Source organism: Schistocerca americana, chromosome 5 (assembly GCF_021461395.2).
Source record: "Schistocerca americana isolate TAMUIC-IGC-003095 chromosome 5, iqSchAmer2.1, whole genome shotgun sequence".
Lineage (NCBI taxonomy): Eukaryota > Metazoa > Arthropoda > Insecta > Orthoptera > Acrididae > Schistocerca > Schistocerca americana.
Window position 1 is genome coordinate 49,264,013 of NC_060123.1, and position 576,716 is coordinate 49,840,728.

General features: G+C 43.6%; 1 protein-coding gene, 3 non-coding genes and 2 pseudogenes across 4 annotated transcripts; 5 read left to right on the plus strand and 1 right to left on the minus strand.

Moving 5' to 3' along the window:
- Positions 1-29,132: 29,132 nt before the first annotated feature.
- LOC124616766 (basic salivary proline-rich protein 1-like) lies at positions 29,133-299,671 on the plus strand. Its single transcript, XM_047145152.1, has 5 exons — positions 29,133-29,196; positions 194,691-194,709; positions 232,153-232,301; positions 284,022-284,204; positions 299,207-299,671. Exons 3-5 carry the CDS (start codon positions 232,154-232,156, stop codon positions 299,335-299,337), a joined length of 462 nt encoding a protein of 153 aa, XP_047001108.1. The 5' UTR covers positions 29,133-29,196; positions 194,691-194,709; position 232,153; the 3' UTR covers positions 299,338-299,671.
- Positions 66,274-66,391, plus strand: LOC124617142 (annotated as a pseudogene).
- Positions 104,328-104,445, plus strand: LOC124617316 (annotated as a pseudogene).
- Positions 284,633-284,707, minus strand: Trnas-uga. The gene has a single exon. It is a non-coding gene; the product is annotated as a tRNA-Ser (tRNA).
- Trnaw-cca lies at positions 284,867-284,943 on the plus strand. The gene has a single exon. It is a non-coding gene; the product is annotated as a tRNA-Trp (tRNA).
- Trnas-uga lies at positions 285,167-285,241 on the plus strand. The gene has a single exon. It is a non-coding gene; the product is annotated as a tRNA-Ser (tRNA).
- Positions 299,672-576,716: the final 277,045 nt, after the last annotated feature.

Below are 576,716 nucleotides of genomic sequence, written 5' to 3' on the forward strand. Positions count from 1 at the left end.
AAGGGACTCAACTACGTGTAATTATATAATCCTCCTATTCCATTGCCCCTTTTAATTTCCTTTTTAGTTTCTGCTATGATCACTGCTTCCGTTATTAACTATTTAGTTAGTTTCGTATGTAGTTCTTGTCCTTTATCCTCCAGGCCTCTCACATGCCGTATTCCTATTTTGGCTCGATCTAGAATTCCCAGACGTTCGTCCTAAATTTATCGCCGTTTGCCAAATGATCTGCCCACCGTCTTCCTGCGAAGAATTCGAGTTTGTTGATTTTCTCCCGCAAAAGGTAACCAGCCTGTCGCACCGAGCGAGGTGGCGCAGTGGTTAGCACACTGGACTCGCATTCGGGAGGACGACGGTTCAATACCGTCTCCGGCCATCCTGATTTAGGTTTTCCGTGATTTCCCTAAATCGTTTCAGGCAAATGCCGGGATGGTTCCTTTGAAAGGGCACGGCCGATTTCCTTCCCACTCCTTCCCTAACCCGAGCTTGCGCTCCGTCTCTAATGACCTCGTTGTCGACGGGACGTTAAACACTAACCACCACCACCACCAGCCTGTCGCCGGATAATGTAATGGGTGCTGCCACCTCTCAGCCTTTAAATCTGCTGCCAATTATACTGCCCCTAACTGGACGGTTCTTCCTTCCGCCGGTCGCTATTCACCGTTGAGGGTATCAAACTGTTACCTTGGGCCGGGCTCTCCATATTAACGTCCCCTGGAAAAAGGGGAGTTCCAGCATTCTACATCGAAGGCCTTGCGCCCTTATCGGATACTGGGGATACCCCATCTTGCCTTTAGAAGTCCTCCATCCGGCATGTACGAGTCGCACCCGGAAGGGATTATGGTCTCCTCTGGGCTTTCTTGAAACCGACCGTTAATATCTTCTACAAGAATGAGGGCTAAAAAATAACTATTACGTAACATAAAAGCCATACCGACCAGCTTAGGGAAGAAAATGCATGCTTATATATATATATATATATATATATATATATATATATATATATATATATATATATATATACCGGGTGGTTATAATTAAACTTTCCCTGTTTAACACGTTATAACACGGAAACTAATTACGGTACGAGTATCAAACTTGGTAGCATTACTGTCAATGGCATTTGGAAGAGAAGTAATGCAGAATAAATTCAATTGAACACTTCTAATGTGCCGGTATGGTACATCATAACATTACATACCGGTATCATTACTGGTACGAAAAGGGGTCAATATGGCGGCCATCACTGTTCAGAAGAGTCTGAAAGCGATGGATTGCATTCTGCGTAGCAGAAGGAACCATATCCGTAGGTGTGCGGGATAGCTGTCTCGAAATGCTGAGCTTCAGATCAGTACATGTGTGAATATTCCCTAGTAAACCCTGTCCTTCAGGTAGCCCCACAACCAGAAACCACAGGCAGTGTGATCAGGTGATCGTACCGGTCTAATGTGTTTCGGAGAAGCAGGTGAGCTTCCCGAGCGATGTGTGGTGGGGTTCCATCGTGCATGAAAACTGTTGAGTTCAATGCGTTTTTCTCCTGTAGAGCGGGTAAGACATGCTGGCGAAGCATATCGCAGTAACGCTGGCCAGGCACACTTGAGGGCCAATCTGTTCAGAAATTAATGGGCCAATGATGAACGTAGCTGCGAAGCCACACCACACGGTGACATGTTCACCATACAGAGGAACTCCACGCACAGTGACTGGATGAAGGTCCCCACACTCAGCAGTTCTGTGTGCTCACGTCACCCGTCAGAGACAAATGAGCTTTGGCTGTTCATACGATGCTCCAGGGCCAGCCCGCATCAACTTCAATTCTTGCAAGAAAGTGGACAGCGAAGTCAACACGTCGTTGTGTGTCGTGTGGTGCAAGCTGCTGCACTACATGGATCTTGTACGGATACCGTTCGAGAATGGTTCGGAGCACCTTCCGTACAGTGGACCACGGGATGTTCAACTGTCGTGGCACAGCACGCGCACTGCCTGACGATCGAGTATTGCGCACAGCGTTGTCTGCCATAGCAACACCTATTTCATCAACCGCCTGCGGCGCTACCGGTGGTCAGCCTCTTCCCAGAGCGATGCCCAGTTCTCCAGTAGATTCAGACTTCTCGATCATGCCCCGCACAGCAGACGGAGAAAGAGGACCATTCAGTGACCCTATCATTCGGCGGTATTCTCGAAGTGCAGCTGCAGCATTACTGTTGTTTTGATTATAGAGCTTCATCAATAATGACCTGATCCTTTTGTCCAAGCTCATGCTGACGCGTCAGCAAGTGCATTGCGACTGGTCAGGTGTGTGAGACTATATATACAGGGTGAGTCACCTAACATTACCGCTGGATATATTTCGTAAACCACATCAAATACTGACGAATCGATTCCACAGACCGAACGTGAGGAGAGGGGCTAGTGTAACTGCTTAATACAAACCATTAAAAAATGCACGGAAGTATGTTTTTTAACACAAACCTACGTTTTCTTTAAATGGAACCCCGTTAGTTTTGTTAGCACATCTGAACATATAAACAAATACGTAATCAGTGCCGTTTGTTGCATTGTAAAATGCTAATTACATCCGGAGATATTGTAACCTAAAGTTGACGCTTGAGTACCACTCCTCCGCTGTTCGCCGGCGGTAGTGGTCGTGCGGTTCTAGGCGCTACAGTCTGGAGCCGGGCGACTGCTACGGTCGCAGGTTCGAATCCTGGCTCGGGCATGGATGTGTGTGATGCCCTTAGGTTAGTTAGGTTTAATTAGTTCTAAGTTCTAGGCGACTGATGACCTCAGAAGTTAACTCGCATAGTGCTCAGAGCCATCCTTCGCTGTTCGATCGTGTGTATCGGAGAGCACCGAATTACGTAGGGATCCAAAGGGAACGGTGATGGACCTTAGGTACGGAAGAGACTGGAACAGCACATTACGTCCACATGCTAACACCTTTTTATTGGTCTTTTCCACTGACGCACATGTACATTACCATGAGGGGTGAGGTACACGTACACACGTGGTTTCCGTTTTCAATTACGGAGTGGAATAGAGTGTGTCCCGACATATCAGGCCAATAGATGTTCAATGTGGTGGCCATCATTTGCTGCACACAATTGCAAGCTCTGGCGTAATGAATGTCGTACACGCCGCAGTACATCTGGTGTAATGTCGCCGCAGGCTGCCACAATACGTTGTTTCATATCCTCTGGGGTTGTAGGCACATCACGGTACACATTCTCCTTTAACGTACCCCACAGAAAGAAGCCCAGAGGTGTAAGATCGGGAGAACGGGCTGGTCAATTTATGCGTCCTCCACGTCCTATGAAACGCCCGTCGAACATCCTGTCAAGGGTCAGCCTAGTGTTAATTGCGGAATGTGCAGGTGCACCATCATGCTGATACCACATACGGCGACGCGTTTCCAGTGGGACATTTTCGAGCAACGTAAGCAGATCATTCTGTAGAAACGCGATGTATGTTGCAGCTGTTTGGGCCCCTGCAATGAAGTGAGGACCAATGAGGTGGTCGCCAATGATTCCGCACCATACATTTACAGTCCACGGTCGCTGTCGCTCTACCTGTCTGAGCCAGCGAGGATTGTCCACGGACCAGTAATGCATGTTCCGTAGATACACACGCCCCGTGGTTTGTGAAACCCGCTTCATCGGTAAACAGGTAGAACTGCAACGCATTCTCTGTTAATGCCCATTGACAGAATTGCCCTCGATGATTAAAGTCATCACCATGTAATTGCTGGCGTAGCGACACATGAAACGGGCGAAAGCGGTGATGATGCAGTATGCGCATGACACTACTTTGACTCAGTCCACCGGCTCTCGCAATGTGCCGTGTACTCATGTGGGGTTCATGGCAACAGCAGCTAACACACCAACTGCACCCGCTTCTCCTGTGACGGGCCTGTTACAGACCCGTTTGCGTGCTACGACCATACCTGTTGCATACAGTTGGCGGTAGATGTTTTGCAATGTGTGGCACGTTGGATGTTCTCTGTCCAGGTACCGTTCTGCATACACCCTGCAGACTTCGGCTGCATTTCGTCGACACTCGCCATAGATGAGTATCATCTCCGCCATTTCAGAGTTCGAATACACCATGGTCACAGTTCCTACAACACTACACTATCACAGACGTCTGGTAACACGGTGTACTACAGTTGGTCTGCGTGCGGAGACGAATGCAGAATAACAATAGCAGCAAGCGCTACGTGCGGACACTGCGACAGCTAGACCAAACCACAACAGTGCACTACAACCACACTCGTCAACACGGTCGTCATCGTAACCATGTCCCTGCAGATGCTGCTCGCCGACCGTGTCCCGTGTTTTGTTACAACACACAACTGAACGTCGGAGGTTTCAAGCATCAACTTTAGGTTACAATATCTCCCCATGTAATTAACAGTTTACAATGCAACAAACGGCACTGATTACGTATTTGCTTACACGTTCAGATGTGCTAACAAAACTAAAGTGGTTCCATTTAAAAAAAGGTAGGTTTGTGTTAAAAAACATACTTCCGTGCGTTTTTGTATGGTTGTATTAAACAATTACACTAGCCCCTCTCCTCACGTTCGGTCTGTGGAATCGGTTCGTCAGTATTTCATATGGTTTACGAAATATATACGTTAGGTGACTCACCCTATATATATATATATATATATATATATATATATATATATATATACTCCTGGAAATGGAAAAAAGAACACATTGACACCGGTGTGTCAGACCCACCATACTTGCTCCGGACACTGCGAGAGGGCTGTACAAGCAATGATCACACGCACGGCACAGCGGACACACCAGGAACCGCAGTGTTGGCCGTCGAATGGCGCTAGCTGCGCAGTATTTGTGCACCGCCGCCGTCAGTGTCAGCCAGTTTGCCGTGGCATACGGAGCTCCATCGCAGTCTTTAACACTGGTAGCATGCCGCGACAGCGTGGACGTGAACCGTATGTGCAGTTGACGGACTTTGAGCGAGGGCGTATAGTGGGCATGCGGGAGGCCGGGTGGACGTACCGCCGAATTGCTCAATACGTGGGGCGTGAGGTCTCCACAGTACATCGATGTTGTCGCCAGTGGTCGGCGGAAGGTGCACGTGCCCGTCGACCTGGGACCGGACCGCAGCGACGCACGGATGCACGCCAAGACCGTAGGATCCTACGCAGTGCCGTAGGGGACCGCACCGCCACTTCCCAGCAAATTAGGGACACTGTTGCTCCTGGGGTATCGGCGAGGACCATTCGCAACCGTCTCCATGAAGCTGGGCTACGGTCCCGCACACCGTTAGGCCGTCTTCCGCTCACGCCCCAACATCGTGCAGCCCGCCTCCAGTGGTGTCGCGACAGGCGTGAATGGAGGGACGAATGGAGACGTGTCGTCTTCAGCGATGAGAGTCGCTTCTGCCTTGGTGCCAGTGATGGTCGTATGCGTGTTTGGCGCCGTGCAGGTGAGCGCCACAATCAGGACTGCATACGACCGAGGCACACAGGGCCAACACCCGGCATCATGGTGTGGGGAGCGATCTCCTACACTGGCCGTACACCACTGGTGATCGTCGAGGGGACACTGAATAGTGCACGGTACATCCAAACCGTCATCGAACCCATCGTTCTACCATTCCTAGACCGGCAAGGGAACTTGCTGTTCCAACAGGACAATGCACGTCCGCATGTATCCCGTGCCACCCAACGTGCTCTAGAAGGTGTAAGTCAACTACCCTGGCCAGCAAGATCTCCGGATCTGTCCCCCATTGAGCATGTTTGGGACTGGATGAAGCGTCGTCTCACGCGGTCTGCACGTCCAGCACGAACGCTGGTCCAACTGAGGCGCCAGGTGGAAATGGCATGGCAAGCCGTTCCACAGGACTACATCCAACATCTCTACGATCGTCTCCATGGGAGAATAGCAGCCTGCATTGCTGCGAAAGGTGGATATACACTGTACTAGTGCCGACATTGTGCATGCTCTGTTGCCTGTGTCTATGTGCCTGAGGTTCTGTCAGTGTGATCATGTGATGTATCTGACCCCAGGAATGTGTCAATAAAGTTTCCCCTTCCTGGGACAATGAATTCATGGTGTTCTTATTTCAATTTCCAGGAGTGTATATATATATATATATATATATATACACTGAGGAATTCAGTCATTGGAGGATTATTATGATTATGATTATTTTATTTATTTTATTATTTATTTATTTATGAATTTATTTAATTTTATTATCTGTGACAGGAAAACATCAAAAACCTAGTTAATTTATTTATAATCATTATTTTGTCATCATCCTGTTAATTATTGTTGTTGGTAAGATTATTTCAAAGTCCTTCACCTAACTGGACACATGATTTGAATTAGTATTCTGAATTTATATAGAACCAAGCTCTTGATAGTTATGCTTTTTTGACACTATACATACTTGAAGAGTATGGTCACAAGTTACACTTTAAATTCACAATTAAGAGTATGCTTGCAGATGCGCCTGCAGTCTCGGTTGGTCTCATGGTTCTGTGCGCCGTAACTCTCGAAGTTCAAGGGCGCTTGGAAGAAAACTTATTCCACCGGAGAGAAACAGCAGATCCTGTTGGTAGTGATATGACAGGTTCGTAAAATATTGCTAACATGATTTAGGTGTTAATGTACGTTCCATGCATATCATCTATGAAATTAAGCATTCAATGACCTAACCGTGTAGGCATGTTTAGTACAGGGGTCACTTCAGCAACAAAATAACCCAAAGTCTCCGAAGATATCTCATATGCACATAAGCTAGTCGATGGAAAAAGGAAATAAATTTCATGTTTACCTTCTAGATCACTTGAACGACTTCTTCCAGTATAAACTCTTTACATTTAAGTAAAATGCTTTAAACGAAAACTATCCTAGTGGCGGCCAAAACTGGTTCTCTCTGCTCATGTTCCTAAGACGTCCGTACTAGTCAATGCCTACATCAGCAAGAGTCCTTCGTTCACCACTGCAATCACTCTCAGCGGCTTTTCCACAGAGTAACACAACAGTCAAATGTCAAAAACGTTACACATTTTCGCAGTCGTTAAAATACCCTTTGGTATTAAAACTTTTTGCCCCTTTCAGTATACGCGAAGTTCCGTCAGACTACTACGTAAACCTCGCATTGACGTGGGGAGAAGGTATGCAAACAGTACGCAACGAAATTCTGCAGCATATGTTTTTGGGTGCAACAAACTCTTTCGAAACGACTGGGTAATCGAATGGGGCCATATGCTGCACAAATGAACAGGATTATGGTTGGCATTGCTGTCACTATATTACCTTGCGACCGTTTTCATAGTGGAACGGTATTCGTTGTTCTTTGAATGGCGGTATTTTCTTTCTAAGGTGGCAAAATTTGTAAGATCGACACAGCACGCTACGTAATCATTGAAAGTGTAATAGTTATTCCAAACGCCTGCGCAGAGTAAAGGGCATTTTAAATACATGTATGCTTGTTCCGTGAACTGCAGCATGCGTATGCGTACGTACCTACACGGCGTGTATCGACCTCGAGGGACTTGTGCCGATTTTTCAGTCCTCCTCCGGAATGGATACGGGCAGAGACGGGATAAGATTGTCAACGACGAATCGGCAGACATGCAAGTGAGTATGGTATGGGCAGTATAAAACATGTTGAGGGAAAATTCAAGACTACAGAAGAAATGACTGAGTGAGAAGGAATGAAGATTGGGGTTTAACACCCCGTCGACAAAGAAGTCATTAGAGACAGAGATTCAATAAAGCATGAGAGAATGCTTTGACAGCTGGAAGAAAATCAGTGGACCCATATATTCGAGGAAACGGCCTGACAGTCGAAGGTAAGCATTCAAGAAAGAAAAGAAGATACAGTACTCATCTTACACAACGAAAAAAAGGAGTTCCTGTTGAACATGACAAAGCAATGAGAAATTTATTTATTTACTTGTTATTTTCTTTTAGTCTGTTATCTAGATGCAAAAACGAACCAAACGTCGTACATGAATTGACATGAATATAGCACATAATATTTGAACGTGCCTTCAAATATTATAGTGTTTAACGAGGTGAGGGTTTGAGAGTGAATAATCGACGACCAGGGCTGAATACAAGTGTTCCAGAAGTGTAGTGTACCGACTGGCTGCCGGTCACGTGACAACATCAGGGTCGCCTGACTCCACGTCACGTCTGCGTCACGCATGCGGCGAAAGAGTGTACGGCGGTGAGCGCCGGCGCGGGATCATCGTGCGCATGCGCAGTTCCCACAGATAAATAAGTCTCACGTCACGTACTAGTGATGTCATACGTACTCTGCGAAAAAGCTCTCACGTGAGAACGGCCATTATCTTCGCAATCGAACGGAGAGATCTAAATTACCAGTGGGAAATTGTAGCCTTTGGGTGTTGGTAGATGCAACTGCAGTGGATTAGCAAAGAAGCACCGAATAACTTAGTCGCTTAACAGAGCGCTCGCCTCTGTATCTTCTGTCTCAGGCGTCGGACTTCGTTCGTATCTCATCGCTTAGTAGGGGACTGATTTACGAAAGCGGCAGCAGGGAAGCTACTGACAATAAAAGAAGGGACCTGGAGAAACAAGTATCCAAAAATGAACAGATAAAGGAGAGGTAGCCCTGTCACAAGTTTACATAAATTATCACTCACAGAATGTAGCCGCTGTAGGACAAGTTGGAAGTAGACAAGCTGACACTACAGAACAATCTGCAGAACAAAAAGACCTGCCCCAGAGAGAGCACAGAAATGAAATAACAGTGCCGTTATTACAAAAGAAACTAACCATGGCTTATACTTAACGATGACAGTAACAGGGGTCGACCAAAACAGCTTACCATGCACATGTCGTAGCAGCCATGGCGGTAGTACAGGAGGAACCATTGTAATTGTGATGTGGTGAGTAACTCTTAAGCATCATGAGTCGTTCGCGGATGACTAAGCTAGACTGCTTGCAGGGTTATGGGAAATGCTAGCCACCAAATGGTGGTAACTGCCCTCCACTGAACCTCGCGATTTTGACATCTCTAGAAACTGCAACGGAATGGGCTGGGGAGGCGCTCACCAGGTTATTTGAAGACTCGGCCGATGAGCTACGTTGCACCTCCGTCCTTGTAGCCAACCTAAAAGGGTTGAGAGGTGGAACCTTCCTTGCTGTCCTGGCCGCCTGGAAGGGCTGAGATCCGGCCCTCAAGTTGGGTGACGTGAACAGGCGCGAATTCTCAGAACGCGGGAGAACTGTGCGTTTCTTCGCCACTGCCTAGCTTCCACGACGATTCGAAACAACTGCCAGAAGCCCAAGCTGGATTTCGCCATCGTGAGCATTTTCTATATTAATTAAATGGGGAATATTAAATTTCTCCAGGCCTCTCCAACCGCCGGTCCTCTATGTACGCAGTACCTCTGTAGTGTCTGTGGACTTGGGAAAATTAATTTAGTACTGTCAATTCAGTAATTAAGTTTGATGCACTGTTAATTACTTAATCGACTTGTCTGGGTCAGGTATCAATTTAGTCAATTTACTGGGAATTTTATCTGGATTTAGAATCCGTGACCAGAATTAAGGGACTAATTTTATTACTCTCTCTTCCTTTGTGGTGACGACTAGTTTGGACGGATACTGTGGCCTTTCCACATGCGGTTTGTGCTTGACAAAGTTACTGCGTTACAAAATGTTGAAAGAAATGCAAAGTACACCCCCTTCCAATTCTGCTTCTGGGTAGTCATGTTTAGACTCCAGTCGAATCTGCAATGCTGGTTTGACTGCCGAATTTCAGTATCTACAATCTGTATTCGGTTTCACATGAACACTATATCGCATTTGAGTGGCAATTGTGTTGTCAAACTGCTGTTTGCTTTTAAATGTCTTGGTTAGTGTGGACGAGTGATTCTCAGTAGAGTGAAAGAAAAGGATAAGTACTAGAATAACCGCCGAGTTATTTATCTTACTGATGAGAAGCACATTTATTTTTTATGAAGTAAGAGATAAATAAATGCTGATATATTTACCAGGTAGCATACTTGAAGTGGTAACTACTAACTTACACCCTGTGTAGTAGGCTGGGCTAATTTCTAAATTGATATACCCACTCTTGTTTATAGCGGAAAAGTCTCCTATACACAATCCATGGCTGGAGGCAAGATATTTACTTATTTCATAACAGGTTCAAGAATATGTCTTTGCTCGTGAGGAAGTTTTCTGTCGTACTCTCTCTTTGCTAAAATTTATTAATTGTATACCGATAAACTTACTTCACTGCACTGATGAAGTCAGAATATTCTATTTACAGATACCATCCGTGCCAAAATACTGACGTTTGGGAACACCGTCGTTTTATTAGGCTAGCGGAATAGGTTCTGGTCTTACGCCCAAGTATAACAGCGAAAACGTGTACCTGAAAGTTTATCAACGTTTTCCGAAAGCTGTGTTGGATGTAAGCATGGCAAGTGGTATTTCGTGGATTAGTTTTTTAGCTTTGCTCACAATAAATTCTGAAAGCCATGGTCAAGGTAGTCAGGTAGATGAAGGACTTCATTTCTGAAAAGTGTTTGACCCAGTTTCACCCAACGCTTATTAATGATAGTACGATTATATTGGGTAGCGAAAGAAAATTGTGAATGGGTTGAAGATGTATTAGAGATGAGGAAGTGGCGTTTAGTGTGAATGAGGAATCGCAGACATGTAGAAGTAACTTCAAGTGTGCCATAGGGGAGTGAGTTGAAACCCTCGATGCTCATGTATTTTAGTGACCTCAGACCGTCCACAGATGATGCATTTACGTACAGGGAAGTACTGTCTGAAAAAGTGCCCCATTAATATTCTCTGAGATGTTGATGTGACTCAGAAATGTTGCAAAGACTGGCAACTCGCTTCAAATGTTTAGAAATATAAAACTCCGCTCTGTGTGAACGGAAATGACGTAGTATCCTACATCAATGAGTCACAAGTAAAATCAGTTAACTCACTGACTTAACTTGGAAAACAAAACAACAGTCGTCATAGCCTCCTGTTGACCACACCTAGACTAAGTTTATCGTACGGTATCTCTCCATGTCGCTCTAGAAATACCGATAGTACACTTGTAGAGTAGTAAATGTGCCTTTAGTACATCGACGTCAGCCACAATTACTTCAGTAATTAATTACCCAACTACTTTGTGACTTCTGGTCTCCAGTGCTTCACGTTCTATGATTACTTGTAGTCTGATCTTACGAGTCTCTCTCTCTCTCTCTCTCTCTCTCTCTCTCTCTCTCAATTTTCGTCGTGTGCAGGTGTCTCTTGAAGTTCTCGTGACCAGTCGTTAAACCTATCAAGGGTTTAATCTTTTAAAGCCCAGAATTACAGAAATGCTCGTTAAACGTGGTTTGGCATCATTAACTTGCCATGACAACTCAATACCTCAAAATAAAAGTAAAGAATGATTAAATAGGCTCAGTCATACGCACATTGTAGACATTGATTTATGGCTAGGGTATTGGGAAAATGCAATGAGTCTACAATGGAGTTTCCTCACAGCACTCTTGCGACCTATGCTAGAAAACTACTCAGTTGTGTGGGGCCCATACCAGATATGATGTAAAAGGAAGGGCAGCACACGCGGTCGTAGCTTTGTCTCATGGGAGAGCATCAGGGAGGTGGTGAAGAAGCTGATTTATCAGATGTACGAAGATGACCACCAACTACCATGCGAAAGCCTACTTAAAAAGTCTGAGAAACCAGTATCACATGAGGATCCACAGATCGATATTATTACACGAGTAAACAGCTGCAGGTTGCCTAACTAACAGCTTCCAGGGGTAAGAAAAATTTTATTTTCAATGTTTCCTAATTGGCCGAATTTAAAAATTTAAAGTTCTGCCTTAATGTACTCTTTAAGAGATATAACATTATGGTAAAGGCTTAACACAGTAAAACAAGTATTATAGTAGAAACTGTGTATATGTCTTTGAGGCACCATAAGTCAGAGCGCACAATTTATGCAGGCTACGTATATCCATCCAGTATTCTAGAATCAGAGTGCTTATCAACTCCCAACAAAATTAACACTTAATTAGAAAAAATTAAGAATCATTTTAATGCTAATGCCGCCCTCAAAATGATGAAACAAAATTATGAAAGGAGAGCTACACTTTCACTGTGCACACAGTAAAACTTCAGCTTCAGGCATCACGTTTTAATTGATTACTTTTTTTGCTACTAGCTCTATTCGCAACACTTTTCGCAGACAGTATTCCCACATACCGCTGAATTTACCTGCAAAATTATTTCACTGTATGTCACATCGTTCAGACGAAATTGAGTTATAAATATTGAGATGCGCGGAAGACTAGCTTACGGTTAAAAATGAGCGCAAATTACCCAGTGTTTGATAATTAGAGAGCTTCGTGGGTCCCAACTAATTTTAAACATAATTTCAACGATTCTTTAAGTTTCTTCTCGCTTACATGCTTAACGTCAGATATTTGACATATTACCTCATATGTAAAGTTGTCAGACGTCTGCTGCTGTCTTACACGTGAGGGTTCGATTATTTAAAAAACCGGGCAGCTGGGTTTACTCCCTGTGTGTTGCCCCCTTGAGGATCATGAAGACAATACTAGACTGATTATAGAGTGCAATGAGCCGTTTGTGGAAGGAGTAGAAACCCTACACGATGGTCCAATGAAAAGCAACATCTGCCATGCACTTCACAGTGATGTGCAATGTTGATGAACTTCAGGTATTACGAAATAGTTGGGGAATACGAAATACCGTGATTTCTCATCCCTGGAGTAGTGCTCCTAATTGTCAGTCGCACGAGCTATTTCAAAATATTCTCGTGATGCTCTGCAGCGCGGCCAGTTCGTCTCCAAACAACACAGAATCATTATTTTCGTAGTCTGACAAATTTTTTGGAGGTAAGTTTTCAAAAATACAGAACAAGTATTGGAAATGTACACTAACGATCAAAACCATGCAATTTGTTAAGTGAAAGAGTAGCAGATCGTTACTTACTGCCCGATTCTTGGTTATGGATACAGTTGATTCTGTTGTTATGTGGTGAAGTCCAAAATGGTATGTCGGGTAATCCGGAACCCTAAAACCCCACCTTGAGTGTGCAGATCCCCAGAACGAAGATTAGATTTTCAGATTTGTGAGTTATGCAAATATCTGCGTTTTTAGAACCCTGTATTACATTCCCCGGCAATTCCGTATTAGCCTCCAAGTACATCTTCTTTTTAAAAGCTTTTTTCATTGGTAATTTTCTTAAAATTTATCGAGAGAAATATAAACATGTATTGCCAAATAGCTGAAGTTTCTAGTAAAGCGTATTTGAGAACTAAGAATGAGTTGACATGAAACTATATGATTCCAGAGACCTTTTCAAGTCTCAAACATCAATGACATACGTATATAGACAGATGTGACGAAGGAACATTTGTACCAAAGCAGGATTTCGAACCCAGGTCTCCAGCTCATTAGGCAGATGCACTGAGCACTACGCCACCCTGGCACGGTGGCTTTGTACAACTGCACGGACTACCCTAGCACACCTCCCTCCTCAATTTAAATTCCCATTCACAATGCAGTGGCCGGCTGCTGTGACCGAGAGGTTCTAGGCGCTTCAGTCCGGAACCCGGCTGCTGATACGGTTGGAGGTTCGAATCCTGCGTCGGGCATGACTGTGTGTGATGTCCTTAGGTTAGTTAGGTTTAAGTAGTTCTAAGTCTAGGGGACTGATGACCTCTGATGTTATGTCCCATAGTGCTATGAGCCATTTGAAACATTTTAATCACGATGCAGCCCAGTTGGTATTCCCCCTTAACTCTAACAGCATTGTAAAGGCTCTCCAGTTGTATTGGAACAGCGCCTCAGAGTCGAAAGAAAGAGAGATCCGGCCTGAAACCTAGGCATGAGTGAATTAATCGAATTAAACTGTAAGGTTCCAGAAATATTTCCAGCTCTCAAACGTCTGTTACGTATGTATGCAGACTAAAGTGACGAATGAAAATTTGTACCAAGGCTGGGATTCGAACGCGGGTCTCCGGCTCACTAGGCAGATGGGCCACTGTGCCAAGAAGTCGTGGTGATTAGCGCAATTTCCTACTCAGCATGAGACATGCGTTCGAATCTGTCCTTGATACAGATTTTCATTCTTCGTTTCAGTCTACTTTCATAAATACACTACTGGCCATTAAATGCACACCACGAAGGTGACGTGCTACAGACGCGAAATTTAACCGACAGGAAGAAGATGCTCTGATATGCAAATGATTAGCTTTTCAGAACATTCACACAAGGTTGATGCCGGTGGCGACACCTACAACGTGCTGACATGACGAAAGTTTCCAACCGATTTCACATACACAAATAGCAGTTGACCGGCGTTGACTGGTGAAACGTTGTTGCGACGACTCGTGTAAGGAGAAGAAATACGTACCATCACGTTTCCGACTTTGACAAAGGTCGTATTGTAGCCTGTCGCGATTGGCGTTTATCATATCGCGACATTGCTGCTCGCGTTGGTGGAGATCCAATGACTGTCAGTAGAATATGGAATCGGTGGGTTCAGGAGGGTAATACGGAACGCCGTGCTGGATCCCAACGGCCTCGTATCACCAGCAGTCGAGATCACAGGCATCTTATCTGCATTCCTGTAACGGACCGTGCAGCAACGTCTCGATCCCTGAGTCAACAGATGGGAACGTTTGCAAGACAACAACCATCTGCACGAACAGTTCGACGACGTTTGCAGCAGCATGGACTATCAGCTCGGAGACCTTGGCTGCGATTATCCTTGACGCTGCATCACAAACTGGAGCGCCGGCGATGGTGTACTCAACGACGAACCTCGGTGCACGAATGGCAAAACGTCGTTTTTTCGAATGAAAAAAATGGTTCAAATGGCTCTGAGCACTATGGGACTCAACTGCTGTGGTCATAAGTCCCCTAGAACTTAGAACTACTTACACCTAACTAACCTAAGGACATCACACACATCCATGCCCGAGGCAGGATTCGAACTTTCGACCGTAGCAGTCGCACGGTTCCGGACTGCGCGCCTAGAACCGCGAGACCACCGCGGCCGGCTTTTCGGATGACCCCAGATTCTGTTTACAGCATCATGATGGTCGCATCCGTGTTTGGCGACATCGTGGTGAACGCACATTGGAAGCGTGTATTCGTCACCGCCATACTGGCGTATCACCCGGTGCGATGGTATGGGGTGCCATTGGTTACACGTCTCGGTCCCCTCTTGTTCGCACTGACGGCACTTTGAACAGTGGACGTTACATTTCAGATGTGTTACGACCCGTGGCTCTACTCTTCATTCGATCCCTGCGAAACCCTACATTTCAGCAGGATAATCCACGACCGCGTGTTGCGGGTCCTGTACGGGCCATTCTGGATACAGAAAATGTTCGACTTCTCCCCTGGCCAACACATTCTCCAGATATCTCACCAACTGAAAACGTCTGGTCAATGGTGGCCGAGCAACTGGCTCGTCACAATACGCCAGTCACTACGCTTCTTCTACATCTACATCTACATCTACATCTACATACATACTCCGGAATCCACCATATGGTGCGAGGCGGAGGGTACCTCGTACCACATCTAGCATCTTCTCTCCCAGTTCCAAAGAGAACGAGGGAAAAATGACTGCCTATATGCCTCTGTACGAGCCCTAATGTCTCTTATCTTATCTTTGTGGTCTTTCCGCGAAATGTAAGTTGGCGGCAGTAAATTTGTGCTGCAGTCAGCCTCAAATGCTGGTTTTCCAAATTTCCTCAGTAGCGATTCACGAAAAGAACGCCTCCTTTCCTCTAGAGACTCCCACCCGAGTTCCTGAAGCATTTCCGTAATACTCACGTTGTAGGGAAGCAGCCTACTCACGCTGTTGTAAATTCACATCAGTTTCCATTATGTGCCAGCCAGTCTGCTGTAACTAGCTCTGACGTCATAAATGTTGCGCAATACCTTAAAAATCAAGCAAATGAACTAAAACTTTTCTAGTATGTCAGAAATAATACTAAATTAATGTGTGTTAAAAATCAGTTCGATAACTTCACCCATTTTCGAAATTTGGACGTTTTCTGGAAAAATCATTGGCGCAACAGAAAAGAGCTAGAGACTTCAAAATTTATATTTAGATTCATCTTTCATAATGATTTAATAAAAACAGTACTTTGGATTTCACAAATTAAGACTTTAGTGGAAATTCATGATTTTGTGGTTTTCATCTCAAAACTGAAGGAAGCAAGATAGATTAAGTAGGCTAGTAAATAAGGCTAGGATGTTTAGATTTAAATAGGTTGGAGGTCCGCTATGATTATGAAGATGTGTAAAGTTTCTTTTTAATACCTATAAAATTATAGCGATAGCGGATCTCAAAAGGGACAGTTCAGAGCTCATCTGCTGCGTGCAGGGTAATTAGATTAATTCTCTCGCTCAAAGTATTTAACTTAGCCACGTCAAAATTTTATTATCAATACTTACCTGCGTGCTGAATGCACGTTTAAATTAAGAGCTTCTTCGGCCATCAGCCATAGAAGCTATAAATTATTATGTAACTTGAAGTGGTGCGTTACTAGCCCAGTGGCTAGTCGGGAGAGCGGATTTAATCAGGCGTTCCCTCAGCCGTCCGCACCGCGGCTTTATATATAAGAACACTGCGCGAGGAAGAAAGGCCCCAGTTCTCTCCAGACGCTGAATGACACGCCATCTGTGTCGGTAGTCGCGTCGCATCAGTGTATCTGCTACAAACAGCCTCGGGTGCCGTATTAAGTTACTAGAGATATGCGGAACCATGAAAACATTTTATGTGAAGTGTTAATTCTGGAATGATTTTCATTATCTAGCTTCAGTTCGCGTATTGTCGTATTTTCACGTGCCGTCACGGGACAGTCATTCTACCAAATATTTAGCGTGGCGTTTGATGAAATATTTTCATCAAATTTTGGCGAGCATTCTTTTTAACATTTGATTCGGACATTTATAGTTGCATCAGCGCATTAGACTCTGAACTGTTCTGTTAGTTAGGTTGTAGGGATACTTGTGTTTTATATCAGTGAATTTCAGAATATACTCAACTATTTTGGAAAACCGTTTTTGATTAGAAATCCCGGACAATCTCCTAATTCCTCAGAGCTATAAGCTGCAGCTATAAGAACATTCTCAGGTAAAGTGGGCACTAGGATATCTATTTACTGGCTCCAAGTTTTATTAAATCACTTTCTGGGGGTCACGGAGTAAATAGAGAGCCAGTGTTGAGAACGGCAAAAGACAGCAATAACAACATTCTAAAAGCTAGAAACTGATTCAACACGCAAGCATATATCCAGCAATAGATTAATTGTTTTTTTTTTTTTTTTACAAATACATCCGCCGCCCCACATATGGTGCATCGGCCAGGAAATGTTACAACATTCAAACAAGGATATAACAGTAATTTATTATTACAAACTTATACATCCGCCGCCCCACATATGGTGCATCGGCCGGGAAAATCGACTAAGTGAAAGTGATTTTTAACTATTCGGATTCGCGAGTGAAATGCGACACGCAACTGAATATAGAACAGTGAATGTGTTACGTGTGCATGTGGACGACGCAATTGGATTAACAACGCATCTGGATTGACGGAGCTGGCACTGAGTCTAGCGGTGCTGCCGGCATCGCGAAAAGCCAGTCTCGCCGCATCACAGTCGTCCGCTGGAGCAGCCAGCGCAGAGCCTGCAATTGCGGGCCACGCAAACACACAACAGCCGTCGGAGAGCCGTCTGCAGTTCAACGGGCCACGTCGCATCAGGAATCCTGGTACACCGCGCCGGCAACGCCATACGTCGTGCAGAAGGAACTAAGTTAAGTGAAAAGCTGTTAAAAATTTTACTAACCTGCACTAAAAGACTGTTGGCGATGGAACCGCCAAAAGAAACTGAGTTTAAACTTAAATTAGAACCTATGTCTGTTGAGGGAACTGTAAATTCAGACAACGTTTCAAGTATAAACATGCATGAAGGTAGTAGTGTTAAAGTGAAAAATGAAGTATTGTCTCCTGACAATAGTGTGCGAAGGGGCAATGATTCAATAATAGAGCCCCTGTAGTAAAGCGGAAAGTAGAAATGGTAAATTTATTGGATGATAGTTTCTCTGATGAATTAAAAATGAAACAGTCATCAAAGATGGTAGAGTTTAAGAAGGAGAAGTTAGATATGACTAATCAATCAGAAGTTTCATTTAGTTTTGATGATTCTGGTATTGGAGCTAGTTTTTTGTCACCTGAGTGTGATAAAAAGCCAGCTAGTGAGCAACCCAAACATGCTGGGGCTGTTGATCTAAATGTTATATTACAAGCAATTGCTGCCAGTCAAACAAATTTTAATATGCGGTTTGAGGCAATGGACAATAAGTTAGAATCCAATAATGCTGAATTAAAGGCTGAAATAAGTGAACAGGTCAAAAGCAGTAATGCTGAAATGTCAGCCAGTAATGCTAGAATGAATGCTGAATTAAAGTCTGAAATTAGTGAACAGGTCAAAAGCAGTAATGCTGAATTAAAGTCTGAAATTGTGGCCAGCCAAACAAATTTTAATAAACGATTGGAGGTAATGGACGATACCTTCAAGGCTGGTTGCAATAAGTTGAAAGAGGATCTAGACAGTTTGAATTATAAAATTGATTGCAATCATGAGGATATTAAGAAAAAGGTTGCTCAACAGTTTTCTGAAATGTATAAAACAGTTAAATCCGAAGTTGCTGAGGTTCGCAAAGACTTCCAAATGGAAGATGCCAAGCTGGAGCACAAGTTAACAGAAAAGATCGAGGCGGAATCTGAACTGTGCTCAGATAGATTTAAAGACGTTAATATTAAAGTAAACATATGTCAAGCAGAAGTAGAAGCAATCAAAACTGACACTACTCATATTGTGCAAAGAGTAGATAATGTTGAAATGAAAGTAGAAAATATAAGTACTAACATTGCTAACATTGAGAGTAAAGTAGCTTCAGTAACTTCTGGTAATGGTAATATACAACAAGTTGTAGCTGCAAACGCCGCTTTTATCGGGTGTCGGCAGTTCTTGCGGTTCGATCCAGATAAAAATATCCACCCGCTAGATTTCTGGAACGATTTTGAAGATGTGATTCCACCAACTTGGTCTGAGCGAGAGAAAATCTCATTTATTAGAAGCCATTTAGCAGGTGACGCCATGCGTTGGTCAGCTGATGTTATGTTGAAATGTAAAACATTAGCGGAATTTAAAACAGCTTTTATTAATGAATATTGGTCTAGCAATAACCAAAATGAAGTGTTGAGAGAATTTTGGAGTGGAAAACGCTTCAATGCAGGCAAGGAATCTATTAAAGAGTTTGCTAGGTCATGGATTTCACGTTTGTCACATTTGGCGGAAAAGCTAAAACCAGAAATGATTATACTAGGTCTTGAAGCCAAACTGCCATGGTACTGGCAAACTAGAATTATATCAGCCCCTAGAGACAATCTGGATCGTTTCATTGAATATTTGGAACGTGTAGAACGTGTTGCTGCCAATGAGGAGCAAGCACGTAATAACCGTAATGCCAATAATAATAATAGTAATTTTAGGAACGAGCAAAATGGCAATGTAAACATCAGAACAGTAGGTGTTCACCATCCTAAGAGAGGTAGGAATTGGGGAAATAATTATCAGAACCAACAATGGCGTCCAAGGGATAATAATTTTGTTCCAAACAGAAATATGCATGTAAACAACAGTACGGAAAGTAAGGCTATGCCAGCTAACTATAATGAAAATAAAGGAAACAGCAGTAGGCCGAGGCAGGAAAACTAGTTCCCGTCTATGAGGACACTGGCGCTCACCAGGCGGTTACTTTTCCTAAGCCAGTAGTTACGGGAATTGGTAAGACAGATCAGAATACTCAAACTGAACATGTGGATGAAGAGTCGGTAGCACCTAAGGATACAACAGAAATATTAGATCACTCACAGTATTTGATAGATACCGTGTTAGAGACGCTTTCTAAGTGGGAAGAGAAAGAGAAGGCGCAGCAGTGTAACGATAGGGACGAGCTACAAAATACTGAATTGTCAGGTGAAGAAGCAGAAGAAATTCATGCTTATATTTACGATGAGGATGATGTGCTCTTATCTAAAGTGCCTGTGCAGGATGTTGATAATGTACTAATAGATTTAGGACAGGAGATAAGTGAGAATGTAGAGGGTAGGCTGTTTGGGGTCGATGAACCCAGTAGCTGTGACCAGTTGTCACTTGAGAAGGAAACCGACGATAATGGTGAAAGTGGTTTAGCTGTAACTAGTATTATGCCCGGTCTGGAGGCGCAGAATCGCTCAGACTACAGTAATTTGGGTCATGTTCAGCAAACTAAATGTAATGAAGTCGTGCGGTGTTTCGATTTAAAATTAATAGACCGACTGGAAAAGGCAGCTGAAAATGTAATTCAGGAAACCCCTACACACTGTGACCTAAATTTAATGAAGACAGATGTCGATCACTTTAGTTGGAGACAAATCCAAAAGGAACTACTAGATGAATGTGAGGAACCACCTGTACAACCTAGAATAAGCCACCCTATAATAATAGTGAATATGTTGGGTATCAATGTACGTTGTCTCTTAGACAGTGGAAGTGAGGTGAGTGCAATATCTCAGTCCTTCTTTGATGCATTACCTGGTAAAGATAAGCTTACAGTAATGAGGGTATCAGGACTAAGAATAATTGGTGCTACTGGCAAGGTGTCAAAAACGGTAAAGCAAGAAGCGTTACTACCCTTTAACATTAATGGTAATTTAATTGATCATCCATGTTTAATTGTAAATAATCTCAGTATTGAGGTTTTAATTGGCATAAATTTCTTGTCAAAATATCAGAGTGTTGTTGACTTTGAAGGAAGCCAGTTGAAAATGGTCTTGCCAATAACCGGAGTAATTATAGTACCTTTTAGTGATAAGCATGTAGTGACTGATGATGGAACTTGGGAGCTGCCTATACGAGTTCTGAAAAATAGGAGATATTGGGACGAAGGTGTTAATCTTAGTAACAGTAAGCTGAACACAGAAGAAGAAGAAGCAATTATGTTAGACAAGATAGAAGCTAAATTGCAGGAAATCTATAAGATTTCAGACAATACAAAGGAAGAACTGAGACAGGTTCTAAAAAGGCATCATAAAGTATTTTCAGATCGACGTGGCAGATTCATAGGTAGCCACTGAATGCTGTAGGGAGGAGGTTGTTCTGTAACCTCTACACAGTGTGGCAGCTGTGCAGTCCCAGCTGTGTGAGATCTTCTTTCCCTTTCAGGTCTCACTCATTCTTCCTCTTTCCTGTCCTCAAAAATTTCGACATCTTCTTTCATACATTAAATTTTCCGGTATGGTTATCAATACAGCATTAAGCTAATGAATGCTGTAGGGAGGAGGTTGTTCTTTAACCTCTACACAGTGTGGCAGCTGTGCAGTCCCAGCTGTGTGAGATCTTCTTTCCCTTTCAGGTCTCACTCATTCTTCATCTTTCCTATCCTCAAAAATTTCGACATTTTCTTTCCAAATACTAAATTTTCCGGTATAATTATCAATACAGCATTAAGCTAATGAATGCTGTAGGGAGGAGGTTGTTCTTTAACCTCTACACAGTGTGGCAGCTGTGCAGTCCCAGCTGTGTGAGATCTTCTTTCCCATTTCAGGTCTCACTCACTCTTCATCTTTCCTATCTACAAAATTTCGACATCTTCTTACAACACATAAAAATTTCTAACTCTTCTTTACAGCATTAAACTAATGAATGCTGTAGGGAGGAGGTTGTTCTGTAACCTCTACACAGTGTGGCAGCTGTGCAGTCCCAGCTGTGTGAGATCTTCTTTCCCATTTCAGGTCTCACTCACTCTTCATCTTTCCTATCTACAAAACTTCGACATCTTCTTACAACACATAAAAATTTCTAACTGTTCTTTACAGCATTAAACTAATGAATGCTGTAGGGAGGAGGTTGTTCTGTAACCTCTACACAGTGTGGCAGCTGTGCAGTCCCAGCTGTGTGAGATCTTCTTTCCCTTTCAGGTCTCACTCATTCTTCCTCTTTCCTGTCCACAAAAATTTCGACCTCTTCTTTCCAGACATGAAAATTTTCTGCCATGGCTATCAAGCCATGAGTTATGTAACCATTCTATCTACCGATTAGTGACAAAAGAAAATACCTAATGTGACAAACCTAATAGTGACAAACAATAGGGAAGTATGAAGTAATTAAGATACAATGTATTTGAGCAACAAGTATGTATAGTACCCTGGTAATATAGTAAGTACAAAGTGTTGTTTTATTGGAAATGGTCCACCAACAGTAATTTAAAAAGATATATGAATTCATGTACAAGCAGGATCTGAAGTGGTAGTGAAACCTAGTGTATGCATTAGAGCTAACTAAGAAATAGTAAAAGAGATTGCTTAGTGTTAGGAAAAATATGCAGATAAGTTGTAAGATTAAACTCACCTGGTGTAGCAAGGAAAAGCAGTGTAATGGAATTGGGCAGTGTTTGTGGTTGAGACGTGAAGGACACGTCCCTGAAGTATTTATAAGGTTGGAGCTGGCCATTATTTAGTGTAGTGTGTGACAGGATACACCTACACGTATTGAGGTTATGAGTTGGAGGCGTGAATGCGACCATAGGTACCCTTATGTTAGATGAGACAGAGCAGCTCATGGTGTCCTATAGGTTTAAGGAATTTAGCATTATGCTCGTCCATAATTATTTGATGCAGTTTAGTGGTAGGTCTGAGAGAGACTACCTGAGGTTTCAGCGTCCGATCGAGTGGAAATGGATTGCCACGTGAGCAAACTAATCAACTGCAATACACTATGAATATGAAAGAAATGTGCTATCCTATGCTTTAAATATTAATAGAGTGAGTGTTAAATAAGTACATACACTAGCAAAGTAAGTAAGTACATAATGACAGACGTGAAACATTATTTTAGCTCAGCATAAATACACTTCAAAGTAAGTAAGTACGTAATTTCAGATGTGGAACTGACAACAGCTGAGGACCAATAAGTGGATTTAGTAGTCAACTTAACGTAGTGTGTATTGAACACTCAAAACTGTACTATTACCAAAAGTTACTCACATGTACATGGAAGCTGAGAAAACAACCACTAATCATACTCATACTATCTCTAAGAATAAGGTAATCAAAGATGAGTCAGTTAAGTAAATAAGATGCATATTTGTCAGGAATGTACCGAGCATTGTTTCAGTGTTCCGGCCCAGAAATGATAAATTCAGATTAAATATGATTTATGATTATATGCCTTGAGCATAAAATTTTCTCTAGTAACTGACTAACGGCGTTTTGAGCCATTTGTTTACCGATTTTATGACAGTTAAGTAACCATGAGAGTAAAATTGAGAAAGGTTCTGTTAACTTTGTTCCAGCAACATACTGAAGGATAAAATGTATATATCCCCATTTCATTGTGACCCACCCTTAGATATTAAGTGAACAGAGTCTGAGGCACTCTTTTTGTTTGTTCTACAGGACAAACCAGATAATGGCAGCCTGGTAGCTGCGTGAAAGCGTGGAGTGACTTGGACACAACTCACAGTGACCCCTCCCCTTTCCCCCATGTAATTTAGAGAGAACGAGAAGGACGCACACCATAGCAACTTCCCCTCCTCTACCCTTGTGAATGGAAGTGTAGGACGCCAGCCAAAGCGGCTACAACCACGTGTGTAAAAATTATTTGTGAACTTTTCTTTCAGGTTTAGAAAAGACTGCTAAGAGATAATCATCTGTTTATGTGTCATGTTATTTTCTTTGAATTTGTGTATGGAAGAATGTATTTAATGGATCTAAGATTTTTATAATTTTTCAATTTCTATGTGTTTGTTTGTCTAAGGCAATATGTATGCCAAAATATTTCATGACTTTGCTTTAAAAATTTGAGTAATGACATTGTTTAAAAAGGCAGTGAACATGCCTACAATTTAAATAATTAATGTAGGTAATCAGTTTTCTTTAATGTTTCTACGGTTTATATTTCAATTTTGATGTTTCATAGGAAGTTAAACTGTACTCTTGCTTCCCTTTTTGTAATTAAATTTTTTTTCATTCATTAACATTCATAAACAAAAAATTTAAGTAGAGGGTGATGTAGGGAAGCAGCCTACTCACGCTGTTGTAAATTCACATCAGTTTCCATTATGTGCCAGCCAGTCTGCTGTAACTAGCTCTGACGTCATAAATGTTGCGCAATACCTTAAAAATCAAGCAAATGAACTAAAACTTTTCTAGTATGTCAGAAATAATACTAAATTAATGTGTGTTAAAAATCAGTTCGATAACTTCACCCATTTTCGAAATTTGGACGTTTTCTGGAAAAATCATTGGCGCAACAGAAATGAGCTAGAGACTTCAAAATTTATATTTAGATTCATCTTTCATAATGATTTAATAAAAACAGTACTTTGGATTTCACAAATTAAGACTTTAGTGGAAATTCATGATTTTGTGGTTTTCATCTCAAAACTGAAGGAAGCAAGATAGATTAAGTAGGCTAGTAAATAAGGCTAGGATGTTTAGATTTAAATAGGTTGGAGGTCCGCTATGACTATGAAGATGTGTAAAGTTTCTTTTTAATACCTATAAAATTATAGCGATAGCGGATCTCAAAAGGGACAGTTCAGAGCTCATCTGCTGCGTGCAGGGTAATTAGATTAATTCTCTCGCTCAAAGTATTTAACTTAGCTACGTCAAAATTTTATTATCAATACTTACCTGCGTGCTGAATGCACGTTTAAATTAAGAGCTTCTTCGGCCATCAGCCAAAGAAGCTATAAATTATTATGTAACTTGAAGTGGTGCGTTACTAGCCCAGTGGCTAGTCGGGAGAGCGGATTTAATCAGGCGTTCCCTCAGCCGTCCGCACCGCGGCTTTATATATAAGAACACTGCGCGAGGAAGAAAGGCCCCAGTTCTCTCCAGACGCTGAATGACACGCCATCTGTGTCGGTAGTCGCGTCGCATCAGTGTATCTGCCACAAACAGCCTCGGGTGCCGTATTAAGTTACTAGAGATATGCGGAACCATGAAAACATTTTATGTGAAGTGTTAATTCTGGAATGATTTTCATTATCTAGCTTCAGTTCGCGTATTGTCGTATTTTCACGTGCCGTCGCGGGACAGTCATTCTACCAAATATTTAGCGTGGCGTTTGATGAAATATTTTCATCAAATTTTGGCGAGCATTCTTTTTAACATTTGATTCGGACATTTATAGTTGCATCAGCGCATTAGACTCTGAACTGTTCTGTTAGTTAGGTTGTAGGGATACTTGTGTTTTATATCAGTGAATTTCAGAATATACTCAACTATTTTGGAAAACCGTTTTTGATTAGAAATCCCGGACAATCTCCTAGTTCCTCAGAGCTATAAGCTGCAGCTATAAGAACATTCTCAGGTAAAGTGGGCACTAGGATATCTATTTACTGGCTCCAAGTTTTATTAAATCACTTTCTGGGGGTCACGGAGTAAATAGAGAGCCAGTGTTGAGAACGGCAAAAGACAGCAATAACAACATTCTAAAAGCTAGAAACTGATTCAACACGCAAGCATATATCCAGCAATAGATTAATTGTTTTTTTTTTTTTTTTTTTACAAATACATCCGCCGCCCCACATATGGTGCATCGGCCGGGAAATGTTACAACATTCAAACAAGGATATAACAGTAATTTATTATTACAAACTTATGCATCCTCCGCCCCACAACGTGATGATCAAACCTATCAGTAACAAATCTAGCAGTCCGCCTCTGAATTGCTTCTATGTCCTCCTTCAATCCGACCTGATAGGGATCCCAAACACTCGAGCAGTACTCAAGAATAGGTCGTATTAGTGTTTTATAAGCGGTCTCCTTTGCAGATGAACCACATCTTCCCAAAATTCTACCAATGAACCGAAGACGACTATCCGCCTTCCCCACAACTGCCATTACATGCTTGTCCCATTTCATATCGCTCTAAAATGTACGCCCAAATATTTAATCGACGTGACTGTGTCAAGCGTTACACTACTAATGGAGTATTCAAACATTACAGGATTCTCTTTCCTATTCATCTGCATTAATTTACATTTATCAATATTTAGAGTTAGCTGCCATTCTGTACACCAGTCACAAATCCTGTCCAAGTCATCTTGTATCCTCCTACAGTCACTCAATGACGACACCTTCCAGTACACCACAGCATTATCAGCAAACAGCCGCACATTGCTATCCACCCTACCCAAAAGATCATTTATGTAGATAGAAAACAACAGCGGACCTACCACACTTCCCTGGGGCACTCCAGATGATACCCTCACGTCGGATGAACACTCACCATCGAGGACAACGTACTGGGTTCTATTACTTAAGAAGTCTTCGAGCCACTCACATGCTTGGTAAACAATCCCATATGCTCGTATCTTAGTTCCGAGTCTGCAGTGCAGTGCAGTCTTGATGAACTGTGGTATTGTGTTGAAGCTGCAGGGGAAGCTGTACCTGTACACGCCATCCGAGCTCTGTTTGACTCAATGGCTCTGAGCACTTGTAACGCCGGAAATGCGTATCCTCCTATTTCCATCTATTGTACTATAAATTTTTTTCTTTATTTTGTTACCTGACGATATGACATTTCTGTGTCTTTATATATTGTAATTGTTTTACTATATATATATATATATATATATATATATATATATATATATATATATATAGAAAACAACAGCGGACCTACCACACTGGGGCACTCCAGATGATACCCTCACCTCGGATGAACACTCACCATCGAGGACAACGTACTGCATATATATATATATATATATATATATATATATATATATATATATATATATATATGCATTTATGTCGATGTATAATTGGTTTGTTTTGTAAATATTATTTGTATTTTTACGCTGAGTCTGGCCTAGGGAAAACTATGCTATCGAACGACTACATCGATAGGTCGTGTGGAGAAGCAAAGTGTTTAGGATGTTTGGTAGTGTTAACTCTGCCGCGTGGAGTGCGGGCAGAGCAGAGTCTGGCTGGAGTAGGGCGGTGGAGCAGGTGTGTTGCGTGACGCTCCCGCGAGTTGCCGCGCTTTCGGGGTTGGGCAGCATGTAATTGCGCTCGACTTCCAATGATAGTTTCTGACAGGATGTCGCGGACGGAAAGCATTAGCTGGCGCACATCAAGAGCCCGTTTCGCTTGGTGACCGTGTCGAGAAGGAGGCGCGCCAACATCCAGCTTCTGCAACAGCGACGGCCGACAATGAGTGACTGTCGCCACCTCCTCGACCGACGACTTCAAACCTTCAATCAACCAACAAGGAAGACTGGAAGCAAGTAAAGTTTTAGAACTGTATGGCAGACCTCAGCTTTTAAAATTGTTGCATCACAAGATTACAGGAACTTAGTATGAACGTTTGTTGCTCATTGTCCCAATTGCATTACCAAGCAGGGTCCCTTCCTTTTCCGAAATGAACTCGAGTGTCGTTGAAATTCAGACGCCAGCATTAAAGTAATATCATTCCATTTCACTGCTTTAATTTCAAAGTTCAGTTAAGGTACTCATAGCTGGCTACAATATTTAGATTACACAAGCACAAATTAAGAGTGCGAGTTTTGTTATCATATTTTAGCTTACCTGTGACTGCAGCTCAGCTTGGTACGTACTAAATGTTACTATTGTTAATTGTCCAGAATCATTTAATTCAAGTTCAAAGTTAAATCTCTTATTTCTAAATTGCGTAGATTCAAGTAGCTTTTGAAATGATTGTTGAGGTAGCCCAAGACTAACCTTATTTTACTGAATTTCGTAGTGCTTCAGAAACAAATCCCACTATTAATTTCAGTCATTACATTAACTTTCAATTTTCCGGTTTTATTAATTCTTTTGCTAAATTAAATCAGAGTGTAGCGAAATTTATTACTTCTGACAAACTTTCAGTTTTCACACAACACGTGTCATCCTTCAGTTGCCACGCTTTTAGTGCTAATTATATATGCAATAACCTTTCTTTTTCAGTTATTATAGTAGTTGTCCATAGGACTGGCGACCGTAATTTTCCCCAAATCTCAAATATCTAATTACCGCTAGTTAACTGTTAACGTAACGACCGCACATTTACTTTCTTTATTAACTTTACCCTTTTTCAAAATTAATTTCCACCAGTTTCATTTGCATTTTTCCTTTCATTTAGATGTAACCCTTTACTCCCTCTTTACCGACAGATTAACTTCGGTGTCGATTGCTTTTCCCAAATTTCCATTAGGTACACGCGGTTTAATTTTTCACTGTCATTAAGGTCGATAAGTGAGGGGGAGGTTACACACTATGGGACTTAACGTCTGAGGTCATCAGTCCCCTAGAACTTAGAACTACTTAAACCTAACTAACCTAAGGACATCACACACATCCATGCCCGAGGCAGGATTCGAACCTGCGACCGTAGCGGTCGCGCGGTTCCAGACTGTAGCGCCCAGAGCCGCTCGGCCACTCCGGCCGGCTTGACTGAATGCCCAGCCGTATCAAGGCCGTTATTACGGCCAGAGGTGGTTGTTCTGGGTACTGATTTCTCGGGATCTATGCACCCAAATTGCGTGAAAATGTAATCACATGTCAGTTCTAGTATATTTATCCAATGAATACCCGTTTATCATCTGCAAGTCTTCTTGGTGTAGCAAATTTTAATGGCCAGTAGTGTATAATGCCCTAACTAGATAGGCAGGTAGATGAGTTGCAACTGCCTACGAGACGCAGCGCATGCCGCTGTAAGCCGACCCAGTCCGGAAGAGGTGCGCACCGCCCAGCCGTAGGAAGTGTGCAGCTGGCCGCGTAGCGCTCGCAAGGTCGCTGTCGTAAGTGGCCTAAGCAGGAGTTGCGGAACAGGTGTAGCGCCAGGGCGCCGACGTCACGTCACGTCACGTCACGTCACGTCACGTGCGCAGATACGGCCGCTGATAGGCTATCGCGCGGCGGGGCGGGTGGCGGCGGGGTCAGTCGCCATGGGAGGCCGCCGGGCGACGCCGCGCTACCACGCGCTCGCGGGCGCGTCGACGTCTGCGTCACCGGCGCTGACCTCTCCACCACCACTGCCGCTGCCGCCGCCGCTGCTGCTGCTGCTGCTGTTACTGCTCCCCGAGCCGTGCCGGGCCGGTGAGTACCTGCCAAGTGTCTCTTCCTTCTCATGTACCTCCTCAGGACTTCGGTTGTGTCACACGTCAGCGAGAGCAAGGTGCAGGAGAGGGTACTGTCAGGCAGTGTGAGAACATCAACACCAGTTTAATTTAGCACCGAGCCGCGGCGATCATTGTGTATGGTAGAAGACGCAAAGTTTCTCTTCCATCGTACTACGCCTTCAAGACTTCGTTTTTGCCTGTTTTCATGCAGCATGTAGTAAATCGTGGTATGAACAATTTTGACGCAAATGCTAGGGACAAGTATAGAGTGGCGCATCAAATGTGTTACCAATTGTTTCTTTCACAATTTACGACGCACATTAGATATTCCGCTGGGATCTCTACAGCAGTACCAGCAGAGCTTGGAAAAACAAATGAGTTACGAAATGACGTGTAATTCACGATACTGCCGCTAGGACACTAGTAAGGAGCAAGGGCTGACAATGGAAGACTGACGACGCAGCAACGATCGGCAGTTGTGTTACTTTTTCATGAAACGAAAAGCCTTGTTGTGACTCAGAGGCGTTTTCGACAACAGGTTAACACACGATGGGTCCCTTTCAACACAGGTTGTACGATAAATTTGTACAGGAAGGGACAGTATTGGAAGCGAAGCGACCTCGGCCTAAGCCTGTTTGTTCGCCGGAGAATATTGAAGCGGTACGAGTTGCTGTACAGATAAGTCCTGGGAAATCGTCTAGAAAGGCAGCAGTGCAACTGGGAATATCCAGACGCTCCGTTCAACGCATTCTTAAAAGTGACCTCCATATGTATCCATACAAGATGACCTGTGCACAGAAGCTCACTGAAGAACACAACCAGCAGAGACTACTGTTTGCTCAGTGGGCGGAGGATAGGGAAGAAACTCTCAACAACGCTTGCTTTTCAGACGAGGCGCATTTTCATTTAGACGGTGTGGTTAACAAACAAAATGTACGCTTTTGGGCCACTGAAAACCCACAAGTGCTTCATGAACGACGACATTATGCTCCGAGGATTACAGCGTGGGAAGCAATTTCCAGTCACGGACTTATTGGACCATTTTTCTTTGAAGAAACTGTGAACAGCGAGCGTTATTTGAGCATGTTTCGCAATAGCTTCATTCCACAGCTCCTTGCTACTGCCTTGTCCTTCAACACGCAGTGGTTCATGCAAGATGGAGCAACGCCACATACTGCAAACGCTGTCTTGGAGTTTTTACACAAGCATTTCGACATGTGCCGTAGGGTAATCGCTAACTTCAGTGTTCGTTTGAAGGAAGTTAGGAAACGAAATGGTGGACATATTGAGCATGTGCTGAGTTAGAACAAATTTCCATGGACGGCTCTTCATAGTAGTATATGTTCCTTTCAGATTGTATTGTCAATAAAGTTTATATTCAAAAACAAAATGGTAACACATTTCGTGCGCCACCCTGTAATTGAAAGGAAGACTCTTGCTACAACTGGGAACCTGACATTAGTATAAACAGATGGCGGTGATGAAACTGCGGTTTGCGCTTTAGTGTCACATAGTTAACGTAATAATAATGTAATAACTGCATGCCGCGTTTGGACGAGTGAAAGTCTGAGATTGCTCTCACCACGCTGAAGAAACAGTGCGAGAAAACTATATTTGAGAAACTGATCATAAACGGTCTGGTTTCTGTCAGCATCTTGCGACCAGTTTCAGTTACACAACCATTGACAAATCCAATTATCTACGCTGTGGTGGTGTAGTGTTGGCAGCATCTGCTAGGTGTCTGTTACTTACCTTACATAAGCCACTTGAACTTCAAAGAATGCATTACTTCGCTGTCGTTGCCATCTCTCCATGAAAATTTAGTTATACAATTGAAACAAGTCAACAGTTTTAAGGGCAGTATTGTTATTATCATTAACATTTTACTTTGTCGTAGCAGTTCGTAACACGATATTCTACACTATTATGTCGGGGATTTATTGAACCATGAGCCTGAACAGTAAAATGGTTCAAATGGCTCTGAGCATTATGGGACTTAACTTCTGAGGTCATCAGTCCCCTAGAACTTAGAACTGCTTAAACCTAACTAACCTAAGGACATCACACACATCCATGCCCGAGGCAGGATTCGAATATCCAACCGCGGTTCCAGACTCTAGCGCTTAGAACTGTTCGGCCACCACGGCCGGCTACTTTCCTACGTTAGCACAGTTTCCACAACTCTTCATGGCAGACTGACTATGGAAAGCAGACAGGATCAGAACGTACCAGCATAAAAAATTAAACACTTTCTTACACGACAGTTCAGAATGCTCTCTTGATTGTAATTCTTAGGTTCACCACCAGTGCGGTTGCTCGACGGGTACATAGAAAAAGGCGGACAAATCTCGTCGCCTCCATTTTCACCGGCGCTAAGTCAACTAGGCTCACATTTGCGATACTATTTGCAAACTTTGCTATCGAATTCCAGTAAACGTTGCGGAAATTTTTCATATCCGTATAGCAGAAAGCTACGGTAGCATACACAGTACTCCAGGGATACATCAGTGAGCGCTGTAAGGGGCAGTCAAAGGAATACGAGACAGATACAAAAAGTAAGTACATTGTCTATTACTTCAAAAGTATCGTCATAACTGCAACCACATTTATCCCACTGTGAGACAAGACGATCAAAGCCTTCTTGAAAAATTATTTGTGGTTGACTATGGACCCACGATTGTATCCAGGCTTGCAACCCTTCGGCCGAAGCAAATCGAGCCCTGAAGGAAGATACTGGTGGCCGAAGCAAATCGACGGCCACCGTTGTCTTTCTTCAGAGCTCCGTCTACATGCTGCCCACGTTGTTTTGTCTACGCTGCAGAAGATTCGTTGGGAAACTCTTACACATCCTCCATACAATTCCGATGTCTCCTCATGCTCGGGAGGACGACGGTTAAAACCCGCGTCCGACAAACCTGAAGTAGGTTTCCTGAGATTTCCCTTAGTTGCTTCAGGCAAATGCCGGGATGGTACCTTCGAAAGGGCAAGTCCGACTTCCTTCCCCATCATTTCCTAATACGATTGGACCTATGACCTAGCTGTCTGGTACCCTCCCCATATCAGCCAACCAATCCTCCCTTGCGATTTCCATATTTTTGGAGCCCTGAAGAAAGACACTGGTGGTCATCGACTTGCTTTGGACGCAGAGGTGCACGCCTGGGTACAGCCACGTTTCCGTAAGCAACAGTAAATATTTTCCTATGAAGGCCTTGACCATCTGATCCCACACTGGGATCAATGGGCTAACAATTATGGCGGTTATTTTTGAAAAATAGACAACTTACGTGCTTTTCCTCCATCTATTCCGTTTTTATTTGACTGCTCCTTATAGAATTGATGTGACTACGGTTCGAGTCATGTATAAATTGCATGTACAGCACTTTGGACATCTTACGCAAGAAAGAGGTATATATTGTACGCTGGTGCCTTCAGTTCCTACTTATTTCGCTTGATTAGTGTACTGTACGACGAAGAGTGCTACAGTACGGGCTGTAGTACACAAATGCGTCTTTTCCACACATATGCTCATATAAGATATGCTATCTAATAAAAGGCAACGCCTTGCAGCAGTGGATACACCGGTTCCCGTCAGATCACCAAAGTTAAGCGCTGTCGGACGTGGCCGGCTCTTGGATGGGTGACCATCCGGGCCGCCATGCGCTGTTGCCATTTTTTGGGGTGCACTCAGCCTCGTGATGCCAACTGAGGAGCTCCTCGACCGAATGGTAGCGGCTCCGGTCAAAGAAAATTAACGACCGGGAGTGCGGTGTGCTGACCACACACCCCTCCTATTCGCATACTCAGAGCTGAGGATGACGCGGCGATCGGATGGTCCCGATGGGCCACTTGTGGCCTGAAGTCGGAGTGTAATTATCTAATAAAACGTTACTGGACACATATTAATGGATATTTATATGCAATGTGTCTACCCTTTACCTCTATGATGGCTTGAAATCTGCCGGAGACATTTTCAGTCTGTGGAGGAATTCCAGCCCACTCTTTCCAAAGAGCTGAAACCGGAGGAGTTACACCCTGGATCTGGAGCGAAGTTGACATTCTGTCTCATCCCAGAGTTGTTCCATTGGGCTCACGTACTGACTCTGGACGGGCCAGTCCATTTCAAGAATGTTAGTGTCCACAAATCATTGCCTTACAGATGGTGCTTTATGAGGGGTGCATTGTCATGTTGATACAACCATTATCACCAAACTGTTCTAACGATGAACACGGTATACAGTGCATTTAGAGTTTTCTTAGGTGCAATGATGGGACCACAGCCCAACCATGGAGATCAGCCCTGTAATGTACAACCAAAGACCCGCTCCTCCATACTTGACTGGTGCCACTACAAACGATGGTAGGTAACTTTCTCTAGTCGTTCGCCAAACACAAATCCATCCGTCGGATTGACACAAGAGAGAGCGTGATTCATCACTCCAGAGCATTCGATTCCAGTCGTCCGACGTCCAATGGCGCCGCTCTTTACTCCACCATAAGCATTGCTTAGCGTCGGCTACACTATTTTTTATCGTATGAGGACCTTCTCGACCACTGTACCCCAATCCTTTTTGAATCCCTACAGACACTGAGCTAGCTGGATTCCTGTCAGAACCTCAGAACTCACGAGTGCGATTTTTTTTTTAATCACCTTCCACAGTGCTTGACAATACTTGTCCTTCAGTACATTGGGTGTGTGTGGTCTTGGTTTACCTGTGATTGTTCCTTTACGTTTCCACTTCACTGTCACATCGTCAACAGTCTAAGTGAGTAGCCAGAGAAGTGACATTTAGTTGTCAGTTCTACATCACGTAGCTGTGGGAGATGTGTCTCGGGACTTGGCCCTACCTTTTTGTTACGTCTTGCGTATAAGGAGTGGATGAAAAAATGTGATGGTCTTCGGAAGTTTTTCCTTCTTTCTAATGCGGAACAGATCAAAATCAAGCCGGCCAGCGGTTCTAGCCACTTCAGTCTAGGACCGCGCTGCTGCTACGGTCGCAGGTTCGAATCCTGCCTCGGGCATGGATGTGTGTGATGTCCTTAGGTTAGTTAGGTTTAAGTAGTTCTAAGTCTAGGAGACTGATGACCTCAGATGTTAACTCCCACAGTGCTTAGAGCCATTTGAACCATTTGAACAAAAATCATGATGTACGTGGCAGTGAAACAGGGAAGCTGCGTGTATCTGGTGTCCTACACTTTCATCCTCAATATCTTAGGTAATACTCAGATCAAAGGAACCAGTTAAATTCGTTAACTAACGCATTCAGAATAATATTTTTCATCTGTCATGAAAGCTGAAAATTTGTGCCTGACGGTGTTCACGAGAAGTAATTGCTTTAACCACGTAAACATCGTAGCATGCGTCCTTGGGACGTATGTAAGACATTAGATTCGCAGTGGCATGGATTGTTGTGTACAGCTTTCGTACATAACAGTAAGGAGAGATGGACTACAGACTGGGGCAGCAACTGTCGTCATAGGAAAGTTGGGCAGGAGAAGAATTAATCAGCGAACAAGTTAACACAGCATACATATTTACTTAACTTGCGCTTCTCCAAGCGAGCGAAGGCTACAAGTAATGCAGCAAGAAACAGAGCCCAGCCCTCACAACGTCAACTCGGATTAGCCTTGCTGCATTAAGCACGAAGGATCCTGTCGTAGTGACAAGACTCCAAGCGCAAGCGAGCTGTGTGGCTGCTGCCGGCCATCCTATATTGCTGTGGTGGAGGGCGTTCGTAGTCCAGGGCCGCTGGAGATATGGCTCAGTGGGCATGCACCACTGGGTCCATCAGATGCCGTGCGATTACTGCGGGCGTCAGATGGAAACTCACAATCCCGTTACCAACTTTGCAGTGCCGTGAGGAGATATTGATGCGTCGTGATACCACATGGATGACATTCCACATTCCGTTCCAGTCATTCACAAATTTCTGCGGTTTTCCCCTAAATCGATTAAGGAAAATGCTGCAATGATTCCTCTGAAGAGGATACTGCAGTTTACATGACCATTTGTCGCCAATCTGAACGTCTCCACCCTTATTGTTTGAGTACATGATCGGTGAACATACACTGGAAGAAACCACATTCATTAAATATTAGAACGTACGTGAACCAACTCCATAAAACAAATCGTAGGAAAGGCAGATGCCACTGTGCTGACGGTGAGATTAATTTGAAGACTCCTCAGGAAGTGTAGTCCACCGAAGGAAGAGTTAAATCATATCCCTCGTGTGCCCGAGACCTGAGTGTTGTTCAGCGGCCTGAGGATTTTGTCATGTAGGAATGATAAAGAGAACAGGGAAGATCCAAAGAAGAGCAGTGCGCATCGGCACAGGTTAGTTTAGTAAGTGACAAAATATCCTGAAGAGTTCAGCCTATATATTTACAATTGTCTGCTGACTTCCATACGCACTGGAACATTACATGCAAAAGTTCGATAACTACCTCACTCCTCCACGTAATATTTTAGTTAAATTTCGACTGCACAGAACATATTTTTCACAAAAGCATAATTTTGCTCGTAATTTTCTGATATATATTATGTCTACATCCGCATCTACGTGATTACTCCCCTATTCACAATAAAGTGCCTGGCAGAGGGTGACAGATACAATAAATACGACCCCTAGTGTGAAGAACTGCGAATCAATCTAATATACACGTCCCGTTGTCCATTGTTGTGTACACAGCAGATAATGATAGTTTTGACAAAAGCATAATTTTGCTTGTAATTTTCTGATATATATTATGTCTACATCCGCATCTACGTGATTACTCCGCTATTCACAATAAAGCGCCTGGCAGAGGGTGACAGATACAATAAGTACGACCCCTAGTGTGAAGAACTGCGAATCAATCTAATATACACGTCCCGTTGTCCATTGTTGTGTACACAGCAGATAATGATAACATTTATTGGAAGATTGAAAGACCCACAGTTTCGGTGACGTTGAAGGCTGTGTATTGGACTATTTCATTAAACTGATTCATCACAACAGATATGTGGTGATTTGTATAGGTCATATTGCACTATTTTTATTACATAATACATCAAAGATATTGCGGTGTTCCAGGCGATACAAGATGTGAAATTACCTCGGCACAGAGCATATTTTAATCTCCAATGCGTTATTTAATAGAGACACTACGAAGTAATAATTACATTATGACCATACCCCAAGGAAAATTAATGCAATACGTTTCTATATCTACGAAACTGAATGCACTACAACAGGAAATTATTTCTATAATTTTATACGTCAGTGTAAAAGCACTGATTTTATTCTTGAATGCCATCTGTACTGTGTCGTTTTCGTAAACCCAGTTCAATCAAATAATTATATGTAGTGAACCCTAAACAAAAATTTGAACACTGTCGCCGACCGTCACTAGAGCCGAAACCTCCATGGGCTCCTAGTGGGGAAAATGTGCCCCTGTGACATTTTTGTCGCTTTACAAAAGTTCTGTTTTCTCTAAACACTCTACGATTTTGTACAGGTACATTTTTACACCTTTATGTTTGATTTACGTCCTTTTGTTTGCCTTAGATTTACTCTCAATCCATATTCGGCGACCGGTTGACTGTTCTCTCAATTTAATTGTTATTCACCACAGTAATAGAATGTAATGTCATTATCGAATTGTATCACTGATATACAGCCATAGCGAATTTTAAACTTCCTTTCATTTCTTCCGTTGGTTCTTCGATATACACTTTGAAACGTACGTGACGAAGCGTGCATCTATGCCTTATTTGCTTTTAACAGAAAAATTTCTCTTTTGCCTGTCCATTCTTGTAGTATGTTCACGGTTCTCGTAAATGTTGCGTATTACCCGCCTTCTCCTATAGCCCTCACCTTTCTCATTATCGATTTCAATCTTTTTGAGCAATTTTACATTATCAAATGCTTTTTGTAAGTAGACAGTTTCTGTGAAAATATCCTGATATTTCTAAAGTCTTGTCTGCATCAATAATCATAAAGTGAGGACTGTCTGACTGAAGCCTTTACTTTTCGTAGCCCCGTACTGAAAGAGATCTCAGCTTCCTTTACTTTCTTTGGTTTTATTACACTATCCAATAGTTCCAACTTACGAAATATCGAGCTGTTTATGCAATAGTTGTCGCATTTATCTGCCCTACAGTTTACAGTTCTTCATTATTACTATAGTGTGGTGCAAGGCAAAGGAACATTTTTTATTATTTTATTTTGTAACATGCAGAAACATTGATGGACAAGCGTTCAGATAAATGGTTTAGAAGTTACTAGGCATTCTCAATTGAAAAATAATGTGAGGGTGACTTCAACAAGTCTATTACATCCTATGGGCATCAGGAGTGCTAACAATACGAACATGTTGCCAGCCTAAATATACTGAGACCACTCATCTTGTATACAACCATCCGATTCATGAGAGACCTCAGTAAGAAGTGATTTTTTCTCCAAAGTGGTTTAGTTTAAATGCAGCATTATTTACATCACCCATTAAGAGCTGAAAGGCATTTTGTGCGTCGTTAATGTTGAGTGAAGATTAGATTAAAAAATAAATAAATAGTGTAACTTTCAAAGGAAACCCTTACAGAATGCTAGTTCTTTTGATCTGGAATAACCATTTATATTAATTTGATTGGTCTGTGGTGGCAGGAAAAGACAAATTTCGTAGCACTCACAATTAAAAAGAAATAGCTTTACCCTAAATTGAAAACAATAAAACTAATTTCCAGATGCATTTGAAGCACATGCATTTCTAATCAAGAGCTTCATTCTGGTATTAAACTCTTGCAGTTATGTATGTTCATAAGGTAATAAATGTTTTAATGTTGTTATTTCATTTAATTCACTAGTAATCAAAGCATACCGTTTTGCTCGAATTCAGTTGTGAGTACTGAAGTATTTTCACTTTTTAGGGCATCTGCAATAGCGCAGTCACTCAGGTTATGTGTTCTATCCGAAATGATACGTTACGATCTGTGGAAACTAACACGTACCACATGTCAGGAAACAGTTCAATGAGGCAGCCCGCTACAGGTCGTTTTGTGTCACTACCATCTGTAACTGTGACCACCCGTCTTCTATGAAATTTATTTGAAGCTTACATAGAATCGAAAACTTGACTGATGACCACACGAATAAATATACTAACCGTGCCTGACATAAACTAAATCTGTTTCTGTCATAATTACTAGGTGAGTACAGAACGCTTTCTAAGTCCTTACATGTTCATTTTTATGTTTACATACGGTATTCGGAAAAACTGGAACCCTTAACTGGATCACGTTGTTGTCCATCTGTCTGTTTGGCTGTCCGACTATTAAAAACCCCCTTTTGCACAGGAATGGGTTAATGTATCAATTTGAAATTTATGTCACATGTTAATGTCTACGGTCCCTTGACGGTGGAAGAAATTGAAGCTTCTAAGTCAACGCGATCAACAGATATGGCCATTTACGATATTTTGATTCTTGCTAACACATTCATCAAAATCCGTAGAGTACTTCCCGTTGACCTAGAATCATGATATTTCGTAAGAAATAAGATTTCGTAGTGCAACTAACGGAAAAAATCCAAAACTTATTAAATTGTAATTATAACACTACAAAAAACATTTTTGGTCATTTGTCTGTCTGTCTGTCCGTTCGTAAGTTAAGACCCCTTTTTCTTAGGAACGTATCATATTGAAATTTATGTCACGTACTAAGGTCTATAGTTCGTTGGCAGTGTAACAAATATATGCTCTTAAGTCAGTGTAATCAGAAGATACAGACATTTATGCCGCAAATTTTCTTACTCGCAAACCCAATCAACAAAACCTATAATGCACTTTCCGATGACTTAGAATCATGAAAATTGGCAAAAAGCGAGGTTTCACAGTAAAAGTAAAAGAAAAGAATGTGAAGATTGTTAATTTATAATTATATCACACTAGAAAATATTCTGTGATCTGTTATCTGGCTGCCAGCCTCTCCTTTTTCTCAGGAACGGGTTGAAGTAACAAGTCGAAATTTGTTTCATATTCTGGGGTCCAAGGTCCCTTGGCGATGTCGAGAAGTTAACCACCTAAGTCAATACAATCAAACGAAACGGTCACTTATAAATTCTGATACTCGAAAACTCACTCATAAAGACCAAAACGGTAGTTCCCGATGCCCTGAAATCATGAACTTTGGTAAAAAGCAAGGTTTCAAAAAAATCCGATAAGTATTAATTTGTAATTATATCGCATGAAAAAATTCTTTTTGTCATTTGTTATCCGACTGTCTGTCTGTCCCCGTGATAAGGCAACTTTTTCCCAGGAATGGGTAGACGTATATCTTGCCACCATCAATATCAATGTGGGTCAGACCAGGATCGAATCCGGGCGGTGGATTAACGACCGTGGCTGGAGCAACGGCCGCATACACTGAGGCTTTTAGGCACTTTTCCACGCTCGTTTAGGCAAATGTTGGGCTGGTCCCCAGGCTGCCTCAGGAAATACGATGCACAAACTATTAAAATACGATCTCACTCCGAACACTTCCCTTCCTTAGGTAACTGACGCATGCGGCGATAGGAGCGGCATCAGCAAATTAAATAAATCGTTGACTACAGTGGGTCACGTACTACACGGGATTGTCACCAGGGAAAGTAGAAAAACAAGTTTCCTCTTATGTCAATAGAGGGCTCACTACCACTCCTACCGATTACGACTGCAGACCTTGGAAACTGCATTCTGGTGCGATGGCGTACTGTTTTCTAAGCGTGCTGTGCGAATTTCCCTCGGGGAAGTTTGGCGCTCCTCTCTACTCGCACAGTGTCCAAACGTTGGGCGTGGTGCGAGCGCTGGTGGTGGTGTTGGGGGGGGGGGGGGGGGGGGAAGTGCTGAGCTTTCCGACAGGGCCGAACCCCCAGTCGTAATTATACGCCATGAGGGCACAGCGGAAAAACGCAGAACACTGTACAGCAGGAAACTCTCGTGTGCGTTTCAGGGGTTCCTAGTACGCACGTTGACCGGTACTTCCGTCTGTAAAAGTCTAGACACAATGTACGTAACTCACAAGGGAACCTCCCCATCGCAAACCCCCCTTAGAATTAGTTATAAGTTAGCACAGTGGATAGCCTAGAAAAACTGAACACAGACCAATCGAGGAAACAGGAAGAAGTTGTGTGGACCTATGAAAAAAATAAGCAAAATATACAAACTGAGTAGTCCGTGTGCAAGATAGGCAACATCAAGGACAATATGAGCTCAGGAGCGCCGTGGTCCCGTGGTTAGTGTGAGCAGCTGCGGAACGAGACCTCCTTCGTTCAAATGTTCCCTCAAGTGAAAAGTTTAATTTCTTTATTTTCGCAAAGTTATGATCTGTCCTTTCGTTCATTGACGCCTCTGTTCAATGTAATAAGTTTAGTGTCTATGTTTTGCGACCGCACCGCAAAACCGTGGGATTAGTAGACGAAAGGCCGTGCGTCTCCAATGGGAACCGAAAACATTTGATCTCAAGGTCATAGGTCAACCGATTCCTCCACAGGAAAACACGTCCGATATATTCTATACGACACTGGTGACGGCATGTGCGTCACATGACAGGAATATGTTGTCGACCCACCTAACCTGTACACTTGGCGAATGGGTAAAAAGATTCTTCTACCTTGCTCGATTTAGGTTTTCTTGTGGATGTGATAATCACTCCCAAAAAAGTGATGAAAACATCAGAGTTTGTCACATAAACTGCAGCAAATGAATGCAACAGTTTCACAGTCGCACAGTTTTCCGTGTGGTCTGTCAAAACATATGTTTTTAACGTTTTCAAATTTTTCCGTGTGCAGACCGTCAAATCCTGCATATGTCCAAGCAAATCTGAACGTGTCCTGGAATTTGTGAGAGCGAAGTTGATTATGTGTGAGTGCCTGAACTTTGATAATTGTCTGAAAATAAAAAATTAAATCCTTCACTCGAAGGGAAGACTTGAACCAAGGACCTCTCGTGCCGCAGCTGCTCACGCTAACCTCGGGACCACGGCGCTCCTGACGTGGTACAATCCTTAATGTTGCCTATCTTGCGATGGACTACTTAGTTTGTACATTTTGCTTATTTTTTTCATAGTTCCACACAACTTCTTCCTGTTTCCTCGATTGATCTGTGTTCAGTTTTTCAAGGCCTATCCACTGTGCCAACTTATAACTAAATCTGAGGGGGGTGCGATGGGGAGGTTCCCTTGTCAGCTGCAAATACAAATTAAGATTTTCCAATACACATTGTAGAACTTAATTATTTAGTTCCTTTATAGCATGTTCTATAGATATTTAGCACGATATGTCTCTAAACAATTTACAACGAGTCAATTAACAAGTTGCACACACATGGTTTATTTCCCAGCGTGGCTACACGTCCGTCGTTTACAGATTGCTGAATAGCAGGAGGTACGAATTTAATATCGACGAACAAATTATCTCATTATTTCAGCATCATACTATTATTTCATTTTACTTATCTGATTTTTACCTTTCCTTTCCTCCCTTCCAGCCTGTAACATTTCTTTTTACATTGAAACAGTGTCTACAGGTTGTGTTTGATTTTTGTTCAGGAAAATGGCCACGGTGTGAAGCAAATGCTAGAGATTCATCTGTAGACTTTGTTCTACGACAGCAAAAATATATTGGATTTGATTAATAGTAGTAGAGAAAGCGGTAGTTGTGCCAAAATAATCACCTATTTAACCAGAGGTGTAGTTAGAGTTTAGAATACAGCGTAGCAACGCCTCGAAATAACAATGTTAATGCGTGAACATGAAAACTGAGGTACCGGTACCGATTTTTGATATTAATTATGCAAGGAGGCCAATGAAACTTACAAAATTCGAAAGGTTCTTGGTCATAAAAGTGCACAAAGAAAAAAATTGCGTATACGTAGCCATTAAGAGGGGTAAAGAAAGTAGGTGCTTTCGTATTCATAACTACGACAATACCTTTTCTGTCGCACATTAAAATCTCCAACACGTGAACATCGTAACACTGAAGTGTTACCAACTTCTGCCTTCTACTGATCAGATGCTATGGTAGAAATGACATCGAAAAGTAACAACGTGTGTTGAAATCGCATTCTAGGGACGTTCATGTTCTCAAGGTTCATTTGCAGTTAGTTATACACGCATAACGGGCAGATTCAACGCGATAACTACTAAGTTGATGATGTCAGCAATTGAAATCAAAATATTGTAGTAATGACGTCCGTAAATAACGTTATATATTTGCGTTGTTATTTTCTGTGAGAGTACCGTCGTGATCATTTGTCATAGTTACCAGGAAATTTGAAGTAAATATCTAATTCTTAATTTCTTCATTTTGAATAACTATGACTGCTGACTTCCCTTGTTATATGGAAACTATATTTGTTCTAGGCTATGCCTAGAAGGAGATTGCTAAAGAATCAGACTGAAAGAGAAAGAGCTACAGAGAGAAATTTTTTCCATGGATGGGGTAATAGAAATAATGTTGACATTGATAATAATAATTCTATTGTTCTTTTGAAAGATACGTTTAAAGGCTCTGAACATAATTGCTTTGATGAATGCAGAGTGCAGGGTTTTGTAATGCAAAACAATTCACACCTGAAGTTACTTTGTGTGATACAACAGCATTCACATTGTGTTGCCATAATGGAAAAGTTAATTTGGCGTTGTTGATACAAAGTTAATTTTTCAATGCAGTACACCAAAGACTCACTTGCAACGATCGAACAATTAAAGAGGACCCATTGAGTTATTTTAATGATATCCGTAGCTAGAATGCAACAGTTTCCATTGCCAGTTCTGAGGAAAACATTTCAGGCCGTTTTACATGGAGTACCTGTATACCACTTTAAGCTACAAAACATTTCTTATCATAGGTTACTTCCAATAAATTCTATGTATGGTCGTTCACCATGTTACGGGCAGTTACGTTTTTATGACACTGATAATGCTTGCCCTTCGCCCTTTCTTACTCTTTTCCTCATAGCGTTTAGGTAAGAAACCAAATTCCCCATGTGTCCAGGTAAAAATTAAGAATCTGCATATGAATAAATTCCAGTTAATTAAATAAAGAAGTTTGACTTTTACTTTATAAACTCAATTGGTCGAATTTCGACCACAGGTGATTCTAGTGTATATTAATCGTTCATGTTGTATGACGCCCATAAAACGAAAGACGACAATCTAATCTACATCAGACAAACGAAGAAAACGGCAGCAGTGATACAGTTGTTCTAAGGTAGCTTCGTATACGATAAATACCGTCATGAAACACCATACTCTCTCGCGAAAGTAAACGGAAAGACTGTTGTTGGTGACGTGAGAGATGTATACACCACAACCCAAGCTAAAAACTGCTTCACTGGGGAAAGAGAGGAAACACTTGGATTGCTATTCTTCGACGTCCTGCTTTACAAACAACACATTGATTAATATACAACTTGGACAGGAAAACTACAACTTCTAAGAGATAGCTGCATGAGGATTGCCAACACCGCACTGGAAAACCCAATCTCATAGTACTGGTAGGAACACCACATCTAATCAGTGACAAAGTCGTTGCAGAATATCAATTAAAGAAAAAATGGAGATTGGAAGGTGAAAAGATTATGAATCCTGTAGGAACTGAATAAAACAATGCTGACTTTAATGCAATTTCTTTACCAACCGATTCCAGTCCAGGACCATGTTCATGGTAGTCAAATAGGCAATTATTGGGATTCGAAACCCAAGCACAACAATTCTGAACGCGTTAACTATGTGAAATGCTGTTGTTGCCGGTTTAATGTTTTCATTTGTTGTGATTAGCGCCTGGATTACTCATGTTTCTTGTGTTGAAAATTGTTCTGTTTGACTTAAATTATGCACCTTGGATTTCGAAGAATATGTGATATGTAATATTCGTTTTGTTATTGCTTATTTGACTGCGGTGGACATGGTGCTGGACTTAAAACGGGCCGTAAATAAACTGCATTAAACTCAGCATCTGTGTTACGCTTTTCCTACACTATATACATGTTGATATCTGTCTTGACAAGAGGTTTAAATCTCATTTTGTCATGAGTACAAAAAAGAAAACAATGCTTCTCTCTCTGTACAGAACTGTTTGCATCCAAAAAACTGAGAAAGTTTTCTGTTACCGTAAAATTATACTGATCGCCGCACCACGGCAAAAAATAACGAGACAAATCTCGAAATAAATTCTATATTATGAACTTTCCAAGTGGCGCACCAGGAAGTTGAATGTCTGTAACACAGTCAACTAACATTAAATAAATAACAAAGACGTGGAAATGTGTCTTCCTCTTCGGAAGCAGACGGAACAAAGTCACTTCAGCGGCAGACTTATCTGCCAGACTTCTTCATTGCCCCCCTCCACCAACAGGAGCTGATTTTGCCAGCCGAGTGACTGTTCGAGATACGTTCAATTTAGCTGCTGACGCAAGTTGCTGGTGCGAAAACGGTTGATGCCTCTGCAGCCACTTCAGCTTCTATCTGCAGATTAACGTGTTCAGATTAGCCGCGAGAGTGAGATGGACCGTAGGGACGGTCAAATAATTTTTACTGTGTTTCAGTAATTTCCAAGCTTTATTCTGAAGACTTGCTTTTAGATTTTACGATTAATATTCTTTCAATTCCGGCCACAGATATAAATGTATACCCTTCTATAGTGCCATCTGCCACATAATATTAACATTTCAACAAACATCGTATGATCTTATGCGAGTGCAGGCTTTCTCAGCGAATTTCATATATGAAGTCTTCACGGGTTGTCAGCCGACTAGCATCCTCGTCTCGTAGCAACGTTTCGATGGAATGCGTCTCCATCATCTTCAGGCGAAGATGATGGAGACGGATTCCATCGAAACGTTGCTACGAGACGAGGATGCTACTCGGCTGACAACCCGTGAAGACTTCATATATCGTATGATTTGACTTGATGAATATTATTGTTTTATACTGAGACACAGTAATCAGATTCAGATCCCAGACTCTTTACCCAGATTTGCCAAGGTAATAGTTTCTCATGGTCAATGTGTGTCAAACGATTTAACGAGCAATTTAATGCAATAAATTGAATTAACTGTGGTTTTTCTTTAATTTCATAGTTAACGAATTACTTTCCATCATGTGGTAGGCCTTACGATTTATGTATGTCATATTAACGGGACCAAGTTACATAACTTAAAAGTTCAAAACACAGCATCCACTAGTACTAGAGCCACTAGATGCGCTATCCAGTGATAAACGTTTAAAAAGCTTTCTATGTGATTTGGCACCTGGAAGTATAGGGGCATGCAACAGAGTAATGAGAGCACAATAGCATTGAAGACACTTTTTTCAACGGCACTTAGACTTTTTTCCATGTTCACCCTTCCAATGGCTATGGCGCAATGTCAATGGCCTAAGATCTGAAGCAGAAGAAAGTAACATGCAAAAATAATGGGGAACTGGACACCAAAACAATTCAGTTTGTTTTTGCAACATACGTGACGTGCGTGACCGACGGCATTAGAGAGATGCTTCGACGTAACGTTTCAAGGCTTTTTCTTAAACCACCAAAACCAAAAGTTACTTTAAGGTCGCCAACCAGAATCGCTACAGACAATCGGGTGAACGAAATGAAGTACAAGAGTAAAAAAATAATTGTTGGGGGAGACAAGATGTGCAGTTAAAGAACTCTTAAAACAGCACTAACGACTTGTCCACCTCAAGCAACCCAATAAGTCAGCTGCCTCTGAAAGGAGTGCAAAGTGTGGTCAGCATACAGACTTTCCCATTTTGACCAAAGTATCGTACTCTTGTATACGAAAGGTCATGGAAGCAATCGGGATTCGGAAAAATTTCACTACGGAAGACAGCTTTTGGGTGCCAGTGCAATCACTATCTTACATCACAAGAAACCCCTTGAACGCGAAGTCGCAAGTTCAGTCTTTAGTAAGGCTCAGTTGAAAGTCTTGTGTTAACAATTATGCCAGGAAAGATGTTAATTGATAATGACTCATGTTTTGCACCAGGAGGGCAACCGGGGTAGGCAGAGATCAAGCTTCTATGGGATGTATGTATTATACTTCACATTCAAGAAATGTTCGAAACAAACCATTAACTTTCACCATGAATACCGAATGAAAAACGGCGTGGCACAGTGATCTCAAAGGTTTGCATCATGAAGATCTAAGGCGAACTCCTTGGGAGTTCAGCTATTCTTAAAGAATGTATACAGAATCAAATTGTTGTAACGAGGTGATGAGAACTGATGGAATGTGATGGCATACAGGCGATTGCGAAGCAGTCTGTCGTGGAGCTTAAAGTTAAACAGGCTATCCTTTAAGGAGAGGCTGCAGATAAGCGGTAATATGTTTATAGGCAGGGAAAACAAGCATCCATACTCTGAATTCGTCCAGTGGTTCCAGGCGGTATGAAATTGAAATATCACGTCCCTTTTTAGAAGGGACAGTTTGCTATAAAGGAGTATGATTTTTATACGCAGAACAGGAATCATGCAAATGCCACTTATTGTGACGAGCTATTGGCCAAAAGCAGTGCTCATACCAAAGTTATGGCTCTCTTCCCCCCTTTTTACCACTCTTGCTTACTGTGACATAAATATGCCCTACTGCGCTTGGAACATCACGCACGCGAGAAAGAAGAATCGTAGGGAACAGAGGACCTCCAACTTCTGGCAGCATAATAAATAACTTTCCTGCCAATTTATCATTCAGACTAACTGTCAGTATAATTGTTTACGAATGCGCTAGGGCATTGATGTTAGTTGAACTTGGTACAATTCTCTTGTTACCTCTTATTTTCAAGGTTCCTTTCACATGCAATCCCTCTTCAAATTCCGATTGGTCAGAGTTTCAAACAAATTCCCTACTAAATGATGGAATAAGTTTGTGTTTCTCATGTAAAATTTTCGGACCGATATCGCAGCTTCCTGTGCATCGTCTACTTGACGCTTATTTAAATTTCGTTATCTTACGTCTTCCAATTCCGTATCAATGTTTTAACTTACGCAACCATCCATTGATTTCCTTGAAATCACTGTAATCTTGAGCATCGTTGAAACGCGTAAACGCCAGTTATTGTAACAAGTGCGCCTTGTCCTCCATTCGATATTCGTAGTTTTCCTTATGCACTACACTATCAAATTGCTGCGGACTTATTCGAAATCTGTTCAAATATTTTTAACTATGATGGTCCAAGTACATAATTATATTTAGTTCCCGCTCCTTGGACAACGATTTTCCTTTACTACGTTTCACTGCAGACGGGATTTCAGGCTTCCCTACCGACGTGGATTGTGTACACACATCAAAAAATGTTTTGCATCACCTCGGTTCGGTGATTTACGGACCCTGTACAGAAAATTGGAATAGAGATCAACATAAACATCATTTCCGCCCTTTTTATTGCCCAGGAAAACCACGCAATGAATGTTGTGCCACCATACATCGAGACTTTGAGATGTGGTGGTCCAGACTGCTGTACACGCCGGTACCTCTAATACCCAGCAGCACGTCCTCTTGCATTGATGCATGCCTGTATTCGTTGTGGCATACTATCCACAAGTTCTTGCAGGCACTGTTGGTCCAGATTGTCCCACCCTTCAACGGCGATTCGGCGTGCATCCATCAGAGTGATTGGTGGGTCACGTCGTCCACAAACAGCCCCTTTCAATCTACCCCACGCATCTTAGATAGGGATCATGTCTGGAGAACATGCTGGCAGCTCTAGTAAAGGGATGTCGTTATCCTGAAGGAAGTCTTCACAAGATGTGCGACATGGGGGCGCGAATTGTTGTCCGTGAAGACGAATGCCTCGCCAATATGGTTGCACTATCGGTCGGAGGATGGCATTCAAGTATCCTACAGCCGTTACAGAGCCTTCCATGACCACTAGTGGCGTACGTCGGCCCCACATAATGCCACCCCAAAACAGCAGAAAAACTTCACCTTGCTGCACTCGCTGGACAGTGAGTAAGGCGTTCAGCCTGGCCGGGTTGCCTCCAAACACGTCTCCAACCATTGTCTGGTTGAAGGCATATGCGCACTCATCAGAGAAGAGAACATGATGCCAATCTTGAGCAGTCCATTCGGCATGTTGTTGGGTCCATCTCTACCGCGCTACATGGTGTCGTGGTTGCAGAGATCGACCTCGCCGTGGACTTCGAGAACATCGTGCAGCATATTGCGCACAATTTGAGTCGTAACACGACGTCCTGTGACTACATGAAAAGTATTATTCAACATTGTGGCATTGCTGTCAGGGCTCCTCCAAGCTATAGTCCGTAGTTAGCGGCCATCCACTGAAGTAATAGCGCTTGGGCGGCCTGAGGGAGGCATTTCGTCGACAGTTCCTGTCTCTCTGTATCTCCTCCACGTCCGAACAATATCGCTTTGCTTCACTCAGAGACGCCTGGACACTACTCTTGTTGAGAGCCCTTCCTGGCACAGTGTAACAATGCGGACGCTATTGAACCGTGATATTGACCGTCTAGGCATGTTTGAACTACAGACAACACGAGCCGTGTACCTCCTTCCTGCTGGAATGATTGGAACTGATCGGCTGTCGGCCCCCTCCACCTAATAGGTGGTGCTCATGCAAGGTTGTTTACATCTGTGGACGGCTTTACTGACATTTCTAAACAGTCAAAAGGACTGTGTCTGTGATATAATATCCTCAGTCAACATCTATCTCCAGGAGTTCTGGGAACCAGTGTGATGCAAAACGTTTTTTAGCGTATGTACTTGGCTCGACACCTATATTAATATCATTTTCACTTGTTCAGTATGTATCGTCACCATTGTACTCCTCATGTACATTGTCCAAGCAGTCGATCGTGTTCGACACCACACATCGCTGACTCATCTTGCCGAAACGCTTATACACCATCTGCCACTTCTTTCCTACTGTGCGAAATTCCTTGGGTTCCTTTCTGACGAAGCGTCAACTTCGGCAACTGTTATTGTAGATATTATGGAATGTTTGGTTTCTTTATCGTTGCAATTGCTCTACTTTGTATCAATACCACCAACACTGATGAACTGTTGTGTGTTCCTCGTTGACTAAGCAGTTCAACTACGCTCCATAGCCTCAAGCTGTCCTCACCATTGGATACCTTCAGTCCCGCCCCCAGCAGTCATTAGCAGCCAAAATTGTGGTTACATGGTAGTCAATATGTGGAGCGTAGAAAGCCGTGAACATCATTGCCCTCTTGCGACCTCGAATTGAAGGTATTCCTTGTCAGCGCTACGAGGACACCACGGGCGTATTATGCAGATGCATACTCAAACAAGGTATGCGCCCCTGCCTGCAACAAGTAGAAGGCTGAGATTTTCACTTTGCAGCGGAGCGTGCGCTGATATGAAACTTCCTGGCAGATTGAAACTGTGTGCCGGACCGAGACTCGAACTCGGGACCTTTGCCTTTCGCGGGCAGGAGCTCTACCAACTGAGCTAACCAAGCACGACTCACGCCCCGTCTTCAAAATGATTCAAATGGCTCTGAGCACTATGGGACTCAACTGCTGAGGTCATTAGTCCCCTAGAACTTAGAACTAGTTAAACCTAACTAACCTAAGGACATCACGAACATCCATGCCCGAGGCAGGATTCGAACCTGCGACCGTAGCGGTCTTGCGGTTCCAGACTGCAGCGCCTTTAACCGCACGGCCACTTCGGCCGGCCGCCCCGTCTTCACAGCTTTACTTCTGCCAGTAGAGCACTTGCCCGCGAAAGGCAAAAGTCCCGAGTTCGAGTCTCGGTCCGGCACACAGTTTAATCTTTCAGGAAGTTTCATATCAGAGCACACTCCGGTGCAGAGTGAAAATCTCATTCTGGAAACACCCCCCAGGCTGTGGCCAAGCCATGTCTCCACAATATCCATTCTTCCAGGACTGCTAGTTCTGCAAGGTTCGCAGGAGAGCTTCTGTAAAGTTTGGAGGGTAGGAGACGAGATACTGGCAGAAGTAAAGCTCTGAGGACCGGGCGTGAGTCGTGCTTCGGTAGCTCAGATGGTGGAGCACTTGCCCGCGAAAGGCAAAGGTCCCAACTTCGAGTCTCGGTCGGGCACACAGTTTTAATCTGCCAGGAAGTTTCAAGTAGAAGGCTTTCCAACCAAAAAGCGGTGTTGACAGCCAATAGCCAATAATCGCTATCTGCGGTGAAAAATGCGGGAAAATATCGATCTTCGATTAACGATAGAAAGTGTACACTCAGTTCCAGGAAGAGTTTAATGTTCAAATGAATGTGAATTCTTAAGGGATCAAACTGCTGAGGTCATCGGTCCCTAAACTTACACACTAATTGAATTAACTTAAACTAACTTATGCTAAGAACAACAGATACATCCACGCCCGAGGTTGGACTCGGACCTCCGACGGAAGGTGCCGCGCAATCCATCACATGACGCCTCAAACCGCGCGGCCACTCCGTGCGGCAGGAAGAGTGTATCAACAGGATGACTGAAACGCCGGCTCAGAAGATCCTTCAAGATTGTCGCGGTATCTATGCACAAGATCTCTTAACATAAACGAAAAGGGTTGTGAAACATTTTGTTCTTACTGAAGATACGAGTATTAATCTTCGATATTAGTCCTGTTGCTAGCGAATCATACTTAAATTCAAGGAATTTAACATATTTGTCTCCTGTGCTAAAACGTTACTGTGAAGAAACTCTAAGGTTTAACGTAACTGCTGCGACAATATCACTAGAGGTGAAGCACAACTTCGGATCAGGAAACCACGGGAAAGGAAACCGGTTGTACCCGAATCCATATGGAGGGTTCCGAAATTTGCATCTAATGTTTAGGGAAATCTCGGAAAATCGGTCTGGTCCGATGGACGGGGATTCGAACCACCATCGTGGCGAATGTGATTCTGTTGCATTAGCAGCTTTCCTCTTGTCTCTGTGCTTCCTTGAATCGATGAAGACTGCTGTCAGCGATTATAAAGAAGAGTTGTACGATTGTTTTCGCGGTGTGAAGAACTTTCCGAGATTCTTTCTCTAGGAGGAAAGAAATTGTTGAGTGCCACGTAGCGGATTTTCTGCCAGAGGCGCAGATACTTCTGAAGTCGTGTGAGAGGCTCTCCCCTTAAAGATGTGCCGCCAGCGTAAACAATCTGAGCAAGACTAAGCAGATGTGTATTTCGGTCGTACTCAGGGTCGCAACACTGCGACACGCGCGCCTGTTCTACGAATCTTACGGGTGCAGCGAAAGGATACGTTCTGTGGCAACAACGGATATTGCACTTGGTTTTTTACTTACAGGGTAAATTAACTTACTTACAAGGCAAATTAACCATAGTTATTAAATGAACTGACCATTAAGCGGATAACGGGCTTACGGGGAATGCAGTACCACAAACAAAAAAAAATTGTACTAAATACCCATATATTCTAAGCAATACACAGCACAGTCGCATACCAAATCCAAGAATTTAAACAGCAGAAAAGGATCAGGAAAAGTGCCTGTAATGTAATCACAAGGGATGGTGGCGACGTTCGGATCAAGGATTTACTTCATAATTTGACCACTTTTAGCAGTCCATTAGGACAACATAGCGTGCAAGGAGTAAGGCGTGTTACTTACGCCAATTCAAGATAATCGCAAAAGAAATTTTACGAATCAGTGATGTTCCGATGCGTTGCAACACTAAGCACGAGCTGGCGACGCTCGTGTGGTGAACACTGATGCTCCGTAATCGTTGGATCGAGTCCCGTTCATGTGTTTGTTTTTAATTTACATTTTTCAACACTAGTCGTGTTATGCCATACATATTATATGATGAAACTCTCATTAAATTTCCATTTTGGTTGCTCATTAACTTTTATTATCACATCACATATTATACACTCCTGGAAATGGAAAAAAGAACACATTGACACCGGTGTGTCAGACCCACCATACTTGCTCCGGACACTGCGAGAGGGCTGTACAAGCAATGATCACACGCACGGCACAGCGGACACACCAGGAACCGCTGTGTTGGCCGTCGAATGGCGCTAGCTGCGCAGCATTTGTGCACCACCGCCGTCAGTGTCAGCCAGTTTGCTGTGGCATACGGAGCTCCATCGCAGTCTTTAACACTGGTAGCATGCCGCGACAGCGTGGACGTGAACCGTATGTGCAGTTGACGGACTTTGAGCCAGGGCGTACAGTGGGCATGCGGGAGGCTGGGTGGACGTACCGCCGAATTGCTCAACACGTGGGGCGTGAGGTCTCCACAGTACATCGATGTTGTCGCCAGTGGTCGGCGGAAGGTGCACGTGCCCTTCGACCTGGGACCGGACCGCAGCGACGCACGGATGCACGCCAACACCGTAGGATCCTACGCAGTGCCGTAGGGGACCGCACCGCCACTTCCCAGAAAATTAGGGACACTGTTGCTCCTGGGGCATCGGCGAGGACCATTCGCAACCGTCTCCATGAAGCTGGGCTACGTCCCGCACACCGTTAGGCCGTCTTCCGCTCACGCCCCAACATCGTGTAGCCCGCCTCCAGTGGTGTCGCGACAGGCGTGAATGGAGGGACGAATGGAGACGTGTCGTCTTCAGCGATGAGAGTCGCTTCTGCCTTGGTGCCAATGATGGTCGTATGCGTGTTTGGCGCCGTGCAGGTGAGCGCCACAATCAGGACTGCATACGACCGAGGCACACAGGGCCAACACCCGGCATCATGGTGTGGGGAGCGATCTCCTACACTGGCCGTACACCACTGGTGATCGTCGAGGGGACACTGAATAGTGCACGGTACATCCAAACCGTCATCGAACCCATCGTTCTACCATTCCTAGACCGGCAAGGGAACTTGCTGTTCCAACAGGACAATGCACGTCCGCATGTATCCCGTGCCACCCAACGTGCTCTAGAAGGTGTAAGTCAACTACCCTGGCCAGCAAGATCTCCGGATCTGTCCCCCATTGAGCATGTTTGGGACTGGATGAAGCGTCGTCTCACGCGGTCTGCACGTCCAGCACGAACGCTGGTCCAACTGAGGCGCCAGGTGGAAATGGCATGGCAAGCCGTTCCACAGGACTACATCCAGCATCTCTACGATCGTCTCCATGGGAGAATAGCAGCCTGCATTGCTGCGAAAGGTGGATATACACTGTACTAGTGCCGACATTGTGCATGCTCTGTTGCCTGTGTCTATGTGCCTGTGGTTCTGTCAGTGTGATCATGTGATGTATCTGACCCCAGGAATGTGTCAATAAAGTTTCCCCTTCCTGGAACAATGAATTCACGGTGTTCTTATTTCAATTTCCAGGAGTGTATTTATAACTGTTGACAACTAAACGACCAAACTAATGAAGTTTTCCGGAAAATTTATGCACGTCATAATTTCTGGAATCCCTTATACCTGCAATCAGTTAAGGTACCGAGAACTGCTTTGCAGGTAGACAAATCGATTTGCAGACACAGCTTTCAAGGACGAGGGACAGTTTTGGAAAGCCCCAGCCAAACATCGATAAATAAAGGTGTAAATCACTTCTTTCAATAACACGATAAGTTACAATAAGCCAGAAAATTTTTCACGAAAAATATAAATCAAAAAGGCATCCTCTCCATCGAATTAATGCAATTCTAATGAATGCAGTTCTCCCACATGCAGAAGGAACCTTCAGAGAATCTAAGGCAAAAAAAGCTCATTGACATTTGGAAAGATTTATTTTTCCTTGATGCAAACGGTTGGATGCAAACCGTGCGTAACGTAACATTTTCGTCAATAACGGTGCCGAAAAATAGGCCATGTACGATTGACTGTATTTTAACAGCAACTTTACGAAAAACAATTTCTTGATCGTTGTCAATAAAATATGAACAAGTCTGAACTTGCTTGATAAAATTTTTTACTTGCTTGTAGAATTAAAAATCGCATAGTATTCGTTGCAATAATAAATATTAGTAAACAGCCAAATAACATTGGAAATTCAGTAAAAGGTCATGCAGGTACACTTGCCTTTTCATCATATTATTTTTCAAATGTAATTTGTACGAAATGACATTACTAGTGTTGAAAAAAATATAAATTAAATAAAAGAGCGGTGCTTGAACCAGTGATTCACCGATATCGGAGCTTGAACAGTAACAACAGGACCGCCGCCACATCGCAGGGTCGTAGCGCGTCGGTACATCACTGGCGACTGAAATTTCTCTTGCAATTTTCTCAGACTTGGCTAAGTAGTTCAAAATGGTTCAAACGGCTCTAAGCACTATGGGACTTAACATCTGAGGTCATAATTCCCCTAGACTTGGAACTAATGAAACCTTACTAACCTAAGGACACCACACACATCCATGACCGGTGCAAGATTCGAACCTGCGACCGTAGCAGTAGCGTGGTTCCGGACAGAAGGGTCTAGAACCGCTGGGCCACAGCGGCCGGCGGCTAAGTAGTACGCCTTGCAACTTGCACATTATGTTGTCCTAATCGACTATTAAGAGCGCACAAAGTGTGAAGTAAATCCGTGCTACGAATGTTGCTGCCTCCCCTTGTGAATATTAAATTATCCGTCTCAACTGAAGGAGGTAGACTATACGTAGAGTGACGAGAGTAACAGGTGATAGATGTCATAGCTCCAGTAATGGGAAACCAGGTGGTGAGTTATAGTGAAGTAAAACAATCTTTAAGAAAGCCTTGGTCCAGCTGGCCCAGCTGGTTGTACCTTCTAAGAGTCTTCCGCCGGGTTGCAGGTGGATATAGTCAACGGTTTTGAAGGCGGAAGAGGACCGCGCTGAGCCGGATCTCTGATCGCCATCAACGATCGGCTAGTTTACCTTTCCTATTTACTGTTGGTGATCTTTGTCAGAGAGGTTAATGAGTACAGGGGGAGAGTCTTTGGAGGGGTGTGCAGTAGAGTCGCGCTTTGGCTGGTAATGCGAACGGTCATGCAGCAAGCTCTCGATAGGCTTGACACGTGATAGCGTGTAGGTTGCACGGTGTGTGCTTTAAGCGGGAAGTAGTGGCCTGTATGAGGAAGTAAACACGCCCGGCCCTCCTGGAGAGGAACGAGTACACCGTACGCCGCTGCTTGTGGAGGTTTGAGTACGGGCTGTTGGCACGATGCAACGTGCTTGTTGCAACCCTTAAGGAAGTATGGAATGACGGCCGCCGTGTTTGTGAGACGCACAGGCAGAATTGATTACAGACTATCCATTCCGCTTTTGCTAGATCAGCGTTGGAATCAGCATCCTACTCTTACGTTGAGCATAGTTATTATTTGCTCCTGCAGAGCACTACGAAGGTGTGTGTCACCTCCTCAAGATTGTTCCTTTATCGCCTGCCGTTCTAGTTAGTCGTTACGCAATTTGAATAGCCTGACTCTGCTTATGGACCTGACCTCTGTGTCCGTTGAATCTTCCCCTCCCTATAGTAAGATATTTTATTCTCTGTTTCGTTAACAACTTCACGGAGAGAGTTTGCTGTGTACGATTTGTCTGGCGTGTTGGTTTCTCACGTATGTTTGTTTAAAATGGCGGCTGGGGTCGCGAACTTGTATTTCGGTAAGAAAATGTTTCCTTGAGGCGCCAACTTATTAACATGGGGCCAGCATAATTCAGTTCTCATTTCTGTTATTATTGTATTTGTCAGTAGCAGCTCCCTAATAGAGGGTAAGTCATCGAGTAGAGCAGAAGTGATATCTGGCGTTCCGCAAGGTATTGTCATAGGCCCTCTGCAGTTCCTGATTTGCATAAATGATCTAGGTGATACTTAGATTTCTTGCAGATGATGCTGTAATTTACCATCTACTAAAATCCTCAGACGATCAATTCCAATTACACAATGATCTAGAGAGAATTTCTGTATGGCGCGAAAAGTGGCAACTGGCACTAAACAAATAAAAGTGTGAGATCATCCATATGGGTACTAAAAGAAATCCAATAACATTTGGGTATACGGTAAATCGCACATATCTAAGGGTTGTCAATTCGACTAAATACCTAGGAATTATAGCTACGACACACTTCAATCGGAAAGACCACGTATATAATATTGTGGGGAAGGCGAAACAAAGACTGCGCTTTGTTGGCAGAACACTTAGAAGATGCGACAAACCCTCTAAAGAGACGGCCTACGTTACGCTTGTCCGTCCTCTGCTGGAATATTGATAAGCGGTGTGGGATCCTAAGATCCTAACCAGGTGGAATTTACGGAGGACATCGAAAAAGTGCAAAGAAGGACAGCTCGTTTCGTGTTATCGCGCAATAGGGGCGAGAGTGTCACTGATATGATACGCGAGCTGGGGTGGCAGTCACTGAAACAAAGGCGGTTTTCTTGGCGGCGAGATCTATTTACGAAATTTCAATCACCAACTTTCCCTTCCGAATGTGAAAATATTTTGTTGACACCCACCTACGTAGGGAGAAATGATGATCATAATAAAATAAGAGAAATCAGAGCTCTAACGGAAAGATTTAGGTGCTCCTTTTTCTCACGCGCCATTCGAGAATGGAATGGTAGAGAAGTAGTAAGAAAATGGTTCGAAGAACCCTCTGCCAGACACTTAAGTGTGAATTGCAGAGTAACCATGTAGATGTAGAGCTGAAGGTCGAATGTTTTAGTCTGTTGTAGACTTGTGGACATTCCCACACCAAACAGGTTGTTAGCGAGCTGTCTGCAGTGTGCCGGCCGGCTCATGTATGAGCCAGAGGTGAAGCAGCTTGCACTAATTTAGAGTTGAGAACCAAATCTTCAGTTATTTTACTGCCGATTGGTACACTACTGGCCATAAAATTGCTACACCAAGAAGAAATGCAGATGATAAACGGAAATTCATTGGACAAATATATTATACTAGAACTGACATGTGATTACATTTTTACGCAATTTGGGTGCATAGATCCTGAGAAATCAGTACCCAGAACAACTACCTCTGGCCGTAATAACGGCCTTGATACGCCTGGGCATTGAGTCAAACAGACCTTGGATGGCGTGTACAGGTACAGCTGCCCATGCCGCTTCAACACGATACCACAGTTCGTCAAGAGTAGTGACTGGCGTATTGTGACGAGCTAGTTGCTCGGCCACCATTGACCAGACGTTTTCAATTGGTAAGAGATCTGGAGAATGTGCTGGCCAGGGCAGCAGTTGAACATTTTCTGTATCCAGAAAGGCCCGCACAGGACGTGCAACATGCGGTCGTGCATTATCCTGCTGAAGTGTAGGGTTTCTCAGGGATTGAATGAAGGGTAGAGCCACGGGTCGTAACACATCTGAAATATAACGTCCACTGTTCTAAGTGCCGTCAATGCGAACAGGAGGTGACTGAGATGTGTAACCAATGGCACCCCATACCTTCACGCCGGCTGATACGCCAGTATGGCGATGACGAATACACGCATCCAATGTGCGTTCACCGCAATGTCGCCAACCTCGGATGCGACCATCATAATACTGTAAACAGAACCTGGATTCATCCGAAAAAATGACGTTTTACCATTCGTGCACCCAGCAGTGTATTTAAATGAGACTCAGAATTATTTAGTCCTACAGTGTAGTTGATTAGAAAATAAGGCCAAAAGCTGGTATTGTACGGAATGTTGCTCTGTATATCAAACTATAGTATTTGATTTTCGGAGCACGAATTTGGAATCTGATTCTGTCAAGGCGATGCATCTGGAAAGACATGTGCTCCATATGCAATGTTGAAACAATTTATATTGAGTGAATTGAAAACCTCTAAAAGGGTGTATTTTTTTCGTTTAAGAAGGAAACAGTGTTACATCGTCGCAATACCGGTAAGAAGGAGCACACAGGAAATGTAGCTTTCTACTCCACTTCAGGTCTTTGATAATTAGGGTTTGATAACCTCAGAGATGAGCGCCCGTAAGCTGCCGACACACACTGTTTGTTTATTTCAGAAGTATCGAATGCTGTTTACCTTGGAAGAAATATATCTTTCACAAACGAAAAGAAATTGGAAATACAGGAAGAAAGAGATCAGTTGAGTATGCGCAAAGGTATCCTGACTACGGTGTCCAAAAACAATAACAATTTGGTGCATATGCCTAAATTTGTTTTTTAAATGGGACTGGAATGATATGCAGAAGGTAATGGACAAGCCTTCAGCGAAAGGAGCGAACGAAAGAGTTTTTCTGACATCTGTTGCTCAGAATCCATTGCTCAGAATCCACATATTATTTACAGAGAAGTATCAGGGTATCTGGAACAAGACGAACGCTTTTCGCACTTATCGTACTAAGAGCTTCTTTCTGAAACCAAGTGTCAGTTCCCAAGCACATTAATATAGCTGTCACAAGTGACTATACGCCGTTTAGTGAGTACCTTCGTACAAATAATCTGTACAGAAACTGACTTACAAAAGCTTAAATGTTTCCTAAAAGTTCTGAGGTGAACTGCTTAGCTGAATTCATCTATATACCTGATAGCATACGTTCACTCAGTTAAAAAAACAGGTGCCGTTATCATTGTGAGAAAACTTCCCACGCCTTTACGTGAAAAAACCAGGTCTCGGTGATTCACGCCAGCCTCGGCCGCCTTACGTGCTATCGCGTCTCTATCACGCTTGCAGTTGTCATCTAAACAGAAGGAGAGTGTGACGATTTTACAATAGACTCTTTGTCAGTAACCACGAACTACGCTGTCTAGTCACGTTAGTTGGACCACCTGCCGAAAGCCTTTAGCAGTGCGAACCGCTGCGAGACGAGCAGCATCGGTTGAGGATCCATTGCGCGTAAAGTTCGATCGAAGTGGTCCCACATGTGCTCAATGGGGTTAAAATCCGGGAAGTTGTGTGGCCAGGAGAGTACGATACTCATACTGGTGTTCTTCGAACGACGCTGCGAGCTGCGTGAAACGTTGTTATGTTCTGTTGGTAGAAGGAAAAACAAACTGCGCTAGGGCTAGATATGGTCGCCAAGGATAGATACATACTTGTGTCGATCCGTTGCGCCTTTCAAAATGACGAGATCGTCCAGGGAATGCTACGAAAACAGTCCCCAGACCACAACTCTCCCTTCTGCGGCCTGGATACTTCCGACGGTTGTTGCAGGGTATTTGCTTTCGGACTTTTCACTCCGATGAAGCGTACAACGTGATTCATCTTAAGAGGCCACCTGTCACAACTCAGTGGACATCCAGTTGCGGCACTGATGCGTAAATTACAGCCTCCGTCGCCGATACACGGCAGCCAGCTTGGTGCATGAATCAGGCGCAGAGACCCATACACATCAACATCCGCTGAGCGGTCGTTGACGAGACTGTGCTGGTAGCCCCTCTGTTCATCTGGGCGGTCAATTGTTGAACAGTTGCACGTCTATTTACCCGTACTCATCTCTGCAGCTGTCATTCACCGCCGTCATCTATGGACCGTTGCGCAGCACAATTACCTCGGCGCCGGTTTTAGATAGCGCTATTCTGCCATCCGCGATATACTTAAACCATGGCGGCACGCCAGTAGTGTACAGCTTTCGCTGTTTCAGAAATGCTGCCACCCTTGGACCGAAAGTCAATGATAGTATCCTGTAAGGACGGTAGTGTTTTCCGCGTCCTCCGGACACACTTTATACACCCTCCACTGCTAGTACTGCCTCTTTCAGTCTACGGGTGGTTATTACACGTTGACTTAGAACACAGGAGATGGTCACATTAGACTGGACCGTGTATCTCAAAAGCGTGAGCCGAAGAAACGTCAGAACGCACTTTGTGATGGTCGCCAAAATATTTCTCATTCTTTACGTTTTCTTAGCTTGGTCACAGAGCCAAATCGAATGGAGCCGCTCGGGGTAGGCGCGTGGTCTAGGGCACCTTGACAAGGTTCGCGCGGCTTCCCCCGTCGGAGGTTCGAGTACTCCCCCGGCATGGGTGTGTCTGTTGTCATTAGCGCAAGTTCGTTTAACTCTGATTAAGTAGTGTGTAACCCTAGGGACCGATGACCTCAATAGTTTGGTCCCATAGGAACTTACCACCACCACCAAATAGCATGGACCGAATAACGGACTCAGGTTGTCATAAATGAAACTGCACAAAACTTTGCCCTTAATTAAACGATGAGTCACTATTCCATTCTTGGCATGTCATCCTCGGAAAGGTCATGGTGCCACGTAAGTTCTGATGAACGTTTGCGGTTGGAATCATACAGGTCCTATAGCACCACAGAGTACATTTATTGGTGATCCCGGAACACTTATAAAACTGCCTTATTCCCTTGCTTACTAACAGAAAGATTGTTTTTAGAATTAATGATTTCTGAAAATCAATTAAACACAAACGCGAATCCATGTCAGATTAACGTAATTGCAATCGTTTCCACAAAAAATGTGTTACAGTATTTTTATTTGACATGACTTCAGAGAGAAATCACTGATGAACCGGAAATTGTTTACTTTTTCTCGTACAGTGTTAAATTATTATTTTTCATATGAAAGTCCACGATTAATGGCCGGAACATTCATTTTATACGAGGGGGTTGGGGCAGGTGTTACGCAGCGCATATCACCGTGCAGTTTCATTTCCAATCGTATGTGCTCCTTCATTTACCACTTTGGTACGTGGTACATACTTCAACTGATTCATAGTCTCTTATTTTCTCTTTCTCTTGGCGAACACATTGATACCCCCACAAGCCCTGCAATGACATCAACTTTAAACTACTTTAAAAATGGCTCTGAGCGCTATTGGACTTAACAGCTATGGTCATCAGTCCCCTAGAACTTAATACTACTTAAATCTAACTAACCTAAGGACATCACACAACACCCAGTCATCACGAGGCAGAGAAAATCCCTGACCCCGTCGGAAATCGAACCCGGGCGTGGGAAGCGAGAACGCTACCGCACGACAACGAGCTGCGGACAAACTACTTTAAATTCATTCTATCTTCTTCATTAGGTTTGCTGAAGATTAGCATAGCACTGACTTCAGCCAAATCAGCAAAACGCTACACCATGCGGTGTCACCATTTCACTTTGTCTCTATCTGAGGTAACTGACTTCTGACCACTTAGGCGACACAGTAAGACACTGGTTACGTCAGCGGCACGTAGTTAGCAAGATGCCACGACTGAAAATAGAAGATGACTCGACAGTTATCTTCCAATCGAACACGTTATCGCGATCAGTGTGAAACCTGACTTTTAACTAATAGCTTGTGGCACATAAAATGTAATCTCAAACACAATTCAACAGTTAAAATTGACAAAAAATAAAGGTATCTCAACTGTATAATCACAAACAAAAAAGAAATCAGAGAGCGGAGAATACAAAAAGCATGAACTACAGCCATGAAAACAGGAAATGTGTTCCATTCAATACCGAGAACTTGAAATGGTCGTTAGATATCTGTAGCTACAAACAAACGTAATGGCTCCGCTATTCCACTACTGGTAATCTACGTAGCTGACCTAAAACAGGCGGTCTCGTACAGTAACTATTGGCAAACACCGGATTAATAACGGTCGATTAACAAAGGTCTTCCGCATAGAGTGACAGGGTAAAAATTATCGCTACTCGAACACCATTGATAGATGTCGCTTTGGAGTACAGCTGCACTCAAAAAGATCCCTAGGCCCTAACGCTAGACTGGAGAAAGTTCACGCAAGCGGCCAATAAATCGCCTCCACTAGTTCTTTGGAATTTACACATAAGTCTCTTTTTCTTTTTGTGGGGTCCTACAGCTGTCGCCGCATCCATGATCTCTGTCGGCAAACGCCTCGATATCATTCTTCCTCATCCTCTTCTATTCCTCTTCTCTCTAATGCTTCTTGGATATCCATTAACCACTCTTTCTGGGATCTTACTCTTCTCTCCTTCCAGTAGGTTGCCATTATAATACTCCATTGGCCACCTTTCTTCTTCCATTCTTCTGAAATGCACTAACCCTCATAGCTGATTCTCTTCCGTAATACTATAATGAGTCTACGTCCTTTTTGTTCTTTCGTCGTTTCTTACGTGGTCCATTTAGGAAACTCTTCATAAACTTCTCAGGTGATCCATTTCTGTAGCTCTAAGTCCCGTTTTATTTTCTGCGAATTCCCAGCACTCGCTTCTGTAGTTTGTTGTTGATTCCACGATGCATTTGTGTAAAAGAATTTTAATCTTCGAATCCATTTGTGAGCACCAAAGTACAGGATTTATTTTCTGGATAGCCACCCTTCCCCGCCTGATTCTATGGAGGAATCAGATGCAGAATGACACACAACGTCCCGTCATTCCTGCATCCAATCTTAAAGTTTCCATTCCTGGTTTTGTCGAGCGGACAGACCTCGGAGGCTGAGAAGGTGGTCTGCCCAGGGATCGACTATCCGATACACTCCCCGGTCCTCCATGGGGATGATTCGTCGGACCGACTCCCCAAAATTTCTAGTAAATATTTTCTCGGGCTCGAGATCTCAGTGAAAAACATTCTAAGAATAACGTGACTGGATCATCACGGCGACTGAAATAGCTACAGAAAAGGACTATCTTCTTGTAGAATTAGGGGACAGTTGGATTAAAATGGTTCAAATGGCTCTGAGCACTATGGGACGCAACTGCTGTGGTCATAAGTCCCCTAGAACTTAGAACTAATTAAACCTAACTAACCTAAGGACATCACACACATCCATGCCCGAGGCAGGATTCGAACCTGCGACCGTAGCAGCCCCGCGGTTCCGGACTGCGCGCCTAGAACCACTAGACCACCGCGGCCGGCAGTTGGATTACATGTTGCGGCGGAGGTGCTGTGGCTATACATTCGTGAGGAAATACCATGCGACAATGACTATGTTGTGCATGTCTTAAGCTAATGTGGAGGTAAATTTTTTTTCTGGATGACGGTTTTCAGCCATATTTTAACGTATCTCCGCTCAACATGTAACGTAGTTGTCCATATTTCCTTCTGAGGGATACGTTTTAAAAACATTGAAACTATGGTGAAGGGTTGTAATAAACCTCCCAATCTGCAACGGATTGGCTGTTTACTAATTTCACAAGAAAATTTCATGCTACAGTTGCTGATCCAGCCATGTTAAAAGTTTTAAACAAGGAAAAGGACTGTGTTTACAGTTCTCTAGGAAGGCAATACAGGGTAACAGTTCAATTTATGTAAATCAGGTCGCACCATGACAAGTGAAAACACTTCCAGTTTTCAAGAACACAAATCGAGTTTTTTGGCGGTTCAAATCTTCCGTCAAACACCATCTCAATGCTGGTCCGAGTTTCACAACCATTTGAAGGCCTCCGCCTACTAAACGCTTGAGCTCTCACTAAGCCGCAACACTAACCAACAAAAACCGGTGAAACCGAACATAATTCCTCACCCGCGCACGAGAACTATTTTGCAAATTATTTGAAGCTTCCAGTACTGCAAGAATAAGAATTTCGATAAGTGTGGAACAATATGGTCCTAGATCTGATACCAGTAACACTATCGAATAGCAGTCTGTTATCTTTAGCACCTCACTTCATAGTCTAATTCCACCAGTATCACCTACTGCGTCAACACTGCGTTACTCTTCTTTTACTTTCATCACTGTTCACCTTATAACTACTTTTCAAGACACTATCCATTCCATTCAATTGATCTTAAGGGTCCTTTCCCGTCTGCGATGTCACCATACCTCACACTTTTTATTCTTCTACCTGAACTTTAATGTTTTCTCCGTTTATCCATCTTTTCTTTATTACTTGCTCTGTGTACAACCTGAATAACATGGGGGATGAGCAACTGCCATATCTCATTCCGAACTTCTGTTTCCCTTTCATGACCTTCGACTCTTATAACTGGTGTCTTCTTTCTACATAATCTGTAGAAAACTTTTGGCTCAATGTATTGAACCCAGATACCTTCGGAGATTAAAATAGTTTACGTTCCTGTCAGAACTGTCAAATTTCTTCTCAAAACCTGCCAAAGCTATAAAAGTGGCTACAAGATATAAAAGATTCACGTTTTACAACCACGATATTTTCAGTCGACCGAGAACCATTATAGAGCAAAAAAATTTCACGCTGAAAGAAAGCTAAAATATTTTCCTTTTGTGGCTTTTAGCCTCAAGTCGATACAGCCACGTCTTAGTGTTTAAAAGTTTCATAGACTTTTATAGGGTAGGATTTGGTTTACTTTAAAGTTTCATGATTAGTTATATATTTGGTGAAGGAGTGTGCTGCCATATTAGCTGGTAAGGGTTGAAGACATGTTATTAACTGCCTTGTGAAATCAAGTTGTTGGTTTGCGTACAATTTACATTAAAAGATGTGACTGATATGTCCTACCGTTACTCCATCACATTCACACCTCGGATGTGCATTCGGGAAAGATGACTGCGCAATGATTCAAATGAAATGTCATATGAATTATGGAACTTACTACAATGTTATTTACCATAATTGCGTATGCCCAGGGCTTTGAGGGAATGGTTCTAATGGCTCTGAGCACTATGAGACTTAACTTCTGAGGTCATCAGTCCCCTAGAACTTAGAACTACTTAAACCTAACTAACCTAAGGACATCACACACATCCATGCCCGAGGCAGGATTCGAACCTGCGACCGTAGCGGTCGCGCGGTTCCAGACTGTAGCTCCTACAACCACGAGGCCACACCGGCCGGCTTTGAGGGAATGTTTGGCTGTATTTATCTATGATATTTCCCATTACTGTGTATCAATTACTGGTATTTGTCTTTCTATCGGCGCCTTATTCACCTGCGTATTGTAGTCCCCAGGTCTGATGTCGGTATTAAGATGTCTATAAATGTGTAATTTTGAGCAGGTCATCGACCTTTTCATTATCTATAATGTTAGCAAATGCCTTGAGCATCATAAATTTTACCTTCTTCGCAAGACTTTCGTTTTCCTTGGCTATTATCAGTGGATTAGTTTTCTTGCGAAGGCCGGGAGTAAGCTTCTGTAATCCTTCAAAACCAAAATATTTTCCGCAGTTGATGTACAACAGGCCTTCGGCAGAAAACTAGCAGTATCCCTCGGAAGAGGAGCGGCGCGTTTCGTCACAGGGTTATTTGGTAACCGTGATAGCGTTACGGAGATGTTTAGCAAACTCAAGTGGCAGACTCTGCAAGAGAGGCGCTCTGCATCGCGGTGTAGCTTGCTGTCCAGGTTTCGAGAGTGTGCGTTTCAGGATGAGGTATCGAATATATTGCTTCCCCCTACTTATACCTCCCGAGCAAATCACGAATGTAAAATTAGAGAGATTCGAGCGCGCACGGAAGCTTTCCGGCAGTCGTTCTTCCCGCGAACCGTACGCGACTGGGACAGGAAAGGGAGGTAATGACAGCGGCACGTAAAGTGCCCCCCGCCACACACCGCTGGGTGGTTTGCGGAGTATAAATGTAGATGTAGATGTAGAAGTGTCATCAGTTCCCTGTAAGCTGTGCTGAGACAGCGGAATGCACAACCAACTCTGCCGTTACCTGTGGTTTTGTTCCGTCAGCATGTATACCTCGAAATACTCCAGGAAATTATCAGCAATGCGTGTCATTACTAATTACTCTTCTCTGACGAATGGTTTTGTTCGAAAGTAGAAAAGGTCGTCTGTTGAAGTTATTTCGTTCTACTGGTGATCGGAATTAGCATAAGTTGGCGTACTCCGTAGATTTGGAAATATTGAATTTAAATCTTCTTTGACAATTCATTTCTCCACGGGACAGCCTTCCGAATTTCTGTATTTGTGGCTGGTCAGTCACCGAGGCGGCGCAGTGGTTAGCACACTGGACTCGCATTCGGGAGAACGACGGTTCAATCCCACGTCCGGCCATCCTGATTTAGGTTTTCCGTGATTTCCCTAGATCATTCCAGGAAAATACCGGAATGGTTCCTTTGAAAGGGCACGGCCGATTTCCGTACCCATCCTTCCCTAATCCGAGCTTGCGCTCCGTCTCTAATGACCTCGTTGTCGACGAGACATTAACCACTAATCTCCTCCTCCTCAGTCACATAAAGTCTTTTCGGGAGGAATATACCTGTCTTTAATTTCCATCGTAAGTCATTAGGCATTTCTGCAGCTTTCCCTGACAATGCATTTGTTGGCGTGGGACACACAGGTCCAAGGCAATCCCTGGAGCAGCTAAGCTGTTTTCTAGTTTCGAAATTTATTTCTTATTGCCTCTGCAGAACAAGCCAATAGCCTTGCCGCAGTGATAACACCGGTTCCCGTCAGATCACCGAAGTTAAGCACTGTCGAGCTGGGCTAGCACTTGGATGGGTGACCATCCGGTCTGCCGAGTGCTGTTCGTTAGCGGGACGCACTCAGCCCTTGGGAGGCAAACTGAGGAGCTACTTGACTGAAAAGTAGCGGCTCCGGTCACGTAAACTGACATACGGCTTGGAGAGAGGTGTGCTGCTCCATATCCGCATCCAGTGACGCCTGTGGCCTGAGGGTGACACGGCGGCCGGTCGGTACCGTTGGGACTGCCAAGGCCTGTTCGGACGAAAAGTTTTTTGCAGAACAACGTGCTACCATAACCAGTTTTTGGCCTTAACACACTCCTGTTCACGAACAACAGAATATTTTGACCTGCAGTCCAATATACTGTTGTAACCGAGCCCACTACGAATAGACAAGGCTGGGTCCTCTGTATGAGACATGCAACGTGCCCCGACCACGAGAAGCTTGAGGAGGTTATCATTCCTAAAGATCTGTCTCTTTACCGGGTAAAATCTCACAACGTGGGGCAGTCTTTGTGCAATCTATCGGCCTTCAGAATTAACAAGAGATGTCACGACAGTTAAAAGCTATAAGCCTTTATATGCCAGCCACGTTTCGAACTTGGGCCTAGCTGAACACACTACACCTCGTTTCTTCAAGAATGGCAGCAGAAGTGAACACAAACATATCATCAGCATAATGAATTATCTGAATAGCTTATAGCAGCTTGGTTCCCGCATTAAATAGTAGTGGGCCTAACACCGATTGACAAAAAGAAGGCTTACACGACCAGAATTAGGTTATTTTATATTGGTCTAAGCTTGTAAATACTTTGACATGTCCTATATCCTTGTAAAAATATATTTACGGATGAATAAAGCTAGTACTACTACTGCATGTCCTATATCCTTGCCGGCCGCGGTGGCCGAGCGGTTCTAGACGCTTCAGTCCGGAACCACGCAGGTTCGAATCCTGCCTCGGGGGTGGATGTGTGTGATGTCCTTAGGTTAGTTAGGTTTAAGTAGTTGTAAGTTTTAGGGGACTGATGACCTCAGATTTTAAGTCCCATAGTGCTCAGGGCCATTTGAACCTACACCCTCGTAAAAAAGATATTTACGGATTAATAAAGCTAGTACTACTACTGCTACTATTACTACTACTACTAGATGACACTGCTGCTGGTAAACCTTACGGGGTATAAGGCCGTGGTCTACGGAACTCTTCCGTTCCTAACGTTTCGTCCAGAACTGCGCTTGACATCTTCAGAGACGTTGCTTCTCTATTTATTCTTGCCGACTGTAGGTGGGGCGTCCGAGAGTGACGTATATACTGTAGAAGAAGGGGCGTTGCCGGATTTACACCTGATAAGCAGAGATGATCCTTGTTAAAGATAAAACTTAACGATCTATTGTCGTCTTGTCAAAGATAAAATACTGTTTAGCGATTTTGCAGAGCTACAGTCCATACGTCGCTAGGTTTCATGACCTCTTCTTTCGTATTAAAATTCCCCCTAAGTTTATAAATTTCAATGGCTTCCCTACATAGCGGTGGATAATAGTTCGTCGTCATAGATAAAATTTTTGTTTCAGAAAACTTCGTGACTTCCTGGCTGACGAGCACGCTCTGCTACATCCGATTTGTCTACTTTTCCTGTGGGCAAAGACTTTTGTGTTCTTTATTATTATTATTCGACCTTCAGTGAAATATGTGTCTAGAAAATATATTGTAAGTAACGTTCCACTGTTGTTGTTGTTGTGGTCTTCAGTCCTGAGACTGGTTTGATGCAGCTCTCCATGCTACTCCATCCTCTGCAAGCTTCTTCATCTCCCAGTACCTACTGCAACCTACATCCTTCTGAATCTGCTTAGTATATTCATCTCTTGGTCTCCCTCTACGATTTTTACCCTCCATGCTGTCCTCCAATGCAAAATTTGTGATCCCTTGATGCCTCAAAACATGTCCTACCAATCGATCCCTTCTTCAAGTCAAGTTGTGCCACAAACTTCTCTTCTCCCCAATCCTGTTCAATACCTCCTCATTAGTTACGTGATCTACCCACCTTATCTTCAGCATTCTTCTGTAGCACCACATTTCGAAAGCTTCTATTCTCTTCTTGTCCAAACTAGTTATCGTCCATGTTTCACTTCGATACATGGCTACACTCCATACAAATACTTTCAGAAACGACTTCCTGATACTTAAATCTGTACTCGATGTTAACAAATTTCTCTTCTTCAGAAACGATTACCTTGCCATTGCCAGTCTACATTTTATATCCTCTCTACTTCGACCACCATCAGTTATTTTACTCCCTAAATAGCAAAACTCCTTTACTACTTTAAGTGTCTCATTTCCTAATCTAATTCCGTCAGCATCACCCGATTTAATTTGACTACATTCCATTATCCTCGTTTTGCTTTTGTTGATGTTCATCTTATATCCTCCTTTCAAGACACTGTCCATTCCGTTCAACTGCTCTTCCAAGTCCTTTGCTGTCTCTGACAGAATTACAATGTCATCGGCGAACCTCAAAGTTTTTACTTCTTCTCCATGAATTTTAATACCTACTCCGAATTTTTCTTTTGTTTCCTTTACTGCTTGCTCAATATACAGATTGAATAACATCGGGGAGAGGCTACAACCCTGTCTCACTCCTTTCCCAACCACTGCTTCCCTTTAATGCCCCTCGACTCTTATAACTGCCATCTGATTTCTGTACAAATTGTAAATAGCCTTTCGCTCCCTGTATTTTATACCTGCCACCTTCAGAATTTGAAAGAGAGTATTCCAGTCAACATTGTCAAAAGCTTTCTCTAAGCCTACAAATGTTAGAAACGTAGGTTTGCCATTTCTTAATCTTTCTTCTAAGATAAGTCGTAAGGTTAGTATTGCCTCACGTGTTCCAACATTTCTACGGATTCCAAACTGATCTTCCCCGAGGTCCGCTTCTACCAGTTTTTCCATTCGCCTGTAAAGAATTCGCGTTAGTATTTTGCAGTCCGCAGCTCGTGGTCGTGCGGTAGCGTTCTCGCTTCCCGCGCCCGGGTTCCCGGGTTCGATTCCCGGCGGGGTCAGGGATTTTCTCTGCCTCGTGATTACTGACTGTTGTGTGACGTCCTTAGGTTAGTTAGGTTTAAGTAGTTCTAAGTTCTAGGGGACTGATGACCATAGACGTTAAGTCCCATAGTGCTCAGAGCCATTAGTATTTTGCAGCTGTGACTTATTAAACTGATAGTTCGGTAATTTTCACATCTGTCAACACCTGCTTTCTTTGGGATTGGAATTATTATATTCTTCTTGAAGTCTGAGGGTATTTCGTCTGTCTCATACATCTTGCTCACCAGACGGTAGAGTTTTGTCATGACTGGCTCCCCCAAGGCCATCAGTAGTTCTAATGGAATGTTGTCTATTCCCGGGGCCTTGTTTCGACTCAGGTCTTTCAGTGCTCTGTCAAACTCTTCACGCAGTATCTTGTCTCCCATTTCGTCTTCATCTACATGCTCTTCCATTTCCATAATATTGTCCTCAAGTACATCGCCCTTGTATAAACCCTCTATATACTCCTTCCACCTTTCTGCCTTCCCTTCTTTGGTTAGAACTGGGTTGCCATCTGAGCTCTTGATATTCATACGTTCTCTTCCCTCAAAAGGTCTCTTTAATTTTCCTGTAGGCAGTATCTATCATACCCCTAGTGAGACAAGCCTCTACATCCTTACATTTGTCCTCTAGCCACCCCTGTTTAGCCATTTTGCACTTCCTGTGGATCTCATTTTTGAGACGTTTGTATTCCATTTTGCCTGCTTCATTTACTGCATTTTTATATTTTCTCCTTTCATCAATTAAATTCAATATTTCTTCTGTTACCCAAGGATTTCTATTAGCCCTCGCCTTTTTACCTACTTGATCGTCTGCTGCCTTAACTACTTCATCTCTCAGTGCTACCCATTCTTCTTCTACTGTATTTATTTCCCCCATTCCTGTCAATTGTTCCCTTATGCTCTCCCTAAAACTCTCTACAACCTCTGGTTCTTTCAGTTTATCCAGGTCCCATCTCCTTAGATTCCCACTTTTTTGCAGTTTCTTCAGTTTCAATCTGCAGTTCATAACCAATAGATTGTGGTCAGAATCCATATCTGCCCCTGGAAATGTCTTACAATTAAAACGTGGTTCCTAAATCTCTGTCTTACCATTATATAATCTATCTGATACCTTTTAGAATCCAGGATTGTTCCAGGTATACAACCTTATGATTCTTGAACCAAGTGTTAGCTATGATTAAGTTATGCTCTGTGCAAAATTCTACAAGGAGGCTTCCTCTTTCATTTCTTCCCCCCAATCCATAGTCACCTACTATGTTTCCTTCTCTCCCTTTTCCTACTGACGAATTCCAGTCACCAATGACTATTAACTTTTCGTCTCCCTTCACTACCTGAATAATTTCTTTTATCTCGTCATACATTTCATCTATTTCTTCATCATCTGCAGAGCTAGTTGGCATATAAACTTGTATTACTGTAGTAGGCATGGGCTTTGTGTCTATCTTGGCCACAATAATGCGTTCACTATGCTGTTTGTAGTAGCTAACCCGCACTCCTATTTTTTTATTCATTATTAAACCTACTCCTGCATTACCCCTATTTGATTTTGTATTTATAACCCTGTACTCACCTGACCAAAAGTCTTGTTCCTCCTGCCACCGAACTTCACTAATTCCCACTGTATCTAACTTTAACCCATCCATTTCCCTTTTTAAATTTTCTAACCTACCTGCCCGATTAAGGGATCTGACATTCCACGCTCCGATCCGTAGAACGCCAGTTTTCTTTCTCCTGATAACGACGTCCTCTTGAGTAGTCCCCGCCCGGAGATCCGAATGGGGGACTATTTTACCTCCGTAATATTTTACCCAAGAGGACGCCATCATCATTTAATCATACAGTAAAGCTGCATGTCCTCGTTAAAAATTATGGCTGCAGTTTCCCCTTGCTTTCAGCCGTTCGCAGTACCAGCACAGCAAGGCCGTTTTGGTTAATGTTACAAGGCCAGATCAGTCAATCATCCAGACTGTTGCCCCTGCAACTACTGAAAAGGCTGCTGCCCCTCTTCGGGAACCACACGTTTGTCTGGCCTCTCAACAGATACCCCTCCGTTGTGGTTGCACCCTCGGTACGGCTATCTGTATCGTTGAGGCACGCATGCCTCCCCACCAACGGCAAGATCAATGGTTCATGGGGGGGGGGGGGGGGCGGGGGAACGTTCCACTATACTTCTTAAAACATTTATTGATCACTACGACAGCCGTTTCGGAAGACATCCATTTCAATTACGTCTGCATTGTCTTGACGTATATATAACATCCGGTGTGACTGTATCTGGTGACTGTTTTCGTTATGTTTTACATGAAACTTCAGTGCGAGTAGTTACTGGGCTGTCCACCGGTGAGGACCAGTCGGCGCACTCAGACGTGCTGGACGTCCGTTGGATCCCCATGGCCGGCCCACAACAGTGTTGCCCATCCACTGCAACTTCAAGCTATGTAACCAAAGCCGTCACAGCCTCGAGCTGAGAGCGAAAGGTACAGATCATCTTTAGTGGTCGCTTGAAGCGAACAATATGCAGAAAGGCTATCAAAATTGTTTCCGTAAGTATCATTTTAAATTGCATAATTTGACACCACTCCCTTTCGACATACAAAGAGCATTTGAGGAAAGACAGTTTGTTACAGACATGTTCAGAATATTGAAAGGGCATACTATAATTTTATAATTCCATTATTACGGCAAATAATGGTAGAGTTTTCGTTAGAAGAAATGCGTTATTAAATTTAAAAAATAAAACTGCACTCCCAAGATACGCCACTGTACGCCTTCCACAGGGATGGATGAAAATATTGCAGGGTATAAGACTGTGGTCCATGAAACCCTTCTGATTTTAACGTTTCATCCAAGCACTCCGATCCGTAAAGGATAAGCGCTCTCTTCTGTCAGCACGCGGCATGTGTAACATTCTGTGTGCGGGTGGTAAAGTTTATATTCGAACAACCAAGGGAAGTGTGAATACACAGCTAAAGGAACAATATAGCAAGAAAGGTTCCGGTGTGCTTAAAACATGTATTAATCATTGCGACAGCTGTTTCGGGAGATTTCCATTTTCAAGTACGTCTACGTTGTCCTGATGTATTTTATGCACTGAAGAGCCGAAGAAACTGGTACACCTAGCCCCCGCGAGCACGCAGAAGTGCCGCAACACGACGTGGCACGGACTGACTAATGTCTGAGGTAGTGTTGGAGGGAATTGACACCATGAACCCTGCAGTGCTGTCCATAAATCCGTAAGAGTACGAGGGAGTGTAGATTTCTTCTGAACAGCACGTCGTAAGCCATCCCAGATATTCTCAATAATATTCAAGTCTGGGGAGTTTGGTGGCTAGCGGAAATGTCTGAACTCAGAAGTGTGTTTCTGGAGCCACCCTGTAGCAATTATAGACGTGTGTTGAGTCGCATTGTCCTCCTGGAATCGCCAAGTCTGTCGGAATGCACAATTGACATGAATGGGTGGAGCTGACCAGATGGGATACTTACGTACGTCTCACCTGTCAGAGTCGTATGTAGACGTATCAGGGGTGCCATATCACTCCAACTGCACACGCCCCACACCATTACAGAGCCTGCACCAGCTTGAAGAGTCCCCCGCTAACATACAGGGTCCATGGATGCATGAGGTTGTCTCCATTCCCGTACACGGCCATCCGCTCGATACAGTTTGAAAGAGACTCGTCCGGCCAGGCAACATGTTTCCAGTCATAAATGTCGGTGTTGACGGACCCAGGCGAAGAGTAACCTTTGTGTCGTGCTGTCATCAGGGGTACACGAGTGCGCTTCGACTCCGTAAGCACATATCGATGACGTTTTGTTAATGTTTCTCACGCTGACACTTGTTGATGGCTCAGCAATTTACGGAAGGTTTGAACTTCTGTCACGTTGAGCGATTCCAGGAGGTTTAGCGATTCTCTTCAGTCGTCGCAGATCCAGTCCTTACAGGATCTTTTTCCTTCCACATCGATGTCTGAGATTTGTTTTACTGGATTCCTCACATTCACGGTACGCTCGTGAAATGGTCGTATGGGAAAATCCCCACTTTTTCGCTATCTCGGAGATCCTGTGTCCCATAGCTTGTGCGCGGACTATAACACCACGTTCAAACTCACTTAAATCTTGACAACCTGCCATTGTAGCAGCAGTAACCGATCAGACAACTGCGCCAGACACTTGTCTTACATAGGCGTTGCCGACCGCAGCGCCGTCTTCTGGCTGTTAACATGTCTCTACATTTGAATACTCATGCCTATACCAGTTTCTTTGGCGCTTCAGTGATAACATCTGGTGTGGGTATATCCGGCGACTGTTCTCGTTACATTTCGCATAAAATTCTAAAATATCGATTTCACGCCGATTTTGTGCTGTTTTACACAGGGTGATGTAATATTTTAATGCAATACTGTAGGTATTTCCAGTAATTTTTTTGACAGTTCAAACAACAGATGTTTTAATACCTACATGTAAATATAAAACATTATTTGATAGATCACGCCGTAGATCCTTTACATTTACATGTAAATAAAAAACATCTATGGTGTGAACTGTCAAAAAAATTCCGGGAATATCTGCAATATCGTATCAAGGCATTACGCCACACTGTATAAGACAGCACAGAATCGACGTGAAATCAAGAGACGCAGTGGGAGTAATCCACTAACTTACAGGCCCATATTAATAACGTCAGTTTGCAGCAGGTTTTGGGATATATACTGGTTCAAACATTATGAATTACCTCAGAGTGAACCTCTGTTGCACACACTCAATACATGTTTAGAAAACATCGTCCTTACGAAAAACAACTAGCTCCTCACTTACACGAAGTATTGAGTGCTACTGACAAGGGATTTCAAATTGACATCTTCAACTTTTATAGTCCTGTCTTCCTCAGTTGCGTGTAATATTACGGTATATTAATATACCGTAATTTCAAATTGATTCCGTATTTCTAGATTTCCACAAAACTTCTGACGCTGTACTTCACAAGTGGCTTGTAGTCAAATTGCGTCCTTATGGAATGTCGTCTCAGTTGTGTGTCTGGACCCGTGACTTACTGTCAGATAAGTCAAACTTCGCAGTAATTGACGGAAAATCATCGAGCAAAACAGAAGTATCTCTTGCGTTCCCCAAGCTATTGTTATAGATTATTTGCTGCTCCTTATCTATATCACCGATTAGCAGCACGTTATGTATTATCGGGGAAAAGGGGAGAACGTGTCACTGACGAGATACAGCATATATCATTTCAATTCAAATCCTCACGAAATTTGAGTCACCAACTTTTTCCTCCGACTGCGAGAATAATTCATTGACGCAGACCTGCATAGGGAGAAATGATCATCATAATAAAATTAAGGAAATCAGAGCTCGCACGGAAAGACTGAGGTGTTCGTTTTTCCCGCGCGCTGTTAGAGACTGGAATAATAGAGAATTATCGTGAAGGCAGTTCGATTAACCCTCTGCCAGGCACTTAAAGTGTGATTTGCAAAGTATCTATGTAGGTGTAGAAGTACTAATCGTTCCAAGATGTTCATAGGAACGACGAGAGTGCTATGAATATGAAGAAGGCGGCAGACGCTGTATCCTTTGCAAATTTCACAGTGGTATAATAATCTGTGTAGTCCAGTTTCCAGGATATTAGTAGACAAACCTTATTCAATTGTAAATTTCCAGCAGCGATTATTTTTCGGGTCAGATAAATTCCTTAAGTTAAGAAAATCTATAGTTCTTCTTTTGTAAACGGCAAGCACAAGAATTTTTATTTACCAAGGGAAATCGCCAAACAGCCATACGTTTTGAGAAGTTATTTTATTTTATTTTGGTAACCGGTTTCGGATTTCAATATGCAATCTTCAGGCCCCACACGCACTTCAGGTATAGACAATCAGATGTATCGATATTAGTTTACTGGAGCCATTCGTATCTGGATTCAGTGAGTAACAAACAGTCAATTATTATGACGTAGTATGTAGGAAACACTACATCTGACGTAGGCTTAAAAGGCGTTTCGAATGTTCTGTGACATGTACTTCACTTCGATGTAATCTTGTAGCAAACTCTATGAATTGGATGCTGCTGATCGTGAATTCCACTGCAAAATTTTAATTGTTATCCCGTGTTTCACCTATTTTTTGCACTTGCACGTTTTCACCTCCCGTTGATTTTACTTGCCCCTTTGTAGCCAATATTAAATTGAAGATACCCGCCACTAACCCGTGATCGTCTCTGGTTTGACTCTTAGCGACGTTTACCACGTGAGGTGAAGGTGTGCGCAAATTTTAAGTTATTGTCCGTTTTGGTCACTTAGTAGGTATGTAAGCTGATCGATGTGTACCCCAGTTTAATTCCCTATCGTGTCGTGCCGTGGAGTGAAATGGACTGCTCTTGGCTATGGCTGTTGGTTTTCGTTCACCTCTTGGTGCACGTTGTCCGTTATTCTGGAGGGACGGCCGGGGTGGCCGAGCGGTTCTAGGCGCTACAGTCTGGAACCGCGCGACCGCAGCGGCCGCAGGTTCGAATCCTGCCACGGTTATGGATGTGTCTCATGTCCTTAGGTTAGTTAGGCTTAAGTAGTTCTAAGTTCTAGGGGACTGATGACCTCAGAAGTTAAGTCCCATAGTGCTCAGAGCCATTTGAACCATATTCTAGAGAAAATACACCGTGTTATTTATTCGGCACTGCCCTTTGTTGCGAAAAACTATGGTTATTCTATCCTAATGAATAATTTGGTGCAGTGACATAGCTACATGAATTTTAACAAGTGGCTTTCTTGATCATATGTTTTCGAGGGCAGCTATTTCTCGTATTTGTTGCCTTCCATTAAATTCAAGGCCTCTCCTGTCTTTCAATAAATTGTATTATTGATGGGAGGCATATATGACGCTTGAATGAAACGTAATGCCTCCACCTTCGTTAATTGTGTTTGGGCGGGAATATTTCAATAAATCAAATGCAGAAATAATCCTTAGAATGTGATCTTTAATTACCAATATTCAATTTTCCACATAATCACCAACCAATTGGATACATTTCTGCCAACGATGAACAAGGTTTCCGAAGCCATCACGGAAGAAATTACAATGGAATGAACACCCTTAGCTGCTTACAGACGTTGACATACGTCAATGGCGACAGATTAAAATGTGTGCCCCGACCGGGACTCTAACCCGGGATCTCCTGCTTACATGGCAGACGTTCCATCCATCTGAGCCACGAACGACACAGAGGATAGCACGACTGCAGGGATTTATCTCTGGCATGCCTCCCGCGAAACCCACATTCTCAACGTATTGTCCCACATTACATTCGTAGTGCCCCCGCCCATTATACTCATTACTCGCGGCGCGTTACCGATTCCCGGGTTCGAGTCCCGTTCGGGGCACACATTTTCATCTGTCCCCGTTGACATATGTCAGCGCCTGTAAGCAGCTAAGGGTGTTCATTTCACTGTAATTTCATTCTAACGAGCTGCATGGTGACCGATGGTATATGTTCTTTCGGACATGTCCGAAAGAACAGATACCACCTTAGTATACATCACGGAAGAAGTCGACACTCTGTTTCCGCCACCACAGTCTCACAGTTCTCTCAACGTCTTCATCAGAAACATAATGATGTCCTACCGCAGATCGTCTCTCATTATCAGACTGACATTCCGTCAGTTATTACTAACTTTCATCCTTCTGACAGGAAATCGCGAATTCAGGAACACAACTGAGACGATACTCCGCGTGTTAAGTGGAGCCCATGAAGAAGTAACAGCTTCTAGTTACCTACATCCGCAGTCGGGCGCACCAGATTCAGTCGGGAGTCGCGCGTCGCAGAAGCGGCGTAAACACGACTGCGTCATTAGGCTAACGAGTAGCGATTTACAAACCGCGTCACGTGTTGCATCGCTGTTTGCCCGTCTGGCAGGGTGACCCATAAAATTTATGGCGGCTGCGTGCCTCGGCCGTGGCACACCTTGGCTCGCTGCAGAAGGCTATCGCCTCTGGTCCGTTTCTGTTGCGTAAACAAGCGGCGACAGCTGGAGGAGGCACAGCTGACGTCGACTCGTGTGTTTCCGCCGCACGGGGTCTCCATTGACACCAGCAGTAAACAACAGAACGCGCTCCGTGCGTAAATGGACCCGCACACGTTCCTGTTCACCTCTCATTCCGCTGTTTACGAAGGCAAGCGGTAGTTCAGGGTAATGGAGCAGATGAAGCAGACAAGAATGTTGTTGTTGTTGTGGTCTTCAGTCCTGAGACTGGTTTGATGCAGCTCTCCATGCTACTCTATCCTGCGCAAGCTTCTTCATCTTCCAGTACCTACTGCAACCTACATCCTTCTGAATCTGCTTAGTGTATTGATCTCTTGGTCTCCCTCTACGATTTTTACCCTCCACGCTGCCCTCCAATGCTAAATTTGTGATCCCTTGATGCCTCAAAACATGTCCTACCAACCAATCTCTTCTTCTAGTCAAGTTGTGCCACAAACTTCTCTTCTCCCCAATCCTATTCAATACCTCCTCATTAGTTACGTGATCTACCCACCTTATCTTCAGCATTCTTCTGTAGCACCACATTTCGAAAGTAGTAAAGGAGTTTTGCTATTTAGGGAGTAAAATAACTGATGATGGTCGAAGTAGAGAGGATATAAAATGTAGACTGGCAATGGCAAGGAAATCGTTTCTGAAGAAGAGAAATTTGTTAACATCGAGTATAGATTTAAGTGTCAGGAAGTCGTTTCTGAAAGTATTTGTATGGAGTGTAGCCATGTATGGCTACACAGCAGACAAGAGCAGACAAGAATGTGCTGCCGTTGTACGCCCAGTTACGACGCTGTTGAGGGACAGGCTCAAGCGTCTGTGGGAGGAGAAATAATTTAGGTTGGGTACCAAGAAGGTGTGACGGAGAAGCAAACCACACAGCCAAGACGTTCCTTCTTCCGGCGCCTGTGGCGGGAGGACGTACTACGAGGGTTGGAACTTAAATAGTGGCAACTATTTATTCACAGCCGATACGAAAGAGTTACATGTTTGCACCTGTTACGGTCCTTCAAAGTAGTCACCTGCGTTGTGTAGAACCTGTTGCCAGCGATGTGGAGGGGTTAGTATACCGTTAGCACAGACCTGTTGATGGTGCGAATGGAGCGGTCTAAAGTTATAGTAATTCTCGTGTACGACTGTGATGGTTTTATCCTAACGAATTACGTCTCTCCACGGCAGACCCTCAGTACACAGTATCTCTGTTCGTTTTTGGAGCATCACCTGCGACCAGTTTTGCGAAAGGACCAGCGACACTTCATGCGAAACCCATCCATCTTTCAGCACGACAATGCGCGGGCTGCTCTGTTTGGTCGGATGGGACTGGGAAGTACTGTACCATCCGCCATACTCCCCGGACTTAAGTCCTTGTGATTTTGATTTGATTCCAAAGATGAAGGAAAAACTTCGTGGCATTCGCTTCAGAACTGTTCCAGTGATTCGACAGGCAATAGACCGCTTCATTCGCGCCATCAACAGAACAAGTTCTGCTAACGGTATACTACGCCTTCTATATCGCTGGCAACAGGTTCTGCAACGCTGGTGACTACTTTGAAGGACAGTAACAGGTGCAAACATGTAACACTTTTCTATCCGTTGTGAATAAATAGTTGCCACTATTTTCTTAAGTTCCAACCTTCCTATTAAGGCGCGTGCGGATAGGACACTGATGCATGGTTTTCTACTCTGGTCGCAGTATCCGACAGTCTGCAGTGCTCTTTGAGTGCAGATATCTGTACACCACATCTTAGCCGAATGCATTTTATATCAAGATATCAGGGATGCAAATGAAATATCACCCGACCTGCCCCCTATTTTAGCAGACGACAAAGCGATTGCGCTCGCGTTTTAGGGTTTTGTGTGATGCCTGACCTAAATAGTTTGTTATGTAGAAGATTTCTAGAGTGACTGCAGCGTCTTTTATTTTCCTAGTTATCAATCAGGCAAGTTTCCCTGTTTAGTTGATATGTAGCTGAAGTCTGTGTATTTCAAACATAAACTGAGTTGAGACATGCGTCGTTTGTCGTTTGTGTGAAAGTGTGAGTGCGAATGAGAAAAAAGTGTAGCAGGATGGCTCCGAATTACATTTTAAATTTTGCCTCTGGTGCATACTTTACATTACAAAGAAACTAAACACATTGGTCTCCAGTTAGTTTAGTAAAGGCGCTGATTATCTCGCTGTTGAGCACCCTATACATACCACCACCACCACCACCACCACCACCACCATCACCAATGCCACCTGTACGTGTGACCTATAATAGTGAACCTCTGTGCTCCAGCCAACAAAACTGTGCAGGTGAATCCAGTTGAATAGTTGACTGGACAGGAATCGAATATCGATTCTTGGACACTGTGCGAGTTCTAACAATACTGACTTTAATACCTCGTAAAATGTGATTTTTGTGGTTCAAACAGTGAATAAAAACATCTTAGTAACAACTTTATGTTAGACCGTAAACATGACACAGGCACATTGCTAGCGCGTAAAACAGCGGAACAATAATTAGGATCTCGTTTCTTTACCACAAATTATACAGTTATCTCCATTATAAGAGTTCAATAGGTCAATATCGCCATCTGAACGTATCGGACATGTATCGAATTGGAAGCTTGGGAAAAGTTAAGCTGTTGCTTCAATGGCTTTTCTTTTTTACCAGGAATCAATCGTTCAGGCATTTAATTTTGTTGACCTGAATATTTTCCACCCGTTATCGTCTCTATCTCTTCTCTTATTCACCTTACTACTTTTTTTTATGAGCTGTTGTTTCTCTCACAAAGGTGCTATTAATTTTTTAAGTCCGAAAGATTTTTTTACCTTTTGAAAGTCGGAATTAAGAGTAGAAGTCAAGTTGGAGGGTAAGTAAATAATGCCATAGATCTGTCACATAGACCCAGACTGAAAAGTGGTTCTATTGAATCTAAATCAGTGGTCTAGCGATATATTTGCACGTTTGTGTAAGTACCGCAAACACCAGGTTCGCTTCGCCGCAATATAAATGGCAACAATTCCATGGCCACAAATCTGAGGGGTATCATGATGATAAGGCAACGTTCCCAACACATGAAAAAATTGAACTTCACCAATCGATATCTCACCTTTTGTCCAATTCATCATCTTATCACACATTGTTGTTGTTATTTCAAAAAACAATTCACGAATATCGCATGTGGCAGTCAAAGGTATTTACTGCACAAAAGCTACCGCTTAGGAGGTGGTGTCAAAAATTTAAACGCAGTGAGCTCCAAAACACACTTTTCATTATGGTCGCCTATATGAATTGCACAATAAAATGTTTAGGCTTGATACACCTTGCTAGCTATCAGAGACACATAACTTTCATCTGGTGTCATATTCAAGAAGTATGAAATTCGTTGTCTTTCTTCTGCATGTTACGTGACCTGTCCCTGCACTCCAGAACAAAAGACGTAGAGACACCTACCGACAGGCGTGTAGCTACCCGGATGGTAGAGTTGACGTGTCGTGTCGTGGATTTAGTGAAATAAACTTCTAATTGCTGGCTTTTATAGGTCCCCTACCTATGACTTCAGAGCATTTCTGCTCAAGCTAGAGGGGGTTCTTGATTCACTTTGTAGGAATTATCAGAATTAGTTTCATGTGGTGACTGCAATATAAATTTTGCGTATGATGGTGTAAGAAAAAGGGTGTTAGTAGATCTCCTAAATTCATATGATCTGATGCAGACAGTGTTTTTTCCAACTAGGGGGCAGGGGAACAGTAGCAGAGCCATAGACAATATTTTTAATCATTCTTCATTACTAGATGGGCATTCTGTTGTTAAAATGGTGAATGGCCTTTCAGGCCATGATACACAAATTTTAACACTAAAAGGCTTTTGTACTCAAACAAATGTCACATACAATTACAAACTATGAAGGAAAGTTAATCTAACAGCAATACAGAGTTCTTCAAACCTCGTCAAGGAACAAGAGTGGCAAAATGGTTATGGTGCCGATAGCATAGGTGACAAATATAATGCTTTCCTTAACACATTTCTCATGCTCTTTGAAAGTTGCTTCCCATTACAACGTTCTAAACGGGGTACTAGCAGTAATGGGCAGCCCACATGGTTGACTAGTGAGATATCAAATTGTTTGAATTAGTCACAATCAAGCTACAGTAGCCCATTACAAACAGTATTGTAAGGTCCTTAAAATGTTTTTAGGAAGGCAAAGAGTATTTGGTATACAAATAGAACATCTAATTTACAGGATAAAATTAAAACCATAGGGACAGCTGTGAAGGAAGTGTCTGGTTAGCAGCACAAGGTCGATTAGATAAAGTCAGTTAGTAGTAAAAATATTTCTGTTACTGATAATTCAGATTTATGTACAGTATTTAACAATCATTTTCTGAGCATTGCTGGTGAATTAAATAAAAATTTAGTTTCTTCATGGAATAGTATAATTTTCTTGGCAAATGCCTTTCCGAGATTGGTGTCTGAAATACTCCTCTGTGATACAGACAAGGGAGAGATTGAGTCAATAATTGAATCACTGAAGACTAAGGACTCTCATTGATACGATGGAGTGCTTTGCAGAATATTAAAGTACTGTGCTGCACATGTTAGCCCTGTATTTAGCCATATTTGTAATTTTTCCTTTATGAATGGTCAATTTCCTGCACAATTAAAGTACTCAGTAGTAAAGCCGCTTTATAAAAAGGGAGAAAGGGATAATGTACACAATTTTAGACTCGTTTCTGTGCTGCCAGTGTTTGCTAAAGTTATTGAAAAGGCTGTGTATGTAAGGATAATTGATTATTTTATATCACACGATTTGCTATCAAATGTCCAGTTCGACTTTAGAAGTCGTTTGACAACAGAAAATGTCATATTCTCTTTTCTCTGTGAGGTACTGGATGGGTTAAACAAAAGGTTTCGAACGCTAGGAATATTTTTTTTTTTTTCATTTAACTAAGGCGTTTGATTGTGTTGACCACAAAATATTGCTCCAGAAATTAGATCATTACGGAATACAGGGAGTAGTTCACAATTGGTTCACCTCTTACTTTAGCAACAGACAGCAAAAGGTCATTATTCACAATGTTGAGAATGGCTGTGATGTGGGGTCCGAGTGGGATACAGTTAAGTGGGGGGAGGGGGGGGGGGGTTGGAAAGTAAACACTTCACTCAAGCAAAGTCATACTTTACGAATAATGTATTGAGATAATATGCTTCATGATAGCCTGGGAAAGAGCTTCGTAACAACTGATTCACCCATACTTATATTACAAACGCGAAAGTAAGTCTGTTACGCTTTCACGACTAAACCGCTGAAACGATTTTGGTGAAATCTGATATGGAGATAACTTGAGCCCTGAGGAAGAACATAGGCTACTTGAGAAGGTCTGCAGTATAACATATTTATTTATTTCCAGAATTAATGCCAAATAGGGAACAATAATTACCCTTTAAAAAAGCTATTTATTCTTTGGCTTTTTAATTTCATAATATTTATGCAAATGCTTTTATTAGTTGATATGTTCTACGTAACACGATCCACTGTAATAAATACAATACTTATACAGTCCTCTCCATGTTTAACCCGTAGTTCCATAATAATATCAGTCTCGCATTAGAGTCGCTTAGCATCACGCGTCTCTTGTAGCTTCCGAGATGCTTGAAGACTCACAACTATGGCGTCATTCAAAGGCTATACGACAAACAGAGATACGTCGTACGTTTACACGTGGAAAGTAGGAGGCTTTTGGTGAGCTGCATTTAGTTATGGCCTATTAATTGACTATGTTAATCATAAATTAGCCATCTTAAGGGGATGGATAAGAAATGTAGGTAGAATAATCAACTGAAACAGAAAGAAGAAACTGCTGGTCTGGTGGAAAATTCTCACGTCCAGTTCTGGGTATATCAGACGAACTCTTTGAAACTATTTCTATACGAATGTAGTGAACCGAGGCATCCTTTAAACACGATCAGAAAATATAATACATGGTTTCAGATTCGAAATACAGTAAAACCACAGAAATACGTTCATTATGCACCTACATACCGGCACTGCCTATTTTTTTACATACGTCTCTACAACTCTATGTACACAAAACATTTATATTTAGCATCACTTATCTAACAAAGCTACTGATATGCGAGAGCAGCCGCGTGCAACAGCTAGTGTTTTAATATAGTACATTTTCAAAATGTTCTTGTGATTAGTAAGAGACCAGTGGCCAGGTTCTGAAACGTGGAATAGTGTGATGCTTTGAAATTAGTGAAGAAGCCGCTGTAATTTTCGTCCGAAAGTTGCCGTTAAACAAAGTGTGAATGCTAACGGGCATTAAACTAAGTTTCACGTTTTCTGTTATTTTTTCTGGGTTTAGGAAATTGTAATGCCAGCTAGTTACATTTACTGAGGATACTCATGTTATATGCAGATATTTTCTCGGATCAGCGCTTTCCAGTTTCAAGAGTTAACATCGTTAATCATTTACTTGTGTGCTAAATCATAAGCTCCTTGAAGACATACTTAAAATTTTAAAATTATTATGTGAATTTCGGCCTGTATGCCGAAGTAAATTACGTAAAAATGTACAACTGACAAAGCCTGTTTTTTGTTATTTTTGAAAAGATATCTCACATTGACGAAAGATGGCGATGTTCTGTCTGCTGCGGAGTGTACAAATGCCGCGTTGCATCAAAATGCACACACACCCGCTATCGCGATGATCTGCGCTCCTTTGCTAAGAGCGCATCATACGGAAGATATTTCTAGCGCCGGCAGCGAAAAAAAAAAAGAAGGGAAGCGACTTTCGTTATCAGTCGGTTGTTTATCAGCCTCGACCTTGCGGCTCAGCGTTGAGGTGTTTGGCTGAGGATCAAAAGGCTTTTGCGTTCGGTCTGTTGCCCCCCGGGAATAGCTAAATTAACCAACCGCTGGGAAAAAGAACCTGTTATTTCCAGCACTCACTTCTACTTATGATCTTACAGACGAGCAAAATACAAAGTTGAAGGAAAAAATCAGAGTAACAGTATACTGGATAGGAATGGTAAGGAAGCTCGCTTTTAGGTGCAGCTGGTACTCATTGAAATAGGATATAACTACTTATAATGTTATTTCTTTGCTCGGTTATTTGCCCTGTCCAGGTCTGTAGATTCAGACCATATTCTATACCGACCAGACAACTGTACCTGTCAGGGAAATGTACAAACACATTATAATTCAGGACCATACATGTTCTTGATGTATGTGACAATAATAACAAATCAGAAATAAATACTGCAGTAAAAATATCATATCCTAATAAAAAGTAAAAAGAGCAAATGAAGGTAATAAAACATACATGAAAATTTAGGTGACAAATGATGAGAGACTGCAGTTAGTAAGATAAAGGTATTCAGTACGCAGTACAAGATTTCAGCAGATATGTATTTATAGTTTCAGTGTACGTACGTGTGACACCAAAGAAGCGCAGCTGTATTCTTATACTCATCTTTTGACTCAGATGTTCTGTGGCAAAGTATGTTCATCCTGCGATACATGTGCATTTCCTTATCTACTAATTTTTCAGCTCTATATACAGATGGCATAGCAGTTATTGCCAGCTGTAGCTCGTTACCGAGTTCACATGTTTTACACATACATCCCAATTTTCCTAGCGTACATGTATTGCCTGACTCGTGTAAGACTTTGATACGAAATTAGCACTGACGCTTAATGACAGGTGATGGATCAAGTACAGTTTGACGTGGCTTCTGTATTTACGTTTCTCTTTTAAGATAGCTTCAGCCTTATGAAAAATTTGGTGACAGCGTTCACAATCTTTAGCAAGTTCTATTTATCTGGGCTGATGCTGGTCGTCTCGAGAGTGATAAAAGCCGGTCCTTTTAAGTAGAAATGTAAAGCTCCAAACTAACGTCACACTAGCACACACACTAATGGCAGTATAGTAGCGCGCTATGTAATAGAAAGCGTAGGTGGATTTTATATCTTCTCAAAAAAATTTGTCATGAATACTTGTCTGAGACGTGAATCACTGACAAGTTATGGCCACTAAGAACGTGACAACAGTGTTCTTCGAATGCGGGCAGAGCCATCTGCCGATCGTCGACGGAAGCTACCCTTTACAAGCACAGAAAGGCAGCTCATCACAAAATAAACTATGATATAGACACTAAGACAATAAAAGGCGCATCACGAAGGAATTATCGGAATTCAGCGGAAATCGGTAGATACAGTGTACCATGTACACACAAACAAGGGATTACCATTTCAGCAAAACAGGATGGATTCTTCAACAGAACGAGTTTCGAAAATTTATGGATGTGAATAACACGTTGGTCCGCCTCTGGCCCTTATGCAAGCACTTACTCGGTTTGGCTTTCAATAATAGTCGTTGGATACACAGTTATCCACAAACTGTCTGAGGGTGGATCCACGAGTAATATGTCGAGAATATATTTCACCATGGATCTACTGATGTTACATCCTGTGTAATGTCCAATGGTGGGTCCACTAACATTACACTGGGAGTGTTCAAGGTGGGTCCACATGCATTACGTCCAGGACGGATTCCAGATGGATCCACTTATGTTAACTCTGAGGTAGCATCCAAATGTGAAAACATCCAGTCGTAGGCGCGGGATAGGATCTATAGTGAGGGCCTCCATGGGAAACTGTCACACAAAATATCATAACTGAGCTATACAATGTCAACAGTCAGCCTCCACAGTAATCCATATTTGTGCACGTGTTATTGGTATGTCTTGACACTTTGATCTTTTGAAGAAGTCTAGTTCGTACAAACTCGGGATGGGTTCGAATTTTATATCACAGTTAGATGGTAAAAGTATCACACCACACCTGCTAATGTAAACAATAACATCATACGTATATTTGTGCATTTATATTCTGAATATGGAGAAATATAGAAAATGAGGGAAAAACTTAAGATATTGAAAAATGTTGAAAAACGTAGAAAATATGGAGAAAACGTAAAAAAGTCAAAAATGCTGTGAGATCTGGAAGCAATATGGTCAAACAGAAGCTCAGTATTATCTTATCTCTAAGGAGTCATCCATCCTATCTGACAGAGATTATATACAGTGCGATAATATAGAAGACATTTCTCAGGTGTACTGTATACTGTGTCTATTTACTAAGTTTCGCTCATACTCTGTTCTGCTGTTGGCTAACCCTTTCACGTGAGATATAAGATTACGTTCCAGGAAACCCACGTCTCACGTGCAAGTCATTGCCTTACTTGTGCATGAAGTTTCCCACCTGTGTCTGCTGATCTGCTGTGATTGGTGATAACGACTGCCCACAGCAGCTTGTAACTCGCAGAGTTCCCTACTAGCTCCAACAACATTTGCCCCATTGTCGCTACACAGGCTTCGGCGCAACAGGACGCTTCAGTAGTCTTCTTACCAGTTATCTACAAATTCACTGTGACGCCAGGTCCTCACACACACACACACACACACACACACACACACACACACACACACACGCACGCACGCATACGCACACACACACACACACACACACACACACACACAAACATACGCACGCATGCACCTACGGACACACACACGCACACACACACATGCGCGCGCACACACGCACACACACACACACACACACACACACACACACACACACACGCACACACACACACGAACTTGCACAAATAGGACAACACAGCACCTTCGCAATGAGTGTTGGCAGCCATCTAGAATGATTCTACGATCAACACGAATTCAGAAATGGATGATGTTTCAGATGAAGCAATTCAATCCCATTAAAGTTAAAATTGTTGATTATTACCTGGTACTAAGAAAATTTATTATAAAGCAAGAAGCTAATAAAGATAAGCTTACTCTCGTCAGCTTAGAGGCAACAGGGTCATAAGCGTGTGTGACATCGACAAACTTTAATGGCGATTCTCTCTAACGTAGCAAGGATTTCCACAAAAATGCGTATCGTAGCGGGCGCCCTTGCTGACGTATGAATATCTGTTAATCACTCCTGCTACAGTGACAGATAAGACGGCCAAATTTGCCGGGAAGTGTTGACTGAAATTTCTACTGGGCACTGTGAACCTAGCAGGAGAGCTTCTGTGAAGTTTGGAAAGTAGGGGACGACGTACTGGCTGAAGTAAAGTTGTGAAGACGTGTTTGGGTAGCTCAGATGGTGCCGGCTCGGTAGCTCAGCGTGTTCGGTCAGAGGACTACCTGCCCTCTGTAGTGAAAAAACTGAGTCAATAGATCAACAACAAACTTAAAAGAGTGTCTTACGACGTCCGCCCCGATCAGATAGATGCAACGAACGAAAACGAACAAAGTGAAATTAAAAAAAAAAAAAAAAAATGGTAGAGCACTTGCCCGCGGAAGGAAAAGGTCCCGAGTTCGAGTCTCGGTCTGGCACACCGTTTTAATCTGCCAGGAAGTTTCACATCGGCTAATGTATCAATATTTTACTCACTTAATGATATTATTACATAACTAACCAACCGCAGTTGCAGTACACTTGGAACACCTCCCTATAAGACTGACGAATGTAGGTAACTTGGATTCATAGGAACTAGTTTCAGTTCTCAACACAGCAAGAATAACAGTGAGAACAAACAATAAGAAAATCATACTCAGCTTCAGTGTATCAATTTGGTTAACATTTTGGCCACCCAGTGTAATGATCCACATAAGAATTAATAATATCTGGTAGCGAATCATGTGAATGGATAAAAATATGTCAACATTGCTGGGAATGTTCACGATACCTTGCTAAGAAGGGCAACAAAAAGGGGCGTAGAATGTTTTCGATGTATCACTGTGGTGCAAGAGAGCGCTGGGATACCAACGTGACTGTCGCCCACCTATGGCCCAACAACCAGGGATTATGGTCTGGGGCGCCATTTCTTTACGAAGCAGGACTACTCTTGTGGTCATTCGCGGCACCTTACAGCACAGTGGTATGTCGACGATATTCTATGCCCAGTTTCATGGGCTTACATTTCAGCAAGATAATGCCCATCTGCACATAGCGAGCCCGCATCTCGTGGTCGTGCGGTAGCGTTCTCGCTTCCCACGCCCGGGTTCCCGGGTTCGATTCCCGGCGGGGTCATGGATTTTCTCTGCCTCGTGATGGCTGGGTGTTGTGTGCTGTCCTTAGGTTAGTTAGGTTTAAGTAGTTCTAAGTTCTAGGGGACTTATGACCACAGCAGTTGAGTCCCATAGTGCTCAGGGCCATTTGAACCATTTTTTTGCACATAGCGAGAGTTCTCCATAGAATAGTTTCTACTGATTGTCTTCGCCCTTGCGAAACCCAACCTTGACCAGCAAGATCATCGGACCTCGCCCTCGTTGAGATCGTTTGGAGCATTATGAGTTGGGCCTTCCAACCGTCTCAAAATTTTCACACTCTAACACGCCAATTGGACAGAATTTGGCATGATATTCCTCAGGTGGATATCCAACAAATCTGTCAATCGATGCCAAGCTGAATAACTGCTTTCACAAAGGGCAGATGTGGACTAATGCGTTGCTGACTTGCTCAGTTTGTCAATCACTTTACCTTGAATAAGTCATCCAACTTTCTGAAATTCTAATCATTTGTTTGTCTGTACATGTACGTTTCACCTACCGATTTCCGTCCCATTCGGCTAATTCCTTCGTGGTGCGTCGTTTTCCTATCTTTCTCGAAGTTTATATTTATCGTCCACTTATCAAAATAACCTACCTGACAAATGATAAGCGAGCAACTATCAATAAGGTAGGAAACAATTTTTTTACGCGTTTTCTGTTCAATTTTATTCTTGGGGCAGTTAAGTTTTGAAACTCACCGAATCGGCTGTATAACAAACGGTAAATTTAAAAATGTTGGTATCTCTTACATGCATTTCTGCGAACGTTCCTGCTCACAAAGAGCGTTAATGCGAAGGATATGTTGCACAACATATCAGAATGAAAAGGAAAAGATTTCTAAGTAGGCCGTTTAGGTTTTTGTGTTGGTAACGCCACGTAGTGCTCTGTATGAAAATCACCGACTGTGCTGTGTGCAGTCTGTGGCTGGTTTGCATTGTTGGAATATTTGCTATTGTAGTGTTGGGCAGCTGGATGTGAACAACGCGTAGCGTTGCGCAGTTGGAGGTGAGCCGCCAAGAGTGGTGGATGTGGGGAGAGAGATGGCGGAGTTTTGAGACCGGATGATTTGGACGTGTGCCCATCAGAAAGAGTAAATTTGTAATACTGTATATCATGAACTGATATATATATATATATATATATATATATATATATATATATATATATATATATATATATATATACATATATGATGACTTTTGAATATTATTAAGGTAAATACATTGTTTGTTCACTATCAAAATCTTTCATTTGCTAACCATGCCTATCCGTAGTTAGTGCCTTCAGTAGTTAGAATCCTTTATTTAGCTGGCAGTGTTGGCGCTCGCTGTGTTGCAGTAGTTCGAGCAACGAAGATTTTTGTGAGGTAAGTGATTCATGAAAGGTATAGGCTATTGTTAGTCTGGGCCATTCTTTTGTTGGGATTATTCAAAGTCAGACTGCGATGCGCTAAAAAAATATTGTGTGTTAGTTTAGTGTTGATCAGAATAAATAAAGAGAGAAATGTCTGAGTACGTTCAGTTCTGCTCAGCTGTTTGAAAATCAAATAACGTAAGAGATTTTCCAGCAGTCATTTATAAAAATTTTCTAAGGGTATGTTTCAGATTTACTGCTCATGTAAACACTACATTCGTGCATACAATAGCTGATAGAGTTAACAGGATACAAAAACTAAAATTTTCTTGAACCGAAATTCTATAACGAACAACATTATGTGGCGCTGTCTTTAGGTTTGTGTGCATCGCATTATTGATGCGACATTACTTTGCAACTTGAGAGACCTGCACTTTCTGTGGTATAATTTTCCAGCGCTGGTAGTAAAACGGAATCAGAGCGCGGATGGAAGTTATGTGGGGTATCTGCCATAGCCGCAAGGGCTCTTTTGTTCACCATGAATGGCAAGCTGTGAATTCGGTCTGCCGCTGTTGTGCACATTAGCAAGCCCATCATTTCGCAACTTGTATAATTATACCTGCGCCGTTGTCCACTTCACGCGTTTACAGCCTCCGAAGTGTCGTAAGCCATCTCTATTGTCTCTTTTCCTATCCATTCGAAAAGGCGTTGGTGATAATCAGGAGCTAAGCGATGTTTATCTTGTTCATGGCAAGACCACACTAGCCAACCCAATCACAAATTTAACTAAAGGAATTTCACGTTTCCGGCAGCTCAAAATGCCATCTCTTACTCTAACAAAACCTTTCACATTTCAGATTAGAGCGTTTGAAATACAGCTGAGTTAGAGAGTAACACTTCGCTTGTTAAACACGTTTGTAACGTTTTCTGCCGAGAGAAATCGTGACAGAGACTCACGAAACAAAGACCTGTGCGTATTCGCAGCCTTATTAATCACCGAGATACAGACATTAAGCTAGACTTTATTTTTTTAATGGAAGTGTGTCATGATTGGTAGTCATACCGATCTTGGTCGTGAAAGTTAATGAAGGTTATCTTTCTGTAGACATTCATTTAGCAATGTGACAGTTTCTTCTCAACGATGAATAACTTGGTGAAAATTTACACAGAAGAAATCTGCGTTTTCACTTTTCAGGAAAGGTTGGACCTCGAAAATCACCTCTGCCTCATTCTGTAGATGTCATCACTTTGCCGTCTGATGGTTGGGTCTTCCCCTTTTATGGGCAATGGTGAATCCACATGTTTGCCCTGCATGCTTAGGTCATTTGTCTCAAGGCCATAACGATACACACGGCATTTGTCCATGGTGATTGTGCTGTTACGACACAGAACAGTAATGGATATGAAATTAGCGATTCTTATTAAGAATCATTCAAACTGCAACAGACAACATGAAATTAAACCCGGGACAGAGACTGAAGCAGGAAGCGTACCGGCATGTCTCAGGTTGGTCAGGCCATCGACACATTACGACACTATGTGAGTGAGAAATACGCACTCAGCAGAGAGAACACTGCAATGGAAAGCAAGCGGAGAGAGACAAGCATATTCGTTACCTTGTAAGACACCGCACAAAAGGGCTCTTACACAAACTGAGGACCTGGTACAGCAGTTAAAAGTGTGAGAATATTTGGCAGAACGAGGGGAACTCATGCACTCATTATTAACCAAGCCTCACGCCAAAGTGCTTTAATTGCTCCGGTTTTCCAGCTCTCATCAGTGGATCATTGGGATCGATGGCTTTCACAGTAATAGTACTCGATTCTATGACTACGACACTGTAATAAATATATGTCCTAGATGCTCCAGAACAGTGTATAAACTAGCCAAATATGATGATGGTATTCACCTGATAAACTACATGTTGCTTGCTACCTACCATCTACTGATGAAGAAACTGACTGTCTTCCAACAACGCCAAGCCACAGAGTCCTGCCAGCACCGAACTTCAAAAGTCAACAATAAGGCCTCTTGCGGATCCGCATTACCGTTAATCACCCAGGCATCACCGGGTGTTGAAACCTGTCAGGTTGGTAGGGAGGACATCAACTGAAGACACGACTAGTGACACCAGATACATTGCGGTGGGGCGTCAAGGGTCATCGTAGAATTTGGAGTGAGAACTGAGAACACTCCAAAAGCCGGCATCAGACCAAATTCTCACGCTGAGCATGGCCGGCACCTGCGAGCTGGCAACCTGCTACGGTGCCGAGGTTGTTAACACCACTGCCGGGGAATGCAGTTGTTGAGAGGACAAAACAGGTGTCAGATACAATCCAACACACAGCTGAGGGAAGCATCAGCCATTTCTGGTGCAGGAAAGCAACGAATTGTAAACACAGTCGATAAATGATTGCACTTTAATAATGCTTTACTAGCGTCAAGGGCGCTTCACAGATTCCAAGTGGCCATTCTGACCTCAAACATGGGTGGCTCTGCTAGCCCTCCCCCTCCCCCCACCCCGCCTTCTGAGCGTAGAAGGAAGATATTTTTACACAGCTGCAACATTTCTGCTGCTGCTTCGGTTCGGTGGGACGTCTGAACGGGTCTGAGCAGTCTTCGAACCCAATGGGCGGAGGCCTTTGTTATGTTCAGCATGTTTTGCCGGATATTGAGAACCAATCCATGACAGATTTTGACTTTTTCCACAATCGTCCAGATTGTGACACCAGGACTTCCAGTTCTCTTGGAAAATCTGGTTCCTCAGGAGAGATGGCCTTTCTGCGTCGCTCAAACTTTTGACCACACTGGATGCATCTGCGTCACCTAACCAGTGTTCCATATGATGGTATATTGATGTATACGTCCAGCAACTGTGAATGGATTGCTGCAACGATGTTCTCCTTCAGATACAGGAAACCAGTAACTGTTCTATATTCCACTAGTTTGAGGTGACAAAAAGTCAGGGGATATCTCCTAATAGCTTTACGGACATACTATCGCCTGGCACTCTGCAGCAGCTCGACGTGAGATGGACTCGTCAAGCCGATGGAAGTCCTCTGCAGAAACACTGACCGTTCCTGCCTCTACAGCACTCTGTAATCGGGACGGTATCGCCGATGCAGGATTTTGTGCACGAACTGACTTCTCGATTACGTCCCATAAATGTTCGATGAGGTTCATGTCGGGCGGTCTGGGTCGCCAAGTCATTCACTTCAACTGTCCAGAATGTTCTACACGCCAATCGCGAATACTGGCCCAGTGGCATGCCACATTGTTTTTTGGAAACATGAAGTCTGTGACTGGCTTCAAACTGCCTCCTAGTAGCCGAACATAACCATTTCAAGTCAAGGATCGGTTCGATTGGAGCAGACGACCGAGTCTATTCCATTTAAACACAGCCTGCGCCGTTATGGAGCCACAGTGTCTTGTTGACAACTTGGGTCTATGGTTTAGTAGGGTCTACGCCACACTCGAACCCTACCATCAGCTCTTATCAACTGATATCGGGACTCATCTCACCAAGCCATGGTCTCCCAATCGTCTAGGGTTCAACCGATGTGGTCACGAGTCCAGGAGAGGAGCTGCAGGCTATGTCGCGCTGTCAGCATAGACAATCGCGTTGGTCATCTGCTGCCATAGTCCTTTGCGCCAAATTTCGCCGACCTGTCGTAACGGATGCGTTCGTCGTGTGTTCCACACCGATTTCTGCGGTTATGTCATACAGTTTCGCTTGTCTACCAGCGCTGATAACTCTAAGCAAACGTCGCTGGTCTCGGTCTTTAAGAGAAGGCCGCCGGCCACTGCGTTGTCCGTGGTGAGAGGTAATGCCCAGCACACTCTTGACACTGTTGATATCGTTATACTGAAATCTCTAACGATTTCCGAAATGGAATATCCTAGGCGTCTAGCTCCACCTAACATTCCGCGTTCAGACTCTGTTAATACTCGTCGTGAAGCCACAATCACTTCGGAAGATTTTTCACATGAATTACTAGGATACAAATGACAGCTCCGCCAACGCACTACCCTCTTATACCTGATACCACCGGCATTTGTACACTGCTGGCCACCGTAAATGCAACACCAAGAAAGACAAGAGGTAGCACAACAAAATTTATTTTGTAGATAACATGTTGACCAAGTATCAAATGATTACGTTTACAGACATCCTGCCAGAATCAGTAGCCAGAGTAGCCGCCATTGTTGGAGATCACCGCTGCCACACGTCTCGGCATTGAGTCAAAGAGACGTTGGATGTGTTCCTGGGGTACAGCAGCCCAAGCAGCTTCCACACGTTGCCAAAGATCATCTGGTGTGGCAGCTGGGGATGTAATCTGGGTCACTCGTTGAGCAACCGTGGACCACATGTTTTCTATCGGCGAAAGACCCGGAGAGCGAGCCGGCCAGGGAAGCACTTCAATCTGGTTATTGACGAAGAACCTTTGGACAATGCGTGCCACGTGTGGTCGCGCATTATCCTGTTGAAATATGGCTGTGGCCGAACCCTGAAGGTAAGGAAGGACAACTGGCTCCAGCACCTCGGATATGTAGCGCCGGCTATTTAAAGTACCGGCAATGCGTACTAGAGGCGTGCGAGTGTAATATCCAATACCGCCCCATACCATAATACCCGGTGCAAGACCAGTGTGGCGGTGCACAATGCAGCTGTCCAGAATCCTCTCTCCACGGTGTCTCTACACTCGAATCCGACCATCGTGGCGCTGCAGACAGAAGCGTGCCTCGTCAGTAAAGACAACGTCATTCCATTCTGCCGTCCACATCCGTCTGTCATCACACCATTGGCGACGGAGACGTCTGTGGTTCTGCGTCAATGGTAGACGAAGCAATGGACGTCTTGCGGACAGACCACTCTGCTGTAAACGGCGTCGAATGGTACGCGCAGACACTGGATGATGCGTTACAGACGCAATGTGCTGTGCTATGGTTCGGGATGTCACTGAGCGATCCGTCACTGCCATGCGCACAATTTGCCTATCAGCACGTGCAGTGGTGCATCGAGGTGAATGCGATCGACCACGTCGGTCCGTCGTACCCTCCTGCATCCAACGGTCACATATCCGCATTACAGTTGTTTGGTTTCGTCCAACACGACTAGCGATTTCTCTGTATGATAATCCACAATCTCGGTAAGCCACTATCCTTCCTCTGTCGAACTCGGATACTTGATCAAACGATGTTCGCTGTTGTCTACGAGGCATAACTGATCGTCTTGTGAAACAACCACAAGGTAAACACACGTGCCGAACGTACACTCGTCGAAATCGCCAAGCCTTAAATGGCGCTATGAGGTGGCGCCACAGGCGCGCGTGATGTGCGTCTGCGCTGAAATTCTAATCAGTTGCATATCTCATCGCTGCAAACCCATGGTGTAAATTTCACTTGATTCGGATGCTTCCTTGAGGGTGTTGCATTTACGGTGGCCAGCAGTGTATATGTGCATATCGCTATCCCATGACTTATGCCACCTGAGTGTAAGTGAGTTGCATCATTTTGTTTCCATTCGTCTAGCGTCATACTGCGGCACTACTCTCGCCCGGGGATTTCAGTCAGTGCCACGACTGCAGGCACGCACCTACTACCAAACGCAAAATAAATTATGGAACTTTATTTTCTCCGGGTGATAATTAGAGCTACGCGGCTGCCCTATTACACAGGGTGGTCCATTGATAGTGACCGGGCCAAATATCTCACGAAATAAGCATCAAACGAAAAAACTACAAAGAACGAAACTCGTCTAGCTTGAAGGGGGAAACCAGATGGCGCTATGGTTGGCCCGCTAGATGGCGCTGCCATAGGTCAAACGGGTATCAACTGCGTTTTTTAAAATAGGAACCCCAATTTTTTATTACATATTCGTGTAGTACGTAAAGAAATATGACTGTTTTAGTTGGACCACTTTTTCCGCTTTGTGATAGATGGCGCTCTAATAGTCACAAACGTATAAGTACGTGGTGTCACGAAACATTCCGCCAGTGCGGACGGTATTTGCTTCGTGACACATTACCCGTGTTAAAATGGATAGTTTACCAATCGCGGAAAAGGTCCATATCGTGGTGATATATGGGTATTGTGATCAAAATGCCCAACGGGCGTGTGCTATGTGTGCTCCTCGGTATCCTGGACGACATCATCCAAGTGTCCGGACCGTTCGCCGGATAGTTACGTTATTTAAGGAAACAGGAAGTGTTCAGCCACATGCGAAACGTCGACCACGACCTGCAACAAATGATTATGCACAAGTAGGTGTTTTAGATGCTGTCGCGACTGATCCGCACATCAGTAGCAGACAAATTGCGCGAGAATCGAGAACCTCAGAAGCGTCGGTGTTTAGAACGCTACATCTACATCGATTGCACCCGTACCATATTTCTATGCACCAGGAATTGGATGGCGACGACTTTGAACGTCCTGTACAGCTCTGCCACTGGGCACAATAGAAATTACGGGACGATGAGAGATTTTTTGCACGCGTTCTATTTAGCGACGAAGCGTCATTCACCAACAACGGTAACGTAAACCGGCATAATATGCACCATTGGGCAAAGGAAAATCCACGATGGCAGCGACAAGTGGAACATCAGCGACCTTCGCGGGTTAATGTATGGTGAGGCATTATGGGAGGAAGTATAATTGGCCCCCACTTTATCGATGGCAATCTAAATGGTGCAATGTATGCTGATTTCCTACGTAATGTTCTACCGATGTTACTACAAGATGTTTCACTGCATGACAGAATGGCGATGTATTTCCGACATAATGGATGTCCGGCACAGCTCGCGTGCGATTGAAGCGGTATTGAATAGCATATTTCATGACAGGTGCATTGGTCGTCGAAGCACCATACCATGGCCCGCACGTCCACCGGATCTGACGTCCCCGGATTTCTTTCTGTGTGAAGGTTGAAGGATATTTGCTATCGTCATCCACCAACAGCGCCTGACAACATGCGCCACCGCATTGTCAATGCATGTGCGAACTTTACGGAACGCGAAATACTCGCTGTTGAGAGGAATGTCGTTACACGTATTGACAAATGCATTGAGGTTGACGGACATCATTTTAAGCATTTATTGCATTTATGTGGTATTTACAGGTAATCAAGCTGTAACAGCATGCTTTCTCAGAAATTATAAGTTCACAAAGGTACATGTATCACATTGGAACAACCAAAATAAATGTTGAAACCTACCTACGTTCTGTATTTTAATTTAAAAATCCTACCAGGTAGCAACTGTTCGTGTAAAATTGAGAGCCATATGTTTGTGGCTATCACAGCGCCATCTATCACAAAGCGAAAAAAGTGCTCCAGTGAAAACATTCATATTTCTTTACGTACTACACGAATATGTAATAAAAATGGGGGGGGGGGTTCCTATTTACAAAAAAAAACCGCAGTTGATATCCATTTTCCCTATGGCAGTGCCATCTAGCGGGCCAACCATAGCGCCATCTAGTTTCCCCCTTCAAGGTAGATAAGCTCCACTCCAAGTTTAAACGCAGCCAAAACCTCTCAGACAAACAGAAGCTAAACGATGTCAAAGTTAGCGTAAGGAGGGCTATGCGTGAAGCGTTCATTGAATTCGAAAGTAAAATTCTACGTACCGACTTGACAGAAAATACTAGGAAGTTATGGTCTTACGTTAAATCAGTAAGTGGCTCGAAACAGCATATCCAGACACTACGGGATGATGATGGCATTGAAACAGAGGATGACACGCGTAAAGCTGAAATACTAAACACCTTTTTCCAAAGCTGTTTCACAGAGGAAGACCGCACTGCAGTTCCTTCTCTAAATCCTCGCACAAACGAAAAAATGGCTGACATCGAAATAAGTGTCCAAGGAATAGAAAAGCAACTGGAATCACTCAACAGAGGAAAGTCCACTGGACCTGACGGGATACCAATTCGATTCTACACAGAGTACGCGAAAGAACTTGCCCCCCTTCTAACAGCCGTGTACCGCAAGTCTCTAGAGGAACGGAGAGTTCCAAATGATTGGAAAAGAGCACAGATAGTCCCAGTCTTCAAGAAGGGTCGTCGAGCAGATGCGCAAAACTATAGACCTATATCTCTTACGTCGATCTCTTGTAGAATTTTAGAACATGTTTCTTGCTCGCGTATCATGTCATTTCTGGAAACCCAGAATCTACTATGTAGGAATCAACATGGATTCCGGAAACAGCGATCGTGTGAGACCCAACTCGCCTTATTTGCTCATGAGACCCAGAAAATATTAGATACAGGCTCCCAGGTAGATGCTATTTTTCTTGACTTCCGGAAGGCGTTCGATACAGTTCCGCACTGTCGCCTGATAAACAAAGTAAGAGCCTACGGAATATCAGACCAGCTGTGTGGGTGGATTGAAGAGTTTTTAGCAAACAGAACACAGCATGTTGTTATCAATGGAGAGACGTCTACAGACGTTAAAGTAACCTCTGGCGTGCCACAGGGGAGTGTTATGGGACCATTGCTTTTCACAATATATATAAATGACTTAGTAGATAGTGTCGGAAGTTCCATGCGGCTTTTCGCGGATGATGCTGTAGTATACAGAGAAGTTGCAGCGTTAGAAAATTGTAGCGAAATGCAGGAAGATCTGCAGCTGATAGGCACTTGGTGCAGGGAGTGGCAACTGACCCTTAACATAGACAAATGTAATGTATTGCGAATACATAGAAAGAAGGATCCTTTATTGTATGATTATATGAGAGCGGAACAAACACTGGTAGCAGTTACTTCTGTAAAATATCTGGGAGTATGCGTGCGGAACGATTTGAAGTGGAATGATCATATAAAATTAATTGTTGGTAAGGCGGGTACCAGGTTGAGATTCATTGGGAGAGTGCTTAGAAAATGTAGTCCATCAACAAAGGAGGTGGCTTACATCAACACTCGTTCGACCTATACTTGAGTATTGCTCATCAGTGTGGGATCCGTACCAGATCGGTCTGACGGAGGAGATAGAGAAGATCCAAAGAAGAGCGGCGCGTTTCGTCACAGGGTTATTTGGTAACCGTGATAGCGTTACGGAGATGTTTAATAAACTCAAGTGGCAGACTCTGCAAGAGAGGCGCTCTGCATCGCGGTGTAGCTTGCTCGCCAGGTTTCGAGAGGGTGCGTTTCTGGATGAGGTACCGAATATATTGCTTCCCCCTACTTGTACCTCCCGAGGAGATCACGAATGTAAAATTAGAGAGATTAGAGCGCGCACGGAGGCTTTCAGACAGTCGTTCTTCCCGCGAACCATACGCGACTGGAACAGGAAAGGGAGGTAATGACAATGGCACGTAGAGTGCCCTCCGCCACACACCGTTGGGTGGCTTGCGGAGTATCAATGTAGATGTAGATGTAGATGTAAGTTTCGTTCTTTTTAGTTTTTTCGTTTGACGCTTATTTCGTCAGAAATATGGCCCGGTCACGATCAATGGACCACCCTGTATATTAACAGATTAGCAGATTTTTCAGGAAAAGTCAGTGGCCCAATTCGTGCGGATGTCTGTCGATAAATTGCAGAGTAAAAATACAACGAAATTGACGATTTTTGTGCTGCTGTTGAGGCTGTCTGGAAGGGGCGCCGCCAGAAACTTAATTCAGTCTCCCAGGGAACAGGTGTCACCGAGCTGAGACACAAAGTCTTACTTTCAGCGTAACACTTTACAACTGTCTAACATTTTTTGTACCAAAGGGAATCTCTCTTACCGAAACATTTCGTATAGCGGCAACACGCTTCACTCATGGTCGGTAAGGTCACAGTTCGAACCTCTGGCCGAGTTTCCAGATTTAAGTCTTCTGTAGCTTCCCAAAATCTCTTTAGGCCAGTGCCGGCCAATTTCATTCCCAATACTAGCCCAATCCCAGCCTGTTCTTCGCCTCTAATGACCTCACTGTCGACGGGGCGTTAAAACCTAATCTTGCTTCCTTCAATGAATCTCTCATATTCTCATTACCTCTGTGCAACATATAAGATAGTACTAGTAGAATTTTCGCCCTACCTTCATCGAATACAGAATATCTATTTGGAGTTTATTAAAGACATATTCGTCATCAGGCAGTCAGTTTCGATACTTATAAAAAAATAGATTAAAATTTTAATTTCTGACAAATTTTGATGAAGTTCTTTCGAAATAATTTTAAAAAAAGGTTCAAATGGCTCTGAGCACTATGGGACTCAACATCTGAGATCATCAGTACCCTAGAATTTAGAACTACTTAAACCTAACTAACCTAAGGACATCACACACATCCAAGACCGAGGCAGGATTCGAACCTGACTGAAGCGCCTAGAGCCGGTCGGACACACCAGCCGGCCTGAAATAATTCACTGATATTAAATTCCACATATGTTTCATATGCTATAGTTGGAATATTTTTTACAAATAACATCATTTCACTTTATAGAGATAGAGGGTGGCTTTCATCGCTGCAGATGCTGCACCAAACAGGTTCCTTATAACAGTTTTATAAAGCCTCAGTAGGCTGCTGTATGGTTACTTTTGACAGTGAATTTCCAGTTCCGTGTTCTGCGCGTTGCTCTGTAACTTTAACAAATCGTACTATGGGCAACCCTTGTATTGTAACTAATTTCCTAAGCATTTTGAAGCTTTCTAAAAATAATAATTACACCATTTTTAGTTTGAACCAATTGCAATTCAATTTTTTGTAATAGAACTGAAGACGTGTAGCTGGGCCGATACTGGTTATTTGGAAATAAAGAAATTTGATCTGGTGACAATTTGGACAATTTAATGCAGGAGTGTTTCACTACAAAAACGACACCTCATTTTTTTACCTCCAAAACATGTACTTTCAAGATACTGTTACACATTCGTGTGGGATACATCGATCCGTCACGATCGTTCGATTTCTGCTCCTGTGTCTACTTGAAAAGGAATTCAAACGATGGTGCAATACTTAAGAACTGATCCCAGTAGCATATTAAAATCAGATGCACTGCAGTTACCCAAAGTCCTTCCAGGAAATTCGCATCTTCCATTTACGTTACCGATTACAAATTTTACGTATTCGGCTCATTTCATATAACTAATTAGTGTTGTCCTCAAATATTTGAACGAGGTGCACCAGGTGTTCTGGCTAATCTTGTAATTTGACTCTTTCGTTATAGGCATTGTCTTCCATTTATCTACATTTTAAGACAGCTGCCATTCATTTCGTCAAGTGAATATTTTGTACTAATCTGTCTGCATTTCCTTACGATCAGCCAACGACGATACATTACTGTACACAACAGCATTATCAGTGAACAATGTGATATTGCTGCTGACACTGTCTGACAAATCATTTCTACATCTACATACATAACCAACAAACAACTAAACGGCGCACAACGGAGAGTAGCTTGTACCACTATTAGTCATTCCGTTTGCTGTTCCACTCGCGAACGGAGCGAGGAAAAACGACTGTCTACCTGCCTCCAGACGAGCATGAAACTCGCTTGTCTTCCCGGTCCCTACGCGACGTATACATTGGCGGCAATAGAATAGTTCTGCAGTGAGCCGCAAATGTTGGTTCTCTAAATTTATCAATTGTGTTTCAAGAAAAGAACTTAGTCTTCCCTCCAAAGCTGCCAATTTGCTCTCACGCAGCATTTCCTTAAGACTCACGTGTTGATCGAACCTACCGGTAATAAACCTGGCAACAAGTCTCTGAATCACTAAGATGTATTCCTTGAATCCGACGTGACGGGGACACCAAAACTCGAACATTACTTAAGAAATGGTCGTACCAGCGTTTCTACGAGATGTCCTTTACAAATGAGGTACACTTCCTAAGAATTTTTCCAGTAAACCGAAGCCTTCCTTATGTGACGGTACGTCACATAAATATTGACATTTTTAGCGGTTGTAAATCGTAGTTTACATATTTTATGAATATAATTAGTGTAAAAGATATAGTTAATGTTCTTAAAACAACTGATATGCAGTGATAGCATCGTTATTTAATGTCTATGAAAATAAAAAAGGATCAAAAGAGACGCGATTGTACGCCCGAGGAGGAAGGACGTATTTTGTGGTACACACACTGTTTTGTTTCGCTATACGGAAGGCAGCCATTGAGCGGCTACACATATTGTATGTGAATTATTTGTATTTATTGCTAAAATAAACTTGTTATTATTATTACAAAATGAATTTCTTTGTAATAGTTGTCACCTCAAATGCTCGCAGTGGATAACTATTTTTAATAAGCATTTTTGCAGTAATTTGCGCTGCGAGAAGCTCATCTTGCGATGCAGCCTCTGGTCGGCCATTACGCGCCGAAGTATTAATTTATTTTTCAGTGTTAACAGTAACTGTAAATGCGAGAGATTTCTTATAAGAACCTTTTTAAATTGCAACAGATAATTAATTTACGTTAAAGTTCATGTTTTTAAACTATCAAATTCCATGAGTTCAGTAAGATTTATCTTGGCCGCTCCACGGCAACAATCGAAATTCTCTCAGGCCTTGCTTTGCAGTCAATAAATAGAAACTAACAAAATTACATTCAATTCAGTTAACGGCAACTGTATTTTAGTCATCACGTTCAAAATCTAAAGTTGGTACATGAATAACTGAGGCCCTTTAAGAACCCGTTTCATATTTACTTATGCACGTAAGTAAAAGTGATAAGAAAAGACAATATCCCTGAGAGAAAGAAGCATGCTGATAAATTAAAAATAAAAATATATAAAATATATATATGTAATTTTTTTTGTATATGACGTAAAGAATGCCACCGACGTCACACTTACTTGGTGCTCTTTCCATTTCATACCACTTTGCGATATTAGACATAGATACTGAATCTACGCGGCTGTCTCAAGCAATACACCACTAACGCTGCATTCTAAGAGGATTCTTTTTCGGACTCGCCTGCCTTAACCATATTTTTCTACATTCAGAGCAAGCTGGCGTTCATCATCCAACTAGGAATTTTGTCTAAGTCATCTTGAATCCCCGTACAGTCACACAACTACGACGCCTTCCCGTACACCACAGAATCGTCAGCAAACAGTCGCAGACTGCTGGTCACCATTTTCCATGAGATCATTTACACACGAGAATATACGAGTAGCGTTCAATAAGTAATGCAAGACATATTTCTCCCTAAACCAGGTTACTTTTATTCAGGATTCCAATATACCATATTATTATTTTGGCTACAGATCCCTGTTTCTAACATGATCTCTTTTCAGGGCGTCAGCCTTACGCCACCTAACTGGGAGGGGGTGTTTGCCTCCGTGGTACCACTCTACTGGTAGACATCGAAGCCAACGTCTTTCTGCATCAACAACCTCCCCATAATTCACGTACTTTTTCCCGCAGAGTGCATCCCTCATTGAGCCAAAGAAATAGAAGTCAGAATGTGCTAGATACGTGCCACAGCGTGTATGAGGAAGGGCAGTCAAATGAAATTCTGTGAGCTCCTTTCGGGTGTGCAGACTTGCGTGAGGCCTTGTGTTGTCGTGGAGAAGGGGAAGTTCGTTCGCATGTTGCGACGAACACGCTGAAGTTGTTTCGTTAGTTTCCTGAGGACAGCACAATACACATTACAGTTGATAGCTGCACCATGGCGGAGGATATCCAACAAAATAACCTCGTTACAGTCACACAAGACCATCGCCATGATCTTACCTGCTGAGGGTGCCACTTTGAATTTTTTCTTTCGAGTAGAGGGTGTGTGGCGACACTACACAGATTGCCGTTACGTTTCCGGTTCGAAGTAATGAAGCCATGTTTCATCCCTTTTGACAATGTTCGACACAGAATGCTCACCATCAGCCTCGTAAAGCGCAAGAAATTCCGAACAGATGGTCCTTCGTTGCTCTTTATGGCTTTCTGTTGGGCGGCGAAGAATCTGCCTGGCACAAACCTTTGAGTACACCAATTGGTGAACGAGTGTGTCGGTACAACAAACAGAGACGTTTACTTGAGCAGCGAAGTAGTTGACTGTGATCCATCGATCACCTCCAATCAGAGTACACACGTTCCGACAGTGCAAGATTGACAGCTGTCTGTGCCACTTTTTTATCTCATTTTGTTCGTATTGTTCGTTCTATTTGTTCGGGGTGAACGTCCCATGACGCTTGTTCAAGTTCGTCGTCGTTCCATTAAATGTTCTTTTATTACAGAGGGCAGCTTACCCTCTGACCGAACACGCTGAGCTACTGTGCCGGCTGACTAGATTGGGCAGGTTTGCGTGACCCTGTTGCGATGATGACAGACGCCTCGGCCAACGACCCACCATGTTTTTGTTCACTGCCAGGTCTCCGAAGACGTTCTGGAAGCGTCTGTGAATACCTACGATGCTCTGGCTCTCTGCCAAATGAAGCTCAGTAACAGCTCTCTGCTTGGGACGCACCTCCTTTAGAAACGCTATTTTGAAACCTACGTATTGCTGATGCCGAGCCAACGGCTTTGCCGCAGTGGTACCACCGGTTCCCGTCAGAACACCGAAGTTAAGCGCAGTCGGGCTGGGCTAGCACTTGGATGGGTGACCAACCGGTCTGCCGAGCGCTATTGGCAAGCGAGTTGCATTCAGCCCTTGTGAGGTAAACTGAGGAACTAATTGATTGAGAAGTCGCGGCTCCGGTCTCGTAAATTGGCATACGGCCGGGAGAGTGGTGTGCTGACCACATGCCCCTCCATATCCGCATCCTGTGACGCCTGTGGGCTGAGGATGACACGGCGGCCGGTCAGTGCCATGGGTCCTTCTAAGGCCTGTTCAGACGGAGTAGAGTAATTAATGATGCCACCAAACGGAAGTTTATGAAATCCTAGAGTCGGAAGCGCGAATACTTTACGATGTCTCACAGCGAATTCCGCATTTTTAATCGAAACTTGCGGTGGAAAAAAAGTGTTGCATTACTTATTGAATGCCCTGCGAGGAGAATAAGAGAGGTCCTGGGGTACTCCAAACAGTAGTCTTGTGTCTGACGAACAACGTAGTGGTTTCTGTTAGTTAAGGAGTTTCCGAGCCACCACGTATCTGAGGACCTATTCCCTACGATCGGACATCTGCAGTGGGGCACTGTCTCGAATGCTTTCCGAGGATCTACGAATGCGTATTGAGAAAAATATAGGAGTTACTGCGTTTCCCTGGGACATGCCCAATGTCGTTTTCGTTTCTGTTGAATATAGATGGAGCAACCGGCTGCCCGCGTGTTGGATCCGGCAGGCGATTGGTTTCAATCCGAACCGCGAAAGAGATTGGTGGGAGAGAGACAGAAGCGCTCGTATTCCATTCCGCCCGGAACGCATTTTTGGAAATTTCCGCCGACGCTCTGCTTGCTCCGGGTCTGCAGGGCATGACCAGTGAAAGTTTTGGCTACTCCGCAATGGCATTTCGCCATTGGTGTAATAGAAGAACAAAGAGAATCGTGTGTCCAGTCTGAGCGCGAAGTTGCGGATCACGTGCTCACGTACATGGGGAGAGTGAGGGAAATCGCTTACCTCTTTGAAGGACTGCGGAGATAAGTATTGCTCACTGGCTACGTCTGTACTACACACTGTTAGAACGCAAACGTTGGTAGAAGGCGACAGTGGCACGAAAACCGTCTACTAGCGAAATTTGCCGATTTAAACAACTGCAGCAGGGGCCATAACCTGGTGAACAAACTATTTATTTCAATAAGTTTCCTTTAATTTACGTCTATGGTCACAAACGTTTTGTTAACAGATTACCGGTTTTGGTCTATAATGACCATCATCAGATCTGTCATTATAGACCGAAACCGGTAATCTGTTTACAAAAAGTTTGTGACCTTAGACGTAAATTAAAGGAAACTTAGGACTTTGTTTTTATAAAACAGATCTGATGATGGTGATTATAGACCGAAATCGGTAGTATGTTAGCAAAAAGTTTGTGACCATAAACGTAAATTAAAGGAAACTTGTTGTATACGCGAGTCACTGTTTTATTCGAAACAGTGTCTCAGCTTGTGGAACTATTTATTTGTTCACGTGTCTATGTATACAACATTCACTCCTTTTCAAATGGCTCTGAACACTATGGGACTTAACTTCTGAGGTCATCGGTCCCCTAGAGCTTAGAACTACTTAAACTTAACTAACCTAAGGACATTACACACATCCATGCCCGAGGCAGGATTCGAACCTGCGACCGTAGCGGTCGCGCGGTTCCAGACTGTAGCGCCTATAACCGCTCGGCCACCTCGGCCGGCTGATATTAACTCCTGTTGGCTCATCGCCGAGTTCTAAGCGTCCGATGTCGCCCTAGTACGCAATTTTTCTTTTTCATCTCAGTGGCATCAATTTTACGTTTTTTTCGGATGAACATAGAATTAATGTATCCCCATAACCGCGTGTTTTGAGACATAATTTGTTGGCGTGTCGTGTCGGGAAAGGGGTGCTATTCGTACAGATGCGTTACCACATTAATGTCACAGACACTATACTCTATAGTTTTGACATGTGCTAGGAGCGCTGCTGTCTCGTCACATGTCAGGGTGACCGACGGGTCACCAAATCTTCAGCATACCTTCTGTAGAACGTGCACCGTCCTGTATATAAAGTTCTTCCAGCCAGTTTGATATCTGTGGAGATACTACATTTATCGTATGTACGTCATTACCTGACGACGTGACACAGCATCTAACGCCTTTAGGAAATGTAGAATGACGGAATCTATTGTCATCTGCATTTACTATTTACAAAACGTCGCGGTAGAAAAAAACAAGCTATGATTGACACAGTTTCTGGAAATGAAGCGCTGGTGTATATTCCTGGGAACAGTGTTGTTTAAGGAAACACGATACTGCAACGTCAACACACAACTCGCTGCGTGGTTCTCCGCTGCCTCTGACGGCACCAGCTTACCGGCGGGCACAGACTATTTTTCTTGCTGTCCGCAGTAACAAGCTCCGGCCTCAATTCTCGCACAGTGGCGGAGGGAGGGCTTAACGCAGCGGTGATCCTTCCCACGTTGTGACATGACTGCGCTTGTTAAGTACTGTATGCACCACCTCTGAATTCGGGCCAGACGGCAAGCTACGTTGTATTGAGAAGTTTTACTCCACGGACCCAGCGGCAGGAAGGAAAGGAGTTTTCTATTCGTGTTGTCACAGACTTGTAGGATGAAAACTATACAGACCATAGAGTGTCCTAATTATGGGTTCTGGGGTCACGAAATGAATACTTTAGGTGTTACAATTTTTAATGCGTAATGGAAGCATATTTTATTCGTTGATTTTAAGAAGGCCTACGATTGGATACTTCGCAAGAGCCTGCTCAACTTTTTAAGGGAGTTTGGCATAGCAGAGAAACTCATCAATCTGATAAAGATCTGTCTGAACGAAACACGTGCAAAGGTGAAGGTGGGAAATCGCGTAACTGAGGAGTTTGAAATTGTGACAGGACTCAGGCAAGGAAATGGGTTGTCCCCTATCCTGTTCAACTTTGGCCTCGAGAAGATCGTACGCAAGACCTTCCAAGAGAACGAAGGGATTGAAATCGAAGGAAAGAAACTGGCATACTTAGCCTATGCAGACGACATCTGTTTACTCTCTAGGTCGGAAGAGGAGTTGGAGCAAATGACCAAAGCACTAAAGGAGGCTGCCAGCAAATTTGGGCTAAACATAAACGAAGCCAAGACAGAGTACCCCGTTATGACGCGTGGTCATTGCCAGACTGCTGATCATGCACAATCACTGCAGGTTGGAGACCATTCCTACAAGAGAGTGCAAGAATTCAAATATCTAGGGGAACTTTTCACTGAGAACTCATGTGAAGCAGAGATCAATACCAGAATACAAGCAGGAAACCGATCTTACCACAGCCTAGCACAACTGTTTCGGTCCAAATCTCTCTCCAGACAGTTCAATATTCGACTGTACAAAACCCTGATCCAGCCTGTTGTTCTATATGGCAGTGAGACATGGAGTATCCGGAAACAGGACTTCCATAAGCTCCTTGTTTTTGAGAGAAAAGTGCTTCGGAAGATCTTCGGTCTGGTTTTGGATGCAGATACAGGGGAATGGAGGATCAGATACAACCAAGAGCTTGAGGAACTATACCAGCAGCCCAACATAGCACCAACTGTCAAACCCAAAGGAACGCAGTGGGGCGGCCATGTGGCCCGGATGGAGGATCACAGATGGCATCGGAAGCTCCTGGATTTCACACCTACAGGAAAGAGACCGCCAGGGAGACCCAAGAAGCGTTGGAGGGATGGACTCCATGAAGATTTAAACCAAATGTCAATAGTTGTAGACGAATGGCGGATAGCAGCAATGGATAGAATACAGTGGAGGAGGAGACTTGTAGATGCGTGCGGTCCACTGGGCCTGATCACATAGTAGTAGTGGTAGTAGTAGTAGTAGTAGTAGTGGAAGCTCATATTTCATACCAGAGAACAGAGTACCTCATCAAAGTTAACGGCGGTACATTGAAAAACATTACACAGCTGTCTGTGATGTACCCAAGATGCGGTTTACCATTCATGAGTGGTTAATCTACGATGGAATATTTTTCGTTGCTTGAATTTCCCCTGTGTGAAATTAATACGAGGTCGGCGCACCAGTTTATGCTCCGAGACCAAGCGAATGTACAGAGAAGAGTTTCCCAAGAAGAAATAGATTGACGTGTATAAAAACGTACGTTAAACTGGTAGTTGAAGATACTCGATAAAGTAATGTTGTGACGTAGACTTTGAGTGGATGGTGTTTTGGATTATGTGTGAAAAGGATCGTTAGTGAACACCCGTATAATGTGCACTTGAAAGGAGCACTCGTACTAAGACTGTATAATGGTGGGCTACCAGTTACACCCCGATCTTTAAAAAATTGTGGCCTACAATACGACCAAATGATTTTGATTTCAAGATTCAGACCTGTCAGTGGGTAAAGCATAGTAGTAATGCAATGCTGAGTTTGCTACAGTTGCGTTTTCCACGGATGAGGTCTCTATCAGTCATGATGGTCTTCACAACTAACACAATATCCACGTCTAGAATGACCAAAAGCTGCATTCCACGCCCGTATCCGATCACAAACAATGATTGTTTTATCGACTTACGGGCTCGAAGTGTACGAGATCAATAGTAGTGTCTTATTTGCTGCCACCATGGGCGTCGGCAGAAATTTATCTAAGACTGGACAAGGTTCCAAATTGCTGCATTTTTAATGTAACTTATTCGGCGTTTTTGAGAACGAGTCATGCCTAAAACTAAAGTTCGAGAGGATATACAAATCCAGTGAATGCATTTTGAGAAAGGTAGATTACTTTGGCATCCTTAAGGCAAAAACATATTTCAGTAAGATATCCACCGTAAATCATCTCGGGCTCACACTCCCATCCCAGGTCCTCAATTATTTGCTGACTGTATTCCAGTCTCTGTCTTCCTCTACAGTTTTTACTCTCTACAGCTCTCTCTAGTACCGTGGAAGTTATTTCCTAGTGTCTTAATACATGCCCTATCATCTTGTCCCTTCGTCTTACCAGTGTTTTCAATATGTTCCTTTTAAAATTCTGCGGAGAACTCCTTCTTTCCTTATCTTATTAGCCCACTTTATTTTCAACATCCTTCTACAGCAGCAACTTTGAAACGGTACGATTCTCTTCTGCGCCTATTTTACTACATTACACGATCCACTAACACTGATTGGGTGATTAACTAATTTACGCAGGATGACCAGTGGTTCAAGCCCACAGTTGCCCGCACCGAACCTGGGTTTACTGTGCGATTTCTCTCGTTGTAACTCTAGTACTGCCAGCCGGTACCTTTAAAGACTGATTGGATGCCTTTTACTGTTTCGTCATGAGACACAGTTTCTTCAAGAATTAATAACTCGAATGTTTTGCGTCTTTTGGTCTGAAAATCAAACGTTGTGTGCTATTCAATTCCCCCCCGCCCCCCCCCCCCCCCCCACACACACACATACACCGCATAGTCTTCAATTAGGCACTACTTTCTCTATATACACTCCTGGAAATTGAAATAAGAACACCGTGAATTCATTGTCCCAGGAAGGGGAAACTTTAGTGACACATTCCTGGGGTCAGATACATCACATGATCACACTGACAGAACCACAGGCACATAGACACAGGCAACAGAGCATGCACAATGTCGGCACTAATACAGTGTATATCCACCTTTCGCAGCAATGCAGGCTGCTATTCTCCCATGGAGACGATCGTAGAGATGCTGGATGTAGTCCTGTGGAACGGCTTGCCATGCCATTTCCACCTGGCGCCTCAGTTGGACCAGCGTTCGTGCTGGACGTGCAGACCGCGTGAGACGACGCTTCATCCAGTCCCAAACATGCTCAATGGGGGACAGATCCGGAGATCTTGCTGGCCAGGGTAGTTGACTTACACCTTCTAGAGCACGTTGGGTGGCACGGGATACATGCGGACGTGCATTGTCCTGTTGGAACAGCAAGTTCCCTTGCCGGTCTAGGAATGGTAGAACGATGGGTTCGATGACGGTTTGGATGTACCGTGCACTATTCAGTGTCCCCTCGACGATCACCAGTGGTGTACGGCCAGTGTAGGAGATCGCTCCCCACACCATGATGCCGGGTGTTGGCCCTGTGTGCCTCGGTCGTATGCAGTCCTGATTGTGGCGCTCACCTGCACGGCGCCAAACACGCATACGACCATCATTGGCACCAAGGCAGAAGCGACTCTCATCGCTGAAGACGACACGTCTCCATTCGTCCCTCCATTCACGCCTGTCGCGACACCACTGGAGGCGGGCTGCACGATGTTAGGGCGTGAGCGGAAGACGGCCTAACGGTGTGCGGGACCGTAGCCCAGCTTCATGGAGACGGTTGCGAATGGTCCTCGCTTATACCCCAGGAGCAACAGTGTCCCCAATTTGCTGGGAAGTGGCGGTGCGGTCCCCTACGGCACTGCGTAGGATCCTACGGTCTTGGCGTCCATCCGTGCGTCGCTGCGGTCCGGTCCCAGGTCGACGGGCACGTGCACCTTCCGCCGACCACTGGCGACAACATCGATGTACTGTGGAGACCTCACGCCCCACGTGTTGGGCAATTCGGCGGTACGTCCACCCGGCCTCCCGCATGCCCACTATGCGCCCTCGCTCAAAGTCCGGCAACTGCACATACGGTTCACGTCCACGCTGTCGCGGCATGCTACCAGTGTTAAAGACTGCGATGGAGCTCCGTATGCCACGGCAAACTGGCTGACACTGACGGCGGCGGTGCACAAATGCTGCGCAGCTAGCGCCATTCGACGGCCAACACCGCGGTTCCTGGTGTGTCCGCTGTGCCGTGCGTGTGATCATTGCTTGTACAGCCCTCTCGCAGTGTCCGGAGCAAGTATGGTGGGTCTGACACACCGGTGTCAATGTGTTCTTTTTTCCATTTCCAGGAGTATATATATATATATATATATATATATATATATATATATATATATACAAATAGTAAAACAATTACAATATATAAAGACACAGAAATGCCATATCATGAGGCAACAAAACAAGGAAAAACAATTGTAGTACGATAGATGGAAATAGGAGGATATGCATTTCCGGCGTTACAAGTTGACTTACCAAGTCCTCTTTGCTTCCATGCCACTAAGCGTCGTCACTCTTATCCGTGCCAAAGAATAAGCAGGTGGCCCTAACGCTCTGGCTGTATAGTAATAGGCATCTCTGGTGCAGAGAAACATCTGAAAGAACTGAAAACAAAAAAGTTGCCATGTTCGGATGGAATTCCAGTTCGGTTTTGCGGAGAATGCTCTGCAGCTTCGCCCATCCTTTAGACTGCATTTATCGCGTATCACTTGCCCAGCGCAAAGTCCCAAGCGGTTGGAAAAAAAGCGTGTGGCTCCTGCTTATAAGAAGGGTAAAAGACGGACCCGCAAAGTTATGGGTCAACACACTTAATGTCAGTTTGCTGCAGAATTCTTGAACATATTCTTAGTTCGAATATAATACAGTTCCTTCAGATGGAAAAGCATCTGTCCACGAATCAGCGTGGTTTCAGAAAGCATTACTCATACGAAACTCAGCTTATCCTTTTCTCACATGATGTTCTGCGAACTTGGACGATGGGCAATAGGCAGATCCACATTCCTAGATTTCCGAAGAGCATTTGACAGCCCGCCGGTGTGGCCGAGCGGTTCTAGGCGCTTTGATCTAAGTAGTGAAGAGATAAAATAAATAATTCAAATAACAGAGAGCAAAATTTAAATATGATAGTAGGGAAGGGAAGAGAAGGAAAAATAGTAGTTTGCTCAAACCTGTGCAAGCGATTTCGACCAATTGAGCGATATGTGTATGTGTAATATGCTCGATGTCTACACGCAAACGGTATTTGTTTTTCGATGTATCAGTAGAGAGAGAAGGATCCAATTTGAACGAGAGAATGCATCGCCGGCCGTTGTGGCCGAGCGGCTCTGGGCGCTTCCGTCTGGAACCGCGCGACTGCTACGGTCGCAGGTTCGAATCCTGCCTCGGGCATGCATGTGTGTGATGTCCTTAGGTTAGTTAGGTTTAAGTAGTTCTAAGTTCTAGGGGACTGATGACCTCAGATGTTAAGTACCATAGCGCTCAGAGCCATTTGAACCATTTTTGAGCATTTGACATGGTGGCACACTGTAGACTACTAACGAAGGTACGAGCACACGGAATAGGTTCCCAGATACGCGAGTGACTCGATGACATCTTAAGTAACAGAACCCAGTCCGTTGTGTTCAACAGCGAGTGCCCCGGGGAATTGTAATAGGACCGCTATAATTCTCTATATACTTAAACGATCTGACGGGCAGGGTCAGCAGCAATCTCTGGCTATTTCCGGATGATGCTGTGGTGTCCGGAAGGTGTCGTCGTTGAGTGACAGTGGGAGGATACTGATGACAAAATTTCTAGTTGGTGCGATGAATGGTACCCAGCTCTAAATGTAGAAAAATGTGAGTTAAAGCAGGTGAGTGGGATAACAAACCCGTAATATTCGAATGAAGCAGTACTATGTTGCTGCTTGATACAGTCACGTCAATCAAATATCTAGACGTAACGTTTCAAAGAGTTGTGAAATGGATTTTAGCAGGGAAGACGGATAGTCGATTTCGGTTTATTTACAGTATTTTAGGAAAGTGTGATTCGTCTAAATGAGGCCGCATGTAGGATACTAGAGCGACCCATGCTTCGTCAGTGCTCTGAACTAGATCGGATTAAAGGAAGACGTCGAAGAAGTTCAGAATACATATTGCTAGATTTCTTACCAGTAGGTTCGAACAACTCGCAGCTATTATGGAGGTGCTTGGGAAACTCGAATGGGAATCTCTGGAGTTAATGCAATGTTCGGGGCACACTACTGAGAAAATTTGGAGAACCGGCATTTGAAGCTCGCAGCAGAACTGCCGTCAACGCACATTTTGCTAAGGAGCAGAAACATAAGATAAGAGAAATTTGGTATCGTACAGAAGCATATAGGGTGAGTCACCCAACATTACGGCTGGATATATTTCGTAAACCACATCAAATACTGACGAATCGATTCCACAGACCGAACGTGAGGAGAGGGGCTAGTGTAATTGGTTAATACAAACCATATAAAAATGCACGGAAGTATGTTTTTTTAACACAAACCTACGTTTTTTAAATGGAACCACGTTAGTTTTGTTAGCAGATCTGAACATATAAACAAATACGTAATCAGTGCCGTTTGTTGCATTGTAAAATGTTAATTACATCCGGAGATATTGTAACCTAAAGTTGACGCTTGAGTACCACTCCTCCGCTGTTCGATCGTGTGTATCGGAGAGCACCGAATTACGTAGGGATCCAAAGGGAACGGTGATGGACCTTAGGTACAGAAGAGACTGGAACAGCACATTACGTCCACATGCTAACACCTTTTTATTGGTCTTTTTCACTGACGGACATGTACATTACCATGAGGGGTGAGGTACACGTACACACGTGGTTTCCGTTTTCAATTACGGAGTGGAATACAGTGTGTCCCGACATGTCAGGCCAATAGATGTTCAATGTGGTGGCCATCATTTGCTGCACACAATTGCAATCTCTGGCGTAATGAATGTCGTACACGCCACAGTACATCTGGTGTAATGTCGCCGCAGGCTGCCACAACACGTTGTTTCATATCCTCTGGGGTTGTAGGCACATCACGGTACACACGGTACATGATGGCCACCACATTGAACATCTATTGGCCTGACATATCGGGACACACTCTATTCCACTCCGTAATTGAAAACGGAAACCACGTGTGTACGTGTACCTCACCCCTCATGGTAATGTACGTGTGCGTCAGTGAAAAAGACCAATAAAAAGGTGTTAGCATGTGGACGTAATGAGCTGTTCCAGTCTCTTCTGTACCTAAGGTCCATCACCGTTCCCATTGGATCCCTACGTAATTCGGTGCTCTCCGATACACACGATCGAACAGCGGAGGAGTGGTACTCAAGCGTCAACTTTAGGTTACAATATCTCCGGATGTAATTAACATTTTACAATGCAACAAACGGCACTGATTACGTATTTGTTTATATTTTCAGATGTGCTAACAAAACTAACGGGGTTCCATTAAAAAAAACGTAGGTTTATGTTAAAAAACATACTTCCTTGCATTTTTTTATGGTTTGTATTAAACAATTACACTAGCTCCTCTCCTCACGTTCGGTCTGTGGAATCTGTTCGTCAGTAGTTGATGAGGTTTACGAAATATGTCCAGCGGTAACGTTAGGTGACCTACCCTGTATATATAGTCGTTTTTCCCCTGCTCTAGTTGCAAGAGGAGTAAGGAAGAAAATTTCTACTGGTGGTACAGTGTACTCTCCCCATATACCGTACGGTGGCATGCAGAGTCTGAAGGCGGATGTAGATGTAGGTCTAACCCATAGGAGTAATGGAGGCACGTCCAGCATCGTCTCAATCCCAGCAGTTGGTTTGCTGCTAACTTCGTGTGATATTGGTAGGCTGGCCAATCTCTGTATCTTGCCAAGCTCCCTATTAGCCATCTTCTGTTGTACTTTATTCCACCATAATATAACCCCCTAACTTATCATAGGACTTATTACAGTTATGTAAATCCACTATTTGCCCCAGTTTCTACCACAGGTGCTTCTACTGCACGTAAGATCACCTTTCGTCTTTAGAGCATAAATTGGTTGCGTGTGCTATCCAAGATGGTTTCGCATCCAGGATTAACCCCAGATTCTTCATTTCTCCCATATTAGTAGAGTTTTGTACAAGAGCTCGAGCTTTCAGTATGTGTCCTGGATATGCTTCCTCATGAACGGTATTACAACAGTTTTATTGGGACTGACATTTATATCGTGTTTGCTGCATCGGTTTTGCACAAGTTCAGTGCTCATTGTGCTGTTGTTCTAACGGTGCTAGGAGGACCTCCTCGTTCCTTATCAGTCCACCTAGTTTTCCACATACTTCTATAGAACCAAACATCAAACACTTCGATTTTCTTGGCTCCATATTTTACAAGTCCGTTATTCACTGCCATACAGTGGTATCCACCAAACGTGCAATTTTGGTTCTCCCTCAGATTTGGGCGGAGCCAGCAGACTTCTCTTGTCCAATAATTCCCTCTTTGCCTTTACTAATATGCCTTTTATACCCTCCTAGCATCGACCGTCAAGCATTATTTTGCTTCCAAGGTAGCAGAATTCCTTCACCTCGTCTACTTCGTTATGTTAAGCTACTCGCTATTCTCATTTCCGTTACTTCTCATTACTTCCGTCATTCTTCGTTTTAAACTCAAACCATGTTCTACTTCCATTAGACTGTTCATTCACTTCAAGAGATCGGAATTTTCCTCATTTTCACGGAGTATAGCAACGCCGTCAGTGAATATTATTGTTGAGAACCCTGAACTCTGAATTTTAATCCCACTTAATTCTTTTATTTCCGTAATTGCTTCTTCGAAGGACAGCACTCGTCTCACACCCTTTTTAATCTGAGCACTTTGTTCTTTGTCTTTCAGTCTAATTGTTCCCTCTTGGTTCTTGTACATATTGTATATAACTGTCTTTTCTAGTAGCTTACTCTTATTTTTCTCAGAATTTCGAACATCTTGCACCAACACGTAGTAATACTGCATTATATGGTAAATTTTAGAACCAGAAAAATCTACTGAACTAATATTTTCCCTTTCTGTACTAATTTGGACAAGCTATAAATACACAACATTACACTATAATGATTACTACAAACTGCGTTTTGTCTATTGATCCGACTGAAATCGGGCATAGGTTACCCTAGAAATAGCACTTTTGAAACACACATACAATGTCAATTTTAAGAAGGGTAAAACAATGATAAATTTAGTTTTTTATATTGGCTTTAACTTTGCTGGTCAAATCAGTTCAGTACACTTCAGAATTTAAATGAATAGAAAATAAAAGGGGGGTTGGGGTGGGGGGGGGGGGGGGGGGGGACCCTGAAACTGTAATTGTCACTGTATTGAAATTCTTTGACTATTGAACTCATTAAGCACTCAAGGTTTCCAATATATGAATTACTACTCTTTTTGTCTTATTTCTTGCTTATTTAACTACCATTATTTTTGTCTCAAATTAATTATACTTCATTACTAAACCAATTTCAACATTATCTTCCAACTTTGTCAGACCTATGTTCTTTACTTGTATATTCATTAACAATAAAGTTTCTTAAACATCATTCTAGCATAGATAGGTCTGCAGGTAATTCTTATTAACATAAACTTTAAATCTTCATTTCGGGACACTCGGATTGCACAACATGTGGAAAGGACCCTGTCTAGGTTAGTGATGAGGATAATTAAATGATAGGACAATTCTGGTAAAAGTTAAGTTGTTATTGAACAGTCAGGAACAAAATTAACACTGGTCCACACGAATACAGTACTAAATGTTTCAACCCGTTCGTGTCGATGCGGCGTTGGCGGGCGGCGAGATGGCGAGGCGCACAGCACACATACAATCACAGCTATGGCTCTTGATGTATCGGCACTTTGCTTCTTCTTAGCGTCGCAATCCTTTTCCATTTAGTGCCTATGGAATATAGCCATGCTGTATAGTCGTCGGAAACGGCACATCCGAGGCTCAATGAAATCACGTCTTCCAGGAGAGGCTCCTCGATCCAGAACGTGTTTCTCAGACCGATGCCCAACTCCGACTACTACTGCTGAGCCCGTTATGCCGTGCCGCGCCCGCGTGCATTTTCCCGCGCTCGCCTGCCTCCACCTTTTACCGCTCCCCTACAGACGCACAACTACAACTTTAACATCTTACAATAGTTTCAACATGGGTTACACTTCAATTCTGTTATAGCATTGCTTGAAATTTGACATAAACATTAATATTCACATCGAAAGTTGCTTACAGTTTCTTTAACATAATGACACGAAAAGAAAAAGAAATGAAATCAAAACATTGCTTACACCAATTTATCGAAAATCAGAAGAAAAAATTATTATATGTACAGTTGTTGTTACAAGTCCTTCCAACGAACATTTCCTTTTCGATTTTTTCACATTTTACCTTTAGCCCTTGCACCTTAGCTTCCCCTAATTTCCTACGTATGGCATTGCTACGTGACTTATATTGCTGTATTCCCGTGTTTCCATGAACTTTTTTGTACTTCCTTCTTTCGTCGATTAACTGAAGTATGTCTTCTCTTACCCAAGATTTCTTGGAAGTTACTTGCCATCTGCCTACGTTTGTCTGTTCAACTTGAGTGATTGTCCTTTTGCCCTTTTTAGAGATGTCCAGTCCTCTTCAACTGAACTGCCTTCTGTGATGTTGATTGTCGCAGTATCTACATTAGAGAACGACCATTCCATCTCATCGTTCCCCACTACTTCAGTATCCTATTTCTTCCCGCAGTATTCTTCCGTACGATTCTCTTGCACTTCAGTTTACTTTTCAACATCGCTAAATTGTGGTTTGTCTCTGTCGGCTGCCTTGTACGCCTTACAGTCCAACATCTGATTTCGGAAACTATGTCTGGCCCTATTGTAATCCAGCTGGAATCTTTCCGTGTCTCTGGACCACTTCCAGGTATATCTTGTTACACCATTTCGTAACCGATTATCGATAATAGAAACAAAGTCGATCGCAACACCTAGCAACAAACTCTTTGAGAAAAATAGTAACTTTATATCACGTAAATTCCATTTATTATATATAACCCAAATCTATAGCAATAGCACTACATTGCTTATTACTGATCCAAAGATTTCTTTTTAGGAATCCAGTAAGAAATCGATATTTAGAATGTTAAAAGCTGCTTAATTCATCACCCCATACTCCGCTATCATGAAATCAGGATCTGTAGCAGTAGTATGGCAAAGTACTATCTGGATCACATTGTTTACATTTGTGATGTCACGTGACCAATACCAGTGGCGTTTCGATGAGGTCAAAAGCCGTACCCTTATGTGTGATGTCGTAGTTGTGGCATCACAAACCACACCCCTTTTTAGAAGAAATCGCCAGGATTAGAGGTAAATTTACAGTTTTAAAGATAGTGGTAAATTTCAAATTTGGCAGAGAATTTACTAATTAAAGATGGTGGTGAGCTATAAATTTATAAAAGAACTTATTTTTCTGAGCCAATACCATTGTGAACACACACACACACACACACACACACACACACTCTCTCTCTCTCTCTCCCTCTCTCTCTCTCTCTCGCGCGCGCGCGTGCACACACACCACACACGAAGGAACACACAAATGTTTATACCAATTACTGTAGCTTCTTCAGTAAATTTCATTACTTTTATCCTTTACTCTTTCAGTGATACGTGTAAGTGTGTATAGCACCATTTCATGACGGTTAGCTCGGGTGTTTCAGAATGAACAACGTTATAATGTATCACATTGATGGCAAACCTCCTGCTAAACTGCATGAAACTTTCAGATCAAATAAATAAAATTGATATATGTTTTTTGCACAAAGTAAATTAATCACCACATTTAATGTTTTTACACTTTCACATATACACAAAACCATCTTTATGGCCGAATGCTTACCGTCACTACCTTCGGAAGGACTCAGATTGGTTACCTGGTACTCCTCAGATATTAATGAGGTAGTGAGGTCTGGAACATGTAGACCGAGTGAAAGTCAAAAAGAAGCCACTTGAAACTATCAGAAACTGCCATTTCCACTGCAATGCTTTCATAAATGAATACATTAAGTCTACTTAGTTCAATAGCGGTTAAATTTTTTTGAAGATGGTACTCCTTCGAAAATTTGGATTTTTATTTAATGCATCTGCTCCATGTCGGCGTCCCCAGAAAGTCGATACTATTATTTCCAGCATCTTTCGCACATTCTGCAAGGTTTCTTCATACATGCATTTATTTATGAGTCTCGTGAAATTATTTACTATCTCGCTGCATGTACCCAGGAATTGTTGTGCATTATGCGCTAGATATGGCGTCATCCAGGGAGCTTACCTAAACGATAAAATTCTATAAATATTTTTAAAATTAATTTATAATGTAAACATTCTATCAGATCGTTTTCAGTAATAAATTTACTCATTTTCAAGAAACATGATTTCGGAAGCATGTGGCCGCATGCTGCACTGAACTTTAATATCTTATTTTTGTGCATACTTCGGATGGTGAAAAGTGAAAGTGACGAATTTTATTTCTGCTACCAAGTTTAGTAAGATGGGTATTTTTTGTATCATTTTGTCAATTAACCATCATTGCCTCCCAGCCCGTAATCTTTTCGACAGATAATTTGTGTGCCATTTCCATTCTCTGTAACAGAACCCATCATGCGTTCGGAGAGTGATGCTGGTTGTCTGTAGGGAAATATAAGCTGTCATCTGCATAATGTAAGTAGTATGAGTTTCTGACATGCAGGAAACCACTTTCAAGCAGGCTTTTTAAATTATCACACCTCATCAGACACTGGCTTCAAAAGGATAGTTATCAGCAGATAACACCAGCTATCAGCAGATATCTCAAGTAACATTGGGCTCCTACAGCGCGCTGTGCAATGACAGACCACTATCGCAGTAACAAGTCTCGTAAGATGTGCTGCCTATCGTATGTGTTCTGCGATGAAATTCAGAATTTTTTAATCGAATAAGCAATCGTCTCAATACCAAATACAAGCCACATTCGTTCTAGAAAAATTTTCGATCGAATAAGGAAATTATACAATGTGGAGCTGATACAGAATACCGCTGACAATGGATTGTGGAGATTTTAAGTGAGGAGTTACTGTGATACTAATTATGGACAATAAATATCATTTGTAAGTTCAATAACAGCGCATACATATTTCTCCATCAGATTTTTAAAATTCTTGCAGCTACACAAATTTCAGTTAACAAAATCCGCTCATTGACGATGGAAAGCTATGATGTGTAAGCAGGCCTAGATGTTAAATGGTAAAGGAGATGCAGCTCTCCAGCGTCGTTGGAACTGCTAGATTAGAACGTAACCAAAACGTACTAAATTATGGAATGCAGTGCACTAATGTAGTGATGAAACTTATTCCAAGTAGATAGTTATTCGATAATTCATGTTTCTCGATCCATAGCAAAAGAAGCTTACAAAGAGTGTCATAAGAAGAAGGGATTCAAGAATCATTTATTTCATTCCTCATCAATGTTTATGATGCCTGATGAAAACAAGGTGACTGTTGTTATTAAAAAAATGGTTCAAATGGCTCTGAGCACTATGGGACTCAACTGCTGAGTTCATTAGTCCCCTAGAACTTAGAACTATTTAAACCTAACTAACCTAAGGACATCACACACATCCATGCCCGAGGCAGGATTCGAACCTGCGACCGTAGCGGTCTCGCGGTTCCAGACTGCAGCGCCAGAACCCCGAGGCCACTTCGGCCGGCGTTGTTATTAAAAGTGTAACATGAAATATGTAACTGCTCCATAACAGCGATCGCATACAGCTGATCGGGACCTAAGCATTTGGCTCTCGACTTGGTGCAATATGCATCTTGGTTAGATATCAGCAAGTCTGAACTTGCTGACTATGCACCTTAAAAACCTCAACTTGTCCTGAGAAAAGAAAACATACGTTTTGTCGGGTCAGTAATATATAAAATGCTTTAAGATTGTATACATATTGACTTGTTGAATAAGTACATCTGAACATGTCGGCAGTTATTGTCTGAACAGGAAAATATGCTATTCTATCGAAGCGTCATGTACACTACTGGCCATTAAAATTGCTACACCAAGAAGAAATGCAAATCATAAACGGGTATTCATTGGACAAATACATTATACTAGAACTGACAAGTGATTACATTTTCACGCAGTTTGGGTGCATAGATCCTGAGAAATCAGTACACATAACAACCACCTCTGGCCGTAATAACGGCCTTGATACGCCTGGGCATTGAGTTAAATAGAGCGTGGATGGCGTGTACAGGTACAGCTGCCCATGCAGTTTCAACACGACACCACAGTTCATCAACAGTAGTGACTGGCGTATTGTGACGAGCCATTTGCTCGACCGCCATTGACCAGACGTTTTCAATTGGTGAGAGATCTTCAGAATGTTCTGGCCAGGGCAGCAGACGAACATTTTCTGTATCCAGAAAGGCCTGTACAGGACCTGCAACATGCGGTCGTGCATTGTCCTGCTGAAATGTAGGGTTCTCAAGGATCGAATGAAGGGTAGAGCCACGGGTCGTAACACATCTGAAATGTAACGTCCACTGATCAAAGTGCCGTCAGTACGAACAAGAGGTGACCGAGACGTGTAACCAGTGGCACCCCATACCATCACGCCGGGTGATACGCCAGTATGTCGAGGACGAATACACGCTTCCAATGTGCGTTCACTGCGATATCGCCAAACACGAATGCGACCATCATGATGCTGTAAACAGAACCGGGATTCATCCGAAAAAATGACGTTTTGGCATTCGTGCACCAGGGTTCGTCGTTGAATACACCATCGCATGCGATCCTGTCTGTGGTGCACCATCAAGGGTAACCGCAGCCATTGTCTCCGAGCTGATAGTCCATGCTGCTGCAAACGTCGTCGAACTGTTCGTACAGATGGTTGTTGTCTTGCAAACGTCCCCATCTGTTGACTCAGGGATCGAGACGTGGCTGCACGATCCGTTACAGCCATGCGGATAATATGCCTGTCAGCTCGACTACTAGTGATACGAGGCCGTTGGGATCCAGCACGGCGTTCCGTATTACCCTCCTGAACCCACCGATTCCATATTCCGCTAACAGTCATTGGATCTCGACCAACGCGAGCAGCAACGTCGCGATACGATAAACCGGAATCGCGATAGGCTACAATCCGACCTTTATCAAAGTCGGAAAGGTGATGGTGTGCGTTTCTCCTCCTTACACGAGGCATCACAACAGCGTTTCACCAGGCAACGCCGGTCAACTACTGTTTGTGAATGAAAAATCGGTGGGAAACTTTCCTCATGTCAGCACGTTGTAGGTGTCGCCAGTGAATGCTCTGAAAAGCTAATCATTTGCATACCACAGCATCTTCTTCCTGTCGATTAAATTTGGCGTCTGTAGCACGTCATTTTCGTGGTGTAGCAATTTTAATGGCCAGTAGTGTAATTTACACTGTGTGACAGCAGAAGATGTAGTTAATTCCCTAACATAGAGCCACTCACGTTACACACAGATCAAAATAGGCGAAACAGTTTCTGTTAATAGCTTAACCATTGATGATTACAGACAATATTTGGTGAATTCGCAAGTATGACTGTGGAGTACACGAGTCAGTTAAGAAACATGCTGTTTCTATTATTAAAGAACAGGAACATGTTTTATCTGCGCAGTAGTATATAACTTCCATGGTTGTATAAATATGGTGCCATTAGCACGTGAAAAACGATGGTGAGTAATTTTATTAGGAGTCTGAGTGAATTCCGTCCGAGACCGCAGATCTCTACGAATATTATAGCAAAATAAATTTCTATTTTTTCGTGAAATACTTTTTTGTGTGAGGTTTCTAACACTTTTCAAGCACAATGGACCTTCAAATTAAATACTGGTGCATTTACACTGTCTGTGTTACTTGTTAAAATACACACAGTTTGCGTATTGGCAATACTGCCAAAAACTTTTAGGTTCAGCAGCACTCGTCAACGACAAAAGTTTGCAAACACAATGGACCTTCAAATTAAATATTTCCACATCTAGATTGTCTATATGCTTTATTAACATCCATACCCAAATTATTTTTACAATTTTGTATTCCACGGGGAAAGCGGATCTTTTATTTTTTCAATGTTACCCACATTCTGTTCTTCTTGTAAACGTAACTGATACGTGCGTTCATAGTAGTAACACACTTACCGTTGGATAGAGGGTTTACCTCGCAGGTACACACCGATCAGCCAGAACATTGACTACCGGCCTACTATCGATAGAAAACCGTCCACGCGATAACGGCGTCACCTGACGAGGAATGACTGCTAGTCAGACACACGCACGGTGAATGTAGCATCAGTGAGGTTGCAGTGCATGGGGGCTTAATAATATATATAATGAATGCAAATACTTTTTTTTTATTTTCAGTCGCTGTCTGTCCGATTACGAAGTCTCGTAACCGGTTGGCCCTGACTAGTATTACTCCGCAATCTGACTCCATAGAATACAACAAAGAATGAAAGGAAATTTCCGTTAATACAGTTAATTAAGTCTCCAGCAACTATAAAACCTACGAAACAACAAAGCACAAGAGCAACTGTTCTGTGTGTGGAAGTGTGATTCAACGTACACATCTGGCACGGTTCTTCCTCAATAAGACAAGATATTTTAAATACCATTTATACTGAAGTAATAAAAAAAATAAACAAATACTATAATTACACATAGAAACCAGAAATACAGTCTAATACAAGAACACGAACCAGATGCTTTGTTGACTGAACCTGTGACCAAGAGGCATTATTGTCTAAGACATTGAAATAATAAAAAAAAGGAATTTTTTTTACCTTCATATATGTTGACGAAAAGCACACTCTGATCATTACAGCATCCCCAATCCAACAACATCTGGTGTCTAGCCCATCAAAACAATACTACAAATTCTGAACAAGCACTCTCCATGGGAACTTCTCAACAACGACTCACCACTGCTACATCTCAACAAGCACTGCCTACTGCTACTTCTCAATAAGCACTCTCCACCACAACTTCTCAACAAGCACTGCCAGTGGAGGCGGCTGAATTCTTTGGCGCAATATCTGGCGCTGTGGCTCAGTGTAGCCACCTTTCAGCAGTCCGTTTGTAGAATGGGGAAGGCGCGCGATCTATCTGAGTCCGACCGAGGCCAGGTTGTGATGACCCAGACGCTCGGCCCGAGCATTTCGGAAATCATAAGACTTGTCGGATGTTCGAGGAGTGCTGTGGCAAGTGTCTTCAACACGTGGCGATACCGAGGCAAAAGCATGTCCAGGCGACGTGAGACTGGGTGGCCATCCCTCATTACAGATGTCGGACGTCGTAGGCTGGCCAGACTGGTAAAACAGGACAGGTGGCGAACTTTGGCGAAACTATCATCAGACCTTATTGCTGGGTAGAGCACAAGCGTGTCTAAAAACACAGGGCACCATTCTGAGGATGGGCTTCCGCTGCCGACGATCCATCAATGTGGCATTGTTAACACGACGACATTGGCAAATACGACTGGAATTGGTACGTGCCATCGATACTGGACGTTGGCGCAGTGGCAGAGCGTTGCGCGGTCTGATGAATTCAAATACTTTCTTCATCATGACGACGGGAGGACGCAGATCCGTCGTCTTAAAGTGGAACAGCTCCTTGATGCTTGTACTGCAGGAGGAGACAAGCTGACGGCTGCTTCATTATGCTCCGGGAAATATTTATGTGTGCATCCATGGGCCCATTGGAGTTCGTGCAAGGCTCAATGACGACCAAGAGGTGTCGTACACCAGTTGTAGATCACGTGCACCCCTTCATGACGATAATGTTTCCCGACAGCAGTGGATTTTTCAAGAAGATAATCCGGCATGTCAGAAGGTAGGCGTGTGATACGGTGGTTCGAGAAACAAGGTGGCGAATTCCAATTGAAGTGCTAGTCCTCCAAACTCGGCAGGTCTGAAACCGATCGAACACATCTGGGATGTGACAGAACTTGGCAACAGCTGTAATCGCCCCCCTCTCCGGAATTTACGTGAATAAGGTGACTTGTGTGTGTAGATGTGGTGCCAACTACCTCCAGCAACCTACCAAGGCTTCATGGGATCCATGCTACCACAGGTTGACGCTTTTATCCGTGTCAAATGTGAACATACCGGCTTTACAAAAATGGTTCAAATGGCTCTGATCACTATGGGACTTAACATCTGATGTCATCAGTCCACTAGAACTTAGAACTGCTTAAACCTAACTAACCTAAGGACATCACACACATCCATGCCCGAGGCAGGATTCGAACCTGCGGCCGTAGCGGTCGCGCCGTTCCAGACTGAAGCGCCTAGAACCGCTCGGTCACAGCGGCCGGCACCGGCTTTGCAGGTAGGTGGTCATAATGTTCTACACGATCAGTGTACATCTGACAGCTGGCTCCTTGGTTTGGCCGGGGTCTTAAGTGGGAGCCTTCAGGGAGTCGGAAAGGGAGTTTGCAGAGGAAGGTGGTGGACAGCCGGTTCGCGAACGACACGGAGAAGGCAGCCGCGTGCTGATGGTGGAACGGCGGAATGTGTGAAGGTGCGGTAGAGAACCGAGCAGAACTATTTATATGCAGGCTTCAAGGTGAAAACCTAGCGACATAGTGCATTGCTTAGCATTAGGCTGGACGACGGTTCAAATCCGGATTCGACCATCCAGATTTGGGTTCGCGTGACGACACTAAATCGCTCTAGATGAATGCCTGGGTGATTCTTTCAAAGGGTACGGCTGATTTCCATTTCCATCCTTAAAATAATCGAAGCTTATACTTCATCTGTAATGGTCTCGTTGGTGAAGGGATATTAAACTGTAAGTTTCCTTGCCATCGTTTTTGAAGGGGGAAGCTAAACTAGGCATAATTGCTGTCAACATCTATTACCGTGAGTGACTGGAATAAATTTGTTTCCCAACAAGACACTTCGTCGACATTTGTCGCAGATGTTATCAGTGCTACACCGTACGAAGGTTCTCACAGCCGTACCACAACAAAGGTCAAAAATTAATTATGATTGTAGTGATGCTCACGCTACTAAATATTCCATTTTCGGGCAACAACAACGTTGTATTATGTGCAGGTGTCATTAGAGCACGGTTAATAAAGTCATTTCATGAAATAATGGATAAACTAGGCACTCATCTTTTCGTGTTTCCCACTCTGGTCTCGTTGTGAACTCATGGCTCAATCGTCGAAAATTTAGGTGGTGATGATTCCAAGCTCGGATGCAAAGAGGCCTAGGTGTTATTCTGCGACATTCAAAAGTTTTATAGATGTTTTTCTTAAACCATTCTTGAAGATTAAACTTTTGTAAGTTAGAACATTTGTGATGTAAAATAGTAATCAGCACTCCGAATTTAAGTTACACTTCTTTTTTATTACTTTTTTTGCAATATCACGTAACTCACAAAACATCCCTTCACAATATAAAACATACTTGAAAATATCTTCCTCACTGTTAAAGTTCACGTTTTACAAACTGACTACAATTTGTGTCTTTTCAACATGACGACCAAGACTTGACTCTCTAATAAGCGCTTACGCGCCCAAAAATCAGAGTTACTAGTACGACAAAGATCATAGTGATAAAAGAAAGAATACACATAAGATTAATATAATTGCAGTATAAACATATGGATGTATCAAAGGACCTCTACATTAATGAAGTCAAATCTGAATGTTGTATCAGAAATATGTTAACTACTTTACAGCAGCACAGTAGAATATTGCTGGTATCAAGAGGTTGAGGTGAGGTGCCGTAATGTTTACGTAGTTCAAGTACCATTACAAGGTGAATGGACGTATGACAACCTCCGAGATTTAATTGGTGAAGCTAAGCTTGAACCCGTATTTTGAATTGTCCCTAAAATTGAATCAGATCCGGTTAAGGTAGTCACAAAATAATACCTTGGTATGCGAAACTTAAGGATGAAAATATCTTTCGCATGATGTATACCTGCCAAGTAAACCAGATCGATGAAAGTGCGACCGTACATAGAAAGGACTGGTACACAATAGTACACAAGGTAACTGAAAGAAATACGCTATGGGACCAAAAAAACGACTCAATCAAAGACAGTAACTACAGTGAAGTTACCTCGATTTATGATGGCACCCTGGACATCACTAATGTTTGAGTGGGGGAGTCCCTCCACGCCCACACCGGCATTATGGCCAACACAAAAGGTCTACTGCCGTCTCTACATAAGGGTTAGATTTCAGTAAAGTGAGGTGTCGCAGGATGTGGGTACTGCTAGGTTTGCTTACGTCTGGTAAAGATTAACCATTAATACGCGCTCATCTGGAGATAGATTGGGTCGAAGATTAAACGAAGGGTAGCGGTTTGAAGGGCAGAGGGAAGAAAGTGTCAAGCCAAGAGCCAAGGAAAATTAAAACTCTACGATAGTTGGGTCGGGTTGTAAGAGCAGTAGCGGTTTTCTTGCTGCCTGCGACTAGCCATGCAATGGTAGGCTTTGTTAGTTTCTTTGACGTTGTGCGGCGGTGTTACTCGGCAGCTGTCGCTGGGTGCCGGTGTTGATTTCTCGGTCAGCGTACCTGTAAGAGTTAGGTTCATCATCGTTTTGTGTCGGATAGGTCATAGATCAGATTCACAGTATAGGGTAATGTTGGCGGTTTGTCAGTGTGCGAGCTTGTCGGTTTTCCTGCTGTAGCCTGTTTATCGGCTTTAACAGCAGCTGGTATATCCAGTCAACGTTGCTGATATGCAGGGACTCGCCGACATTCTCGCTACATCTACATCCATACTCCGCAAGCCACCTGACGGTGTGTGGCGGAGGGTACCCTGAGTAGGTGGTTATACCCTAGCTAGTACTTACTAAAGGCGGGACAAGGTTATTTATAGCGTGTGTGGTCAGCATGGACAGCAATGAATTCTCTGCAAAGTGCTCCCATGCTGGCCGCAACGTTGGTAAGTTCTTGTGGGCTGGATGGTCGCTGGTGGATATGGACGTCCTGCAGTACACCACACGTGTTCGAAGGAATTTAAGTAGTGGGAACCTGCAGCCCAGTCCTGTCGCCGAATATCATTTTGTTCGAGGAGCTCCTCCACTTGCGCTATTGGATGCGGTCTCGGATTTTCATAGATAAAAATGAAGTCAGACCCGAACACACCCCTGATAAGATCCATAAGGGCAAGAAATACAGTGTCACAATAATGTAGACTGTTGAGTGCACCATGTTCAAATATTTGGAGGTCAGTACGTTTGTGCAACATTACGGTATGTCCCCCCACATCAAAACACCTGGACCACCAAAACGATCATGTTCGACAATGTTGCAGGGTGCATCACATGTTCCCACCCCTGACGATATGAGGATACGTGCAATGTTGTCGAACATGATCGTTTTGGTGACCCGAGTGTTATGATATGAGGCGGCATAACATTGGTTCAGCGTACTGAGTTCCAAATTTTGAACACTTTACGCACACTGTCAACGTTACTGCGACACTGTATTCCTTCCTCGGGGGTGCATTCGGTCCTGACTTCATCTGTATAGATGACAAAGCGCGACCGCGTGGAAGAGCATATGCGGAGCAGCTCTTGGACCGAGAGAATATTCGGCGAGTGGGTCAGATTGCCTGGTTCGCAGACTTAAATCCCATCGAGCATGTCTGGGATGAGTTGTGAACACGTATTGAATCACGTCCACATGGGACAACGGCAATCGAGCAGTTATCAACGTGTCTGATGGAGCCATACCAGAAGAACTCCTTTCCAATTCTGGGCCAGCCTGCGCGCACATTGCAGAGCATGCATTTTTGTCTTTGGTGATTACACACTGTGATGATTAAAAACCGTGTCCAGACTTTTGTAATGTCCGGGTGACCATCGTAGGTCGAATGAATAGGGGAGAGACCGGTCGTGGTTTATAGTGACCGACGGGAGGTTTGTAATCAGTCTCGTGGTTATCTTACAGAATTGACGTTATAGTGACCGACGGGAGGTTTGTATTCAATTGTCATTCGGTTGTGGTAATGTATGGATAAGTGAGGAACGCTCAGTTTGTGTTGAAGTAGTGTATTTATCGAATTCCCACTCGATCATTGCAGTGCAACGTGCTTTACGTTTGCAATTTGCAATACCCTCACACGGACGTGTTCCTGGACGGCGATCAATTTTAAATTCGGTAAATGCACCCAGAACAGCAGGGGATGTGTCATCTGCACGAAAAGGAGCTGAGAGAAGCGTTACAACACCACAAAATGTCGAAGTAGTTAAAGCAGCAGTAGTGCAATCTCCGAAACGCTCAGCTCGGAAACACGCACTTGCTCTTGGCACTTCAATACCTTCTCTCCACCCGAATCTCCAAAATGAACTTAATTTTCACCCGTATAAAATGTGCGTGGTCCAGCAATTGTGTAACACGAAGAACATCTTGCGAAACATGCTTGCAACCATACCCCGTGACAGAAATGTGTTTCTCTTCTGCTGAGGCATATGTTCACATCAGTGGGTGTGTGAACAAACAGAATATGCGCTACTGGAGCGACACGAACCCCAGGCTAATTCACCAGAGACCCCTGCAGTCAGACTGCGTGAATGTCTGGTGCATCATAACATCAGTAGGCCCAGGAAAATAGTCGTACTGTAACTGTGAATTCGGACCGTTACTTAACTATGCTGCAAGAGTTTTTCCAGCCAGCTTTCGAGGCAATGCAATTATAGCATACCTGGTTCCAACAACATGGTACTACTGCTCACACAGTGGGTATCACCATGAATTTCTTGAGGTCAAACGCTTCTTCGAAGGCTTATCTCTCGGACGGAGGATCTCAACTTGTCCGTACTATCACCGGACTTGCCCCATGCGATTTTTTTCTTTGGTGTTACCTCACGTCAAAAGAGTATTGCAACCATCCCAACACCCTGGAAGAACTACAGAACAATACTGAGGCTAAAACTGCAAGAAGACCAGAAGACATGCTTGAAAGAGTGCTCGAGAATTTCAGAAAACGGCTGCAGTAGTGTGTGTATTGTGAAGGTAGACATTTGCCAGATATACGAGGATTATTCGGAAAGTAAGGAAAGATCGGTCGCGAAATGGAAAATACAGTGAAAATCTGATGAAGCTTTGCACAGATGCGTTGGGCACTGTGCCTAGCACACCAATCGATCACATCATGTCGCTCTTTTCCAATTCTGAGCTCACAGTGAGAACGTAAGGATGGCTAGAAATTAGCGTCTCCCGCCAAGTACGACGGCATGGCGAGAGATTCCTCCTGAAGCTATGCATTCCACATAACATAACTGTCATGCAGTTCGTTCTACTCAACAATTCTCGGTCGCACACTGCAGGGGCAATGAAGATGCTCCTGCAGCGTTTTCGATGGGAAGAGTTTGATAACTCACAATACAGCCCGTGATTGGCTAGCCCTGACGTTCATCTCTGCTCAAATGAACCGCTGGCTATGAAGACAATATTTTGACACTGACAACGAGCTGCAGTCCAGAGTAGAAAATTGTCGAAAAGCACTGGCGGCAGTCTTCTATAACGAGGGAATTGAAAAGTTGGTACTACGCTACGACGGACGTCTAAGTCTGAGCGGCGACAGCACAAAGAAGTAGCTGGAAATTGTAGCTAACCGTTGCAAAAAAAATAGCAGTTTTGATTTTCACTGTGGTTTCCATTTCGCGATCTATCGTTCCTTTCTTTCCGAATAGCCCTCGTACTGTTTAAACCATGTAAGTGGAATCTCCATTACTGTCCAGAATGAGAAAAATAAAAATGTAAGTTGCCTAGTGTGCATTATTTTTTTATTTCATTCCCAAATCAGCAATTTACCGCGCTCAATACTATATATACTATACTGTAGCAGTTCACTTTGCATATGGGCTAGGTTTCATCGAGCTGTGTTACTTGGCAGTTACACACCATGCGAAAGCTACTTTCCTCCTTAATTCTGCAAGTTTTGCACACCAGAGTATTATCGTGTTTTCGGCTATAACTGGGCTATCGTGTGGACTGCGTATGTAGATGGTGCGACTGAGTAGTAAATCTCATCTGTTGTACAGGCCACGTCAACAGACATGTCGACAGAATACGTGGATTGATCAGAGGTGTCCTATCACGCGACACCTGCGTGACATGATAATGGACCAGCGATAACATTCGACAGATAAAGCCTTCCTCTGCCACAATATTGAATCGGATGACAAAAGGCTCGTATCACGCGTTCGGCGTACGCGGACACCCACTGGTATTATTTCAGTCACATCACGAACCTTATTGTGAAGTGGGAAGCAGGAACGAGTGATGTGGCGATGTGATTGAGTAAGGCACGCGAACCGCGAGTGGCAGTAGCGGCGCTCGAACCCACCTGCAGACACACAGATCTGAGATCTCCTGGCGTTAGTTTATTTCTGCTGGATTCCACAGCATCTAAAATCCTTGTAGGGGCATTTATTATTTCCTCACGATCAGCTAGTTTCAACTTTGAAGACAAAAGCATATTACTGGCTGCAGTTCATTACTAGGATATTGGGGAACTGCTACTTTTATAAAAAAGACAACACATACCTAACACGTTGTGCGGCCCTTATTTGATACTGAGCAGTTATGTGGGGCCTACACGAGGTGCAGCTAACGGGCGATCTCGAGCGGCTATAGAGAATGGAGGTGCTAATCGTGACAGGTTCCTTTAGACGTCGGTTAAGTATAAGAAAAACATTAAACAATCTTAACTGACAGAAATTCTAACAAAAGACACTGTCCACATCGAGGCAAACTTATTGCCAGAATTCAAGAAGCGTCTATCAGGACAGAGACAATGAATGTCCTTTAAACTGCGTTCTGTGTATCCCGTGCGCTACCTATCTCGTAGAGTTCATGCAGATAAGATTAGGCAAGTAACATATCAGTCAGAGGCGTGCAAGAAGGCGTTCTTCCGTCTCTCACGCCACTGGGTTGTATGACAACTACGTCATCTTTCTTCCAGCAATTCCCATTCAAGCTCCTTGAGAATTTCTATTACAATATAGTATGGATTATACCGATCCTTGCAGGGACCGGGAAGAGACATGAAAAATTATTTGTTTATGTATTCGAATTACGCTTTGACAGACCACGATAAATCACTATTTCTATTCTTGCTAGATGCATTCTTCTTCCTCTTCGGCAAATTCGTTTCATATACTCACAGAACTGTTCTATGATATGAAGCTGCTTTATTTTTATTCCTTGGTCGTCCAAGAAGCTCACTTTCTGAATTTTGTTCCTAAATAAAATTCTGTTGTGTGTGTCCGTTATTATGACGTTTGCTTCTTTGTGGTCATTCAGTGTCTGTGTAAACCATTCTCGTTGTGCTTTCAGCTTCCTAATTTTGCTAAGAATTTGCTTCGTCAATCTGTTGTCATCCATTTCAACCAAACATCCGAAGAATGACATTCTTGTTTCTAGCATGATGCGCATTATATTTTCTACACGCTTGTGGTTTCCTCTGTTTGGCCATGGCCTGGTACTATCTGTTGTCCTTGAGCTTCTAACCAAACTTCCCTCTATTTTCATGATTTCATCTATGTCACCTTTACTGCACTCGTTTTAGTATTTCAGAACTATACACAGCCTCAGAAATCATTCGTGTATTCTGAAGTCTAATTTTGGCGTCCCATGACAAAGCCTTCTTGTTGTATATTTTGCTGGTGTTCTCGAAGACAATGTTAGTCAGCTTTGCACTTATAGAGATCAGAAAGGCTTAAATACGTGATACATCAAGACGTACCCCTTGCAAGCACGTGAGAATTATTACAAGGAATAGGTGTAGATATAAAAGTCTTTTTCTCTTTGTGACGTTTTCCTCATTCGATTTTGAAAAGCCTACACCAACCGAATAACCGAAGAGATATTGTCGCATTTGTATAAATTCGGGAGTTGAATGAATGTCTCAGTGAAACTTCACTTGGCAGTCGTTTCGACGCTTGTAAATCACTTCAAACTGACAAGCAGAACATTCAAAGTCACTGAAAATCTAGTACCGTTCTTCCTTATTAGGGGCTTACGAGTCTCATAACTCATATCATCAAACAAACTGCTGTCCTTATGGTAGATGCGTGATCGTAACATCAGACCAGGAGCAGAGACTTCCACATTAGTTACTCCGCAACTTTTTTAAACTGAAGTTGCCGAAGTTTAGCGATTCATGGATGCATGAGAACAGCCAACTCTTTTAGTGTAACTATTTACACTTCCATTCGGTGCATTTTCTATCATTTTTTCGCTAATACGGTTCCATGTCCTCTACAACAGAGCAGCCTTGTTTGGTTGCTTGGTTAATTTGGAGAAGGGAACGAAACAACGAGGTCATCGGTCCCATTGGATAAGAGAATATGGGGAAGGAAATCGGCCGTGCTCTTTCAAAGGAACCATGCCGGCATTTGCCTGAAGCAAGTCAGGGAAGTGACGGAAAACCTGAATCAGGATGGCTGGACGCGGGTTAGAACCGTCGTCCTCCTAAATGGGAGTCCACAGTCTGCTGCCCACTGAGCCACGTCGCTCGGTCCAGCCTTGTTTGCCAACCACAGGAAGTAAAAGGTTAATGAGGAGATCATCCACATTTGATTCACCTGCAATTCTGGGACAGTCATTAGGCGATCTTCTTGATAAGATCTGCATATCTATGACCATCACCGTCTGTATTGCATACACACACCTGTGTATGTTAGTCTGATGCCGGGAGAGGGATACAACCGCGCAGTGTATGCTGATAGTAAAAGTACATTGTAAAGTAGGCGACAGTTACGCGAAGACTATTACGAACTGCGTTCTGTTTACTAGTGCTTGTCTCTGGTGTTATTTACAACGTGTTTCGACTCATAAATGGTGACTTTTTAAACAGATCCGCTATACACAGAAGTCAATGCTGCGTTCTCTTAGGCATCAGAGGTGTGTCTGCAAGATAATTTATTAGAAAATTTTAACTTGGTAACTCATTAACCATGTTTGTATTTAAACAAGTGAAATGTTACTAGTTGACTGTGCACTTTTAAATTAATGAATTGTCATCCTGCAAACCAGTAATTTTCAAACAATGTAATTGTGAACTTATGGACACTATTTAGGCAATCGATTAAGAGGTAAGTATATTCAACTGTTCACAAACATCACAAATAGAGGGATTGCGTAAAGGGTTAGCGTAAAACACGCACACACGCACACACACACACACACACATACACACGCGCTCTCCCAGTGGCGTGACATCTGTCGCGCGAGACATATTGGAATAACGCTGTCTGACGTGCACTCAAATCTGCAGGGCATGTCACCAGCTTTTGCAAATCTTTCAAAATTGACATATTTCTCTCATATTAAAACCGATCTATCAGTTCTGTTGCCTCTGGCGTTCTGTACGTTGCAGTGTGCTGATTCCGGCCCAGATTTGTAGTAACATTTCTCAAAGCACTTGTGATATTTTACTCTGAAACTGGCATTGCTCCACTGTTTTTACATACATTTTATACGAACAGTTTTGATATTATTTTTGTATTAGCTTTAAGAGAGCTGACGATGGGGGAACACTCCTGTATTGAGATAACGACAGCTGCAGGAAATGATACGAAATCAGCATCTGATTAATGACATTTAAAACCAGTTAAGACTTTGAACACTTAAATAAGGCTGGTAATTGCCGCAAGCTGCTGCTTTCGTTTCAACGAAAAACTATCCGATAAGGTTAAAATTTCGTTGACATCGCTGTGTGCTGAAAGAGTCGCAAATCTCTGTCGACATTATTCATCATCGTCATTTACTGACCTCTGGACTCATTAATTTATTTTACATTCCCTTCATTTCTTTGTAGTTACGGTGCACATGATTCAGCTCCAGTTCTTCTGCGAAATTACTTCTCGGGTTTCTTTTCGTACATAAAAATTTTTTAAAGACGCTCGTACGTACCCAAAAATTATGACTTTATTGTTCAAAATTTTTTGACGTACTTTCTCTGTGCACTTACTAATTTTAATGCTGCTTAATTTGTCTTCCTTTCTGCCAGACTGGTTTTCAGTTCCCTACCTCCAACAACCATCTTTCCATTGCTTTTAGTCGTATTACATCGCATATTAACTGACTCCAGATGCAGTCACATAGTAATGTGAGTCAGATGCATATTCTGACAAAATCCTACATTTTTTGTTGGTTAATACTCTGTATTTTAAAAGCTGTTTTCTATCTCGAAATGCTCTTTTATTCAGAGATATTGTTTTTCTAATCTGTGCAAAGCGTTTGTTGTCAGTTGCAACGATCCAGCCTAAATAACAGAATTTGATCGATTGCTTAATTTTGTTCTTGTATTTCTTTCGTAATCACGATAATATTAGTTTAGCGAACATAATCTCCTGACTGACGCTATGGTAAAATATTTAAGAACTTATTTTATCCACGCTGGATCTTCTGAACTCCACGGACGTTAATGACAGTTGTTGACTGATGCAATCAGCCAGCAACACTTCTAAAATATTTTATTTTAGTGCCGTAACTGGTTTCAGGCTACCACGCTCATCTTCAATGTCTAATATTCTCAGTTACATAGACTTTTTTATCACAACAGTTCATCAGCCCCTACACTGCACAAGAATATTTGAATATTTACTACTACTGTATCTGTAATGCTCAACACTGGTATTGAGAATAGTATGAAGTGTGCCACAGTAATATGTTTACAATAGGTATGCTGTTTGCTATCAACTTGGAACATCACATGGTCCACAACAAAACAAATCACCATCTATTGAAATTTATATAAGCGAACAGAACTATTTCACATTACATCTAAATAAATTCAAGTACTTTAGCGTGGTTTTTACTATTGAAACGACATATAAAATATTGAAATATTCTTGTGCAGTCTGAGAGCAAAGGACATAATGTTGATCAAAACATCTATGCAACTGAAAATACTAATCATGTGAAGATGGGCATGGAAGCCCGAAACCGGTTATAGCACTAAAATAAAATATTCAAAAAGTATTTGTGGATGGTTGCGTCATTCACCAACTATTTAACAACTTATTCTCCATGTTCTGCTTGTTATTATCGGTGTCAACTACTACTGCTATGTCATCAGCAAACCAATGTTCGACACGACAGCCATACAGAATCATGAGAGTCAGATATCGGTATCAGTACCACGAATTTTGAAATAAAAGTCTGGTGAAAACGAACGAGGCGCACATCACTCTTGTTAAGAAAAAAAAAAAAAAGAAAAAAAAAAGGGGGGGGGGGGTAATGGTTCAGAATGCACAAAATTACGGACCATTATAGCCGACGTCCATTTCAGGAATCTAGAGCAAATTCAACACTCGAATATTGTGACGTTACCAGAAAAACTTTTGCCTTCCCTCAAAGAATCAGCACTAATTCAGAATAAATAACTCGTTTTAAACCCAGTTAGCATAACTCATTTACTCCATCTTGCAAACAATAGATGCAAGTGAACGACTCCGTCATTATAGATCAACGAAAGGCAGTCGACACTATACGACATCGTCGACTACCGAGATACGATAATACGGGGTATCTTTGTAAAGATGTGATTCATTTGCTTGTCTGAGTCCAAAAATAAAAACTCTAAGTCACAATATCATTTAAACCTACACTACTGGCCATTACAAATGCTACACCAAGAAGAAATGCAGATGATAAACGGGTATTCATTGGACAAATATATTATATTAGAACTGCCATGTGATTACATTTTCACGCAATTTGGGTGCATAGACCCTGAGAAATCAGTACCCACAACAACCACCTCTGGCCGTAATAACGGTCTTGATACGCCTGGACATTGAGTCAAACAGAGCTTGGATGGCGTGTACAGGTACAGCTGCCCATGCAGCTTCAACACGATACCACAGTTCATCAAGAGTAGTGACTGGCGTATTCTGACGAGCCAGTTACTCGGCCACCATTGACCACACGTTTTCAACTGGTGAGTGATCTGGAAAATGTGCTGGCCAGGGCAGCAGTCGAACATTTTCTGTATGCAGAAAGGCCCGTACAGGACCTGCAACACGCGGTCGTGCATTATCCTGCTGAAATGTAGGGTTTCGAAGGGATCGAATGAAGGGTAGAGCCACGGGTCGTAACACATCTGAAATGTAACGTCCACTGTTCAAAGTGCCGTCAATGCGAACAAGAGGTGACCGAGACGTGTAACCGGTGGCAGCCCATAACATCACGCCGGGTGATGCGCCAGTATGGCGATGACGAATACACGCTTCCAATGTGCGTGCACAGCGATGTCGCCAAACACGGATGCGACCATCATGATGCTGTAAACAGAACCTGGATTCATCCGAAAACATGACGTTTTGCCATTCTTGCACCCAGGTTCGTCGTTGAGTACACCATCGTAGGCGCTCCTGCCTGTGATGCAGCGTCAAGGGTAACCGCAGCCATGGTCTCCGAGCTGATAGTCCATGTTTCTGCAAACGCCGTGGAATTGTTCGTGTAGATTGTTGTTGTCTTGCGAACGTCCCTATCTGTTGACTCAGGGATCGAGACGTGGCTGCACGATTCGTTACAGCCATCAGATGCCTGTCATCTCGACTGCTAGTGATACGAGGCCGTTGGGATACAGCACGGCGTGCCGTATTACCCTCCTGAACCCACTGATTGCATATTCTGCTAACAATCGTTGGATCGCGACCAACGCGAGCAGTAATGTCGCTGTACGATAAACCGCAATCGTGATGGGCTATAATCCGACGTTTATCGAAGTCGGAAACGTGATGGTACGCATTTCTCCTCCTTACACGAGGTATCATAACAACGTTTCACCAGGCAACGCCGGTCAACTGCTGTTTGCGTATGAGAAATCGGTTGGAAACTTTCCTCATGTCAGCATGTTGTAGGTGTCGCCATCGGCGCCAACCTTGTGTCTGCTCTGAAACGGTGCTCGGAAAAGCTAATAATTTGCATATCACAGCATCTTGATCCTGTCGGTTAAATTTCGCATCTGTAGCACGTCATTTTCGTGGTGCAGCAATTTTAATGACCGAGAGGATTTCACACTTCGTTAGTCCAACATTCAGCAGCCAGAACGGCACGGTCTTTCCTTGTAAACGAGTATTCCACGTCACATGGTTTGCTCACCTTGTTGCAAGCCAACAAATTTTCATAATCCTGTCTTCCTCCACATTCACAAAATTCATCACTGATACCCCACATCTTACACCTTATTATCTCTGTTTTCACTCTGTTGCTGGTCTTCTAGTTCTCGTATTAGAGGCGGCAGCCTGATGGTAGCTTCTCCTTTGCTGTCCATAATCCTCCAAGAGTCATTATTCTCCACAGCTCAGTACGGCGAGCGTCTGCTGAAGTTGGAATTGGTGCTGTTGTAAGGGGAAAGCTTTCTTCGGATTTAAGCCGTGATGAATAAGCGTAAGTTAAGAAGAATGAATGCCTGGAGTCTGTTTCCTGTTCCTTCTTTTCATTTTCCGCTGCTACAGTCTTCATACAGTACATATGGAGGTGCTACTGCCACGACCTGAAAAGATCTTATTGACTGAGGGTGGTCTCAGGCACACTGTGACCATGCGGCCTGTGTTATGAAGGGCCACATCAACTTGCTTAGCATGTGTAGAGTTCCTCCATACTCGTACAGCGTACTTCGCAGCAGAGAAACACTGAGCAAGATAGTGGGCTGAGCGTATGACTCTGGGTTGCGCTCCTCACACCCTGTTTTTTTTTTTTTTTTTTTTTTTTCGGCCATTTGAGCATGAGATTGCTCCAGGTGCTTATTTTCTACCTGGTGTCTGTACAGTGTTGCCGGCAGGTTAAGGCACTCTCCAAATTTAAATCTACTGAGGGTTCAAACGGTGACTTAAATTGTGTCCTTTCCAGATGATGTTCAACTTTCTTCTTGTGTCCTTATTGCGTAGGTGGAACACACACAGTTGCCTTTTATCCGGACTGGGTATGAAGTGACCGTCGTCATAGTAGATAGCAAGTTTATCGATGTTGGCTTGGATTTTGCTCATTCAAATGCCGCTCCATGAACAGCGAGAGCTGTGTCGCCTGCGTAGATGAAGTACCCGTGTTCCAGCGTTGAGTAATGGCCATTGGTGTATATGTTACATAACACCGGAGCCAGCTCACATCCCTAGGAAACACCAGACATCTGCATTCTCCGTCAGTTCTTTTTGTCATGTGGAATAAAAAAATCGACTCTTCTGCAACAACCATTGACTAAACTGCGCCATTCGGCAGTCCTTAATTGTTGTGTACAGCTTCTTCTTTAGTTTCTTGTGATTCACAGAACCATAATCAGCTGCAAAATCGATATGGGTAGCTCCTGTAACCTGCTTTCTTTCATCTAATTCTACGTGAATATGAGTACTCTGTATTTCACAATTAAGTGCCTGGCAGAGGCCTAATCAAACCATCACGTTATTTCTCTACCGTTCCACTCGAACAGCGTGTGGCGCGGGTAAAACGAACTCTGAAATTTTTCTGTGCGAGATCTGATTTCCCTTATTTCATTGTGTCTGTCATTTCACCTTATGCAAGAGACACCAACAAAATATTTTCACATACTTGGGGGAAATTTCGTGATTGAAATTTCGTGAGAAGATCCCGCCGCAACGAAATCCGCCTGTTTTCATGATTACCACCATAGTTCGTATATGACATCCGTGGAATTCTCTACCCTATTTCTATTTCGCGATAATACAAAAGAAGCTACCCTTCTTTGAGCTTGTTCGATCTCCTCCGCCGACACTATGTGGTGCGAATTGCACACGACGCGAAAATAATCCAGAAGAGCGCGTAAATGCGTAGTGTAAGCAGTCTCTTTTAGGAGGCGTTTTCCAACTATTCTGCAAATAAACTGTAGTCTTTACTTTGCTTCGCGCACAATACCATCTGTGTGGTGAATGCAGTTTAAGTTATTCGTAATCGCCATCATTAAGCATTTAGCTGAATTTACAAAATTTAGATTTGTATGATTTATCATGTAACGGAAATTTAGCAGATATCTTTTAGAAGTCAACAAGATTACTTCACACTTTACCGTATTTAGAATCAACTGCCACTTTCCGCACCACGCGGATTTCTTGTCTAAATCATTTTTCAATCGGTCTTGATGTTCTGATGACTTCACAAGACGGTCAACGATTGCATCATCTGCAAAAAATCTAAAATGGCTGCTCAGATTGTCTGCTAAATCGTTTATGTAGATCAGGAACGGCAGAGGACCGACAACTCTTCCTTGGGAAACGTCAGATATTAGTTCTATTTTACTCGACGACTTTCCGTCAGTTACTGCGAGCTGAGACCTTTCTGACAGGAATTCAAGAATTCAGTCGCGCAACTGAGACGATACTCCATAGGTACTCAATTTTATTATGAGTCGCTTGCGAGGAACGGAGTCAAAAGTCTTGTGGATCTAAAAATATGTAACCAATTTGCAGTCCCCTGTCAATAGCACTCATTATTTCGTGAGAATAGGGAGCTAATTGTGTTTCATAATGTTCGAGCACAGTACATGTTCATACTATTCCTCGAGTAAAAACGATTGGTTCAAATGGCTCTGAGCACTATGGAACATCTGAGGTCATCAGTCCCCTAGACTTAGAACTACGTAAACCTAACTAACCTAAGTACATCACACACATCCATGCCCGAGGCAGGATTCAAACCTGCAACCGTTGCAGCAGCGCGGTTCCAGAGTGAAGCGCCTAGAACCTCTCGTCCACAGCGGCCGGCGAGCAAAACTGATTGGCACTCCTCACTAATACAACCCAGTACGTCATACAGGCGGATGAATGTTCTAGAGAAACGAAAATAACATCGCATGTATCCAGGGAAGCGTAATCGAACCTCTAAGGTTGGACAATAAACAGCAGCTCTGTCAGATACTGCTGTGTACAAGAAAATATCGTCGCTGTACGATGGTAAGAAATTGCTTAAGGACGTAGACAAAACTTCTGCTTTATGTAATGTATGGCATCTCTGCATAAACGCCAATAAGTGCTACATTATCTGTAGAGCCCGATAGTATCCTATTTCAACACTAACCTTGAACATCTTAGGCACGTCATAAAGTATAATAATTCAGAAGTAATACTAAGAAGTTTTATGGATTAACATCAGTATTAGGACAGGTGATTGTAAAACTCTGACTTGTTGGAAAGGTCCTAGTAAATTTCAGTGCATTTGTAAAGGAAATGGCATACAGGTCGCTAGTGTGACGAACTCCAGAGTATTGTGCTTATCAAATAGGAATGACAACAGGCATCGAAAGAAATCAGAAACATGCTACTAAGATCAGTATAACCGATACGAAAATGTAATTAAAGTTCTCAGGTAGCTTGAACGGAAATTTCTGGAACAAAGACGACCAGTTGTTGTGGAACACCGTAGCGTAAATTTAGAGATTCCTTATTTTGAGAAGATGGTGTGCCATTTGTGCTGCCACCATAGCATATTTCATGTTGGGATTATGAGAGTTAAGATAAGAAAGAGGAGGACACGTACAGATGCACATAAAGGGTGCCCCAGAAATGTTGCGACTCAGTTCTAAGGGTTGTAGGGGATGTCTTGAGGAAGAAATCGAGGATAGGAAGCCGTTTCCGGAAACGTCATTCAAAGACGCTGCAAAGCGTCGACGTTGTAGGCACTGGCGCCTGCAGATAGGCCACCCTTCCGGCAGCAAACGTGATTTTGTACGCAGAGGGACTGTAGGGCGGAACGTCTCGATCGTAGTGTTGTTTTGTTATTCAGTGTTCGCGACAGATTGCCACAATCGCCAGTGCAGTACAGGGAGCTGTTTGCTGCGTAGACTGGCCTTGTCTCGTATCAGTGCGATGCTCTGTTGCCTTGGTGGATAACGGTTTCGGATACGGGTTTCCAGCTGCAGTTTATTTTCCTCCCGTATACCGAAAAACATTGCAGATTTTAGAGGGTTACAGGAGAAAAATGCGCTGCCAATGGAAACTTACGTCCAGAACCGCCATCCACCAAGCCAACAGCACTTCGCTTTCGTAGCGGACAAAGCCTTTCTATGCAGCAGCTAGCTCTGCCTTGTCGACTGGGAATTGTTGCAATCTGTCGCGATCACTGAATAATAAACAACATTGTGAGACGGTCCGCACACGGTCCCACGCCATTCAGTCACGTCTGCTGCCGACGGGGTGGCCTACTATCAGGCGCTGGCAGCTACAGGGTGTTTCAAAAATGACCGGTATATTTGAAACGGCAATAAAAACGAAACGAGCAGCCGTAGAAATACACCGTTTGTTGCAATATGCTTGGGACAACAGTACATTTTCAGGCGGACAAACTTTCGAAATTACAGTAGTTACAATTTTCAACAACAGATGGCGCTGCAAGTGATGTGAAAGATATAGAAGACAACGCAGTCTGTGGGTGCGCCATTCTGTACGTCGTCTTTCTGCTGTAAGCGTGTGCTGTTCACAACGTGCAAGTGTGCTGTAGACAACATGGTTTATTCCTTATAACAGAGGATTTTTCTGGTGTTGGAATTCCACCGCCTAGAACACAGTGTTGTTGCAACAAGACGAAGTTTTCAACGGAGGTTTAATGTAACCAAAGGGCCGAAAAGCGATACAATAAAGGATCTGTTTGAAAAATTTCAACGGACTGGGAACGTGACGGATGAACGTGCTGGAAAGGTAGGGCGACCGCGTACGGCAACCACAGAGGGCAACGCGCAGCTAGTGCAGCAGGTGATCCGACAGCGGCCTCGGGTTTCCGTTCGCCATGTTGCAGCTGCGGTCCAAATGACGCCAACGTCCACATATCGTCTCATGCGCCAGAGTTTACACCTCTATCCATACAAAATTCAAATGCGGCAACCCCTCAGTGCCACTACCATTGCTGCACGAGAGACATTCGCTAACGATATAGTGCACAGGATTGATGACGGCGATATGCATGTGGGCAGCATTTGGTTTACTGATGAAGCTTATTTTTACCTGGACGGCTTCGTCAATAAACAGAACTGGCGCATATGGGGAACCGAAAAGCCCCATGTTGCAGTCCCATCGTCCCTGCATCCTCAAAAAGTACTGGTCTGGGCCGCCATTTCTTCCAAAAGAATCATTGGTCCATTTTTCAGATCCGAAACGATTACTGCATCACGCTATCTGGACATTCTTCGTGAATTTGTGGTAGTACAAACTGCCTTAGACGACACTGCGAACACCTCGTGGTTTATGCAAGATGGTGCCCGGCCACATAGCACGGCCGACGTCTTTAATTTCCTGAATGAATATTTCGATGATCGTGTGATTGCTTTGGGCTATCCGAAACATACAGGAGGCGGCGTGGATTGGCCTCCCTATTCGCCAGACATGAACCCCTGTGACTTCTTTCTGTGGGGACACTTGAAAGACCAGGTGTACCGCCAGAATCCAGAAACAATTGAACAGCTGAAGCAGTACATCTCATCTGCATGTGAAGCCATTCCGCCAGACACGTTGTCAAAGGTTTCGGGTAATTTCATTCAGAGACTACGCCATATTATTGCTACGCATGGTGGATATATGGAAAATATCGTACTATAGAGTTTCCCAGACCGCAGCGCCATCTGTTGTTGAAAATTGTAACTACTGTAATTTCGAAAGTTTGTCTGCCTGAAAATGTACTGTTGTCCCAAGCATATTGCAACAAACGGTGTATTTCTATCGCTGCTCGTTTAGTTTTTATTGCCGTTTCAAATATACCGGTCATTTTTGAAACACCCTGTATAACTACAACACTTGTTGGCTAATGTTTCCAAACATGGGCTCCTATCCTCGATTTGCTCCTCAGGACACCCTCGACAAGCTCTCGAAGTTTGTTGCAGTGTTTCTGAGACACTCTGTAGACACCAAGTGAAGAACACACTTTATGTTCCAAGATGTCTGGTTTCAACAGTCTTACGCTGCCATCATCTGATCTCATGGAACTTGTTACAAAGTTGTCATGATACGTTACATGAAGTCAAAGCGTATAATGTGACACAGCAATTTTATAACACGTTCCTTAAGGTCAGATTATGGCTGCGTAAGACTGCTGAAACCAGTCATCATGGAAGAATAAAAGTAAACTACGATAGTGGTGTACGAACTGTGTTCTTCATTTCAAGTCATGCATATCGCCCCACAACACAGCATGTGTGCCTTAAAATACCGCGTAGACAGCAATAGTGTAAGATGGTAGCCGATCTATTTCGACCATGAAAACTGCACAAGTTGGGCTGACTAAGGATCAGTGTTGGGGCCACTCCTGTTCCTTATTTATATAAATGATATGCCATCTAGTATTATGGGTAACTCTAAAGTATTTCTGTTAGCTGATGACACTAGCTTGTTAGTAAAGGATGTTGTGTGCAACACTGGCTCGGTTTCAAATAGTGCAGTACATGACCTCATCAGTTCATAGCTTGTAGAAGATAAACTAACGCTAAATCACAGTTAAGACTCAGTGTTTACAGTTTCTAACACAGATTTCAACAAAACCTGACATTTTAATTTCACAGAATGGGCATATGATTAGTGACACTGAACAGTTCAAATTTCTAGGTGTTCAGATATATAGTAAGCTGTCGTGGAAAGCCCATGTCCAGGATATTGTTCAAAGACTTAATACTGCCATTTTTGCTGTTCGAACGGTATCAGAAGTGAGTGATAGTTCCACACGAAAATTAGTCTACTTTGCTTATTTTCATTCTCTATTGTCGTATGGTATTATATTTTGGGGTAACTCTTCCCATTCTAAAAGGATATTTTTGGCTCAGAAACGGGCGGTTCGGGCAATAAGTGGTGTTAGTTCACGAATCTCTTGTCGATCTCTGTTCACGAGTCTGGCTATTTTGAGATTGGCTTCTCAATACGTATATTCCTTATTGTCGTTTCTTGTTACCAATATTAGTTTGTTCCCAAGAATAAGCAACTTTCACTCGGTTAAAATCGGCAGAAATCAAACCTGCATTTGGATCGGACTTACTTAACTCTTGTGCAAAAAGGTGTGCAGTATACTGCTGCATCCATTTTCAATAAGCTGCCACTCGAATTCAAAAATCTTTGCAGTAATCCACGCGCTTTCAAATCGAAACTGAAGAGTTTCCTCATGGGTCACTCCTTCTATTCTGCCGAGGAGTTCCTTGAAAAATTAAGCTGATTTTTATTGTATTGCTGATAGCGTTTACTTTCACTTATGGACTGACGTTTTTAAGGTTCATGAACATTTATTTTTATCTGTTATTACGTTTATGTTGTATTTCACCTACTAACACGTTCCATGGCCTTGGAGATTTGCTCCTCAATTTGGTCCTACGGAACTTGACGAGTAAATGAATAAACAAATAAATAAATAAGGGACAGACTGCTCCCCATGAACACAGATGCAAATATGAATCCTTCTTGCGACGGATTGAACGATGCGAATAGAATTCCCCTTCTAAATGAGTTCCGGATATCGGTTCTTATAAAAGTCATTAAGGATTTGATTGATTACAAGGGAGTTTCTGTAACTACTGGTTTAAGTCTAGGCCTAGTTTAACCCCAAATTATTACAGTTACCAATTAAAAGCATATATACATGCGTTAATGAGAAAACAATAATTACATGTTTAAGTCAGCAATAAATGACAAAGTGAAAGGAACTGTCAGTTATGACCATTGAAATGAACTTAAGTCAGAGCTAGGATTATTTGGTGAAGTCCACAAAGACAACTGTGATAGAGGTGATCGACATCACAGATCATTCTTGAAAAAGTGTAACTGCAGATGAGTGTGCACGGATTGGCCCGATCATGCCAGGAAGGTGTATGAAATCTGCATAAAAAAAAAACAAAGTCTCCTGGATGTGCCCTAATATCCCTGACCAGGTACCTAACCAAGATTAGAAGCAACAAACTAAAAAGCACCCAACTGCTTTTCTTCCTGGGAAGCCTGTGCTGCGAGACAATGTCACCATAGTTCACGAGTAAGAGAGTCGAGTTCTGCGTAGTGCGGTGCCTGCTGCCCGCTTATGATCACCAGCCACCATGCGACGAGCTGACTCTCAGAAAAGCATGTCCAGCTTTTACGGCATTCCGAAGTCAGAATGTCTGATTTTCCATGTCTCGAAGGTATCTGTGTCTGCTTCTGTGCCGCGCAGGATTAGGCGAGCGGTCTCGGCGCTGCAGTCATGGACTGTGCGGCTGGTCCCGGCGGAGCTTCGAGTCCTCCCTCGGGCATGGGTGCGTGTGTTTGTCCTTAGGATAATTTAGGTTAAGTAGTGTGTAAGCTTAGGGACTGATGACCTTAGCAGTTAAGTCTCATAAGATTTCACACACATTTGAACATTTTTTTCTGCTTCTGTGCCTCCAACCAAAGTGTCTTTTCTCTCAGTTCTGCACAAAACTTGCTGAAGAGAATATGCCACCTTTGAGAAGACTCCACCAGACGTTTGTCACGCAGATATTCCTTTAAAACAGCAGACCAACGCCGTACCTAGAAAATGTTTTATAAGTAATCGAATAACCTCCTTACGGCGTACTCATTTCGAGAAAGTCCCCTTCTCAAATATCTTTTTATGTCGCCCTAGGGGCTATTTTTCTGTATTTGAAATTTCTAGAAATCGGCATTCTGAACTCCCAGTTACAGAAAATTTTTTAAATCACCCAGTGAGCTACATTCTCGCCTTGTGTTTGTGACAGAAATTCTCACTCCGGAGGCCACACTTCCTGCCCCCACGACGGAAGGAAAAAGACTTGTAACAACAAAACCACCACTGAGATTCCCGTGATAAAGCAGAGGTGAGTATCTCGTGACCAGCTGAGCACACTCTGGTTTTCTAGGAACTGCATTATCAGTGAAAAACAGTGTGCCATCAAGCTATCTTGTAAAAACTATTTATCCTGCACTGGTTGAGCATGCGACACGGTTGTTTATACTGGCCCTTTCAAGCAGAATCTGGGAATGCACAGTGCCTGACTTGTAGTCTATGGAATGTTGGCTGTTCGTGCCCTGCCAATGCTAAATCGACAATGCAGGGGCCCCATAAATGTCTTAGTACCTGGATCGCTGCCCTGCTACAGGTGGCCTAGTCCTTAGAAGCTGGGCTGGACACCACTGGCCCCCCTGCCCCTGCAACGCTGAGGTTCATCCAAGGGTGCATCAGATTCACACAGCGCAACAAATACAGGACGTCCAGTTAAATACAGAGGTAAATTAAGACTTGCGTTAGTGGCTCTATCTTTGCAATCAGTGACATCATCCACATCATCAGCATCAGATATTCATCAGTCGTTAGAAACCTGATATGGATTACGATAAAATGAATCAATAGCTACGATATCGTATACGAGACGTGTCAGACCACCGTTTGACTGACGTATTTGAACTGTTAACTCGCTCAATACGTGGTGGATTAAAATTGATAATTGTGGTGCAATGTGTCTTCAGCCATGCGTTGTACAGCGGTTTGTGGAGAAATTTATGTTGGTGTAGATACTGTCAAACGCTTTTCCTACCCAAGTATTTTATTAAGCCCTAGTTTCTTCTCTGGTAGGATTCTGAGGGCTTTTACTATATTGGCAAGACGGGACACTTAATCTGCTGCCCATAATGTTCGATGGTCGACTTCAGTATATTGGGGGAACCTTAGGAACGTGTGGTTGGTCTGTAAGGAAGAACGCATGTAGTACACTAATGTGACTCATTGTTAAGTACTGTCCGAGTGTTTTGGATCTGCACCAGACATCGAAGCGATTCAGAGGCGAGCTGCTAGATATGTTACCAGTAGGTTCGAACAAAATGGTTCAAATGGCTCTGAGCACTATGGGACTTAACATCTGAGGTCATCAGTCCCCTCGAACTTAGAACTACTAAAAAATAACTAATCTAAGGACATCACACACATCCATACCCGAGGCAGGATTCGAACCTGCACCCGTAGCAGTCAGTAGGTTCTAACAGTTGGAGCAGTGGAAAGACCGGTTCCCGTCAGATGACCGAAGTTAAGTGCAGTCGGGTTGGCCTAGCACTTGGATGGGTGACCATCTGGTCTGCCGAGCGCTGTTGGCAAAGGGGTAGCACTCAGACCCTGTGAGGCAAACTGAGGAGGTACTTGATTAAGAAGTAGCGGCTCCGGTCTCGTAAACTGACATACAGCAGGGACAGCGGTGTGCTGCCACATGCCCCTCCATATCTACATCCAGTGACGCCTGTGGGGTGAGGATGACACGGTGGCCGGTCGGTAGCGCTGGCCCTCAAAGGCCTGTTCGGACGGAGTTTAAAGTTTTAGGTTCTAACAGGTTCAGACAGAGGAATATAGACAGTCGGTTCTCCCTCGCTCTATTTGCGAGTGGAACGGTAAAGGAAATGACTGGTGTCGGGGCTGTCGGGACATGACTTACAAGACATTAGAGAGCCACTTCCCAGCGGTTCTCGACAATAATAGCACCTGAAAATGCTACAGCATGGACATAGACGATGGTCTTGGTGAGACTCGGCTTCTGAGCATTTCTGCTGCTGATTCCAGGCATACAGATCTGGACACTGCTAAAAGATACGCCGCATCCATACCACTACCAAGGGATACTGAGAGCTAGCTTCTGTAAGCATTCAGCGGCCTGGCCAATGACTCACTCCACATCACTCCCGTCGATGTCCTGCAGCCATCGATGTGTAGTTTTAGCAGCAACGGTTACAACCCTGGTTACAACCCCGAGAGTTCCTTTACTTTTACTGAGTGTGTTATTAATTTATTTCATTGGTGTTATTGGAAAGAGATTAAGGGTGGGGGGGGGGGGGGGGGGAGGGGGGTAGGATGTCAAACGGGCCGACTTGGAGCAGGAGAGGAACCACAGGACATTTTAATTTCTATTGTCTATACTTTTTCAAATACATTCATAAAACTTTGTCAGCATGACCAAGAAGGATTGAGGACTCACACTCATAGCAGTGGAAGTTCAAAAACGTAGCAAAAACACCTTTTTTTTTTACATGTGAAATTTCATCATTTTTTCACTTACTACTGGCTGCATTTGTTTCTGTAGGTACACTTTTCTTGCTAAGTAAGAGAGATTCTTGGATGAATTTTGCACAGCATACAAGCAGTACTTACAGGTGTATGAAACAGTACTTACAGGTGTATGAAACTCTAGAATTTTCCAATCTATTAAAAACTGTGTTAAAAATTGAGATAATTAACTATAAAATTTTAGTTTTTTCTAAACAACAAGTTTAAAATGTAACAGTTCGTTCATTTTTTCATTAATTAAATAAATTCTAGAGTTTCCTACACATTTAACTATAGTTTGTATGCTGTGCAAAATTCATCGAAGAATCTCTCTTACTTAGGAAGAAAAGTGTACCTATAGCAACAAATGCAGCCAGTAGTAAGTCAAAAAATGATGAAATTTCACATGTAAAAAAATGTATTTTGTTACGTTTTTGAGCTTCCACTGCTATGAGTATTAATCCTGAATTCTTCCTTATCATGCTTTCAAAGTTTTATGAATTTATGACGGAGGGTCATTGGGATGGTTAACTCAGTCTTATGGAGCAGGAATGTAATGAGTAGAACTAAAAAATTAATATACAAATCCATATTAGAGAGTGTGGTTCTGTATGGAACGGAGACCTGGACAATTAACATGAAGCACATTAAAAAATTACAAGCTCTAGAGATGAACTTCTGGAGAAGATCGGCAAGAATCTCCAGGAAAGAAAACATAAGGAACACCGAAATAATAAGGAGAATGGAAATAAAAGAAAGAATATATGACGTAATGGATAGGAAGAAATTACATGGTACGGGCATGTACGACGAGTGGAGAAAACCAGAATACCAAAATTGACACTGGAGTGGGAACCGGAGGGGAGAAGAAGAAGACGACCTATGACCTCCTGGCTCCAAAATGTACAGCACACAATGAGGAGAATGGGCGCAGAGGAAGAGGACACACAAGATCGAAAGACCTGGAGGAATATTTTGAAAATATAGTTTAAGAGCCCGCATCTCGTGGTCGTGCGGTAGCGTTCTCGCTTCCCACGCCCGGGTTCCCGGGTTCGATTCCCGGCGGGGTCAGGGATTTTCTCTGCCTCGTGATGGCTGGGTGTCGTGTGCTGTCCTTAGGTTAGTTAGGTTTAAGTAGTTCTAAGTTCTAGGGGACTGATGACCATAGCTGTTAAGTCCCATAGTGCTCAGAGCCATTTGAACCATTTTTATAGTTTAAGAACGTTTATTGTTTGTATTGTAATTTCGAAGTAAATTATTATGTTGGAGGTAAGCCTCTGTAATGCCGAAAAGCTCAAAGTAATAAAAAAATAATTTGTAAAAGTATAGACAGTGGAAATTAAAATGTCCTGTGGTGCCCCTCCTGCTCCAAGTCGGCCCTTTTGACGTCCTATCCCCCTTAAGTACTTATAACAGAAATTTGTGCGGCATTTATAGCCGTGGTCCAATCCCCCTTAAGTACTTGTAACAGAAATTTGTACGGTATTTATAGCCGTGGTCCAATCCCCCTTAAGTACTTGTAACAGAAATTTGTACGGTATTTATAGCCGTGGTCCAATCCCCCGTAACCACTTGTAACAGAAATTTGTACGGTATTTACAACCGTGGTCCAATCCCCCTTAAGTGCTTGTAACAGAAATTTGTAAGGTATTTATAGCCGTGGTCCAAAACACTTTTGTTGACCAAAATAAATGTTTTTGGCAATCTATTGGATTGACACATAAATCCATACATTTAATAAACACAACAGATACACATAACAGAGACTTTAGTGATGAATAAAATATTCTTCTTCACCATTTGCAACAGTTTGCCAACGCTGGGGTAAATTTTCGATTACGCGAATGTGTAAATCATGTGGTTTTGTGGCGAAGACGACGTCGAACCATGTTCGGAGCGCATTTTCATCTGGAGAGGAAGTGCCTTTAAGGTTCCTCGATAGAGAGCGGAAAAGGTGAAAATCTGAGGGCGCAAGACCTGCAGAATGAGCGAAATGACTTCCCAGCCCAGCTCCGGAAATTTTTTTTTTTTTTTGGTCAGTCCAGCAGAATGCATGCAGGCATTATTGTGGAGTAGCATCACTTCATGCAGTCTTTGTTGTCGTCGTTCTTAGAGTGTGTCTGCAAAACGTCTTAGTTGTCGGAAATAAATGTCAGCAGTGTGGATTACAACTTGGGGAAGCAATTTGTACTACACCAACGGTAGCTGTTCCTCAAGATGCATAACATTATCTTTTGTGCATGCGCACAGACCTTTGTATGGGGAGTTGCTGCTTACAAGCTGATATTTTCATTCTTGAGCGTCTGACACTCCACTCCTTTTTTTTCTTTTGTCAGACATCAGCTCAAACGACTGTGAGTGCATAATTGTCTATAGAATAAATGACTGGGGTAAGGAGTGGACCCTTAATCAATAACAGAGCACAACAGAGTTTAAGCTGTACACAAATTGGCTTTAATGCAGAATTAATGTCAAGGAAATACACGAATTTACGTAGGTTGTAATGTAACAATGTTAGGACAGTTCTTAAGATAACACATTTCGTCCTGACTAATCGAAATAACTCTAAACACAACAATATCAAATTTCTTACCAGAAGTTTCTTTACAAAATTATTCTTACTCCTATGTCGTGAAATTGGCCAAGATTACGACAAATCATCCAATTCGGGTTCTAAGTTTGGTACTGTTTAGGATGATAATCAAGTCTACAGAGGATGCTTAGTTCATGTGACAAGCAGAGCAAACGATTACTCAAGTTTGCTCGAGTTCACAGTGGATGCAAGTTGGTGAACCAACTAGTTTAGGTCTCCAATTGGGGTATTTACCTTAGCTGTGATGATCTGTCGGCTGTATGTCTGGTCTCGTCCTCTGAAATACCTATAAAAGCTAATAAAAACCTTCGCTGATTTTATCAGCAGAAACTCTCCTACGTTTCTCGTTAGGCAAGAAAACATGCACTCGTCCCTAGTGTTGAAATATGGCGATATGCATACGCATGGCTAGAACAGCATGCATATTACAATGCCCTCTCAGTTCTCACAAGAACTACTAAGTTTGTGGCTGGTTCGTATCTCCGCTGTTGGAGCTCAACGATGCTACAGCTAATATCTAAATGAATGTCAGCTCCAGTGAACGCAGCGTTCACACAAAATTCCTCCTCTGCGTCGTACAGAGCTTTATGCGCCACATTCTGCATTTGACGCCAGTTCAGAGGAGAGTCCCTGAAATTTTCGATCTTGTCTCTCTCGTAGCAGAACTGTCCCGTGCCTGGGTCCCTTTGTGCTCCACATCACAGCTTTTTCCGACCAGTAGGACCATTCCTCTTATATTGTAGAAATTCTCTCTGCCAATCGCAAAAGGCCTACCATTAAACTGCGTCGAAATTTCGGCACTTTACTCCTTCGTAGTTCATGTCAGCCAATCGGACACTTTGTGCTCGCTCCAGACGCCTAAAAGTTACATACAGCATCATGAGCATACCATCCACAGTTCACTGGATCGACTACATCACTGGTTTGTTCGTGTCCATCTGGAAATTCCCCAACACAGTTTTCCAAAGCTTCTTTCCATACCACTCTGCTAGCCCGCTAATTGCCCTCGTGGATGAGTCACCTGGCCCGTTCGTTGTCTCTCACCACGGGTCGCTTTTAAGAGCTTTCTGTTGCACTCCACCTGTGACGCGCCCAGGACATGGCCCCTCGCATTTGCTTCCCAAACGAAACGTTTCCCCCAGCAGCTTGTTTCACCTCTTGCTCATTAACATGCGGGATATAGGTTCAGTGTGTTAGTACCGTCGATTGAGTGTCATCCCTTTGCATTGCATACTGTACATTTTTATATGCAAATCTGCTCATTTTTAGTATGTCAGGTGACATATTCACCTCCCCATTATGATGAATAAAAACGCTGATGTAAGGTGCGATATTGACCTCCATTTAATGTGCCACCTTACAAGCAGAGTGTGTGCTGATACGAAACTTCGTAACAAATTCAAACTGTATGCTGGACCAAGAGTTATAGATCTTTGCCTTTCATGGGCAAGTGCTCTACTACTTTTTTTCCGTTATTGTACATTGAATTTGGTCAGGGTGGACGCCACAGGCATGAGTTTAAGTTCATTGTTGATCCCTTTACTCAGTTTTTTTATTTTTTTTATATCAGAGGGCAGCAATCCCTGTGACCGGACAGTATGAGATACAGGGTCAGCAACCATTTGAGCTACCCAAGCAAGTTTCACGATCCTCCTCTACATGATCGCTTCCATCAGTACCTCGTCTCCTGCCTACCTGCCAGGACTGCTGGTACTGCAAGTTTCGCAGGAGAACTGCGAAGCTTGAAAGGTAGGAGATGAGGAGAGCTCGCGAGTTGTGCGTGGACAGCTAAGGTGATAGAGCACTGGCCCCTGAAAGTCTCGGTTCAGCACAAAACTATAATTTGCCGGGAAATTCCAGTTGCTACTTTTTTTGGGCTCAGCCACTCCTTTCTTTTCCTTGTGTTGGCATAAAAACACCATTTCCCGTCTACAGTAACTACTACCCGTTGATTTTTGTTTTGGCTTAGAGGATGCAGTACCGATACATCCGATTTTTCCGATTTTTGAACCTCCCCTACTGCATGCAAATGACTCACGATTATGCAGTTACCACAGTTCCTTACATTTGCCAGTTCCCTAGTACACTCACATGGATCACTGTGCATAAATGCGCTTAAATGGTCTTAATCGACCCACGAAGGTCTTCCTGAATGAAGAGAGTTTCTTTCTTTCTTTCACTGGTGCCACGTCCCACGCTGACGCAGGGTCGGCATTATTAGGAACGGATTTGTCAAGGTTAATGGAAGGGGGTGGCCGGATGGCCTTCCTGCCTCCACCCCGTACCTCCCGGGACGGAATTAGTGTACCCCAGCTGTCCTGTCTGCGTTTAGTGTAATTCATGGAATAGTGCGAAACGTGTTCAGATGTCTGCGAGTCGTGTAACTGAGGCGGAACGTGGGGACCAGCCCGGAATTAACCTAGCGGGATGTGGAAAACCGCCTAAAAACCACATCCAGGCTGGCCGGCACACCGACCGACGTCGGTAATCCGCCGGGCGGATTCGATCCGGTGCCGGTGCACCTAACCGAGTCTAGGAAGCAGCGCATTAGCGCTCTCGGCTAACCTGGCGGGTCTCCTGAATGTAGAGAGTCACTATTGTCAAAACTATCCTCCTTAAAAAAACAAAAACATTTTCTTCCCGTGCTCTGTGCATTGGCATTACCGCCAAGCACGGCGCAAATTTTGCTGGCGCCTCCGTCGCTGTCATCGCTCTATCGCCCTCAGACACAAGAATATGTCGTAAATGTTCAGGTTTCTCCACTCGGCACTCCATTTTCTACAGTCCACGGCTCCACTCACTATCTGTAAATGGCAAAATGACAATATGTAAACTCAATTAGCAACAGTGAACTACACTACTGGCCACTAAAATTGCTACACCAAGAAGAAATGCAGATGATAAACTGGTATTCATTGGACAAATATATTATACTAGAACTGACATGTGATTACATTTTCACGCATTTTGGGTGCACAGATCCTGATAAATCAATACCCAGAACAACCACCTCTGTCCGTAATAACGGCCTTGATACGTCTGGGCATTGAGTCAAACAGAGCTTGGATGGCGTGTACAGGTACAGCTGCCCATGCAGTTTCAGCACCACACCACAGTTCATCAAGAGTAGTGACTGGCGTATTCTGACGAGCCAATTACTCGGCCACCATTGACTAGACGTTTTCAATTGGTGAGAGATCTGGAGAATGTGCTGGCCAGGGCAGCAGTCGAACATTTTCTGTATCCAGAAAGGCCCGTACAGGACCTGCAACATGCAGTCGTGCATTATCCTGCTGAAATGTAGGGTTTCGCAGGGATCGAATGAACGGTAGAGCCACGGGTCGTAACACATCTGAAACGTAACGTTCACTGTTCAAAGTGCCGTCAATGCGAACAAGAGGTGACCGAGACGCGTAACCAGTGGCACCCCATACCATGACGCCAGGTGAAACGCCAGTATGGCGATGACGAATACACGCTTCCAATGCGCATTTACCGTGATGTCGCCAAACACGGATGCAACCATCACGATGCTGTAAACAGAACCTGGACTGCCGGCCGCGGTGGTCTCGCGGTTCTAGGCGCGCAGTCCCGAACCGTGGGACTGCTACGGTCGCAGGTTCGAATCCTGCCTCGGGCATGGATGTGTGTGATGTCCTTAGGTTAGTTAGGTTTAAGTAGTTCTAAGTTCTAGGGGACTGATGACCACAGCAGTTCAGTCCTATAGTGCTCAGAGCCATTTGAACCATTTTTGAACCTGGACTCACCCGAAATAATGACTTATGTCATTCGAGCACCCAGGTTCGTCGCTGAGTACACCATCGCAGGCGCTCCTGTCTGTGATGCAGCGTCAAGGGTAAGCACAGCCATGGCTGATAGTCCATGCTACTGCAAACGTCGTCAAACTGTTCGTGCAGATGGTTGTTGTCTTGCAAACGTCCCCATCTGTTGACTCAGGGATCGAGACGTGGCTACACGATCCGTTACAGCCATGCGGATAAGATGCCTGCCATCTCGACTGCTAGTGATACGAGGCCGTTGAGATCCATCACGGCATTGCGTACTACCCTCCTGAAACCATCGATTCCATATTCTGCAAACAGTCATTGGATCTCGACCAACGCGAGCAGTAATGTCGCGGTGCGATAAACCGCAGTCGCGATAGGCTACAACCGGACCTTTATCAAAGTCGGAAACGCGATGGTACGCATTTGTTCTCCTTACATGAGGCATCAGTACAACGTTAACAGGCAACGCGGGTCAACTGCTGTTTGTGTATGAGAAATCGTTTGGAAACTTTCCTCATGTCAGCACGTTGTAGGTGTCACCACTGGCGCCAACATTGTGTGAATGCTCTGAAAAGCTAATCATTTGCATATCACAGCATCTTCTTCCTGTCGATTAAATTTCGCGTCTGTAGCACGTCATCTTCGTGGTGTAGCAATTTTAACGGCCAGTAGTGCATAAATAAAGAATGACAATAGATCAATAAAGCATAGCAACCGGAATACTAACATGGTAAACAAAAACGCTGTGAACTTATGCGCCTATCTAGTAATTATATTCCTGCTGCTGGGGCTCCCTTCACTTAGCATGCAAAGGCCGCATTCAAATGGGAATAGAATTAAGAGATACCCAGTGGACGTCAACCAAAATCTAGTCACTGCTACAGGCTGTAATGGCTTACACTGTTATTGATAGCTTATTCTATAAACCCGTCCCAAGACACAGATCTCTGTGCGCTTGGAAACGCAGGAACTGCCGCAGACGGTGCTGAACAGACAGGTACAAAGGAGGCGCGACGCGGTGTGTGCCGACGGCATCTCGACCGACGCCGCTCTGTCGACCCGCTGGAGGGACTCGTATTTCCTCTGCCGAAATGCGACTGGGAATCGCAGCGCCGACGGCCAATTAAGCACGCAGGCAGAGCCGGCGGAAAGGTAATTACAGACAGTGCCGCCTTGGCCGCCCCAGGGAACCTACCCATTACCTGCGCAAACAGACCGAGCTCGGTCCTTACCATCTCACTGTTAAGTTACAGTTCATTCTCAGCGGTTTTTGGGAACTGATTGTTCCAATTGTCGGCTCCTCAAGGAGATCCGAAGAACAAGGAAAGACGTGAATTGTTTCATACAATCTGTTGCAAGCTTTAACTCCAGCTGGGTGTATTTCCAGCTTCTTAGCGGACGCCAGTTTAATTATAGGTAGCCGGATGTAATTTGGTTGAGGGAGGGCAATAGGGTAAGATCTGTGGCCGTGTGTCTAGTACCAATGTCACGTCCCTGTTTCGGTTTTAATACAATTTTTGATTATACAGAGGGGTCCAAAAAAAGTATCCACTGTTTAAAAGTCCATAAATTGCAAACTAATTGACGGAGTTGTCTCATTTTTGGTGAAAGTGTACCTTAAAGTCCAACTTAAAGATATCACTGTAGGTGTTCGAAATGGTCACCATTAACAGCCACACACAAACGATGCCGCGGAACTGCAGCACTAACTACTGACTGCAACGTGTTCAGTTGGCCATTTGCACATGAATGTACGATGGATTCTCGAAGTTCATCCAACGTGCGTGGATTTTGTCGATAAACGACGTCCTTTAGTGTTCCCCACAGGTGAAAGTCCAGAGGAGCTAGGTCTGGGGAACGTGGTGGATACTCCACAGCACCTCTACAGCCTATCCATCTTCCTTGTAGATTTTCGTCGAGATGCGCCCTAACACGATTTTGGTAGTGGGCTGGGGCATCATCCTGTTGAAAGTAAACTCTTCCGTCTCCATACAAGTCTCGGACGGCAGGTAAAATGGATGTCTGAAGCTTCTGAACGTACACCTCACCGGTAACTGTGCCGTCAAAGAAGAATGGCCCAATCAAGCTCCGGTAAGACAACCCACACCACACATTTACCCCTGGCAAATTCACGGCTTTGTCTACATGGACGTTCGGATTTTCGGCGGCTCAGTAGATGCAATTGTGGTGATTTACTGTACCATTGAGTTTGAACTGTGCCTCATCAGACCACACACTCATCCCTGCAAACTCTTCATCGTTGTGCACCATGTTGGCAAACCACTCGCAGTACTTCATTCTACTTTCTGCGTCGTCCTCGTTCATTGCGTGTAGCAATCGTGGCATGTAGCACTTCCACATTGCTGTCTTCAAAATTGGTCGAACACTTGAGCGACTCACTCCAGTTTCACGGGCACACTGTCTCACAGACTTTTGTGGTGAGCGAGTCAATTGTTGCAACACACGACGGGAGTTAGCTGGACTTGCTATTGTTACAGGTCGTCCAGATCGTTGTTTGTGTACATTTTGGACTGAAGAGTTTCTAGATAACAGAACGCAGCATGTCATTCTCAATGGAGAGAAGTCTTCCGAAGTAAGAGTGATTTCAGGTGTGCCGCAGGGGAGTGTCGTAGGGCCGTTGCTATTGACAATATACATAAATGACCTTGTGGATGTCATCGAAAGTTCACTGAGGCTTTTTGCTGATGATGCTGTGGTATATCGGGAGGTTGTAACAACGGAAAATTGTACTGAAATGCAGGAGGATCTGCAGCGAATTGACGCATGGTGCAGGGAATGGCAATTGAATCTCAATATCGACAAGTGTAATGTGCTGCGAATACATAGAAAGATAGATCCCTTATCATTTAGCTAGAAAATAGCAGGTCAGCAACTGGAAGCAGTTAATTCCATAAATTATCTGGGAGTACGCATTAGGAGTGATTTAAAATGGAATGATCATATAAAGTTGATCGTTGGTAAATCAGATGCCAGACTGAAATTGATTGGAAGAATCCTAAGGAAATGCAATCCGAAAACAAAGGAAGTATGTTACAGTACGCTTGTTCGCCCACTGCTTGAATACTGCTCAGCAGTGTGGGATCCGTACCAGATAGGGTTGATAGAAGAGATAGAGAAGATCCAACGGAGAGCAGCGCGCTTCGTTACAGGATCATTTAGTAACCACGAAAGCGTCACGGAGATGATAGATAAACTCCAGTGGAAGACTCTGCAGGAGAGACGCTCAGTAGCTCGGTACGGGCTTTCGTTGAAGTTTCGAGAACATACCTTCACCGAAGAGTCGAGCAGTATATTGCTCCCTCCTACGTATATATCGCGAAGAGACCATGAGGATAAAATCAGAGAGATTAGAGCCCACACAGAAGCATACCGACAATCCTTCTTTCCACGAACAATACGAGACTGGAATAGAAGGAAGAACCGATAGAGGTACTCAAGGTACCCTCCGCCACACACCATCAGGTGGCTTGCGGAGTATGGATGTAGATGTAGATGTGGATGTAACACATCCTTCGGCTTCAAATGTGTATCGAATGCGACGAATCGTTAAACGTGTCGGTGGCTATGTTTGATACTCATTTCGCCATTGCCGCTGAACCTCATTAATGTTTTCGTACTTAAACTACCACTTCAAAACTGACTTCCTTTCATCGAATGTAAGCCTTGCGCCAGCCATGTTTACTCGAGTAACTAGGTGCAACTAAGAACAAAACGTTGACTATCTGGCGACTGTCATCTGACAAAACAAAACAACGCAATGCAACGCTTGTGTGGCGATTGCCGGAACTACAAACTATTACATTACCAAAGATGAAACAACTCCGTCAATTAGTTTGCCAGTTATGGACATTTAAACAGTGGATACTTTTTTTGGACCCCTCTGTATTGCAGTGTCATAAATAGTAGAATGCATGATTAATTATTTATGCCTCATGTGTTCCATTGATCACTTTCGTGATTAAGGTTATGATGTAGGAAGTCTCAGCTAACCAAACACAGAACGCGTATTACAAAAGCGAAGAAAAATATTCTTATGTATAGTGTTCTCGTCTGACTGGATTTTGTTTTCCTTGTGTAGACTGTATCTGAACATTTAGCGACATCTCAGGTTTCCTTTATACACTACTGGCCATTAAAATTGCTACACCACGAAGAGTTGCTACAGAGTCGAAATTTAACCGACAGGAAGAAGATGCTGTGATATGAAAATGATTAGCTTTTCAGAGCATTCACACGAGGTTGGCGTCAGTGGCGACACCTACAACGTGCTGACACGAGAAAAGTTTCCAACCGATTTCTCATACACAAGCAGCAGTTGACCGGCGTTGCCTGGTGAAACGTTGTTGTGATGCCTCGAGTAAGGAGGAGAAATGCGTGCCATCACGTTTCCGACTTTGATAAAGGTCGGATTGTAGCCTATCGCGATGGCGGTTTATTGTATCGCGACATTGCTGCTCGCGTTGGTCGAGATCCAATGACTGTTAGCAGAATATGGAATCGGTGGGTTCAGGAGGGTAATACGGAACGCCGTGCTGGATCCCGACCTCGTATCACTAGCAGTCGAGATGACCGGCATCTTATCCGCATGGCTGTAACGGATCTTGCAACCACGTCTCGATCCCTGAGTTAACAGATGGGGACGTTTGCAAGACAACAACCATCTGCACTAACAGTTCGACGACGTTTGCAGCAGCATGGACTATCAGCTCGGAGACCATGGCTGCAGTTACCCTTGACGCTGCATCACAGACAGGAGCGCTTGCGATGGTGTACTCAACGACGAACCTGGGTGCACGAATGGCAAAACCTCATCTTTTCGGATGAATCCAGGTTCGGTTTACAGCATCATGATGGTCACATCCGTGTTTGGCGATATCGCGGTGAACGCACATTGGAAGCGTGTATTCGTCATCGCCATACTGGCGCATCACCCGGCGTGATGGTGTGGGGTGTCATTGGTTACACGTCTCGGTCACCTGTTGTTCGCATTGACGGCACTTTGAACAGTGGACGTTACATATCAGATGTGTTACGACCCGTGGCTCTACCCTTCATTCGATCCCTGCGAAACGCTACATTTCAGCAGGATAATGCACGATCGCATGTTGCAGGTCCCGTACGGGCCTTTCTGGATACATAAAATGTTCGACTGCTGCCCTGGCCAGCACATTCTCCAAACCTCTCACCAATTGAAAACGACTGGTCAATGGTGGCCGAGCAACTGGCTCGTCACAATACGCCAGTCACTACTCTTGATGAACTGTGGTGTCGTGTTGAAGCTACACTGGCAGCTGTACCTGTACACGCCATGCAAGCTCTGTTTGACTCAATGCCCAGGCGTATCAAGGCCGTTATTACAGCCAGAGGTGGTTGTTGTGGGTACTGATTTCTGAGGATCTATGCACCCAAATTGCGTGAAAATGTAATCACATGGCAGTTCTAGTATAATATATTTGTCCAATGAATACCCGTTTATCATCTGTATTTCTTCTTGATGTGGGAATTTTAATGGCCAGTAGTGTAGTATATATCAACTTACTCTGATCTGCTCTGGACTTCGTCGCAGCACTGTGTACCTTCCAGGCAATGTCTTCTTAACCTAAATTTATGACGCCAGTTCTACACTGCTACCTATTCAAATGAAAGTGTTTCAGTATCGGTAATATACTCTACCCATTGAATGTACCTAAATGAACCACTGGACTTGGAAGTACAATGCCATCTGAACCCTGAGAGATCTCCAATTTGGCTGTCCTGTACGTCGCAAAACGTTATTGCTTTGCTACCGTAATATTTCTCCGGGAAGGTCGGCGCTTTCCTAGCGCTGCGGCTTCTTCGTTCGTGGAACTTCGATAAAGGTGTCCCAGCAGGTATTTTTATCTCACCGTGGTCTCACCTCGACCGCCGTCCCGTATTAAAGCGGCGCGACGCACCCTTTTGCTTTATTAAAACTAGACATGATTGCCTTAATGGGAATTCCGCGATCTGTTAGACAAAGTTAAAAATATAATTAATAAGAGAGATACAGTAGCGATAGAAATATCTTAGTTTACAAAAAGAAATTTTGGAACATATTAAATGCCATCATACCATATATTGCAATTACAGAGTAACTTCTCCGTACAGAACAATTGGTTCACTGTCATAGGTAAAGTAAATTTTAATCTGTTAAAACCTTATATCGCAGTTTTTAAGAGTAACATGATTGGTAACTGTAAAAAGTGCCCTCTACCTATAACAATTGTGCATCTGTTACTATTTCACCGTATACAGGGTGTTACAAAAAGGTACGGCCAAACTTTCAGGAAACATTCCTCACACACAAATAAAGAAAAGATGTTATGTGGACATGTGTCCGGAAACGCTTACTTTCCATGTTAGAGCTCATTTTAGTCCACCTACGCTCAATGGAGCACGTTATCATGATTTCATACGGGCATACGGGATACTCTACCTGTGCTGCTAGAACATGGGCCTTTACAGGTACGACACAACATGTGGTTCATGCAAGATGGAGCTCCTGCACATTTCAGTCGAAGTGTTCGTACGCTTCTCAACAACAGATTCGGTGACCGATGGATTGGTAGAGTCGGACCAATTCCATGGCCTCCACGCTCTCCTGACCTCAACCCTCTTGACTTTCATTTATGGGGCATTTGAAAGCTCTTGTCTATGAAACCCCGGTACAAAATGTAGAGACTCTTCGTGCTCGCATTGTGGACGGCTGTGATGCAATACGCCATTCTCCAGGGCTGCATCAGCGCATCAGGGATTCCATGCGACGGAGGGTGGATGCATGTATCCTCGCTAACGGAGGACATTTTGAACATTTCCTGTAACAAAGTGTTTGAAGTCACGCTGGTAGGTTCTGTTGCTGCGCGTTTCCATTCTATGATTAATGTGATTTGAAGAGAAGTAATAAAATGAGCTCTAACATGGAAAGTAAGCGTGTCCGGACACACGTCCACAAAACATATTTTCTTTCTTTGTGTGTGAGGAATGTTTCCTGAAAGTTTGACCGTACCTTTTTGTAACACCCTGTATATTATCGGCGAATATTCTTTTTAATAAAATAATTTTTAAAGTAATAACATATGAATAATCATTTTTGGAGTGGACCATGAAACGAAAAAATTTACAACTGCTGTCGAAGATTGGCTCTCTGATAGTAAAGACATGGAAGTGCTTCGCCTCGGCGACAATGGAATGAGACGAAAAACCCTTGCGGAGCGTTTCCAGGATTTGTTTCTGTATAAACGACTGTTTTTTTGAATTCAAGAATTTTCTCTCTGGCACACAAGGAGGTGTTAAGAGAAGATATCCTTAATCTACATTTGGAAACACTTCTTCTATCAATTTATTTTGCATAGGTAGTGTGTCAAAGAGTTTCACTGCGCCACATTCCACCACTTCCTGTGCCAAATTTAGATTTATTACGGGTAATGCAGATAATTTTTCTTTCTAGTGTTGTCATTGTGTGTATCTCTGTTACTCTCAAACTCAAATGGATTGTTGATAACAAATCTGATAAGTAATGAATGTACTCTGAGGCTGCGAATGATATTTACAGCTGGTTCAAGAGAGTCCCGTAACAAGTACGTGTGTGAACCATACACGTAATCCTAATTACTTTCTTTTGTGGTATGATTACATTTTTCCTGAATGAGGAGTTACCGCAGAATATTATCCTGTAAGACATCAGTGAATCAAAATATGAAAAATATGGTGACGTACTGACGTATTTATCCAAAAATTTGGCAACTATTCTCATGGTAGAGATAGCCGAACCTAAATGTTTTAGTAGGTCAACCGCACACAGTTTAAACTCAGTAATACAATCACTGCTTCTCAGACATCAGTTTGAGCTAACAACACTTCAGTCCGCACTCACGCATGTCACTGCCCTTACAACACTACACCACTTAGGTTAGTACCATCCTGGAAATTTCTCTGTGAAAATTAATGAAATTTAGATGAAATCTCGCATAGGGTAATTACTTTTTCTCATCATTCATATCCTATTATTAATAATAAATACTTGAACCGCTTATTCCGAATGCAGACTTCCTTAATGACTTCTCCTTACTATCTTTTCGTCGGAATTCGATAATTAATGTTCTACCTCTTATCGCACTTCCACTTCTTGCCTTCCGTCGACATTTATCTCGCCTTAATATTCATTAGCTATTTAATACAGCTTTGCTCCAGTCGTGATTCTGCCTAACTCCCCTGACGAAGCGACGTACTGTCTCTCCATCCGATAGTCGGCGTCTAAATCTCTCTACTGTCTGTAAACGCACGCGTTCTCAAATCGAAGAACTCGCATTGTCGGGTTTGCAGTGTCTAACCAATATCCATCTCCCAAAGAACTTGACGCTGGTAGGTGTGTTACCCTTACACTGTCATCTTTATCAATTGCTACAGTTTCAAAACTCGATCGAATATTCAACTGGCGGTCACATCGAATCAAATTAGCCATTTTTTCGGTACTTGCCTCCATTTTTGATGTGGAAGCGCGTCCCGGGCGTGAGTCCTCTTCAGCGTCTTCTCAGGTTTCTTGGAAACGCTTGAATCAATTAAGATCTGGCGAAAGCGATAAACACTCTTCGCCCTCCAGTTCATTTACAAGAAAAAAAGGTTTCAGTAGCAGTTTTTTCAAGTTTCATCTGGAACTTCACGACAATTCGTTGATTTATTGTCACACTGTGTCTCCAAATTGATTTCTCGTCTTTTTTGTGTAAGTTGTTTCGAACAGGAAACATCGTCTGCGCAGCATCTTCCTTTACGGAAGCCTACTTGCTGTTCTAGGAAAAGTGATTCGGAAATGTTTGGAAGCCTTTCCAGTAATTACTTTGCCGTAGATTTTATAGTAGGGATTCACAAGACTGACTCCCGTGTAATTACTTGCGTTACTTCCGTCCCATTTTTTAAACATTGAAATAACTTTAGCACATATCCATTCTCCTGCTATTTCACCTGTATGCCAACACGTATTACATATATGGAGCATTCTGAATTCAGCTCTGAGTTAATTCCATCTAATCCTGGTACTTTTTTCTGTTTTGTTTCCTTGAATAGATAGTATGTATCGACTTTGAGAAGGAATTTGACCGCAGCCACAAAAAAAGTTCAGGTCAATAATGGAGAAAAGGGGATGCCAAGGTTTATACAAAAAAAAAAACACCGGAATGGAATAGATACTGTCAAAGAACTGACACCAAAAATAGAGATAAACCAAAGAGTAAGGCAAGACTGTAGTATGTCACCAATCAACATGTCTTCAGAAAGGGATTCTGACATTGCTCAGCCCCATGAACCATGGACCTTGCCGTTGGTGAGGAGGCTTGCGTCCCTCAGCGATATAGATAGCCGTACCGTGGGTGCAACCACAACGGAGGGGTATCTGTTGAGAGGTCAGACAAACGTGTGGTTCCTGAAGAGGGGCAACAGCCTATTGAGAATTTGCTGGGGCAACACTCTGGATGATTCACTGATCTGGCCTTGTAACACTAACCAAAACGGCCTTGCTATGCTAGTACTGCGAATGGCTAAAAGCAAGGGAAAACTACAGCCGTAATTTTTCCCGACCGCTTACGGCTTTACCGTATGGTTAAATGATGATGGCGTCCTCTTGGGTAATATATTCCGGAGGTAAAACAGTCCCCCATTTGGATCTCCAGGTGGGGACTACTCAGGAGGACGTTGTTATCAGGAGAAAGAAAACTGGCGTTCTACGGGTCGGAGCGTGGAATGTCAGATCCCTTAATCGGGCAGGTAGGTTAGGAAATTTAAAAAGGGAAATGGATAGGTCAAAGTTAGATACAGTGGGAATTAGTGAAGTTCGGTGGCAGGAGAAACAAGACTTCTGGTCAGGTGAATACTGGGTTATAAATACAAAATCAAATAGGGGTAAGGCAGGAGCAGGTTTAATAATGAATAAAAAAATGGGAATGCGGCTAAGCTACTACAAAGAGCGTAGTGAATGAATTATTGTGGCCAAGATAGATACGAAGCTCACGCCTACCACAGTAGTACAAGTTTATATGGCAACTAGCTCCGCAGATGACGAAGAGATTGATGAAATGTATGATGAGATAAAAGAAATTATTCAGATAGTGAAAGGAGATGAAAATTTAATAGTCACGGGTGACTGGAACTCGATAGTACGAAAAGGAAGAGAAGGAAACGTAGTAGATTAATATGGAATGTGGGTAAGAAGTGAAAGAGGAAGCCGCCTGGTGGAATTTTGCACAAAGCATAACTTAATCATAGCTAACACATGGTTCAGGAATCATAAAAGAAGTTTGTATACATGGAAGAATCCTGGAGATACTGGAAGGTTTCAGATAGATTATATAATGGTAAGACAGAGATTTAGGGAATATTGCAGCGGCAGATATGAATTCTGACCACACTGTATTGGTTATGAACTGTAGATTAAAACGGAAGAAACGGCAAAAAGGTGGTAATTTAAGGAGATGGGACCTGGATAAACTGACTAAAGCAGAGGTTGTACAGGGTTTCAGGGAGAGCGTAAGGGACCAGTTGACAGGAATGGCGCCGCACGCGATTAGCCAAGTGGTCTGAGGCGCTGCAGTCATGGCGGAGGTTCGAGTCCTCCCTCTGGCATGGGTCTGTGTGTTTGTCCATAGGCTAATTTAGGTTAAGTAGAGTGTAAGCTTAGGGACTGATGACCTTAGCAGTTAAGTCCCAAATGTTTTCACACACATTTGAACATTTAGACAACAATGGCGGAAAGAAATACAGTAGAAGAAGAATGGGTTGCTTTGAAAGATAAAATAATGAAGGCGGCAGACAATCAAGTAGGTAAAAAGACGAGGGGTAGTAGAAATGCTTGGGTTACAGAAGAGATATTCAATTTAATTCATGAAGGGAGAAAACACAAAAATGCAGTAAATGAAGCAGGCAAAAAGGAATACAAACGTCTCAAAAATAAGATAGACTGGAAGTCCAAAATTGCTAAGAAGGGATGGCTAGAGGACAAATGTAAGGATGTGGAGGCGTATATCACTAGGGGTATGATAGATACTGCCTACAGGAAATTTAAGACTCCTTTGGAGAAAAGAGAACCACTTGCATGAATATCAAGAGCTCAGATGGAAACCCAGTTCTAAGTAAAGAAGGGAAAGCAGAAAGGTGGAAGAAGTATATAGAGGGTCTATACAAGGGCAATGTTCTTGAGGACAATATTATGGAAATGGAAGAGGATGTAGATGAAGATGAAATGGGAGATACGATACTGCGTGAAGCATTTGACAGAGCACTGAAAGACCTAAGCCGAAACAAGGCCCCGGGAGTAGACAACATTCCAATAGAACTACCGATTGCCTTGGAAGAGCCAGTCCTGACAAAACTCTACCATCCGGTGAGCAAGATGTATGAGACAAGCGAAATATCCTCAGACTTCAAGAAGAATATAATAATTCCGATCTCAAAGGAAGCAGGTGTTGACAGATGTGGAAATTACCGAACTATCGGTTTAATAAGCCACGGCTGCAAAATACTAACACGAATTCTTTACAGACGAAAGGAAAAACTGGTAGAAGCCGACCTCGGGGAAGATCGATTTGGATTCCGTAGAAATGTTGGAACACGTGAGGCAATACTGACCTTACGACTTATCTTAGAAGAAAGATTAAGAAAAGGCAAGCCTACGTTTCTAGCATTTGTAGACTTAGAGAAAGCTTTTGACAATGTTGACTGGAATAGTCTATTTCAAATTCTGAGGGTGGCAGGGGTAAAATACAAGGAGCGAAAGGCTATTTACAATTTTTACGGAAACCAGATGGCAGTTATAAGAGTCGAGGGGCATGAAAGGGAAGCAGTGGTTGGGAAGGGAGTGAGAGAGGGTTGTAGCATATCCCCGATGTTATTGAATCTGTATATTGAACAAGCAGTAAAGGAAACAAACGAAAAATTTGGAGTAGGAATTAAAATCCATGGAGGCGAAGTAAAAACTTTGAGGCTCGCCGATGACATTGAAATTCTATCAGAGACAGCAAATGTACTGGAAGAGCAGCTGAACGGAATGGACAGTGTCTTGAAAGGAGGATATGAGATGAACATCAACAAAAGGAAAATGAGGATAATGGAATGAAGTCGAACTGAATCGGGTGATGCTGCGGGAATTAGATTAGGAAATGAGACGCTTAAAATAGTAAATGAGTTTTGCTATTTGGGGAGAAAAATATCTGATGATGGTCGAAGTAGAGAGGATATAAAATGTAGACTGGCAATGGCAAGGAAAGCGTTTCTGAAGAAGAGAAATTTGTTAACATCGAGTATAGATTTAAGTGTCAGGAAGTCGTATCTGAAAGTATTGGTGAAGATTAGATGGGTAGATCACTTAACTAATGAATAGAATTGGGGAGAAATTTGTGGCACAACTTGACTAGAAGAAGTGATCGGTTGGTAGGACATGTTCTGAGACCACGAGGGATCACCAATTTAGTATTGGAGGGCAGTGTGAAGGGTAAAAATCGTAGAGAGGGACCAAGAGATGAATACACTAAACAGATTCAGAAAGACGTAGGCTGCAGTAGGTACTGGGATATGAAGATGATTGCACAGGATAGAGTAGCGTGGAGAGGTGCATCAAACCAGTCTCTGGACTGAAGACCACAACAACAACACTGGAAAACAGTTAAATTCTGAAGATATCATGCCTAAAAAATTGGAGACGAAAGCTTGTCTACAGTTTTCACAGGAATCATGTTGTAATTAATAGAGTCAGGAAATAGCCCGTGAGTCCACTGGGTTTCCAGACTGGATTAATTTGAAACACAGAAAGAGTTAAGACGGTGGTTTTAATGCTTCAGGTTTTCTACGTGGTCTCTCATTAATTGAGTACAACGCACCTAATCTTCATACAACCATGTGAAATTTATACCAGCTTAATAATTTTCTTTTCTTTAACGTTTCGTATCCACACTGACGAAAAATGAAAATTGTTACACCATGAAGGAATTGTGCGACATAAACTAAAGTTGGTAGACGTGCTCCAACGTCTGAAAGGTGATGTATATTCATATTTCGCGCCAGAAGCATACGAGGATGCATATCAGGTTTACTTTAATTACCTTCCAGACTGGACATGGTGAGTTGATATTAGACAAGAAAGCCCTTAAGGCGACAGAGTCGCCATTATCAGCACCTCACTGAATCTGAATGAGGTCGTGTAATAGGGCTACGAGAAGCTGGTCATTCATTCTGCGATTCTGCAGAATGACTTACGCAAGAAGATCGGGCTCCGGGTGGCCACATGGCAGTGCCAAGAGGGAAGATCATCGTGTTTGACGTATGGCTCCAGCGCATCGTACTGCAACTGCAGCAGCACTATGAGCAGCAATTGGCAGCACAGTGGCACAAAGAACTGTTACGAATCGGTTACTTCAAGGACAGCTGCAAGCCACACGCCGCGCACGTGTACTGACCTCAAACCACCGCCATTTGTGACTTCAGTGGTGTCAAGTGGGAGCTCACTGGAGGGTATGTTGGAGGTCTGTTGTGTTGTCTGATGAAGGCTGCTTCTGCTTCAGTTCGATTGGTGGCCATATTTTGGTTAGAAGAGGCCAATTCATGACCTGCAACCAACCTATGTGCACGCTAGACACGCTGGACCTAGACCTGGATTAATGGTCTGGAGTGTGACTTTCTATCCCAGCCTGAGCACTCTCGTCGTTAATGCACTCGCCCTAACGGCTTGTTTGTATGACAGTCAGGTGACTGGGCTGTTGCATTGCCATTCATGAACAGCATTCCTAGGGATGTTTTCCAACAGGATAACGCTCGCACATACAACGCTGTTGTAGCCCAACCTGCTCTACAGAGTGTCGACATGTTGCCTTGGCCTGCTCGAACAGCATTCATAGGGCTATTTTCCAACAGGATAACGCTCACACATACACCGCTGTTGTAGCCCAACATGCTCTACAGAGTGTCGATATGTTGGGTTGGCCTTCTCGAACAGCATTCCTAGGGATGTATTCCAACAGGATAACGCTCGCACACTCACTGCTGATGTAGCCCAACATATTCTACAGTGTGTCGACATGTTGCATTGGCCTGCTCGAACAGCATTCCTAGATATGTTTTCCAACAGGATAACGCTCGCACATACACCGCTGCTGCAGCCCAAAATGCTCTACAGAGTGTCGACATGTTGCCTTGGCCTGCTCGAACAGCATTCCTAAGGATGTTTTCCAACAGGATAACGCTCGCACATACACCGCTGTTGTAGCCCAACATCCTCTACAGAGTGCTGACATGTTGCATTGGCCCATTTGAACAGCATTCCTAGGGATGTTTTCATACAGGACAACGCACGAATATACACTGCTGTTGTAGCCCAACATGCTCTACAGAGTGTGGACATTTGCCTTGGCCTGCTCGAGCAGCATACATAGCGATGTTTTCCAACAGGATAACGCTCGCACATATACCGCTGTTGTAGCCCAACATGCTCTACAGAGTGTCGACATGTTGCCTTGGCCTGCTCGAACAGCATTCCTAGGGATGTTTTCCAACAGGATAACGCTCGCACGTACACAGCTGATGTAGCCCAACACGAGCTACAGAGTGGCAACATGTGGCCTTGGCCTGCTCGAACAGCAATCCTAGAGACGTTTTCCAACAGGATAACGCTCACACATACACCGCTGTTGTAGCCCAACATGCTCTACAGAGTGTTGACATGTTGCCTTGGCCTGCTCGAACAGCATTCATACGGGTTTTCCAACAGGATAAAGCTTGCACATACACCGCTGTTGTAGCCCAACATGCTCTATAGTGTGTGGACATGTTGCATTGGCCTGCTCGAACAGCATTCATAGGGATGCTTTCCAACAGCATAACGCTCGCACATACACCGCTGTTGTAGCCCAACATGCTCTACAGAGTGTCGACATGTTGCCTTGGTCTGCTCGAACAGCATTCCTAGGGATGATTTCCAACAGGATAACGCTCGCACATACACTGTTGTTGTAGCCCTACATACCCTACAGAGTGTCAACATGTTGCCTTGGCCTGCTCGAACAGCATTCCTAGGGACGTTTTCGAACAGGATAACGCTCGCACATACACCGCTGTTGTAGCCGAACATGCTCTACAGAGTGTTGACATGTTGCCTTGGCCTCCTCGAACAGCATTCATACGGATGTTTTCCAACAGGATAACGCTCGCACATACACCACTGTTGTAGCCCAACATGCTCTACAGAGTGTGGACATGTTGCATTGGCCTGCTCGAACAGCATTCATAGGGATGCTTTCCAACAGGATAACGCTCGCATATACACCGCTTTTGTAGCCCAACGTGCTCTACAGAGTGTTGACACGTTGCATTGGCCTGCTCGAACAGTTTTGCTAGGAATGATTTCCAACAGGATAACGCTCGCACATACACTGCTGTTGTAGCCCAACATGCTCTACAGAGTGTGGACAAGTTGCTTTGGCCTGCTCGAACAGCATTCCTAGGGATGTTTTCCAACAGGATAACACTCGCATATACAATGCTGATGGAGCCCAACATGCTCTACAGAGTGTCGACATGTTGCCTTGGCCTGCTCGAACAGCATTCCTAGGGATGTTTTCCAACAGGATAACGCTCGCACATACACCGCTGTTGTAGCCCAACCTGCTCTACAGCGTGTGGACATGTTGCCTTGGCCTCCTCGAACAGCAATCCTAGGGATGTTTTCCAACAGGATAACGCTCGCACATACACCGCTGTTGTAGCCCAACATGCTCTACAGAGTGTGGACATGTTGCCTTGGCCTGTTCGAAGAGCATTCCTAGGGATGTTTTTCAACAGGATAACGCTCGCACATACACCGCTGTTGTAGCCCAACATGCTCTACAGAGTGTCGACATGTTGCCTTGGCCTGCTCGAACAGCATTCCTAGGGATATTTTCCAACAGGATAACGCTCGCACATACACCGTTGTAGCCCAACATGCTCTTCAGAGTGCCAACATGTTGCCTTGGCCTGCTCGAACAGCACTCATAGGGATGTTTTCCAACAGGATAATGCTCGCACATACACCGTTGTTGTAGCCCAACATGCTCCACAGAGTGTGGACATGTTGCCTTGGCCTGCTCGAACAGCATTCCTAGGGATGTTTTCCAACGGGATAACGCTCGCACGTACACAGCTGATGTAGCCAAACACGAGCTACAGAGTGGCAACATGTGGCCTTGTCCTGCTCGAACAGCATTCCTTGGGACGTTTTCCAACAGGATAACGCTCGCACATACACCGCTGTTGTAGCCCAACGTGCTCTACAGAGTGTTGACATGTTGCCTTGGCCTGCTCGAACAGCATACATACGGATAATTTCCAACAGGATAAAGCTTGCACATACACCGCTGTTGTAGCCCAACATGCTCTATAGTGTGTGGACATGTTGCATTAGCCTGCTCGAACAGCATTCATAGGGATGATTTCCAACAGGATAACGCTCACATCTAAACCGCTGTTGTAGCCCAACATGCTCTACAGAGTGTTGACATGTTGCCTTGCCCTGCTCGAACAGCATTCCTAGGGATGATTTCCAACAGGATAACGCTCGCACATTCACCGCTGTTGTAGCCCAACATGCTCTACAGAGTGTCGACATGTTGCCTTGGCCTGCTCGAACAGCATTCATAGGGATGTTTTCCAACAGGATAACGCTCATACATACACCGTTGTTGTAGCCCAACATGCCCTACAGAGTGTCAACATGTTGCCTTGGCCTGCTCGAACAGCATTCATAGGGATGTTTTCCAACAGGATAACGCCCTCACATACACCGCTGTTGTAGCCCAACATGCTCTACAGAGTGTGAACCTGTTGCCTTGGCCTGCTCGAACAGTATCCATAACGATGTTTTCCAACAGGTTAATGCTCGCACATACACCGCTGTTGTAGCCCAACTTGCTTTACAGAGTGTGGACATGTTGCCTTGGCCTGCTCGAACAGCATTCCTAGGGATGTTTTCCAACAGGATAACGCTCGCACATACACCGCTGTTGTAGCCCAACATGCTCTACAGAGTGTGGACATGTTGCATTGGCCTGCTCGAACAGCATTCATAGGGATGCTTTCCAACAGGATAACGCTCGCATATACACCGCTGTTGTAGCCCAACGTGCTCTACAGAGTGTTGACACGTTGCATTGGCCTGCTCGAACAGCTTTGCTGGGGATGATTTCCAACAGGATAACGCTCGCACATACACTGCTGTTGTAGCCCAACATGCTCTACAGAGTGTGGACAAGTTGCTTTGGCCTGCTCGAAGAGCATTCCTAGGGATGTTTTCCAACAGGATAACGCTCGCACATACAATGCTGATGTAGCCCAACCTGCTCTACAGAGTGTGGACATGTTGCCTTGGCCTGCTCGAACAGCATTCATAGCGATGTTTTCCAACAGGATAATGCTCGCACATACACCGCTGTTGTAGCCCTACTTGCTTTACAGAGTGTGGACATGTTGCCTTGGCCTGCTCGAACAGCATTCCTAGGGGTGTTTTCCAACAGGATAACGCTCGCACATACACCGCTGTTGTAGCCCAACATGCTCTACAGAGTGTCGACATGTTGCCTTGGCCTGCTCGAACAGCATTTCTAGGGATGTTTTCCAACAGGATAACGCTCGCACATACACCGTTGTTGTAGCCCAACACGCTCTACAGAGTGGCGACATGTTGCCTTGGCCTGCTCAAACAGCATTCCTAGGGACGTTTTCCAACAGGATAACGCTCGCACATACACCGCTGTTGTAGCCCAACATGCTCTACAGAGTGTCGACATGTTGCCTTGGCCTGCTCGAACAGCATTTCTAGGGATGTTTTCCAACAGGATAACGCTCGCACATACACCGCTGTTGTAGCCCAACGTGCTCTACAGAGTGTTGACATGTTGCCTTGGCCTGCTCGAACAGCATACATACGGATAATTTCCAACAGGATAAAGCTTGCACATACACCGCTGTTGTAGCCCAACATGCTCTATAGTGTGTGGACATGTTGCATTAGCCTGCTCGAACAGCATTCATAGGGATGATTTCCAACAGGATAACGCTCACATCTAAACCGCTGTTGTAGCCCAACATGCTCTACAGAGTGTTGACATGTTGCCTTGCCCTGCTCGAACAGCATTCCTAGGGATGATTTCCAACAGGATAACGCTCGCACATTCACCGCTGTTGTAGCCCAACATGCTCTACAGAGTGTCGACATGTTGCCTTGGCCTGCTCGAACAGCATTCATAGGGATGTTTTCCAACAGGATAACGCTCATACATACACCGTTGTTGTAGCCCAACATGCCCTACAGAGTGTCAACATGTTGCCTTGGCCTGCTCGAACAGCATTCCTAGGGATGTTTTCCAACAGGATAACGCTCGCACATACACCGCTGTTGTAGCCCAACATGCTCTACAGAGTGTGGACAAGTTGCTTTGGCCTGCTCGAACAGCATTCCTAGGGATGTTTTCCAACAGGATAACGCTCGCACATACAATGCTGATGTAGCCCAACATGCTCTACAGAGTCTCGACATGTTGCCTTGGCCTGCTCGAACAGCATTCCTAGGGATGTTTTCCAACAGGATAACGCACGCACATACACCGCTGTTGTAGCCCAACCTGCTCTACAGAGTGTGGACATGTTGCCTTGGCCTGCTCGAACAGCATTCATAGCGATGTTTTCCAACAGGATAATGCTCGCACATACACCGCTGTTGTAGCCCTACTTGCTTTACAGAGTGTGGACATGTTGCCTTGGCCTGCTCGAACAGCATTCCTAGGGGTGTTTTCCAACAGGATAACGCTCGCACATACACCGCTGTTGTAGCCCAACATGCTCTACAGAGTGTCGACATGTTGCCTTGGCCTGCTCGAACAGCATTTCTAGGGATGTTTTCCAACAGGATAACGCTCGCACATACACCGCTGTTGTAGCCCAACGTGCTCTACAGAGTGTTGACATGTTGCCTTGGCCTGCTCGAACAGCATACATACGGATAATTTCCAACAGGATAAAGCTTGCACATACACCGCTGTTGTAGCCCAACATGCTCTATAGTGTGTGGACATGTTGCATTAGCCTGCTCGAACAGCATTCATAGGGATGATTTCCAACAGGATAACGCTCACATCTAAACCGCTGTTGTAGCCCAACATGCTCTACAGAGTGTTGACATGTTGCCTTGCCCTGCTCGAACAGCATTCCTAGGGATGATTTCCAACAGGATAACGCTCGCACATTCACCGCTGTTGTAGCCCAACATGCTCTACAGAGTGTCGACATGTTGCCTTGGCCTGCTTGAACAGCATTCATAGGGATGTTTTCCAACAGGATAACGCTCATACATACACCGTTGTTGTAGCCCAACATGCCCTACAGAGTGTCAACATGTTGCCTTGGCCTGCTCGAACAGCATTCATAGGGATGTTTTCCAACAGGATAACGCCCTCACATACACCGCTGTTGTAGCCCAACATGCTCTACAGAGTGTGAACCTGTTGCCTTGGCCTGCTCGAACAGTATTCATAACGATGTTTTCCAACAGGTTAATGCTCGCACATACACCGCTGTTGTAGCCCAACTTGCTTTACAGAGTGTGGACATGTTGCCTTGGCCTGCTCGAACAGCATTCCTAGGGATGTTTTCCAACAGGATAACGCTCGCACATACACCGCTGTTGTAGCCCAACATGCTCTACAGAGTGTGGACATGTTGCATTGGCCTGCTCGAACAGCATTCATAGGGATGCTTTCCAACAGGATAACGCTCGCATATACACCGCTGTTGTAGCCCAACGTGCTCTACAGAGTGTTGACACGTTGCATTGGCCTGCTCGAACAGCTTTGCTGGGGATGATTTCCAACAGGATAACGCTCGCACATACACTGCTGTTGTAGCCCAACATGCTCTACAGAGTGTGGACAAGTTGCTTTGGCCTGCTCGAAGAGCATTCCTAGGGATGTTTTCCAACAGGATAACGCTCGCACATACAATGCTGATGTAGCCCAACATGCTCTACAGAGTGTCGACATGTTGCCTTGGCCTGCTCGAACAGCATTCCTAGGGATGTTTTCCAACAGGATAACGCTCGCACATACACCGCTGTTGTAGCCCAACCTGCTCTACAGAGTGTGGACATGTTGCCTTGGCCTCCTCGAACAGCATTCATAGGGATGTTTTCCAACAGGATAACGCTCGCACATACACCGCTGTTGTAGCCCAACATGCTCTACAGAGTGTGGACATGTTGCCTTGGCCTGTTCGAAGAGCAATCCTAGGGATGTTTTTCAACAGGATAACGCTCGCACATACACCGTTGTTGTAGCCCAACATGCTCTACAGAGTGTCAACATGTTGCCTTGGGCTGCTCGAACAGCATTCCTAGGGATGTTTTCCAACAGGATAACGCACGCACATACACCGCTGTTGTAGCCCAACCTGCTCTACAGAGTGTGGACATGTTGCCTTGGCCTGCTCGAACAGCATTCATAGCGATGTTTTCCAACAGGATAATGCTCGCACATACACCGCTGTTGTAGCCCTACTTGCTTTACAGAGTGTGGACATGTTGCCTTGGCCTGCTCGAACAGCATTCCTAGGGGTGTTTTCCAACAGGATAACGCTCGCACATACACCGCTGTTGTAGCCCAACATGCTCTACAGAGTGTCGACATGTTGCCTTGGCCTGCTCGAACAGCATTTCTAGGGATGTTTTCCAACAGGATAACGCTCGCACATACACCGTTGTTGTAGCCCAACACGCTCTACAGAGTGGCGACATGTTGCCTTGGCCTGCTCAAACAGCATTCCTAGGGACGTTTTCCAACAGGATAACGCTCGCACATACACCGCTGTTGTAGCCCAACATGCTCTACAGAGTGTTGACATGTTGCCTTGGCCTCCTCGAACAGCATTCATACGGATGTTTTCCAACAGGATAACGCTCGCACATACACCACTGTTGTAGCCCAACATGCTCTACAGAGTGTGGACATGTTGCATTGGCCGGCTCAAACAGCATTCATAGGGATGTTTTCCAACAGGATAACGCTCGCACATACAATGCTGATGTAGCCCAACATGCTCTACAGAGTGTCGACATGTTGCCTTGGCCTGCTCGAAGAGCAATCCTAGGGATGTTTTTCAACAGGATAACGCTCGCACATACACCGTTGTTGTAGCCCAACATGCTCTACAGAGTGTCAACATGTTGCCTTGGGCTGCTCGAACAGCACTCATAGGGATGTTTTCCAACAGGATAACGCTCTCACATACACCGCTGTTGTAGCCCAACATGCTCTACAGAGTGTGGACATGTTGCCTTGGCCTGCTCGAGCAGCATTCATAGGGATGTTTTCCAACAGGATAACGCTCGCACATACACCGCTGTTGTAGCCCAACATGCTCTACAGAGAGTCGACATGTTGCCTTGGCCTGCTCGAACAGCATTCCTAGGGATGTTTTCCAACAGGATAACGCTCGCACGTACACAGCTGATGTAGCCCAACACGAGCTACAGAGTGGCAACATATGGCCTTGTCCTGCTCGAACAGCATTCCTTGGGGCGTTTTCCAACAGGATAACGCTCGCACATACACCGCTGTTGTAGCCCAATGTGCTCTACAGAGTGATGACATGTTGCCTTGGCCTGCTCGAACAGCATTTATACGGATGTTTTCCAACAGGATAAAGCTTGCACGTACACCACTGTTGTAGCCCAACATGCTCTATAGTGTGTGGACATGTTGCATTGGCCTGCTCGAACAGCATTCATAGGGATGCTTTCCAACAGGATAACGCTCACATATAAGCCGCTGTTGCAGCCCAACATGCTCTACAGAGTGTTGACATGTTGCCTTGGCCTGCTCGAACAGCATTCCTAGGGATGATTTCCTACAGGATAACGCTCGCACATTCACCGCTGTTGTAGCCCAACATGCTCTACAGAGTGTCGACATGTTGCCTTGGCCTGCTCGAACAGCATTCCTAGGGATGTTTTCCAACAGGATAACGCTCACACATACACCGTTGTTGTAGCCCAACATGCCCTACAGAGTGTCAACATGTTGCCTTGGCCTGCTCGAACAGCATTCATAGGGATGTTTTCCAACAGGATAACGCCCTCACATACACCGCTGTTGTAGCCCAACATGCTCTACAGAGTGTGGACATGTTGCCTTGGCCTGTTCGAACAGCATTCCTAGGGATGTTTTCCAACAGGATAACGCTCGCACATACACCGCTGTTGTAGCCCAACATGCTCTACAGAGTGTGGACAAGTTGCTTTGGCCTGCTCGAACAGCATTCCTAGGGATGTTTTCCAACAGGATAACGCTCGCACATACAATGCTGATGTAGCCCAACATGCTCTACAGAGTCTCGACATGTTGCCTTGGCCTGCTCGAACAGCATTCCTAGGGATGTTTTCCAACAGGATAACGCACGCACATACACCGCTGTTGTAGCCCAACCTGCTCTACAGAGTGTGGACATGTTGCCTTGGCCTGCTCGAACAGCATTCATAGCGATGTTTTCCAACAGGATAATGCTCGCACATACACCGCTGTTGTAGCCCTACTTGCTTTACAGAGTGTGGACATGTTGCCTTGGCCTGCTCGAACAGCATTCCTAGGGGTGTTTTCCAACAGGATAACGCTCGCACATACACCGCTGTTGTAGCCCAACATGCTCTACAGAGTGTCGACATGTTGCCTTGGCCTGCTCGAACAGCATTTCTAGGGATGTTTTCCAACAGGATAACGCTCGCACATACACCGTTGTTGTAGCCCAACACGCTCTACAGAGTGGCGACATGTTGCCTTGGCCTGCTCAAACAGCATTCCTAGGGACGTTTTCCAACAGGATAACACTCGCACATACACCGCTGTTGTAGCCCAACATGCTCTACAGAGTGTTGACATGTTGCCTTGGCCTCCTCGAACAGCATTCATACGGATGTTTTCCAACAGGATAACGCTCGCACATACACCACTGTTGTAGCCCAACATGCTCTACAGAGTGTGGACATGTTGCATTGGCCGGCTCAAACAGCATTCATAGGGATGTTTTCCAACAGGATAACGCTCGCACATACAATGCTGATGTAGCCCAACATGCTCTACAGAGTGTCGACATGTTGCCTTGGCCTGCTCGAAGAGCAATCCTAGGGATGTTTTTCAACAGGATAACGCTCGCACATGCACCGTTGTTGTAGCCCAACATGCTCTACAGAGTGTCAACATGTTGCCTTGGGCTGCTCGAACAGCACTCATAGGGATGTTTTCCAACAGGATAACGCTCTCACATACACCGCTGTTGTAGCCCAACATGCTCTACAGAGTGTGGACATGTTGCCTTGGCCTGCTCGAGCAGCATTCATAGGGATGTTTTCCAACAGGATAACGCTCGCACATACACCGCTGTTGTAGCCCAACATGCTCTACAGAGTGTCGACATGTTGCCTTGGCCTGCTCGAACAGCATTCCTAGGGATGTTTTCTAACAGGATAACGCTCGCACGTACACAGCTGATGTAGCCCAACACGAGCTACAGAGTGGCAACATATGGCCTTGTCCTGCTCGAACAGCATTCCTTGGGGCGTTTTCCAACAGGATAACGCTCGCACATACACCGCTGTTGTAGCCCAATGTGCTCTACAGAGTGTTGACATGTTGCCTTGGCCTGCTCGAACAGCATTTATACGGATGTTTTCCAACGGGATAAAGCTTGCACGTACACCACTGTTGTAGCCCAACATGCTCTATAGTGTGTGGACATGTTGCATTGGCCTGCTCGAACAGCATTCATAGGGATGCTTTCCAACAGGATAACGCTCACATATAAGCCGCTGTTGCAGCCCAACATGCTCTACAGAGTGTTGACATGTTGCCTTGGCCTGCTCGAACAGCATTCCTAGGGATGATTTCCTACAGGATAACGCTCGCACATTCACCGCTGTTGTAGCCCAACATGCTCTACAGAGTGTCGACATGTTGCCTTGGCCTGCTCGAACAGCATTCCTAGGGATGTTTTCCAACAGGATAACGCTCACACATACACCGTTGTTGTAGCCCAACATGCCCTACAGAGTGTCAACATGTTGCCTTGGCCTGCTCGAACAGCATTCATAGGGATGTTTTCCAACAGGATAACGCCCTCACATACACTGCTGTTGTAGCCCAACATGCTCTACAGAGTGTGGACATGTTGCCTTGGCCTGTTCGAACAGCATTCCTAGGGATGTTTTCCAACAGGATAACGCTCGCACATACACCGCTGTTGTAGCCCAACATGCTCTACAGAGTGTGGACGAGTTGCTTTGGCCTGCTCGAACAGCATTCCTAGGGATGTTTTCCAACAGGATAACGCTCGCACATACAATGCTGATGTAGCCCAACATGCTCTACAGAGTCTCGACATGTTGCCTTGGCCTGCTCGAACAGCATTCCTAGGGATGTTTTCCAACTGGATAACGCACGCACATACACCGCTGTTGTAGCCCAACCTGCTCTACAGAGTGTGGACATGTTGCCTTGGCCTGCTCGAACAGCATTCATAGCGATGTTTTCCAACAGGATAATGCTCGCACATACACCGCTGTTGTAGCCCTACTTGCTTTACATTGTGTGGACATGTTGCCTTGGCCTGCTCGAACAGCATTCCTAGGGGTGTTTTCCAACAGGATAACGCTCGCACATACTCCGCTGTTGTAGCCCAACATGCTCTACAGAGTGTCGACATGTTGCCTTGGCCTGCTCGAACAGCATTTCTAGGGATGTTTTCCAACAGGATAACGCTCGCACATACACCGTTGTTGTAGCCCAACACGCTCTACAGAGTGGCGACATGTTGCCTTGGCCTGCTCAAACAGCATTCCTAGGGACGTTTTCCAACAGGATAACGCTCGCACATACACCGCTGTTGTAGCCCAACATGCTCTACAGAGTGTTGACATGTTGCCTTGGCCTCCTCGAACAGCATTCATACGGATGTTTTCCAACAGGATAACGCTCGCACATACACCACTGTTGTAGCCCAACATGCTCTACAGAGTGTGGACATGTTGCATTGGCCGGCTCAAACAGCATTCATAGGGATGTTTTCCAACAGGATAACGCTCGCACATACAATGCTGATGTAGCCCTACATGCTCTACAGAGTGTCGACATGTTGCCTTGGCCTGCTCGAACAGCATTCCTAGGGTTGTTTTCCAACAGGATAACGCTCGCACTTACACCGCTGTTGTAGCCCAACCTGCTCTACAGAGTGTGGACATGTTGCCTTGGCGTGCTCGTACAGCATTCATAGCGATGTTTTCCAACAGGATAACGCTCGCACACACACCGCTGTTGTAGCCCAACATGCTTTACAGAGTGTGGACATGTTGCCTTGGCCTGCTCGAACAGCATTCATAGGGATGTTTTCCAACAGGATAACACTCGCACATACACCGCTGTTGTAGCCCAACATGCTTTACAGAGAGTCTACATGTTGCATTGGCCTGCTCGAACAGCATTCATAGGGACGTTTTCCAACAGGATAACGCCCGCACATACACCGCTGTTGTAGCCCATCATGCTCTACAGAGTGTTGACATGTTGCATTGGCCTGCTCGAACAGCATTCCTAGGGATCTTTTCCAATAGGATAACGCTCGCATGTACACCGCTGATGTAGCCCAACATGCTCCACAGAGTGTCGACACGTTGCCTTGGCCTGCTCGAACAGCATTCCTAGGGAAGTTTTTCTACAGCATAACACTCGCACATACACCGCTGTTGTAGCCCAACATGCTTTACAGAGTGTGGACATGTTGCCTTGCCTGCTCGAACAGCATTCCTAGGGATGTTTTCCAACAGGATAACGCTCGCACATACACCGCTGTTGTAGCTCAACATGCTTTACAGAGTGTTGGCATGTTGCATTGGCCTGTTTGAACAGCATTCCTAGGGATTTTTTCCAACAGGATAACGCTCGCACATACACCGCTGTTGTAGCCCAACATGCTCTACAGAGTGTGGACATGTTGCCTTGGCCTGTTCGAAGAGCATTCCTAGGGAGTTTTTCCAACAGGATAACGCTCGCACATACACCGCTGTTGTAGCCCAACATGCTCTACAGAGTGTCGACATGTTGCCTTGGCCTGCTCGAACAGCATTCCTATGGGATGTTATCCAACAGGATAACGCTCGCACATACACCGCTGTTGTAGCCCAACATGCTCTACAGAGTGTTGGCATGTTGCATTGAGCTGTTTGAACAGCATTCCTAGGGATTTTTTCCAACTGGATAACGCTCGCACATACACCGCTGTTGTAGCCCAACATGCCCTTCAGAGTGTGGACATGTTGCCTTGGCCTGTTGGAAGAGCATTCCTAGGGATGTTTTCCAACAGGATAACGCTCGCACATACACCGCTGTTGTAGCCCAACATAATCTACAGAGTGTCGACATGTTGCCTTGGCCTTCTCGAACAGCATTCTTAGGGATGTTTTCCAACAGGATAACGCTCGTACATACACCGTTGTTGTAGCCCAACATGCTCTACAGAGTGTCAACATGTTGCCTTGGGCTGCTCGAACAGCACTCATAGGGATGTTTTCCAACAGGATAACGCTCTTACATACACCGCTGTTGTAGCCCAACATGCTCTACAGAGTGTGAACATGTTGCCTTGGCCTGCTCGAGCAGCATTCATAGGGATGTTTTCCAACAGGATAACGCTCGCACATACACCGCTGTTGTAGCCCAACATGCTCTACAGAGTGTCGACATGTTGCCTTGGCCTGCTCGAACAGCATTCCTAGGGATGTTTTCCAACAGGATAACGCTCGCACGTACACAGCTGATGTAGCCCAACACGAGCTACAGAGTGGCAACATATGGCCTTGTCCTGCTCGAACAGCATTCCTTGGGGCGTTTTCCAACAGGATAACGCTCGCACATACACCGCTGTTGTAGCCCAATGTGCTCTACAGAGTGTTGACATGTTGCCTTGGCCTGCTCGAACAGCTTTTATACGGATGTTTTCCAACAGGATAAAGCTTGCACGTACACCACTGTTGTAGCCCAACATGCTCTATAGTGTGTGGACATGTTGCATTGGCCTGCTCGAACAGCATTCATAGGGATGCTTTCCAACAGGATAACGCTCACATATAAGCCGCTGTTGCAGCCCAACATGCTCTACAGAGTGTTGACATGTTGCCTTGGCCTGCTCGAACAGCATTCCTAGGGATGATTTCCTACAGGATAACGCTCGCACATTCACCGCTGTTGTAGCCCAACATGCTCTACAGAGTGTCGACATGTTGCCTTGGCCTGCTCGAACAGCATTCCTAGGGATGTTTTCCAACAGGATAACGCTCACACATACACCGTTGTTGTAGCCCAACATGCCCTACAGAGTGTCAACATGTTGCCTTGGCCTGCTCGAACAGCATTCATAGGGATGTTTTCCAACAGGATAACGCCCTCACATACACCGCTGTTGTAGCCCAACATGCTCTACAGAGTGTGGACATGTTGCCTTGGCCTGTTCGAACAGCATTCCTAGGGATGTTTTCCAACAGGATAACGCTCGCACATACACCGCTGTTGTAGCCCAACATGCTCTACAGAGTGTGGACAAGTTGCTTTGGCCTGCTCGAACAGCATTCCTAGGGATGTTTTCCAACAGGATAACGCTCGCACATACAATGCTGATGTAGCCCAACATGCTCTACAGAGTCTCGACATGTTGCCTTGGCCTGCTCGAACAGCATTCCTAGGGATGTTTTCCATCAGGATAACGCACGCACATACACCGCTGTTGTAGCCCAACCTGCTCTACAGAGTGTGGACATGTTGCCTTGGCCTGCTCGAACAGCATTCATAGCGATGTTTTCCAACAGGATAATGCTCGCACATACACCGCTGTTGTAGCCCTACTTGCTTTACAGAGTGTGGACATGTTGCCTTGGCCTGCTCGAACAGCATTCCTAGGGGTGTTTTCCAACAGGATAACGCTCGCACATACACCGCTGTTGTAGCCCAACATGCTCTACAGAGTGTCGACATGTTGCCTTGGCCTGCTCGAACAGCATTTCTAGGGATGTTTTCCAACAGGATAACGCTCGCACATACACCGTTGTTGTAGCCCAACACGCTCTACAGAGTGGCGACATGTTGCCTTGGCCTGCTCAAACAGCATTCCTAGGGACGTTTTCCAACAGGATAACGCTCGCACATACACCGCTGTTGTAGCTTAACATGCTCTACAGAGTGTTGACATGTTGCCTTGGCCTCCTCGAACAGCATTCATACGGATGTTTTCCAACAGGATAACGCTCGCACATACACCACTGTTGTAGCCCAACATGCTCTACAGAGTGTGGACATGTTGCATTGGCCGGCTCAAACAGCATTCATAGGGATGTTTTCCAACAGGATAACGCTCGCACATACAATGCTGATGTAGCCCAACATGCTCTACAGAGTGTCGACATGTTGCCTTGGCCTGCTCGAACAGCATTCCTAGGGTTGTTTTCCAACAGGATAACGCTCGCACTTACACCGCTGTTGTAGCCCAACCTGCTCAACAGAGTGTGGACATGTTGCCTTGGCGTGCTCGTACAGCATTCATAGCAATGTTTTCCAACAGGATAACGCTCGCACACACACCGCTGTTGTAGCCCAACATGCTTTACAGAGTGTGGACATGTTGCCTTGGCCTGCTCGAACAGCATTCATAGGGATGTTTTCCAACAGGATAACACTCGCACATACACCGCTGTTGTAGCCCAACATGCTTTACAGAGAGTCTACATGTTGCATTGGCCTGCTCGAACAGCATTCATAGGGACGTTTTCCAACAGGATAACGCCCGCACATACACCGCTGTTGTAGCCCATCATGCTCTACAGAGTGTTGACATGTTGCATTGGCCAGCTCGAACAGCATTCCTAGGGATCTTTTCCAATAGGATAACGCTCGCACGTACACCGCTGATGTAGCCCAACATGCTCCACAGAGTGTCGACACGTTGCCTTGGCCTGCTCGAACAGCATTCCTAGGGAAGTTTTTCTACAGCATAACACTCGCACATACACCACTGTTGTAGCCCAACATGCTTTACAGAGTGTGGACGTGTTGCCTTGCCTGCTCGAACAGCATTCCTAGGGATGTTTTCCAACAGGATAACGCTCGCACATACACCGCTGTTGTAGCTCAACATGCTTTACAGAGTGTTGGCATGTTGCATTGGCCTGTTTGAACAGCATTCCTAGGGATTTTTTCCAACAGGATAACGCTCTCACATACACCGCTGTTGTAGCCCAACATGCTCTACAGAGTGTGGACATGTTGCCTTATCCTGTTCGAAGAGCATTCCTAGGGAGTTTTTCCAACAGGATAACGCTCGCACATACACCGCTGTTGTAGCCCAACATGCTCTACAGAGTGTCGACATGTTGCCTTGGCCTGCTCGAACAGCATTCCTAGGGATGTTTTCCAACAGGATAACGCTCACACATACACCGTTGTTGTAGCCCAACATGCCCTACAGAGTGTCAACATGTTGCCTTGGCCTGCTCGAACAGCATTCATAGGGATGTTTTCCAACAGGATAACGCCCTCACATACACCGCTGTTGTAGCCCAACATGCTCTACAGAGTGTGGACATGTTGCCTTGGCCTGTTCGAACAGCATTCCTAGGGACGTTTTCCAACAGGATAACGCTCGCACATACACCGCTGTTGTAGCCCAACATGCTCTACAGAGTGTGGACAAGTTGCTTTGGCCTGCTCGAACAGCATTCCTAGGGATGTTTTCCAACAGGATAACGCTCGCACATACAATGCTGATGTAGCCCAACATGCTCTACAGAGTCTCGACATGTTGCCTTGGCCTGCTCGAACAGCATTCCTAGGGATGTTTTCCAACAGGATAACGCACGCACATACACCGCTGTTGTAGCCCAACCTGCTCTACAGAGTGTGGACATGTTGCCTTGGCCTGCTCGAACAGCATTCATAGCGATGTTTTCCAACAGGATAATGCTCGCACATACACCGCTGTTGTAGCCCTACTTGCTTTACAGAGTGTGGACATGTTGCCTTGGCCTGCTCGAACAGCATTCCTAGGGGTGTTTTCCAACTGGATAACGCTCGCACATACACCGCTGTTGTAGCCCAACATGCTCTACAGAGTGTCGACATGTTGCCTTGGCCTGCTCGAACAGCATTTCTAGGGATGTTTTCCAACAGGATAACGCTCGCACATACACCGTTGTTGTAGCCCAACACGCTCTACAGAGTGGCGACATGTTGCCTTGGCCTGCTCAAACAGCATTCCTAGGGACGTTTTCCAACAGGATAACGCTCGCACATACACCGCTGTTGTAGCCCAACATGCTCTACAGAGTGTTGACATGTTGCCTTGGCCTCCTCGAACAGCATTCATACGGATGTTTTCCAACAGGATAACGCTCGCACATACACCACTGTTGTAGCCCAACATGCTCTACAGAGTGTGGACATGTTGCATTGGCCGGCTCAAACAGCATTCATAGGGATGTTTTCCAACAGGATAACGCTCGCACATACAATGCTGATGTAGCCCAACATGCTCTACAGAGTGTCGACATGTTGCCTTGGCCTGCTCGAACAGCATTCCTAGGGTTGTTTTCCAACAGGATAACGCTCGCACTTACACCGCTGTTGTAGCCCAACCTGCTCTACAGAGTGTGGACATGTTGCCTTGGCGTGCTCGTACAGCATTCATAGCGATGTTTTCCAACAGGATAACGCTCGCACACACACCGCTGTTGTAGCCCAACATGCTTTACAGAGTGTGGACATGTTGCCTTGGCCTGCTCGAACAGCATTCATAGGGATGTTTTCCAACAGGATAACACTCGCACATACACCGCTGTTGTAGCCCAACATGCTTTACAGAGAGTCTACATGTTGCATTGGCCTGCTCGAACAGCATTCATAGGGACGTTTTCCAACAGGATAACGCCCGCACATACACCGCTGTTGTAGCCCATCATGCTCTACAGAGTGTTGACATGTTGCATTGGCCTGCTCGAACAGCATTCCTAGGGATCTTTTCCAATAGGATAACGCTCGCACGTACACCGCTGATGTAGCCCAACATGCTCCACAGAGTGTCGACACGTTGCCTTGGCCTGCTCGAACAGCATTCCTAGGGAAGTTTTTCTACAGCATAACACTCGCACATACACCGCTGTTGTAGCCCAACATGCTTTACAGAGTGTGGACATGTTGCCTTGCCTGCTCGAACAGCATTCCTAGGGATGTTTTCCAACAGGATAACGCTCGCACATACACCGCTGTTGTAGCTCAACATGCTTTACAGAGTGTTGGCATGTTGCATTGGCCTGTTTGAACAGCATTCCTACGGATTTTTTCCAACAGGATAACGCTCGCACATACACCGCTGTTGTAGCCCAACATGCTCTACAGAGTGTGGACATGTTGCCTTGGCCTGTTCGAAGAGCATTCCTAGGGAGTTTTTCCAACAGGATAACGCTCGCACATACACCGCTGTTGTAGCCCAACATGCTCTACAGAGTGTCGACATGTTGCCTTGGCCTGCTCGAACAGCATTCCTATGGGATGTTATCCAACAGGATAACGCTCGCACATACACCGCTGTTGTAGCCCAACATGCTCTACAGAGTGTTGGCATGTTGCATTGAGCTGTTTGAACAGCATTCCTAGGGATTTTTTCCAACTGGATAACGCTCGCACATACACCGCTGTTGTAGCCCAACATGCCCTTCAGAGTGTGGACATGTTGCCTTGGCCTGTTGGAAGAGCATTCCTAGGGATGTTTTCCAACAGGATAACGCTCGCACATACACCGCTGTTGTAGCCCAACATAATCTACAGAGTGTCGACATGTTGCCTTGGCCTTCTCGAACAGCATTCTTAGGGATGTTTTCCAACAGGATAACGCTCGTACATACACCGTTGTTGTAGCCCAACATGCTCTACAGAGTGTCAACATGTTGCCTTGGCCTGCTCGAACAGCACTCATAGGGATGTTTTCCAACAGGATAACGCTCTCACACACACCGCTGTTGTAGCCCAACATGCTCTACAGTGTGTGGACATGTTGCCTTGGCCTGCTCGAACAGCATTCCTAGGGATGTTTTCCAACAGGATAACGCTCGCTCATACACTGCTGATGTAGCCCAACACGCTCTACAGAGTGGCGACATGTTGCCTTGGCCTGCTCAAACAGCATTCCTAGGGACGTTTTCCAACAGGATAACGCTCGCACATACACCGCTGTTGTAGCCCAACATGCTCTACAGAGTGTTGACATGTTGCCTTGGCTTCCTCGAACAGCATTGATACGGATCTTTTCCAACATGATACCGCACGCACATACACCACTGTTGTAGCCCAACATGCTCTACAGAGTGTGGACATGTTGCCTTGGCCTGCTCAAACAGCATTCATAGGAATGTTTTCCAACAGGATAACACTCGCACATACACCGCTGTTGTAGCCCAACATGCTCTACAGAGTGTCGACATGTTGAACTGGCCTGCTCGAACAGCATTCATAGGGATGCTTTCCAACAGGATAACGCTCGCATATACACCGCTATTGTAGCCCAACATGCTCTACAGAGTGTTGACATGTTGCATTGGCCTGCTCGAACAGCATTCCTAGGGGTGTTTTCCAATAGGATAACGCTCGCACATACAGCGCTGTTGTAGCCCAACATGCGCCACAGAGTGTCAACACGTTGCCTTGGCCTGCTCGAACAGCATTCCTAGGGAAGTTTTTCTACAGCATAACACTCGCACATACACCGCTGTTGTAGCCCAACATCCTCTACAGAGTGTGTACAAGTTGCCTTGGCCTGCTCCAACAGCATTCATAGGATGTTTTCCAACAGGATAACGCTTGCAAATACACCGCTGTTGTAGCTCAACATGCTCTACAGGGTGTCGACATGTTGCCTTGGCCTGCTCGAACAGCATTCCTAGGGATGTTTTCCAACAGGATAACGCTCTCACATACACCACTGTTGTAGCCCAACATGCTCTACAGAGTGTCGACATGTTGCATTGGCCTGCTCGAACAGCATTCGTAGGGATGCTTTCTAACAGGATAACGCCCGCATATATACCGCTGTTGTAGCCTAACATGCTCTACTGAGTGTTGACATGTTGCATTGGCCTGCTCTAACAGCAATCCTAGGGGTGTTTTCCAACAGGATAACGCTCGCACATACACCACTGTTGTAGCCCTACATGCTCTACAGAGAGTGGACATGTTGCCTTGATCTGCTCGAACAGCATTCCTACGGATGTTTTCCAACAGGATAACGCTCGCACATACACCGCTGTTGTAGCCGAACATGCTCTACAGAGGTGGACATGTTGCCTTGGCCTGCTCGAACAGCATTCCTACGGATGTTTTCCAACAGGATAACGTTCGCACATACACCGCTGTTGTAGCCCAACATGCTTTACAGAGTGTGGTCATGTTGCCTTGGCCTGCTCGAACAGCATTCCTAGGGATGTTTTCCAACAGGATAACGCTCGCACATACACCGCTGTTGTAGCCCAACATGCTCTACAGAGTGTTGGCATCTTGCATTGGCCTGTTCGAATAGCATTCCTAGGGATGTTTTCCAACAGGATAACGCTCGCACATACACCGCTGTTGTAGCCCAACAGGCTCTACAGAGTGTCGACATGTTGCCTTGGCCTGCTCGAACAGCATTCCTAGGGATGTTTTCCAACAGGATAACGCTCGCACATACACCACTGTTGTAGCCCAACATGCTCTACAGAGTGTTGGCATGTTGCTTTGGCCTGTTTGAACAGCATTCCTAGGGATTTTTTCCAACAGGATAACGCTCGCTCATACACCGCTGTTGAAGACAACATGGTCTACAGAGTGTGGACATGTTGCCTTGGCCTGTTCGAAGAGCATTCCTAGGGATGTTTTCCAACAGGATAACGCTCGCACATACACCGCTGTTGTAGCCCAACATGATCTACAGAGTGTCGACACGTTGCCTTGGCCTGCTCGAACAGCATTCCTAGGGATGTTTTCCAACAGGATAACGATCGCACATACACCGTTGTTGTAGCCCAACATGCTCTACAGAGTGTCAACATGTTGCCTTGGCCTGCTCGAACAGCACTCATAAGGATGTTTTCCAACAGGATAACGCTCTCACATACACCGCTGTTGTAGCCCAACATGCTCTACAGAGTGTGGACATGTTGCCTTGGCCTGCTCGAACAGCATTCCTAGGGATGTTTTCCAACAGGATAAGGCTCGCTCATACACTGCTGATGTAGCCCAACACGCTCTACAGAGTGGCGACATCTTGCCTTGGCCTGCTCAAACAGCATTCCTAGTTACGTTTTCCAACAGGATAACGCTCGCACATACACCGCTGTTGTAGCCCAACACGCTCTACAGAGTGTTGACATGTTGCCTTGGCCTCCTCGAACAGCATTCATACGGATGTTTTCCAACAGGATAACGCTCGCACATACACCACTGTTGTAGCCCAACATGCTCTACAGAGTGTGGCCATGTTGCATTGGCCGGCTCAAACAGCATTCATAGGGATGTTTTCCGACAGTATAACGCTCGCACATACAATGCTGATGTAGCCCAACATGCTCTACAGAGTGTTGACATGTTGCCTTGGCCTGCTCGAACAGCATTCCGAGGGCTGTTTTCCAACAGGATAACGCTCGCACTTACACTGCTGTTGTAGCCCAACCTGCTCTACAGAGTGTGGACATGTTGCATTGGCCTGCTCGAACAGCATTCCTAATGATGTTTTCCAACAGGATAACGCTCGCACATACACCGCTGTTGTAGCCCAACATGCTCTACAGAGTGTCGACATGTTGCTGTTCGAGTAGCATTCCTAGGGAAGTTTTTCTACAGGATAACACTCGCACATACACCTCTGTTGTAGCCCAACATCCTCTACAGAATGTGGACAAGTTGCCTTGGCCTGCTCCAACAGCATTCATAGGGATGTTTTCCAACAGGATAACGCTCGCACATACACCGCTGTTGTAGCCCAACATGCTCTACAGGGTGTCGACATGTTGCCTTAACCTGCTCGAACAGCATTCCTAGGGATGTTTTCCAACAGGATAACGCTCGCACATACACCGCTGTTGTAGCCCAACATGCTCTTCAGAGTGTCGACATGTTGCATTGGCCTGCTCGAACAGCATTCATAGGGATGCTTTCCAACAGGATAACGCCCGCATATATACCGCTGTTGTAGCCTAACATGCTCTTCAGAGGGTTACATGTTGCATTGGCCTGCTCTAACAGCATTCCTAGGGATGTTTTCCAACAGGATAACGCTCGCACATACACCACTGTTGTAGCCCAACATGCTCCACAGAGTGTGGACATGTTGCCTTGGCCTGCTCGAACAGCATTCCTAGGGATGTTTTCCAACAGGATAACGCTCGCACATACACCGCTGTTGTAGCCCAACATTCTCTACAGAGTGTGGACATGTTGCCTTGGCCTGCTCGAACAGCATTCCTACGGATGTTTTCCAACAGGATAACGCTCGCACATACACCGCTGTTGTAGCCCAACATGCTCTACAGTGTGTCGACATGTTGCCTTGGCCTGCTCGAACAGCATTCCTAGGTATGTTTTCCAACAGGATAACGCTCGCACATACACCGCTGTTGTAGCCCAACATGCTCTACAGAGTGTCGACATGTTGCATTGGCCTGCTCGAACAGCATTCCTAGGGATGTTTTCCAACAGGATAACGCTCGCACGTACACCGCTGTTGTAGCCCAACATGCTCTACAGAGTGTCGACATGTTGCCTTGGTCTCCTCGAACACCGGATCTGTTCCAAACCGAAAACAAATGGGACGTCTTTCGGGCGACAACATCAGCCTTATCTACGACCATCGTTGACCGTCCCTGTAATGACCGCCGAAGTGCAACACGCATGGACCAGCATCCCAGAAACTCACATTCGGCACATATACAACAAATAAAAGTACGTTTGCACGTTTGCATTAAACATTCTGGCGGTTACACCGGTTATTAATGTACCAGCATTTCACATTTGTAGCCAGCTTGTGAGGTCGAGCGGTTCTAAGCGCTTCAGTCCGGAACCGCGCAACCGCTATGGTCGCAGGTTCGAATCCTGCCTCGGCCATGGAAGTGTCTGATGTCCTTAGGTTAGTTAGGTTTAAGTAGTTCTAAGTTCTAGGGGACTGATGACCTCATATGTAAAGCCCCATAGTGCTCAGAGTCGTTCTTGAACCAAACCGGAGTCTTAAGGGGGTGTAGAGCCAAAGTTCAAGCATGATACAGAAAGGGAAATTGAGATTTGCAATGCATGTCACGAAGAACGACAACACGTTGACCATGCAGATACGGAATGCAACAAGCATCGCTGTGAACAACAAAACAAGCAAACGTGAACGCTTCGCGTTATGGCTCAGAAGGGCCAGTCGGGACCGGCCGATTCTGCACTTCGTTATTTTGCAGTTCGTTCTTCTTAATAGCACCAAGTGCCGATATAATGATGATTTTTTCCAATTATTTTCCGTAAAAGTATTCTCCGCTTTTTACATTACAGTCAAGTCGCAGCAGGAGTCCAACAGTCCTAGTTTTCATACGGCTGTCAAGGTGTACGGGACAAACTTTCCACATACTTCTCGCTTCTTCGGAACATTCTGGAGGAGGTATTGAGCACCTGATTTAGAGAAATTTCTCCACGGCGATTTGTTACAAAACTACGTTGACACGTCCACCACCTAACACTTCCTGCCCACAACTGACGGGGACGGGTCGAATGCACATTTATTGTTTACGAATCGTAGTTGAAGCTGCCCCCGTAGTAACACTGCTGAAGATCCTTGTACGTCAGGAAAAAAAATTAGTCTCGGACCTTTTTGGGACAGAGGGTGCGCACAAGTTCCTGTCAGAAGTGAAAGGACCAACTGGGAAACGAACCTCAGACCTCTGAATTTGTCCTTTGGTACTACCAAGCAACACAAAAGGTTTCAAACAATTCAAATACACTGACGGGAAAAAATCCAAACACCAAGAAGGAGTTGTGCACGGTCAACAAAGGTTGGTAAGCGTCTTTCTACATCTGAAAAGTGACGTCTATTCAGGTTTCGCGCCAGTCGCATACGACCTGGACTAGTAGCGCTAGTATGAGGATGCAAATTACCTCGTAGATTTGTTTTATGCACGCGCTGTAAAGGTCGTCGGTGTTAGTTACCTTTGAGATTGAACGTGGTGAGTTGATGTTAGTCAAGAATGCCTTCAAGTCGAACACACCTTTATAAAAACCTCTCTGAGTTTGAACGAGGTCGTTTAATAACGCAACGAGAAGCTGTCTGTTCTTCTGCGATATTGCTGAAAGCCTTGGCAGGAATGTAGCCGCTGAAAATGGTTCCTGACAGCGGTTCTGACAGGTCAGGCAACCCACGTAGCTCTACCGAGAGGGAAGATCCTAGTGTTCGGCGTATGGCTGTGGTGCATCGTAGTGTGTCTGCAGCTGCAGTTTGAGCAGCGGTTGGAACTACAGTGCCACAATAAACAGTTACAAATCGGTCACTTCAAGGACAGCTCCGAGCCAGATGTGGTGGAGCGTGCATATTCCACTGAACTCAAACCACCGCCGCTTGTGAGTTGAACGGCGTCAAGAGAGCTTATTGGAGGGCGGAGTGAAGATCTGTTATGTATTCTGATGAAAGGCCGTTCTGTCCATGTGCTACTGGAAGTGTATTTTGGTTATAAGAGACCAGGTGAGAGTCTGAAACCAACATGTCTGCGTGCTTGATACACTGGGCTTATGAGTTATGGTCTGGGGTGCGATTTCGTGTGACAGGAAGAGCGCTCTCGCGATTGTCCCACGCACCCGGACTGCAAATCTGTATGTCAGTCTATTGATTCGACCTGTTCTGCTGTCATACATGACCAGTGTTACAGCGGCTGTTTTCCAACAGGGTAACGCTCGCCCACATACCAGTGTTGTAACCCAACATGTTCTATCGAGAATGTCGACATGTTGTCTAGGCCTGCTCGATCACCAGACCTGTCTCCAGTCGAGCACGTCTGGAACACCTTCGGATAAGTCCAGCTTCATCCACAAACATCGTCAACCGTCCCTGTATTGACCGAAAAAAATGCAACAGGGATGGAACTCCATCACACAAACTGTCATCCGGCATCTCTCCGACGTAATGCATGCACCTATTCATGCTTGCATTAGATGTTCTGGCAGTTACACCGGTTACTAATATGCCAGAATTTCACATAGGAATGATTTTTCTCGCGCTTACATTAATCTGTGATCTTTCAAGGTTAATCAATTAAATATGCTACCTCGACGGGAGTAGCAACGGAATTTCATTAATCTAGATTAATTGTTTCTTGGTGTTTGGAATTCTTTCCGTCAGTGTAATAACAATATAATTGCTGTAATTATATGTCTATTAGCCCGCCCGGTTAGCCGTGCGGTCTAACGCACGGCTTTTCGGATTTGGAAGGAGCGCTTGGTCCCCGGCGCGAATCCGCTCGGCGGACTTGTGTCTGGGTCCGGTGAGCCGGCCAGTCTGTGGATGGTTTTTAGGTGGTTTTCCATCTGCCTCGTCGAATGCGGGCCGTTTCCCCTTATTCCGCCTCAGCTACACTATGTCTGCGACTGCTACGCAAATAAGTTCTCCACGTACGCGTACACCACCATTACTCTACCATGCAAATAGAGGGGTTCCACCTATGTGTTGTGAGACGTTCCGGGTGGGGGGGAGGGTGGGGGGGGGTGTCCGCCGAGGGCCGAACCGCATAATAACCCTGAAAGGGTGATTCGGTGTGGGGCGGCGGAGGGGTGGAGTGGACTGCGGTAGTCGTCGTGGGGTTGTGGACCACTGCGGATGAGGCGGGGACGGAGCCTCTCCGTCGTTTCTAGGCCCCCAATAAACATATAGTACAATACAATACAATATTATGTAGCTAGAACTCCTGTGCAAATATAGCATACGCTGTTTCGAGATGTAAACTTAAATATTTTCTCTGCAGTCCGCTGATGACACACCAACTGTTACTGTAATAACCTTTTATAATTTTGTGCGATGCTATCGAGAATTATTGACTTTGCAAAGATCTCACGTTAGACTGAAATTTCTTAGCTATAGAAATGCGAGCACCAGATTTCAGAAACTCTTCCATTTCTTTGTTCCAGATGACAATGGTGTTAATGGGTGAGTACTCAGTGGAATGCGGCGCAAAAAATATACAGCTGCTTGCAAGCGATAGCATGACTCTAGAAGCCCGGTAATCTTGTACTGCAGCTTATGGCTTCTATTTAATTATTGGTAAGTCATACACTTGGAAATACGTTTACTGATTAAACAGAATGAACTCTTTTCTTTCCTAATGCGTGTCTCATACTGATTCAGGCTTGTGTGTCGTTGTTGTGGTTTTTCCTTTCAATCTGTTTTGTGTTGTCTCATTGTCTTATTCTCACCATTACGCCATAGTTCCCTTCGGAACAAGGGACCGATGACCTCGTAATCTGGTCCCTTCCTCCCTCTTTTAAACCAACCAACCAAAATTAAAAGCGGATCCAGACTGAGACAGAGCACGTCTGGTAACTGGTTGGTTCTCCGTGTTCATCCTGATGTCACATTTCAGATACACAGTTTTCTTGACTTTTAATCTTAAACCGCAATCGCTTAAGTGATTTTTCCAGCGCATGGCCAAACTCTATAGATATTGCTGGGTTTATTCAGCGATAAATATGAGAGGAATGAGCTCAGATTGCTGGTTCACATCACTATTGATTAGAAACGGAGGTGAATTCCCAGCACCTTAGTGAGACCCACTCTTAGGATACAATACACAGTTTCTTACTGTCTGGTGCCAATGTGTTTCATTCTGCCCACACCTACAATCATCGATAGTACATAATACTGTGAATAACCGACTGCATTCAATTTCTACAATGTTTTCCATTTATTGCCAGCTGATTAAAATTAGCTGTTGCTGGACATAACACTGGACTCTACTCGTACCAAGGAGACGTTTATGGCATGTTCTGTCCAACAGTTCCATCATTCCATTTTCCTGGAATATGTACGTATTTTTGTTTATAATAAAATATTTAGCATACATCTAGGACGTTGTATATAGAGGTTTTAAACAGTTCTGGTAATTTCCGCACTGCTATGAGGCCGTAATAATTTAAGTTTCTACTCGTGGAGTTTATCACAGCTTGCGCTTTTGTTCCTTTGTCATCGCTGGTTTATGACTGCCTTTTGAAACTTTGTTTTCCAACATCACATCACTTGGAACTGAACATCTGTTTTGTTGTTTTCTTTTGGTGTTGGCAACTGCCGAACGTTATTGCCAGCTACAGGTGTGTGTGTTTGTGTGTGTGTATGTGAAATGGTATTTGTTTTGCTGCGATTAGTTGAAAATGTATCATTTTTTTATTTTTATAATTTTTATTTTGTTTCTTAATGGTGTGTGTGAGTTTGTGTGTGTGTGTGTGTGTGTGTGTGTGTGTGTGTGTGTGTGTGTGAGAGAGAGAGAGAGAGAGAGAGAGAGAGAGAGAGAGAGAGAGAGAATGACTTTCGGGATGTGGTAGTTTTCCTGCATTTGTATTTGTCATGGTTGTTTAAAATGATTTTTTTCATGTTTTGTCGTGGATGTTGATCTACATGTTGTGCTTTTGTTCCTTTGCTAATATTACTGCATCACAGGAAAGCAAAACGTGCCATAGCTGTCTGTAATCCATATATACAGCACCCTAATGTAAATTAAATAGTTTAAACAAAAATATATACCTACTGGAGGTCACTGAAGATGTCTTGCAAAGGATAAAGGCCAAACGCGTATGGCACACAACCTGTATTTTATTCACTTGTAATTCCATGGTCCCAAAATAAAAATTATCAACACATCGTAGTGTCATGCGCAACGGAGGACGACAAGACTACAGAGATTGAAAATGCTATTATGAAGACACAGTATGACTTCAGAAAGAGGGTACTGTAGTAAATGAAATATCTTAATCGAAGCTGTATATCAAAACACTTGGTTTCAAACACCTGCCTTTCCACATGAGGTCATTCTTAAAGGTTATTTTTTTCTCTCACACGCTTTCTTTTAAAATCAGCTTCATATTGGGGTGACGCGACCTGCTACTATTTTCTCTCCTGGTGACAACACGTCCATCCCAGTGTAACACTCATACCCAACGTCCACAATTGTTTGTCGGACGTAATGCCGTTTTTCTCTTTATCTACAGTATTATAGCTCTTTGTGATCCTCGATTTTTGATTAGACGCTTGCAATAATGCCTCCTTCTCATATGTTACTACTTATAAAACCCTGTTGATTTCTGTATTGAGTACGTGTGCCCTTTTTATATTTACCCCTGCACCCGCCACCCATCCACCGATAACGAACACCTGCAGTGTATCTTTTCACTTTGTTGACGTAATGGTATTGGTTTATATGCACCTACCCCTCATCATTAGCCTCATTCTTTGATGACACATTATGTGTGTCTTATATTTGGAGCACAACCCAGCTCTGTCTTCTGCTGATACAAGGGCACATATTTAAAGTATAAATTTCAATTACGTACTTGATATGAAGTTGGTTGGAGTCGTTCCCGCCGTACGTTGTTCTAATTGAGCTGTTATTTTAAACCGTTTCCCACTAAGTATTGTGGCTTCATTTAGGTTTTTTCCCTTGTTGTTATATACCCACATTAATTATGGGCACCTATCGAATTTTAATGGCACTTCGTCATCCACATGATAACAATATGTTTTTATATCTGGTAATTTTTTAGTGCCTACTTTATTTCTACTTAATTACGATTATAATTTCGCTGTTATTTTAAATACCTCTTATACATCCAGTTTGCATTCTTTCAGTAAAGCCTTTCGTAGGTCACCTACATGGTTTTTCTTCATTCTAACGTCTTTCTCCTGCCACAAAACATCACGTTCGTTATCAAGTTAATGCAGGATCTTCTCACAGTGACATTATCAACCCATTTCTTTGTTCTTGCGTTTTCCCTACAGATCGGTTATTTTAATCCGTCTCCTACTTGATTTCACAGTCGGTTCTACTTAAGGTGATGTTTTCATTTGGATATAGCATATTCTCAATAATAATATACATCCTATGACAATCCATCACTCTAAAGGCTAACTAAATCCTGTCCAGTTTAGTTGCCATCCCGTATTTCTTTTTCTACATAACTTGACAAGGACCCCGTACCTTCCGTACCAATGGGAAGTCCTTGCAGCGGTGTGACAGCTTTTTCTTACTGACTGTTCACTTGTTTTCGCCCTATGCACGTGTACCAACTTGTATTTTTACTATACAGTTCGGCATATTTTCTACATAACATGATCTGTCCCTATTTTCTCTTCAGCCTAACAAATAATTCATTTTGATGTTAGAAACAAAACTTATGCACAATCCTGTTTTTAACTATCTTACGTTGATGTCAATTATTGTCATCAGGTTACCATCTATTAGGAAAGTGGGTGCACTCAACAACTGTTATGTAATTTATAAATGATAGAGCTCAGCAATCATTTGTCCATTTTCTTTGTAGGTTTTATTAGGCAAATCCAGATTTTGGCTAATGCCTAGCCATTATCAACGCACTATTTTTTAAATCTCGATGCACGTTAGTTTCCTGTTGTTCGGGTGTCAGTCACAGTTCTCTGAATACTACTGTAACAAATCTGGATTTGCGTAATAAGATCTTCAAAAAAATAGGACGACTGATTATTGTACTCTATCATTTAACAATTATTGTCATTTTCTAAGATAACTTTGCACATATTTTTCATAAACCGTGACTACTTTTTACATCATCCTTATTACTTCTTCTTTATGATTTTATTATATTTTATTTCTTACTAATGTGGTTCACATTTTGGCCTTTGAATATGTAGGTTTGCTACATCCCGTTACAGTGACACCTTTGTGTTCGACAGCCGTCTTTAGACTTCATGTACTCACGCCTTATACCCGTTTTTCATATTATCTGTAATTCATAATAATTTATTTGCATCTATTTGATGTAACCTTTCATTGTGTAATTGAACTTAATTTACACTCTGTAGTTTTAAGTACTAATATATTTGGTAACCATGTAGTGGCCTGAAGAAGGCGTTACTGTGGCGCTGAAACTAGTAGCCTACTCAAAGTTTTCAAAAATAACGACTGATGACATACACTTCTACGACATAGCGTCATGAGCTAAAGATCGGAAGAAGCTACCTCAGCTGAAGGTGGGCGGTGTGTTGCAGAAACTAGTAGACACACATAGTAATAAATCGAGTAATTCGAAGTAAAACTTTACTATTTTGAGAACCTTACATTCAGTTACCAACTGTATTTACCAAATCGAATAGAACGATACACTCCGCTCATGTTTTGAGCCAATCGAAACCTGTGACCAAACTACTTGCTTAGTGGAGTTACTTCATCCAATCTGAACAATGAAGTGTCCAACAGGCCACAAGCAGTTACACTGCTTCGTGGGTGACAAGAATCTCCGACAAGGTAGTAAAGAGTATAACGCAGTGATCAGAAGACACCGTTGGTCAATGACAGTGCCCACATTTTCTTACCGGAGAGGAGATTCTTCCCGCCCGAAAAGCACCTTAGATACGGGTGGCTGGTTGGACACATTTATTATTACTCTCTTTGTTGTGTCTAGACAAGACAGCCTAGACACAATGAGGAAGCCGAAAGGCACGCCCTTAAACTCACGCAGGCTGGCGTGAGGTCTGAAACAGGATACGTAATGAATGCTACAAAGAAAAGTACGTAGCTTCTGGAATACTTAACTTTAATCCACAATTGTAGAACATCGCTCTTGATGATACAGAAGTAATATAGCAATATAACAAAGGATAATGGCGCCGTGCTAGGTCGTAGCAAATGACTTAGCTGAAGGCTATGCTAACTATCTTCTCGGCAAATGAGAGAGTCTTCGTCAGTGTCTGTTGCTAGCTACGTCGGCTGTACAACTGGGGCGAGTGCCAGGACGTCTCTCTAGACCTGCCGTGTGGTGGCGCTCGGTCTGCTATCACTGACAGTGGCGACACGCGGGTCCGACGTATACTAACGGACCGCGGCCGATTTAAAGGCTACCACCTAGCAAGTGTGGTGTCTGGCAGTGACACCACACTCTTCACATAACAGCTTTTGGAAATGGGAGAAATTTGTCTTTCAGATGGTGGCAAATTTGTTTTTTTTTTTTTCGATTTTTCAGCCATTTTCACGTCCAGGTCCCCTTAAAGCAAATGGAGCACTGTGTTTCATTGCTACCGCACTTTGTAAAATAGTTCCGAACTAGGGATGGTACCATTCTGCAGTACAGCTGATGTGCGGGGACATAGCGAGAGGGTACGATACAGACGAGAGGGAACGATACAGACCAAGTGGGACAAGTACTGCACTGTACCTAAATATGTACCGTCTAGTAGGCCACGACACACAGCAACAGGTACATTATTTCGAAGGAGAGACACTCTCCAGCCTCAATCGGGTATTGATATAATTCGATGGTGGAAGCTGAAAATTTTTGCCGGAGCGGGACTCGAACGCGTTGTCTGCCGCTTAACGCGAGCGGTTGCCTTAAGCGGCTCGGCCATCCGGGCACGTTTTGCATCCCACCCAAATTCTCAACTTGTCAGACGCTAGCAGCGTCCACTCTCCGTCCACCTACTTGCTTCCAGAGGGTTCTGCGTTCCCGCAAGAGGCTCCGACTCTGCTGTGCATCCGCACTGAAGTTACCAAGGCACTCATGCTGACAGATACACTGTACATGCGTGTGATATCAGTTGTGTGGGACGTGTTAAGCGGGAGATACGGGTTCGAGACCAAGTCTGCAGCAAATTTTCAGCTTTCATCATTAAATTATTTCGATGCTTGATTGCTTCTTGTGTCTGTCACTCCTTCGAAATTTGATATTTACAGCCCATGTATCTGACAACAGTGCGGCGTCTACTCTGTCAGACATGGCAGGCACGACACATTTTGTAGGTACATTATTGTCTCTGCAATGCTGTGCCCATTCTTATGTCGTGTTTGTTGCTGGTTTCAAACTGTAGATGTTCTTGTGAAAATAGCGCTGGTCACTTTTTGCAGTTTCTCAGAAATGGAAATTTTACGAAAAAATAGTATTTGTTTTTAAAATAGTTTTATTTGGAAACCAAAAATCTCAGCACTGCCGCTGTGGTAAATGCTAAGCGTGTATTTCAACCAGTTATTAGTAGAAAAATGAAAGAATCCTGTTATAACCAAGACTAAACACATACCGAAAAAATCGCTTGTTCAGGACTAAAAAAACCGGTATCGGATTTACCCGGTTGATAATTCGTATCCCTAGCGCACAGACCCATTGTAGCACTTATTGGTGACCAATTGGAAACGAGAAAGTGAATTAAATTACCTTTTTGCATGATACTTACAACTCCACTTTAGTCAATATATCTGTCCCAAGGGAATCAGTAACTGTGTCGATATTTATTCTTCATTCTCCAAGTGAGACTCAAGAATGATGAGAGGTGTTTTAAATATCACTTGCAACTCCATTCCCCTCGCCGTTCTGTGTGCCACCCATTGTGCCCTCAAACAGGTCTCAGAAGACGAGTAATCAAGCCGGCATGCTATCCATTCAGCCGCGGTCAGAAAGCAGGAGCAGAGAGAATACTAGCGACGCTCACACATGAAGCAAATTGGTATACACGAGCCACCAACTACATGCGTTTTGGTTCGAACTGATACGGCTTGAAAACCTTAAGATTTTATTCAGCCATATTGCCGCATAAGACTTAGAGGATCGAAGCTAGTTTTCACGCATTTCAATGTTTATGACCTACACGTGTTACAATAATTCAGGGTGACTCAGAAAAACGGGAACATTTCCACAATCCAATAAAACTAGAAGTGATGAAGGAAAGAAATTGCATTCATGGTAATTGAAAGCTTACAACTTTGCCATTTACGAAACATAGATGGCATTTATCATTTTTTGAAAAAAATTACATCCTTTAGATGGCGTCTTCCTGTACGAATACATTCGTGAAATTTGCTGTTGAGATTCCTCATTGACCGCTGAAACATCTCAGCTCACATACCGTGAATTACATCCCGAATTCTCTGATTCAACTCATCCAGGGTTCTTGGTCGAGTCGTGTAGACTTTTCTCTTGAGGTAGCCCCACAAAAAAAAATCGCTAACGGATAAATCTGGCGATCTAGGGACCCAGGGAATGTTAGCGACTCGTGAGATCACACGCCTGCCAAACAATTCTCGCACGTATGCCACTGATTTCCGTGCAGTGTCTGATGTCGCTCCGTCCTGTTGAAGCCAGGCTTCTTGAACGTTTGGAAATTTGTTCAATGCAGGTGCAACGAAAGTTCGTAACATCTCCACGTAACGATCGTCATTGGCAGTTATTGTGTTTCGCTGTTCATTTGCGACAAAATACAGCCCGATAATCTCATGTTATGAGACACCACACTGTACTGTCACTTTACTAGCTTGTGAAGTGCGCTCATGAACGTCATTAGGATTTGTGTGTGCCCAGTAACGGTAGTTCTGTATATTCCCATAACCTGTGATATGGAAATGTGCCTCTTCTGACATCCACAACTTGTTTAGAAATTCATCGTCATTGTTTATTTTTCTTATCGTTTGTTGGCAGAATCCTAATCGTAAACGGTAATCGTTGTCCTTCAATTGTTGCACCATCTCTAATGTGTACGGATGAAATTTTAAATCAAGATGAAGAATTCTGCGAACACTCTCCCGGGACATTCCAACCACTGCTGCTTGCTTACGAATTGAACCCCGTGGGCTCCACAAGTCAGATTCGCGTACATAAACGCACTCTTCTAGGTCATTCTGTTTCTTCTTGAGGGTAGATCCAGTCTCTTCAAAGTTATTAATCCAACATTTTATCGCGTTTCTCGACGGAATGGCATCATGACGTCCCTCTGCGCCGCTACCAAGCTATCATTGTTTTTATAAAACATTTTTATGGCTAACGCACGCTGTTGTCCATTCCACTGATCTATGATTACTGAAATGGCCGACTGTTTACTCGCTAAATGTCAGGAACCCGCAATGCCGCCACCTGCCCATGGCTGCCACTACTCATTCGAAACATTCCCGTTATTTTGTGTCAACCTGTATAATTTTTCAAGTACTTTCACTGGTATACAGTATGTGTATATTGTCTGCAAAATGTGTTGCGAATGGTGTTAGTATTAAAGAAAAAATAAATACATGTAGGAGAGCGTCAGCAAAGCTTTGAGGTACTGGAGGAGAGGAGGTACTGGCAAAGCTGAAGGATTGAGAGTTTTGCCTGCGTAGCTCAGCAAATAGGAGCACTTGCTCGCCAAAGGCACACTGCCTTCAGCGTCATAGAAATTTAAAAATAGCCCAGCGAGAGACTCCCTCTAAAAAGGTTCTGTTGTGAACTCAGAAATACGAGAGCCAACTGATCTCTGGTAAGTTTTAGGTATCTGAGAAACCAATTTTGCATCAGTGAAAGGCTGAAATTGATGCACTGTAAACTTCCCTGCGCGTCAACATATTTGCTCGATCTTTGTTATTTACCAAGCATGTCGCTAAGTACCACAGTAATTACAACACAAAGAAGCTGACGTGAACTTATCTGGTGTTCCAGAAGGTTGTGTCATTACACCCTTTGTTGTTCTTGATTTACATAAATTACTTGGGAGACAATTTGGAAATCCCTCTCCTAGATAGACTGAAGATTTTGTCGCCGTTTACTGTCAAGATGGAGCTATGAAAGGTCAAAATTAATTACAAAACGATTTAGTCAAGCTATCTGAATTGAGCGAAATAAAATTGACCGTGAACAATAAATAATGAGATCTTCAACATTACGTTGAATTTCTGTTAGATGCTAATCGTTACAAATTAAGAGGTTACCGATTCCACCTAATATCTAAGGTTTACAATTACAGGTAACTTAAATTCAAATTAGAATTACAGGTAACTTAAATTCAAACACACACATAGGAAACATTTTAGGGAAATCGAGTGGGGATCGTGTTTCATTTGCAGAACACTCAGAAAGTTTAGCAAATCCACTAAAGTAGCTGCTTGCTCTACACTCAATCGCTCTCATCTTGATTATTTCTGCACTGTTAGGTCTTCTTACTAGATATGTTTGATAGAAATAATCGAAACACTCAAAAGAGGCAGGCGGATTTTTACCAATAGGTAACAGGGGAGAGAGTGTCAGTGACATGGTATGTGAAATGGAGTGGAAATTATTACAACAAAGTTGTCTTTCATTCCGAATTTTTCCTCCGAATGTCAAACTATTCTGTTGTCTCCCAGAGGTGAATGATCATCGTCGTAAATATGAGACAACAGGTATCCCATTAAGCTTTTTAGGTTCTCATTTTTCTGATGCGCTTTTCAAATCTAGAACATTAGAGATATAGCCTTAAAGTGGTATATAGTACCCTTTGTGAAATGCAGTTTTAGAGTAAATATAGGTGTACTTGGGACAAGATACTGAATACAACAGAATATCATGCCCGTAAGTTTTTTTTTTTAATATAAACTCTCATTTATTTAACTGGGCTAAATGATTAATATCAAAATGCTAAGCTACTACAATTCCCTCATTTGTCCTTTTAAGTGTGGAACCAGATATGAAATTATACCATTGGGCTGTCAGCTGTCAATCTGCGATACAGGAGGCCGTTGTCAACGTCACTCACGTCATCTCAGATCTAAAACAAGAATTTCGTGCTCTGATTTTCTTGAGACTTCAAACTGGAAAACTGTACGGAATGTTACCTTATGTTGTAAGGCTACACTGCAGACTAGCAATCTCTGAAAAAACTTCCCTACGCCTACATTTGTATTATAGGTTAACATAGTTTTCATTTTCAGAAAACGTTTTCTCGCTCTTTTTACCCTGTACCTAATATTCCCTTCCGCACCACCATACCGAAACTGTCAGGCAAACTACTCGTGTCCCGGATGGTGTAAGTGAAAAGAACTTGCTCCTGTTTGCGAGCCAGATAAATATTAATAGACGTCGGAATCTATACATCCCGATCAAGTCTGAGACCATGGGAAGCACTGAATAGGTCATCGATTTCTATGGATACTGAGGAAAGGTGGTAGGAATAGCAACAGTAACAATAAAAAGATTTCGAAAATATAAGAACAGAGGCGTATTCTGAATTCTGTACAGGACACGGTACTGTTTAACGAGGTCAGCCTCTACTGATACAAACACAGTCACAAAACGACACAAAGACTGACTAGTGAACTAGAGCTACACACACATACACACGGACGCACGCACGCACACACACACACACACACACACACACACAACTGGGAACACATCAGAGAGAGAACACTAAACCAAGATAACCAGGTTACTTCTCTTTCTTTCTGCGTTTTCTCTATAGCATCGCCGTCTCTCTCATCCAAGTTTACACATCCTTCTATCTTACCATTCCTCTTCTTGCATGGCTCTGTCCAGCATCGCACGCCTCATTCCATCATTCCAATGTAGCCGGTGTCTTCCCCTTTTTCTGTGCCGTGAAGGTCCCCAGAGCCACATTTCAGAAGGCCAACTTTCCTCTGACATTCTTCTAAGATGATCATATCATGATAGCCGTTTATTTTCAATTGTGTCTACAATGCACTTTGTAATTCCAATCTGTTAGCGTAATACTTCATTTCTTATCTTCTCTCTTCTCCTTACTTCACAACTTCACCTCCAAAACTCTATTTCCATTGCCTTTAATTACTTCTCACTGACCCTGGAGACCTAACACAGTTCAGCACCATAAAGAGCCATGCCCTCAACTATAGTTTCATATATTCTCCTTTTAAAGATTCTTCAAGAAGTTTCATTCCAAACAACGGAGTGTAACTGCTTAATTGACACCTTTCCCTTTCCTATTCAATGCTTTACTTCCTACTTGCTTCTATCTTTTTATCCGAAGTGATTGAACCTAAATATTTATATGACCGACTACACTCTACTATGGATCCATCATCCAAAACAAAATTCCTTCCTATACGACCGACATTGTAGTCTTTGTAAAGTTATCTTTCATGCGTTGTTTACACAACAAAAAAAGGTGTGTGGCGGGAGGGCGGGGGGGGGGGGGGGTGATGAGACTTCGATGAACCTTACCGCATGTCTAGCCCTGCTGCTTTGCCGTTGTATCGCGAAATACCCATGGTCACCAAACGACCGATACACGGCGGTCGAAACCGAGTGACATCACTAACCTGTGTCCAAAGTGATGAACGGTTGAACTTAACTGAAGCATAGCAGTGAGCGCCCATAGCGAAGACGCGACTGTAGGCAAGACGGCAGCTGCTGGTCCTTCCAAGAAGATTTCGCCGAATCGGCTGTTGCGGCTGCGAGCTCGGGTTTTGCTAGCAGGCCGGCGCTGCAAACTACAAAAAATACCCCTGCTGCCAACCTTCGGGGAGAGCCAAGAGCTAGTTCTCGCCAGCTGGGCCGTAGAACTGACCGCTTACTTTTTTCTCCAGAAGTTGCCCTCCCTGTCGCCACTACAACCGCCAGAATGGCGGACTTTTCTGCGTCCTTTGCGCTTCTCACTACGAAGAAGACGTTTCGTTCAAAAATAAATTTTTTCCTTGGGCGCCACGAACTTAAAGTAATTTTTAAGGTAAAGTGCCCATAATCATACAATGTAGGCTTTCACGGCCAGTGGTGTCACGACTGAGAGGCCGTGGTCGATGTATAAAATTTCCGGCAGTAGCCGGACGACCTCAGAAGATGTCTCCCGCAGATGGAGACGAAACGTTAGGTGGAAATTTTATACATCGACCACGGCCTCTCAGCCCGGAAGTTTTAACTAAAGTGCCCTTATTTAGGGTGGTTGCCTTATTCCGGATGGATAGAAATCTTCCTTGCTTGGTGATGCACACTGTAATCTCTCCGACAACCAGTAGCGAAGGGCATTTTCATATGTCAATGCGAGTTTGTTGCTGCCGATGTTAACGTTTCGTTCTCCACAGTTATTTTCGCATTGTGGTGAAGATAAACATTTTCTAGAAGATTCAGTTGGAAGCCATTCCTCAAACCAAATAAGACGTACGTTCAAAGTGTTGCATGTGAGACAGCAGTCTGAGGAATGCTCCTTCATATCTAATTGCTAGAACGTGTCGTCCACCGTTCACTTATGGGTTAGGTAGTATCTAAAAAAAAGAAAGAGATGGTCCTTAATAGCGGGTAGTAACAGGTTGCTTTTTCTCGGGTACCTAAAATTTGGTGCCATTTATACGAACAGATGTTTTGATTTTTTTTAATGATTGCCCCAAGAAAGTGACATTTATGGGAACCGGAAGCTATATGGAAAACCTTGGAAGTTATCCCAAAGAAGGAAATAGACTTCTGGAAGCATTCAAAAACTTCAGCGTACCATCAACAAATTTGGAAGACTATGTGAAAACGTGCAAAGAACGAGATATAAATGTAGCGCCGAATTAGAGCATTGGCAGAAAACCTATACTTCCGGCATAAATAGAAAACGATCTTACCTACTATTGCAGAATTACAGAATTATGGTATTATGGACTTACGACTGAGATATCAGGCTTCTAGCATTCCAGTTTCCAGCGCGTAATAAATTACCACAGGTTTTCAATGAGAATAAGGCTCCTGCGGGTAAAAAATGATTGGAGGGTTCCTGAAATGACATCCTGAACGGAGATTTCGGACACTTACGAAGCTTTCTGCAGACAGAGCTAAAACTTTGAAAGATAATGCCTGACTCCTGCAATTTACTACTCATCGAAATTTCAATTGTGGCAAGACCGGAAACAGTTGAACAGCGTAGATCTGGTGGGGTTATAAGTTTGAAAGCCTAAAGACGTGTCTTAAAAATATCTCCAGCAGAATGAGGAGGTTTTACGACTCTTGCTACGTGTATGGCCAACGGCCTAGCCGCAGTGGTAATACCGGTTACTGTCAGATCACCGAAGTTAAGCGTTTTCGGGCTGGGCTAGCACTTGGATGGGTGACCATCCGTCTGCCGAGCGCTGTTGGCAAGCGGGATGCACTCAGCCGTTGCGATGCAAACTGAGGAGCTACTTGATTGAGAAGTAGCGGCTCCAGTCTCGTAAACTGACGTACGGCCAGGAGAGCGGTGTGCTGACCACATGCCCCTCCATATCCGCATTCAGTAACGCCTGTGGGCTGAAGATGACACGACGGCCGGCCGGTACCGTTGAGCCTTCCTAGGCCTGTTCGGAGTTACATGTGTGAGTACAACCGGTCATTTTGTACCTCCATGCATGATTTTTCCGCGTAATAGCAAAGGCCCTAACCTTGGCATTGGAACTCCTATAGGCTCTGTGATAAAGTGTCATACACCTGGTTGGATGTCGCTTTCCCATCTTTACTGAGTCTTTCGATCACTTCATAAACAATGTAAAAATTACACACGAGGGATCCAGTGATTCTTATTTTCGATGGACATCACTATCACATTCGTAACATTGATGTTGTTGATCATGCACCATAACATGTTATCACACTGTGATTCTTGAGTTTCTCCCGGCGTATTTCATAACCAAAATATCCACGGGTGAACTGCCGATCTAGTGTCCAACGGGCACAATATTTCGGCGATCATACATGTCGCCATCATCAGGTGAACTGACGGACTGAGCTCCTGTGAACGTGCCGGCACGGAGATCCGTACACTATGGCTGCTCAGAAGGGACTGGGTTCGGTCGCGGCGGCTGCCGATTTAAATACCCTCCGCCCGCGGCGCGCTCACTCCGCCGTCCGCGCCCCGCGCCACGGTTTAAACCGTGACTGGCTATAATCTTAGCAAGGCTTGGGAACCAGCGATTGGGTTAATTAAGAGTAAATCGAGCAAATGTATAGTTGTGACGACCACGGCGGACAGAGCCATCACACCGACGTCATCTCAGACGCCGTCGCAATATGTTCCACGGCGTGACCGTGGCGCGGGGCGCGGACGGCGGAGTGAGCACGCCGCGGGCGGAGGGTATTTAAATTGGCCGCCGCCGCGACCGAACCCAGTTCCCCCTGAGCAGCCATAGTGTATGGATCTCCGTGCCGGCACGTTCACAGGAGCTCAGTCCGTCAGTTCACCTGATGATGGCGACATGTACGATCGCCGAAATATTGTGCCCGTTGGACACTGTAGACCAGCAGTACACCCGTGGATTTTTTGATTATGTTATCACACTATTCTGCCAGCAACCTCATGCAAGACACCGGTTACAACCTCCTCACGAGTCTTTTAGGGACCCATTCAAGCGCTTCTTCAAGAGATGGAAAAATAGCTAGCTGTGCATCCCCTCCAGTGTCTAAGAGACAAAGACGTTGGGCTATTGATGGGCGAGATACCTTTGAGAGCCGCAACAATAGTTGTGGGTGCAAATGGTTTCAATAAATGTGGGATTCATCCTTATGACCCCTGGCTCTTTCATCTACGGATTCTGTTCCTCACAATCTACAACAAATGCTAATGAGGCCTCATAAGCTACAGCAGGTTCATTGTCGACTGCAGTTAATAGAGTAAAAATAACCGCTGTATCTATTTTCGACATCAGTCCTCTTTCTTGAGTTCCACCATCAAATCCAAAAAGAAGACCAGATAAACGAGCAGTGTTCATCTTCTTTTTAAAAAAGTACAAGACCTTTTTTTTTTCTTTGTCATCAGTCTACTGACTGGTCTGATGCGGCCCGCCACGAATTCCTTTCCTGCGCTAACCTCTTCATCTCAGACTAGCACTTGCAACCTACGTCCTCAAATATTTGCTTGACGTATTCCAGTCTCTGTCTTCCTCTACAGTTTTTGCCCTCTACAGCTCCCTCTAGTACCATGAAAGTCATTCCCTCATGTCTTAGCAGATGTCCTATCATCCTTTCCTCTCCGATTCTGCGTAGAACCTCCTCATTCCTTACCTTATCAGTCCACCTAATTTTCAACATTCGTCTATAGCACCACATCTCAATTGCTTCGATTCTCTTCTGTTCCGGTTTTCCTACAGTCCATGTTTCACTACCATACAATGCTGTACTCCAGACGTACATACTCAGAAATTTCTTCCTCAAATTAAGGCCGGTATTTGATATTAGTAGATTTCTCTTGGACAGAAATGCCTTTTTTGCCATAGCGAGTCTGCTTTTGATGTCCTCCTTGCTCCGTCCGTCATTGGTTATTTTACTGCCTAGGTAGCAGAATTCCTTAACTTCATTGACTTCGTGACCATCACTCCTGATGTTAAGTTTCTCGCTGGTCTCATTTCTACTACTTCTCATTACCTTCGTCTTTCTCCGATTTACTCTCAAACCATACTGTGTACTTATTAGACTGTTCATTCCGTTCAGCAGATCATTTAATTCTTCTTCACTTTCACTCAGGATAGCAATGTCATCAGCGAATCGTATCATTGATATCCTTTCACCTTGTATTTTAATTCCCCTCCCGAACCTTTCTTTTATTTCCATCATTGCCTCCTCGATGTACAGATTGAAGAGTAGGAGCGAAAGGCTACAGCCTTGTCTTACACCCTTCTTAATACGAGCACTTCGTTCTTGATCGTCCACTCTTATTATTCCCTCTTGGTTGTTGTACATATTGTATATGACTCGTCTCTCCCTATAGCTTACCCCTACTTTTTTCAGAATATCGAACAGCTTGCACCATTTTATATTGTCGAACGCTTTTTCCAAGTCGACAAACCTTACGAAAGTGTCTTGATTTTTCTTTAGCCTTGCTTCCATTATTAGCCGTAACGTCAGAATTGCCTCTCTCGTCCCTTTACTTTTCCTAAAGCCAAACTGATCGTCACCTAGCGCATTCTCAATTTTCTTTTCCATTCTTCTGTATATTATTCTTGTAAGCAGCTTCGATGCATGAGCTGTTAACCTGATTGTGCAATAATTCTCGCACTTGTCAGCTCTTGCCGTCTTCGGAATTGTGTGGATGATGCTTTTCCGAAAGTCAGATGGTATATCGCCAGACTCATATATTCTACACACCAACGTGAATAGTCGTTTTGTTGCCACTTCCCCCAATGATTTTAGAAATTCTGATGGAATGTTATCTATCCCTTCTTCCTTATTTGACCGTAAGTCCTCCATAGCTCTTTTAAATTACGATTCTAATACTGGATCCCCTATCTCTTCTAAATCGACTCCTGTTTCTTCTTCTATCACATCAGACAAATCTTCACCCTCATAGAGGCTTTCACAGTATTCTTTCCACCTATCTGCTCTCTCCTCTGCATTTAACAGTGGAATTCCCGTTGCACTCTTAACGTTACCACCGTTGCTTTTAATGTCACCAAAGGTTGTTTTGACTTTCCTGTATGCTGAGTCTGCCCTTCCGACAATCATATCTTTTTCGATGTCTTCACATTTTTCCTGCAGCCATTTCGTCTTAGCTTCTCTGCACTTCCTGCTTATTTCATTCCTCAGCGACTTGCATTTCTGTATTCCTGATTTTCCCGGAACATTTTTGTACTTCCTCCTTTCATCAATAAACTGAAGTATTTCTTCTGTTACCCATGGTTTCTTCGCAGCTACCTTCTTTGTACCTATGTTTTCCTTCCCAACTTCTGTGATGGCCCTTTTTAGAGATGTCCATTCCTCTTCAACTGTACTGCCTACTGCGCTATTCCTTATTGCTGTATCTATAGCGTTAGAGAACTTCAAACGTATCTCGTCATTCCTTAGTACTTCCGTATCCCACTTCTTTGCGTATTGATTCTTCCTGGCTAATGTCTTGAACTTCAGCCTACTCTTCATCACTACTATATTGTGATCTGAGTCTATATCTGCTCCCGGGTACACCTTACAATCCAGTATCTGATTTCGGAATCTCTGTCTGACCTTGATGTAATCTAATTGAAATCTTCCCGTATCTCCCGGACTTTTCCAAGTATACCTCCACATCTTGTGATTCTTGAACAGGGTATTCGCTATTACTAGCTGAAACTTGTTACAGAACTCAATTAGTCGTTCTCCTCTTTCATTCCTTGTCCCAAGCCCATATTCTCCTGTAACCTTTTCTTCTACACCTTCCCCTACAACTGCATTCCAGTCGCCCATGACTATTAGATTTTCGTCCCCCTTTAGATATTGCATTACCCTTTCAATATCCTCATACACTTTCTCTGTCTGTTCATCATCAACTTGCGACGTCGGCATGTATACCTGAACTATCGTTGTCGGTGTTGGTCTGCTGTCGATTCTGATTAGAACAACCCGGTCACTGAACTGTTCACAGTAACACACCCTCTGCCCTACCTTCCTATTCATAACGAATCCTACACCTGTTATACCATTTTCTGCTGCTGTTGATATTACCCGATACTCATCTGACCAGAAATCCTTGTCTTCCTTCCACTTCACTTCACTGACCCCTACTATATCTTGATTGAGCCTTTGCGTTTCCCTTTTCAGCTTTTCTAGTTTCCCTACCACGTTCAAGCTTCTGACATTCCACGCCCCGACTCGTAGAACGTTATCCTTTCGTTGATTATTCAATCTTTTTCTCATGGTAACCTCTCCCTTGGCAGTCCCCTCCCGGAGATCCGAATGGGGGACTATTCCGGAATCTTTTGCCAATGGAGAGATCATCATGACACTTCTTTAATTACAGGCCACATGTCCTGTGGATACACGTTCAACAAAAACTTCTCTAGTCGCTTCATTTGATACATCTGATAGACCTCCAACTTCTGGAGCTTCCAAAACGAAGCTGTTCATACGAAAATACTAGAGAGCCGCGAAATGGAAAGGTCGTGGTGAAGAAGTCTCAGATTCAAACCGTAATGAAGCCCTGGTGAAAGACTCACCACCTGAATATGAAGAGGACGAGGAGTGCATTTACTTTCTGCTACCAATCATGGGTAACTAACTGATAACTCCGAAGAGATCTGAATTCAATGCATCGGTTGCTTTGTGCAGGTGTTGACAATGATACTTTCATTTGACTTCTGTAGCAAAAAGACTGAATATTTTTCTTGTTAGTGCCGAAATGTCTACAGAGTGACAAACAATTATGCAGTGCTCTTCACTTTTGAAACAAACGTTTGGTCCGAATAAAGGTTACGTTACGAACTCAATTAAATTTTAGTTTTTATTTCCAAACCGCAAATAGGAAACCCTAAAACCGGAAATTAGGAACAATGTTTTCTGGAGATAAAATTTACTTATTTTAATTCTTTGCCATACTCTTACTGAATGAGAAAATGTTGGGAACAATTTTTTTTTGCGAGAGTAGTATTTAAATATTCCTTAGTAATAGCAGAGCATATATTCCATAATTTAATTAAAAACGGTATACGATAAGCGGCACTTTCCCCTATTTTTCTCTAAATGACGGCAGCCGAAATTTATTTACAGATTCTCGTTCCTCTATTCTTTGGGAATTTATTATTCATAAGGTTTCTTTCTTCTCCGTAGTTACTTTAATGCTCTGATCAGAAATTAAATTTATAGGTAATTCAAGATAAAATTCATCTACATCTAAATCCATACTCCGCAAGCCACCTGACGGTGTGTGGCGGAGGGTACCCTGAGTACGTCTATCGGTTCTCCCTTCCATTCCAGTCTCGTATTGTTCGTGGAAAGAAGGATTGTCGGTATGCTTCTGTGTGGGCTCTAATCTGTCTGGTTTTATCCTCATGGTCTCTTCGCGGGATATACGTAGGAGGGAGCAATATACTGCTGGACTCTTCGGTGAAGGTATGTTCTCGAAACTTTAACAAAAGCCCGTACCGAGCTACTGAGCGTCTCTCCTGCAGAGTCTTCCACTGGAGTTTATCTATCATCTCCGTAACGCTTTCGTGATTACTAATTGATCCTGTAACGAAGCGCGCTGCTCTCCGTTGGATCTTCTCTATCTCCTATATCAACCCCATCTGGTACGGATCCCACACCGCTGAGCAGTATTCAAGCAGTGGGCGAACAAGCGTACTGTAACCTACTTCCTTTTTTTCGGATTGCATTTCCTTAGGATTCTTCCAATGAATCTCAGTCTGGCATCTGCTTTACCGACGATCATTCCATTTTAAATCACTCCTAATGCGTACTCCCAGAAAATGCGCCGGCCACGGTGGTCTCGCGGTTCTAGGCGCGCAGTCCGGAACCATGCGACTGCTACGGTCGCAGGTTCGAATCCTGCCCCGGGCATGGATGCATGTGGTGTCCTTAGGTTAGTTAGGTTTAAGTAGTTCTAAGTTCTAGGGGACTGATGTCCACAGCAGTTGATTCCCATAGTGCTCAGAGCCATTTGAACCAGATAATGCAAATTATGGATATAGAAGCGGTCTGTTCCTTCTCAAGGTCCACAGAGTGCCCCGAGATTTAATATTCACTGATTACTTCTCGACTCATCCTTTGTTTTTGGTCTTGTGTGGCCGCCTAGGTCTCGTCACGGTGTGTGGCGTTCTGGGCGGGTTTCGTAAAACGATGCTTGTCCCATTCTCATATATGCTGATGGTAACATCTTTTGAGCCATTACATGATGTCATATTCCTCATGAAACCTCTTCAAATCTCGATATTTCCTTTGCTGCGCTGACCGCTGTGGTCGAGCGGTTTTAGGCGGTTCAGTCCGGAATCGCGCTGCTGCTGTTACGGTCGCAGATTCGAATCCTGCCTCGGACATGGATGTGTGCGCTGTCCTTAGGTTAGATAGGTTTAAGTAGTTCTAAGTTCTAGGGGACTGATGACCTCAGATGTTCAGCCCCATAGTGCTTAGAGCCATTTGAATCATTTTGAATCTCTGCTGGGATCTTCCTGAAAGTTTCACTGGTGTCTCTGTATATCTAAACGTTGTCGAAAGACAGAGTCGGGTTCACTTAAAAAAGAACTGTTCTCCCTCACTTTTCTGGAGAAATTGAGTTACTAGCTAAAATTCTTCAAGCTGCCGTTTATAGGATGTTATCATTGTATATGTACTGAAAGCAGATATGAAAGCGCACGAGTGGTGGGGCATAGCATCTCCGAGGTAGCGATGAAGTGGGGTGTTTTCCCGTACGACCATTTCACAAGTACACCGTGAATATCACCTATTCTGTGAAACATCAAATCTCCGACATAGCTGCGGTCGGAAAAATATCCTGCAAGAACGGGACCAGCGACGAGTGAAGAGAATCGTTCAACGTGACAGAAGTGCAACCCTCCCTCAAATTGCTGCAAATTTCAATGCTAGGCCATCAACAAGTGTCAGCGTGCGAACTATTCAAAGAAACAAAAGAAACATCATCGAAATGGGCTTTCGGAGCCATGGAACCTGCGTATCAGCAGGGGACTGTTCAAGCTGGTGGAGGCGATGTTATAGTGTGAGACGTGTGCAGCTGGAGTGATTGCGACCCCTGATACGACACGTACGTAAGCATCCAGTCTGAACACTTGCTTCCATTCATATCCATTCTGCATTCCGACGGACTTCGGAAATTCCAGCAGGACAGTGCGACACCTTACACGTCCGGAATTGCTAAAGAGTGGCTCCAGAAACGCTCTTCTCAGTTTAAACACTTCCTCTGGACATCAAACTCCACAGACGTGAACATTATTGAACATATCAGGGATGCCATGCAACGTGCTGTTCAGAAGATATCTTCACCCCCTCGTATTCTTGCGGATTTATGGACAGCCCTGCAGGATTCATGCTCTCATTCCGTCCAGCACTATTTCAGACATTAATCGAGTTCATCCACGCCATGTTGCGGCTCTTCTGAGTGCTCGCGTGGGCCCTACGCGATATTGGGCAAGTGTACCTGTTTCTTGGCTCTGCAGTGTATACAAATGAGCAAGAAGAAAGTTTGTATCAGACCGGGACTCGAACCCAGGTATTCTTCTCGCTAGGCAGATGCGCTGATCACTAAGGCATCCTGGACACAGTGGTCACCGCAACTACACGGACTACCCCATCACGTCTCCCGTCAGATCCAAATCTCAACTTATACCAAGAGTTCGAGCTCGGGTTGCGTTGCACTGAAGGAATCATCGGCCGACATCGCCGTAATGATATATTATGTGGTCTCCGTTCTTTCGGACATTCATACCACATATGTGAAAACATTATTCAATAAAATGGAAAACCATGTGAATTTGTCAATTTCAGGTTTATTTACTTGATGACTAGTTTTGCGTCGTTGTATTTTTTATGACTAGGGAATATTGAGATAAATACAAAAGATGAAACCTCCTGGCAGATTAAAACCGTGTGCCGGACCAAGACACGAACTCGGGACCTTTGCTCTGAATAACCGGATGTCACCCGTTGGGATCTTTTGTGATCTATCAAAGGCTTTTGATTGTGTAAATCATGGAATACTTCTAGATAAGCTCAAGTACTGTGGTATGAATGGGACATGGGTCAAATGGTTTATATCATACCTAACTGGATGACTGCAGAAAGTTGAAATAAACAGTTCACATAATATGCAAAAAAACTGGTGATTTCTCAAACTGGGGAACAATCAAGAATGGGGCGCCGCAAGGTTCGCTCTTGGGCCCTCTGCTCTTCTTAATATATATTAATGACTTGCCATTCTATATTCACGAAGATGCAAAGCTGGTACTTTTTGCCGATGATACAAGTATAGCTATCACACCCAACAGTCAAGAATTAACTGGTGAAATTGTAAATGATGTTTTTCAGAAAATCATTAAGTGGTTTTCTGCAAATGGGCTCTCATTGAACTTTGACAAAACACAGTATATACAGTTCCACACAGTAAATGGAATGACATTAATAAATATAGACTTCGATCAGAAATCGGTAGCTAAGGTAGAATATTCAAAATTTCTAGGTGTATGCATTGATGAGGGGTTGAACTGGAAAAAAGACACTGAGGATCTGCTGAAACGTTTGAGTTCAGCTACTTATGCTATTAGGGTCATTGCAAATTTTGGCGATATACATCTGCGTAAATTAGCTTACCACGCCTATTTTCATTCTCTGCTTTCGTATGACATCATATTCTGGGGTAACGCATCATTGAGTAAAAGAGTGTTCATTGCACAAAAGCGTGTAATCAGAATAATTGCTGGAGCTCATCCAAGATCATCCTGAAGACATTTATTTAAAGAGCTAGAAATCTTCAATGTAGCCTCACAATATATTCACTTACCAAATTTGTTATTAACAAGCCGAACGAATTCAAAAGTAATAGCAGTGTACGTGGCTACAACACTAGGAGAAAGGATGAACTTCACTACTCAAGGTTAAATCTAACTCTAGCTCAGAAGGGGGTAAATTATGCTGCCACAAAAGTCTTTCGTCACTTACCTAATAGCATCAAAAGTCTGACAGATAGCCATATAGCATTTTAAAGGAAATTAAAAGAATTTCTTAATGGCAACTCCTTCTACTTATTAGATGAATTTTTGGATATAGTAAGTGGGTAATTTCCCCAACCCCCACAAAACATTAAAAATATTAAGTGTCATGTAATATTCTGTGTAATGTAATATCTTGTATAGACACCTTTTATTAACCTGACACGTTCCACATCTTTATGAAGTGTCGTATTCATGATCTATGGAACAATTACTAATCTAATCTAATCTAATCTGCTTCTCGCGGGGAAGTGCTGTACCATCTGAGCTACCCAAGCACGACTCACGCCCCCCTCCTCACAGCTTTACTTGCGCCATACCTCGTCTCCTACTTTCCAAACTTCACAGAAGCTCTCCTGCGAACCTTGCAGAACTAGCATTCCTGAAAGAAAGGATATTGCGGAGAGATGGCTTAGCCACAGCCTGGGGGATGTTTCCAGCAAGTAGGAGACGATGTACTGGCGGAAGTAAAGCTGTGAGGACGGGGCGTGAGTCATGCTTGGGTATCTCAGATGGTAGAGCACTTGCCCGCGAAAGGCAAAGGTCCCGAGTTCGAGTCTCGGTCTGACACACAGTTCTAATCTGCCAGGAAGTTTCATATCAGCGCACACTCCGCTGCAGAGTGAAAACCTCATTCTGGAAACATCCCCTAGGCTGTAGCTATGTCATGTCTCCGCAGTATCCTTTCTTCCAGGAGTGCTAGTTCCGTAAGGTTCGCAGGAGAGCTTCTGTGAAGTTTGGAAGGTAGGAGACGAGGTACTGGCAGAAGTAAAGTTGTGAGGACGGGGCATGAGTCGTGCCTTGGTAGCTCAGATGGTAGAGCACTTGCACGCGAAACGCAAAGGCTGTGAGTTCGAGTGTAGGTCCGGCAGACAGTTTATTAATCTGCCAGGAAGTTTCATATCTGCGCACACTCCGCTGCAAAGTGAGAATCTCATTCTGGAAACATCCCCCAGACTGTGGCTAAGCCATGTGTCCGCAATATCCTTTCTTCCAGGAGAGCTAGTTCTGCAAGGTTCGCAGGAGAGCTCCTGTGAAGTTTGAAAAGTATGAGACGAGGTATGGGCGGAAGTAAATCTGTGAGGACGGGGCGTGAGTCGTGCTTTTGTAGCTCAGATGGTAGAGCACTTGCCCGCGAAAGGCAAAGGTCACGAGTTCGAGTCTCGGTCTGGCACACAGTTTTAATCTGCCAGGAAGTTTCATATCACTGCGCACTCCGCTGCAGAGTGAAAATCTCATTCTGAATACAAAAGATGTTTACTGTAAGTAGATAGGGCGCCCCCTTCCCAAGGTTCCCTTACGGCAGGGGGAGGAATATGCTGACAGTTATCTGTGTGTCTGTAATTCCTGATTTGCGCTTTGTTACTCGCATGTGTATGTTATTTTGCCTTTTTGATAATCGGGTGCGTATACCATAATAATTTGATAACATCGGTATTGTACTTGACCGTATTTTTAGTTTTCTGTCCTGTAGCATAATTTTGGCTGTTTTCCGTTACAATGATTAACACAAGTTTCTGCCTACAATTGCCCCGGAAATCTGGAAGTTCGAAAATATTATTATTGTACCGCCTTAGAAGTAGCTAACGTAACTGGAAATGACGAACTTCCAGGTGTAGGCGGAGGTCATGCGCTTCGTGCTGTTCCTCCAATCGTAACAACAGCTGTGGAACCTTAAGCGTAACGGACGTGGCGCGCATTAACTGTTAGTAGCTGGCGCCGTCGTTTCGTGCTGGGCAGGTAGTGCAGTATCGCTGTTAAGTGGTCAGCAGGTCGGGCCATTTCGCTGTCTCACGCAGACGGACCTTGTGGCCCAGAGCGCGAATTTTTGCGTTGCTAGCGAGGCCAGTATTTTCTTAGAACTGTCGCGCCGAGTTATTGAAGCACTCGCTGAGGAGTAACTTCCCAGCCATTTCGTGAATTGTTCTATTAGGTTGCCAAGAAGGTACTTCCAGTATACGTTTTAAGGCGCTATTTTTCGCTGTCTGCATTATCAACAGGTTCCGTTCTGCTGAGATGCCCCATACAATAGCAGCGTATTGGAATACTGGCAGCAGCAGAGTTTTATATAAGGCGAACCTTCTGTGAGAAGGAAGGTAAGACACAGGACTTAAGAAAGGTTAAATCTTCCTCATACACACAATTCAGAAGAATGCAAGAGCTCACAAGTTCGAGAATTATCACACAATCGGCATAATAGCTCATGCATTCAAGTTGCTGACAAGAACAGTATTAGAAGAATGAAACAGAAAATTTAGGTGCTGTTAGACGATGAGCAGTTTGGCTTTAGTAAAAGTAAGAACACCAGACAAGCATTTCTGATGTTGCGTTTGCTAATGCAAGCGAGACTGAAGAAAAATCAAGACACGTTCATAGGATTTTTCGACCTCGAAAAAGCTTTCGACCATGGAAAACGCTGCAAGAAGTTCTAAACTCTGAGAAAAATAGGGGCAAGCTACAGGGAAAGAAGGGTAATATGCAGTATGTACAGAAACCAAGAGGGAACTATAAGAGTGGAAGTACAATGTGAACGGATTGAGAAGAATGTAAGGCATGTAGTTTCTCGCCCCTACTGTTCAATATATACATAGAAGAAACAACGAGGGAAATAAAAGAAAGGTTCAAGAGCAGGATCAAATTCATGGTGAAAGATTACCAGTGATAAGATTTGCTGATGACATTGTTATCCCCAGTGAAAACTAAGAAGAATTACAGGAATTATTGAATGGAATTACTACAGAATATGAATTGAGAATATATCCAAGAAAGACGAAAGTAATGAGAATAGCACAAATAAGAGCAGCGATAAACTTAACTTCAGAATTGGTGATCACGAAGTAAATGAAGTTAAGTAACTCTGGTACCTAGCCAGCAAAATAACCCATGATGGACGGATCAAGGAGGATACAAAAAGCAGACTGGCACTCGCCAATAGGCATTCCCTACTAAGAGAAGTCAGCTAGTACCAAATATAGGCTTGAATTTGAGAAAGAAATTTTTGAGAATGTACGTGTAAATTTGGAGCATAGCATTCTATGGAGGTGAAACGTGGCCTGTGAGAAAATCGGAACGGAAGAGAGTAGAAACATCTGAGATGGGGCGCTGCAGAAGAATGTTCAGAATTACGTGGAGTGGTAAGGTATTGAATGAGAAGGTTCTACGCAGAGTCGGAGGGGAAAGGAATATACGGAAAACACTGCAAAGAAAAAGGGACAGGATAACAGGATATGCGTTAAGATATCAGGGAACAACTTCCAAGGTACCAGAATGAACTAAACATGGTAAAAACTGTAAAGGGAGACAGGGATCGCGATACATCCATCAAATAATTGGAACTTCTTCCCATAGGAACTCGAGTCCTGAGCGTAAGCTCCTGCTGTCACGGATGCAATCTACAAGCGAAGACAGTGTGTTCATAGCGGCTTGATTCGGGGCTAAGTGATAGGAAGATTGTCTGTGATTTTCTTACATCAGTTAATACAAATTCTGGGGTTAATCTTTTGGAAGTAAGGCTGCAGATTTCTTTCGCCATCGTCCTCCAGCCTAAGTACGTGCAGTGTCTCTAATGACCTCGACGCCGACGGAATGTTAGGCCCTAATTTCCCTTTTATCAGTGGTGCACGTTGTCTGAAGAGTTTGGCTACGTGTCTTGAAGACCCAGGCTACTGCAATAACATTTCATATTTCCCTCGTCACAGAATGTCTGGTTTTGGTTGCAATAATATCATTCGTACCCAACGGCTGGCTTTCGGCGTCAACTAAAGTGCGCCGTTAATCTGTCAAATGGAACATGTATTTTCCCTGAATACTATGCATAGTAGCGCAAGCTCCTTACGGAAACTATACCAATCGAAAATTTTCTGTAGGCCATCGCTTTATATCGGAGGATGAGAAAGTTCCATCATTCTTCCGTCTAACCAGAACGTCCACAAATGGTAAACAGCTAATTTTTTTGAATGATAGCTTGCTTATTTTTATGAAAGGAGCTATGATAGTGAGAAAACTCGGTTATTGTTCTTTCTCCTTCGTCGATAAACCTCTACAAAACTGACCTATGGGCTTTATTGTTGGAAAGCACAGCTGATCATTTTGTTTCTCATAAAGGATTTTCTACTATGAAAGCAATACATGATCTCAAAAACTCAGATCTGGTAGAACTAACGAAGAACCAAGGCCCTTTTGCCGCCTCCTGTATATTTTCCATGGCCTTCGAATGTGTAGACTCTGAAACTGTACTGGTGCAACTAAATAGTTATGAAACATCCGCCGTGCATCCATAGAGACATATTTTAGCAACAGAAAACAGAGTCACATTAGCGAAAGATAACATGCGAATGAAATTAAATTCTGAGTGAAAAAGCATTATATTTAATGGTTCCTCGCATGGTTCAGCACTTGATTCACTCTAGATCTTGACCTAGATAAATTATTTACCTTAGTGATTGGAGCACACTTAAAAGTGGTACGTCTGATGATGCCAATGTTACTGAGAAAGAGTTCCAAAACATCTAAGCCAACCAGTAAATAGTGGAACTGGTTTACAACTGATACGTAACAAATATTCTAAATATTCTTCTTATAACATCTCATGATATGTAGTTCCATAAGGATGACTTACAGCTACCAGAAAGAGGGATCAATGTTTACCACTTGCTTGATTGTTTTCTACATTAACATATAGGTAGTACAATTTTTTTTTTCCTTACTGTAATTTGTAGTGAACTCCATGTGCAATCTTTTTAACACATACACATACTCACGTACACATTACACCATTGCCCATTCTGAAAAAGCTTCTGTAGAGTCGATGTTTTCAAATAGTTGAAGTTTTCAAATACATGTGATTTCAGTTTGAGTATGAACTTAACCATCAGCTATTAGATGTTTCACATCACTGGGTAAGTAGCAAATATCTGTATGGTTGAAGACACTACTTCTTTCTTTGGCACAGTAAGGCTACATGAAGGATAAAGTAAGTCGTTTCCACTTGTAGCGTTGTACAGGATATTGCATTTAAAAAATGGAGTGTACCATGTTCTCGAAGGAGATAGAAGTACTTAAAAATAAGGAAAAAACCTGTAAACATATCTCTAGATATTCTGTTCTACGATAGACTTCTGTCTGTTGCCCCTGTAGGTGGTGCTCAGTGTGGTTACCACCTATTCCTACGCATCCTTCAGCCTCCTTGTCAAAGGATTACGAATTCACGCGAACGCACTTGATTGCCTTCGTATTTGTCATATACTTGGGATACACGTTTCCGATGGGTTTCCAGTATACCAATGCCCTTAAATTTCGTCTGGGTCAGAAATGATAGGTATTATGGTCTGCTAATGAGTTACATCTCTGTCAGTTTCGCTTTTGGGAAGTTGTATACACCAGAGAGGCAGTTCCGCTGTGTGCCTGCTAATGGAAGCAAGATTTAAGAAAAGTAAATCAGCTTTAAAAATAAAAAAGAAGGATTTGTCAACCTGAAAAAAGTATTCGACAACGTAAAATGTTCAACGTGATTTAAGTACTGAGAAAAATAAGATTAAACAACAGGGAAAAGGGTATAACCCTTACAGAACGGGATAAAGGGTTTTTGGTTTAACGGACCAGCGGCCGTTTGTGTAGCCATCTGAATATCTTTCTTACTGTAGCTGTGTTACAGTACATTAAGCAAGGTTTGAACAACCAACCGGGTCTGGCGCCTAGGAATATTGTGCGAATCGATTAATTCCTTTTATAAAAGATTTTAATTGGACTGAAATTAATGCCCAACTAATGGCACCATTTGCATGAGCGCCGTTCGTTTTTTTTTTTTTTTTTCGTGCAAAAACCCTCGTTCTGATTTTACATGCAAAAATTTTGGACTTGGTCTAAGTTTTAAATGTTTGAAAAAATTTTGCTTCATTTGGATTTTACATGCAAAAAAACACGTTTTTCTGTGAGGTCTTTGGTGTGTGCTACTTCTATATTTTAAACTTGAATGAATCGGTTAAAACTTTGCACGATGGTAGATAAATGATGAGTGAAAACGAAACTTTTTCGTCGTCGAAATACGTACTACGATTTAAAGTTGAGCTAGGTGTAGCAAGTAAAATTCGTTCTTACGTTAAATGAATGAGCGAAAACGGTTTAAACTGAATTAAATAAACAAAAAGTGCTTTCTCAATATAAAATTGAAGACAAGCTTTCAAAAATCCAGCTTCATTCGGATTTTGCGTGCATAAACAGGTTTTTGTGAGTTTTTTTACGGGTACCACTTCTATGTTTCAGTCTTGTGCGAATCGAGGCATATTTTGTAAGCAGGTAGACAAATGCATGTAATTAATCGTTGTCCAGTTGTTCTGTGAAATCTTTATCCGTTGCCACGATACAGCGATCTTACGTTGCACATATAATGAACGCAAAGTTCGGTTTTGTGCGAATCGCGCGTGCTGAGAAAGTTTACAGCGACACAGATGATAATAAAAAAATATACCTCCGGTAATTATAAGAAGCGTTTGCAGAAGTCATTCATCGTTGGAGATTTACGTGCGAACTTTTAAATAGCACAATAATGTACAGTCTGGTCTTGCTGTTAAATTAGCTGTAAGCTTTTTGCCGTCCAGACGCCGCTTGACAAGCAAACTTTTTTAACAGCAGTATGTGGACACCGAGAGATTAGCCCATCTTCCTAAGTTTCAATGCTATTATTTCACTTAAACCAACTGACCACGTCTTTTTTTCGTATAAGCATCCTACATTTTTCTTCGCATCATAAATTTATTTATGTAATGTGGTCGTATCGTTAGTTTATCAATGTAATATAAGCTGTTCGCATACATTATTATCATAAACTTCGCAGAGTATTTAATATTTCGTTCGGTTTCATATTTAAGATTGCTGTTATTCTGTGCACTGTGTTAAGTATTTATGGCTGTTATTCGTATGTTTGTGCTTACACTGTCATGCATACACGAATAAAATGTGTAACTCTAAAACAAACATTACAAAACAATAAAAAAGTTAAACAAAATGTTAAAAATTAAAACAAAATAACAAAATATTAAAACAATTAAAAATATGAAAAATAAAACAAAAACGCTCACGTGGTCATGTAACCTTGAAGTGGTGATGAAGCTTGTGTTATCTGAAGGTCCAGTATGCTATACTGGGCAGATTCAACCGTAGCAGGCAGGTAACCGTAGAGGCGCAAGACTAAAGGTGCCCAACTCAAGTAACATGGTTCGAAAGACAATAAAACAAAAGAACTATACCATATCAATCGCCTCCGAGTCAACAAAAATCTACGTTGGTTTTCAAGCTATATTGTAGAGTAAACACTGGGAACCAGTATGGAAACTGGGCAGAGATAGGGATGCAACAAGACGGAACTACCTATTCGACTTACTTGGGAACTTCAAAGACATCTGAATCAAAAAACTTTGACATGTTTGAATTTTTATACGACTTAACCCTCCTTCCCCAGCGTAGTGAGCTCTCTAAGCTGTGCAGTGTTGATACACCTATATCTTGCAATTTAAAACCCCTGACCCTGTGCCCAAAATCCAGAAGATTCCCCAGCCGTAGCAAACAATATATAATATCATATATCATATGGCTGAAAAGCACACTCGTAACAGCTTAGAAAGATTTTCTTGGGGGATAGAATTTCCAGGCGTGGATTTGTTTCTGGAGGGACGCTAAGACAATTTCTTTTTCTGGGTGGTTGAGGGATTGGTGCTTTCTCCTAGGAGAACATTTCTCTCCAAACCCGTTCCCTGCTGGCTGTATGGTGAGGGATGTTAAGAACAAACAAATCTATAAATAAAAGAGTGGGATGGGTCTACCATATGAAGTACCCGAGAGCTGCTGTCCATCTACATTAATAAGTATCCCAGAGCGGGGATGCATCCATCTTAAATTTTAATGACACATTGTGGCGTATTCTACGACATGACAAATGGCATGTTGAATGACATGGTGGTATGTGTCATGTTGCACGACATGACAACATGTACCACGTTATTTTATTTGGCACCACGTATTACATTACATGACATGGGTGCTACTATTAACAAAAACGCACCATATAAATCTAAAATATTGTCCCCTTCTCTTCTCTTCTCTTCTCTTCTCTTCTCTTCACATTTTAAGTTTTGAGAACTTATATTTTCTTCTCTATAAATAAAAGCAACACAAAACATGAATGGTAGCACTGAAGATCTATTAACCGAAGTTAACAAATATCAATGGTTGTGCAGGAATGAAAAAACATAAATCTTACATCATTTCAAAAGCTGAAATTTTCTGAATTAAATATGGTGAAAAAGTTTTATTACTTTTAGATGACAAATTTAAAATTACTCTTCCAAATCGTTATACTAAAATCCTTTCAGAAAACGATGATAAATCAGAGAAAATTATTGGATGACACTTTATTTATCGCGGTAAAAGACAAAATAAAGATGGTCCGAATTAATGTTATTGAATTAGAATAAATTTTAGATTTTTCATTTATTTTAAAGGCCCCAAATCGAGGCTCTTAAATTTTTTTAATTCAATTTTTTGAGTATCAATATTTAATTGAATAATTTATTTTTTAATTAAATGAAAATTTCTCTTTTTGAGGTATAGATAAATTTTTGATCGGGTGATGTGGTGAAATTGAAATCTTGGCATTCTTAATCAATACGATCTTTGAGCCGGAACTCTTTCATATACTACTTTCATCGATTATGTTGTCACCCTCAGTAAAAGTAAAGAATTAAGACAGGACGTATTGAATGGAACGACCAGTCTTATGAGTACAGAATATGGATTCAGTATAAAACGTAGAACGACCACAGTAATAAGGAGTTTCCGGAATGAGACTAGCCATAATCTTAATACCGCTACTGGGGACCACAAAGCAGATGAAATTAATGAATACTGGTAACTTGGAATAATACATGATGGACGAAACACATAAAAATCGAAGAGTGTATTCTTGGCCAAAACAAGTCTAGAATCATCGGCCTTGAGGACGAAATTTCTGAATATGTGCGTTTGGAGCACAGCGTTGTGCGTTACTGAATCATGGACTGTGGGAAAAGTGTCACTTCTGAGACGTGTTGCTACAGAAGAAAGTTGAAAATTAGATAGACTGATTATAAAAGGAATGAGGATGTTCTCCGTAGAATCGGCGAAGAAAAGAACACACGGTAATAGCTGACAAGCAAGAGAAAGAGGATGACTGAACGTATGTTGAGACATCAGGGAACAAATTGGAGGAAGCTATAGAAAGTAAAAACTCTAGAGGAATACAGAAATTGGAATACAATCAACAAATAATTGAGGACGTATGGTGAGACGATGAAGTGGGGACAAGACAGAGGCAGGTCACATCGTACCATTCAAAAGACGAACGACTCAGAGAAGAAGAAGAAAGAAAAAGGAATTAGTGAAAGGGAAGAGAGTGCTACTGGACCTCCTCGAGGGGTCCACCTCTTATTAAACGCTTCTATGCAACTAACAGTTTCTACAACTCGTGTTCTTATAGGTCAATAAGACGCCATCAGACATCAGTAAATGGAAAGAGAAAAAGTATGTACACTTTTTGACAGTTTTACGTCCACAGTGTGCTATTATCCGTAATGCAGCAACTGTAAAGCGTAGGTGTTTCAGATCTGAAGCTTGTGACATCCAATTCAGGTTGATATCAACATAAACATCTATGATTTTAGAATAATTTTTTTCATTCGTTGATTTAACCTGACGTATTATTTCTATTATTTGTGTGGTGCAGAACTTTAGCCACCAGGCGCGCTGTTGGTGCTACATTGGGGAATTTCCAGTTGGGGATAAGTATTTAGGAGGGGCTTACGTGTCATGGTATTTACTCGAGAACAAAGGAAAGCCCCCCCCCCCCCCGCCCACATAAAACTTGGTCGGAATTTGTGGGCTCAATCTATACTGTCTGACGAGAATGTCAAGCAGAAGACATGGTCGGGCGTCAGTATAACTTCGAATGCGTCCACACCATGGGCGACTATGAAAACGATTAGAGCTGCAATTCTCTGCAACGAGTAAAATGACCGCCAGACTGCATTAGTGTTGCTGATATTTGGTGTTGTTAGGCCCGTTACTGTGTATGCGAAGGATACGGAGACGATGCGTACTCATCTCACACCGAGCGACGTGGCGCTGTGGTTAGCACACTGCACTCGCATTCAGGAGGAAGATGGTTCAACTTTCCGTTCGGCCATTTAGATTTCAATTTTCCGTGATTCTCCTCAATCGCTCCAAGAAAATGCCGGGATGGTCTCTTTGAAACCGGTTAGGTCTTTTCCCTTCCCGAACTTGTGCTCCGTCTACGATCTCGCTGTCGACATGCCATTAAACTCTAATCTTCCTTCCTTTTTCATATGAGACAGCGTTATCAGCAACTGACAGAGTCTTAAAGCGTGCCCGTTGTGGGTCCCCATTTGGCGGGCTATTAGGATCGTCCAATATGCAGATTCAAGGGAAATTCGGGTGTGACTGTGGCCAAATGCTAGATTGCATGGCAACGTGATGGCACGCCATACATGTCGTCAAGGTAACCCCTCCGTGTGTCCACCTGCGATCCAAGAGCAAGTAAAGGAATCCCTGCAACGTTCTGTTTGTGCCACATCACCGCTCAGAGATACTAGCAACAGCTGGCCTAGAGAATTACCATTGTATGCTTGGGTTGACGTTTGCGTCACCACAAGATTTATTGTGCTCCTAATTTTTAGTTACTTCATTTTGAGTTGATACAATGTCCCTTATTCTAAACTACATTTGTTTTAGGGTGTGCCTCAAAAAAGAACATAACTATGTCGGACTGAAAGACGAAGAGCTAGAGAGACATAATTTTTGTATAGCGAAAGTAATAGGATTAATGCAGATGTTGATAACGATAATTCTATTGTCGTTCTGAGAGGTGGATTTAAATGTGCACTGAACATAATTCCCGCTAATTTTGAGAACTGTAATTGAAGTCTGATGAATTTCCAAAGCAGAATTTGTAACGCAAATCATCTTGCGTCTGAGATCACTTTACGAGATACAACGACATTCACGTTGTGATATCACAAGGGAATAGTTAATTTGCCGCCATTAACACAAAATCTATTTTTGCAAGGCAGGGTATCAAAGACTTGCTTCAAATGATCGAACAAATAAAGAGAAATCAAAGAATTATTTCAAGAATATACGGAACTACAATGCAGCATTTGCTACGTATCAGCTGTGCAGCTAAAATTTAAGGCACTTTAAGATATAAGACAGTTCAGGTACAATGACGCAACAGGTCTAATTTCGACCACAGGCTACACTAGTATAGATAATTGGGCTTACTGATAATTAGATTAGATTAGATTAATTATTCATTCCACATACCCATAAAAGAGGGAAACCTCCTGGGTGTGGAACATGTCAGGTAAACACATTACACAAATGTAATTAGAAAAACTTGAGTTTCATTAATTTTAATGATCCTCAGTCAATAAACAGTAAAATTATGTACATGAATTACATTTAAATTTGTAATATTTACAGGTTTAATACTTACATCTGCTGTCATTAAATCCATCATTCAGACATTTGCTAGTTTCTTGGCTATTACAACCAAGTATTGTCAAAAATTAAAGTATAATAAATTTTAATTAAAATGGTCTCCTGCACTTGTTGAGAAACGCGTGGATGGAATAGAAGGAGTTGGCCACCAAAAATGCTTTAAATTATGTTTAAATTGTGCCTTGTCTGAAACTAACATCTTAAGGGGCTCCGAAAAGGCTCAAAATCATGAAAAGTTCAATTTTTACTTTTTTGCGTTTTCTGAATCTGCAGACTATTACCTTTTAATAGATATATAATTTATTCAATTCCGAAGACTACAACTATTTTTAAATTTTTTTTGAAATGTGTTCTACATGGGCGTGACCCACTGTGGCGCTGTTAAGCTGCTGTCAAATGGTGTTATTATTAACGTCCGTGTTCATCAGGTACATTTTAGTGATGTGAGATAAAGTATGTGTTGTGGTTAACCTGTGATGGTTCAATATATATCGCTGGTGTGATTGTCGATTGTTTCATGTTTATTTACTCTGTCGTTATCTCGAAAATATTCGTAATTAATTCTGTTTCTTGAGTCTCTGTTTTGTTGAAGTATAATAATGAGTAAAAGTAAAGTTATTAGAAATCCTCTGAAGGCTTTTAAGAAAAGGAGAAATGTTGGAAAGCCAAAGGTATGTGTTATTACTGTAAACAATAAAGACGATAACCAAGTGAGTGAACCTAACCTCTCAAGTACACCTGCAATAGCAGTCAAAGTGGGAAAGAAAATACTTCACAGAAGAAGCTTGGTTCAATGAGTGAAACCTATGAATGTTTTATGGGCGAATCGGATGTGAATGAAATATTTGATATGTCGGTTCTCAAAGGAATTTTTTCAAACTGTGTAAGATGTATTCATTGTAGTGAAGTTGGTCTGGAACTCTCCATAATAAAGCACGTAGGACTTGCTAGTGAAATACAACTGAAATGTGATAAGTGTTCATACATGACCACCTTTTGGAACAGTGTTGCAGTAACTGCAACTGAAGAAAATGGTAGCAAAATCTACGAACACAACATTAGATTTGTTTATTCCTTGCGTTCAGTTGGTAAGGGTGCTACTGCAGGTGCAATTTTCTGTGGCATCATGAATCTTCCAAATCCCCCAACCAAGTTTACGACCTATAATAAATTAATAGGGTCTAAAGTAGAAGATGTCTGTATAGAATCTATGAAGAACGCTGTGAAAGAGGCTGTAATGGAAAATAATGGTAACAGAGATTTGACTGCAGCATTCGATGGTACCTGGCATAAACGGGGACACACATCTCTTCATGGTGTAGTATCTACCACCAGTATGTATACAGGGAAAGTTTTAGATGTAGCAGTAATATCAAAGTATTGTAGATGTCCACAAAAATATGAAGGTACGCATGAAAATAATTGCAAAGCTAACTATAGTAGCAGTAGTGGAGGAATGGAAGTGGCTGGTGTTGCCAGTATATTCCAGCGTTCTGAGGCGTGTGATAAAGTGCGATATGTTAATTACCTTGGTGACGGTGATTATAAAAGTTTCAAACATGTTCAAGGACTGAAGCCCTATGGTGATGATGTTATAGTGCAGAAATTTGAGTGTATTGGACACGTACAGAAGCGAATGGGAACAAGACTTCGGCGACTGAAAGCTTCGTACACAAAACAAAAACTCAGTGATGGTAAAGGGTTGGATGGGAAGGGAAGGTTAACTGACAGTGTAATTGACAAAATACTGAACTATTATGGAATGGCTATTAGGCAAAATACACAAAGTGTCGACGAAATGAAGAAGGCTGTTTGGGCTCTTTTTTTTTCATACTTCTTCAACCGATGAAAATCCCCAACATAGCTTGTGTCCCAAAGAAGAAGACAGTTGGTGTAAATATAACAAAGGATTGCTAACTGGTGAAGTGTACACTCATAAGCATTGTCTGCCTCATGCAATAATGGAGGTGATAAAACCTATTTTCAGAGTCTTAGCAACACCTACTGTTGAAAAAGTGTATTCACGGAAAAATTCAAAACCCCAATGAAAGTGTAAATAGTGTTATATGGTCGAGAATCCCCAAGACTGTATTTGTTGGAATAGAAACACTTCACTTTGGTGTGTATGATGCTGTTGCGACTTTCAATGATGGCAACATTGTAAGGTGCAAGGTATTTAGAAATATGGGAATGAAGATAGGTTCTAACAGGGTACGAGCGATGCTTGCTTTAGACAAGGAATGCCTTCGGGCTGCAGAAAGGGCTGTAAAGAGTCTAGAAATACAAGCAAGAGGAAACAGGAGGAGGAACAAGAGGAAGCTGGAGGAGGAGTTTGCAGAGGATGAAGATAATCCATCCTGTGGGCCTGGAATGCGCTAAAAAGTTAATCCAATCTTTGTCGCTCGATTCCCAAAACTTTTATTTTCTCATACTAATTACATGTTTTCTAAGGATCTTCCAAACATATTTGTTTTAAACTTTCAGTAAATGTTACACAGTAGCTTCTGCATAATTTAACACAGCCTTTTTCCAAAAAACTGTATATTTTTGAATATATAAATAAAAAATTGCAAAAAAATGTTGTGAATTTTCATTACAATTGAAAAAAATCATCTTTAATAACTGAACTAAAATTTTGTAAAATCCCTGTGTTAAGTTGTAGCCCATATTCCAATAAATAATCTGTAAAAAGTTCAACTTCCTACCTCAAATACTTTGTGAGGAAAGATGTAATTTATAAGCGTTATTTTAACATTGCAAGTACAGGGCGTTCCGGAGCCCCTTAATGGTTGCTGGTAACTTATTGAAAATATGCATTGCTGAATACTGGACTCCTTTCTGGGCAAGAGTAAGTGATTTTAAATCTTTATCTATATTGTTCTTATTCCTAGTATTGATACTGTGTACTAAGCAGTTAGTTGGAAAAAGAGATGTATTATTTACAACAAACTTCATTAAGGAATAAATATACTGACAAGCTGTGATTAATATGCCCAATTCTTTGAATATGTTTCGACATGATGTTCTTGGATTTACACTACTCATTACTCTTATTATAGGCTTCTGTACTCTAAAAAATTTTTCTCTGTTGGTGGAGTTACCCCAAAATATGATACCATGTGACATAATGGAGTGAAAATAAGCAAAATATGCCAGTTTTTCAATATTAATATCTCCTATGTCTGACATCATTCGCATTGCAAACACAGACTTGTTTAGGCGCTTTAGCAGTTCGTTAGTAGGTCTATGTTGCTCCCACCTGAATTTATCATCAAGTTGTAATCCCAAGAATTTTACACTCTCAACTTCTCCTATTTCCATGTCATCATATTTTATACACACACCAGAAGGAAATCTCTTGAAGGTTCTGAACTGCATATAGTGGGTCTTTTCGAAGTTTAATGGTAGTGAATTGGCTATGAACCACTTGTCAGTAAAAATTTGATTAGCTGCCCTTTCTAAATTTAAATTTAATTTACTGTTTATTGCAATATTTGTTTCATCTGCAAATAAGACATACATGGCATCTGGTAATGTAACAGATGACAGGTCATTAATATACACAAGAAACAGTAGTAGACCTAGTATGGAACCTTGGGGAACACCACATGTAATTTCTTCCCAGTCAGATGATGTCTGATTGCCTACTGCTGAAGTGTTACGTAATGACACCCTTTGTTTTCTTCTAGTAAGATATTACTGAAACCACACTCGTGTTGCAGGATGTGGCCGGTGCTGGGCGTGGCGCTGGCGACCTTCCTGTGCCTGTCCATCTGCTTCTCCTGCTGCAAGGTCTACTTCATCCGCAGGCGCATGGAGGACGAGGCAGCTGCCACCAGGGCCAGGGCGGCGCGCGGAAACCTCTCCTCCCGTGAGTTCCTTTCTCACCCGCCCACCTGCCTTTGCCATCGATCTGTACTGCACTTCGTAATTGTCATGTTAATAATGCCACCTGTTCATCCTACGAACGTTTTGTAAAATGGTATTCAAAAAGTTCTGATGATTTTATTCCCGACGTATAGCCGACGCCAGCGCCGTAGCTACGGTGGCATCTTGAACTAACAACAGTAAACAAGAAATGTGCACTCGTCCAGCCAGCGTGAGCACGCTGTGTTAAGTAGTGGACGTGCCGCAAAGCTGTCTCAATGTCGTTGAGTAGGATATTGTAATGGTGTAATTTCAGTACCGCTGTGCAGCATATCGTAATGTAGTAGCAGACACACTAAGACAAAAAAAGAATAACGGCGCACCACAAAGGAATCATCCGAATGGGACATAAATCGGTAGATGTGATGTACATATGTTGTTGCTGTTGTTGTTGTTGTTGTTGTGATCTTTACACTGGTTTTATGCAACTCTCCATGCTACTCAATCCTGTGCAAGCTTCTTCATCTCCCAGTAACTACTGAAACCTATATCCTTCTCAATGTGCTTAGTGTATTCATCCCTTGGACTCCCTCTATGACTTTTACCCTCCGCACTTCCCTCCAGTACTAAATTGGTAAACCCTTGGTGCCTCAGAACATGTCCTACCGATCTATCCCTTCCACTAGTCAAGTTGTGCCACAAATTCCTCTTCTCCCCAATTTTATTTAGTACCTCCTCATTAGTTACGTGGTCTACCCATCTAATCTTCACCATTCTTCTGTAGCGCAACACTTCGAAAGCTTCTATTCTCTCCTTGTCCAAATTATTTATCGTCCACGTTTCACTTCCATACATGGCTACACTCCATACAAATACTTTCAGAAACGACTTCCTGACACTTAAATCTATACTCGATGTTAACAAATTCCTCTTCTTCAGAAACGCTTTCCTTGCCATTGCCAGTCTACATTTTATATCCTCTCTACTTCGACCATCAACAGTTATTTTCCTCCCCAAATAGCATAACTCATTTACTACTTTAAGTGTCTCATTACCTAATCTAATTTCCTCAGCATCACCCCACTTAATTCGACTCCATTCCATTATCCTCGTTTTGCTTTTATTGATGTTCTTAAATCCTCCTTTCAAGACACTGACCATTCCGTTCAACTGCTCTTCCAGGTCCTCTGCTGTCTCTGAGGGAATTACAATGTCGCTGGCAAATTATCGAATTATTTATTTCTTCTCCATGGATTTTAATTCCTACTCCGAATTTATCTTTTGTTTTCTTTACTGCTTCCTCAACGTACTGATTGAATAACCTCGGGGATAGGCTACAGCCCTGTCTCACTCCTTTCCTAACCACTGCTTCCCTTTCATGCCCTCGACTCTTATAACTACCATCTGGTTTCTGTACTAATTGTAAATAGCCTCTCGCTCCCTTTATTTTACCCCTGCCGCCTTCAGAATTTGAAAGAGAGTATTCTAGTCAACATTGTTAAAAGCTTTCTCTAAGTCTACAAATGCTAGAAACGTAGGTTTGCCTTTCCTTAATCAACCTTCTAAGATAAGTCGTAGGGTCAGTACTGTCTCACGTGTTCCACCATTTCTACAGAATCTAGACTGATCTTCCCCAGGGTCGGCTTCTATCAGTTTTTCCATTCGTCTGTAAAGAATTCGCGTTAGTATTTTGCACCCATGACTTATTAACCTAATAGTTCGGTAATTTTCACATCTTCCAAACAAATGATTACAATTTCCGAAAAATTGGATGATTTATTAAAGAGAAAGCTCTAGAAATAGTTCAAGTCAATACCGCATTGGTCCACCTCTGACCCTGAAACAAGCAGTTATTTGGCTTGGCATTGATTGATATTGTTGAATGTATTCCTGAGGTACATCTTGCCATTGTGACAGATTCTGTCCAATTGGAGCATTATATCGTCAAAATCCCGACGTGGTTTGACAGCCTTATCTAAACATTCTCAACTGGTGATAGATCCGAAGTTTGGCAAGCAGTACAAACTCTCGCCATCTGTGGGCCGGCGTTATTTTGCTGCATTGCAAGCCAAGGTCGGCTTGCTATGAAGGGCAACAAAAATATCGTCGACTTATCGCTGTGCTCTAAAGGTGCTATGGATGACAACCAAAGGGGTCCTGCTATGAAAAAAAATGGTATTCCTGGTTCTCTGGCCGTATGACGGGCAACAGACACGCTCGTATTCCATCGCTGTTTGGGGCATTTCCAGACATGTCTTCCGCCTGTACTCTCATAGATTGGAGTGTGAGGTGAATTCAGGTTCTAAGGCCTCCGATTTTTTTCTTTGGACTGGAAAGAGATAGAAACATGCGCATTGTTTTAAAATGAGGCCGCGTTCATTGTCAATACGTCCCAGAGATGGCAGCACCGTACGGCAGATGGAATTTTACCGCCAGCGGCGAGAATGAGAACTGTTTTAAATACTTAAAATGGCGACGTTTTCCTTCCTTGAACAGCGTGCAATCATTCGCTTTCTGTATTTTCGTGATGTGAAACCAATTGAAATTCATCGACAGTTGAGGGAGATATGTGGTGATGGAGTTATGGATGTGTCGAAAGTGCGTTCGTGGGTGCGACAGTTTAATGAAGGCAGAACATTGTGTGACAACAAACCGAAACAACCTCGGGCTCGCACAAGCCGGTCTCACGACATGATCGAGAAAGTGGAGAGAATTGTTTTGAGGGATCACCGGATGACCGTTGAACAGATCGCCTCCAGAATTAGCATTTCTGTGTGTTCTGTACACACAATCCTGCATGACGACCCGAAAATGCGAAAAGTGTCATCCAGGTGGGTGCCACGAGTGCTGACGGACGACCATATGGCTGCCCGTGTGGCATGTTGCCAAGCAATGTTGACGCGCAACGACACCACGAATGGGACTTTCTTTTCGTCGGTTGTGACAATGGATGAGACGTGGATGCCATTTTTCAATCCAGAAACAAAGCGCGAGTCAGCTCAATAGAAGCACACAGATTCACCGCCACCAAAAAAATTTCGGGTAACCGCCAGTGCTGAAAAAATGATGGTGTCCATGTTCTGGGACAGCGAGGGAGTAATCCTTACCCATTGCATTCCAAAGGGCACTACGGTAACAGGTGCATCCTACGAAAATGTTTTGAAGAACAAATTCCTTCCTGCACTGCAACAGAAACGTCCGGGAAGGGCTGCGCGTGTGCTGTTTCACCAAGACAACGCACCCGCACATCGAGCTAAAGTTACGCAACAGTTTCTTCGTGATAACAACCTTGAAGTGATTCCTCATGCTCCCTACTCACCTGACCTGGCTCCTAGTGACTTTTGGTTTTTTCCAACAATGAAAGACACTCTCCGTGGCCGCACATTCACCAGCCGTGCTGCTATTCCCTCAGAGATTTTCCGGTGGTCAAAACAGACTCCTAAAGAAGCCTTCGCCGCTGCCATGGAATCATGGCGTCAGCGTTGTGAAACATGTGTACGCCTGCAGGGCGATTACGTCGAGAAGTAACGCCAGTTTCATCGATTTCGGGTGAGTAGTTAATTAGAAAAAAAGTCGGAGGCCTTAGAACTTGATTGCACCTCGTAGAATTGTCTTCAGTGATGAGTCCCGCTTCGAACTGAACCTTGATGACCGAAAACGCGTCTAGAGATAATGCTCTCCCGCACAAGGTGAGAGTTTGTACTGCTTGCCTTTGTGCTTGCCGAACTCCAATTCGACCAGCAAGGTCGCCAGACCTCTTCCCAATTGACAACGTTTGGAGCATTATTGGCAGCGCCCTCCAACCACGTTGGGATTTTGACGATCAAGAGGATATCCAACAGCTCTGTCAATCACTGCCAATCCGAGTAACTGCTTGCATAGGTGCCAGAGGTGATCCGAACGCTATTGACTTGCTCACTTTATGAAGCTGTTTCTCTTGAATAAATTATCCTACACTGCTAATATTTAAATTTTGTTCGTCTGTACATGTACATCGCATCTACCGACCTCGGTCCTATTCGGATAATCCCTCCGTGGTGTGCCCCTTCTTTATTTCTGTTTTTTGTTCAAATGGTTCAAATGGCTCTAAGCACTATGGGACTTAACATTTGAGGCCATCAGTCCTCTAGACTTAGAACTACTTTAACCTGACTAACCTAAGGACATCACACACATCCGTGCCCGAGGCAGGATTCGAACCTGCGACCGTAGCAGCCGCGCGCTTCTGGACTGAAGCGCCTAGAACAGCTCGGCCACAGCGGCCGGCCTTTTTTTTGGTCTTAAATAAAGCGTTGAAGATATTACCCAGACTTTTCTGGAGACTAGAAATCTACTGTGGAGGAACCAGCATGGGTTTCGAAAAAGACAATCGTGTGAAACCCAGCTCGCGCTATTCGTCCACGAGACTCAGAGGACCATAGACACGGGTTCCCAGGTAGATGCCGTGTTTCTTGACTTCCGCAAGGCGTTTGATACAGTTCCCCACAGTCGTGTAATCAACAAAGTAAGAGCATATGGACTATGAGACCAATTGTGTGATAGGATTGAAGAGTTCCTAGATAACAGAGCGTAGCATGTTATTCTCAATGGAGGGAAGTCATCCGGAGTAAGAGTGATTTCAGGTGTGCTGCACGGGAATGTCGTAGGACCGTTGCTATTCACAATATACGCAAATGACCTTGTGGATAAAAAATGGTTCAAATCGCTCTGAGCACTGTGGGACTTAACTTCTGAGGTCATCAGTCCATACAACTTAGAACTACTTAAACCTAACTAACCTAAGGACATCACACACATCCATGCCAGTGGCAGGATTCGAACCTGCGACCGTAGCGGTCGCGCGGTTTCAGACTGAAGCGCCTAGTTCAGCAGAAATTTTTTGCAAAAGACCTAACGATATTCAGAAAATATAGGCTAAATACAGTTGACAGAGGCGTCTTTGATACTGCTAGAAGTAGTTTATCTTGTAGCGAAATTGAAATACACAGTCCCTGTGAGTTAGTATGGGTAGAGGTCATTGACAACCGGAATAAAATAATGATTGGATCCTTTTATCAACCTCCCAGCTCAGATGATACAATTTATGAAACATTCGAAGGGTGTTTGAGTATAATTTCAAACGCGTATCGGATTCATAGAACTATAGTTATTGGTGACTTCAATTTACCCTCGATATGTTGTCGAAAATATATGTTTTAAGTCCGGAGGTAGCATAAAACGCGTTTTCTGATAATTATTTCTAGGAGTTAGTTTACGAGCCCACTCGAACAGTGAACGGTTGTGAAAACACACTTAAACTGTAACAACAAATAATCCTGAGCCAATAACGATCATCAAAACGGGTACAGGTGTTAGTGAACTCAGCGTTGTGTAGCGATACTGAATACCGTGACTCCTAAATCCTCTAAAAATAAAGGAAAAATGTAGCTGTTCAAACAAGGAAATAAAAATTCGCTTCACACCGTCCTGAGAGATAATCTTCACTCCTTCCTAATTAACAATGTAAATGTTGACCAGATGCGGCTTCAATGCAAAGAAATATTATCGACAGCAACTGAAAGAGTTATCCCGGTACCAAGTGAATTAATAAAAGAACGAGCTGGTCCTCCATGGTACACAAAATGTGTCAGACTTCTGTTGCAGAAACAACGAAAGAAGCAAACTAAATGCAAACGAACGCAAAATTCCCTAGATTCGCGATCTTTTACAGAAGTTCGAAATTTAGCGTGGACTTGAATACTTGTAATAGTTTCCGCAGTGAAATTCGTCTCGAAAACTGGCAGAAAATCCAAAGAGATTCTGGTTGTATGTAAAATATGCTAGCGGCAAGACACGATTAATGCCTGTCCTGAGTGATAACAATGGAAATACTATCGATGACAGTGCTATTAAAACGGAGTTGCTAAACACAGGCTTCCCAAATTCCTTCACCAAAGAAGACGAGGTAAACATTCCAGAATTCGAATCAAGTACAGCTGCCATCATGAATAACTTAGAAGTAGATATCCCCAGAGTTGTGAAGCAACTAAAATCACTCAATAAAAGCAAGTCTTTCTTTCCAGACTCCATACCTATTAGGTTCCTTTCAGAGAATGCTGACACAATAGGTACATACATAACAATCAATAAAGGCAATATGGAGTAATCTACTAAATTACAGGTCCATATCATTACCATCGATATGAAACAGGATTCTGGAACATACATTATGTTCGAACATTATGAATTACCTCGAAGAGAACCGTCTACTGACACACAGTCAATACGGATTTAGAAAAAATCGTTCTTGTGAAACACAACTAGCTCTTCACTCACAGGAAATGTTGAATGCTATTGACAAGGGATTTCAAATTTATTCCGTATTTCTAGTTTTCCAGAAGGCTTTTGACACCGTACCTCTTCGTGATTTCCTGTCGGAGAAGCCACAGTTAGTAAACGACGGAGAGTTATGGAGTAAAACAGAAGTGCTTTCTGGAAATTCCCAAGGTAATGATGCCAAAATTGGCAATTGACCCTAAATAATGAAAAGTGTGAAGTCATCCATATGAGTGCTAAAAGGAATCCGTTACACTTCGGTTACTTGAAAAATCAATGAAATCTAAAGGCCCCAAATTCAATTAAATATCTAGGAATTACAATTACGAACAAATTGAGTTGAAAGAAACTTAGAAAATGTTGTGCGTAAGGCGAACCAATGACTGTCTTTTATCGGTAGACCACTTGGAAGATGCAACACATCTACTAAAGAGACTCCGCACACTACGCTTGTCCGTCCTTTTCTGAAATAGTGCTGCGTGGCGTGGGATCCTTACCAGATAGGATTAACGATGTACACCGAGAAAGTTCAAAGAAGGAAACTATGTTTTGTTTTATCGAGAAATAGATGACATCATCAAATCAAATGGCGTTTCGCGTGGCGGAGGGATCTGCTCTCGAAATTTCAATCTCCTGCTTTGTTCTCGGGATGCAAAAATGTTTTGAGGCCGACCTACATTGGGAGAAACAATCATCTTAATAAAATAAGAGAAATCAGAGCTCGCACGGGGAGATATAGATGCTCGTTTCTCCGGGCACTGTTCAAGAGCGGAATAGCAGAGAATTATTGTGAAGGTGATTCGATGAACCATCTGGCATTTAAGTGCGCTTTGAAGGGTAGCCTTGTAGATGTAGTTGTTAAAAAATGGCGTAATATGCGCATTACTTTTGAATTAACAACATCCGAATGTAGGCACAATTTACACAGATATTTCATATTGATACATTTGTGTACTTGATTTACATGTCAGGCTAGTTATAAATAAACCTGTAATAAGTTGGATTTGTAGTATTAAGCATCGTTCTAGTTACTGAAATAGTGTATCGTGTTATTTACTAGCAATGAAATCTAGCCCTGACCAGTCCCATTACGAGATGAGGCTTTAATTTATAGTGATTACAAGAATTTGACAATTTTTCACTCAAAATCGACATTAAAAGGAACGTACGGAGACAGGAACCTAGTTTAAATATCCTTTTGGATTGTACGCGTCACTTATCACGTCCCAGCAGGCTCATGGTAAAGTCGTCACAGTCCTGCTGTTACACAGTGCGCATGATCATCACCGCCAAGGAAATCAATGTTGGTGGAACTTGGCACTTCTCGTCGCTAGACATACGAGGGCATGTTGAAATGTAACGTCTCTGAATTTTTCACGTGAAAACTCTCAAAACTTTTTAAGTAAAATAAACTTTATTAACATTCTACATCTGTATTTTTCATGTCTACATATTCATTTCTCAACTTAGTCACGTTGGCGACGAATACATTTCTCAACGAGATACCGTCACTGCTGAATGTTTGATTTTGTTGTTGGAGCCACAATCTCACCTCTGCTTACGCCGCTCAATCACTACCAAAGTGAAGTCCTCGAAGGTTTGGAAAATAGGTGAAAACTGGATGAAACCACGTCGGGACTGCATGGTTGATGATAGATGACAGCGAACCCAAGGCGTCGGATTGTTCCAGACATCGCTGCATTGTCATCCTGAAGGAAGGAGTGCTCTATATGTGTACGAACTCTTGGAATTCGAAACTGGATTACGTTACACACCGCCAAGCTACACGCTACAATTCAAATCCCTCTAGTGGCAGAGCTTGCAGATATGTATACATGAAGAATAAAGACGTAGGATGTTAATTAGCTTTATTTAATAAGCTTTAGCAGCTTTCACATACAAAATTTTATGGCATTACTTTTCAGCACATTCTCATACATACAAACTCCAAACGAGCCGTATTACAGCGTGTGATGTGTGTGTCTGCAGCAGTACTAGAGAGCAATATCAAAACATTTCTTCTGAGAGACATCGCATAAAATTGCTGTTGGCTGTGATTCAGTTGTCAGTGTTGTAATACGTAAGATAAATATTATAGTTGTAGTATTGTGAACTTGTCTACAGTCGGTAGTAAAGGCATAGTCTTTAATATGTTAGATGTGGCGATTCTCAGACCAGACGCTACTGGCAGTAGCAGATTAGGAAGAAAGATCGACACACAACCTTCTCTTAAAAAACCAGTAAAATTTCATGTGCTCCTTGAAGTACAATAACTGTTGTAGAATATAATCTTATCATTACAAATTTACCTGAATTAATTTAAAGAAAAGACGAGAACCTCTGCTAAAATTCAAGAAAGAATATCTTTATTATCATTACTTTATTATAAATTATGTTTTTTAAAAAAAGACAAGAAACACTACTGAAATTTGACAAGTAAGATCGTTGTAATCAGCAGTCTACCAGAAACTATTTTTTTAAAGAACTGGACCAGGTAAATCTGCCAGTCACGTACAACTAATATGATTACGATATTGTTCACGCTGACCGGCACCTTAAAATCATCTCATAATTAAAATTCAAACCCTCCAAAGAATTAAGAGCAACACAGCTGAAGTACAGTACATAAAAACGTTAAACGTTAACCGTTTCAATAACAATTCCGTTGTATCAATACCTCTTGTAACAATTACTGCGAATTTACTATGGAAGCTTTGCAAGTCGGTATCTATTACCTTCGGTTATCCACATCAACAAGTAGCAGGATCCATAGACATGCCACTTGTACACGTCACCAAGAATGTTTTTGTTACTGAAGTGCGGAGCCTTCTCCGAAACTTAAGTACTTTTGGAAAAGTTAAAATGATTGTATTACACTCACGCTCAACACAGGTTTGATTCCTGTACTCTGAAACAAGATATCAGACCCCACTAACTGCTCACTATCGTGAGGAGCAAAACGAGGAAGATAATCATGAAACAATCACGTATAACTGGTATTATTCTTGTCTGACAAAGGCTGCATTAATATCGGAAGATCCACAACTTGCACTGCCTTACATATTAGGTTGGTTCATAAGTTTGTAGCTATTTTGTTTTGCATGTTGGTATTGCGGTTGCTACGGGTTTATTTATCGATTTTCATTTTTTATTTGTAATTCACTGTTGCTATTTGAGTTTGCATATTGTCATTTTGTCGTTTGGAGATACTGAGTAGAGCTGTGAACGCTAGAAAATGTAGTGCCAAGTGGAGAAATCGCAACAGTTCCGACATATTCTTCTGTTTGATTTCAATAGAGGAGTGACAGCTGCGGAGGCAGACAGACACATTTTACGCCGTGTATGGGGATAATGCCACTGGACAGAGCACGGCAAGACAACGCTTTTCTCGTTTTAAGGAGCATCGCTTTGACATTAGTTGTAACCTCCCCCTCACTTATCGACCTTAATGACAGTGAAAAATTAAACCGCGCGTACCTAATGGAAATTTGGGAAAAGCAATCGTCACCGAAGTTAACCTGTCGGTAAAGAGGGAGGAAGTGTTACATGTAAATGAAAGGAAAAATGCAAATGAAATTGGTGGAAATTAATTTTGAAAAGGGGTAAAGTTTATAAAGACAGTAAATGGGCGGTCGTTACGTTAACAATTAACAGGCGTTAGTTAGATATCTGAGATTTGGGGAAAATCACGGTCGCCAGTCCTATGGGCAACTACTATAATAACTGAAAATGGAAGATTAATGCACATATAATTAGCACTAAAAGCGTGGCAACTGAAGGTTGACACGTGTTGTGTGAAAACTGAAAGTTTGTCAGAAGTAATAAATTTCGCTACACTCCCAATTAATTTAGCAAAAGAATTAATAAAACCGGAATACTGAAAGTTAATTTCGTGACTGAAATTAGTAGCGAACTTTGTTTCTGAAGCACTACGAAATTCAATAAAATAAAGTTAGTCTTGGGCTATCTCAACAATCATTTCAATAGCTACTTGAATCTACGCAATTTAGAAATAAGAGATTTAACTTTGAACTTGAATTAAATGATTCTGAACAATTAACAACAGTAAGATTTAGTCGTACCAAGCTGAGCTGCAGTCACAGGTAAGCTAAAATATGGTAACAAAACTCGCACTCTTAATTTCAGCTTGTGTAATCTAAATACTGTAGCCAGCTATGAATACTGTAACTGAACTTTGAAATTAAAGCAGTGAAATGGAATGATATTACTTTAATGCTGGCGTCTGGATTTCAACGACACTTGGGTTCATTCCAGAAAAGGAAGCGACCCTGCTTGGTAATGCAATTGGGACAATGAGTAACAAAGGTTCATGCTAAGTTGCTGTATTTTTGTGATGCAACAGTTTTAAAAGCTGAGGTCTGCCATACAGTTCTAAAACTTTACGTGCTTCCAGTCTTCCTTGTTGGTTGATTGAAGGTTTGAAGCCGTCGATCGAGGAGGTGGCGACAGTCACTCATTGTCGGCCGTCGCTGTTGCAGAAGCTGGATGTTGCCGCGCCTCCTTCTCGACACAGTCACCAGGCGAAACGGGCTCTCGATGTGCGCCAGATAATGCTTCCCGTCCGCGACACCGTGTCAGAAACCATCATAGCGAGTCGAGTGCAATTACATGCTGCCAAACCCCGAAAGCGCGGCAACTCGCGGGAGCGTCATACAACACACCTGCTCCACCGCCCTACTCTAGCCAGACTCCCTCTGCCCGCGCTCCATGCGGCAGAGTTAACACTACCAAAGATCCTAAACACTTTGGTTCTCCACACGACCTATCGATGTAATCGTTCGATAGCATAGTTGTCCCTAGGCAAGACCCAGCGTAAAAATACAAATAGTATTTACAACACAAACCAATTATATATCGACATAAATGCGTAAATATATATATATATATATATACAAATAGTAAAACAATTGCAATATATAAAGACACAGAAATGTAATATCTTCAGGTAAAAATAAGGAAAAAGTTTTATATTACAATAGATGGAAACAGGAGTATATGCATTTCCGGCGTTACATAGTGACTCTATGTTCAGGAAGGCCATCGGAGTTTGATGGAGATCGTTTAAACACATTAACTGTGATCATTCCACCATGCTGCGACATTTTCATCCAATGGGCAACGTTCTAAAACCAGGTTTATATGTACAGTATGCTCTAAGCCAAGCTCACAAAGATGAGCTGATGGCCATATGTGCATCTCTGCTTACTCGTCATCAATTGATTCGTGAACAACATCGACAATTCCAATCCTATATCGTTACTTGTGACAAGAAATGGTGTCTTTATGCTGACATAAAGAACAAAGCAGCAACTTCCCGTACAAGGACCTGCGCGCATCCACAAAAGATGACGTAATGTAACGCATCTGCTGGAACAGCGACGGTGTGATTGTACTACGAACTGCTCTCCCGAGGTGGCACCATCTCCGCTGACACATCACCCCTGACGTTCATTGCCATCAACTGAGACGTCTTGCAGAACGCAGTCCAAAGAACAACAACCAAGACAACTGCGTGAAGTGATGCTGGTCCACGATATCGCCCGCCTGCATTCTGCCACACAGATAAGAAACGCTATACAGGAGTTGGGTTGGGAAGTCAATCAGCACCCACCTTATTCACCTGATCTTGTGCCCTCAGATTTTCGCCTTTTCCGCTCTCTGTCGAACAACCTGTATTTTTTTATTCGGTAATTCATTTCCTCTCCTAAAGACTCATTCAAAAATGTATCACAGTGTACCATTCACTGAAATACAATGTTATTAATTACATAACACATCACTGACTTTGAGCCCGGGATCACAAACTCGTCCACTTGCTGGAGTTGTCAGAAAGCTAATGAAAACCAAGTAAAAACCTAACAAAAATTGAGTTTGACTCTGCTGTACCATTTCCCAAGAGTAGAACATGCAAAGGTGCTCAATGTGGTGACCCTGCACACCGATAAACTTGTACACTCGTTGAATGAAAGAATTATTTACTGCTTCCAGTGTTTCCTGCTGAAGAGAATTACAAGCAAGCACGATACGTTCCTGTATGTCCTCTGGTGTTGTTCAAATATCACGATAGACAACGTCTTTAATGCAGCCCCAAAGAAAAAAGTCCAGAGGATTTAAATCACGAGACCTAGCAGGCCAAGCAACTGTTCCTCCTCGAGCAGTCCATATGGTAGGATACCTTCGGTTCAGAACACGAGGTGCACGCAAGGCATTATGAGCTGGACATCCATTGTATTGGTACTACATAAAGCATTACGGTTCTTAGCTGCACTTCATCCAGAAGAGAAGGAAGGTCTGAAGAAGTTGGCATACGCTGTGCCGTTTAGACTGCCATTAATGAAATAAGGGTCAATAATTATTGTAGTACCAAGCAGTCCACACCAGACGTTAACCCTCCATTGACGCTAATGTTCCACCTGTCTAAAACATCGTGGGTCGTCGCTGGACCAATAATGCATTCTCCTTTTATTTACCTGTCCTTTGTTTGAGAAGGAACATTCATCGGTAAATAGAACATTGGAGAAGAAGTTCGGGTTGGCGAGGATTTGCTGCTGTGCCCACTGACAGAACTGTGCACGATACTGAAATCATTCCCATGCAGTTCTTGATGTAGGTGTACATGGTAAGGATGGAACCGGTGACGTATAAGAATACGTTGTACACTGGTGTTCGTGTTCGAGCTGCCCTGTGCTTACATGTGGATTCATAGCAACGGAAGCGAGAACACTAACTTCGGCAGCTTCGTCTATGCGAGTGCTACGACGATTGCGTTGTCGTGGTTGAAACTTCCCGTTTCCTGAAGCGTTGCAACAAGACGAGAAAACATCCGTCGGGAAGATGGGTTCTCGTTAGGATATTGCTCTCTGTACAGTTCCTCTGCCTGCGTAGCATTTCGCCTACCTTCAACAATAACCATAAAAGAAACTTTATGTCGATGCAGTTTGTAGGACAGCCTTTACTGTATGCCTACTCTACAGGATAGTATTTAAAATGATTAAACAACTGTACTAAATTTACCCGTACATAACAAAACAGTATTGCAATTACTGTTCTGCTGACTTACAGTCCCCATAAATGAGCAGCATTTCTACTTTCCCTTCGTTGGTGTACATTCTACTCACACAACTCTTCAACTGACGATGGTTGGCGGAATGACGGATGTGTATTCTACTTATGTTTACATTTGTCCTCTGCCAACGTCAGCTCGTGTAAATATTCCATTACCCCGAGTACCAGCATTAAGCCCTGGGAGCGTCAACGTCAGTGCTGTATTACGTATTTAATAACGTTGTGTTTCAGTGAATGGCACACTGTGATACATTTTCGAATAGGTCTTTAGGAGATGAAATCGATTACCGAATAAAAAATTCAGAGTGCCATTTAAAAAAGTCATACCGCTGTTCATATTTTTGTAAACAACAAAGCTACAACGAAGGCTATCATGTTGATTGATATCCCCCTGACGGCTAAAGAACATTTGCTTCAAACATTTTTAATTTTCATCAGGATAAACATTTAGGATGGTCAAGATAAATGGGACACTATATATATATATATATATATATATATATATATATATATATATATATATATATATATATAGGGTGGTCCATTCATCATGACCGGGAGAAATATCTTGAGAAATAAGCGCCAAACGGAAAAACTACAAAGAACGAAACTTGTCTATCTTGAAGAGGGAAACCAGATGGCGCTGTGGTTGGCCCATTAGATGGCGCTACCATAGGTCAAACGGATATCAACTGCGTTTTTTTAAATAGAAACACTCATTTTTTATTACATATTCGTGTAGTACGTAAATAAATATGATGTTTTAGTTGGACCACTTTTTTCGTTTTGTGATAGATGGCGCTGTAATAGTCACAACTATATGGCTCACAATTTTAGGCGAACAGTTAGTAACAGGCAGATTTTTTTAATTAAAATACGGAACGTAGGTACGTTGGAACATTTTATTTCGGATGATCCAATGTGATGCATGTACCTTTGTGAACTTATCATTTCTCAGAACGCATGCTGTTACAGGGTGATTACCTGTAAATACCACATTAATGCAATAAATGCTCAAAATGACGTCCGTCAACCTCAGTGCATTTGCCAATACGTGTAACGACATTCCTCTCAACAGCGAGTAGTTCGCCTTCCGTAATGTTCGCACAGGCATTGACAATGCGCTGACGCATGTTGTCAGGTGTTGTCGGTGGATCACAATAACAAATATCCTTCAACTTTCCACACAGAAAGAAATTCAGAGACGTCAGATTCGGTGAACGTGCGGGCCATGATATGGTGCTTCGACGACCAATCGACCTGTCATGAAATATGCTACTTAATACTGCTTCAACCGCACGCGAGCTATGTGCCGTACATCCATCTGTTGGCAGTACATTGCCATTCTATCATGCAGTGAAACATATTATAGTAACATCGGTTGAACATTACGTAGCAAATCAGCATACATTGCTCCATTTAGATTGCCATCGATAAAATGGGGGCCAATTACCCTTCCTCCCATAATGCCGCACCATACATTAACCACCCAAGGTCGCTGAGGTTCCACTTGTCGCAGCCATCGTGGATTTCCCGTTGCCCAATAGCGCATACTATACCGGTTTACGTTACCACTGTTGGTGAATGACGCTTCGTCGCTAAATAGAACGCATGCAAAAAATCTGTCATCGTCCCGTAATTTCTGTTGTGCCCAGTGGTAGAACTGTACACGACATTCAAAGTCGTCGCCATGCAATTCGTGGAGCACAGAAATATAGTACAGCTGCAATCGATGTTGATGTAGCATTCTCAACGCCGACGTTTTTGAGATTCCCTATTCTCACGGAGTTTGTCAGCTACTGATGTGCGGATTAGCCGCGACAGCAGCTAAATCACCTACTTGGGCATCATTATTTGTTGCAGGTCGTGGTTGACTTTTCACATGTGGCTGAACACTTCCTGTATCCTTAAATAACGTAAGTATCCGGCGAACGGTCCGGACACTTGGATGATGTCGTCCAGGATACCGAGCAGCATACATAGCACACGCCCGTTGGGCATTTTGATCACAATAGCCATATATCAACACGATATCGACCTTTTCCGCAATTGGTAAACGGTACAGTTTAACACGGGTAATGTATCACAAAGCAAATACCGTCCGCACTGGCGGAATGTTACGTGATACCATGTACTTATACGTTTGTGACAATTGCAGCGCCATCTATCACAAAGCGAAAAAAGTGGTCCAACTGAAACATTCATATTTCTTTACGTACTACACGAATATGTAATAAAAAATCGGGGTTCCTATTTAAAAAAACGCAGTTGATATCCGTTTGATCTATGGTAGCGCCATCTAGCGGGCCAACCATAGCGCCATCTGGTTTCCCCCTTCCCTCTAGACGAGTTTCGTTCTTTGTAGTTTTTTCGTTTGGTGATTATTTCCTGAGATATTTGGCCCGGTCACTCTGAATGGACCACCCTGTATTATGGATGACTTAAGTCCCTGTAATGTGTATCTGCTGTGTTTATTAAACTTATGGAAAAACGTTACCAAATAATCCGACAACCTAATACGACCACTGAATGTCAGCAGTTCATAGCGTACAGAATGTGCCATAAAAATATGGAGTCACGTTGGGTCCACTTCATAATACGAAGTGTCAGTTCCCAAAGTTCCACTCAAGGGCAAATATGATTGGCACTCAAGCCTTTACATGTGTCTGTCAAACTGTTTCTGTCCGGAAGAACTCGAATCCCGTACCATACAGTCACTTCCAGAACGCAGGCGACTCTTATAAGTAACTACCTAGTCGTTGCAGTCGAGAGCGTCAACCACACATTCCCACTGCCAAGAAATAATTGCTTTTCTCCTCATTCCACACAAAAATCCACTCAAGTCACATGACACACTCTCTGCTTCGGCGATGCTGTTTCAGCGATGGTGCCAACCTTCGGCACACAGATCTTAACAACAGAGTCGTTACGGTCACTGCCGCTCATCTTCGTAAGTCCGCCTGTGAAGATGCAGTGTTCTCGAACTCGCTAGATATTCCTCACACCCAAAGCAGAAATCCTCCAAATTAACCTTAAATTAATTTCTTTGTTAAATTTTCGTAACTTATGATTACAAGACGGCATCGGTCTTCGCCTGCCTTAGTAACATAGGGCACATCAATATTCCCGCACGTAAAAAAAAAATGCATAACATTTCAGTCTGCTTGTTCCACTGCATTACGGGAGAAAGACAGGGTGACGGACGAAAATACTGCTGAAATTCATGACTTTTTCTCCGTACTTGAATATAGTAGAAAGTTGGGTTTGCTGCAATGAATAAAGCATACAACGTAGTTTTTATTGGTACTCATTGAAAAATATTTATATCTTTACTGTGTATTTGGGTTTTCCCGAGGCAGATCTGAAAGGAGGATTATATGATAGCGGAACAATCACTGGTAGCAGTTACTTCTGTAAATTATCTGGGAGTATGCGTACGGAACGATTTGAAGTGGGATGATCATATAAAATTAATTATTGGTAAGGCGGGTGCCAAGTTGAGATTCATTGGGAGAGTCCTTAGAAAATGTAGTCCATCAACAAAGGAGGTGGCTTACAAAACACTCGTTCGGCCTATACTTGAATATTGCTCATCAGTGTGGGATCCGTACCAGGTCGGGTTGACAGAGGAGATAGAGAAGATCCAAAGAAGAGCGGCGCGTTTCGTCACACAGTTATTTGGTAAGCGTGATAGCGTTACGGAGATGTTTAGCAAACTCAAGTGGCAGACTCTTCAAGAGAGGAGCTCTGCATCGCGGTATAGCTTGCTGTCCAGGTTTCGAGAGGGTGCGTTTCTGGATGAGGTATCGAATATATTGCTGCCCCCTACTTATACCTCCCGAGGAGATCACGAGTGTAAAATTAGAGAGATTAGAGCGCGCACTGAGGCTTTCCGGCAGTCGTTCTTCCCGCGAACCATACGCGAGTGGAACAAGAAAGGGAGGTAATGACAGTGGCACGTACAGTGCCCTCCGTCACACACCTTTGGGTGGCTTGCGGAGTGTAAATGTAGATGTAGATGTAGATCAACGGTAGTCGCTGTAACCACGGTTGTGGTTATCGGAAACATGATATTAACGTATCACCCTGATCCTTACAGATGTAATTTTAGTTCGTCCTAGAGATTTGCCAAATTAAACGTTTTGGGGAAATTATAGATATTTGAAAAAATGGCTGTTTTTGGACCCCTATTTTTTAATATACTAAATATCAACATAAAAAAGTCGGCAACGATGAACTGAAGGGAATTCAATTTGCTTCAAGGGAGACCAAAAATCATTAAAATCGGATGAAAATTGTAGCGTGCGCGACGACAACAACGCCGAGAACTACGGTTTTGGGAAAAAAGCGTTTAAAGATTGACAGGTATTTCTCATATAAAAAACGGACAAAGCTTGAAAGGTACGGAATATCATCGATGCTTGGTCATAGTAACTATCGCCACGGCTCGTGGATGGCCGCTTTCAGCTGCTTTGACCCGAGAAGCCCTCATTTTCGTCCTCAAAGCCCTTTTCGTCGCTGATCGCCTCGCCGCTGGCGTTTCTGTCATCACAGATTCGGCGCATCTCATCGCCGATTTTGGCACGCCGATGACGGAAGTTCCCAAAGCTCCGTTCAAGGGCAAATACGGTAGGCATTCACGCCTTTACATGTGTCTGTCATACTGTTTCTGTCCGGAAGAAGAGTACATTTATTCAGTATGGCCTACACTGAGTAGGCATACGACAAAATCTGAAGCAATGCTGACAGTCTCGCTTCGGCTGGGTATTATTTCTGGAGCGTATCTTCAGATGAGGCTATTGAAACATTCGTTCACATTTCGAGTACAACCGCTCAAACAACGCTCCAGCAGATCAGATTCACTCAAAACCCTATACATCTCACTGAAGCAACGAAGGGAACGTAAGCGAGGAACCGGTTTCCTAACGCCGAGGTATGCCGTGCACAAAATCGCTCACAGAATCGTTACTTTTTTGAGCTGGAGTATAATATTTTGGGAAATAATTCCTCAATGTATACACATTTTAATTCCGTAATAAAAAATTTCGAGGTTTTCAGTCCGTCACCCTGTCGTTCCTCCTTAAAACAAGGATTACCAGGTCTTTACGTCTACATTAATAATTTATTTGATAACATATTGTCTTTATTTAAGTAAAGAAAAGAAGATTCTCACGTTGTCTCTTTCTTATCAAACATTTGTCATACTGACGCGTAGAATTCATTGACTTTTTTAAAAAATAATTGAAAAGCCACGATCGCTTCAATATCGTTTACTAGATGACAGGTTTCAGCACTCTGAAGGTACCATCATCAGATCTGTGAAGGTATAACATAACAGGTTTGAGGGAAGGCTTACATGAGTTGACTACATACATAACAGTTATTACAGAACCACACACCTGAAACGTGGATTAACATTTATAAAACCATATGGACATCATGGCATATGACGGTAAAGTAAATACTTGTTATAAGGCTTGAAGTGTAGTTGGCCAGCTTCACCAGTAAAACTTTACTCGATGATTAACATTGTACGCCAAGCGTGTCTTCTTTGCACTCCGACTTCAGGCCACGAGTGGCCTACCAGGACCATCCGACCGCCGTGTCATCCTCAGAGGAGGATGCAGATAGGAGGGGCGTGGGGACAGCAAACTGCTCTCCCGGTCGTTATGGTGGTATTCTTGACCGAAGCAGCTACTATTCGGTTGAGTAGCTCCTCAATTGGCATCACGAGGCTGAGTGCACCCCGAAAAATGGCAACAGCGCATGGCGGCTGGATGGTCACCCATCCAAGTGTCGGCCACGCCCAACAGCGCTTAACTTCGGTGATCTCACGGGAACCGGTGTCTCCACTGCGGCAAGGCCGTTGCCGTGTCTTCTTTACGTTCTTATTTTATTCATTTTTATATTTTACAGACACATTTGTGAATGAAGCCAGAACGCTTGTCTTTTTGGTATCATAGTAATATGGTTTTTCATTATTCCCCATTCGGTGAGGCCCATGGACGAAACAAGTGCCATGCCGATGGGAGCGTACGTGGAGTCACTGTGCATCTTGGTCCACATGTCATTTACCCCCCTGTTCCTGTGCCTTTCGGTTTGCTTCTGACCTGGCATTCTTTAATTCCATGTGCCTATGCAGGTTTTCGTAGTTGATTCGTACCTTGCTCATAACGAATGTATAGATGGTGAGAGACTTTATAGCAAGTTAATATGTTCTTCTTTAGCGCTTACAATTCCTAAGACTATAGTGCCTAGACAGGTAAAGCCCAGGATACAGATTTTAATCACTCGTCACATTGGACCTAAGTCGTGTTATGAACAACTTTCTGTGTGCATATTTCTGACGTCCTTGTATGAATAAAGGTAAATTATAATATGTAGTTTTGTGAGGCGCTAATGGATAATGTCTGTGCCTCAGATGCTTTTACTTTGTAATTGACGTACTTTATAGTGGTTGTAGTACGTACAGGAAATGTACGCGCAAATGTGGGCTTTGCATGAGTATGTGACAAGCAGTTATAGTAAAGTTGTGTTTTAGTAGTAATGAGTCGTTATACCGTGGCACTGTGTATGCGCTGCTTGGACAGCGCTATCTGGTGGCCGGTTGTGAACCTCTAGAATCACAGCAGGTAAACCTGCGCGGAATAGGGCAGTGATGATAACGACCGGTGTTAGGCGAGAAGTGGTAGTTTCATCTGGTGACTTCAGTTTTATAATTTATGGATAGAACGACCATGAGAGCAGTTTTTTATTATTTTTTGTTGGTTGTGATAATGATGTTTATTAGATGGTCTGCCTCATGTGCCATGATGTCCATATAATTTTATAAATGTTAATCCACGTTTCAGGTATGTGGTTCTGTAGTAATTGTAATGTATATAGTTAACTCATGTAAGTCCTCCCTCAAACCTGTTATGTTATACCTTCACAGATCCGATGATGGCACCTTCAGAGTGCTGAAACCAGTCAGCTAGTAAGCGATATTGAAGCGATCGTGGCTTTTCAATTATTTCAAAAACAGAGTGATCGCCCCACGACACACCATGTGTTCACTGAAAACTATTATTTCGGTATAACTTCCTTGAGCTTACTGTTCAGAATTTACGATGTTTTCGGTGTTGCACCCTGCTGGCGCTACTCATATCTTCGTTTGTTTCATATAACGCGCTTCCATCGAATGGCAAAAGCTTCTCTCGGCATTCCGCGTCAAAACATCGTTCCGTACAAGCAATTAAACGAGGAAAATTTTCGCAGCATGTCCCTTATTCTTACTTAAGCCAGCTTTATTTTGTTTCCACTTCAGTATCTTGCTTATAATGTCCCAAGACTTCCATTCGGAACTTGATCCCATTCGTGTCGAAATATAATGAAGGAGAGAAAGAAAACATTAATTGTGCCTGCATATATAGACTTGTCACACCACGTCGGAACAAGTATGCCGTGACACCTCGACATCAAGACATGACCACAGTATGGAGGCGATGGATGTCATGCCTTCATACATCTACATCTACATTTACACTCCGCAAGCCACCCAGTGGTGTGTGGCGGAGGAGACTGTACATGCCACTGTCATTACCTCCCTTTCCTGTTCCGGTCGCGTATGGTTCGCGAGAAGAACGACTGCCGGAAAGCCTCAGTGCGCGCTCGAATCTCTCTAATTTTACACTCGTGATCTCCTCGGGAGGTATAAGTAGGAGGAAGCAATATATTCGATACCTCATCCAGAAACGCACCCTCTCGAAACCTGGATAGCAAGCTACACTGCGATGCAGAGCGCCTCTCTTGCAGAGTCTGCCACTTGAGTTTGCTAAACATCTCCGTAACGCTATCACGCTTACCAAATAACCCTGTGACGAAACGCGCCGCTCTTCTTTGGATCTTCTCTATCTCCTCGGTCAACCCGACCTGGTACGGATCCCACACTGGTGAGCAATGCTCAAGTATAGGTCGAACGAGTGTTTTGTAAGCCACCTCCTTTGTTGATGGACTACATTTTCTAAGGACTCTCCCAATGAATCTCAACCTGGCACCCTCCTCACCAACAATTATTACATGTAACCTAGATAGTTTGCAAATGCGATTTCCACTCTGCAGCGGAGTGTGCGCTGATATGAAACTTCCTGGCAGATTAAAACTGTGTGCCGGACCGAGACTCGAACTCGGGACATATGCCTTTCGCGGGCAAGTTCTCTGCCATCTGAGCTACCCAAGCACGACTCACGTCCCCTCCTGTACTTCCGCCAGTACCTCGTCTCCTACCTTAGCGCACACTCCGCTGCAGAGTGAAAATCTCATTCTGGAAACATCCCCCAGGCTGTGGCTAAGCCATGTCTCCGCAATATCCTTTCTTTCAGGAGTGCTAGTTCTGCAAGGTTCGCAGGAGAGCTCCTGTAAAGTTTGGAAGGTAGGAGACGAGGTACTGGCATAAGTAAAGCTGTGCGGACGGGGCGTGAGTCGTGCTTGGGTGGCTCAGATGGTAGAGTACTTTCCCGCGAAAGGCGTAGGTCCCAAGTTCGAGTCTCGGTCCGGCACACAGCTTTAATCTGTCAGGAAGTTTGAACCTAGACAGTTATCACATGTCGTCCATCCTGCGCCACCATTAATCACCCACATACAAACATTAAAGAAAGCCACTAACGAGGAGGATGGCTCTGTGGGGGAAGTGTCAAGTGTTCCAATGTTCAAATCTGTGTGAAATCATATGGGACTTAACTGCAAAGGTCATTAGTCCCTAGGGGTACTGTCATAGTAGTTGTTGCAGAAGTACCCTCCACCACACACTGTGAAGTGCCTAGCGTAGTATAGACTTGACGCGGATTCAGATGGACTGATGGAGTCGTATGACCAATTCTTTTTTTTTTTTTTTTTTCTTTACCGGTAGTTCCATCTCTCTTATTTATTTGATGAGCCAAGGTAAACAGTAGTGAAGATCTGCAGAGAAAAGTGCCTTGTAGACTGAGTCCGGATGGCGGCTAATGAGAGGGTATCTGGCGCCGGTACCGCCTCTTCGCCGATGCCCCGGGCAGACTCCGACATACGAAACCGGGCAGAAGCAGCCTCGGCAGTAGTCTCCCGCCGACATAACGAGATCTTTCTGTCTCCCTCCGCCTCTCTCTGCTTCCCTCTTACCTCAGCACCGCGTATGGCTCTCGGGTTTCCTTCTGCCTCTGCGCTCGGGCTCCTCGGGAGGCACCTCCGTTTGCCGTTATTGAGGCCGGCGATGAGTTTCTGTAATTCTTCTCGATCTCTTGAGCCACGCGCCCCAATTACGCGGCTTCGCTGGCGATGCTCCCTTTGTGTGCTCGGCGTGCGTATCGCCCGGATGGCGCCGTTGATTTATATTGCATCGCCGGTCTGTCGCCAGGCTGTAAACTGGATCTCGGAAAGGGCCAAAGCCGAGATACGTGCCGCTGTACTCTACGCCGGAGTTTCACTTTCACGTGTGCGGAAACAGAAGTATCTTTAAATAAGAAATACCCTTGTAACATACCTTTCTTTGTCCACACATGATTGACTATTATGTTAGTCATGTCGGCTTAATATAAAGAGGTAAACATTTAAAATCTGTTACAATATTGTTCTAGGTCTAGACCGCATCGTGTTGCAAAACAATATTTCAATGTTTCAGCGACAAATAAGGTGGGATTTTATTGACAGCTCTATGAGAGAAACAATTTATATCATGACAAAAATTATTTTTGTATGTACTATTTACAAACAGGTTAATAATATCTTCAAAAAAGTTTGGTGGACGATTTGTTCATATTGCTTTACTAGTCGTCGTTTACGCAAAACAAACACACACACACACACACACACACACACACACACACACACGAACTTCTGGCTGGAGGATACCACGCTTTTGCGATTCGTGAATTGCGTAATTTCATTTTTTTCTCCACATACTGTGCTAGTTGCCAGTATTTGTACTGGGATGATATTTTCCCGAGATCTAACTCAGTTACACTAATTTTCTTAGCACACATTTCATTTATGAAGATAGTAACTGTTTTCGAAAGAACAGATACCATAGACGACCGTGCAGCTTCTCTAGAATAAATGATAATTAATTGAAACCCTCAGCTGCCAACAGGTGTTGTTGATATACCTCGATGGCGACAACTGAAATTGTGTACCCCGACCGGGACTCGAACCCGGGATCTCCTGCTTACATGGGAGACGCTCTATCCATCTGAGCCACCGAGGACACAGATGACTGGTGCGACTACAGGGACTTACACCTTGCACCCTTCCCGTGAGACACACATTCCCAGCAGTCCACAATCTACATACGTAATGTGCCAAATAGGTATTTGCCCAGCCTCTCTTTACTCGCGTGTGTGTGTGTGTGTGTGTGTGTGTGTGTGTGTGTGAAGATAGTAACTGTTCTCGAAAGAACAGCTACCATTGATGACCGTGCAGCTTCTCTAGAATAAATGATAATTAATTGAAACCCTCAGCTGCCGACAGGTGTTGTCTGTATGGGAATCGACACCTTAGTGTGCGCGAGTAATGAGTGAATGGGCAAATATCTCTTACGTATATTACGTATGTACATTGTGGTCAGTAGAGAATGTGGCTCTCACGGGAAGCGTGCAAAGGACAAGCACCTGCAGTCGCACTATTCTACATCTACATCTACATCCATACTCCGCAAGCCACCCGACGGTGTGTGGCGGAGGGTACCCTGTGTACCTCTATCGGTTCTCCCTTCTAATACAGTCTCGTATTGTTCATGGAAAGAAGGGTTGTTGGTATGCTTCTGCGTGGGCTCTAATCTCTCCGATTTTATCCTCATGGTCTCTTCGCGATATATACGTAGGAGGGAGCAATATACTGCTTGACTCTTCGGTGAAGGTATGCTCTCGAAACTTTAACAAAAGCCCGTACCGAGCAACTGAGCGTCTCTCCTGCAGAGTCTTCCACTGGAGTTTATCTATCATCTCCGTAACGCTTTTGCGATTACTAAATGATCCTGTAACGAATCGCGCTGCTCTCCGTTGGATCTTCTCTATCTCTCCTATCAACCCTATCTGAAACGGATACCACATTGCTGAGCAGTATTCAAGCAGTGGGCGAACAAGCCTACTGTAACCTACTTCCTTTGTTTTCGGATTGCATTTCCTTAGGATTCTTCCAATGAATCTCAGTCTGGCATCTGCTTTACCGACGATCAACTTTATATGATCATTCCATTTTAAATCACTCCTAATGTGTACTCCCAGATAATTTATGGAATTAACTGCTTCCAGTTGCTGACCTGCTATTTTGTAGCTAAATGATAAGGGAACTATCTTTCTATGTATTCGCAGCATATTAAACTTGTCTACATTGAGATTCAATTGCCATTCCCTGCACCATGCGTCAATTCGCTGCAGATCCTCCTGCATTTCAGTACAATTTTTCATTGTTACAACCTCTCGATACACCACAGCATCATGCGCAAAAAGCCGCAGTGAACTTTCGATGTTATCCACAAGGTCATTTTTGTATATTGTGAATAGCAAACGGTCCTACGACATTCCCCTGCGGCACACTTGAAATCACTCTTACTTCGGAAGACTTCTCCCCATTGAGAATGACATGCTGCGTTCTGTTATCTAGGAACTCTTCAATCCAATCACACAATTGGTCTGATAGTCCATATGCTCTTACTTTGTTTATTAAACGACTGTGGGGAACTGTATCGAACGCCTTGCGGAAGTCAAGAAACACGGCATCTACCTGTGAATCCGTGTCTATGGCTCTCTGAGTCTCGTGGACGAATAGCGTGAGCTGGGTTTCACACGACCGTCTTTTTCGAAACCCATGCTGATTCCTACAGTGTAGATTTCTAGTCTACAGAAAAGTCATTATACTCGAACATAATACGTGTTCCAAAATTCTACAACTGATTGACGTTAGAGATATAGGTCTATAGTTCTGCACATCTGATCGACGTCCCTTCTTGACAACGGTGATTACCTGTGCCCTTTTCCAATCCCTTGGAACGCTACGCTCTTCTAGAGACCTACGGTACAACGCTGCAAGAAGGGGGGCAAGTTCCTTCGCGTACTCTGTGTAAAATCGAACTGGTATCCCATCAGGTCCAGCGGCCTTTCCTCTTTTGAGCGATTTTAATTGTTTCTCTACCCCTCTGTCGTCTATTTCGATATCTACCATTTTGTCATCTGTGCGACAGTCTAGAGAAGGAAATACAGTGCAGTCTTCTTCTGTGAAACAGCTTTGGAAAAAGACATTTAGTGTTTCGGCCTTGAGTCTGTCATCCTCTGTTTCAGTACCATTTTCGTCACAGAGTGTCTGGACATTTTGTTTTGATCGACCTACCGCTTTGACATAAGACCGAAATTTCTTAGGATTTTCTGCCAAGTCAGTACATAGAACTTTACTTTCGAATTCATCGAACGCCTCTCGCATAGCCCTCCCCACACTACATTTCGCTTCGCGTAATTTTTGTTTGTCTGCAAGGCTTTGGCTATGTTTCTGTTTGCTGTGAAGTTCCCTTTGCTTCCGCATCTGTGTCCTCGGGGGCTCGGATGGATAGAGCGTCTGCCATGTAAGCAGGAGATCCAGGGTTCGAGTCCCGGTCGGGGCACACATTTTCAGCTATCCCCATCGAGGTATATCAACAATACCTGTCGGCAGCTGAGGGTTTCAATTAATTACCATTTACACAATTTCATCATATATAACCGAATCATTCAAGAAAGAATCATGCAGGCCTACCAACTAATACTATCCGCAAGTTGGGCTTCCCAAGGATCTTAATCACGAAAAGGAATCATACGGAACACTTTGAAAACCCTGGTACTTTGGTGTAACACTTTGTTTATTTTAAAGGTTATTAAAATCTTACAAATTAAAGTACTTCCTTTGCAGGATTTTGGCAACGGCCTTCCGCAGTGGATACAACGGTTCCCGTGAGATCACCGAAGTTAAGCGCTGCCGGGCGTGGCCGGCACTTGGATGGGTGACCATCCAGCCGCCATGCGCTGTTGCCATTTTTCGGGGTGCACTCCTCAGCTGAGGAGCTACTCGACCGAATAGTAGCAGCTCCGGTCAAAGAAAACCATCGTAATGACCGGGAGAGCGGTGTGCTGACCACACGCCCCTCCTATCCGCATCATCAACTGAGGATGATATGGCGGTCGGAAGGTCCCGATGGGCCACTTGTGGTCTGAAGGCGGAGTGCTTTATGCAGGATTTTGGACATGATATGACCTCTCGATTACGTCCCACAAATGTTTGTTGTGATTCATGCTGTGTGATATGGGTGGCCAAATCACTCACTCGAACTGTCCAGAATGTTCTTCAAACCAATCGCTAACTACTGTGGCTCGGTGACACTGCGCATTGCTATCGATAGAAATTCCATCGTTGTTTGGGAACGTGAATCCATGAATGGCTGCAAATGGTCTCCAAGTACCCGAAAATGATTTATTCAACAATGCATTCCATGCAAACACAGCCCGCGCCATTATGGGGCCACCACCGCCTTGTACAATGTCTTGTTGACAACTTTGGTCTGTGGCTTCGTGCAGTCTGTACCACGCTCCAATCCTACCATCAGCTCTTACCAACTGAAATCGGGACTCATCTCACCAGGTCACGGTTATCCAGTCGTCTAGAGTCCAACCGATACGATCGTATGGCCAAGAGAGAGACTGCACGCGATGTCGTATTGTTCGTATGTTAGCAACTGCACTTGCGTCGGTCGTCTGCTGCCATAGCCCATCAACGCCAAATTTCGTCTCACTGTCCTAATGAATACGTTCGTCGTACGTCCCACATTGATCTCTGCCGTTATTTGACGGCGTGTTGGCTGTCTGTTTGCACTGGCAGCTCTACGCAAACACCGCTGTTCTCGGTCGTTAAGTGAAGGGCGTCGGCCGATGCGTTGTCCGTGGTGAGAGGTAATGCCTGAAATTTGGTATTCTCAGCACCATCTTGACATTGTGGATCTCTCAAGAATTCCCTAATGACTTCCGAAATGGAATGTCCCATGCTTTAAGCTCCAACTAGCATTCCGCGTTCAAAGTACGAGGGCAGTTCAATAAGTAATGCAACACATTTTTTTCTCGGCCAATTTTGGTTGAAAAATCCGGAAATTGCTTTTGGAATATTTTCAAACATTCCCGCTTCGTCTCGTATAGTTTCATTGACTTCCGACAGGTGGCAGCGCTTTACGGAGCTGTTAAAATGGCGTCTGTAACGGATGTGCGTTGCAAACAACGGGCAGTGATCGAGTTTCTTTTGGCGGAAAACCAGGGCATCTCAGATATTCATAGGCGCTTGCAGAATGTCTACGGTGATCTGGCAGTGGACAAAAGCACGGTGAGTCGTTGGGCAAAGCGTGTGTTATCATCGCCGCAAGGTCAAGCAAGACTGTCTGATCTCCCGCGTGCGGGCCGGCCGTGCACAGCTGTGACTCCTGCAATGGCGGAGCGTGCGAACACACTCGTTCGAGATGATCGCGGATCACCATCAAACAACTCAGTGCTCAACTTGACATCTCTGTTGGTAGTGCTGTCACAATTGTTCACCAGTTGGGATATTCAAAGGTTTGTTCCCGCTGGGTCCCTCGTTGTCTAACGGAACACCATAAAGAGCAAATGAGAATCATCTGTGCGGAATTGCTTGCTCGTCATGTGGCTGAGGGTGACAATTTCTTGTCAAAGATTGTTACAGGCGATGAAACATGGGTTCATCACTTCGAACCTGAAACAAAACGGCAATCAATGGAGTGGCGCCACACCCACTCCCCTACCAAGAAAAAGTTTAAAGCCATACCCTCAGCCGGTAAAGTCATGGTTAGTCTTCTGGGACGCTGAAGGGGTTATTCTGTCCGATGTCCTTCCCCACGGTCAATCGATCAACTCTGAAGTGTATTGTGCTAGTCTTCAGAAATTGAAGAAACGACTTCAGCGTGTTCGTAGGCACAAAAATCTGAACGAACTTCTCCTTCTTCATGACAACGCAAGACCTCACACAAGTCTTCGCACCCGAGAGGAGCTCACAAAACTTCAGTGGACTGTTCTTCCTCATGCACCATACAGCCCCGATCTCGCACCGTCGGATTTCCATATGTTTGGCCCAATGAAGGACGCAATCCGTGGGAGGCACTACGCGGATGATTAAGAAGTTATTGATGCAGTACAACGTTGGCTCCGACATCGACCAGTGGAATGGTACCGTGCAGGCATACAGGCCCTCATTTCAAGGTGGCGTAAGGCCGTAGCATTGAATGGAGATTACGTTGAAAAATAGTGTTGTGTAGCTAAAAGATTGGGGAATAACCTGGTGTATTTCAATGCTGAATAAAAGAACCCCTGTTTCAGAAAAAAATGTGTTGCATTACTTATTGAACTGCCCTCGTATAATTTCCGTTGTCCGCCCATAATCACGTCGGAAACTTATACACATGAATGCTTGAGTACAAATGACAGCTCCACCAATGCACTGTCCTTAGTATGTACATATCGCTTTTGTCACCTTAGTGTACCAAAATACCAATAGAAAATATGGATGAAATAGCTCCGAAAATTTGTCGATGGCGCTCGTGTTCGACTACCGCATTACTACACTTTCCACTCGTACTCCATACGTAATTCCTATTCCACTGCTACCCCTATACAGTTCCTATGATCCCTCGGTGATCCTAGCAGCAAGGTCAGGTGGTTTAAATAGGATGCTAGGTTATGTGCAGTGAAATATTCTGCTGAGACATGCACTTGATGACATTTTCATCTACTGTTTATACATGAGTCAGTGGCTTCTATAAAGCATAAGATACTTATAAATATGTACTACTATATAATCCTCTAATTTTAAGTTGTTTAATACTAAACTAACATAAATAAAACATTGCATAAATGAAACATTTCATACCTCGTAACAAAGAATTTATAGTTAAACAATCATCTCTTTTAATTCTTTGTACATCTTAACACTGTTACATGAAATACATTTCGTGAACATAATATTAAAAATTCAAGTTAACAAGATGTGTAATATTTACTCTTATATGCATGATAATCAGTTGAAGAATGGTTTCATTTACGTAACAGCACAGCACTATACAAACACATGTCTGTGTGTCTATATGTATTCACCAATACGAGTATAACATCGTAGGTCAGAGAAGTAACTGTGCAGCATAAATGTAATCCAAATTAAGTCTTCGTGACGTTTTTCTACTGTGTTCTCTCTACAAAAAATGCATCTTCAAGATGGAAGATAGTTGATTTATTTTATGTTGCTCTTCTGAAGAATTGAATGAGGTAGAGTAGAAGTAGTGTACGCGTGAATCATATGCACTGAGACATTTTAAGTTGTTTAATATTAAACTAACATAAATAAAACATTGCATAAATGAAACATTTCATACCTCGTAACAAAGAATTTATAGTTAAACAATTATCTCTTTTAATTCTTTGTACATCTTAACACTGTTACATGAAATATATTTCGTAAACATAATATTAAAAATTCAAGTTAACAAGATGTGTAATATTTACTCTTATATGCATGATAATCAGTTGAAGAATGGTTTCATTTACGTAACAGCACAGCACTATACAAACACATGTCTGTGTGTCTATATGTATTCACCAATACGAGTATAACATCGTAGGTCAGAGAAGTAACTGTGCAGCATAAATGTAATCCAAATTAAGTCTTCGTGACGTTTTTCTACTGTGTTCTCTCTACAAAAAAATGCATCTTCAAGATGGAAGATAGTTGATTTATTTTATGTTGCTCTTCTGAAGAATTGAATGAGGTAGAGTAGAAGTAGTGTACGCGTGAATCATATGTACTGAGACATTTAAATTACGATTGTCTTAAAATATTTATTGTCGTAGCCTAATTAATTTGAAAGTGTTTGTAAAATCTACAAATATCTTGGCTATGACGAATTGCCGGCCGAAGTGGCCGTGCGGTTAAAGGCGCTGCAGTCTGGAACCGCAAGACCGCTACAGTCGCAGGTTCGAATCCTGCCTCGGGCATGGATGTTTGTGATGTCCTTAGGTTAGTTAGGTTTAACTAGTTCTAAGTTCTAGGGGACTAATGACCTCAGCAGTTGAGTCCCATAGTGCTCAGAGCCATTTGAGCCATATGACGAATTATGTGATAGTGTGATGACCCACTGAGAATGCTCAAAGAGCAGTAGGGTTCATCCACAATTATTTCGGAGCCAAAAAACCGAATAATTTCATTTGAAGAAACGAGTTTGATACCTCAGTCTTATGGATAATGTGGGGGACGATAACAAGTTGTTCATCTTCATGAAACCATAGTGAGTATTCGTCAAACTGAAAATAGATTTGAAAGCCCTCCACTACATTAAATTCTAACACGTGAATTCATAATATACTAAGACTCTAGTTTTCATACCCTGAAAACACATCCCTTTATGTAACATCTGACCGTTAAGCGAACAACATGCAATCTGAGTAACTTTATATTGTACGTTGTGGTAGCCAGGAGATTTCTCATAGAACAACGGAATAATGAAAAGGACATTTTACGTAAGTTTAACAAATATAAATTGAAATGATAGCGTTTACAACACTTCTCATATAGCTACTCCCCATTCATCATTGTAACAATGAATCGTGTAATGTAGATTGATTTGCACGTTATGTCCTGCACCTAATAAATTGAAATGATCTTGTATGGTAGCTAATGTCTTTGTCACTGTTAACACGTGCCTTGCAAACCCGCTGCATCATACACACGTTTTAGCCGAATTTTCATTTACAAATAAGAAAGTATCATTTCTGCTAATTGCAGTTTCTTCTCTCTTCTTCTTAAACATAATAAAACGAAACGTAATTCTCTCTGAATGATGTTCATACGTGAGCACATGACAGGATTAGAAGATAGATCAGATGACTGAAGAACAGCTCCGTAATAGTGGTGCATTATATCAAAACTGAATAAGCATGTATGTGTGGAGTAGAAAATAAACACTGAGTGTCATGTCTTCCATACAAGTACTCTTCAACGGCACACGTGACTTTACTTAACCATACATCTACAGAAGGCAGAGAAAGAATCCTGTGTTAATGCTAAAGCACATAGTATTATTTAATGAGTGGAAAATCAATGTCGTAAGCAACATGTAGACTCGGATGACTTCATTAAAAATGGGTATTGATTCCCACGAATTCATCCGAGTGATGAAAGTGAACGAAGAACTAGCATTGCTCACATGAAATTCAAATACAGTATCTTGCGTAAATAAACCTGAAAAAGCACGTAACGTGTAATCATGCGAAGGCAGCGCGCGCCAGCAATAATCCTGGACGAAGTCTCTTCAATGTACCCATTTAAGTATCACAAGACGAATTATCTGTATCAAACGTTTGGGCTCTTCCATGCAATAGAAAGCGGGAGAGGGAAGACGTATACGGGCACTAATCGGAAGCGAGAAGTGTGTCCCTTTGACCACAATCCATGATATCCGATCTCAGAATTTAAGTGGCGTTCTTTAACACATGACTTTCCGGATGTGACATTTGGAGCGTTGCACTGTATGGTGCGGAGATCTGGACATTGAGGAAGGAAGATGAAAAGAATATTGGAGGCACTAGAGATGTGGATATGGAGAAGAATGGAAAAAATGAAATGGGGAGACAGAGCGAGGAATGAAGAAGTATTTAGAAGAGTTGGAGAAGAAACAAACACGCTGAAAGTCATCAGAAAAAGAAAACGGAACTGGATTGGACATTGTTTGAGGAGGGACTGTTTATTGAAGAAAGGAATGGTGGAGGGAAAAAGGAAAAGAGGAAAAAGAAGATATCAGATTCTGGACAATATAAAAGGACACAAATATTCGGAAAGACTGGCTATGGACAGACAAAAGTGGAAGAGGCTTAACCCATGACAAGACCTGCCGTAAGGCACAATACCATACTGCTGCTACTACTTCTGGATTCTCAACCACAGATAGAGCTGCTGTAGTAAACGGAAGATTGACTATACAGGGTGTTCCCGTATGCGCTGAAAAAATGTAACAGGGCATAGAGAATGCTCCACTGTACAATTTGAGGTAGCGAACCTCGGATCGGAGGAGCCAGCTTGAGATGATATGGGTCAAATGGCTCTGAGCACTATGCGACTTAACTTCTGAGGTCATCAGTCGCCTAGAACTTAGAACTCCTTAAACCTAACTAGCCTAAGGACATCACACACATCCATGCCCGAGGCAAGATTCGAATCTGCGACCGTAGCGGTCGCGCGGTTCCAGACTGTAGCGCCTAGAACTGCTCGGCCACCAGCGGCCGGCCTCATTTTATCGTGGTGATAGTTTCTCCCTATGAGGTCGGTGTCAACAAAATATTTTCGCATTCGGAGGAGAAAGTTGGTGACTGGAATTTTGTGAGAAGATTCCGTCGTAACGAAACACACTTTTCTTTTAATGATGCACAGCTCAAATTCTGTATCATTTCTGTGACACGCTCTCCCATATTTCGTTATAATACAAAACGAGCTGCCTTTCTTTGAACTTTTTCGATGTACTCCGTCAGTCCTATCTGGTAAGGATCCCACACCGCGCAGCAGTGTTCTAAAAGAGGACGGACAAGCGTAGTTTAGGCAGTCTCCTTAGTAGAGCTGTTCCAATTTCTACGTGTAAGCCAATAAAACACAGTCTTTGGTTGACTTTCCCCACAACATTTTCTGTGTGTTCCTTCCAAATTAAATTGTTCGTAATTGTAATTCCTAGGTATTTAGTTGAATTTACGGCCTTTATATTTGAATCATTTATCGTGTAACCGAAGTTTAACGGATTCATTTTAGCACTCATGTGGATGACCTCACTTTTCGTTATTTAGAGCCAACTGCCAATTGTCCCTCCATTCACATATCTTTTGTAAATCATTTTGCAGTTGGCTTTGATCATCTGATGACTTTATTTGTCGATAACGACAGCGTCATCTGCGAACAGCCTAAGACGGCTGCTCAGATTGTCTCCCAAATCGTTTATATAGATAAAGAACAGCAAAGACCCTGTTACACTACCTTGAGGAACGTCCAGAAATCACTTCTGTTTTACTCAATGACTTTCCGTCAATTACTACGAACTGTGACTTCTCTGACAGGAAGCCACAAATCCAGTCACATAACTGAGACGATATTCCACAAGCACACATTTTCACTATGAGCCGCTTGTGTGGTACACTGTCAAAAGACTTCCCTTTCATAGGAAGACCCTTTAGTTTGTCACACGCTTCACCTTTTCACCACGGCGGTACGTCGACTATATTCTACGCCTCGTTTTGTTGCCCTTCCCACGGCAAACCATCCTGGGCTTCCATTTCAGCAATGTAATGGCCACCTCCTCAAGGAGAGAGTTTCTACTGGACAATATCCCTCAGGAGGACATCCAAAAACTCTATCAATCAATGCCAAGCCTAATAACTGCTAATATAAGGGCCAAAGGTGGACCAACGCGTTATAAACTTGTCAATTTGTGAAGGTGTTTCTCTTGAACAAATTATCCAATTTTTCTGAAATTGTAATCATTCGTATATCTGTACATCATTACATCTACTGATTTCCGTCTCAACAGGATAATTCCTTCGCTGTGCGTCCCTCCTTTTTTAATTATTTGTTTATTTAGAATATACAGAGGAACTCCAGTCCTAGAAAACTGCACGAAATGCGAGAAGATCTGTACAGCATAATTGCTTGATGTAGAGACTGTCAGTTGCTACACGCTGTGCGTTAGTACAATGAAAGGCTTGTAATTTCTGGAAAATGCCGCATTATATAAATTCCTGGAAGGCTACAGGAAGGGTCCTTAATAGGTAGAACAAATACATCAGATGGAGGAGATCCAAAGAAGAGCAGCGCGTTAGGTCACGGGTTCGTTCAACAGGCGCGAAAATCCAGAAAGATGCCATCCAACTCCAGTGGCACGTTACAAGGGAGAGCTATGCATTTCGGTTACTGCTGAAATTCTGAGAGCGTACATTCCTAGCAGTTTGCTCCATTTATTGTTTTCTCCTACATATATCTGACGGTAATACCATGACGGTAAAATCAGAAAGTTACGAACTCAGAAGGAGTCTTAGCACAGGTGCTCTCGCTTCGTAACATTCGTGACTGTAACAAGAACGTGTGGAAGTGAGATTGGTACACCACATACCGTAAGGTGGCTCGCGGAGTTTAGATGTAGGTGTGGAAATCCCTCTGTGGTGCTCAGCGCCTCTCTTTCAGCGTCTGTAAGTGGAGTTTTATTTCCACAATGTTCTCCCACTTACCAAACGATACCGGAAATAAACGCCCCGCCCTTCTCTGGATATATTCTGTCTTCTCCAATAATCATACGTTGCATGGGTTCCAGTCCGACCAGCAAACTTCAGTAATTGATGGTGTAACGAATGTTTTGTAAACTACTTATTTACTAGCTGAATTACGTTTGCTTAGAATTTTTTTTCAGTCACTGTCAGCCTGGGAACCGCTTTTCGGAAGACTCGTTTTATGTGCCTGCCCCGTCGTGGGTTACCCCGGACAGTCACTCGGTCCCAGAGTGTGCATAATAATGCCTGCTGAATGGGCTGGACTGCACACGCGACACAGAATTAGGGTTTACGGTCAAAGCGATGGACTGCAGTAGGTGGAAAGAGGACCAGCTACGAAACATCAAAATTGAGAGAGACACACAGTAGTGTAAGAACTGAAAGAACTCTCCTAGCCGGCCGAAGTGGCCGTGTGGTTCAAGGCGCTGCAGTCTGGAACCGTAAGACCGCTACGGTCGCAGGTTCGAATCCTGCCTCGGGCATGGATGTTTGTGATGTCCTTAGGTTAGTTAGGTTTAACTAGTTCTAAGTTCTAGGGGACTAATGACCTCAGCAGTTGAGTCCCATAGTGCTCAGAGCCATTTGAACCATTTGAACTCTCCTATGTAAAGTTTCGTATCCATGCCTATGAAGAAAGTTTCCATCTGAAATAGAACTTTTCTGGACCCTTTTATCAGCCAATAACCTAGATATTAAGTCCCTGAACGTGTTCAATCGGAACATACGGAATGTACAGGTGCGTAATATAGACAATAGGAGTTTTCAGAGAAGAAGGAACTGAAAACGTTTGAAATATGATTGTGTTAAAATTATTTCAGCAGCAAATTTGTCCTTTAATTTATATTTCATTCAATATTTGAATTGGCTTGAACGCCAGTAATGCCCTTCCACTGAAACTTTTGCTATAAGATCATAAAAATGTTTACAAACAGCTGAACTTACATGAAAATTAAATTTATCTACATGCAGTGCATCATCAGCCTGTGCTGTTGCGGTAGGTTTCGTGAGCTATTCACTGTGCACTTCGCGTTAACTGCACTGAAGAGCCAAAGAAACTGGTACACCTGCCTAATATCGTGTAGGGCCCCCGCGCGAGCACGTATAAGTGCCGCAATACGACATGGCATGGACTCCACTAATGCCTGAAGTAGTGTTGGAGAGAACTGACATCATGAATACTGCAGGGCAACCCATAGACCGGTTATAGTATGAGGGTGGAAAATCTTCTGAACAGCACGTTGCAAGGCACCCCAGATATGCTCAATAATGTTCACGTGAGGGGAGTTTGGTGGCCAGCGGAAGTGTTTTAAACTGGGAGGAGTGTTCCTGGAGCCAATCTGTTGCAATTATGGACGTGTGAGGTGTCGCATTGTCCTGCTGGAATTGTTCCCTAGCCCGTCGGAATGCACGATGGACATGAATGGATGCAGGAGTTCAGACTGGAGGCTTAAGTACGTTTCACCTATCAGAATCGAATCTAGACGCACAAACTGCACACTCCCCACACCATTACAGATCCTCCACACATCTTGAACAGTCCCCTACTGATATGAATGGTCCATGGATTCATGAGGTTATCTCCATATCCGTACGCTTCCGCCCACGCGATACAATTTGAAATGAGACTCGTCCGACCAGGCAATATGCTTCCAGTCATCAACAGTCCAATGTCATTGGTGGTGACGGTCCAAGGCGAGGAGTGATGCCTTGTATCGAGCAGTCATCAAGTGTACACGATGGGGCCTTCCGCTCCAAAAGCAAGTATTGATGATGTTTCGTTGAACGGATCTCCCACTCACACTTGTCGATGGCCCAGCATCGAAATATGCAGAAATTTGCGGAAGGATTGCACTTCTGTCACCTTGAAAGATTCTCTTCAGTCGTCGTTGGTCCCCTTCATGAAGGATCTTTTTCCGGCCGCAGCGATGACGGAACTTTGATGTTTTACCAGAGTCCTGATATTCACGATACAGTCGTGAAATGGTCGTACAGGAAAATCCCCACCTCGGAGATTCTGTGTGCATCGTTCGTGCGCCAACTATAACAACACATTCAAACCCACTTAAAACTTGATATCCTGCCACTGTAGCAGCAGTAAGCTTTATAACAACTGCGCCAGACACTTTTTGTCTTATGTAGGAGTTGCCAACCGCAACGCCCTATTCTGCTTGTTTACATATCTCCGTATTTGAATAGACATGCATATACCAGTTTCTTTGGCGCTTCAGCGTACCACGTCAATTATTCATGGAATCATGTTCACTTCCTTTCCATTCTTCTTACAAACCCAGCTTATGTTCAAATGTCCCACGTCGTGCCCTCAATAAATTTCTGCTCGATATCAGTGTCATATGCAAACCTCACCTCCCCCACCCTATAACCACCAACGTAAGTACAAAAATAATCCTTAGTCTCACGTGTCATAACACTTTATAGTATTTTACTGCTCCATTCCTCTTTAAGGCTGGAACTACATAATAACGGCCCACATGATGTCATTCGAAATTCTTATCATTATATTTCGTCACCTCTCCGTCTTACGACAGGTTGATACCAAATTTCTAGATTTCCAGAACGCTTTTGACAACGTTTCTCACAATCGGCCTCGCGGGGTTAGCCGCGTGGTCTTAGGGGGCCTTGCCACGGTTCAAGTCCTCCCTCGAGCATGGGTGTGTGTGTTGTCCTTAGCGTAAGTTAGTTTAAGTTAGATTAAGGAGTGTGTAAGCTTAGGGACCGATGACCTCAGCAGTTTGGTCCCATAAGGCCTTACCATAAATTTCCAATTTATGAGAGCGATATAGTGAAACTGATGACATCACCATGGATGGATTAATGGCACTCTGCTCTTCTCACCAGCAGACAATCGGAGCACACCCCACAGAAAGTTTGCAGACGATGGTATCGTTTGCCTTCTAATAAAGCCATTAGAAGATCGAAACGAATTTCGAAATTGTTTTGTCAGGATATCCGCATGGTGTGAAAAATAGAAAATGACGCCCAATATCAAAAACTAAGTTTACTAAAATATTTCCGCTAAATTTTGGCAACACGATTAATCGATTGAGCTAAATTTCTTGGGATTACAATTGCGAACAACTCAAACTGTAAGAATCACATATAAAATGTTCGGAGAAGGCTAACCAAAGACTCTGCTTTATTGGGCGACCACTTAAAAGCTACGAAACACACCTCTGAAGTATTACTGCGTGGTTACCCGTTTTGAATTTTCACGAGATAGGTGGGTGTCACGGATATGATAGGGAAGCTGGTGCGGCACTTACTAAAACAAAGGTTTTTTTTTTTTTGGCGTGATCTTTTCACAGAATTACAGTCTCTTTCACCTCACAATCCCAAAGTACTTTGTTTACTCCGACCAAAATGGGGGCAAACGAAGTTCGCACGGAAGATTTAGGTGTTCATTTTCCACATGCTGCCGCGAGGGGTAGCCGCGCGGTCAGAGGAGCTTTGTCACGGTCCGCTCGGCTCCTCCCGTCGGAGGTTCGAGTCCTCCCTCGGGCATGGGTGTGTGTGTTGTCCTTAGCGTAAGTTAGTTTAAGTTAGATTGAGTAGTGTGTAAGCTTAGGGACCGATGACCTCAGCAGTTTGGTCCCACAAGGCCTTACCATAAATTTCCAATTTTTCCACGTGCTGTTCGAGACTTGAACGGCAGAGGACTAATCTGAACGTGGGTCCATGAACCCTATGGCAATTAATTAATTGTGAATGGCAGATAATCACGTGAACGTAGATCCAGTTGCCATCTGTCAATGGAATAACACAGGTTATGCATTGTTCAATATACAGCACCTAACACTGTAATGTCTTCATTTTCTGTCCAGTTTCTTTATTTGCACTATCTTTTCGTCAGACAGTTCGCTACATATGCTTGAACAGCGGACACAATTCGTTGTCACTCAGTCACTAATAAGTTCCCGTAAACAAAAATACGAAAGCGATGTAAGTAGGAAACATGACTGGGGCCCTCTAGAGAATATACGAGTGTTAGGAAGGCTAAATCTGCTGCGGTATATTCGACAGCCATACCCACTTCTTTTATAATATCTTCAGGCCACGAAATGTCTTTCGGAACTTTATCTTGCCTTAAACGCGACTATTACCAGCGTTTACGACACGACATCGAAGCTCATCCGGTTTTTACGACCAGTATTAACTCCCCTTCATTTTATGCCCAGTAAAACGCTTTTGTGGGTACCCAACGTCAGATTTTTGCCTGTTTGAGTCTCTAAGAACGCTGAGCCACCATTTGTCAGGAGGTGCGTGGTTTTACACGGGATTCCAAATGAAGAGTGTTGTGTCATTTCCAAGGGTCGAAGTCATGACCCCAACGTATTCTTCCACATACCAGTACTTCAGCTGAAGGTAAGTTATGAAGTGGTGATGAGCTGAAATAGATTAGTTGAAATGAAATGAATTCATGCATCATTCTACACTGTCGAACGCCTTTCTAGGTTGACAAAATCTATGAAAGTTTTTTAAAGTCGTCCTTTCAGTATTAAACGTCACGTCGGAACTCTTCCTTTCTTCATGCCAAACTGATTATTATCCAACCAAATGTTCAATTTTCTGTTGGCTTCTTCCGTGCATTATTATTGTCAGAAACTTATATGCAGCAGCTGTGGATTGTGCTGCAGTTCTCGCACTTGCCTGTCCTAGCTGTCTTCGGAATTATATGGATAATATTTTTCCGAAAGTCGGATGGTGTGTCTCCAGACTCAGATTCATTGATTCCCACTTCCCCGAATGGTTTTAGAAATTCCGAAGGAATATTATCTATGCCTTTCGTCGTATTTGATAGTAAGTCTTAAAAAGATGTGTTAAACTTTGACTGTAACACTACATCTCCTGTGCCTTCCACATCGACTCTCCTTTGGTCTTACATCAGATGCCAGTTAATTCCCCTCGGAAAGGCCTTCAAGTATTCTCTTTCCACCGTTCTGATCTCTCCTGCAGTTTTCGCAGGGGGATTCCCATTGCACTCTTTGCCGAAGGTTGTTATACTACATCTATTGTTAGCACTTTTTCTGCAGCCTTTTCGTCTTGGTTTCGCTGCAGATCCTATTAACCTCATTTGTAACTTATATCGTATTCATGTTATTTCTGAATATTCCTGTAGTCGATCAATTGAAGCATTTCTTACGTTACCCAAGGTTTCTTCGAAGCTACCTTCCTTGTAGCTAGACTTTTCTGTCATTCATTGTGATTTCTCTTTTTAAGGAAGTTCATTACTCTTGATCTGAACTGTCTATTGTGGTACTCATTATCGTAATATCTACAGCCTTAGACTAAACACACCTCATCATTCCACAGTACTTGAGTATCCCACTTCTTTCGACAGTGATTTAGTGGGACGATCCTGTAAAACGCTCCTCTTCGTCTTCAGCAGATCGATATCTCAGCGTATACCTGCTCCTAGGTACGCATTACAACCCGATATCTAATTTCGATAGCTTTATTTAATCATGACGTAATCCAGCTACAATCTTCGCTCGGTTCTGGGCGCTGCAGTCTGGAACCGAGCGACCGCTACGGTCGCAGGTTCGAATCCTGCCTCGGGCATGGATGTGTGTGATGTCCTTAGGTTAGTTAGGTTTATTTAGTTCTAAGTTCTAGGCGACTGATGACCTCAGAAGTTAAGTCGCATAGTGCTCAGAGCCATTTGAACCAATCTTCCCACGTCTCCATGCCTGTTCAAAGTATACCCCTCCCACTTGTGAATTTTCAGAATATTATTTACTAATTCCAGCTTAAATTTTTTGCCGAACTTGTTGGTCTTTCCTTCTTTCATTCCTAGTACAGAGTAAAAATTCTCCCGTTTCTCCTTCTCCTACTGCTTCTGCTATAACAGGGTTCGTATCATAGATGATTATTAGACTGTCATCTCCCTTCAGGTGTTGACTTACACGTTCATTGTGCTCATGCTCTGTGTCTTCTTCTTCTCGCGTATACTACTTCTGTTGGCGTTGGTTGCTGTCGATTCTGATGACAAAAGACCTACCACCAAACTGTTCACTTTCAGTCTTTTCCTCGAGTTCACCTCCCCTTTGGCACTATCTTTTTGGAGATTCGAATGAGCCGGCCGGAGTGGCCGAGGGGTTCTAGGCGCTACAGTTTGGAACCGCGCGACCGTTACGGTCGCAGGTTCGAATCCTGCCTCGGGCATGGATGTGTGTGATGTCCTTAAGTTAGTTAGGTTTAAGTATTTCTAAGTTCTAGGGGACTGATGACCTCAGACGTTAAGTCCCATAGTGCTCAGAGCCATTTGAACCAAGATTCGAATGAGAACATAGCAGGGCAAGCATAGTAGGCCATAGGAATACAGCTGTGTTATAATTCATTTCAGTTTATTTATTCTTCATTTATGGGCCCAAATGCATTAGACGGACAGGGAATAAGTAAAACGTAATAAAATAAAATACCGAGGTATTCTCACAATTTTCGAAGAGAAGCCACGTGCAGGAATGGGCATGTCTTCGAACTCGACTGTGTTCAACACGGCCTGTCACACATTTACAGAGATGCAAGTCTTACAACCTACTGGCACGGGGTGCAAACGTGCAAACTGGGGAAACGAGGGCCGTTCTGGATCGATCCTAGGTTGTTAAGAGCCAGTTCTGTCGGCTGATTTAACAGCGTTGTCCACATTCACCTAGTCGAATGCTGGGTCTGGGTTAATCCAAACATAAACAATCCAAAAAATGTAGATTTATGTGTGTATTTAAGCTTATTTTCTTCTCACTGAACGCTAAACACTGGATCTGAAAGTAAAGTAGTAAATGTTTGTAAGTTAACAAAGAGTTACTCATGGTGAATACGTGATTAAGTTACAAACTCTCAGAGATGATGGAGAAGAGTAAATAATTTGAGCTGAGGGACCCTCGTCCAGAAGCGATCAAGTCGAAAGTTGTAAGCGCAGATCTTTCTGATACTTCTGACAGTGAACCTCTTCTACTGTAAGCACGTCACTTTCCACACATTGGGAGGAGGTGGTATGGACCAAAAGAAGAAAAAAAAAGGATTAAATATGGCTCTAACGTGCATACCTCAAGACCTTTGAGTATCTGCTGATCTTTGCTACTGTGAAACATATCTTTTCTACTGAGCAAGTGCTCATCGTGCTGAAGGCACGCATTTTACAGCCCACGTTTGGTGATAATCTTTTCTTGTTTCGGTCCACACTACCTCCTCCAAAAATATGGAAAGAGAAGAGCTTGCAGTTGAACAGGTCCACTGTCAGAGGTATCAGAACGTTATTCGCTCTAACTTTCGACTTGGTCGTTTCTGGACCAGACTCATTACCTCAAATTGATACATTTACCCTTCTCCATCATCCCTGTAAGTTTGTAACATCATCACGCAATCACCCTGCATATTGCTTCGAAGTTGAATAAGCATTTATTCATTCATTTCTTCCTCGCATTTCAAGAGTATTAGTCAGTGAAACGTTGTGGCCATTCGTGGCTACTGGTACCGCAAAATATTTTTGTCAATATTTTTGACTTCTTCAGTTGAATTTTTTTGTTCAGTAATGTCAGTCTGATGTCAGTTGTATAGAAATAAAAGTACATTTTCTAACTTTATTTCTAAACTTCTTGATCATTTCGTTACACACTGGATTTTTGTCTTATGAGAATAGAATTTCCCATCACTAAGGTCAAATATTATCATCCACACACCATTTAAAGATATTGAAAAATATACCCATTATATACTAATGAAATCATATATTCATTTTAGCTATCAAATTAAATTATCTGTATAAAATATTGTTGTTTGGATATCAATCCTTAAAAGTTCTCTGTGCTTGTCCCGTAAAATATTCTTCTACCTACGTGGCACAACATTTTCTATATACAAGATGGTTGTTACTCATATAAAGTTTGCCATTTAATGCACCATCGACATCGGTATTAATGACAGACAGCAACGGCTTAGATTGAACAAAAATGTCTTGTTTAACCAATAATCTTATTACTAGCATCAAGTGATTCACAGAAAACGTGTTTAAACAAGATCTGGATGGGCGGACATGATTTCGAGCCCCGTCCCCCACACATACGAAACAACTAATATAACCTGTGCAGTACTCCGCAGGGTGACACTCTATGAAAGTATTTTTGCTATAATTCCGTACACCGAAGTGAAAGGAAATTATGTTAAATCGAGCCCGATGCAGAAATGGATTCTTTTCAGTAACGTCACAACTGAGGCAAAGGGTTTCAAAATTAGAGATACTTACGACAGAGTTAAAGTGACGGGATTTCCCTTCCAAACAAGGGACACCTCCCTAAAACCCTTGCCTAGATTTGAACGAATAGAGCTACTTTTTATTTGTTTCTATGACTTACGTCCCAGAAAAGAATATGAACGCCCGGTCAACGTAGTATCTCTTAGTTTATCTTAGAGGGTTATGTGAATGAGTTGCTAGACTTGTACCGTAGTGTACGTTACCTCACGGTGAAAGAAAGATAGATGTCCCTTCCTTACCTATGTGGAATAATTAGTCGGTTACATTCCATGTTTCATGCATCGTATTCACAATTAATTTAAACGTGCGTATAGCTAGGGCCTCCCGTCGGGTACCCCGATCGCCTGAGGCAAATCTTTTCAGTTGACGCGACTTCGGTGAGTTGTGTGTCTGTGAGGAGACAGCACAACATCCAGTCCCCGAGCGAAGAAAATTTGGAACCGGTCGGAAATCGAACGCGGACCTGTCGCATGGCATTCAGCCGCGCTGTCTACTCAGCTATGAATACAAACATATTCAAAATAAACAATCAGATGTGGCTATAAAGATTATATTGATAACTTAGGAAAATTGGTGGTGGGATACTAGTCATTAACATATTTTTTATTGGCAACTTATTTTTATTTTCGAATACCTCTGTGGTACGGAAGTACTTATTAATGAAGACACCTACATTTGAAAGCACGTCTGTTGACCGTCAGACATTATATTTTCATGGGCAGATTAACAAAGAGTTTCATAGCCCTGTATTTCATTCCTTTTGGTGCCAAAGTTATACTGACTAGAGGAAATAGCAGATGACTTTCACTGCTAGTATTGTACTAGTAAAAATATCTCTTATCCTAAAACTGCAATGGAGTGACAATAAAGTATATAAATGAATAAATTTATTTTTTACTTTTTTCTTTTCTACTCCAAGAAATGGAGTGTGCTGTTTGGAATGCAGCCCATTATAGAGTTGGTGTCCCTTTTTGCCAGTTAGCAGACACGGTCGAAGTGGAGCTGAGGAATTCCCAGTCGGAATCAAGTAAACAGGAGAGGATTATCATTTTCAGATAACCTTGTTCGACACAGGTTGCAGTGCACCTATTTATAATTTATTCCTGGGACAATACTGTCTGTTGTCCGAGATACGGAGAAAGCACGCTTCTTTATTACTTTTCATTCCGTGCCCCTAAATGCAATGCTGGCTGTTCCCGTGTGAACCAGTGACAAGCCAGGGACTTTTCAGCCAACTATTAAGCAAACTGGTAGTGTAGGCGCAGGGGAATCCCAACTGGGAAATTCGGGACTTTTGCCACAAAACCAATTAACCAAAGGGATTGGAAATACACTCCTGTAAATTGAAATAAGAACACCGTGAATTCATTGTCCCTGGAAGGGGAAACTTTATTGACACATTCCTGGGGTCAGATACATCACATGATCACACTGACAGAACCACAGGCACATAGACACAGGCAACAGAGCATACACAATATCGGCACTAGTACAGTGTATATCCACCTTTCGCAGCAATGCAGGCTGCTATTCTCCCATGGAGACGATCGTAGAGATGCTGGATGTAGTCCTGTGGAACGGCTTGCCATGCCATTTCCACCTGGCGCCTCAGTTGGACCAGCGTTCGTGCTGGACGTGCAGACCGCGTGAGACGACGCTTCATCCAGTCCCAAACATGCTCAATGGGGGACAGATCCGGAGATCTTGCTGGCCAGGGTAGTTGACTTACACCTTCTAGAGCACGTTGGGTGGCACGGGATACATGCGGACGTGCATTGTCCTGTTGGAGCAGCAAGTTCCCTTGCCGGTCTAGGAATGGTAGAACGATGGGTTCGATGACGGTTTGGATGTACCGTGCACTATTCAGTGTCCCCTCGATGATCACCAGTGGTGTACGGCCAGTGTAGGAGATCGCTCCCCACACCATGATGCCGGGTGTTGGCCCTGTGTGCCTCGGTCGTATGCAGTCCTGATTGTGGCGCTCACCTGCACGGCGCCAAACACGCATACGACCATCATTGGCACCAAGGCAGAAGCGACTCTCATCGCTGAAGACGACACGTCTCCATTCGTCCCTCCATTCACGCCTGTCGCGACACCACTGGAGACGGGCTGCACGATGTTGGGGCGTGAGCGGAAGACGGCCTAACGGTGTGCGGGACCGTAGCCCAGCTTCATGGAGACGGTTGCGAATGGTCCTCGCCGATACCCCAGGAGCAACAGTGTCCCTCATTTGCTGGGAAGTGGCGGTGCGGTCCCCTACGGCACTGCGTAGGATCCTACGGTCTTGGCGTGCATCCGTGCGTCGCTGCGGTCCGGTCCCAGGTCGACGGGCACGTGCACCTTCCGCCGACCACTGGCGACAACATCGATGTACTGTGGAGACCTCACGCCCCACGTGTTGAGCAATTCGGCGGTACGTCCACCCGGCCTCCCGCATGCCCACTATACGCCCTCGTTCAAAGTCCGTCAACTGCACATACGGTTCACGTCCACGCTGTCGCGGCATGCTACCAGTGTTAAAGACTGCGATGGAGCTCCGTATGCCACGGCAAACTGGCTGACACTGACGGCGGCGGTGCACAAATGCTGCGCAGCTAGCGCCATTCGACGGCCAACACCGCGGTTCCTGGTGTGTCCGCTGTGCCGTGCGTGTGATCATTGCTTGTACAGCCCTCTCGCAGTGTCCGGAGCAAGTATGGTGGGTCTGACACACCGGTGTCAATGTGTTCTTTTTTCCATTTCCAGGAGTGTACATTCACGTTCAGAAAAAAACCACCTTGAACGACTACAGATAGGACATTCATATTCAGGGGACATTTACATTAGCATGTTCTCCACAAATGGCAACGGCCTTCCGCAGTGGATACAACGGTTCCCGTGAGATCACCGAAGTTAAGCGCTGTCGGGCGTGGTCGCCACTAGGATGGGTGACCATCCAGGCCACCATGCACTGTTGCCAATTTTCGGGGTGCCCTCAGCCTCGTGATGCCAATTGAGGAACTACTCGACCGAATAGTAGCGGCTTCGGTTAAGAATACCATCATAACGACCGGGAGAGCAGTGTGCTGACCCCACGCCCCTCCTATCCGCATCCGCCCCTGAGGATGACTCGGCGGTCGGATGGTCGCGGTAGGCCCCTCGTGGCCTGAAGATGGAGTGCTTTATGTTCTGCAGAAATCATTAACATTTCAGTTACTTCGGTTCAGCATGTGTCTACATCTACATTTATACTCCGAATGCCACTCAACGGTGTGTGGCGGAGGGCACTTTACGTGCCACTGTCATTACCTCCCTTTCCTGTTCCAGTCGCGTATGGTTCGCGGGAAGAACGACTGCCGGAAAGCCTCCGTGCGCGCTCGAATCTCTCTATTTTTACATTCGTGATCTCCTCGGGAGGTATAAGTAGGGGGAAGCAATATATTCGATACCTCATCCAGAAACGCACCCTCTCGGAACCTGGACAGCAAGCTACACCGCGATGCATAGCGCCTCTCTTGCAGAGTCTGCCACTTGAGTTTGCTAAACATCTCCGAACCGCTATCACGGTTATGAAATAACCCTGTGACGGAACGCGCCGCTCTTCTTTGGATCTTCTCTATCTCCTCCGTCAACCCGACCTGGTACGGATCCCACATTGATGAGCAATACTCAAGTATAGGTCCAACGAGTGTTCTGTAAGCCACCTCCTTTGTTGATGGACTACATTTTCTAAGGACTCTCCCAATGAATCTCAACCTGGCACCCGCCTTACCAACAATTAATTTTATATGATCATTCCATTGCAAATCGATCCGTACGCATACTCCCAGACATTTTACAGAAGTAACGGCGACCAGTGTTTGTTCCGCTATCATATAATCATACAATGAAGGATCCTTCTTTCTATGTATTCGCAATACATTACATTTGTCTATGTTAAGGGTCAGTTGCCACTCCCTGCACCAAGTGCCTATCCGCTGCAGATCGCCCTGCATTTCGCTGCAATTTTCTAATGCTGCAACTCCTCTGCATACTACAGCATCATCCGCGAAAAGCCGCATGGAACTTCCGACACTATCTACTAGGTCATTTATATATATTGTGAAAAGCAATGGTCCCATAATACTCCCCTGTGGCACGCCAGACGTCTCTCCATGAGAACAACATGCTGTGTTCTGTTTGCTAAAAACTCTTCAATCCAGCCACACAGCTGGTCTGATATTCCGTAGGCTCTTACTTTGTTTATCAGGCGACAGTGCGGTACTGTATCGACCGCCTTCCGAAAGTCAAGGAAAATGGCATCTACCTGGGAGCCTGTATCTAATATTTTCTGGGTCTCATGAACAAATAAAGCGAGTTGGGTCTCACACGATCGCTGTTTCCGGAATCTATGTTGATTCCTACATAGTAGATTCTGGGTTTCCAGAAACGACATGATACGCGAGCAAACAACATGTTCTAAAATTGTACAACAGATCGACGTCAGAGATATAGGTCTATAGTTTTGCGCATCTGCTCGACGACCCTTCTTGAAAACTGGGACTACCTGTGCTCTTTTTCAATCATTTGGAACCTTCCGTTCCTCTAGACTTGCGGTACACGGCTGTTAGAAGGGGGGCAAGTTCTTTCGCGTACTCTGTGTAGAATCGAATTGGTATCCCGTCAGGTCCAGTGGACTTTCCTCTGTTGAGGGATTTCAGTTGCTTTTCTATTCCTTGGACACTTATTTCGATGTCAGCCATTTTTTCGTTTGTGCGAGGATTTAGAGAAGGAACTGCAGTGCGGTCTTCCTCTGTGAAACAGCTTTGGAAAAAGGTTTTTAATATTTTAGCTTTACGCGTGTCATCCTCTGTTTCAATGCCATCATCATCCCAGAGTGTCTGGATATGCTGTGTCGATCCACTTACTGATTTAACGTAAGACCAGAACTTCCTAGGATTTTCTGTCAAGTCGGTACATAAAATTTTACTTTCGAATTCACTGAACGCTTCACGCATAGCCCTACTTACGCTGCTTTGACATCGTTTAGCTTCTGTTTGTCTGAGAGGTATTGGCTGCGTTTACACTTGGAGTGAAGCTTTCGCAGTAGTTTCCTAACTTTATTGTTGAACCACGGTGGGTTTTTCCCGTCCCTCACTGTTTTACTCGGCACGTACCTGTCTAAAACGCGTTTTACGATTGCCTTGAACTTTTTCCATAAACAGTCAACATTGGCAGTGTCGGAACAGAAATTTTCGTTCTGATCTGTTAGGTAGTCTGAAATCTGCCTCCTATTACTCTTGCTAAACAGCTAAACATTCCTCCCTTTTTTTTATATTCCTACTTACTTCCATATTCAGCGATGCTGCAACGACCTTATGATCACTGATTCCCTGTTCTGCGCTTACAGAGTCGAAAAGTTTGGGGTCTGTTTGTTATGAGTAGGTCCAAGATGTTACCTCCACGAGTCGGTTCTCTGTCCACAATGAGGTCGTTCCATACAACATTGCCGTCTAGCATGTTTCTGCACGTTCGTCAAAGTTAGACGAAGAAGGGGACGAAGCCCACGTAACACTTGCCGTACAAAGTCGGCCGACTGTCACCCCTGATAGTGTACGATGTGTTCCACTGTTCCGTCAGAGCCGAAGAGCACGCAGATCTGTCCTGCAATGCCATTCGGATGAGGTGTCGATCTTATCGGGGAGTGGCATGGGTGGTGCGACCTGACCCATTTCGTTGTGTACTACGGCCTTGCGTGACCCATTCTGCGCACACAAGTTTCACTGCCGAAACTTTAGTCCTACACGAGCAGAAGTTTCCCGGATGGATGCATCGCATTCTCTCACGTCAATAGTGCGCCCTCCTTGAAACTCACTGACTTGACGGCAGGTTTCGCGAATGCGTCTGTGACGCATCTTGCACGTCTGCTCAAGTCACACTGGCCCGTTACATTCGGTTTATAGCGACAACAGGCGCCGCAGGCACGTTTCACCGGTCGACGGTGTTGCTCCGCGATATCGATGTTCACCCTGAATCCGCGGTCCGACGTGGTTCAAACGCTAATTATTTCTTCAGAATGTACTAAGGTATACAGGATGGTCCATTGATAGTGACTGGGGCAAATATCTCACGAAATAAGCGTGAAAGGAAAAAACTACAAAGAACAAAACTTGTCTAGCACGAACATGTAATAAAAAATGGGGGATCTTATTTAAAAAAACGTAGTTGATATCCGTTTGACCTATGGCAGCGCCATCTAGCGGGCCAACCATAGCGCTATCTGGTTTCCCACTTGAAGCTGGACATGTTTCGTCCTTTGTAGTTTTTTAGTTTGACGCTTATTTCGTGAGATATTTGGCCCGGCCATGATCAATGGACCACCCTGTATATATAATAGTGAAATGTAGCTAGCAAATATGAAAAGTTGTATTTATGGCTTATCGGCTTAAGATTAGAATACTACTACAGAATCTCAACGTGCTATAACAGTAGACAAAGCTCAGGCTCAGAGAGAGAGTGAAGACAGAGAAAATGTACATCGGGTGGGAGAATTTGAAAATAGAAAGCAGAAAGTAGGAAATGGACAGAGAGAGGTGTCAGGAGTAGATGGATAGAGAGCGGGTGGAGAAGATGGGGAGGAGGTGATGGGCAGAAAGAGGAAGAGAGAGAGGGAGCAGGAAGACATGGGGAGAGAACAGGGAGGAGAAGATGTACAGAGAAACGTGGAGGAGGTTGTGGGCAGGGAGGCAGGACAAGAGAAGGAGATGATAAAGGAGAGGGGGTGGATATATATAAGGTATAGTTCCACGCTATATATCTAAGGACAGGTGCTTATTCGAGTGCAACTTTGTGTATTAGTTTCAAAGGAATTGGTGAAGAACTTCCGGAAATTTACGATTTTCTACAATGGAACATTTACATAAGACTAAAAAGTTGTGACCGAGGGCTCATTTGTTTCAATTTGAATTTGTAAACGGTCACTGAACCAAGCAGCCATGTTTAAACCTTTGTGCTATTTTTCCGTTTAACCCGATTGTGCCAGAGCAACACGAGGCCAGGACCAGCTAAAAATACTAGTAAATCTCTAATGTCAGGTTTGCGTCGACACTGGAAGATGTACGATAAGCGAACTGTAGCCGGGACCGTGCATCATGATCCATAGAGCAAGTTCGCCGTTTACATATTTTGAACTACTGGCCATTAAAATTGCCACACCAAGAAGAAATGCAGATGATAAGCGGGTATCCACAGGACACATATATTATACTAGAATTGACATGTGATTTCATTTTCACGCAATTTAGGTGCATATATCCTGAGAAATCAATACCCAGAACAACCACCTCTGGCCGTAAAAACGGCCTTCATACGCCTGGGCATTGAGTAAAACAGAGCTCCGATGACGTCTACAGGTACAGCTGCCCATGCAACTTCAACACGATACCACAGTTCATCGAGAGTAGTCACTGGCGTATTGTGACGAGCCTTCATACGCCTGGGCATTGAGTAAAACAGAGCTCCGATGACGTCTACAGGTACAGCTGCCCATGCAACTTCAACACGATACCACAGTTCATCGAGAGTAGTCACTGGCGTATTGTGACGAGCCTGTTGCTCGGCCACCATTGACCAGACGTTTTCAATTGGTGAGAGATCTCGAGAATGTGCTGGCCAGGGCAGCAGTCCAACATTTTCTGTGTCCAGAAAGGCCCGCACAGGACCTACAACATACAGTCGTGCATAATCCTGATGAAATGTGGGGTTTCGCAGGGATTGAATGAAGGGTAGAGCCACGGGTCGTAACACATCTGAAATGTAACGTCCACTGTTCAAAATGCCGTCAATGCGAACTAGATGTGGCCGAGACGTGTAACCAATGGCACCCCATACCATCACGCCGGGTGATACGCCAGTATGGTGATGACGAATACACGCTTCCAATGTGCGTTCACCGCAATGTCTCCAAACACGGTTGCGACCATCATGATGATGTAAACAGAACCTGGATTCATCCGAAAAAAGGACGTTTTGCCATTCGTGCACCCAGGTTCGTCGTTGAGTACACCATCGCAGGCGCTCCTGTCTGTGATGCAGCGTCAAGGGTAACCGCAGCCATGGTCTCCGTGCTGATAGTCCATGCTGCTGCAAACGTCGTCGAACTGGTTGTTGTCTTTCAAACGTCCCCATCTGTTGACTCAAGGATCGAGACGTGGCTGCAAGATTTGTTACAGCCATGCGGATAAGATGCCTGTCATCTCGACTGCTAGTGATACGAGGCCGTTGAGATCCAGCACGGCGTTCCGTATTACCCTCCTGAACCCACCGATTCCATATTCTGCTAACAGTTATTGGATCTCGACCAACGCGAGCAACAATGTCGCGATACGATAAACCGCAATCGCGATAGGCTACAGTCCGACCTTTATCAAAGTCGGAAACGTGGTGGTACGCATTACTCCTCCATACACGAGGCATCACAACAACGTTTCACCAGGCAACGCCGGTCAACTGCTGTTTGTGTACGAGAAATCGGTTGGAAACTTTCCTCATGTCATCACGTTGTAGGTGTCGCCACCGGCGCCAACCTTGTGTGAATGCTCTGAGGAGCTAATCAATTGCATATCACAGCATCTTCTTCCCGTCGGTGAAATTTGGCGTCTGTAGCACGTCATCTTAATGGCCAGTAGTGTATCTTGCAGCCTGGCGCCTCATTTATTACTTTTTGTTGACAAACTTGCAGACGCCCACTAGTGCAGCCCTCGACGTGTGTCTGTTGCAGCGTACATCGTGGTGGCGATGATCTCTCGGGACTACGAGCGGCAGCCGCGCGGCCGGCCCGGGGAGCGGCCTCTGCGGCCCTTCGTGGCCGGGCGCCCTCCGCGGCTGCCCCCGGACCTGGGGGGCGGGCAGGCGCTGCCACCGCCCCCGTCCTATCAGGAGGCCACGGCGGCGCCGCCCCCAGGTGAGCGCGCGAGCGAGCCGTCCCAGCGTGCAGCGCGCAGCCGCCGCTGGCCAGCCACATCGCGCGGCATTTGTTTGGCTTTCCTTCAGTGGTACTCTGTGTTCAGTACACCGTACCGTCATCCTTGCCACACGATACATCATAAAACAAAAACAGTAAACAGTATGGTAGGCCCCTTAGCATCTACGAGGAGTTAAAGATTAAGCTTATCCATTACGGATGTTTAAGAACCCGTGACTGTTTATTCAACGTAAATACGTGAAACTGCAACCAGTCACTTTTTGAAATAGTATTTTTTCCGTTAACCGCTTTAAAAAACTTTTTCGGGCTCATAACCTTTTCGGACTTATCTTCAGATGGTGAGCAGGAGGTTATATAGCTATTTCAAAGCATACTGCTGGCTTTAACTTCCTGGCAGATTAAAATTGTGCGCCGGACCGAGACTCGAACTCGGGACATTTGCCTTTCAAGGGCAAGTGCTCTACCAACTGAGCTACCCAAGCACGACACACGACACGTCCTCACAGCTTTACTTCTGCCAGTACCTCGTCTCCTACCTTCCAAACGTCACAGAAGTTCTCCTGCAGAACTACCACTCCTGAAAGAAAGGATATTGCGGAGACATGGCAGAAGTAAAGCTGTGAGGATGAGGTGTGAGTCGCGCTTGGGTAGCTCAGTTGGTAGAGCGCTTGCCCGCCAAAGGCAAAGGTCCCGAGTTCGAGTCTCGGTCCGACTTACAGTTTCAATCTGCTAGGAAGTTTCATATCAGCACACACTTCGCTGCAGAGTGAAAATATCTTTCTGGAAACATCCCCCAGACTGTGGCTAAGCCATGTCTCCGCAATATCCTTTCTTTCAGGAGTGCTTGTTCTGCTAGGTTCGCAGGAGAGCTTCTGTAAAGTTTGGAAGGTAGGAGATGAGGTACTGGCAGAAGTAAAGCTGTCAGGACGGGGAGTGAGTCGTGCTTGGGTAGCTCAGTTGGTAGAGCACTTGCCCTTGAAAGGCAAAGGTCCCGAGTTCGAGTCTCGGCCCGGCACACAGTTTTAATCCGCTAGGAAGTTTCATATCAGCACACACTCCGCTGCAGAGTGAAAATCTCTTTCTGGCATAATGCTGGCTCTGTGACAAGAAAATGAAACGTGCTTTAATGCACCGCCATGAGTATTTTTTATATGTTTATTTGGATCAAGAGTTTAGTTTTGTACTTACTCCGACAGTATGTATGGCTTTTGTTGTAATATGCATTGTCTGCTTCCATTGTGATGGACAGCTGGTAACACATCACTCTCTTTTACAGAACAGGTATGGATATTCAAATATTCAAATGACCGTCACCGCTATGGGACTTATCATCTGAAGTCATAAGTCCCCTAGAACTTAGAACTACATAAACCTAACTAACCTAAGTACATGACACACGTCCATGACCGAGGCAGGATTCGAACCTGCGACCATAGCGGTCGCGCGGTTCCAGACTGAAGCGCCTAGAACCGCTCGACCACGTCGGCCGGCTGTATAAATATTCCAGCGCATTCATGTTAATGCTAGTCATGAGTAAAGTACTTGCCCATAAGTGACTGTGTTTAATGATAAGAATAGTAATCCCCCCATGAACCATACACCTTGCCATTGGTGGGGAGGCTTGCGTGCCTCAGCGATACAGATGGCCGTACCGTAGGTGCAACCACAACGGAGGGGTATCTGTTGAGAGGCCAGACAAACGTGTGGTTCCTGAAGAGGGGCAGCAGCCTTTTCATTAGTTGCAGGGGCAACAGTCTGGATGATTGACTGATCTGCCCTTGTAACACCAACCAAAACGGCCTTGGTGTGCTGGTACTGCGAACGGCTGAAAGCAAGGGGAAACTACAGCCGAAATTCTTCCCGAGGGCATGCAGCTTTACTGTATGGTTAAATGATGATGGCGTCCTCTTGAATAAAATATTCCAGAGGTAAAATAGTCCCTCATTAGGATCTGCGGGCGGGGACTACTCAAGAGGACGTCGTTCTCAGGAGAAAGAAAACTCGCGTTCTACGAATCGGAGAGTGGAATGTCTGATCCCTTAATCGGGCAGGTACGTTAGAAAATTTAAAAATGGAAATGGATAGGTTGAAGTTAGATATAGTTGGAATTAGTGAAGTTCGGTGGCATGAGGAACAAGACTTTTGGTCAGGTGAATACACGGTTATAAATACAAAATCAAATAGGGGTAATGCAGGAGTAGGTTTAATAATGAATTAAAAAATAGGAGTGAGGGTAACCTACTACAAACAGCATAGTGAACGCATTATTATGGCCACGATAGACAGGAAACCCACGCCTACTACAGTAGTACACGTTTATATGCCCACCAGCTCTGCAGATGACGAAGAAATTGATGAAATGTATGATGAGATAAAAGAAATTATTCAGGTAGTGAAGGGAGACGAAAATTTAATAGTCATTGGTGACTGGAATTCGAGAGTAGGAAAAGGCAGAGAAGGAAACGTAGTAGGTGAATATGGAATGGGACTAAGAAATGAAAGAGGAAGCCGCCTGGTAGAATTTTGCACAGATCACAACTTAATCATACCTAACACTTGGTTCAAGAATCATAAAAGAAGGCTGTATACATGGAAGAAGCCTGGAGATACTGACAGATTTCAGATAGATTATATAATGGTAAGACAGAGATTTAGGAACCAGGTTTTAAACAGTAAGATATTTCCAGGGGAAGATGTGGACTCTGACCACAATCTATTGGTTATGAACTATAGATTAAAACTGAAGAAACTGCAAAAAGGTGGGAAATTAAGGAGATGGGACCTGGATAAACTGACTAAACCAGAGGTTGTACAGATTTTCAGGGAGAGCATAAGAGAACAATTGATAGGAATGGGGGGAAAAATACAGTAGAAGAAGAATGGGTAGCTTTGAGGGATGAAGTAGTGAAGGCAGCAGAGGATCAGGTAGGTAAAGAGACGAGAGCTAGTAGAACTCCTTGGGTAACAGAAGAAATATTGAATTTAATTGATGACAGGAGAAAATATAAAAATGCAGTAAATGAAGGAGGCAAGGAGGAATGCAAACGTCTCAAAAATGAGATCGACGGGAAGTGCAAAATGGCTAAGCAAGGATGGCGAGAGGACAAATGTGAGGATGTAGAGGCTTATCTCGCTAGGGGTAAGATAGGTAGATACTGCCTACAGGACAATTAAAGAGACCTTTGGAGAAAAGAGAGCCACTTGTAAGAATATCAAGAGCTCAGATGGAAACCCAGTTCTAAGCAAAGAAGGGAAAGCAGAAAGGTGGAAGGAGTATATAGAGGGTCTATACAAGGGCGATGTATTTGTGGACAATATTATGGAAATGGAAGAGGATTTAGATGAAGATGAAATGGGAGATACGATACTGCGTGAAGAGTTTGATAGAGCACTAAAAGACCTCAGTCGAAACCAGGTCCCGGGAATAGATAACATTCCATTAGAACTACTGACGGCCTTGGGAGAGCCAGTCCTGACAAAACCCTACCATCTGGTGAGCAAGACGTATCAGAAGGCGAAATACCCTCAGACTTCAAGAATAACATAACAATTCCAATCCCAAAGATGGCAGGTGCTGACAGATGTGAAAATTACCTAACTACCAGTTTAATAAGTCACTGCTGTAAAATACTAACGCGAATTCTTTACAGACGAATGGAAAGACTGGTAGAAGCCGACCTCGCAGAAGATCAGTTTGGATTCCGTACAAATGTTGGAACACGTGAGGCAATACTGACTTTACGACTCATCTTAGAAAATAGATTAAGGAAAGTCAAACTTACGTTTCTAGCATTTGTAGACTTAGAGAAAGCTTTTGTCGATGTTGACTGGAATACTCTCTTTCAGTTTCTGAAGGTGGCAGCAGTGAAATACAGGGAGCGAAAGGCTATTTACAATTTGTACAGAAACCAGACGGAAGTTACAAGAGTCAAGGGGCATGAAAGGGAAGCAGTGGTTGGGAAGGGAGTGAGTCAGGGTTGTAGCTTCTCCCCGACGTTATTCAGTCTGTATATTGAGCAAGCAGTAAAGGAAGCAAAAGAAAAATTTGGAGTAGGTATTAAAATTCATGGAGAATAAATAAAAACTTTGAGGTTCGCCGATGACATTGTAATTCTGTCAGAGACAGCACAGGACTTGCAACAGCAGTTGAACGGAATGGACAGTGTCTTAAAAAGGAGTATTAAGATAAACATCAACAAAAGCAAAACGAGGATAATGGAATGTAGTCGAATTAAGTCGGGTGAGGCTGAAGGAATTAGATTAGGAAATGAGACACTTAAAGTAGTAAAGGAGTTTGGTATTTGGGGAGCAAAATAACTGATGATGGTCGAAGTAGAGAGGATATAAAATGTAGACTGGCAATGGAAAGGAAAGCGTTACTGTAGAAGAGAAATTTGTTAACATCGAGTATAGATTTAATTGTCAGGAAGTCTTTTTCTGAAAGTATTTGTATGGAGTGTAGCCATGTATGGAAGTGAAACATGGACGATGAATAGTTTGGACAATAGAAGCTTTCGAAATGTAGTGCTACAGAAGAATGCTGAAGATTAGATGGGTAAATCACATAACTAATGAGGAGGTATTGAACAGAATTGGGGAGAAGAGGAGTTTGTGGCACAACTTGACAAGAAGGAGGGACCGGTTGGTAGGACCTGTTCTGAGGCATCAAGGGGTCACAAATTTAGCATTGGAGGGCAGCGTGGAGTGTAAAAATCGTAGAGGGAGACCAAGAGACGAATACACTAAGCAGATTCAGAAGGATATAGGTTGCAGTAAGTACTGGGAGATGAAGAAGCTTGCACAGGATAGAGTAGCACGGAGAGCTGCACCAAACCAGTCTCAGGACTGAAGACCACAGCAACAACAATTTTTTCCATGAACCGGTTTAGGAACTTTTTCGGGCTCATAACCTTTTCAAGCTTATCTTCAGATGGTGAACAGGATGTTATATAGCTATTTCAGAGTATAATGGTGGCTCTGTGACAAGAAGATGAAACGTGCTTTAATACACCGCCATGAGTATTTTTTTGTATATCAATTTGGCTCAGGAGTTTAGTTTTGTACTTACTCCGACAGTATGTGCGGCTTTCGTTGTTAATACGCATCTGTTTGCTTACATTGTGATGGACAGCTGGTAACACGTCACTCTCTTTTACAGAATAGGTTTGGATATTCAAATGGCTCTGAGCACTATGGGACTTAACTTCTGAGGTCATCAGTCCCCTAGAACTTAGAACTACTTAATCCAAACTAACGTAAGGACATGACACACATCCATGCCCGAGGCAGGATTCGAACCTGCGACCATAGCAGTCGCAGACTGAAGCGCCTAGAACCCCTCGGCCACATCTGCCGGCTGTATGGATATTCCAGGGCATTCATGTTAATGCTAGTCACGAGTAAAGTACTTGCTCATAAAGTGACTGTCTTATATGATAACATAAGAATAGAAATAACACGCCAGATCATTTGGAATTGTTCTTGCAGTAATTTATTTATTTCTTTTATTTTGGGCATTCATGTTAACGCCAGTTCTGATTAAAGTATTTGTCCATACATGGACTCTAATATTTGTAAAGAGAAATAAGTAATATCTCTGAGTGAAGTAGGCCTACGTCATATCTTTGTGTGAAGATCTTTCCAACAAGTAACAGTTGGATAGCACGCATTCGATTCTGGAAAAGTTTCGTTATTCCAGTGTATGTGAATACACATTCCGTAAAAGTGAGTGATGTAATACCAGCTGTCCGTCACGATGCAAGCAGAAAGATGGATATTAACTACAGAAGCCGCCCATACTGTCGCATTAAGTACAAAACTAAACTTTGGATCCAAATCTTCATATAAACAAACTCATGACGACATATTAAAGCATGTTCCATCTGATACGCCTGCTAAACCCGCTGGGCACAAGTTATTAGGATTGTGGAAAGGGCCAAATAAGGTTGGGGTCAGTTTCACCTTAAAATTGTAATTTATTGTAATTTAATAACACATCTACAACCAAAGCGGCACATAGCCGATACACTTACGAATTCCAAACTCGAAATCTTTCACGGCTGAAGGCCTCCAAACAAGAAATCTTAAAAATCAACATGGTAAATTTCAAGTGACTGAAAACAGGCAGTTGCAGTTACAAATAAAATAAAAATCACAGCTAGGCTAGAAGCCTCAAGGCAAGATTGAACACACAAACATAAACAAGATGCAATACAAGTGGTTGAAAGGTCACAATAAAATTTTCAAAATTTTGAAATAAATTACCATAACCTTTCAAAGGCCCAATGTTTAAGCTTGAAAGGTAATTTTTAGAATAAAGTTCCAAAATTTTTTAAAAAATATAACCATAAGCCATAAATTTTAAGTAGCTGAAACCGGATTAAAAGAAAAGACAACACAACGGCAATAACCTTTCAGCAAATATCCACTTGCCGGAATTCAAACTTACTTACATAAAACAGAGTAAAACAAAGAATTTTTCTTTTATCATTGGCTATGATAGATTAGAAACAGACATTTAAATACTGGTGAGAAAGACAGCACTCACAAGCCTCCAGGGGGTTGGTCTGACCTCGTTCACTTAGGTGAGACACGTGGTGAGCCCAATTACACTTGATCCGTCGGAAGCCAACCAAGGGACAGCCACGGACCGACCGACAAACGACTTGTTTGCCACCAATCGGTACATGAGAATTCAAACACAAAATGTTATGGGCGTGATTATCCACAATCAAATATGTATATGTAATAAGCTGTCAAAACTACACACTGTGCTGGACAGCGACAACAGATAAGGAAAGGACACTGCCTGATATTACATTAGTGGTCAGGGCAGGTAACTGGAACACTGACGGCCACAAGGCAGAAAATTCTGCTGGTGCACTTGAATTGTAGTCAACCAATATACAGTACCGGCCATTAAAATTGCTACACTACGAACATGACGTGCTACAGACGCGAAATTTAACCGACAGGAAAAAGATGCGGTGATATGCAAATGATTAGCTTTTCAGAGCATTCGCACAAGGTTGGCGCCGGTGGCGACACCTACAACGTGCTGACATGAGAAAAGTTTCCAGCCGATTTCTAATACAGAAACAGCAGTTGACCGGCGTTGCATGGTGAAACATTGTTGTGATGCCTCGTGTAAGGAGGAGAAATGCGTACCATCACGTTTCCGACGTTGATAAAGGTCGGATTGTAGCCTATCGCGATTGCGGTTTATCGTATCGCAACATTGCTGCTCGCGTTGGTCGAATCCAATGACTGTTAGCAGAATATGGAATCGGTGGGGTCAGGAGGGTAATACGGAACGCCGTGCTGGATCCCAAAGGCCTCGTATCACTAGCAGTCGAGATCACAGGCATGTTATCGGCATGGCTGAAACGGATCGTGCAGCCACGTCTCGATCTGTGACTCAACAGATGGGGACGTTTGCAAGACAACAACCATCTACGCGAACAGTTCGACGACGTTTGCAGCAGCATAGACTATCAGCTCGGAGACCATGGCTGCGGTTAACCTTGACGCTGCATCACACACAGGAGCGCCTGCGATGGTGTACTCAGCGACCAACCTGGGTGCACGAATGGCAAAAAGTCATTTTTTCAGATGAATCCAGGTGCTGTTTAGAGCATCATGATGGTAGCATCCATGTTTGGGGACATCGTGGTGAACGCACATTGGAAGCGTGTATTCGTCATCGCCATACTGGCGTATCACCCGGCGTGATCGTATGGGATGCTATTGGTTACACGTCTCGGTCACCTCTTGTTCGCATTGACGGCGCTTTGAACAGTGGACGTTACATTTCAGATGTGCTACTACCCGTCGCTCTACCCTTCATTAGATCCCTGCGAAACCCTACATTTCGGCAGAATAATGCACGAACGCATGTCGCAGGTTCTGTATGGGCGTTTCTGGATACAGAAAATGTTCGACTCTTGCCCTGGCCAGCACATTCTGCAGATCTCTCACCAACTGAAAACGTCTGGTCAATGGTGGCCGACCAACTGGCTCGTCACAATACGCCAGTCGCTACTCTCGATGAACTGTGGCATCGTGTTGAAGCTGCATGGGCAGCTGTACCTGTACACGCCATCCAAGCTCAGTTTGACTCAATGCACAGGCGTATCAAGGCCGTTATTACGGCCAGAGGTGGTTGTTCTGGGTACTGATTTCACAGGATCTATGCACCCAAATTGCGTGAAAATGTAATCACATTTCAGTTCTAGTATAATATATTTGTCCAATGAATACCTGTTTATCATCTGCATTTCTTCTTGGTGTAGCAATTTTAATGGCCAATAGTGTAGTTAATTCCACCGCATGGCTGCTAAATTTCAGCAATATAAACACTGTGTTGCTCACAGGAAAACCTCCCCGACAGCGAACCACCGAAACGAACCACGCAACATGAATGGACGTGGCTTGGGTACTTGAAACCGCTGCTCAACTTTGACGTCCTGCGTCGGTGAACCACGAAGCTCGTAGCGATCGGACAGCTCCACACACGCTCCGACACTGCGCAGGGACCGCCAACGGACCCAGCCTACTGCACCGCACAGAGATAACTTCCCTGGTCCGCAGCAACCGACCGACTCCTCTCAGAATGCCCATAACATCTAAAATAGTCGTCAGTGGAAATATCGGCAACTACACACACAACCTGACAAACACTTGCACGAAGACCTGATCGATACCCAACAGTAACTAAGCACACACGAAGACAAATCGGGTGTCGATGCACACACACAGACAGCCGACTCTTGAACGATCGGCGAGCGAAAACGCGTCGTCCAGTAGGACGACCGACCGACGATCCACCAAGACAGTGGCTCGGCTCAAGTGATGCGTGGCGGCAATGGTCGGGCGAGCCATGTTGACGCAGAACTCATAGCTCCACCCCGACTGCACTACAGCGGCATTGCAACTCCCCAACTGGCAGCTGCGGACTGCGCTCCAGACGCGTTCCAACTGACTGACAGCCCGCACTCGTGACCCGAACTCCCCTTAGGACAGACAACGACCTGGAAATAATAACAGTTGAGCAAAGGTACTACGAGAGGGCGTATATCGATACCCGCTGCTAGCGCCGATCACTGTCAGGCAAAGCAGCAACTCATTGACAGTAGTAATTCAACTTAACGTAGTGCAATGGAGATACGTTAAAAACAGGGTGTAAAATACATGATGGCGGGAACACGAGCTACGCACGACTCACCATCTTCTTGTCACAGAGTCAGAGCCCAACATCATGATCTGAAATTGCTATTCAACCTCCTGTACACCATCTGCAGATGAGTCTAAAAAGATTCGAAAACCATTTCATGGAATGAAGCAGTCGAAATTTGACTTAACGATAATAACTTTAACAGAGACAACGGTTGTGTACTTAGCAACACCTGAAAGAGTGTACTGGATAAAGAAAAATCGCAGAGGAAATCTTCCCGCACTTTACCTCCTGATTCAAGGGACGGCGCTGCAAGCAACGCGGGATAGGAACTACGCGCCACATCGCTGTTGCTATGACGTATTCCAGCCAATCAGAAGCCGTATTTGCATATAAAAGTGGGAGCCTCGCCAGTTTACGACAGACAGTTTTAGCCCTGTCGACGACCATGGAGGTAGTGGTGGAAAGCTTGGAGTTTTATCCTGAATTGACACGGCATGTACACCGAGAGACTTTTATCCAAGAAATATGTCGCGAAAGACTTCGTAGCCATTTCATGGAATAACTGTTCAAAAATTTTATGTATTTAAACCTACGAGGCGTGTTTTTAGAATAAGAAGAATTTTGAAATGTGGCCGTTGGAGCTTCCGCCGCCGTGTGTGTGTGGAGGAAATGCTACGAATTTTGTAATGGGCGGAAAATGGTACAGAATATTTAAAGAAAAGACGGCCCTACTACTGTGCGAAATGCAAAAGTAGTTAGCGTCATCCGTCATTACTGGTGATGAGGTGTAGAAAGATGATAAAACAACATAACAGTTTATTGGACGGGCATCCACATGTTTTGCATGTTGGATAAAAACCGCTGCACCTGTTATTAATCCTGTTAATCCTTTATTAAAGTACCCTCCGCCACACACCGTAAGGTGGCTCGCGGAGTATAGATGTAGGTGTAGACTAGTTTCGTAATTTAAATTACATCATCAGATGAAGATATGAATAAAGAGGAGAAAGAGACCGTGAGCACTAACGCTAAGACCACACTACAGTAATGAAAAGTGTCTGCGGGACAGAATACATACATTATAGTGGTCATCCCACGTTCAAAGCCCTATCCCAGGATTTCTTTAAAATTTGGGAAATTTCGCACAAAGCGATACTTATGGATTAAACCGCAGAAATGAAGCTGGACCGTGTGAACAAATGGGACGAGAGAAATTATTATAAAAAGCACCTGCAAGAGAGAGGAAGAGAAAGGGAGGAAACAAAGTATAGACTAAACAGTTCCTCAGCTGAAACCGCGCCGGGACAGAACGCTGCGAATGCCGCACTCGAATTGACTTGATGTTTCCTATCAAGTAAACATTTCGTTTCATTATGCTGTGTCCAGATAGATTCAGTACTCTTCATCAGTCATCAAATCATTGACATTCTTCTGTAGCCCCACATTGCGAAAGCTTCCATCCTCATCTTGTATCAACTGATTATTGTCCACATTTCACTTCCACACATCGCCACACCCCAATAACCAGTCTCTCAATTTTGAAGTTATGACTCATTGAGCTTATGGGTTCCATAATATTTACAACTGTCAGCACCTGCCTTCTTTGAAACTCGAATTACTGAATTCTTGGGATGCGTTTCGTCTAATGCAACTAAGTGAAAGGCTGTTTTTATTTTGCCACGCGCATTTCGCTCCTTTCTGTTTGTGAAGCATCTTCAGTGCCCTTTAATGTAGTTTAATTTTGTATATAATATATGCATACACAATAACAATTACGCATTTGTTAGCACATTAGATATTTTTGTTATTCTTTTGTTGTTTCGTGAGAAACGACTTTTGTAGCACGAGTTTCATCATACTAAAGTAGTATTTGTTTCTTCTTAGGATTTGTGATGTTATTAATGCATATTTGCAGTAATAGAGTTGTGCTTAGATGGTTTGCTTGCCCACGATGTTCAATTTTCGGAGCTTTACAAACACATTTCGTCTTAACACGTCACTTTCACTAATTACTGCGTTTTGATTTACTTTGTTAACTATATGACAACTGTCGCTCTGTGTTTATTGTTCGTGTTTTGTTTATGTTGTAGTGTTTGTATGTAGTTTAGTATTCTTTGTGTGTGTGTGTGTGTGTGTGTGTGTGTGTGTGTGTGTGTGTGTGTGTATATGTTTCTTTTTCCTGTGTGTGTGTTTCTTTTTCCTTTTGTTGTTATATTATTATTGTTATTCTTTCCTTTCTCAGACGTCATGTCCGGTTAAAAATGGAAGGTGACGCGGACCTTGATCAAGCGTGACTTCCGTTTAACTGTACGGTATATGTTACATTGCATTTAGGAACTTTCGGGTAATTGAACATGTATCACTAATTGCAGATTTCTGTAGTTGTATATATACGTTTGGATGTAGCTGTATTGCGTTGATGTACTGGTGGATATTGTGTGGTATGACTCCTGTAGTTGATAGTATAATTTGTATAATGTCAACTTTATCCTGATGCCACATGTCCTTGACTTCCTCAGCCAGTTGGACGTATTTTTCAATTTTTTTTCTGTTACCTTCTGTATATTTGTTGTATTGGGTATGGATATTTCGATTAGTTGTGTTAATTTCTTCTTTTTATTGGTAAGTATGATGTCAGGTTTGTTATGTGGTGTTGTTTTATCTGTTATAATGGTTCTGTTCCAGTATAATTTGTATTCATTATTATTATTATTACGTCCGTCTCTACAATGCCGTACGATCATTTCATTTCATTATTATTATTATTATTATTATTTAGTCTGAATATATTGTACATCTCTGTTGTTATTGTTACTGTATTCTTGGGATCTGGTTCATCTTCTTCTTGAAGTCTGAGTATATTTTGACTCTCTAATATATGTTTCGTACTACGTGGAATACACTGCCAGAAAATAAAACAGCACACCTGAAAAGAGGACGGGGATTTTCACCCGATGACGGCGTGTGCCTCCTGTGGGGTATTAGATGTATTGTCACTGTTTCAGGGTCGTCCATCAACAGACAGTGCAGTGGCATAGCAATCAGAGCGTCAACTGTGTCAACTGGTTAATAGGGAACATTCTTCAGCCAGAGGGCTCAGTGTGGTGCATACACTGAAACGAGTAGACATGCCACGGAGACGCAGTTCTGATTCTTTCAAACAAATGAATGAGTGTGAAAGGGGTCAAATTTTGGCCTTCCAAGTGACGAGATGATCCTTTGGGAGAGCTGACACACAAATTGGACGTACTCCGTGTGTCATTTGTGGAATGATGCTGCTATCAGTGGTCACGTGATTATTCTTACATCTGTAAACGACTCTCTGCATGTTCACGCAGCACATACGCTCTCCAGGGTCGTCCTATTGTAAGGACAGCAGCGGAAGATCGTACAGCTACCACAGTGCAGATAGGAGCGCTTTTGAGTCCAGACGTGTCGACACGACCTGTTGCGAACTGGTAATTAGCAGTGGGAGTACTGGCATGCACATCTCTAGCCAGTCTTCCACTCACACCACAGTACTGACGTACACAGCTTGACTGGTGCCATCAGAGGATCACTTGGAAGATGGGACCGCGCACTTTGGTCTTCAGCAATGAGAGAAGATTCTGCCTGCAGGCAAGTGATGGTCGACTGTGTGTACGGCGTAGACCTGGTGAGCGAGCACTGTCTCACAAAGTGCAATCGTCCAAGACACAATGGCTTCACCCTGGGCAGTATCCGATACACTACAACTCTCGTTCACGTTTGGTATTTCTTCATGAGATGCTAACTAGCGCTCTCTGCATGTAGAATAGCATTAGACCCGTTCTTTCGCCATTATTGCAATAGGAAGGTAATGTGTTGTTCCAACGAGATAATGCACACCCACGTACTGACCATGAAGCTCAATGTGCTCTATAAGATGGGCGGCAGCAACTTCCCTGTCCAGCACGATCTCCATACTTGTCTCCAGTGTGGGATATAATGGGACGAGACGTGATTTGTGCGACTTGTCAACCGACATCTCTTACAGAGCTATGTGAACAGGTCGAGCAAGTGAGGCATAACATATCCGAGGGCAGTATTCGCCATTTTTACGATCGACTGGATGCCAGATTCAGTGCCTTCATTGCTGCCCACAGAGGCTACACGGCGTACTAATATGGGTGTTTCAACATGGGTCGATGCCTGGTACCTCTGTAGGCGCCCCGGTGGTCCCGGTCGCCTACGGTGGACTGGATGGCCGAGCAGTGACCTGGACTGGAGGCCGAGCAGTGACCTCTCCAGTTGTCAGGATGCTAGTAAATGACTGTGGACGCGTCACAAACGCCAAAGAAACATTATTAATTCATAACACCTTTATTCCTGCCGAGTACAATGTGGCTTGGTGATATCAACGACCTTCCCAAGTCCTCGCTGACTCGTAGCGATGACACCACCTCCGGGCCACACAGTCTTGCTAGCGCAGCGCCGCGTGCTGTGACGTAGCAAAGGAATGTCCTTACTTCGTACTTTGGCCGCACGTGGCTGGTGGCGCCAGGCTGGCCGGCCAGCTCGGCTGTGGACAGCAAGCCACTGTGCGCAGGAGGCTCCGGGTTGGAGTCCCGGCGCTGTCGGCACGAGAGGCGATCTTGTAGTGCGGAGTGTACCCTATCCCACCTCATCTTCTTCCCTGCTCCTCCTGGTGGCTCGGCCGTCGTGGACGGGCGGAATGGGCTGCAATCCCCCAGCGTCGCCAGCTCAACCGGTTGCATAGGGCGTAGGTCCCGCACGATCTCGACGACGGCTCACTGATGTGGTCAGCATTGGCGGCAAGCGAGTCTGCCGCGATGTCTGCTAATCCTGGGTTGATGACTGACAGTGGCAGCAGAGAGGACCAGAACTGGTACTGTCCCCTCACGTCTGCTGCTGGATGGGCCGCCCTTACTGCAACATCTCCTTAATAAAGATTAACATGTCGATCACCGAGCTGAGCGCTATGCAGCGACCCAGTACACATCTAACTGTAAATCTAACTGCGAGTGCCTTGTTGCTATCAAAGCTGGCGTATTTAAAGGAAGCACGAGCGACGTCCTGACGTCATGGCCGTTTGTAATGACCGCATTCGTTCCACTTATACTGCTGATTCATCTGTCGTACTCGCCCCTTAGGTGTTCTTGCGACAGAGTTACGTGTTGTTACGGCAGACTTAACGTGAAGTTGTGAAATGCGGTACAGCTGACGCTATACCTCTGTCTTGCACTCTACGAAAGTCTCGATCTAACACAAAACCGCGTGCTAAGCAATTCTCTCTCGCCTGTTGTGTGTAACCAGGCCATTGCCCCTGCGTGACGACACATTCCGATCTATGTGCAATCCTCCTACATCTTGGCTAACCTACTGCCTCTGTCTCTCGGCATAGGCAACGAAACTTTGACAATATTCTACGTTTCCAACTCCTTACTATTCCGCGGCACTACACCTCAGAAGCGCTTGTGCTACTGATCTGTAAATGTAATCATTTCATATACTGCATTTGCAGTGTTGCACCAATAAATCTAGAGTAAACTGGAAATCTCTAGAAGGGTGTACCTTTTTCTGGCAGTGCAGTTTTACCATGGTATCCTTTCCCAGTTATATCAATAACTTTGAGTGACTGTCGTTTACCCCAGGGTCCTTGGTTCTCCCTAGGTCTTCCAGTGCTCGAATTTAATAGGGCAGTTTACCCTTTTTCCTATTCGTATTTTATCCCTGGAAGGGTGAGTAATGTTTGAGTAAGGAAGACAATGAACTGCCGCGTCCGCCTGCGCTTGGGTCCCCATTTAATGCTTCTGGATGTGCGCAGTTTTTCCAGACGAACCACCACCCCGCTACTCGGTGGCGTCAGGGGACGCCAGCGCGACGCCCGTGGCCAGAGGTGACGTCACCAGCACGAGCGGTCCTCAGCAGCAAGGCGGAGCGGCGGTCCACGTCTGACCCCGCCTGCGAAACTCTGCCTCAGCAGCGGCGCCTCAGTTTTTCTTGTCCGCGCGGCTGCAACACTACAAACTATGACCTTGTGTTCTCACGTGGCTTCCGTGTGACTCTTCGAATATAAAAAAAGAGACCTGATATTTATTTAGAAATTTGAATATAAGTTATTAAGTTCCTCTATTCCTCCTAGTACTCCACGCTAAATGAGAATAATATATTTTTTGTGAAGGCTTATGACTTATTATTTACAACCTCAAAATGGACTTACTGAATCAATGCAATAATGGAAGTTGTTTGTAAAGCTCAAATGACGCCGTAACTAAATGGCTATCGCTCATCTATACCTACATGAAGACACTTCTTTTTGAGAGGCACCCACATGCCTTGCTCATACTGTGGCATCAAGCAGTCAGGCCTGCAAGATGAGTGGTCTGCCAAGCGAGGGGATTTATTCTTATTTATCACAAAAACATCAATGACTCATTATGAGCTCTAGTACTCATAATTAAGCTACAAATTATTCTCATGTTTGAATATTACGCAACAGAAACGGATAACGTACATCTATTAGTAATTTACACAACTCTGATAGTTCACTACGCCTGGCAATACGACATTTTCTTCTTACTCAACGGCTTTAATCAACACGTGGTCATCGCACTGAATGTGAATGGCGCACACATTATAAATTCTGGATATCATGACTACACACTATTCGAAGAACAAGGCCACCAATCTTTTTCTTTTCACCATCTTTTTTTTTTTATTCCGATAAATTCTATTATTCTATTATTACATTTTTGTACAATAATTACACATGAGAAACTCCGGCCAGTGGGCATGGCTGTACATTGGTGATTCTCTATCTTATGGTCTCGTAATTATCTAACGCTACAGTGCACTTTCTGGATAGGATGGTGGATCTTTTGCTATATCTCACACTTCGACTCTCACACCCATCATCACGAAAATTTACTCCAGGCCGAGCGGTACAAAAAGGAACACGCATAACCCACTGCCTCTGAACCTATCTTGCTACTCTCCCATGCAAACCACACACACTTAAAATACATGAAATACATCACAATACAACACAAAGAATAGTCACAACGTTAGAATCACATCACTTTCAGCTTTCCCACTTCAATCAGTATTCATCCCAGTTTCACCCGACACACGAACTCTGAAGGATATATGCACGTCTTCCTGTGCAATGCAAGCCAAGTGGCGTTGCTGGATAGACGGCTGACTCACCTTGGTTCACTCTCAGAGTATTAGAGTTTGAATCTAGCGTCACACGGAAACATAACACGCAAAATAATATTAAGAACAAACTCTTCACACACGCGAGTCCTTAACTGGTACCATGGACGAGTACTTCTCTTTATCCTTTGTCTCATACACAGATTGAGACACACACAGTACTCACCACGTGGAAGTACTCGTCTCTAATTTCAAGTCCCGCACACGCCATTTCTTAAATATTTCCAACTTATAGTACACACGCCAGTAATTCAGCTTAACTTTAGCACTCGGATGTATTTCAACTTAGTACTAGCACTCGCAAGTATTTCAACTTATTGCTACACGTGGTTTCATTGTGAGCGTTGGTCACTTCCGAAGACTACAACGATCTCCTTAATATTACCTGCCTGTCATTTAATTCTCCCCCCAAATGTCCCTGAAATAGAGAAATAATTATTCCAAACTACTCTTAAGTATTTCACATGCATACCATTTTCTCCACTCTTTTGTCTTTACGGAGCACACCTAAGACAGGTCTTACCAACACAAGACCCAGCGCCAGAGTGCTGATACATGATCTTTCTTCAGGTCATCTCGCACCTCGGCCGAAGGGGGGGGTGGGGGGGAGCACCTTGCTACCGTACTGATCAGCCACATTTCAGGCGCTCAAAGCTCAGGTAAATTTCATCTGTTTGGTTCCACCAAAGGTGACCAAAGGACCGTCTCAAAGATGATCATATATTGCACATTCACTGTCTGCAGTTAACAGAGGACCGTACATTCATTCATTTCACAGATCTCACCAAATTGGATGTAGGGATTTATTTTGTCGTAGTGCACATGTGATCAATTAAATAAATAAATTGTCGTTCTTTCCTACACTGGTAACCGGCTTCCGTGTATTAAGTGAAATTGAGTTATTATTACAAAAAATATGTTGTTCTGACAAGAATAACGAAGAATGTTGTACCTATTTTCAATGTCTGGCGGTACTGTACCCTTTCAATTTCACACACAACACTTGTCAGAGGTTTAATCGAACTAGTTTCAGACGATGTCTTATGACCGTTCCTCCCTCGAATAGCCCATGGGAGAAACGAACACTTAAATCTTTACGTGCGGTCTCTAATTTATCTTATTTCATTGCGGCTACCTTTTCTCCCTACGTAGCTGAGGCACTCATAAAAATACTTTCGATTTCGGAGGAGAGAGTTGGTGCTTGAAATTTAGTGTAAAGATCACGTCACAATTAGACAAGCCTTTGTTTTAATGATTATCTCTTCAACTCGCATATCATATCCGTGTCACTCATTATATTTTCTGCGGTAACTCAAAACGACCTGTCCTGTCTTAAATTTTTCCGACGTCGTCCGTCACTCCTATCTGATAAGGGACTCATACCGCTCTTTGCTGTAAAAGCAGTCATTTTAGTATATTTTTAACATTTTCTACATGTGTGGTCAGTATTTTGCAATCCCTGGTTCACCCTCCCATCAACATATTATATATGTTGGCTCCAATCTAATTTGTTTGTAATTTTAGTCTCTAGGTATTTAGCTGAATCGACAGCTTTGAAATTTGTGTGATTTGTCACGTAAGCGAAAATTAACAGAAATTTTTAGTAGGCTACCGAAGCCGATGAACTCACAGTTACTACGAACTGGGACCTGGTGTCAAAGCCTTCTGGAAATATAGAGAAAAATAGTGAACTTGAAGTCTCCTGAGGATAGCACTCATTACTTTGTGGGAATTAAATGCCACTGTGTTTCAAGAGCGAAATTTTCTGAATTTGTGCTGGCAATGTGTCAACAGATCTTCTTCTTCGAGGCGTTTCATAACGTTAGCGAAACAGTTGTGTGTGGAACTAAAGATTAACCAGCATCACTACATTCAGTACTGCACAATAGCTCTATTACATACCAATTTCGAGCCTAAGACGTTGTCGTCTACACATAACGTGGGCGTCATTAATCATCGCAGCAATGTTCGGAAGGCGGTGCAGAGACCACAGCTTGGACGTTTGGACTCAATTATACTTTTATAATATCTAAATGTCCTTGCAACGAATAGTGCATCAGTGTTTCGTCATGCAGTACTAAATTGTATATCAACCGTTATTATTTAAGATTAGCCTACATTACTTTACGTCAGTTTACAGTATTCTTAGTTCCAACCTTTTTTGTAGTGATCATAAATTACATTAAGTAATCTTTCAAGGCAATTACATGTATTAATAAATCGTAAAATGAGACAGAAAATCGAACATATAGCAGGGCTATTCGGAAAGTAAGGTGTGATCGGTCGCGAAATGGAAACAAATAGCGAAAATCAAAAACGTTGTATTTGCAACACTTTTCTACAACTTCCAGTTACTTCTCCACATAGTCGCCGCTACGAATTACACATTTTTCGTAGCGTAGTACCAACTTTCCATAACCCTTGTCATAGGAGGCAGGTACCTATCCTTTCCGCCACTTCGCTACGCCGGTCTGCGCTTCGTTTGTCTGTGTCAAAGTGTTGGCTTCATAGGCAGGGGGTTATGTGAGCAGAGATGAATAGCAGAGGGGGCCAAGTTTGGGCTGTGTGATGGTTGATTAAACACTTCCCATCGGAAACACTGCATGGCTGTTCTCATTGCCCAAGCAGTGTGTATCCGAGAATTATCAGGAAGAAGGAAATGCATGACTTTTACGTTATGTGGGGTTGCACGAAATCAGCCGAAACCCATACTTGGCAGGAGACGCTATTGTTCTAGGTGTCTTTACGTGATCACTGTGTTCTCAAAAGTGAAAAACACGTCATGCAATCGACAGTCATATTAAGGATACTGTCCAACACAGCTGTGCACAGCTTTATCAGATTTTCACTGTGGTTTCCATTTCGCGACCTATCGGACCTTACTTTCCGAACAGCTCTGGTATTTTTATTTTATTTCAACTCATATCAGGTGCCAATGATCTTATTCCTAATTGATTTGTAAAAGGGACTGTGAGAAAAAAGATCACTGAATACCATGACGTGTACATCTACGTCTACACACACACACACACTGCATATCTTTGCGAAAAACTTGAAGGAAGAGTAGGAGAAGACTAGAATTTAACGTCCTGTCGACAACGAGGTCATTAGAGATGGAGCACAAGCTCGGAGTAGGGCTGGATGAAGAAGGAAGGTGGTATTGCCCTTCCAAAGAACCAACTTCGCATTTCCTTTCAGCGATTTAGGGAAATAGCGGAAAACCTAATTCAGGACGGCCAGACACGGGTTTGAACCGTCGTACTCCCCAACGCGAGTCCAATGCGCAGACCGTTGTGCTACTCCGCTCTTTGTTAAGTGCTTGTCAAAGAGTACTTAAGCAACGTACAGCATATTAGAGTTTCTTCCAATTCTAATCGCATATGGTGCTATAAGTGCTGAACTGTATATATTTCTAAGAATGCTAAACTGTCTCTGTCTGTATTCAATTATTCTCAATTTGTCTTCACGATCTCCACGGAGTTGTCTTCACGATCTTCACTGGAGCGACACGTAGGTGGTGAAAAATGTCGCTTCAGTCTTATCTTAGTACCATTTGTTGACATTTTGCAGTTCTTGTAGAAGACTTTTGTGGACTAATTTGCGTCTATTTTCAAGAGCCCGCTAAGTAAGGTTTCTCGACATTTACGAAATGCTCTCCCGTGAGTCAAACAAACCTGTGACCATTCGGGTTGTCCTTCTCGGTACACTTTCAATACCCATTGTTAGTCCTAATTTCTATGGTTCCCACACCAAGATGGAAAGCACAAGTTATTTGTAAATAGTCTCCTTCCACAGCGTTTTTCCAGATCAGCACCAACGAAACGAAGCCTGACGCCTGCCTTAGCTATGACTAAGTCAATTTGATCATTACATTTCATATCCCTAGAAACTGTTAAACCTAGGTAGTGTTACGAGTTGACTGATTCTAACTGTGAATCATTGATATTTTAGTCATACAATACCACATTATTTTCGTTTTGCGAAACACACAATTTTACATATCTGCACATTTAAAAAAAGGCTTGAAAACTATACAGCACTTTGATATCTTTTAAGGATCTGAGTGAATATTTCTGCAACTTTTTTGAGGCAGTACCTAATTATAGGTAACTGCATCAGCTGCAAAAACAACAAGAGAAACAAGGATTCCAAGACACTCCCATGCAGAACGCCCCAAGTTACCTCTGCTAATGAGCCCTCATCCAAGAAAACACCCTACGTCCTGCCTATCAAGAAATTTTCAAACCAGTCACATATTTTGTTCGACACGTCATATAATCGTGCTTTGTTTTAATGAACGTTCGTGTAGAGCCGAATCAAAGGGTTTTAGGAAATCAAGAAATGCTGAATCTATATGATTTTGTTGATTCATAGTTTCCACGACGCCTGTGAGGAAAGCGCCGGCTGGGTTTTTCGTGATCGATGTTTTCAGAACCCATGCTAGTTGGCTGGGAGCAGGTCATTGCGTTCGAAATCCTCTCATTATGTTTCATCTCAGAATATGCTCTACGGCTCTACAGGGACGGCGAGAGGCGACGAGAGTGTGCGAAGCGTGCAGGGGTTCCGACATGAACAATAGTTGTCGATGAAAAACTTTATGCAGATCAGATAAATTAAAATTTGCACTCTTCGATACTTAAGACGCGATTGACAATGTTAAACACTCTTAACACATTAGACAAATGTAGACCGTAGGTAGTCCCAAATATATCTGTTTATCTTTCTCAACTAAGCTCATAATAAGCTCAATTTACAACAAGTAACTGTACCAAATAGTAGTGAATAATGCTTCGCTCCCAGGTAGCTTGTTACGAAAGTGGCTACATTAATCTGGGCATACAGTTAACCTTCGTCACAATGAATTTAAGTTCAACTAATCAAATTTGAATCTCTTAAGTAGCCTTCAGAATAAATAAGAGAAATCATTACACAAGTACATAAATAACGTGAATCAACAGTAGCAATTTGTTTTCCTTAATGACGTGAGCCATAGTTTACAAAATGTTGTTTTTGCTATCCCAACCCAACAGCCATGAGGGGTAATATTAACAAGTAAGAATAAGGGCATTCACACGGGTGCTATGTGTGGCTGGCTCTGTATAATTATTATTTACACAACAGTCAAATGGTTCAAATGGCTCTGAGCACTATGGGACTTAACACCTATGGTCATCAGTCCCCTGGAACTTAGAACTACATAAACCTAACTAACCTAATGACAGCACACAACACCCAGTGATCACGAGGCAGAGAAAATCCCTGACCCCACCGGGAACCGAACCCGGGATACACAACAGTCATCATAAATATAGAATAACTAAAATCTCTTATAATAAGGCTTAGTTCTAGATGTGCCACCCAATAGTGTTACAATAAGTTACTGCTTCCAACTGGACAAAACCTGTTGCGCGTGACGGCAACAAATACATAAAAATCTCCTATTGGTAATTGTGCCACAGAAGTCTAACAATAATTTACTTCATCCAACAGGATAGAACCCATTACCTTCGACAACAAAAAATACGTAAACATCCTTTAATCTTAGTGTACCACAGGATGGGTTCACTGTAATTTACAGCATCCAGCAGGGCAGTACCTGTTACTGGGCACAGATTTTTGGCCAAGTGATCTGCGGTATGCCATGGTTAAAATGGGAGCTAACTCAATTGTAAATTCAAATGCTATGTAGAATCTGGCAGGGATCCTAAAGGACTCGGATGTCTTGTTTAATATTGGAGATTTTAGCTCGCTCTCAATTCCGCTGACGCTATATTGACCAATCTATGTAGCGGCGCGAGATATAAAGTGGAGTACTACATATTATACCTTAACTAAAGATGCATTTGAAATCCTAGTTCGGTGCTTTCGATTTTTCTTTACTACGCTCGGTTTCGGACCTTGAACCACCTATATGTTTCTCAACACTAACCTTGGTTCCAGCCTTTTCACGTGACCAGAATTTCTAAGGTTTGTGGGAAGAGATCTTTCAATAATATTTTAGTACGGTAGTCATTGATGACTTCATGCATTGTTCTCTTGACATCCAAACACGTTCCATTCAGCATCTCTTTCTGTGGCTCTAAGCGTTTTTTTATACACATATTATGCGGCTGTTGCTGGTTCTTTAGAACTTTCTCTACAGTGACTGTGTTCCTTCAAGGGTTCCTCCCACTATGAACTTTTGTACTAGATAAATACCTATCCATTATATGGTTATCTCTTCTTTTGAACTTGAGCTAGAGTTATTCCGGATGCACCTCCCCAGATGTAAATGTTTCTTAATTTCTCTTTGAAAAGCGACACAACTGCCTATTTACCTAACTTGCTAAATATGTAAATCATCCCACTTGTATCAGCTGCCCTATTTGCTTTAGTAATCATTAGTGTAAGAACGTCTGCGTCGTCACACATACCAGTTTCACTGTCGACATCCTCAAAGAGATTAGGTCCGTTTATTACCATCAAATCTAATATATTCCCAACACAAGTGGCCTCTCGACAGTCTGCTCTAGATATTTTTCGGAGAAGGTATTTGTCACACCTCAGGGGGTAAACGGTCGTATGTCCTGTTTCCTAGTTTTACATTGAAAAAAAAAAGTCTGATGTGCCACGTTATTTGCAATAGCTCTAAATACAATTTAGGATGATCTGCCTAGTGAGCAGGACCTCAGGGTTCGAATCTTGGTCTAGGTACAAAATTTGATTTGTCGCCTCAGTCTGCGTATATTATTACAGATGGATGGGAGTTGAAAAGCTGTCTGGAACTATATAGTTTCATCTGGTTAAAAAAATTTTAATCCTGATTCAAGGTTTTTCTTTAAGAGACCTAACGTGTCAAATCTCTGTAGGTTGCGTTTTTTTTCCAATTATCAAGTTTTAAAATCGTTTATGTGAAATACTCATGTAGTTACGTACCAACTGCATATAAAATAAGAGGGAGCGACCATTCATCTTCCTCTCTCACGCTTTTCATGAAAGGTCAAATGAAAGGGTTGATCCCTTCTTCCCTTAGAGAGAGAGAAAGGATGGTCGAAAAGCTTCGCAGTGTCTTAGCAAACGATCAAGAGACAACCACTGTACAGGAATATGCCATTAAATTGTTGAATATTCTTGTTCAGCAAAGTGAAACAACATTTGAATTCATGAGTTTTCTTCCTAGAAGATGAAAATTCGTTGTAGACTTTCAGTACTAGGCTCTATACGTTCAGTTTAATTATTTTTCATGCATTTTTGGCCATATTATGAATAATATGACAGCTACAGTTGGCTTTGTAGAGTCAGACTGCCGTCCGCTACGTGTGTTGTTTGTTGTTGTGGCAGTCAAATGTAACCACGTGCTAACCAGCAACACCGTGTGCAGTAGCAGCAGTTATACAGTTCATTCTTTGGCTTAGGCGTTCTGTATTTCATTCACTGTAATGCGTACAAGCAGTGAGATGACAAAAATCATGGGTCACCTCTTAATATCGTGTCGTATCTCCTTTTGCCTGGCGTAGTACAGCATCTCGACGTGGCATGGACTCAACAAGTCGATGGAAGTCCCTTGCCGAAATACTGACAAGGGAACCTCCCAATCGCACCTCTCTCAGATTTAGTTATAAGTTGGCACAGTGGATAGGTCTTGAAAAACTGAACACAGATCAATCGAGAAAAAAGGAAGAAGTTGTGTGGAACTATGAAAAAAATAAGCAAAATATACAAACTGAGTAGTCCATCTGCAAGATAAGCCACATCAAGGACAGTGCGCGCTCAGGAGCGCCGTGGTCCTGTGGTTAGCGTCAGCAGCTGCGGAGCGAGAGGTCCTTGGTTCAAGTCTCTCCTGGAGTGAAAATTTTACTTTCTTTATTTTCGCAAAGTAATGATCTGTCCGTTCGTTCATTGACCTCCCTGTTCACTGTAATAAGTTTAGTTTCTGTGTTTTGCGACCGCATCGCAAAATCGCGCGATTAGTAGCCGAAAGGACGTGCCTCTCCAATGGGAACCGAATACATTTGATCGCAAGGTCATAGGTCAACCGATTCCTCCACAGGAAAACACGTCTGATATATTCTATACGACACTGGTGACGGCATGTGCGTCACATGACAGGAATATGTTGTCGACCCACCTAACTTGTACACTTGGCGAATGGGTAAAAAGATTCTTCTACCTTGCCCGATTTAGATTTCCTTGTGGATGTGCTAATCACTCCCAAAAAAGTGATGAAAACATAAGAGTTTGTCACATAAACTGCAACAAATGAATGTAACAGTTTCATAGTCGCGCAGTTTTCCCTGTATTCTGTCAAAACATGTTTTTAACGTTTTCTAATTTTTCCGTTTGTAGACCGCCAAATCCCGCACAAGTCCAAGCAAATCTGAACAGCTACTGGAATTTTGGAGTGCGAAGTTGATTTTGTGCGAGTGCCTGAACTTTGATAACTGTATGAAAATAAAAAATTAAAATTTTAACTTCAGGGAAGACTTGAACCAAAGACCTCTTGTTCCGCAACTGCTCAAGCTAACCACGGGACCACGGCGTTCCTAAGTGCTGGATATCCTTGATGTTGCCTATCTTGCAGATGGACTACTCAGTTTGTATATTTTGCTTATTTTTTTCATAGTTCCTCACAACTTCTTCCTGTTTTCTCGATTGATCTGTGTTCAGTTTCTCAAGGCCTATCCACTGTGCCAACTTATAACTAAATGTGAGGGGGGTGCGATGGGGAGGTTCCCTTGTGAGCCATACTCCCTCTATAGCCTTCCATAACAGATAGAGTTTTACAGTGCAGGATTTTAGGCATTAACTGACCTCTCGATTATGTCCCATAAGCGTTCGATTGGAATCATTTCAGGCATTGTAGATTGCCAAATCATTTGCCCGAACTGTCCAGAATGTTCTTCAAACCAGTCGTGGACAACTGAGGTGTAGTGACATGGCGCATTGTTGAAAATCCCATCACTTTTTTTCAGATCATTAAGTCGATGAATGGCTGCTAATGGTCTCCAAGTAGCCGAACATAACCATTTCCTGTCAATGATCTGTTCAGTTGGACCAGAGGACCTAAGTCCATTTCATCTAAATACAGCTGCTACCGGCTTGTGTACTGCCTTGTTGACAATTTGTGTCCATGGCTTCGTCGAGTCTGCGCCACATTCGGACCCACCCACCTGACAAGGCCACGGTTTCTTAGTCGTCCCGGGCCCAACCAATACCGTTAGGAGCCCAGGGGGGCGCTGCGGAGGGCGTGGTGCTGTGAGCAAAGGCATTCGCGTCGGTCGTATCCCGCCACAGCCCATTAACACCAAATTTCACAGCACTATGCTTACGGATACATTCGTCGTACATACCACGTCGACACCTGCTGGTATTTCGCGCAGTGTTGCTCGTCTGTGAGAACTGACATATCCATGCAAATGCCGCTGGTCTCCAGTGGCTAAGTAAAGGCCGTCGGCCACCGCGTTGTCCGTACCGAGAGACAATGCCTTAAAAATGGTACTCTTGACACACTCCTTACACTGTTGGTCTTGGAATAATGAACTGCTTAACCATTTCCGAAACGGAATGTCCTATACATCTAGCTTCAACTACCGTTTCGCGTTAAATATATCTTAATGCCCGTCTTTTGGCCATAATCACGTCGAACATCTTTTCACAAGAATCAGATGATTACAAATGGTAGTTCTGCCAATACGTTGTTCTTTCGTACCTTCTGTACGCGATATTACCGCCACTTGTATATGTACATGTCGCTATCCCATGACTTTTCTCATCTAAGTGTAGTTATGAGTTTTCCCTGTTACGAGCTAGTGCTTATCATTCGCAGACGGTTCTACTTTCAAGTACAACGTCTCCTAATACGAGGGCTATCCACAAAGTACATTACGTTTTGGAATTAAAAATAAATAAAGTATTGGACTTTTTTAAAATTATATACAGATGAAAGCCACACTTAAATACTGCTTTTCTACATAGTTGCCATTTAAATTAAGGCACTTATCGTAGCGATGGACGAGCTTGGAAATTCCTTCGTCGTAAAATTCGGCCGCCTGCGCCTTCAACCACGTGGTTACCTCTTTTGGGACAGAAAAGGTGTGATTTTGTCGATTTCCTGGAAAGAGGCACTACAATAAACTCTCAAAGATATTGCCAAACTCTGCACAACCTCAGAAGAGCAATACAAAACAAGTGCAGGGGAAAGTTGGGCTCAAAGATCTTGCTGATTCACGACAACGCTCGGGCCCACACGGCAAATGCCACTCGTGAAGTTCTCGAATCTTTTAAGTGGGAGTTGTTTCCTCATCCGCCGTACAGTCCCGACCTGGCACCGAGCGACTTCCAATTACTCCCAGCAATGAAGAAGTGGTTCAAATGGCTCTGAGCACTATGGGACTCAACATCTTAGGTCATAAGTCCCCTAGAACTTAGAACTGCTTAAACCTAACTAACCTAAGGACATCACACACATCCATGCCCGAGGCAGGATTCGAACCTGCGACCGTAGCGGTCGTGCGGTTCCAGACTGTAGCGCCTTTAACCGCTCGGCCACTCCGGCCGGCGAAGAAGTGGTTGGCTATGCAGCGTTTTGATGACTACGCACAGCTTCAAGAAGAGGTAACTACGTGGTTGAAGGCGCAGGCGGCCGAATTTTACGACGAAGGAATTTCCACGCTCGTCCATCGCTACGATAAGTGCCTTAATTTAAATGGCAACTGTGTAGAAAAGTAGTATTTAAGTGTGGCTTTCATCTGTATATAATAAAAAAAATTTCCAATACTTTATTTATTTTAAATTCCAAATCGTAATGTGCTTTGTGGATAGCCCTCGTATGTTCATCGCTTGGAATTATGTGTTGACTCACGTTATTCTGTTCAATAAAGTTCTTACTTTTCATGAATCACGAGAGTTGTATATTTCAGGCACTACCACTCTACTTAATACAAACAGGCTGTTAAAAGGTCAGACAGCCCTAATTCCAACAGCATCACAGAAGTGGCGACCCTGAAATGATTTTTAACCTTACGTGAAGGCAGCAGCAACTATAATTTGAAACAGATGATGGAATGAACACCCATACCAAGATTAGTACTGCCCTTACTGTTGTTCACGCCAGCTGAAGCGAGTTTTTACTGTGCCAGCAGCACAGCTGATTCCACAGAAGCGCTGAACGTCATAATTGCGCCACCGACGGAAAATTCGTATGAAAATCTTAAGACAGAATTAATTCGAAGAGTCGCAGCCTCTGTCTCAGAAATACTGAATTCGTCAACTGCTAATTTAGGAAGATAATGCAGACATGAAACCTTTCGCACCTAAGGAGCAAGGTGGAAATCGGTAGTGTTCCAGATAATTTGCCGTGCACCCTTTACAGCAGCCGCCTACTACTACAAGTAAGGTGATAGCAGCGTCCCAAACAGAGATGCCATCGCGTGGCACTGAAGAGCTTGCAGAAATAACTCAAGAAGTAACTCCTTGTGTTCACGTTATCGCATTAATGGAGCCATGCAGCAGTACGACAACGACAGCAGCTGTCGCCCGTGCCGATAACGGCTCTGTAGCGGCAAAAGTCTGAGTTGCGGAGTACACAACTCAAGAAGCTGTTGTCTCAGACTGGTACTGGCTACGATAGAGGGCGATGGCACAAATGTTCAAGGAGCCGTTCATCGACTATCGCTACGTCTTCTAATACAAGGTGCATTCAAGTTCTAAGGCCTCCGATTTTTTTTTCTCCAGACTGGAAAGAGATAGAAACATGCGCATTGTTTTAAAATGAGGCCGCGTTCATTGTCAATACGTCCCAGAGATGGCAGCACCATACGGCAGATGGAATTTTACCGCCAGCGGCGAGAATGAGAACTATTTTAAATACTTAAAATGGCGACGTATTCCTTACTTGAACAGCGTGCAATCATTCGTTTTCTGAATTCGTGTGGTGTGAAACCAATTGAAATTCATCGACAGTTGAAGGAGACATGTGGTGATGGAGTTATGGATGTGTCGAAAATGAGTTCGTGGGTGCGACAGTTTAATGAAGGCAGAACATCGTGTGACAACTAACCGAAACAACCTCGGGCTCGCACAAGCCGGTCTGACGACATGATCGAGAAAGTGGAGAGAATTGTTTTGGGGGATCGCCGAATGACTGTTGAACAGATCGCCTCCAGAGTTGGCATTTCTGTGGGTTCTGTGCACACAATCCTGCATGACGACCTGAAAATGCGAAAAGTGTCATCCAGGTGGGTGCCACGAATGCTGACGGACGACCACACGGCTGCCCGTGTGGCATGTTGCCAAGCAATGTTAACGCGCAACGACAGCATGAATGGGACTTTCTTTTCGTCGGTTGTGACAATGGATGAGACGTGGATGTCATTTTTCAATCCAGAAACAAAGCGCCAGTCAGCTCAATGGAAGTACACAGATTCACCGCCACCAAAAAAATTTCGGGTAACCGCCAGTGCTGAAAAAATGATGGTGTCCATGTTCTGGGACAGCGAGGGCGTAATCCTTACCCATTGCGTTCCGAAGGGCACTACAGTAACAGGTGCATCCTACGAAAATGTTTTGAAGAACAAATTCCTTCCTGCACTGCAACAAAAACGTCCGGGAAGGGCTGCGCATGTGCTGTTTCACCAAGACAACGCACCCGCACATCGAGCTAACGTTACGCAACAGTTTCTTCGTGATAACAACTTTGAAGTGATTCCTCATGCTCCCTACTCACCTGACCTGGCTCCTAGTGACTTTTGGCTTTTTCCAACAATGAAAGACACTCTCCATGGCCGCACATTCACCAGCCGTGCTGCTATTGCCTCAGCGATTTTCCAGTGGTCAAAACAGACTCCTAAAGAAGCTTTCGCCGCTGCCATGGAATCATGGCGTCAGCGTTGTGAAAAATGTGTACGTCTGCAGGGTGATTACGTCGAGAAGTAACGCCAGTTTCATCGATTTCGGGTGAGTAGTTAATTAGAAAGAAAATCGGAGGCCTTAGAACTTGAATGCACCTCGTACAGACCAACCCATATGCTGGTACCATCGCAGGTTCGGTGATCAGGCGCGAAAGTGTGCTGTGCCATGTTCCTTCTCAAATATGTCGACCTGACTGTGTGTCAGATTGCAGCGCCTGTTTACCAGCAAAAGGAAATCGTGCCAAACATACGAGGGTGAGTCAAATTAAAACCTTAAATTTGTAATAACAAATCGAAATTTCGCGCCGTTATCCTGTAAGTTGATAAGCGTACTACAAACAGCGTGCAGAATGGCCTGTAGGTGGTAGCATAGTGCAGATGCACACATACCGTCGCAGTATCTGTATAAAGATGGCTGCCCCACTTGCGACTTGCACCAGGGAAGACCAGCGTTCTGTTATTCGGTTTCTGGGTAGTGAAGGTGTGAAACCTGTTGGAATTCATCGACGAATGTAAGTTCAGTACGGTGATGCATCTTTGTCACAGTAGCAAGTCTACGGATGGAGTAGGAAGTTAGCAAATGGTGTGACTTCAGTGGAAGAGGCTCCTCGTCCAGGTCAGGCACAACGAGTTGTGACTCCACAGAACATTGCAGCAGTTGAAGCCATAGTGAAGGAAAACCGCCGAGTGACACTGAATGACAGTTTCACAAAGTGTCTGCAAGATGGGTGCCACGGCAGCTGACTCCTGAAATGAGAGAACGACGTGTTGATGCTTGTGAAGAACTTCTTCGGCGCTTTGAACGAGCAAGTGATGGCCTTGTTGCAAGAATCGTTAATGGGGACGAAACCTGGGTTCACTTTCACCGACCGGAAACGAAGAGAGCGAGCAAGGAATGGCGCCTTTCCTCATCGCCAAAACCATAGATGTTTCGAACAGAACCATCAGCAGGGAAGGTCATGCTGACTCTCTTATGGGACGAAAAAGGCGTAAAATTGGAGCATTACATGACTAGAGGGACCGCTGTCACCAGTGCATCATACACAGATCTCCTAAAAATATCATCTGCGGCCTGCAATCGAATCAAAGCGATGTCGATTGCTGTCAGCAGGTGCCCTTTTGCAACATGACAATGCAAGACCCCATACTGCCCGTACAACAGTTGCAATAATCACAGACCTGCATTTTGAGTGTCTTCCTCATCCACCATACTCACCAGACCTTGCCCCAAGTGATTTCCATACGTTTGGACCACTCAAAGACGAAATGGGAGGAAAGAAGTTCCGTTCTGATGAAGTGGTACGTCCCGCCATGCATGAGTGGTTGCGCGGACTACCAAAAGATCTTTTTTTCTAAAGGAATTTATGCACTTTGTAAGCGCTGGAGGACTTGCATTGAGCGTGGGGGAGATTATGTTGAAAAGTGATACAGCTTTGTACCACTTCTGCACAATAAATAATATTTAAAAAATATTTATGGTTTTCATTTGACTCACCCTCGTATTTGGTGGAGAATGGTTCTGATTTAACTTTATTGCCATCAACTTCAGCTCATCGATGCAGGCCACAGACAGCATTCTGTTTGTGAGCAGCAAACAGCTCTTCCATCTCGAAGCACAGAATCCAGGGAACGGAACTGGATTTAGGACTGAGTCGACCATTCGAATGGGATTCTCCGTCGCCGACATCTTGGATGCATTAATACGCGCTGACCTGGTTTTCCGACCCGGGTGGCCGAGCGGGAGCGGTTCTAGGCGCTAGAGTCTGGAGCCGCGCGGCCGCTACGGTCGCAGGTCCGAATCCTGCCTCGGACATAGATGTGTGTGATATCCTTAGGTTAGTTAGGATTAAGTAGTTCTAAGTTCTAGGAGACTGATGACCTCAGAAGTTAAGTCCCATAGTTCTCAGAGCCATTTCAACCATTTTTTTTTGACCTTCTGGTTTATTACCATCTAATGAACGCGCGTTGACTGCGTTACCGACCTCCCGCAGCGGTGCACTGTTCCAAGCTGACACAAACGAGTGATTGTAAACAGACCTCTCCGATGCAGCAGTTCACAACTCTAACTGGGCCTTCAGGCACTCCTAAGTAAGTGCTACATAATACGGTGCTCCACACTAAAACTACTAATGGCCCACCAGTATCGTGTAGACCTGGGCGTTCCGCATTTGATCACCTGGCTATCACCAAAGCCGAGTTTGACACCGTGCCAAAAACAGACGTTATCCAACCATCATGTGGCCCGTGATCGTTCCCTCTACACCTAACACCTGGCAAATGTGGAGCACGGCGTGCAACAGGAAATTGTCATGCACTTAAGGGGAGCCGGAGGTGGTCAAATACAAAAAATTACTTTTTTTTTTGCTACCGAAAATTAATTGGAACATTCCTCTTTAATGTAAACTTTGAATTATTGTTCTACTCGCGCTAGAAGTGGAGTTATTACCATTTTCCCCCACGCCTGCAGAGGAAATGGGCGGCCGCTGAATGCATCTAACACCCTCTCGTGACTTCCTGGCGAACTGCTTGGGATTTCCTCGGCCTGTTACGCATACAGCGCCTTACGTTACGCATACAGCGAGTGTGCAAGGGTTGGCTACATTGTTTTCTGTGACAAACGAAGCGCTAAGAGCGCGGAACATCGTCTCTTTGCTGTTTACCGTTTCGAATTAGTTCAGTGTTGCGCCTGTTGTTGGTAGTATTATACTTCTTGTGTAAAGCGTTGTTCTGGTTACGATGCCACGTTTTAGTAACCGTGTATATAAGAAGAGGAAGAACGTAGGGAAAAGAAAATTAACACTAATACCAAGTTGCGAACTACAATTACTGAAACAGTGCGTTCTTCTGCTAAGCAACACATGGCCGGCCATAGCCCTGTGACATCATCTAGCAAATACTACCTTGGGGATGGTGACTCCAAAGGTTTCAAGACTATAGAGGAACTGAAACCATATGGAAATGAATTTGTAGTTGAAAAGTTGGAATGCATTGGGCATGTGCAAAAGCGTATGGGTGCACAGCTTCGAAGGCTCAAACAAACTTTGGGTTCAAGAAAGCTCAGTGATGGAAAGACAATAGGTGGGAGAGGCAGGCTTACTGATGAGGTGATTGAACGTCTACAGAGATACTATGGGTATGCTATAAGGCAAAATACTAGTAATCTTAGTGACATGCGAAAAGCAGTGTGGGCATTGTTCCTTCATACTGCCTCTTCCAATGAATACCCTCAACACAGCCTGTGCCCGAAAGATTCCTGGTGCAAATATAATGCAAAAAAGGACTATGATCACAAACATGGTTTGCCAGCAGCTGTGATAAATGCAATAAAACCAATTTTTCATGACTTAGCACAGCCAGAATTGTTACACAAATGTCTACACGGAAAGACGCAGAATCCTAATGAGAGTGTAAACAATTTGATTTGGGAAGTGATTCCTAAAAGGGTGTTTGTAAGCATAAAAACACTGCACTTCGGCATTTATGATGCAATAGCAACCTACAACCAAGGGAACAGTGTGAAGTGTGAAGTTCTGAAGGCATTAGGATTTACAGCTGGGGTGAACACTGTACGAGCACTAAGAAATATTGACAGAGAAAGGATAAGAGGAGCAGAAAGAATAAGAAAGGCATATGAAGTCTGATGGAACAACAGGCCAGAAAAGAAGACAGAAGAGGAAGCTTTTGGAGGATGAAGAAGAAGACCCTGATAATCCATCCTATAGTGCAGGAATGTATTGAGAAACTTTGATAGCCATTTCCCGTAAATTAGAATTTTTCGAATATAAGGAACATTTTCTCAAAATACACTCAAGCTAGAGAGATGAAATTTTTATACAGCACTCCTAGTGCTCAAACTTACATTGTAACACAGGCATTTGGCAATATGTTCAGTAGTTTCATTTCAGTTTAATTATAAAGCAATTATTTGTAAAAAATTTGTGTCATTAATAAAAAAAAGAATTGGAAGGAAACTAGAAAAGATACTCCAAAATCCCTCTGTCATAACTGCAATACTAAACCACTCTATATATAAAAAAAATTCAAATTTTTCTATTTGGTAGTTTATTCATAAATGTTCCGTAAACTTAGTGATTTTAACATGGGCAGCATAGGCACCTCCGGCTCCCCTTAACGCCAGACCGCTACCAAATACCTCTGATGCAGGACTACGATTACGGCTTGCATGGTGCAACCATATTCAGTATATTCGATTGTGCCAAAGCCTATTCACAGATCACGGAAGCAGAAAAAGAGATGCCAAAAACAGCGATTATCACTCCGTTTTGGTTATTTGAGAGTATGTACATGACCTTTGACTTAACGAATGCTGCTCAGATGGGCAACGATTTATTGATGCAATTCTTCAATGTCTGCTATTTTGTTTTGCATATCTCGATGATATTCTTACCTTTTCGGCCACCAATGAGCAGCACCATCATCTCATAGAAGCGTTCGAGAGGATAGAGCAATGTGATGTGGTCTTAAACGCGGTTAAATTTGTGTTCAGATAATCCGAGACTACTTTCCTTGGCAATCAGATATCTTCTGCAGGCACCTGAACATTATTGGAAAAGGTTGAAGCCAACCTGCAGACACCGAAGCCGAACACCTTTAAAGAATTACGCGTTTCTAGTGATCTTGAATTTCTATAGCCGCCATCCATCACAATCACCAGAACAACATAAACTACTAACTGTGAGAGTTATTTGCTCTTACTCGATCGTTTATTGGTTCATGACCATTAAAATGTTTGCTTGCATTTGACTCAAAATTTAACGTACTGTCCTCCGTTATAAAGAGGTTGAATTGAAATTACTTCTGGAAACAGCATTTCTCAGTGCACAATTTACCTAAAGGCAAAACTAACTACCAATGACTGTGCAGGAAATTTAATCAAAACTGTTACTCAAAAATCACTACCGAAAATAAACTCTGCACAGCCGAAAAAAAATTGGAACACTGAAAGTACGTAGCAAAACCACGAAACACTCATTGTTCAATGGCCCAACAAATATCTGAATTACAAAGAAAATGCTTAGAATCTCAGCAATGGAAACGTGAGATGAGAAATGAAAGATCCAACAAAATAAGAAAAAAACTCACCTGAAAAATTACAGCATACTTATCAGGAACAGCACGGCATAAAGAAATCGAGCCCGTAAAAATATGCTAAAGTAAAATTAAACCACTGGGAGAAAGTTTGGGACGATTTTCACATACTGAAGCATCTTCGTACTTGAAATGAAAATACTAGTTCGGTTCATTATAATGACAAGGCTATTTCTTAAATTCTTACGAGTATTTCGCAAGAACATAGAACTCTTAAAAACCAAAAACTTTATTTTCTCTACAAAAGTCTTAGAGGGAAATGCTTTTACGATTATGCAAACTGAAATGAATTAAACTGAAATGACCTAAACCGAGGTGGAGAAATGGACTTTAGTGTTACAAGAATTGCTAACACTATCAGTATGTGCCAGCAAAAATTATTACCTTAAAAACAAATCCATAACAAAATACATTTTCTCTCTTCCATAAATGCAGCGTCCGCAAGTCCTTCCATCAGATAAATAACTCCAAAAAATTTTCTTCAGCAAAATTCTCCAATATGCACTGCACTAAAAGTTCTGCCAGCTTACTCCATGGCCAAAACTCGGCTTCTCTCTCCGCTCTACAACTGTGCCAAAGATACACAAGTTCAGAGCCACTACTGTCACTGACGGCACATAAGACTGCTATGCACTCGTAACATTAAATTTTCACTCATTCTGAAACTATCCAAAGATAAATGTCCAGTCAACCTAAATATATAGGGTGGTCCATTGATAGTCACTGGGCCAAATATCTCACGAAATAAGCGTCAAACGAAAAAACTACAAAGAACGAAACTTATCTAGATTGAAGGGGGAAACCAGATGGAGATATGGATGGCCCGCTAGATGGCGCTGCCATAGGTCAAACGGATATCAACTGCGTTTTTTAAATTAGGAACCCGCATTTTTATTACATATTTGTGTAGTATATAAAGAAATATGAATGTTTTAGTTGGACCACTTTTTTCGCTTTGTGATAGATGGCGCTGTAATAGTCACAAACATATGGCTCACAATTTTAGACGAACAGTTGGTAACAGGTAGGTTTTTTAAATTAAAATACAGAACGTAGGTAAGTTTGAACATTTTATTTCGGTTGTTCCAATGTGATACATGTACCTTTGTGAACTAATCATTTCTGAAAACGCATGCTGTTACAGCGCGATTACCTGTAAATACCACATTAATGCAATAAATGCTCAAAATGATGTCCGTCAACCTCAATGCATTGGGCAATACATGTAACGACATTCCTCTCAATAGCGAGTAGTTCGCCTTCCGTAATGCACAGGCATGGACAATGCGCTGAGGCATGTTGTCAGACGTTGTCGGTGGATCACGATAGCAAATACCCTTGAACTTTCCCCACAGAAAGAAATCCGGGGACGTCAGATCCGGTGAACGTGCGGGCCATGGTATGGTACTGCGACGACCAATCCACCTGTCATGAAATATGCTATTCAATACCGCTTCAACAGCACGCGAGCTATGTGCCGGACATCCATCATGTTGGAAGTACATCGCCATTCTGTCATGCAGTGAAACATCTTGTAGAAACATCGATAGAACATTACATAGGAAATCAGCATACATTGCACCATTTAGATTGCCATCGATGAAATGGGGGCCAGTTATGCTTCCTCCCATAACGCCGCACCATACATTAACCATCCAAGGTCGCTGATGTTCCACTTGTCGCAGCCATCGTGGATTTTCTGTTGTCTAATAGTGCATATTATGCCGGTTTACGTTACCTCTGTTGGTGAATGACGCTTCGTCGCTAAATAGAACGCGTGCAAAAAATCTGTCATCGTCCCGTAATTTCTCTTGTGCCCAGTGGCTGAACTGTACACAACGTTCAAAGTCGTTGACATGCAATTTCTGGTGCATAGAAATATGGTACGGGTGCAATCGATGTTGATGTAGCATTCTCAACGCTGACGTTTTTGAGATTCCCGATTCTCGCGCAATATGTCTGTTACTGATGTGCGGATTAGCCGCGACAGCAGCAAAAACTCCTACTTGGGCATCATCATTTGCTGCAGGTCGTGGTTGACCTTTCACATGTGGCTGAACACTTCCATGTTTCCTTAAATAACGTAACTATCCGGCGAACGGTCCCGACACTTGGATGATGTCGTCCAGGATACCGAGCAGCATACATAGCACACGCCTGTTGGGCATTTTGGTCGCAATAGCCATACATCAACACGATATCGACCTTTTCCGCAATTGGTAAAGGGTCCATTTTAACACGGGTAATGTATCACGAAGCAAATACCGTCCGCACTGCCGGAATGTTACGTGATACCACCTACTTATACGTTTGTGACTATTACAACGCCATCTATCACAAAGCGAAAAAAGTGGTCCAACTAAATCATTCATATTTCTTTACGTACTACACGAATACGTAATAAAAATGGGGGTTCCTATTTGAAAAACGAGTTGATATCCATTTGACCTATGGCAGCGCCATCTAGCGGGCTAACCATAGCGCCATCTGGTTTCCCCCTTCAAGCCAGAGGAGTTTCGTTCTTTATAGTTTTTTCGTTTGATGCTTATTTCGTGAGATATTTGGCCCGGTCACGATCAATGGACCACCCTGTATAACCTTTCAAAAGAAATCTCGTATTGTAACGTTTCAATAATTAACTGACTGTGAAACTAAACTGGTAAACCTGGACGTCAGCAGTGCTCGGTCATGGCCCTGAAAAATCATTCAGAGACTGAAAATTCTTACCTCAGTGATGTCGCCGGATAACGCGTACATATCTGCTCCTTTTCTGGCACAGCCCAGTGCAAGGCGGGTCACTAGATTTTGTTATGTATGAAAAACAACAGATTTTCTTTACGATAATCGGCATGGCTATGGATAGGAGAAATTAGTAAAAACCTTAAATTCAGATGAATGACTGTCAACAGTTATCTTTATAAAAAAGATTATTGAAAGATTTTTGAAAACATTTACATGGGATTTTGATGTAACAAAAGTACAAAAATCTGTTGTAGCAATTAACATATGCGCGCTGAAATAAATAACAATAACTTTTGCTTTTACCTTATACTACATCGCTCAGGCACCGCCATCGTTCTCCACGACCGACCTTGGTAATTCCATAGCCCCACTGCTCTTCTCGAGCTACAAAATACCACTACTGGACTACATTGTTCGAACTCCAGGACACAATCGCCCGACTGCGAGCTACTACCACCACTACTACTACTACTACTAGTCTGCTCTCTGGTCTGCGATTCTATTGTGGCTTACATATCGCAGGCAGCGCCTGAGCAATCAATCCAATTTACATCTGCTCGAGTGCGCTAGCAATAAATTCCTTAGTCATGGACCTCTTACAAGTGTATCTAACCCTATTCATATCAAAGAACTCTTACAGGCACAAGATGACCAGGAGTTCCCCAGTTTTCTAAGCGATGCTACATGTGCATTGTATTTATTGTAGTTGTAGATAGTCCACGTTCCTGGAGAAAATGTCAAGCTATATTGCGATGCGTCTCAGGGAAGATTTCGCTTGGTATCGAAGCATTTTGCCTGCCCTCGGATGTAAAGATATGTGTGTGAATTCCTAAGGGACCAAACTGCTGAGGTCATCAGTCCCAAGTCTTACACACTACTTATACTGACTTATGCTAAGAAGAACACACACACATGCCCCTCTGGTCGGAGGGGCCGCTCAATCCGTGACATGATGTCTTCAACCACGCGGCCACTCCGCTCGGCTGGATGGAAAGGGGCTGTAGTGAGTGGACACGTACATGTTCGCAGTGTCAGCTTAGCGGAAGGTCTCGTCAAGTGCATGCGCTAGTCGGTGATTCCGCTGACAATTTTCCGTTTGGTGCACATGTATACTGACGTCGCAGGACAGTGGAAAAGGAAACTGAGGATGTGTTAGGCGCGCAGTCCGGAACCGTGCGACTGCCACGGTCGCAGGTTCGAATCCTGCCTCGGGCGTGGATGTGTGTGATGTCCTTAGGTTAGTTAGGTTTAAGTAGTTCTATGTTCTAGGGGACTGATGACCACAGTAGTTGAGTCCCATAGTGCTCAGAGCCATTTGAACCATCTGAGGATGTGTTAGATGACGAGCAGTTTAGGAAAGGTAAAGGCTCCAGAGGGGCAATTGTGACGTTGCAGTCGATAGTGGAAGCAAGACTAGCGAAAAATCAAGAGTGTTCATAGAATTTGTCGACCTGGAAAAAGAGTTCTACAATGTAAAATGAAAAATTGGGGTAAGCTGTACGAAGAGACGAGTAATATACAGTATATACAGGGTGACAGCTATTGAACTCTATGAAATAAAATCGTGTAACTTCTGAACGGATTGCGTTAGGACCTTCAAACTGCATGGTTGGCCGCGGGGTATGTGGGAATTAGTATGCGCATGCATGGTTTGATTTAGCGATGAAGCCCACTTTCATTTGGATAGGTTCGTCAGTAACGAAATTTGCGCATTTGGGTGACTGAGAATCCACATTCCGCGATCGAAGTCACTTCACCCTCAGAGGGCGACTGTGTGGTTTCCATTGTCCAATCACTGAGTAATCGGTGCGATATTCCATGACAGCAAGGTGACTACCGAACGGTACGTGAAGGTTTCGGAAGATGATTTCATCCCCATTATCCGAAGTGACACAGATTTAGACAAGATGTGGTTCATGCAAGACGGAGCTCGACCCCATCCTGGAGAAGCACGTTGTGGACCGCATTCTGGCATTGGCGTCGATTGGTCGCCATATTCTCCGGATCTGAACACATGCGACTCCTTTTTGTGTGGCTGTATTAAAGACCAGGTGCACAGCAATAACACCAAAAGCAATGCTGAGCTGAAAACAGCCATTCAGGAGGTCATCGACAGTATCCATGTTCCGACACTTCAGCGTGTCATGCCTGTAGAAGAGCCAAGACGGAATAATAAGAGTGGACGACCAAGAACGAAGTGCTCGGATTAAAAATGGTGTGACAGGGATGTAGTCTTCCACTCCTTCAATCTATACATCGAAGAAGCAATGATGGAAATAAAAGAAAGGTTCAAGGCTATCTTATCAAGGTGAAAGGATACCAACGATACGATTCGCTGATGACATTTCTACCCTGAGTAAAGTGATTGAGGATTGTAAAATCTGTTGAATGGAATGAATAGTCTAATGAGTACAAAATATGAATTGAGAGTAAATCGAAGAAAGTCGAAAATAATGAGAATTAACAGAAATGAGAACCACGAACAACTGAACGTCAGAACTGATGGTCACGAAGTACATGAAGTTAAGGAAATCTGCTACCTAGGCAGCAAAATAACGAATGACGAACGGAGCAAGGAGGACATTAAACGTAGATTAGCACTCGCAAAAGACATTCCTGGCCAAGAGAAGTCTGCTAGTATCAAACACAGGCCTCAATTTTAGGAAGAAATTTCTGAGAATACTTTCAGAACACAGCATTGTATGGTAGTGAAACATGAACTGTGGGAAAATCGGAACAGAACAGAATCAAAGCATTTGAGACGTGGTGCTATACACGAATTTGATAATTAGGTGGACTGATGAGGTAGGGAATGAGGAAGTTCTGTGCAAAATCGGAGAGGAAAGGCATATGTGGAAAACGCTAACAAGGAGAAGGGACAGGCTGATAGGACATCCATTAAGACACCAGGGAATGACTTCCATGGTACTGGAGGGAACTATAGAGGACAGTAACTGTAGGGGAAGACAGAGATTGAAATATAGCCGGCAAATAATTGAGGAACGTAGGTAGCAAGTGCTACTCTGAGATGAAGAGGTTGGCACAGGAGTAGAATTCGTGGCGAGCCGTATATAAAGAGAGAGAGAGGGAGACAGAGAGAGAGAGAGAGAGAGAGAGAGAGAGAGAGAGAGAGGACAGTTGCCTCCGTCGAACGGCAACGATACCTGCTTACTATGACTGATCGGTTTACTCGCTGCTTGGAAGTGGTGCCGCAGGACAATATTTCCGAAGAAACGTTGGACTCCATTTTTCGTTCGGCGTTGCTCTCTAGGTTTGGTTGGACACTACACAGTACTACTTCCGTGTCCGACCATTTATGTCTGAGTCATTCGCCCAGCTCGCAAAGTTCTACGGACACGTGCACCGTAAAACGACCAGCTATAGTCCGGCAAGTAATGGCATGATCGAGTGATGGCACCGTTCCCTTAAAGCTGCCCTCTATTATTACGACGCTAGCTTGACGACCGTTTCTCCGATAGTTCTCCTTGGTCTGCAGATCACGTACCAGCCAGACATAAACTAGTCTTCAGCGGAACTTGTGAAGCACTACGTCTGCCAGGAAAATTTATAGATGCTAATTCTCTGCAGTCGTCCACTCAAGACCAACCAGACTTCATACGAGTACATCGTCTAGGGGATCACACTGTTCGCAAGTTTCCACGCATAGCGCGCCACTCAGTTATGTGCATCACTAATTGGACAGTTGCTGGCGGTAATGCTACGTACTGTCGGTGTGAAACCTTTATTACAACCTCCTTATACTGCTCCGCACCGTGTTTTTTTGGGGATATACCAGAGTAGAAATTCTTTTAGCCTGATTTTTTAGTGTCTTACAACGTTCCTTATGGAGCCCGTTTAACGATTCATTCATATAAGTGTAATAAATGTTAAAACTGCGCTTTACTGCGTGAAGGTCTGGATCATTCGAGTGTTCAAGTAAAAACCGATGTAATACTGAAATAGATACCGACCTCACAGAGGCCCTGTTAGTTTCGGATAGTATCACAGAGGCCACTGATATCAACTAAAATACCATTCTCAATAACATTCCTCTTCGTAGCATGATTCGTTTATGGTCAACAGTCTGAAAGTATGTACTTGTCTCACATCTACTTAATTTGTCATTTCGATTCTTTTATACGAAACAAAACTAGAGTTGTTGGAAAATGACAAATAAACGTATTGATACGGATAGTAAACGTTCGAAAAGTAATCTCAGTCGTTCAAACAATGCTTCGATAGGTAAACGGAAGTCGTTTAATCGACATAAATTCTTCAAAATGAAAGTATTTCGAAATCAGCGAAAAAAGGCATTGCCGCGTAAAGGTTTCTTCCGTCTCAGTATAAAAAAAAAACTTGAAAAAAGAGACAGCATTGGTCGTATATTTTTTACTATTGCAAAATCGATTTTCTGTCACTGAGTGACCATCTTCAGTGCTATATTGTATAACTTAAATTGGGATGCACTGTTGTCACCGAGCGAGGTGGCGCAGTGGTTAGCACACTGGACTCGCGTTCGGGAGGACGACGGTTCAATCCCGTCTCCGGCCATCCTGATTTAGGTTTTCCGTGATTTCCCTAAATCGTTTCAGGCAAATGCCGGGATGGTTCCTTTGAAAGGGCACGGCCGATTTCCTTCCCAATCCTTCCCTAACCCGAGCTTGCGCTCCGTCTCTAATGACCTCGTTGTCGACGGGACGTTAAACACTAACCACCACCACCACTGTTGTCACTAAGCTTACGGCAATCGCATAGACTATGTGATTGCCGTAAGCTTAGTGACAACAGTGCATCCCAATTTAAGTTATACAATATAGCACTGAAGATGGTCACTCAGTGACAGAAAATCGATTTTGCAATAGTAAAAAATATACGACCAATGCTGTCTCTTTTTTCAAGTATACCTGTTATCTGGTCGTAGTGCACAAGACAACATGGAGTCGCCAATCAATAAAAAAAAACACAAGTTGAAACTTTAAACTCCTGCATTTTCAAAACAGCAAGTTGTCGGCAGCTGTAACTCATGAAATATACGTGGGATGATCAACAAAGACTGAGACTGGTATTTTTCTGTAGCTTCCGTGACAGTTTCCTATCTGTACGATCAACATTCGAAAACAGCTGGTTTTATTGTATAATGTCCATAGGCGACAACACCTGTGTCAGTAGGTTGGTAAGAATGCCGCATTTTCTAGACGCTATTTGCATTTCGCATACCAAACAACAGAGGTGACGCGAGAGGAGCAGTACGATACAGTAAAAGTCTATGTTCGTTTAATCCGCACAGCCACTGAAACTTAACTAAAACCTGCGTACTGTGAAGATGCGCTACCCTGTGCAACAGTGTTTAGGTGGTTCAGGGACTTCGAAGAAGGCCAACGTGTCATTGTTAAGCAAAGTGTGCCTTGTGTCTCTGCTTCTGCTGTGACTAAAAGTCATCAACACAAAGCTTCTGTGATTGTCCGTAAGAATCGGCGGTTAAACGTTACGTGAACTCTATGAAGTGTTGAGAATTTCACATGGCAGTATCTCTACGATTGTCTATGAATATATCTCCATGTGACCTGTGTTTGTGCCCGTTGGGTGCCAAGTTCATTGACTCCCGAACAAAAGTCTGTGCTAATGGAGACAAGCCGTAAGGTGATGCGTCTCCCTGCTGAAGCAGGGGATGCATTTCTGGAATCAATTATCACCGGTTATGATTCATGGCTGTATCATTATGATCTTGAAAGAAAACCAGCTAACGTAGTGTGAAAATCGGCAGGCTCTCCAGCACCAAAAAAGGTGAAAGTTTTTCCATCTGCAGGGAAAGTGATGGTGATCAAATAGTTTGGCTGTCAGAGAATGATTTAGTAGCATATAGTCGTCGTCGTCCTCCCCCCCCCCCCCCCCCCCCGCACACTAACCTTAAAGAAGCATACTGTACGTCAGTATTGGCTAAATTGAAGAATTACATTACAAAGAAACGATCAGTACTTTCCTGGTTCGGATGGCGATTTCAGCATGACAATGCGCTGCCTCACGACGCAAATCAAGTAATGAAGTTTCTGGCTCTATTCAACATTACCTGTGTACCAAATCCGCGCTATAGCCATTATCTAGCACCCTGTGACTTTTCTTTTTAGTCGCTTCGCTGAGGGCAAAGCTTTGGGGCACTTGATTTGAGAACTGAAGCGGTGCTCATGAAAAGTGAGGCCATTCTCAAGGACCTGACAAAGAATGGTCTGCATCATTTGTTCGAGGATTGGTAAAGACACGACAAAAAGCATGTAAATAGGAGAAGATTACTTTGAAAAAATCATGTAAACATTGAAATGGAGTAATAAATATGTGTGAAAGAACTCAGTCTAAATCTTTTTTTGATCAACCCTCTTACACGCAGTTACATACCACATCTTTTTGTAACTTGTGGATCGGCGTTTTTTCGTGTGTAGTACGTAGGATTTTTGCGATATATTTTAATTTCGATTTTTGATCAACGTTTTTACAACGACTATTTTGACGAAAATTTTGACTTCTATTTTAGAGGGCCGCCATTTTGTTGAAAATTATTTTTTTAAACATCTCTACGTACTACGTTAGACAACGTCGTCAGTTTCAAAGTATCTTTTGAAATTTTGTTCTAGATTGACAATAGTGCCGTTCAGAACTCTCACCAACCGCGTCGCATTCCGCGACAGCGTTTCGTCGGTGTTGTGTAGTGTGCTCCGGTTGCAAGTTTTTTAGTTATAAAATATGTAACACAGTCTTAAGGGGCTTCGGAAAGGCTCAAAATCATGAAAAGTTCAATTTTTACTTTTTTGCGTTTTCTGAATCTGCAGACTATTACCTTTTAATAGATATATAATTTATTCAATTCCGAAGACTACAACTATTTTTAAATTTTTTTTGAAATGTGTTCTACATGGGCGTGACCCACTGTGGCGCTGTTAAACTGCTGTCAAATGGTGTTATTATTAACGTCCGTGCTCATCAGGTACATTTTAGTGATGTGAGATAAAGTATGTGTTGTGGCTAACCTGTGATGGTTCAATATATGTCGCTCGTGTGATTGTCGATTGTTTCATGTTTATTTACTCTGTCGTTATCTCGAAAATATTCGTAATTAATTCTGTTTCTTGAGTCTCTGTTTTGTTGAAGTATAATAATGAGTAAAAGTAAAGTTATTAGAAATCCTCTGAAGGCTTTTAAGAAAAGGAGAAATGTTGGAAAGCCAAAGGTATGTGTTATTACTGTAAACAATAAAGACGATAACCAAGTGAGTGAACCTAACCTCTCAAGTACACCTGCCCATAGCAGTCAAAGTGGGAAAGAAAATACTTCACAGAAGAAGCTTGGTTCAATGAGTGAAAACTATGAATGTTTTATGGGCGAATCGTACGTGAATGAAATATTTGATATGTCGGTTCTCAAAGGAATTTTTTCAAACTGTGTAAGATGTATTCATTGTAGTGAAGTTGGTCTGGAACTCTCCATAATAAAGCACGTAGGACTTGCTAGTGAAATACAACTGAAATGTGATAAGTGTTCATACATGACCACCTTTTGGAACAGTGTTGCAGTAACTGCAACTGAAGAAAATGGTAGCAAAATCTACGAACACAACAACGACCGATGTTTGCTTTAGACAAGGAACGCCTTCGGCCTGCAGACAGGGCTGTAAAGAGTCTAGAAATACAAGCAAGAGTAAACAGGAGGAGGAACAAGAGGAAGCTGGTGGAGGAGTTTGCAGAGGATGAAGATAATCCATCCTATGGACCTGGAATGCACTAAAAAGTTAATCCAATCTTTGTCGCTCGATTCCCAAAACTTTTATTTTCTCATACTAATTACATGTTTTCTAAGGATCTTCCAAACATATTTGTTACAAACTTTCAGTAAATGTTACACAGTACCTTTTTCCAAAAAACTGTATATTTTTGAATATATAAATAAAAAATTGCAAAAAAATGTTGTGAATTTTCATTACAATTGAAAAAAATCATCTTTAATAACTGAACTAAAATTTTGTAAAATCCCTGTGTTAAGTTGTAGCCCATATTCCAATAAATAATCTGTAAAAAGTTCAACTTGCTACCTCAAATACTTTGTGAGGAAAGATGTAATTTATAAGCGTTATTTTAACATTGCAAGTATAGGGCGTTCCGGAGCCCCTTAAGGAGGTACAGGAAAGGTCTAAAGTCATTTCTGTAATTTGATCATAATCATAAATATCGATTCTAAAATCGAATGTCGCCCTGATCTATCCCCTTAAGAAGAGGTGCCCGGACGGTAGACATTGTGGTGACCGCCGAGTCTATAACCGTTTCTCTCAATCGTCCCCAGCCCGAGAACACTTTTCAGGATTTGCTACCAGTTACAGCAACACCAAAACAACCTAATCTCCCAGTACCAGCACAACAACCACATTCCAACGCAGAACCGGGGCAGGTGCGCACGACACGATTCGGGCGTCACGTACGCTTCCACGCCCGTTCTCTCGAGGACGCTCCGTTGAAGTAGCGTCATATCGCCGGCATTTAGTATGTGTGTTGTGTGTTGTCGCAGCAGTCTGATTTAACTAAGCGCCAGCCAGCGATTCTGTATGCAGCAAAATCAGTTACAGTTTATTCTTTGACTTTTGTTTTCCGCATTTCCATTCACTGCAATGTGCATATAGTTAGAGAGTTTTCTCCGTTGCGAGTTGATGCTTATCACGCAGGGACGGTTCTACTTGAAGGTATAACGTCTTATAATCTGCTCATTGCTCGGAGATACTATGTGTTGAGTATGTTCATTCTGTTAAAGAAAGTTCCTACTTTTCACGGATGACGAGAGTGATACTTGAGGCATTACCATTCGGCTTAAAAAATACACGCTATTCAAAGATGGGACAGTCCCCGTTCTAGCTAAAACCCGACAGCTTCACTCGTAATACAAATTACAGATTTAAAATTTTGAAACTGACTGCAGCGAAACTTGGTATATTAGAAACTTCATAACTCCGTTCATCTAAAATGAACTTGCTTTCCAGATATTGCATCAACTGTTTCATTACTCTCGTCACAGAAGCTTGGTAATTTCACGTCAGATACCTCATAAAACAATTTATTACCACAGGAAAGCATATAATATTACCTTTACTGTTGTCGAAACAGAGAAAAATGTGTCATCTTTTAATTCATTTTCTGCGAATTTTATCGAATCCGGCGCGAACACATATTGTACCAGAATCTGACAATGAAGATTTGGAAACTTTGAAAATTGTACTTCCTAACTTAATACCACAATCAATAGAAACATAATTATGGTTATGCTCAGCTCCATGATTTACAAGTGACAGTTCGGCCGCTGAAACTTCATTGTCAATAGAAGAACGTTTTACACTAAAAAAATTGTGCAATCGAGTGACATTTGGAAGCCGATGAAAGAGAAAGTTTATGTTGATAAATGCTTTCTGACGGCTCATATCGATTTATTACTAAATGAGCACATTCTTTTCACTTTTTTCCTTTGGATTTCTTTCTGGCTGTCATACTATCATTAGTACACTACTACCACTGCTGTTTGTATTTCCACTGAACCTACTGACAAGGGGAAACAATCACGATTTTACTTCAAACTTTGTACACTTTTAATTGTCTGATAGTACACTATAATGTGCAAGTAGTAAGGCGTACTACTTAGCCGACTGCGAGAAAATAGCAAGAGAAGTTTCACTCGTCAATTACGTTCCGGTGCTTTGCGACACTGAGCACGAGCTGACGACGCTCATGTGTTTAGAATTTAAGCCCCGTAATAGGTGCATCGCTGGTTCGAGTCTCGCTCATCTTCTTTTTATTTATGTTTTGCAACACTAGTCATATTATTTCCCATATATTACATTTGAACGGTAATATGATGATGATTTTCTAAATTTTCAACGTTATTTCACTGTTTACTTACTGTTATTACGGGACTTTCATTTCTATAGCCAAGTCGAAAACTTTATCAAGCGCCTTCAGTCTTGTTCATATTTGGTTGAGAATGAACGGGAATTTGCTTCTCGTGAAGATGCTATTAAAATACTTCAACCGTACATCGCCACTTTTCGGCACCGAGACTTACGAAAATGTTCCGTTATGCATGGTTTCCATCTAAACTGTCGGAAGAAAAAGCAATTTTTCAAAAGATTTCTTGTGCATGCAGGAAAATTGCATTCATTCTCTGCAGTACGTGCTGTTTTAATTTATGTTTTCCGTGTCTGTACGAGAAATATCATCGTGCAACTTGTAATGTCAAAAGCACATCCGACGAATAATAGTACATTATCCTCATATTCTCGCACACTTTGACTAATTGTTATTTGTCGATGTTTGACCTGGGCTTTCCTAGCCTGTCCCTCGTCCTTGAAACCCGTGTGTGTAGATCGAAGCGTCCAGGTTGCGGGCTTTCAAATAGAAAAATGTGATGTCGGTGTGGTGGGCCTCAACTACGTAACCTCAGGCCCAGAGATGAAATATTGAAAGTTTTGGCTGGTTTCGTTGTCTAGGCGGTGGGATACATAGTTGCCGCATTACAAGCCAAAAACTGCTGACTCTACAGTACGTAATATGAATATACACTTGAATCGAATGGTCGAAGGTTCCTATCACTCGACAATCGCGAATGTAACGTAGAAATTTATAAATGAAATATTGCAATTAAATAAATTTTGTAGGTACTACCTTAACGACTTTAAATAATGGGTACGATAGCAGAAGTACCTTTAAGAATGCCCTTTATTGCTGTAAAACACCTACTGGTGTCGATGGTTCAGCAATTAAATAAAATATAAGTTGAATAACAGGGAAACAATAGATTCATACTTCATGTAATTAGTTATGAACAACAACATAGCTCACAAGATTTTCACTTCTAAGTGCGCATATTACGTCTTCACTGCAGAAGCCACGGAAATCTCATAAGTGCAGTAGTCGGCACTACGAAATATTTCTATCACCCACGACCACATGTAAACTGCTCCACTGTCCCAGTCTTCTCCGCGACCGTGCATCCATCGTGCCATACTGTCCAGGACTCTCCGGGTCCTATGAGGCCGTCCCCCGCACCGCACTGTTCAGAACTGCCTCGTGTCCTCTCCCGTACTCTTCTCCCACTTCCATCGAGTCTGCCGTTTCACGAGTACTGTGATTGGCTAGAGCGCTCCCTCCATGTCTTCAAGCCAATGCACACTCACAGACTCAATGAAACACATTCGAAATACTGGATTTACATTTAAACAACTTGAGATTAAATAAATATTCCTACGTCTAGACAGGCGAAATACCCACAGACTTCAAGAAGAATATAATAATTCCAATCCCAAAGAAAGCAGGTGTTGACAGATGTGAAAATTACCGAACTATCAGTTTAATAAGTCACAGCTGCAAAATACTAACGCGAATTCTTTACAGACGAATGGAAAAACTGGTAGAAGCGGACCTTGGGGAAGATCAGTTTGGATTCCGTAGAAATGTTGGAACACGTGAGGCAATACTAACCTTACGACTTATCTTAGAAGAAAGATTAAGAAAAGGCAAACCTACGTTTCTAGCATTTGTAGACTTAGAGAAAGCTTTTGACAATGTTGACTGGAATACTCTCAAATTCTGAAGGTGGCAGGGGTTAAATACAGGGAGCGAAAGGCTATTTACAATTTGTACAGAAACCAGATGGCAGTTATAAGAGTCGAGGGGCATGAAAGGGAAGCAGTGGTTGGGAAAGGAGTGAGACAGGGTTGTAGCCTCTCCCCGATGTTATTCAATCTGTATATTGAGCAAGCAGTAAAGGAAACAAAAGAAAAATTCGGAGTAGATATTAAAATTCATGGAGAAGAAGTAAAAACTTTGAGGTTCGCCGATGACATTGTAATTCTGTCAGAGACAGCAAAGGACTTGGAAGAGCAGTTGAACGGAATGGACAGTGTCTTGAAAGGAGGATATAAGATGAACATCAACAAAAGCAAAACGAGGATAATGCAATGTAGTCAAATTAAATCGGGTGATGCTGAGGGGATTAGATTAGGAAATGAGACACTTAAAGTAGTAAAGGAGTTTTGCTATTTAGGGAGTAAAATAACTGATGATGGTCGAGGTAGAGAGGATATAAAATGTAGACTGGCAATGGCAAGGAAATCGTTTCTGAAGAAGAGAAATTTGTTAACATCGAGTATAGATTTAAGTGTCAGGAAGTCGTTTCTGAAAGTATTTGTATGGAGTGTAGCCATGTATGGAAGTGAAACATGGACGATAACCAGTTTGGACAAGAAGAGAATAGAAGCTTTCGAAATGTGGTGCTACAGAAGAATGCTGAAGATTAGGTGGGTAGATCACGTAACTAATGAGGAGGTATTGAATAGGATTGGGGAGAAGAGAAGTTTGTGGCACAACTTGACTAGAAGAAGGGATCGGTTGGTAGGACATGTTTTGAGGCATCAAGGGATCACAAATTTAGCATTGGAGGGCAGCGTGGAGGTTAAAAATCGTAGATGGAGACCAAGAGATGAATACACTAAGCAGATTCAGAAGGATGTAGGTTGCAGTAGGTACTGGGAGATGAAGAAGCTTGCACAGAATATAGTAGCATGGAGAGCTGCATCAAACCAGTCTCAGGACTGAAGACCACACAACAACAACAACGTCTAGACCATAAACACGTTCTAACACACATTATTAAATACATACACAAATCAAATAAACATATATCAAAGGAATAGAACAGAAATAGGCCAGTAGCCTAATGTCTCTGTGATTTCTAAAAGACAGTAAATACTTGACCAATTTCTTCATGAATAGTATAATGGTTCAAATGGCTCTGAGCACTATGGGACTTAACTTCTGAGGTCATCAGTCCCCTAGAATTTGGAACTACGTAAACCTAACTAACCCAAGGACATCACACACATCCGTGCTCGAGGCAGGATTCTAACCTGCCACCGTAGCGGTCGCGCGGTTCCAGACTGTAGCGCCTAGAACCACTCGGCCACATGAATAGTATATATCGGATATAAACAAAGAAATAGACGAATAAATATATTTATAAGCATGCTGCTAGCGTTTTTTCGCGTAACTGTGAAGTGCTTGTGGCCTTTGCCCTTGGGCGACTGTTGTTCGTCGTTGCTCCTGATTCTCTGCCTAGAGCGAAGTGCTCGATCTATATCCTTGCTAGAATAGCCATTCTTCACGAAAGTTGACGGTAGATGTTCAATCTCATCTTGTAAATAAACAGGTTCACAAAGTTTGTACGCCCTGTCTACCAAAGTTTTCACTACACCCCTTTTTTGTCTAGGGTGGTGGTTTGAATCTTTTTCTTCCGTTCATTAGTAAGGCCACAGATCGCATTGGGAAAGTTTTAGTCAAGTATGAGGTGGAAACTATTTTCAGAGCCACCAGGAAAATAAAAGAATATTTAAGGTCAGCAAAAGATGCACGACACTCTTTGGCTACACCGGGAGTATATAAAATTCCTTGTAGCTGTGGACAGGTTTACATTGGTACCACAAAGAGAAGTGTGAACACCCGTCTTGTTGAACATAAGAGGAATTGCCGGCTGGGTCACACGGATAAATCAGCTGTAGCGGAACATGTTTACCAGGAAGGTGATCATGAAATAAAATTCAGCGAGACGAGCGTCATATCAAAAACCTCGCATTATTGTGCACATTTGTATAGAGAGGCTATCGAGATTGATAAACATCGTAATAATTTTAACATGAAAGACGAAGGTGTTAAACTGGATAAAATTTGGATGTCAGCGTTGCACCGCAAGCGTGACGATCGATTACTTTCAATCGAGAGTGCCGGCATCACCAGAGACAATCTCATAGCTGACGCCACGTGATCGACAGTGGCGCCCTCTGTACTGCCTATACAATCAGCGCTTCCTCGAGTTCTCTTCGCAGTTCGCCGCTTTACCTTCGAGGATGTCTCCCGCATTCGGAGACGAAACGTCAGGAGAGAATTTTATACTTCGGCCACGGCCTATCAGCCAGGAGGTTTTAAGCGAAGACAATACCGGCCGTGAAAGCTTACATTGTATGATGTTACTTGTATAATTTATCGTCAGATACTAAACTTTATACTAATAAAAATATTGAAAATCTGATTACACCATTAGAATCTTCGTGCTAATATTGGCAATGTACGAGGGCAGTTCAATAAGTAATGCAACACATTTTTTTTCTCGGCCAATTTTGGTTGAAAAAACCGGAAATTTCTTGTGGAATATTTTCAAACATTCCCGCTTCGTCTCGTATAGTTTCACTGACTTCCGACAGGTGGCAGCGCTGTACGGAGCTGTTAAAATGGCGTCTGTAACGGATGTGCGTTGCAAACAACGGGCAGTGATCGAGTTTCTTTTGGCGGAAAACCAGGGCATCTCAGATATTCATAGGCGCTTGCAGAATGTCTACGGTGATCTGGCAGTGGACAAAAGCACGGAGAGTCGTTGGGCAAAGCGTGTGTCATCATCCCCGCCGCAAGGTCAAGCAAGACTGTCTGATCTCCCGCGTGCGGGCCGGCCGTGCACAGCTGTGACTCCTGCAATGGCGGAGCGTGCGAACACACTCGTTCGAGATGATCGACGGATCACCATCAAACAACTCAGTGCTCAACTTGACATCTCTGTTGGTAGTGCTGTCACAATTGTTCACCAGTTGGGATATTCAAAGGTTTGTTCCCGCTGGCTCCCTCATTGTCTAACCGAACACCATAAAGAGCAAAGGAGAACCATCTGTGCGGAATTGCTTGCTCGTCATGTGGCTGAGCGTGACAATTTCTTGTCAAAGATTGTTACAGGCGATGAAACATGGGTTCATCACTTCGAACCTGAAACAAAACGGCAATCAATGGAGTGGCGCCACACCCACTCCCCTACCAAGAAAAAGTTTAAAGCCATACCCTCAGCCAGTAAAGTCATGGTTACAGTCTTCTGGGACGCTGAAGGCGTTGTTCTGTTCGATGTCCTTCCCCATGGTCAAACGATCAACTCTGAAGTGTATTGCGCTACTCTTCAGAAATTGAAGAAACGACTTCAGCGTGTTCGTAGGCACAAAAATCTGAACGAACTTCTCCTTCTTCATGACAACGCAAGACCTCACACAAGTCTTCGCACCCGAGAGGAGCTCACAAAACTTCAGTGGACTGTTCTTCCTCATGCACCCTACAGCCCCGATCTCGCTCCGTCGGATTTCCATATGTTTGGCCCAATGAAGGACGCAATCCGTGGGAGGCACTACGCGGATGATGAAGAAGTTATTGATGCAGTACGACGTTGGCTCCGACATCGACCAGTGGAATGGTACCGTGCAGGCATACAGCCCCTCATTTCAAGGTGGCGTAAGGCCGTAGCACTGAATGGAGATTACGTTGAAAAATAGTGTTGTGTAGCTAAAAGATTGGGGAATAACCTGGTGTATTTCAATGCTGAATAAAACAACCCCTATTTCAGAAAAAAAATATGTTGCTTTACTTATTGAACTGCCCTCGTATATGTTCCTTTTTGAGGTATCACAATTCATCTGGCTACTATTAATTTGTATACAAACTGTGAAATGTCTGCCATTAAGGTTTCACAAAGTCCGCCATCTTTGGCACTCCCGGCGTGTCTCCTTCATAGACACAGCGCCACCATGGAATTCCCCGGCACGCGGTGGTTGGACCATACACTGGGGCTACTACCCCTCTTGTCCGGCACCCTGCTGTCGTGTTGCCGAGCCCCGGTTTGCCAAGCGGACCGTGGGCCCGTGCGGCCACACCCACTCTGAACTTAGAATATTTTCAGGGCGCCACAACTCGCTCACTACCACACGAGGTGCAAAGCATCTGTTGGTACCTTACCCTTCTGCAGCTATATGGGATTACGGCAATCACGACAGGCACATTTTTGCATGAAAACCTTATGCCTTTGGCCATCTATTTGCCGATATTGTAAATCTACTATTTGTTGTGATGATAAAAATTAGCAAACAACCAAATAAAATGGGAAATTCAATAAAAACTCACGTAAATGTACGTGTATTTTCATGATAGTACGTTTCAAATGTAATATGTATAAAATTATATGACTAGTGTTGAAAACATATAACTAAAAATGATTCATTAACGGGACTCGATCCAGCTATTTGCCGATTACTGGGCTTCAATGATGACGATATAACCACCATTATCTCGTGCTCGACATTCCAATGCACCAGTGCATCATTGACGCATAGGAGTTCTCTTGCATTCTCTCGAAATCGCCTAAGTAGAAAGTATACCTTATCCCATGCACATTATCTAGTCCCAATGGACTTCTAAAAATGCATAAAGTTTGAAGTAAATCCTTGATCCGAACGCCGTGGTTTCCCCTTGGGAGTATTTTAAATAGGAATCATGATTGGGAAATTCCTAAAATAACTGTAATGTTAATAATGTTTGGTTCTTGAGGAACAGCGAAAGTACGAAACATGTCAATACTCCTACACTAGGTCACTCTATAAATACAACTGCCTCTCCAATACCGACTATTATGAAAACGAGGCAGCGAAGTAACTGACTTTTAAACTCATCAGTTTGTTGCTCTTTCATCTATTTCACACATTTTGGTTTTCATATTTTCGTTTTGGTTTACAAGAAGAAGATAAACCTTAGAATATGAAATTAAAAATGCAATAAGATATAAAAAAGTAAAACTGTGAAAGTAAACCAAAAAATTAACGACCTGGGGCGTCCTGCCACACACATATAGAAACACAAGACAACTATATTGTAGAAAAGTCGGAACGACTCCTACGAAATTGGGGCGGATGGCAACTCTAAGATCACCTCAGACGTCATGCGAAGCCGCGGACCTGCAACCTTCTGCTACATTTGTGCTCTTTGGTCAGCATACACTAGCCCGCGAGTATAGCATTCTGGTATCTTCGGTACGTTACGCCCGTTTTTTTCTGCATGGGAGCTTTGTTGAGTCCACCGACATTGTTCTAGTACTTATCCAGCGGGGACTCGAGTAAGTGGCTGATCGCTTGCAGTAAAAGCTAAGGATGATGTTGACAGGAAAATCTATAGAAGAGCTCCAGTGGTTATTTATTAATAACCATTCATATGAAAGTTAAGCAGAAGAAGCGAGTGCAATCTTTTATAGTGTTAGTAGTGAAATCACTGATTACAATTTACGTCATTTAACAGCATATAGAAGACTGCTATAAAAGCTGAAACATTTTCGGTGAAAGAATTAAATTCATTTAAATGGTGACTTCTCTGTGTGAAGAAAACATTTCTCAGAGGTCTACTTTGCGTGACTTTGACCGTCAATTTTGATTATGTAAACTCAAAAGTAACCAGTTTACTTCAAAGTTAATTAAAGTAATCACGCCAGAGTTTGGTAACAAACCCAAAACATCGCAAAACAAATAAAGTACCGTATATGATATCTTAAACACATAAAGAAACGGCTGTAATTTTGTTCAGTTATAACTGTGAAAGCAAAATAAACTCGCACTTGCTCGTGGGAATGCGGTAATATGGCGTCCTGCTGAATGCAAGCATTGTTTTCGTAGCTGACAGCTGTCAAAGTTCCCTACGATAATGTCCTTGCACCAACAGCAGACGAACAGCCTTGCTATGATTGGTCGGCGCTCGTAATCTATTGGTGGTCGCCACAACTTAACGCGGGCTACCACATAGCAAAACAAAACCTGTAACTGCTCCCAATAGAACACTGTCCACTTATATAAAACACATCCCTCCAAGAGGATACGTTGAAACGCATATAATAACAGTTACAACAAAATAAAAAGAAAGATGAGAGTAATAAATAGTGATGACTATTTTATATGGTGAAAGCAATAATGTCAACATTGATCGCAAACACATTTTACTGAAATTACTTTTATTTTAAAGAAAGTAAATATCACGCTTAGCTTCTCACAACGATAAAAGAAGTTACATTTTGAACTGTTTGAAATGCTTCAATGTTTTTAGTCTTAGAAAATGAGAGCACTTTGTGTTGCAGCTTACTGTGTGTGTGTGTGTGTGTGTGTGTGTGTGTGTGTGTGTGTGTGTGTGGTCGTTGTGATGTGATGATCGCTGCCCTACCGTAATTGTTGCTATATAGATCCATGTTTGGATATGTGTGTTTATAGATGTTCCTTACACACACATTCTGTCACCAATATCCAGTAAACACGTTTGAAAGAGTGTACAATTCACTTTGACATGGCGATCGCGATGGTACAGACCATCCGCTTTTAGCAGTATCGATGTGAGATTCATAGTTCTGTCAAAAGCAATGCAACACGTAATACAAAGATCCCCACGGATAATGTTTTAATGCGTGCGGCAGCTCATTAAGTGACAAATGAGATAAGTATTTTAAAGTGCGTTAGCTCGGGAAACTCAGTTATATGTAAACCGCTCGGTGCAACAACTACAATCACTCTTAGTCCGCGTGAGCAATGTCACTACTGTTTACAGCACGCTATGAAGCTCGCAATATTCAAACAGGGTAACCTTTTGTTTCGTGACGTCCACGGCGAAATTTAATTGAAACTGTGACCGAAAAGCAGGAACGCGTCCATAGATTTTCGTTTGTTTTTGTCTAACACGATTATTAGTCGCCGGCCGGAGTGGCCCGGCGGTTCTATGCGCTACAGTCTGGAGCCGAGCGACCGCTACGGTCGCAGGTTCGAATCCTGCCTCGGGCATGGATGTGTGTGATGTCCTTAGGTTAGTTAGGTTTAATTAGTTCTAAGATCTAGGCGACTGATGACCTCAGAAGTTAAGTCGCATAGTGCTCAGAGCCATTTGAACCATTTGATTATTAGTCGACAACAATATTGTTGAACCTGGGAGTGAGGGCGCTTCAGTCGGCTTATCGTGAGGTTTTATCGCGTTGTTTCACGAGGGCACGCTGAGCCACTTGATACTGTTTGCACAACTAACCTGAAAGCATCGACACTGTGAAGCGTTTTCCTTAGTCACCACTGCCCTTGTTTACTCTTAGGGTCACCGCGTGTTTCCGATAGCGACCACGGGAGGTCGGGTGCTACAGTAGCGTGATTGTATAATACACAATCATCCCCTTTGCATGGGGTTCCCAAACAGGATGTCGTACACCGATATCCTAATACCGCTTCTGGATGGTCGTGTAAACCCTTCAAAAGCGATTCTGGAAACACGCTTCTAGCTGCCAGTTTCGCAATTTCACAATATATTTTCTCTCCCATGTAAACGCGACCGGCTCTGAAACGTGTTTGGGCTATCAGGTTTGATCTTCTTTTTAAAAAATTTCAGCTAATATGGTGAGGGTGGCTTTTTGTAGAGCGAAGACTAAGTTGAAATATTATACTGAAGCTGTTTACCCCTTGTCTAACTGAAGGGAAATGGCGAGTGTGGTTGCTAAATCAGAAACTGTAACAGCTGTTTTTCAGGCGCCGTACTGAGCCGAGCCTGCAAATCCGCTTCAGACTTTAACATGTAAACACGACTGCGAGAAGCGGTTTCCGAAATTCGGTTTTCGTCTTTCGGAAGATGTGACGCCTGTAGACATACTGCATACATGCGCATACACGCCGTAACACTGCATGCAAATGACTGTTATTATTGGACTGTCACTATCAACATCACTATCGTATCACAGTTCATACTCCACTGGCGTGTCATAAACTTGGGCCGGCCGGTGTGGCAGAGCGGTTCTAGGCGCTTCATTCTGGAACCGCGTGACCGCTACGCTCGCAGGTTCGAATCCTGCCTCGGGCATAGATGTGTGTGATGTCCTTAGGTTTAAGTAGTTCTTAGTTATAGGGGACTGATGACCATAGATGTTAAGTCCCATAGTGCTAGAGCCATTTGAAGCACAAATTTGGTTTCACGTGACACATTTCACGAAATGTTACAATGCAGATCAAACAAATAAAATATTCTAAACCATCAAAGATACATGTACAGAGTGAAATAAAGCGAAAGAATGAGGAGGAAGCAAAAAAATCTGTATCGCAGTAAGCTATTTTCGTATGTTAAAAATATGTTTCGACTTGTTGTTATTCTGATTGATTATAAAATTTATGGTCAATATTCTCTTAAAATATGTGTTATTTTTACGTAATTAAAGCATAAAAATCATTAAATATCAAGATTTGGTCGCGTGATCGAAAACGCTCTGTTGTTGCTGATACTGTAGTGACGCCACACACTTGATGTAAAGACGAAGCTTTACGTGCGTTGTAATGTTAGCCAAAGTGACATGGTTTTTACGTAGTTTTTCTGCACATTAATTTATCTACTTAGTGATGGAAATCGCAATATTTGTACATTGTGCACTAGAGAACTGTCTGTTTCACGTAAAGGAAAGGGTGATATTGAAGAACACGTTAAAACAGATAACCTTGGAGTGCGACTAGTGATACCGCTTCCATAAACATAAGTGATTTTTTAGATTTACAAATGGAAATAACAGTAATCTGGGGTGAGCTGCTAAAGAGATTACATCTTCAAACAACACTGTGGGACGACAAGAACTCAGTTTCAAAACATCAGACTGCACATCTACACTAATTAAAAAGTTATAAGACTCAAAATTTTCATCTGCATTCACCAAAATCGAGGCTCTTACTGTTCATGATGTTTCGCCATTTATATTTGACAACGTTTTGCGTTCTTTGGACAAAATTAACTGTGTAACAGTAACAATGTGTAGCTCAAACAGAAGTAAAGTACAACTTCATGCATTTGTTGATGATGTAATCAGAACAAACAAACCATTTCTGGAAGAAAGTCATTTCTAGTTAAAAATATAATTTCATAACTAAAGTTTAATGTTTTAGTAAATTATTTAGAGTTTTAAGTACTTTCAAAAACGTACCATTTGGTTGGATCAAAAATATGGTGATACTTCCTGGGCTGGACCCAGAAAATTATGGTAAGCCTGCAGAACATCCTCAGTCGTATCTGAGGAAAGCGGCAACATTCATTTCGTTGGTAGGAAATTGCGAAAATGCAATCCGTCTGCTAAGGAGATTACCTACAAAACATTTGTGTGACCCATTCTATAATACTATGCAAGTTTGTGGGACTCATAGTGACTTGGACCGACAGGAGTAAAGGAAGACGCAGACTATGAAGCGGAAGACTGCTTACAAATGCTTAGAGCACAGTATGTAGGAATCTAGAAATATAATACTGTCACCTAAGTATAGATCGTGAATTACAGGGAAAACAGAGGCATTTAAACAGCCACTACGCTCACGCTTCTTCAAATGGTTCAAATGGCTCTGAGCACTATGGGACTCAACATCTTAGGTCATAAGTCCCCTAGAACTTAGAACTACTTAAACCTAACTAACTTAACGACATCACACACACCCATGCCCGAGGCAGGATTCGAACCTGCGACCGTAGCAGCCCCGCGGTTCCGGACTGCAGCGCCAGAACCGCTAGACCACCGCGGCCGGCACGCTTCTTCCTCGAATGGAAAAGGAAAAAATCGGAAAACACGGCATGCCGTGCACTTCAGAGTGTTTTGCATAGAGTGGATGTAAATGAATCACCAAACATAAATTTCTGTCTGAATAATTTTTTATTTGGGAAACATAGCCTCTGAGATTATTTTGACATTTAGGATGGAATTTTTTCCGGCGTTAGAATGAAAAAAGAAAAAAATATTTATTTACTCTACTACTGATTCGAGAGCAAATGCAGACGCCCCGCTTTGCTACCTTTCACAATGTCTGATGCGACGTGTCAATGAGTGCCGTAACGTAGCTGCAATGTTACAGTCACGAGCCGTGGGACCTCATATAGCCTTTAGGTGTGTTAAAGTTGGTCATCTGGACTTCGTGGGCCTCCATGGGCCACAGCGGTTCACATTGGCTGGCCGCTTAACTGCTATCAGCTAGATGAGGCTTCGGTGTTGTGTCGCGCCTGAGCAGCATTCAGCTTTCGTAATACGTTATGCTTGTGTCAGCCTAGCCCCTTGTCAGTTGAAGCTCACTTCATTAACTGCTGCCGAGAAGAAGGTGTCAATACAATACTTCGTAAAGCCCAGCGGATTTTATTATTGCCATGGCAGAGCAGACTGAAATGGACTCGGCAAGCATTTCTTCCCATGTTCAGTCGCTGTCGACTGGTATGATCGGTATACGATGGGCTGTTCTTTTTCATGTTCGACTCCATGAGAATGATTCTGCCCCACCCAGGGTTATCATATTTACAAAAAAAAAAAAAACCTGTTGGTATCACATACAATGTTAAAGTTAACAATAACCCCTTACTTTTTGTTTTCAGAGGCATATTTCTCTATTCCTCGAATCTTCTTAAGTGACTCTTTCATGGATTTGATGTTATCTTAGTGTAATCCTCAACATCTGATCTCACACCACGTGATATTGAGAAGAAACACCTGGAAGTAAGTAAACTTAAAACAACACTCGTAATAAGCTATACATAAGACGAATAGAAAAACTGGTAGAAGCCGGCATCGGGCAAGATCACTTTGGATTCCGTAGAAATGTTGGTACACGTGAGGCAATACTGACCCTACGACTTATCTTAGAAGAAAGATTAAGGAGAGGCAAACCTACGTTTCTAGCTTTTGTAGACTTAGAGAAAGCTTTTGACAGTGTTGATTGGAATACTCTATTTCAAATTCTGAAGGTGGCAAGGGTAAAACGCAGGGAGCGAAAGGCTATTTACAATTTGTACAGAAACCAGATGGCAATTATAAGAGTCGAGGAGTATGAAAGGGAAGCAGTGGTTGGGAAGAGAGTGAGACAGGGTTGTAGCCTCTCCTCGATGCTATTCAATCTGTATATTGAGCAAGCAATAAAGGAAACAAAAGAAAAGTTCAGAGTAGGTATTAAAATCCATGGAGAAGAAATAAGAACTTTGAGGTTCGCCGATGAAACGAGGGTATAAGACGAACATCAACAAAAGCAAAAAGAGGATAATGGAATGTAGTCGAATTAAGTCGGGTGATGCTGAGGGAATTAGATTAGGAAACGAGACACTTAAAGTAGTAAAGGAGTTTTGCTATTTAGGGAGCAAAATACCTGATGGTGGTCGAAGTGGAGAGGATATAAAATGTAGACTGGCAATGGCAAGGAAAGCATTTCTGAAGAAGAAAAATTTGTTAACATCGAGTATAGATTTAAGTGTCAGGAAGTCGTTCCGGAAAGTATTTGTGTGGAGTGTAGTCATGTATGGAAGTAAAACATGGACGATAAATAGTTTAGACAAGAAGAGAATAGAAGCTTTCGAAATGTGGTGCTACAGAAGAATGCTGAAGATCAGATGGGTAGATCACATAACTAATGAGGAGGTATTGAATAGAATTGGGGAGAAGAGGAGCTTGTGGCACAACGTGGCTAGAAGAAGGGATCGGTTGGTAGGACATGTTTTGAGACATCGAGGGATCACCAATTTAGTATTGGAGGGCAGCGTGGAGGGTAAAAATGGTAGACGGAGACCAAGAGATGAATACACTAAGCAGATTCAGAAGGATGTAGGTTGCAGTAGTTACTGGGAGATGAAGAAGCTTGCACAGGATAGAGTAACATGGAGAGCTGCATCAAACCAGTCTCAGGACTGAAGACCACAACAACAACAAGGTATCATTCATTCATGGACACAGTATGGAAAGCTGCAGGTTCTACACGCACTGTTTTGCTGTACATAATTATATTTTTTTTTATATTTAGGACTTAACTGCAGCCGGCCGGAGCGGCCGAGCGGTTCTAGGCGCTACAGTCTGCAACCGCGCGACCGCTACGGTCGCAGGTTCGAATCCTGCCTCGGGCATGGATGTGTGTGATGTCCTTAGGTTAGTTAGGTTTAACTAGTTCTAAGTTCCATGGGACTGGTGACGTTAGCAGTTAAGTCCCATGGTGCTCAGAGCCATTTGAACCAACTTAACTGCACATCAAAGATTCTGTCTCTTATAAAGTGAGCGAGAGTGGTGGCGCAGTGGTTAGACACTGGACTCGCATTCGGGAGGACAACGGTTCAATCCCGCGTCTGGCCATCCTGATTTAGGTTTTCCGTGATTTCCCTAAATCGCACCAGGCAAATGCCGGGATGGTTCCTTTGAAAGGCCACGGCCGACTTCCTTCCCCATCCTTCCCTAATCCGATGAGACCGATGACCTCGCTGTCTGGTCTCCTTCCCCAAATAACCCAACCCTCTTATAAAGTTCTTCCACTTCTTCTATTCCTTCCCCCACAACCGCATTCCAAACCCCCATGACTATTAGATTTTCATCTTCCTTTACGTACTGGATTACCCGACCAACATCCTCATATACTTTCTCTATCTCTTCTTCGGCTTGCGACGTCGGTATATACCTGAACTACCGTTGTCGGAGTTGTTTTGTTTGCGAGTCTGATGAGAACGTCACTATCACTGAACTGCTCACAGGAATTCGCTCTCTGCCCTACGTTCCTACTCCTACACTCGTTATACCATTTTCTGCTGCTGCTATGCTATGGAATGCTATAATCATCCGACTAGAAATCTTTGTCTTTCCATTTCACTTAACTGACCGCCACTGTATCTAGATTGAGCCTTAGCATTTCCCCTTTCAGATTTTATAGCTTCCTTACGACGTTTAAAAACCAGACATTCCGTGCCCCCACTCGTAGAACGTTGCCCTTTCTTTGGTTATTCCATCTTTTTCTCATTTCACCTCCACCGTGACAGTCCCCACCTGGAGATCCGAATGGAGGACCAGTGCGGAATCTTCTGCCAACGGCGAGATCATCAGGCACTTTTTTCAATTACGAGCCACATGTCCTGTGGATACACATTATGTGTCTTTAATGCAGTGTTTTCCATTGCATTCTGCATCCTCATTCCGTTGATCATTGCTGATTCTTCTGCCTTTAGGGGCAGTTTCCCATCCCGAGGTCGAGACAGTGCCCTTACCCTCTGTCCGCTCCTCCGCCCTCTTTGACAAGCCCGTTGGTTGAATGAGGCTGACCTCTTACGCTGGAAGTCGTCAGCAGCCATTTCTAATGATTTCTATTCATAGTTTAAGAAGTGGCGGAGATCTAGCCCACGACCGAGGATCTTTTCATTGTTAATCAAACACGCTAGATAGTAGGAATGAGATAGACTACTTGAGTTCTGCAAAAATTTCAGCAACTAATAGCGAATATTCTGTTCAAGAAGGAGGATGTATACATGGAAAAGGCCGGGAGATACAGAAGAATTTCAGTTAGATTATTAAATGGTCAGGCAGAGATTCAGAAATCAGTTACTGGATTGTAAGGCGTACCCAGATGCACACATAGACTCAGATAACAATTAAGTAGCGATGAACAGTAACTCGTAATTTAAGACTAGTCAGGACGAACCAGTGCTCAAAGAAGTGGAATACGAAAGTACTAATTCCTCTGAGGCTATAGATACTGCGATAAGGAATGGCTCAGTAGGCAGTTCAGTTAAAATTGAATGAACATATTTAAAAAGGGCAATCACGAAAGTTGGAAAGAAAAAGTAGGTGTAAAAAGGGTCAGTGGCGAAGCATTGCGTTTGTTTGTGTGGTGGGCTGAGAAATACGAATTTCAAGAAAAAAAGTCGTAAGCCAAATAGCTCGTATAATGAAACACTACAAAAGTAACTTAGTTACATATTTCTACTACGACTGAAACTAGTACAGAACTTGTTATAAATAAATGCTTTAAAACAGTAAACAGCTACACGTTAATAAAAATATAACACATAGTACCACACTGTTAAATATTTTTATAACCTACTCCTGTCCTTCTTCTGGGCGTAAACATCGATAACACGCTGAATATTTCAGAGTTCCCTTCTCTATAGCCAAAATCGCCAATTTTGACAGTCCGTCGTTTGTCATTGAGTTGTGAAGGTAGGTTTTAACACGTTTTGCTATGTTTGCAAGAATCAACGACAGTAATTTCACACATTCAGAGGACAGTTCTTTAATCCATTGTTTATAATGGGACCCGTGGTCTATAGCCGGCAAGGTAGCTCAGCGTGTTCGGCCAGAGAGCCGGTTGGCCTCTGTAATAAAAAAACTGAGTGGAACGATCAACCACCGAACTTGAACAGGATGTCTGGCGACGTCCGCAACGACGAAACACAACGATCAATAACGAAAAAAAAGGGGGGGTAGAGTCTTTGATTAATAATGAAAACGTCTTCGGTCCCGGGTTCGATCCCCGCCACTGCCTAAATTTTGATAAATAATCAGCATTGGCGGCCGAAGACTTCCGGCATAAGAAGTCAGCCTCATTCTGCCAACGGCCTTGTCAAAGAGGGCGGAGAAGCGGATAGAGGTTCAGGGCATTCTCTTGTCCTAGTGGTGGGAAATTGCCCCTAAAGGCGGAAGAATCAGCAATGATCAACGACATGAGGATGCAGAAGGCAATGGAAACCACCGCATTAAAGACACGTAACGTGTATCCACAGGACATGTGGCCTGTAATTGAAGAAGTGTCATGATGATCTCTCCATTGGCAAAAGATTCCGGAATAGTCCCCCATTCGGATCTCCGGGAGGGGACTGCCAAGGGGGAGGTTACCTTGAGAAAAAGATTGAACAATCAACGAAGGGATAACGTTCTACGAGTCAGGGCGTGGAATGTCAGAAGCTTGAACGTGGTAGGGAAACTAGAAAATCTGAAAAGGGAAATGCAAAGGCTCAATCTAGATGTAGTAGGGGTCAGTGAAATGAAGTGGAAGGAAGACAAGGATTTCTTGTCAGATGAGTATCGGGTAATATCAACAGCAGCAGAAAATGGTATAACAGGTGTAGGGTTCGTTATGAATAGGAAGGTAGGGCAGAGGGTGTGTTACTGTGAACAGTTCAGTGACCGGGTTGTTCTAATCAGAATCGACAGCAGACCAACACCGACAACGATAGTTCAGGTATACATGCCGACGTCGCAAGCTGATGATGAACAGATAGAGGAAGTGTATGAGGATATTGAAAGAGTAATGCAATATGTAAAGGGGGACGAAAATCTAATAGTCATGGGCGACTGGAATGCAGTTGTAGGGGAAGGAGTAGAAGGTTACAGGAGAATATGGGCTTGGGACAAGGAATGAAAGAGGAGAAAGACTAATTGAGTTCTGTAACAAGTTTCAGCTAGTAATAGCGAATACCCTGTTCAAGAATCACAAGAGGAGGAGGTATACTTGGAAAAGGCCGGGAGATACGGGAAGATTTCAATTAGATTACGTCATGGTCAGACAGAGATCCCGAAATCAGATACTGGATTGTAAGGCGTACCCAGGAGCAGATATAGACTCAGATCACAATATAGTAGTGATGAAGAGTAGGCTGAAGTTCAAGACATTAGTCAGGAAGAGTCAATACGCAAAGAAGTGGGATACGGAAGTACTAAGGTTCAAATGGTTCAAATGGCTCTGAGCACTATGGGACTCAACTGCTGAGGTCATTAGTCCCCTAGAACTTAGAACTAGTTAAACCTAACTAACCTAAGGACATCACAAACATCCATGCCCGAGGCAGGATTCGAACCTGCGACCGTAGCGGTCTTGCGGTTCCAGACTGCAGCGCCTTTAACCGCACGGCCACTTCGGCCGGCTGAAGTACTAAGGAATGAGGAGATACGTTTGAAGTTCTCTAACGCTATAGATACAGCAATAAGGAATAGCGCAGTAGGCAGTACAGTTGAAGAGGAATGGACAACTCTAAAAAAGGCAATCACAGAAGTTGGGAAGGAAAACATAGGTACAAAGAAGGTAGCTGCGAAGAAACCATGGGTAACGGAAGAAATACTTCAGTTGATTGATGAAAGGAGGAAGTACAAACATGTTCCGGGAAAATCAGGAAACAGAAATACAAGTCGCTGAGGAATGAAAGCCGGCCGAAGTGGCCGTGCGGTTAAAGGCGCTGCAGTCTGGAACCGCGAGACCGTTACGGTCGCAGGTTGGAATCCTGCCTCGGGCATGGATGTTTGTGATGTCCTTAGGATAGTTAGGTTTAACTATTTCTAAGTTCTAGGGGACAAATGACCTGAGCAGTTGAGTCCCATAATGCTCAGAGCCATTTGAACCATTTGAGGAATGAAATAAATATGAAGTGCAGGGAAGCTAAGACGAAATGGCTGCAGGAAAAATGTGAAGACATCGAAAAAGACATGATTGTCGGAAGGACAGACTCAGCATACAGGAAAGTCAAAACAACCTTTGGTGACATTAAAAGCAACGGTGGTAACATTAAGAGTGCAACGGGAATTCCACTGTTAAATGCAGAGGAGAGAGCAGATAGGTGGAAAGAATACATTGAAAGCCTCTATGAGGGTGAAGATTTGTCTGATGTGATAGAAGAAGAAACAGGAATCGATTTAGAAGAGATAGGGGATCCAGTATTAGAATCGGAATTTAAAAGAGCTTTGGAGGACTTACGGTCAAATAAAACAGAAGGGCTAGATGACATTCCATCAGAATTTCTAAAATCATTGGGGGAAGTGGCAAGAAAACGACTATTCACGTTGGTGTGTAGAATATATGAGTCTGTCGATATACCATCTGACTCTCGGAAAAGCATCATCCACACAATTCCGAAGACGGCAAGAGCTGACAAGTGCGAGAATTATCGCACAATCAGCTTAACAGCTCATGCATCGAAGCTGCTTACAAGAGTAATATACAGAAGAATGGAAAAGAAAATTGAGAATGCGCTAGGTGACGATCAGTTTGGCTTTAGGAAAAGTAAAGGGAGGAGAGAGGCAATTCTGACGTTACGGCTAGTAATGGAAGCAAGGCTAAAGAAAAATCAAGACACTTTCATAGGATTTGTCGACCTGGAAAAAGCGTTCGACAATATAAAATGGTGCAAGCTGTTCGAGATTCTGATAAAAGTAGGGGTAAGCTATAGGGAGAGACGGGTCATATACAGTATGTACAACAACCAAGAGGGAATAATAAGAGTGGACGATCAAGAACGAAGTGCTCGTATTAAGAAGGGTGTAAGACAAGGCTGTAGCCTTTCGCCCCTACTCTTCAATCTGTACGTCGAGGAAGCAATGATGGAAATAAAGGAAAGGTTCAGGAGTGGAATTAAAATACAAGGTGACAGGATATCAATGGTACGATTCGCTGATGACATTGCTATCCTGAGTGAAAGTGAAGAAGAATTAAATGATCTGCTGAACGGAATGAACAGTCTAATGAGTACACAGTATGGTTTGAGAGTAAATCGGAGAAAGACGAAGGTAATGAGAAGTAGCAGAAATGAGAACAGCGGGAAACTTAACATCAGGACTGATGGTCACGAAGTCAATGAAGTTAAGGAATTCTGCTACCTAGGCAGTAAAATAACCAATGACGGACGGAGCAAGGAGGACATCAAAATCAGACTCGCTATGGCAAAAAAGGCATTTCTGGCCAAGAGAAGTCTACTAATATCAAATACCGGCCTTAATTTGAGGAAGAAATTTCTGAGGATGTACGTCTGCAGTACAGCATTGTAAGGTAGTGAAACATGGACTGTGGGAAAACCGGAACAGAAGAGAATCGAAGCGTTTGAGATGTGGTGCTATAGACGAATGTTGAAAATTAGGTGGACTGATAAGGTAAGGAATGAGGAGGTTCTACGCAGAATCGGAGAGGAAAGGAATACGTGGAAAACACTGATAAGGAGAAGGGACAGGATGATAGGACATCTGCTAAGACATGAGGGAATGACTTCCATGGTACTAGAGGGAGCTGTAGAGGGCAAAAACTGTAGAGGAAGACAGAGATTGGAATACGTCAAGCAAATAATTGAGGACGTAGGTTGCAAGTGCTACTCTGAGATGAAGAGGTTAGCACAGGAAAGGAATTCGTGGCGGGCCGCATCAAAGCAGTCAGTAGACTGATGACCAAAAAAAAAAAAAAAAAATAATGGATTTTTGGAAGTCCTAAGGCTGCAGACGTTTATCATCGCTGCTGTAAATAAGCGTAAACTCTCAGTTTTTAACTGCCAGTGAAAGGATATATTTTAAGTAGTTTATCAAATTCGGGTATCGGGAAACTGCTTGGCCAATTATAACTTGATAACTTTTTCTCATTTAGAGTTTCTGTAAAATGTGTTTCATGAAAGTCCGAAATCTGGTTTCCATTATTACTACTACTGTGCCAATTAAACTACTGGCCATTAAAATTCCTACACCAAGAAGAATGCAGATGATAAACGGGTATTCATTAGACAAATATATTATACTAGAACTGAGATGTGATTACATTTCCATGCAATTTGGGTGCATAGATCCTGAGAAATCAGTACCCAGAACAACCACCTCTTGCCGTAATAACGGCCTTGATACGCCTGGGCGTTGAGTCAAACAGAGTTTGGATGGCGTGTACAGGTACAGCTGCCCATGCAGCTTCAACACGATACCACATTTCCTCAAGAGTAGTGACTGGCGTATTGTGACGAGCCAGTTGCTCGACCACCATTGACCAGACGTTTTCAATTGGTGAGAGATCTGAGAACGTGCTGACCAGGGCAGCAGTCGAACATTTTCTGTATCCAGAAAGGCCCGTACAGGACCTGCAACATGCGGTAGTGCATTATCCTGCTGAAATGTAGGGTTTCGCAGGGATCGAATGAAGGGTAGAGCCACGGGTCGTAACACATTTGAAATGTAACGTCCACTGTTCAAAGTGCCGTCAATGCGAACAAGAGGTGACCGAGACGTGTAACCAATGGCACCCCATACCACCACGCCGGGTGATACGCCAGCATGGCGACGACGAATACACGCTTCCAATGTGCGTTCACTGCGATGTCGCCAAACACGGATGCGACCATCATCATGCTGCAAACAGAACCTGGATTCATCCGAAAAAAATGACGTTTTGCTATTCGTGAACCCAGGTTCGTCGTTGAGTACACCATCGGAGACGCTCCTGTCTGTGATGCAGCGTCAAGGGTAACCGCAGGCTGTGGTCTCCGAGCTGATAGTCCATGCTGCTGCAAACGTCGTCGAACTGTTCGTGCAGATGGCTGGTGTCTTGCAAACGTCCCCATCTCTTGACTCAGGGATCGAGACGTGGCTGCACGATCCGTTAGAGCCAAGCGGATAAGAACCCTGTCATCTCGACTGCTAGTGATACGAGGCCGTTGGGACGCAGCACGGCGTTTCGTATTACACTCCTGAACCCACCGATTCCATATTGTGCTTACAGTCATTGTATGTCGACCAACGCGAGCAGCAGTGTCGCGATAAACCGCAATCGCGATAGGCTACAATCCGACCTTTATCAAAGTCGAAACCGTGATGGTACACATTTCTCCTCCTTGCACGAGGCATCACAACATCGTTTCACCAGGCAACGCCGGACAGCTGCTGTTTTTGTATAAGAAATCGGTTGGAAACTTTCCTCATGTCAGCACGTTGTAGGTGCGCCACCGGTGCCAACCATGTGTGAATGGTCTGAAAAGCTAATCATTTGCATATCACAGCATCTTCTTCCTGTCGGTTAAATTTCGCATCTGTAGCACGTCATCTTCGTGGTGTAGCAATTTTAATGGCCAGTAGTGTACTTCGACTACTAGCCTTCTCAGTTTCTGAATGCTTTCTTCTGATTCGTTAAATTTTATTTCAGATACTCCTAATGAATTTATAAGGCTCTTAGCTTCCACTATGCGTTTCAATATAATTTCCTCACATATTAGGCTTTCCACAGCATTAATGCAATTTTCAATTTCGAGCTTACAGCGTCTTATTTCCACTGTTTTACTTTGCAAGATGTCAAACGAGATACTTGTATGCTGGAAAATCGAATTGTCAACTGCAGTAGAAAAAGAAATGTTTGATCACCCAATTTCTTGATGTAAAGAATCATCTTCCCACCCTTCACTGTTTATCACGTCACTGAATGCTGCTTCAGGTCTGTATAGTCAAGTATAATAGTTTGTAAAGCACTTGAATGAAAATTCCCCCTTGTTTCACGAGTACTAGGTAGTTTAAATGGCCTTTCCTCAGAAGCTCACTTCTTTTATTGGAACTGCAGAAAAATGCGTGAAATTCTAATAGATTTTCCACAAAAAATTTTACTTGCGTAATTATTTTCAGATTCATAGAGGGAGATTAGGTTCAACTGACGTGCATAGCACAGGATAAAGAGTGCATGAGGATACAATATGCTTATTTCGCGGTAGATTGAACACCATAGTTTTTCCCTGCCATTGCGCTGAAGCCGTCGTATGTTTGCGATACTAATTTGTTTTTATCAATATTCCAGCTGCTTACCTCTTGCAACAAAACAGTGGCTATGCCCTGTGCACTCTGGATATATCATAAAACTCTGCTAATCTCTCTTGTATTCCTCCTGATTCGTTGTTTGCAAAACGAGAAATTACACTCTTTTGACTTTTGATTGAGACATCTGTTGTTTCCTCGTATTGTACTGATACAACAGGACCATTTTTAACTTCATTTGAAATTTGTTCTATAACAGCATCCGCAATACAAGCTATTAATTCATTCTGAGTGTCTGATGGAGTGCCTCTGAATACGCCATCGGATGCTAAATGATCTTTCATGCATGGTTCTCCTTCCGCCAAGAAATCCGAAAGTTCTAAATAATTTCCTTTATTCATTGACACCTCATATTCGTCATGACCTCGAAGAGCCATGATAAAAAGCTGATAGACGAAGTAAGTCTCTTCATTATACTTGTGTTTCGATCACCTTCTCGTTATGTTTCCGAACTTACTGGCGTGTTGCTTCTGAAAGAGAATTGTCAGTTCTTACTGTACGTAGTTGGCTGTATTTAACAGCTGCCGTGATATGTGAAATGGAACACCCCTTTTTTTGGGTTTTCAAAGAAAATTTTGAAGATTCTTTTCACCTGCTCCCCACTTAAGCCATTCAAAATTGCCCATCCCACATAGTAAAAAGTAAAAACAAAAAAGTTTGCTCCTTACAACGCTGCCATTTAATCACAGTTTTGAATTGTACCATTGTGTTTGGAAACGTCTTACAAATTTTCCATAAATTTTAATAGACAGACTTGGTGTCGGCTTTCGTTCTTTCGCCAGGAAGTCATCTTCTAAAGAAAGACGAGGGAAGAATGCAGGATTTTCAGTTAAAAAATTCAGTGGATCTCGTGATGAAATAAACACTGTAACGTCCCCTTTGCACAATTATACACGACTGTCCTTAAACTGATACACAATATTTTTTTTTAGCGCAACGCAATCTGACTTTCAAAAATCCCTACAAAAGAATGGCCCTGACTAACATTAAACTATACCTTTCACCAATCACTTACCTCACAAAAATCTTCGCTGCTCAAGCTACTGCAATACAGGAGCGCCACTACTGCCAGCTAAATGAAAGATTCAAACTACTGAAGGCACTAACTACTGATAGGGATAGTTAGCAAATGAAAGATATTAATAGAGAACAAACAATGTATTTACCTTGATATCATCATATATAAATATAGCAGTTCATGACAAATTTCAAAACTCCGCCATCTCTCTCCCCACATCCACCACTGCTGGCGGCTCACCTCCAACTGCGCAACGCTACGCGCTGTTCACAGCCAGCTGCCTAACACTACAATGGCGAGTATTACAACAATGCAAAGCAGCCACAGACTGCACACAGCACAGCCAGTGATTTTCATATTGAGCGCTACGTAATGTTGCCAATAAGAAAACATAAACAGCCTACTTACAACACGTCCGTGGCAGTTTGAGGCAGTCAGCAATAACATACGGTGCAAGATAATAATTTACATATTAGATAACTTGTAACTTTCCTTTCGACAACACGATGACAAATCACACGAGACAGGGCACACCAAAATATAGTTCACTGATCACTACCACTATTTATTACATTTTAACTAAAAACTTCACGATCCACGTTTCACCATAAGCAGTTTAGTACTGTTGATATGAAAACCTATAGATACGCTACGGAACTATCAAGGTTTGAAATAAGTAAGGCTACTAAATTTTGATCTGTGGAACAGTTAAAATACGTAGGCTATTTCCTATCATCCTGCAAGAACATCCAATGATGCATTCACATTTATTTTCTATGAATTATGAATGTCTTCCTGTTCTTTGAGTTTTAAATAAACACTTAAATATTAGTTAATGGTTTCTCATTCTGCCAGCTTCCTGATAGCGTGCTAGACGATGCGAAGTAGTGCTATCTCTTAGGGAACTGCTGAATGACTTGCGACTGCACTTAGGCGTGTATCCACCTACTGTCGAGAAGTAGAAACAAATCAAACGCACGCTTTTAAAAACCGTATCCACGCTGTAGAAACCCCACTCCGTCACCTGAAGGAAACGATCTTTCTGTGCATGCTCGTAAGAAGCACGGAATTTCGAACTGCTATTGGTTACAAAGCAGGAGGAGTGGTGCATTGTACAGGCGGGTGCATATACATAGTTCAAACGAAAAATATTTGAAAACGCTTACGAAATAGATGATCAGATCGGATTAATTCCAATTTGGACGTACTATTTTAGATTTCTTTGGGTAGGTTCAGCCTTAGAACCTTAATGGACGTTTCGCCACTGAAGAAGGTAACTACGAAGAAACCATGGGTAACAGAATAATACGTCAGTTGACAGTTGAATGAAGAAAGCACAAAAATGTTTAGAGAAATTCAGGAAAACGGATTTACAGGTCACTTAGGATTGAAATAAATAGTAATTGCAGGGAAAGAAAGACGAAATGTCTTCATGAAAAATATGAAGAAATCGAAAAAGAAACTATTTTCACAAGTACTGACTCAGCATATAGTAAAAGTAAAACAACTTATGGTGAAATTAAAAGGAAGGGTGGAAACATTAAGGTGCAGTGGGAACTCAACTGTTAAACGCAGAGGAAGAGCGGATAAGTGAATGCGTACACTGAAGGCCTCTGTGTGGGGGACGACTTGTCTGATGACGTGATAGAAGAAGAAACATGAGATAGGGATCCTGTATTACAATTAGAATTTAGTGCGTCTGGTCCCGAGCAGGTTCGAATCCTCCCTCGGGCATGAGTGTGTGTGTGTTTGTCCTTAGGAAAATTTAGGTTAAGTAGACTGTAAGCTTCGGGACTGATGACCTTAGCAGTTAAGCCCCGTAAGGTTTCACACACAATCATAATTTAAAAGAGCTTTGAAAGACTTAAGATTGAATAAGGCAGAAGGGATAGATAACGTTCCATCGAAATTTCTAAAATCATTGGGGGATGTGGACTATCCACGTTGGTGTGTGCAACGCATGAATCTGGCGATATACCATCTGACTTTCGGAGAAACATCGTCCATACAGTTCCGAAGAGAGTAAGAGAAGACAAGTGCGAGATTTATCGGACAATCTGCTTAACAGCTCATCCATCTAAGTTGCTGACAAGAATAATATATTGAGGTGAATAGAAAAGAAAATTGAGTATGTGTTAGGTCACGATCTCTGGCTCTAGGAAAGGTAATGACACCAAGAGAGGCAGTTCTGACGTTGCGGTTGATAATGGAAGCAAGACTGAAAAATGGTTCAAATGGCTCTGAGCACTATGGGACTTAACTGCTGTGGTTATCAGTCCCCTAGAACTTAGAACTACTTAAACCTAACTAACCTAAGGACATCACATACATCCATGCCCGAGGCAGGACTCGAACCTGCGACCGTAGCGGTCATGCGGTTCCAGACTGTAGCGCCTAGAACCGCACGGCCACTCCGGCCGGCAAAGCAAGACTGAGGACAAATCAAGATACGTTCTTAGGATTTGTCGACCTGCAAAAGGTGATCGACAATGTAAAATGGTGGAAGATGTTCGAAATTCTTAGGAAAATAGGATTAAGCTATAGGGAAGGACTGTTAATATATCATATGCACAAGAACCAAGACGGAACAATAAGACGAAGAAAAAAGTGCGCGTATCAAAAAGGGTGTATGAACGGGATGTAGTCTTACTGTTCAATCTATACATCGAGGTAGCAATGACAGAAATAAAAGAAACGTTCAAGAGTGGAATTAAAATTAAAGTTTAAAGGATGTCAATGATAACATTTGCTGATAACATTGCTATCGTTGTTACAGGGCATGTTGAATAGAATGAACAGCCTAGTAAGTATAGAGTATGGACTGCAAGTAAGTCGAAGAAAGGCGAAAATAATGAAAAGTAGCAGAAATGAGAACAGCGAGAAATTTTATCAGGATTGATGGTCAGGAACTAGATGAAGTTAAGGAATTGTACTACCTAGGCAGCAAAATAACGAATGACGGACGGAGAAAGGAGGACATCAAAAGCAGACTAGCACTGACAAATAGGTATTTCCTGGCCAATAGAAGTCTACTAATCCAAACATAGGTCTTAATTTGAGGAAGGAACATTTGAGAATGTATGTTTGGAGTACAGCACTGTATGGTAGTGAGACAGGAACTTTAGGAAAACCGGAACAGAAGAGCACAAGTGCTGCAGAAGAGTGTTGAAAATTAGGCAGACCGATAAGGCAAGGGACGAGGAGATTCTACAGAGAATCGTCGAGGAAAGGAGTATATGGAAAACACTGACAAGAAGAAGGGACAGGGTGGTAGGACATCTGTTATGACATCACGGAATAACTTCCATGGTACTAGCGGGTGCTGTAGAGTATACAAACTGTAGAGGAAAACAGAGATTGGAATACATCCCGCAAATACTTGAGCGCGCAGGTTGCAAGTGCTACTCTGAGATGAAAAAGGTTGGCACAGGAGAGGAATTCGTGGCAGGCCGCACCCACGGTCGGTTTAAAGCGCGGTACACTACTCTGGAGTAGCGAAGCTGAAGATCAAGTCGCCGTGCCACGACGATCGATGATAGCCTGAAGTGTTGCCAACTTGCTTTTATTCCGCCCATTTTATGCCTAGTTTCAATTTCAGTCCGCCAGGTGACATCTGACATCACGAAAATTAGTTTAACATGGGACTCCAAAAATCTGGATTTTCTCACTATTTTGTAAATTGACAACCGGTTGCTGAAATGCAGCAATAAAAACATGGTGGAATCCAGAAAACCGGGTGATTTGGTAACCCTGGCTGCATGACCGTGATGTAGTCCATGACAGAACTGAGATCAGCAGCGGCTCGTAATTTCATCTGTCTTTTTCAAGGCATTGCCGGTCTACATTTCAACTGACAGTGCATCTATCATCACTGCGTTCTAAACAGTCAGACAGACTACATGGCTCATTTTAATTACGTTCAGTCTACATGTGTATAGAGCATTGATGATAACTACACTGCCGGCCAGAGTGGCCGAGCGGTTCTAGCCGCTACAGCCTGGAACCACGCTACCGCTACGGTCGCAGGTTCGATTCTAATGTCCTGAGGTTAGTTAGGTTTAAGTAGTTCTGCGTTCTAGGGGACTGATGACATGAGAAGTTAAGTCCCATAGTGCTCAGAGCCATTTGAACCATTTGAATAGCTACAATGTCAGTTGAAATCCAGATCTGCAAAGGAATAAACAAGACAAATGACATGGCGTCCGATGCTGACCTCCTTTCCCTCTTGCTTGTTCTTTTATTTCTCATATTTAAATACCACAACGTATCTATTGGCTTTTCTCCGTGTTGCCGCCATGTTATGTGGATCGTTGCCTCACACATGCCAATTACATGACTATCCGCTGTTGAATAGTTGCTCACACGGATGAGCCTAAACGCTATGAGCACCTCCTTATTAGTGTGTTAGTATTTCTGCGCAACGCAGTACAGCAGCGATGCTGCGCAGTGTGGTGTAGACAAGCCCTTAGCAGGTTTTCAAACGTATGTGGCACCAGAAGTCTCCTGGCATGTCACGAAAATCCCGTGGGAGCCGACCTGTCCCAGGGTTAAAATCAGGCGAATTTCATTTTGAATTCACTGTCGTGCTCCTCAAACAGCTGTAGCACGATTCCAGCTTCGTGACACGGTCATTTATGCCGCTGGACGATGCCATTCCCATCAGGTAAGTCGTGAAGTATGGAGGGATGCAGGTGGCTCGCATTAATGTCGGTCGTACTCCACAGCTGTCGTGATGCCTTCAATTAATGCCACAGGTCCCAATGCATTCGTGCGATTCTCTCGCAACCATAACATTGTCCCCGTCGATACGGATCCGAGGCGTGGTGCATGTTTCGAGCAGTCGTTCGCCCGGGTGACAGCGTGTTCGGACACGACTGTCGACCAGGTGTCACAAGAAACGTCATTCATCTGACCAGGCGATACGTTTCCATTGATCCACGGGCTACACTCAGGTGACAAAAGTCGTGGCAAAACCTCCTAATATTATGTCTGATCTTCTTTTACCCAGTGCAGTTCAGCAGCTCGACATGGTATGGACCCTCAACTAGCCGTCGGAAGTGCCCTGCAGAAGTACTGAGCCATGCTTCTCCTGCAACCGTCCATGATTGCGAAAGTGTTGCCGGTGCTGGATTTTGTGTACGAACTGACCTCTCGATTGTGTCCCATAAGTTCGATCGGTTCATGTCGGGCGGTCTGGGTTGCCAAATCATTCGGTCGAATTGTCAAGAATGTTCTTCAAACCAATATAGAACAAATCTGCGCACTGACATTGCCATTGTGATCCATGAAAATGTATTGGTGTTTGGGATCATGAAGTCCGTGAATGGCTGCAGATGCTCTCCAAGTAGCCGAACATAACCATTTCCAGTCGATGATCGGTTGAGTTGGACCGAAGGACCCAATCCAGTCCGTGTAAACACAGCCAACACCATTATGGAGCCACGAATAGTTTGTACAGGTTCTTGTTGACAATCTGGGTCCATTACTTCATGGTATCAGCACCACATTCGAAGCGGACCATCAGATCTTACCAACTGTAATCGGGATTCATCTGACCAGGCCACGGTTTTCCACTCCTCTGGGGCCCAACCGATATGGTCTGTACCCCAGGTCAGGCGCTACAGGCGATGTCGTGCTGATAGTTGGCTGCAGATGCTCTCCAAGTAGCCGAATATAACCATTTCCAGTAGCTGATCGGTTGAGTTGGGCCGTAGGATCCAATCCAGTCCCTGTAAACACAGCCAAAACCATTATGTATCGACCAACAGTTTGTACAGGTTCTTGTTGACAATCTGGGTCCATTACTTCATGAGATCTGCGCCACATTCTAACTATACCATCAGCTCTTACCAACTGTAATCGGGATTCATCTGACCAGGCCACGGTTTTCCACTCGTCTAGGACCAAACCGATATGATCTTTAGCCCAGGACAGGGGCTACAGGCGATCTAGTGCTGTTAGCTAAGGCACTCGTGTCGGTCGTCTGCTACCGTAGCCAGATTTAGCCGCATTGTCCTAAGGATACGTTCATCGTACATCCCACATTGATTTCTGCGGTTCTTTCACGCAGTGTTTACAATGTTACTTACTGATTTCTGCTATCCTATTAGACATAATGTCTGTTTTTGCAAAGTCAGGCAGCGTTTCTTGTCTGTTTGCGTGGACAACTCTGTGCAGACGTCGCTTCTCTCGGTCGTTAAGTGAAGGCCATCGCCCAATGCTTTGTCCGTGGTGAGAGGCAATGCCTGAAATTTGGCATTCTCGGCACACTTTTTACACTGTGGATCTCGTAATGTTGCATTCCCTAACGATTTCAGAAATAAAATATCCCATGCGTCTATCTCCAACTACCATTCTGCGATCAAAGCCTGTTGATTGCCGTAGTGCAGCCGTAATCACATCGAAAACCTTTTCATGTGAATCATCTGAGAACAGATGACCGCTCTGGAGATGCACTGACCTACTACACCTCGTTTACGCGATGCTACTACCATCTCTAAGTGTGTATATCGCTATCCCATGACTTTTGTCACAGTGTAATCATGATGGTACCACGCTCACCGCAATCGTAAGATTCGAGTCCTACCTCGGGCATGGGTGTGTGTGTTTGTCCTTAGGATAATTTAGGTTAAGAAGTGTGTAAGCTTAGGGACCGATGACCTTAGCAGCTAAGTCCCATAAGATTTCACACACATTTGAACATTTTTTTTTTTTTTTTTGCAGTCGTAAATGGCGTCTTTTGATCAACGTTTGAGACACGTGGGAATTGTCTTCTGGAGAGCCTCATGTCCAACCATGTGCGCTTAACTGTGTCCTCAGATGTGCCACACGACGTCGCCTATCTTGCTGTACAGGTTGCGCAAGCCCCCGACCTCCACTTTCTGTTTGAAGCGTAGACGTCCAACACCTAGTCGCCTGTTTTTGGTTTCAGCGTCCTTCAACCACTACCCACAGATTTTCAGTTCAATAAACTTTACACTTAATGACCTTTTATTTTATTTCGAACGCAAACAGTTTCGGCAACTCATTTTGCCATCTTCAGGCCTCATACGCTCTTTTCGAATCAACGAGGTTATTATACAAGACCATAAAACTGGATATCGTGAATCCCAATCGTTGTGTAGCTGATTCATACGAAAGCGTGACAACAACTCCATAGATGGGTTGGATTGGTTTGGGGAAGCAGACTAGACAGCGAGGTCATCGGTCTCATCGGATTAGGGAAGGGCGGGGAAGGAAGTCGGCCGTGCCCTTTGAAAGGAATCATCCCGGCATTTGCCTGGAGCGATTTAGGGAAATCACGGAAAACCTAAATCAGGATGGCCGGACGCGGGATTGAACCGTCGTCCTCCCGAATGCGAGTTCAGTGTCTAACCACTGCGCCACCTCGCTCAACTCCATGGATGCTCACGGCCCTAATACTCAAACAGCCAATAGTTCAACCGTTGCCGAGATACTCGTTTCCACGTCATGACAATTTACCCTTTCTCAATGTCACTCATTTCAGTGGATTTCTCCATTTGCGGCCTGAAACGCCACTTACATACATCCCTTACCGTTTCAGATGCACGCAACGACTCAAGGCTTTCAGTGTCGCGGATGGTAGTGGTCATACAATTTCGAATCATCAGTGCGCCAGCGGAAAAATGCTCCTGTTCAAATGACTCACTGGAAAGTGGGATATTATCTGCCTCTTTCTATCGTCCTCAGCACCTTTAAGATTACTCCCAAAACTGTGACATGCGAACATAATCGCGTTCTTTTTAACGTGCAGCTGTCCTCTCGGACAAGCACCACTAGCTGCAACTCGCTCTCACTCACCTGTCCATCGCTGTTAACCCGTTCATGCCCATCCACTTTCACCTGTCCATTCTCACTCACTCATTCAGCCCAACTCACTGTCATTATCTCCTTGTGTCTCTGTGTTTGTCACCGTCTCCCATCTCATAGCCACAGTGTCCTTCGTTATGTCTTACTACTACTGCCTCCTCCCACTGTCCATGTGTCGTTCTTGCTCTCTGTTATTGCTACTACCTCATTCATACCTCCTTATTGCTGTTGTATCTTCTCACAGTCACTATCTCCCTCTCTCTCTCTTGTTGTCATTGTCATACACGCTACCTCTCTTTCAAATTGGCTATCATCCACTTCCACTTCATGGTTTTATTTATTCCTCTCCTACTGGCACTGTCTCCTTCACTTTTTTCCGAGAACTGTTCTGTCAATGTTAACAATGTTCCACTGCTATTGTGTGTATGTCACACTGGCATTGCCTCCTTCGCGCTTTCTATATGACAACCACGGTCTACTATCTTCCATTATTTATTATTTTTCCGCCTCATTCTCACTGCTATTGTCTCCTTCTGTTTCAGGATAAAAAATGGCGAATATCGCATGCAAAAAATTTTGGAAACATTTTTGAAAGTACTGTGGAGGGTAGAATGAGGCAGCTGGTATCAGTCTTTTAAACAGGAGCATATTTGTCTTTTTGTTCTTCGATAGAAGCATTCTTCCGCTGGTACCCTTCTTTTTCCTACTACAGCAGTGCGAGTCACTCATATGAAAAGGACTTTCTGAGTCAGTAAAATTTTCATATTTTATTTATGTGGAATTGAAACAATGAAAATTCAATTTTATACTTCAGACTGGATTTTATGGGCAAAAAAGTTTTGAATGTGCTTCAGTACTACAACATGGTGTTCCTATGACCATTCTGACGATAACGGAGACACTTCGCAGTGTCGCTTCACACCGCATTATACCTGCGTGTTATACGTGTACAAGTAGGGTAACGTCTATATCCCGGAAATCTATAAAGATACCAAGAAAATTTTCAAGCTTCTTCGAGATCGGTATCTTAGGAGTATATAGTACAAATTTCAGCCATTAATTGTGCATAGCCGTCTTGCAATGCGTGTCTCAGTTTCAGCGTGAAAAACACGTTTTTGGAGTGTTTCTCGATAACGTAAAAAGCTTTTTGGAAACGAGAAGATGGCATTTCTAGATAAATTTCTAGAGAATATGTCGTCAAAATTTGAGCAATGTACTGTGCTTAATTATTTAGGTAACCGCTGCTGACAGTGAAAAAGTGGTGAAAAAGGCGTTTTTCGGGTTTTCTCAGGAACCGCCCATGAACTAAATGGTGGCTTCATAAGCCCCTTGAGGTGCACCGTGTGTAATATTCAAGCTTTGACCCTGTGCTGCAGGATGGTTACAATAAGACGATCCTTCTGTTGGGTACACAATTGGTTCCTAATCCAAGCGCTATTCAAAAGACTTGATCCTACCTTACTGTCACCAATAGAACCCGAGGCATGAGTCACGGAGTAATCCCATTTTTATGCGCACCGTTTTGTACATACTGGTTCGAAATGGTTCAAATGGCTCTGAGCACTATGGGACTTAACACCTCAGGTCATCAGTCCCCTATAACTTAGAACTACTTAAACCTAACTAACCTAAGGACACCACACACATCCATGCCCGAGGCAGGATTCGAACCTGCGACCATAGTGGTCGAGCGGTTCCAAACTGAAGCGTCTAGAACCGCTCGGCCACACCGGCCGGCGTACATACTGGTGGCGCACGCTGTCGCACGCACGCCTAGCGATACCCGGTGTCCCTGCTACAAGTCTCCACGCACATATTCTCTTGTGTCTCTCAGCTATTTGTAGTTTCGAGTTTTGAATGAGTAGATGGAATTAATCCTAATAAATACTGCCCATCAAGCGTTTTACGCGATGACAGGGCTTAACAGGAAACGCCGGCTTGTGTATCGACAGAGCAGTATCATATTCGTCTAGTGCGATATTCGGTTTAACGCTATGTGTTAACAGTGGCAATAAAACACGAAGAATAAGTAGAACTCCAGCATTTACCGTGTGTCGGTGCTGCATGGCGGGGATATCTGGATGGCATGGCATACAAGTCTTCACTTGCCTCTCTGTGTGCTTTTCTTATCAGGCGTATTAAATAATGAGAATAAGCCAAATGGAGCAGCATCACTATAGCCAACGATAGTACCATTTTTAGGACTTCTTCTTCTTCTTTTTTTTTTCGCGGATTGCCTGGTGTCTTGTTTCGATATTGACGACCTTTTACTTTGTTTTGGGATTAAGCAAAGCAGCTAGCTACAGGGTTCTCCAGCCTCGTGTACACCTGTTGGGTAAGTCTTCCTCGGCTGACGAGTCCCTTACTTTTCGTCTCGTATTCCAAACTGTCTGGCACCGCCGCACAGTCGTTGCTGGAGTTCTAACTATTCTTCGTGTTTTGCTGTCCCTATCAATAGTAAACTAGTGTAGGACTGCTCTACCGAAAGGGCGCATAAAATTCGACGTTAAAAATCCTGCACTCCTTAGAGACTTCAGAAAGTAAGTTATACATGTCGTCCCAAGCTAAGACCATAGCGCAATAAGACTGTTGCGTTGTGAGAAGGGAGTACACATTTCAAGTTTCTTGCAACCGCAGTTCTGCTGTGGTACGATAACAGGTGTATCGCAGTCTGTGCGAGTGAAATGGCGCGGCAACTGGAGACGTGCTCCACAGTTGAAGTGTGGGGGCAGTACGATTGCTGTGGGTAGAACGTCTAAATTGCAAATACAAATGGAATAAACACAATGAAACAGCGTCAACAATTTGACCGACGCCGCACAAACGTTGGTGATACTGGTCAGCCACACAGTGCAGATCTTACGTCGTGGAATTTGCATCTTTTCCGCAAACTAAAAGAACGTTTTGAAGTGAAAGAGATTGTCTAACGATAAAGTGGTTCACACAGCAGTCCTCGAATGTTGTCGAGGAACTGAACGATTGGTACCACATTCTGACCATTATTTACAGAGACTTGGTGACTATGTTGAAAAATAGTGCCGTGTGGGTGTTTCACTTTGAAGTTGGGTTCTACGCTAACAAATACGTATGGTTTACTCAAACCATTGTTTCCAGTTCATGGTAGATGGCCCAGTAATTGACAAACATCAAGTGCGCCTGTCTTAGCAAATAAGAAGAGACGCATTTGATTCCACATCTCATTTACGGTTTGTTCTAACGGTTGATGTTGATGTTCGAAATTTACTTCAGTGTTGCAAATTTGATTGTACAGTGCAATATGGTTAGCGCTTCTAACGTCTAGTTAGAAAGTACATTTAGCGTGACGCAGGAACATCGATGTGGATGTGAGAGTTTTCTGTTCCCAACGGGACACTTGATCTCGGTGAAATGTCTTGCCTCTAACCGTTGGGGTGCTTTATTTAGATAAGTATCGTTCATGGAAGGTGCGCCTGTCACTATAACTTCACGGAAATTTACCTTATTACAGTGGTTGTGGTTTGTATTCCGCCAGTAGCCACGTAGCGCCCATTGGTTGGATGGAAACGCAAACCGAAATCAGTCGCCCTGATGGCGTGGTTCGAGAGCAGCTACCGAAATTAAGCATTCCGATGGTTTGGGGACTCATCACAATCAAACCCGTAGGGAACAGAAAACTAAAATAGCATACAAGTAACTTATTTTCCAGAAATATTAGTGTCTACCCATATTATTTGTACTGTACGATTACATTTGGCACACTCAAGTGTTGTTTGAACGATAACATCAACCGCTAGGCTGTAAAAGGTTTACATTTACACCGTAAATGAATTTGTAGAATCAAATGCGTCGTTCCCTAATTGCAAAAACAGGCACACTTGATATTTGTCGATTACAGCGCCATCTGTCACAAATGGGAAACAATGTTTTGAGTAAACCGTACATATTCTTTGGCGTAGAACCCGAATATGCAATAAACATTGGGGAGATGTCCCATTTGAAAGTACAAAGTTGACCCTCCGCCGACGAGGGACGGGTAATTAGGATGTGGCCAGTTGTAGGATTAACTCTTCACATAGAACATTTCTTTCCTACTATACGTCGTTTTCGAGATGTTTGGTTACCTCAATTTAAAACACCCTGTACAGCCTACATGCAGTGTTCAAAATGGTTCAAATGGCTCTGAGCACTATGGGACTCAACTGCTGAGGTCATTAGTCCCCTAGAACTTAGAACTAGTTAAACCTAACTAACCTAAGGACATCACAAACATCCATGCCCGAGGCAGGATTCGAACCTGCGACCGTAGCGGTCTTGCGGTTCCAGACTGCAGCGCCTTTAACCGCACGGCCACTTCGGCCGGCACATGCAGTGTTGGCCATTAAAACTGCAACATCAGGGAGTAAAGCAACTAACGAAATTTTACTCACTAGGCATATACAGTAGAATGGGAAGAATACAAGACTAAATCTGTAGATGACTTGGGAGTGTGCAGGGTACAGACAACTGCCACCAAAACCAGCTCCACTCTGGCTGGGCGTCGAGTCGGACTGAGCCTGAATGGCAGATACGTGTGACATGCTGTCATGGCTGGTGAATGATGTTTCCAGTGGGTGACATATTTGGAGAGTATGGTGTTCACTGCAATTGTCGGACCCCATCCGTTTTGAAGTAGGTCTGCACAACGCAGAAATTGTGCACTCTTTCTTGTGTCCACCTTTGGCACAGATAACAGCGGTGACGCGTCATGTCATCGAAGCAATGAGGACTTGGTAGGTCGCTGGAGGGAGTTGGTACCACATATGCACACACACAGGTCACCTAATTCCCGGAAATTCTGGGGAAGGAGGCGATGAGCTCTGATGTCACACTGATGTCACACTTTCGGTCATATCTCGTATGTGTTCGACTGGTTTCAGATCTGGCGAGCTGGTGGTGGGTAGGCACATCAATTCGAACTCGCCAATGCGTTCCTCAAACTACTCCATCACACTCCTGGCCTTGTGACATGACGCATTATCTTGTTGAAAAATACCTCTGTCGTCGGGAAACATAATCGTCATGAAGGCGGTCTGCAACCTTTACGGTACTCTTTGGTCGTCATGGTGTCTTGCACGAGCTCCCCTGAACCCATGTATGTCCATGTGAACGACTTCAGAGCATAATGCTGCTGCTGCCAGCTCGTCTCTGTCCAGCAGTACAGGTGTCTAGGAGCTGTTCTCCTGGAAGACAACAGATTCGCGCCCTCCCATCGGCATGACGAAGAAGGTATCGGGATCCATCAGACCACTCAAAGCTCTGCCGCTACGCCGACGTCCATTGCCGATGGCCACATGCCCATTTCAGCCGTAGTTGCCGATGTGGTGGTAACATTGGCAATTGCACGGGTCAACAATTGCGGAGGTCCATTATTAGAAGTGTTCGGTGCATTGTGTGTTCAGACACACTTGTACTCTGCCTAGTATTAAAATACGTTATTAATTCCGCTGCAGTTCACCGCGTGTCCTGTTTAACAGTCTGCCCAACATACGACGTCTGACATCTGTAATGAGAGGTCGCCGCACAATTCTAGGATGTATGGACGTGGTTTCACCTTGGTTTGTCCACGGGTTGAAGACACTCGCCACAGCACTTGTCGGACACCCAACAAGCGTGCAGTTTCCGAAATGCTCGTGCCGAGCCTCCGGGTCTTCACAACCTGCCATCGATCAAACTCAGACAGATCGCACGCCTTCCCCGTTGAACACACGAGCAGCATGCTCACTGATACTACATGGACTGCGTGTGTATGACTAGCAGTCATTCCACGCCAGGTGACGCTGTGTGACGCTGTTCTCTCTCGGCTCGATGGTGATGGGTGACCCAGTTGAGATGACGTGGAACGGCGTCCGTCGATCACGACAACGCCAATATGTAACTATTAGAAAAGAAAACAAACTCCTCGCGTGGTTTGGTTATTTTCAGATACTGTATCTCGAAACTGGTATCGATATCTTGATGGAGCAGCACGCCGGAGTGTGTGCGCCGCCCTTGCTTGTAATGAAAGCATTTGTGTTCGTTGTCTGTCATCTTCTTCACTTATAAATGTATCGACTACACCACTCGATAACGTGATGCCTCCATTGATCTGAAATAACCAAAAGTCCCTTGTGTGTTCGCGACAGACCCTTCAGCTTACGCGAACTTGCTGACTGTAGTTCTTATGCCCTGTTTGAGAATGGTTATTCAAACGTTAGATAATAGTGTCTTGAATCATCATTCCATCACCCACGCCGAGGCCACATTATGAATTTTGCGAGTATATTAAGTCGTTAATGATTATTCGATCGTCAAGGCGCCGCTACGTCGCGTATTCAACAATTGCACGACGTAACTCCAGAGATAACATACCCCTGAGCAATGTTCATACTGCGTCGTAATTTGGGTGTAAAGTTATTGCTGTTCACATTTAAACTATCAGTAATTTACTTGGCACTTTTAGGTTATCCGAAGATTCAGTCAATTCCACAAATACTCTTTAAATGTCCGTTAAATGATGTAGGCGACACGGAGAATTAAAGTTGACTTAATGTTTATTGTCTTTTATAATTATTGTCTGACCCTACGTTAAGCACACACACCGACACGTCATGCAGGGAATTATGTCCGTTAACATCAGTGAGCCTGACTTTGACGATAACTTCTGACAACATGGCTAAATTGTAACCTCTTCATGATTGCGTTTTGTTGTAGCCTACTCAAGTCTAATAATCGAGTTTATGTTGACGATCAGTCTCTTTCTGTGTCCATTGATGTTCGTGACTATTAAGTATCACGAAAGCAAAGTCCCATCACAAATCAGTAAGCACATGATTCACTTTTCTGTCACATACATCAAAATCCCGATATTTGTGTAACGGTAAAGATGATCCTACTTTAGTCCGACTTCTGACTGATACTTCCAGTCTATATCATAAAACTTTAAACTTCAAATCAATTTTAAAACACTCTAGTAGCGCTTAACATGCGTACTACTGTTGCAGAATACAAGAGAAAAGTGAAGTCAACATCTCCATTGCCGAGTTACATTGGAGTCACCGCGAACTTACAGCTCGATGCGGCTACAACTCTCTTCTAGGATAAATGTTACCTTTGGTCGATTTATGGTCTGGGCTTTAACCTTCGTAAATAATAATTTTTGAATTCTTTCTTTAAAGTTTCGGTTTTGTATCACATGGTATTCTTTCATTCCGTCCTTTCTTTATGATAAGCATTAGTATTCATATAACATTCCTGTTAATCAAACTGAGAAGAGCGTAAATTTTGTTGTCAGTAGCTGTCGTCACTGTCAGCATGACAAATTTTGCTATTTTTTTGTGCAGCAAAAGGGTGGTTATTATGCGTTCTATATTTAGGGTGATACAGCTGCTATCGCTTGGACTGGTTTATATCGATAGTAGGTCGGTGGTCGTAATGTTCTGGCTGATCAGTGAATATTACAATACAAATGGAGCTGGAAGCTTAAGATACGTGCTTAAAAATGACCAAAAGCCGAAACTGGCCAAACGCATAGGTAATAAAAAATAATACAGTCTATCTAGAACTTATTTTTATTCTCAAAATACTTTGAGGCTGAGAACACCCGCAAAAATAAAAATTTTAAAAGGTTTCGAATGTCTAGTTTCTGTAACCTTACTGTGTTTCAGCCAAATATGACCCCAGTTATATCAAATTTATTGTTTTTCCGGAATGTGTACTGCAGCTTTTCTATTTCATTCTAAGTGGCCAAAATAGTTCATTCTAAATTCCCCAAATGCATCTTAACAAACACGAAATTCGTTTTTCATATTATGTTAATCGGAAAAAAATATGTCTGAAAGAAGATGTTCTTCTTTCATGCTAATCTTTCTTCGGACTACTTGCATGCTGCCAGAATGTGGTTTTAATATCTACTACGCACATTTTTCTCCTATTACATTGAATTTTTGTCCTAAATTTAGAAAGCCTGTGTATTGCTAAATGACCTCAAGTCCTTAGCACACATTTTCAGCCACTAAGTCTTTGACCTTTTTCAGAATATTTATGGAGTGAGGAATCTGCTTGTCAGATTTATAAACAAGTCGTAACATACTCGAGGTTCTAGAATGAATGTTTAGTAATTTTTAACTCTATTTTATTGCGTAACACCGACAGATTTATTTGAATCTGTCTCAGAAACACACGAAAACTCTTCCCCCGCTGCGCTTGCTCCGTGTTTCGTGGCTGGTATATACTCCCCCATAATTCTTAATTTCTCCTCAATCTCCTTTATGTTTGGTTTGCTCATTTTGCTGCCCGCGCCGTTACGATAAACGAGCTGCAGTGAAACTACTTACGTCAACATATACCGGGCTATTCCATAGTCACGCTGGATTAATAGCGCAACCTGTTGCCAGTTGCAACAGGCTGAGCGGGTCCCGAGCAGCTTGCCAGGTTTGTGGAAACCCACACTGGCCTTCTTTTACCACCGTTTCTCAGTACACATGCACCCTTGTGCTTCCGTTGCAGCAGGTTGAGCTCCTTTACTGATAGCGGCGGAGATAGGGGCAGACAGGCTGGAATCAGAATTTGTACAGCCCTGCTGACAACACGCACTGCTCCTTCCGTCACGGCCGAAAACTGACTGCCGACATTAACGAGACGCGGGCAGACAAGGTCCCCACAACCCACTAGAGGTTGTTCCTCGTCCAGGTGACTTTTATGCCAGTTCCTCAGCGGCACCGCCACCTAGGAACCCGGAAGTTCGTTCCGACAGGAGCGGCCAAAGAGCACAAGCTAAGAAGGATAGGAAACAGGTAGGAAGGATGGCTGGCGCACGGCACAGAACACATTTGAAACACATTGTCTCCGCTCCGCACTTCCCGTAAAGCGGGAGATTTGAAACTGATCTCAAAACATATATTACATCCAAACAATAACATTTTCGGCCCTGTGTTCCTTATCAACCCATGGGACCCTTACAAGCCTATAATATAAGTTGTGAATCTCCCTCTTTATCGCCTTTCGGGACCGACTACGTATAGGATTGTCACATCAAAAAATAGAAAAGCCGGAATGGGCATTATACACATCTCAACGAAAGCTTGGAATATGATAGAGTTTACTACGATTTTTTATAGTACACCTTTTTGAGTTTTGTACAACACCACATTAACAAAATAAACATAATTCCTCCTGAAAACAAGAATGATTTTGGTTAGTTACAACAAAATCATTACAAAACAAATCAGGCTGTCTCTTAAGTGTACATCTTGAAAAGAAAAACAGTGAAAATCTTTATCTCATGGTGATGATTATTAGTCATTAGTAGTGAGTATGTCCTCCCCGCACACGGATGACTTCTTGCACTCTGTGAGGTAGGTTCTGGATGTGACCATCAAGTTTATCTTAGCATATGAGGCTCCTCTCCTCAGTGGCAGCTTCAGCTTCAGTGAGATCCTGAAGATTGTCTGGTGGATTCGGACGCTGTGCAATGGCCACCTTCAACAGGCCTCATGCGTGCTCAATTACACTCACATATTGGGACTGTGCAGGCCAATGCATTCGGTTGATATAGCATCTTTGTAGGTATCGAGACACTGCTAGAGGACGGTGCGGTCTTTCATTGTCATCGGCTAGGGTCAAGTTGTCACCGACGTCACGTCTCTAGGGCCTTACAATCGTTTGCAGGACCTCTTGAATGTATCAGGGCCAGTCAGATTGGCGTAGATGGAAATCAGAGTGGTCATCTATCCCATCACTATTTCCGCCTGCAAACGGATGGGCTTACTGAACGTATCGGCGTTCTTGGTCTCGTCTAGCGCTTCTCCAAATTCTAACGCGTCTAGAGTCCGGTAGCAAACCAGTCCTGGTCTCGTCAGCAAACATGTCATTACTCCTTTCTGAAATGGTCCAAAGTTGATGTGCAAAGACCCAGGTCCTTCGATTATGTTGGTTCCATTGGTTCTGTACAAAACTTCTCATTCGTCTTCTGGAATGAAGACCACCCTGATGCAATATTCTAGCACTGTTTGGTCTTAGATACAAATCCCTGTTACACGGGAGAAGCCATTTTCAATATTTCTGGCAGTACATTTTGAGTGCCTGCGAGCCGACTGATGGAGGAAACGAATCTGCATTGGTGTTATCAAAAGAGTACGACCACAGTGAGGTCTAGCATTCACATTTCCCGCCTCTCTGTACTTTCTTCACACCTGAGACAAACCACTTTTACTTGTAACCGATCTTCAACAGTTTGCCGTGTATGACCTGCTGAAAGTAAAGCCACTATCCTGACTCTTATCAAAGTGTTTGTTGCCTCTACGTGGTATGTTACTGCAGTGCGGAACAAAAACTGAATGAAGCTGTTGATGATATTGGTGTGCTCGCGGTGTGCTGCTGCGGCATCGGTATGTTTCCATGACGGGGAAACGGGCACAAAGCATACCAGTACTGGCAACCGTCCAGTACGTCGGTCCTAACTGGATAATGCATAAAGTGCCTGAGTCAACGAGACCTCCAATACCATAGACTACGTTTTACTACAGTGTTCCAAACTTTTGTTGAGCATGGTATTTAGCCGGACATTTTGCACTAAAGACAATCCTATTTTAAACAGAAAAAGTTGGTTATTTTCAGTCGTTTACTAAAAACAGTTACCGTCTGTTTTTTTGCAGAATCAGCCTTAAACATGCTTAAACTAAAAAAGAAAACAACCAGGAAACAACTTTCAGATTTGGAGTTTATGACAGGAACTAAGTGCTCAATCTCCTTAATTGCTAAGTCTTCTTCCAAATCTAATTTAATGTCAAACAAACTAAAAGTTCTACGTTGAACAAGTTCACCAATTATGCACCCTTCTGGGACGCAAAATGAAAACATATTCAACAATTTTGCTCATTTCAGACACAAACAAATAACAATAATATGTCATTAAGGATTAATATTTCTCATGTGAGACCACTTTACTATTCTTTCAAATAATTTCATGGAAATCTTGACAGGATAATTTTTAATCACAGAGCAACATCAACTTTGTGGTTGTCCTGGTTTGCAATTTTGCCTTCCTTTACCCACTGAGCCTTGAAGAAAGTGAATTCCTTTTTACGTTTGCATTATGGCCTGGAATTGCAAACTAATATTCTGGCAATTTCTATACTTTCAATTCTTCATTACGCTCTGATCTGAAATAAACTGTTCACTTTTCATGTAGACATAGCGTTTTGGCATCGGCTGATCGGCGCTTTCTACTTCGCAGACAACCTTGTAGGTAGGGTAGCCACAGAGCTGTGAGTAGTCATCTTGGGTATTAATAACCGCTTCAGCTGTATTTAGTCCTTTATTACTGGATCACTACCGGTTCCCTGGCACTAAAAGGCATCTTCAGGCGAACTTCCAAATAACATAGATCCAGAAGGAATAACAACCCTGATGTACATACAGGTATGGTAAATTGTTTTAAGAATTTAAATTTAAAAAAAATTAAAAACTTTTACATGAAAATATGAAAATGTAAGTACTCACATGACTTCAACATTAGAGAGGGAAAGCTCATAACGTTTTTACCCAACATTTGTTGCCTGTCAGAACAAAACACCTATAAAAGGTGGCAAGTCATAGAACAAAACAGCCGGATTCAAGTATAGTGTATGGGACCTAAACAGACCGTAGCATAAATGAATATTATTAAGACCTTATTTTGGGCCTTAATGAAAACCCATGAATTGATTGCCACGAAGTGGAGGGATGTTCTACCTGGACAAAATAGTCAAGTTAATAGCTATTGACAGAAAAGTACAACCTGAAAACCGCACTTACCGCTTCTCCGATCTATACTGAATCGCCAACATTGGACGCGGGCACGTGTGCTGTCACACTGATGGCAAGAAAGTAAACAGCTTGCCTTTGGACAACTCGCACATGAAGTGATCATGTGCGTACTCGACCGAATGATTGGTGGTCCTCTGGAGGATACACGAATGGTGAATGAGAACAAGGAATATTGGGATAAAGAGTACAAAAAAACTTGTTTTAAAAAAACAATCTGTAGAATAACAATATGACAGTGACAGTTGACATATTTTTCGTTCATAATGCCTGTAAGTTAAAGTGGAACATCATATACAAATACGAGAGCTATTTGGAAAGTAAGGTCCGATTGGCAGCGAAATGGAAACCACAGTGAAAATCCGATGAAGCTTTGCACAGATGCGTTGCTCTTTCAGTTCTGAGCACACAGTGAGCACATAAAGATGCTTACAACACTAGTGTCTCCTGCCAAGTATGAGGGCCTGGTGTCAGATTTCGCCTGATGTCACGCAGCCCACATAACATAGCTGTCATGCGTTTGCTTCTGCATGACAATTCTCGGCCACACTCTTCACGGACAATGAAGATGCTCCTTCAGCGTTCTCAATGCGAATTGATTGATCACCCACAATAGAGTCCGTAATTGACTCACTCTTTCATCTCTGCTCACATGAACCGCTGGATATGCAGACAACGTTCTGGTACAGACAACGAGCTGTATACTAGCATAGAGAATTGGCAGGAAGCACAAATGGCTGTCTTCTATGACGAGGGTATTGGAAAGCTGGTACAACGCTACGACAAATGTCTAAATCGGAGGGGCGACTATGTGGAGGATTAGCTGGAATGTGTAGCTAACTGTTGCAAATAAAACATTTTTTTTATTTTAACAGTGGTTTCCATTTTGCAACCGACCAGACCTTACTTTTCGAATAGGCCTCGTATTACGGCAACGAAACTGATCGGCCGGCAGAGTCGACTGGATAAACCATAAAATTTTAAATGACTTTAACTGCATTAAAATTCTAAATATCATTGTTTCGTAAAAATGTTTTCAAAATTATTCACTTCGACGGTTAAAAGGATCCAAGGCTGTAGTGAATTTTGATACTAACTAAGAGTAGATAATTTATAAACATTTTAAAACTGAAACATTCCCTTAGAAAAATTTTTGAATTACTGTGCTGGTAAACCCCTTACGTTATTTGATTTTCAAGCAGCTGAGCAAAACTGAACGTACTCAGACTATTCTCTCTCTACTTATTCTGATCATCACTAAACTGACTCACAATATTTTTATCGCAACGCAGTCTGACTTTCAATAATCCCTACAAAAGAATGGCCCTGACTAACAGTAACCTATACTTTTCACGAATCACTTACCTCACAAAAATCTTCGTCACTCTAACTACTGCAATACAGTGTGTGCCAGTACTCCCAGCTGAATAAAAGATTCAAACTACTAAAGGCACTAACTACTGATAGGCATAGTTTGAAAATGAAAGATTTTGATACAGAACAAACAATGTATTTACCTTAAAAATGTTCAAAAGTCATCATATATATATATATATATATATATATATATATATATATATATATCAGTTCATGATAACCAGTATTACAAATTTACTCTTTCTGATGGACACACGTCCAGATCGCCCCTCTCAAAATTCCGCCATTTCTCTCCCCACATCCACCACTGCTGGTGGCTCACCTCCAACTGCGCAACGCTACGCGCTGTTCACATCCAACTGTCCAACACTACAATACCAAATATTCCAACAATGCAATCCAGGCACAGACTGCACACAGCACAGTCAGTGATTTTCACACAGAGCGCTATGTGGCATAACCAACATAAAAAACTAAACAGCCTACTTACAAAGCATAGACTACTTGAAAGGAATACGTTTAAAAAATATGGCTCTGAGCACTATGCGACGTAACTTCTGAGGTCATCAGTCACTTATAACTTAGAACTAATTAAACCTAACTAACCTAAGGACAGCACACACATCCATGCCCGAGGCAGGATTCGAACCTGCGACCGTAGCAGTCCCGCGGAGGAATACGTGTGAAACCTAACATAGTAAGGCGGATGCATAGGAGGTTTGTTTAACACCCATCCACTATACTGGAATCCTGCTGTTTTATCCTATGACATGCCGCCTTTTAGCGGTTCTGACGGACAACGAATGTTGGGTAAAAAAAATTTTCGAGCTTTTCCGCTCTAATATTTATATCATATGAGTACTAACATTTTGATATTCTTTTTAAATATCTCACGGTTGCTACTCCTTCTAGATTTATTGTTATGCGGAAGATGTGGCTTTTAGTGCCGTGAAACCGGTAGTGATCCAATAATACAGGACTAAATAAAGCTGAAGCGGTTATTAATACCCAAGATGGTCTCTGTACTGCCTTGCTCACCCTGCGCGTAGCGTGGTTATGGCATTGTGTGCTAGGCACGTTCCAAGTACGAAGAAGAACATAGGACACAAAGAACAGCATTGGTTGGTATACGTGTGTAGCGTTATGGTATACCTCGTTACACATACTCCTCGCTCTTACGTCAGTACCTTGCAGTGGGCCTTAATTGTGCGTTCTCTACGTCATCAATAAAGGTTCAAATGGCTCTGAGCACTATCGGACTTAACATCTGAGGTCATCAGTCCCATAGAACTTTGAACTACTTAAACCTAACTAACCTAAGGACATCACACACATCCATGCCAGAGGCAGGATTCGAACCTGCGACCGTAGCGGTCACGCTGTTCCAGACTGTAACTCCTAGAACCACACGGCCACCCCGGCCGGCTTAATGCAACAGTTTGGCGCAACTAGTAATCCCGGCCCTCAGTAATTAGTTAAGTACGTGGCTGTCTCTCGCAGCTAGCGGGTTTTGAGATAACCCCCGGCGGAGTTTGTACGACGCAGCAAACGACGCACGCATCGCGCTGGATATGAGGCTCTGGCTGCGTGCAGCCGCCAATATCCGCAAACTGCGCTGCCCGCGGCAGATCTGACAGCTGGAGCGCAGGGAAACTGCAACGGCTACCTGTCTGGATAACCGCCGGCGCCCCCTGGAGAGAACAGCTCGTGACCCGTCTGCACCAGAGCCTTTCGTTCTTTTGTTTCGGAGCTGAAGACTCCGTGCAACGGACCGGCACACAGAAAGCAAGCGCCTGTTGGCACTCCCAGTATCTACATCTACATCTACATCCACACTCCGCAAGCCACCTGACGGTGTGTGACGGAGGGTACGTTGAGTACCTCTATCGGTTCTCCCTTCTATTCCAGTCTCGTATTGCTCGTGGAAAGAAGAATTGTCGGTATGCTTCTGTGTGGGCTCTAATGTCTCTGATTTTATCCTCGTGGTCTCTTCGCGAGATATACGTAGGAGGGAGCAATATACTGCTTGACTCTTCGGTGAAGGTATGTTCTCGAAACTTCAACAAAAGCCCGTACCGAGCTACTGAGCGACTCTCCTGTAGAGTCTTCCACTGGACTTTATCTATCATCTCCGTAACGCTTTCGCGATTACTAAATGATCCTGTAACGAAGCGCGCTGCTCTCCGTTGGATCTTCTCTATCTCTTCTATCAACCCTATCTGGTACGGATCCCACACTGCTGAGCAGTATTCAAGCAGTGGGCGAACAAGGGTACTGTAACCTACTTCCTTTGTTTTCGGATTGCATTTCCTTAGGATTCTTCCAATGAATCTCAGTCTGGCATCTGCTTTACCAACGATCAACTTTATATGATCATTCCATTTTAAATCACTCCTAATGCGTACTCCCAGATAATTTATGGAATTAACTGCTTCCAGTTGCTGACCTGCTATTTTGTAGCTAAATGATAAGGGATCTATCTTTCTATGTATTCGCAGCACATTACACTTGTCTACATTGAGATTCAATTGCCATTCCCTGCAACATGCGTCAATTCGCTGCAGATCCTCCTGCATTTCACTACAATTTTCCATTGTTATAACCTCTCGATATACGACAGCATCATCCGCAAAAAGCCTCAGTGAACTTCGGATGTCATCCACAAGGTCATTTATGTATATTGTGAACACCAACGGTCCCACGACACTTCCCTGCGGAACACCTGAAATCACTCTTGCTTCGGAAGACTTCTCTCCATTGAGAATGACATGCTGCGTTCTATTATCTAGGAACTCTTCAATCCATATCTGTTTCTTGTCAGCGTGTTACGTCACTCTATAGGGGTGTGAAGAAGCACATTGAAAGACGTGCACTTAGGGTGACCATATTTTCTTCGGAAAAAAGTGGAACTTTCATACATTTTCTTGGCCAAAAAGTGGGACAATTTTTATTTCTCGTTAAATATCACTTTTAATGCTAATATTTCTTCTTCCTCTGCAAATATAGCCTTCGCTGATATTTGTGTGTGCGTGTGTGTGTGTGTGTGTGTGTGTGTGTGTGTGTGTGTGTACAAAACCAAACAAAGAATGGAAAGACTGGAAAGAAGTACATTTCTAGTTTTCAGAAATTTACTTATTAAGAAATGTAACATTTATAACACAGAATGTAGAAAGACATACAGTAACAATCACTACAAAAAAAGTTCTTAGTAAACACAAGGAATTTATGGTTTTGTGGATTCCACACTGCAATCACATTTCTTCGAAGATGAAATTTCATTCAGCAACTCACGTTTGCCTAATAAGTATGAATAGAAGTCAGTGCAACTGTATTTACTGAAGTTTAAACAGATCAGTAAAATACACGTAACGCTCCTCACCGTAAATCTATTCCTCTCATCTGTCCACTGTGACGATAGTAAGCTGATAACTCTTTCAATATTTGCATTGTGGGCAGGGAGTGAAAAGAAGTACTGCGCTATATTAAGCGATTCTCTGAACTGTTCATTACATGGCAAGATCTGAAAAGCCTACACCATTTTTCATGTGCCATCAACTGATTCCATTGTTCACTGTCTGTTTCCACTTGCTGTTTTACAAATGACTGTATGTGAACTATTTCATCAAATAAGAGGCTGTCATTTACTAGAATGCCCTTTTCATTTAGCCACATTAAAGTATTTTCAACTACTGACCATTCTGGTGGTTCTGTGAGTATCATCCATGAGAATACAGAAACCTCAGCTATTCCCTGTAACCATGAGGATAAATAGTCTACTGAAGCATCATAAAACGTTGATACTGCTATGTCAAATTTCTTAACAGACTGGTCATCGCAATCATTCAGCAGTTTTTTTACACTTAGTGGTACAAAATGTTCATGTTTCCTTGAATTTAGACTTGTCTCTCAATGCTCAGAATGGATTGTTGGAAAACACTCATTTGTGAATGTACAAAAAGTAAATAACATTCATTTATACGATCATTGAAAAAACTCTTTAAGATTGCAGGGCACTTTGAGTTAGACTGTGACAAAAAGTAAGATTTCAAAGGTTCATACCTTTTCAAGATCCTTTCTATGGCTGGCAACAATGGAATCCACCTTGTTTTGGAAATGGAAAGTAAATTTTTGTAAGTGGCACCAACAAATTCACAGAATTCAGTGATTTCTGCAACACGAATAGAAAAAATATGAAAATGGTTGTACAAGTTCATGACACTGCAGTCAATGTCAGCGGGTAAAACATCACAAGCACTTTGAAGTGTGTTATGAACAACATGTGCTGGACAACCTATGCCAACAATGTTAGAGTTTTTTAATTTTTCTTTCAGATGTGTGAAAACATTATTACCCTCTTTCTTCATTAACCCCCCAAAATTACAGTTAGTACTGCCTGCACCAAACGCAACACACTTTGAGATGATACTGAATGACTGTATAACATGAGAAAGGTAATTGGAAATTGTTTCGGACTTTTCGTTCTGCAATTCATCAAGATCAAGCAATTTCGTCTGCAGTCCACCCTCACTTACAGAAAAATACTGAACTATCACAGAAAAAATTTTCTGATGGTTGCTAGCTTCAGTAGATATTGAAAAGTATTTTGCACTGTTTACGGCAGCCTGTTTCTGGGAATGCGGAGCTATAACATTGTTGATAATTGCTTCACACTTCGTTCTTCCACACGAAACATTTTCTGCAATCTTAGAATCAGGAAAAATTTTTTTTGTTTAGTTGAACACTGGAGTCATTAGAACGATAGCTTTGGTGGTGTTTAACAACATGGAATGACAGGGTTTCTTCTGCTGCAGCTACGTTTTTCTGTTCCTGTGTATTTGCTGTTACAAAATATCTCGTCATTTTTTGGGAGGAACCTGCCGATCGAAGATTCTTCCTGTGTTTCTCTGATTCCGTATGATACTTGAGATCTGCAGCGCCACCATGAGACACGGATACAGCACAGTTAAATACGTTACATTTTACTGAACAGTCATTGTCTGTAGCAGTGAAGAAAGTAATTTCCTCTGAAGCTCTTCCGAAAACTTTGATTTTCATTTCGGCATCGCCACGACGTGCTAGCACTTCACGAAACTGATACTGAGTGCTGACAACAATGGCAAGGAAAAGCAAAGAAAATAAGAGTACGCAACAATTATAGTGATTAAGCTGTACATTATCAGGGGGTACCAACGTACGAAATGTCAGTTTCAATTGATAGTTTATAAAATCGACACTCAGAAAATATTTTAACCACTTTGTAAATGTCTGAAAATAATCCTTGAAAATCGGGACAAATTTCTTATTTAAAAAAAAAAGTCGGGACAAATTTTTGAGCCTCAAAAAACGGGACAATCCCGATTAATCGGGACGTATGGTCATCCTACGTGCACCTCATTCACCATTCAGGGTTCGTATTTCATATTTCTAATCCCAGCATTCTGGTACTCAGTAAAGTAATAATTCAGGTAATATTAATAATTTGTATGGGTTGCCTGATTTATTTGACGAGTTTTACAGGTTGTCTCACATTGGTCTGTGAGAGGAGCTTGGCGCTAGAAATTTTCTTTATTTATGGGCGAGGGCAGCAGTCTTCCTAGCAGCCATGATGGCTTCCCGTTTTCCCATCCCTTTTCCGATTGCCAGGGTAGCACGTGGTGTCGTTTGAACATTCAGTCGTGGCCAAAGGTTCTCCTGTTCTCAATTCCCCAATCTGCCTTACCAACCTTGTAACTGCTATTTCTGCTCTATTTTAACGTCGCGAGGTTGCCTCCCTGTGAAATTCCGGCCCTAAGATTGGCCAGTTCAGGTGCGCGCCCGTTTTTCGCGGGCGGGCGCCAACCGCACACCGCGGATGGGTGGTGGACAAAGGGGCAGTAGTTCAGTTCTAGTGTGGCCGTGCCGGAGGCCGGAGGTGCCGCTTCCAGGAGATGAAGTTCCGTAAGCGTGAGCGCCGACGTGCACTGTAGACTCGCGCCCTGCGGCCCGGAGGGAACCTGATAGGTCACTGTGAATAGTTTCGCGTCTTGCGGGTTTTATTGCTTTAGTACGGGAGGCTACCGAGCGATTCACGCACAGTAGCATCTTCTTAGTCTTTGGCTAATTCCTGGTGGTGGTCGTTGCACGCCTGCAACCCCTTCCTTTCCTAAATGGGATTCTATTTGATAATACGGCGATCGTTACTAAAATTACTTTCCTCCTGCTATCGTGGCGTGTTATGAACGTACGTTAGGGCAAACTGCTGAACTCTAATCTTTCTTCCCCTCACCCCCATTTCGTTGTATTATTGTTCGATTCTCAACTGTTTAATAAATGAGTCCGTAAATCTTACATTCTCTCTCTTTCCTTGCGTGAACTCACCGCTGGTGTAACACAATAATGCGGAACTATAACGGTTGCTATGAAGTCGTGAAGGTCTCGCGCCACTAACGATAGTATAAAGATTCCATATCGCGCGCCTGGCTCGACCATTGCACGCATGCCACCGATAACAGTAGTAATCATGTTCAACTATTCCCAATTGATAAGTGTTCACGGCTCAGTGTGAGTACGTGAGCATTAAATCCACTTGATGTGGTGGAAGTAGTCGCATCTGTTTTGCCTTGCTGGTTTAGACAAAAAATATCAAAAATCACTGCGCCTGCAGGAAGGAATAGTAACCCGAAAGAAAACGACCCACCGCTTTTAACATCACTGAAACTATTTTCAGTAGTTCTGTAGGAAATGATCAGAAAATTAAACTAGAAAACATTTGGATCGCCTTCGTTTTGCCTATCGGAACGTACGCGTACTGTTTACCTCTTCTACAGTGAATGGAACAATTTTTTATATGTCTAGATAGCAAATCCATACAATGATATGACCGATTCCGATTTTGATAGCAACCATCTTCAGATCATAAAATTACCAGAGGAAAAATGCTACTATCAGAGCAAAAAGATGCGAACATGTTCCTATTTATTTAAAAGCCTGTCTGAGAAGTGAGGTACGTGCAGCTTCATTCATTCTTCCCCAGCACCATTTAAAACTTATCCAAAAATTTTGGATTGTTAACATATTCGCGCTTTTTCTAACGTGCAACTCTCGCCTCACTGCCACAAGCAACCTTAACTGAAACTTTCTCACACTCCCTAGTTCATGGCTGTAAGTGCTCATACCCATCCATCCCCAGTTGCCCTTTCTCACTCACTCATTCAGCCCAGTTCAGCGTAATTATCTCTTTGTGTCTCTCGATTTGTCATTGTCTCCTGCGTCGGACCTACAGTTCCTTCGTCCTGTCCTATTATTACTACAGTCCCCTCTCCATGTCACTATCTCCTTCTTCCTCTCTCTTACTGCTAATATCTCGTTCCGTCCTTCCTGCTGCTGCTTTCTATTCTCGCTGTCACTATCTTTCTCTCTGCACTTTCTCTTTTTCTTTATTCGCTGCCACCCCCCCCCCCCCCACCCACACACCCACCCACCCACACACCACCACACACGCACACACATACACATACACACACGCACACACACACACACACACACATACACACACACACACACACTCCCTGGCACTGTTTCCTTCAATATTTTCCTAGCACTGTTCTGTCGGTGTCAAATATGTTCCATTTCCACTGTGTCCCTCTCTTTCACTCAAACTGCTTCGTCTCTTTCTGTAACACTTCCACTGTCTACTATCTTCCAGTATTTATATTTATTACCTTTCCTTACCGTACCACACTGGACTCGCATTCGAGAGGACCATGGTTCAAACCAGCGTCCGGCCATCCTGATTTAGGTTTTTCGTGATTTCCCTAAAACGCTTCAGGCAAATGCTGGAACGGTTCCTCTGAAAGGGCACGGCTGACTTACTTCCTCATACTTCCCTCATCCGATGAGACCGATGATCTCACTGTTTGGTCCCCTCTCCCAAATCAAGGGAATTTGCGCGAGGATTTAGAGAAGGAACTGCAGTGCGGTCTTCCTCTGTGAAACAGCTTTGGAAAAAGGTGCTTAGTATTTCAGCTTTACGCGTGTCATCCTCTGTTTTAATGCCATCATCATCTCAGAGTGTCTGGATATGCTGTTTCGATCCACTTACTGATTTAACGTAAGACCAGGACTTCCTAGGATTTTCTGTCAAGTCAGTACATAGAATTTTACTTTCGAATTCACTGCACGCTTCACCCATAGCCCTCCTTACGCTAACTTTGACATAGTATAGCCTGTGTTTGCCTGAGAGGTTTTGGCTGCGTTTTAACTTGCAGTGAAGCTCTCTTTGCTTTCGCAGTAGTTTCCTAACTTTGTTGTTGAACCACGGTGGGTTTTTCCCGTCCCTCACAGTTTTACTCGGCACGTACCTATCTAAAACGCATTTTACGATTGCCTTGAACTTTTTCCATAAACATTCAACATTGTCAGTGTCGGAACAGAAATTTCCGTTTTGATCTGTTAGGTAGTCTGAAATCTGCCTCCTATTACTCCTTCTAAACAGATAAACCTTCCTCCCTTTTTTATATTCCTATTTACTTCCATATTCATGGATGCTGCAACGGCCTTATGATCACTGATTCCCTGTTCTGCGCTTACAGAGTCGAAAAGTTCGGGTCTGTTTGTTATCAGTGGGTCCAAGATCTCCACGAGTCGGTTCTCTGTTTAATTGCTCGAGGTAATTTTCGGATAGTGCACTCAGTATAATGTCACTCGATGCTCTGTCCCTACCACCTGTCCTAAACATCTGAGTGTCCCAGTCTATATCTGGTAAATTGAAATCTCCACCTAAGACTATAACATGCTGAGGAAATTTATGTGAAATGTATTCCAGATTTTCTCTCAGTTGTTCTGCCACTAATGCTGCTGCGTCGGGAGGTCGGCAAAAGGAGCTAAGTATTAACCTAGCTCGGTTGTTGAGTGTAACCTCCATCCATAATAATTCAAAGGAACTATCCACTTCTACTTCACTACGGGATAAACTACTACTAACAGCGACAAACACGCCACCACCGGTTGCATGCAATCTATCCTTTCTAAACACCGTCTGTGTCTTTGTAAAAATTTCGGCAGAATTTATCTCTGGCTTCAGCCAGCTTTCCGTACCTATAACGATTTCAGCTTCGGTGTTTTCTATCAGCGCTTGACGTTCCGGTACTTTACCAATGCAGCTTCGACAGTTTACAATTACAATACCGATTGCTGCTTGGTTCCCGCATCTCCCTTACTTCGCCCCGCACCCTTTGAGGCTGTTGCCGTTTCTATACTTGCCCGAGGCCATCTAGCCTAAAAAAACCGCCCAGTTCACGCCACACATCCCCTGCTACCCGTGTAGCCGCGTGCTGCGTGTAGTGGACTCCTGACCTATCCAGCGGAACCCGAAACCCCACCACCCTATGGCGCAGTGGCAGTAAGACGCCCTTCCGTTGAGCATACAAGTGGCCCCTAGCCCAATCGCTATCCAAAACACTTTACTTTACCTTTTTATCATCAACAGAACCCGAGTTATGAGTACCGAAAAATTTCTATCCGCTGCGTTTCGGAACATATTCTGTACGCATGATGCAGCATGCATACTGATTGATACCATGTATAGCTCGTCACACGCCATACATGTATGTACTGAGTCATTAAATGACGTACACAACACGTGGCGAGCTACACACGGTACTTTTTTTGACTCAGCACTTGCACAACATGTGACGAGCTAACACAGCACAAATAATTCTACGATCTGAAGATGATTGCTAGCACGGTCGAAACCAGTTAGTACTATAAAACTAATACGGAAATTTTCAACTTAGTTTTATATTTATTTACAATAACACGAAAATAATGTATAGTACATCGGAAAGAATACCGTACATATTAATAATGAAGTCATGGAACTATTTACATACTTACTCCTCGGCTCTACACTTCTTGAAGGGCCTTGTTCTGAATCACAATATCCTGCTATTCCATCCGGTCAATGACTTTCGGTCTCCATCCTCTGACACCCAGCTTTTTCATGTCTTCTTCAATTTTGTTCACCCATCTCTTTCCGTCGTCTGCCTCCTGCAATGACATCAAATATCCTCTTACATATTCTGTCTTCCTCCATTCTGAACACGTGTCCTGCCCACCGCAGGCTTATCTCACGCATTTATATATTTATTAGCTTATCTCGTGCACTTGCTTCATGAACATTAATTAAGAAGTAGGTATGATTGTTAAGATTTGCCCTATTATAATGTAAGGCTCTTGAACTGGCCGCTTACCATATTAGCCTTCTTGTTTTAATACTGGTGACAATGTCAGATTCTTCGAAAAGGTGTCCTAGTTCTGCATTCGTACGGATGCACCAACCTCCTGATCGTATATTAGGGCCATATGTCTCACGCAGAACCTTTCTCTCGCTAAGGATATTTTCTTCATTTGCAGTCATGGCCCAAGGTACCACACATAACAACCTGTCTTATAATTGTTTTGTAAATGAGGATATTAGGTTTGCGTGATAGAAGCTAGCTCCTAAGCATGGGTAGTGCGGCAAAGTAGCATGTGTTTCCTGCTACTATTTCAGCTTCTACCTCGCTTTCAATGCCATTTTTCTCTTTGATAGTCGATCCAAGCTACTTGAATTCTCTCACCCTTCCAGACTCCTTGTCGGCAGTCCTGAATTTGGTAGGCTTCTTTGGATGGTCATGGCCATATATTTGGTCTTTTCGACATTGATTACCAGACCAACTTTCCTTGTACCTCTCTCCAGGCATTGACAGGCATCGGCCAGCTCAGCAGAGTTCCGTGCGAATGATGCACATCGCCTGCGTAGGCTAGGTACTGCAGTGAACGACTAAAATTGGTTCCTCCTCTATTTAACTCTATGTGACTTTTTCTAGGCAAAGGTTGAGTAACAGTGGAGAGATACTGTCATCCTGTCTCAGTCCCTTCTTCACTTCCACTTCTCTGGAGATTTCGCCCCGTATTTTTACTTTACAGTTGGTTTCATTGAGGGTAGTCATAGTAATTTTAAAGAGCTTCCTGGGTATTCCAGCCTCTTCCTTTGTATTCCGCAGTATCATTCTTGAGATGCTATTATAGGCCTGTTTAAAATCTATTTAAAGCTGGTGTATGTTTATTTGATGCTCAAACATTTTTCAAGTAGTATGCGTAATGTGAATAACTGGTCGGTTGTTGACCTATTTCTTCTAAAGCCACGCGGATAGTCTCTAATTCTCTCTCCCACATAGACAGTAATCCTCCTAGTTAGCATCTGTCCTTTTTTGTGTATGGGGCACATTTTTACCTGTTTTTCAATCCAATGGCATGCGGTTCTCCTGCCAGATGCTCAGGATTATTTTATTTATTGCTTTCCACAGTGTTTCCCCACCATATTTGAGAAGTTCCTCTTGGATCTGATCTTCTCCAAGTAGAACCACTATCTATATGCTTCTTTATACACGTTTGTTGTTCAGGGATGTTTTATGAGTACCCACAGCCACCTGTAGTACGTTGCAGGGCCTCTGAAATTCAGTAAACAATCGCAACATGCGTAACGGTAGAAAAGAATGTTCTTCTCTTTTCCAACTAAGCGAAATTGTACACACATTTCGACACACGGTTATTGTGCTAAGCATGGGATGTGACCACCTCTGGCAGCGGTACAGGCCTGACAACTACGGGACACGCTGTGAATGATACCATCAATCTCATGTTGAGGCACTACCGCCCATTCTTCCCGCAGAGGTGCTCGCAAGTCTTGAAGAATGGTTGGTGTATGCTGACGTGATGCACCCCGTCTCCCGAGCGCACCCCAGACATGCTCTTTTTCTTGGTCATCAGTCTTCTGATTTGATGCAGCCCACCACGAATTCCTTTCCTGTGCCAACCTCTTCATCTCAGGGTAGCACTTGCAACCTACGTCCTAAATTATTTGCTGGATGTATTCCAATCTCTGTCTTCCTCTACAGTTTTTGCCCTCTACAGCTCCCTGTAGTACCATGGAAGTCATTCCCTCATGTCTTAACATATGTCGTATCATCCTGTCCCTTCTCCTTATCAGTGTTTTCTACATACTCCTTTCCCCTCCGATTCTGCGTAGAACCTCCTCATTCCTTACCTTATCAGAAGTTTCTCGCTGTTCTCATTTCTACTACTTCTCGTTACTTTCGTGTTTCTTCGATTTACTCTCAATCCATACTTTGTATTCATTAGACTGTTCATTCCGTTCAGCAGATCATTTAATTCTTCTTCAGTTTCACTCAGCAATGTCATCAGCGAATCGTTTCATTGATATCCTTTCTCCTTGAATTTTAATTCCACTCCTGAACCTTTCTTTTATTTCCATCATTGCTTCGTCGATGTACAGATTGAACAGTAGGGGCGAAAGGCTACATCCTTGTCTTACACCCTTTTTAATAACACTTCGTTCATGGTCGTCCGCTCTAATTATTCCCTGTTGATTGTTATACATATTTGAGCGGTGCTCACTCCCAACTATGCATTTCGTGAACTTGGCTGTCTATCTGCGTTTGGTTTCCCACTATTGTTGTTGTTACGTCGTGGCTCTTCTTCCTTCTACATGGGGCAGCAGAGATGTGAATCGATATTTGCACCGGGTACCATCTTTGGTTTTTTGCGTATAGTTTCCATCTGGAGGGTCTTCGGAGACTCAGTCGGCTGCAGCTGATCAGGGAAGTTGTCTCCGCGTGGTGCAGTCGCCTGGATCAGCTGGCGGTCCATGCGCAGTTCAAAATGGTTCAAATGGCTCTGATCACTATGGGACTTAACTGCTGAGGTCATCAGTCCCCTAGAACTTAGAACTACTTAAACCTAACTAACCTAAGGACATCACACACATCCATGCCCGAGGCAGGATTCGAACCTGCGACCGTAGAGGTCGCGCGGTTCTAGACTGTAGCGCCTAGAACCGCTCGGCCACTTCGGCCGGCCCCTGCGCAGTGTCGGAGCGTGTGTGGAGCTGTCTGATCGATACGAGCTTCGTGGTTCACCGACCCAGGACGTCAAAGTTGAGTAATGGTTTCAAGTACCCAAGCTACATTCATTCGTGTTGTGTGGTTCGTTTTGGTGGTTCGCTGTTGGGGAGGTTTTCCTGTGAGCAACACTGAGTGTTTGTATTGCTGAAATTTAGCCGCCATGCGGTGGAATTAACTACATTGGTTGACTACAGTTCAAGTGCACCAGCGGAATTTTCTGCCTTGTGGCCGTTAGTAATCCGGTTACCTGCCCTGGCCACTAACGTTATTTCAGCCAGTGTCCTTTCCTCACCTATTGTCGCTGTCCAACACGATGTGTACTTTTGACAGCTTAATACATATACATATTTGATTGTGGATAATCACGCCCGTAACATTTTGTGTTTGAATTCTCATGTACCAATTGGTGGCAAGCAAGTCGTTTGTCCGTGGCTGTCCTTTGGTTGGGTTCTGTCGGATCAAGTGTAGTTGGCTCACCATCTGTCTCACCTAAGTGAACGAGGACAGACCGACCTTCTGGAGGCTTCTGAGTGCTGTTGTCTTTACTGTCTTTCTCACCGGTGTTTAATTCTCTGTTTGTAATCTATCATAGGCAATGATAAAAAATGTTCTTTGTTTTACTGTGTTTTATGTAAGTAAGTTTGAATTCCGGCAAGTGGATATTTGCTGAAAGGTTATTGCCGTTGTGTTGTCTTTTCTTTAAGTGTGGTTTAAGCTACTTAAAACTTAAGGCTTATGGCTATATTTCTTTGAAATTTTCGAAAATTAATTGTGAGCCTTCAGCCTCGGAAACTTATTCTTAAAATTGTCTTTCAAGCTTAAACATTGCGACCTTCTGCATTTGAAAGGTTATGGTAATTTATTTCAAAATCTTGAAATTTAATTGTGGCCTTCAGCTGTTTGTATTGAACCTTACGTATGTTTGTTCTGTCTACTTTTGCCTTGAGGCTTGCTACCTAACTGTGATATACCAATATATATGTTTTAATTATTTCATTTTCTACTCTGACTGCACTTTCATCTCGTTGATTTTTAAGATTTCTTGCTTGGAGGCCCTCAGCCGTGAAAGAATTGCATTTTGAAACTAGTAGTTGTAAAAGTTCTGATATGTGCCGTTTTGGTGTAAATGTGTCATTAAATTATAATAAATTACAATTTTAAGGTGAATCTGACCCCAACCTTATTTGGCCCTTTCCACAATCCTAATCACCTGTTCTGCCCAGCGGGTTTAGCGGGCGTATCAGTATTGTATGTGACCCGTCTCTCCCTATAGCTTACCCGTACTTTTTTAAGAATTTCGAACATATTGCGCCATTTTATATTGTCCAACGCTTTTTCGAAGTAGGTCAATCCTAACAATATGTCTTGATTTTTCTTTAGTTTTGCCTCCATTGTCAACCGCAACGTCAGAATTGCCTCTCTCGTGCCTTTACCTTTCCTAAAGCCAAACTGCTCGTCATCTAGGGATTGATATCGGGAGAACGAGCAGGCCACACCATGCATACAATTTCTTCAATTTCCAAGAAAACATCAACGACCCACGCTCTATGAGCATTATCGTCCATAAGTCCGAAATCTGGGTCTACAGAAACTCGCAACAAAACCACATGACATCCCAAAATCTCGTCATGGTACCTGACAGAAGTTAAACGGTTGCAATTCCACCGTACCATTTCATGAAAAGGTGTTCGAGTGGCCAACACGATCCCTGCCCACACCATTAGGGATTCTCCTGGATACCGGTCACTTTTCCACAACGTTTGGTCCCGAAATCGTTTTCCACGTTCTCTCCAGATGCGAATCCGTCGGGACTCACTCTCGACACCAAAACAGGACTCATCTGTGAAAATAACATTGTACCACTGTTCGACCGTCCCGGTGACATGTCGATATTTCCACGCTAGACGTTCCACTCTGTGATAACTCGTGAAAGACACACATATGGCAGGTCTCTGTCGATGAAAGCTACTCTTCAGAAACCTCCTGTACACCTTTTGCCTTCCAGTGGATGCTGTGAGGTGAGATGGCAGTACTAAGGTGGTATCGTCATGCCCTTACAGCCAAATAACAGTCCTCTCTTTCTGATGCCACACGTTTTCGGCTCTGCCCTGGTCTTCGGGATACATTTCGATCTCTATTAACAGTCGCCACATCCGAGAAACAACACAACGATTCACATTAACTCGTGAGGCCACATAAGTTTGTGACTGTCCTTCCTCCAGTCTTCCTATGGCTCTCCACTCACCGCAGAGAGTTTGGTAGGCATCTTCTCCGTGCCATACTGCACTGTTTGGGGCTGCGTACACAGTCATTGTGGAGGTAAGAGTAACCAGCAAACACTACACCGTTTGACAGGTGCCCTGACGCCGCCATTGGTGTGATTGACCGTGGACTGGCATGCCATCTACCGTGCAGACCACGATCGTACGGACGTCCAATGACAGTTTGCATGATTATATCGTGAATTAGGGGCAGGTTGGGGGAACAGCCGTTTGTTACTTTAATTTTTGATACCAGTGTAGCATTTCAATTTTATTCTTGTTTTAAGAAGGTTTGATATGATTTAAACATAACATAAATCGTGTACTATTGGAAATAAGCAAAAAAAGTCATTGGAAAATGTAGAAAAAATGTAATTTCTTATGGAACGCTAATCAGATGTTCACAAATGCAATTTATATTATGGCCCTATATGCCGCACCAGACATTCCAGGCGGTATTCGAGAGAACAAATAGTTGTTCATGATTCAGTAGGTTGAATCAGAGTGTGATAGTAAACAAACGTTTATCGTCGAGAAACCATTAATACCACTAAGTTCGGTTGCATGTTGGATGCAGTGTTACTCTGTATTCCAGGCTCTATAAACTTTCGAAGAAATTGTACAGATTGCGATACGTCATATCATTGTATTTAGAAAGCAACCTCCCCGAATAAATCGCGCGAACTCTTCCGACACAGAAAATTGATATACAGGGGTATCATATGACGAATCAAGATTTACGTCTGTAGGAGTCCGGTCCCAGACTCCTACAGTCAGCTGGGCGGAATGCAGTGCTGAGGACCAAGCTGCGCTCGACAGCGTCAAAGAACCGTCTGACAGAGTTTGTTAATCAGCAATACAGGATTATCTGTCGAAGTGCCGCACCTCAGTCGGGCCGCCAGAGCAGCAGTCTCGTCAGCGGCAGAGGACCAGAATGCGCTCCACTTGCAATTCCGACTGCGCAGCGAAACCTCGGGTGGCGTAGCTTACGTTACGGGGCCCCCAGCTCTACGTCTCACTCTCCAAAGTGCTCTCAGAGTCACGCCCCAGGTCCACCCGAAGTACTCGCTGACTCTCAGGGGTCGGCTTTCAGCCATCAATTAGGAGCCGGCAGCATAGGTGTCGATCCCAGGAACGGGATGAGCAGCAGCGGCGAGCAGCGCTCCCTCCCCCCTTCCCCCCCCTTCTCGAAGGCAGATGATCGACAGCGTCCACGTCACGCAGGTCGAGTATCCAGCAGACCTGAAACCTGATGGCGCCATGCGCATCCAATCAGCATCGCCTCGGAACGTGGCAGCGCAGATGGAAGGAGCAGCGTCCTCCCAGTCGGACTCGTGACTCCACAGACGATCAGCTAGGTGTGCCGAGGATCGAACTCCATACCCTCCATATCCATCCTCTTTCTACGGGGGTTAATCAATAAACTATTCTCCCAACCAATTTCAATAACAAGCGACAAACAATCAATGCAAACGACATAACAAGCAAGTGTAAGAATGAGAAAATTATGCACTCGAAATATTTTCTATACAGGGTGTTACAAAAAGGTACGGCCAAACTTTCAGGAAACATTCCTCACACACAAAGAAAGAAAATATGTTATGTGGACATGTATCCGGAAACTCTTACTTTCCATGTTAGAGCTCATTTTATTACTTCTCTTCAAATCACATTAATCATGGAATGGAAACACACAGCAACAGAACGTACCAGCGTGACTTCAAACACTTTGTTACAGGAAATGTTCAAAATGTCCTCCGTTAGGGAGGATACATGCATCCACCCTCCGTCGCATGGAATCCCTGATGCGCTGATGCAGCCCTGGAGAATGGTGTATTGTATCACAGCCGTCCACAATACGAGCACGAAGAGTCTCTACATTTGGTGCCGGGGTTGCGTAGACAAGAGCTTTCAAATGCCCCCATAAATGAAAGTCAAGAGGGTTGAGGTCAGGAGAGCGTGGAGGCCACGGAATTGGTCCGCCCCTACCAATCCATTGGTCACCGAATCTGTTGTTGAGAAGCGTACGAACACTTCGACTGCAATGTGCAGAAGCTCCATCGTGCATGAACCACATGTTGTGTCGTACTTGTAAAGGCACATGTTCTAGCAGCACAGGTAGAGTATCCCGTATGAAATCATGATAACGTGCTCCATTGAGCGCAGGTGAAAGAACGAAACTAAAATGAGCTCTAACATGGAAATTAAGCGTTTCCGGACACATGTCCACATGACATCTTTTCTTTATTTGTGTGTGAGGAATGTTTCCTGAAAGTTTGGCCGTACCTTTTTGTAACACCCTGTATAGCTTAAGAATTGCTTAATAAACAATAGGAATCAGATTATTCCTTTTAACAAACATATTTTTGAGACCATAAACGATAAAGATCAATGGTTAATAAAGTACCATAAACTTGAACAAGGATCGCCTTTTCAGTCTCTGAATGAAGTCAGTAGGTGACACAGGGGAGAATCAGACGTACATTAAATGTTACACCGTGTAGGATCACTCATTAAGAATTATAACCACAGATTAAAGAAGATTCATTTAAAGCAGTTAACATCAATAGCAAATAATTAAGCCAAGTCTTACCAAATGTATCAAATCCAAGTCTTTCAGTTCTATAACAATGCTGCATCGTGGAACACGCCGGATTACCAACACAGCGCTGGCGCAACTATTAACCCAGCCTGGCTCGGGAAAGAGGAGAAGGAAACATTTACCCGAACTGGAAAGGGGACTCGTCTAACACTTGCCACTAGGTTGGACGAAGGCCAGTTGGCGATCTTTTTTTATTTATTTATTTATTTATTTATTTATTTAACCTGATCAGATTAGGGCCATCAGGCCCTCTCTTACATCGGACCAGTGTTCCACACATGCAGCATTTCACACATCAGAGTTACATCATGAACATAGTTTAAATGAGAAAATTAGCTTACTCTAGTGCCAATATGAATAAAGAGTAGTGATTAAGACCTAATAAAGTAAATGCGGAAGTATTTTTACAACATTTGCTATACACACAGATTATGATAAAAGCAATAATAATAACAATAAAACAAAAAATCAAATAATAATGATAAACATGACTAAGACCTAATAAAGTAAATGCTGGCAGTATTTTTACATCAGGTGCTACACATACAGATTATGGTGAAAGCAATAATAATAACAGTAAAAAAAAATCAAATAATAATGACAAACATGAGAATGAAGGTTTGTGCAGATGTACATTAATATTTTGGTGTGTAAAGTAGATGTTTACTAGTACAGCGAGTTTTGGGTAAGGGAGGTTTAAGGAGGGGGAGAGAGGGAAGTAATGAGGTGAAGTGCACTCATGTACAGAGGAAGGCATTACTGTTGGTTAAGTAGATACGTCATTAACTGTTTTTTGAAGCCGGTCATGTTTTTAAGTTCTCTAACATAACGAGGGAGGTTATTCCAGAGTCGGGTTCCCGCTACTGTAAAGGACTTGGAGAAGGTGACTGAGCGATGCAGTGGAACGGAGAGGATTTTATTATGATGGGAACGTGTGTTTCTGTCATGTTGTTCCGACATGAGTGTTAGGGACGAGGAGAGATATGAGGGACAGTTTACATTTATAAGGCAGTAGATGAGACAGAGTGTATGGAAATCTCTGCGTTTGTCTGCACGCAGCCAGGACAATTTTGCATATGCTGGTGAAATGTGATCAAAAAGTAGAACGTCACAGATATATCGGACGCAGGCATTCGTGACCAGTTCTAGACGTCGGGAATTTTCCTGAGAGAGGCCTTGTAGGATAATATCGCTGTAGTCAATGATTGGGAGTATAAGCGTTTGTACTAATTTCTTTTTCAGATCGAAAGGGAAGAGTTTTTTATATTTTTGTAGGACATGAAGTGATGCCGATGCTTTTTTGCAAACTGCAGTTACGTGCTCTGTCCAATTTAGATTTTCATCTATTATTACTCCCAAACTCTTTGCTGAGGGCGAGAAGTTAACAGGATAGCTGGTCTACATCTATTGTCAGCTAATGTACGGGCATGTCTGAGCTTAGCGTTTCTCACCGCTTGACTGACTTTGTTTCGTTTCTGCTTGTATACAGCGTGATTTTCAGGTGTAGGGTGTATCTTGTATGCTCGATGTGCAGCATCTCTGAGATTCATGAGCTGGTTTAGTTCATCAGTCAGCCAAGGGGCAGGTTGCCTTTTTATTTTTCTGGTCTTTATTGGAGCAAATTTGTCATATAGTTGAGTAATTTTGTTAGTGAAATCGTGGAGTTTGTCGTTTATGTCCATGAGGGGAGTAGAGGTCATCCCCCAAACTATTTCTTGTGCCTCAGTTTCGAGTTCAGGCAAATTTATGCGTTTGAGGTCTCGGTATGTAGACAGTTTTTGTTTCTTTCTAGGGCATTCTAGTGAATACGTCATGGAAATGATGTCATGGGCAGGCATGGCAGGTGCAGATATTTGAGAGGTGTGGATTATTCTGTTCGGAGATTTCGTTGCGAATATATCTATGAAAGTGTGACTGGTAGTCGTGTGATGAGTAGGTGCCAGCTGAAGTAGCGTCATATTTGAGGAAGAAAGCATCCTCTTAAATTTCCCAGTGGAAGGACTGCACAGAAAATTAATGTTAGTGTCACCAGCTATAATTACATGTTCATATGACGATTCGAGACTAGAGAGGGCAGTTTCGAAGCAGGCGAACCCACCTACTTTAGGAGGTTTGTAAAGGACACATATTAAGCACTTTCTGTTAAGTGATTTGATCTCTATGAACATATATTCCACTTGTTTATCTACATTGTTGTCGGATGTGTGTAGTACTGTAGGTGACAAATCAGAGCGTATGTACGCCCCTACTCCGCCTCCTCGTCTGTTGCATCTGTCGTGCCTGAGAAAGATATAGCCATCTAGGTTTACGGAAGTTGTAGGAATACTTGGTTTGAGCCAAGTCTCTGACAAAAGTATTATGTGTATATCAGCAGTTTGAAATATATATTTGAACTCGTCGAAGTGAGCTGGCAGAGACTGGACATTTGCATGTGCAATATGCAGCTTGGTGCGGGTCATGGTTGGCGGTGACAAGAGGGTCTGGCATGAGGAATGCGGAAGGCGTGTGAAGGAGAGGCGGGTGAGGGAGTGTCCTCCCAGTTCTGTGCAGTGAAAGCGGCCGGGAGGGGGAGGGGGTAGGTCCCCGGGGAGACAGCGGGATCTGGGGCCAAGGTCAGCGAGGTCTGCAATGGTTATGGAAGTAGCCGTGGGCTGGCAGGGGAAGGAATTTCGCTAAATACAACGGGAGTAATCTGCACGTTATGACAGATATTAGCGAACATTAACATAACTCGCAATTCAGTCATCCATATAATTGATTGGCCACAGTTCACTCTCTCTCCCTGCGCCAGACAGTACAAGGTTATTTAAACATTTTACATATGAAGACAGTAACTGTTCTCGAAAGAACAGATTACTGTTGTTGACCGTGCAGCTTTTCCCTGGAATAAATGGCGACTAACTGAAACCCTCAGCTACCGACAGGTGTTGTTGATATACCTCGATGTGGACAGCTGAAAATGTGTGCCACGACCGTGCAGCTTTTCCCTGGAATAAATGATGACTAACTGTAACCGTCAGCTACCGACAGGTGTTGTTGATATACCTCGATGTGGACAGCTGAAAATGTGTGCCCCGACTGTGCAGCTTTTCCCTGGACTAAATGATGACTAACTGTAACCGTCAGCTACCGACAGGTGTTGTTGATATACCTCGATGTGGACAGCTGAAAATGTGTGCCCCGACCGTGCAGCTTTTCCCTGGAATAAATGATGACTAACTGAAACCGTCAGCTACCGACAGGTGTTGTTGATATACCTCGATGTGGACAGCTGAAAATGTGTGCCCCGACCGTGCAGCTTTTCCCTGGAATAAATGATGACTAACTGAAACCGTCAGCTATCGACAGGTGTTGTTGATATACCTCGATGTGGACAGCTGAAAATGTGTGCCCCGACCGTGCAGCTTTTCCCTAGAATAAATGATGACTAACTGAAACCGTCAGCTACCGACAGGTGTTGTTGATATACCTCGATGTGGACAGCTGAAAATGTGTGCCACGACCGTGCAGCTTTTCCCTGGAATAAATGATGACTAACTGAAACCGTCAGCTACCAACAGGTGTTGTTGATATACCTCGATGTGGACAGCTGAAAATGTGTGCCCTGGTCGGGGCTCAGATGGATAGAGCGTCTGGCATGTAAGCAGGAGATCCCGAGTTCGATTCCCGGTTGGGGCACACATTTTCAGCTGTCCACATCGAGGTATATCAACAACACCTGTCGGTAGCTGACGGTTTCAGTTAGTCATCATTTATTCCAGGGAAAAGCTGCACGGTCGGGGCGCACATTTTCAGCTGTCCACATCGAGGTATATCAACAACACCTGTCTGTAGCTGACGGTTACAGTTAGTCATCATTTATTCCAGGGAAAAGCTGCACGGTTGGGGCACACATTTTCAGCTGTCCACATCGAGGTATATCAACAACACCTGTCGGTAGCTGACGGTTACAGTTAGTCATCATTTATTCCAGGGAAAAGCTGCACGGTCGGAGCACACATTTTCAGCTGTCCACATCGAGGTATATCAGCAACACCTGTCCGTAGCTGAGGGTTTCAGTTAGTCATCATTTAAACATTTTACAACGTGCTTATCCACACAGTGACCTACGCCGTCCATGGCAAAACAATGGCTTGCAGAAGGTCCACAGCCAAAATTTTATTTTCCTTACGACATGCGCCTTAAGTAAGTCAGCATGGCGTTCAAATACACGATCATGCAAGGGGCCAGCAACACATACGCAACGCGATTTCCGATCACAAACTGAAAGCAGAGAAACGTTGCCACACAGTTATTAATAGCTCCCACAACACCGGGAGATTGGCCCCGCCAGACGACGACCGTTGCACTAACTGGATGAAAAAGCTTACTTTCAGTGACGACACCACCTTCTGGAGGTTACTGACAGCCGCAGACGGACTTCATAGCTTCCCCAGTCCATGAACGGAAACCAAACGTATTCCACAGAATTACGGCCTCTTGTGCCCTCACGCCCCGGGTTTTTGGGCCCATCCAGACTTAGCACAGAGGGAGCGAGCGTCCCGCTGCAGAACGGTCGTCCAGGGCCAAATACTCGCCTCAACTCCCTCGTCCGCCCTCCGCAGGGCACACAGCTCCTCTTCCCAGCGGACGTGCTAGCAGCGCGCTCGCGGAGGCTCCGCAAAGCGCTCTAGGAAAGCGCGGAAACTTCAAACAGAAATAAACCAAGAGACTTAGTAGACTTAGTAGATAGTGTCGGAAGTTCCATGCGGCTTTTCGCGGATGATGCTGTAGTATACAGAGAAGTTGCTGCATTAGAAAATTGTAGCGAAATACAGGAAGATCTGCAGCGGATAGGCACTTGGTGCAGGGAGTGGCAACTGACCCTTAACATAGACAAATGTAATGTATTGCGAATACATAGAAAGAAGGATCCTTTATTGTATGATTATATGATAGCGGAACAAACACTGGTAGCAGTTACTTCTGTAAAATATCTGGGAGTATGCGTACGGAACGATTTGAAGTGGAATGATCATATAAAACTAATTGTTGGTAAGGCGGGTACCAGGTTGAGATTCATTGGGAGAGTGCTTAGAAAATGTAGTCCATCAACAAAGGAGGTGGCTTACAAAACACTCGTTCGACCTATACTTGAGTATTGCTCATCAGTGTGGGATCCGTACCAGGTCGGGTTGACGGAGGAGATAGAGAGGATCCAAAGAAGAGCGGCGCGTTTCGTCACTGGGTTATTTGGTAACCGTGATAGCGTTACGGAGATGTTTAATAAACTCAAGTGGCAGACTCTGCAAGAGAGGCGCTCTGCATCGCGGTGTAGCTTGCTCGCCAGGTTTCGAGAGGATGCGTTTCTGGATGAGGTATCGAATATATTGCTTCCCCCTACTTATACTTCCCGAGGAGATCACGAATGTAAAATTAGAGAGATTAGAGCGCGCACGGAGGCTTTCAGACAGTCGTTCTTCCCGCGAACCATACGCGACTGGAACAGGAAAGGGAGGTAATGACAGTGGCACGTAAGGTGCCCTCCGCCACACACCGTTGGGTGGCTTGCGGAGTATCAATGTAGATGTAGATGAAAACAGGAACCGTGGAAAACGACACGGTTCACCTCCATCTCACTGCCCATTGGATAACGGCAACTGACACGGGGGCTTAGACTACACGCTGCGCACTCAGCAATCAGTATTCTGCAATCAGCCATTTGTTAAGAAGGGTAATGTATTTATGCTGGCGCTTCCCGTGCGCTCTGCGGCAGTGGGGATGGCTATGACATCATGTGTCCTGGTTTTCCCTTACTGTCAGCTCTGCTACTGACAACCTTTCAGAACCTCTTCTCTGCTATTTCGGCACCTGAATACTTATTCTTACGTTGTATCAAAGCCTCCTTACGACATTCTCCTTTGTCACTATTATGACGGTGAGACGCCCTGCTAAACTCGCAGGACAGGACGGCTAGTGTAGGTTGTGGAAAGGGGCTAAAATAAGAGGCTGTGAGTTACACTCGGACACACAACTTTATTATTTGATCAAACATTACAAGAGCCCAAATTTTTTTTGTTGTAAACACACAGCTTTAATCTTTGGGACTTAATTACCAGCTGAAAGCCACTTTAATTTAAAAAAGGCTGATGGCCAATAACTTAGAACGCAAGCATAATCAGAAATTTTAAAAGGCAAGTCTTATCATACAACAGTTCTTTATTTAGGCTGAAGGCCCAAAGAATCTGAGATTTTCAGAGCGAACAATTTGAATTCAAAATCGGCTGAAAGCCCAACATTAAATTAAAAAAACAAAACAAAGGAGGCCTTACGTAAAACAGTTCTTAATTTAGCAAAACTCAGCCAAAACAGAAATTTCAAAAGGCAAAGCCTTATGTTAAAACAGTTCCTTAGTTTGGCTGAAGGGCCAAGCAATCAGTCATTTCAAGAGCAAACCAGTTAAATTCAAATCGGCTGAAGGCCTGACACTTAAAACTCCATAACATTAATATTTTTTTAAATACCAAAGGCCTTACGTGAAACAGTTCTTTAATTTAGGCTGAAGGCCTTAAGAGCAAAACAACTGAAACTCAAATCAGCTGAAGGCCCAACACTTAAAATTCAACAACACTAAAAATTTAAAATGCCAAAGGCCTTATGTGAAACAGTTCTTTGAACTAGGCTGAAGGCCTTAAGAACAAAACAACTCACACTCAAATCACCTGAAGCCCCAACACTTTCAATTCAACAGCATTAAAATTTTTTTAATGCCAAAGGCCATACGTGAAACACTTCTTTGAACTTGGCTGAAGGCCTTAAGAGCAAAACAACTCAAACTCAAATCGGCTGAAGGCCCAACACTTAAAATTCAACTACATTAAAACCTTTAAAATGCCAAAGGTCTTACGTGAAACAGTTCTTTAAATTAGGCTGAAGGCCTAAAGAATCTTACGCCCAGGCCCGCAAACGGTGAAGGACCAAATATACGTCGGCTGATGAGACGACCAACCAACGGTCATCCCGCTCCAATCTCCCTCCGTCTGACAGTTCATGTGCGTCGCCAGCGGTCGGCGAGCACTGGCTGTCGGAGCCTCACCGGCGCTCCGTCCCCCGACTTCACTGCCGCTGCGTCGCGACTGCACTGCAGGTCCGTCTCCAACTGACTACCAGACACACGACGACCCGGAAATACCATCGGTCGCTTCAGAGATAGTACGAGAGTGCACTTACCGATACGCACTGCTGCTGCGGTGTCTCTCGTCTTTCCTGATATCGTTACGCTTTTCTTGCAGAGTTGGGAGTTCGGTCACACCCCCGTCCTGCAATAGCTTCTGTGTCTGCCGTAACTCACTCAGCATTTCCCACTAGCTGCCAGTCTACTGGTCATTGACACTGGCTGCTCGGCTTCCAGGACGAATTTTTAGTGTACGCCGGCGATACTATCCTGGTTCGTAACACGGTAGCTTCTTAGCTTCTTAGGATAACCGAAATTTGCGGTACTACTTTCTTCTCAGCAGTATGCAATCAGACTTTCAACTGCAAATTTTGCTATTCATGTTTTCCAAATCTTTATGCCATACTCTGGTGTACTTGGTAAACCTTCTACCTTTCCAAACATATACACAACGTGGTAGTTTGCATATTTCTATGGATTAATCTTACGCCAAGAAAATTAGTTTTTCTATAGATTCTATAGTGCATGAATTACCAAAAAGGCCACATGTTTCGGATAACTACCAAGCTATCATTTATGTATTTGTTCAAGACACCTTTATTCAGTAAATAGAAAACTGTTGTTGTTTATCAGCAACAGGCTTAATTTTCCATAAAACCATCACGTAATAGAAAAGCCAAATTTAGAAACTTTAAAAATTATATTTCATAATTATTTAATAAAAACTACGTTACGAATTTTATCCTTATATTTTCGTAAACTTCAAAAGACGTAGCTTTTGTTCAAATTATTCACTACTGAAAAATAGGAAATCAATAAAAACAGTAATTTGAACCATTACCGTTTTTGGAGCATTCCGGCAACTCATGTTCTAATGTATAGAACAAATTCCGCCCATATTAGTCAGTTCATTTAGAGTCCTGGTTGAGACAATATCTAGTACGTAACTTGTGCGCCAAGCACCTCGTTCTTTGTCTCAAACAGAAGTTGACAACATGTATGTGAGAACATCGCGTCTCGTGTTTAGATGCGTGCTCTGTGAATTGTGGTTATCATGTAAAAGATGTTCTTATACATAAGCCCTCTTTAGTATGAGGAGAACTTTCTTTATTAATTGATGGTGTTCTAAGACGAAACAGAAATGTGAAATAAGCCATCATATATTGTGATTAAAATACGACGTAAGCTAATGGTTTTCCCCTGTTGGGTAGTAGCTTCTCATACAAGTAAACCAATTGCGACTTTACTTGATGTTGCTCTTACTTTAGGTAACTAGGCTACGCACGGCTCTGTTTAAATAAGAATAGCTCTACAGTGTTTCATACCCATCAGCTGGCTCGCTGCAAATAGTAACTTGTAGCTGCGACCCTGCAGCCAAACAGTTTATGCAGTCGCTAGAAGTACGAATTAATCAAATACACAGAAATAAAGTAAAAGATAAATGAAAAATTAATAAAGAGTGTTGTATTCTATAGTTTGAACTGATGAAGATCACAAAGAATTATGTTGAATAATGTTTATTCAAGAAAGTATATCTCAAAATAAAAGGAAAGTTCTCTTACGATACCCAGTAAATATATATGTAGGAAATAACTTTATAAAATGCAGTGCAGTTGAGTTGAGAGCGCTACGCAGAATCCGCAAACTAAATTTTCATACAAGGCGCGTGAAAAACTAAGTCCATTCCGTGATCATAGTACATGAAATATCCGTCAGCTCAAAATAATTCAGAGTTCAGTATGACCAGTTACACTATCACACACGAGCAAAAAGTCATACTCTGTCTATTCTCAATTCTGTAATGCAATCGGGAAAAAGTTCCGAGTTCTGCACAGGAGCACATTCAGACCTCGCGAAAACTAAGTCTCTCCAAAAGTTAAAGTACTGTAGCGGCCGTTCATAGCCCAGAATCAATCACCCACTCGGCTAGAAAACGCACTATATAACCGCCAAATCTACTTCTTCAAGAACGAACGCAAAAGTGTCCAGAATCGCTGCCCTGAGCGCGCCACTCGCAAAGTGTCCGTCTGCACTAGAATCTAGTGGTGTCCTGCCACTGTCTAACTTTCATTGGCTGAAGCCCATTCCCACCAAAAATACATTGCACTTATGTTCTATTGACATTATCCGACTCAACCCGACCATATCCTGCACCAAAATAACATATTAAAGCGGTATTTGAATGAGAAAAGTCACACTCGGGCTCTTTTTCTTCTTTCCCTTGTGTCTTCGTCCAGCATTTATCGCAGTATCGGCATGGTTAAGGTCGGATTTGGCATGGCTACATTTAAAGGGTGGCCGGATGCCCCTGCTGTCGCCACGTTCCGTCACACTCGGACTATGCAGAATAGTTCTAAATTGAGGTTTGTTCATAAATAAATAATTCAGGATTCCTATGCAATTTTTCCCCCCTAAAATGACAACAGATTGTCGTTAAAGGTTGTTTAAATAACAGTTATAATGTGTTTTGCAGTTTTTCATTGCTTTTCATTATAATAATTTCATAGAATAAAAACAGTTTGTAACACAATTGGGTGATGTGCCACTGCTAAGATCGTGTTTGAACTTTCACACTCGCTTTCCAATGAAATCCTGCGAGTACTTTTATTACAATGTAAAGTTTCCTTCATTCCAGTATGAGTTCAATACGTCGCATTTCTGGATATTCCTTAATTCAGAAACAGGTTTAGTTTTATACCCTTATTATATCAAAAAACTACACTACTGGCCATTAAAATTGCTACGCCTAGAAGAAATGCAGATGATAACCCAGTATTCATTGGACAAATATATTATACAAGAACTGACATGTGATTACATTTTCACGCAATTTGGGTGCATAGATCCTGAGAAATCAGTACCCAGAACAACCACCTTCGGCCATAATAACAGCCTTGATACGCCTGGGCATTGAGTCAAACAGAGCTTGGATGGAGTGTACAGTTACAGCTGCCCATGCAGCTTCAACACAATACCACAGTTCATCAAGAGTAGTGACTGGCGTATTGTGATGAGCCAGTTGCTCGGCCACCATTGACCAGAAGTTTTCAATTGGTGAGAGATCTGGAGAATGTGCTGGCCAGGGCAGCAGTCGAACCATTTCTGTATCCAGAAAGGCCCGTACAGGACCCGCAACATGCGGTAGTGCATTATCCTGCTGAAATGTAGGGTTCCGCAGGGATCGAATGCGGGGTAGAGCCACGGGTCGTAACACATCGGAAATGTAACGTCCACTGTTCAAAGTGCCGTCAATGCGAACAAGAGCTGACCGAGACGTGTAACCAATGGCACCCCATACCATCACGCCGGGTGATACGCCAGTATGGCGATGACGAATTCACGCTTCTAATGTGCGTTCACCGCGATGTCGTCAAACACGGATGCGTCCATCATGATGCTGTACACAGAACCTGGATTCATCCGAAAAAATGACTTTTTGCCATTCGTGCACCCAGGTTCATCGTCGAGTACACCATCGCAGGCGCTCCTGTCTGTGGTGCAGCGTCATGCGTAACCGCAGCCATGGTCTCCGAGCTGATAGTCCATGTGCTGCAAGTGTCGTCGAACTGTTCGTGCTGATGGTTGTTGTCTTGCAAACGTCCCCATCTGTTGACTCAGGGATCGAGACATGGCTGCACGATCCGTTGCAGGCATGCGGATAAGATGCCTGTCATCTCGACTGCTAGTGATACGAGGTCGTTGGGATCCAGCAAGGCATTCCGTATTACCCTTCTGAACCCATCGATTCCATATTCTGCTGACAGTCATTGGATCTCTACCAACTAGAGTAGGAATGTCGCGATACAATAAACCGCAATCGTGATACGCTACAATCCGACCTTCATCGAAGTCGGAAACGTGATGGTACGCATTTCTCCTCCTTACAAGAGGCATCACAACAAAGTTTCACCAGGCAACGCCGGTCAACTGCTGTTTGTGTATGTGAAATCGGTTGGAAACTTTCCTCATGTCAGCACGTTGTAAGTGTCGCCACCGGCGCCATCCTTGTGTGAATGCTCTGAAAAAATTCAAATGGCTCTGTGCACTATGCGACTTAACTTCTGAGGTCAGTCCCCCAGAACTTAGAGCTAATTAAACCTAACTAACCTAAGGACTTCACACACATCCATGCCCGAGGCAGGATTCGAACCTGCGACCGTAGCGGTCGCCCGGTTCCAGACTGTGGCACCTAGAACCGCACGGCCACTCCAGCCGGCATGCTCTGAAAAGCTAATCATTTGCATATCACAGCATCCTCTTCCTGTAGGTTAAATTTTGCGTCTGTAGCGCATCTTCGTGGTGTAGCAATTTTAATGGCCAGTAGTGTATAAATAGTTTTTGTGATGTAACTTGCATAATGTTCTATCACAATGAAAACAAAACAAAAAATGGTCGTAAACCCTGTCTCCAATTTCCCACCGCAGGTTAGAAAGAACTAACACACCAATCTGATGGATCATGAATGTGTGTACAGAGATTAAATAAATCGAGAAAGAATATCAGCTCCATGACGCTCTCATTCAATCTGATTGAAAGAACAGTAAAAATTACTGGTTTGGGAAGTAGTGAAGTAGACAGTTACAAGGAATCCAAGACCACCACTGTTAGGGAAGCGGACGATAGCTCGGTCAAGGCCTTCCTGACAAGAGAAAAACCTGACACGACAGATGCTACCCAGTAATGAATTACTGTTAAAAGGTACTGGTCGTAGACAGATGATTGACGGCATATGGAAATTTGGGTCTAGCCCTGAGTTGTGCGCAGACAGGCAAATGGTAAGACGACACCTCGCGATAAGCGAGAAATGAGGGTTCGAGTCCCGATTCGGCATAAATTTTCATTGTTTTCATTCCATTCAACAGCTGATGGTTTTCCTTATTCGCAATTGCATATTCATTTAATGTATTGTAAACAGGGGATACACTTGAATTAATTTTCTTTTCAAATTTGTTTATTTTACTTTCAGTTCACTTTAAAACAAAAGCTTGAGTATTATACTGATTAGTACATAGTCGAATGTCTGTTGTCAGTAACGATGCGACGTCGAGTCCTGTGCTCGGTCATTTCCAGGTATGCCCACACATTTCAGTAAACAGACATCAGCGCGCTCGCATGTAAACCACAATGAGCCCTGCTGTGGGTAATACATCGAAACCAGTTTGGCTATAACACTAGCAGTATGCTCTGCGAGCCATTCGTTCTGAAAACGTTTGAATAATATTATTAAAGTATAGTTCCCTTACCAAATTAGATTCAGTTGTCAAAGTTCCCAAATCTTTGAGACGTTATTGATCGGAGGCAATTTCTGACACTAGCCAGAGTGCTGAATGACCTTTCTGCTTCAGCTACATACCTCTGGGAGAGTGCAAAATACTCACAAAGCTGCACATACATTAAGAAAGAGGCATGAAATTTTAAGGTCATATTATTATTCGAGAGACCTAATAGTTACTAAGTAATGTCTTCAAGCTACTGTCTTCAAACTCTGAACTATGAATTGTTTTCAGATAATGAACTTATTGGTCTAGATCTGTTGTGAGATCATTATGTTATTTATAACCAAATAACTTGCAAAACTTCAGCGATCTGATCGTCAGTCATCTTTCAATATTTCCTTAAAACCTAAATGCTCATCTAAAATCTTCACAGTTTCATATCGTATTGTCAGTACTAGATTGTCAATAAAGACAAGAAAAATATTTATCCTGAATAAAAGTTCTGAAGTCACACCCGCCAATTCATTCTTGTTTTTATGAAGAAATGATTTCCTGTTCTTCGTGCGCACTTTTCTAATTAACTGCACTGGCGACAACTTTAGATTAAGAGCCCCAGTTTTCGCGAAGATATTTTTTGTCATTCAGTACTCATTGTTTCTTAGCTAAACATCAAAAGGTAGTATTTCGAGCTTGTTGTAATTTATTCCTATAGTCAACTGGTACCAACAACTCTAGCCAAATTTATGTCATGTTTAAACCCTTGGAAGTTTTCACATAATCCAAAACACCTCGTAGCACAAGTGTTTCGTGTAACAAATTTGACTTACTGAGTGTTTCAAAAGCAATGGAAATCTTACGCAAGTGACCTAAAATTGGTCTTACAGCGTCAAGTAAAGCACTGCAGTAGGTATCAGGCATGGAATATAAAGAACTTCCACCACACTGCTTGAGAATTTCCCACCGTTGTGAACTGCAGTTGAACAGGCTTGTGGGGCGGCGGTTAAGTTTGTAAAAATAAATGAATTTAATTGCTGCATATTGACACTTGCAAGTTGAATCAGTTTCTGGCTTTTAGAATGTTGTTAATGCTGTCTTTCGCCGTTCTCAACACTGGCTCTCTATTAACTTTTTGGGGCACCCAGAAAGTGATTTAATAAAACATGGAACCAGTAATTAGAGATCCTAGTGCCCACTTTATCTGAGAATGTTATTATAGCTGCAGCTTATAGCTCTGAGGAATTAGGAGATTGTCCGGGATTTCTAATCAAAAACGGTTTTCCAAAATAGTTGAGTATAGTCTGAAATTCACTGATAAAAAACACAAGTATCCCTACAACCTAACTAACAGAGCAGTTCAGAGTCTAATGCGCTGCTGCAACTATAAATGTCCGAATTAAATGTTAAAAAGAATGCTCGCCATAATTTGATGAAAATATTTCATCAAACGCCACGCTAAATATTTGGTAGAATGTCTGTCCCGCGACGGCACTTGAAAATACGACAATACGCAAACTGAAGCTAGATAATGAAAATCATCCCAGAATTAACACTTCACTTGGAATGTTTTCATGGTTCCGCGTATCTCTAGTAACTTAATACGGCACCCGAGGCTGTATGTAGCAGTGATACCGACGCGACGCGACTCCCGACACAGATGGCGTGTCATTCAGCGTCTGGAGAGAACTGGGGCCTTGCTTCCTCGCGCAGCGTTCTTATATATAAAGCCGCGGTGCGGACGGCTAAGGGAACGCCTGATCTTTTCGGCTCTCCCGACTAGCCGCTGGGCTAGTAACGCACCACTTCAAGTTACATAATAATTTATAGCTTCTTTTCTTGATGGCCGATGAAGCTCTTAATTTAAACGTGCATTCAGCATTTTGACGTGGCTAAGTTAAATATTTTGGGCGAGAGAATTAATTAAATTACACTGCACGCAGTAGATGAGCTCTGAACTGGCCCTTTTAAGATCCGCTATCGCTATAATTTTGTAGGTATTAAAAAGAAACTTTACACATCTTCATAGTCATAGCGGACCTCCAACCTATTTAAATCTAAACATCCTAGCCTTATTTACTAGCCTGCTTAATCTATCTTGCTTCCTTCAGTTTTGAGACGAAAACCACAAAATCATGAATTTCCACTAAAATCTTAATATGTGAAATCCAAAGTACTGTTTTTATTAAATCATTATGAAAGATGAATCTAAATATAAATTTTGAAGTCTCTAGCTCTTTTCTGTTGCGGCAATGATTTTTCCAGAAAAACGTCCAAATTTCGAAAATGGCTGAAGTTATCGAACTGATATTTAACACACATTAATTTAGTATTATTCCTGACATGCTAGAAAAGTTTTAGGTCATTTGCTTGATTTTTAAGGTATTGCGCAACATTTATGACGTCAGAGCTAGTTACAGCAGACTGGCTGGCACACAATGGAAACAGATGTGAATTTACTACAGCGTGAGTAGGCTGCTTCCCTACAGGCTGTAAAATTGTTGAATCACTCTGAAAAAATTATCTGCTTTATGACAACTCTCATTCGCATTTACTCCACCCAGGTTAGCGTTATGACAATGACAGGGACAAATTTTTGCAAGAGGGTTCGACTGTATGAGCTCCTTTATACACCCCATTCATATTATTTCCGTTATTGTAGCCTTGGTCTTGGCATTCACTCACAGGAATTGAGTTTTTCACAAGTGTTAATAGAATTACATGTGCAACTGGAACTTCTGTTTTCTGATATAATCTACACATACCAAAACCGTTCATTTATTTCCTTACTGGGGCAAACATAAAGCCGGATGAATGTTATCTGTTCAACATAACTTGAATGAGGAGTTGCATCAACAGTAATTGAATAATACTTCGCATTTTCTCTCTGTTCCAAGATAGCACTCCCGGAATGACGAGAAATAAATTCGTTCGTAGGATCATAGTGATTCAAGAAAATTTCCATTATTTGGATCTACAGTTTTCTAAGATGAACCTCTGAAGACCAGTTTCTTTAACTAAGAAATGATGTCACGTCAAGCAAGCATCTTAGTATCTGTTCCCAACCATAGGCTTCATTTTCAATCTGGTTCCCGATTCCTTGGAAAATAGGACCAGAGTGTTTTAACTCAATCTCAGAGTTCCGTCATTTCAAGAAACATTCTCTATGAAGATTGGTAGATTGATGTTCTAGGATCCTATCATTTAATGTTTTCAACTTTAATTCATATGAGTATCCTGATTTTGAAGAGAAGTGTGAACGAACTGACTCAGCCAGACTAGAAAAAGGAAGGTAAGGAAACCAAAATATTGTTTGTTGACTTTCACTCCAAACTAACCAGCTACAGGACACACATTCATTGTCCGGAGGTTTACACTGAAGTACAGATGTAAGAAATACGTGCATATAAACATATGTCGGAAAATGTTTTGGATGGTTAGGTGGATCACGTATTGCTGCCTCTTCTATTTCTTGAGATGTAGACTTTAACGGCTTTAAATTTCCATCATTAAAACCGTTATGGGTACAGATCGATTGTTCATCTGAAAAAATAAATAAAGAAAGAATATAAAACTAGAAGACTGTAACTCAACGAGTCTTGGGAGAATCCCGAGACTGCAGTGAAACATAACAGAGGCTTAGGTGGATTTCGAGTTCGAGTCTGAGTAAATATGAGCAGAACGCTCGAGCTCGGAAATGGTTTCTGCTAAGCAAGTATGCAGAAGGTCTACGGAAAATGAAAAGATTAACGCGAGCAAGCGGCCGGGTTTCACCAGCAGAGCGATTACAGGCGGCCGCAGAAGAGCAGTGAAGGACTGCAGGTAGCTGGACCCTAAAATATACAGCTGGCTAACAGCAGAGGTCGTAAACACCTCAATAATCACGAAATACGATTAGGAAGACTCGTACAGTAAATGCAAGAGCATCAAATCAATAAACAGAGTACGATATACCGTAAAAAATTGCCATCAGCAATCATAAACATAATTACAATTAATCCATTCATTGCACCACTGATTTTTACACTTACTAAGTGATAAATAATTTTATGATACACTATAAACCATATGGCAGGTAAAGGCATAACATAGTAGCTAGCATCGACACGAAAAAACGAATGTTACATTGTCCTTGTTAAATATTCTATATTATTAAGTTTATACGTTAAAGGGTATCGAACCAGATCGTTCTTCACAATACAATGATATAAAGAACCAGCATGTAGTTATTAGTGAATCGATTTATTGATCATTACAATATGAATTAAAGTGCGCTAGAAGCACAAATAGATAAATGTTGATGAGATATATAATTAAAAATTGTAAGATTTGTTGTCAGCATACACTGTAGTGACTTGATATAACAATTAGAATACTATTTTATTTGCAGAATCATTAGTGTAAGAGTTTGCACATACGTCAAAGTGTTGTACGAAGTGTGTAGGCCGGTGGGCAGCTGCACGAGCTCTCGCTGGCTGAAGAGTTATGATGGTGGAGGTTGGTCTTGGAAGAGGTTTTCTTAGGAGCAGGATGGACCAAGAGAAAGGAGAACAGTTCAGGGCATCGATCGAAAAGGAGAGACTCTGGTTTTCTGCCTCTGGAGAGAACAGCAGAGTTGTGCGATTGAATTTATGTGGAGACAATAAGTTACGGGTGTCTAAGAATGCAGGTGAAGAAATTTATGTTATACTTTAACCAAGGCGGCAAGCGAACAGTTTACAAATGATGCCGTTTCCGAAATGCTTTCACATTCGGTCCGAAAGTCAATGATCATATCATGTAATTCTGGACGTCAGATAAATCTGTCCGTTTCCGCGTTACGAGTACTGCACTGTTTCCTGCGTTCCCCGACACACTTTATATATTCTCTTCTGAAAGTACTACTACCTGCCGTCTGTAAGTGGTTTTTGCACTTTGATTTGGAACATAGGCGGTGGTCACATTAATGTGGCTGATGTTGTAGCTCTATGAACCCATATCCTCGACCCGTAGCCCACAACAACGATTAATATTGCGTTGCGGTATGTTACTATTGCATTTAACGGCAGCTGAAAGCTTCTTTCACCAGTTAATTGTATCTTTCTCAGGATTTTAATGCCCATCTGACAAACCATTTCCACGTGTTTATGAAAGGCTTGGTTTATGTCGATGTTTATACCAAGGTAGCTGTCTGCTTCTTTTCTCTCCACAGATTGGTGATCCATTCTGATTGTCAGGTTTCTCGATCTTGATAATGTTCCGTTTAGTAACATGTCAACTGTCTACTTTGCTCTATCGTTATCTTACTTTCTAGGCACCAAATACTATGTACTTCAACACCTTCCGTACTATATTCCTCTAATTTAGGCCCTTGTATTGGCAGATAGTATACTTAACAGTTCGTTTCGTAGGCGACGCAGCCTCTAGTGCTTGTCATAGTGTGAAGCTAGTTCAGTAATGATTCTATGCCAACATCACAGAAACCTGATATTTTCGAGATTTTCCAATTTTGGGCACCTGTCCCTGCAAACGACATTCGTTTAATAACACTGTTAGATATGGAACAATTCCGCCTGTTACGTGATGTTACCCTTCTGCCATTATTCTCTCTGTCCCAAGTTCTTACTTCCTGTTTAACTTCATTATTGGCAGCTTCATTTCCTCCTGGATAAACTAAATCACAGTTCGCTTATTCACATGCAGTTCTAGTAATTCAGAGCGGAGGCAACGATGGTAATCTGTGTCTTCTAACTTATGGTCTTTCAGTAGAATTCTCAGTCCCTACCGCACAGTCTGTCGTCATCGTGCCACTGGGTCTTGTCAAGGTCGATAATCCAGTGAGTGATCGGACTTTGTTTCAACGTTGTGTGGAAATCCCATTTGGTCCTAGAAGCATGTCTCCCATTTTTCTGCTCTTGTTTGGTGTATTAAGTCTTTACTTTCATTTTTGACTGTTCGATAGAAATACAAGTTTCTTTGTCGTTCTGATTATCCTAGGGATATCTGCTAGTATTTCTCGCATGCCTTGCTAAGAGTCTTGAATATTGCCTCGTCTTCCGCTGCTGCAATGCTCGCACCAGTTCGTTGGCTTCGGTTTCAACGTCAAATCTACTTCGTGTCAGTGGCTGCAACTTGAATTCTGACTTTATAAATTCCCAGTTCGCTTTGCATAGATTGTGTATTCACTCGGATTGGATGTTAGCTTCTAAGTATTATCTGCAACTGTAGTTGTGAAGTAACTGAGATTATGATTGCAGTTTGTAAGTCCGTCGCAGAGCTACCAGTTGGCAATTAGGTCACTAACTTTCGAGTTTGCGAGGGTGACAGTTCTGTTTATTGCTGCATCTGCGCGACTTGGGAAAGTAGACGGGTTAAGAGGCCTATTCATGACATGAAGCCCAAGTTCTCGTATAGCGTCCTGTAGCAGAGTCCTGTTTCATCAGTTACTCTCCTGTGCCACAATGTTGATTTTGCGTTAGTCCTTTACAAAAATGTTTCTGTCGTTTCGATACAGTATTTCTACTGTTTTTCACTTTCTGTATGTGGTTGTATCTCCTGAATGTACTGAAAATATTGATTGTTTACGTAAAATTTTCCAACAACAATCATTATTTCTATTGTCAACGCGTGTTCTAATACACAGTTGATGTATCTTTGTCGTTTTCATTTTTTATCTGGTATCACAGCGTTTTCATTTTTTATCCGGTATCACACATTGAATGCTGACCTGAAGTTACTGTGTGTGTCTGTCCAGTGTCTGGCATGTGGGCTAATGCCTAATTTTTGGACTATGACTCCGCTATGGACAGTATCTGTGGGTTCGTCTCTTCTGACACTTCCCCGAGTTCCTGCGTCACTGTGGTGCTGCACATCGCATTTATCTGTCAGATTTTAACTATTTGTCTATGTTCTGATGCCGTTAGATTTCGAGTTAATTGCATGTGAATGGTACGGGAACCTACTGAGCATATTCATGGGGCCATTTTAATCTGTAATCATATACAGTTCGTCCATGTGTCATCACTAACTGCCGTTATAGGTGATGAATAGCAAGTGTCTTCTGCCTCTTCTTAAAGATAACGCCAAGAAGGGTCTGTAGCTCTCCTGTCGTCGAGGCAAGTTGGTGGGACTGAGCTGAATATGATCAACTTCCATCATGCCATAAAAATTTATGGTAGAGCCTTTTGGATGATAGTGTCTAACCAGATGCCTTATTATTATGGTTAACACATGCGTGTCTTTCAGTTCAGCTAGTCTTATTGCGTTTTCACACGTTTCGTGATAAGGCTGCGGGTCCTACAAGAAAAAACTTCGATTTCTCTTATTACGTCCATCCTTGTTTATATTCTGTTCGTGATTCTTGTTGTCATCTGTAGGTTCTCCTATGATCTGTTTATTTTCACAAGCTTCCTCTGTTACCTGTTGCATGCTGTCACACTCCGCTACTAGAGAGTCTTATGTGCTGCTACTCCCAGCATTCGTCCGCCTCTGTAACAGAAGTGATCAGTGCGCTTTACTGCTACGTGGGACACCCGGGTTCGATTCTCGGTACTGAGAGGGATTTTTCCTTGCTGGGAGGACTGCTGCGGGGAGTGCTTAGCCTGCTGAGACGAACTGAGGAACTACTCGAATGATTAGCAGCGGTTGAAAGGTCGATACATCCGACGGCAACCGGGAGAACAGTATTTTACTATATGGCCTTCCAAACCGCATCCTATGACGTCACTGGCAAAGGATGACACGGCGGTCGGTCGGATCCGCTCGGCCCGTCTAGGAAAGCGGAACTTTATATCTCTTTTCACACCCTGCATTCGTTGCATTTTGAACTTGTCCTGAATTTTAACTTAAGTCTTCTTCTGAACTTGAATTTAAGTCTTCCTTGTATAGAGGTAGATACGCTGTCTGTTGCTTGTTTTCCTACCTCCTTGATCACTTCCAGAAACTTCATTCCTATTTTCTGTTATTCTCATTACTGTCCATTTTATTGACTATCTCATTTTCGTCGCCGCCAGTTAATGTCAGTCACATTTTCGGTTGGTGTGGCTGTGTCTTTTCTCGTTTTACCCTTCATATTGGCTCTTTCTATATCCCGCTTTCTTTTTGAGGGAGGTCATAGCTTATTACAAATATGACAAGTAATTTTGTAATCCGTTCGATCAAAGGGATCGTATTTAGTAAAATTATTTTGGGCAGTGTTTCAACTACTTCCTATCTTTGAAGCTACTCTGTGGTTTCCTGTGTTAGGAGATAACTCAATCGTTCAGAATCCATATTCAGTTCTTTTAGTTCTCGCTCGAAGAACATTTGGTATTTCACACAGTCTTTAACTCGTTGGCTGAATGGTTTAATTCCTCTTGCACGTGAAACTCCCCTCGTTTGCTATTTGAAGAATCCTTTTTATATGGTCAGATTCTGCATAGTGGGAAGATTTCGGTATTTTTCATTACACAACTCGCATTGTGTCTTGGTAATGCCAGTTATTATGGCGTTTGTTGAATGGAAAGTAGTCATTCACAACGGTTGATTGAAACCCACTCTATATTTTTTCTCTGTAATAAACTGTGTTCTGACTTTCAGATTTACCTCGAGCACATATTGTACTGCAAGCCTCCCTCGTAGACCAGGTTTATATCTGGCCTTTGTTTCTAGCAATAATTGCTTTCTCTTTGTAGTTCGCTCCAACCTCAGTTCGAATGTACGAGGGCAGTTCAATAAGTAATGCAACACATTTTTTTTCTCGGCCAATTTTGGTTGAAAAAACCGGAAATTTCTTGTGGAATATTTTCAAACATTCCCGCTCCGTCTCGTATAGTTTCATTGACTTCCGACAGGTGGCAGCGCTGTACGGAGCTGTTAAAATGGCGTCTGTAACGGATGTGAGTTGCAAACAACGGGCAGTGATCGACTTTCTTTTGGCGGAAAACCAGGGCATCTCAGATATTCATAGGTGCTTGCAGAATGTCTACGGTGATCTGGCAGTGGACAAAAGCACGGTGAGTCGTTGGGCAAAGCGTGTGTCATCATCGCCGCAAGGTCAAGCAAGACTGTCTGATCTCCCGCGTGCGGGCCGGCCATGCACAGCTGTGACTCCTGCAATGGCGGAGCGTACGAACACACTCGTTCGAGATGATCGACGGATCACCATCAAACAACTCAGTGCTCAACTTGACATCTCTGTTGGTAGTGCTGTCACAATTGTTCACCAGTTGGGATATTCAAAGGTTTGTTCCCGCTGGGTCCCTCGTTGTCTAACCGAACACCATAAAGAGCAAAGGAGAACCATCTGTGCGGAATTGCTTGCTCGTCGTGTGGCTGAGGGTGACAATTTCTTGTCAAAGATTGTTACAGGTGATGAAACATGGGTTCATCACTTCGAACCTGAAACAAAATGGCAATCAATGGAGTGGCGCCACACCCACTCCCCGACCAAGAAAAAGTTTAAAGCCATACCCTCAGCCGGTAAAGCCATGGTTACAGTCTTCTGGGACGCTGAAGGGGTTATTCTGTTCGATGTCCTTCCCCATGGTCAAACGATCAACTCTGAAGTGTATTGTGCTACTCTTCAGAAATTGAAGAAACGACTTCAGCGTGTTTGTAGGCACAAAAATCTGAACGAACTTCTCCTTCTTCATGACAACGGAAGACCTCACACAAGTCTTCGCACCCGAGAGGAGCTCACAAAACTTCAGTGGACTGTTCTCCCTCATGCACCCTACAGCCCCGATCTCGCACCGTCGGATTTCCATATGTTTGGCCCAATGAAGGACGCAATCCGTGGGACGCACTACGCGGATGATGAAGTTATTGATGCAGTAAGACGTTGGCTCCGACATCGACCAGTGGAATGGTACCGTGCAGGCATACAGGCCCTCATTTCAAGGTGGCGTAAGGCCGTAGCATTGAATGGAGATTACGTTGAAAAATAGTGTCGTGTAGTTAAAAGATTGGGGAATAACCTGGTGTATTTCAATGCTGAATAAAACAACCCCTGTTTCAGAAAAAAAAATGTGTTGCATTACTTATTGAACTGCCCTTGTATACTCAGTTACTTCACATTGTGGCATGATAACTGGGAAATTAACAGTTTCACTAGCGACACCGTTTCCTGGGTGGTGTTGACACCATTCCTCTATTTAGCTCTTAATTTTGTGTCACTTTCTTGTGTCACTCTTCTGTTTCTGTTTCAGTTGCCAGTAGCCTACATTGTTTGCTGCCTTCATTTACTTGATTCTGATCGTTTTTTTCTTCGGATCAATTAGCTGTGTAAAGTGCCTCTGTATTTGCTTTGTGTCTTCCTCGGCCTTAGAATTGACGAACGGTACTTTTCTTATGTAGCTGCAATCTTGATTTCGTGGCGTCTGTTGGAGCGAGTGGAGCAGCGGCTGCCACATATAGGGAGTGATCGGATTGTTGTGCTTTTCTTTTAATCCCCAAACCTGGCATTTTCCTTTTCTAATTGTTCTGTAAGTCTAATATGTTTTTCATGTAATATTACCCAGAGGGGAAGTTTGTATTCTACATCCAGTATTTTTGCGGCAGTAACCTTTGTGGTTTCTCTGAGTTCGTTATCAACGTTTTTTATTTTGTCCTATCCTCAAGTTCGTATGACTCTTCATTACTACACTACTGGCCATTAAAATTGCAACACCAAGAGGAAAGCAGATGATAAACGAGTATTCATTGGACAAATATATTATACTAGAACTGGCATGTGATTGCATTTTCACGCAATTTGGGTGCATAGATCCTGAGAAATCAGTACCCAGAACAACCTCCTCTGGCCGTAATAATGGGCTCGATACGCCTGGGCATTGAGTGAACCAGAGCTTGGATGGGGTGTACAGGTACAGCTGCCCATGTGGCTTCAACACGATATCACAGTTCATCAAGAGTAGTGACTGGCGTATAGTGACGAGCCAGTTGCTCAGCCACCATTGACCAGACGTTTTCAGTTGGTGAGAGATCTGGAGAATATGCTGGCCAGGGCAGCAGTCGAACCTTTTCTGTATCCAGAAAGGATCGTACAGGACCTACAACATGCGGTCGAGCATTATCCTGCTGAAGTGTAGGGATTCGCAGGGATCGAATGAAGGGTAGAGCCACGGGTCGTAACACATCTGAAATGTAACGTCCACTGTTCAAAGTGCCGTCAATGCGAACAAGAGATGACCGAGACGTGTAACCAATGGCACCCCATACCATCACGCCGGGAGATACGCCAGCATGGCGATGACGAATACACGTTTCCAATGCGCGTTCATCGCGATATCGCCAAACACGGATGCGACCATCAGGATGCTGTAAACAGAGCCTGCATTCATCCGAAAAAATGACGTTTTGCAATTCGTGCACCCATGTTCGTCGTTGAGTACACCACCGCAGGCGCTCCTGTCTGTAATGAAGTGTCAAGGGTACCCGCAGCTATGGTCTCCGAGCTGATAGTCCATTCTGCTGCAAACGTCGTCGAACTGATTGTGCAGATGGTTGTTGTCTTGCAAACATCCCCACCTGTTGAGTCAGGGATCGAGGCACGGCTGCACGATTCGTTAGAGCAAAGCGGATAAGATTCTTGTCATCTCGACTGCTAGTGATACGAGGCCGTTGGGATCAAGCCCGGCGATCCGTATTACCCTCCTGAACCCACCGATTCCATGTTCTGCTAACAGTCATTGGATCTCGAGCAACGCGAGCAGCAATGTGCGATACGATAAACCGCAATCGCGATAGGCTACAATCTGACCTTTATCAAAGTCGGAAACGTGATGGTACGCATTTCTCCTCCTTACACGAGGCATCACAACAACGTTTCACCAGGCAACGCCAGTCAACTGCTGTTTGTGTATGAGAAACCGGTTGGAAACGTTTCTCATGTCAGCACGTTGTAGGTGTCTCCACTTGCGCCAACCTTGTTTGAATGCTCTGAAAAGCTAATCATTTGCATATCACCGCATCTTCTTCCTGTCGGTTAAACTTCGTGTCTGTAGCACGTCATCTTCGTGGTGTAGCAAATTTAATGGTCAGTAGTGTAGTTGTTAAGTGCTCAAAAGTTTTGTATTACAACGTCTGTACATACATAATTTCGCGCCAGTGATGTGTTGGAACGAAATGCGGTTGGCATCCCTGCACACGCCTGTGTTTAATGTGTGGTGTCACCGCCAGACACCACCCTTGCTAGGTGGTAGCCTTTAAATCGGCCGCGGTCCGTTAGTATACGTCCGACCCGCGTGTCGCCACTATCAGTGATTGCAGACCGAGCGCCGCCACACGGCAGGTGTAGAGAGACTTCCTAGCACTCGCCCCAGTTGTACAACCGACGTTGCTAGCGATGGTTCACTGACAAAATACGCTCTCATTTGCCGAGACGATAGTTAGCATAGCCTTCAGCTACGTCATTTGCTACGACCTAGCAAGGCGCCATTTCCAGTTACTATTGATACTGAATCATAACAGTCGAGAGCGACGTTTACCATTAATGGATTAAAGTTAAGTATTCCACCAGCTACGTCCGTTTTTTCTAAATTCTAATTTCCTTGTCCTGTTCCAGACCTCACGCCAGCCTGCGTGAGCCAAAACACGTGCCTTTCGGCTTCCTCTAGTAACCTGGTGTAGGCTCTCCTGCCAACCACAACATTGGCGATGAGGCAACACTGCGTTCTTAACTATACCGCCCTGACTTACTTGTGTAAAGGCTTCGCCACCATCTCCAGATGTATTGTCCGAATTTTATCGCTTACAGAATCAGCAGACGCAGGTCTTGCTGGATGCCCTTGGACAGCTCGTCCAGGGTCAACGTGCGATGCAAAACGATGTGGCAGCCGCCGCTCCACCGCTAATGCAACCACAACACGTAGTTGCACCAACTTTTCGTCCTTTTGATGCTGCACTGGAAAGCTGGACGGAGTGGTCACGCCAATTTGGATTCCATCTCACCGCCTATAGAATTCAAGGTAACGAGCGGCAGCCATTTTTGTTGTCTTCAGTCGGCGTACAAACGTACCATGTGATAGTCAAATTATTTCCCCGACGCGACATAGCAACTCTGTCCTACGACGAAATTTTGTATGCATTAGATGCATATTTCAAAGAATCAGTCAATGTAGTTGCCAAACAGTATACCTTCTTTCGTACAAAATGTACAGCAGGTCAGACTAATCAGGTGTGGGTTGCAACCATGCAAGGCCTTACTAGGGATTGTACTTTTGAGTGTCAATGTGGGCTCCCTTATTCAGATACTATGGTACATGATGCAATTGCACAGAACGTTTCTGAACAGATTTTGAAACTAGTCAATCCCTCCCTTCAACAAGTGATGGACATATTGGATCGGCAGGACACACTTGACTGTGCTCAGGAATCATTTGCAACTTCGCCACCCGTGTGTCAGGTTAACCGGCCTGCCGGGCGAGCTGCACGGAACAGTAAACAGCCCTCGCGCCCGGCTGCGCCGCTGCCGCCAGGCTCTCAGCCACGTGTACCACACCGGCAAGCAAATGCAGTGCTAAAATCATGCCCGCGGTGTGCTACTAGACATTCGCATGACAATTGACCATCAAGCCGAGCTATTTGCTTTTATTGTAATAAAAAAGGACATGTTCAAAGTGTTTGCCAGAAAAAACTCACAACGGAAGCTCACAACCATTCCAGGGCCGTTGCTTTGCGCCGGAATCGGAATCGAACCAAGGATACTCAGGCTCGCGAAACTTCGCCCATGGAAATTCGTATAGTTCATTCCACTACGCCCAGTGCCATTCTCTCTAACAGTGACCGTGTTCGTCCCACAAATAGTGTGCGTCAACATTGCCAGAACTCCAGTCAAGTCGCAAGTGATTTTGTACCAGTGTCAGTTCACGTTGCACGAGACAGTCGCTCTTGTCGTCAGCAGGGAAATAAACTTTTTGTGGACTTGGACATTAACGGCAAAGTGATACCTTTCCAGCTCGATACCGGGGCTGCAGTTTCACTGATCAATCAAGACACTTACAAACTGCTGGGCACACCTCCATTGTGTGCCGCAACTGTGAAGTTAACTAGCTATTCAGGTCAAGAGATCCCTGTGTTAGGACAGTGCAGCCTTCTTGCAACATACAAAGAACAAACAAAACTTGTGTCATTTTACGTCCTTCGTTCTTCTGCAGTGAACTTGTTTGGTTTCGATTTATTTCAGTTGTTTAACTTGTCTATAGTAAATCAGGTCCTATCAGTGAACCAGACTGTGCCTTCTGACAGTGTTTCTCATCTATGTGAAGAATTTGCAGACATTTTTGCACCGGGCCTCGGTTGTGCTAAGAACTATGAAGCACATTGGGAACTGAAAAGTAAACGTACAACCGAAATTTTTCAGAGCGCGCAATGTTCCCCATGCATTGCGTGATGAGGTCGCAAAAACATTACGTGATTTGGAATCACAAGGTGTAATTGAACGTGTGCAGGCTTCTCTCTGGGCATCACCCTTAGTAATTTTGCCAAAACGTTCGGGAAAATTGAGACTTTGTGTGTACTTCAAGGCAACAGTGAATCCACAACTAGTGATTGCAACTTTTCCTTTATCCCGCCCAGAAGATCTTTTTGACAAACTGTGCCCGGGTAAATATTTTTCGAAGTTGGACCTAGCGGATGCGTACTTGCAAATACCGGTGGACGAAGAATCCCAGCGCGTTTTGGTGGTTAACACGCATCTTGGTTTGTATCGATTCAAACGACTGCCATTTGGGTGTGCATCCGCCCATGCACTGTTTCAGCAATATCTACAAACTGTTTGTGCGTCGGTCCCTACTGCAGCAAACTATCTGGACGATATTGTGATCTCCGGAAAGATGGAAGAAGAACATTTAGCCAATCTCAGAACATTATTTCAGGTCTTGCGACAAAATGGTCTTCGCTTGCAGAAGGACAAATGTGTGTTTTTTGCTCGTGACTTGCCCTACCTGGGACATGTACTCAATGCCCAAGGCATACATCCCAGTCCCGAGCACCTCCATGCCACACAAAACTTGTCTTCGCCGCAGAATTTGAAGCAGCTACAGAGTGTGCTGGGAAAAATTAACTATTATCACCGATATGTTCCACATGCCTCTTCCATTTCTGCTCCGCTTCATCGCTTACGCCGTAAAGGTGTTCCGTTCGTCTGGACGACGGAATGCGAACGCGCCTTTCGCCAGTTGAAATCGGTGTTGCTTTCCCATACTTGCCTTACGCCATTCGATCCCCGGAAGCCCCTTTTGTTGATGGTGGATGCATCGGATTTCGGGATCGGTGCTGTGCTTGCGCACAAAGATGGATCGCACGATCGCCCTATTGCCTTTGCGTCCAAATTGCTCTCGTCTGCGCAAAGAAATTATTCACAGATCAAGAAAGAAGCATTGGCTCTCGTATTTGGTGTTACAAAGTTTCATGATTTCTTGTATGGTCGTCACTTTACCATCCTCACAGACCACAAACCTTTGACATCGCTTTTTCATCCGACCAAGCCTGTACCTCCACGTACAGCGCAGAAATTCATTCGCTGGTCTATTTTCCCCTCGCAGTACCGCTACGATATCTTTTATCGGTCCACTGCTAAGCACGGAAACGCCGATGCGTTTTCCCATTTGCCTGTTGCTGAGGACAGAGCATTCGATTCGTCCGAACTTGCATGCATGTTCATTGATTCGGAAACCGATGACGTGGTCGAACCGTTTCCGATTGATTTTCGTCGTGTAGCTACAGCCACAGCTGCCGACTCTGTCCTTGCTACCGTTCTGCGTTTTGTTGCTACGCAATGGCCCTTGTCAACGTCACGAATCGGGGATTCGTTGGTTCGCCGATTTTTTGCTCAGCAGGAGAGACTTTTTGAACGACGTGGTGTTTTGCTGTTGCGTTCTGATAATGATCAGTCCAGGGTCGTGGTCCCACGTTCGTTACAGTCCTCTGTCTTACAGCTTCTCCACCAAGGACATTGAGGTATAGCGAGAACGAAACAACTTGCTCGTCAGCACTGTACTTGGTTCAGAACCGATGCCACGATTACGAATATGTGCTCTTCTTGCATGGTGTGTGCCGAACAACAATCAGCACCACCGCGGAAATTCTTTGCATGGCCAAAAGCCACTTCCCCTTGGCAACGCTTACACATCGATTTTGCTGGTCCATTCCGGAATGCTCGATAGTTGGTTGTGGTAGATTCATTCAGTAATTTTCCTTTTGTTGTCCGGATGTCTTCCACGACGTCATCTGCCACCATCCAAGCGTTATCTGCTATCTTTTGCATTGAAGGTCTTCCACAGACTATTGTTTCCGACAATGGCCCACAATTCATGTCCGCAGAATTTCAGTCATTTTGCAAGGCCAATGGTATTCAACATCTGACGCGTTATTGCTCTTTTTGTCCTCGTATCGCTCTCAGCTCCGAGATGGTCGCTCGCCGGCTGAGTTGCTCCACGGTCGCCCTCATCGAACCTTGATGTCTTTGCTACATCCGCTGCATCAGGTTCCTGTGCAGCGGCGGACACCTGCTTTTGCCCCAGGCGACGTTGTCTACTACCGCCACTATCTAGGTTCACGGTATTGGCTCGAAGGGCGCATTCTTCGCTGCCTCGGACGCGCTATGTATCTGGTTTTGGGGGCCTCTGGTGAGGTGCGTCGGCAACTCAATCAGCTGCGCCTCTGTCGTCGCACGGGATCTGCCGCTCCCCGTCTGCTTTCAGCGATGGTGCCGTCCAGTCAGCGCCCTGGGGACCCATCTACTGGCCCGCCTCAGCCCCAGGTGATACCGACGCTGCCTTCCATTTTGCCCCATGGCGACGCGCCGCCGCCGCCGCCGCCGCCGCCGCCTGTTCTCCCGCCGGCGACGCCCGCAGTGGACGCGTCGCTGCAACCGCCGGGCGCCTCCGTGGGTCACGCGCCGCCGATCGCTTCCCGTGACCAGTTGTCCTCCGACATGGAACTCTTGCCCGCTCCGGACCATATGTCGTGTTCGCCCGTCGGGTGCCCCGGCCCGATGGAGGTCGACCCTTCGGCCCCTCCTGTCTCTCTGCGGGCGCATACACCGCATGTTGGCGTGCACCCTGGAGTAGGTTTTCAGGCGTTTCCTAGCTCCCCGCGGTCCGAATGGCAGGGTGCGGGTGGCACAGCCTCGCCTGTTGTTAGGATCCCCACCTCGTCGCATACGTCAGCATGGGGTCCTCCCCTCGTCGGGCGGAAGCCTTATGCCGCAACCGTACGCCGATTTGAGGGGGAGGAATGTGGTGTCACCGCCAGACACCACCCTTGCTAGGTGGTAGCCTTTAAATCGGCCGCGGTCCGTTAGTATACGTCGGACCCGCGTGTCGCCACTATCAGTGATTGCAGACCGAGCGCCGCCACACGGCAGGTCTAGAGAGACTTCCTAGCACTCGCCCCAGTTGTACAACCGACTTTTCTAGCGATGGTTCACTGACAAAATACGCTCTCATTTGCCGAGACGATAGTTAGCATAGCCTTCAGCTACGTCATTTGCTACGACCTAGCAAGGCGCCAGTACCAGTTACTATTGATACTGTAATTATGTACCGTGAAGAGCGACGCTTATCATTAATGGATAAAGTTAAGTATTCCACCAGCTACGTCCGTTTTTCTAAAGTCTAATTTCCTTGTCCTGTTCCAGACCTCACGCCAGCCTGCGTGAGCTAAAACGCGTGCCTTTCGGCTTCCTCTAGTACCCGGTGTTGGCTCTCCTACCAACCCACAACACAATGAGTAACTGCCAGTAGTGCCATTATTGTATGTATGCTAGTTATTTTTCAGCGCTGTACTGAGTAGAACGTTGCGTCGCACAGATTGCGAATTGCGAGATGACAGAGTTACAGGAGCAACTCAAGAAAACTTTTACAGAGACACTGCAAATGATGCAGGAAGCCTACGGTTATGAGTGCTTGAGCCGTACTTGTTTTTACGAATGGTCATGCGGCTTAAAGTTGGTCAGATGGAAGTTGAAGATGACCCTTGTTCATGGCGCCCTTCATCGCCTACGACGACGCTCATGCCAGACAGATCAACGAAATTGTGCGTGCCAATGGAAGAGTGACTGTTCGAGAGATTCCAGAAGAATGTATTATTTCAGTTGTATCATGTCATAAAATCTTGACACAGTATCTTGGAATGTATCATGTTGACGAAAACGTCGTCCCACGGCTCATGATTAGAGATCAGAAAGACGTTCGTTTCGCAATCTGTGGTTTTTGGATCGCGCAAATGAGAACTGGATGATCCTGAAAGGAATCACAACTGGTGTCGAGACTTAGCTCGACGATTATGATATTAAGACGATGGTGACCAAGATTCAGTGTTCAAAATTGTTCAAATGGCTCTGAGCACTATGGGACTTAACATCTGAAGTTATCAGTCCCCTAGAACTTAGAACTACTTAAAACTAACTAACCTAAGGACATCACACTTACCCATGCCACAGGCAACGGTTGACCGCAGCGGTCGCGAGGTTCCAGGCTGAAGTGCATAGAACCGCTCGTCCACAGCGGTCGGGCGGTTCAGTCTTCACAGGGGTCTTCTGAAACCAAAAAAACCTCGTTAGCTCAGGTCAAATGTCAGAGCCAAGCTCATAGTTTCCTTCGACTTTGTAGGATTAGTTGATTATGAATTCATGTCACAGGGACCAACAGTTAACACTTTCAACACTGCCCTCTTTACACCCGGCACTTGGCTGTGAACTGGCATATTTAATGGATGTTTGAAACTAGATTGCAAAGAACAGAAAAATGATAGGAATATGGTTCTTGCACCATTTAAAAGGAAAAAGTAAGAGCTTTACATGAATGTGAGTTTATTTTACAATATGAAATACAAATGGGTGTTATGATTAAAAAAAGAAAACACAAAACTATCGTGGATAAAAAATTTTTACGTGTTCTTCCTCTTGAGTAGTGGCATTATTACTGTATCTAAATTTAATACAAAATATTACTGGACTGTCTAACTGCAGGTACCTGTAAACTAGAGTATTTTAATAGTCCAGATGCAGTTACCCTTTCTGTGAAAATCCTGGAAACACTGTGGGACGCAAACTCCACGCCACAGTCCTTGCACCACCATCTACTTTCCTTCCTGATGCGCTTACCCGTCTGTTTCTTCCCCCTGCCTAAACATACTTTGCAATACCTAGTAGCATTCACCTTGTTTGCAGTGGGTGGGACCTTCTCTGGAAAGTGCCTTGAAAATGTCCTCTCAATTTGTGAGCATGAAGCGGCTTGTTGCTGAAAAATGTTTCCGCCCTTCTCAGCCAATTTCTTTCCCACTCTGTGAATAAAGTCTACTAGGGATACATTCTCCCTAGTGTTCTCTTTATATAAAATAAAACGGTTGACAGTTGACACCATAAACGAGTGGAAAAACAGATTTTACCACCACTTCAAAGTTTTTCGGGCAAACGGATAATAGCTGGAGAGCTGATCTGCTCTGTCAACCCCAGCTTTATTCTTATTCTAATCAATAATAACGTCTGGCTTTACAATTTCTGCTATTCCATCTTTGGCCCTCACTTGAATACTAGTGCTGGTAGACTTATGCTTTGTGGAAAGACAAAAAACATCTCGTCGTTTTGACCTCCACCTCACTGCCAAGAGATGATGTTTCCTTTGAAAAACTTTTTTTTTTAGTTTTAGTGTTCTGAATATTCGTCGCAAACCTTTCCTGTTTTTCATTACAGTTCCCACTCCAAGAGCTTTATTTTCCTACAACATGTCCAAAAGAGATGGACTGGTGTAGTACCTATCCATATAAATGTAATGTTCTTTGCCAAAGTACTGTGAACACAACCTTTTTACAGTGCCCTGGATACAATTGTCAACACTGCCCGCAGAACTTGTATATACATCGCAGTTTAGCATATAACCAGTTGATGAATCGCGGAGAGCACACAATGTTATTCCATATTTATTGGGTTTGTTTTTCATGTAAACTCTGAAGCTTGTTCTACCACGAAAGGGACACATTGCCTCATCTATTGTCAGATTCATGCCTGGACGAAAACTAATTTTGCTTTTATTCACAAAGAAACCAAACAAAGGTCTCACTTTGTGAAGTGGGTCGTGCTTTTCTTCGCCTCTGCCAATGAACGTAGTATTGTCATTCAGGTGTAACATCGACAATGTAGCGCAAAATCGATCGCGACTCAACAACTTACTCCCAAATCCTGTCTGCGGAAACGTGTCTGTTGACCAATAATCACTGATTTTCGGCAATTTGACGACGCACATATGCAAAATAATACTGGGAGACCAGTAAATCTCTTGCAATTTTACTGCAGACCACTTATGCCAAACAGAGTTTATTTTCAGGCTACCTTTGCGTTTCATTGTCGTAATAACATTACCAGCGTACAGATTCGTTTCACTTTTGATGAGCCGAATAAGGTCGTCATCAAAGAAAGTAACTAAAATATTGAAGCTCCTCAGTGGCATCTGAAAAATGCGATGCTACGCCGACTACTTCCTGGAAATCCGGCAGTGCTGGCTGATCGTCTAGTTCCGACCAATTTTGCTCTTTGTGCTCAGTGAGCCACACACGACCAGGTACCACAGATGGTGACTGATGGTCTGTACCATTGTCGGCATAGAAAAAAAAGCAATGCTAAGATTGGTACTAAAAGGTACTAAATGCAAGTGAAGTAATGAACACTACAAAATGCGCTAATGAACTCTTCACTTCATGAACAATTGAGACATATACATAGCTGAATCGTCACTTGTACTTTCGTCTGGAGAGTACGAATCCTCTTTGTCAGAATCGTCATTTCAGATCCTGCATCTCCATAAAGAATATCTAAGATCTCTGCCTCCGTCAACTCGCTGCCCGATATTTCCACGATGTGAATGAACTGCAGGTAACTTCGTCTTTGCAGTGCTCACAGCCGCTCCCAGGATGAGATAGCCGATAAGTGCTTGCGTCTTGCGGAAGAAGAACGAAATACCTCGACATTAGTGGTATACGGGCGCCGTTTCCAACGTTAGGGCGGACTCGCCCGTATGGCGTACAGGCACTGTGCTGTAAGTGTTAATCAATGGTACTAACGGGACGTGTTGCATCGCCTGCGAGAAAATGTGATAAGAAAACGGCCTGAAACATGACGAGACAATTCATGGCTCTTGCATCACGATAATGAACTCGCACGTTCTTCACTAGGGGTAAGATAGATACTGCCTACAGGAATATTAAAGAGAACTTTGGAGAGAAGAGAACCACTTGTATGAATATCAAGAGCTCAGATGGCAACCCAGTTCTAAGCAAAGAAGGGAAGGCAGAAAGGTGGAAGGAGTATATAGAGGGTTTATACAAGGGCGATGTACTTGAGGACAATATTATGGAAATGGAAGGGGATGTTGATGAAGATGAAATGGGAGATAAGATACTGCGTGAAGAGTTTGACAGAGCACTCAAAGACCTGAGTCGAAACAAGGCCCCGGGAGTAGACAACATTCCATTAAAACTACTGATGGCCTTGGGAGAGCCAGTCATGACAAAACTCTACCATCTGGTGAGCAAGATGTATGAGACAGGCGAAATACCCACAGACTTCAAGAAGAACGTAATAATTCCAATCCCAAAGAAAGCAGGTGTTGACAGATGTGAAAATTACAGAACTATCAGTTTGATAAGTCACAGCTGCAAAATACTAACGCGAATTCTTTACAGACGAATAGAAAAACTGGTAGAAGCGGACCTCGGGGAAGATTAGTTTGGATTCCGTAGAAATGTTGGAACACGTGAGGCAATACTAACCTTACGACTTATCATAGAAGAAAGATTAAGAAAAGCCAAACCTACGTTTGTAGCATTTGTAGACTTAGAGAAAGCTTTTGACAATGTTAACTGGAATACTCTCTTTCAAATTCTGAAGGTGGCAGGGGTAAAATACAGGGAGAGAAAGGCTATTTACAATTTGTACAGAAACCAGATGGCACTTATAAGAGTCGAGGGGCATGAAAGAGAAGCAGTGGTTGGGAAAGGAGTGAGACAGGGTTGTAGCCTCTCCCCGATGTTATTCAATCTGTATATTGAGCAAGCAGTAAAGGAAGCAAAACAAAAATTCAGAGTAGGTATTAAAATTCATGGAGAAGAAATAAAAACTTTGAGGTTCGCCGATGACATTGTAATTCTGTCAGAGACAGCAAAGGACTTGGAAGAGCAGTTGAACGGAATGGACAGTGTCTTGAAAGGAGGATATAAGATGAGCATCAACAAAAGCAAAACGAGGATAATGGAATGTAGTCAAATTAAATCGGGTGATACTGAGGGGATTAGATTAGGAAATGAGACACTTAAATTAGTAAAGGAGTTTTGCTATTTAGGAAGTAAAATAACTGATGATGGTCGAAGTAGAGAGGATATAAAATGTAGACTGGCAATGGCAAGGAAATCGTTTCTGAAGAAGAGAAATTTGTTAACATCGAGTATAGATTTAAGTGTCAGGAAGTCGTTTCTGAAAGTATTTGTATCGAGTGTAGCCATGTATGGAAGTGAAACATGGACGATAATCGGTTTGGACGAGAAGAGAATAGAAGCTTTCGAAATGTAGTGCTACAGAAGAATGCTGAAGATAAGGTGGGTAGATCACGTAACTAATGAGGAGGTATTGAACAGGATTGGGGAGAAGAGAAGTTTGTGGCACAACTTGACTTGAAGAAGGGATCGGTTGGTAGGACATGTTTTGAGGCATCAAGGGATCACAAATTTAGCATTGGAGGGCAGCGTGGAGGGTAAAAATGGTAGAGGGAGACCAAGAGATCAATACACTAAGCAGATTGAGAGGGATGTAGGTTGCAGTAGGTACTGGGAGATGAAAAAGCTTGCACAGGATAGAGTAGCATGGAGAGCTGCATCAAACCAGTCTCAGGACTAAAGACCACAACAACAACAACAACAACGTTCTTCCCTGTTGGTGCGTGACTGTGCTGCCTCATCCTCCATACTCTCGAGACCTGGTCCATGTGGACCTTCTTTTTATTTCCAGAACAGGAAACCCCCTTCAAAGGACGTACATTTGCAACGTTAGACGAGATAAAAGAGAATTCGCAGACGGCGCTTCGTGCAATCGAACAAGAGGCTCGAGTGTAAAGACTCTTCTAGAAACTCGAAATCTACTCTGTAGGAATCAGTATGGGTTTCGAAAACGACGATCGTGTGAAACCCAGCTCGCGCTATTCGTCCAAGAGACTCAGAGGGCCATAGACACGGGTTCCCAGGTAGATGCCGTGTTTCTTGACTTCCGCAGGGCGATTGATACAGTTCCCCACAGTCGTTTAATGAACAAACTAAGAGCATATGGACTATCAGACCAGTTGTGTGATTGGATTGAAGAGTTCCTAGATAACAGAACGCAGCATGTCATTCTCAATGGAGAGAAGACTTCCGAAGTAAGAGTGATTTCAGGTGTGCTGCAGGGGAGTGTCGTAGGACCGTTGCTATTCACAATATACATAAATGACCCTGTGGATGACATCGCAAGTTCACTGAGGCTTTTTGCAGATGATGCTGGGTATATCGAGAGGTTGTAACAATGGAAAATTGTACTGAATTGCAGGAGGATCTGCAGCGAATTGACGCATGGTGCAGGGAATGGCAATTGAACCTCAATGTAGACAAGAGTAATGTGCTGCGAAAACATAGAAAGAAAGATCCCATATCATTTAGCTACAGTATAGGAGGTCAGCAACTGGAAGCAGTTAATTCCATGAATTATCAGGGAGTTCGCATTAGGAGTGATTTATAATGGAATGATCATATAAAGTTGATCGTCGGTAAAGCAGATGCCAGACTGAGATTCATTGGAAGAATCCTAAGAAAAAATGCAATCCGAAAACAAATGAAGTAGGTTACGGTACACTGGTTCGCCCACTGCTTGAATACTGCTCAGCAGTGTGGGATCCGTACCAGTTAGGGTTGATAGAGGAGATAGAGAAGATCCAACGGAGAGTAGCGCGCTTCGTTACAGGATCATTTAGTAATCGCGAAATCGTTGCGGAGATGATAGATAAACTCCAGTGGAAAACTCTGCAGGAGAGACGCTCAGTAGCTCGGTACGGACTTTTGTTGAAGTTTCGAGAACATACCTTCGCCGAGGTGTCAAGCAGTATATTGCTCCATCCTACGTATATCTCGCGAAGAGCCCATAAGGATAAAATCAGAGACATTAGAGCCCACACAGAGGCATACCGACAATCCTTCTTTCCACGAACAATACAAGGCTGGAATAGAAGGGAGAACCGATAGAGGTACTCAAGGTACCCTCCGCCACAGACCGTCAGATGGCTTGCGGAGTATGGATGTAGATGTAGATGTAGATGTAAATGTAGATGTAGAGGCGTAGCAAAACTGCTTCTGGAAGTGGAAAGGGCATTGAGAGCGGTGTATCAGTTATAGAGTAGAACACAAGGTATGTCCATAAGGTAAGTTCCGTTTGGTTATATAAGCAAACGTGTACAGATACAGAAAAAATATTTATTGTACAAAAATCTACAAATGTTAAACTACTTTTCTACATAGCTTGTGAAGTTTTGTAGGCACTTGTCATAGCGTCACACATGTTTTTGTATGCCTTCTTCATAGAAGGTTGCCGCCTGTGTTCAAAATGGTTCAAATGGCTCTGAGCACTATGGGACTCAACTGCTGTGGTCATAGGTCCCCTAGAACTTAGAACTACTTAAACCTAACTAACCTAAGGACATCACACACATCCATGCCCGAGGCAGGATTCGAACCTGCGACCGTAGCGGTCGTGCGGTTCCAGACTGTAGCGCCTTTAACCGCTCGGCCACTCCGGCCGGTCTGCCGCCTGTGTACTCAACCATGTGGTAACATATTATTTCAGCTCGTCATCATCATTGAAGTGTTAACCACCAAGGACAAAAAAATGGTTCAAATGGCTCTGAGCACTATGGGACTCAACTGCTGAGGTCATTAGTCCCCTAGAACTTAGAACTAGTTAAACCTAACTAACCTAAGGACAGCACACACATCCATGCCCGAGGCAGGATTCGAACCTGCGACCGTAGCGGTCTCGCGGTTCCAGACTGCAGCGCCAGAACCGCGCGGCCACTTCGGCCGGCCCACCAAGGACAGATTTTAGGTGTAAGAAGAGATGAAAGTCGGTGGGAGCGAGTTCCGGGCTGTACGGAGGATGATCAAAGGCGTCCCAGTGAAATTCCCGTAAGAGTTGTTTGGTCACATTCGTCGTGTGAGGTCGGGCATTGTCGTGGAAAAAACAACACCTCTCATGAATTAGTGATCGTGAGATTTGCGGAACTTCCATAGCAAGGATACTAAGTGTAAAATTACGGGTGTGCTTATCTTCTCTTCAATTGTGTGAACCAGTTCATGAGTAACCACAGAAGGGCGTCCACTTCGTTCTTCATCGTACTCTTGATCACGTATTCTAACCATTGAATCAATCATAGCATTCTGTCCGTAAACCTCGCAGATTTGCGGATGAATTTCCTTTGGTTTAACTTTCTTTGCATTTAGAAAACGAATCACCGCTCTGATTTCACACGTGGCGGCATTTTCAATTACGGCTGACATTATACAGAAGCACTACAAAGCACACGTCGACAGCAGCGATCTGAAAATGGCGTACATGTCTTCTCCTTGAGTCAGATTAACTGCCGGGCATGCTCGGAACTGCGATCGTAGCGCTGCCGCGGATAGAAATAGAAACGGAACTTACTTTGTGGACGACCCTCGTATTACCCAGGAGAGCATGCACAGTAAGCAAAAGGTAAGCCTAGAAGAATTTTGTGGACGAAGTTCCAGAATTTTTTGAACAGACCTCGTATTTGTAGAGAGTCTTGTTGCGGTCTCTGCGTCGCTTACGGCATTATCTGTGTTCCATTGCGTGAATGAGATTCCTAGGTCTAGATGTGGGATCGCTTTGCTTGTCGGTACTCACGTATACGTGTCCATTATAATTATCCGGGCTGTTATGCCGTGGTCGGTTGACGAACTGTGTGTCAATTCTCAGCGTTTCGTCCCCTTCGGCGGGAGACATCTTCAAGGGGGTCTGTAGCTCGATGGAAGGTCCAACATACCCACTGGCTCGCTACTGACTGCCGCTAAATTCCGTGTCCGCGCGCTCCCGCGCTGCGGCGTGACGTCACGTGATTTGAAAACGTCAGTGCAATTGGCCGCTGTCCGCTGCCGTCGATCGCCGTTGCCATCACCCAGTAGTGGACGAGTGGTGCACATCTTCTTTAACACCGGCATCCATATACCGTTTAATTTCACGCCCTCCTCCTTTCGATTGAAATTATTAGGGTGTTCAGCGATTTCGATTGCCTGCCTGTAGAGCCTTTCGTAATATCCGCTTGTGGCCGCTAGTACTTGCGTCTCCTCGAAACGAATATGGTGGTTCCCTGGCTGGAAAGCATGCTCCGCAACAGCTGATCGTTCCGTTTCTCCTCTTCTACAATTGCCCTTGTGCTCTCCCAAACGTTTTGAAACAGTTCTTTTAGTTGTACCCGCATAAACATCTCCACAGCTGCATGGGATCCTATACACTCCAGCTTGTTCCAATCGTTTGCGAGCGTCTTTGGCAGGCTTAAGGTATTCCTGTATCTTCCTGGTGGGCTTGTAAATTACGCTAATATTCCGCTTCGTCAAGATCCTCCCTATTCTTTCCGTTACATTTTTAACAAACGGCAGGAAAAGCTTAGATTTTGCAGTAGCCTGTACGTCACTATGATTTCTGCGTGGCTGCCTCAACGCACGTTTTATTTCGGCGGACGAATATCCGTTCTTCGTTAGTGCATTGTGGAGATGTTCCATCTCAGCGTCGAGCAACTCAGGTTCACAAATATTTCTAGCTCTGTCCGCTAACGTCTTGATAACACCCCGCTTCTGTTGTGGGTGGTGGTTCGAATCCCAGTGCAAATAACGGTCCGTGTGCGTGGGTTTGCGGTACACTGAGTGGCCCAAACTACCATTTTCGTTTCTAAACACAAGCACATCGAGGAAATGTAGTTTGCCGTCTACCTCCTCCTCCACTGTAAACTGAATTCTTGAGTTTATACTGTTCAGATGTTCGTGGAACCGGCTTAGTTCCTCCCTGCCATGTCTCGAAGCACAAACGTGTCATCCACGTATCGGAACTATACATTTGGCTTTTTGCTGCCAGCACCTAAGGCCTGTTCTTCAAATTTCTCGATAAAGAAGTGTTAAAGAGGATGTGTACCACCCGTCCACTACTGGGTGATGGCAACGGCGATCGACGCCGACGGACAGCGGCCAACTGCACTGACGTTTTCAAAACACGTGACGTCACGCCGCGGCGCGGGAGCGCGCGGACACGGAATTTAGTGGCAGTCAGTAGCGAGCCAGTGGGTGTGTTGGACCTTCCATCGACTCTACAGACCCTCTTTGAAGATGTCTCCCGCAGACGGGGACGAAACGTTGGGAATTGACACAGAATTCATCAACCGACCACGGCATAACAGCCCGGATAATTACAATGGACATGACATTTCCAGCCGTGAAAGTCTACATCTTAGTAACTCACGTATACATACGGACGCCGCTGCTGCCTCCGCAGTCGCCGACGACGCCTCCTCCGCGCCAAAGTCTTTGTCCCCGGCGGCTGGCGGAGTATCAGGTTGTGCCGGTGATGCAGCTGATGCACGCTGCGCTACTCTCCGACTAAAAGGCCGCCTCCCACTAGAAAGCGGGGGCGGCGGAGGCGGCGAGCCATTTCCGCGGAGTAGCAGCGGCACGTGGAACAGGCGTCCCCATCTGAAGCGGCAGACGTCAGAGGTGGGCAGAACGGAGAGCTACGGGTGGGGGACCAATGGCATGCGCTTCGCGCCTGGCACAACAGACAAAAGAAAACACACCAGTAAACACTTGCGATGGGGAGGTGAAATACGCAGTTGCGGTAGTTTTAAATTCGTCAATGTTGTCCAGAGATTGATTGTTAATGACTGCTGCAGTATGGCACTAGCGTGAAAACGTAACAGGTTTTCATTATTTATTTTTTTTACACACCTGGCCATTAAAATTGCTACACCAAGAAGAAATGCAGATGACAAACGGTTATTCATTGGACAAATACTAGAACTGACGTGTGATTACATTTTCACGCAATTTGGGTGCATAGATGCTGAGAAATCGGTACCCAGAACAACCACCTCTAGCCGTAATAACGACCTTGATACGCCTGGCCATTGAGTCAAACAGAGCTTGGATGGTGTGCGCAGGTACAGCTGCCCATGCAGCTTCAACACGATACCACAGTTCATCAAGAGTAGTGACTGGCGTATTGTGACGAGCCAGTTGCTCGGCCACCATTGACCAGACGTTTTCAGTTGGTGAGAGATCTGGAGAATGTTCCGGCCAGGGCAGCAGTCGAACATTTTCTATATCCAGAAAGGCCCGTAGAGGACCTGCAACATTCGGTCGTGCATTATCCTGCTGAAATGTAGGGTTTCGCAGGGATCGAATGAAGGGTAGAGCCACGGGTCGTAACACATCTGAAATGTAACGTCCACAGTTCAAAGTGCCGTCAATGTGAACAAGAGATGACCTAGACGTGTAATCAACGGCACCCCATACCATCACGCCGGGTGATACGCCGGTATGGCGATGACGAATACACGTTTCCAATGTGCGTTCACCGTGATGTCGCCAAACACGGATGCGACCATCATGATGCTGTAAACAGAACCTGGATCCATCCGAAAAAATGTCGTTTTGCCATTCGTGCACCCAGGTTTGTCGTACACCATCGTAGGCGCTCCTGCGTCAAGGATAACCGCAGCCATGGTCTCCGAGCTGATAGTCCATGCTGCTGCAAACGTCGTCGAACTGTTCGTGCAAATGTTTGTTGTCTTGCAAACGTCCCCATCTGTTGACTCAGGGATCGAGACGTGGCTCCACGATCCGTTACAGCCATGCTGATAAGATGCCTGTCATCTCGACTGCTAGTGATACGAGGTCGTTGGGATCCAGCACGGCGTTCCGTATTACCCTCCTGAAACCACCGATTCCATATTCTGCTATCAGTCATTGGATCTCGACCAACGCGACCAACAATGTCGCGATACGATCAACCGCAATCGCGATAGGCTACAATCCGACGTTTATCATAGTGGGAAACGTGATGGTACGCATTTCTCCTCCTTACACGAGGCATCACAACAACGTTTCACCAGGCAACGCTGGTCAACTGCTGTTTGTGTATGAGAAACCGGTTGGAAACTTTCCTCATGTCAGCACGTTGTAGGTGTCGCCACCGGCGCCAGCCTTGTGTGAATGCTCTGAAAAGCTAATCATTTGCATATCACAGCATTTCCTTTCTGTCGGTTAAATTTCGCGTCTGTAGCACGTCATCTTCATGGTGTAGCATTTTTATTGGCCAATAGTGTACTTTCTTTATGATATACTCTTCCACATACTTCATTATTCATGTCTTCTTATTTCACCGTCAACGGATTCAATGAACAACCATTCATGACTGTTTCCTATCTCATTAAGCAGCTGACAACATTTACGAAACCTGTCACTCCAGAACAACTACTTGCTATGAGTCTCATAAGAGCTTCTAACATTGCGATTTGCAGTACCTACATAAAATTATATTTTACACTCAACACACGATGGAACTGGTCCTTTCCTGCATCTACATCTACATCTGCATGGATACCCCGCAAATTACACTTAAGTACCTGGCAGAGGGTTCATCGAATCACCTTTACAATAGTTCTCTGTTTCGCAAATATTTTGAAGAATCAGCCTCAGTTGCACAAATTTTCTGGCTAAATTAATCTAGCTCTCTTCAGAAGCATAAAATTAGTATAACATGCCAGAGTAAGGCACAGTCAACATTAAAATTAAAACCTATAGTACCGTAGTACCATGTCAAATTAAGGGGGGAGGGGGGGGGGGGTGGTAGGGGGGTAGGACGTCAAACGGGCCAACATGGAGCAGGAGAGGCACCACAGGACATTTTAAGTTCCACTGTCTACATTTTTACAAAGAAATTCATAAAACTTTGTCAGCATGACCAGAAAGGATTCATGATTCACACTCTTGGCAGTGGAAGTTCAAAAACGTAACAATTCAGTTTTTTTAATGTTTGAAATTTCATCATTTTTTCACTTACTATTGGCTGCATTTGTTACTGTAGGTACACTTTTCTTCATAAATAGCAGAGATCATTCCACGAATTTTGCACAGCAAACAAACCATACTTACAGGGGTATGAAACTCTAGAATTTCTTTAGTTCACGAAAAAAAGAATGAGCTGTTATATTTTAAACTACATGTTTAGAAAAAACTCAAATTCTACAATTTATTATCTGAATTTTTACCGCAGTTTTAAACAGATTTGGAAAATTCTAGAATTTCATACACCTGTGAGTATGGTTTGTGTGCTGTGCAAAATTCATCGAAGAATCTCTCTTACTTATGAAGAAAAGTGTACCTATAGCAACACATGCTGGCAATAGTAAGTGAAAAAATAATGAAGTTGGACATGTAAAAAAAAATATTTTTTTTATGTTTTTGAATTCCCACTGGTACGAGTGTGAATCCTGAATTCTTCCTGGTGATGCTGACAAAGTTTTATGAATTTATCTGTAAAAGTATAGACAGTAGGAATTAAAATGTCCTGTAGTGCCTCTCCTGCTCCAAGTCGGTCCGTTTGACGTCCTAACCCCCTTAAAAGTACTAAGTCCAGCCCCGGCATCACTTCACCACGCGGTTCGTTGGCAACGGCAACTACGTTGGCACTGGACTTCAGTTCAGCAGTTTTAATTCGACATGGTACCACGGTACTATAGGTTTTAATTTTAATGTTGACTGTGCCTTACTCTGCTATGTTATAGTAATTTTATGCTTCTGAAAGAGGCTAGATTAATTTAGCCGAAACCTGGTAAAGACCAGAAAATTTGAGCAACTGAGGCTGAGTCTTCAAAATATTAGTCTATCACATGTTGCTGACGGGGCTGCAATATGCTAAAAATTCTGTTATGCCACCCTCAAACAGCACGCGGAAAAAAGCAACATGCATATCTTTCCGTGAGAGCTCTGATTTCCCTTATTTTATTTGATAATCGTTTCTCCCTATTGAGGTCGGCACCAACAAACTATTTTCGCATTCTTAAGAGAAAGTTCGTGATCGAAATTTCGTAAGAATTTCCGCCACAACGAGAAACGCCTTTGTTTTAATGATGCCCACCCTATATCCTGTATCATGTCAGTGACACTCTCTCCCCTATTTCGTGATAGTAAAAAACGTGCTGCCCTTCTTTGAACTTTCTCAATGTACTCCGTGAGCCCTAGCTACTAAGGATCCCAGACCACGCAGCAGTAGTACAAAAGAGAACGGGCAAGCCTAGTGTAGGCAGTCTCTTTAGTAGATCTGCTACATTTTCTAAGTATTCTACCAATAAAACGCAGTCCTTGGTTTGCCGCCCCACAACTTTTTCTATGTTTTCTGTTGTGGGTTGGTAGGAGAGCCAACACCGGGTACTAGAGGAAGCCGAAAGGCACGCGTTTTAGCTCACGCAGGTTGGCGTGAGGTCTGGAACAGGACAAGGAAATTAGACTTTAGAAAAACGGATGTAGCTGGTGGAATACTTAACTTTAATCCATAAATGGTGAACGTCGCTCTTGACGGTACATAATTACAGTATCAATAGCAACTGGTACTGGCGCCTTGCTAGGTCGTAGCAAATGTTGTAGCTGAAGGCTATGCTAACTATCGTCTCGGAAAATGAGAGCGTATTTTGTCAGTGAACCATCGCTAGCAAAGTCGGTTGTACAACTGGGGCGAGTGCTAGGAAGTCTCTCTAGACCTGCCGTGTGGCGGCGCTCGGTCTGCAATCACTGATAGTGGCGACACGAGGGTCCGACGTATGCTAACGGACCGCGGCCGATTTAAAGGCTACCACCTAGCAAGGGTGGTGTCTGGCAGTGACACCACATTTTCTTTCCAATATAAATTGTTCGTGGTTATAATTCCTAGGTATTTAGTTAAATTTACGGCTTTTAGATTTGACTGATTAATCGTGTAACCGAAGTTTAACGGATTGGTTTTAGGATTCATGTGGCTGACCTCACACTTTTATTTGGGATCAACTGCCAATTTTCGCACCATACAGATATCTTTTCTAAATCGTTTTGCAATTTGTTTTGACCTTATGATGACTTCATTAGAAGATAAATGAAAACATCATCTACAAACAACCTAAGATGGCTGCCTAAATTGTCTCCTAAACCTTTTACATAGACAAGGAACAGCAAAGGGCCTAAAACACTACCACCGAGTGAGGTGGCGCAGTGGTTAACACACTGGACTCGCATTCGGGAGGACTTCGGATCAATCCCGCGTCCGGCGATCCTGATTTAGGTTTTCCGTGATTTCCCTAAATCGGTCCAGGCAAATGCCTGGATGGCTCCTTTGAATGGCATGGCCGACTTCCTTCCCCATCCTTCCCTAATCCGATGAGACCGACGGCCTTGCTGTCTGGTCTCCTCCCCCAAACAATCCAACCCCCACCCCTAAAACACTACCTTCGGGAACGCCAAAAATCACTTCTGTTTCACTCGAACTGTGACCTCTCTGCCGGGACCTCACGAATCCAGTCACATAACTGAGACTATATTCCATAAGCATGCAATTTCACTAAAAGCCGCTTAAGTGATACAGTGTCAAATGCCTTGTGGCAGTCTAGAAATATGGATCAATTTGAAATCCCTTGTCAATAGTACTCAACACTTCGCTTGAGTAAAGAGATAGTTGTGTTTCACGATATTTTCTAGATCTGTGTTCACTGTGTGTCAATAGACCGTTCTCTCCGAGGTAACTCATAATATACGAACACAATATATATTCCAAAATCCTGCTGCATATTGGCGCTAGTAATATGCCCCGGCTCGTATTTTTCAAGAAATTCTTTCGCAGTGAATTATCCCGTGTGGTTGAAAAAACGTGTGGCTACCAATTTTTACAAAAAAGCTTAAAAGAACAGATGCACAGAATTGCTGACAAATACATACACCTCCCTCTGTAGCAGTTTCCTCCACTGTGTTATTAGCCCAAACACAACGACATTTCTAGAGGGAAACAAACTTTCCCCACAGAATGAGCATTGTTTCATGACAAACCATTCTTGTGAATTATAGCTTGCTTCAGTCATTCGTGATGCCTTGCAAACAGCAGACCCAAGTGAACTGGTAGGTTTGCAAAACAAATTTCATACTGTCTCACATCAAGGACTAATACAATCGTATGGAGTACCTTCGCAGTTAAGCATTTGATTCCCTGAATGTTTGACTAATAGGACCCAGTAAGTTATTCTTGACCCACAAACTTCGACAGAAACAAGATTAATAGCGTCATCCCTGTAATGTTTTCAATACATATAAAATGCACTATGAGCTTGTTCAGTGAGGATGGTTTTGTTTGTAGGAAAGTATCGTCACCGGACGACCGTCGCGACGCGCAGAGCACTGAACGAAATTTTCACTTTGTGTGACAAATGGCAGTTGTCTTTTTATGTGGAAAAGTGCAAGATAATGCCCATAACAAAGGGAAACACCGGATAATAGTTTCTGACTGCAGGATTAGTAGCAATCATCTGCAGCATGACACACAGATAAAATATATAGAACAAATCGAAAGAGAGCTATAAAATGAAACAGTTAAACTGTTTATTATGGAAGGCAAACGTTATGGGAAACTGCAGTACATCTGCATAGGAGACTAGACAAAAAGCTAATGTCACCAACAGCAGATGATGTTGCTGCGTTTGGATGGTGGTGGTGGTGGTTAGTGTTTAACGTCCCGTCGACAACGAGGTCATTAGAGACGGAGCGCAAGCTCGGGTTAGGGAAGGATTGGGAAGGAAATCGGCCGTGCCCTTTCAAAGGAACCATCCCGGCATTTGTCTGAAACGATTTAGGGAAATCACGGAAAACCTAAATCAGGATGGCCGGAGACGGGATTGAACCGTCGTCCTCCCGAATGCGAGTCCAGTGTGCTAGCCACTGCGCCACCTCGCTCGGTGCTGCGTTTGAAGTCCTTGTCAAGTATGTAGAACGAATTCAGCGACCCTGGGATCGGAACAAGTCGATAAGGAAGATGTCATTACGTCGTTGTCACCGACACTACATCTTCGACATGGATACTGTCTGTCTTACCCATGCATTTTCGTTCTTCGTTGTCCTGTAGCTTCGTATACATATTCTTATAACACTGTTTGTTGTTTTTCTAAGGGTAATTCGTTTGAAGCTGTAATATAAACGAAGCCGGTTACCAGATACAAATGAATCGTGATTGGGACTTTTTCTTCATTGATTTATTTATTCATTCACATATCGTGCCCCACAGCACTCATTTTGATGAACAGGATTCAGCTGTGCGAAATGAGCAAAGTTATACATTAATAGGTCGTGCGGTAACGTTCTCGCTTCCCACGCCCGGGTTCCCGGGTTCGATTCCCGGCGGGGTCAGGGATTTTCTCTGCCTCGTGATGGCTGGGTGTTGTGTGCTGTCCTTAGGTTAGTTAGGTTTAAGTAGTTCTTAGTTCTAGGGGACTGATGACCATAGATGTTAAGTCCCATAGTGCTCAGAGCCATTTGAACCATTTATACATTAATAGTCAGAAGCAGTACCTACAGAAATTTTTCGTAACGTATAGTAACAAAAGATTATGAGTAGAGCAGATCTAGTGAAACAGATAGAAAATGCTTCTAAATTACGTTGTACACTGACGCAAAGGAGTCGCAACACCAAAAAATAATTAATGCACAAAAAGAAATTTTGGGACTACATTCGCCCACGTAGCATATTTAAGTGATTAGCATCGCAAGATCACAGGTTCCTGTAAGCGCGAAGTAAGCCATGGCAAATATGAAGTGCTGGTACATTAATAACCTGTGTAACCGCTAGAATGTTGAATGTAAGCAGGCAAAACGTACATGCATTGTTTCATACAGGTGCCAGATATCAGTTTGAGGGGTGATTTATTTGACTAGTTTTACTCATAAGATGAGAACATCCTAAGATATTGACTGCCCTGCTGGTAACACGTTAGGGCTTAAGGCACCACTGGGACCTACAGTCAACTCGTCGTCGAGTTGAGAATGCTGCCGAACGGTGCTTAATGTTTAACGGGTTGCCACCAGGACAATAAATATGTAATAATGCATGCGTTTTATAAGGGAAACCAGTCACATAAATTAGATAAGACGTAACCTGTGGCGGTCTATCTATACGTTGATTCCATTTGATTGGTTTAAGAATCATGAAAGAAGGTTGTATACATGGAAGAACCCTGGAGAAACTAAAAGGTATCAGATTGATTATATAATGGTAAGACAGAGATTTAGGAACCAGGTTTTAAATTGTAAGACATTTCCAGGGGCAGATGTGGACTCTGACCACAATCTATTGGTTATGACCTGTAGATTAAAACTGAACAAACTGTAGAAAAGTGGGAATTTAAGGAGATGGGACCTGGATAAACTGAAATAACCAGAGGTTGTACAGAGTCTCGGGGAGAGCATAAGGGAACAATTGACAGGCAAGGGGGAAAGAAATACAGTAGAAGAAGAATGGGTAGCTTTGAAAGATGAAGTAGTGAAGGCAGCAGAGGATCAAGGAGGTAAAAAGACGAGGGCTAGTAGAAATCCTTGGGTAACAGCAGAAATATTGAATTTAATTGACGAAAGGAGAAAATATAAAAAAGCAGTAAATGAAGCAGGCAAATAGGAATACAAACGTCTCAAAAATGAGATCGACAGGAAGTGCAAAATGCCTAAGCAGGGATGGCTAGAGGACAAATGTAAGGATGTAGAGGCTTATCTCACTAGGGGTAAGATAGATACTGCCTACAGGAAAACTAAAGAGACCTTTGGAGATAAGAGAACCACTTGTATGAACATCAAGAGCTCAGATGGAAACCCAGTTCTAAGCAAACAAGGGAAAGCAGAAAGGTGGAAGGAGTATATAGAGGGTCTATACAAGGACGATGTACTTGAGGACAATATTATGGAAATGGAAGAGGATGTAGATGAACAGGAAGAGAAAATGGGAGATACGATACTGCGTGAAGAGTTTGACAGAGTACTGAAAGACTGAGTCGAAACAAGGCCCCCGGATTAGACAAATTCCATTGGAACTATTAACGGTCTTGGGAGAGCCAGTCCTGACAAAACTCTACCATCTGGTGAGCAAGATGTATGAAACACGCGAAATACCCTCAGACTTCAAGAAGAATATAATAATTCCAATCCCAAAGAAAGCAGGTGTTGACAGATGTGAAAATTACCGAACCATCAGTTTAGTAAACCACAGCTGCAAAATACTAACACGAATTCTTTACAGACGAATGGAAAAACTAGTAGAAGCTGACCTCGGGGAAGATCAGTTTGGATTCCGTAGAAATACTGGAGCACGTGAGGCAATACTGACCTTACGACTTATCTTAGAAGAAAGATTAAGGAAAGGCAAACCTACGTTTCTAGCATTTGTAGACTTAGAGAAAGCTTTTGACAATGTTGACTGGAATACTCTCTTTCAAATTCTAAAGGTGGCAGGGGTAAAATACAGGGAGCGAAAGGCTATTTACAATTTGTACAAAAACCAGATAGCAGTTATAAGAGTCGAGGGACATGAAAGGGAAGCAGTGGTTGGGTAGGGAGTAAACAGGGTTGTACCCTCTCCCCGATGTTATTCAATCTGTATATTGAGCAAGCAGTAAAGGAAACAAAAGAAAAATCCGGAGTAGGTATTAAAATCCATGGAGAAGAAATAAAAACTTTGAGGTTCGCCGATGACATTGTAATTCTGTCAGAGACAGCAAAGGACTTGGAAGAGCAGTTGAATGGAATGGACAGTGTCTTGAGAGGAGGATATAAGATGAACATCAACAAAAGCAAAACGAGGATAATGGAATGTAGTCGAATTAAGTCGGGTGATGCTGAGGGAATTAGATTAGGAAATGAGACACTTAACAAGAAGAGAATAGAAGCTTTCCTAATGTGGTGCTACAGAAGAATGCTGAAGATGAGGTGGGTAGATCACGTAACTAATGAGGAGGTATTGAATAGGATTGGAGGCAAGAGAAGTTTGTGGCACAACTTGACTAGAAGAAGGGATCGGTTGGTAGGACATGTTTTGAGGCATCAAGGGATCACCAATTTAGTATTGGAGGGCAGCGTGGAGGGTAAAAATCGTAGAGGGAGGCCAAGAGGTGAATACACTAAGCAGATTCAGAAGGATGTAGGTTGCAGTAGGTACTGGGAGATGAAGAAGCTTGCACAGGATAGAGTAGCATGGAGAGCTGCATCAAACCAGTCTCAGGACTGAAGACCACACTAAACAAACAACAAGAACAACAGATTCCATTTAGGCACCTTCACCTACACGTCTGAGTCCGTAAGTGAGCAGTGCTACACTACTTTAACGTATGTAAAGGGCAGTCCTGTGGTTCAAAGTCCAAACATAGGGTTGCCTTGAATGGCTGTTCCCACTACAGCAGGCCGTGGATGGAAAACGAATAATAGAGACCGTTTTTATTATTTTAATGTTCTGACACTTGACACTGTAATTCGCCTATAGGGACCGTTGTTGAAGGTACAGTAATGGTACTAGCTGAATTACGGATGTAAATGACAATGACATTGGATCCTGACTGCTCTCTACAGTAGACTCATCCGTCAGTACAGGGACGTTTGATGTTAGCTGTGGATGACGCTGGATTTGTCGTCTGATGACGTCGCATATGTGCTCGATTGGAAGCAGACCTGGCTATCGAACAGGGCAAGGCACATGTCGAAACAGTGTAGAGTTTATTGGTTTACAACAGTGGTATGTGGGCAAGCGTTGTTCTGTTGGAAAACACCTCCTGGAGTGCTGTTCATGAACAGCAGCACGACACGTCGAATCACGAGACAGATGTATAAATTTCCGGTCATGGTGCGTGGGATAGTCACGAGATTGCTCCTGCTGTCAGACGAAATCCCACGGCAGACCGTAACACCACGTGTAAGTCAAGAGAGAAGTTGGTCGCAGACCGTCAACCGGTCTCCTTCTAACTAACACACGGACATCACTGGCACCAAGGCACGACCTGCTTTCATCAGAAAACACAACAGATCTGCACCCTGCCCTGAATGAGCTCTCGCTTGACACCGATGAAGTCGTAAATGGTGGGGGTATGGGCTCAGTGGAGTGCACGCTATGAGGCGTGTGGCTCGGAGTTGTCCTTGAAGTAACCGATTTGAAACAGTTTTGCGTCACTGCGGTGCCAACTGCTGCTCACGTTGCTACTTCATCTACATCTACATCTACATGACTACTCTGCACTTCACATTTAAGTGCTGGGCAGAGGGTTCATGGAACCACAATCATACTGTCCTCCTACCATTCCACTCCCGAAAAGCGCGCGGGAAAAACGAACACCTAAACCTTTCTGTTCGAGCTCTGATTTCTCTTATTTTATTTTGATGATCATTCCTACCTATGTAGGTTGGGCTCAACAAAATATTTTCGCATTCGGAAGAGAAAGTTGGTGACTGAAATATTGTAAATAGATCTCGCCGCGACGAAAAACGTCTTTGCTTTAATGACTTCTATCCCAACTAGCGTATCATATCTGCCACACTCTCTCCCCTATTACGTGATAATACAAAACGAGCTGCCCTTTTTTGCACCCTTTCGATGTCCTCCGTCAATCCCACCTGGTAAGGATCCCACACCGCGCAGCAATATTCTAACAGAGGACGAACGAGTGTAGTGTAAGCTGTCTCTTTAGTGGACTTGTTGCATCTTCTAAGTATCCTGCCAATGAAACGCAACTTTTGGCTCGCCTTCCCCTCAATAATATCTGTGTGGTCTTTCCAACTGAAGTTGTTCGTAATTTTAACACCCAGGTTCATAGTTGAATTGACAGCCTTGACAATTGTACTATTTATCGAGTAATCGAATTCCAACGGATTTCTTTTGGAACTCGTGTGGATCACCTCACACTTTTCGTTATTTAGCGTCAACTGCCACCTGCCACACCATACAGCAATCTTTTCTAAATCGCTTTGCAACTGATACTGGTCTTCGGATGACCTTACTAGACGGTAAATTACGGCATCATCTGCGAACAACCTAAGAGAACTGCTCAGATTGTCACCCAGGTCATTTATATAGATCAGGAACAGCAGACGTCCCAGGACGCTTCCCTGGGGAACACCTGAGATCACTTCAGTTTTACTCGATGATTTGCCGTCTATTACTACGAACTGCGACCTTCCTGACAGGAAATCACGAATCCAGTCGCACAACTGAGACGATACCCCATAGGCCCGCAGTTTGATTAGAAGTCGCTTGTGAGGAACGGTGTCAAAAGCTTTCCGGAAATCTAGAAATACGGAATCAACTTGAGATCCCCTGTCGATAGCGGCCATTACTTCGTGCGAATAAAGAGATGCAGTACGCTCCACCAAGCCATTCGCCGAACACGATGGTCTTCTCTCTCGGTGGTGCCACGTTGCCGTCATTCTCGAGACCACCGCTAACAACAATCATGTACAGTGGCTACATTCCTGCCAAGTGTTTCTGCGATATCGCAGAAGGATCATCCAGCTTCTCGTAGCCCTATTACACGACCTCTTACAATCTCAGTGAGGTGCTGATTGCGGCAAGTTTTTCACCTTAAAGGCATTCTTGACTAACATCAACTCACCGCGTCCTGTCTCAACGTTACAGCGTGTATTTAAAGCAAACCTGATTTTCATCCTCAACGAGGCGCTGCTAAACCCACTCTTATGCGACTGGTGTGAAATTTTAATAGATATCATTTTTCAAATGTAAAAACACGCCTACTGAATTTCGTTTAAGTCGCAAACTCCTCCTTGGTGTTGCGATTTTTTTCCGTCAGTGTATTTGCTGTCTATATTTGGCAAAATCAAAACATCGTTAACATGAACTTTAACAATAAACTGAATTTACATGTCTGAATCCAAATAGTCTGCTAATTGTGGAAAGAGTGGCTGATGAGATACTTTTGGGTTTGAATACGTCCAGATTTTCAACTTCTTGTTTCTTGTCTATCGGCAACAGTTCTGCAGAAGAATATCAAACTCTTTTTCTGAACACTATACTGTAATACATAGTTGTATCAATGGAATTTATTTTTACTTCTGGTATAGCGGTTGTCAACATCAAAGATAATTCTAAATTAGCTGTTATTATCACAGGTCAACAATTAAATTCTGACTGAATTTAAAAGAGCTGTTCCTTCCGGATTTTGGCCTGTAAAAAACGAATACAACGCTTAAGACGCTAAGCATGGCACATTAAAATACAAAAGCTGTTTGCAAGATAACTGTTACTTCTGCATGGTAGCCCCTGTTCACAAAGGCGCGTTTAGGAAGTGGAGATGAACATTAGATACCCCAACATCTCGTTAGCTAACCGCCTAGTTCCACATGTGGATAATCTGCCTGTGCTGATCCACCAGGAGATTACAATCTGGAGACAGATGTCGATGAAGCCAAATCGGAGGAAACATCCCATCCAATACTCTTTGCTTCAAAAACACAACATTTTGCAGCTGTATCAATACGTGAGCCTTACAGACTAACTCAAGATGATCTAAGTAATTTAATTCGGGACCTGAATCTACCAAAAGACGAAGCTGAGCTTCTAGGTTCTAGGCTGAAAAAGTGGAACCTTCTAGAAGCACATGTTGTACACGACACAGGAAAAAGATTTCATTCAATATTTAAAATACAGAAATAATCCGCACGTCTGTTGGGACGCAAATGCTTTGAGGATAGCTCTCAATATGGTACAGCAATCAGAAGACTGAAGGCTATTCAGAGATGGACCAAAGCTTAGTTTAAAAGCTGTGTTACTACATAATTGGAGTTTTATGCCTTCAGTTCCTGTAGGTGATGCTATCCATATGAAGGAAACGTACGCTATCGCGAAATTAGTTCTGGAATCGATTAAGTACAAAGATCACAACTGGCAAATCTGTGGAGACCTCAGGGTGATTTCAGTATTGTTGGGCATGAAGTAGAAATAGAGAAAATACTGCTTTTTTCCTATGTGAGTTGAGTTGATCGGCATACAACAGCAAAGGGAAACTCTGCGATTCGGCTATAAGAATATCGAGCATAGTTCGCTGGCAGATCGAAATAAAATTGTTCTGGCGCTTTCACACAGCAAACTCGGCTACGTAAAGGCTTTGTAAATGGAATGAACAAGGACGAAGACAGTTTCAAGTACCTGAGAGACAAATTTCCATGGCTGAGTGAGGCGAAACTGAAGAAGGAATCTTCATTGGTCTTGAAGTTCGTAAAATTCTTGTGAAACAAAATTTTGACTTAGTCTTCCAAGGCAATGAAAAGCCAGCTTAGGGAGTCCTCAAAAGCGTTGCTCATGATTACTTAGGTAAAGGAAGAGCTGCATATTATGTAGAGCTGGTGATTAACCTGGTGAACAAGTATCAGAGCGGAGGGTGCAACATATCACTCTCCACTAGCATGTATATTTCTTTCGCCGGAGAACTGCATGCAATGAGTGATAAACATCGTGAAGAGTTCCACCAAAATATACCAACAACGGAACGAAGATATCAATGTCTATGCCTGCAGACTACGGTTGACTCCGTGATGCCCCAAGACTGAATTACAGAAGACAACAAAGTGAATAAGATCTCATCTGTAGGAGCCCAAGTCTGTGTTTGATGCATCGTTTTGTATTCATCTACGTACACATTGTTAAGTTAAATACATTTTGTTAAAATCATTTTTTAATTTAAAAAACATCGTTCAGACATTTGTAATAGGTTCATATGATAGTGAAGTGAACTTATTTGCCAAGATCGCTCTGTCGACATAATTACCGGCTTATTACTTTTGGTAATTTTATACTGCTCTCTTCAGATCCACAAAACTGGGCAGTGATATTTACATCATATAGTGATTGAAACCACTCTGCCACATTAGGACTATACAATATTCATAAGAAAGTAATTCTAATGGCTCGACTTCCTTATGCATACTGTATGGTCCTAATGTGACATAGCAGTTTGGGCATAATATGGTGTAATTTGCACAGGCAGGTTTTATAGATCAGAAGATGGGAATAAATATTTCCTAAACTAGTAATTTAGTAAAAGTGTTAACGTAGCTATTTGAGGCAAATAAATTGGATTTCGCAAGTAGGCTACAGTACAGCTTTATAGATCGTTTCCTGCACTGAATGATGGTGTCAGGTAAACATCATATGACAGCGTTGAGCAGCGCATTTCCCTGGTTTTATATTATTACGTATATCCGAAAGTGCGGCTGGTCCCGGCGGAGGTTCCAGTCCTCCCTCAGGCATGGGTGTGTGTGTGTTTGTCCTTACGATAATTTAGGTTAAGTAGTGTGTAAGCTTAGGGACTGATGACCTTAGCAGTTAAGCCCCATAAGATTTCACACACATATGAACATTTTTTATCTCCGAAACTGTTGTTGTGGTCCTCATTCCGAAGATTGGTTTGCTATGAATCTCTATGCTACTCTATCTTTTGTGAATTTATTCATCTCCGAATAACTACTGCAACCTACATCTTTCTGAATCTGCTTATTGTATTCAGCTATTGGTCTCCTTTTACGAATTTTACACTTCCCTCCAGTACTAAACTGGTAATGCCTTGATGTCTCGAGCTTCTATTCTCTTTTTATCTAAACTGTTCATAATCCAAGTTTCACTTTCATATATGGCTACAATCCAGGCAAATACCTTTAGAAAGGAATTCCTAACTCTTAAATCTATATTCGATGTTAACAAATTTCTCTTCTTCATAACTGCTTTTCTTGCCATTGCCAGTCTACATTTTATATCCTCTCTACTTCGACCATAATTTGTTATTTTGCTGCCCAAATATCAAAACTTATTTACTATTTTGAGAGTATCGTTTCCTAATCTAATTTCCTTATCATCACCTGGATTAATTTAGTTACATTCCATTACCGTTGTTTTGCTTTTGTTGATGGTCATTCCATGTCCACCTTTCAAGACAATGTCCATTCGATTCCACTGATCTTCCAAGTCCTTTCCTGTCTGCGATAGAATTACAACGTCATCGGCAAACCTCCAAGTTTTTCAAGTTCTTATTTCTTCCCACTGAACTTTAATTCCTACTGCAAATTTTTCTTTGGTTTCCGTTACTACGTGTTCAAATTATATATTAAATAATATAGGGGATATGCTACAACCGTGTCTCACTCCCTTCTCAACCATTGCTTCCCTTTCATGCCTTTCGTCTTTTACAACTGCCGTCTAGTTTCTCTACAAAATGTAAACAGCGTTTCACTCCCTGTGCTTTACCCTTGCTACCTTCAGAATTTGGAGGTGAGAAGTCCAGCCAACATTGTCAAAAGCTTTCTCTAAGTCCACAAATGCTATACATGTAGGTTCGCTTTTCCTTGGCCTATCTTGTAAGATAAGTAGTAGGGTCAGTATTGCCTCCTGTGTTCCTACATTTTTCCGGAGTCCAAACTGATCTTCCACGAGGTTTGCTTCTACCAGTTTTTCCATCCTTGTATGAAGAATTCGTGTTAGTATTTTGCACCCATGACTTATTAAGCTGATTGTTTCGTAATTTTCAGATCTGTCAGCAACTGCTTTGTTTGTCTTTGCAACTACTACATTCTTCTTTATGTCTGAGGGTATTCCACATGTCTCATACATGTTGCGTACCAGATGAAAGAGTTTGGTCATGGCTGGCTCTCCGAAAGCTATCAATAAATCTGATGGAATATCATCTACTCCCGGGGACTTGTTTTAGCTTAGGTCTTTCAGAGATTTGTAAAATTCTTTTCGCAGCATAATATCTCCCGTCTCATCTTCATCTACGTCCACTTCCCTTTCTGCTTTCAAGTTCATTTCCCCTGTCTAGGCCCTCTACGCACTCCATCCATCTTTCAACTCTCCCTTCTTTGCTTAGGACTTGTTTACCACCTGAGCTCTTGATGTTCACACAGCTGTTTCTCTTTCTCCTAAAGGCCTTTTTAATTTTTCTGTAGGCGGTGTCTATCTTTCCCCTAGTGAAACATGCTTCTAAAACCTTACATTTGTCGTCGAGCGATTCCTTCTTAGCAGTTTTGCACTTCCTGCCTGTCTCAGGTTTTAAGCGTTTGGATTCCCTTTCTCCTGCTTCGTCTGCTGCATTTTTAAATTTTCTCCTTTCAAAATTAAATACCTCTTCTGTTATCCAAGGATTCCTACTAGGCCTTGTCGTTTTACGTATTTGGTCCACTGTCTTAAAACTACCAGTACGTATTCTACTGTATTCCTTTCCCCTGTTCTAGTCAACCGTTGTACAATGTTCAACTTATCCAGGTTCCATCACGTTAATATGCTATCTTTTTCCAGTTTCTTCAATTTCAGTCTACAGCTCATAACCAATAAATTGTGGGTTGAGTCCACATCTGCCGCTGGAAATGTCTTACAGTTTAAAATGTGGTTCCTAAATCTCTGTCCAACCATTATATAATCAATCTGAAACCTTTCTGTGTCTCCAGACCTCTTCCACGTATATAACTTTCTTCTATGATTCTTAAACCAAGTGTTAGCGATGATTAAATTATGTTCTGTGCAAACCAGGCGGCGTTCTCTTCCATTCTTTGCCCCAGTCCATATATACCTACTGTTTTTCCTTCTCTGTCTTTTCCTACTATTGAATTCCAGTCCCCCATCATGATTAAATTTTGGTCTCCTTTAACTATCTAAATCTTTTATCTCATTATACATTTCTTCAATCTCCTCATCATCTGCAGGGCTAGTTGGCATGTAAACTTGTACTCTGGTAGGCGTCGGCTTGGCTACGATAATGCTTTCACTATGCTGTTGGTAGTAGCTACCCGCATTCCGATTTCCATATTCATTACTAAACCCACTCCTGTATTATCTCTGGCTGATTTTGTATTTATAACCCTGTCTTCACCTGATCAGAAGTCTTGTTCCTCCTGACACCGAACGTCACTAATTCCCAGTATATGCAACTTCATTCTATCCATTTCCCTTTTTAAATTTTCTAACCTACCAGCCCGATTATGGATCTAACTCTGCACGCTCCGGAACGTAGAACACCAGTTTTGTTTCTCCTGATATCGACGTCGTCCTGGGCAGTCCCCGGCCTGAGATCCGAATATGGGACTATTTTACTTCCGAAATATTTTACACAAGAGGACGGCATCATCATTTAACCATACAGTAGAGCTGCAAGTCCTCGGGAAAAATTGCGCTACAGTCTGGAACCGCGCGACTGCTACGGTCGCAGGCCAGGCTCGAATCCTGCCTCGGGCATGGATGTGTGTGATGTCCTTAGGTTAGTAGGTTTAAGTAGTTCTAAGTTATAGGGGACTGATGACCTTAGGAGTTAAGTCCCATAGTGCTCAGAGCCATTTGAACCATTTTTTGAAAAATTGTGGCTGTAGTTGCCCTTTGCTTTCAGCCGCTCGCAGCACCAGCACAGCAAGGCCGTTTTGATTCATGTTACAAGGCCAGGTCACTCAATGATCCAGATTGTTGCCCCTGTAACTATTGAAAAGTCTGCTGCCCCTCTTCAGGAACCACACGTTTGTCTGGCCCCTCTGTTGTGTTTGTAATTACGGTACGGCTATGTGTATCGCTGAAGCATGCGTGTGCCACCCACCAACAGCAAGGTCTATGATTCATGAAAGGAAGGGGGGGGGGGGTGCTCTGAAACTAGAGCGAATTAAAAAAAAAAAAAAAAAATCATAAGAAATTCTTTTTCTGCAACAGTAAATGAATACAGTTCCACATCTTTCATTTTTTTGTTGACCTATTAATCGGAAATAATATTAGGTTCAAATGGCTCTGAGCACTATGGGACTTAACATCTTAGGTCATCAGTCCCCTAGAACTTAGAACTACGTAAACCTAAGTAACCTAAGGACATCACACACAGCCATGCCCGAGGCAGGATTCGAACCTGCGACCGTAGGAGTCGCGCGGTTCCGGACTGAGCGCCTAGAACCGCGAGACCACCGCGGCCGGCAAATAATATTAGGTTACAGTGTTTTAGCATATACGTGTAAACATCAGTAGCTCTCTGGAAAGGGTTCTGCATGTTTTCAGTTGCACATAATTTTATTACTGCACACTCTTGTAGGTTAAATACTTATCAGAGCCAGAAGATCAGGCCATAGGACAGTACTAAATGAAAGTAAGAGAATATGCTGGCAATCCCGTGTGCTGGGCAACTAAACGAGAGAGATTTATGAGTGCAAACCATACATTACTTTGCTTTGTGCCGGTGAAACTTAAACTTGTCATCCGTCTCGATACGTAGCAACATGAATTACCATTCAGGGTGAGCCCAGTGATCTCTATTCACGGCACCTGTAAGCGGGTTTTAGAATCAGCTACGCATATAGTTATCTGCCTAAGGCACTCAGTCCCGCCACATCACTGAAAAATTTTGATGTATTGCAGCCAGGACTCTGGCAGGGTTTCGGCGTTTCGACGACGCGACGCAGACCACCTGCAGGCCTTCTGGACACGCAATATAGGGAGGACGTTCACCCCATCTGCCCGTTCTGCTCGCTACTGACGGTGACAGCCGAGTATATACGAGGACGGTCGCCGCTCGCGTTTTCCACCTATTCGCCCGCGCAGGAAGCCTTTCCGGGAACTGCAAACGAGATGGGTTCGGCGTCGTTGTCAGCACTCTGCGTCCCGTCCCATTTCTCCGGCGCCACTTTTAGGGGCGGGGGCTCCAGCTCCAGCTGCCTGCCGCTGGATTCCACTCTCGTCTCGCTCTGAAGTACTGCCGCCGTCACGCTGGTAACCATTTCTGTAGTCTACGACGGCAACGTGAACCCGTGACAGCGAAAGATGGTGCGTTATAGGTAAAAGAAAGGGCTTTCATTTTTGAAGGGTGTCCAGCGAAGGAATCCCTGATTTCAAAATAAAATATCTGGAAAGCTGACGATAAAAGGCATGTTTCTTGTCAAAGCTGTAAGAATTTTATACGGAAGTTTCGAAATAGTTCCAAATGCTGCTAAGAAATGGCGCTGTGCAGCTCGTACAGTACTATTGTGCATCATTAAACTTGTCCTCTGCAAGCAATCAAATCATAATCTTGTCCGCCCCGATGGCTGAGTGGTCAGCCTGACAAACTGCCGTCCTACGGGCCCGGTTTCGATTCCCGGCTGTGTCGGAGATTTTCTCCGCTCAGAGACTGGCCGGCATTGTGGCCAAGCGGTTCTAGGCGCTTCAGTCTGGAACCGCGCGACTGCTACGGTTGCTGGTTCGAATCCTGCCACGGGCATGGATGTGTGTGATGTCCTTAGGTTAGTTAGGTTTAAGTAGTTCTAAGTTCTAGGGGACTGATGACCTCAGATGTTAAGTCCCATAGTGCTCGGCGCCATTTGACCCATCAGGGACTGGATGTTGTGTTGCCTTCAACATCATCTCATCCCGATCCGGCACGCAGGTCGCCCAATGTGGCGTCGAGTGTAATAAGACCTGCACCAAGGCGGCCGAACCTGCCCCGCAAGGGGCCTCCCGGCCAATGACCCCAAACGCTCATTTCCATTTCCAAATCACAATCTTTTCGTAACGCCCATCAATCGTAGTATGGAAGTGGCAGAAACGATCAATGAAATTTGCCACTCCATTCTATACTGTCTCAACGAAAATGTATTCAGATGCCACACAAATCGTCGATTCAAACTCGTCCAACCTACTGGGTTGGCTCCGGTACACAGCGTCTTTCCATGCATCCCACAAAAAAATAGCCGCAAGGAGTCATATAGGACGAATATGGAGAGCAATCTATCCCTGCGCCAGTACCTTTTGCAATAATCCATGCGTTGACTCTATTCCCAGAGTATCCATCAAGTACGCGAAACAAGTACGCAGCCAAAACAGTAACTTTGGGATAATACAGTGGTTTCGCTTCACGTAAATGAAGATTTCCGGAACCTCAAAATCGACAGTTTTGCTTAGCCACAACACCAGTCTACATATACGTTTACATGATTACTCTGCAATTCAGAATTAAGTGCCTGGCAAAGGGTTCATTGAAGCACCTTCGGGTTGTTTCTCTACCGTTCCGCTCTCGAATAGCCAGTGGGAAAAACAAACAGTTAAATCTTTCCCTGTGAGTTTTATTTCTCTTATTTTAAAAATGATGATCATTCCTCCCTATTTAGGTGTCGCCACAAAATAGTTTCAGACTCTGAGGAGAAAGTTGATGACTGAAATTTTATAAGACGGTCCTGCGGCAACTAAACTCGCCGTTGTTTTAATGATTGCCTCCCCAATTCGCGAAATATATCCGTGGCACTCTCTAGCATATTTCGCGAAAACGTAAAACGAGCTGCCCTTCTTTGCACTTTTTCGATGTCCCACGTTAATCCTATCTGATGCGGATCCCACACAGCACAACAATACTCCAGAAGAGAACGAGCAAGCGCATATTGTAATCAGTCATTTTAGTAGACCTGTCGCATTCCTAAGTATTCTATAAACAAATAGCGGTCTTTGGTTTGCTTTCCCCACAACATTACCTACGTGATCATTCCAATTTAAGTTATTCATAACCGTAATCCTTAAATATTTACTATCATTTGGAGTTTCGAGCTCAAATTCTGGCACTTGCAGCAAAATAATAATGAATTACCGATGGGTCCGCCAATTTGCAGGTACACAAGTTATTGTTTTGTTTTATCACCCAAAAGTGTTTCATCACAGTTATTTTCCTCAGTGGTTTTTTTTTCTTCTGGAATACATATGTACAGGTTATTTTTATGGTCATTTTACATTGTATGTGTTCTGTGGCTGCCAATGAAAATCTGCCACATGTTTAAATTAACACATCGTGTCATCTGCAAACACGGGAGACTTTACAAATTCGTCTGCACTGTTTTTTTTTCATTTATTGTTTAGTCTTTTAAATGTATCTTCTGGTAAAATAATTGACATATGCCCGTTTTTGGCCTTGCCATTGTAGTAATTTGCTAATCCTTAGCAGTGACAAGTTTGTTTTTATGTATCAAACGTGTTTTTATGTAGCTGAGCTGAGCCTGTGGACATCGATAACAGTTTTGTGAAGCTTATGTATGACAACGTACATCCTATAGTTTCGCTATTCATGGATTTTGTTTAGTATTTTGATAGCGTTCACTTACGTTTTCTCTTGCTGCGTTTTGTTATGTTACTGTGGCACGGACACACGTTTCACTGTACAAATTTACTTGTCTGATGTGCTTTCGCCTGTCGTTCGTTTGCTCATTTGCTTTGACGGCCGCGAACCTTGAATCTACTCAATTAGTTTCCATTCTGTGTGTGTGTGTGTGTGTGTGTATTTTATTTTGCACTGTCCGATAATTTGTTTTAGAGCGCTGAATAGCGTTTCGTTATATAGTACTGTTTGGTCATTGACAACTGTTTTGCCATGTGTGATAGCTTTCTGAATGTGGTAATTTTTTTGTTGTTGAAAATTTTTGCAGATTGGTTACTGCGTTAGAATTTGGAAGTCTGTTTTTATGCCACTAGGGTGGTGGTCGTCTTTGAAGAGGTGGTCTGCAAATGTGGAATGTGTGCTGTCACTTTTGATGATAATTAATGGACACCCTAGCTGCAAAGAGGCGTTGATATACTTCATTGGGGACATATCTAAAATGTGTGCCGTGTCCGGGAATCGAACTAGGGCTCTCCTGCTTACATGGCAGACGCTCTATCCATCTGAGCCACCGAGGGCACAGAGGATAGTGCGCCTGCAGGGACTTATCCCTTGCACGCTCCCCGGGTTCGAGTCCCGGTCGGGGCACATATTTTCAACATGTCCCCAATGAAGTATATCAACGTCTCTTTGCAGCTGGGGTGTCCATTTAATTATCATTTCATTTCTAGCAAAGCTGCATGGTAATCAACGGAAACTGTTCTTTTGGGAACAGATACTACCGTCTTATATATTATTAAGTGTTCTTAAATGATCAAAAAATGTCAATTTGTTCCTAAGCAACACGTTTGTTTGTTTAGGCGTCAGAACAGTGCGCCTTAACAGAATGTCAGATACTTTCACTAATCACTAGTAAGGACCAATGTCAGAGACGAGTCCATTCGTTGCCACTCGGTCTGCTAACTGCTTTCAGTAATCACTAGGAAGGACCTTTATCAGATATGAGTTCTTCCACTTGCACTTGGTCTCCTAGCCACTTGGCCTACACAAAAAAATCACCAACACTTCGAAATAATTCACAATCAATCAAGGGCTTAATTGCCCTACAGTACAAGAGACAAGTACCAATCGGTAACTTGTTCCAGCTATTCACTGAAATTCCTCTAACTTAGTTCTTTGAGACAGAGAGGGGCGGTGTCTGTTCAGTCCTATTCCAATGAATACTAGAAAATGCTACTTAGCTTGCAGTTGTCTTGTGCCCACCGGAGTCCATCACGGTCTTCTCGTAGTTGAGTCGTCTGTTGGTTCGTGAGGTGCCGCTGAGGAGCGCTAGTGCGCTCCGGCTGCTCGGCTGCTCGGCTGCTCGGCTGCTCGGCTGCTCTTTCCACTCTACTACTACTGCCACTCGCTCAGTCAGCCCGTCTCTGAGCTTCTGTTTCGTTCTGCACTGGTTCTGGATGAGACGGCCCTCTGCGATACCTGTCAAGAATATTCTCTTAGAAGCTTTCCTCAATATGTGAACGACTTAATGTTTGGCTATCATTCCTTAGTATTCTCGGGGTTCTTCCATTACGCTAGTTGAAATGTTCCCTATCATTCCGTTGACCTCACTGCTAGGTGGATTGTCAGGTGTGTTTGACCAGATTCGAAGAAGCGAATAGGTCGAGCTGCTGTGAGACACGTTACCTGCCCCGACACCCTATTTAGCTTCCCTCTGTCACACGCATGGGCCATCTTGCATACGAAACACTGGTGGCTTCTTACGATATGATGTAACATGTGATTAAAATTACGCTACTGGGCATTAAAATTGCTACACCAAGAAGAAATGCACATGATAAACGGGTATTCATTGAGCAAATATATTATACTAAAACTGGCATGATTACATTTACACTCAATTTGGTTGCATAGATCCTGAGAAATCAGTACCCAGGACAACCACCTCTGGTCGTAATAACGCCCTGCATACGCCTGGGCATTGAATCAAACAGAGCTCGGATGGCGTGTACAGGTACAGCTGCCCATGCAGCTTCAACACAATACCACAGTTCATCAAGAGCAGTGACTAGCGTATTGTGACGAGCCAGTTGCTCGGCCACCATTGACCAGACGTTTTCAATTGATGAGATATCTGGAGAATGTGCTGGCCAGGGAAGCAGTCGAACATTTTCTGTAACCAGAAAGGCCCGTACAGAACCTGCAACAAGCGGTCGTGCATTATCCTGCTGAAGTGTAGAGTTTCGCAGGGATCAAATGAAGGATAGAGCCACGGCTCGTAGCACATCTGAAATGTAACGACCACTGTTCAAAGTGCCGTCAATGCGAACAAGAGGTGCCCGAGACTTGTAACCAATGGCACCCCATACCATCACGCCGGGTGATACGCCAGCATGGCGATGACGAATACACGTTTCCAATGTGCGTTCACCGCGATTGCACCAAACACGGATGCAACCATCATGATGCTGTAAACAGAACCTGGATTTATTCGAAAAATTAACTTTTTGCCATTGGTGCACCCAGGTTCGTCGTTGAGTACACCATCGCAAGCGCTCCTATCTGTGATGCAGCGTCAAGGGTAACCGCAGCCATGGTCTCCGGGCTGGTAGTCCATGCTGTGAAAATGTCGTCGAACCGTTCGTGCAGATGGTTGTTGTCTTGCAAACGTCCCCATCTGTTGACTCAGGGATCGAGACGCGGCTGCACGATCCGTTACAGCTATGCGGATACGATGTCTGTCATCTCGACTGCTAGTGATAGGAGGCCTTTGGGATCCAGCACGGCGTTCCGTATTATCCTCCTAAACCCACTGATTCCGTATTTTGCTAACAGTCATTGGATCTCGACCAACGCGAGCAGCAATGTCGCGATACGATAAACCGCAATCGCGATAGGCTGCAATCCGACCTTTATCAAAGTCGGAGGCATCACAACAGTGTTTCACCAGGCATTGCCGGTCAACTGCTGTTTGTGTATGAGAAATCGGTTGGAAACTTTCCTCATGTCAGCACGCTGTAGGTGTCGCCACCAGCGCCAACCTTTTGTGAATGCTCTGAAAAGCTAATCATTAGCATATCAGAGCATCTTCTTCCTGTCGGTTAAATTTCGCGTCTGTAGCACGTCAACTTCGTGGTGTAGCAATTTTAATGGCCAGTAGTGTATTAACATTTTCTGATCTGATATGTAATTAAAACTATTAAAATTTTCTACGGTCATGACACAGTCTCTCCTGCAATCCTTCGGAGGGATTTCCTTGGATTTTGCACAATAATTCCAGAAACCGTGGCGACATTTTCAGGAGTAGCTAGAGTTTGTCTGGGATCAATATTCGCCGCTAGATCATCAATCACGCTGCCTGTCCGTTGGAATTTGGCGAAGAGCTTGCGAATGAAAGACATCATGTTTACATCAGTGAATCTTAATTTTTTTATTTCCACTATTGCAATTTCGGCCTTGGGCCGTTATCAAGTGCAGATGCTCTTTACCCATGTCTACTTTATACAAGCTGACACACTTATATGTTGTGGTCATTTGTTGCTATATACATTCGTAACGCTGCTGAGTAGTGGTAGCACACATGTCCACTACTTCGCAGCGTTACGAATGTATGTAACAGCAAATGATAACAACATATAGAAGTGTCAGTTGGTATAAAGTAGACATGGCTTATAGTCAAAACATCTGCACTTGATAATGGCCTAAGGCCGAAATTGCAATAGAGGAAATAAAAAGTTTAAAGTCACTGGCGTAAACATCATGTCCTTCAAGAAATTTCACATGAGTGTGAATCCCAGTTACGAAAAGTTAATTAGCTTGCGAATGATTTTCGCAGCGGCTCCTTTCGGAAGATAAATTCTTGTTTGAAACCTGCACCTTTTTGACGTAGGACTACGTTCTAGCCTGTGGTATCCTAGTAACAGAAAAACATGTTGTTCAATGTAATACTTTATTTCAACCTCTTCCTTCGGCACTCTAACCTCCTTTTACGTTTCAATCCAGTCGATTTCGTCGAATTGATGGCTATCTTGTTCGCAACTGCTCAAGATACCATCCTGTCGATTTGACGGTGCCCCCTGATTATCTACTGGTCGATGTTTGTTCCTGAAGTAAAGAACGCAGTGTCGTCGGCGTACGATGCAAGGATTCGGCGGGTGGGTGGGTAGGGTGGGAGGTGGGGGTGTTGTTACGTAACTTGAAAAGTAGCGGCGAAATAACCGAACCTTGTGGAACGCCTTCAGCAGGAGTTTTCAGTGCTGAACGTTTGCCATCCATTGATATGTAGAAGGCCCGTTGCTGTAGAAAACTGTCCACCAGTTTTACATAACAATCTGGAAGAGGGGCTAGTTGACAGCTTAGCTACCGAATTGTCCCGCCACACTTTATCGTAGGCTTTTTCAGTATAAAAAAAGACACCCATTGTTTACTTCCGGAGGTTGAAATGGTGTTGGACGTGTTCGGTTAGACATATCAACTGCAGTTCAGCTGACATTTTTGGCTGAAAGCCGAACTGTTCCGGCCTGATAAGGCCATCTTGATGGAGGTACTGCTTGAGACGTTCCAGAAGCACTCGTTCCAGATTTCACCAAGTGCCGGTAGCAATCTCCATTTGCCTGTTTGCAATTCGGTTGTCACGGCCTGGAACCATCATCTGTTGCACATAAGCATCGACGAAAAGTTCCGCTTGCTGTAGTGCATTGAAAATGAGTGCATCTGGGCTTCTAATCGCCAATTTCACCAGCTTCTACTGGTGGATATTTTTCAACAATTCCCATTCGTCACGCGTTTGTAGTACTTATTGGAACACCCTGGTCTCCCAAGTCTCTTGCCGCCATTCGATGGCGCGTTGCCGTGGTCCAAAACAATCGCGCCTCGAAACAACGGCCTTCTCTTGCGGTAACGGTTTCTCAGTGCCTTCAGTCCTCTCAAGGCTGGTGGGAGGGATGAAATTGCGGCTCCGGAAGGACAGTACCTGCTGAAGCTCTTTTGGTGGCCCGTTGTATTTTCTTCGTCAGTACCTCAATGGCGATATCCACGTCGGCTATTGCTTGGATGTTCATAATCGGTAGGATATTATTGTCGAGAAAACGTCCTCAGTCTGACGGATCGGTGGAGATTGAGACACACAGTCGTTCGACGACTTCCACAACTGGTTCTGGTCTGCCGAGAGGTCGTCGATAGTCCTCAGGTGGATGTTCGGACCGATTCCCTTTGTCAGTGCGACGTCTAGGACATAATCAGTCTGACGCCAGAAGTAACTGACGAATGGGTTCTCATAGTAACTATCCACCTCACTTATCACCTACAACTACAAGGGCCAAACGAAACGAAGCCCAGTGCTCTTATGACAGCAATAAAGATAAAGCTGCGCCTTGACCATCCAACAAGGAAGTCCAGAACTTCGTCACAACTATCCATAAAAAAGACAAGAAAAAAAAAAGAAAAATTGATATAACGTTTTTGCACTCGTCTGTCGAGCTTATTTTTCGTTATATTTAATTTTGAAGTCACAGACTTCTTCGGTGGACACTCTGTGTGAAGTTCCTTTTCAGGACAATGAATTTTTCGGTTGATAACGTGACATGTCTAGAATTATAACGATACGTCATCATCTGACATTTTTTTGCACGTTTGGATGTATTGTTTCATGGAAAACTACACTGAAAAAACTTCCTCGAGTTGTTGCATTTTGAATCTCATAAATGAATAAAGCAAGCTGGGTTACACGTGATTAGTGCATGTGGGAATCTTATTGATACCTGTATAGGAGTCATCACACATTACAATAATACAGGTTTGAGAAATTTCTTCCTCAAATTAAGCGATATGTTAAATAGTAGCAGACTCCTCTTGGACACAATGCCTGTGCTGGTCTTACTATTATGACTCCTTGTTTCATCCATTATTTTCCGTCATTGCTTCTTCGACATATAGATTGAACAGTAAGGGAGAAAGACTACATCCCTGTCTTAAGCCCTATTTAATACGAGCACTTTTTCCCTCTTGGTTCTTGCACATATTGTCTGTAATACGTCTTTCCCTATAAGTTACTCCTATTTTCTCAGAATTTCGCACATCTTGCATCACTTTACATTATCTAATGCTTTTTGTACTTAGATCAATCCTATGTGAGGCTCTTCACGTTTCTTCAGTCTAGCACCCAACGTGAGAAGTGCCTCTATGATGCCTTTATCTTTCCTAAAGCCTAACTGATCGTCATCTAACAGATCATCAGTTACCTTTTCCATTCTTCTGTATATTATTCCTGTCAGTAGCTTTAATGCGTAAGCTGGTAGTGCGCTAGTTGTCTGGCAGAGGCCTTTTAAATTCTAACTCTAACACTGGATCTCCCACCTCTCCCATATCTACTTCGAATTCTTCTTCTATCCCCTCCCCTCCACCCCCCCCCCCCCAACCATTCATGTTGGCCTTAAGTGTACTCTTTCACCTAGCCTCCCTTTCCTCTGCGTTTAACAGTAGGATTCCCATGGCATTCTTAAGATTCCACCTTCGCTTTTAATTTCATCGAAGGTTGTTTTGATTTTTCCATATTCTGAGGTCGTCCTCCCGATGATTATTTCTATTTCAATATCTTCATATCTTTCCTGCATCCTTTGCTGCCCTGCCGTTTCTATTTAATACGTTGGTAAGGGGTTTGTATTGCTGTATCCAGGTCTTTCCCTGAACATTTTTATACTCTTTCTCTTGCCGATCAGTTGAAGTATTTCCTCAGATATCCAACTTTTCTTCGCGGTTACTTTCCTTATGCCTATGTTTCTCTGCTCGAATCTGCGTTTGTCCTTCAGATATATCGACCCCTCTGCAACTGAAATGCATACTGTGGCTTACCTTATCGCAGTATCCACATCCTTAGCGAACTTCAAACGTGTTTCATCCTTCCTCATTATTTCAGTATCCCACTTCCTTCTACACTGTATCTTCTGTATGATTGTCTTAACCTTCAGTCTACTCTTCATCCTTACTGAACTGAGATCTGAGTCTATATGTGCACCTGTATACGCCTTACAATCCAGTATCTGGTTTCGGAATGTCTGTGTGTGACCACGATCCAGCTAGAATCTTCCCGCGACTCCGTGCCGTTACCACGCATCCCTCTTGCGCTTCCGATTCTTGAACACATTATGCTCTATTATTAACTGATATTTATTGCAGGACTCAATTAGTCTTTCTCCTACTTGCTACTTCCAAGATCATATTCTCCCATTATCTTTCTTGTGCTGCTTCTTCTACAACCGCATTCCAAACTCCCACGATTATTAGATTTTTATCTGCCCGTTAATACTGAATTATCCGTTCTATATCTTTGTTTACTTTCCCTATCTACTGATCTTCTGCTTGCGATGTCGGTATATTTACCTGAACTATCGCTGTGCGCGTTTGTTTGCTGTCGAATCTGAGAAAGCTAACCGTATCACAGAACGTTTCGCAGTAGTTAACTCTCTCCTCTACTTTCCTGCTCTTAAAGAATTCCATTCCCGTTATACCATTTTGTGCTGCTGTTGATATCACCCTACATTCGCCTGATCAGAAATCTTTATCTTCTTTCAGTCTCACTTCACTGATCCAAAATACTTCTAGACGGAGCCTTTGCCTTTCTCTTCTCAAACTTTTTGCTTCTGTACTGCGTTTAAACTTATTCCAAGCTCCCGCCAGCAGAATGTTATCCTATCGTAGGGTGTTTCCCTTCGCAATCCTGGAGATCCGAATGGAGGACATTTCCGGAATCTTTAGTAAATGGACAGATCATCATGACACTTTTCAGATACATGGCCTATGGACGAACATTATCCTTTTCTTGCGCCTTGTCCCACATAGGCGCAGGCATTTATATTAACGGATTTGGCAGAGCACAGTCAAAAGCAGGAAATTAGAAAGTAGGGAATTAGCTTCGAAAGACAGAATCTAGTATTTCAGCCTTCATACACTACTGGCCATTAAAATTGCTACACCACGAAGATGACGTGCTACAGACGAGACGTTTAACCGACAGGAAGAAGATGATATGATATGCAAATGATTAGCATTTCAGAGCATTCACACAATATTGGCGCCGGTGGCGACACCTACAACGTGCTGACATGAGGAAACGTTCCAACCGATTTCTCATACACAAACAGCAGTTGACCGGCGTTGCCTGGTGAAACGTTGTTGTGATGGCTCGTGTAAGGAGGAGATATGTGTACCATCACGTTTCCGACTTTGATAAAGGTCGGATTGTAGCCTATCGCGATTGCGGTTTATCGTATCGCGACATTACTGCTCGCGTTAGTCGAGATCCAATGACTGTTAGCAGAATATTGAATCGGTGGTTTCAGGAGGGTAATACGGAACGCCGTGCTGGATCCCAACGACCTCGTATCACTAGCAGTCGAGACGACAGGCATCTTATCCGCATGGCTGTAACGGATCGTGCAGCCACGTCTCAATCCCTGAGTCAACAGATGGGGACGTTTGCAAGACAACAACCATCTGCACGAACAGTTCGACGACGTTTGCAGCACGATGGACTACCAGCTCGGAGACCACCACTGCGGTTACCCTTGACGCTGCATCACAGACAGGAGCGCCTGCGATGGTGTACTCAACGACGAACCTGGGTGCACGAATGGCAAAACGTCATTTTTTTGGGATGAATCCAGGTTCTGTTTACAGCATCACGATGGTCGCATCCGTGTTTGGCGACATCACGGTGAACGCACATTGGAAGCGTGTATTCGTCATCGCCATACTGCCGTATCACCCGGCGTGATGGCATGGGGTGGTTACAGGTCTCAGTCACCTCTTGTTCGCATTGACGACACTTTCAACAGTGGACGTTACATTTCAGAAGTGTTACGACCCGTGGCTCTACCCTTCATTCGATCCCTGCGAAACAATACATTTCAGCAGGATAATGCACGACCGCATGTTGCAGGTCCTGGACGGGCCTTCCTGGATACAGAAAATGTTCGACTGCTGCCTAACCAACACATTCTCCAGATCTCTCACCAATTGAAAACGTCTGGTCAATGGTGGCCGAGCAACTGGCGCATTACAATACGCCAGTCACTACTCTTGGTGAACTGTGGTGTCGTGTTGAAGCTGCATGGCCAGCTTTACTTGTACACATCATCCAAGCTCAGTTTGACTCAATGCCCAGGCGTATCAATGCCGTTATTACGGCCAGAGGTGGTTGTCCGGGGTACTGATATCTCAGGATCTATGCACCCAAATTGCGTGAAAATGTAATCACATGTCAGTTCTAGTATAATATATATGTCCAATGAATACCCTTTTATCATGTGCATTTCTTCTTGGTGTAGCAATTTTAATGGCCAGTAGTGTATAAGCATCATCCGTTTGGGTAATGTCTTGGTCAATAAGCAATTGTATAGATTCTTCGTCCGTTTACTTGTTCTACGGTACCAGGCTGAAGTCCGCCTCCGTAGCGTAGCGATAGCATTTCCGCCTACCACGCAGGGTGTCCGGGTTCGATTCTCGGCAGGGGACCTGGTGTTGTGTGTCCTTCATCATCATTCTCATTATCGTTGACCTGCAAGTCGCCGAAGTGGCGTCAACTAAAAAGGACTTGCAATACGGCGGCCGAACTCCCCCGAAAGGGGCCTCCCGGCCAATAATGCCATACGATCATATCATATATACCAGACAGAAAAAGTGAAGCCCTCAGAAGGGGACGAGGAAAGGAAATGAAATTTCATGGAACGAGACAAAATCGAGTCACATTTACAACGAAATTTGCAGTAAGACACCATTTTGATCCTGCAGCCATTATTAGTCAAGACACAAAGGAATTACGACATGTAGCAGCCTCTAGCCATTGATTCACATCAGTGCGGCGTTTCGCCTATTCCCTTAAGGGTTAGATCGTGGTGTGCACTTGCACTGAAGTGATCATGGACCAATCACACCTTAATTATATATGTGATGTCTGTTCTCTCGGATTTCAGTGGCATGATAGAAAAGGTTGATGCGGACTGTTCGAGGATGAATGACCGAATGCTATTTGTGTTCTTTCGTTAACTGTTTTTTATCGAAAGTCGGAACCCCTCTGAGTTATTTTATCCAGTCATTTCACTTGCCGCACGTAACGTTTTATCATGAGAGCTGTACGGGTTTGATAGGTTGCCGCCTTCAAACAATGACGGCAACCACCCTATTCATTGGCCTGATGCGAACCTTATTACAAGAAAAAATAATAACATGTCGGACCATTACAGGTAAAAATTCAGCCCGAGCTACAGAAATTCCGGTGAGATGCACCATACTGTCTCTAACGAAGCTTAATGTCCGTCATCAAAGTGGCTTCCCTTCACTTCACCAGCCAAATAAAATCATTGCATTTTACGAACTGCTTTCTAACGCCGCCCCTTTGAGAAACTTTCGACTGAAAATATCATTGCAGGACAGAAGGTAAAGCCGCAGAGAACGTTAACATCGGTCAGTGTAGGATCGGCTCATGGGCTGGCGATGTGTAAATTGAACCTTGAACTTAGACCGAAAAAAAAATTAAGTGCCTGACTGAAGAAAGGCTTAAAACAGAAGTCGGAGAGGATGAGAGCACTAACATCCTGTATCAAACCAGATTGAAAGAGAAAATCTTTAATAACCCTACATCTTGTTCGTCTAGATGGACTGCTCTTAGATCGAATATACAAGAGGCAGCACAAGAAACTTTGTGTACGATAAGACTAAATGTGATAGGGAGCAGTACGACTTACAGAACACTACGGTTTAACCAAGAATTAGTTATTCACAAGAAGTTCTTAAAGTACAAAACCAGTCGAAGTCAAGACGATTACATGGAGTATAAGATCATATGTAATAGGGTGAATTCGGATACTCGAAAAATGAAAGAGATATACAAACGGCATGGAACGAAACCTTCATCGAGTATACATACATACATTAATCCTTGTTCCATAGATCATGAATACGACATTTCGTAATGATGTGGAACGTGTCACCTTAACATAAGTTTCCTTTACACAAAACAATTTTTTTTTTTTTTTTTTTTACTGTTACTACTTCATATCTAAGAATTCATCTATTGAGTAGAAGGAGTTGTCATTCAGAAATTCTTTTAATTTGCTTTTAAATGTTGGGTGGTGTTGTATCTGATGATTTGAAAGATTTTACATCATAATTTTTATTTACGTGAGACTACATGGAAATGACTGAATAACAACGAAAAGTCACAATCACAAAGCCAGTAAGTATTTCCTACTAGAGGCAAAAAAAGATAAGTTCTAATTTTCCCACAAGAGTCCGTGGTAACAAACATACACTTAATTCCAAGTCCTATTCCGATGGCGAAGACGTAGTCTTCCCTGGAGACGTCCTTGAGGTCGGTATTCGGTGTGAATTGACGTCTGGTGTTTTTTTTTTTTTTTTTACTTTATTGTAATTTTGATACCTGATCAACCAGGTAGGCTGGCAGCAGCACAATACGCCGCTCTTCAGCCGAAGAGAGTACATGGAGATAAACAAAGAAGAGACATCACTTAGAAAAACGGCGGGAAAAAACAGGAGACACAAGAACATAAAAGCACAAGAAGCCGTTCACACGTGATGACAATCCACACTATGAACTGGAGACCCGACGCACAAACACTGAAGAAGACGATGGCACTGGTGAACAATGGAGCGTGACGGCGAAACTGAACACTAAACATGACGGCACACACGATACACTGATGGCGGTGATCTCCGGCGCGCGAATGTCCACTGAGCATGTGCGAGTCCGGGGACCTGCCAAGAGGGGAACAGGGGTGAGGAGGGGGAGAGGGGAGGAATAGGGCTTAGGAGACGGGGACAGGAGGATAGGGACAGGGGAGGGGAGGCCCGGGGGACGAGGGGGGAGAAAAGGAGGAGGGAGGGAAAAGGGAGAGAAGGGAGGGAGGGTGCCCAGAGGAGTAAGTACAGGAGGAGGGTGGGAGGATCAAAGTTGGTAGGAGGGGTAGATGGAGGGGAGGAGGGCATCATCAGGGAGAGGGAGCTGGCGGAAGCCACCTTGGGAGAGAGTAAGGAGGGTGGAGAGATGGAGACCGGGCGGGACGTGGGAATACAGGCGCGGCAGCGGGCGGGGGTGGGAGAGGAGCGGGGAGACGAGCGGGTGAGGAGGATCAAGTTTATGGGAGGTGTACAGGATCCGTATCCTTTCAAGGAAAAGGAGGAGGTGGGGGAAGGGGATGAGATCATACAGCAGCCGTGTGGGGGAGGGGAGACGGATGCGATAGGCGACGCGGAGAGCATGGCGTTCCAGGATTTGGAGGGATTTATAAAAGGTAGGGGGTGCGGAGATCCATGCTGGATGGGCATAACAAAGGATAGGGCGGATGAGGGATTTATAGGTGTGGAGGATGGTGGAGGGGTCCAGACCCCACGTGCGGCCGGAAAGGAGCTTGAGGAGACAGAGGCGGGAACGTGCCTTGGCTTGGATTGTCTGGAGATGGGGAGTCCAGGAGAGGCGACGGTCGAGGGTGACGCCAAGGTACTTAAGGGTGGGAGTGAGGGCGATGGGACGGCCATAGACGGTGAGATAGAAATCAAGGAGGCGGAAGGAAGGGGTGGTTTTGCCTACAATGATCGCCTGGGTTTTGGAAGGATTGACCTTGAGCAACCACTGGTTGCACCAAGCGGTGAACCGGTCAAGATGGGATTGGAGAAGGCGTTGAGAGCGTTGCAGGGTGGGGGCAAGGGCAAGGAAGGCGGTGTCATCGGCAAACTGGAGAAGGTGGATGTGGGGTGACGGCGGTGGCATGTCCGCCGTGTACAACAGGTACAGAAGGGGGGAGAGGACGGAGCCTTGGGGCACACCGGCGGAGGGGAAAAAGGTGTAGGAATCGGTGCTATGGATGGTGACATAGGAAGGACGGCGGGAGAGAAAGGAACCGATCAGACGGACGTAGTTAATGGGAAGGGCGAAGGTTTGGAGCTTGAAGAGGAGACCGGAATGCCATACGCGGTCATAAGCGCGTTCGAGGTCAAGAGAGAGGAAGATTGCGGAGCGACGGGAATTGAGCTGTTCGGAAAGGAGATGAGTGAGGTGAAGGAGAAGATCGTCGGAAGAGAAGGACGGCCGAAAGCCACACCGGGTAACGGGAAGGAGGCGGTGCTGGCGGAGATGCTGGTGGAGGCGGCGGGTGAGGATAGATTCCAGGACCTTGCTGAAGACCGAGGTAAGGCTGATGGGACGGTAGGAGGAGACGGCGGACGGCGGTTTGCCAGGTTTAAGGGACATGAGGATACGAGAGGTTTTCCACAGGTCGGGGTAGTAACCGGTGGACAGGACTACATTGTAGAGCCTGGCCAGGGTGGAGAGAAAAGAGACAGGAGCTTCACGAAGGTGACGGTAGGTGACACAATCGTTACCAGGAGCGGTGTTGCGTTTTGTGCGGAGTGTAGCAATGAGATCCTGTGTAGTGATAGGAGTATTGAGGTCCGTGTGTGCAATGTTGTTCAAGTACTGGAAACCAGGAGCGAGGGGAGGGACAGAGGTGTCAGTTCGATCGCGGATATCCAGGAAGAGGGAGTAGTCGAACTGGGGATCATCGGGGATGGAAAACACATCGGACAGGTAGGAGGCAAAGTGGTTAGCCTTACTAAGGGCGTCAGGGAAGGGGTGATCATCATGGAGAAGAGGATAGTAGGGGGAGGGCTTAGTTCCGGTAAGGCGACGGAAGGCGGGCCAGAACTTGGACGAGTTTATAGGGAGGGTAGCATTTAAACGGGTGCATGTCTGTCGCCAGTCCCGGCGTTTCTTAGCCGCGAGCAAAATACGAATGTGTCGCTGGAGTTGCCGGTGGCGTCGTAGTGTGTCCGGGTCACGCGTGCGGAGGAAGGCACGGTAGAGACGACGGGATTCACGGAGGAGAAGGGCGGCCTGTGGGGGTAAGGTAGGACGGTGGGGGTGGATGGCAACAGTAGGAACGTGGGCCTCCACGGCCTCAGACAAGGTCTGCTGGAGAAAGGAGGCGGCACGGGTGACATCATCGGGAAGGCGATAGGTGAGAGGGTGGCTATCGACCTGGGTGGAGAGGGCATCCCGGTAGGCATTCCAGTTGGCACGGGAATAGTCATGGACGTACTTAGGGGGAGGGTCAGTACGAGGGTCAGGGCGGGGGCGACGACCGTCTGAAACGGTGAGGAGGACAGGGAGATGGTCGCTACCAATAGGCTCCAGGACATCCACCGTAATGCGACAAAGGAGGTTGGGGGAGGAGAGAAGAACATCGGGAGTGGAGTTGGATTCGGGTCGGGTGTGCTGGGGATGGGGATGAGGTCGCCTTGAAGGGAGGAGAGGAACCGATGCCACCGCCCTAACTGGGCAGCGGAGCGACTATGGATGTTGAGGTTGGCGGCGATCACGTAGGAGGAGAAGGTACGGTCAATGTGGGAGAGGAAGTCGAAAGGAAGAGGGGCGTTGGGGCAGACATAGATGGTGGCACAGGTAATGGTAAGGCCGGGGAAGAAGAGACTAAGGATCAGGTGTTCGGTGGGGTCAGGAAGGAGAGGTTGGAGCCGAACGGGGATCTGGCGGTGGTGACCAATGGCCACTCCGCCACGCGCAACTGGGAGGGGATTATCGGAGCGGTGGAGGAGATAGGGGGAGGTGTGGATGGAGTGGTGGGGTTGGAGGAAGGTTTCATTGAGGAGGAAGGCATCCACACGGTGAGTAGCAAGGGTGTGCAGGAAGAGGTTCTTGTTGGCGGGAAGGGAGCGGATGTTGTTGAAAAGGATACGGTGCTGTCGCGCCATGACAGGGATTTAGACGAGGGTGTCCAGACGGGAGAAGGTGAAATGGGCCTGGTTGTTGGAATAGGTGGCGTACGTTCTAAGGTGAAAAATGGAACGGGCGGCGAGGGAGATCTGTTGGAGGGTGTGGGGGCGCTGAAAGGGATGAACATTCTGGAGGACGATGGTGAGGATCCTGATGATGTCCTCAGCAGTGGGTGGGGGACGAAGGGAATTGCCAGGAGGGGTGGGGGCGTCCAGAGGACGGACAGGTACGGTGAGTTCAGGAGTGGTTGGAGGGGGTCGGGCTTTACACTTTTGGGAGTAGGTGGGATGAGGGAGACTGCAGGTATTACAGGAGGGAGGGGATTGGAGGTTAGGGCACTGCCGGAGGAACTGCGCTTGCCGACAATGCCGGCAAGTGGGGGCCTCGCGGCACTCAGCTGTGGGGTGCGCATTATAGCGCAGACACCTCTGGCAGCGCAGGGATTGAGGAGGGGAACGGGAGGGGTCGACCTTGTACCGCTGGTGGAAGAGGAGGGCACCCTCCTTCAGGAGACGGTCAATGGAGAGGGCATCCTCAGAGAAAACCCGCATAAGGTGGGTGGGGCCGGCCGAGTTGAAAATGCGGCGGACCGCCCGCACCTCCAGTGTGGGATGGGCCTTGAGCTCCACCAACACCTCCTCCTCCGTGATCGATGGACTGAGCCGCGTGATCACGGCGGTGAGGGTCGGCGGGCGACGCGGGGGTTGGGGTTGGCGGGTAGGAGATGGAGAAGGAGCAGGGGTAAGGGAGGCGTTGGGACCAAAATGGGTGATGGGGAGACGGGAGAGGATGTTAGTATGGAGGGTTGGGCTGGGGGAGGAGATGAGAACAGAATCCCGTCTGGGAGTAAGGAGAGAGATGGGGGCACCAGGGAAATGTTGGCGGAGGAGGAGGGAGAGGTTCCGGGCCTCGAGGAAGGAAGGATCGGGATGGGACAGGAGATATTTGTATAAACTGGGGGGGAGGAGGAGGAGGAGGTGGGAGCAGGGCCAGGTGGGGAGACATCCATGGCACCCTGGGGGGGGGATGGAGGTCGGGGCGGGGCCTTTTTGGGAGCGGAGGAGGTGGGGGTGCCACTAGGGCGTTTGACGGCGGCAGAAGGGCGGGTGGTGACATGAGGGACGGGAGCGATGGGGAGGTGGTGGGAAGGGACAGGTCCCGGCGTGGACGCAGCAGTCGGCGCCGGAGATGGTGACGGTGAAGGCGAAGGCGAAGGTGACGGCGACGGCGACGATGATGACGGCGGTGGCGGTGATGGCGAAGGCGACGGGGAGAGCTGGGCGTGGACAGTGGCCCGACGGGCCACCACCCTAGCCGGAGCTGCAGTGACAGGCTGGGGGAGTGGGGGGAAAGGATCAGAACGAGAGGAGCGAGAGGAAGACGGGGGAGAGGGGGCGACAAACAGCGAGGGCGAAGGGAGAGTGAGGAGAGGTGGGATGGAAGGAGGGGGTTGTGACTGAGCACACCAAGTTATAGTAGTGGAGGCGGCGGAAGGTGAGGTATAGACGATGGCGGTGGTGGTAGTGGTGGCGGTGGTGGTGGGGGCGGACATGACGACAGAGAGAAAAAACGCACAGCACGAAAAGGAAAGGACACAAACTGGGAACAGACGAAGACGAAGACGCAGACGCAGACGCAGACGCAGACGCAGACGAACGAAGACCAGGGTCGGACGACCAGGGTCGGACGGCGACGGCGACGGCGACGGCAGGAACGCCGCAGCTGCGGCTGCCGCGGACGGGGCCGGGGCTGCTGCTGCTGCTGCTGCTGCTGCTGGCTGGACCGCTACTGCTGCTGCTGCTGCTGCCACAGGAAGAGGACTGGCTGGCTGGCTGGCTGGCTGGCTGGCTGGCTGGCTGGCGGTGGGACCGCTGCTGCAGGCCGGGACCGGGACCGGGACAGGGACCGGGAACGGGACCGGGACCACCGCTGCTGCTGCTGCTGCTGCTGCTGCTGATGCTGGACCGCGGCGGCTCTGCTGGGCTGGCTGGCTGGCTGGCTGGCTGGCTGGCACCTGTAACACCTAGCACTTCGATGAGCGCTGGAATCGCACTATCGAAGGGCGGCAACCTTTCGGTGTACCGCCGGAGATGGACGTCTGGTGCTCGTTCTAGCCTTTAAATAGTATTGGCCAGCCAATCAGATGTTGGTGTAGTAATACTTCCTGCAGACCATCTCGAACTCCCTCTGCAGGAAGTAGTTCGCGGAATGTCTGTTTCCAAAACAGCCGAAGTTTACCATTTCTTACGCCTTTGGGCCTAGGCAACCTCGGTGCTGTGTCATGTTAGATGTGTTGCCGGCCGGCAGGGGCTACCTTGGCGATGGCGTTACAGTTGGCTATCTGTAGACTTTTAATACTATTTGGCAAATGACTAAAGATTTTTGTGGCAGCATAATTCACCCCGTTCTGCGCCAAAGTGAGATTTAATCCAGAATAGTCAATATATAGTCAATATCACCCTTTCTTCTAGTGTTGTAGCTATGCACTTCGCTGTTATTTTTGAATTGGCATGGGTTATTAATGATAAATTTCATAAGTGAATATATGTATTGCGACGGTGCTGTGAATATCCAGAGTTCCTTAAATAAATGTCTGCAAGGTGATCTTGGGTGGGCTCCAGCTATTATTCTGATTAAAAGCTTTTGTGCAATAAATACTTTTAACGACGAATTTGCCCCAAAATATGATGCCATATGAAAGCAGTGAATGAAAATAGGCATAGTAGGCTAATTCACAGATATGTTTATCACCAAAATTTGCAGTAACCCTTATAGCATAAGTAGCTGAACCTAGCCGTTTCAGCAGATAATCGATGTGTTTCTTCCAATTCAATTTCTCATCAATGCACACACCCAGAAATTTTGAGTATTCTGCCTTAGCAACAGATTTCCGTTCATAGTCTATATTTATCAATGGCTTTATGCCATTTACTGTACAGAATTGTATAAACTGTGTTTACTCAAAATTTATTGAGAGTCCATTTGCAGAGATCCACCTAATAATTTTCTGAAAGACATTATTTGCAATTTCCTCAGCTGATTCTTGCTTCATGGGTGTAATTACTATACTTGTATCATCAGGAAAAAGAACTAGCTTTGCATCTTCATGAATACAGATCGAAAAGTCGTTAATATATATATTAAGAACAATTAGGGACCCACGACTGAATCCTTAGGACACCATTCTTGGTAGCTCCCCAATTAGAGGACCCTGCTGTTTTTTGCAGACTATCTGTACTGTTAATTTCAACCTTCCACATTCTTCCAGTTAAGTATGAATTAAGCCATTTGTGCACTGCCCCACTCATACCACAATACTTGAGCTTATCTAGAGAAATTTCATGATTCACACAATCAAAAGCCTTTGAGAGATCACAAAATATCCCAATGGGTGATGTTCGGTTATTCAATGCATTTAATATACGATCAGTGAAAGCATATATAGCAATCTCTGTTGAAAAGCGTTTCTGAAAACCAAACTGAGATTTTGTTAGCACTCCATTTTTACAAATATGTGATGCTACTCTTGAATATATTACATTTTCAAGAATTTTGGATAAAGCTGTCAGAAGTGAGATTGGGCGGTAGTTCTTAGCATCAGATCTATCCCCTTTTGTATGCAATGGTTTAACAACAGCGTAGTTCAGTCTATCTGGAAAGATGCCCTTTTTCACTGAGCTACTACATATGTGGCTGAGAATCCTGCTTATTTGTTGGGAACAAGCTTTTAGTACTCTGTTGGAAATGGCATCAATTTCATGTGAGCTTTTACTTTTGAGTGAATTTATTATGTTCCTAATTTCAGTAGGAGAGGTGGGTTGAAGTTCAGTTTAATTGAACTGCATAGGTACTGCCTCTTCCACATACTGCCCTGCATTTTCAAATGACTAGCTGGATTCTATTTTCTCTACAACACTTAAAAATGATAAGTAAAAAGGTTTTCTACTTCTGACGTCTTGTTAACAAGTTTTCATTGTGTTTGATAGAAATACATTCTTCCTGTCCTCTCGGTTGCCCTGTTTCCGTTTTCATTATATTCCAAATAGTTTTAGTTTTGTTATCAGATGTGCTAATCTCAGACTTAATGCACATACTTCCGGACTTTTTAATAACTTTTCTGAATACAGTGCTCTAGTTTTTACAATGTTTCACTGTTTCAAGATCATTACTCCTCCTAGCTATAAGATACATTTCCCTTTTCTGTTTACAAGATTTTTGTCCCTTTAGTAAGACATGGATTTTTACGTGGTTTCCCACAATTATATTTCACTGTTTTCTTGGGGAAACTGTTTTCAAATATACTCACAAAGCGATCATGAAATAGGTTAAATTTTAAATTAGCATCATGTTCCCTGTACACCTCATCCCAACATAACTGTAGCAAGCTTTCCCTCAAATTTTGAAGTGTTAAATCGTTAATGGAATGCACTATTTTGGAGGACTGTTTTGCATTACTGTGTGGAGCTAGATCTTATACTGTAACTAGCTGTGCATCATGATCACACAGACCATTCTTAACAGGTTAAGTTTTTATTTGATTATCTTGGTCTATGAAAACTTATCCATCAGTGTGCTGCTTTCCTGCACCACCCAAGTAAGAATATCAGTAACTGATGTCAAATTGAAAGGAGCTAGTTACACTTCAAGGTCAAGCTTTCTATGGGACTCTTTTCAGGAAATCTACGTTGAAATCCCCACAAACAATAATTTGCTTTCCTTTGTCTGACAGTTAGCATAACAAAGAATCCAAGTTTTTCGAAAATAGTTGAAAATTTTGCAATGGGGACCTATACACGGCTATAATTATAAAAGTACCATTATTTAGTTTAAGCTCACATGCACATGCTTCTATATGTTGCTATATAGAAAACTTTTAGTTTCCAAACAGAAAAGAAATCAAAATCAGAATATTAATGAACACATTCAGATACAAAATGTAACCAGAATTTATGGGAAACAATTTTAAAATACAACATAAAGACACAAAAATGTGGATATTGAAACTAGACATCAAAGCACAGAAAATTACGACAAATAGACTTCACAATGGTGAAAATACACACTATGTTAAAAATAACAAATAAAAAACACCTTAATAGTCTTGACATCAGCAGAGACGGAATACAGAATGATATAGAAGTGGCGGGAGAACAGCAAGTATTCAAGAAAACGGGAGCACAATATATGCAATCTTCGCTCTAAGACTATGAAGAAATCCATAGTTTAATAACCCAGCCTACCTTAGTTTTGTTGATTTGTCAAAAGCATTTTATAGGATTAGAAAAAAAGAATATAACTGAAACTTCAATAAGCAAGAGAGTGCCAATGTATATAGTAAACATCAAGGAAGATACATACTGGGTTTGTTTTAATTCTCTTATTGTTACCCATATAGAAGTTGTTTAAAAAAGCCACAAGCATTTGGAGAGGTAATACCACCCACCAGAACAAGGAAAAGAATCAGATACACAAGAACTCTAGAATGCATACCTTCAGAGTTTAATAGAAGATATGTGTTTCACAAAAGCAAATAGCAGTTAAGATATGCATTTTAAAGCCTCTGTTTACTGGACATTTTTTTCTTCTTTTGACCCATACTACCTCCTCCCAAAATGTGGAAAACAAAGAGCTTTCAGTGGAAGACATATGTTTCACACTATCGAAGATGAGCAAGTGCTCATATCTCTTAAGGTATGCATTTTAGAGCCCACGTTTACTGGACTATTTCTTGTTTAGGTGCGTACTACCGCCTCTTAAAATATTCGACACTTTTTAACGACCTGTATACTGGTAATATAACGAGAATTAAAACACAAGAAGTATTGACAGATGTATTAATTATCTAGGGACAGTTATAGCCAGCTATAGAGATTTAACCGTGGATGTGAAAACCCAAGTGGCAAAGGCAGGATACATGTAGAATATTGTACGGAGAAAAAATTCGTGATAAATCAAAACACACAAAACAATGGTGCATCCCCTTATGACACATGCAGCAGAAACTAGAGAGGAAAGGAAAAAGGTAAAACAAAAGTTAACAACAATGAAAATAAAGGTCCTAAGACAAACCCAAGGCATCGATTAGGGATTAGTGTGAGTCGCAAGATGAAACCACAACATTTGTAAACATGGATGACCGCAAGGTAAATTCAAGACTGATCAAGTACATCCACGGAATGAGGCCGAAGAACAGCGAAAACCCTGGGCAGCAACAGAAGAAGAAGAAGAAGAAGAGAAGAAGAAAAGAGCTCCACATGAACGGTTGTCGCGTAACTCTCTTTACGATTATTTTCACTTTGTTCAGTTTTTTCCAGCTACACAGCTGTCTCTGGCGTCGCTGCAGGTTCGTAATACTGTCATTTAAACCAGGATCGATCCTTCCCAACCCTCACTGTCCTCCCTGGCCCTTAAGACGTCTGAATTTCTACCAGAGGTCCTTCACGTTCTCTCCCCAAGGGCTGAATATTTTCTGCTGACGGCTCAGGCAGTATTTTTGTAATGATTTATCTATCACACTTGGCAAACAGAAATATCTTTCTACCTTTCTTAAATTTTCGTTTGACACCTGTAACTACCAAACTGAAATCTTCCCCTGCCACTACAGCACGGCAGGGCAGTTTACGTGAGAATTTTCAGCATTCTACCACTTTCATACGCGATTTGAGTAGACTATAGCGACACCCAGTTAGTATTTTGGTCCCACGATCAGCACTTTTCTCCTAGAATATCTCGCATCCTTTCTGTACTTTTCATAATAGACTTTATCGATTTTCTACAGCAATAATTTGTCACTACTATTGATTCCCTGCCTATATTTTCAGTAATCCATTGCTTATTTAATATTTATTTTCTGTTTATTTCTTGTTTCAATCAAGATCCAAATACACTGCTGGAAATGGAAAAAAGAACACATTGACACCGGTGTGTCAGACCCACCATACTTGCTCCGGACACTGCGAGAGGGCTGTACAAGCAATGATCACACGCACGGCACAGCGGACACACCAGGAACCGCGGTGTTGGCCGTCGAATGGCGCTAGCTGCGCAGCATTTGTGCACCGCCGCCGTCAGTGTCAGCCAGTTTGCCGTGGCATACGGAGCTCCATCGCAGTCTTTAACACTGGTAGCATGCCGCGACAGCGTGGACGTGAACCGTATGTGCAGCTGACGGACTTTGAGCGAGGGCGTATAGTGGTCATGCGGGAGGCCGGGTGGACGTACCGCCGAATTGCTCAACACGTGGGGCGTGAGGTCTCCACAGTACATCGATGTTGTCGCCAGTGGTCGGCGGAAGGTGCACGTGCCCGTCGACCTGGGACCGGACCGCAGCGACGCACGGATGCACGCCAAGACCGTAGGATCCTACGCAGTGCCGTAGGGGACCGCACCGCCACTTCCCAGCAAATTAGGGACACTGTTGCTCCTGGGGTATCGGCGAGGACCATTCGCAACCGTCTCCATGAAGCTGGGCTACGGTCCCGCACACCGTTAGGCCGTCTTCCGCTCACGCCCCAACATCGTGCAGCCCGCCTCCAGTGGTGTCGCGACAGGCGTGAATGGAGGGACGAATGGAGACGTGTCGTCTTCAGCGATGAGAGTCGCTTCTGCCTTGGTGCCAATGATGGTCGTATGCGTGTTTGGCGCCGTGCAGGTGAGCGCCACAATCAGGACTGCATACGACCGAGGCACACAGGGCCAACACCCGGCATCATGGTGTGGGGAGCGATCTCCTACACTGGCCGTACACCACTGGTGATCGTCGAGGGGACACTGAATAGTGCACGGTACATCCAAACCGTCAACGAACCCATCGTTCTACCATTCCTAGACCGGCAAGTGAACTTGCTGTTCCAACAGGACAATGCACGTCCGCATGTATCCCGTGCCACCCAACGTGCTCTAGAAGGTGTAAGTCAACTACCCTGGCCAGCAAGATCTCCGGATCTGTCCCCCATTGAGCATGTTTGGGACTGGATGAAGCGTCGTCTCACGCGGTCTGCACGTCCAGCACGAACGCTGGTCCAACTGAGGCGCCAGGTGGAAATGGCATGGCAAGCCGTTCCACAGGACTACATCCAGCATCTCTACGATCGTCTCCATGGGAGAATAGCAGCCTGCATTGCTGCGAAAGGTGGATATACACTGTACTAGTGCCGACATTGTGCATGCTCTGTTGCCTGTGTCTATGTGCCTGTGGTTCGGTCAGTGTGATCATGTGATGTATCTGACCCCAGGAATGTGTCAATAAAGTTTCCCCTTCCTGGGACAATGAATTCACGGTGTTCTTATTTCCATTTCCAGGAGTGTATTATCTGTGCTATTAATGCGCGATAGTGATTCTGCTACTTTGCTGTGAACAACTGTGCAATTCACTAATATTATATTTAATGTTTTTCTTTTTATGACCTATAATGCGATTTATTCCTCTCCTTAGCTACTACAGGTGACCTACACCTAACTACCCTTCCCATTTAGATGGGTTTCTCCAGTCTTACAGACCTTCATGTACACGCCACATGTAATCTGCCGCTCAAGCAACTCTTTTCGAAGTGTAGTGGATGCCAGACCTGATAAGGAACAGTCAGCAAATTTCTCTCTGTCATCACAGTCCCCACCCACGCCGCACCCCCGTACCATGGACCTCGCCTAGGCGTGGTGGCTTCTGAGCCTCAACGATACAGACAGACGTACTACAGACGGGACCACAGAGGAGGGGTATCTGCGGAGAAGACAGACTGACCCTTGATTCCTGAAGAGAGGCAGCAGCCTTTCCAGTCCTGCTAAGGGCAATAGTCTGGATGATTGACTGACCTGTCATTATAACATTAGCCAACATGGCTTTTCTGTGCTGGTACTGCAAATGACAAAGCAAACTACAGCCGTGATTTTTTCCCGTGGGATGCAACTCTGCCATGCGATTAAGTGTTGATGGCGTCCTCTTGAGTGGAGCGGAAGGTAAAATAGTCTCCCGTTCAGATTCTCCTGGCAGGGACTACTGAGGAAGGTGTCACCAGGGTAAACGAATGTGGCATTCTATGCATCGGTATGTAGAGTTCATATCCCTTAATTGGCTAGGTAGGTTAGAGAATTCTAAAAGTGAAATGGACAAGATGGTAGTTAGACATAGTGGGAATTAGGGAAGTGCAGTGACAGATGAACAAGAGCGCTGATAACCTCGCCGTCGGGTGCCCATAAGATCTCAGACCACACACACAAGAACAGTACCGTTAGTCGAGTGAGTACAGAACTATTAACACAAAATCAAAATAGATAGGGGTAATGCAGGAATAGCCCTGATAATTAAAAAGGAAATAGGAATGCAGGTAAGCTATTGTGGACAGCTTAGTGAACCCACTATCGTACCCAAGAGACTCAAGAAGCTAACACCCCCATTATACAGGCCAAGCAGATCCGCAGATGATGAAGAGATTGACTGAATGTATGATGAGGTACAGAAACATTTTTGATGGTTAAAGGAAATGAAAATACAATTGTGATAGATGACTGGAATTTGATAGTAGGAAAAGGACGAGAAGGAAAATTAGTAGAAGAATATTGACTGGGGGACAGCAGTGAAAGAGAAAGTCAAATGGTAGAATTTTGCACAGAGCATAATTTAATCATCACTAACACTTACACTTCGCTGGTATTAGTCTCAGTCGTAGGAAAGAGGAAATTTTATCAAGAGTCAATGAACGCGCGGTTGGACTATGGAATCTGGGGCCGCTGGCTGAGTGTTGAAACAGTCGACAGCTAGTAGGCCAGGAAATGCAATCATGGCACTCGTGAGCGCAGTGCTGCGATGGCGCTATTGCGCGCACGAATTGCTTTGTGTGAAGCAACAACGAGGCAGGAAACCGAAGCGTTGCTTGAAGTTACTGCGACATGAGGCGAGAAACTGGGTCAGAGCCAAGTCGAGACGTAGATGGCTGACATTTGGGAAATTATCTCTGCCACAGTTTCTGTCTCCCTCTCTGACACTACGTCAGAGGCGAGGGGAAAGGTAGTTTAAATAGTGGGGTACTTTTACCTTGGGACAAGGTGTGCTAGGCCAGTCGAGCGTCGGGACGGATCTGCGCTGGTCCATGCTTATAGGGGCAAATCTGGCAGCAATGTTGTAAAAGTTGTTATTGTTGTTGTGGTGGTCTTCAGTCCTGAGACTGGTCTGATGCAGCTCTCCATGCTACCCTATCCTGTGAAAGCTTCTTCATCTCCCAGTACCTACTGCAGCCTACATTCTTCTGAATCTGCTTACTGTATTCATCTCTTGGTCTCCCTCTACGATTTTTACCCTCCACGCTGCCCTCCAGTACTAAATTGGTGATCCCTTGATGCCTCAGAACATGTCCTACCAACCGATCCCCTCTTCTAGTCAAGTTGTGCCACAAAATCCCCTTCTCCCCAGTTCTATTCAATACCTCCTCATTACTTATGTGACCTACCCATCTAATCTTCAGCATTCTTCTGTAGCACCACATTTCGAAAGCTATTCTCTTCTTATCTAAACTATTTATCGTCCATGTTTCACTTCCATACATGGCTACACTCCATACAAATACTATCAGAAACGATTTCCTGACACTTAAGTCAATACTCGATGTTAACAAATTTCTCTTCTTCAGAAACGCTTTCCTTTCCATTGCCAGTCTACATTTTATATCCTCTCTACTTCAACCATCATCAGTTAATTTGCTCCCCTAATAGCAAAACTCCTTTACTACTTTAAGTGTCTCATTTCCTAATCTAATTCCCCTTAATTCGACAACATTACATTGTCCTCGTTTTGCTTTTGTTGATGTTCATCTTATACCCTCCATTCAAGACACTCTCCATTCCGTTCAGCTGCTCTTGCAAGTCCTTTGCTGTCTCTGACAGAATTACAATGTCATCGGCGAACCTCAAAGTTTTTATTTCTTCTCCATGGATTTTGATGCCTACTCCTTTTGTTTCCTTCACTGCTTGCTCAATATACAGATTGAATAGCATCGGGGAGAGGCTACAACCCTGTCTCACTCCCTTCCCAACCACTCCTTCCCTTTCATGTCCGTCGACTCTAATAACTGCCATCTGCTTTCTGTAGAAATTGTAAATAGCCTTTCGCTCCTTGTATTTTACCCCTGCCACCTTCAGAATTTGAAAGAGAGTATTCCAGTCAACACTGTCAAAAGTTTTCTCTAAGTCTGCAAATGCTAGAAACGTAGGTTTGCCTTTCCTTAATCTTTCTTCTAAGATAAGTTGTAAATATTCTATGTAAATCTTACTTTATTTCTATGAACTTGTTTGGGCTGTATTCCGCCTCCTGGGACACAACACTGGGGTGGGACGGAATGGCAGCTGGGTACTTGGAGATTGCACGGTCTGCCTGAAAGAGGTCAGTGACAGCGGTCTGCAGTGGGTCCAGGACGGGCCACGTTCGCTTCCCACCTGGCGTACCGGGGTTCAGGCGAGGCGTGCGCTGCAGGAGCACCAGTGTCGGCGACGGGTGTTGCCAACCAGCAAGCACCACTAACGGCAAGTTGCGGCACAGCGTCCAGGAGAGCACGGGTTCGAGTCCAGTCCTGGCCATTGGCAGAAAATCCTAAGAAATTTTGGTCTTATATCAAAGCGGTAGGTGGATCAAAACAAAATGTCCAGACACTCTGTGACCAAAATGGTACTGAAACAGAGGATGACAGACTAAAGGCCGAAATATTAAACGTCTTTTTCCAAAGCTGTTTCACAGAGGAAGACTGCACTGTACTTCTCTCTCTAGATTGTCGCACAGATGACAAGATGGTAGATATCGAAATAGATGACAGAGGGACAGAGAAACAATTAAAATCGCTCAAAAGAGGAAAGGCCGCTGGACCTGATGGGATACCAGTTCGATTTTACACAGAGTACACGAAGGCACTCGCCCCCCTTCTTGCAGCGCTGTACCGTAGGTCTCTAGAAGAGCGTAGCGTTCGAAAGGATTGGAAAAGGGCACAGGTCATCCTCGTTTCCAGGAAGGGACGTCGAACAGATGTGCAGAACTATAGACCTATATCTCTAAACGTCGATCAGTTGCAGAATTTTGGAACACGTATTATGTTCGAGTATAATGACTTTTCTGGAGACTAGAAATTTACTCTGTGGGAATCAGCATGGGTTTCGAAAAACACGGTCGTGTGAGTCAGAGGGCCATAGACAGGGGTTCCCAGGTAGTTGCCGTGTTTCTTGACTTCCGCAAGGCATTCGATACAGATCCCCACAGTCATTTGATGAACAAAGTAAGAGCATATGGACTATCAGACCAATTGTGTGATTGGATTGAAGAAGTCATAGATAACAGAACGCAGCATGTCATTCTCAATGGAGAGAAGTCTTCCGAAGTAAGAGTGATTTCAGGGGAATGTCGTAGGACCGTTGCTATTCACATTATATATAAATGACCTTGTGGATAACATCGGAAGTTCACTGAGGCTTTTTGCGGATGATGCTGTGGTATATCGAGAGGTTGAAACAATGGAAAATTGTACTGAATTGCAGGAGGATCTGCAACGAATTGACGCATGGTGCAGCGAATGGCAATTGAATCTCAATGTAGAGAAGTGTAATGTGCTGCGAATAACAGAAAGGAAGATCCTTTATCATTTAGCTACAATATAGCAGGTCAGCAACTGGAAGCACTTAATTCCATAAATTATCTGGTTGTAGGCATTAGGAGTGATTTAAAACGGAATGAGCATATAAAGTTGATCGTCGGTAAAGCAGATGCCAGACTGAGATTCATTGGAAGAATCCTAAGGAAATGCAATCCGAAAACAAAGGAAGTAGGTTACAGTACACTTGTTCGCCCACTGCTTGAATATTGCTCAGCAGTGTGGAATCCATATCAGATAGGGTTGATAGAAGAGATAGAGAAGATCCAACGGTGAGCAGCGCGCTTCGTTACAGGATCATTTAGTAATCGCGAAAGCGTTACGGAGATGACAGATAAACTCGAGTGGAAGACTCTGCAGGAGAGACGCTCAGTAGCTCGGTACGGGCTTTTGTCAAAGTTTCGAGAACATACCTTCAGCGAGGAGTCAAGCAGTATATTGCTCCCTCCTACGTATATCTCGCGAAGAAATCATGACGATAAAATCAGAGAGATTAGAGCCCACACAGAAGCATACCGACAATCCTTCTTTCCACGAACAATACGAGACTGGAGTAGAAGGGAGAACCGATAGAGGTACTCAAAGTACCCTCCGCCACACACCGTCAGGTGGCTTGCGGAGTATGGATGTAGATGTAGATGTGGACCTGGGAACAGCAGTGGCCGAGGGCCACGGGTGATCAGTACAACTACCTTCGTCCCACGATCTGACAGAGCAGGCCAAATGGGACGGAGGGCAGCGAGCTCCACGGACTGTAAAAGTCTCCGGACTGGCGGGCGGCTACGCGGCACAAGAGGCGCCGCCTCGGCGAGAGCGACCGGGCGAGCGCGGCTGAGTTCCAGCTGAGCGGCCCTGCAGACGGCAGCAGCGGTGTCGGCGTACCACGAGTTGCTGAGCCGGCTGGACTCGCGGCACAGAGCGCGGGAGGCTGCCGACACTAACAAGGAGACGGCACGACCGTGGGGTCGGGGATTTGTCCGATATTATGTGTAGTGGAAGAGGATCCCTGACACCTCACGTGGTGACGCACTACTCGGAAAATCCGGATAGCCGGCCCGGTAGCTCAGCGTGTTCGGTGAGAGGGTTAGCTGCCCTCTGTAATAAAAAAAAACTGAGTTCACCGATCAACAACGAACTTGAACGGATGTCTTACGACGTCCGCCCCGAGCAGATACAACAAACGAAGGCGAACAAAATGAGATTAAAAAAAAAAAAACATGGTTAGCCCTCGGACCCTTACGCCAGAGGTCTCGGGTTCGATTCCTCCTCGGGCACTTTTTTTTTCTTTTGTTGCTTCCAAAATTGCAGCGCATTGTTACAGGAGAATCGTGAAATTAATTCCCGGGAAGATTGTATAGAAATTCATTCTATAATTCACCATCAATTATCGTCACCAATATTCCGAGACGTGATTCAATATTCCTGGTTTGCCTCAAAACTATCACAGACTCATAACATTTTCGTAAATGTTAATGGGGCATGTTTTTGTACAGATGTATTGGAAACGCTCTGTGATTGTAAAAAATCCAATTTTATATGTTGCGCTAAATGTCGCAAAAATTATTGCTTTGTTTGTTTTTACGATAATTACCACTGCGGTTCTTCTTTATAATTATTACATGTATAAAAATTGAATGTTTTCCAATCGACTTTGTTATGCTGATTAAAAACCCAATGTTTTTTCCTCATATACTTTACAATGAAAAATGGAAAACCCAAGGCCATGAATTGTGTTGTTGGACAAAAAGAAAATAATTTTTATTTAATAATGTAACTAATTTGTTAAAGATAATGTAGGTTTGGGAAACTTTCTGAATAATTGGTGTAATAACAAAAGAAAATGAAACAAAAGAAAAAAAGTGCCATAGGAGGAATCGAACCCGAAACCTCTGGCGTAAGAGTCCGAGCCCTAAAAGTCTAGAACAGACGGCGGCTCGGCAGTGCACTAACATTTTATACTCATGTGGTACCTAAGAAACTTTGGATCGATTTTTCCCTGGATTTTCCGGGTAGTGCGTCCTAATATTTTAACCACGTGAGGTGTTAGGGGTCCTCTTTCACCACACCAAATTTCGGACAAATCCCCGACCCCACGGCCGTGCCGTCTCCTTGTAAGCTGCACTCATCGAAGCACTGTAAATTATGAGAATAAAGGAATGCCACCAAGTACCACTGTATCACTCACCACTGCCCCTTGACGCTCTCGAACTTGCTCAGCCTCCTGACGAAAAGCGGCGCGGTGGGTCCCGGCTTCGGCTATCTGGAGTCCCGGGTTCGACCATCCCGATCCCCCGCAACACTTAGTTTACGAAGCATGAAGTAAGATTCTATACATGGAAGGGACCTGGGGACACTGGAAGGTTTCAGAATCATGAATCATAGTAATATCACAAATTTTGCCCGCCCTGATGCAAAACACCTTGTTATTCGTTTATTTCCTTATTATCCCAAACTAGTTTCGGCGACAAATGTCACCATCATTAGTGGTTTTTTTTAATCTTATTTATTGTATGCTACAACATGTTTTAAGCAATTATTGGCGCTGTTTGTGACATATCTTCTGTGCTCTTTTTTTCTGTTGCCGTCGTTTTACTTAGCGAACATCATGTCATGTTCGTTGGATGGTGTGCGGCTGCATTTTACACAGAAAAACAAAACTTTTGCACTTTGTTTCTGATCCAGAATGTTACCAAATTTGTGACATTACTGTTTTTCTATGCAAACACGGACCAAATGGAAGAATTCCAAGATAATATTATTGTTATCATTAATCATGGTAAAACAGAGATTTCTAAGCCAAATTTTAAACTGTTAAACATTTCCGGTGGGAGATGTTGACTGACCATAATGTTTTCATTATGAACTGCAGACTAAAACTGAAGAAATTGTAAAACGATGGGGAATTAAGGAGACGAGAACTGGATAAATTGAAGGAAGCGAAGTTGTTGAGAGTTTCAGATGGGGAATTAGGCAACGCTGGACTGAAACAGGTAACTGGAAGACAAAGAAAACGAATGGATAGCTTGGAGAGAAGAAATACTGAAGGCAACACAGGATCACATAGGTAAACAGACAAGGCCCAGTAGAAATTCTTGGATAACTCAGGTAACATTGAATGTAATAGACGAAGACGAAAATTTGGAAACGTAGCAAAACATTGAAACAATGAGATTGACAGTAAGCGCAAAATAGCTGAGCAGGAATGATCAGAGGACAAACGTATGGATATAGAAATATATATAACTAGGGGGAAAGACAGGTGACGTTTATAGAAAAATTAAAGAAATCTTTGGAGAAAAGAAAAGCGGATCTACGAATATCAAGAGGTATGATGGAAAACCAGCCCTACGCCAAGAAAGGAAATTTCAAAGACGGTAGGAGTATATAGAGGGTCTATGTAAGAGAGATGAACTTGCAATCCATATTATAAAAAGGGAAGAGGACGTAAATGAAGATGAAATGGAAGATATGATACTGCATCAAGAATTTGACAGGACACTGAAAGACCTAAGTCGGTACAAGACCCCTCGAATAAACGATAGTCCATCAGAAATCTTGACATCCTTGGGAGAGCCAGCCATAGCAAACCTATTTCTCCTGCTGAGGAAGATGTATGAGACATACGAAATAACCTCAGACTTCAGGAAGAATGCTTTAATTTCAGTTCCAAAGAAGAAAGGTGCTGACAGGTATGGATATTACCGACGTATCACGTTACTAATTCTTCGTTTCAAAATACTGACTCGATTTGTTTACAAAAGACTGGGAAAACCGGTAGAGGTCGATCTTATGGAGATCTGGAGAAATGTACGAACACGTGACGCAATACTGACCCTACGAGTTGTCTTAGAAGATAGTAGCAAAAATAATAACTTTTCGGGTTGCTTATTTCATAGTAATTATGTCAGAGACTGCTAAGCAGTTCAACCAAATGGATTATGCGTTGAATGGGAGATATAAGATGAACACAAAAAAAAAATGGTTCAAATGGCTCTGAGCACTATGGGACTTAACATCTATGGTCATCAGTCCCCTAGAACTTAGAACTACTTAAACCTAACTAATCTAAGAACATCACACAACACCCAGCCATCACGAGGCAGAGAAAATCCCTGACCCCGCCGGAAATCGAACCCGGGAACCCGGGCGTGGGAAGCGAGAACGCTACCGCACGACCACGAGATGCGGGCGATGAACATCAATAAAAGCAAAGCCGGCCGAAGTGGCCGTGCGGTTAAAGGCGCTGCAGTCTGGAACCGCAAGACCGCTACGGTCGCAGGTTCGAATCCTGCGTCGGGCATGGATGTTTGTGATGTCCTTAGGTTAGTTCGGTTTAACTAGTTCTAAGTTCTAGGGGACTAATGACCTCAGCAGTTGAGTCCCATAGTGCTCAGAGCCATTTGAACCAATAAAAGCAAAACAATGATAATGGAATGTATTCGAAGTAAATCAGGCGATGCTGAGGAAATTACAATAAGAAATGACATTCTAAAAGTAGTGGTTGAGATTTATTATTTGACTTCCAAAATAACTGATGACAGTCGAAGTACGGAATATCTATAATGCAGACTGGCAAAAGCAAAAAATGATCGCGTGGCATTGTTGACGGCGTCGCCCCATCCGGAGAAGTTCGGCCGCCGGGTTGCAAGTCTTATTTGAGATGAAGCCACATTGGGCGACTTACGCGTCGGTGGTGATGAGATGATGATGAAGACAACGCAACACCCAGTCCACGAGCGGAGAAAATCCAAACCGGGCGGGAATCGTCCACGGACACGCTGCGTGGTAGTGCAACGTAATCTTCCAGTACTCGTGGTGGTAAAACTCTACCTAAGTAGGAAGATTACCGTCGCTTTGTCATGTCCTAGCGCTCCTGCAAGCTACCGTCTGTAGTAAATGGTATCTTAAATTCGTATAGTCCACGAAATTACTGGCCCCTGCGAGCTATTGCCGGGTATTGATAATTTCTAGTGGAAGGTTTTAGCCAACCGGTAAAAATTTGAACGCATATATACTACTGGCCATTAAAATTGTACACGAAGAAGAAATACAGATGATAAAGAGGTATTCATTGGACAAATATATTATACTAGAACTCACATGTGATTTTTTCACGCAATTTATGTGCATAGATCCTGAGAAATCAGTACCCAGAACAACCACCTCTGGCCGCAATAACGGCCTTGATACGCCTGGCATCGAGTCAATCAGAGCTTGGATGGCGTGTACAGGTACAGCTGCCCATGCAGCTTCATCACGATACCACAGTTCATCAAGAGTAGTGACTGGCGTATTGTGATGAGCCAGTGGCGCGGCCACCATTGAGCAGACGTTTTCAATTGGTGAGAGATCTGGAGAATGTGCTGGCCAGGGCAGCAGTCTAACATTTCCTGTATCCAGAAAGGCCCGTACAGGACCTGCAACATTCGGTCGTGCATTATCCTGCTGAAATGTATGGTTTAGCACGGATCGAATGAAGGGTAGAGCCACGGATCGTAACACATCTGAAATGTAACGTCCATTGTTCGAAGTGCCGTCAATGCGAACAAGAGGTGACCGAGGCGTGTAACCAATGGCGCCCCATACCATCACGCCAGGTGATACGACAGTATGGCGATGACGAATACACGCTTGCAATGTGCGTTCACCGTGATATCGCCAAACACGGATGTGACCATCATGATGCTGTAAACAGAACCTGGATTCATCCGAAAAAATGACATTTTGCCATTGAAGCACCCAGGTTCGTCGTTGAATACACCATCTCAGGCGCTCCTGTCTGTGATACAGCGTCAAGGGTAACCGCAGCCGTGGGCTCCGAGCTGATAGTCCGTGCTGCTGCAAACGTCATCGAACTGTTCGTGCAGATGGATGTTGTCTTGCAAACGTCCTCATCTGTTGACTCAGGGATCGAGACTTGGGTGCACGATCCGTTACAGCCATGCAGATAAGATGCCTGTCATCTCGACTGCTAGTGATACGAGGCCGTTGGGATCCAGCACGGTGTTCCGTATTACCCTCCTGAACCCACCGATTCCATATTTTGGTAACAGTCATTGGATCTCGACCAAAGCGAGCAGGAATGTCGCTATACGATCAACCGCAAATGTGATAGGCTACAATCCGATCTTTATCAAAATCGGAAACGTGATGGTACGCATTTCTCCTCCTTACACGAGGCATCACAACAATGTTTCACCAGGTAACGCCGCTCAGCTGCTGTTTGTGTATGAGAAATCGGTTGGAAACTTCCCTCATGTCAGCACGTTGTAGATGTCGCCACCGGCGCCAACCTAGTGTGAATGCCCTGAAAAGCTAATCCTTTGCATATCACAGCATCTTCTTCCTGTCGGTTAAATTTCGCGTCTGTAGCACGTCATCTTCGTGGTGTAGCAATTTTAATGGCCTACAGAAGGCATCTATACAGGGCTTAATAGGCAGTACATAGCTTTTATTTGCTTTCATGACCCAGAATTCGACAGTTGTACTGACTTTCACCTATTCTTTATGATGGAGGGAGCAAATAATCAGTCGAGGATACAGATTAATTGATATTTATTCAGTACCGATCGTATTTCAGCAACTAGTCTTGTTATCCTTGTCATATACGCCACCAAAAGTGGTCTCTCTAGTTGCGCAAAATCTTGTACATGGCTGCACGTTGAGAGACCGTGAATAGTTACAATTGAAAGAAAATGAGCCCTCGGTCACTATTTTTAACAAATCAACCTGGTTTCGACACTGCTAGGAGTGTCTTCCTCAGAAATTGAATCAAAGAATGGTCTATATTCTATAACATGGTCACAGAACTATGACTAAAATTGTACGATAGAGTTTAAGTACAGAATCGTCTTCAAAGACTGGCAGTACTTATATGTCATTTGTAAAATAATAAATATGTCAAAAGGGCAACCTGCACCACGCAAGTAACGAGCTGGCCTTAGTGGCTCGCCATCACAGTTTTCTTTATCTTTAGTATTTTGTGACTAATGCCCTTTTGGCATATTTATTATTTTATAAATGACATATAAGTACTGCCAGTCTTTTACGACGATTCCGTACTTATACTCTATCATACATTTTTAGTCATAATTCTGTGACCATGTTATACAATATAGACCATTCTTTGATTTAAATTCTAAGGAAGACACTCCTAGCAGTGTCGAAACCAGGTTAATTTGTTAAAAATAGTGGCCGAGGGCTGATTTTCTTTCAATTGTCTCTCTAGTTAACAGCGTTCAGTTCCGCCACGTAATTACGAAATGGGCCAGGGGAACGCAGACCTGGCTTCAATGTAATTTTACGCAAACACACACTTACACCTAAACCCATGCTCATTACATCCAATTGCTATAGGTGACTCAGAACAAGTTAAGCAAAGAGCCTACAAGCAAAATTAGGTCAGGGTGGAAGAGTATTTCGCGAGCCTTTATCAAATCAGTGGGCATTAAAATCCGATACTTTTCCTAGTGGCACGAGTTTAAACCATGTATTTTACTTATCGCACAATGTCGTCAACAAATCAAACAATTATGGGGGAGCACGAGAAACATCATCACTTCAATGCTATTTACCACACGTGGCCAGGTTTCGGTAGCCAACAGAAATCCAGAAAAATACGGACACACAAGATTATTCCTTCACTATTTTACACTGAGCCTGCTATCGTATTATCATTCATCGTATACGATACATTTTCAGACCGAAACTACAGTTCATCAATGTGGCAGTTGCTCCAACCGACACGTGGCACGAAAGCAAGTTAACAAAGGAAACATATGGAAAATAAATAAAAACCTCCCAAAATATGACTGTAAATGAAAGAGCAGATTAAAATACATTGAATGAGTGAATTTGTGTTAAGCACAGATCAACAATATGACCGTCAACTTAAGACCCATGGTGCGTGGCGTGACCAAGGTACAACGCAAAGTTCTACTGAAATTCGAATAAGTTATGAAAATAAATTCCCTTATGGGGATTAATGATAATCTCGCACCTGATTTCAACATCTGGACTTCATTACCGACCAGATTTTAGACAATCTAATACCTTTGTTACCGGTTCCCGTCATATCAACGCAGTTAAGCACTGTCGGGCTGGGCTGGCACGCGGATGGGTGACCATCCGGTCTGCCGAGCGCTGTTGGCAAGCGGGGTGCACTCAGCCCTTGTGAGGCACACTAAGGAGGTACTTGATTGAGAAGTAGCGGCTCCGGTCTCGGAAACTGACATACCGTCGGGAGAGCGGAGTGCTCACCACATGCCCCTCCCTATCCGCATCCAGTGACGGCTGTAGGTTGAGGATGACACGGCGGCCGGTCGGTACCGTTGGGCCTTCATGGCCTGTTTGGGAGGAGTTTAATACCTTTGTTAACATTACCAAAACGAGAGTTGCGTCTCCACGTCTCTCCAGCGCCGCAACCCAGGAAAAAGTCCCCGACCGGACAACTCGCCTGACCGTTCTTCGTTCAAAAGATGGTGGAGGGGATGGTTCGCTAACGTAACAGAGCCAATCCTCGGGCCTTCGCGATCTCTCTGACCTGACTCGGCCACCATCTTTGCTAAACTTGTTCACGTTTAGAGGGTTGGTACTCTCCTACCACAGAACGACTCTACACATGCAATGCTGCGAGCTCTGACCACAGCTTTCTGCTACATCGCATACTATCTCATTCACACAGTCCGAGATCGCATAAGGAGAAGTATACAAGGAAACGTGGCAAACATGAAATAAAATGAATAAATAAACAAATAAACACCACTTGGTCCATTCTCTTCTGTTTGTTATACATGGAATTCACTTCTGTAGAGTCGAAACACTCTCGCTATAGTTCTCCTGTACCGGAATTTATTGGAAAAAAATATGGAACTGGACAAAATGGTTCAAATGGCTCTGAGCATTATGGGACTTAACTGCTGAGGTCATCAGTCCCCTAGAACTTAGAACTACTTAAACCTAACTAACCTAAGGACATCACACACATCCATGCCCTAGGCAGGATTCGAACTTGTGACCGTAGCGGTCGCGCGGTTCCAAACTTTAGCGCCTAGAACCGCTCGGCCATTCCAGCCGGCAGGAACTGGACAACAAGTTCTGTTTCAGTAGGCAAGCACGTTATCACTCAGCTAAGCAGGCGTACTGACAGCGGCAAGGAATGCGTTTCTGATGAGGACTTTGTTAACATCGAACAAAAATTTCAAACTTAAGAAGTGTTTACTAAAGGTGCAGACTGTAGTCTTGAAAGGTAGTGAAACGTTGACAATAGGCAGTTCATACAAGGAGGAGATGCAAGCTTTTGAAATGGGGTGCTATACAAGAATGTTGAAGGTTGAAAGGGTAGAGTGAACAACAAATGAGACTGTACTGAATCGAATAGGGGCATAGAGAAATTTATGTCACAGTTAGAATAAAAGTGTGTGTGTATGTGTGTTGTAATATTTCTGGCTTATTCAGCCATGACATTAGGATCCAGGAAGCTATTCCCAGGGCAGTGGAGATGCAAGAAGCATAGAGATGATGCAATGTGGGATGAGGTACCGGTCACAGATGTCAGAATCGGTACCATTCCCGTGAGAAAGATAGCCTGGATGATGCTGCTGCTCTGTGATTGGCTGCTGTGTTCGGTGGTGGAACGCCAAAACGTTAAACTTTAGTTGCTATTATTAATTAAACCTGTCATTCAAATTGCTTCATTTTTTTAAATAAACAACTCTCAATAGCCAGCTATCAATCAGTCCTTTCAAAATTATTAAAATCAAAGTATTACTAAACAAAAGACTGACGATATTACTGCCGATGCACTTCGGTGGCGTTCGGGTCACGCCTTGCTGGCTTGGCGCGCGAGTTGTCTCGGGCAGTCCGGCTCTCCAGTTCCGACCGTTCCAGTAGACAGACATGTTGTCTGTTATAGCAGTATTTGTTTCATGCAGTTTTATTTATTACAGTTCCGACCGTCTCTAAGTACAGACATGTTGTCTGTAACAGTAGTATTTGATTCATGTAATTTCATTCTCCAGTTCTGACGGTTCCAGTAGACAGACATGTTGTCTGTGGTAGGATGCATTTCATGTTATTTTAGCCAGATATGATGAATGTGGAAAGATATGTTCTATACGTTGTGATCAAGAATAGTTTCTCGTGTCTATATCAATAAAAACGTGAGTGGCATCCCAAACGAGTTATAGTTTATTCGTAGCAGCAGTTCCTTGCGAATTTCATTTCAGCTTCAAGAAAAAGAATCCACGACCTAAATGCTGTTTTCTGCGCTGGGGACATCATCATCATGAAGACAGCAGGTTAGTGAAGTGTACAAGAACTTATGTATTCCACACAGGGCAGTGGAAACAACTAGGCACCTCACGTGTACTGCACGCACAGTACAAATGTCCTCAGTGACACGTCATCTGCAGTAATGCAGAGGAGGTAAAGAAGGATGAAAGTATTAACACTATCTCACTTTTAATTCTTTTTTTCTTGCCGTAGTGTGTGTGCGTGTGTGTGTGAATTCCTAACTGCTGAGGTCATCGGTCCCTAGACTTACACACGACTCAAAGTAACTTGTACTAACTTATGCATGGGACAACACACACATACATGCCCGAGGGAGGACTCGAACCTCCGGCGGGAGGGGTCGCGCAACTAGAATTAAAAAAAAACGGGGGGGGGGGGGGGGGGGGGAATCAGTTGATAGGACATATCCTCAAGGAAGTGCGGATAGGAGGTTAGAAACTGTAGACGGAGACCAAGGCTTGAGTACAGTAACCTGATTCAGATGGATATTGGTCGCAATAGTTTTGCAGCGATGAAGAGACCTGCACAGGACAGACTAGCACGCAGAGTTGTATGAAACAACTCTTCGGAATGAAGAGCACAACAACAGCGTAGGTCAAGAAGCCTGCAGGTGTCACAGAATGGATGGAGCCCCTGCCCTCAACCTAACACGTGCCTCCAAACGGGAGGGGCGCAGTCAGACCTGGGGACGAGGCTTCACATCGCAAGTCGTTCCTAGGTAGGGCAAGCAACGTTAGCGCAACCCACCGTCTCTCTCAGACGCCGAAAGGGAGTATCCCCTCTGATTCGTCATCGACAGGCGTGGACCACGATTTGCAGCCTGCTGTAGCCAGTGCTTTAGATAGACCTGACCAAAGCCTCATCCATGTCTCAGACGAAACCCGCCCTGATGAATGCCTAGCCCACACTGGCCTTCCTTCTTAGCTGCTGTTTCTCTGGGGGACACCATCACTAGGCCAACAGTGGTGCTCTCAATAAGGGGTAACGCCTGCTTTGTTCAGGCCTACACTCTGCATGAAGGTTGTTGGATTCCACATTCTTTCTGTAGCGTGCCGCCTAAGCTCTGTGGGTTTACTACAATGAACGGATGTTAGCTTAAACGCCGCTAACGCACCAATATTACCTTCGGAATTAGAAAATTACAGCGGATAGGTGCAGAGAGTGGCAACTGACCCTTAACATAGACAAATGTAATGTATTGCGAATACATAGAAAGAAGGATCCTTTATTGTATGATTATATGATAGCGGAACAAACACTGGCAGCAGTTACTTCTGTAAAATATCTGGGAGTATGCGTACGGAATGATTTGAAGTGGAATGATCATATAAAATTAATTGTTGGTAAGGCGGGTGCCAGGTTGAGATTCATTGGGAGAGTCCTTAGAAAATGTAGTTCATCAACAAACGAGGTGGCTTACAAAACACTCGTTCGACCTATACTTGAGTATTGCTCATCAGTGGGGGATCCGTACCAGGTCGGGTTGACAGAGGAGATAGAGAAGATCCAAAGAAGAGCGGCGCGTTTCGTCACAGGGTTATTTGGTTATCGTGATAGCGTTACGGAGATGTTTAATAAACTCAAGTGGCAGACACCTCATGAGAGGCGCTCTGCATCGCGGTGTAGCTTGCTCGCCAGCTCTCGAGAGGGTGCGTTTCTGGATGAGGTATCGAATATATTGCTTCCACCTACCTATAGCTCCCGCGGAGATCATGAATGTAAAATTAGAGAGATTCGATCGCGCACGGAGGCTTTCCGGCAGTCGTTGTAACGCCGGAAATGCATATCATCCTATTTCCATCTATTGTACTGTAAATTTGATTCCTTATTTTGTTACCTGAAGATATGACGTTTCTGTGTCTTTGTGTATTGTAATTGTTTTACCATTTGTATATACATGCATTTATGTCGATGTATAATTGTTTTGTTTTGTAAATACTATTTGTATTTTTACGCTGGGTCTTGCCTAGGGAAAACTATGCTATCGAACAAATACATCGATAGGTCGTGTGGAGAACCAAAGTGTTCAGGATCTTTGGGTAGTGTTAACTCTGCCGCATGGAGCGCGGGCAGAGAGGGTCTGGCTAGAGGTGTACGGGAGCAGGTGTGTTGTGTGACGCTCCCGAGCGCTGCCGCGCTTTCGGGGTTTGGCAGCATGTAATTGCGCTCGACTTGCGATGATAGTTTCTGATACGGTGTCGCGGACGGGAAGCATTAGCTGGCGCACATCAAGAGCCCGTTTCGGCTGGAGACCGTGTCGAGAAGAAGGCGCACCAACATCCAGCTTCTGCAACAGCGACGGCCGACAATGAGTGACTGTCGCCACCTCCTCGATCGACGGCTTCAAACCTTCAATCAACCAACAAGGAAGACTGGAAGCACGTACAGTTTTAGAACTGTATGGCAGACCACAGCTTTTCAAACTGTTCCATTTTCATAACTAAAATTACAGCAACTTAGCATGAACATTTGTTGCTCATTGTCCCAATTGCATTACCAAGCAAGGTCCCTTCCTTTTCCGGAATGAACCCGAGTGTCGTTGAAATTCAAACGCCAGCATTAAAGTAATATCATTCCATTTCACTGTGTTAATTTCAAAGTTCAGTTAAAGTATTCATAGCTGGGTACAATATTTAGATTACACAAGCACAAATTAAGAGTGCGAGTTTTGTTATCATATTTTAGCTTACCTGTGACTGCAGCTCAGCTTGGTACGCACTAAATTTTACTATTGTTGATTTTTCAGAATCATTTAATTCAAATTCAAAGTTAAATCTCTTATTTCTAAATTGCGTAGATTCAAGTGGCTTTTGAAATGATTGTTGAGGTAGGCCAAGACTAACCGTATTTACTGAATTTCGATATGCTTCAGAAACAAAGCTTACTATTAATTTCAGTCACTAAATTAACTTTCAATTTTCCGGTTTTATTAATTCTTTTGCTAAATTAAGTCAGAGTGTAGCGAAATTTATATGTGTAATAACCTTTCTTTTTCAGCTACTATAGTAGTTGCCCATAGGAGTGGCGACCGTAATTTCCCCCAAATCTCAAATATCTAATTACCGCTAGTTAATTGTTAACGTAGCGGACGCACATTTACTTTCTTTATTAACTTTACCCCTTTCCAAAATAAATTTCCACCACTTTCATTTGCATTTTTCCTTTCATTTAGATGTAACCCTTTCCTCCCTCTTTACCGACAGATTAACTTCGGTGACGATTGCTTTTCCCAAATTTCCATTAGGTACGCGCGGTTTACTTTTTCACTGTCATTAAGGTCGATAAGTGAGGGGGAGGTTACATCGTTCTTCCCGCAAACCATACGCGACTGGGACAGGAAAGGGAGGTAGTGACAGTGGCACGTAAAGTGCCCTCCGCCACACACCGTTGGGTGGCTTGCTGAGTATAAATGTAGAAGTAGATGTAGAATATTATTGGGGAAAACTTAAGGGATCTCACTGTAGGTTATTATTGGTCTTGCCTTCTAGTTTTCTTCGCAGACGACGTAGGTATTTTAGTATAAAATATTACAAATCCATATTTAGCTGTGACTTAGTCAGATTTCCCAGAGGAATAAATTGTAGTACTTTTCTCGGGTTTCCAGCCAGATCTTCGGGTCCGTAGCTCGTGGTCGTGCGGTAGCGTTCTCGCTTCCCGCGCCCGGGTTCCCGGGTTCGATTCCCGGCGGGGTCAGGGATTTTTTCTGCCTCGTGATGGCTGGGTGTTGTGTGCTGTTCTTAGGTTAGTTAGGTTTAAGTAGTTCTAAGTTCTAGGGGACTGATGACCGAAGATGTTAAGTCCCATAGTGCTCAGAGCCATTTGAACCAGATCTTCGAACCGAGATGGCACAATATTTCTGTGGTTCGTCTGGCCGTCATCTTCAGGGGAGACTTAGCTGTTTCTGAGTCTCGCAGAATTGAAGCTAGTCTGTAGCCAGCATCCCCACATAGGCCAGCAGTGACTACTCAGCACATGTGCCAAGTGTCGTGAATGGTGCCCTCACTGCAAAGGATACCGTTAGCATCTCTGGTGGAGAGGACCAACAACTAATAGTCAAAATTTCTTAGACGCAATTCCTCACAGGATTCCACGACTTGTTCAGAAAATAGTGCTTTTATCTACTAAAAGAATTTTTTGCCAGCCTAACTTTAGCGTATTCCTTCCAGACACAATCCCAGTAACGAGATGCTGCAGCAACCAACTATCTCTCACTATATTGTGTCCCTCGACTATACAATGGTCTGCCACTGTACACTTTTCGGGTTGTTGTAACCTTGTTTGTAGGCAACGCTACACAGAGCTTACCTAAACAATTTGTATATTTTGAGCTATGTATGCTTTCCGATAGTGCCGAGGAGCCGGCCGCGGTGGTCTAGCGGTTCTAGGAGCTCAGTCCGGAACCGCGGGACTGCTACGGTCGCAGGTTCGAATCCTGCCTCGGGCATGGATGTGTGTGATGTCCTTAGGTTAGTTAGGTTTAAGTAGTTCTAAGTTCTAGGGGACTGATGACCACAGATGTTAAGTCCCATAGTGCTCAGAGCCAGCCAGTGCTGAGGAATATTACAATCATTGGGCTTCCTTAGCCTCACATCATCTTTAACAGAACGCAAAAGGCATTAATCTTGGCTGGCTGACAAAGCACTGTCTCTATGTTAAAATTTCTTAATTTTCCTCCTATTTCAGCTGAAATAGATGGCAGTAAATCAAGTGATGTATATTCATTTTGTTGTACGTTCTGTGATCTCCAAGGTACGACGGAACTGCTTCCCACAGAATCTATTCCGTTTCAAACGTTCGCGTCGCCGCAGAGAATTGTGTTTCTCGCTGGTGGGCGGCGCGCGTATTCATGCTTCTTCCATATGCTAGAGCTGCTTTTCCTGCTTCTTAGTGTGGGGCGGTCGTCGTATTCAAACGCCCTAGACTTCTACTTTAATATATTGATCTTTTATTTTGTAACTAGTGTATATCTGTATCTTTAAACTAAATACCACATAAAATATTCAATGAAATTCTTTCTGGGTTTGTGACCGCACTGTCAATGCATCAAACTACAGACGCTTCTGTCCCTGTTGCAAGTGATCTTCTTGGCAACTGACTTTCTTCAGAGTGTTTTTGTTTACAAATACACACATAAGGAGGTCACTTGTAAACAAAAACACCCTGTAGAAGGTCACTTGCAACAGGGACCGAAACGTCGGTAGTTTATACAGGGTGGTCCATAGATCGTGACCGAGCCAAATATCTCACGAAACAAGCGTGAAACGAAAAAACTACAAATAACGAAAGTTGTCTACCTTTAAGGAGTAAACCAGACGCTATGGTTGGCCCTCTAGATGGCGCTATCATAGGTCAAACGGATATCAACTACGTTTTATAAAACATGAACCCCCATTTTATTACATATTCGTGTAGTACGTAAAGAAATATGAATGTTTTAGTTGGACCACTTTTTTCGCTTTGTGATAGGTTGCGCTGTAACAGTCACAAACATATGGCTCACCGTTTTAGACGAACAGTTCGTAACAGGTAGGATTTTTAAATTTAAATACAGAACGTAGGAACGTTTGAACATTTTTTTCTGTTATTCCAATGTGATACATGTACCTTTGTGAACTTATCATTTCTGAGAATGCATGCTGTTACAGCGTGATTACCTGTAAATACCACATTAATGCAATAAATGCTCAAAATGATGCCGTCAACCTTAATGCATTTGGCAATAGGTGTAACGACATTCCTCTCAACAGCGAGTAGTTCGCCTTCCGTAATGTTCGCACATGGATTGACAATGCGCTTACGCATGTTGTCAGGCGTTTTCGGTGAATCACGATAGCAAATATACATCAACTTTCCCCACAGAAAGAAATCCGGGGGCGTCAGATCCGGTGAACGTGCGGGCCATGGTATGGTGCTTCGACGACCAATCCACCTGTCATGAAATATGCTATTCAATATCGCTTCAACTGCACGCGAGCTATGTGCCGGACATCCATCATGTTGGAAGTACATCGCCATTCTGTCATGGAGTGGAACATCTTTTAGTAACATCGGCAGAACATTACGAAGGAAATCAGCATACATTGCACCATTTTGATTGCCACCTATAAAATGGGGCCCAATTATCCACCCTCTCATAATGCCGCACCATACATTAACCCGCCAAGGTCGCTGATGTTCCACTTGTCGCAGACGTCGTGGATTTTCCGGTGCCCAATAGTGCATATTATGCCGGTTTACGTTACCGCTGTTGGTGAATTACGCTTCGTCGCTAAATATAACGCGAGCAAAAAATCTGTCATCGTCCCGTAATTTCTCTTGTGCCCAGCGGCAGAACTGTACGCGATGTTGAAATTCATCGCCATGCAATTCCTGGTGCATAGAAATATGGTACGCGTGCAATAGATGTTGATGTAGCATTCTCAATACCGACGTTTTTGAGATTCCCAATTCTCGCGCAATTTGCCTGCTACTGATGTGCGGATTAGCCGAGACAGCAGCTAAAACACCTACTTGGGCATCATCATTTGTTGCAGGTCGTGGTTGACGTTTCACATGTGGCTGAACACTTCCTGTTTCCTGAAATAACGTAAATATCGGGCGAACGGTCCGGACACTTGGATGATGTCGTCCAGAATACCGAGCAGCATACATAGCACGCGCCCGTTGGGCATTTTGATTACAATAGCCATACATCAACACGATATCGACCTTTGCGGCAATTGTTAAACGGTCCATTTTAACACTGGTAATGTACCACGAAGCAAATACGGTCCGCACTTGCGGAATGTTACGTGATACCACGTACTTATACGTTGGTGACTATTACAGCGGCATCTATCACAAAGCGAAAAAAGTGGTCTAACTAAAACATTGATATTTCTTTACGTACTACACGAATATGTAATAAAAAATAGGGGTTCCTATTTAAAAGAATGCAGTTTATATCCATTTGACCTATGGCAGCGTGATTTCCCTAAATCGCTCCAGGCAAATGCCGGGATGGTTCCTCTGAAAGGGCACGGCCGACTTCCTTCCCCATCCTTCCCTAATCCGATGAGACCGATGACCACGCTGTCTGGTCTCCTTCCCCAAAACAACCAACCAACCTATGGCAGCGCCATCTAGCGGGACAACCATAGCGCCATCTGGTTTCCCCCTTCAAGCTAGACGAGTTTCGTTCTTTGTAGTTTTTTCGTTTGATGCTTATTTCGTGAGATATTTCGTCCGGTCACTATCAATGGACCACCCTATATATCGACAATGTGGCTACAAACCCAGAAAAATTTTTTGAATATGACAATGGCCGCGGAAGCCTATGTTTATAATGACATAAAATAATTTTATACTGTATCAGTCACAAATTATATGTTATTTGTTCACAGCGCTCCCTTGTACAAGGGTCACTCAAAAGCGCATTCACGGCTGCTCGTTGCACCTGACTGATAATCAATACAACATAGGATAGCGTATTGCTTGTAGCGTAATTGGCAGAGCTGCGCGTGAGCCACTGTGGTAAAGGCCGTCCGATGAGACGATTTACCGTGGGCCATCGGTGGTACTCAGCAGCGTGAACGTGTTAAATACGGCCTTTAACTGTGCAGCTTTCTGTGATAAGCTTCCCGCATCACATGTGGTATACGATTTTCGGACCAGTGTACGTTTGTAAGGTGACAACTAATCGCATGCAGATACCCGTCGGTATGTGTAGGTCTGCTGAAATGCTGTGCCTCATTCCGTAGATGAGAACATCCGAAATCAGAGTTTCCCATCAGCCTCCACATCCATTGTAAACCTAAAGCCGTCGGCACACGGACCGTGCTGTCGAACGTTAACGTTGAGCGTGCCAAGTTCAACGTGCTGCTGGACGCTCAGAAACGATGCGATTTGTGCATACGGTACGTGGGCCCCAACGAGGTATACGCGATCGCAACGCACTCCAGCGGCAGTTGAGGGATGTTTCTAGTTCGTAAATCACACTGTTTACTCAACGGGTGCGCGTAATTCCCACGTTAGCTCTATTAAAACGCACATTTCTTCCATCGTCCACGAAAAGGAAAGTACCATGTCCAATCAGTAAGGACACAGGCTTATAAAAGTTCCGTTACAGACAGTGCGTTACAAATTTGGAATACTTCTCCGCGTAAGATAAACGTTATTTCATGATTCGCACATTTAAAAAAACTCCAAGGCCAGTCTTACTTTATCACTGTTCCTACCCAGTAGCAGAATCTTTGCAACATGTGAATTACGAAGCGTAAAAGAAGAAGGAGTAAAATATCTTTAAACAAGTAGCGCAAGCTGTCCTTTAGATTAAGCCAATCAAGCCCCCCAAAAAAAGGTGAACTTGTATTTACATAACATCAAATAGTATAGTCTACACTTGTATTAAACTAATAATAAAGTATCGGAACCAAATAAAAACGTGAATTTTAAGAAAAATAAATTGGTTGTGGCAGAACGCGAACCATCGCCCCAACAAATAAATCTCGTTACAGAACACTGACGCTCTTCATTACGCTAAACCAACATCCCCCGTGTTGGTACTAATCATAGTATCATACCGCATGCTAAAAACACTAATCGTAGATATGTTACTAACTGAAATTTAATTATAACAAATTGTACCAAGAACAATGCGTTTTGGGTGGGTCTTCAGTGTGTCGCTGCCTTCAAATAGCCTACTCTCATTATACCCAAGTTACAATTATTCTTTTGCCGCGAATATGATGTTTCTCATTATTTTATTGGAACGAATCACACAGTTAACAACGGGTTTTGCAGTGATTCTCAATTTCCTGGTGCTCGAAACGGCATATATACGTATAGACTTTAAATGAATGCCAATATGGCGCCTCACAACTCTGTACTGAAGGGAGACGGCGTGCTTGTGACGTAGGTGGCGTTGGGCCATCTCATTGGTCAACGCTCAGACGCACGCTCAGAATATCTGACATGACAGATACTCCTCTGCACGTTCGAAAAGACTCCCGAGCGTGCTATTCCATGCTGAGACGTCAGAAACTCGGCACGCTCAACGCTCAACGTTCGGATGCACGGTCCGTGTGCCGACAGCTTAACGCTGGGATGAAGGAAACTGAAATGTTCCAAGACACAGTTAAGTATATCAAAGACACATTCCTAAGTAAAAAGATCGCAACCTCCCTACACAGTTCGGTATTCGCGACTATATGCGCCTAATTATCGGACAAGGCATCAGTGCCGCAGTACACACACCGAAAGAATGTAGAGAAGTGTAGAGCTGATCGTTACTTTGACACAGAAATATGTTGCCCTAACAACAATGGGATGTACACGTATGTAATTATTAAGGTCCATTTTGTTTAGTTAGTCGAATTTGTTACTAATAACGAAACCAAAATTTGGTGAAAGCCTGATTGTATAGTGATATAACACGATCGCCAGTCCTAATGTCCTCAACAGTTTTAATACATTGTTGGATTGAACTTTAACTGAAACTAAGTAAAAATTAATGATAAATACGTTGGCGACAATTGTCACTAAACGCACGAGATCTCAGTTGCGTTTTGCGATCTATTACAAATTTTTGATAGTTATTATTTACATTCAACTCGATGGAATCACCTGAAATAAAAATTGACTGATTTATTGCATCACTTGATGCTGCAATGTTTTAGAAGTGTGACATCATAATAATGTTCACAGTGACTATGTTTAACAAACCACTTATGTTCAAATAATCAAAAAATGGTTCAAATGGCTCTGAGTACTATGGGACTTAACTTCTGAGGTCATCAGTCCCCTAGAACTTAGAACTACTTAAACCTCACAAACCTAAGGACATCACACACATCCATGCCCGAGGCAGGATTCGAACCTGCGACCGTAGCGGTCGCGCGGTTCCAGACTGTAGCGCCTAGAACCGCTCGGCCACTCTGGCCGGCCCAAATAATCAAGATTCATTAACAAAAAGCATAATAATCAAATATAAATGAAGTCACTATTAGCATCAATTTAATAAGACAACGCCAAAAGTACGAAAGCCAAGATCGACGCAGGAAATCACAAAATATACCAAAGTGAATATATACCTGAATCATAAAATAAAATTTACTATAATTTACACAAAAGTTATTTCATAATATTACATTCGATTATCATTGACAAGAAAACAGTAAACTTCGTTATTATAGAACAACATTGAGAAATTCAACAACAAAACAACTGCGCAGAAGTGTGACTTACTGTGTTGTAGTGTTACTAGATGTCGTCAATATACTTCCAGAAACACGTTGGTTTTAAGGATCTGCTCTCAGTGCTCTATCATCAAAGTCCTCCATAAATAAATTACCAGAACGAGTGATAAAGGGCTACCAATAAACCATCAGTTGCAATGGGAGTAGCACTTACGGCACTTTGTGCATACTCCCACTAACTCTTCACCTAATATTTGGCTGAAAATAACTGCGACTCTAGAATGGGCCTGGTCTGAAACAGCCCACTGTACACCTTGGAGTAGAGAAAAAGACGAGCAGCATCAGTTCGATGAGGTTCAGCAATAGGAGCGTCTCATCTGAAGATGATCACCAGGCGGGCAGCCCAAATATTGACTTGATAAACCGGTTGCGAGTCCAAGAAGAGTATCACAGATATTCACTGGGGTTTGCGCAGAGTAAATATTGAGCCGACTGGCAACAATAGAACTACACGCTATTTCTTTTGGTTTCGAAACGATAAACCAGTGACCATTCACTTCACTTTCTCTATCACACAAAACTATTTGCGTCAAACTCCGAGAACCTGAATGTAATATAGTCTGAGTGAATAAAGAAAACTAAAATTTGGTTACTGAAAAGGATTCTGCTGGTAGAACGCTTCAATTTAAGTAATGTCTCAACTAACAGTGGGTCTGCTTGCGAACTTTCTCGCAACCGCATTAACTGAAATTAGGTACTGCACATTTAGTTATTTTAGTTTAATGGATATTCAAATTTCTACTCTTTTTCATTGCTTTTTCTTCTTCTTTCAAAACTGTTTGTGGACGAATTTAACTTAAACTTTAATACTCTGCTCCTTAATTACTTTATCCCTAACCAAGTCTTCATTTCTCTCTACTCGTTACAGCTTCAGTAGACAGTGCACATAAGTAATAATTGGTAGTATTCACCAGTTTTCCGTTCTACACACAAGTCACCAAAGCGTTTCGAGAGACAACGCTCTCATCATCAGGTTGTGAAACTTAGCTCATGAGGTGTTAGCATGAAGGAAACGAAACGAAATTCAAAGTGTTGTTGAATCATGTGTAAGACAGAAAATGCTACCAATTATTACCCTTAATGTATAACAATTTCTACCTCACATCCTTAATATGGATGATATTAAATTAAAAATAGACCTTGCATGTGTATTAAACTGCCCACAGAACTCAGGTTATCACTCAATCATACTACAATGGTTACATAAAATTTTTGGAAGCAAAGTACAGCGTTTTTTTGCGGCATATAGTTTACACTTGTGATATAGCGCCTTGACTTCCTAAGCTGACATAAAATTCCTGATCACTTTACCTATGCCATTTGCTTCGATGATTTCCTAGAAAGGAAAAATTAAAAAAAAAAAAGTTTCATTTGGAAGTGGCTCTATGTTCCTATTAAACAAAAATTATCTTTGCTATGTTTCAGACCCTGTTTGACTACATTCTCATTCCAAACTTTTCTTTAGATATCAAATAACTCAGACCCTACCCACTCAATTTAGACAAAAAGCATTATTGCCTCCCATAATCTAACTCAGTACACGTAAGAAGGCGGCTTCTCACTGAATATGCCTCTGTTCTGGATGATAGGTAGAATATGACTCTTGATCATTAAACAGTAATGTCAGACATTGTTGCACAAGCATATTATAGCGCTTCAGACTGTTTATCTGGTGTTTCGAAACTGAATCTCGTCATGTATCGAAGAGTATAACGCCTGTTGCTGACGAACTGGTTCGTCACTAAAATTTGCAAGCTCAGTTTTTCAGCAGGTATAAGACTTAAATTAAATAATAAACATCAGAAATACTACCTCCGACGCCTATAAATGAGCAATATTGTAGCGTTATACTTACAGTCCCATTTTTATAAGGAAAAGAAAGGTTTTTCAAATGGTTCAAATGGCTCTGAGCACTATGGGACTTAACATCTATGGTCATCAGTCCCATAGAACTTAGAACTACTTAAACCTAACTAACCTAAGGACATCACACAACACCCAGTCATCACGAGGCAGAGAAAATCCCTGACCCCGCCGGGAATCGAACCCGGGAACTTGGGCGCGGGAAGCGAGATTGCTACCGCACGACCACGAGCTGCGGACAAAGGTTTTTCAACGAACCGTAATTACAAACATGTTTCGCGGAAGCCTACACGATGGTGTTTCCAGTCCGTAAACATCTCAAATTAATAGAGTGAGAAGCAATTTAAATATAAATATCAGTTATTCTACTTTGATAATTAACGCAACATTCGTAAGGAACCGAAAAGTCACCTAATCTGTTACAGAATACAAACTGATAAGTAATTTAATGGAACATTTAGCTTTAAAATCCGCATATTTATGAAAAACAATTCATTTTGAAAATTTGTCCATCAGGATTCTTAGAAGACAGAGTATTCGCAAAGCACTTTAAATCTTGTCAGACATGTTGGGTTGAGTTTTTATTCAAGCTTCAAAATATTTAAATTGTGTCCTACATCGGAATTCCAAAACACACCTAATTTTCACAAAAGTTGATCCTGGAATACTATCTGAATTTTTACAACAGTCAAGCAACACTAACGCAATATGTAGAACTTAGATACAGTAAAACAACGTACAAAACTTAAAAAGTCACTTTCAGAGAAAAGAAAACATAAAAACTGAATTTTGTCTTTGAAAGTTTCGAAACAGCTATTAAGTTCATGTTAGCTGTACTGTTAAACACAGGAAATATAAGTCGTATTGAAATACTTATTGATCATTACATACACGTAGAATTACTACGTGATAATCTTCAACATTCGTTTTGTATTTTTCATAAATATGGTCTTTCATACGTCACAAGCGTAACGAAGTTAAATTAGAAACCCATTAATTACTCTGGACTAAATGTGTCATGCTTGGCACGAACAAGCCAGAGGGAGAAATGTTTGGATTTCAAAGAGTGCAGGCGTAATTTTTGTTAAATGCATTTATGTCGTAGAATTGCGCTGTAATGGTGCTTATGGTGACATGTTTATCAGTAGTTCATGTGAACCTCTTGATTTAATAAACTGCAGAATTCAACTAAATTTATAGCTACCACTTTGTTTATGGCACAACAGGTCCATTACACACAATACTGCACAGCGGAGATTACGAACGTAGACAAGACAACCACGTAGATTCAGCGCCGACCCGAACATCGAGAACTAAGTTTGCTCGGCATTTCTCGCAAAGTGTTAATACTGAGTTTGTTCTGCCAGAACTGTTTCACAGCGGGAAACTGTAACACCGTCCATCCTTTAAATCATCTTACGAACGTCGAAATGGCAAGTATTGAAATAACCGATCGCGGAATAAAAAATCATTCACAGTCGCTTAATAACGGATGATAGCCATCAACACCAGGTGAGATGCCTGTAAATTTTTTCTACGAAGGTTATTTATTTTTTTTTATTTATTGCCAAATTATAGACCTGTTACCTGATGTTTAAAACAGGTCGTACATCTTACAATTTTAGTTTTTCATCTTTTTACAGTTTTCTTTCCTTTTGTTTTATCTACAACATTTACAAAGAATGATTCAAAATAACAATAATTTGAGGTTGAAATATAAATAAAATTTTGTTGTTTTTAAGAAGAATATAAAAAGAAGATAGGATAGATGAGAGATGTGTCAGTACCATCACCCAGTGTGATTGACGGTGAATATTTCGGAATGGTTTCGTCGAGCCGTTGACCGCCAGTCACACACACACACAAATGGTTATTAGTAGAGAAATAATGTTTCTTATCCTATTTCTTACTAATCCTATGTATTAACTACATTAGGTGCGCATCCATGTACAGCATTTGGTGTTTTCTTGGCTAGATCGCCAGCAATTTGCTTATTTACTGTCACATCTCAGCTTACTCCTCCTGTTCCTCCTCATTGTCACTCTTTTCGTTGTCACTGTGGGTATCGCTGTCCATCCTCTGGAGATTTCTGTTACGCTGCACGTAGGCATGTCTGTGACGTCGTGTCCGCATATACTCTTCATGTGTTGTTTTTGAAATACTGTTTGTCAGTGCGTTTAATTGTGCCCATTGTTCTTCGTCTCTTATTGCTGTGTTATATCTACGTCTGTATCTGTGTAATCTAAGTGTAGTGTATGTCTATTGTTCGCGTATTGCCCGCAGAAAAAGACAGTGTGTCCTGGGGAACCTTCTTCCCCGCATGTGCATGTAGGTGTCTGCCTCAGACTCACGCGGTTTAAGTGCGTGGGATAAGGTCCGTGCCCGGTTAAGAAATGTACCATACCGCGGCTGGGATCGAAATGTCTCATTCTCAACCGCTCCCTTCTACTAAGGTTATGTGAAAGAGCTTGCTACCCTCCTAGGTGCCGTGTATCGTAGTCGCTGGAGCAACGAAGGATAAGTAGCAACAGGAAAAAACGCAGGCCATTCCCGTTGTCATGAAGGGTCGTAGGTCAGATGTACAAAATTGTGGACTTAGGAGGGCAAGTCAGTTATTATCGGCAATTTAATTATATTTTTGTTTATTTTGGTAGTACTGTCGTTTTACGTTCAGGACGCATGCTTTATTTATTTGTTGTTATATCTATGCGATTTTCAAACTGCTAGGTTAGTTTCGCTATCGCTGCCGTGCTGTTTATCATGGCTGCTCCGCTGTCTATCTGCACCAAAGAAGAGCAACGTTCAGTGATCCGTTTTTTGTGGTCGGAAGGCGTATCAGGGGCCGAAATTCTTCAAAGACTTTCGGTGCAGTACGGGAACAGTGTTTCGCCACAGCAGAGTGTCTACGAATGGATAGAAAAATTCTGAAATGGTCGCACGATGATGGAGCCGGACGACCGTTTACCGCCACAAATGAAGAACCCATTGAGCGTTACATGAAATGATTCTCTTAGACAGAGCATTAACTATTGACGACGTGGCCTACGAAATCATCCACAACAGACTTGGGTTTCATAAAGTTTGTGCAAGACAAATGTTGACCAAAACAACATTGGTCAAAAGGGTCAACATTTGTAAAATTCTAATTCCTCGCCGAGCGGTCTAAGGTGCTGCAGTCATGGTATGTGCGGCTGGTCCCGAGGGAGGTTCGAGTCCTCCCTCGGGCATGAGGCATGGGTGTGTGTGTGTGTGTGTGTATTTGTCATTAAGATCATTTAGGTTAAACAGTGTGTAAGCTTCGGAACTGATGACCTTAGCAGTTAAGTCGCATAAGATTTCACACACATTCGAACCTTCATTCTAATTCCTCTCTCTCAAACCCCACCCTATGGAGAGAGAGAGAGAGAGAGTTTTAGTTTTAGCGAATCAAAATTTACGAAGTAAATAAGTATTTTTTATTTATCGTTACCATTTTCTCACGCAAAAATGAGAACATAGATTTTGTTGAATTACAGCGCCAACTACCAAGAATCAAAACAAATGTTTATACAAAATGTACGTAGTTTTTTTATGCAGAATCTGATTCTGCAATAAAAAATGAGGGTTTCCATTTGAAATTTTCGAGTTGCCACCCGCCCCACCCCCCAGGTGTCTGGGGTGGCGTGCTAATTTTAGCACCAGCAGATGTCCCCCTCGAATATAATCAACTTCGGATTCTACACATTTTTTTGTGCAGCTTATTTTTCGAGTTATTCTGCTTTGTCAACTTAAAATTTACACCCTGTATAGGGCGCGCGGAGTGGCCGCGTATTTCAGGCGCCATTCACAAACGGCGCGGCCCCTCCCGCCGCCAGGTTCGAGTCCTCTCTCAGCATGGGTGTGTGTGTGTGTGTGTGTGTGTGGGTGTTGTTCTTAGCGTAAGTTAATTTAAGTAGTGTAGCGGCGGCGCGGTTCCCTCCGTCCATTTACGACGTACCTGCACCTACCTGTGAACATTGTCTCAGCAGATCATCTGTAGGAAAGCCGAGCGAAACCTACTGTGCTTCGACGTGAACCAGGCTGCAATTGAAGTCACTAATCTACGTTTCGGGAGATAGTTTTCACACGAAATGAAAGGTTGGAAATTTGGTCCTCAATTAATATATTCTGAAACTTAGGTGAACAAGTATCACCGCCAAGCCCGTGCTAGTCTTAACACAGTCACTCATAATCTCTTTCACTCGCGGTAGCAAGTTTTTGGTGTTGCATTTCCCGAAAACGTAATAGCTACAAAAATACTGATTGTCTTTGACTGATAATGCTCGCCAAATATTAAGTCTGTCGGTACCAAATGCAGTCACAGTTTTTAGCCACCGACCTGCTCAATACGCCACACGGAATATAAGTCTTTTCTCATCACAAAATTCACTTAAAAATTCCGAAATTTCTACACACCCATCGGAATAATTATGCCGACACTTTACCACACTTGATGTATGTAACACTGCTAGATCCGGCAACTTATCATTTCCACCGGAACTACTACTACACACGACCGAACTGTTTCATGGCTAGGATCCGATTCTTCTCTAGAATACTGTAAGTCTTCTCTACCAGCAGAGAAATACGCTCGAAGAATATTGCCTTACCATTGGCCAGTTTACTCGACAGCCAATAGCAAAACAACATTCTCCCGTGTCAGTCCGCGCTTTTCATCAATGACCAATAGCAAAATAGTAAGCCTAACGACTGCACTTTTTACCGACGTAATTATCTAATATGCTGAAGTTTTGCTTATGCATAAAGTTATTTACTATTGTTATTTACACCTGAATTAACTTTCCCTTTACCATAAACTTACTTTACAAACCTATTCTACAAATATCCCCTTTGTCCATATCCATACTTCTCCGAAATGTTCCCACACTAAATCCTACTACATAACTGGTTAAACAACTATCTTCATATTAACCTTAAACCACACTCACGCATCATTCATACTGCTAAAACACATTTTTAACATTTTATATACACAGAATGACATAGTAACACTTTCTGAAAATACTAGAACAGTTTATGAAAAACATTCTATTACTTTGTGATTCTTGACTTTCTCCCGGCGTATTTGATAATCAAAATATCCACGGGTGTGCTGCCGGTCTATAGTGTCCAACGGGCACAATATTTCGGCGATCAAACATGTCGCCATCATCAGGTGAACTGACGGACTGAGCTCCTGTGAACGTGCCGGCACGGAGATCCGTACGCTATGGCTGCTCAGAGGGAACTGGGTTCGGTCAGCAGCACACTCTAATTTCTTCCTCTGTCTTTAGAGAGAGGTTGTTTACTGCGAAGGTTTTTGTCCTATTCGGACATTTCCTTCAATTTTTGGTGAGTTTTTGGATGTGCCTATCTTTCGTTAATTCTGTTCTTTAGAGTATCATGTGGTTCTGTTCTGTCACTCCAGTGGTGACGGTTTTTTTTGTTTTTTATTTATTTATTTATTTATTTTATTTTAAGCTACTAGTAATGCTTTAGGTCTTTTGTATCGGTCTGGTACGTTATTGTACCGACCAAGTGAGTTTATTAATTCGTTTGGCGACCTTTCCGCGTTGGCGTAGAACTGCTCCGCCAGGGTACGGAATCGCGTTTTTATTTTTACAATGTCGGCCGCTATGTGGAGGTCTTCCGTCGGGAAGCGCGGCGGTGTGTGTAGGGCTCTTCTGAGCGCTCTGTTTTGAATTTTTTGTAGCCGTTCTACCGTCGATCTAGCAGCGTAACCCCATACTGGGCACGCATACTCCAGTATCGGTCTAATTAGACTTCGATAGACGGCTACTCCTGTGCTCGGGTCAAGGGAACTTGTACTGTTGAGTATTGGGTAGAGGATCTGCATCCTGCCTAGGGCCTTTTTGCGAACCTCCTCGATGTGGCACTTCCAAGTCAGACGCTTGTCTAGTGTCACACCGAGGTACCTCGCAGAGTTTCTCCAGGGGAGGTTTTGGCCCTGCAGGTGCAGCATTTGGTAGGGTCTTCTGGGGGGGCGGCGTTTACCGAGACGTCTAGTCATCAGCATGGCTTGGGTCTTCTCGGAGTTAAGTGAGATTCGCCATTGTTTGGCCCATTCGTCTGTCTTGTTCAGGGCGGTTTGAAGACGTCTCGTGACCAGGTTCCTGTTTGTTGAGCAGGAGAAGAATGCAGTGTCATCAGCATACTGTGCTGTTTGTACGTGTTGTGTGGTTGGTATGTCTGCGGTGTAGAGACTGTACAGGGTTGGTCCAAGAACCGAACCCTGTGGTACCCCTGCGTGTATTCTTCTCCTGCTTGACAGTGATGTTTCTACTTTTACGGAGAATGTCCTACCGGAGAGATAGCTTTTTATAAGTTTCACAATCTTTCCGGGGAAGCCCTGGGTGTACATTTTGTGGAGTAGCCCGGTGTGCCAAACAGAATCAAAGGCTTTTGCCACGTCTAGTAAGACTATTCCGCAGTAGCCTTTGCGGTTGAAGCTTTCTGTGGCTGCTTCAACCACCCTCATTATTTGTTGGGGGGCCGAATGATGTGGGCGAAACCCAAACTGGAATTTGGGCAGGATTTGCTCTCTACTGATGTGATCCTGTATCGGTACTAAGAGGAGGCGCTCATATAGTTTACTGAGGGTAGGCAGTAGACTAATTGGTCTGTAGTGTTGCGGGAACACCGGGTCTTTTCCAGGTTTTGCGATCGAGACTACTTCAGCGTGTTTCCACTGTGTCGGGAATTTTAGCGATCGCGTAATTTCGTTAAGTATATCTGTTAAGTGTGTTATTGCCATGGGCGGGATATGTTTTAATAGTTCGTTGGTGAGCTGGTCGTGGCCTGGTGCCTTTTCGGTCGCGGCGGCGGCCGATTTAAATACCCTCCGCCCGCGGCGCGCTCCCTCCGCCGTCCGCGCCCCGCGCCACGGTCGCGCGGTGGAACAGATTGCGACGACGTCTGAGATGACGTCGTTGTGATGGCTCTGTCCGCCGTGGTCGTCACAACTATACGTTTGCTCGATTTACTCTTGATTAACCCTATCGCTGGTTCCCATGCCTTGCTAAGATTATAGCCACAGTCACGGTTTATGAGGTCGTCATTGGTGCGAATTTCGATGGTCTCTCTGACAACGCTGTCCCAGTATCTCGACGTCTGTACCAGAATCCTCGTGCGGTCATACTCCATGGCGTGATTTTCCGACAAGCAATGTTCAGCGACCGCCGACTTGCTCGGATACATCAGTCGAGTGTGCCTCTGGTGTTCACGGCATCGATCCTCGACGGTACGCATCGTCTGACCAATATACGACTTGCCACATTGACACGGAATCTGGTACACGCCGGCCTTCCTCAAACCGAGGTCATCTTTGGCGCTCCCCACCAGTGCACGAGTTTTATTTGGAGGACAAAACACAGTTCCGACCCGGTGTTTCTTCAGAATGCGGGCGATTTTCCCCGAGAGTGCGCCTGTGTATGGAATAAATGCAGTGCCTACCTCCTCCCTCGTGACTTCATCCATCTCTACAGGTTGTGCTGCAGTGGTTGGGCGGAGAGCACGTTGAATCTGCCACTCTGAGTACCCATTTTTGCGAAATACAGTTCTCAGATGTTCCAATTCCTGGGGTAGACTCTCTGCGTCAGAGATAGTGCGCGCCCTATGTACTAGAGTTTTAAGTACCCCATTCCTCTGTGAAGGGTGGTGGCAGCTGTCTGCGTGCAAATACAGATCAGTGTGCGTAGTCTTCCGATACACCCCATGACCTAGGGTGCCGTCAGCCCTTCTCTTGACCAAGACGTCAAGGAAAGGTAATTTACCCTCCGTTTCAGTCTCCATAGTGAATTTGATGTTGGGGTGTATGGAGTTTAGATGTGTAAGGAAGTCAAGGAGTTTATCCATACCATGTGGCCAGATGACGAACGTGTCGTCGACGTAACGGAAAAAGCAAGTAGGTTTCCATATGGATGACGACAGGGCTTCCTCCTCGAAGTTCTCCATGTACAAATTCGCTACCACCGGTGAGAGTGGGCTACCCATGGCGACTCCCTCCGTTTGTTCGTAGCATTCTCCATTAAAAAGAAAATACGTGGAAGTCAAGACATGCCTAAAAAGTTCAGTGGTCTTCTCGTCAAACTTCTGACTAATCAATTCTAGTGACTCTCGTAGGGGTACCCTCGTAAACAAGGAAACGACGTCAAAACTCACCATGATATCTGACTCATCCAACCTGAAGCTATGAAGGCGTTTAACAAAATCCACGGAATTACGGATGTGATGAGGGCATTTACCCACATAAGGACTTAATATTCCCGTCAGGTATTTGGCCAACAAATATGTAGGTGCCCTGATGTTGCTGACAATGGGGCGTAATGGTACCCTCCTCTTTGTGAACCTTCGGGAGTCCATATAGTCTAGGCGGTACCGGACCTTGGGGTAACAATTTCTTAGCGTCACCCTCCGGTAAATCTGCGTCCTTGAGAAGCGCCCTCGTCTTGTTCTCCACCTTCTTTGTAGGGTCAACGCTGATCTTCCGGTAGGAATCGTCATTTAGCAGGCTCTGCATCTTATCAGTGTAGTCCTTATGGGAGACAACAACTGTAGCATTGCCTTTGTCAGCCGGTAAGACAACAATATCAGAGCGCTCCCTCAGATCACGAATGGCCGCCCTCTGTTTACTGCTGATATTTGACTTCATCGGCTTGGATTTCGTCAACGCACGACAAGTTTCACGACGTATTTCCTCGGCTGATTTTGGCGGAAGTCGAGCTGCAACCTGTTCAACAGCTAAGTTCTCACGTCTTCTTGACAAACCATCTCTGCAGGTTCCGTGTAAGACTGTCATCAATTTGAGTGTTGAGTGACGATGCGGTCTCGGTTTTGCAGAAAGGTCTCAACTTCGCTCCCACCCCCAAGTTCACTCCGGTCGCAGAAATTGTTAGTGCTGTTGAACAGGTTGCAGCTCGACTTCCGCCAGAATCAGCCGAGGAAATACGTCACTATCCAGCTCTGAGACACATCTCCCACTTAACCGCCTCCAAGGCAGGATCGTTATACGGCGCTACGCCTCAGTGTGTAAGTCTAGGGAACGATGACCTCAGCAGTTTGGTCCCTTAAGAACTCACACACATTTGAACATTTTTTTGAATGCTAAATAGCACGGAAACTGTTGCGGTTGACGAAACAGGGGACGCACCGCCGCCGTGGTCATGTACAGCTAGCTGCCTGGAGCTGTCGTACAGCGTCCAAGGCGAAGCAGAAACCACGCAGGAATCTAGATGATCGGACATACGGCTGCTTGCATAATACTCAATCGACCAGCAGTTTTCAACGATTGTTACTCGTACGAGGAATTAGAACATCAAAGGATAAGATTCCATAAGAACTACAGTATGCAGAATTATTCGCAAACATTCTGAACATAATGATCACACCAGCATAAGAAAACAAGGAAGCCAGTTTAGTAACGGGCCGTTATTAATAATTAGAGTTAATCATCTTACGCATCACACTGTAATTATCATGTATCTTCTACATCTACATCTACATCCATACTCCGCAAGCCACCTGACGGTGCGTGGCGGAGCGTACCTTGAGTACCTCTATCGGTTCTCCCTTCTATTCCAGTCTCGTACTGTTCGTGGAAAGAAAGATTGTCGGTATGCCTCTGTGTGGGCTCTAATCTCTCTGATTTTATCCTCGTGGTCTCTTCGCGAGATATACGTAGGAGGGAGAAATATACTACTTGACTCCTCGGTGAAGGTATGTTCTCGAAACTTCAACGAAAACCCGTACCGAGCTACTGAGCGTCTCTCCTGCAGAGTCTTCCACTGGAGTTTATCTATCATCTCCGTAACGCTTTCGTGACTACTAAATGATCCTGTAACGAAGCGCGCTGCTCTCCGTTGGATCTTCTCTATCTCTTCTATCAACCCTATCTGGTACGGATCCCACACTGCTGAGCAGTATTCAAGCAGTGGGCAAACAAGCGTACTGTAACCTGCTTCCTTTGTTTTCGGATTGCATTTCCTTAGGATTCTTCCAATTGATCTCAGTGTGGCATCTACTTTACCGACGATCAACTTTATATGATCATTCCATTTTAAATCACTCCTAATGCGTACTCCCAGATAATTTATGGAATTAACTGCTTCCAGTTGCTGACCTGCTATATTGTAGCTAAATGATAAGGGATCTTTCTTTCTATGTATTCGCAGCACATTACACTTGTCTACATTGAGATTCAATTGCCATTCAATTTCCATTCATATTACAAGCTTACAAACACGAAGGCTTAGCAACAAAATGCTAATTTTGTTACATATTACAGTGTACAATAATTCGTAAAGTTATCAATAATTTTGATCCACAAAAAGAAATACACGCAGCTTCTGTTGGCGAACTGTGTCAAATTACCTCTGCAGCCTCACACAACAGGCACAGTACCTAGACATATTTCGTTATTAGTTAAATCTAATGAAGTATGCGGAGGAATTAAGATGATCCAAAGCTGTCTGGTCTGATAATCTAAAGAACTGAGACACTAACTATCTGATTAAACTACTTTTCACTGCTATGAAAACGCTGCACTGACGCTCAGCTATACACACAGGAGCTTAACACATTCCCCTCCGCTTCACCCTGGGTGGTGATGATCTTTGGTTTGTGGGACGCTCAACTGCACGGTCACCAGAGCCCGTACAAAGCCCCAATTTTTACACAGTCCAATTGTCTTACACAGTCCAATCCAGCCATTGTCACGAATGATAATGATTATGATGAAATGATGAGTACAGCACAAACACCCAGTCCCTAGGCAGAGAAAATCCCCAACCCGGCCCGAAATCGATCCCGAGACCCAGTGACCCAGAGGCAGCAACGCTAGCCACTAGACCACATATCTGGGTGACGAGTGAACTTCCGTGCGGACCCCGTCACCCACTTATGATTGACGCTCTTCTTGTTAATACGATTTGCAGTAGGAATTTTCAAAGGAATTTAATGGAATAAACACTGAAATATAACTATACGATATACAACAAAAAACACAGCAAACAATATACAGATAATAATATACGTTTTATTCATTTATATTTAGGATAACATATTACTTTATACTATTTCGCATGGTATTCGTTAAAACACGCGAAACGCATTTGAAGTGATGTTGGACCATTGGAACAATAGCACATAGTCTCTTTTTTAGAATTTTTTTCGCTTCTTGCCTCTTCTTCTGGCAACATAGGGCGCACATCCTATGCATAATCTTACAATGCTGATTCCCGCGAATTTTTAAATGTTGGGACACGTTATTTGTTTATTTCGGTTACTATCGGACATGTATTTTCGGCGGACACCCAGTCGGTAAAAAAAGTTGCCGAAATTTTCTTATTTCTGTTTTTATATGTGTGCCCCCCCCCCCCCATAAACCATAGACTTTCCCGTTGGTGGGGAGGCTTGCGTGCCTCAGCGATACAGATAGCCGTACCGTAGGTGCAACCACAACGGAGGGGTATCTGTTGAGAGGCCAGAAAAACGCGTGATTCCTGAAGAGGGGCAACAGCCTTTTCAGTAGTTGCCGGGGCAACAGTCTGGATGATTAAATGATCTGGCGTTGTAACACTAACCAAAACGGCCTTGCTGTGCTGGTACTGCAAGGGGAAACTACAGCCGTAATTTTTCCCGAGGGCATGCAGCTTTACTGTATGGTTAAATGATGATTGCGTCCTTCTGGGTAAAATATTCCGGAGGTAAAATAGTCCCCCATTCGGATCTCCGGGCGGGGACTACTCAAGAGGACGTCGTTATCAGGAGAAAGAAAACTGGTGTTCTACGGATCGGAGCGTGGAATGTCAGATCCCTTAAGCAGATTCAGAAGGATGTAGGCTGCACTACGTACTGGGAGATGAAGCAGCTTGCACAGGACAGAGTAACAGGACTGAAGACCACAACAACAACAACACGTGTGGCCCTCTGCTAATTGATGTGGATATTTGCTGTAATTGTTCCTAAAAGCAAATGTAGTGCTCATTTCCGATACCACTTGATACCCTTCCGTATCGTTGTGGCATATGACACCATCTGGTTGCTTCTGTCGACGCCACTGTCGCTAAAAAGACGACCGCTGTGCGTAGGATCCGAACTTGAAGTCATAATAGGTGCATATTTTGTTGATATTTTGTTGTTATCATTTCACCTCTCTTCAATGGGTATGACATGACAAAACGTGGCGTAAATTTTTTGTTGTACTGTATAATCCAAACTTGTAAATAGGACCCGTTGACCAACATCTAACGAGCGGTGTCTGTACTAGGCCCATCCAAATCATCATTCCGCTAGAGTTTTAATTTCCTGAGACGAAGTGGGTCTCCATCTGTTCAGTCGAGCATGTTCAGTCACTTCATGTTGATGGAGTTTTTACTCTGTTAGTCTCTGTGACTAAAAGGCTTATCACTTTGTAGCCTAAGAACAGCGGTAACACCTCACCTGCGCTAGTATCTGATGGCAAATCCATCAGAAGCCCACCTTTTCCGGTGAACGGAAATGACTCCTGCCTGCTAGCTAATTCGTTCCACTGGATATTGTCCAATCGATCATCAACAGAGTTCAGCTCATCTTCGTCGTCTGCAGCAAGTTCTTCCATAATCTCATCAAGGTCTTCGCTTGCATATGATTCCTCTGAATTCGAAGAAATTCTATTTATGACTTTTCGTCCAAAACGCATTACTTCGTCATCACTATACTCTCTTCACTTGCAGTTATCCTTTGACGCGGTGCACGGAACATTTTGAGGATACAAAGGTCACTGACGCGCGTCTAAAGCACTGTATGCTTCTCGAATCAATGACGGATCTGGAATAACTGCAGTGAGGTCACAGGCAGACCTCTAGCTGAAGCACTTTTCGCTTTCGCCATTTCGGAACTAAACACTTTATTCTTTGTGAGACGATCTGCTAAATCCGCAGGACAGGACAGATAGTTTGAGTTGTGGAAAGGGGCCAAAATAAGCGGCTGTCAGTTACACTCGAACATTCAACCTTTTATTTGATCAAACATTACATGAGCCAAGAAAATTAAAAAAAAAAAACACAGCTTTAGTTCTGGAACTTAATTAGTGGCTGAATGTGCTGTACAATCTCATGCCTTAAGGGCAAGACCACTTTAATTTAAAAACGGCTGAAAGCCAATAACTTAAAGCCCAACCAAAATCGGAAAGGCCCAAAGAATCTAACACTTTAAGAGCAAACAGCTTAAATTCAAAATCGGCTGAAGGCCCGACACTTAAGACTAAATAACATTAATTGAAAAATTCCAAAGGCTTTACATAAAACAGTTCTTAAATTAGTCTGAAGGCCCAAACCATCTGACGCCTTAAGGGAAAAAGAACCTTAATCTAAAAATAGGCTAGAAGCCATACAAGTACAAACAACAAGAACAAACAAGAAAAGGCAGTACACCCAAGGGCGCTCAAAAGTTCCGAGGGTTGGCCTGGAATTCAAACACTAACGCTCGCTTAGGTGAGACAGGCAGTTGGCCCAACCATTGTCAATCCGATGACAACCCAACCGACAGACGGTCAACGGACCTACCGACAAGATGACCTCTGCTTCAACCAACCAGCACACAACAGTGAGTTCAATGGAACAACGTACAATGTATTGGCGCCCACAAGCAACTATACATTGAGCTGTGAAACTACACACCGTGTTGGACAGCGACAACACATGAGGAAAATGCACTGCCTGAATTTACGTCAATGGCCAGGGCAGGTAACCGGAACGTTAACGGCAACAAGGCAGAAGATTCCGCTGGTTCACTTCAATTCAAATAACCAAGTACACTTAACCTCCATCGAAGGGTGGCTTAAATTTACCAACTTGGAAACACACGTTGTTGCTCGCGGGAATATCCTAACAGCCGACAACGAACTCCAAACGACACAATGTGAACAGTCGAGAGTTGCTGGTAGATTGAGTCAAAACTCAACTTTCATGTCCGGGATCGGTGAGCCACGAACCTCATAGCAATGGGAATAGCCCCACACACTCCAACACCGCATTGAGGCCAACAGCGGGCCCGGCCAAACTATACGCCGTGGAGATTTCCTTGCTGCTCCATGCCAACCGACCAACTGCCCGCACGCAGCCCAGCCGGAAACTGTGAAAGGACCAAATATCATCGGCCGACGAGCCGACCAACCGAAAGACCAACTAACAGTCGTCGCGCCCCAATGTCCCTCCGTCGGACAGTTCAAGTGTGTCGCCAGCGGTCGGCGAGCACTGGCTGTCGGCGCCTCACAGGCGCTCCGTCCCCGACTTCACTGCTGCTGCGTCCCAACTGCACTGCTGGTCCGTCTCCAGCTCACTGCCGGGACACACGGCGACCCAGAAATACTATCGGTCGCTCCAGAGATGGTACGACAGTATGCTGATGGATATGCGCTGCTGCTGCCGCTCACGGGCAAGTAAGGCAGGAACTTAGTAACAACAGTAAATGGAATAAGAAAACGAGGCTGCAGTACCATAATAGAAGATGACAAACAGTAAATAGAATAAACGCGAGTCGTGCATGGCTCACTTTGTAATTTATCGAAGACTCTGTGGCATTAGATACCCGTCAACGTACGTGTCTACTCGAGCTGCATCGTTGTTATTCCCGCTTATCGCCCTGCACTCTGACAGTTGGATTTGTGCGCCGCAGAAAACTCAAGTCGCTCTAGGCAACAAACGTGTTAATGTGGTAAGTACTAATCAACGCAGATGTATTCAGCTTGGGCGGAAGTAACTACGTATTGAAATTGACGTATAACTTTTATGACATCTTCAACTTTTGTAGTCCTGTCTTCCTCAGTTGCGTGTAATATTACGGTATATTGATAATTTTTACTTATGGACCGTCTGACAGCAACTGAATAAAACACAATTTTAGTGCCATACGCGTTTCGCCTTTATTTTCTGCAAGGCATCATCAGTGGCCTGGAATATGTACCTATGTTACCTATTTTATTTACATTTTTGTCACTGTGCCTATAGGTTATAAACAGTTCTGGTGGTTGATATTTCCTATTAAGTAGTAATGTTTTGAACTGTACTTACAGGTTGCGTGGACAGTTTCTTACATATTACGCTCCTGTTGCATTTTTGGTGTTGTTCTTCTTCTTATGAACGCCAGTTTGCTGTTTTTTCCACATTCCACAGCACTATGCACTGAACGCTTGTTTTAATGCAATGTTTTGGTTACTGTTGCCGACTGTCAAATGTTTTTGCCAAAGATCGAATATTATTGCCAAACTTATGAGTGTAACTGTTGAAGTATCTGTGGTCTGTTCGTGTGTGCATTTGTGTGTGCGTTTGTGTATGTGTGTGTGTGTGTGTGTGTGTGTGTGTGTGTGTGTGTGTGTGTGCGTGTGTGCGTGTGTGTGTGAGTGTTTTTTGGTGTGATATTAATTTAATTCTATTTTATTTTATTTATTTATTTATTTTTGTTTTTGTCCAGTGTATGTGTGCGTGTGTGTGTGTGATATATATTTTTTTGTGCTGTGTGTGTGTCTGTATTTTGGTGTTACATAATTTTTTTTTTTGGGTGGGGGAGCTGTGTATGTGTGTGTGTGTGTGTGTTTTGGAGTGGTATATATTTTTTGTGCTGTGTGTGTGTGTGTGTGTGTGTGTGTGTGTGTGTCTGTATTTTGGTGTTGTATACATTTTTTTTATGTTATCATTTCCTTTGTTAAGTGTAGTAGGGAGCCTGTGCTGATGTGTGGTTGTTCATTTATCACATGTTTGTTTTCTGCTATGGCTTTCTGGATGTGGAAATTTTCTTGCATTTGTATAAGATGTTTGTCATGGTTGCTTATTCTCATTATTTTCATTTCTTGTTCCATGTTTGTAGGATGATGGTTGTAGTGTTTTAAATGCTCTGCAAATGTGGAATGGTTTGTTTCATACTTCCAACATCTGATATGTTCTTTGTATCCTGTTTCAAAATTCCTGCATGTCATGCCTATGTATACTGCATCACAACTTTGACATTCAAGTTTATATATTCCTGATTGTTGGAATTTGTCCCTCTTGGTAGCTGACTGGCTTAGGTGTGATTGAAGGGTTTGCCCAGGCTTATATGCTATTTTGAAGCCCTGTCTCTTTAGGATGTTTGCAACTCTGTGTGTTAGTTTATGTGTGTAGGTCATGGTGTACCATCTGGTTCTTTTCTGTGTGGTGTTGTCATTGTGTGTGTTTGTTGAGTGTGTTTGTAAGTTTTCAGTTTGTGAGTTCTTTCGTATTGTGGAAATGTTGTGTTTGTTTTTTATTTGTGTTTTTATTTTTTGATTGAGCCTGTGTACCACATGTGTGTCATAGCCGTTGTTTTTAGCTATTTGTATGATCGTACTCATTTCTTGTTCATAGTTTCTCTTGCAGAGTGGGATTCTGTTTAATCTATGTAACATGTGTCTTAGTGCAGCAAGTTTCTGGCTGTGGGGGTGGTTGGATGTGGAATGTATTATTGTGTCTGTGGCTGTTGGTTTTCTAAAGATGTTAAATGTATGTTTTCCATTTTCTTTTTTAATTGTAATGTTAAGAAAATTTATTTGATTTTCTTTTTCTTTTTCAAGTGTGAATTTTATATTCTGATGAGCTTTGTTTATTTCTGAATGGAGTTCATCTATTTTTTCACTTGGCTCATCTACCAGACAAATAATGTCATCCACATATCTGTACCAATATATGATTTTGAAACTTTCATTTGTGGTTATCTTATCAAATATCTGATTTTCTAGGTGACTCATGAAAATGTTTGCTAGTGTTCCTGATATTGGGGATCCCATGGGCAGTCCATCAGTTTGTAGATAATATTCTTCCTCAAACTGAAAGTAGTTTTGTTCAGTTGTCAGTCTGAGCATATCTGTTATTTCTTTTATTGCGTCTGTGGTGAGGTTGCTGTGGGGTGGGAGATTTTGTTCTATGATTTCTATTGTTTCTGTGATAGGGTGGAGGTATACATATTTTCTAAATCGAATGAAATCAGTTATGCTGTGTGTGGTACCTGTATGTTTTCTATTAGGTTTCCTGTGTTTATCACTGTTCTGTTGTTTTCTACTTTATAGTGTTTTGTAACTAACTTTTGGAGGTGTTTGGCTATGCGGTATGTTGGGGCTTTCTTGAAGTTGATAACAGGTCTCATTGGCATTCCGTCTTTATGTACTTTCGGTTGACTGCGGAGTGTTGGTGCTTGTGGGTTTTTCTGTGTTAAGTAGTACTTCTGTTTGTCTGTGAGTGTGTGTTCAATGTTTTTCAGTGTTCGTTTCACATTTGCCTGGAATCGTGTAGTTGGATCTGACTTCAGTTTTTGTATGGCGTTGGTGTTTATGTATTCCTTGGTTTTTGTGATGTATTGCGCTTTATCCATGAGTACTGTTACATTTCCCTTGTCTGCTCTTGTTATTAATACGTTATTGTTTGTTAACTTTTGTTTTAACCTTTTCATAGTAGCTGCTTCTGTTTGGTTGTTCTTATTGTGTGTCTGCTGTGTTTGTTTTATTATGCCTTTTATTTCTTTTTTTACTAGTTCTCTTGTCAGTCCTATGTTTATTTCACAATTATTTTGTTGTTCTTCACGTGTAAGGATGTGTTCGGTTTCTACTATGAGATTTTCTATGTATTGATTGTTCACGTTGCTATTGGTGCAGTGTTTCAAACCTTTTTCCAAGAGCATTTTTTCGTTTTCGTGTAGTTCTGTCTCTGTTAGGTTAACTAAGCGTGGATGGAATGTGTGTTGGTGTTCATGTGGTTTCACATTTAAAATGTAAATGTATTTTTACGTCTTTCTTACTGTTAGTTTCATTATCTTGTGTTTATGTTTGTTTTGTAAATGTTTCATTGCTGTGTATGTGTTGTGCTCAGTTTTTTCTACTAGTGCCATGAAAACTGCGGCGTTTCCTACGTTTTCTGCCAATTCTAGATGAGTCTCATAGAGCATCATGTTTTTAGGTGCTGTTTTTTCGAATAGAGCATCTTAATTTCATGTAGTAACCAATATCGTTCTGCAAATGATTTCGACTTTTGTGCCACTGTAGAACTGTATTTAACCTTTACATTAATATAACTTGGAATTAAATCGTTCTTTTTGCATGTTTTGTTGAATTTTGTATGCTGTATCGTCTTATGGAGTCTCAGATGTATTTTCTTGAACCTGTTGTACACGTTGACAGGGAATGCTTGACATAGCTGTATTGACATGGCTGTATGGCACTAAAATTGTGTTTTATTCAGTTGCTGTCAGACGGTCCATAAGTAAAAATTATCAATATACCGTAATATAACTTTTATCTTTGCAGAGTTATTTATTTGAAATTAATGTAATATGTATACTGTTATATGGGAAAATGATTGCCTACGTTAAAAGATCATTAAATTTCGATGTAGGCACCTGTGGCGTCGACCAATCTCCTCGAAAGACCTGGAATCGAATCCGCAGTTTTCTGGAGGAAGATGTAGGAATTTGGTAGGAACTTCCCGAACCTGTGCTTCCAATTCGTCCAATGTGCGAGTTTCCATCCGATACACCTTCCCTTTTGTCCAGCCCTATAAAAGGAAGTCAGAGAGTGTCAGGTCTTGACTTCTTGCAGGCCATTCATGATGTCCACTTCTCTGCACCCAACATCCTGAACACTTTTCGTCCATTCAGTTCTGCACGACGTTTGCAAAGGGAGGCAGCGTTCCCATTCACTGCGTCACAAAGGAGATATGGACCAATGACATTTGTAGCCGTTATTCCGTACCGCCGACCGCTGTGGCCGAGCGGTTCTAGGCGCTTCAGTCCGGAACCGCGATGCTGCTACGGTCGCAGGTTCGAATCCTGCCTCAGGGATGGATGTGTGTGATGTCCTTAGGTTAGTTAGGTTTAAGTAGTTCTAAGTCTAGAAGACTGATGACAGGTGATAAGTCCTATTGTGCTTAGAGTCACTTGAACCGTTGGAACCATTATGCATTACCTCACGGTCTCTTTTGGACGACAATGCATCTTCCTCACCGTAACTCGAGGATCCTGTACCGCACAGTAATAGCAATTGTGCCGATTTGACGAAACCCTCATGGAATACAGCCTCGCCACTCCAAAGGATGTTGTGACAGACTTCGTGGCAACCCAATATCAACTCCCCATACTCCATTCTGGGATCACAGCCTTCTGGCGTCATCTGCTACACGTAATGGGTTTTCCAGCTCGACAGCTTAAATCTTTACCCAAGACCTGACGCACAGCGTGCCTTGTGAGTCCGCTCTCACAAGCTGCCTGGGGTGTAGATTTCCCCGGACTACGACTGAACATGTTCTGCACAATCGCCACCTTCTCAGGACGAGGATGGACGATCTGTTTTTACTGCATCCTTTACCGAATCTTAGGTAATTAGCTTCGTGTGACAGTACTTTATTGTCTCCAGACGAATTGCGGCATTCCTTCCCTTCACCAGCTCTGCACAAGAGTGATTAAAATCCACACTTCATGCGTGAACCAATCTGTGATCGTTAACTGTAAGGCGACCGACCATCTTTGTTGTTGTTAAGCGTACCGCCTCTCGTGGCCGCCGTCGATACTATACAGAATGAAGTATCACTATCCTCTTTTATGTTCTATGTGTCTGCGCTGTTTCCAAAATTGTTCCATTAATATTAAAAACTTAACAGCTATTTAATATAAATGTCGTGTGACTTGGGCCTCCTGTCGGGTAGACCGTTCGCCTGGTGCAAGTCTTTCTATTTGACGCCACTTTGGTGACTTGCGCGGCGATGGGGATGAAATGGTGATCATTAGGACAACACAACACCCAGTTCATGAGCGGAGAAAATCTCCGACCCAGCGGAGCATCGAACCCAGGCCCTTAGGATTGACATTCTGTCGCACTGACCACTCAGCTACCGGGGGCGGACAGCCATTTAATTATACCTAGTTACTTCCCGCCCACCCTGTATACAGTTTCTATTCTACACAGAATGAAGTGATGAAAGGCGAGGCCCAAAGCTATATGGTTCAAATGGTTCAAATGGCTCTGAGCACTATGGGACGTAACATCTATGGTGATCAGTCCCCTAGAACTTAGAACTACTTAAACCTAACTAACCTAAGGACACCACACACATCCATGCCCGAGGCAGGATTCGAACCTGCGACCGTAGCAGTCGCGCAGTTCCGGACTGAGCACCTAGAACCGGGAGACCACCACGGCCGGCCCCAACGCTATATGCAAACTAAATATTGCTGCTGTTGCTGTTGCTGCTGCTGCTGACTGTTGCTTACATAGTTGTAAATGTGGGTGTACATATAACTCGTCGAAGGGAAAGATATATTGTGAATAACTTTTAGCACGAAAGTCAATTTGAAATATCAGTTAACACGAAATAATGCTGCGGTGCCGACAAAATATGATTAAATTTCGCGCATTTCTTTTGTTTCACCACAAAACAAAAATCGTTTAACAAGAAATGGTGTAGATTCTCGGGCGGACAAAAATACCTGCTTTCTGCAGTTGTGATGCAATTGTTTTCTTTTGTTTCACCACAAAACAAAAATCGTTTAACAAGAAATGGTTTAGATTCTCGGGCGGACAAAAATACCTGCTTTCTGCAGTTGTGATGCAATTGTTTTCTTTTGTTTCACCACAAAACAAAAATCGTTTAACAAGAAATGGTTTAGATTCTCGGGCGGACAAAAATACCTGCTTTCTGCAGTTGTGATGCAATTGTTTTCTTTTGTTTCACCACAAAACAAAAATCGTTTAACAAGAAATGGTTTAGATTCTCGGGCGGACAAAAATACCTGCTTTCTGCAGTTGTGATGCAATTGTTTTCTTTTGTTTCACCACAAAACAAAAATCGTTTAACAAGAAATGGTTTAGATTCTCGGGCGGACAAAAATACCTGCTTTCTGCAGTTGTGATGCAATTCCATTCTTTGGTCGTCCGTCCTATTTTGTTCGGCTGAACAAAGAAAACAATTCTTGTTATAAAAGCTTGTTTTCGGCTACAGCTGTTGTCAAAAAACTTCAGTTATCGAACGTCAGCCTCGGGGAAATGTTTGTCGAAACCAGAGAATTTTTTGTTAACATCGGCTCTTGTATAGAGTTTTAAATACAAGTAACGTTAAAAAATGATAGAAAAAGCGAAGATTACACTGCTTTAGGACTTGATGGAAAAACGGAGGTCGTAAACGGAAATCTATAAATTATTCAACCTTTCTTATTCTGAACGACAACAATTAGAAATAGATATCAAATTACGCAATGTTTCAGCGCAGTCTGTTCGAGCCAGAGGGAAACCTACGAGAATGTTAAACACGAAAATGTAGAGAACGTATTGCTTTCTGTGTTCACACAAGCTGTGTCTCAGAATCACGGCCGGCCGCGGTGGTCTCGCGGTTCTAGGCGCGCATTCCGGAACCGTGCGACTGGTGCGGTCGCAGGTTCGAATCCTGCCTCGGGCATGGATGTGTGTGATGTCCTTAGGTTAGTTAGGTTTAAGTAGTTCTAAGTTCTAGGGGACTGATGACCTCAGCAGTTGAGTCCCATAGTGCTCAGAGCCATTTGAACCATTTTTTTTCAGAATCACGATTTTTATTGCGCGAAATTTCTAATCAACTTGCAAACAAATTTTCTGTAAATCAGGGCTGGCTGCGGCGTTTCAGCGGAACGACACATTATTCAAAAATATTTGTTGTGAACGAAGTCGAGATTTACTGGGAAAAAATTAAGTACTGGGTTCCGTCTACGTTGCCGTCAATAACGCTGTTCTCCAAGGTTCTGTTCCTTGAATAGAAGTGGGTGTTTTTATTTGATTATTTTATGATAAATTCACAACTGAACACAGAATTCACTATCATGGATCGTTTTCAAGTACCTTAAAATTTTATGCAATAAGAAAGACATGAATTGCAGTAGGTAGAGAAAAACTTTGGAAATAATAGTTGGCAATGTTAACTTCCCTATTTATGACAACTGTTTCAGTACTCAGATGTCTGAACTCCGTCTCGATTGTGTCCCGCCATAAACACGTATTTCATCAACGTAACCTCAAAGCCACTGTCAGCAAGCCTCAAACGTTACTGCGTTTGAAGTGATTAATTTTTATTTCTTTGGAATGCAAGAAGTAACAAGTAAGTAAGCAAATAAGTTACTAGGGAGGAAGGGAGTAAACACGAATGTCTTTATTTAGTATCAGTTAAATAGTATACTGATACATTTCTTTTTATTTTTATAGAACATGCCTCTTCGGCGCCGCTGTCCGCATACTCCCAACAATTTCTTTTACATTTCTGGAGAATTGTAATTTGCAAGAAACTGGACAGAATTTCATCCTTGCAGACTTTGTTTTCGAGTGGCTCTTGGAGATCAAAATAAAGATTTGGCGTCAACATATCTGTTGACCTGAAAGACCTGAAACAAGGCCCCCGGAGTAGACAACATTCCATTGGAACTACTGACGGCCTTGGGAGAGCCAGTCCTGACAAAACTGTACCATCTGGTGAGCAAGATGTATGAAACAGGCGAAATACCCTCAGACTTCAAGAAGAATATAATAATTCCAATCCCAAAGAAAGAAGGTGTTGACAGATGTGAAAATTACCGAACAATCAGTTTAATAAGTCACAGCTGCAAAATACTAACACGAATTCTTTACAGACGAATGGAAAAGCTAGTAGAAGCCAACCTCGGGGAAGATCAGTTTGGATTCCGTAGAAACACTGGAACACGTGAGGCAATACTGACCTTACGACTTATCTTAGAAGAAAGATTATGGGAAGGCAAACCTACGTTTCTAGCATTTGTAGACTTAGAGAAAGCTTTTGACTATGTTGACTGGAATACTCTCTTTCAAATTCTAAAGGTGGCAGGGGTAAAATACAGGGAGCGAAAGGCTATTTACAATTTGTACAGAAACCAGATGGCAGTCATTAGAGTCGAGGGACATGAAAGGGAAGCAGTGGTTGGGAAGGGAGTAAGACAGGGTTGTAGCCTCTCCCCGATGTTGTTCAATCTGTATATTGAGCAAGCAGTAAAGGAAACAAAAGAAAAATTCGGAGTAGGTATTAAAATCCATGGAGAAGAAATAAAAACTTTGAGGTTCGCCGATGACATTGTAATTCTGTCAGAGACATCAAAGGACTTGGAAGAGCAGTTGAACGGAATGGACAGTGTCTTGAAAGGAGGATATAAGATGAACATCAACAAAAGCAAAACGAGGATAATGGAATGTAGTCGAATTAAGTCGGGTGATGCTGAGGGAATTAGATTAGGAAATGAGACACTTAAAGTAGTAAAGGTGTTTTGCTATTTGGGGAGTAAAATAACTGATGATGGTCGAAGTAGAGAGGATATAAAATGTAGACTGGCAATGGCAAGGAAAGCGTTTCTGAAGAAGAGAAATTTGTTAACATGGAGTATAGATTTAAGTGTCAGGAAGTCATTTCTGAAAGTATTTGTATGGAGTGTAGCCATGTATGGAAGTGAAACATGGACGATAAATAGTTTGGACAAGAAGAGAATAGAAGCTTTCGAAATGTGGTGCTACAGAAGAATGCTGAAGATTAGATGGGTAGATCACATAACTAATCAGGAAGTATTGAATAGGATTGGGGAGAAGAGAAGTTTGTGGAACAACTTGACCAGAAGAAGGGATCGGTTGGTAGGACATGTTCTGAGGCATCAAGGGATCACCAATTTAGTACTTGAGGGCAGCGTGGAGGGTAAAAATCGTAGAGGGAGACCAAGAGATGAATACACTAAGCAGATTCAGAAGGATGTAGGTTGCAGTAGGTACTGGGAGATGAAGAAGCTTGCACAGGGTAGAGTAGCATGGAGAGCTGCATCAAACCAGTCTCAGGACTGAAGACCACAACAACAACATATCTGTCGCGCCAGTTGTTGCTTTAAATCATTTATCTGGTGGGAAGGAAAAGAAAACGCTGTGTTATTTCCTGTACCTATGATATGGAGAGAACTAGAAATCTCTATCTCATATCGTTATTTTTGTGTGACGAATATTCGCAGATAAACAAAGAAGAAATTAAATAAATACATTGTTTATCCAGACGTACATTAACGCACGAGCGAGTCCAGTGCCACGCTCGAAAGTCGTCCACTTCCTTCAACGTAAACACATGGATGCATCAATAGTGACAGTGAAGTGGATAGCATATACTGAAAGATATGATCTTCTGTACCAGGAAACAGGCGATAGTTTAGCGCCACACTTATTAACACAAGTAGATTTAAATCATTTAGTGCGTGACGTACAACTAAGAAAGTGAGAGGCAAAACTGCTTCGTTCGAGATTCCTGTATCTTCTCCAACATCATGCTAACATAAGCGAATTTTGAGAGAGAGAACGTATTTTACTTCCTACTTCGCAATCGAGAGGGCACTGACGTTTTGCAACGATGTTGCAGGCTTAACGAAACCATTCGACTTCAAATACAATCCACAAGAGTGGTGACTATAGATGGTTCGAAAATAAGTTCCAAGAGTTTTTTGTACCTCAGTGCTAATAAAATGCCCTCTGTCCCAATCGCGTATTCAGTTTGCTCAAAATGTTCAAATGTGTGTGAGTTCTTATGGGACCAAACTGTACAGGTCATCAGTCCCTAGACTTACACACTACTTAAACTAGCTTAAACTAACCTATGCTAAGAACAACACACACACCCATGCCTGAGGGAGGACTCAAACCCCCGGGGGCAGCGTATTCAGTTTGGCTGTAAAAGTTACGAAATGTTGGCAAATTTTCTCAATTTAATTACTAGGGTAAGTCAATAATTATCCGCAAAGTAGTTATAACAATTTTATTGTGATCAGATAGGCAACTTACAAGCACATCATTTTTCGACATAGTCTCCTTGCGTTTCAACGTACTTGGTCCAGCGTTGTACAAGCTTCATGATGCCCTCGTAAAAATAAGGTTTTCGGTTGAGCTGCGAGCCAGGAATGCACCGCTTCTTTCATTGCTTCGTTCGAGGCAAATCGACGGCCCTTTAATGCCTGTTTGAGTGGACCAAACAAGTGATAGATGGGGCAACATCAGGACTATATTGAGGATGCTCCAGTACTTCAAATTTGAGTTTTCTGGAGCGTTTCAGGAGTGTGGGCAGCAGTATGCGGACAGGCATTTTCGTGCAACAACACAACACCTTTTGACGGCAATCCTCGGCGTTTGCTTCGAATTGCAGGCTTTAGCCTGCCAGTAAGCATCTTCCTGTAACGTACACTTTTCATTGTTGTGTCCCTTTCCTCACAAATACAGTGAACATAAATGGAAAATTTGTAGCGATTTTAAAGTAATTCCATTATTATTAGACATGCAACAAGACTGCGCCAAAACGTCTTGTTTTCTGTGAGATTGGATAGCTGTGACAAAAAATTCCACTACTATGAAAAGACCTGAACGAAACTGGAAAGTGGCCGAAAATATGTTCAAAGTCTGGTAGCAACTGAAGAAACCTCCCAGCTCTTAATATCATACTCGGTTTAATTAAACATTTTTAGAGGCTATCTATGTGGTGCTTGTTTTTCGCACAGACACCACTTTGATCCTGCAGCCATCATCAGTCAAGACACAAAAGAATGACGACATGGAGCTGCTGGTGGCCAATGATTTATATCAATGGGGAAAGTTCAAAATTTGTGCCAGACCAGGATTCAAACCACGGTCTCCTGGGTACTAGGCAGATGCTCTGACCACTGTGCCATCCAAACACAGAGGTCCTCGCACTTGCATGGACTACCTTAGCACGCCTCTCGTCAGACCCAAATTCTCAGCTTGTCCACTCACTACTGACGTAGTGCGTCTGTCCATTATCCTCACTATTCGTGTCGTTTCGCTGATCCCCGTAGGATGTCGAGCGTGCTGTGCATCTGCAGTGAAAGGATCATTGGGCAGTCTCGCCTTTATTGTACAGGGTGGGGCAAATGAAAGTGGCCCGGAGGACGGAACTCCACGGTACAAAGAAACACAGCAGAGGCAGGGAGATACAGTTCTAACCTGACTACAGCAGATGTTGAAAGTGACCACTATTCATCTCTGGAGACTTTTGGACCTTATTCAGCAAGTTGCTGATCGATGTTGGACTGCTGGAATTGCTGCATTCTCATCCGAAATGTTCTGCTGGAGTTCTTGAAGACTAGACTTTAGAACTGAGGTCTCCCTACACAAAGTGATCGCACACTGACGGATCAGGTGATCTTTGTGGCCATCTAGAGCCGTGAGCAGACTGACTTCTGCTGATTGTGTCGGGCACGAAGATTGCGTAACTGTGCACCAAGGTTCGGCCGGCTGCATGGGCAGCTGCTGCATCCTGCTGGAAGTAAGTAAAGTCTTTTCCTCCTCTGTTAATGCTGCCACAAATTCACGACCAAACGTGTCCACTCGTTCTGGCCACTTTTATTTGAGCCATCCTGTGTATGTGGTGTCTGGTCTTTCGAACATGACAAAATGGTTCAAATGACTCTGAGCACTATGGGACTCAACTGCTGAGGTCATTAGTCCCCTAGAAGTTAGAACTAGTGAAACCTAACTAACCTAAGGACATCACAAACATCCATGCCCGAGGCAGGATTCGAACCTGCGACCGTAGCGGTCTTGCGGTTCCAGACTGCATCGAACATGACAGAACAGATACCCTATATATAATTAAGGTGAGACTAGCCAACGATTCCACCAGTATAATCTCGAACTCTTACAGGAATCAGCGAAGCCCAGTCAGTAGTGAGGATGATGATCAGGGGCACTACGTTAGTAACGTGCGGATAAGCTGAGAATCTGGGTCTGACGGGACGCGTGCTAGGACAGTCCGTGCAGTTACGAGGACTACTGTGTCTGGATGGCGCAGTGGTCAGAGCGTATGCCTAGGAAGCAGGAGACCAAGGTTCGAATCCCGCGCTGCCACAAATTTTGAACTTTCCCCTTTTATGTAAATCAATGCCCACTAATAGCTACATGTCGTAATGCCTATGCGTTTTAATTTGTAAAGGCTATAGGCCAGACTGTCATAAGGTTTGCACATCTTGCTGAAGGATTCTCTCGACTTTCAGTAACAAATGTAAATGGTGCATTTGTGAGCCGTCAAATCAGGGAACTTCAGCTAGATCAAAATTTTGAAACATTCCTGACAGGAGCAGAAGGGCTAGCATGGCAGTGTTTCAAGGAAGTATGAGCAAACTTCCTTGGAAGAAGACCTGAAAATTTCAAGGAAGTAGTCAATGAAATGATCAGGGATCTTTTTCTGTATATCTTTCTTTAAAATGTGTGCAAGAAAGTGAATGCTTTAGTGAGAGCAGTCCCTGACTTTACCTTCCTAGGCTTCCTTAATATGGTGTAATTAAATTACTTAACTGAAATAATTGATCTTATTATTCCTTGAATATGGAACAATAAACTGGCATTTACACAGTAACAATCTATATAAAAATTGTCATTCCGGTTTAACTGCACCCTATGGAGCGAAACTAAAACATATTTCAATTGATGTTTGATATTACCGTAAAAACCACAACTTTTCTTTCCAGAAACAGCAAAGACCTTTTCTTTTTTTCAGTAGTGTAATTGAAGAATATGATGCGAAAGACGGCAACGTCGACAAATAAGGCTTGTTTTACCGCTGTTCACCCAATAAAATTTTACAATCGCGTTTTGGGAAGTATTACAGTAGTGGTACGAGCGCGTGCTCAAAAGTAACGTATCCGAATTTTTTATGTGAAAACTACACTCCTGGAAATTGAAATAAGAACACCGTGAATTCATTGTCCCAGGAAGGGGAAACTTTATTGACACATTCCTGGGGTCAGATACATCACATGATCACACTGACAGAACCACAGGCACATAGACACAGGCAACAGAGCATGCACAATGTCGGCACTAGTACAGTGTATATCCACCTTTCGCAGCAATGCAGGCTGCTATTCTCCCATGGAGACGATCGTAGAGATGCTGGAGGTAGTCCTGTGGAACGGCTTGCCATGCCATTTCCACCTGGCGCCTCAGTTGGACCAGCGTTCGCGCTGGACGTGCAGACCGCGTGAGACGACGCTTCATCCAGTCCCAAACATGCTCAATGGGGGACAGATCCGGAGATCTTGCTGGCCAGGGTAGTTGACTTACACCTTCTAGAGCACGTTGGGTGGGACGGGATACATGCGGACGTGCATTGTCCTGTTGGAACAGCAAGTTCCTTTGCCGGTCTAGGAATGGTAGAACGATGGGTTCGATGACGGTTTGGATGTACCATGCACTATTCAGTGTCCCCTCGACGATCACCAGTGGTGTACGGCCAGTGTAGGAGATCGCTCCCCACACCATGATACCGGGTGTTGGCCCTGTGTGCCTCGGTCGTATGCAGACCTGATTGTGGCGCTCACCTGCACGGCGCCAAACACGCATACGACCATCATTGGCACCAAGGCAGAAGCGACTCTCATCGCTGAAGACGACACGTCTCCATTCGTCCCTCCATTCACGCCTGTCGCGACACCACTGGGGGCGGGCTGCACGATGTTGGGGCGTGAGCGGAAGACGGCCTAACGGTGTGCGGGACCGTAGCCCAGCTTCATGGAGACGGTTGCGAATGGTCCTCGCCGATACCCCAGGAGCAACAGTGTCCCTAATTTGCTGGGAAGTGGCGGTGCGGTCCCCTACGGCACTGCGTAGGATCCTACGGTCTTGGCGTGCATCCGTGCGTCGCTGCGGTCCGGTCCCAGGTCGACGGACACGTGCACCTTCCGCCGACCACTGGCGACAACATCGATGTACTGTGGAGACCTCACGCCCCACGTGTTGAGCAATTCGGCGGTACGTCCACCCGGCCTCCCGCATGCCCACTATACGCCCTCGCTCAAAGTCCGTCAACTGCACGTACGGTTCACGTCCACGCTGTCGCGGCATGCTACCAGTGTTAAAGACTGCGATGGAGCTCCGTATGCCACGGCAAACTGGCTGACACTGACGGCGGCGGTGCACAAATGCTGCGCAGCTAGCGCCATTCGACGGCCAACACCGCGGTTCCTGGTGTGTCCGCTGTGCTGTGCGTGTGATCATTGCTTGTACAGCCCTCTCGCAGTGTCCGGAGCAAGTATGGTGGGTCTGACACACCGGTGTCAATGTGTTCTTTTTTCCATTTCCAGGAGTGTATTTACATAAAACAAACGTCATTAACACTCTACATCTTTATTCTTTATGTCTACATATTTATTTCCCAACACAGTCGCCCCGGCGACGAACACATTTCTCCCAACGAGAGACCAGTTGCTGTAATGTTTCACTTACTTGACAGAGCCACAGCATCACCTCTGCTTGCATCGCTTCATTACTATAAACGTGAAATCCTCTAAGGTGTCATTTTAGCATTGAAAACAGATGAAAATCGGGTGGGGCCAAGTCGGGACTGTATGGAGGATGATCGGTGATAGAGAACCCAAGGCGTCGGTTTGTCGCAGATGTAGCACTCGTGTTTGGTCTAGCATGCTGAAGGAGAAGGTACTCCTTGTGTGGACAAACTCTTCGAATTCGAATCTCGAGTCGGCAAGTCGTGATCCAGTGCCTAGCGTTGCTGCCTCTGGATCATGGCGTCGCGGATTCGATTCCCGGTCAGGTCGAGGACTTTCTCCACCCGGTCACTGGTTGTTTGTGTTGTCCTCACCACTTCATCATCATTCGGGAAAGTGGCGAGACTGGACTGCGTAAAGACTGGAAATTTGTACTGGCGCTGATAAACCGCGCAGTTGGGCACCCCACAAATCAAATATCGTCCTCATGTACATCTTCGAAACTCGATTACAGAACGCTGTTATCTCACGAACCGACATAATTACGTTACACTCCGAAATGTTGCATACTACCATTCTGTGCCCTGTAACGGCAGAGTGCTGCAAATAGGTGCATATGAAGAATAAAGACATAGAATTTTAATAACGGTTGTTTTATTTAAAAAGTTTTGAGAGTTTTCACATAAAAAATTTGGAGACATTACTTTTTTGCACGAACTTCTATGACGCAATTCAGATGAATCTGAAAAACTACCCTTATTTCTCAATAGGACAAATTTAAACCCGCAGTGTTACAAACTGTAAGAACAGTACCATTTCAATATACAGTGACAAACAACCGTCCGTGGTTGTCACAGACTGGATTCTCACTTAGTAAAAACATTAACTTTTTCAGAGGCAGCTCAATAATATACTGGGTATATACTTTCAGCCTACGGTAAGAGTAAACTTCCGCAGGAATTCGAATTACACTACTGGCCATTAAAATTGCTACACCAAGAAGAAATGCAGACGATAAACTGGTATTCATTGGACAAATATATTATACTAGAACTGACATGTGATTACATTGTCACGCAATTTGGGTGCATAGATCCTGAGAAATCAGTACCCAGAACAACCACTTCTGGCCGTAATAACGGCCTTGATACGCCTGGGCATTGAGTCAAACAGAGCTTGGATGGCGCGTACAGGTACAGCTGCCTATGCAGCTTCAACACGATACCACAGTTCATCGAGAGTAGTGACTGGCGTATTGTGACGAGCCAGTTGCTCGGCCACCATTGACCAGACGTTTTCAATTGGTGAGAGATCTGGAGAATGTGCTGGCCAGGGCAGCAGTCGAACATTTTCTGTATCCTGAAAGGCACGTACAGGACTTGCAACATGCTGTCGTGCATTATCCTGCTGAAATGTAGGGTTTCGCAGGGATCGAATGAAGGGTAGATGGTTCAAATGGCTCTGAGCGCTATGCGACTTAACTGCTGAGGTTATCAGTCGCCTAGAACTTAGAACTAACTAAACCTAACTAACCTAAGGACAACACTCACATCCATGCCCGAGGCAGGATTCGAACCTGCGACCGTAGCGGTCGCTCGGTTCCAGGCTGTAGCGCCTAGAACCGCACGGCCACTCCGGCCGGCATGAAGGGTAGAGCCACGGGTCGCAACACATCTGAAATGTAACGTCCACTGTTCAAATTGCCGTCAATGCGAACAAGAGGTGACCGAGACGTATGGCACCCCATACCATCACAGCTGGTGATACACCAGTATTCCGATGACGAATACACGCTTCTAATGTGCGTTCACCGCGATGTCGCCAAACACGGATGCGACCATCATGATGCTGTAAACAGAACCTCGATTCATCCGAAAAAAATGACGTTTTGCCATTCGTGCACCCAGGTTCGTCGTTGAGTGCACCATCGTAAGCGCTCTTGTCTGTGATGTAGCGTCAAGGGTAACCGCTGCCATGGTCTCCGAGCTGATAGTCCATGCTGCTGTAAACGTCGTCGAACTGTTCGTGCAGATGGTTGTTGTCTTGCAAACGTCCCCATCTGTTGACTCAGGGATCGATACATGGCTGCACGATCCGTTACAGCCATGCGGATAAGATGCCTGTCATCTCGTCTGCTTATGATACGAGGCATTTGGGATCCAGCACGGCGTTCCGTATTACCCTCCTGAACCCACCGATTCCATATTCTGCTAACAATCACTGGATCTCGACCCACCCAAGCAACAATGTCGCGATACGATAAACCACAATCGCGATAGGCTACAATCTGACCTTTATCAAAGTCGGAGACGTGATGGTACGTATTTCTCCTCCTTACACGAGGCATCACAACAACGTTTCACAAGGCAACGCCGGTCATCTGCTGTTTGTATATGAGAAATCGATTGGAAACTTTCCTCATATCAGCACGTTGTAGGTGTCGCCCCCCGGCGCCAACCTTGTGTGAATGCTCTGAAAAGCTAATAATTTGCATATCACAGCATCTTCTTCCTGTCGGTTAAATTTCGCGTCTGTAGCACGTCATTTTCGTGGTGTAGCAATTTTAATGGCCAGCAGTGTATTATAGCGTAATGGAATCTTTCGAGATCGAAAATGCAGCTGTTTTTTCGCACTTGTCATTTAACCTTAAATTATTTTTGATTAAAAAGTGTTGTGGTCCACTTACTTCTCCATTAAACGTTTTTCACCGTGCTTAATAAGATTTCCACATTTCGAAGAATGTGCGGCACAATTCCAAGAGTTATGAGAGGTAAGAGTGAGAAAACAGATCCAACTGTAAATTTTCGACACAATGGCAATTCATACACGCTATACAGATCGAAGTGATGAACTATGCGGAGGAAAAATCTTAAACAAAATTAGACCTTTGATAAGAATGGACATCGTGTATTTGAAGGGATGTAGCAACCGTTGGAACGTAATAGCCGATTTCTTATTTTGAGCTACAGCTGCTGTTTAATGCAGACGATTGTCAGCTTTAAACCTCACTTTGTGACATTGAGGCAGCCCTACACGGTGATTAGGTTGACACATTACAATGTCATTAACGCGAAAAAAATTTAAAATTGTTCGACAACGGCTAAAATCGGTAATCTCCTGTATGAAATAGCATTTGTGGTTAAAATAAGTAATCATCTATAGCAAACACCCGAAAATAAAATCCAAACATCAGTAAATTTTTTAGCACAGCAGATAAAATCTTAAATAACAGCGGCATTGGAAAAGTAAACGTCCTGCGAATACGGGATATTACAAAAAACTTCCACATTTCAACCCTCAAGCAAGATTACTAGTGAGAAGACAGAAGTTACACTGCCAAAACCGTACGGCTAAGAGAAGAAACAAAAGATAAACGTTGTGTTTTTTTTTCGTACCAGTGAACAATGAACGAGAATTTTACGTATTGAAAAAACATATCATTTGACAGTATAAAATGTTGTTGGCTATACTAAAATTTAAAATCAAGTGCTATACTTATATATGCTTCCATACGCTAAACTATATTCCTCTCACAGTTCTGAAGAGATAAGCAGTACAAACATCCTGTGGTAGAGTTTCCTAACAGTTGGCGCTATACACGTAGTACCGTTATACAGTACTAATACACCAGTAAACAGGGACAGCAGGTCGCTTTATTAGGAAAAAAATCATATTTGAATTACATTTAAAAGATTCTGGGATACATCATTCGAACGCAGAGTTTAAATAACAAACGCCCGAGTTCAGCGGAAGGAAATACACCCATCAAAATTTCTTTAAAAATCGTTATTTGACGATACCTTCTACGCTCGGAAAACATTTCTATTTTGGACTGGCTGTGTTTAGCTATGTTCGTTACATTGGCTTTAGCAGTACGTCAGTTTTTCTTTTCATATAGCGCTCGGAGCAAATAAACAGAAAAATTTGTAGCTGCAAATATGCTAATATGTACATATCAGTAATCACTATCTAAAACAGAAGTGAGTGCTGGTCTCTCTGAAAAGAGTCTCTTCGAACTCTGACGCTTGAAAAACTGTACACCAGTAATATCTAGCCGGAAACAGGTGAAGAAGTTGCATAGGAAAGTTACTGACTAGTATTCGGGAATGACTTCGCCGACATCTTGACACTTTTATATCACTCCTGCAATACTGTTCGTCGTCATCTATACAGCTCCTAATGTGGTAATAATTAAACGGTACTGGGAACAGTAATACTCATCATTCCATAAAGTTCACGAAGGGATGTCCATGTAGCATCCATAAAAATGTAAATAAGGATCGGAATACACAGCTGAGGTAATTAAGGTAATGAAAGGTATATTTCTTGGCACGTTAGCACTGAAACAATCACTCAAGAAGATTCGTATAAGACTGCTTACTGCAATAGTGGGGCAGGCAATCTAGACAAACCACAAATGTTTCCAGACCAAGTAAACATGTTGCGATGGGTGTGCGCTAAATTATACAGGGTGGTCAGAAAGAGTCTGAGAAGCTTGTTAGGGGGTTTGCAGGGTAGTTAGTGCTGAGAAATAACTGTTAAGAAGAAAATTCGATACGTTGCGCCGTTTCCGTGCTATTTAGCATTGAAGTTAGCCAATCAGGTCCTCGTGCGAGCAAATTCAAGCAGCCTGCCACAGGCGGTGTCCATCTTTGCTGTCCTCAACCCGGACAAACGTAGCTTTTGCTAACCTAGCTGAAATTTATCCCTTCCCAGAAAGGCGCGTTTGAACTGATGACGAACATTTGAACAAGTGGTAACTCACGAATCCTCAGACGTCTGTACATTACCGCATTTTAGAGTGTGCAATTGTTTCAACGACCTGATTTGGCTGACGTCGATGCTAAATAATTCGGAAACTGCGCAACGCATCGAATTGTTTTCTTGATAATTATTTCTCAGTACAAAATCCTTTGGAACACTCCCAAAAGATTTTCATACTGTTTCAGACCGCCCTGATATGCAGACTTTTCTGATGCAGACAAGTAATTTTTAACGTTTATACCTGCAGAATCATGACAGCAACTTAAAAAAAAACTGGAACACTGGAACGAAACGCTTCTTCTGTGACATTGTTGGAAAGGATCTTTCAAGAGGTCTTCAAACACATGACATATTCGGAAGCTATTCAAAAAGTAACGAGGTAACAGCACCACAAACCATTCTCCCTTCTACTGTCACATTAAGTGCTCAGAATATTGACCCTGGCCACTGGCCTTTGCTGCGAAGTTATTCTGGGCAGACAACACTACATGCTGAATTTCATCTGCACTTATCGCAGCACAGGCCCATATTTTATGCCATTTCATATCTTTGGGAGTAGTCGCTGTTTCCATATAGATCTCTTCTTTTAATTATTCCCGCATATAAAACTCCAGGGGCATTATTTCTTTTAATTTTTCCGACGTATAAAACTCCAAGGGTATTAAGTTTGCTGAGTATGCAGGCCATTTTCTACTTACTGAACGACCGATCCAACGATCTCCAAATTTTTTGTTAAGAAGATAAAAGGTAGGTACAGCTCCACATTCTGGTCAGCCGGTCCTGACCGGCTGCCGTGTCATCCTCTGCCAATGGCGGCATCGGATGTAGCAGGGAAGGGTGTGTGGTCAGCACACCTCACTCGCTGTCGTTGGGTTTCTTCACCTTGTGATGACTGCTAATCCATCGAGTAGTCCCCTCAGTTGGCCTCGAGCACAAGTACACCATATACCAGTCCTCCCAAAAAGGAATAAAAAATCACTGTTTATACTGGGAATCGAACCCAGGCTCCCGTACGGCCGTCAGCCGCCCTGAACTTGTTTGCTTCCTTTTGTTTCACGTAAGCTGTCACCTCGACCTTATTTTTTTATTTTTATTATATTTTTACAAGGATTGGAGCTTTGAGGGTACCTAGCAAAAGAAACTAAGAAAAAGAAAAAAGGAACAGGACACACCCTACGAGGCATCGCCATTTATGGCCCTACCAAACTAATCCCCCTTCAGCCGTTTCTAACCTGACTACACCTATACCTACCCCCTCCCATCCAAGGAAACTAAGATAACTAAAACGGGCGACTGTTCGAGTGCCAGTCCTTAAGTGCGGAAGGAACGAGGGATAAGAGATCCCAATAACCATGAAACCACGATTTGTTTTCTTTATTACATCCGTTGTTGGCCTCTGCGTGTGGGTACATCGCACTGTAGAATATCATTACAGATGCATCATGAAATGAGGAGACAGGGTGCACATCAAACGTGGGGGGCCGAGGGGGAGGGGAGGGGGAGGGGGTGTTAGAGAGATGCTGTGGACACATCCTGCGTAGGTTCGTCGGTAATGGGACAACTGAGAAAGCGTGCTGTGTGCCGCCAGAATCAGATATCACAAGTCAAGGACTGTATGTGGACCATTATAAAAGAGGTACTACGTTTATACCTGCAGAATCATGACAGCATCTTTAAAAAAAAAAAAAAAAAAAAAAAAAAAAAAAAAACTAGAACACTGGAACGAAACGCTTCTTCTGTGACATTATTCGAAAGGATCTTTCAAGAGGCCAAAACACCACGAAGATGACGTGCTACAGACGCGAAATTTAACCTACAGGAAGAAGATGCTGTGATCCGCAAATTATTAGCTTTTCAGAGCATTCACACAACGTTAGCCCCGGTGCCGAACCCTTTAATGTGCTGACATGAGGAAAGTTTCCAACCGATTTCTCATACACAAACAGCAGTTGACCGGCGTTGCCTGGTGAAACGTTGTTGTGATGCCTCGTGGAAGGAGGAGAAATGCGTACCATCACGTTTCAAACTTTGATAAAGATCGGATTGTAGCCTATCGCGATTGCGGTTTATCGTATCGCGACATTGTTGCTCGCGTTGGTCGAAATCCAGTGACTGTTAGCAGAATATGGAATCGGTGGGTTCAGGAGCGTAATACGGAACGCCGTGCTGGATCCCAACGGCCTCGTATCACTAGCAGTCGAGATGACAGGCCTCTTATCCGCATGGCTGTAACGGATCGAGCAGCCACGTCTCGATCCCTGAGTCAACAGATCGGGACCTATGCAAGACAACAACCATGTGCACGAACAGTTCGACGACGTCTGCAGCAGCATGGACTATCAGCTCGGAGACTGTGGCTGCGGTTACCTTTGACGCTGCATCACAGTCAGGAGCGCTTGCGATGGTGTACTCAACGACGAACCTGGGTTCACGGACGGCAAAACGTCATTTCTTCGGATGAGTCCATGTTCTTTTTACAGCATCATGATGGTCGCATCGCGGTGAACGCACATTAGAAGCGTGTATTCGTCATGGCCATAATGCCGTATCACTCAGCGTGATGGTATGGGGTGCCATTGGTTACACGTCTCGGTCACCTCTTGCTCGCATTGACGGCACTTTGAACAGTGGACGTTACATTTCAGATGTGTTATGACCCGTGGCTCTACCCTTCAGTCGATTCCTGCAATACCCTACAATTCAGCAGGATAATGCACGACCGCATGTTGCAGGTCCTGTACAGGCCTTTAAGGGTGCAGAAAATGTTCGACTGATGCCCTGGCCAGCACATTCTCCAGATCTCTCACCAATTGAAAACGTCTGATCAATGGGGGCCGAGCAACTGGCTCGTCACAATACGCCAGTCGCTACTCTGTGGTATCGTGTTGAAGGTGCATGGGCAGTTGTAACTGTACACGCCATCCAAGCTCTGTTTCACTCAATACCCAGGCCTATCAAGGCCGCTATTACGGTCAGGGGTGGTTGTTCAGGGTACTGATTTCTCAGGATGTATGCACCCAAATTGCGTGAAAATGTAATCACATGTCAGTTCTAGTATAATATATTTGTCCAATGAATACCCGTTTGTTGTTGTTGTGGTCTTCAGTCCTGAGACTGGTTTGATGCAGCTCTCCATGCTACTCTATCCTGTGCAAGCTTCTTCATCTCCCAGTACCTACTGCAACCTACATCCTTCTGAATCTGCTCAGTGTATTCATCTCTTGGTCTCCCTCTACGATTTTTACCCTCCACGCTGCCCTCCAATACTAAATTGGTGATCCCTTGATGCCTCAGAACATGTCCTACCAACCGATCCCTTCTTCTGGTCAAGTTGTGCCACAAATTTCTCTTCTCCCCAATCCTATTCAATACTTCCTCATTAGTTATGTGATCTACCCATATAATCTTCAGCATTCTTCTGTAGCACCACATTTCAAAAGCTTCTATTCTCTTCTTGTCCAAACTATTTATCATCCATGTTTCACTTCCATACATGGCTACACTCCATACAAATACTTTCAGAAAAGACTTCCTGATACTTAAATCTATACTCGATGTTAACAAATTTTTATTCTTCAGAACCGCTTTCCTTGCCATTGCCAGTCTACATTTTAGATCCTCTCTACTTCGACCATCATCAGTTATTTTGCTCCCCAAATAGCAAAACTCTTTTACTACTTTAAGTGTCTCATTTCCTAATCTAATTCCCTCAGCATCACCCGACTTAATTTGACTACATTCCATTATCCTCGTTTTGCTTTTGTTGATGTTCATCTTATATCCTCCTTTTAAGACACTGTCCATTCCGTTCAACTGCTCTTCCAAGTCCTTTGCTGTGTCTGACGAAATTACAATGTCATCGGCGAACCTCAAAGTTTTTATTTCTTCTCCATGGATTTTAATACCTACTCCGAATTTTTCTTTTGTTTCCTTTACTGCTTGCTCAATATACAGATTGAACAACGTAGGGGAGAGGCTACAACCCTGTCTCACTCCCTTCTCAACCACTGCTTCTCTTTCATGCGCCTCGACTCTTTATAACTGCCATCTGGTTTCTGTACAAATTGTAAATACCCTTTCGCTCCCGTTTATCATCTGCATTTCTTGTTGGTGTAGCAGTTTTAATTGCCAGTAGTATATGAAGCTGATCAAATGGTTCAAAGGGCTCGGAGCTCCATGAGACTTAACTTCTGAGGTCATCAGTGTTGTGGATTGGCAAGACAGCCAATCCACTAGGAGGAAGCCGAAAGGCACGCGTTTAAGCTCACGCAGGCTGGCGTGAGGTCTGGAACAGGACACGGAAATGAGACTAGTAAAAAACGTACGTAGCTTCTGGAATACTTTAATTCATAATTCGCTCTTGACGGTACATGTTTTACAGCATCAATAGCGACTGGTAATGGCGCCTTGCTAGGTCGTAGCAAATGACGTAGCTGAAGGCTATGCTAACTATCGTCTCGGCAAATGAGAGCGTAATTTGTCAGTGAACCATCGCTAACAAAGTCGGCTGTACAACTGGGGCGAGTGCTAGGAAGTCTCTCTAGACCTGCCGTGTGGCGGCGCTCGGTCTGCGATCACTGATAGTGGCGACACGCGGGTCCGACGTATACTAACGGACCGCGGCCGATATAAAGGCTACCACCTAGCAAGTGTGGTGTCTGGCGGTGACACCACGATCAGTTCCCTAGAACTTAGAACTACTTAAACGTAACTAACCTAAGGACATCACACAGATCTATGCCCGAGGCAGGATTCGAACCTGCGACCGTAGCGGTCGCGCGGTTCCACACTGTAGCGCCTAGAACCTCTCGGCCACTCCGGACGGCGTATAAAGCTGATCCTTGAAACCAGATGAGTGTGTGATGTTTCACAAGAATGTAGTGAAAAGTGTGGCGCAACAGAAGAACACCAGGGTACCCGTCGTTGCAAGGCACCCAAGTAACAGCCTACGATGTGTTGGATGAGGAGCCAAACGTCTTGTTCAGGGGACACGTAAGACGATGCTCGTCGGCGTCGTCGAGATGGTAATCAGAGCTCGTCTTATATGATAAAGTCGACGATTTACTGTTGACGATACACATCAGAGAGCAGATACGTTCGCTGGTAAAAAGGGTGGGTGGAAGCACCCCCAAACCGTCCCAAAGATAACGTATGGGTGTTGTACCTCGATGAGGTTGCGAGGAGTGGTCAATGTAAACAATGTATAGAATTCTTTCTCAAGGGGAGGGCGGGTAATAGGGAAATCGTTCCGATCGTAGCTAGGGTCGACAACATAAGTTACGATATGGTACAAAAACGGGGAGACGTGTGCTACATCGATCAGTGGTTGATGACAAGCTGGTCTGAGGACATCCAAGAGACTGCGTGTTAAAGACGGGGAGGATACCCGCCAGTGCTGCAGCACGGAATACACAAAGAGTGTGGAGGATTGCGCTCACACGTTGGAGAATCCGATGCCACCTTTCAGAAGAGGGCCGTGTTAGTGTTCTAACGGGCCTTCAAAAGGAGACTTGCAGACACTAAGTATCCGAGGGACGACTAAAGTTAGCGACCAAAGAGTGACGGCATCTGGAAGAGCTGGGCAACATATAGCTGTTTAGGCCCCACACACGTATTGACACAGCAGACATGTTGTAGTTGTTTCAAGCTACAGTGGACGTAGTGGGGATCATGTGTGGTTCGTCTAGATACAGGCTGGGGTAGGAAAAGAATCACGTGGAGGTGTGGGTCCACAATTTTTCCATAATTTGCCCTCTGAATGATCAAATTTATTTACAACGCAAATGATAACACGAAAAATACAATGATCACCAAATATCTCTCAACATAAGAGGCTGTTAAATGGTAATAAGCCTCTTTTAAGATTTTAATCGCAGATTGACATAACAAAACTTTCAGTTCTTGCTACCCCAAGAAGTCAGAACCAGCAACAAATAAAAAATAAATTATAATAAAACCTCTCTTAAACAATAACCAAGTCAAAAATGACTCTTGCACAAACCTCTAAAAAGTCTTCTTAAAAATCTAAATTTTCTTACATTCATGGAGCGGATACAATGACAAATTAAGCTCAAGCAAAGAACACTGTGTTATAATTATAATAACAGAAATCTGAGGATATGGCAGTCAGGACGGAAATTACATTAAAATTTTCTTCAGCACACCAAGTACATGCACAAATATTTGTGTAGGTAAAGGGACTACCTTAAAATTTAATTACAGCATCGGTCACATAAAGGCCCTTAGGCAGAATATTTAGAAGTTAAGGCAAGTAAGTCAGAGACTTAAGAAGGAAAAGGCGAAACTTGACTTAAAGCAGGCAAGCCGCCAAGGTGAACAGGTGCACAATAGCATCGCGGAATTCAGCGGGAATGCATACGCACGGGTGCAGCTGCTAAACCGCCTCCCGCCCGGCAGTCAGCTCACGCTTCACAAGGCTAAGAGGCGCTGCTAACACACACGACATAGGTGAGATATAGGCTACATAAAAACAAATTACATGAACAACAATCGCCATCTTCTTAAGGGATCACGGCTATAAGATCCAAAACTCAATCACAAAATACGGTAGCAAATATTACTCCCAAAAAAATTGCCTAAAGGAGAAAGATATTAAATCACTGGTAAGGGAGCATAAAATATAATACGTAGGTTGGAACTCAAATAGTGGCAACACTGCTGTGGAGGCTGAACCGTGGTACTACTCAATTCTTTAGAAAATAAAATATTACAATCTCACCACAGTTATTTAAAGTAAATAGGAACCCCGGGATCACTGGTGATGGACAAGCTTGTGATTGTTTTACAATTTTAATTTGAGTCAAAACAGACATTACTATAAACTTCAATTCGCACATTTGCCCGCTTGCTGATGCAAACTACAAACCTTCACTTTAATTTAATTACATAAAGACGAATAAGAATCATATTTTGCGTTTGCAACCAAAACCATAGATAGCAGGCACGGTGAATAATCAATCATAAACAACTATTTTTGTTTAACCATATATCAAAAGACTAGTAACTCTATACACTTCCAACCCAAAATTACACAGCCACATAATACCACAACTTCATTAAAAAAAACAAAGATCATAAAGCTTAATAAAACTGAACTGCCCACCTAAAGGTTCACAGTGAAACATGCTTTTACTAAAAATGCAAAGTGCGCCAACCAAGGTCGCAAACTAGCACACAGAAAAAATAACAAGTTGCACATTCATTACAGATACACAAATGATTAACATAAGTGTTAAATAAGAATGGCTAGTAATAACTCAACCAGTAAAATAACTTACAGATACGCTAATATTATCAAAGTGGCCTCACTTAACTTTAGAGAACAGCCTTAAGGCCCACAGCAGTATTTGGAAGCAATGACGCTACGGCCGGGAGGCAATACGAGCGTTCACTCCCCACGTCTTGTGCACAGGCCCAGAAGCAGACGGTATGTATTTATATATATAGCCCGACCGGCCTTACAATGAGTGGTCCTGACAAGAATCCATAACCGCACCGACGCCAGGAAACAAGCAGACTTAACAAATGGCCTGCAGCACAAATAGATTACAATGAAAACAAATTCAAATCACAGCAACACTGGAATATACAGGGTGTTTCAAAAATGACCGGTATATTTGAAACGGCAATAAAAACTAAACGAGCAGCGATAGAAATACACCGTTTGTTGCAATATGCTTGGGACAACAGTACATTTTCAGGCAGACAAACTTTCGAAATTACAGTAGTTACAATTTTCAACAACAGATGGCGCTGCGGTCTGGGAAACTCTATAGTACGATATTTTCCACATATCCACCATGCGTAGCAATAATATGGCGTAGTCTCTGAAAGAAGTCACAGGGGTTCATGTTTGGCGAATAGGGAGGCCAATCCACGCCGCCTCCTGTATGTTTCGGATAGCCCAAAGCAATCACGCGATCATCGAAATATTCATTGAGGAAATTAAAGACGTCGGCCGTGCGATGTGGCCGGGCACCATCTTGCATAAACCACGAGGTGTTCGCAGTGCCGTCTAAGGCAGTTTGTACCGCCACAAATTCACGAAGAATGTCCAGATAGCGTGATGCAGTAATCGTTTCGGATCTGAAAAATGGGCCAATGATTCCTTTGGAAGAAATGGCGGCCCAGACCAGTACTTTTTGAGGATGCGGGGACGATGAGACTGCAACATGGGGCTTTTCGGTTCCCCATATGCGCCAGTTCTGTTTATTGACGAAGCCGTCCAGGCAAAAATAAGCTTCGTCAGTAAACCAAATGCTGCCCACATGCATATCGCCGTCATCAATCCTGTGCACTATATCGTTAGCGAATGTCTCTCGTGCAGCAATGGTAGCGGCGCTGAGGGGTTGCCGCGTTTGAATTTTGTATGGATAGAGGTGTAAACTCTGGCGCATGAGACGATACGTGGACGTTGGCGTCATTTGGACCGCAGCTGCAACACGGCGAACGGAAACCCGAGGCTGCTGTTGGATCACCTGCTGCACTAGCTGCGCGTTGCCCTCTGTGGTTGCCGTACGCAGTCGCCCTACCTTTCCAGCACGTTCATCCGTCCGTTCCCAGTCCGTTGAAATTTTTCAAACAGATCCTTTATTGTATCACTTTTCGGTCCTTTGGTTACATTAAACCTCCGTTGAAAACTTCGTCTTGTTGCAACAATACTGTGTTCTAGGCGGTGGAATTCCAACACCAGAAAAATCCTCTGTTCTAAGGAATAAACCATGTTGTCTACAGCACACTTGCACGTTGTGAACAGCACACGCTTACAGCAGAAAGACAACGTACAGAATGGCGCACCCACAGACTGCGTTGTCTTCTATATCTTTCACATCACTTGCAGCGCCATCTGTTGTTGAAAATTGTAACTACTGTAATTTCGAAAGTTTGTCTGCCTGAAAATGTACTGTTGTCCCAAGCATATTGCAACAAACGGTGTATTTCTATCGCTGCTCGTTTAATTTTTATTGCCGTTTCAAATATACCGGTCATTTTTGAAACACCCTGTATAATAAGCACGCCCCCAAATTCTTATGGAGCAATACTCTAACGTTAACCGTCTCCCAGTAAATTAGCGGGAATCTTAGAGATCACTTCTAGTTGCCTTAAAGCACTTTCAACATTAAATAAACATACCAAATCCTGCTGTGACAAATGATTAAACCATTAACTCTACAGCTGCCTGGCGCGTACACTACGGCAACCAGTCCCCAAGCGGTCAATATGTCCTAAAACAAGTTACAACTTGCATGAAAAACACTTAAAACACACACTCCACAGATGATGAGAAACGAAATGAGGAGCAACAGAACCATCTCCGGCAGCTACCCATGCCACAATAAATTTCAACAATATTCTTAGTTAAACACAGAATAAAAGTCATATGTAACTTTGGAGCTTGCAAATTACGAGCTGGGAAGCTGTTCAGCACGAGACGACGAACCCACCACAATTTCGCACGTCAAGGCGGCCAATGATCGGCACCGTACATCCGGCTCGATAAAAGACAAGGGCGGCGACCACGGCGAGGCCCACGCACCACGGTTAGGGACGCCAGCTTGTTTTCATCGCCAGTTGGCTCGTTGAACGCCGACCGGAGACTCTCCCGTCACACGTTCGCCAGGAAAATCGCCGGAGGGAGTATTCAAAGATAGAGCAAGACAGCCGAATATCGATATCAGCGATGCAAATAGAACACCCTGGCGCCAGCCGCCACGGCTAAGAGGCACTAGGCAATGGAATCTACTATTGTCGCGGATAGCACATATTGTTGACATACCTACCTTACCTCCGACCAAATGGACTCGCCCGTCTCACGTCACCGGCGTGCGCACAGTCAAGGGAAACACAGTCACTTGTGAGCGAGCGGTCTAACGTATCGGTGTCACTATGTTTTCGAAATAGGAACAACGGAGCTGAATAAAGATTGAATGTGCCAGAGGTCGTGCAGCACGACAGTGTCATCAAGGTCTTCACGAGGCGTGCGAGGAATCGCATTGTCGTACAGAACGGTGGCACGTTGGGTAAAAGCCTTCAACGAAGGTCGGCAAACTGTGGCAGACATGCGTCGGGCAGGTGGTCGTAGCGTCTCTGAAGAAGAAGTGCATGCTGTTGCCGCGTTAGTGGACAGTGATCGACACCATACGATTCGTGAGATCGCCCACGAAACCGGATTAGCGCACAGACTGTGCTTCGCATCCTGAAGGAACGCCTGAGCATGCGAAAAACTGCATCACGATGGGATCTGCATGACTTGACGGAAATGTAGAAATGGATACGTTACTACGCTGCTCAGACGCACTTGGAGCGCTATGAGCGTGAAGGAGGGGATTTCTTACGCCGTATCGTAACACTGGATGAGACATGGGCCACATCGTAGGAGCCAAAACTGAAACGCCAATTCAACGAATGGCGTCATTATGGGACGCAGCGAACGTCGAAACTGCGTCGGAGCCCCAGAATGGTGAAAGTTATAGTGATTCTCGCGTACGACTCTGATGGTGTTATCCTAACGATTTTGTTCCTACACGGCAGACAGTCAATGCACAGTATTACTGTTCGTTTTTGGAGCACCGCCTGCGACCAGCTTTGCGAAAGAAGCGGCGACACTTTCTGCGCAGCCCACCCAACATTTTTCACGACAATGTGCGGGCGCATACAGCGTAAGCTGTGGCTGCTCCGTTCGGTCGATGGGACTGGGAAGTACTGTACCACCCACCATACTCACCGGACTTACGTCCTTGTGAGTTCGATTTGATTCCGAAGATGAAGGAAGCACTACGTTGCAATCGCTTTAAAACTCTTCCAGAGAGTGTATAGGCAGTAGACCGCTCCTTTCGCACCATCAACAGAACAGGTTCTGCTAACGGTATACTACGCCGTCCATATCGCTGGAAACGGGTTCTGCATGTTTGCACAGTAACACGTGTAAACATATAACTCTTGTATCGGTTGTGAATAAATAGTTGCCACTCTTTAAGTTCCAACCATCGTGATTGACGTCTCCCCAAACAATTGAAATTAACTTTACATCAAAATTGCACGACCAGACGTCTATTTGAGTCAAACAGATAGAACATGTAAATGATTAAGCTTTTCCCTCCAAGGGAGTCCGCAGCTCGTGGTCTAGTGGCTAGGGTACCTCTGATTCATGGGGTCCCTGGTTCGATTCTCAGCCGGATCAGGGACTTTTTTCCGCCTGGGTACCGGGTGTTTGTGTTGTCCTCATAATCTTATCATCATCTCATGATCATTCGAGACATGGCGAGACTGGAAATGGAAAGATTTGGAACTTGTACGGACGCTGATGTCCACGATGTTGAGCCCCCCAGAAACCATCATCATCATCATCCCCTCTAAGGGAATACTTAGTGACTAGGCATTAGAGACACTGTTGCCTTGTATCAGTCCCTAGGTTTGATGGTGCAAATGGCTCTGAGCACTATGGGACGTAACTTCTGAGGTCATCAGTCCCCTAGAACTTAGAACTACTTAAACCTAACTAACTAAGGACATCACACACATCCATGCCCGAGGCAGGATTCGAACCTGTGACCATAGCGGTTGCGCGGTTCCAGACTGTAGTGCCTAGAACCGCTCGGCCACTGCGGCCGACTCCTTATGTTTGACAGCCAGCTGGAACCTAACTTCAAAACACACATATTAGTACAGGGAATTACCCTTAAAATAATTGGAAGGTAAAATTACATACCCTGCAAAACATAGAAAACTCTCAAACTCGGTGAACAGGAATTATGTCACACGGGTCATGACCAAGTTAACAAAACTGAGTAAAGAACATTACACACTATAGCTATATCGCCATACACATGAGGCGAAAGTTAAGTTTCACAAGTAAACTACTGAATTTGAAAGTGCTGCATGGCTCACGGCCTTGGTAGTCCACGGCAAGTAAGGGTCTCAGTGGTACACTTTATCGCCAGCGCAGGGACAGTCACTAACTTACACTCAAAATTTCCACCAGTGAAAGAAATGGAAAGCTACAACAAGGTTGCAGCCAAGATTAATCATAATAAACTCAAATATCCCAGAGATCCATAAGGTACCAACAGCAGAGGCACAGATATTAGACCACGATCTATACTGACCGGAAAATTTTCCAGTAATGGTACTCGCATAGAAGGAAACGATGAGGGGAATACTACAACCGACAATTTCTACTCGTCATGGATAAAAAGGGAAGTGCAACTCCACTGAAGGCAGTATGAGGACACCGTTGATAAGGCGCTGTGATTGCCGCCACACAACGGAGCGACAAGTAGATCTCGGCACAAACCGAACTAACGGCCGAAAGAACCGTTGCGCGCAGAGACCTAAGTGTGACACCCTTACACAGTGCCCCTCCCGCCTGATCCCGTTTAACAACCCACTACCGTCCTATTTCAAATTCTCTAAGCCATCTGTCATCTACGAAAACTGAAAGTTAAACTCGAGCCATCTATTGGGGCGCCAGTGAAAGAAAGCACTGGGAAAACAGATATAAAGTGAACTGACGCCGTCGCGGCTCAGTGTTGACTGTAAAACCCAGCGCTAAGCCAGTGCTACGATGCGGTGTGTGGTGCCCGTAAAGTCAATCCCTCCGTTACGAAGGTTGGTACCGAAGAGGAGCGAGACGCGTGGAGTGGCCGCACGGTTAGAGGCATCCTGTCCCCCCCCCCCCCCCGTCTCCCCCTCCCCCACGCCGGAAGAGGTTCGAGTCCTCCCTCGGGCATGGGTGGTGTTCTTAGCATCAGTTAGTTTAAGTAGTGTGTAAGCCTAGGGACCGATGACCTCAGCAGTTTGCTCCCTTAGGGATTCATACACATTTGAACATTTGAAGGGGAGCGAGGATGTGTCCACGCCCAATATGTATCATCATAGGCTTGCGGACGTTTATGATGATGCTACCCCGAATATGTCCTACCTGCCGGATCCAGCGGACCACTCAGCTGCGGAGACGGACTTTCGTTTCGAGGATAGACAGTTATCTGTGAGGAATAAGCGGTACATCCGTTTTGTTGGTACCATAATGGTTGCCTCATATACGAGGTTTGTGCGGAAAATACGTATAAAAGTTGAATAATGTCTTTATGTTACAAGTTGCGGTCACCGCCAGGTGGGACTACTGCTGTAATCAATCCCATCAACGCTCAGTTCGAGTCACAGCTCTCTGCGTGAAGGTGGGAGTGTGCGGCAGCTTGTTGACAGTTACCCTTTTTCACCTGCCGTCGGCGTGGAGCTCTCTCTGACTGAGGAACAGCGCGTCAACAGCAAGTTTCTTGCAAAGCTGGGCAAGAATGGCCGTCAGATTTTTGAGTGTTTTAAACAGGTTTACGGAGACAATTCTCTGAAGGAACCAACCGTGAACAAGTGGTTAAAAAGGTTCCGGGATGGCCGAGAAGAAGTGATCGATGACCCTCGCCCAGGACGCTCGTCGACATCGAGTTCCGATGCAAATGTTGAACGAATTCGGGCTTGTGTTCTTCAAGACCGTAGATTGACAGTCAGAATGATTGCTGGTGAGCTGTCAATCCCCAAAACAATCGTTCACGAAATCCTGACACAAAAACTTGAAATGAAGAAATGGTTTGCGAAAATCGTACGGAAGCTCTTGACACCAGAACAGAAAGCAAAGAAGGTTGAGTGCTGTGAGGATTGGTTGGAAGCAGAGGAACGAGGGGACTTTCTCAACCGAGTCATCACTGGAGACGAGACTTGTTTTACGAATTCGATGTGGAGCTCAAATCTCAAAGCAAGCAATGGAAACTAGCAGGAGAACCGAGAAAAAAAAGTCGCGAAAATCAAGATCCAATGTGAAGACAATATTTATTGTTTTCTTTGATTCTAGGGGCATTGTTCACAAGGAACTTGTCCCTCCCGGCCAGAGAGTGAACGGAAATTTTTACGTTGAAGTTCTGACACGTCTCAGAGCTCGTGTGGCCCGAGTTCGACCGGAGTTGGCAAAAGGGGGCAGGTGGATCCTTCATCACGACAATGCGCCCGCTCACACGTCGCTCGTTATGCGCGAGTTTTTGGCCCGATGCTCAATCACCGTGACAGACCACCCGCCTTATTCACCCGATTTAGCCCCGTGTGACTTCTTCATGTTCCCGAAATGCAAAATGGTCCTTCGGGGGCCGCACTTGGGACATGTGGAAGCCATCAAGGCGGAAACGAGACGGCAACTGAACAACATCACAATTGAAGACTTTCAGCAATGTTATCAACAGTGGAAACGGCGTTCGCAAAAGTGTATCGCGTCTCAGGACGAGTACTTTGAAGGAGACCATATTGTAATACCTGAATAATTGTAAAATAAAGTTATTATTCAACTTTTATACGTATTTTCCGGACAAACCTCGTACAGTGAGATTTCTTGCAATAACTGCGGCAGCATTCGTGGTACGACCTGTAGTTACTTCTGGTTGTTAGAGTGTTATCAATGGAATAGCGACAAATACTATTCTTGAAAGACCCGCAACAAACGTTTATGAAACAGGATCGTCAACTCCTCTCAGTCAGCGTCGATCCACCGAATAGCTTACAACGCGAATATTTATTCTCTTATTATTTGAAAACCATTATTCATCCGCAGTTTTACAGGTTTCGGAGACTTCATTGAGAGAACTGAAACGTGTTCCGAACGTCACAACGATGATAGTGATAATGGAGTGATGCACTACAGGCCAACAAAATTGCTACACAACGAAGATGACGTGCTACAGACGCGAAATTTAACCTACAGGAAGAAGATGCTGTGATTTGCAAATTATTAGCTTTTCAGAGCATTCACACCTACAACGTGCTGACATGAGAAAGTTTCCAACCGATTTCTCATACACAAACAGCAGTTGACCGGCGTTGCCTGGTGAAACGTTGTTGTGATGCCTCGTGTAAGGAGGACAAATGCGTAGCATCACGTTTCCGACGTTGATAAAGGTCGGATTGTAGCCTATCGCGATTGCGGTTTACCGTATCTCGACATTACTGCTCGCTTTGGTCGAGATCCAATGACTGTAGCACAATATGGAACCAGTGGCTTCAGGAGGGTAATACGGAACGCCGTGCTGGATCCCAACGGCCTCGTATCACTAGCAGTCGAGATGACAGGCATCTTATCCGCATGGCTGTAACGGATCGTGCAGCCACGTCTCGATCCCTCAGTCAACAGATGGGGACGTTTGCAAGACAACAACCATCTGCACGAACAGTTCGACGACGTTGCGGAGCAGCTGGCTCGTCATAATACGCCAGTCACTACTCTTGATGAACTGTGGTATCGTATTGAAGCTGCATGGGCAGCTGTACCTGTACACGCTATCCAAGCTCTGTTTGACTCAATGCCCCGGCGTATCAAGGCCGTTATTACGGCCAGAGGTGCTCGTTCTGGATACTGATTTCTCCGGATCTATGCACCCAAACTGCGTGAAAATGTAATCACATGTCAGTTCTAGTATAACATATTTGTCCAATGAATATCCGTTTATCATCTGCACTCCTTCTTGGTGTAGCAATTTTAATGGTCAGTAGAGTATGTGTAAAGGATTAAAAGCGTTAGAATCTAGCATTCGTAGAATACTCCTTCATCTGATACCTCTCGCTCATTCACACTGACTTTCAGTGGTATGTGGGGTATGTGCTACCGCTACTAAAATGATAGATTTTTTTCGTTGGCTTATTTTATCTTTCACACTTCCGGTTTCTTAATTTTATTGTAACGTATGCAAATAAAGGCCGTGATTCATCTGCGCGATCAGCATACCTTTCAGCAGATGTTCAGAATATGATATTGCAGTACCTGTGTTATTCTGATTACGATAAAAAGTTGCTCGGTACATCCACGCATTTTTCGAAGAAAAAAGTGCGTCCTATATAGTCCCTAAAATACGGTAAGAACTAGAGACATGGAACAGTCATACGCCCGTCTAGTTTTAGGCGTTCAGTGACACGCGTCTCTTATAGCTCCTGAGACGCTTGAAGATCGCTATGACGGCGTTATTTCAATGCTATACGAGGGAAAGAGAGACGTGGTGCCTTTATATCGAGACTGAAAGAAATTTAATTCCTCATCGTCACCTATCATAACAAAACTCCTGATATACGAGCGCAGCCGCAAGAGCCATCTAGTTTCAAATAAAACTACACATGGTATGGTCAACTTCTTGAAGTCTCTCTTATTGCATACGAACTTCATGTCTGACATAGTTGTGCACCTAACTACAATGATCATAAGAAACCTTTATCAGGGACGCTCTCGTGTTTTATTTTCCCTACACATAAGGTGCTGTATGTATGATTACAGTTTTTCACTAAGAAGCAAGTATAATAAGCCTGAGAGAATTGAACCACCTGTCTTCTTCAACACAAAATTTCTGTGTGTGTGTGTGTGTTTGTTTTTTTAATTTCTGGTGGCATATTCGTACAGAGTGTCATACAAACTTAAGTACAATATATTATTGTGCTGCTACCACTTAAAGTACAAGAGATATGATAAAATTAAAGTAGGTACATGGGTCAGATCGACCAGTGTACTGGGAGAGATGGACCATATAGAAATGGCTATATGTGAAGACAAGAATCAATTAAAATTTGATATTTTTGTTTGGAATATGTTGTAACGAACACAGAACTATACTATTAAATATTTTAGTCTAAACCAATTTTATCAGTTTATTATGAAATTTGACTGGAACTTTGCTTTTCTAATGAGTTGTTGGTTTTGTTCTAGCATTAGTCTGTCTTTCTCTCATCACAGCAGTTAGTCTTAGCACCAAATGTTCACCATCGTGAACCAGCAACACACTGAATCCAATCGTAATTTTTCTCAGTTTCGTAACAGATTTCAACACAGCCAACACATTTGTCCTCATTTCATTCATCAAAGTTATTTTCGTTACTTTCTGCGATGTCTGTACCTGATGAACATTTTTATTATAATAGCCTCTTGAGTATGATCTCCCTTCGCTAACATTTCTCTTTGGTGGCCCTTTGCGTCTTTCTTCCGCTTCCTTTCTTTTCTTATTCTTCTTTTTCTTTACAGTTTCAATACTTTCAGAAGAGTTTAGCCTTTGGATACAGCTATTGCCTTCCTCATAAAACTCGTTTTTTCTTCTGCTTCTATTTTTACCGTAGAAGGAAGAAGTGAAGTTTTGTCTCTTTTGGCTTAGGTGTACTCACAAGGGGAGGCCGTCAATTGTGAAATTCAGATTCGATTCATACTGCGCATAATAAAAGCTCATGGCCAGAGGTGTAATGTGGCAAAGCACCAAGATGCACTTCTCAGCCGCTGTCGAGAAAATCGACAGTTAAAAGAAACCGTTCCGGTGAAATAATCTCTACGATTACTAATTTTCTGCATCGTCGTGGCGCAGCGGTAAGCGCTCGGGTTCGTAATCCGAGGGTCGCCGGATCGAATCTCGCGACATGCAATTTTTTTTATTAGTTTTTTGTAATTCAAATATATATATATATATATATATATATATATATATATATAAACTATTAATGAATTGCTTATGCATGTTGGTGAAGGCGGATCGCTCTCCAATTGTACCGCCTCCATTTTTCCGTTTGTTGAACAGGGTGTACCAAAGCTCTCCCGTCCGCACTGATTTTCGACGATGTTATAAGTTGCGCTAGGGACCGCATCTACCTTCTTTCGAAGTTGGCAGGCAACTACGCTGTTATGCGGCGGCTCGTTTCGGCCCATTCAACATCTGTCCTTCTAGTGTAACGAGCGAGTAACGGAGTTTATGTTTCATACCTGCCACAGCAAATTTGTGTTCGTGCGGTCTCTGTTCTAATTCGAACGTTTGACTTACGCTATACGTATTCGTTTCGGAATATCGTTTCTACGTCTTCCGTTAATTGTACGTGGTTAACATTATGAAGACAATTAATAACATTTGTGAAATACAACTTTGTTTGCGGAAAACATAATGATGTACGAAGTCGCCAGTTTTTCCACGAGAAACGACTTTCAACAACTTATTATATGCATAATTGATGTAACTGATTGCCGGGAATTTTATTTATATATATATATATATATATATATATATATATATATATATATATATATATATATATATATATATATATATATATAGGCTACTTCGACTCAGACCACCACCTACTACAGATCAGGATTCGTCCTTTGCCCAAGAAAAAGCTCCAGAAGAACAAAATTGTTAGACCAGATCCAGAATACGTTACTTTAAACCAGACACAAATATTACACAAAATTAAAATGGAGAAAACGACAGACTGGACACAACTTTCACGAAGAATCCGAGAGGCCATGAAACTAGCACAAGCACCACGAACACGGAAACACCGTTGGTGGAACCACACATGTGACCAAGCTATTGACCAACGAATCAGTGCATGGAAAAAATTTAGTTGCCATAAATCCCAAGAGAATTGGATGAACTTCTTGAAAACACAGAAGCAATCAAGCAAAATCATTCGCAGTGAAAAACGACAGTATGACAAACGGCGACTGACAGAGATCGAATCAGACTTCATGAAGAACAATACAAGAAACTTCTACAGAACGTTCAGAGAAAATATGACTGGATATCAACCACCCAACTTGTGCTTCAGAAGACCGGATGGAACCCTAGAAACCAATACCAAAAACAATTGTGACATTCTGGCAAAGTACTTTGAAAAACTGCTCAACACGGACCCCCCCCCCATGGAAGAAATGATGACAGAAACGAGCACATACAATCCAGATAGTGAACCTCCAACTCTAGAAGATGTTAAAGAAATAATAAAGTCACTCAAGAATCGTAGAGCACCAGGAGAAGATGGCATCATCGCGGAAATCTGGAAGTTACAAGACCCAGAACTCACCAAAGACATCCACAGGATCTTGGAAGACATCTGGAAGACCATGAAAATTCCTGACGACTGGAAAACTGCCCTGATACACCCACTACACAAAAAAGGTGACAAGACTAACCCGAACAACTACAGAGGAATATCCCTACTACCGGTCACATACAAGATCCTCTCTAAAGCTTTACTGAACAGACTAGAATGCCAAACCGACCACTTGATTGGGGAATACCAAGCAGGCTTCCGTAAAGGGCGGTCTTGTGCGGAACAAATTTGGAACCTGAAAATGATTTTACAACACAAACAGAACCTGATCATTACCTTTGTTGACTTCAAAAAGGCGTACGACTCTATCGACCGGAAAACTCTCTTCAAAATTCTAGCAGAATACAAAGTAGACAACAAAACACGGGCTATCATAGAGCAAACTTTAACCAACACGACCTCCAAAGTAAAGTTCTGTGGGGAACTATCAGAGCCCTTTGAAATTCGCACAGGTGTCCGACAAGGCGATGGCCTCTCACCTCTCCTTTTCAATCTGGTGTTAGATAAAGTCATAAAAGAATGGGAAACATCACAACAGGGGATAACCTTAGGAAACCTACAGATTAAATGCCTGGCTTTTGCAGACGATTTGGCGATTGTCACGAAAGGTATAAAGGAAACAAAAGACGCTATTGAAAAACTGCACGAAATCGCTTCCAAAACTGGACTACAGATCTCTTACGAAAAGACACAGTTTATGAGCACAAAGAAACTCTCATCTCTGAACACAAAGTATGGCACGATTTACAAAACAGCAAACTTCAAATACCTCGGTGAAACGCTGCAAATGAGTGGACATAACAGAGACTCAAATGAAGAAAGAAAGACTAAACTGGACAAGGCATACAAAGTAGTGTGGAATCATTACAACAAGAAGTCTATCTCACAAAAAGCCAAATTACGCCATTACGACACGGTGGTGCTCCCCGAGGCACTATATGCAGCAGAGACCACACTAATCCGAGGGCACACACGTATCAGACAATTAGAAAAAGTAGAACGGAAAATACTTAGGAAAATATTTGGCGCAACTAACAACAATGGAATATGGATCAAGAAACCTACAGAGGAACTGTACAAACATACAGAGACAATCACAGAAAAGATTAGAAAACGCAGACTACAATTCTATGGACACCTATACAGAATGCCATCACACAGGCTGACCAAACAGATCTTTGACTGGGTAACCACTAGAAACAACAAGTGGGTGGCAGAGGTAGAAAACGACCTGAACCAGCTCAACATAACAGCAGACACAATAAACGACAGAATAAAGTTCAGAAACATCATTAAGAAAAGTAAACTACATGAGATACAATGCGACAAACGAACAGGCATAAAATGGACCGAAGAACGCAAGCAAGATCACAGCCAGAAGATGAAAGAAATATGGGCAACCAAAAAGGCAATCAAGATGAAGCCGAAGACACGAAGCCGACAAGAAGCATGGACAGAGGACCGGAAACAGAAACACAGCGAGCGAATGAGGGAAGTTTGGGCAGCAAGGAAGGCAGCAAAAGGAACTGGCCATGTAGTTTAGTCCAAATGCGCTCTTTAAGGTCAAAACACCAATAATAATATATATATATATATATATATATATATATATATATATATATATATATATGAATTACAAAAAACAAATACTAAAAAAAAAAAGAAGGTGGCACGGCGCGAGATTCGATCCGGGGACCTTCGGATTACGAACCCGAGCGCTTACCGCTGCACCACGACGCTGTAGAAAATGATTTGTCTTAGAAAGTATTTCACCGCAACGGTTTCTTTTAACTGTCGATTTTCTCGACAACGACTGAGAAGTGCATCTTGGTGCTTTGCCACATTACACCTCTGGCCATGAGCTTTTATTATGCGCAGTATGAATCGAATCTGAATTTCACAACTGGCGGCCTCCCCTTCTCAGTTTTGAGATGGTAATCTTGAAACTTTTAGTTTTAGTAGGTGTGGAGTCCGAAGTTGTATCAGTGAATGAATTTGAGTTGCACTTTTGATGTGCTTGGGATACGTAGGTCTTTCGATAAACTTTGGACTGGTTGGTTGGCCTCTGTATAAGATTCTGCTCTTCCATTTGTTGACGCAGCCATATATTCCGACAGATAATTATAGTCAGACTGCGGCTATCTCCAGAGGATTATTACACATGCTTTGAAGCTAAATTTAATTGTGTTCCGTCTCCCTCACATTAAACAATTAGCCCATCTCTCCCAAATAGCAGTGGTCACTCTCTCCCGATAGACTGGGACAGATAGACCACACAGTCTTAAGTTTGTAGGCAACGAACTCGGTGGCCATTTTAGGTTAGTTTCATACCTACACATTTTTCAAGCTCTCAGTAACAAACACTGCATCGGTATCGTGCGAACTAAGAGTTAATACTAAAATTATTTAACTACGTGAGAAAACGTTTCTGCTTACCACAACGGGGAATGTGATTTTTCTCCAGAATTAACAAGACTATGGCAGCAACATTTCTGCACCACGTTTGTTCACAAAAGAGCTTCCTCGCCAATAGCGGGAGCTGCTTTGTGAAATATGCCACTGGTACCTCTCACTCATTACTCCAACTCTCCCGGACTTACCTCAACAAGGGTAGGTTCAAAATGCCCAACGGGACCAAATCAGCTAATAGCTAATTATGAAATAAAGTGATTATTACCTAAATAAAAGCAGCCTACGCTTAAAAATGACTTCCATCAAGAAACTTACAGCGTCTGTGCAGCCATATACACAAGACTGCTGATTACATATAAACTACGATGTGTTATTAAGCAATCAAAATCATGTCATTCACTGTGGCCCACAGGTACAACTCAAAAGTTCAATAAGTGCGTCAGGCCATGCCTGGAGCGTCGATGTAGTCGGGCGCGAGCTGTCACGAAACACGAAGGAGTAACAGCCGCAGATTTTCACCCCCACACTGTTACTTGCGTGACGCAGCATTCCCGCCTGCTCGCAGGCGGTGCTGGATGGCGGGACGACAGCGGCGTCTTCCTGGACAGGGCGCATGCGTCAGCTCAGCGAACCTGTGTGCCTGCAGTGTCACTGGACGCGCCGCGTGCTGCTGTCAGCGAGGCTCGGATGGCGGGTGCGTGGCTTTGCGTCGTCTGCTGCAGCTTAGCACAGTGGCTGTGCCTCCGTCCTCCAGCGTAGACGCCGGTCCGTAGACGGCACTTATTGTTAAGTTGCTAGATGCTCAGCCATACAACACTAGGAAAGCACCTCTACCTAGTGATGGGAGCAATCAAATGTAACCAACTGTTCCAGTCGATTGTCGAAAAACAGTCGACTCATTCGGTTGTAGTTTTATGTATCGGTTGAATTATTCATTCCTTCTTTTCACTGAAACCAGTCTGTGGGAACAACCGAACGAATGAAATCGATTCAGTCGTTTCTGGCTTTACGTATCGACTGGACTGTTCATTCACTCTTTTCAATGAAACCAGTCTGTGCCAGCAAACGAAACAAAGAGGTCGATGCAGTCATGCGCATTCCGTTCTGAGAGAACACGTACGATCGTTTTGCCATAACCAAATCAATATTGTTGACTCTACTCTGATACCGACTGTCGGAAGCGTTATTATCGTTCCGATATTTTCTTTTATACAGAGTTGGGCACAAAAGTCCGTAACGTGAGAAGGAATTACCAGCACTCACTGCTGAGGGACAGGAGGGACAAAACGCTAAATATATACTACTGGCATCTTAAAGAAACGCACACTGATCTGTATTTGCACTCAGACAGCTGGCACCACCCTTCACAGAGGAATGGGGTACTTAAAACTCTAGTACATAGGGCGCGCACTATCTCTGACGCAGAGAGTCTACCCCAGGAATTGGAACATCTGAGAACTGTATTTCGAAAAAATGGGTACTCAGAGTGGCAGATTCAACGTGCTCTCCGCCCAACCACTGCAGCACAACCTATTGCGATGGATGAAGTCACGAGGGAGGAGGTAGGCACTGCATTTATTCCATACACAGGCGCACTCTCGGGGAAAATCGCCCGCATTCTGAAGAAACACCGGGTCGGAACTGTGTTTTGTCCTCCAAATAAAACTCGTGCACTGGTGGGGAGCGCCAAACATGACCTGGGTTTGAGGAAGGCCGGCGTGTACCAGATTCCGTGTCAATGTGGCAAGTCGTATATTGGTCAGACGATGCGTACCGTCGAGGATCGATGCCGTGAACACCAGAGGCACACTCGACTGATGTATCCGAGCAAGTCGGCGGTCGCTGAACATTGTTTGTCGGAAAATCACGCCATGGAGTATGAGCGCACGAGGATTCTGGTACAGACGTCGAGATACTGGGATAGCGTTGTTAGAGAGGCCATCGAAATTCGCACCAATGACGACCTCATAAACCGTGACTGTGGCTATACTCTTAGCAAGGCTTGGGAACCAGCGATCGGGTTAATCAAGAGTAAATCGAGCAAACGTATAGTTGTGACGACCACGGCGGACAGAGCCATCACACCGACGTCATCTCAGACGCCGTCGCAATCTGTTCCACCGCGCGACCGTGGTGCGGGGCGCGGACGGCGGAGGGAGCGCGCCGCGGGCGGAGGGTATTTAAATCAGCCGCCGCCGCGACCGAACCCAGTTCCCTCTGAGCAGCCATAGCGTACGGATCTCCGTGCCGGCACGTTCACAGGAGCTCAGTCCGTCAGTTCACCTGATGATGGCGACATGTATGATCGCCGAAATATTGTGCCCGTTGGACACTATAGACCGGCAGCATACCCGTGGATATTTGGATATAAAAATAAGTTTCGTTTTTGAATGGACAGGGCGAGGTATAAGAAATTATTTACATCACAAGATCAACTTGAAGACATAACTATAAGTAACGCCTTGTAACCTCCCCCTCACTTATCGACCTTAATGACAGTGAAAAATTAAACCGCGTGCACCTAATGGAAATTTGGGAAAAGCAATCCTCACCGAAGTTAATCTGTCGGTAAAGAGGGAGGAAAGGGTTACATCTAAATGAAAGGAAAAATGCAAATGAAATTGGTGGAAATTAATTTTGAGAAAAGGGTAAAATTTTATAAAGAAAGGAAATGCGCGGTCGTCACGTCAACAATTAATTGGCGTTAATTAGATATTTGAGATTTGGGGAAAATTACGGTCGCCAGTCCTATGGACAACTACTACAATAAATAAAAAAGAAAGAATATTGCACATATAATTACCACTAAAAGCGTGGCAACTGAAGCTTGACACGTGTTGTGTGAAAACTGCAAGTTTGTCAGAAGCAATCAATGTCACTACACTCTGACTTAAATTAGCAAAAGAATTAATAAAACCAGAAAATTGAAAGTTAATTTAGTGACTGAAATTAATGGTGAGATTTGTTTCTGAAGCACACCGAAATTCAGTAAAATAAGGTTAGCCTTGGGCTACTTCAACAATCATTTCAAAAGCTACTTGAATCTAAGCAATTTAGAAATAAGAGATTTAACTTTGAACTTGAATTAACAATAGTAACATTTAGTACGTACCAGGCCGAGCTGCAGTCACAGGTAAGCTAAAATATGGCAACAAAACTCTCACTCTTAATTTCTGCTTGCGTAATCTAAATATTGTAGCCAGCTATGAATACTTTGACTGAACTTTGAAATTAAAGCAGTGAAATGGAATGATATTACTTTAATGCTGGCGTCTGAATTTCAACGACACTCGGGTTCATTCCGGAAAAGGAAGGGACCTTGCTTGGTAATGCAATTGGGACAATGAGCAACAAAGGTTCATGCTAAGTTGCTGTAATTTTGCGAGGCAAATGGAACAATTTGAAAAGCTGAGGTCTGCCATACAGTTCTAAAACTTTACGTGCTTCCAGTCTTCCTTGTTGGTTGATTGAAGGTTTGAAGTCGTCGGTCGAGGAGGTGGCGACAGTCACTCATTGTCGGCCGTCGCTGTTGCAGATGCTGGATGTTGGCGCGCCTTCTTCTCGACACGGTCACCAGGCGAAACGGGCTCTTGATGTGCGCCAGCTAATGCTTCCCGTCCGCGACACCGTGTCAGAAACTATCATAGCAAGTCGAGCGCAATTACATGCCGCCCAACCCCGAAAGCGCGGCAACTCGCGGGAGCGTCACACAACACACCTGCTCCACCGCCCTCCTCCAGGAAGACTCCGCTCTGCCCGCGCTCCATGCGGCAGAGTTAACACTACCAAAGACCCTAAACACTTTGGTTCTCCACACGACCTATCGATGTATTCGTTCGATAGCATAGTTTTCCCTAGGCAAGACCCAGCGTAAAAATACAAATAGTATTTACAAAACAAACCAATTATACATCGACATTACAATATATAGAGACACAGAGATGTTATATCTTCAGGTAACAACATAAGGAAAAATCTATAGTACAATAAATGTAAATAGAAGGATATGCATTTCCGGCGTTACACGTGCCCCACATTGCCTGAGGATGTTCGTGTAACGTAAACAGACTCAGAAAATGTCCCAAAAAGGAAAAAAACAGCGGAAATGCATATGCTAAAAACATCAAGAAAATTTAGCATTATGCTAATCAACCATAAACCAATTTTCAGACCATAATAATTGAGTGGAGACACTCCTAACCTTACTCCAGTCTGTCATCTTACACATAAGAAAACAGGTTGACAACATATTAAAATTCATAGAAAACATAGAAAACGGTTTAGCTATTCTAAAATCATCAAAATTCCTAACAGTATCAAGAAATGGAATGCTATTTACAAAATTAATCAGAGTGCATGGTCATAAAAACAGGTAGATCAAAATACGCAAATTAATAATTAATTACATAGAATACACATTTTTATATAACCTTTTCATAATTAATATTCTCGCCATGAGAGTCCACTTAACCCTAAACAAGAAAATAATATACAGCAGATCGAAAAAAACATACATATTGACAATAGAATTCTTTCACATCAGCTGTCCGGGGAAGAAAAACCACTCCGCCTTCCGTACCCGCAAGTACAAAGAATGCCGACAGCGGCACAAGAGCCGACAGCACCTCCGCCTCGCCAGTATTGTTGCGCCCGCCTGTGTGGCACGCTTGATCTCACTCGCCTGTGTAACGGCATTTCCAGAACGTCTGTTTCACTGAATTCTTTCGGAAAAACTCACTCCCGAGTAATCTCAAGGACTCCATTAACACTATCACAGTGGATAACTCAACACTGTCCATCATCACACACGCGTACTAGCCTGAAACTTAAAACAGCGTCTAAGTACATCAGCAATGACTAGTGAAACACACATTCATGAAACCTGACAGCTAGTTACAAAATCATATACACATTCCTTAATGTACGGTGACTCAGCTGAAAACTTAAACCAGCAGCTTAGATTTTTCAATTGATTAATAATCGTTTATTCTTAAATCATTTAATCAAAATTAATTACTTATTAATCGCAATTTCTTTAATGACCTCTTGGTGAGGCAAATGCATCTCAACCTAGCAAATCCTTAAATCTTACACTCTACATTTACATACTGTATAAATTACCCATTCTGTGGTATTAATCAATCCTAGGTTGGTACAATTTCGAGTCTACAATGTTTCGTATACCTAACAGTTTTCCAGAGCTTGGATACTCTAGGCAATAAGCATTTGTGTGAGGTATACTAATGACTTTATATGGCCCATTATAAACAAACTTAAATTTAGAGATTTCATTTTCTATCTCGCTCGATTTCTCATGAGCTTTTACAAGTACTAAGTCTCCGATTGCAAACTTAGCAAAACGCGCTTTAGCGTCATGACGACATATGCCTGCATCGGCTTTTAGCTTCATTATTTCTCGCAAACGATCTTTTTTCACACCAATACTAATGTCAATCCGTGGAGGGAATTTGATTATCTCTTCCACTAAACTTTTATTTCTGTCATCTAACAGGATTTCCTCTGGAGAAAATCCCGTAGATTCATGTCTCAAGATGTTCATAATTCTCTCAAATTCTGCTACATATTTGCCCCATGCCCTATAGTAGTGATGGCAATAGGTACGCCAAAGTCGGCCTAGCTCGCGCATATACCTCTCAGCGGGATTTCCAGCCGGACAGTAAGCTGAAATACGGATCACTTCGACCCCATTACTTGCCATGCCTTCATTCCACAACCTAGAAGTAAATTGTGCCCCATTGTCTGATAGAATCGCCTTGGGCTTACCAATATGAACAAAATAATCGTTCACAAGCTTGCTATAGACCGCTTTGGCTGTAGCTTTCCTAGTCGGGTATATTTTGATGAACTTGGAAAAAGCTTCTAGCACTACTAAAATGTAGGCAAAGTTTCCTGATGACTTGGGCAAAGGTCCGTACAAGTCCACGCACAGTAATTCAAAGGTGTCGTTAGGCCTTATACACTCCTGGAAATTGAAATAAGAACACCGTGAATTCATTGTCCCAGGAAGGGGAAACTTTATTGACACATTCCTGGGGTCAGATACATCACATGATCACACTGACAGAACCACAGGCACATAGACACAGGCAACAGAGCATGCACAATGTCGGCACTAGTACAGTGTATATCCACCTTTCGCAGCAATGCAGGCTGCTATTCTCCCATGGAGACGATCGTAGAGATGCTGGATGTAGTCCTGTGGAACGGCTTGCCATGCCATTTCCACCTGGCGCCTCAGTTGGACCAGCGTTCGTGCTGGACGTGCAGACCGCGTGAGACGACGCTTCATCCAGTCCCAAACATGCTCAATGGGGGACAGATCCGGAGATCTTGCTGGCCAGGGTAGTTGACTTACACCTTCTAGAGCACGTTGGGTGGCACGGGATACATGCGGACGTGCATTGTCCTGTTGGAACAGCAAGTTCCCTTGCCGGTCTAGGAATGGTAGAACGATGGGTTCGATGACGGTTTGGATGTACCATGCACTATTCAGTGTCCCCTCGACGATCACCAGTGGTGTACGGCCAGTGTAGGAGATCGCTCCCCACACCATGATGCCGGGTGTTGGCCCTGTGTGCCTCGGTCGTATGCAGTCCTGATTGTGGTGCTCACCTGCACGGCGCCAAACACGCATACGACCATCATTGGCACCAAGGCAGAAGCGACTCTCATCGCTGAAGACGACACGTCTCCATTCGTCCCTCCATTCACGCCTGTCGCGACACCACTGGAGGCGGGCTGCACGATGTTGGGGCGTGAGCGGAAGACGGCCTAACGGTGTGCGGGACCGTAGCCCAGCTTCATTGAGACGGTTGCGAATGGTCCTCGCCGATACCCCAGGAGCAACAGTGTCGCTAATTTGCTGGGAAGTGGCGGTGCGGTCCCCTACGGCACTGCGTAGGATCCTACGGTCTTGGCGTGCATCCGTGCGTCGCTGCGGTCCGGTCCCAGGTCGACGGGCACATGCACCTTCCGCCGACCACTGGCGACAACATCGATGTACTGTGGAGACCTGACGCCCCACGTGTTGAGCAATTCGGCGGTACGTCCACCCGGCCTCCCGCATGCCCACTATACGCCCTCGCTCAAAGTCCGTCAACTGCACATACGGTTCACGTCCACGCTGTCGCGGCATGCTACCAGTGTTAAAGACTGCGATGGAGCTCCGTATGCCACGGCAAACTGGCTGACACTGACGGCGGCGGTGCACAAATGCTGCGCAGCTAGCGCCATTCGACGGCCAACACCGCGGTTCCTGGTGTGTCCGCTGTGCCGTGCGTGTGATCATTGCTTGTACAGCCCTCTCGCAGTGTCCGGAGCAAGTATGGTGGGTCTGACACACCGGTGTCAATGTGTTCTTTTTTCCATTTCCAGGAGTGTACTTTGCATAGGACCACGACTCATACAGTTGGTAACCTTCACCTTTTGACATAAATCGCAAGTTTTCACTCTGTCAGTAACGCGTTTTAACATGTTAAAAATGCACTACTTCACTCAGCTTTTCCATACATTTCTTTGGTCCACAGTGAAAATACGCCAAATGGTAGTAGTCTATTATTTATGTGACGTATTTGGTGGGCCAGCATACCCGCCAAATATTACTATCTTCACCCTTACGTATGTACAAGATATGATCGTATATCTTGTAATACTTCCTTAATTTCTCTCCTTCTGGACTCCATTCGTCATATCGGGTTTTCACCATATTTAAACAATCGTCCTTGTTCTGATGACGACGTAGATTCTTACAGATGTTCATTATTAATTTACGTCCCTCAACTTCTTTAAAATAGTATAATTTGACCACTCCATCTGACTCATCTTTCAATACATCTTGATTAGACTCGGGCAACCGCGACAGCGGATCCGCTACGCAATTGTCGGTCCCTTTTACGTTAACAGATGTCATAGTTAAATTGCTGTAAATACAGCGAACATCTAGTCAGTCTTTCGTGAAGGAGTTTACAATCCTTCAGATAAGTGAGCGCCTTATGGGTTGTATGAATAATCACCTTACGGTCCCATAGGTAACCCTTGAATTTCTTGAATCCCCACACGATAGCGAGACACTCTTTCTCAGAAATCATGTAGTTTCGCTCAGTTTTTGATAAAGTTCGATTCGCGAACGCTATCGTCCGGTGTTCCTTATCCTCTCGTTTACCAACTTCTTGGAACAGTTCTACCCCCACCCAGTAATTCGACGAATCCGTTCCCAGATGGAAAGGTAGTGATAAATCAGGATGAAATAGTATGTTAGATCTTAACAACTCGTCTTTTAATCTCTCGAAAGCAGCCTGACACCCACCAGTCCACACAAACGGAACATTTTTGCGTAAGAGGTTATTCAAATTTTCATCATTAAACACTTGTCCTTTTACAAATTTACGGTAAAATCCTGTGAGCCCTAGAAAACTTTTTGACTGTTTCCTAGACTTGGGTGGAGGACAATTCCTTATTGCCTCTAGTTTCTCTGGGTCTTTCATGATACCTGCAGTGGTAGTTACATGCCCTAAAAATTTCAGTTCCTGCTTCACAAATTAGCATTTCTTTAGCTTTAGAGTCATTCCGCCACGGCGCAATGCTCTAAAAACTTCATATAACTGGTCACAATGGTCATGCGAAGTGGCATTGGCCAACAATAGGTCGTCAACATATACAGTTAATCTTGAATTCAAAACCAGGCCGAGCACTTTATCTAGGGCCCTGATGAATACGGACACAGATATGTTAAGTCCAAACGGCTGTACTGATAACACCTGCCCGCAAACAAGAAGGCGGTGTATGGCCTAGATTCTTCTTCGAGTTCTATTTGCCAGTAACTAGCCGTTAGATCGAGGCTAGTCATGAACTTAACGTCATGAAAGCGTTGCAAAATCTCCTCCATAATCTCTGGTCTGTCTGCTTCGTGTTGAACGACCCTATTCAACGTGTGTGGGTCAATCACAATACGCACACTACCATCCCGTTTTGCTACAATGACCAAACCGTTATTATATGGACTCGTACTTCTTTCAATCACTCCCCATTCGCTCATCTTATCTATCTCCCGTTGCACTGCTTCCTTTTTGGACAGCGGTATAGCATACGGTCTCACGAAGAATGGTTCGTGCGGAATTACATGCAACATGCATTTATATCCTTCCACAATTCCCGGTTTGTCTGAAAACACACTCTTATTCCTCATTATTACTTCATACAGGCCTCGTCTTTGTTCGTGTGTTACGTTTGACGCACCGTCTACAATACTTCCCAATTCACTTTCTACACTAATGTCAATGCCGAGATTCCTCACATTACAGTAGTCCAAATTCATACCTACGTCAATGGCATCCGGCCAGTTAACAATGTGTATAGGCTGGTATTGCCTATGCACACCATCTCCTGCCTCGTCAAAACTAACTACTATTGTTTTATCTTGTGCGTACATGTCGAAGTTTTGCTTTCGCAATTAATCACTGCATGGTACTTTAATAGCCAATCTAACCCAATAATTACTTCCGTAGTTAAGTCTGGCACGACGACAAACTCTTGTTCAAATCGTGCCCCACATATCTCGAAGTGGACAAAAATTTGTTTTGTGACCGGTTTACTGGCCTTCCCAGTAGCACCGATAATTTTCACTCCTGTTACTGGCATAACTACGATACCAGGACTGTCTTTCAGTAACTGAAATATTTTCCCAGATACAGCACTCAATTCTGCACCGGTGTCAATCAACACGTTTAGTTGTAGGTCGTGCATATTAACAGACACTACTATCTGTCTACACTTGTCCTCGACTGTTTCTTTATTTTCCCACAGTAAATCCTCGTCTATATCCAGGTCATTCCAGAAAAAACCATCCGGCTTTGATCCTAAATCCGGCTTATCTGGCGGCTTTTTCAGCCTCTGTTCACATACAGTTTTAATTTCAACACGTCTGTCCTGAGGCTTAGTCTGTAGCTTCGCCTCCAATACCGAAACCTTTTCCTGTAACTCGCAACTAGTGAGTGTTGCTTTGCTATCAATTCACTAATTGTCACCTTCGTTGATTCCTCTTTGGTCAGATTGATCTCATCTGCCAATCCACCTGGAGGAATGTGCCCAGTAGTATCTGCAACTACTTCTTCTGGATCTGCGCAACCCACACTGCTACCGTCTGACCGTATAACGTCAGCTCTAATATCATACACGCTGTAATCTACGTGCTTTCCTACCAATCGTGTCCGGCTATCACTAAAATTTTCGTAATCTTTCTTCTTAATACTCTCGCAATGTTTAAACTGGAGGTTTGCGTCGGATGGGTCGGCTACTTCTACCACTATAACTATTTCTGGTAAAGTCTGCCGGTTAGGGCCAGAACTTTCTATCACTTCACAAATACTATCTTCCTGTGGGACGAGACGCAGCAAATCCTGCCCGCGCTCCCCATAAACACTTCTCCCGTACAGGCCCCTATAATCTCTTAGTTCGTCGTATAAGTGACCGAACTGCCTTAACCAGACCTCATCCCTCTCTGCATCCTCTCGCTCGATGACGGACATGTTATCCGACATCTGATCTTCTCTCAGCAATTGCGAATCATTCTAAAACTCAATCTCCAGTTCCGCTGTGGGTGTTACAGCTGCCACTTTATAATCTGTTTCCGGAACACTACTTACATTGTTCTCACTGACAGTGAATGTATTTTCTACTGCCGTGTCTACAGCTGATCTACTACTTGTGGGCGCACTCCTTTCACCTAACACTGGCACACTCTCCCGCCGTTGATTATTCCATACAGAATTTTCATAACGACGACACCTCGGTTTTCTACTGTTATTGGGCCGCCAAAATTTCTCCACGCCCGGTCGGCCCCTCATCGGCGCGGCTAATGGTTTCCCTGTCTCGTCCCAGCAGATACGCTCCCCGGATGCTGCTGAGGCGGCTGATCACACCCTCTGGCGTTATTACTATTCTGCGAAGCCCGTATCACGCTAGTATGATACTGGTTTCCGTCAGTCCTGTTATTATTTGCATTGTACCGATTGTCATTACGGCCCGAACCACTATTGTTATTGCTGCCAAGATTGTGGTATGCATTATTCCCATAGTTGTCGTTATTGTGGTTGCTGTGGTACCCGTTGTTGTTACCACGGCCTCTACCACTGTCGCGATTATTGCGCCAATTGTCCTCGTCCTCAACTCTTTCCAGGACACCATTGATTGTCCTGTAATTGCTTCCTACGTAGCGTTTTGTATCATCTGGAAGCTTCTTGTAGAGTTCCCACACTATTTCGGATTCCGTGCGGCGATCACGCAAATATTCCAACTTGCGGATCCAGCCCTCACAAGACTCCTTCATCTAACCGCGCGAATTCGCATCCTCTTTATTCACTAACTGAATTTGTTCCGTCACCTTATTCTCGATGATCGGAGCAACTGCTTCTCCTACACTTTTCTCGATTCTACTAATTTCGGAATAAAAACGAGTATTTATGCTCGCAATTTCCGCCTGAACGCCTATCATTTCTTGTTTAAGATTACCGATTTCGGTATTAATCACAACAATATCTTCTTTGATTTTATCAACTTTCGTGTTAACAACTCCAACATTGTTGTTAACAACATTAATAGCTTTGTTCTGATTGTCTAGCTTCTGTTCAATTTTTTTCGGACTGAGCTTCTTGCTTGGCAGACTGAGCTTCTTGCTTGGCAGCCTGAGCTTTAATTTCTGCCGATTGAGTTTCTATCTTGCTAGACTGAGCCTTGATTTCGTTAACCAAAATATTCAATAAATCAGATAAATTCCCGGAAACCAGCGGTTTTACTTCCGTAGCGGGTGCCTCTTTAATTGTCCCTCCGTATTCGTCATCAAGGGGTTCAGATTTGATTATCACTTACGATTCCGAAACATTTTCTAAAGTTTGGAATTCGATTTCTGCTCTTTGTTGCGTTTCGGCGGTCGCGTCTTTCACGCTAGCCGCCTGCCCCTGAACAATGGGTTCCGCGGTGCGCGTTTTCCACTGTTCGACCAATTGTTCCGTATCCAAGTCTACCAAATGTTGGTAATCGTTGCCTTCACTCATTTTAATAATTTTCAATGTAAATGCCAAATGTCAAATATAATTAGGATTACTCCCACTACTTATTCTCGCTGACGTAACGGCCTGATCATAACCAATACTTTGTTAAGAGATTTGCACAATACAAAATTCGTGTCCAGAACAACCTCAAATCTGAAGATTGTCCTGTCACCAGGTCGCCACGTGTAACCTCCCCCTCACTTATCGACCTTAATGACAGTGAAAAATTAAACTGCGTGTAGCTAATGGAAATTTGGGAAAAGCAATCCTCACCGAAGTTAATCTGTCGGTAAAGAGAGGAGGAAAGGGTTACATCTAAATGAAAGCAAAAATGCAAATGAAATTGGTGGAAATTAATTTTGAGAAAGGGTAAAATTAATAAAGAAAGCAAATGTGCGGTCGTCACGTTAACAATTAATTGGCGTTAATTAGATATTTGAGATTTGGGGAAAATTACGGTCGCCAGTCCTATGGACAACTACTATAATAACCGAAAAAGAAAGGTTATTGCACATATAATTACCACTAAAATCGTGGCAACTGAAGGTTGACACGTGTTGTGTGAGAACTGAAAGTTTGTCAGAAGTAATCAATTTCGCTACACTCTGACTTAATTTAGCAAAAGAATTAATAAAACCGGAAAATTGAAAGTTAATTTAGTGACTAAAATTAATAGTGAGGTTTGTTTCTGAAGCACTACGAAATTCAGTAAAATAAAGTTAGTCTTAGGCTACCTCAACAATCATTTCAAAAGCTACTTGAATCTATGCAATTTAGAAATAAGAGATTTAACTTTTAATTTGAATTAAATGATTCTGAACAATTAACAATAGTAACATTTAGTACGTACCAAGCCGAGCTGCAGTCACAAGTAAGCTAAAATATGGTAACAAAACTCTCACTCTTAATTTCTGCTTGCGTAATCTAAATAGTGTAGCCAGCTATGAATACTTTAACTGAACTTTGAAATTAAAGCAGTGAAATGGAATGATATTACTTTAATGCTGGCGTCTTAATTTCAACGACACTCGGGTTCATTCCAGAAAAGGAAGCGACCCTGCTTGGTAATTCAATTGGGACAATGAGCAACAAAGGTTCATGCTAAGTTGCTGTATTTTTGTGATGCAACAATTTGAAAAGCTGAGGTCTTCCATACAGTTCTAAAACTTTCCGTGCTTCCAATCTTCCTTGTTGGTTGATTGAAGGTTTGAAGCCGTCGATCGAGGAGGTGGCGACAGTCACTCATTGTCGGCCGTCGCTGTTGCAGAAGCTGGATGTTGGCGCGCCTTCTTTTCGACATGGTCACCAGGCGAAACGGGCTCTTGATGTGCGCCAGCTAATGCTTCCCGTCCGCGACACCGTGTCAGAAACAGTCATAGCAAGTCGAGCGCAATTACATGCTGTCAAACCCTGAAAGCGCGGCAACTCGCGGGAGCGTCACACAACACACCTGCTCCACCGCCCTACTCCAGCCAGACCCTCTCTGCCCGCGCTCCATGCGGCCGAGTTCACACTACCAAAGATCCTAAACACTTTGGTTCTCCACACGACCTATCGATGTAATCGTTCGAAAGCATAGTTTTCCCTAGGCCACCCCAGCGTAAAAATACAAATAGTATTTACAAAACAAACCAATTATACATCGACATAAATGCATATATATATATATATATATATATATATATATATATATATATATATATAATAAAACAATTGCAATATATAGAGACACAGGAATGTCATATCTTCAGGTAACAAAATAAGGAAAAATCTATAGTACAATAGATGTAAATCGAAGGATATGCATTTCCGGCGTTACAGCCTTCAATTCGATCTTGTGATGTAAATAATTCCCGATACATTGCCACATCCAGTACTTACTTGGTTCGTTTTTGTGGTTCCGTACCTCAGTTGGTAAAAACGGAATCCTTATAGGATCACTTTGATGTCCATCTGTCTGTCTGTCCGTCATTCTGTCCAACTGTTCAAAACCGTTTTTCTTAGCGACGGGGAGACGCGTCAACTTGAAATTGATGTGACATACTAAGGTTTGTAGTCCCTTGGCACCATACGGTGCGTGCCGGAGGGTACTTCGTACCACTACTAATCATTTCCTTTTCTGTTCCACTGGCATATAGAGCGATGGTAGAACGACTGTCTATATGCCTCCATATGAACCCTAATGTCTTGAATCTTATCTTAGTGTTCCTAGCTTGCAATGTATGTTGGCGGCAGTAGAATTGTTCGGCGGTCAGCATTAAATTTCGGTTCTCTAAATTTTCTCAATAGTGTTTCTCGAAAAGAAAGTCGCCTTCCCGTTTGAGTTCCTGAAGTATCTCCGTAACACTTACGTGTTGTTCGAACCTACTGGTAACAAATCCAGCAGCCTGCCTCTGAATTTCTTCCATGTCTTCCTTTAATCCGACGTGGTACGGATCCCAAAGACTCCAGCAGTACTCAAGAATAGGTCGCACCAGCATCCTATATGCGGTCTCCTTTACACATGAACCACACTTTCCTAATATTCTCCCAATAAACCGAAGTCGACGATTTGCCTTCCCTACCAGTTCTCATATGCACGTTCTACTTCATATCTCTTTGCAGCGTCACTCCCAGATGTTTAAACGACTTGACCGTGTCAAGCAGAACACTAGTAACACAGTAACCAAACATTACAGTTTCGGTCTTCCTATTGATCCGCATTAACGTACAATTTTCCAGATTTAGAGCTATCTGCCATCCATCACACCAACTAGATATCTTGTCTATGTCGTCTTGTACGTTTCTACAGTCATTCAACACACCGTACACCACAGCATCATCAGCAGACAACTACAGATTGCTGCCCACCCCGCCCGCCAAATAAGTTATGCATATGGAGGACAACAGCAGTGCTACCACACTTCCCTGGGGCACTCCTGACGATATTGTTGGCTCTGATGAACGTTGGCTGTCGAGGACAACATACTGGGTCCTATTACTTAAGAAGTCATCGAGCCACTTACGTATCTGTGTACATATTCCGAATGCCCGTACCTTCGTTAACAGCCTGAAATGGTGCACCGTGTCAAATGCTTTCCAGAATTCCAGAAACATGGGATCTGCCAGTTTGCCTACATCCATAGTTCTCAGTATATCATGTGAGAAAAGGGCCAGCTGAGTTTCGCACGAGCGATGCTTTCTAAAACCATACTGGTTCGTGGACGTAAGCTTCTCAGTCTCAAGAAAATTTATTATATTCGAACTGAGAATGTGTTCAAGGATTCTACAGCAAACCGAAGTTAGAGAAATTGGTCTGTAATTTTCTGGGCCTGTTCTTTTATCCTTCTTATATACTGGAGTCACTTGCGCTGTTTATCAGTCGCTTGGGACTTTGTGCTGGGCGAGAGATTAACGATAAATGCATGCTAGGTAGAGTACTCTTTGTAAAACCGAACTTGCGATTCCATACGGACATGGTGATGTATTTGTTTTCGAATTCTTAAGTTATTTCTCCACGCCAGGGATGTTTATTCTATGTCGTCCTTACGAGAGTCTGTCCAGTGGTCAAATGAAGATATGTTTATACGATTCTCCTGTGTGAACGATTTCTTGAACGTCAAATTTAAAACTTCGGCTTTCGTTTGCTATCTTCAATTGCTACACCAGTTTGGTCAATAAGGACTGAATGGAAGCCTTAGACCTGCTTAGTGATTTTACATAGAACCAGAATTTCCTCTGATTCTCTGCCAAATCGTTTGCTAAGGTGTGACATGGTAATTGTTGCATGCTTCGGGCGTCGGTCTTTTCACAGACGCACGAATCTCTACTAACTTTTGTTTTCGTCATTTGTGCGCTCTCTTTGGCCCCGAGAGTGTTACAGCCTCCGCTTCCACAGCGTCTTCCGAATTTCGTTATTAAACCATGGTGGTTCTTTTCCATCCTTCATCCACTTACTAGGCACATAGCTCTCCAGACCATGGTTTACTGTCTGCTTAAACATTGCCCGTAATTCCTCTACGTCCATCTCACTGGAACTAACAGATTTCAATTCATGGTCGACGTGAGATACCAACAACTACTTATCTGCTCTCTCCAGCAGAAACACTCTCCTAGCGTTCTCCACAGATAGTTGCTATAATGATATCATTATCACTAATCCCCATTACATACTGACATTGTCGATAAGGTCAGGCCTGTTTGTAGGTATAAGATATGAGACGTTTCCGTTGCGTGTTGGCCGCCGAGTAAGCTGCTCAAGACAGTTTTCAGGAAATGTGTTCAAAAGTATTTCGCATGACTGTCTGTCTGTACCCTACCCCACAGTGAATCCACAGACATCCCAGTCTCTCTTCAGTAGGTTAAAGTCGCCTCCAACTAGTGGTAAAATCTGGGTATTTCCGCCCTACTGACCATAAACTTCCTCTGAATCACTTTGGAAATGTCACAGGAGAGTCGGGTGTCCGGTAAAAACATCCAACTATTAGCTTGGTTTCACCTGCACCTGTTATACGCGATAACTTCACTGTCACACTCAATTTCAACCTCTATGGAGGCAATATTTTTGTAGCCTGCAATTAACACTCCCTCCACTATCGCCTC

Bases quoted from the DNA above. Each gene is read 5' to 3' on its own strand.
- LOC124616766 (XM_047145152.1), top strand. From the start codon at position 232,154: ATGTGGCCGGTGCTGGGCGTGGCGCTGGCGACCTTCCTGTGCCTGTCC. The intron at 232,302-284,021 runs GTGAGTTCCTTT...TGTCTGTTGCAG, and splicing joins GCGCGGAAACCTCTCCTCCC to CGTACATCGTGGTGGCGATG. The intron at 284,205-299,206 runs GTGAGCGCGCGA...GGATGTGCGCAG, and splicing joins CACGGCGGCGCCGCCCCCAG to TTTTTCCAGACGAACCACCA.